This window comes from Asterias amurensis, chromosome 6 (assembly GCF_032118995.1).
Source record: "Asterias amurensis chromosome 6, ASM3211899v1".
Lineage (NCBI taxonomy): Eukaryota > Metazoa > Echinodermata > Asteroidea > Forcipulatida > Asteriidae > Asterias > Asterias amurensis.
In genome coordinates this window covers 21,113,725-21,575,198 of record NC_092653.1, presented here as the reverse complement: position 1 = coordinate 21,575,198, position 461,474 = coordinate 21,113,725, and the positions used below count along the sequence as shown (strand labels likewise).

General features: G+C 38.5%; 22 protein-coding genes across 33 annotated transcripts in view; 13 read left to right on the top strand and 9 right to left on the bottom strand.

Moving 5' to 3' along the window:
• LOC139939203 (amyloid protein-binding protein 2-like) overlaps window positions 1-3,505 on the top strand; it is a 14,270-nt gene extending 10,765 nt beyond the window's left edge. The window contains 3 exon segments of the mRNA XM_071934994.1: window positions 588-778; window positions 1,297-1,462; window positions 3,267-3,505. Of these exon segments, the coding sequence (XP_071791095.1) occupies window positions 588-778; window positions 1,297-1,462; window positions 3,267-3,505 (596 nt within the window).
• Window positions 3,506-11,262: 7,757 nt separating this feature from the next.
• Window positions 11,263-28,122, bottom strand: LOC139939202 (F-box only protein 21-like). Its single transcript, XM_071934993.1, has 12 exons — window positions 27,930-28,122; window positions 26,074-26,322; window positions 25,440-25,564; window positions 23,091-23,231; window positions 21,252-21,382; window positions 19,480-19,613; window positions 17,872-18,075; window positions 17,104-17,218; window positions 15,631-15,741; window positions 15,012-15,088; window positions 12,909-13,066; window positions 11,263-11,443 (listed from the first exon to the last, which is right to left on the bottom strand). The coding sequence occupies exons 1-12, from the start codon at window positions 28,112-28,114 to the stop codon at window positions 11,274-11,276; spliced, it is 1,800 nt and encodes a 599-aa protein (XP_071791094.1). The 5' UTR covers window positions 28,115-28,122; the 3' UTR covers window positions 11,263-11,273.
• Window positions 28,123-36,107: 7,985 nt separating this feature from the next.
• On the top strand, window positions 36,108-66,535 carry LOC139939138 (uncharacterized). 2 transcript variants are annotated; one of them, XM_071934890.1, is made up of 9 exons: window positions 36,108-36,627; window positions 41,810-41,933; window positions 45,604-45,655; window positions 46,345-46,428; window positions 47,201-47,432; window positions 49,459-50,496; window positions 50,777-51,536; window positions 52,312-52,418; window positions 62,542-66,535. In XM_071934890.1, the coding sequence occupies exons 2-9, from the start codon at window positions 41,879-41,881 to the stop codon at window positions 62,749-62,751; spliced, it is 2,538 nt and encodes an 845-aa protein (XP_071790991.1). In that variant the 5' UTR covers window positions 36,108-36,627; window positions 41,810-41,878; the 3' UTR covers window positions 62,752-66,535. The 2 variants fall into 2 exon arrangements, with proteins under 2 accessions (XP_071790991.1, XP_071790990.1); XM_071934889.1 differs by having other exon boundaries at window positions 45,601-45,655.
• Window positions 66,536-74,215: 7,680 nt separating this feature from the next.
• On the bottom strand, window positions 74,216-99,250 carry LOC139938197 (uncharacterized). Of its 3 annotated transcripts, none has more exons than XM_071933594.1 (17): window positions 99,122-99,250; window positions 96,587-97,944; window positions 95,572-95,740; window positions 94,935-95,071; window positions 93,847-94,055; window positions 92,161-92,361; window positions 91,406-91,454; window positions 88,942-89,094; window positions 87,636-87,689; window positions 86,656-86,768; window positions 85,671-85,757; window positions 84,648-84,914; window positions 83,208-83,908; window positions 79,898-80,019; window positions 78,366-78,452; window positions 77,122-77,187; window positions 74,216-76,059 (listed from the first exon to the last, which is right to left on the bottom strand). In XM_071933594.1, the coding sequence occupies exons 2-17, from the start codon at window positions 97,907-97,909 to the stop codon at window positions 75,964-75,966; spliced, it is 3,834 nt and encodes a 1,277-aa protein (XP_071789695.1). In that variant the 5' UTR covers window positions 97,910-97,944; window positions 99,122-99,250; the 3' UTR covers window positions 74,216-75,963. The 3 variants fall into 3 exon arrangements, with proteins under 3 accessions (XP_071789695.1, XP_071789693.1, XP_071789694.1); XM_071933592.1 differs by having other exon boundaries at window positions 99,049-99,242; XM_071933593.1 differs by lacking the exon at window positions 99,122-99,250 and adding an exon at window positions 98,845-98,996.
• A 102-nt stretch (window positions 99,251-99,352) lies between these two features.
• Window positions 99,353-102,644, top strand: LOC139938199 (uncharacterized). Of its 2 annotated transcripts, none has more exons than XM_071933600.1 (3): window positions 99,353-99,450; window positions 100,655-101,319; window positions 102,290-102,644. In XM_071933600.1, exons 2-3 carry the CDS (start codon window positions 100,771-100,773, stop codon window positions 102,512-102,514), a joined length of 774 nt encoding a protein of 257 aa, XP_071789701.1. In that variant the 5' UTR covers window positions 99,353-99,450; window positions 100,655-100,770; the 3' UTR covers window positions 102,515-102,644. The 2 variants fall into 2 exon arrangements, with proteins under 2 accessions (XP_071789701.1, XP_071789702.1); XM_071933601.1 differs by having other exon boundaries at window positions 99,374-99,483.
• Window positions 102,645-102,957: 313 nt separating this feature from the next.
• Window positions 102,958-112,991, bottom strand: LOC139938198 (uncharacterized). Of its 4 annotated transcripts, XM_071933597.1 has the most exons (8): window positions 112,971-112,991; window positions 112,312-112,645; window positions 111,506-111,594; window positions 110,676-110,759; window positions 109,300-109,657; window positions 107,649-107,801; window positions 106,054-106,188; window positions 102,958-104,935 (listed from the first exon to the last, which is right to left on the bottom strand). In XM_071933597.1, the coding sequence occupies exons 2-8, from the start codon at window positions 112,562-112,564 to the stop codon at window positions 104,868-104,870; spliced, it is 1,140 nt and encodes a 379-aa protein (XP_071789698.1). In that variant the 5' UTR covers window positions 112,565-112,645; window positions 112,971-112,991; the 3' UTR covers window positions 102,958-104,867. The 4 variants fall into 4 exon arrangements, with proteins under 4 accessions (XP_071789698.1, XP_071789697.1, XP_071789699.1 ...); XM_071933596.1 differs by lacking the exon at window positions 112,971-112,991 and having other exon boundaries at window positions 112,312-112,925; XM_071933598.1 differs by lacking the exon at window positions 112,971-112,991 and having other exon boundaries at window positions 102,960-104,935; window positions 112,318-112,924.
• A 1,267-nt stretch (window positions 112,992-114,258) lies between these two features.
• Window positions 114,259-123,093, bottom strand: LOC139938783 (AH receptor-interacting protein-like). Its single transcript, XM_071934411.1, has 4 exons — window positions 122,995-123,093; window positions 121,165-121,344; window positions 120,065-120,569; window positions 114,259-118,263 (listed from the first exon to the last, which is right to left on the bottom strand). The coding sequence occupies exons 1-4, from the start codon at window positions 123,091-123,093 to the stop codon at window positions 118,049-118,051; spliced, it is 999 nt and encodes a 332-aa protein (XP_071790512.1). The 3' UTR covers window positions 114,259-118,048.
• Window positions 123,094-123,389: 296 nt separating this feature from the next.
• Window positions 123,390-136,396, top strand: LOC139938351 (elongation factor Tu, mitochondrial-like). The gene is made up of 11 exons (XM_071933813.1): window positions 123,390-123,439; window positions 124,618-124,664; window positions 125,588-125,756; window positions 126,013-126,179; window positions 127,323-127,427; window positions 127,562-127,723; window positions 128,500-128,632; window positions 129,402-129,506; window positions 130,350-130,501; window positions 131,363-131,498; window positions 134,563-136,396. Exons 1-11 carry the CDS (start codon window positions 123,397-123,399, stop codon window positions 134,700-134,702), a joined length of 1,359 nt encoding a protein of 452 aa, XP_071789914.1. The 5' UTR covers window positions 123,390-123,396; the 3' UTR covers window positions 134,703-136,396.
• A 140-nt stretch (window positions 136,397-136,536) lies between these two features.
• On the bottom strand, window positions 136,537-145,461 carry LOC139938352 (uncharacterized). The gene is made up of 7 exons (XM_071933814.1): window positions 145,376-145,461; window positions 144,392-144,487; window positions 143,802-143,857; window positions 143,658-143,714; window positions 143,413-143,533; window positions 142,401-142,567; window positions 136,537-141,787 (listed from the first exon to the last, which is right to left on the bottom strand). The coding sequence occupies exons 1-7, from the start codon at window positions 145,413-145,415 to the stop codon at window positions 141,686-141,688; spliced, it is 639 nt and encodes a 212-aa protein (XP_071789915.1). The 5' UTR covers window positions 145,416-145,461; the 3' UTR covers window positions 136,537-141,685.
• Window positions 145,462-147,598: 2,137 nt separating this feature from the next.
• LOC139938334 (carboxypeptidase D-like) lies at window positions 147,599-183,311 on the top strand. The gene is made up of 24 exons (XM_071933786.1): window positions 147,599-148,459; window positions 150,020-150,162; window positions 154,390-154,559; window positions 155,864-155,982; window positions 157,030-157,203; window positions 157,956-158,147; window positions 159,718-159,995; window positions 161,331-161,433; window positions 162,199-162,341; window positions 163,237-163,403; window positions 164,567-165,009; window positions 165,765-165,919; window positions 166,035-166,126; window positions 166,612-166,846; window positions 167,685-167,793; window positions 169,068-169,270; window positions 171,292-171,413; window positions 172,821-173,016; window positions 173,634-173,775; window positions 175,096-175,245; window positions 176,109-176,234; window positions 177,156-177,220; window positions 178,261-178,690; window positions 179,407-183,311. The coding sequence occupies exons 1-24, from the start codon at window positions 147,607-147,609 to the stop codon at window positions 179,664-179,666; spliced, it is 5,070 nt and encodes a 1,689-aa protein (XP_071789887.1). The 5' UTR covers window positions 147,599-147,606; the 3' UTR covers window positions 179,667-183,311.
• A 753-nt stretch (window positions 183,312-184,064) lies between these two features.
• LOC139938189 (serine/threonine-protein phosphatase 4 catalytic subunit-like) lies at window positions 184,065-199,031 on the top strand. The gene is given in 11 exon segments (XM_071933585.1): window positions 184,065-184,142; window positions 184,145-184,225; window positions 186,072-186,108; window positions 187,286-187,357; window positions 188,524-188,626; window positions 188,832-188,933; window positions 189,501-189,674; window positions 190,302-190,428; window positions 191,008-191,197; window positions 192,748-192,826; window positions 193,440-199,031. Coding segments are annotated over 11 exon segments (1,044 nt in total). The 5' UTR covers window positions 184,065-184,114; the 3' UTR covers window positions 193,491-199,031.
• Window positions 199,032-200,893: 1,862 nt separating this feature from the next.
• LOC139938808 (phospholipase A2 isozymes PA3A/PA3B/PA5-like) lies at window positions 200,894-202,910 on the bottom strand. The gene is made up of 2 exons (XM_071934446.1): window positions 202,410-202,910; window positions 200,894-201,602 (listed from the first exon to the last, which is right to left on the bottom strand). The coding sequence occupies exons 1-2, from the start codon at window positions 202,811-202,813 to the stop codon at window positions 201,347-201,349; spliced, it is 660 nt and encodes a 219-aa protein (XP_071790547.1). The 5' UTR covers window positions 202,814-202,910; the 3' UTR covers window positions 200,894-201,346.
• A 5,044-nt stretch (window positions 202,911-207,954) lies between these two features.
• On the top strand, window positions 207,955-221,770 carry LOC139938802 (uncharacterized). Its single transcript, XM_071934439.1, has 2 exons — window positions 207,955-210,587; window positions 217,113-221,770. Exons 1-2 carry the CDS (start codon window positions 209,731-209,733, stop codon window positions 217,381-217,383), a joined length of 1,128 nt encoding a protein of 375 aa, XP_071790540.1. The 5' UTR covers window positions 207,955-209,730; the 3' UTR covers window positions 217,384-221,770.
• Window positions 221,771-233,555: 11,785 nt separating this feature from the next.
• Window positions 233,556-251,852, top strand: LOC139938719 (uncharacterized). The gene is made up of 7 exons (XM_071934336.1): window positions 233,556-233,598; window positions 234,489-234,632; window positions 235,763-235,867; window positions 236,919-237,033; window positions 250,135-250,247; window positions 250,490-250,741; window positions 251,773-251,852. The coding sequence occupies exons 1-7, from the start codon at window positions 233,556-233,558 to the stop codon at window positions 251,850-251,852; spliced, it is 852 nt and encodes a 283-aa protein (XP_071790437.1).
• A 1,383-nt stretch (window positions 251,853-253,235) lies between these two features.
• LOC139938873 (ras-related protein Rab-34-like) lies at window positions 253,236-265,165 on the bottom strand. The gene is made up of 8 exons (XM_071934521.1): window positions 265,095-265,165; window positions 263,246-263,331; window positions 262,210-262,377; window positions 261,283-261,347; window positions 260,235-260,368; window positions 259,303-259,393; window positions 257,679-257,813; window positions 253,236-256,925 (listed from the first exon to the last, which is right to left on the bottom strand). Exons 1-8 carry the CDS (start codon window positions 265,146-265,148, stop codon window positions 256,861-256,863), a joined length of 798 nt encoding a protein of 265 aa, XP_071790622.1. The 5' UTR covers window positions 265,149-265,165; the 3' UTR covers window positions 253,236-256,860.
• A 114-nt stretch (window positions 265,166-265,279) lies between these two features.
• Window positions 265,280-278,475, top strand: LOC139937974 (glycolipid transfer protein-like). Its single transcript, XM_071933290.1, has 5 exons — window positions 265,280-265,512; window positions 267,447-267,505; window positions 269,614-269,744; window positions 270,541-270,682; window positions 271,723-278,475. The coding sequence occupies exons 1-5, from the start codon at window positions 265,401-265,403 to the stop codon at window positions 271,888-271,890; spliced, it is 612 nt and encodes a 203-aa protein (XP_071789391.1). The 5' UTR covers window positions 265,280-265,400; the 3' UTR covers window positions 271,891-278,475.
• Window positions 278,476-278,619: 144 nt separating this feature from the next.
• Window positions 278,620-286,794, bottom strand: LOC139937975 (elongin-B-like). Its single transcript, XM_071933291.1, has 3 exons — window positions 286,686-286,794; window positions 285,310-285,553; window positions 278,620-283,821 (listed from the first exon to the last, which is right to left on the bottom strand). Exons 1-3 carry the CDS (start codon window positions 286,686-286,688, stop codon window positions 283,700-283,702), a joined length of 369 nt encoding a protein of 122 aa, XP_071789392.1. The 5' UTR covers window positions 286,689-286,794; the 3' UTR covers window positions 278,620-283,699.
• Window positions 286,795-290,295: 3,501 nt separating this feature from the next.
• Window positions 290,296-311,363, top strand: LOC139938633 (eukaryotic translation initiation factor 3 subunit C-like protein). The gene is made up of 21 exons (XM_071934232.1): window positions 290,296-290,386; window positions 291,709-291,914; window positions 292,640-292,835; window positions 293,490-293,606; window positions 294,595-294,655; window positions 295,729-295,796; window positions 296,712-296,827; window positions 297,153-297,303; window positions 298,424-298,686; window positions 299,508-299,604; window positions 300,248-300,360; window positions 300,909-301,032; window positions 301,500-301,809; window positions 302,415-302,608; window positions 304,106-304,231; window positions 304,880-305,033; window positions 305,684-305,927; window positions 306,623-306,688; window positions 307,544-307,631; window positions 308,014-308,485; window positions 309,264-311,363. Exons 2-21 carry the CDS (start codon window positions 291,748-291,750, stop codon window positions 309,290-309,292), a joined length of 3,156 nt encoding a protein of 1,051 aa, XP_071790333.1. The 5' UTR covers window positions 290,296-290,386; window positions 291,709-291,747; the 3' UTR covers window positions 309,293-311,363.
• Window positions 311,364-311,655: 292 nt separating this feature from the next.
• On the bottom strand, window positions 311,656-320,729 carry LOC139938481 (RNA N(6)-adenosine-methyltransferase mettl16-like). 4 transcript variants are annotated; one of them, XM_071934034.1, is made up of 8 exons: window positions 320,658-320,729; window positions 319,353-319,698; window positions 317,998-318,138; window positions 317,161-317,425; window positions 316,560-316,629; window positions 315,620-315,709; window positions 314,029-314,232; window positions 311,656-313,059 (listed from the first exon to the last, which is right to left on the bottom strand). In XM_071934034.1, the coding sequence occupies exons 2-8, from the start codon at window positions 319,678-319,680 to the stop codon at window positions 312,256-312,258; spliced, it is 1,902 nt and encodes a 633-aa protein (XP_071790135.1). In that variant the 5' UTR covers window positions 319,681-319,698; window positions 320,658-320,729; the 3' UTR covers window positions 311,656-312,255. The 4 variants fall into 4 exon arrangements, with proteins under 4 accessions (XP_071790135.1, XP_071790136.1, XP_071790134.1 ...); XM_071934035.1 differs by having other exon boundaries at window positions 320,638-320,726; XM_071934033.1 differs by having other exon boundaries at window positions 320,511-320,722.
• A 183-nt stretch (window positions 320,730-320,912) lies between these two features.
• Window positions 320,913-359,415, top strand: LOC139938356 (lissencephaly-1 homolog). 2 transcript variants are annotated; one of them, XM_071933817.1, is made up of 12 exons: window positions 320,913-321,053; window positions 322,608-322,845; window positions 341,236-341,314; window positions 343,914-344,192; window positions 344,984-345,080; window positions 345,951-346,125; window positions 346,851-346,947; window positions 348,391-348,522; window positions 349,740-349,772; window positions 351,559-351,660; window positions 353,384-353,540; window positions 354,209-359,415. In XM_071933817.1, the coding sequence occupies exons 2-12, from the start codon at window positions 322,814-322,816 to the stop codon at window positions 354,280-354,282; spliced, it is 1,257 nt and encodes a 418-aa protein (XP_071789918.1). In that variant the 5' UTR covers window positions 320,913-321,053; window positions 322,608-322,813; the 3' UTR covers window positions 354,283-359,415. The 2 variants fall into 2 exon arrangements, with proteins under 2 accessions (XP_071789918.1, XP_071789920.1); XM_071933819.1 differs by lacking the exon at window positions 349,740-349,772.
• Window positions 359,416-362,462: 3,047 nt separating this feature from the next.
• Window positions 362,463-438,978, top strand: LOC139938140 (clustered mitochondria protein homolog). Its single transcript, XM_071933521.1, has 32 exons — window positions 362,463-362,776; window positions 374,439-374,926; window positions 384,383-384,554; window positions 385,261-385,395; window positions 387,612-387,800; window positions 400,371-400,455; window positions 401,575-401,700; window positions 402,130-402,233; window positions 403,933-403,976; window positions 404,870-405,054; window positions 406,747-406,849; window positions 407,561-407,773; window positions 408,554-408,649; window positions 408,796-408,874; window positions 409,104-409,209; window positions 409,473-409,918; window positions 411,056-411,183; window positions 411,708-411,785; window positions 412,579-412,649; window positions 413,570-413,642; window positions 413,913-414,074; window positions 415,480-415,552; window positions 416,009-416,099; window positions 417,355-417,593; window positions 426,148-426,287; window positions 427,213-427,293; window positions 428,583-428,708; window positions 429,275-429,396; window positions 430,535-430,628; window positions 431,041-431,124; window positions 431,487-431,611; window positions 432,341-438,978. The coding sequence occupies exons 1-32, from the start codon at window positions 362,653-362,655 to the stop codon at window positions 432,519-432,521; spliced, it is 4,563 nt and encodes a 1,520-aa protein (XP_071789622.1). The 5' UTR covers window positions 362,463-362,652; the 3' UTR covers window positions 432,522-438,978.
• Window positions 438,979-449,887: 10,909 nt separating this feature from the next.
• Window positions 449,888-453,921, top strand: LOC139938718 (ficolin-3-like). Its single transcript, XM_071934335.1, has 2 exons — window positions 449,888-450,773; window positions 453,812-453,921. The coding sequence occupies exons 1-2, from the start codon at window positions 449,888-449,890 to the stop codon at window positions 453,919-453,921; spliced, it is 996 nt and encodes a 331-aa protein (XP_071790436.1).
• Window positions 453,922-461,474: the final 7,553 nt, after the last annotated feature.

The following is a 461,474-nucleotide window of genomic DNA, read 5'->3' as shown; positions in this document are numbered from 1 at the left end:
CAGGGGCAAACCCCTTCTTGTAACTGGGTTCTTTTTTGTGCATTTCACAACACATGAGACCTACAACAGCTTAAAGCCATTATACACTTTCAGAACAGAAAAAAGTTCACAGATTTACAAATAACTTACAGGGTTTACAGAAGGTAATGGGAAAAGACTTCTCTTGAAATATTATTTCATGAAATGCTTTACTTTTTGAGAAAACATTAAAACAATTATCAATACTCGACTACGAGAATTACGGATTTATAGTAAACACATCATGACACGGCGAACAAGCAAAAACAAGGTAGGGTTTTCCCGTTATTTTCTCCCGACTCCGATGACCGATTGAGCCTAAATTTTCACAGGTTTGTTATTTTATATATAAGTTGTGATGCACGAAGTGTGGGCCTTTGGACAATACTGTTTACCGAAAGTATCCAATGGCTTTAAGGGCACAGGTGTCAAGACTAGGACTCAAACCCATATTCTGCTGATTAGAAACACCAGAGCTTGCAATCAGTGCACTTGTCCGCTCGGCCAGGACACACAACATCCCATTAGTATTTTGTAATTGAATGTTTCACTGTCGCATCCATGTACAGCTCTGATTCTTGAAGAGATTGCCATTGACTCCCATGATAAAGACACTGAGGCTAAGCTTCTCCAAGAGGCTCATGATCTACACCTATCATCCCTCAACCTGGCCAAAGCAGCCTTTGGTGAATTCAATGTCCAGACGGCAAAACACTACGGAAACCTTGGACGACTCTATCAGTCAATGCAGAGATACAAGGTGAGAGTAGTTGTCAAATCAGGCTTGTGGTTCTCAGAAGTTTTTCTGAATTTAGGATTTATTCAAAACTTTAACAATAATGGTACATGTAATAACATACCAGTCTTGTATATATCAGTGGAAGGTCCCTATGCGCTGTCAGTATTTTACTTGTTGAACTATGAGACCAATTCCTTAACATAGCACCATGTAATTGTTTACAAGGTGCTGTCGTGCAATATGCAGCCAATCAAACCAGGAAAACCCGAGCAAACACCTTCCCTTAAAGTGCACTGAATTCTTTTATGTGCAGTCACAACACACTTAAGTCTTCAAATTTTCTTGAAAGAAGTTAAACAGTCATCAAAGGAAGACAGAAAAGTCTCCAAAAGTGTCATAACTGGGATCTCAGGACACAAGTGTCATGACCGAACGCGAACCCACTCTTTACACTGCTAGATTTGAGTTCAATATACTAGACCACCAATCCATGCCTTAACTGTTGTAACTCAATTGAGTTCCTTGCCATCCATTTACAGGAGGCTGAAGAGATGCATAAGAAAGCAATCACGATTAAGGAGAGGCTGCTAGGAGAGGAAGATTACGAGGTTGCGCTTTCAGTCGGCCATCTTGCCTCGCTCTATAACTACGACATGAAGCTTTACGATGAAGCAGAGGCACTGTATTTGAGATCAATAGATATAGGTAAGTATTGTACTCCATATCAGCACAACGGCCCAAATCATAAAGCTGTTAAGCAGAAAACTGCGCTTAGCAATAATTAGTGGGGAACCAGTCACCAAGACTTACATTATATTTTGACTGGTAACCTGTTTCAGCTAAGTAAGATTTTTCTTTGCTGAGCATACTTTGTGCGAACTAGCACTTATGAAATAAAGAAGTTTCAGTTTTAGACATGGGAGGAAAACCCCAAAACGGGGAAAACCCCAAAGAGGGAAAATCCATGCATCCGAGTAGGGACTGAAAACCAAACCCACCAGAAGGCTGCGGTCCGAGAATCGAAGCAGGGTCCACAGAGGTGAAAGGCAGGGATAGAATTCACTGAGCCAGCCTGACTGCCCTAGTTCAGCTTCGCTACCATTGGCAGCGCGCCGATCGATACCTTTTTGTCAGTAACCTTTGGAACTGTGGTAGGCATGTACTACACAGCAACCCTATTTGGCTCCCAAAACAATTTATGTTTTTACACGGTCACCCTAAACCATGTAAACTTCATACAGGTAGACATATCACAAGATCCAAGGCGAATGAAAGGGGACCAGTTGCTCTTTGACTTATGCCTCTTTTGTGGGTTACTATTCTTATTCTTATTCTTTATTTGGCCATTAAACAATTACAAATACAAGCAGACAGTATATCAAATAGATAAATATAAGTACAGGTACAAAAGTAAATACAAAGCAAGAAAAACAGTAAGGGCACAGGAAACTATAAAACAACCTTGGGTGGACTGGCCACAGGTCTGAAGTAAATAAAAAACTGTCAATTTACTTACTCAAAAGTACTGATAAGATGACCATCCACTCTTCCAGGAGTCAGTCATGGCGATGGTCAAAACGTGGTAGAGCCTACTTGTGTACAAATTTAGGGCACAAACTCCAAAGATTAAGAATCAAACCGCACGAATTGCAACTAGGAATTGTTCCGTTTCCACAGATAAAGGTGATGGAATCCGTCAGCAAAATACTCGGAGCGAAGATATGTAGTATACAGTGTTAGTGGTAGTCAAATAGGGTTTTCCTGAATACCCTTAAATATATAACTTAACTGGTTATAAAACCGAAGGTGGAGCAAAAGTGATGCATGTTCATCCGTTGACATCATAAAACAAGATGGCGTCGCCCATGCAAAAAACTGAACATGGAAAAAGTCAACTGCTGTTGCATGTAGCCATTATATACATTGTACATATTTTCTGTACCAAAATAAACGGCTGTTGCATGACTAATATATATAGCCAAAAAGTCACTACATTAGCCCCCTCCTACAATGTCCTAGATCGATGATTGTATCAGACTCAGAGGTCGATGATGACCACAAAAGAATACAAGGTGTGTCAGATTCTGGCAAACTTTAATGAACCAATTCCAGGGTTTAAGAGCGAGCAATGCATGCTAGGATAAAATGAATGATGTAGGCCCTAGTTATACCACTAGTCTTTCCGTCTACACAACTGGGCCCATATTCATAGCGCTGCTTAACGCTAAGCAAATTTGCGTGCTTACTGTAGCAGAAATATTTGCTTAAGCCTTGGCTTATTTCACAGGTTAGCAAAAAAATTGGGCGGCCATATTGCGTGTTTACCGTGGATTTGCATTGTGACGTCATTTATTTGTGTGCAGTAAGCACCGGAAGGTTAGCATGCCTTTTCATGTGCTTATGGTTAGCAGCGCTATGAAATCGCACACTAAGCAAAAAAAAATCGGCCGCTAAGCAGCGCAACATATTTTGGGCTTGGAAACTGATTAGATGTTTTTACAACCTACAGGAAAGAAGCTCTTTGGACCCGGCTATAGTGGCTTAGAGTACGACTATCGAGGTCTAATCCGTCTGTACATCAACACCAACAACTTTGATAAGATGAACCATTACAATGAAATACTCAACCGATGGAACTTCCTTCGAGAGGGCTCGTCGAGTCCAGTCAACATCGTGGACTACCTCGCTAACTACAGGAGTGACATGACGACAGAGGAAGTCATCCAGAAGTTCTTCCAGCAGGACTGACTGGATTCGAACCCGGTGTGTTTTATTCTGGATGTGAACAGGACACTGCGAAGTGCGCTACCATAGTGTTGACTAAAACAGTGAGATTGATAATTCCTCCAAATACTGCTATTTGTGTTTGTTCCGCCATGTAGGGACTCGAACCTGATACATATTTAAGCTAAACAGTGTTGACATCGTGCATTGTATCTCATCCCCTCATCAAACATAAGACACTTTTTAAATGCCACTAGAGCGTTCCGTGGATTGTGGAACAGCTCAGTTGTTACAATACAGAGATGGGCGAAGTGTATCGAGCGAGGATTCGAACCAGCTACATCTGAAACTCAATCTAAGCGGTTTTGAAAACAATAAACCTGAGTTTGATTGAAGCCTGTAACAAAATGTAGTAGACAAATGGAACCTGATCTGCCCAAGTGCAGCTTTGAGTTTGTCACTTATGGATTGGAATCGGTCACTTTATTTAAGAACTGATTTAAAACGTTAAAGCTGCTCAGACTAGCGAGTAGAAAATGTTCTTTATCAAAGATGTAAACCTCTATATACTGTTTGCTTCAAATATGGATCGATGTTTAACTCACTTATGACTTTCAGTAAATGAAGATCTTAAATTAATGAAATAAGCTTAGCAGTGAGGACCACATCATGAATATTCATCAGACGGTCTAGACCTTCATCAAGTCAGTATGTGAACTTAATGAGACAGGGGCCAGACTGTTAATGCAACCAGCCCTACTCTGTAGGCATTGGGGTTGTGAGATAAAATATGAATATTCATCAGAAGGTCTAGCTACTAGACCCTTATCAAGCCAGTATGTGAACTTAATGAGACGAGAACCAGACTGTTAATGCAATCAGCCCTACTCTGCTGGCATTGGGGTCGTGAGGTAAAATGGCAGGCTTTGTCACCTGTGTCGAGTGAACACACTCGAGTACAATCAGATGAGAAAAATTGTTGTGAGCAAGAAATGTGTATCTACCGACACTGACTGAAGAAAGCACAGGCCTTGAAATTTGCTCTTGAAGGGGCACGGCAAATTTCCTCTGGTAACAGACACTCTATGAGACGGAACGTATTGGAACTTTGTAAAGGGCACCACAGCAAAAGCAGAGGGCACCACAGCAATTGCTGTGGGTGCGTGAGCTAACACGCATTTCGAGGCCTGTTTTCTGAAGAAGTCAAACAGAAACAGTTAGAGCAGTGTTCACAGAAGATGTCACCATCAGCAGGGACAACAGAATCACAAACTTTGCTCTCCTACCAGAATAAAGGCACACCTGTCATTCATCAACCTTAAAACTGAAGCCATTCTGAACATGCATGAATCGTTTCTTGGATTCAAAGGTTTTGGTGTGAAAAACTATCCAATTGATTGGAATCCCTTTCTCAAAATAGTTTATATTATCAACAGCTGCAGAGCTGCTTACCAAGTAGGTTCTTATGGTCATTAAGTTTTGGAGTAGTTACCCATCTAGGACCCTTAATACCTTTAAAGGCAATGGACACGTTTGGTAATTGTCAAAGACCATTTTCTCATATGGTGTATCTCAACATATGCATAAAATAACAAACCTGAGCTCAATTGGTCATCAAAGTTGCAAGAAAGAAATGAAAGAAAAACACCTTTGTTGCACATTTGTGCCTGAAGTGTTTTTCAGATTCAAATATTTGAGTGAGAAATTACCTTTCTCAAAAACTACGTTACTTCACAGGGAGCCGTTTCTCACAATGTTTTATGCTATCAACTGCTCTCTGTTGCTTGTTACCAAGTAAGTTTAATGCTAATATTTTAAGTGATTACCAAAAGTGTCCAATGCCTTTAAGGGTCAGAGAGAAGTATAAATTCTTGAAGGAAAAAAAACAGCTCATGGTTTAAAACAGCCATTGTAAACAGCAGTCAGTATCGGCAACCATATTATATTGTAAATATATTGTACCTTAAAGATATATTATTTAATTACATATATTGCTTAAAAGAAAAAGAAGAAAAAAAAACATTTATCCAAACGACAAAGATCATACAAGCCAAGAATTTACATATTTCATGTTTTTGAGTTAAATTCTCATTTTTGGGGTTGATACAAAGCAGTGTCAAAATGATTTATTTTTCATGTAGAAATACATGTGGTGTTAAAGTGTTACACATTGTGAAAAAGTAAGGGGCCATACCGAATAGTCAATGTTTTGTTTTAATTTCTCGAAATGGGTCAAAAGAAACTAAAAATAAAAATCAAAATCAAAAACTAAAAATCAAAACTAAGTTTTTATTTTGGTACATAAATATTAACAAACGAAAAAGAGGAAGATAAATTACCCCACTGACCAAGATCTACAATTTCAATCCTGATTAAGCTACAAAGTTGTTTAAAGACACTGGACACTATTGGTAATTGTCGTAGACCAGTCTTCTCACTTGGTGTATCTCAACATGCATAAAAAAGCAAACCTGTGAAAATTTGAGCTCAATTGGTCGTCGAATTTGCGAGATAATGACATACAAAAAACACCCTTGTCACACGAAATTGTGTGCTTTTAGATGGATGATTTTGAGACCTAAATCAGAGGTCTCAAAGTCAAATTCGTGGAAAATTACTTCTTTCTCGAAAACTTTGTTACTTCAGAGGGAGTCGTTTCTCACAATGTTTTATACTATCAACCTCTCCCCATTACTTGTTACCAAGTGAGGTTTTATGCCAATTATTATTTTGACAATTACCAATAGTGTCCACTGCCTTTAAGCCAGGGAAAAGCTACTGATGTTGGAGATCTTTTGATCTAAAATATCTGGTTCATTTAAGGCAATACAATGTACTTGTTCTTAAGTGTATAGATTACATTCCTCATGTACAGAATCCTCTAATCTGATTGGTTAAAAGTGGAGTCATTGAAATAGCTGGGCCCCCTTTTTCTCAGATGGTGTCATGGTTGACTGTGCCCGGGGCATTTTCCTCGGTGATGTCAAAACAATGGTTTTGACATCACCTTGTGTCTATAATTTTAACTGGCCCCTCATAGCAGTTGATATTTCCTTACTGTGAAACCATTAAATGTTTAAAAACAACTTATTTTATCATTGACTCATTCTGAATTGCCCTTAAAACCTAAAATAATCTTTATCCCTTATGCAACTATTATTGTATTAAGAAATTTTATGTTACATTCTTGATAATCACAAGGGCTTGTCTCGTAAAATTGCAAACCAGAAAAACAAATTACTTTTCAAACACATTAAAGGAACGTGTTGCCTTGGATCGGTCGAGTTGGTCTTTGAAAATCATTTGAAACCGGTTGTTATAAAATGCATATGGGTAGAAAGATGTTGTAAAAGTAGAATACAATGATCCACACAAACATGTCTCACATTGCACGGTTTTCATTTTACCTCGTCGACTAACACGGTCGGCCATTTATGGGAGTCAAATTTTTGTGGATTATGTATTCTACTTTTAAAACATCTTTCCAACCATGCATTTTATAACAGTTTCAAACGCTTTTTATAGACCAACTCGTCCGATCCAAGGCAACATGTTTTCTTTAACTTGTGAAGTAAAATATTGCATCCAAAAGCAGCACAACATCCAAAAGCAGCACAAGCACTTTTAATTGGCTTTGGATTTTAAATGTTTTATTTTACTATTGAGATCTACCCATATAATGTAGATTGAAACAAAAGGCATTATGTAACAGTAAGTCTGGACCAATGTTCATGGCTCTGCTTACATGCACAAAATCAGCACTTACAGAAGTACATAGACAAATCCATGCTTAGTATAAGCATAATCCACAGCAGGACCTGCTGCCAAAACATAGGATTAGAACTGCCTCTAGCTACCGGGCAACCATGGTAGTCTATTTGGTAAGACACTGCTCTAGAATTGCAAGGGTCGTGGGTTCAAATCCCACCCGAGTAAATGCCTGTGATGTTTTTTTCACAGGACTTGGGAAAGTACTGAGTATACAGTGCTAACACACATCAGTGTGTATTGGTAAAAACCAAAAGAAATATTCATAATCCAAAGGTTTGCAAGGAAGTTTTGCTTGTGTTTGTGTGTTCCAATTTTACACATTCTTTCATTGCTTACACAGCTAGAACAGAAATTTGGCGCTTACCATGTAGTCAGAGAATGGTAAATTTACGCACAGATTTCCGCAGTAAGCCCTTTTGCTTTTGCTCACATCACCAACAAATATTTATTTTCGCAAAAAAAAATGGTTTAAAATTGGTTTAAAATTGTTCCATGCTGCTTCGTGCTTGCATTTTTCTAGTTAAACTAAGTTTGTTTAGTTTGTTTTCTAGGCCGCATAGTCCCCTGTATTCAGTTATTGTAATGAATACATCTATTATATGATAAATGGCGCCAGACTACTGATCAAGTATTGATGTACATGTACCTAGAAAAAAATAGAATGGGTTATACAAGGGTTACTTTTGTCTCAAAAATGCCTGCTGCTACTATTGCTGCGCATTTTGTCATTCATCTTTGAAGTTGCATGAAACTGGTTTCCTGTGAATTGCCTCCTTTTACATGATTCTAACACAACTAATTTCAGTAAGAATGTCTGGGAATATTAATATTGATAGAACTTGTTTTATTTCTTTGTAGGACAAGGGAAATATTGGGAAGTATGAATTCAGGACATGATGGATATCGCAGATGTTAGCACTTAGCCATGTTAGCAGCCAAAAGGGTATATTTTGTACATGTAAAGTGCTATTCACACGACAGCAATTTAACTGGGTCCCTTGCGTAATTCTAGCATGGTTGTAAAATTTCAAGAGAACTTGGACAGTAGAAAAAGTGGTTATCCTTTCACACGAGGTACATTTTGTAAAATTTTACAACCATGCTCAGATTAGCAAAGGACCCTTGCTAAATAGCTCTCTTGTGAAAGGCTTTTAAAGCCACTTGCAGCTGCCTACAGCCTAGCTGGTGACTGTTAACTTACTTATCAAACTTATTAGCTAAGCAGTGATTAGCAGGGAAAATGGTTATAGTGGGTGGTGCCTATTGGTGTTAATTATGTTTTGAAAGTGAGGCAGTCATATTAAAACATAAAACCCTTTTGTAACTGGCACATTGCATATACATGATTCAGTGAAAAAGATCACAAATTTGAGAGTTAAACACCAACAAGTTGTTTCTGACACAATGACTCAATTGACATTTGAAAGCATGGTGCCCTACCATTACGGTAAAGTACCATTATAAAGAAAGAGGCCAGAATAAAAACATCATTTACCTCTGGCAACTCACACCTGTTATCTCCATGTAATTCCTTTGCCAAACAGTGAACTGAATTAGATCAAGCACAGCCCAGTAGGGTTGCTGACTGGCCCAGGCAGGTTAACTGCCCATCCATAAGTAATTCAATGTTAGCTCGCCCACTCATTGAAAAGGGTGTATACTTTCCAAATTGTTGTTACAAAACTCGGAAATGCTTTAACATTTTTAATGCTTTCCAGTAAAGCAAACAGACTGAAATAGTCTGGGTACCATGACAAATATTGCATGCTTGCGAAACCATTGTTTACAGGGAACAAGACCCAAGATGGCTGCCGTGTGAATATGGTGAAGTTCCACATCTCTATTGGGTTTATACTTATTAATGTCCTATGAAGCGCCTTAAAACTGTACCCCTTCCCAATGATATTAAAGTAGATGCTGTATTGTGCAATATGTATAGCATACCAAGTGTTGTACAAAGGCATTACAGGTAAACATAGTTGGAAATAAAATGCATAAATCATATCAAACAGATTATATGGTTTTTGGTTGTTGTTTGAGTCAACAGTTGTTTTCAATGCGATGTGAAAGTAGTTTAAACTAGACATCTCCATTTCTGTAATATAGTTTTTTTGTAATATGCCTGAAGCCTTTCTCAGGCATCTGAAAGCACACAATTCTATGCAACAAGGGGGTTTTTTCTTTTTGGTTTTTCTTGCAACTTTGATGACCAATTGAGCCAAAATATTCACAGGTTTGTTATTTGATGCATATGTTGGGATACACCAAGTGAGGATGGGTCAAATTTCATGGCTCTGCTTACCACCGAATTCTGCGCTTACGATCACCATTCGCCGCTTAACCTGCAAGCGCCGAATTTCTGTGCTAGCTGTGCAAGCGTAGAATGTAACGTGGAGTACGCACGCGCACAAGCCAAAATTTCCCGCTAACCCACGAAATACGCTTGACGCAAGCACAGAATTCCCTGCTCCATAGCCTTTTGTTTTATACAACTCAAATGGGTGGTGGGAGGAGATGATTTAGAAACTAAAGATCTTTGCAAACCCATGATGAAACCATGGAAACGCACAGAGTTTTTATGCGCAGCGCACAGGTTGGCCAATGAACGACCTCCTTTTATGTGCAATGAAAATCTCTCTGCACATTGTTTCAAAAGTAATCGTATAATACCTCAACAATGTATAGGACCAGTGGGTTAAACTGCCTGGAAAGTTGCTCTGTAAATTGCTAAACACAAAATAAACATTCAACACCCCTGCCGATCCCCCAACACTATTATGCACAATGGAGTCTTTTCAAACATGATAGTATAGTTATACCAAATAAATGTTGATATACTATACTCATTCAGTTCGAAATATCTTCAACAATATAATCAGTTTCATCCATATCGTATCAAAAATACTAGTAACATAGCTTTACATACCACCCACCCCGCCTATAGCCCTACATGTACATGTATAGGACTAGTCCTCTTTGCTATATACAGATACAGCTGTAGTATAACCCGAAAGTGTAAAGCCACCAGGGCTAGACGTTGTTACTCCCTAACCTTTGCAATTAATTGGCTCCAAGCTCATGAACCCATCCATTTCAAGCTCCAACTTCTCATCTTTCATTCAACAGTTCAATACATGGTACATCTCCTAGATAAATTCAGGACTCAATACCACAAGACCACCAGCAAGCTACATGTAACCCAGCAGAGTCTAGTTCAATTCCTGTAATTAAGGCTATATTGCTTGGGTGTAATTCAAACCCCAATCACCGTCCGTACCGTCCGTAATGTCCGTACCGCTAGCATGACTAGTTGTGGAGTCATGTTCAATTCCAAGGCTATATTGCTTGGGTGGGATTCGAATCCCCAACACACTCATTCTAACGCAGTTGACTTCACCACTAGACTACCAATCTTATCCAGTGGAGTCTAGTTCAACTCCTGGAATTAAGCCTATATTGCTTGGGTGGGTTTCGAATCCCCCAACACCTGCATTCTGACCCAGATATCTTAACCATGCACTAAAGACCACCCTCTAGTTTGGTTCCTGTAACTAAGGCTTTATTGCTTGAGTGGGATTCGAACCCCCAACACCTCGGTAGATGGGGAGGAGTCTACTCAACAGTAGTAGAATATGAAGCAAGACAGTTCTCTAAATAACCAAATATACCTGACAACTAGATACACCCAAGGTGTTACCGCTAGACCGCAAACCAAACATACATGTTTACAGGGGTAAATGGATACCTTTGAGAGCAGAGATGGTTCTTGTGATTGATTTAGCCGAGTAGCGCATATTTCTTGCACAGGCTGTATACTCCCCAGGGAGCTGAGATGGTTTAAGGAATGAGTTAAATGGCCAGTGACCAGGGGTAATGATGTTGGAAGTGCTTTGAGACACCCTTCTTGTGTAAAAAGTGCTACATAACTGGTGATTGTTATTATCATTACAGATTTCTCAAGTTACAAAATATTTTATATGAAAAAGGCTCTACTGCATGTTTCAGAGTGGATCCTGAAGGCTTAATCAGTGAAGAGTTCTGAGCTCTTAACAGTCGTAACTGCAGCATCGTCTGGATATTGCTTCGCTAGTTCCGTATTTGGCAGATAACACTTTTTGGTGAACTCTTCAAAGTATCTGCCAATCTCAGGGTGTGTTATTGCAATCGGATCATCAATGTACTCCAAATTTTCTGAAAGCAAAAAAGTTGATGAAAAGTGGGTTTATATTTTCTCTCACTCTCGCTCATTCTCCAGAAGCAGGTTGATAGTTGGTTTGATTCAATTTCAAATGGTTTATTGTAAAGAAAAGACCATTGTAGTCAAAGAGTGAATTGCAGTCACTTGGCAAATCCAACCATATTGCATAAAATAATAAACTTGTGATAGTAGGGGATAAGCTTCCATATTATGAAGATTGTGCATTTTTTGAGAAAAGCATGAAACTTCTAGCATAATTAGTTCAGACCATAAGGATCAGTTTTAGATGTGGAGGGAAATCAGAATAGACCTTGAGAGGTCAAATTCAACATGGCCGCCAATCTGCCTATTCTAATGTAAAAACACGCTTAACTTCAGCGTTTGTCTAGACTATTTGGTTCAAAAGTTAAGCATGTTTTTACATAAGACCAGGCGGATTGGCGGCCATTTTGGATTTTGACCTCTCAAGGTCATCAGAGGTCGAATCTGACTTCCCACTACATCTAAAAATGTACCATATGGTCCAACCTAACTATGCTAGAAGCTTCATGCTTTTCTCAAAAAGTGCTTAATTTCCTTGCTAAATAAGCCGCTGCAAAAACTGGAGCCAGATCAACAAACTACAGCTGGTAGACCCCTTAAACAACGCAGAACGCATCTCCGAACAACGCGCGTTTTCTTTTCCCAATATGTTGACAGTCAAATCTTTTGTGCATGTTTGTGTATGATTTTGACGCCTAAACTGGTGGATAGGATGGACATGTGTGACTGCGCTGAGCATTGTGCATGAGGTCTTTACTTTACTAACTGAAATTTAGACGTACTGTCGCCAAACCTTTAGCCCGGTGCATTCATGTACTTCCTGCGAATGCGAAGCGAATTTGACGTGAATTTGACGTCACAACTCTCCTTTCGCAGCGATATTCTGAAGAGAGTTGAGCAGAGTTGAACTACTGCGAATTATTCCTTGCGAATTTGTGACATCAACATTTGCTTTGCATTCATATTCGCAGAACCGGGCTTAATGACACTGGACACTATTGGTAAACGTCAAAGACCAGTCTTCTCACTTGGTATATCTAAACATATGCATAAAATAACAAACCTGTGAAAATTTGAGCTCAATCGGTCGTTGAAGTTGCAAGGTAATAAAGAAAGTAAAACACCCTTGTCACAAGAAGTTGTGTGCTTTCAGATGCTTGATTTCGAGACCTCAAATTCTAAACTTGAGATCATCAAATTTGTGGAAAATTACTTCTTTCTCCAAAACTATGCCACTTAAGAGGGAGCCGTTTCTCACAATGTTTTTTACTATCAACCTCTCCCCATTAAGTCATTACCAAGTAAGGTTTTATGCTAATAATTATTTTGAGTAATTACCAATAGTGTCCACTGCCTTTAAGTCACCAATTTCTAGTCTGTGTTCCTTATTTAGTCCTGACATTGTTTATTGTTTACCCTGTGCTGCATATCTGCTTGAGGAGTCCGAGACCAAGACGTTGTAGAACGGTTGATTCTCTTTATTTGGAAGTTGATCCACTCCCATCTGTCTCTGCCATTGCCGAGATAATTTACACACTGAATCCCACCCGTATATCACACAGGAATAATGGTACCTACCCAGGAACAAGACAACATTTACAAAAGTTTAAATCAGAAAACATTTGTGGATGGCAAATCATTAAATGAACAATCACTATATTAGCTAGGCCTGATATTTTGGGTTTTTTATTTATTTTATATTAACATAAACCACAAGGGAAACTTCCATGGTGCCCTGTCATTGGTTCGAATCCCACTCTAGTCAATTCTTTGTTCAACCCCCAAAATATATATATTTACCAAAGTTAAAATCACAAAACAGTTTTGGATGGCAAACCATTAAATGAACAATTATATCAGCTAGGCCTGTTATTTCGATAAATCTTTAAGCTAAGTTATGTTTAAATCAGAAAATATTTAGGATATCAGTTAATTTTCATAATACAGCAATTGTATAAGCGAAAAAGGCATCCATTTAAATTTATTAAGGAAATTATAATTGTACAAGCAAAGAATGACGTTTCTACACATATTTGGTGCTTTCCAAATCAAACTATTATCAATTGAACAAGTGTAGGCAAGGCCAACATACAAATGTGAAATTGTAAAAACACATTCATTTGTATAACGGTGAAAGTACCGCATTATAAACAGCTTTTGCTGTCGGGAGAATGTAATAAAATTGGAAAAATGATTGTCACATTATGCAAGACAAATCATTACAGATCAAATGCACAACAAATCATTTCAGATCAAATGCATATCAAATCATTTCAGATCAAATGCAAAATAAATGCAAATCAAATGCACATCAAATCATTTCAGATCAAATGCACATCAAATCATTTCAGATCAAATGCACATCAAATCATTACAGATCAAATGCACAATAAATCATTACAGATCAAATGCACAATAAATCATTACAGATCAAATGCACAACAAATCATTACAGATCAAATGCACAACAAATCAGTACAGATCAAATGCAAAACAAATTATTTCAGATCAAATGCACATCAAATCATTACAGATCAAATGCACATCAAATCATTTCAAATCAAATGCGCAATAAGTCATTACAGATCAAATGCACATCAAATCATTTCAGATCAAATGCACATCAAATCATTACAGATCAAATGCACATCAAATCATTTCAAATCAAATGCACAATAAGTCATTACAGATCAAATGCACAACAAATTATTTCAGATCAAATGCACAATAAATCATTTCAAATCAAGTTCAAATCAAATCAATACAGATCAAATGCACATCAAATCATTACAGATCAAATGCACATCAAATCATTTCAAATCAAATGCACAATAAATCATTACAGATCAAATGCACATCAAATCATTTCAGATCAAATGCACAATAAATCATTTCAAATCAAGTTCAAATCAAATCAATACAGATCAAATGCACATCAAATCATTTCAGTTCAAATGCACATCAAATTATTTCAATTCAAATGCACAATAAATCATTTCAAATTAAATGCACAATAAATCAAGTTCAAATCAAGTTCACAACAAACCAATACAGATCAAATGCACATCAAATCATTACAGATCAAATGCAAAACAAATTATTTCAGATCAAATCAAATGCACAATAAAATCATTACAGATCATATGCACATCAAATCATTACAGATCAAATGCACAATTAAATCATTTCAGATCAAATGCACATCAAATCATTACAGATCAAATGCAAATCAAATCATTACAGATCAAATGCACAACAAATCATTACAATTCAAATGCACAACAACAAATCATCACATATCAAATGCACAGAATGTGTGGTTGAGAAATGGTCAAAGAATATAATGAGATGAAATAGTTGCAAGGAATTCAGGAATAGTTTAAATGAAGTGACAGATTAAATGCAAAAAAAAGATCATTATAGGATTGTGTGAAGCAGAGACTAGCAGCTAACAAAGTAATCAAGAAAAATTGGTGCGATTTTATAAAAGGGTTAGAATAAATAAAAATGTACAATTACCTTACATGCCTCATCACCATACCAACTGAATACGTCACGCCCGTATTTGCTTCCCTCCGGTTCACCTCTGTGTGCTCCTAAAAAAACGTCGGTAAACAGTTATTATTTCTGGTATTGTATGAAACCAAGAAAGCCTCATAAGTGAACTTAAAGGCAGTGGACACTATTGGTAGTTATTCAAAATAGTTGTTATCATAAAACCTTACTTAATAATGAGTAAGTGGGAGAGGTTGATATTAAAAACATTGTGAGGAGCAGCTCCCTCTGAAGATATGTAGTTTTTTTAGTCATTCGGATGGGACATAAAGCCGCTGATCCTGTGTGTTGTGTAAAAGACATACAAGAACCCAGGTTTGATGGCAGCATATTGCACCACAGCACCTTGTAAACCATAACATTGTTTTAACAAAAGGAGTAGGTTTCCTAATTCAAATGTTATAGTCCCACATAAATACTGTGTGAAAAGCATCCTTGAGCGTCACTGAGTGACGGATATGTGCGCTATAACAGATGCAACTATTATCATCATCATTATTATTATTATTATTATTATTATTATTATTATTATTATTATTATTATTATTATTATTATTATTATTATTATTATTATTATTATTACCTGTCTTGCTTCTTCTTGCTGCATGGTTTCTTGTATGATGCCTGTCATAATCCGCACACCATTTGCTTCTCGGTTAGTCTGTGGTCGAATCTCACGTATCATTTCCAACGACTGCAAAGAGTAAAATACAAATAATATCAATAATAGCTAACTCTTGTGGTTTATTATTTTATATATGATAAATAATAGCTAACTCTTATATAGCGCATTTCACAACAACCGTCTCAATGTGCTTTCTACTATAATGCCCTGCCCCTGGGCCCAATTTCATAGAGCTGCTAAGCACCAAATTTGCTTAGCATGAAATTTCTTCCTACATAAAAACAGAATCGACTAAATTTCCATTTGTTGCATATTGCCTGTTACTGGTATTCAGCTGTTGTTTGCTTATCCTGAAAATCAAGTGGAAATTTGGCTGGTTATCCTGTTTTTATCAAGACAGAAATTTCAGGCTTAGCAGAGTTGTGTGCTTAGCAGCTCTATGAAATTGGGCTCATGTCATTGGGCCTGTAACATTCCTTTAATCTTTTTGATCTCCCAGGGGAGTATACAACCTGGGCAACTGTAGTGCTCCAAGGCTTTTTCTTTCATAATATCAACCTCTACACTCGCAGGTACCAATTTATACCCCTGGGTGAAGAGAAGCAATTATAGTAAAATATCTTGTTTAAAGCCATTGGACCCTTTCGGTAAACAGCATTGTCCAAGGCCCACACTGCGTGTATCACAACTTCAAACGGAGTAAGTTTAATGTAAATCTGTGGACATTGTGTTTTGTGTTACAAAAAGTACCCAAATCCTTTAAGGACACAAGTGCCACGACCAGGACCCGAACCCACGCTCCGATAACGTAGCCACAAGAACATGAATTTGATGCTCTAAACCACTCGGCCATGACACCCTACAAATACAGGGTGGTTAACTAAATAATGATAGCCACTATTCCCAACATGCTAATAAGTTTTTACTAGCTTATAATTTTTGAAATAAAATATTCACAGGTTAGTTTTAAAGTCTTCACAATGATTACATTTAAGTTTAAATTTTTTTGAGTTGAACCAAAAACAAAAGGCTAACTTTGCCTTAAAGCCATTGGACACTTTCGGTAAACAGTATTGTCCAAAGGCCCACACTTTGTGTATCACAACTTATATATTAGATAACAAACCTGTGAAAATTTAAGCTCAATCGGTCATCGGAGTCGGGAGAAAATAACCAGAAAACCCACCCTTGTTTCCCCACATTTCGCCATGTCATGACATGTGTTTAAAATAAATCCGTAATTCTCGATATCGAGAATTGATAATTGTTTTAATGTTTTCTCAAAAAGTGAAGCATTTCATGGATTAATATTTCAAGAGAAGTCTTTCACCATTACCTTCTGTAAACCCTGTAAGTTATTTGTAAATCTGTGAACATTTTTTTTCTTTCTGTGCCGAAAGTGTCCAATGGCTTTAAGGGTTTTCTTTTTACCTCCAAAAAATGCACTCGTCGCTGTACGTAGACCTTGACACATTGAAGCACTGTCTCAAAATCCTCTGGTTTAAGAACGGCATGCAATTCCTCTCCGTACAAACTATACGTCTCACTGAAACACAATGTACATATACAATCATTCAATAAGTAAGCCCACTTCTCTCTTATCTCTTCAGTCTCATGACAATGACTAGAGCAAGCTAGTTGAAACGTTGAGAACAATTCAAGACCTGACTCTGCAGTAGTGCAGTTAATTAAGATCTTATAAGTAAAGTAGTAGTCCCGGCCAATATTCTATACCTTCCGCCCGGGTAGTAGTTAAAAAGCATGACAGTTCTCTAAAGAACAAACTCTACCTGGCAAGTAGACACACACATGGTGTTACTGCAAACCAAATATATATTAATACCTAACAATGCAATGCCTCAAATCCTATATACAATCATTCAATCACTAGGTTTGTAAACTTTCGCAGCTTGGAGCCAGTTCGAGAGCACACATTTAGTCGACCCGTGATTGACCACTGACTAGCATTCTTATCTCGCAACTTCGACGACCGATTGAGCTCAAATTTTCACAGGTTTGTGATTTTATGCTTATGTTGAGATACACCATCTGTGAAGACTAGTCTTTGACAATTACCAAAATTGAAAATTTACCTAGTCAGTTTCCTTTGTGGTTTATATTGATAATAATAAAATCTCACACACAAATGGCTTATTGATCAATACACTAAAGTAGCAAGTCTCAAGAAAAAGCAACTACCTGTCATGGTGCATCATCTGACTGCTGATGTGCATTATATTAGCTGCCATTCGTTTGAACACATCAGACGGTGCACAGGTTTGGCAGTAGTCTGGGTTGAACCCGTGTTGCCCTAAACCTTGCATAAGTGTCTCTGCCATTGTCATCACATTGCCTTTCCTGAACGCATCGATGTATAAGATTGTAGGCGTCTCCTTGAAACCACTGCAGTTTGGATCAAGATAAATAAATAATAATAACAATAATAGCTAGTGCTTATATAGTGCATTTTACAATAATCATACCAATGCACTTTACATTAGTGCCACACTGGTCGATTTTACAAAGGGTGCATTCAATTAGCTTCCCTGGGTCGACCCGATGTGGCATTTTTTTTTTCCAGGATGAACGTGGGCATATAATTACCCCACGTTCGGCCTGGAAAAGTCACCCATTTGGTCTTCCAGTACGAACGTGTGCAGATGTCTACCCACGCTCCATCTGGAAAAAAAACAGACACATCATCATGTGAGCCTTCTCGTCGTGATGTCAGTGCACCTCGGGTCACCCCCAAGTGACCCTATCCACAAGCGGGGCTCTTGGGGCTGGCCCGAGGTGCACTGACGTCACCACGAGAAGGCTAACGTGACGATGTGTCTATATTTTTTTCCAGGTGGAGCGTGGGTAAACATCTGCACATGTTCGTCCTGGAAAATGAAATAGGCGACTTTTCCAGGACGAACGTGGGGTAATTATGGGCCCACGTTCGTCCTGGAAAAAAATAAAATACACCAAACTTACATGTAGGACTAGTCTTAGACTCTCTAGGAGTAATTAAAAACTTAAGGCTAGTCCTATAAATAAGTTAGGATGGATAACCCCCCTAGCTCGAGATGAGACTGGTCTTAAATCTTTGTGAAATCCACCCCCGGTCATTGGGCCATACAACAATATCCCTTTAAAGATACTGGACACTATTGGTAATTGCTCAAAATAATTGTTAGCATAAAAACTTACTTGGTGACCAACAATGCAGAGCTGTTGATAGTATAAAACATTGTGAGAAACGGAGCAGCAGTGACGCTAATAACGACAAGTCCCCTAAATCCACATAGCAAAACTATAAGTCCGATTTTCGGTACAAGTTTAACAAACCAATAAAAATGTCATCAAAGCCTGTTAAAGGCAGTGGACACTATTGGTAATTGTCAAAGACTAGCCTTCTCACTTGGTGTATCTCAACATATGCATAAAATAACAAACCTGTGAAAATTTGAGCTCAATCGGTCGTCAAAGTTGCGAGATATTAATGAAAGAAAAAAACACCCTTGTCACACGAAGTTGTGTGCGTTTAGATGGTTGATTTCGAGACCTCAAGTTCTAAATCTGAGGTCTCGAAATCAAATTCGTGGAAAATTACTTCTTTCTCGGCAACTATGGCACTTCAGGGGGAGCCGTTTCTCACAATATTTTATACCATCAAGTTCTCCCCATTACTCGTCACCAAGAAAGGTTTTATGCTAATAATTATTTTGAGTAATTAGCAATAGTGTCCACTGCCTTTAAACTTCAGTAAAACAAAGGACAATTTATCTGGAATTTTGTGCAGGCCGACTATTTTATACTCACTCCGATGTGTAGTTCCAACTAAGCATAAAATGGCCAGGGAAGTTGACAGGGCGCAAGACGACACCAAGTTTCTGTACAACAGCTTGGTAGAGAATGCATAGCGTGATGGGAATACCAAGCTTAGTTGTCATCACCTAATCAGTATGGACAATTTGGCAAAAGTTACTTAACACAAATGTACTTTAATTCTGACATTTAGCCTGGTTCAAACTTCCTGCAAATGTGAATGCAGTGGGAATTTGGAGCTAATTTTGGACTCTACTAGGCAAAACAAAGCAGGATACCAGTATACAATTGTTGCACGCTGTGACGGGATCCATGGCGTTTTGTACACCCAAGGGGGGAAATGGTACCCGAGGCGAAGCTGAGGGTGCCATTTTCCACCGAGGGTGAACAAAACCCATGGACCCCAGTCACAGCGTGCAACAATTGTTTTGTTATACCTTGGTAACGTTGTTATTCCTCTTCTCGAAGTTCTGTTGTCATCTTCAAACATTATTAAGACGGAGCAATGCATAGTTTAATCATGGTTTAATAAGCAGACGAACAGTTCGAATAAGAAACAATTCTTCACCTGTTCCCTCGAACCCGCGTGTGTTTCGTACAGCGCTGGAAATCGACCAACGGTGGGAACGATCAAGGTGATGTACACCGGTGTACATCACTTTTCATGTTACCTGGCGCGCTGTGCATTACGCTAAGCGCACATCTTAAGCCATGATACATGCGTATTTGTTGCACGGCACGTGATTGGTTCTCGACCAATCAAACTTCACAATTTGTACAGAGGTATAACAATTGCTACATGTAAAATGGTGTCTAAGCTGATGGCCTTATTCTAGAAAGCATATAATTTGTTGTGCTTAGCAACTTTTTATGCTTTTAAAAGCAGCTCTATGAAATTAGGCCATGATGTCCAAACATGAAACCAACATTGGAATTGCCAGAGTACACAGTTCACTGTACTACTGTAGGTGGGTAATGCGTCAATTCCCACCAACATACTGTATTTCTTTCTGCACAATAGCTGCATGTGTGGTAGCCCTGGCGGCCTTACACTTTCGTATTATACTACAGTGATGTCCTGGACATCAGGGTACATTTCTAGAGCGGAAAATTTTCAAAGCTTCATAACTCAATCTTACCTGCAAGAAATCACTAATTTCAACAGATTCACATTCCATGGCAGCATCTATTTTTCTGCAATGGGTTTTGATCGTCATATATTCTTCACAAACCCGTCATTTTCATGAAATAATGCAGCTCCCAACATTTAGGAATTCCCATTTTTTTTCGTACTCTCTCAGTCTGCCGTGTGTACGCAAGACGCACAATGCGCAAATCTTGCGTTGCGTTTGCGTGTTAACGCTGTGCAGTCCAGATACAGTGACCAAGAATTCATGCATCTTGCATCATGCCTCTTGCACGCGAATGTATACGCGTATGCTCGTCACGGCAGCAGACAACACTGTGAGAAAACGATCAAAACGGGAATTTTTTAACGTTGGGAGCTGCATTATTTCACGAAAATGAAGGACTTGTGAGGAATATATGACGACCAGAACCCACCGCAGAAAAATGTATGCCACCATAGAATGTGAATCTGTTGAAATTAGTGGCTTGTTGCAGGTAAGATTTGAGAAAGTTTTCCGCCCCAGAAACGGGCCTAAATAGTTAGGACTCTGTATCTGTGTACAGAGGAAGAGTCCTATATAGGGCTACATGGGTGGGGAATATTCCACAGTCCAAAAACTAGACATCTAAAAATGCACCTTAGACATGAAGGAATTGTTCTTGTTGTAGTAGTCGTCTTTGTTTCCTTTGAATCCCATCTCTTTGTACATGACCTCATTAACTGCATCAAAGACTTCATAACATTGATCGGGCGTCATCTCAACTGCACCTAAAAGTACATCAAGAAAATACAGCACTCTCAATACTAGCGCTGCACACAGTCATGACAGTTGGTAATAGACCCTTCCCATGAAATATGTAAATTGCACATAGCGCGTGCGCACTAACGTTTTGGCTGGCAAAATGAGGGAACATCGCGCTGTTTTGTACTCGACTAATGGCTGCGTGACGCAGACGCGATCGCGCGTCTGCTCAGTGCACAACTCTATGGCGTTTGCCAACCAACAGGGTCTGTACGCATGCGTGAATGTAATTAGCATATTTCATGGGAAGGGTCCATTGTCAAAGACCAGTATTGTCACTTGGTGTATCCACACATACGCATCAAATAACAAACCTGTGAATACATTACTCTCATAACTAGCACTGGACACAGTCATGACAGTTGGTAATTTGTCAAAGACAAGTATTCTCACTTGGTGTATCCCAACATATGCATCAAATAACAAACCTGTGAAAATTTGGGCTCAATTGGTAATCAAAGCTGCAAGAAAATAATGAAAGAAAAAACACACTTGTTGCACGAACTTGTCTCATGCCGAGCTGCTATGACAGTCATACAAAATATCGGCCAAATTAGACACTTCTTGGATGAACCCCCCATCATGCTTTTACCATGCGCCATGCACCATACATACCGATTAGACTCCTGCAATAGTCTTCTTTATGGTCTACCAGATTCCAAGTTGAATAAACTTCAGCGCATTCAAAACAGAGCTGCCCGCCTAGCGGCCCGATCCCCAGCCGTGACACTTGTGTCCTTTAAAAGCAAGACACTTAACCATTGCTTCGTCCTTCGGATGGGACGTAAAGCCATTTGTCCCATGTGTTGTGTGACGCATGTACAAGAACCCATTGCACTTATCGAAAAAGAGAAGGGGTTCACCCCGGTGTTCCTGGCTGTGGCTGCCGTATGCTCCGTAGCACCTTATAAACCCTTATATAAGGTGCTACATAATTGGGTCTCAGAATTCATAACTTCAATAACCTATCTTTCTGAAAGTTTGTATATACTTAGCGCCGTGAGTACCTTGTTTGGTAGATACTTTCTCTATATGACTCGGATATTATTATTATTATTTAATGAGCGCATCACTTATAATCCTCACCGTCTGCATTGGCTGCCTACCAAGGACCGTATCGAGTTTAAGCTCATGTTACTCACGTTCAAGGCTAAACATCGTCTCACTCCCGACTACATCTCTGAACTAATCTTAGACACCCCATAATGTTGTTGTGCTTAGCTACTGTTTGTGCTCAAGCAGCTCTTTATGGGTTTGAAACGCCATTTTGGTTTGTGGATGAGTAGGCCTTACTGTTATTTCAGTCAACTTTGTTTTCTTTGTGTCTTTGTAATTCTTTATGTAAATTTGATGCATGTTAGGCCGTGTTCGAATTGATGGCTACGGCTGCGACTACGACCGTTGCCAGGGGTGTTGGTAAGGGCGTCCTATACTTCAATGAATGATGACGCTGCGCTCCAGCCGTAGCCATAGTCGTAAACGCCAATTCAGATCCGGCCTTAGACAGGTGCTGCCATTTCAAGTGTTTTTGAACAAAATACTCTACCATTCAACAATTAAATAATAATAATAATTGTGGCTTCCTATATAGCGCTCATGTCCGTCACTCTGCAAGATGTAGGACTACGTTTGAATTATGAGACCTAAAATTGATGGCAAGTAGTCATGCCTTACCTTCTATATTGCCATGGTAACAGGGATGCTCAGGTTTCAGTTTCCTCCTCCCTTGATTGGCTATCTCAGTGACCTCTGACCTTATTTTATCACAGTCTACGATTCTGAATGGACTATACCATTTCTCAAATAACAATGCACCTATAGAGTCAACATGGAAAGAAAACGAAAATGAGAATTATAATAAATGTTAAATTTTTTACCCATACACAGATCAGGGAATCAATGTGTGGTGAAGAGGTTTTCAACTAGTGGTTTAAACCCGCGCCGAGGCCTGGACTTGATCATTTTACAGAGACAAAGTCGAGGTAAATTATCAAGAACCAGGCCTCGGCGGGTTTAAAAACCACTAGTTGAAAACCGATTCAACACCCTTTGATTCCCATTCATAAATACCTTAACGGTCAAAAAACATCAACACCTTTGGTCACAAGGTAAAATAAATGCAAAAATTATAATTATTCAATGATTTCTTTCAACACAACACCCTCCAGCTATGAAATGGTGAGGCCCTCGGGTAAACAACTCCTTATAAGGAGATGCTGTGCGCGTCGGATGTTGCCCAACTGTTTCAGCCGTTGCTCTCGACCAATAGGAATGAAGAAACTGTCTAATACGCACAGGTGCAAGCGTGCATGTCACGACCATGTTCTAACATTTCTTACTGGTGTTATATCATCCGTTCAAACAACACCTCGTAATGCCCTCTCGACCAATCAGAATAGATAAACTGTCTTAGGTATTTATGAATGTGTGTTAGCACTGTATACTCCTGAGTACTTTCCCCCGAGTCCTGTGAAAAAATATCAAAAGGCATATTATTCGGTCGGGTGGGATTCGAACCCACGACCCTTGCAATTCTAGAGCAGTATCTTATCAACTAGACCACTGAGATTGCCCAGTAGCTAGAGGCAGTTCGAATCATGTTTTAGCAGCAGGTTCTGCAACGATTTATAATAGATATTAAATTTGCATGGGGGATAAAGAATATTAATTTTGTGTTACCCATACAAATGAGAACAATAATAATAATAATAACCAGTTGTCTATATAGCACTTTTGACATCCGAAGGACGCCTCAAAACGAAACCATCTCAGCTCCCTGGGGAGTATACAGCCTGTGCAATGAATGAAATACTCGGCTAAATAAATCACAAGCACCATCTCTGCCCTCAAAAGTATCTATTTATGTCTGGGTGGAGAGAAGCAATTATTGATAAATAGTCAAGTGTCTTGCTCAGGGACACATGTATCAACTTACACTCTGCTGAACAGAAACACCAGAGTTTGAGTCCCGTGCTCTGATCCGTTCGGCCATGACACCCAACAAAGAGTATGTTGTGTTGACAAACATGGTATCATACTCCAAAATGGCAAGGTTTATATAGCATTCTTAAAGGCAGTGGACACTATTGGTAATTACTCAAAATAATTTTTAGCATAAAAACTTACTTGGTTACAAGTAATGGAGAGCTGTTGATAGTATAAAACATTGTGAGAAACGGCTCGCTCTGAAGTATCGTAGTTTTCGAGAAAGAAGTAATTTTCCACGAATTTGATTTCGAGACCTCAGATTTTGAATTTGAGGTCTTGAAATCCAGCATCTGAAAGCACACAACCTCGTGTGACAAGGGTGTTTTTTCTTTCATTATTATCTCGCAACTTCGACGACCAATTGAGCTCAAATTTGCACAGGTTTGTTATTTTATGCATATGTTGAGATACACCAACTGTGCAGACTAGTCTTTGACAATTATCAATAGTGTCCAGCGTCTTTAAATAAGGGAATCAATGTGTGGTGAAGAGGTTTTCAACTAGTGGTTTAATCCCAACGAGGCCCTCTTTCTTGATAATTTTACCGAGACGAAGTCGAGGTAAATTTTAAAGAACCAGGCCTCGGCGGGTTTAAACCACTAGTTGAAAACCGATTCAACACACTTTGATTCCCATTCATAAATACCTTTTTCGGTCAGAAACATCATCACTTTTTGGTGAAAAAGTAAAATAATTCAAAAAATTATTATTCTTAAATGATTTCTTTCAACACAACACCCCTCCAGCTATGAAATGGTAAAGCCCTCCGCCGCCCTCGGGTAAACAACTCCTTATAAGGGTATGCTGTGCACGGCACAACTGTTTCAGCCGTTCCAATAGGAATGATGAAACTGTCTTATAAGAACAGGTGCAAGGTCGCGTGTCACACCCATGAATTAACACTTTTTACCAGTCATAAACAAAGGTTTATACACACCCACGTGACGCGCTCTTAACCAATAGGAATAGCGAAACTGTCTGAGATATTTATGAATATCGAATGGTCAGACAGTAGGAGGGTATTAACAAATTTACCTTCTAAGAGAGACTGTTGTTCAATCGGTAGAGCAATATATTTCCACCATTCTTGCTTCATATGGGAATGGTGAACACACCTCAAAGCTTTCTTTGCATAGTATTTCTCTGTCAGATTCTTATCCCTAGGAAGGAAAGCAGTGCAAATTAAGTTATTTGGACTGGAATAACTATTTCATTCAAACGGATTTATACTTTGAAGTGAAATGTTGTTAAAAAGTACTTTAAACTATTGAAAGCTCGTGATTCATTTGGTAATCACTCTTAAAGTATTTGGGTACTTTTTGTAACACAAAACACAATGTCCACAGATTTACATTAAACTTACACTGTTTCAAGATAATGATTGTAGAAAGTGTACCTTAAAATATTAGTTGCTGGTGTGCTGTAGTTTTTGAGAAATGAGTAAAACAATGTAATGAAAAAACATTTTTACATGCTAAAATAATTTTCATGACATTGTTTTACTCATTTTTTTTTCAAAAACTACGGCACCTCAGCAAGCAATATTTTCAGGGAAGCTTTCTACTATCATTATCTTCAAACTGTGTAAGTTTAGTGTAATTCTGTGGACATGTGTTTCTTGTCCTGCAAAAAGTACATAGACCTTTAAGAAAACTGTACTGCAACTTACTCGTCTTCATCAAACACTTTGTTCATGAGTGTGTTGATCACTAGATGGTGATGCATCAATCCATTTGCTGAGAGATCCTTGAGTTGACGGAAGCTACAGTACGACACCTCATCCTGGTGAAAACATTTAGCCGATAGACCCATAATGACATCATTGACTTTGGCTGGTATTGGGTAGAGTTTCTTGCATAGGTTTAGCCAGGTTGGGGTCGGATCTGTCTCATTGGCTGACTTGAGGAGACTTGGCCAGCTGTAAGTAAATCAGAAGTAGGACTTAGTTTCAGGAAGAGATACAATTAGTTTTAATCTGCGATTAATCAATGAATGCGATTAATCAATGAATACGATTAATCTGTATGAGATTTCACAAGGTGTCAATGTGTTTGCATGACATTTGGACTATTTTTTTTTTATTTTCAGTATCCACCGCATTCATTTTCAACTCAGTCAAGCATGTAGGTCTAATTCTACCTCCATGGTCTAAGCTAAACCTAAAAATGAAGACAGGTCAGCAGAACTTTATTAATCATGAAAACATTATAACTAAATGTGTGATGGTATTGTTGTGTTAGCGCAAAGGTGACGGTCGTATGAAAAACTTTCAGTGAAATTGAGCTAGAATATACAAAAGGAGCTTTGTTTTTGTCTGAATAAACTGTATAAGTTTAAATTTTGTCATACAAAAAGAACATACGATTTGTTGCACTGAGAAGATACTAACTATTCCCATTTGATTTATTGTTTGCAATGCAGTCTCCGTGCTAGTTGCAATAACGTAACCCTCCTGCCTTGTAACGCCCCTTTCACAGAATGGTTTAGTCCAACTCGGCCGCGGCTTGGCATTTCGTCAATCCAATAGGCTGGTACCTACGGTTCAGGACTTGGTGACAAAAAAATAAAGCGTTGAACATATCGGGAAGTCAAAAAACAAATGATGCGGCAGGTTCCAAATTTGTGACTGTTTCCCTCTGGGATCTGGTAAGTTTTTGTCCTTTTTCTTCAAAAATATTTTCTCAATGGTGTTTTGAGTGTTCATTAGACATTGAGGATTACGATCGTGTTCCTAGAATTTGTGTCATGATTTTCGGAAGTGGAAAAATGGAGCAAATCTGTTGACTAGCTGTCGAAATTGTACGTGTGTTGGACAAGATTGCCGTTTGCCGTTCTAGCATGGCTCGTAACCCTCCGGTCTCGCTGTCGGGGGGGGGGGGAGGGTTACGTTCGGCTTCGCCGTCGGGAGGAGGGTTACGTTATCGCAACTATCTTTGTGCAACAAATGTACTATCAAGGCTTCAAACTTGCGGAAAGTTTCCGTATGGCGCCACTGCTTTTTCATTTGATAGGAAATAGTATCTAATTTGCTTCAATGAGATATCCCATTTTTGTAAAAATGAGTGAAAAAGCGGTGGCACCATAGTCCCATACGGAACGTTATCTATAAAAGCCAAAACAGTTTGATGGGATTTTTCATTTTTTTAGTATCGACTTGTATTTTGTAACAGTAAGCTTAAATGGTATTAAAAGTAGATATCACTTTTAATGATTGTCATAATAAATGTCATCCTATTCTTTCGAAGAACGTGGACTTGTTTTTAACACCAAACATGACTGTTTAACTTTAATTAAAACATTCCCAAACCTTAATGGTATTTGATGGTGCCGTTTTGACAGAACCGAATTTGCGCAAGGCTTTAAATTTTTGTGGAATATCTGGTGCGCAGGCTTAAACATGCGTGCACAAATTTAAATTGGGCCATCAAGTTTGCGCGCTAAGCGGAGGCTAAAGTTTGCGCGAGGACTGAAGTTTGCGCCCAACAAGTACTCTCGTTTGTTGTGACGTTATCCGAAAATATTTACCGTGTGAACAGCTTAACTTTCCACAGCTCGTTGTCACTTGTAATCTCAACAAAACGCTTGCAAGTTTTCCCAAAAGTGACAACATCACTAAAGCTGAGCTCAGTGTTCTTTAATATAAGGGAAATAACCTCCGTCGGAAGGAAAACGAAATGGTTAAACCCGCACTTCTCGACACCTACTTCCATGTTATTGTCGTCTGCCATGATTGCGTGAAGGGCGCCCTCCAGAGTTCAATGAAAGATTTGTTTACATTTTCCCCGGGAGTTCCATGTGCGCTGATCGATCATCAACAGAAATGATATGACAGAACCAACCGGGTCACTTAAATTTTAAGTATTGGCGTATAATACCTACCTTAAAGCCTCCATGATGTCGACAACAATGGTTTGTAAGTATACGCCAGTCTAACTACTTGTTATGCCAATTAATATATGAACTTCCGGGCATCGTTTTTTACTGATCAGTTTGAAGTTTGACTTTGACTGTATTTGTTGTCATGTCGTACGTAGGAGAAATTGGAACTGATTGGTTAAAAGTTTGTTCTACATTTTATTTTTACATCATTTAATGATGTACTATGAAATAAATGCACAAAAGGACAGCAGAAACCTCTATTGTAAAGTTACAATGCATGATCCAAGTCAACCTACTACTGCGATTAAAGATTTGTTGTCATCAGCAGGTTACCCATGTGAGGTTCATGCTTCTTCTTCTTCCTTCTTCCTTATAAAGTGCAGCCTTTAAATGGTTGAAGATGTACGCACTGCGTGTGAGCACATGTGTTGACTTAGGCAACAAGAATTTGTGTCAGGTGCAGATAGAATTATGTACAGGTGCGAGTAAAAAGCTGGAGATGAGGTTTACTTCAGCCGGGGGTCCCTTAACGCCAGTTTGAAAGCGTCAAGGGACGGGTAGTCGGTACGCCGCAGGATCAACTGGGAGGTTGTTCCAGTCCCGGATGGTGCGTGGGAAGAAGGAGCTGGCATAGACTGAAGAGCTGGTATGTGGGATTGTGAATCGAGAGCCATGACTTCTTGTTGATGTGGTTGAATGTGTCAGAAGGGTGTTCCAGGGGATGTCGACCAAGTTGAATCTTATTTTGTACATCATTTGAAGGCAGCTTTGGAAACGACGTTCCTGTAGAGAAGGCCATTTGAGGTGAGAAGGCCATTCCGCTGTATGTCGTCTCCATGATAGTGGAATGAACATCATTCATAGTTCTGTAGAAGTATTTTGGATCAATCCGATTGAATCCACTTTGTATCGTATCCTTGGCGTAAGTTGAGCACCATCACAATCAATCAATCAGTCAATCAGTCAATCAGTCAATCAATCAATCAATCAATCAATCAGTTTATTTCCACAGTATCAAAATCACAATCAAAATCAGATCAAAGACAATGTTAATTGGAAATAAAGAAATAAATAGTTGTTTGATAAGATTAATTAAATGAATAATAAGCATTGACATTCATGAAACTGTGGGAGACCCAATAAGAAGCAAATTTTGTATAATATTTTTGTGCCAAATGAAGCTACATATTCGGCCTCGTTCGTCAAACTTATTGATTGAATGCTACTTTTTAAAGCTAGATCTATTCGCATCACAAAATTTCAAAATGTTTCTCGATCGTAGGTTTGTAAGAAACTAGGCAAGGAGCTAGATACCGTATGCAAACCATGGCATTGTGGCAGGAGATTCTGTGTCTCCAGAGATTCTGTCCACCAGCGTAAACACTTCTTCTGATGACCCCCTCTTTTGAATCACTCTTCTCCAGCCCATGTTTTCATTTTTTTTTTTTCCTTTCCCAGACATGTTTCTTAATTTCCCAGCTTACACAACACTAGCTGAAGACATGGATTTCCCTCTTCCCTAAACAAAGGACTACCGAATTGTTTTCGCCGACACAAATTGGGGCCAACCCAGTGGCTACCTTGCCCTACACACGTGGACTACCTTTGTCCATACTCACATTGAACACTGTACCTATAAAACAATCCTTTAGAACACACTTGGTCATCTGACCCACTATCTAGGTCATCAGGTCATATACTTGACCTCCACAGTTGAATCGTACCTCCCATTATCAGTGGAACTCCATTGTAGAGCAACGAACAAAAACATAGTCCCAAAAGTGAAAGGTTGAAAAGATTAAGTCTGTAGCCCCAATATAATCAAAGGATGCTACAAAGATCGTGCTGTTTTTTAGCCTCAAGAAAAACACAAAATGAACATCTTAACAGTTGGCGAGCCAAACACAGAACAAACTTGCTAAAACTGACCATCACACACAAACACAATGTTTGAACAATGTAAATGGGGCCAGAATAGAAAATATAAAAAAAAATAAAAAAGGAAACCTAGGCCTACTCCTTTGGGTTTCTGTTTCTATGAGACCCTGAGACCAAATCCAGGACTGCAACAAATTAATTTGGTCTCAAGATCAGTCTGCAGAGTCTCAAGTTCAAAACCTACAAAATAACACAAACATAGCAACCAAATTCTGTTAAAAACTAATAGGCACTTGCCAAAATATATGTACAATACTCAAAACAAGAAGTTGCATTTTAAAGACACTGGACACTATTGGTAATTGTCAAAGACCAGTCTTCTCACTTGGTGTATCTCAACATAATTATGCATAAAATAACAAACCTGTGAAAATTTGAGCTTGATTGGTCGTCGGAGTTGCGAGATAACTATGAAAGAAAGAAAAACCTTGTCACACGAAGTTGTGTGCTTTCATTCAGATGCTTGGGTTCGAGACCTCATAATTCTAAATCTGAGGTCTTGAAACAAATTCTTGGAAAATTACTTATTTCCTGAAAAAACTACGTCACTTCAGAGGGAGCCGTTTCTCAGAATGTTTTATACTACCTACCTCTCCCCATTACTCATTACCAAGTGAGGTTTTATGCTAATTATTTTGAGTAATTACCAATAGTGTCCGCTGCTTTTAAGCCAAGCCTACATAGTAAGATTCAAAATTTGTGTTTCTACATGTAGTTGGAGATTGTGACTTCTTTTGTGCCTTTTTTATCCATGAGCTCTTTAACAGAGTCTCTGGTTGAATTTTTTATACAGAATAATTTAAACGCCAACACAATCGGAAATCTTTACAGAATTGACATATTTGAATGCCTACATATATCCTGTTTGACATAGAGAAATCCTATACCTCAATTTGCTGCATGGTTTAAATGACAGCCCAGCGGAACAGCATTTTCACCCACAAGGGGGGCACAGGAAGTATGGTATTACACAAAGCTTCTATTAATAGCCTCCTAAACCACAAAACGACAAGTAAACCCCGTCAGTGTCACTCGTCACAGACCAGCACGGCGCGCAAATGCGCTAATTGTCCAGACAATTTGGTGGCAAATCTTGGAAATCTGTACTGGCTCTATATTTACCTTAAGGTGCTGTGATTCTAATAGAAGATGAGACTACTCTTTTAGAAGTCCCTGCTGAACGAATACTTTGATGATGGGCCAGTTATTTTAAGCCATTTTATAGCTATTTCTGAAGTTACATGTATATTTAGAGAGTTCACGTGTGAATTGCAAAGCAAGTTAAAAGGAAACTGTTTGACAGCATCAAAAACTTTAAAATGACTTATAACACTGTCTTTCAAAGTATAGTTCAAACGTGTAAGCTTGAGTTGGAAGTGGGCTGGTGGCTGAATTGGGACCTTCTTTTTCACCTGACATCCTCAAAACTATATAAGTGAGAACTTGTTAGAGGGGCCTATAGTAATATTCAACAGTTTTATAAGCATGTTTTATAAGCATGGACATCGGCCAAATTAGCTTCATCGGACATTCAAACTTCAGAATAATGGGGGATGGCAAGTTGCTTGCTTCCTACATTATTAACAATAACTTTAGGCTCTTATCATAACACAATTCAAATGAATAGATCATTTATTTAATTACTTAATAACCATCTGAGCTCCCTGGGGAGTATACAGCCTGTAGTCGATTTTTACAGGCCCAAAAGAATAGATTCATCCTTTTTAAATTGAGAGTATTAAAAACTTTGTTACACATAGATTAATGACTTAAAAATGCCAAGGTGGGTTTAGTGAAATCAACTGATGAGCTGCAAAGTACAGTTAGCTTTACCCAGCTTATTTAACCACAAATAACTATCTCTGCCCTCACAGGTACCCATTTACCCCTGGGTGGAGAGAACAAACTATTATTTGACCTACTTAAAGACAGTGGGCACTATTGGTAATTGTCAAAGATTAGTCTTCAGAGTTGGTTTATCTCAACATATGCATAAAATAACAAACCTGTGAAAATTTGAGCTCAATCGGTCATGAAGTTGCGAGATAATAATGAAAAAATACAAAAAACATTGTCACACGGAGTTGTGTGCTTCCAGATGCTTGATTTCGAGACCTCAAATTCTAAACTTGAGGTCTCGAAATCAAATTCGTGGAAAATTACTTCATTCGCGAAAACTACATTACTTCAGAGGGAGCCGCTTCTCTCAATGTTTTATACTATAAACCTCTCCCCATTTACTCGTAATCAAGTAAGGTTTTATGATAATAATTATTTTGAGTAATTACCAATAGTGTCCACGGCCTTTAAGAACGCTTCTTTGGGTGCCAAGACCAGAACTTGAACCCACATTCTGATCACTTAGCCCGGCCACCAAAACTTGAGTCTAAACAACCGTGCCAAACACACTGCAAATTAAATAAACCAAAAGCAAACAACAACAGTTTGCAGTACCAGCTGCTAAAACATAGGATTCGAACTGCCTCTAGCCACTGGGCAATCTCGGTGGTCTAGTTAGTATGACACTGCTCTAGAATTGCAAAGGTCGTGGGTTTGAATCCCACCGGAGTAATATGCCTGTGGTGGTTTTTTTTCACAGAACTCGGGTAAGTACTGAGTATCCAATGCGCACACACATTGGTGTACATGTATATGGATAAGAACCAAATTGAACAACAGTTGTGACAACTTTAGAGTGATCACAAATGACTCATCAATTCAATTGATCACTCAGTTTGTAATTTGTATTGTTTAAAATGTAATTTAATGCCACAAATAAAGAAAAGCAATGAGGGGATTTTGCCAACCCCTGCTCAACACACAATTTTTTATGTTCAATACCAGGTTGATTATTTCTGTAAACTTTGCTGAACACAAGACAGGAACTGTGCAATTAATTCAATATGACAAGTAACGTTTTAAGGTCATCGGGCCTAAATACGGAGCAACGGAAATATGACACTTTTTTGGTTATTTTGACCAGGAAACAATTTCTGGGTTATAATTCACTGACCAAAACAATGTTGGAGGTAGCTTCACATTTTGATTTATTCTAGGGGGGATTGTTTTGGGCAGTACAGCATATTTTGCTCAGAGTGGTGGGTAGAAATTGTTAATTCTGATGGGCAGGCAAGCCCAGCTACAAGCCTCCTCCAAAGATATTTTCTGGGTGTGCCACTACTTGTCAATTGGCAATCCTATTCAGCAGAGGTTAAACGAGGGTAAATTCAGGGGGTATAAGGGGGTGTGTCATATTTTTTTATAGGGGGCCACTTCTGGCCAACTTCAACCGTGGTTTCCGTTTGCATTTCCTTAAAGCTATTGGACCCTTTCGGTTCAGAAAAAAAAAAAAAAGTTCACAGATTTACAAATAACTTACAGGGTTTACAGAAGGCAACGGTGAAAGACTTCTCTTGAAATATTATTCCATGAAATGCTTTACTTTTTGAGAAAACAGCAAAACAATATAAATTCTCGTTAACGAGAATTACGGATTTATTTTAAACACATGTCATGACACGGCGAAACGCGCGGGAACAAGGGTGGGTTTTTCCGTTGTTTTCTCCCGACTCTGATGACCGATTGAGCCTAAATTTTCACAGGTTTGTTATTTGATATAGAAGTTATTTCCAAATTTAGTACAATAATTTAAGTCAAGGACAACCAATATCTGGTTGGTTTAATTAAAATTAATAAAGAATAGGGGTATTTAAAGACAGTGGACACTATTGGTAATTGTATGTATCTCAACATATGTATGAAATAACAAACCTGTAAAAATTTGAGCTCAATCTGTCATCGCACTTGTGAGATAATAATGAAAGAAAAAAACACCCTTGTCACATGAAGTTGTATGCGTTTAGATGGTTGATTTCGAGACCTCAAATTCTAAACTTGAGGTCTCGAAATCAAATCCGTGGAAAATTACTTCTATCTCAAAAAACTATTCCACTTCAGAGGGAGCCGTTTCTCACAGTGTTTTATACCATCAACCTCTCCCCATTACTCGTCACCAAGAAAGGTTTTATGCTAATAATTGTTTTGAGTAATTACCAATAGTGTCCACTGCCTTTAAAGAAGCCAACAAGGTTTGTTTTGAAATGCCCACTGACAAAACATACAAAAGAAAAGAAATCATAGCAAAAACAAAACCAACAAAACAAACAAAAGTTTTAAACCATTTATCTCAAAGAAGAGTACGTTCAGCGAAAATAATAAAACTAAAAGGAATGAGGTGAAATAGCAACAATGACTAGCAGTATTCACTGTGATTCAAGTTGAAATTTTAGCTTATTGATTCATTATGCATTTGCGCTTAACTTCATGTCAGAGCAAGATTGATTTGTTGTGAGTAATAACTTCACCTGCCAGTGATAATGGGATATTTCAGCTTGTCTTTAAAAGTACGCAGCTTAAGACTTGAGTAGAGAGGCCATACAAGCTGTCTGTTTTGTCTTATAATCAGACCATGTATTTTCAGAGCGAGTTTTTATAAGGGTCTGTATAATATGTTTGGTATTGACTCTGAAAATTAATGGCAATATAAAACTTACTTCATGTATTAGTAAGAAGTGCAACAGCTTTGGATTGTAGCAACTTTTCACAGCGCATTAAAGACACTGGACACTATTGGTAATTGTCAAAGACTAGTCTTCTCACTTGGTGTATCTCAACATATGCATAAAATAACAAACCTGTGAATATTTTAGCTCAATCGGTCGTCGAAGTTGCGAGATATTAATGGAAAAAAAAGAAAAAAACTGTCGCACCATGGTCACACGAAGTTGTGTGCTTTCAGATGCTTGAATTGGAGACCTCAAATTCTAAATCCGAGGTCTCGAAATCAAATTCGTGGAAAATTACTTCTTTCTCGAAAACTACGTCACTTCAGAAGGAGCAGTTTCTCACAATATTTTATGCTGTCAACCTCTCCCCATTACTTGTAATAAAGAAAGGTTTTATGATATAATAATTATGTTGAGTAACAACCAATAGTGTCCACTGCCTTTAAGAATAGAAAAAGTATTTGGGTTTTAACTCCCCCCCCCCCAAAAAAAAAAAAAAAAAAACACTTTCTAACATGGCCAGTGATTAGGCTAGTGAGCCCTGTCTTTTGAACTCCTTGTCTGGTGAATGGTGAATGTTTCTACATGTCCTAAAATCTTAATAAATAACATTTCATGGAAGTAGTTTTTTAGGAAAGCTTATAATACTTTTGCAATTAATCAATTAATTCATTGAATCTTCAAAAGTGCCTTACCTTTTTGTAACCCGTAGACGTGAAGATACCTGATGAAGAGAAAAAGTTGAAAAACAATCTCAGGATGTGGAATACAAAAATACCAAAGGCAGGAAAAAAATCACTCAATCAGGTGGGTAAGAACATTATTATTATTTCATTTTATCACAGCATGCAAAAGAAAGATCACATTTTCCTTTGTGCCGGTAACTCCTCGAGTCGGGCTACATCCCGTACAGTTCTTATATATAACTCTATGGTTTAAGCATACAAGCTTGTTCCCCCTGTAATCATAATGAGCTGTCTGAAATTAAATTATCAATGATAATATTCTTTACTATCCATCTGTCAAGTTGACGTTAAGTAATGATAATAAACTACAACTTGAAAAGCCATTGTTCAAAGTACTTCTCCTTGTGTTTGTTCCCCCTACAGTTCTGCATTTTCTAATTCCTAGCGACGATCCCTAAGTGATGACTAACCTGCTGGGTCCCAAGTGTCGTCCCCCCCCCCTCCAACGTGGGACGAATCGCAATGACATCATCGCAGCATGTGAACATTACTTATATAGACGGGGGCCACCACATGACGCGGAAAGTCTACGCTCTGCTGCGGAAAGTGCTAGTCAGTACACGAGCGTCTCTCAAACAAGCAAGGTGTGTTCTGAACTGTTATATAGTACGCATCCAGGTTTTCATCTCTATGCGTTCAAATCATCAGGAAGTTTTCATACATTTTCTTTATATAGCTACTCGAACAGTCAAAAGTTTGAGTCAAAAGTTTATTTGTGATCCAGATCATTTCATTGGCAGTTAATTTTGAACATCCAAAGCTATAAATGTCTTGCTTATGAGTGTCTAGAAATCTACTTGGCTAACCTAACGCTAAAGCTTGGACGTTTCGTCCATTGCGGTGCATACTTTTTGACTTTTCGACCTGTACACTCATATCTTGGACGTGACGACTGGAGACAGTGAAGTCTGCATCAACAGGATTTGAACTTCCTTTGTTTAGTAAATTCACAACTAGTTGGAATTGATGACTACTTTTTACATTGCTGAGTGGAATGTTTATGATATCATTTCGCATTGATGGACTATTTATGCTGAGTGAACTACTGATATGAGAAGATTTCATATAAGAAATGCCAAAAATCACATGAGACAGGTAAGTTTGTTTTGTATCTTAGGGTTGTGTCACACGAGGCAATTTACAGGCAACTAGAGTCCAGGACCCAATTTCATAGAGCTGCTAAGCACACTAATTTGCCAACCTCTCCCCATTACTCATGATCAAGAAAGGTTTTCCGCTAATAATTTTTTTGAGTAATTACCAATAGTGTCCACTGCCTTTAAAGGAAGTGGACACTATTGGTAATTACTCAAAATAATTATTAGCACAAAACCTCACTTGATAACGAGTAATGGGGAGAGGTTGATAGTATAAAAAATTGTGAGAAACAGCTCCCTCTGAAGAAACGTAGTTTTCGAGAAAGAAGTAATTTTCCACAAATTTGATTTAGAGACCTCAGATTTAGAATTTGAGGTCTCGAAATCAAGCATCTGAAAGCACACAACTTCGTATGACAAGGTTTTTTTTTCTTTTTCATTATTATCTCGCAACTTCGACAACCGATTGGGCTCAAATTTTCACATGTTTGTTATTTTATGCATATGTTAAGATACAGCAAGTGAGAAGACTGGTCTTTGACAATTACCAATAGTGTCCAATGTCTTTAACTAAGGGAATAAAAGGGTAGCGACGAGTTCTTACACGGCCGTTTAAAGCCTGCAGGGTCGACGAGGGCCTTTAGCGCTCAGCAACGACCCTGCAAGGTTTTAAACGGACGTTCAAGAACAAGTCACTACTCTTTTATTCCCATTCATAAATGCCCTTTTGTTAAAAAAACTTTAAAAAAAATACAATTACAGACACTTTGACAAAAGAAAATTCAAGGTTTGAAATATTTTCTGGCAAAAACTTTGTGAAGAGTCTGTTGCGCGTGGGTTGTGTGTCCGCGTGCGTACTTAGAAATAGATTAGGTGCGCGCACTTAGAAGTAGATCACGCGCTGTTGCTAATAGCTATGAATTGCGTTTCGTGTGATAATCTTGCGCGCCTGACACGCGAAAGCCAGCAGGTTATAAACACTGGTCATTATCAACCGTTTAAACACCCCCACGTGACGCACTCTCCACCAAAAGGAATAGAGGAACTGTCTTGGGTATTTATGAATGTATATTTGTTACTAATCTAGACTTAACTGTACATTTGTAACAAATCTACACTTAACTGTAGATTCATTACAAACTATAAGTGTAGTTCAACTTGAAATCACTGGGTTTCCAAATTGAAAGATAACATGATGTGCAAAACACAGCTGAAAACATGTTATTTCAATTTCCAAAAACATTTTCCAGTTTATTCATTTACTTTTTTTAAAACATAATTGTAAACTGATCAAAATATGGTACTTGATAAAAATGATATTGTTGCAAGCACTAGGCCTATAAAATGTGACCAAACTTCGTTTGACAAAGTACAAAGTTTTGGGAAAATAGTTTAAGGCAGAGAATAGACTCTGCACACAATGTAAGTGTATAATTATTCGCGACTACAATAAACTTACCTTCGACTTGTACATTCTATCCACAAATCTACACTTTCTCGTCCATTTTCCTAAACATATTTATAATAATTTTACTCGTGTACATTAATTCTTGATATAGGTCCAACTGCAATTGGACCAATTGGGTTCGAATCCCCAGCTGTGACACTTGTGTCCCTAAGCAAGACACTTAACCATTGCTTCGTCCTTCGAATGAGAGGTTAAGCCGTTGGTAACGCATGTAAAAGAACCCAGTGCACTTATCGAAAAGAGAAGGGTTCACCCCGGTGTTCCTGGTCCGATCGGCAGCAAATTGCGCCACAACACCTTGTAAAGCATTACATGGTGCTATCAGAATTAGGTCTCATAATTCAAACGTAGTCCCACATCTGGGAGGAAGTACTGTATGTTACAGCGCAAGGAGCGTCACTGGGTGACGAACATGTGCACTATATAACAAGCCACAATTATTATTATTTATTGTTATTTAATTAATCAAGTTGGGTTGTAACAAAATCTATCTAATCCAGCTGATAACTCACCCCCCCCCCCAACCACCTCATGAAAGATACTCAAAACATGAAGGAATATTTAACAAAATATTCCACTTCCTGAAAGTTTTCCAAAGTTCTCAGCAGAGAACTTTGACATTTTAGAGTTCAACTCTTTGTGTATCGTTTGTCATAAATTATTAAAACGTCCACCTACGCATGAGAAGGACCGTAGTGTTTTGGTTACTTCAACCAAACACAATTAGGAAACCCTTAGTGCTTTGGAAGGAAAAAAGTTGACGTCATAAGTTTTAAATACATCACCAGAGGTTTTGGAACTCAGTTCTTAGAAATCTGGAAGTATGAAAAATCATATTCAGTTTTCTTTTCTTTACTAAAATAAAAAACAAATCGTTGCATTTATTTTGCGCTTTCTCCAGGACCAGCCTGTTGAAGGACACATTCATTTAAAGGCACTGGACACCTTTGGTAATTGTCAAAGACCATTTACTGTGTCCCAACACATGCAAAAAAAATAACAAATCTGTGAAAATTTGGGCTCAATTGGTCATCGAAGTTGCAAGAAAAATAATGAAAGAAAAACACCCTTGTTGCACAAATTTGTATGCTACATGTAAGTTCAGATGCCTGAGAAAGGCTTCGCGCCTTAAGTCTTTCTCAGATTCAAATACTTTAGTGAGAAATTACCTCTAATTCTCAAAAACTACATTACTTCTGAGGGAGTAGTTTCTTACAATGTTTCATACTATTAACAGCTCTCTGTTGCTCATTACAAGTAAGTTTTATGCTTATATACATTTTGAGTAATTACCAAATGTGTACAGACATTTTAAAGGCATGTACACATTTGTTAATGAACTTTAAAGGCAGTGAACACTTTTGGTAATTACTCAAAATAAATGTTAGCATAAAAACTTACTTGAAAAGAGTAATGGAGAGCTGTTGATAGTATAAAACATTGTGAAAAAGGCTCCCTCTGAAGTAACATTATTTGAGAGAGAGGTAATTTGTCACTCATATAATAAAAGACATCAGCTGAAGCCTTTTAGTATATCTGAAAGCACACAAAGTAATGCAACAAGGGTGTTTTTTCTTTCATATATCTCTTGCAAATGTGATGACCAATTGAGCACAAGTTTTCACAGGTTTGTTTTCAAAGGTTTGTTTTCAATTTTTAAAGACCAGTGTTTTCACTTGGTGTTTCTCAGCATATGCATAAAACAACAAACCTTGAGCTCAATTTGTCATCGGAGTTGGGAGAAAATGATGAAAGAAAAAACACCCTTGTTGGACAAATTTGTGTGCTTTCAGATTGGATTAAAAAACTTCTAGCTAGAGGTCTTTATTATTTTAGTGAGAAATTACCTCTATTTAAAAATCTATGCTACTTCAGAGGGAGCCATTTCTCACAATGTTCTATACTATTAACAGCTCTCCAATGCTCGTTACCGAGTCAGTTTTTATGTTAATATTTGTTTTGAGTAATTACCATACGTGTTCCTTCCCTTTAAAGTGGCCATGGCTGGCATTTTGAAGACCCAAGTTGAACGTAAGGGGAGTAGAGTATATATGACTCATGGTACAGTATGTGTCATTGAGGCACAAGATTTGGCAGGGGAAGCTGGCTGTTAGCCGCATATCCTGGCACTCACTCTGTGGCCTAAGTCTATTTCCATACCCTCTTTTACATCTACGTGGAGTTCTGTGATGGTTTCCCTTGACTCTTTTCCTCTGCGTCTGTGATGCATTGGAAACTTTTGCAAATTTTTAGGGTATTTTGGCAGACTTGTGCAGTCATAAAGGGTAGGTCATACAAGAACTACACTGCTGACCAAACAAAATGACCTGTGGTGTAAATGAAAGATTATTAATAGCATGAAGTTTTGCCCCTTGCAGAATCTTTTTTTAGCATTTTGTGAGCGTCACAATGCCTGGCAAATACAAGTCACAGTGCCTGGCTATGTCTTGGGGTATTTTGGCAGACTTGTACACTAGAGGGATAGGTCATACAAGAAATACACAAAATGACCTGTGATATAAATGAAAGATTATTAATAGCAAGAAATTTTGACTCTTGGAGAATCTTTCTTTAGCAATTAATTGTGAGTGTCACAATGTCTGGTAAATACTAAAGTCACAGGGGGTGGAAGTGCCTGGCTATACACTTTTTCGTTTTAAAACCTTTGGGGTATTTTGGCCGACTTGTATGGTCTTAAAGGGTAGGTCACACAAGAATTACACTGCTGACCGAACAAACTGACCTGTGGTGTATGCAAGACTGTTAACGGCATAAAGTTTTGACCCATTGTGAAAAGTTTGCTAGAGTTAAAATGCCCAGCTATACACTCTCCATTTTTCTTTTTGCTAAATCTTTGTCAGTTGTTGGACATGTCATTACCAAATCTCTGTGTTTACAGTGATCAAACTTTCTTATTAATAAATAGTTGAATTGTGAAAGTATAGTCTGTACTTGAAGATGGAATAATGCAAGAATTGTGTTAAACAAGACCAGAACAGTTTAATATACAATTTGGTTTTATTTAAACAGACACTAAGGCATACGTTTTAAGAAAAAATTGTCCTCATTTGTCTTTAAAGGCAGTGGACACTATTGGTAATTACTAAAAATAATCATTGTAACAAAACCTTACTTGATTACGAGATTATGGGGAAAGATTGATAGTATTAAACGATGTGACAAAAGGCTTCCTCTGAAGTAATGTAGTTTTTGAGAAAGAAGTAATTTTACACGAATTTGATTTTGAGACCTCAGATTCAGAATTTGAGGTCTTGAAATCAAGCATCTGAAAGCACACAACTTTGTGTGATAAGGGTGTTTTTTTCTTTCATGATTATCTCACAACTTCGACGATCATTTGAGCTCAAATTTTCACAGGATTGTTATTTTATGCATATGTTGAGATACACCAACTGTGAAGACTAGTCTTTGACAATTACCAATAATGTCCACTGTCTTTAATGGGTTCTTCAATACTCAATAGAATTGAAAGGTGTTTTAAAATCAAATTCAAAGTTTTTTTATTTATAATAAAACACAGTAGTTTTTTTTTAATCAATTAAAAAATACAAGACTGAAGGACTTTTCATGAGTTAAAAGGCCCATTATCACTGCCCTCTGGCCAATGGTCCAGTGTAACATTTGAGATCTGAATATGAATATCAATATATAAGTGAAAAATAACAATGTGTCTTTTTTTTCTGTTTTCCAGGGTTCTATGAATGAGGTTCCAGACTTCACTTTGCTTAGAGAGTAACGTTGTGTATATGATTAGTATTTGATGAAAGGAGCTATTGCCATCGCAAGTATGATATCAACTATGACCTCAAGACAAGGTGAGAGTTCATAGGTCAACCTAACCCAAAATATCAATTGACGGAATCATGATTCGCACCCTGAAAAGTTTTCTAAACTTTTCTCTTACAGTTTGTGTTTTGACATTACTCATTATAAAACCAGTAATGAAGTTCCTTATAGAATCACGTTAAAACAAAATTACATGATACAATTTTGTGTACTTTACCAAGGAAGGGGGTTACTTTATAAAAGATCGTTGAAGTTCATTCAACACACTGAGTTTTATTGGGGTTTTTTATTTTGGTTTTTTTTTTACTATATAAGTAATTTACATACAAGTCAATCATTAAAAATTTACCCAGTCAGTTTTCCTTGTGGTTTTTTTTTTTATTTCTGAAATAAAAAGTCCGTCCCCTTGAGGTGGTCACTTGGCTGCCGCTTCCCAGGTTGCAAGAACAAAAAAAACAGAAGTGATTAACGCTGGAGTGGCTTTTTGTAGGTGGACGTGGTGGTTACTGGTAACCATCCATAAATTTATAAACAGAATCTGTTTTGAATCTTCAAATTTGTTTTTGACACTTCTCTAGCATCTTATTCCGAGAACCTCGACGATGCCTGGTTGATCCAGCAGACGGGCACTGATAACATCCTCCTGATCCGAAAGACTTCCAAATATGTTCACTTACGTCGCCAGCATTCAAAGAGCGTCATCCTACAGAGTAAGGCCAGGTCGAAATTCTGTCTCGTTTATCATCCTTCATCTCATATAACTTCTGTGCCTTAACAAAAAAATCCTCAAAATCATTGAATCATTTTTCTGAAATTGAATCAATGTTCAAATTAACTTGCATGTCTTTGATAGACACAGATGTGAATGGTTTAGAGCCATTTCGTCTATCTTTTACGATTATTTACCTGTTTTTAAAATTTTTATTTCATATTTTGCCTTTTGTGTTTTTTATAAGCCGAAAAAAGGCCATGTAAAATTTGCTGTCTTTGTGAATTTTTATATGGTAATTTGAAGTGTTTGCACAGAAGAAAACGTTTGAGAGTTGATTTCAAAAGCACTTTAACAAGGATGATAAACAATTCGTTGATTCTACCTGGCCTTTTTCGGTTTCCATTGTTTAATTGTACACACTAAACAAATGGGATTCATTTCAAACTCATGTATCAAGCATAAAAGTAGTAGTGCCATAGCAGTAAGTTTGATCCGACCATCTGACTATTTTTTCTCTACTAGATAAGCCTGCAACAACCAGTCATGTCATATTATTCTTTGTATATTCCGTGGCATTTCTTGGCAGGCAAGAAATGACGTTTTGACTCCAAAAGTGGCGTCCATATTATTCTTAGTACATTCCGTGGCATTTCTTGGCAGGCAAGAAATGACGTTTTGACTCCAAAACCAAAAATGGCGTCCAGGATAGGGGCATGTAACTGCGCTGCGCATTGTGCAGTAATTTGAACAAGATTTGTTAATTAATTTACACATATGGTGAACATTTTTGATAAGATGATCTTCCCGCTGAGGGAAATCGGCAAACTCCCACAAGTTGATGTAAGCACCAAACTGGCAACAGCCAATCTCTCACATACAAACATTGGTTTACGTCTATGATTATGAATTGCACAAAATAAGAAAGTGTGATTCACTAACTAGATAACAATAGGCTACTTATTCAAGGTATTGTGAAACTCAGCTATTAGCTTTGTAGGATTCGAACCCACAACCTTGTGATTGCTAGTCAGGTGAGGTTGGTGTAGTGATGTCTTGCCTCGCCTTCCACCTCCGGGACCCCGTTCGAATCCCACCGGGGGCACTATGTGGCTTTGGTTTTCAGTCCCTATTCCCTGTAACAATTCTCTGGGGTTTGTCTCCCACATCAAAAAACTGAAATTTAACCAAGGTGACCAAGTTTGAGCTCTACAAGGTTTAGTAAAAACGAACCCTGGCCAATCTGCATACCTGGATAGCAGAACATTCCAGGTGTGTTGTTATGGGTTGAATGTACATGCACATGGATGACTAATAAGGAAATGAGATTATACACCACATGGAGAAGCATGGAGGTTGCAACACTTCATGTATTCACATGTGGCTATGGTTTCCTTCAGATGAAAGATGCGCACTTTTCAGTATGTGGTCATTTAAAGGAAAAGTATACCTAGGGTTTTTGGAACCATTTAGTTGTTTTAATCGATACAAATGTAGATGTATACAATGAAACTACCATGTTGCGTTTTTGATATATCGCTGAAATCCATGAGTAAATACTTCTACACATTATCCCTACGAGGAATACACAAATGAAAAAAAGTTTACTGACAGTATTGCTTCTTAGATTCAAATTTTGGGGCTTAAAAACTCATATATTTCTCCGTAACCACATGTTTCTGAAAAAGCTAATAGGGTACTCACCAATGTTCATTACCATCAATTTTAGGAATGACTACCAAATGTATACCTTCCCTTGAGATATATTCTAAATATCAAGAGGACATTTGAAGGCAGTGGACACTATTGGTAATCACTCAAAATAATTATTAGAATAAAAGCACAATTGGTAACGAGTTATGGGGAGAGGTTGATAGTATAAAACATTGTGAGAAACGGCTCCCTCTGAAGTGACATAGTTTTCGAGAAAGAAGTAATTTTCCACGAATTTAATTTCGAGACCTCAGATTTAGAATTTAAGGTTTCAAAATCAACCATCTGAAAGCACACAACTTCGTGTGACAAGGGTGTTTTTTTACTTTCATTATTATCTTGCCACCTCGACGACCAGATGAACTCAAATTTTCACAGGTTTGATCTTTTATGCATATGTTGAGATACACCAAGTGAGAAGACTGGGCTTTGACAATTACCAATAGTGTCCAGTGTCTTTAAGAAGTGGTCCATTTAACTTCTAAACTTCTTTTTCAGAATAAAAACGCCTTGAGCAAGGCTTGTGGTGATGGAGTGTAATGACGGCGTGTTGCACCCCTCTTATCCCCCTTGTCACTATTCCACTGACCAAAGAAAATTTAAAAATATATATCAACTTTGAAAAGTGCATGAGAAACTTGGGCTAATCTATCTTTAAGTCTGTGATTTTCTATGATTAACAGCTAGGGTATATAAATACACCTTGGCAACGCATACGCACATGTGGTGATAAGGGAAAAAGAATTACGGCTTATGCTGAGTTTCCTTTGTGGTTTTGGGTCGTTGCCATGTCTACCACATGATTTCCTTGAACACCGGACATCCCTTCCCCCCTTCCAAAGGGGGCTACAAAAAGGGGTCCTTTTGAACAATTTGGAAAGTAATATCACTATTTTTGGAGGCTGCAAAAATGTTGCTTTGCATTTGTAATTGCAAATTGCCTTTCAATGAAGCAGACATTTTGTCATAACACCAGCCTTCTGGCAAAATACCACAATTGTACCATTAAGTTTGTGAATACCACACAAAATAAGTTTTTGAATATCATGCAAAAACAAGTTTTGCGCAGTATTTAACAATCCATAGTTTGTTTTGTTTTATAAATTGCTTTGAACATTCGTTTACAGCCATCTTTTGAATTATTTCCAGTGATCAAGTTGCGGAGACGTTGCAAATACATAAATGTAATAATAATTTTAAAATTAATATTTGTTATTGTATTGAAAGTAGGTTGTATTTTTACAAATGTTTTTAATATTATTTTTTTCTCACAGCAGACAAGTACAGGCTAAACTATGTGGAAGTTGAGATTGGCCCACCAAAAAGAAGGTAACTTCAGAGATTTCCCAAAGTCTTTTCACAAAGTAATAAATCAATGAAATGTAAAGAAGTCTTGGAATATTTGTAACAATGTGAAATGTTCTTCAACATTTCAGCTTCTAAAATGTCTAGAAGTTTGTTTGTGAAGTATTATTCAAGCTTTAAAAACAAAAATTAATTGGAATTGCTCAAACTATATTTAGGTCTAGAGACATTTTGCAAAGTCAAATGGTTTAAGACAGGACGTAGTACAGCAACCTCTAGATGAGCAACCCTGGTATCAACATTTTCTCAAAATTTGTATCCTGTGCTAGCACATTCATTTAAAATTTATTATGGGTGTTCACTGTCTCTTACTTAACTGCACAGTACTTAGACCTTTATCATGCTGCCTCCATCTTGGTCATGTTCCTCGTATCGATTAACAATTATGAAAGCTAAAAATCATTTTGCAATTAGGAACCAGACTATTTTGTTCTTCTAACCTCAGTTTGGTAACATTGATGTCTATGGGAGAAATTCAAGAGGGCTGAACCGTGATAAAGAGCTATAGCTTGTCAAAGTACAACATTTTGTTTCCTGCAAATATTAAAACAATGCAGAAACACAAGGTACCAGTCATTTGTTGAATATTCCCAACATATTCCTCACATGGTTCCCAGCAACCTTTTTCTAAATCTAGTGGTTTGTCATTGTAGGGAGGGAGGTGAAATACCACTTCTTAAGGTCGGTAATGGAAGCAAGAACAGAGTGAACTACAGCACCATCGTCTTCCCAGCAAGGTAATAGCAGTTTTAATAATATTGAAGTCTTATAGAGCGCACATATCTGCCAACAAGGTCCTCAAGGCGCTGAGTACATACAATTTCAGAAAGATAGGTTATTAAAGTGATGAATTCTGAGACGGTGCTACGGTGCAATTAGCAGCCACAGCCAGGAACACCGGGGCGAACCCCTTCTCTTTAAAATTATGCAAAATAACATGGAGATAATAATCAAATAACAATAGTGGCTTCTTATATAGCGGTCAGGTCCGTCACGCAGTGACGCTCATGGCGCTTCAACATTATTACCCCTGGTCACTGGGCCTTAAATCATTCCTTTAACCATCTCAGCTCCCTGGGGAGTATACAGCCTGTGCTGCCAAATATGTAGCGCACTAAGCTGGTCAATCACAAACACCAACTCAGCCCTCACAGGTACCCATTTACCCCTGGGTGGAGAGAAGCTTACGGTTAATTGTCTTGCTCAAGGACACAAGTGTCACGACCGGGATTCGAACCCACACTCTGCTGAACAGAAACACCAGAGAGTAGATTTTTTTTCAGGATTCAGGAGAATTCTCAGATTTGAACCGTAGAAGTAGTAGTACCAGCCGATTTTCTACCTTCTGCCCAGGTAGTAGAAAAAGCAGGACAGTTCTTTTCAGAACTTAGAAGTCTACTCGGTGGTAGTAGAATATAAAGCAAGATAAGTTATCAAAATGACATACCTAGCAAGTAGATACACAAACCAAAACATATTACAAATTAATTTTCCATTTTAAACTTCCAGCAAAAATGAGCACAATAAATGTGATGGCATCAAGACTGTGCCTCTGATTCCCCCTCATCAGCAGAGCCTGCTGTCCCAGAAAGGTACCACCTCAGGAAAAGGAGCTAACCATCTACCCACCAGGGTCAATAATTCTGTTGCTGGGATCGTTGTTGGGGGTCGGACAAGCAATGGGAATGGAAACCATTCTAAGCTTGAGAGGAAAGGGAGTCGTATCACGGAAGCACAACAGGTAATAATAATAATAATAATAATAATGGCTTCTTATATCGCGCTCAGGTTCGTCACGCAGTGACGCTCATGGCGCTCCAACATAATTACCCCTGGTCACTGGGCCTTAAATCATTCCTTAAACCATCTCAGCTCCCTGGGGAGTATACAGCCTTGTGCAACAAATGCGCTACTCGGCTAAATCGATCACAAGAACCATCTCTGCCCTCACAGGTACCCATTTACCCCTGGGTGGAGAGAAGCAATTATAGTGAAGTGTCTTGCTCAGGGACACAAGTGTCACAACCGGGATTCGAACCCACACCCTGCTGAACAGAATCACCAGAGCTTGAATTCGGTACTCTTATCCGCTCGGCCATGACACCCCACTATAATAACAATAATTTTGCTTAAGTCGAGCGATGTCCTCGAATCACGATGGTTCCCATGTCTTTCTGTCCCCCATTTCCGACTTGAAATCTGCTGATTCCAGTCCTGTGTCCATTTTAAGAGTGTCAAATGTCAAATAACACTAATAAAGACTTGTAATGCGCACAAAATTAGTCCTTGAAAACCTGTTACATAAGATAAGTTTTGAGAAGAGGTTTGAATTTTGTGGTACAAAGACAAGATCTAAGATTAAGTTGGAGAGTTCCAGATGCGTGATGCAGCTGAAGAAAAAAACCTGTCACCCCAGGAGTGTTTAGACTTTGTTTGCAAGTTCAAAACCAAATGTTTTAAAGCATTAAAAACTTATAAAAGTTTGTAATTTTTTTTCCTTGACATTCAAGACCATTTGAGCTTAACCTTTCACTAGGCCGTTATGTATATTTTGGATCACAAAAAGTGCATATACTGGTCTTTGAAAGTTACCAGTGTGCGCTAAAAAAGGGCATTAAAACCGTCTGAATGCCAGTTGTTCTAGCTAAAGAAGACTGTTACCTAAACTGTGCAGCTCTTGAGACAATCAAGTGTTACATAAATGATAAGCTCCCACACCTGTTTTAAAGTTCATCAACCCTATCACCTGACTTTAACCTAATTAATAACCGCCAAAGAATTCCAAAGTGACTTATATAATCAAGAACCTTGTCTAGATGCTGCCTACTTAGTCTGCCGTTTCTAAAAGGAAAGAATCCTGCGGTTTTCCCTGAGAAAACTCCCTCCGTCTAAAATAAAACAGCAAGGTTTCGAAATAGCCACAGTGCATTTTGGCAGGAGGCCATGCTAAGAAATGCAGCATCATGATCTGAGATCTGGAGGTTGTGTCTTGGATGTTTGCCATTGATGATGATAAAGCTTTGTGAAGTGTTACAGCACAGGGTTCATTTACAACTATAAAATGTACACTCCACTTTGTGTGACCTGTACATTTTGTGGTCTTGTCACTAGGAGATCATTTAAAGATCAGGTTAAACATGGACTTGTCAAAGGAAAGACAAGATATAACCTGGGCCAAATTTCATAAAGCCTGTAAGCACAACAAATTTGCTTAGCATGAAGTTTCTTCCTTAATAAAAACAGGTTTATCAACCAAATTTTCATGTGATTTTCAGGATAAGCAAACAACAACTGAATACCAGTATCAAGCATTATGCAACAAATGGAAATTTGGTTGGTAATCCTGTTTTTATCAAGGAATAAATTTCATGGTAAGCAAATCTTTTGGCTTACAGGCTTTATGAAATTGGGCCCTGATGCTTAGTATAAAAATTATGAACAGCAAGTAAGAATTTAGAAATATTTTGGTAGAACCTGTGTAAATTTGCAGTAAAGTGTGCACTTTTCTTAGCTTATAGACTAGATTAGTGTTCTGTATAATGGAGCTATCAAATTCAAGCAATGCTCCATTAATGTTCCACATTCTACCGAAAAAAAATGTTGAGCTAATTTTATGTACTGGATTGTTTGTACTGTACGATGGAGCTATCAAATTTTAGCAATAAGCTCTATTAATGTTTCAAATTCTTTTCAAGACAAAAATGAAGAAACATTTTCTCATTATTTCCCAGTCAGTGCAAGATTTTCCATTTTCCTGTATTTCACAGCAGCAGCAACAGCTTGAAACTCCCACAACACCACCTGGATCTCCTCCGCGACGAAGAGCTCTTTCCACTCCGACTCGTTCCAGGAAGTTTCCAAACGAAGCCGAGATTGACGATACTACCAAAACCCAGCAGGATAAGCCAAAAGATTCACCTGTTTCAAAGACCAGGACACTACCTCCAAGGGAAAAGCTATGGGACCCAGAGGCCTTGGAACAAGACTTTGGAGAGGACCAACATGTGTCTTCAGGGAAGAAGCCTGAAACGCAAAAGCCACACACCCATGACGCTGACATGCTGTCTAACTCAGCATCATCATATAAACTAACTCAAGCCATGCAGGCAATGCGAATGAAAGTAAGGCGAAAGTCCTCCTTAGGTGAAGGATATGAGATTGTGAATGAACCAATTGGAATACTGAAGATGACAACCCAGCAGCAGCAGGATCAACCTCCTGCATCACCAGGAACTGGCGACACTCCACCCTTGTCCCCAGAATCACCCCTTAAGAGCTCCCCTGTTATGAAACGACACAGGACTGAGCTGGAGAAAGCATTTGCCCGTCGCAAACTCACCGGGCGCATCTCAGGTGAACCTGAGGGTTATATCCCTCACTCTTCCTCTGGAGAATCTTCCCCACAAGAAGGTGTTCCCAGTCAGTTCTCTGATGCTTCATCAGCTGGGACAAGGTTCGTTCCTGTTCTTCCAATGATCAAGTCCAGTAGAGATCGTGGACAAATGGATGGCCAGAAGACGGCATCAGGAGAGTATAGATATGTCGATAACCAGTCCACACGGAAGCCCATTCCTGCGCCACGTTTCGGTCAAAGCCGTGAGTCCTCCGTGGAGAGTATCACTGACTCTGTGTACTTGGCTCAGCGGCCGATGCCTTCACCTCCTTCTGGTCAGACCATGGCCTCAACGGATCCCACAGCATCCCAGCAGACTGATGATACCTATATGAACGTTGCCTTTGGTAAACAAAAGCCGGATTCACATCGTTATGAAAATGTTTTCTTAGACGATCGAACCATGAGCCTTGTGAGTAAAAAATAACTCAATGTAGTGAAATAGCATGCAACTATACACATGTACTGACTATTAAAAGCAATAAGCATATCATGACTGAAAATTATTGCACAATTTCTTTGAGCCAAAGAGTGATCCTTTTGCTTTTTTGTTCTTGTTTTAAAAATATTTGAGCTCATGTGGTACCACTGGTAACGGTCAAACTGCAAATTTGAACTCTTTGTTGATTACATATTAATATTCCTTTGCAAGTAAGTTCTTTTTATTAAAATAAAGATTTTTTTCTATTAAGGATCATTGTTCCAACACCAGTGATTCTCCAAGAGATAGCCTGGAGATTCATTCGAACCGTCCCATTCCAGCGCCAAGACATCACAGCAGCAGCGGCAACTTAACTTCCGACCAAGATATCAAACACAAAAGTAGCAGCCAGCACCAGCAGGGCAAGCAGCATGGCCATACAAGACAAGGCAGTTACGGCAGCACAGCAGCCATCTTCAGTCATATCAACACCACCTCAGTTCCTGTGCTACCCAGCTGTCCAAACAAAACCAAACAGAACACTGGTCAGAGTGGTGGATCAAACTCCCTCTATGCAATCCCCTGTAGGAACGGGATGAACGCAGCTCCATCCAGCAACCATGGCCAGACACCAATGAAAGCATCTCATGGCATCGCGCCTGAGGTCCCAGTCACCCCCAAGCCTGAGATTCCAAGTCATGGTTGCTTCCCTCGACGAGATTCACACGGTAGTACGGGTAGCTCCGGTGGGTGCAAAGTCTCTGATTTACAACAAGTTGAGAAATCATCCAGCATCAGTAAGTCCATCAGCCACCTGCTGAAAGATAGCGAGCGGCGAGAGAAGAAGCATCACAAGTCTCATGGTGACAAGAAGTCACGTGAAGACAGGAAGGGGCATGGGGAGAGAAAAGGTCGACATGGTGAGAAGGGTGACCGAGAAAAGAGAGGTCATGGAAAAAGACACAGAGGTGACAATGCCAGCCACAGTTCAGCTCATTCAAGCAAGTCCAAACCAGAGAGACCTAGTTATGGTAAGAGCTTTTCCAAACCTTGTCCACAGGTTGTTTGTGGAGTTCAGTACATTTGTTTGTTAAAATTTGACACTATATTCGTAATTTCTCAAAATAATTATTATCATAAAACCTTTCTTGATTACGAGTAATGGGGAGAGGTTGATAGTATAAAACATTGTGAGAAACAACTCCCTCTGAAGTGACGTAGTTTTCAAGACAGAGGTAATTTTCCACGAATTTGATTTTGAGACCTCGGATTTAGAATTTGAGGTCTCAAAATCAAGCATCTGAAAGCACACAACTTCGTGCGACAAGGGTGTTTTTTTCTTTCATTAATATCTCGCAACTTCGACGACCGATTGGGCTCAAATTTTCACAGGTTTGTTATTTTATGCATAAGTTGAGATACACCACCTGTGAAGACTAGTCTTTGACAATTACCAATAGTGTCCAGTGTCTTTAATTACTTCTTATGACTGAACATTTGGTACATATGTTCTACTCTGTGTGCACTTACAAATTAATACTAATTTACAGCAAAGCAGTTGGCCTTTTTGAAAAATGGTGGACACTATGATGAGCCCACTGTTTGGTTTGGGTGTATACAGACAAATTTACTCAAGAGTTATCATGGCTAATAGACCTAGCCTTAAGAGATTCCCATAAAGGTCTTAAAGCTTGTCTCATCTTTCTGCTTGAGAATTTGATGTAAGTGACACAGATAAACTGTATGACCAATTAATTACAGAAATAGATAGAGAAGGGTTTACCAAGCTACAATTTGTGTGTGCAGGGAACCAGCCGTGGTACTATGGACGTATGTTACGCCAGGAGTGTGAATACCTCATGCTATCCCAGGGCCAGTCATGTCAGTACCTCGTCAGAGACAGCTCTCATAGGGTAAGCATAACAATGTACAATTTTGGCTTTTACCCATACACTGGTGTGTGTTAGCACTGTATACTCAGTACTTTCCCCAAGTCCTGTGAAAAAAATATCACAGGCATATTACTCGGGTGGGATTCGAAACCAGGACCCTTGCAATTCTAGAGCAGTGTCTTACCATTAAGACTACAGAGATTGCCCAGTAGCTATAGGCAGTTCGAACCCATTAACAAAGTAGTTACATGTATATGATGAGGTTGTTGGTCTGTTAGTACAGGGTGCATCAACAAGAACAGTAAAGCATATTTTTAACGAGTACTCTGTCCTGCTTATTAGAAAAAAAGAATGACAGAAATTGATCATTCCTAAGAGGAGTAATGTCTATTTTAATAAAGGTACTCATTTTGCAAGCTGTCCAAGGAATACTTGACACAATAAATGTAAAGTATAAGCATTTTAGCTGTGTACTAAAAATTAACGCAAACCCTTCAGTCAAGCATTAAAGGAACACGTTGCCTTGGATCGGTCGAGTTGGTCTTTGAAAAGCGTTTGAAACCGTTTTTTATAAAATGAATATGGGTAGAAAGATGTTGTAAAAGTAGAATACAATGATCCACACAAAAATGCCTCGAAATTGCGTGGTTTTCCTTTTACCTCGTCGACTAACACGTCGGCCATTTATGGGGGTCAAAATTTTGACTCCCATAAATGGCCGACCATGTTAGTTCGCACAGTTGAAGGAAAACCACGCAATTTGGAGGCAAACTTGTGTGGATCATTGTATTCTACTTTTGAAACATCTTTCCAACCATATGCATTTTATGAAAAACGGTTACAATCGCTTTTGTTTTGACCAACTCGTCCGATCCAAGGCAACGTGTTCCTTTAACATGATCAACTACCGAGTGCTTTCAATAAAACAGGCATAATTTCTCTTAGAAATTATCAATTTGTTCCATTTTTTTTGTTTTAGATAAGCATGAAAGAATGCTTGTTAGTATGTGCTTCACCAGGGTTATGAGTGTCAGCTGTTGTATTGTTTTTAAATCATGAATCTCGGTCAACTTCATTTTGACTCACCCTGTGTGTGGTTTACCACAAGGTGTGGAACAGCATTCACTATTTTTCTGACAATTCAAAACTTTCAACAACTTTTGTGAAAATGAGGTCAAGTCAAGTTTCAGTTGTCTCTGTAGACCTGCTCTTAGCATGATAACCTCAGAATGACCCCAACTCAGGGGAGCTTATCCCAATAGGGAGGCATTGCAAAAGTAGAGGTTTCAGGTCTACTGGTTGTGTGTCAGTCAGTGACTGAAGTGTTTCCAGGGTATATACAGGAAGAGGGACTTGTACAGTGTCTACCTTCTTTGCCTTGGAGTTTCAACCAATAAGACTCTGGGGCAGAGGTGATCAGGATGATGGTGGCTTACAATGTACATGGTGCTGATAACGTGGCACAGACAGTCTTATGGAATAGGCCTATACTAGAGTTCTGTTGTATACATAATGTGAGTTTAAATCCTGGCCAGGCTGGCCGCCATGTATTAAAGGAACACGTTGCCTTGGATCGGTCGAGTTGGTCTTTGAAAAGCATTTGTAACCGTTTTTTATAAAATGCATATGGGTAGAAAGATGTTGTAAAAGTAGAATACAATGATCCACACAAACATGCCTCGAAATTGCGTGGTTTTCCGTTTACCTCGTCGACTAACACATCGGCCATTTATGGGGGTCAAAATTTTGACTCCCATAAATGGCCGACCGTGTTAGTTCGCACAGTAGAAGGAAAACCACGCAATTTCGAGGCAAACTTGTGTGGATCATTGTATTCTACTTTTACAACATCTTTCTACCCATATGCATTTTATAAAAAACGGTTACAAACGCTTTTGTTTTGACCAACTCGTCCGATCCAAGGCAACGTGTTCCTTTAAGCAAGATACTTCCATACAATGCATGTTCAGTCGAATGCCGTGTGTATGTGTATATTAAAGACCAACAACATAACATGGCGATAACTATAGAGCAAGCTAGTCAAAACATTGAGGCCATTTTAAGAACTGACTCTGTAGTGTACAGTTAATCTTGATCCTATAAGCTAAGTAGTAGTCCTAGCCTATTTTCTATACCATCCGCCCGGGTTATAGGTAAAAAGCAGGAAACTTCTTTTCAGAGTTGAGAAGTCTCCCAAAACCCCCGAACATCTACTCCGCGGTAGTAGAATAAAGAAAGACAGTTCTCTTAGAACAAACTCTACCTGGCAAGTAGATATACACATGGTGTTACCGCAAACCAAATATATATATTGATACCTCACCATGCAATGCCTCCAATCCTATATAAGAATTAGTTAAACAAAAATAGTTAAACACAGTCCAATCTGTATGGACTAGCTTTCTCCGTATACGGCTGACTTATGCCAGAAATGGTTGAAAGGTTTCTCTGAATATGTAAGCCTAATGCAAATACTGCACACAGATTCTTGTCATTCTACTGCCCTGTTATTATACGATAACCGGTTTAGTTTCACAAAGAGCAAAGACTGGTCTTAAGCTGTGTATCAATCTAACTGCCAAGTTAAGTGTGATGTCATAATACAAATCACTATAGCAGTATTGACAACTTATGTTAGGATGAGTCTTAGTGCTTTGTGAAATCAACTGCAGGCATCAGTCGACTTCAAATTACTGTCTTTGATTTTGTCAGATGGGTGGATAACAACAGCTCAATCTAATTTTTAGTTAAATCCTCATTCAAAAGTAGTGCTACACATTGTGTAAAGGTTAAACTTGTGTCTAAAATACAAAACTTGTTAGCATCCCATATATATACAAATTTTGTGATGAGGTGAACAATGATTGCCTCATTTTTGGACAAGAAAAAGTGCAATGCAGGCATGCAACTTTTCCTCTTCTTTTTATCTCAGTTTTACCATTCAAAATTGAAAAATACTGTACAAAATCATTGAAGTTTTGTTATTTCCTCTTTTTTGGTGATGAAGTTACAGATACATGCCTGGCAATGGGCCTCCATTTTCCTCTTGAGATACACATACCGAGGAGGTGGAATTTGTACCTCTTTTTGTTTCAAGGCAAAAAGAGAAAAGTTCTGTCATTGCAAATGACACAGACCTGAGGATGACACATTGAGCCCCAGGTCATGTAAGCCTTGATCAAACCAAGATCTGATCCTACATGATAAGACAGTCACCTGTCATAAGATGCTTCTTGATCTCAGTGTTGATTGAATCAACATTCAGAGATTTAGTCTTTCCTAGCAGCTGCACACAGGGACTGTTGACTTATCCCAAGTAAATATCAACAGTCTCATCTGACTCTACCTTCAACCAATTGTGTCTATTGGGTTTAGAAAAAGGCTTGTAACCTTTGATGATGGACAAAGATTTGGCAAATCACGATGAAGCTTTTTGCTGACATGCAAGATTTAACAAGATGAACGGAAGCAACTTTTGTTGACACTGAAATCACAGAAATCTTAAACTCTACAAATTTGTGTTTATAAACGTGAAAATAGAAATAACTGTTATAAACAGCTTACCAACCAAAAGGACTTATGGTAAAAATTAAAAACAAAAGTCATTTAGCAATAAGGTCTTATTGGGTCAGGCTCATGCAAAAACCATCACAACCCTCCATAAAGTATCATCAAGCACAACACCAAACACATTGCTTGCACATGGATATTTAAACTTGCCTCCACTGGACTGGACTGGTCCACACCCTGCCAAGGGGTGTGATTGATGTGAGGGGCAAGCTCTACTTAAAATAGGTACCTAGTTGGTACAAATTTTACAACAGTTTTAAAAGAACCTCGAAAGAAGTTCTAAAGAGAAACCAAGCATTTCTTAAAATGTAGGTTTTTAAAGCCGACTTAAGAAGTTTTGTAAAGTTAGTAACAATTGTGGGAAATATTGTCTCCAAAATAAGACATGGCATTCTTTAAAACAACCAAAAGTCAGAGTCTTTGTAAATGTTGTTGTGTCCTTGGCATCATACAAGTCCCTAATTACATGCCCAAAGATGAAACATGCTAACATGAGAAATTTTCAACACCTTTTAAAGCCATTGGACCCTTTCAGTACAGGGAAAAAAAAAGTTCACAGAATTACAAATAACTTACAGGATTTACAGAAGGTAGTGGTGAAAGACTTCCCTTGAAATATTATTCCATGAAATGCTTTACTTTTTGAGAAAACAGTGAAACAATATCAATTCTCGTTAGCGAGAATTACAGATTTATTTTAAACACATGTCATGACACGGCGAAACGCGCGGATACACGGGTGGGTTTTCCCGTTATTTTCTCCAGACTCCGATGACTGATTGAGCCTAAATTTTCACAGGTTTGTTATTTGATATAGAAGTTGTAATACACGAAGGCTGGGCCTTGGACAATAGTGTTTACCAAATGGGTCCAATGGCTTTAAGAAAAATTGTGAACATTCATGATCAAGTCTTTCTGTGGATGTGGTTTATATTAAAGTGGCCTACCAATGAAATGAATACATTATGGTTCTGCTGCATAGGTCACCTATTTTAGTTATAAAAAAGGTTTATGTCATGACAGGGACACATTGGTAAGGAATATACCTGCATCACGCATGTACAGATGATTAAGTCCAATCCATTAAGACCATGTCACAGGACAATTTCCACAGGCAACCAGTCCCAGAAAATCTCCAAGAATTAAGGCATTCACATTTGAATGTTCAAATATTTGTATTGGGGATCGTAAGACATTGTTTGAAAAATTACCAAAGTGCTACCAAAGTGGTCCTGTAGCATGAGGGTTTTGCATGGTAGCATGCACTGCAGTTAGTTGCCTCCAAGCATGGAGGTAGCTCCAAGTTGCCTGGAAAAGTTGCCTCTTGTGACAAAGTGCTTCTACTTAACTGCATGATCCCATTAATCAAGTCCAATCCACTAGACTACACTGCCATGGTTCATCAAGCAGGCAATTTAGAGACTCAAACTGATCGCCAGTGCTTGACGTTCCTAACTGATCTGTTTTTAATGGAACTACAATGGTTGGATTAATGGATCAGATGCAAGTCATGTAAGGGAGTGAGAAGAACACTCCATCAATTGGTTATTTTACATGACTCGTACAAATGATGATCAACCTGTAAACAATTGGGGAGTGGGCATGAGAGGGGAGAGGCAGGGTCAAAATGACATCATCTCCCCCCTGAGAGATGGGGGTATGATGATGACCAGTCTTATTACAGTACTTGGCCTCTATCCAATTGGGAAATGAAGCACAGGGCTGAACTAGTAAAGTTCAAGCATCAGGAAAGTTCTGCATTTAAAGTTTGTGTTTCAGTAGAGGTGCAGAATTCAAGCATGTAAACATGCTTGGTTCTTCAAGGGAACAATTGAGGCAAGTGCACATTTGTTTGTGTCAATTTTATTAACCGACTTAAAGGCAGTGGACACTATTGGTAACTACTCAAAATATTTATCAGCATTAAACCTTACTTGGTAACGAGTAATGGGGAGAGGTTGATGGTATAAACATTGTGTGAAATGGCTCCCTCTGATATGCCATAGTTTTCGAGAAAGTAATAATTTTCCACAAATTTGATTTGGAGACCTCAGAAAATAGATGAGGTCTCGAAATCAACTTGCATCTGAATACACACTTTGAGTGACAAGTGTGTTTTTTCTTACATTATTATCTCGCAACTTCAAAGACCAATTGAGCTCAAATTATCAAAGGTTTGTTATTTTATGCATATTTTGAGATACACTAAGTGAGAAGACTGGTCTTTGACAATTACCAATAGTGTCCAGTGTCTTTATAGCTTGTGTTTCAATAGAGGTGCAGAATTCAAGCATGTAAACATGCTTGGTTCTTCATGGGAACAATTGAGGCAAGTGCCTTGCCAACTGCCCATTGCCTTGGCAGAGCTTCCCACTCTTCCTGATTCTGCAGAAAGTTCCCTGAAAATAAACCAATCTCTCCTTGTTCTGATGAAGAAATTTGCAAATCGTACTGATTATGGAAACGTTTCCCTTATGTTGAATGTAGTGCTAAATATCTCCCAGATTGTTGTACAAAATCTCCCTGGATTGTTGTACAAAATCTCCCTGATTGTTGTACGAAATCTCCCTGATTGTTCTACAAAATCTCCCTGATTGTTCTACAAAATCTCCCTGATTGTTGCAAATGTTGGCAGTGCACTTTTACTAGCAGTCTTTAAAGCATTGAAATTCCTCTTGCTGACTCAAACAAAAGTGACTAACAAAAGCAATTTCATTGTGCTCATATTGATAATGATTCAAACTTCAATGTCAAGGCCATATATTAGCCTTAGATTGATATACATGTCAATAAAATTGTTGTCTGCGTCAGCCTACATAGTCATAAAAAAAACCAACATTTTGATTCCATTTGATATGACTGAAGGGCAATGGTGACCACTACTCAATTCAAATTATTTCTGCTCACATTTAAGGCACTACATGGTTCAGCTCCACTCCATTTACAAAATCTGTTGACGCCTCAAACAACTAGACCAGGCCTAAAATCTTTCAGCAATACACTTCATTTTCCTCAAACTCACTTGGCCATCAGCAACAGGAACTTTTCCAATATAGCACAAAGACTCTTGAATTCACTCCCTGAAATTCCCTTAGACCTTATACAAATGCATAGCATCACTCTCTTCTGGCAGAAACTTTTTCATGCTTGCTTTCCCAACAAATTTACAATACTTTCAGCAGTTTTATTTAAAAGATTCAAAAAGGATAATCAAGAAATGTTTGTAAAAGTCATGGGACCTTGGGTCGATTTCACAAGGAGTAAGGACTAGTCAGGAATAGTCCTAGGAGAAATTAAAATCTTAAGGCGAGTCCTAAAATAGGACGAGTAACTCGTCCTAACTAGAGATAAGACTAGGTCTTTGTGAAATCTACCCCTGCTGTCGATTTCACCAAACTCTTCCTAACTTAGGATTAATCTTAGGACTTAGGGCAAGTTAGTTTTTGTATCCATAGACGTTAGGACGCATCAAACCTATCCTAAGTTAGGACGGGTTACTCCTAGCGTTTCGTGGACCCCTGATTTCTCAGAAAGTTCTTGATAATCAACCTGAGATGAGGGTTACCTCATTCCAACCAAACCTTGTTGTCATAGCCATCAAACCCTCCTTCCCAGCTAAAACAATCGCACGGAAATCTGATCCGTCATTGTGAGCCTTTGGGTTGAGCCCTGTGTGTCATCCCTCCATTGTGATTGGCCCTGATGAGTCATGTGATTCCAAGACATTTGTTAAATCCAAGCTGGAACAAGGTCCTTATTGTAATAAATGATTATGCAAGACAATGCAAGCCCTGATTGGTGGATTGATAATGTAATTTCAAGGTAAGCTTGTGCTGGATTTAAGTGCAAAGGTGAACTCTGGTACAATACACTGGCACCATGGTGTAATTTTTGCAAATCATCGACAAAGTTCTCTGTGAATGACTCGAAAAGTCATGTGGTATACAATGCAGTGGGTGAGCTTCACTCCAAGGAAATGGCGACTGGCACAGGGGTACCTTCAGTGTATAAGAAGGTAGAATGAAAATAAGTAAAGCGGTTCATTATCATGCTTTTAATGAGTCATTTGAATTCAAGGCGGTCAATTAACTTGTGCAAGTTACTCCTTGTTATAATGGGTTGCCTTTGTGATATTAATATTATGCAAGGACCCCTCCTTCAATATGATTGGTTGTGATCTAATGTATGGGGGGATTTGGCGGTTTAACTTGGCAGTGCCGGGGTCAAATGCTGGCCAGCCTGCTGGCTATAGGGTTAGAGTTATTTACAGCTCTTTAAGAGTTACCGTCTTATAATAACAACATTGAGCAGATTGTTTAAGGATCACTTGAGGAAACGACGATTATGCTGTATATATCAGACCTGACTAAAAATAGAAACAAGTATAATAGGTTTCAATTATATGGTTTAGGAAGACGTAGTCTTTCCATTTGGATGGTGACTGGCAGTACCTACAGGGATTTATTACATAAGCGTGTCCAAAATGATACACATGTGTACACACGTGTGTACATGTGGTATCCCTAATCATAGCAGTATGGGAAAGTCTTGTATTTTCTGGAAATAAACTGTTGCACTTTTAAAAACCACAGCTTCAGCTTAAGGTCCGACATAAGCTTTATCAGGCATTATGAAAGTGTTCACTTTTAGAACTAAACTTTAGACCAGAGACTAAAGCAAAAGCTCTGTTTTTTTGAAAATAATAAAAGATTAATAATAACAGTTGCTTCTCGTAAAGTGCTTACATCCATCACTGAGTGCAACTCAACATTATTATCCCTGGTCACTGGGCATTGTCATTTATTTCCTTAAAGGAACACGTTGCCTTGGATCGGACGAGTTGGTCAATAAAAAGCGTTTGTAACCGTTTGTTATGAAATGCATATTATGGTTAGAAAGATGTTGTATAAGTAGAATACAGTGATCCACACAAATGTGCCTCGAAATTGCACAGTTTTCCTTTTACTTTGCGAACTAACACGTTTGGCCACTTATGGGAGTCAAATATTTTACTCCCATAAATGGTCGACTGTGTTAGTCGACGAGGTAAAAGGAAAACCGTGCAATTTCCAGGCATGTTTGTGTGGATCATTGTATTCTACTTTTACAACATCTTTCTACCCATATGCATTTTATCACAAAACGGTTACAAATGCTTTTCAGAGACCAACTCGACCGATCCAAGGCAACGTGTTCCTTTAAACCATTCTCAGCTCCCTTGAAAGTATACTGCCAATATGAAGTGCACCTAGCTAAATCAATCACAAGAACCAGATCTGCCCCTCATATGTACCCATTTACACCTAGGTGAAGAGAAGCAATTATAGTTACATGTAAGTGTCTTGCTCAAGGACAGAAGTGTCACGACTGGGATTCCAACCCACACCCAAATGACTTAACCAACAGAACTTCAGTCTGATGTCACTAATTTTCTTTGTCATAACACACCACATAAAATGCCTGCATATCACTTTATGTTTAACCAATCATTGTGTGACGCTCCACCCACTACACCATTGGTTTCTTATTGACGCCCACTTTTGTAAAGGGAGTTTGACACTTGTGTCTTGCTCATGCCCCCACACTACACACAAAAGCCATGACACAGCAATCTTAATAGCAGAAACTTGTTTACATTTTGTAATAAGGGAATAAAAGGGTAGCGACGAGTTCTTACACCGCCGTTTAAAGCCGGCAGGGTCGAATTGCCGTGTGATAAAGGCGGGGGCCTTTAGCGCATGGCAAAGACCCTGCAAGGTTTTAAACAGAGGTTTAAGAACGAGTCACTACTCTTTTATTCCCATTCATAATTGCCCTTTTGTTAAAAAACGTTAAAAAAGACACTTTGAGTGGACAGTTGAAAATTTGAGGTTTGAAATATTTTTTTCAAAAACTTTGTGAAGAGTCTTTTGCCTGTGGGTTGTGTGTACGCGCATGCAATTAGAAATAGATTACGCGCGCGCACTTAGAAGTAGATTACGTGCTGTTACTAAAAGCTATGAATTGCGTTCCGCGTGACAATCTTGCACGCCTGACACGCGGAAGCCAGCTGGTTATAAACAGGGGTCATTATCAACCGTTTAAAACACCCCCACGTGTCGCACTCTCCACCAATAGGAGTAGAGAAACTGTCTGGGGTATTTATGAATGGAACTTTAAGGTGTCAGATAGCCGGCCTTTTTGCCATTTGTTGGTTGGTTGTGATTGGAATGCATTGAAGGGTAGAGCTTAGATGAATTGTCTATTAGAAAACAGGTATCTCTCCTCGCCTTCCATCCTAGGACCCCAGTTCAAAACCCACCTAGGGCACACTGTGGATTTGGTTTTCAGTCCCTACCTGATTGTGTGGGTTTTCCATGGAATAATTCTCTGGGGTGTTCCTCCCACATTTAAAACTGAAACTTCCTTCCTTGTCTTCTCTCCATTAACTTCTTGAAGTGACAAAGTTTGCTCTTCTGAGAATCATTGGCTTTACAACTAGAGTGAAGAAATACAAATTAAAAGTTAATGCTGAAGGAGTTAATCCAACACAACGTGACATAATTATTTATTTTTTTTCTTAATTCCTTAACAGACCGGAGACTTGATGTTGTCAGTTCTCTATGGCCAGAAAGTCCACCACTATGTGATCCAGACTACACCGAACAACAAGTTCCACATCGCTCACCATGACTTCAACAAAGTAGAGGACATACTGGAATTCTATCACCACCACGTTATTATGTACTCACCAGAGAGGGAGCCAGTCTATTTAACAGAACCGTTTATCCTCAAGCACAAGTAAAGGCAAAGACCAGGGCCTAATTTCATAGCGCTGCTTAGCGGCCAATTTTTTGTTTACTGTGCGATTTCCATTTCATAGCGCTGCTGACCGTAAACATGCGAAAAGGCATTCTAACCTTCCAGTGACGTCACAATGCAAATCCATGGTGAATGCGCAATATGGCCGCCTATTTTTTTCTGCTTACCTGTGAAATACGCTTGCACCTTAGCAAATTTTTCTGCTACAGTAAGCACGAAAATGTGCTTACCATTAAGCAGCACTATGAAATTGGGCCCAGGTCTCGATTTCACAAAGCACTAATATTCATCTTGAATTGTCAGTGATGATTTGTATTGTGACATCACACTTTGTTTAGCAGTTAAGATTGATTCACAGTTCAATCTTAGCTCTTTGTGAAATCAAACCCAGACCAAAAATCATATTTGTATTACTTTCAATCTGAAAACTCAATACCTAAACCAGTCGTCCATAGAAACACTGACAAAATGTGAAAATATCATTTGAAGACAACGAAAATATCTTTATTTATAATTGCGCATAAAATTTGTTACAAACCACAAACTATTGGGTTGTTTTGTTTTTACTAAGTGGTCACTGAATTTCTCACAGGTTGGTTGTATATGGTATGGTTATTATAAACTACAGAGCATGCCTGATACTTCATGGAGGCAAGGGAGGCAAGTGCCTCTGTTGCCCCAGGTCATTGCCTTGGTGCCCCTTGAATGTTCACATCTGAAATGTACAATTTCCTCCATATAGAGGTGCCCTTTCCAAAGAGAAAGCACCTTAGTGCCATTGCCCTTTCAAAACAATGCAAACAATTATGTATTTTCTGCATAATAACAAATATAGGAGTGGGAACTACAAGTTTGTTGCAGTTTTTCTTTTGTAGAATTTGAACGAAGACATTACGTAGAACGTTGTCCCTTTAACTGTGAATTTGATATTCATACCCAAGGTAGAATTGTTCAGGTTCGGCTGACACTTTGTAAAAACAAAAAAACACAAAAAGCTCAGTGCCAGTCTTTAAATGAAAGTGTAAGTGGTCATTAAGAGTTAAGGTTGATTAAACCCACCCTTTCTTAAACAACTTTGTCTGTTATGGTCAGAGTTGTGATTGTGTGATTTCACTTGCAATTTTGCAAAATTAAATTACTTTTAATATACATGATTATAAAATTTCTACAAATCCAAGGACCAACTTTTTTGAAAGCCAAGACCATGAGCCTCAACAAATATAGTTTTTTTTTATATTGTAAATTATATTGTTTAAAAAAAATGTATTTTATGATCAAATTGCTGGCAATAAGATTAAGAATGACTGATCAATGAAGATGTAGCTTTTAGCTTTTCACTTGTAGCTTTGATTGTACTTTTCAATGTTTATTTGTTGTTTATTGACTATTTGATGTTTTAGTATAGAGGGATTTACATGCGTTTTTTGTATACCTGTCACCTGTTTGCCATTTCAGTTTTCTACTATTCAAACAAATATGCCAAAGTGAGGCTTGGTAGTATTTAAAGGGAAGGTATAGCTTTGGTAATCACTCTAAAATTAGTGGCAATAAAAACTTACTTGGTTTTAAAGGGTGTATGTACTTTTTGTAGGACAAAAAAACATAATGTCCACAGATTTACACTAAACTTACACAGCTGAAGATAATGATAGTAGAAAGCTTCCCTGAAAATATTACGTGCTGAGGTGCTGTAGTTTTGGGGAAATGAGTAAAACAATGTAATGAAAATAATTTTCATCTCATGAAACGAAAATTATTTTAAGCATTTACAAACGTATTTTCATGACATTGTTTTATTCATTCCTCAAAAACTACAGCACCTCAGTAAGTAATATTTGAAGTGAAGCTTTCCACTATCATTATCTTTAAAGCCATTGGACCCTTTCGGTACAGGGGAAAAAAAAGTTCACAGATTTACAAATAACTTACAGGGTTTACAGAAGGTAGTGGTGAAATACTTCTCTTGAAATATTATTCCATGAAATGCTTTACTTTTCGAGAAAACAGTAAAACAATATCAATTCTCGTTAACGAGAATTACGGATTTATTTTAAACACATGTCATGACACGGCGAAACGCGCGGATACAAGGGTGGGTTTTCCCGTTATTTTCTCCCGACTCCGATGACCGATTAAGCCCAAATTTTCACAGGTTTGTTATTTGATATAGAAGTTGTGATACACGAAGTGTGGGCCTTGGACAATACTGTTTACCGAAAGGGTCCAATGGCTTTAAACCCTGTAAATTTAATGTAAATAAATGGACATTTTGAAGAAGTACCCAAAGTACAGCAGCTTTTGATAGTATGAATTTTAGAACCATTTCACTTCGAAGTAATGTTGTAATCAGTATGGAAAATAATATACAAGTTTTTATTCCTCAAAATTTGAATTTGAGAGACGCTAATCTTAGAATTGTTTCTCACACTGTGTATTCCACTGAATTATTTTTCCTGTGGGACAAAACCTCTTTTCAACTCCAGACATGTGCAAGAAACTTTTGAGGGTTCCTGGGTTTTATTACCATAAAATGGTTTACTCTGTTTCGAACAGTATACTCTGCTCGTCTTCATTCTCCTGAAGACGAGCTGAGTATACTGTTTGAATTCTCTTCGAGACCACACTGGCTCTTTTTGTAAAGCCAACACTCACACAAAAGAGATTCACACATGGTTGTACCCGCAAGTTTACTATTTACATGTATTTATAGTTTCTTCCTATTTACATATCATGGAGGTAGAATGTATCCACAACATGCAAAGCTTTAAAAAATACTAACATTAGGCAGAAGAAAAATTCAGCCAAATAAAAGTTGAGATCAGGGATGCAAAGAAATTTTGAAATGTGATAATTTGTTACTGTATTCAAAAGAGGCTGTACAGTGCTGTAATGTGTGCACTATTAAGGGAATCAATGTGTGGTGGAGAGGTTTTCAACTAGTGGTTTAAACCCAACGAGGCCTGGTTCTTGATAATTTTATCAAGACCAAGTCGAGGTAAATTATTAAGAACCAGGCAAAAATAAATGCAAGCAAAATAAATGCAAAATTTTTTAATTGTTCAATGATTTCTTTCAACACAAATGAAATGGTAAGGCCCTCAGGTAAACAACTCCTTATAAAGGAGATTGCTGTGCAGGTCGGGCGTATTGCGTGATGTGGCACAACTGTTCCAGCCGTTGCTCTCGACCAATAGGAATGAAGAAACTGTCTAATAAGCACAGGTGCAAACTTGCCTGTCACGCCCATGTTTCAACACTTTTTACTGGTGTTATATCATCCGTTCAAACACCCCCACATGATGCCCTCTCGACCAATCAGAATGGACAAACTGTCTTAGTAAGGTATTTATAAATGATCAATTAATACATTGCAAGCAATGGAAACTGTAATTTTGCCAAAATATTTGTGTGCAATGCATAGAACAATTATAGCCCATTCTCCAGTTCGGTTTTCAGTAACAAAATGTTCATTTATTCATTGTGTACAGATTATATCACCGGCAGGTAAACCTTTTTCAAATCCGAGTTGCAAACAAAGTTATAATCACTAGACACTCCTACATGTATTGGTATAATTATTATTACACTGTACATAATATATTTTATGAGAAAAAAAGTATAATAAATATAAAACTCCTGGCACAGTTTTGGAAGGTTTTGTTTCTTTATTTTGGATGTGTTTTTGTTGTTCTTGTTTTCAAAAATATAAAGAATTTGAACTCGTGGACTAAAAAGCAACCACCACGTCCCAGTGCTGGTGATATTGAAGATTTCCGTACCCTCGCCACCACATTTTCACTAATTTTTACCAAAAGGAATATCTCATTTGATTATATTGACTACAAATTTGAATTTATTTCATAACGAATGAAAAAGTGGTGGCAGGATACGGACATTTTGTCCCTAATTCATTTATAATTGCTTCATTTTTCCTGATAACTTTAAGTGGTTTAAATTTCAACGTACCTGGGGTTCAGGTTTGAGACTTGAGGGGGGCTGGGCGGCAGAAAAACCCCGTCGTTCAATAACAGACCGAGTACGGGAGGCCAACACTGTGTTTTTTGTCCGTGACTCACAGGCAGGCACTAGTGATTCTTTTCCGTTTGAAGCCGGAACCATGACGGTATGGACTTGGTTGAAGCTCCAAGGTTCAATCAACTTAATATGCATTCTCAGAAAATGAAGAAACTTTTTACAACATTTAATTATGTGAAGCCACTTTGCTGCACTGGTGTACTTTTATGGATTAATAAAAGTAGGTAACTGCTATTTCGTTTTGCTGCACATGACAGTCTTGCGAACTTGCAGACGAAAACCCCCGGAAGTGAATGGTGGTACCACGTGATTCGGTATATTTTTATAGGTTCATTTAGACCCTATCATTTTTGCTGTAGGTGAACATCATGCTAAACATGATTTTTTCATAAGTAAATCCAACATTTTTGTTAGAAATATGAAGTAATAATTATCATACTCACAGCCTGTTTTGAAACTACAATAATTTTGAAATCGTCATTTGTTTATTGCAATGAAAATTTAGACTTTTTAGAACCATTTTAATTACCGATTGCCGCCCCCCCCCCCCCCCCTCACTTTCCCTCCTCTCCGGCAGTATCAAAAGAGGGCGCTGTTTATGATATGAATATGCATGAAAAAGTTTTTTTCGTTCATCTGATCTGCGCACGTGCACACCAAGGCACACAATAACCGCCATGTTGATTTTTCTCGCAATGTAGAGGGATGGATTTGAACAAAAAACTAGGCCTTTTGACAAATGCTCAAACCGAATGTGTAAGTAATTTTGCAACAAAACCCTTTAGAATAAAAAAAATAAAAAATACAAGAACTCGTCTCAGTGTTTTAAATAGCGACTAGTATTTACTGACAATGAAATTTAAGTTGGACGAATGCTGGAACAATCTCAAATGAAACATGAAAGATAATTATTTTCTTCATAGATTTTTACAATATTTTAGTACAAGCCAACATCATGTGATAAGGTTTCCTATTCGATCTTTATAAGAACAACAAATGTAATTGCTCCCCGAGTTATAAGAGGCAACTTACCTGATTTTGTCCAGATTTTGAAGAAACTTTTCTAAAACATTGTTTTTAACCTCATGGAGAGCTAATGTTCACTGAAGGTAAAATAAATTTGATCAAACTAAAATAAGATTGAAATGAATCTTGTAAAAAAATAATATCCAGCTCTTATATAGCGCAATTCCAAAGAATGATCATTTTGCTCCACACAATACCTCTTGGTCACTGGGACATTTATCAATCCTGAAACCATCTTAGCTCCCTGGGAGTACAGTAGATGCTGCCGATACATACCAAGCTAAATCATTCACAAGAAGCATCTCTGCTCTCACATGCACCCATTTTACCACGGAGTAGGCCTAATGAGAAGCAATAATAGTTGTGTCTTGCTCAGCAAGGACACAAGTGTCATGACCGGGATTCGAACCCACACCCTGATGACTCAGCCAACTTCATAGAGCTGCTAAGCACAACAATTTGCTGAGCATGAAATTTCTTCCTTTATAAAAACAGGATTGCCAACCATATTTGTTGCATAGGCCTATTACTTGTTACTGGTATTCATATGTTGTCTGCTTAATACTGAAAATCACGTGGAAATTTGATTGGTAATCCAGTGTTTATCAAGGCAAACATTTCAACGTGCTAAGCAAATTTGTGTGCTTAGCAGCTCTGTAAAATTGGGCACTGGGCTTGAGTCTGATGCACTAAACCGTTCGGCCTCGACACGCCGTCGTTTTTGTACCATCTCTTGGGATGCACTACACTCTGCATAGCAGATACATTGATATGAAACCATCTTAGTCCAGCCTCGGGCGGAAGATGACGACATTACCCAAACGCACCCGAAAATGTCAAATGTTCATGGAAAGGTCCCATAGGATATAGACCATTCACAGTACTGATCTATCCAATGATAGGGAAAACATTGAAATCTTAAAACGCAGGCCTTAAAGACACTGGCGCCTTTGGTACTTGTCTTCTCACTTGGTGTATCTCAACATAATTTTTTATGCACAAAATAACAAACCTTGAAATTTGAACTCAATATTGGTCGTCGAAGTTGCGAGAAAATAATGGAAGAAGGAAAAAACACCATTGTCACACGAAGGTGTGTGCTTTCAGATGCTTGATTTAGACCTTAAATTCTAAATCTGGAAAATTACTTCTTTCTCGAAAACTACGTTATTTCAGTGGGGGCCGTTTCTCAAAATGTTTTATACTATCGACAGCTCCCCATTACTCGTTACCAAGTAAGGTTTTGTGCTAATAATTACTTTGAATCATTACCAATAGTGTCCACTGCCTTTAAAGTTTTGGAGAGTCAAAGACACTGGACACAAAACATGGCGCCCGCACTAGTGTGGTGAAGGAGAAATTATAACGGACACTAATTTCATTTCACACGAACATTAAAGTTACTGGAAATTTATGTGGAATTCTGCATCACTTTCAATCTGATCTTTAATTGGGCATTCCGGGTGACCTATACATCTGACCCCAAAAATAATGTTTTGGTCTCTGAGATCAGTGATTTTAAAGGCAGTGGACACTATTGGTAATTACTCAAAATAATTATTAGCATAAAACCTTACTTGGTGACGAGTAATGGGGAGAGGTTGATGGTATAAAACATTGTGAGAAACTGCTCCCTCTGAAGTGGAGTAGCTTTCGAGAAAGAAGTTTTTCCACGAATTTGATTTCGAGACCTCAAGTTTAGATTTGAGGTATCGAAATCAACCATCTAAACGCACACAACTTCGTGTGACAAGGGTGTTTTTTTCTCTTCATATTTATCTCGCAACTCCGATGACCAATCGAGCTCAAATTTTCACAGGTTTGTTATTTTATGCATATATGTTGAGGAACATCAAGTGAGAAGACTGGTCTTTGACATTTACCAATGGCTTTAAATCCAACCTTGGTGCACGTATGTCACGTAACCATTCGTGTGATCTAATAATTCGATGAAAGTATCTTCAGTTCAAGGTCATGTCATTCTATAAGCGCGTGTAAGCCTTTATAGAATCATCTTTCTTTTTTAAAAGTGACATTATTTTGGTCAACTTTGGTGGTTATTAGATTCATTTTGACAGGTCAAAAGATGACATGACATACAACTGGTAAAATGTCCTTGGATGTGTATACTAGCTTGTCTACTGTTTTACTTAAAAACTGATTTGGTAACGAGTATTGGAGAGCTGTTGATAGTATGAAACATTGTGGGAAACGACTCCCCCTGAAGTCAAGTAGTTTTTTAGAAAGAGGTAATTTCTCACTAAAATAATAAAAGGCTTCTAGCTAGAAGTCTTTTATATTGTTCCTATCTGAACGCACACAAATTCGTCCAAGGGTGTTTATTCTTTCATCATTTTCTCGCAACTTCGATGACCGATTGAACCCAAATTTTCACAGGCTTGTTTATGTTATGCGTATGATGGGATACAACAAGTGAGAAGACTGGTCTTTGACAATTCTTAAACGTGTACAGTCCCTTCAATGGAACATGTCTTTCTAACTGGTTTTTAAATATTTTTTTTGGAAACCTACATCATTAGTCATTTTAAAATCAAAAAGTTGTTGGTTTGGTCAATTCTTCAAACCGAGCCCAACCTAGCCGATAACTCAAGTTACTCGTGAAAACCCTTAGGCCTAGACTATCCATGACCGAAGACTCTTGTGTTTTCTGGTCCGGGTCACCAAAAAGTGCACCTGGCGACAGGCTATTTTGCAAATCAAGAAATTTACAGCCACACGGCATGATCAACAGCTAGCTTTTTGAGGTATTTGGCGGACACGAGAGTGCTGGGTGTATACAGACAAATTTACCCAAACCAGTGTCATAAAAATTATGATTGTGTCCACCATAACTTAAAATTGCTCATTGCTATACTACACAAGAAAGCATGAAATTTCAGTGAAACAATTATCAGACAAAATTTCACATTGTTATCCACAGCAGACATGGCAGCCCAAGCCCAAGCCCCAGCCCCCCCCCCCCCCCCTGCTCGACCCCTTGCTGACCATCTGCACTGTGGTCACTGAGTCACCATAATGAGTGACTGTGACAGGTTTTCTCCAGGGGCTTCATTCCCAGGTTCCCCCGTTCTTGAGAACAAGGAGCTGTTCTTGTTCCTTGCGGGAAAACCGTTATATTGAATGAATAATGCTTTAATTACTTAATTATTTGGTGTAAGGGTTTTATTTACTATCACGGCCACAACATTTCCAGTGATTTTACGAGTAAGTGAATAAAGCAGTGACGAAGTGTCAGGATTAGACCTAAGGGACGGCAAAATCTGGGTTTTTATCTTTTCTTTTCATTTTAAGAAAGAGAGAACTTCCTTGTCAAAAAGGAAGAACTTTCACTTCCGTATACAGAAAAGATATTCACCAACAGCATGAAAATAACAGTCCCATATACATACAGATAAGAAAGAGAACTTCCCTACATTAAAGAAACAACAAAGGACCTCTACATAAGAGAAAGTAAGAAAGAGCGTCTCCGCCAAAAAATAAATAAAACTCTCCAACCGAGAACTTCCCTTGCAAAAAGGAAATAACTTCCTTATCAGAAAAATTCAACTTCCCTTAATACAAAATAAAGAATTCTCATAGAAAAACAAACAAAATGAAGATTCCCTTACAAAACGATAAGACTTCCATTACAGAAAAAACCTTCCCTTACAAAACGAAAAGGATTCCATAACAGAAAAGAACTTCCCTTACAAAACGAAAAGAATTCCATTATAGAAAAGAACTTCCCTTGCAACACGAAGACTTCCATTACAGAAAAGAACTTCCCTTACAAAACGAGAAGACTTTCATTACAGAAAAGAACTTCCCATGCAAAACGAAGACTTCCATTACAGAAAAGAACTTCCCTTGCAAAACGAAAAGACTTCCATTACAGAAAAGAACTTCCCTTACAAAACGAAAAGACTTCTATTACAGAAAAGAACTGCACTTACCAAACGAAAAGACTTTCATTACAGAAAAGAACTTGCCCTGCTAAAAAGAAAAAAGACTTCCCTCAGAAAAGCTTCCAACCCTCACACTATTATTCCTAAAAATTGTGTGCCTATGAGAGGTTATAATCGTCCTCGTGTACACAAAAAGTCACTATACAAAAACGGAAACGTAAAACAGTGTAATATCATTATATTTTGAATCACTTTATTGCTGAATAATTCCTTTATCTTTCAGTTCCCGTGTAAGGATCCTATCGGCTCCTCGTTAATTTTGCATATTTTGCATATTATTCTAGTTATTTCTGGGGCCAATTTCAATGAGCTGCTTATGCACATAATTTTGCTTAAGCAAAAAAGTCCTTGCTTAGTTAAATCAGATTACCGGCCAAGACTCCACTCAATTGTTATGGTAAGTAAACAACAGCTAAATACCAGTCACAAGCAATGCATATGGCATGATATTGTGGCCAGTAACATGTGTAAAAATAAGTAAGCTATTTTCAAGCTTAAGAACACTTTTGCTTAAAGGATTTAGTAACTTTTTGTAACACAAAACACAATGTTCACAGATTTCCATTAAACTTAGTTTGAAGATAATAATAGTAGAAAGCGTACCTCAAAATATAAGATGCTGAGGTGCTGCAGTTTTTGCGAAATGAGTAAAACAACGTCATGAAAAAACGTAAGCGTATTTTCAAAATAATGTTAATTGTTTTACTCATTTCTCAAAATTACAACACCTCAGTTAACAATATTTTAAGGGAAGCTTTTTACTATCATTATCTTCAAACTGCAAGTTTAATGTAAATATATAGACATTGTGTTTTTTGTCCTAAAAAAAGTACCCAGACCCTTTAAAGGCAGTGTATGGACACTATTGGATATTACTGAAAATAATTATTAGCATAAAACCTTACTTGGTAACAAGTAATGGGAAGAGGTTGGTAACATAAAACATTGTGAGAAACGGCTCCCTCTGAAGTGGAGTAGTTTTCGAGAAAGAAGTAATTTTTCACCAATTTGATTTCGAGACCTCAAGTTTAGAATCGGAGGTCTCGAAATCAAGCATCTAAAAGCACACAACTTCGTGTGATAAGGGTGTTTTTTCTTTCATAGTTATCCCACAACTCCGACGACCAATTGAGCTCAAATTTTCACAGGTTTGTTATTTTATGCATATGTTGAGACACACCAAGTGAGAAGACTGGTCTACCAATAGTGTCCACTGGCTTTAAGCAGCTCCATAAAATTTGGCCCTCTTAAATTGACACAATTCCAATGTGCAGCCTGCGTGTGCAGCACACCATGCATGTGACATAATCGATCTATCAAGCAGACAATGGTGATATCATTATGAAAGTATTAATCAAAACCCACCTCTAAATCTGCATAAATTCATATTCAGATCAAAATTTATTAACTGGCACATTGAATACTCATAAATGAAAACAAATCAAAGTAATAACAATTTTAATTTATTATCGTTGTTAAAATATTAAGTATCAGATAGAATTATGAAGGCATCTTCGGCATAGTAAAATATCACTTGCAAAATTATGCATAGTATTTCAGGCTAAAACACTCACAATTAAAATAAAATCTCAGTTTTAATTCGAAAGGAATACTGACCTCTGACATTCTGTTGCACACTATCAACACAAGAAAACCATATTTCTATAAAATAAAAAAGCTGCAACTTCTGCCTTTACAGTAGAATACATTCACAGCATACACACTCTAAAATTCTTCAAGGTGACCTATAACTTTGAAAAATAAAACTTTACAGAATCCAATTCGGACAAATACACAACAAAATAAATGTCGGCCTATAGGAATAGTCTAAAAGTACTATGTGGTTTTACATTGAAAGGCAATGTACAATATAAAGTTAAGGCAATGGAATGCAACATAATCTGAAAATACACAAATTTACATACAAAACTAACCGAGGTAATTGATAACTTCTAAGAAATTGACTAACATGAATAGGCGGGGCTTCTCCTGGAGGGAGGGGCAGTGTGAAATAAATACTTCCTAAGACCAATTTATAACTATCTTTTTACAATAGTAGACTTTACAACTCTCATGCACATTTGAACACTGCAACTGGAATCCTGTGGAATAGACCTTTTAAAGTGTTGCGATTTTGTTTACTTCACAGGTTTAAAGGATTTGGGTACTTTTTGTAACACAAAACACAAAGTCCACAGATTAACATTAAACTTAAACCGTTTGAAGATAATGATAGTAGAAAGCTTTCCTTCAAATATTAGTTGCTGAGGTGATGTAGTTTTTTAGAAATGAGTAAATTAATGTCATGAAAATATGCTTTTACATGCTAAAATAATTTTCGTCTCATGATCATCATCACTGAGACGAAAATTATTTTCATGACATTGTTTTACTCATTTCTCAAAAACTACAGCACCTCAGCAAGTAATATTTTCAGGGAAGCTTTCTACTATCATTATCTTCAAACTGTGTAAATAAAGTGTAAATCTGTAGACATTTTGTGTTTTTTGTCCTCCAAATGTACATAAGCAAAGTATTTGGGAAACCAAGGGATTTTCCCAAACCTCTGCTTAAGCTCCAACTCTAGGCTCTCTTTGATCATGGAAACACTCACTGCCCCAAAATTGCAAAAAAATAATTCATGGCCTGATGTTTTACCCTAGTAGAGTCTTTATTCGGAGGCTAAAAGATAACGCAACACACATAAATACTGTAGGTATAAAAGTGTAACAGAGCAGTGGAGTGGAGCCACAAATAAAGCAATGGGTAAACAATGAATAGGGAGAAGAGGGTGGAGGGAAGGGCAATTTAGTTTTATTCTATATTTCTATATTTCTGATAATAAACTGACATTCGACTTGCATGAACAAGTTGTTAGTTTCAGATCCTACTCATGTACATGGTGTTACAGCAAACCTTACTAGATTGTATCCACACCATGCAAAGTTTCAAATCCTACTCATGTACATGGTGTTATCGCAAACCTTACTAGATTGTATCTCCACCATGCAAAGTTTCAAATCCTACTCATGTACATGGTGTTACTGCAAACCTTACTAGATTGTATCTCCACCATGCAAAGTTTCAAATCCTACTCATGTACATGGTGTTACTGCAAACCTTACTAGATTGTATCTCCACCATGCAAAGTTTCAAATCCTACTCATGTACATGGTGTTACTGCAAACCTTACTAGATTGTATCTCCACCATGCAAAGTTTCAAATCCTACTCATGTACATGGTGTTACTGCAAACCTTACTAGATTGTATCTCCACCATGCAAAGTTTCAAATCCTACTCATGTACATGGTGTTATCGCAAACCTTACTAGATTGTATCTCCACCATGCAAAGTTTCAAATCCTACTCATGTACATGGTGTTATCGCAAACCTTACTAGATTGTATCACCACCATGCAAAGTTTCAAATCCTACTCATGTACATGGTATTACTGCAAACCTTACTAGATTGTATCTCCACCATGCAAAGTTTCAAATCCTACTCATGTACATGGTGTTATCGCAAACCTTACTAGATTGTATCCCCACCATGCAAAGTTTCAAATCCTACTCATGTAGATGGTGTTACTGCAAACCTTACTCCATTGTATCTCCACCATGCAAAGTTTCAAATCCTACTCATGTACATGGTGCTATTGCAAACCTTACTCCATTGTATCTCCACCATGCAAAGTTTCAAATCCTACTCATGTACATGGTGTTACAGCAAACCTTACTCCATCGTATCTCCACCATGCAAAGTTTCAAATCCTACTCATGTACATGGTGTTATCGCAAACCTTACTCCATTGTATCTCCACCATGCAAAGTTTCAAATCCTACTCATGTACATGTGTTACTGCAAACCTTACTCCATTGTATCTCCACCATGCAAAGTTTGTTTCAAAACCAACTCATGTACATGAACATGGTGCTACAGAAAACCTTACTAGATTGTATCTCCACCATGCAAAGTTTCAAATCCTACTCATGTACATGGTGTTCGCACAAACCTTACTAGATTGTACTTCTGCCATGCAAAGTTTCAAATCCTACCAACTTCAATATATCATTTCATGTTGAAACACCTCTCAAGCTCTTAGGCATCACTACTATCATTCAATCAATCTTTTTGGATGATCATTCAATGGTGGGACATGCACCCTGGCTCAAATTGAACTCTTGAGGGCGTTGTATTTCCGTAGTAGCATCCGGACTGATCCAAGTTGCTGGGTTACCTGTTCTAGCCGCTGCTCCAGTAACTCCTGAAAAAAAATTAAATGAATATACAATTTAGTTGCAACAAAATACAGACTGAGATATTTGTTAACTTGTGACTAATTGGTTGAACATTTTTAAGTTCAAAGCACAGCGGTAGCACAATTTACTGCATTGTTTTTAGCATGAATAGTTGGTGCAGTATGGTGCAACGGATTACCTTTACATGATATGGATGTGATAGTTAGCAGTATAAGATGTTTAAGGGTTGAATTGGGTTTCCCTTCCATTCAAATCAACAATTTCACATTAATCCCCACCCATCCCCTCCCCATACTGAATGGATTCTCTCCATCATACCTCCTCTTTCCCAGACGTGTTTTTGGTTGAATTTGGTTAGACTAGTCCCCTGTCTTTTTCCACAAGGATAGAGACAGATTGGTTCTACATGAGTGCTCTCATCACATCTCCTTTCCAGAGGTCTTAGAGTCGAAATTGGTTCACCCTTCCCTTCAAATATGCACAGTTGTATCTTTTCCCCACCCATTCCCTCCCCATATGCCATGGATTCTTCTTCCTTCAGGTGGTTTTGTTTTCAATTTGTCCTCTTCAATAATCAATGCAGTGCACATTTCCCCACCTATCCCCTCCCTATACCCCATGGTTTCTATATCATACCTGCTCTCTCCCGAAGATGTTTTTGTTTGGATTGTGTCTTCTTCAGGGCCCAATTTGACAGCTCAGCACTTACATTCACCAATCGCTGCTTACTGTGCAAGCGCCAAATGTTTGGGGTAGCTGTGTAAGCAAAGAACGCCTAGTAACGCAACGTCGAGTAGACAAGCGCCCTGCTTCCATAAGCACCAGGGCCCAGTTTCATGGCTCTGCTTACCGCCGAATTCTGTGCTTTTGTATCATAGAATTGCGTGCTACAAGGGTTCTGTAAGTGCCAAATTCTGTGGTAAGCAGAGCCATGCAATGTGGCCCTGCTTCCATAAGCACCTATTTTTGCTTTCAGTAAGCAGAACCATGACATTTCGTCCAGATCAAAACAATGCACATTAGCCCCACCCATCCCCTCCCTATACCCCATGGGTTGACCATCCTACCTCTTCTTTCCTTGAGCTACGTGATAGCCTTCCTGATATGGGCACATGACTAAGAGCAGTTTCCAGCTGTGAATCAAACACAACATTTATCATAACTTCCTATCACTAGGAACATTAATCAGCCTAATTAGTTGGGCTTGATAGTTTAATCTAGGAGAAAGTGCAGCAGAAGCGTGGGCATGACAACCTTTGGCCAGTCGCCTTGTTCAAGTGCTACAAACACATAGATATAATTAACAAGTTGAGGCAAACTATACAATTGTTTTTGTAGATATACACAATCAAAAAAGCATGCTAAAAAAAAATGTTTAAATTTCATTTTAAAAGCAGTGGACAATAGTGGTAATTGTCAAAGACTAGCCTTCACAGTTAGTGTATCTCAATGTATGCATCAAATAACCAACCTGTGAAAATTTGAGCTCAATCGGTCATCAAAGTTGCGAGATAATAATGAATGAAAAGACACCCTTGTCACAAAAAGTTGTGTGCATTTAGATGGTTGATTTCGAGACCTCAAGTTCTAAATCTGAGGTCTCGAAATCAAATTCGTGGAAAATTACTTCTTTCTCGAAAACTGTGGCACTTCAGTGGGAGCCGTTTCTCACAATGTTTTATACCATCAACCTCTTCCCATTACTCGTCACCAAGAAAGGTTTTATGCTAATAATTATTATGAGTAATTACCAATAGTGTTCACTGCCTTTAAAAAGGTGGTAGCGTTTTGAGATTTTGCAAAAAATCTGGAAGGGTTAAGTCCACACTCACACACTCAATTCTAAATCAGAAAATGTATTAGCTGTTGCAATTATTAGCTATGGTATAAATGCAAAGGCCTGAAGCTCTGACCCTAGAAGAGTCTTTCTCAAAGTCTTTGACAAAAACTCTGCTAGGGTTGAAACACCAGGCTATTCTATTTATGGCAAAAAAACTAAATAAACACATTTTTCAAATGTATTATATACATCTGAAAAGGAAGAATTATGAGCATTTTAAACAAGTAGGTTGCACAGTTTATAGTAGCCCACAGGTCAAGTTGAGAAGTGGTGTTTACTAGTCCGTAGAATTTTTTACAAGACAATGTATGCCAGGCTAGTGTTAAGGGTGAGCCCTGGGGCCAGTTTAACAAAGAAGTAATATTGATCTTAGTCAATAACTAACAAAGAAACTAGTTTCTTAACTAACCTAACCCTAACCCTAACCCTAACCCTAACCCTTGTTAGGCATTTAGTGACTGGCCGGCTTACCTGTCGCTTCTCCATAATAAGGTCATCTAGTTTCTTTTGGTGATCGTTGATTCGTTCAATGATGTCAAAGTTACTCTCAGTCTGGTTCTGTATCAACAATACACAATCAACAATTATTCTGACAAATCTGACAAAAGAGCACGAATTCAAACTGTGGTGTTTCTGATCAGCAGAGTGTGGGTTCGAATCCCCAGCCGTGACACTTGTGTCATTAAGCAAGCCCTTAACCATTGCTTCGTCCTTCGGATGGGATGTAAGGCCATTGGTCCAATGTGTTGTTTAGCGCGTATAAAAGAACTCAGTGCACTTATTAAAAAGAGAAAGGGTTCGCCCCGGTGTTCCTGGCTGTGGCTGCTGAATGTGCCATAGCACCTTGTAACCCTTATGTAATGTTTTACTCCCAATTTTTAACTATGTAACTGTTCATGTAATTCTGCTGCTGGCAGCGAATTGAATAGATTTGTTAAAGACCTGCTTGAACGAAAATGTCAAGTCGTGAACTTTGCTGAATTCCACTTAAAATGTTTTCGATGAATAAGGAAATCGAGTCATATGATTATAAATAGGTTTCAATTGTGTAAAAAAACAATCATTTTGTATGCCCTTGTCCAGAGCTTTTCTGCGAGATTTGCGAAAAGCCCTGTTACGTAATCACTCTCAAGTAGATAAAGCCGCTTTGTTGCAGCGTGGATGTATAACAAAGCAAACTCCCACAATAGACGTCAGCGGCATTGTCCTTTGACGACTGCTCTCAACGGCAGAAGTGTTTTTAGTTTTTCAAAAAACCTTTAGGTAGGGGCCTGATTTTTTAATCGATAATTACGAAAAGTTCAGAAGTGTACACATATCAAAATTACATTAAAATGGTGAACAAGTGCATTATAAACAAGTAAAAATACAATTTCTGTTGAAAACATTCCGCTCAGGTAGCTTTTTTATAAACCATTGAATGAATGAATGAATGAATGAATGAATGAATAAGGTGCTACATAGTTGGGTCTCAAAAATCATAACTTTCAATAACCTATCTTTCTGTATGATGTATATACTAAGCGCCTTGAGTACCTTGTTTATTAGATGCGTGCGCTGTATAAGACTTTAATATTGTTATTATTATCTGATGCAAATTTACAATGTCATTTTTAAAGGGTGTGCATATTGTTGTAAGGATAGAATAAGATTGGAGATTTCAGTCATAAATTCCAGTACCACTGTCCCCTTGAAAGTAAAGTGTAGGACGGTACGTGCATGCCTGTGCATGAAACAGCTTCTCAAGGAAAATGTACATGCGAGCTGGTAAACTGCCCCCCACCCCCCCCCCCCTCCCCCCCAAAAAAAGACCCCAAAAATAAGAGGACACCCACTCCTCTGAAGTTTTTCAGGGTGTTATCATCATCCACTTTTTGCCAGTTTGATAATAATTGGCAGAAAAAGAAGTTATCAGACATGAAAAATGATACTAAAATTACTATTGATCTGGGATTGAAAATTACAGCAAAATATTGCAGAACAGAACTAAGAAATGAACATACCTTTGGGGTGTGAGTTCTTTGAGAACCTGCTGTGACGTTTGTTTGCACTTCCCAATCAGCTCTGGTCTGAACTTCCCCAGCTCGTATCTTTGAAAGAATAGATCCAACTGCATTGTTGCTACCTGCAAGGGAAGGTTTACGTTTGGTTATCATTCTTAAAATTTATGGCAAAAATACCTTTGGTTATGTAAAAAGATATCAGCTTTTATGCCTTAAAGACACTGGACACTATTGGTAATTGTCAAAGACCAGTCTTCTCACTTGGTGTATCTCAACATATGCACAAAATAACAAACCTGTGAAAATTTGAAATCATCCAATTGGTCGTCGAAGTTGCGAGATAATAATGGAAGAAAAAACACCCTTGTCACACGAAGTTGTGTGCTTTCAGGTGCTTGATTTCGGGACCTCAAAATCTAACTCTGAGGTCTCAAAATCAAATTCGTGGAAAATTACTTCTTTCTCGAAAACTATGTTACTTCAGAGGGAGCTGTTTCTCACAATGTTTTATACTATCAGCACTCTCCATTGCTTGTTACCAAATAAGTTTTTATGCTAATAATTATTTTGAGTAATTACCAATAGTGTCCAACGGCCTTTAAAATTGTCATCTGAGATTGTGTATTCCTATTAGGGAGTATCCTTCCTACATGGATATATTCGCTTCCGAATTTTCAGCGATATCTCAAAAACATCCCCAGCTTTAAAAGTGAAATTTTCACAAAGTGTACTTTGCAAGATAAAAATGGCATTGCCATCACAAAGATGACATACATACATAGCAGGCCTTCAATACCCATAAGACTAACACAATCTATCAAATAGTTCCATGTACTATCAGCCATATTTAAAATAGAGTCATGCCTTACAACGAGAATTTTTTTTTATTTTATCAAAATAAACGACAAGGGAAACTGACTGGGTAAATTTGTAAATGATTTTAGGGGTTGAACAAAGAATTGACTAGAGTGGGATTCGAACCAACGTCCTCCGGAAACGTGCCGGCGCTCTACCAACTGAGCTATCTAGCCCTATATTGGCGGTGTCCCTATTTTGTCAATATTATTGTTCGGGGGTGCCAGCTAGGGGGGACCTTTTTTTTCCCAATGAATGTTACTAACTTCCCTTTAAAGGGAAGGTACACGTTTGGTAGTTACAAAACAAATATTAACTTAAAAACTGACTTGGTAACGAGCATTGTAGAGCTGTTGATAGTATAAAACATTGTGGGAAACGGCTCCCTCTGAAGTAGCATAGATTTTGAGAGAACGAGGTAATTTCTCACTAAAATAATCTGAAAGCACACAAATTCGTCAACAAGGGTAATTTTTTTCTCTCATCATTTTCTCACAACTTCGACGACTAATTTAGCTCAAATTTTCACAGGTTTGTTATTTTATGCTTATGTTGGGATACACCAAGTGAGAAGACTGGTCTTGACAAACGTATACCGGTACCTTCCCTTTAATGTTCTCTCATGTGCTGACCCAACCTTGATAATACACTAACAATTTCTGACATTGATGTATTGTATGGAAATTGATCTCTCATCTGTTTCTACGATTTATTTCCTGCATTCACATACATCACAGGACAAGGCTGATTAATCAGATCCTACAAGACTTCTTTTGAGCGAGTCAATAACCGCGCTCAAAGGGTACTTGGTTGAATTACCGCCCAAATACATGTATTAATTACAGTGAAAATTAGTTACTTCCTTCCCAAGTTAGTAAATGATCCCATTCTAAACTACAACATTCAAAAGCCTATATGTTGTTTATGTGTGACACAATTTGATATCCTAGGACCAGATGTTAAAGGCACTGGACACTATTGGTAATTACTCAAAATAATTTTTAGCATAAAAACGTACTTGGTAAAGAGTAATGGGGAGAGGTTGATAGTATAAAACATTGTGAGAAACAGCTCCCTCTGAAGTGACGTAGTTTTAGAGAAAGAAGTAATTTTCCACTAATTTTATTGCGAGAACTCAAATTTAGAATTTGAGGTCTCGAAATCAAGCATCTGGAAGCACACAACTTCGTGTGACAAGGGTGTTTTCTCTTTCATTATTATCTCTAAACTTTGACGACCGATTGAGCTCAAATTGCGTCATTAACGTTGCACAAGTGGACTTACGCAGCTGCATAAAGTTTCGTGAAATCAGCTGCAGGTCTGTATGTTTCGTTTTTGAAAGGGCAAGGGCACCAAGGCATTTTCTCCTTGGTAGAGGGCACCCTTAGAGGAAAGTTTAAATTTGTACTGTGGGGAGCATTTCAAGGGCACTAAGGCAATGACCAGGGGGCATGGAGGCAATCGCTTTGTTGCCTCCGTGAAGTATCAGACCTGATTTACCATACAGATCCAGTGCCTTTAATAGGGTCTGGGTACTTCTTACACAATGTGCACAGATTTACATTAAACTTAACAAGTTTAAAAACAATGACTATTGAAAACTTCCCTTTAAATATTACTTGCTGAGGTGCTGTAGTTTTTGAGTTATGAGTAAAATGTCATGAAAATTATTTTAGTCTCAGTTTTGGCATGTAAAAACGTATTAACCAGTTATGATATTATACACTACCATAACATACCATAACAGGTTAATACGTTTTCACATGCAATGAAATTTTCATCCAACTGAGAGTGAGACGAAAATTATTTTTTTGACTTGTTTTTTTCTTATTTCTCAAAAACTACAGCACCTCAGCAAGTAATATTTTAAGGGAAGCTTTCTACCATCATTATCTTCAACCTAAGTAAGTTTAATTTAAATATGTGGACAGTATGTTTTGTGTTAAAAAAAGTACCAAAATCCTTTAAAGGGAAGGTACACCTTTGGTAATTGTCAAAGACCAGTGTTCACACCTGGTGTAACCCATCATAACCATAAAATAACAAGCCTGTGAAAATTTGGGCTCAATTGGTTATCGAAGTTGCAAGAAAATGATGAAAGAAAAAAACACCCTTGTTGGACGAATTTGTGTGCTTTCAGATAGGAATAAAAGACTTCTAGCTAGAAGTCATTTATTATTTTAGTAAAAAATTCATGACCTTTTCTCAAAAACTACCTTACTTCAGAGAGAGTCGTTTCCCACAATGTTTAATACTATCAACAGCTCTCCAATGCTCGTTACCAAGTCAGTTTTTAAGTTAATATTTGTTTTGAGTAATTACCAAACATGTACCTTCCCTTTAATGTTGGCATCTCCTTGTGCATACTTTAACATTCTGAACATTAGACAGATCACATTACATGTCAAAACATACAGGAACCAGAAATTTCCAATTACTCTGTTTTAATGCTTACCATCTGGCGGAGGTATAACCCCTCGATTCTCTCTTTTCAACCGTTGTTTCTCTTCTTGATTTCTCTCCGTGAAAAGCTGCCTGCGCGGTGACTCCCTCTGCTTCCTTGGCGAGGGCGCCGTATCGGTCGATTGCCGTGACCCGCTCCGTGGACTGTTAACCTTTGACCTCTTAGGGCTGTCTTTGCTGCCTTTCACAGGAAAAATGTCATGATCTTGTGGTTTGATCGCTTTAGCTAGGCTCTGTCGAGCTTGTTGATTGGGTGAGCTCTGCCGAGCTTGTTGATTGGGTGAGGTACGAGCTTGCTGAATGGTTGAACTACGAGCCAAGGCTGGGCTGGCCTTAGAAGACCCTGGTGACCTCTTCTTCCCAACTTTGGATGATGCCCAAATGTGAATACTTGCATCTGATGTTAGCGGACCACCATCCTGGTCCCCTTTCGGGGCCACGATTGCATTACTAGAGGATTGTCTTGAATTATGATGCGAGGGCCTAGACAGCTTCTCGTTCTCCAAAGTTTCATTCAGACTCCGCTCAGTAAAGCCACTTCCTGCGTTCATGCTCTCCTCTACTTTCCACATATCAAATTGACGGGCTGCTTTCATCATCGGTGATAGAGGGCGCTCTTCATCAAGGTCCAAGGGCACATCAAGGTTGTTGCTGTGATCCAAACCAACCCTATCATCTTCGAGTTGAGATGAACTATTTGAAAAAAGAAAAAGCAGAGATGTATCAAACAAAAAATATTGTTCACTCTAACTCCTTTATTGTCTTCAAGAGATGGTATTCCTTTGGTAATCACTTTTAAAATGAATGCCAATAAAAACTTACTTAGAAGTACAGCAGGTTTCAACAGTAAAAGCATTTTAAGAATAATTTTACTTTTAAGTATTGTGGTTCTTGGAAAAATGCATCAGTGTTTATCCCCCCAAAATTGAATCTGAGAAACACAACTATTAGATTGTGTATTCAAATTACGGATTTAAATTTTTGGTTTTTACCCATATACACCGATGTTTGTAGCACTGTATACTCAGTACTTTCCCGAGTCCTGTGAAAAAATCACAGGCATTTTACTCGGGTGGGATTGGAACCCACGACCTTTGCAAATCTAGAGCAGTGTCATACCAACTAGACTACTGAGATTGCCCGGTAGCTAGAGGCAGTTCGAATCCTATCCGCTGCTAAAACATAGGATTCGAAATGATTCGAATATATTGAGATACAGCAAGTGAGAATACTGGTCTTTGACAATTAAAAATAGTGTCCAGTGTCTTTAAATAATTTGGTTAATGCAAATGTCTTTGCACAAGATAGGGATAGTATGGCACACATCCAGTAATGATCATTAGCATTGTTATGGTTGTGTGCCCTTTCATTTAGGGATAAAGTCCTTATTCTTTCAAATATTTCCGGCCGGCAATCTCAATAACAAATATACCTTTCAGAATCTGTGGCAATTTGAAGACTTTCGCTACCACTCGAAACCAGTTCCTTTCCAGTAAACATATTAAAGCTTGACTTCAGAAACTTCCTATCTTCAACAGAACGGCCAACAGAGGGCGCATCACCCGATGCGTTAGGGACGCTATGACGGTCTGCGCGCTCCGGTGACGCTTTGTTCTGATCTTTCTTTTGATTAATGTTGTAGGGTGACCGCACGGCAGTGTCCAATTTCAAGGTATTATCCGACCTAAGACTGGTACCACTGCAAAAATGAGAAACAACTTATATAATAAATGATGGGGTAGCAGACTAAGATATTGCATCTGAGGAGACAAAACCAGTGTTCAATTGAAGAGGGGCTCTATAAATCAATTTCATTTTTTTTTTATGTCCATAATTTCCTTTTCAAAGTGATTTGGGGTTGAACAAAGACAAATTGACTACAGCGGAATTTCAACCAGTGGGCTCCAGTTTAACAGGTCTGCGCTCCTGTAGCCTGAATATCTGACATAACACTGCGAGGCTCGTGAATAATGCCAGAAACCTGCCTCCAACCGGCGTATACATTCACCTGTGACCTACATTCATTTCACATAGAAATACGCAGTCAAATTCTATGGCGGACATGATAGGAGTGTACTGTTTGGGCATGTATGGAAAGCTCATGTCACTGCACGTTCAATGGTACCATTGTATCCAATGGAATCACTGGATCTGAGTAGCAGGGAACTGTCGCAAGGATAGAGACAGGGGCCCAGTCTAGCGATCCAGCCGTCGATTTCACCAAACTCTTCCTAACTTAGGATTAATCTTAGGTCTTAGGATGGGTTCAGTTCCCTATCCAAATGCGTAGGATGCATTGAACCCATCCTAAGTTAGGACGGGTTACTCGTCCTAACTCGAGTTAGGAAGAATCCTAGCGTTTCGTGAAATCGGCTGCAGCAACTCTAATCTCGCCCTATGTTAGCAGAACAGGGGGTACGAGTGCAGTTGACTTCATTTATATGAATGTTCCTACCTTAACGACTCTGGTACACTCTGTCTCTTTAGTACTGAACTTTCCAAATCTATTCGCCTCACCTCAAACTCCAGATGTGAAACCACCCTGCAAATATAACAAGACTTTCTTTACATCTGTGTTAATTCTTTCAAAACACTCAAAGTGTTGCACAACTTAAAGGCTCTGAACACAATTGGTATTTACTCAGCATAAAAACTTACTTGGTAACAAGCAGTGGAGAGCTGTTGATAGTATAAAACTTTGTGAGAAACGGCTCAAGTAACGTCTCAATGGTTGGAAAGATGTTTTAAAAGTAGAATACAATGATCCACACAAATTTGCTTCGAAATTGCGTGGTTTTCCTTTTACTGCGCGAACTAACACGGTCGACCATTTATGGGAGTCAAAAATTTGACTCCCATAAGTGGCCGACCGCGTTAGTCAATGAGGTAAAAGGAAAACCGTGCAATTTAGAGGCATGTTTGTGTGGATCATTGTATTCTACTTTTACAACATCTTTCTACCCATATGCATTTTATAACAAACGGTTACAAACACTTTTCAAAGACCAACAGTTTACTGGCCCTACACTAAAATCACTGGCCTCTGACCTGCAGTCCAGTGTAGAATTCAAGCCCTGACCATAGATTGTATGCACCCAGTCTCCTGACGATGACTAGAGCAAGCTAGTCAGAGCTTTGAGACCAACTCAAGAACTGACTCTACCGTAGTGCAGTAATACGATCTATAAGATATTAGCTATAAGTAGTAGTCCAAGCCAATTTTCTATACCTTCCGCCCGAGTAGTAGTTAAACAGCAAGACAGTTCTTTTCAGAACTGAGAAGTCTCCCGAACATCTGATAAATCTACTCCGCCGTAGTAGAATAAAGAAAGACAGTTCCCCAAGAACAAAATCTACCTGGCAAAGAGACACACACATGGTGTTACCGCAAACCAAATACCTCACCATGCAATGCCTAAAATCCTATATGCATCTAATACCTTGTCAAGTCAGCAATTTTTGCTTTAGAGTCATACAGCTGAGTTTCCGTCGCTTGCAGCAGGTCTCGAGTTATCTCATGCTTCTCAGCTAGAGCTTTATTCTCGGCCGAAACCTGCAGAAGGAGGGGAGAGAAAAGTGGAAATTATAATATTAATATTGAAGCCTTATATAGCGCACGTATCTACAAACAAGGTAATCAAAGCGCTGAGTATATACAAATTCAGAAAGATAGGTAATTACAGTGATGAATTCTGAGACCCAATAATGTAGCACCTTATAAGGGTTTACAAGGTGCTACGGCGCATACAGCAGCCACAGCCAGAAACACTGGGGCAAACCCCTTCTCTTTTCGATAAGTGCACTGGGTTCTTTTACATGCGTTACACAACACATGAGACCAACACCTTTACGCCCCATCCGAAGGACGAAGCAATGATTAAGTGTCACGGCTGGGGCTTAATAAAAAATCCATTAAAAAGTTACAGCAATCCATAAAAAAGTTACAGCAAATAAGAAAAATCCATTAACAAAATACAGCAAACAACAATCAGTTAGAATCATACAACAAACAATTACAAACAGACTTAAAAATAAACAGAAGCAAATTGCACAAAGATCATGGAAACTGTCACCCACACAATATATACAGATTGTGATTACAGATCGTAAAAAGCCTCCCTAAATAAGTGAGTATTTTGGACTTGAAGGACCCCAGCAAAATACCTCCCTGTAAACAAGGCGGTAGTGCATTCCACAACTTTGGAGCAACCGACACAAAGGCGCGATCACCAAAAGAATGCAGCGTCCTATCCTTAGGATACTCAAGAAGTATTTCACCTGTTTACCGCAGGCTATATCAGGCTTTGCATCTAATGGAGTACATGTTGCTACAGAAGCTCATGCAGCATTCTTTGCTAATGGGTTAGTCTTTGAGGGCTACCACTACCTTCTTTGTTCGATCTTAAAAAAAGACACTCACCCGTTTTAAAATCTTTTGATCTCTCTGCTCGTCCATTGCTTGTGCATCTTGAAGCTGTTCAAATGTTAAACAAATTAGCGTTACCAATTAATAAACCACAAGAGAAACTGACTGGGTAAATTTAAATAACTTTTGGGGTGAACAGGTAAAATCCAAGATAACAGGATTTGGAAAGGTTTGCGGTAACACCATGTAATGACTATCTCTAATGAGTTGGGTGGTTCTGAAAAGAACCGTTGATTTCAACTCGAAGTTTCGATCAGTATGCTCTGATCGTCTTCTGGAGAAAGCTGAAAGCCTTAGAAGACAATCAGAGCATACTGATCGAAACGTCGAATTGAAATCAACGGTTCTTTTCAGAACCACCCCATCTCATTAGATGGTGTTGCCACAAACCTTTCCATATAGTATTTCCACCATGCAAAGTTTCAAATCCTATAAAACAGGATTTGTTCCTACAACCTGTGGATTGATGTACTGGAAGGGGATCTACCAGCTAAGCTATCTACCCCTAATTTATTTCTACAATTTTAGTTAATACAAGTCTATGGGATCAACATGGATGACGTCAAACAAAGCTGCACCTATTCAATTCCATACAGCTGATTAAAGACAGTGGCTACTATTGGTAATTGTCAAAGACCAGTCTTCTCACTTGGTGTATCTCAACATATGCACAAAATAACAAACTTGTGAAAATTTGAGCTCAATCGGTCGTCGAAGTTGTGAGATAATAATGAAAGAAAAAACACCCTTGTCACACAAAATTGTGTGCGTTCAGATGCTTGATTTTGAGACCTCAAATTCGTGAAAAATTACTTCTTTCTCGAAAACTACGCCATTTCTCACAATGTTTTATACTATCAACCTTACCCCATCACTAGTTACCAAATAAGGTTTTATGTTAACAATTATTTTGAGTAATTACCAATAGTGTCAATTGCCTTTAAGCAGAAAATACTGCTCAAAAATATTCTGCTTAGCAAAAAACAAGCTGCATACCAAAGAAAGATAGTACCTGTTGGATGATATATTGACCGTTAACCTCATTATGTGCTTTGCTACTTTTTGTGCTTAAGCAGCTTCATGAAATAGACCGATCCATTAAGCTTCGCCCCATTGAGTATTGACCAATCACAACGCAACAAAGGTCTGACAAATAAGGTCCGACATGCGAGCGCGTATCTTGGCAGAGTTGTGCAGAAAGGCATTGGAGAGCCCCACGTGTTCTGCTCAGTCTATTGGGCCATGGTTTGGTAAAAACCTCCAGGTTTCTACAATATCAGAATGTGTCTGCTGCCCTCACCTGGTAAGCTTGGTCCAGGGATACCTGAAGTTCACGTTTCTTCTTCTCCAGTGTCTGGATATCGGACTCCTTGTGTCTGCATAATTGCTTGAGGTCATTCACTTTATGAAGTAGACTGGTCACTGAGTTATTAGTACTGTCATGAGGCTCAGCCTGAGATAGGATCAACAAGTAACACATTAGTTAAACTGAGGCAATTGATCCGTTCCACCAACATCATACGAAGCCTTAACATCTGGTGTGTGTTCGCATTGGACTTAAAATGGTTAACTTACCACCCTAAATTGTTAACTTACCAATATTAAGTCCAAATGCCATGTCACACAAGGTAGTTTACGGGCAATCAGTTCCAGGCAATCTCCAAGAAGAAAAGGCACTCCCATTTAAATGTTGAACATTTTCTTTTGTGGAGTGAAGGCAATGTTTTTAAATTGACTCATGTGCTACCAAGGTGGCCCTGTAGCATGCACTGTAGTTGGTTGCCTCCAAGTTGCCTGTTAAAGTTGCCTCATGTGACAACGTCCTTAGTGCGAACAGCCGGTAATTTAACAGGCTGGTAAGTTACTGCCACAGCGCTGTAAACATAACAGGCCGATTTGAGCTGCGGTTACTTAAAGGCAGTGGACACTATTGGTAATTACTCAAAATAACTATTAGCATAAAACCTTACTTGGTAACGAGTAATGGGGAGTTGTTGATAGTATAAAACATTCTGAGAAACGCCTCCTTCTGAAGTGACGTAGTTTTCAGGAAAGAAGTAATCATTTACCAATTTGATTTCGAGACCTCAGATTAAGAATTATTATCTCGCAACTTCGACGAACAATTGAGCTCAAATTTTCACAGGTTTGTTATTTTATGCAACTACCAATAGTGTCCAGTGTCTTTATGTTAACTTAACAGGGGGAAGAAGTCCAATGCGAACGCGTCACTCCGGTTACTTAACAATACTGTCACATGACTTATTTCTAAAAGGTCTGATGATGTTCGAACTGCTGCGTGCAATACGCGCTGCTCTGAAAATGTCAGGTTAAAAGCATAGCTGCGTATCCACTGCGTACGCAGCGCACGGAGCCCTAGCCTGAGCCGGAGCCCAAGCCGATGTTTGAGAAAGGCCCCAGGTAACTCACCAGACACAAATTAATCCAAGTGTGAACACCTGTTAACTTACCAGGCCGGTAAGGTTACCGGGCCGGTAGGTTACCGGGCCGGTAGGTTTCCGGGCCGGTAAGTTACTAGGGGTCGATTTCACAAAGAGTTAGGACTCGTCTTATCTCGAGTTAGGACGAGTAACTCTTCCTATCTTAAGGATTAATCTTAAGGTCTGCATGCTACAGTGCAGGGTTGGGACTCGTCCCAAGTCCTAAGACTAGTCTTAAGTTTGGAAGAGTTTTGTGAAGTCCAATGCGAACGCGGCTTAAGAGGCCTGTACGGATGTCCGGATCCATATGGATTCATTTCACACAGAAATTCGCAGTCAATTCACACATACACATGATTACTGCTCTGGCGTCCAAGCAGGCCAAAAAGAATATTTACAAATAGAATCTAGAAGCAGTCTAGATTGTGGGATGGAGGGAAGCATGCACCAGGCAAGGAGTTCCAAGGAGATGCAGTGCATGGAATAAAGCCGTGGAATGGCTCTCTGTCTGCATCTTAGAGCAAGCTCGAGTGCGCACATTTAGTCCACCAGTGGTCGACCACAGACTAGCAACGCACATGTGCAGTGACGTTCTCACCCGAACGACTCGTTTGGTAGTCTGGTCAACCTTCCACCTTTCCTTTAAAGTGTCACTGGTTCCCCTCTGCACTTAACATATGTTAGAATGAAATATGCTGTTGGGACCAGTGAGGAAACCGTGGGCTCGAGGCTGGTTCCAAATGGTCGACCACAGTAGTCAACCAATGGTCGACCAGCCTGGGTTCGAGTTAAAATGGTCAACCTTTAGTTAACCATTGTGCACACTCGAACTTGGTCTTAGTAAAGCAATAGTGTATGGGTGAGAAGCAGAAAGCCAAATATTAGAGTGAAGAGCAACAGAGTTATATATAAGAATTAGAGGGTGCACTGGCCCACATACCCGGCCCGGCATGCGCACTTGCGGCCATTTTGTAAGTTGACAAAATAGCATCCAGAGCGTGTATTTATCAATATACATGACATGTTTTTCACATTCAACGCGTGTACAGAGTTCATCTTACAAAATGGGGCGCGTCTCCTTAAAGTACCGTTGTGTTGCGTTTGTGCACGCAGCACCACAAGTGCAGCTCCGCTAGGTCAGCCTGAGCTGTTTTTTAGCCGCACGTTCACTGTTCACCTACCTGCACTGTATTTATATCCACACCCTCGCATGCACACAACAACCACAGTACGCAATACACCAGATGGTGGACTGTACTTTCACGGAAGAAGAAGTGCACCCTCTAGTTCTTATATATAACTCTATGTGGAGAGATTTCTTACCAGTCTGGTTTCCATAACTTGCACAGTAGTTTCAAGGTCTTCAATGCGACTACGTTGAAGACGTAACAAATAAAAAAAGGAAGATTGTTTTTTTAATATGGTATTTTCAGCAAACAAATAATAAACAAATCAATGTTTTGTAAATGCAATTTATGTATATTGCCAAAGTTTTAATTTTATTTTTATAACAAGTTTATTAAAATTGATTAATACCCTAAATAGTTTATGCATTCCGATCGGTCCAAGACTGGTCACATAATAACAATAATAATAATAAAAGTGGATCCAAGATGCTTCAACAAAAGTATTTTCCTGTTGGGTATTGTGGAGCTACCTTTGTGAACTGAGTTCAAAACATACGTGTAGTATCTATAATGGTTTACAAGGTGTTTTAGCGCAATATGCTGCCAATCAAACCAGGAACACTGGAAAGAACCCCTTCTCTTTTTGATAAGGAGATTGGCTTCTCTGTGTACCATCCGAAGGACGCAGCAATAATGGTTAGGTGTCTTGCTTTAAGGGCACCAGTGTGACGAGCCAAGCCTCAAGCCCAAACTCCGGTGAACAGAAACATCAGCGCTCAAGTTCAATTCTCTTAATCACTCGGCCACAACAGGCCATGAGTGTGTATGATATAGACCGTCTCTGTGAGCTCTGTGAACTAACAAATAAATGGCCTAGGAACCAGCACATTTTTCTGTTAAAATTCTGTATGCACTGTGCACAGTATCATTTCAACTGTTTCTTTAACAAACCTGTTAGCAGATTTCAATGATGTCTCCAGCTTGACACAGTTATTCTGAAGTCTCTGATTGGTTCGTTCGAGGGTTTTATTTGGGGAGTGATCACTCAGGGCTGTTGCCTCTATTAGCTTGGCTTGAAGGTCTTGTATCTCACTGTCGTAGTAAGCTTTCAGGTCCGCAATGTGTCTGGCATGCTTCTCACGTAGATTCAACCTGACAATTGGAAAAAGAAGGCTTTACTTACAAACTACACGAGTGTTTCCCGAGGCCCTACGCACCAGTGTTCCCATAGCCCTAGGCACCAGCGGTCCTGTAGCCCTTGGCACCAGTGTTCCCGAGGCCCTAGGCACCAGTGTTCCCGGGCCCTTGGCACCAGTGTTCCCGAGGCCCTAGGTACCAGTGTTCCCGAGGCACTAGGCACCAGTGTTCCCATAGCCCTAGGCACCAGCGGTCCTGTAGCCCTTGGCACCAGTGTTCCCGAGGCCCTAGGCACCAGTGTTCCCGGGCCCTTGGCACCAGTTGTTCGAGGCCCTAGGCACCAGCGTTCCCGAGGCCCTAGGTACCAGTGTTCCCGAGGCACTAGGCACCAGTGTTCCCTTGACCCTAGGCACCAGTGTTCCCGAGGTCCTAGGCACCAGTGTTCTCGAGGCCCTAGGCAACAGTGTTCCCGGGGCCCTTCGCACCAGTGTTCCGGAGGCCCAAGGCACCAGTATTCCCGAGATCCTAGGCAACAGTGTTCCCAAGGCCATTGGCACTAGTGTTCCCGAGGCCCTTGGCACCAGTGTTCCCGAGGCCCTAGGCACCAGAGTTCCCGGGGCCCTTGGCACCAGTGTTCCCGAGGCCCTAGGCACCAGTGTTCCCAAGGCCATTGGCACTAGTGTTCCTGAGGCCCTAGGCACCAGTGTTCCCGAGGCCCTAGACAACAGTGTTCACGAGGCCCTAGGCACCAGTGTTCCCAAGGCCATTGGCACTAGTGTTCCCGAGGCCCTTGGCACCAGTGTTCCCGAGGCCCTAGCCACCAGAGTTCCCGGGGCCCTTGGCACCAGTGTTCCCGAGGCCCTAGGCACCAGTGTTCCCAAGGCCATTGGCACTAGTGTTCCCGAGGCCATTGGCACTAGTGTTCCCGAGGCCCTAGGCACCAGTGTTCCCCGAGGCCCTAGACAACAGTGTTCACGAGGCCCTAGGCACCAGTGTTCCCAAGGCCATTGGCACTAGTGTTCCCGAGGCCCTTGGCACCAGAGTTCCCGAGGCCCTAGGCACCAGTGTTCCCGAGGCCATAGGCACCAGTGTTCCCGAGGCCCTGCGACTCTCCTGGAAACATTTCTCATCATCATTCACAGAGAGTAGGGATTCATGTCATGGCCAAAAACTTGATCTACAAAAGGTATCTACAACAGGTTCGAGAAGCTCGAATACAAGGGCACCTTTGGCTGCCAGCCACATCAACCCATTATGATCACGGAGCACAGTCAAAGATCGAAAGTGTTTGATTTTTTTCCCCGAGGGAGTAAAACTGGATGGCCTGGAAAACCCTTGTGGCACAGCAGAGAACCAACGCACAACTCAACTCACACATGGCCCCGGCCGGGAATCGAACCGGGGTCACCTTATTTTGAGAGGCGAGCGCTTTACGCACAAGCAAACCATGCCACCCAAAAGACAACAAGTAATTGTTTTCATGCATGACCTTTGACCTACCTTGATGAAAGATTTGCATCTTCCTCTCCGAAGTCCACTGTTTGCCCTGGAGATGAACTTTGACCCGACAGATGAGGTGACCTTTGATCTAACCTTTGCCCCACCCACTGGCCATGAAGTTCAGGTGACCTTTGGTTAAGATCTTGATGGGGCGACCTTTTAGTTTGAGGTGACCTTTGACCCTTGTTGGCATCCATTGGAGGGCTTTTCTGTGTGAATTAAAAGCATAACGTTCAGGTAAAGAATTATTCATTCCACTCTGTCATGAACAAATATCCATTCCAGGGTGTGCAATGTACTGCAACACGTAAATACATGCAGCCGACCATAGCAGGGTATTTTATAATGGCATGTCAATGCCGTGCAGATAAGAGCACTGGACTTGAGCTCTGGTGTTTCTGATCAGCAGAGTGTGGGTTCGAATCCCAGTCATGACACTTGTATCCTTAAGCAAGACACTTCACCATCATTGCTGAGCTTTCCGATGGGACGTAAAGCCATAGGTCCTGTGTTGTGTAATGCACATAAAATAACCCAGTGATTGTAAAGAGGAGGGGATCGCCCTGGTGTGTCTGGTTTGATAGGGTGCATATTGCGCCACAGCACCTTGTAACGATTACATGTGCTAAAGAGGTCTTACAATACGTCAAGAACATAGCTCGACATACCGAATGTTGGAGTGCCCTGAGCTATTTAACAATTGTGGCTCTTATAGCGTACATGTCCATCACCCGAGTGACGCTCCTGGTGCTGTAACATACAGTATTTCCAGCGGGATGTGGGACTACGTTTGAATTATGAGACCTAATTCTGATAGCACCATGTAATGCTTTACAAGGTGCTGTGGCGCAATACCCCTTCTCTTTTCAATAAAGTGCACTGGGTTCTTTGACATGCGTTACATAACACATGGGACCAACGGCTTAACGTATCATCCGAAGGACGAAACAACGGTTAAGTGTCTTGCTTAAGGACACAAGTGTCACGGCTGGGGATTCGAACCCACACTCTGCTGATCAGAAACACAAGAGTTTGAATTCGGTGCTCTTAACCGCTCGGCCACGACACTTAACATATTATTAATTTACCTGTTCACTTGAGACCTCGTCTGTGGACATATCTGGGAGTGCCTTGTAGGTATCTTGCTCCGCTTGTTTCCAGTAGGTAAAATCAGAATATGTTGTACTGGTGTCATCTGAGGTTGGAGTGTCTCTATCCGTGTCTCCTGCAAAACATGAACTTCATAATCAGTAAGCTTTCAGACTAAAATTAAAGACACTGTACACTGTTGGAAATTGTCAAAGACCAGTCTTCTCAATTGGGTGTATCTCAACATATGCATAAAATAACAAACTTGTGAAAATGTAAGCTCAATTTGTCCTCAAAGTTTCGAGATAATAATGAAAGAAAAAACACCCTTGTCACACGAGGTTGTGTGCGTTTAGATGGTTGATTTCGATACCTAAAATTCTAAATCTGAGGTCTCAAAATCAAATTCGTGGAAAACTACTTCTTTCTCGAAAACTATGCCACTTCAGAGGGAGCCGTTTCTCACAATGTTTTATACCATCAACCTCTCCCCATTACTCACCAAGTAAGGTTTTATGCTGATAATTATTTTGAGTAATTGCCAATAGTGTCCACTGCCTTTAAACAATAAAGTCCTTTCCGTTTCAAATACGGAAACAAATCTACTCAAATAGGAAGCATTTCAGCAAAACTCACCCTTCTGATCTGCACTATCTGACTCCTCGTTCCCTTGTGTCACCCCACGCATATCTCGTTGTGTCTGATTGATTCTCTCCTGTTGGCGTGATAGGAGATGCCTGATCACCGTTTGCTGTTCTTGCTGCTGTTGCTGCAGTGATAACCACTGGTGTTGCATGCTCCGTACCTAAATAATAATAATAAATAATAACAACGGTATTTATAACGCGCCTTTTGCCAAAGGATACAAAGCGTCAGGTATTATTACTGCAAGGAGTGGGACAAAGTTTGAGATATAAGGCCTAATACTTAAAACCATGTAATGGACCGTTTACAAGGTGCTGTGGCGCAATCATAGAGCTATATAGCTCTATGGGCGCAATATGCTGCCAATCCAGCCAGGAACACCGGGGCGAACCCCTTCTCTTTACGATAAGTGCACTGGGTTCTTTTACACAACACATGGGACCAACGGCTTTACGTCCCATCCGAAGGACGAAGCAATGGTAAAGTGTCTTGCTTAAGGACACAAGTGTCACAGCTGGGGATTCGAACCCACACTCTGCTGATCAGAAACACCAGTGTCTGAATTCGGTGCTCTTAACCGCTAGGCCCGTCACTTCCTAAGGAATATTCAAAGCACATGTCCAAAGCATCCAACTAGGAAAAGAAACTGCTGGCAACATGTAGATAAACTTTCCCACAACTTAAAATAAAATGGCTTTGAGATGGAGGCTAAATATTGCATGAGTCCCTTTGGTTGAAAACCACAACATACTTGACACACACAGGTAGTATGTAAGAGAGTTTTTAAAAAATACAGTAAAATCTATGCACTATCAGGGAACGATTTCGTCCCGCAATTTTGTGTACATGGTAGCAAAATATGAAGACTGAACTTGTTTTGTGCAAACTGAATGCTAATATTGAGGAGCAAATGATGATTTTTGAGTAGCACTGATACATTTTGGTTAGCATTTTGCTCTGCTATACAAGGGAAGTCGTTCACCGACTTTAATGAATAATATCTCACCTGAGATGCATACTGTTCTTGCAAATTGTGCTGCTGCTGAGCAAACTCTCTCTGCAGAGCGATTAGGTGATTGTCGTACTGTGCAGCTACATCCCGAACTCTGCTGTCCTCCTGCCCTTGAAAACTACTTCCTATCTCTTGTGTCTTTGACTCCTTGTCAGTGATCCTGTCCTTGACCATCTCAGCTTGTTTTTGTTCCATGACATCTGTCCACGTTGTCATCAGTGTCTCATTTGCATCCTCTAAGGACCCTTCTAAGGTCTGGTCGCTGTCGCCGGATGCTGAATCTGTCTCCTCCTGACTGGAAACGGATATGAATCCTGGTGATGAAGTCCTCTCGTTTTCTTTTCCATTTGGAGTGACCCTCGCCTGCTTCTCATGACCATTCAGGTGGTTGCCAAGTCCAGTTGTGGTTGCTTCCAGTCTTGGTGATGTGGAACCACGCCCAAGAGGCTCTTGGTGTTGTTTAGAGATGAGACCTTCTTGTTCTTCAGTCAGGCGAGCAAGTTGTAGTTGAAGCATTTCAACTTGCCTCTCATGGTGCTCTCGTTGTAAGGTCAACTGTTGGACGTGTTGTTGTTCCAAGATCGTGAATAGATGATCCCATCTCTCCTGTTGAGTTCCACCTTCTTGTCCAGGAGAAAGGACCTCAACTCGCTCTCTAGAATGCCGTACTTCTTCAGCTTCGGATTGACTCGATACATCAGCATCATTCTCGAAGCCATCGCCATCACTGGAAAGTAATCCCGTCATCAAAGAGCCAAAGGGACTTGCACCAAATCCACCAAGTGAAGGTAGGAATCCAAACTGGGAATGTTGGAGTCCTGGGAACCCATTCCCAAGCAACGGACCTTTTGGTTCTTTGGTAAGGTCCAATTCAATGATATCCTCATCTCCTCTGTCTGTTGAGCTATCAGAAGTCATCCCATCTGCCTCTTTCACATTATCCGAACCACCCTGTCTGTTCATCTGGCCGTTAACATCTCTACCATCTTGGTGAGATCCTTGAGCATCATTTGCCTCAACCCCTAAAGTCTTCTTTAAGTACTGAGATGAAAGTAAACCTGAATCACCCAAGATATCAAGGTGCTCCTCCGAGCTAAGTCCGTTAGTTAAAAATTCCAGATCACCAGTATCTACATTGGGATGGGCGTTTGATTGACCCTTTATAGGGTAATACTGCCGGGAGCTTCGGGCAGTGTTGGGTTCACTTTCCCAGGAGCTGGTGTCAGCATCAGTGGAGCTGATGACCTCATCATCATCCATCCCATCACCAGCCGTCTTGGCATTCCTGATATTCTGATGCTCAGAGGCTTCCATCATCTCTCACTGGTCATGGTTTTTGATGAAAGAACAGTCTGTAAACAAAGAAAATTTTGAACTGTTTAACGCAGGCATAGAGTTATATTTAAGAACTAGAGGGCGCACTGGTGATGCTGCATGCGACGGGACCTTAAGGAGACACGCGCGCCATTTTGTAAGATGAACTATGTAAGCGCGTTGAATGTGAAATACACATCGAGTGTGTTGATAAACACCACTATGCGATGCAGTTTTGTCAACTTACAAAATGGCCGCATGCGCGCATTGCATATATTGGCCAGTGCGTCCTCTAGTTCTTATATATAACTCTTTGGATGCAGGGTAAATTATGCACCTGTTGATTAAGTGCAAATAGTTAGTTAGTGGCCTGACGTTTCGACTCAAGCAGAGTCTGTCTCATTTAGTCTTTGAGAAAGGCTCTGCTATGGTCGAAACATATCAGGCTATCTTTTAATAATAATAATAATAATAATAAACGAGACTTATAAAAGCGCATTTTGTTTGTTTATACAACATAGGATCATAGGTCATTGTGGTTAAAGTGGCTCCATTTCATAACATACAATAAGCAAGGACATTTAAACTTCAAAATTGCTCCCGAATGGAAAGATGTCATTGTTAAATGTTGATTTCACTTATGTCCCTCGCCAATTTGCAATTGGCCATAAAATTCATACAGCTAACAATTTTTTATAATAACATCCATGATTAATCCGGCTAATGTTTGGGATCATTTTGCACTTTGCAGTCACTGACTAAATTATAAAATATAAAACCATTTTTTAATAAGGAAGGAGATAAGTAAAACCTACTAAAAACATAACTTTTTTAAAACAATTGCAATTCAGTTTCATTCACTTCTGTTTCTAAGTTCTAGTCCGCCTCCATGTATGGTTTCACTAGGGGTTAGCATGGTTAGACACAATCTAAATTACCATCTATTCTAACTGTCTCCGACTGACTTGTCTGTTTGATTAAGCTGAGAGTGAGTGAGAAATCAACACCAAACTGTGTGAGTGTGTGTGTGCAGCATCCTATGCAATGCAAATGGCTAGCTTGGCTTGGGTTGGTGCATGCCCGGCTAACGGTGACCGTGATGTTCTGTTTCGTTAAAAAAAACTACTGCCCTGGCTACCTACATGTACCCTGGAACATGTACAATCTCTTGCTAAAACACTCAAACAGCACGAATAACTATTAGACTACATTTACCACCGGCTACCACTGTCCAGTTTGTATCTGTAAAGTGACCGGATCTTCAGAAACTGGATGTAAAGCCAAAAGGTCGAAGTCAAACGTGCAAGGAATGTTGTTACTGCAGTCAAGTACCAAGGAGTATACACAGCCCTGTCAACTGAAGCACGATTGGTCCAAATATCAACAGATGTGACTTTTTGACTAATCAGAAAGCGCCTTACAGCAATCAACAAAATACACTGGAGTAAAGTACGACAACACACACACAAATCCAAGATGTCTGCGCCCATCAGCAGAAAGTGGGAGGGAAGTCATCCTAAACAAAAACGATTCTGAGGTCTCTGGTAAGGGAGATTTAGCATTGTTTTAGGCATAAAGTAAGTCTTCGCTGGGCCTCTGAAAGGGCCAGAGATGTTTTTGGGTAGATTTAAAATTCTGATTTGGCTTTAGTTCAATTCAATTTCAATTCAACTTGAACTTCAGTTCAGATATTTTTTATTTTAATTGTTATTAATATTTTTTTATTAACTCAAAAAGTCTCAATAACCATATAAATATCTTCTTACTATGACAGTGTATAAGTAATACTATAATGAGTAGGGTCTAAAATAACTTGAAACATTTTAGGAAAAGTTTCCGTATGGCGCCACCACTTTTTCATTCGAAATAAAATAATATAGTATCTAATTTACCTGATTGATAAATCCCTTTTTGTAAAAATGAGTGAGAAAGTGGTGGCGCCATACTGAAAGTTACTCCACATTTTAAGACAAGGAATCGGATCAAATTCGTTTACGTTACTCAATGTGAATGTTTCAAATTATACAGCGTAGCCTGGTGAAGTCCGCTTCTGGGAAGTCTAGCTCTAGCGTATTGGCCCTATTGGTGGGGCTATCCTAAACCATGCCATGCCTAAACGAACAATATCATGATTCATATGACGAGACACTGGTGTTTGTGTTAAAAATTAAAATATTTCAAGAAGAAATGATAGTATAATTAAGGGTTTAACCCGCCTTCATCCTGCCAAACGCCAAGAGGATGAACGGTTAAGATACGATTAAGCAATTGAACTTACTAGCTACTGTACTGGGTTGGGGTGCATTTTAACGCTTGTATTTCCAATCTGAGGTTTTGGTCAACTCATCATTGACCATAGTTGCGATAACTGCTTCACCGTCGGGAGAAGACTTGCGATATCGCAACTAGTAGAACTACATTGGCCAGTGATTACCTTTGAATGTCAATTCAGCCCAAAACAACCACCAAAACGCACCCCTAGTGCTAATTGCGATAACGTAACCCTCCTCCCACCGCTGGGAGGAGGGTTACGTTAGCGCAACTACCCTGGTACCTACTTCTAGAACTATAAGGTTCGTTCCGCTAGACAATAGCGGAACCAACCTCATACATTGTAGTTCTAGGAGTACCTGGTGCCTAGCTGTATGTCGGAAGAGAACTACATGTTTTTGATACACTTGGGGTCTATAATTCTGGATGAGCTTATCTCAAACCTCACCAGTTTGTGTATTTTTTTCTTTTCACCAGTGACATCAGTTATGGATTCGACTAATGAACAAGTGCAGTGTTGTCACTTCTGGAGCATCTAGCAGAGTCTGCTATTTCCTTGTAAAGCGACAACGGAAAACAGGTGTCACTTGGCCATGGCTTGCATTAGATGTTCAAGGTTGGTGCTAAGAGTTGGAGTTAGTGTTACATCAAGATTTCACTTAATGCCCCAAAACCATCACTCAAATTGGAGTTTGGTGTTGTCCAGTAAAGCCTACCATTCCTGTACAACAAATGCATCAGACTTAAAGTACAGATCAACATCTCTAAATTACTGCATGGATTCAAAGATTCTCAAACCCACTCTACTGGATTTGAGAAAAGGAAAGTCCCTTTCAACTATAAAAGTGGTTAGTGGCTATGGATCATTTTCTACGTCTTTGCAAAGCATCGCAAAAACTCTGGATAGCAACCGGTTTTTGCGAATACCAAGGGTGACGTTAACTGCCGGATCTGTGGCTGCAGGATCAACAACTACAACCAGAGACAAGGACAGAATGAAGCGGATGCAACAACTTCCTGAACTGAACGAGGAGGATTTGGAAGAGATGTTTGTTCGAGGGTCAGGACCGGGGGGACAGGCTACAAACAAGACCAGTAACTGTGTGGTGCTTAAACACTTACCCACAGGTATTACTCTAAAGGTACATTTCGATTTTGCATCAAGGATAAAGAATATAGTTTTTAGTTTTTACCCTTACACCGATTTGTAATAAGCGCTGTACTCTATTCTATGAAAAAAATCCACAGGCATATCATTTGTGTGGGATTCGAACCCATAACCTTTGAATTGCTAGAGCAGATGTCTTACCACAAGACCACTGAGCTAGATGGATGGCTAGCTGTTCGAATCCTTAGCAGCAGGTACAGCAACAACTAAATAGTAATGAAGAGGTTGTTGGTTTGAATCCGAGCGAGTGCTTTGCCTGTGGATTTTTTCACAGAACTTGGGAAAGTACAGAGTATAGACGATGTGACCTCTGACGTCACACGAAAACCATAACATGATTCGCGCGCATACCTTTGTGTTTTGGCAGCCAGCTAGAAAGTGTATGCAATCTTACCATGACTACGTGTCTTTTTGCCCGGCGAAACATGACGTATACAGTGTTTTTTCAACAGAGGGCGGTTTGAATGTAAACATAGGTCACATCGTCTATACACAGTGCCTAATACACATTGGTGTAAGGATAAAAACCAAAAGTAATATAGGTTAACCCAAGATACATGTAATATGTTAAAATCTATTTCTAAAATTCCTTAGTGTAAAACAAGGCAGACAGTGAAACAAATGAGGCCTTCTCTTTCTTTAACACTATATTGAGGGAGATTGATTGGCATCCTTTTCTTTGTCCAAATGTGTCTTAATCTTAATCTCTTTATTGAAGAGGATTTAAAGTAATGTATTCAATTTGAATAGGCTACCTCACTTAATAATTCATACATAGGAGGGCCAATTGTAATCCATAAATAATAAGGCAATCAACAAAAATGCAGTGCATGCCTGCACTATTTCCCAAAGCCTTTTTGGTCTAGGGTCTTTCATTCACTTGCTACGCTGTATTTATTTACGGTTTTGTAAACTTATGAAAAAACTTTCTTTTTCCTCAACAGTGTCATCAGACACGATCTGTTGTTGAAAACCAAAAAATCGCCAGAGTGCTGATGCGGGAAAGACTGGATGTGCTTTACAATGGCGAGAACAGCGCCCTCTACAAGCAGAAAAAAGCACACCTGAAGAAGATGAGCGAGAAGACACGACGCACAAAAGTGAAGCTGGAGAGACTTAAGATGATGAAGGAAAAGTTAAACGAGACAGATGAGGAAAATAAATTTTGAAGATCTTCCTTATAGTGTTTTCCAGATATATTTTAAGTTTGACCAGAAAATATGAAGTGCAAAAAACATTCAAGTTCTTTTTAAAAATGCAGGCCTGATACTTCACGGAGGCAACGGAGGCGATTGAAGGCGATTGCCTCCGTGTCCCCTGGTCATTGCCTTGGTGCCCTTGAAATGCTCCAGTACAAATTTGCTATTTCATCATAGGGTGCCCTTTACCAAGAAAAAAATGCCTTGGTGCCCTTGCCCTTTCAAAAACGAAGCATACAGCCCTGAAAATGTTTACAGACATTTTATCAATGTTGTTCAACTATCACATCCTATATCCCTCATCATTTTATTACTAATATTATGCAATAAACAGACAATAAAATTAATGAAATTAAGTCATGTGTGTAATATTTCAATTTCTTTATTGACTGTCTCACATAAAAAAAATTAACTTATTAAGATATAGAAAGGTTTGCGGTAACACCATGTAATGACTATCTCTAAAGAGTTGGGGTGGTTCTGAAAAGAACCGTTGGTTTCAACTCTTAAAGCTTTTAGCACAGACATAAAAATATGTAAAACAATATCTTTGCCGAGTGATTCCTTCAAACATTTGAATGTTTTTTATAAGTTTAGCTAGCAAGCAAGTCCAATGACTCTTGATTATGAATCTTTACATTATTGGACATCTTGAACTGTTAAAATCTCAACATATTTGTCATCACAGAAGGAAATTGAACTTACATACAGCGATGTTTCACCGATAAACTCCTTAGTTCAAAATTTTAAATTTTGTAATATTTGTGTAGATGATTTGTTTTCCTATACATTCCTACACTGGCTGATTAATCCGATAGGTTGTAAGGATATCTAACATACAGTCCTAGCTAGGGGTTTACAGTTTTAATAAACTTACTGTACAAACATGTTTAACCCTCGTACTGTTTGACCAGTTAACATCTTCCACATGGTTTTACACAGTAGATGCATTAAATACAAGCCAGCAATATCATGTCAGGAATGCATTGATCTTATTGTTTAAAGACACTGGACACCTTTGGTAATTGTCAAAGACCAGTCTTCTCACCTGGTGTATCTCAACACATGCACAAAATAACAAACCTGTGAAAGTTTGAACTCGATGGGTGTCGAAGTTACGAGAAAATAATGGAAGAAAAAACACCCTTGTCACACAAAGTTGTGTGCTTTCAGATGCTTGATTTTGAGACCTCAAATTCTAATTCCGAGGTCTCGGAATCAAATTTGTGGAAAATTACTTCGTTCTCGAAAACTACATTACTTCAGAGGGAGCCGTTTCTCACAATGTTTTGTGCTATCAACCTCTCCCCATTACTCGTTACCAAGTGAGATTTTATGCTAATAATTATTTTGAATAATTACCAATAGTGTCCAATGCTTTCAAACTAAACAGACCGTTCTGTGGACAATTATGCCACCCTTCACTACCTGTCAAGTTGAATGATTTCAAATTGGTGGTCAACTCACTGGCAAATGTTACAAGAAATGGTTAACTTTTATGTTAACTTAAATGTTCCTTTTAACAGACACCATATTGCAAATGCATGACCTTTTCGGAGGCTCTTGTAAAACATGACGAACTTGGGTGAAATAACACTTTATCTTCCGGCAAACTTGAACTATCACTGCTGACTGATCAATAACTCCATTGATATTTTCTGTGCTGTAAATGAAAATTTGTATTGAAGACATTTTCCTATGTCCAGCCGTTGAGTATGCAAATTCAAATTTTGATAGATTTGTTTTCACATGCGCTGTATGGACAACAGAAAGCAATACATGTATATCTCTTTCCAAGCTTGTGCAAAGACTAGCTGTTTTTCAGTATACCATTTGCACTTTCAAGTTATAACTAATATTACTATACCTCAGACATAGTCATGATCGAGTTTGAGTTCTCACTGGCCCATTCATCATCACGTGCCAGGTGCTATTTACCAAGTGCGCACGCGAGTAATCAAGCACATGGGAAATGCGCATGACAGGTAGAAAAGCCCCCGGGCAGCCGACACCACTCTAGTATAGTGCCTACCAAAAATGGATGATTACCATTAATGTTTTCTATTGTAGTTTTTCACTCTTCTTTGAGATCTTAATCTTTTACATACTAACTCTCTCACAGCGCAGTAACATCAAAAGTTTATCCGTCCAGCTTTCACAGAGCTCTACATTTCCATCCAAAGAAACTATAAAGACAGATTGTTTCAACAAAGAGTAGTTTTACTCGTAACGGTCATAAAAAAATACTGTGACCATAAATGTTCTTAAAAACATGTCCAGGAAGGGTTGTATATTACAGTTGACATGGTTAGAGATGTGTACATCATGATCTTGCACTCCGCTCCGTCTCGGCAAGGCATTCTCTGACTAGGGCTCGTGCGTGGACAATACCTAGATAGAGAAAACAATCAGCGTTATAAAAATATTAACAATTTAAAATTTTACCCAGTCAGTTTCCCTTGTGGTTTATATTGATATCTGAAACAAAAAGTCGCATCCCCTTAACGTGATCCCCTGGCTGCCGCTTCCCAGGTTGTATCGTAATTTGGGTGTGATCCCTGGCTACATGGCAGTTAACGATTTTATGGCTTCTGACTGGCACCCCGAACAAAGATATTGACAAAATAGGGACATCGCAAACATAGGGCTAGATAGCTCAGTTGGTAGGGCGCCGGCCTGTTAATCCGGAGGCCGCTGGTTCAAATCCCACTCTAGTAAATACTTTGTTCAACCCCCCCCCCCCCCAAAAAAAAAATGTATATATAGATATAAACATTATGAAAATCAATCCAAACTTTTGTATCAGTTGTTGATATAATTTTGGAGGCATAAACACAGTAGTTGTAATTTTGGGACAAATTTGACATAACTTCAGCAGTCAGGGCCCAATTTCATGGCTCTGCTAACCGCTGAATTCTGAGATTACGATCACCATTATATAACAAATCTGTGGAAACTTGGACTCGATGATGGTCATCCAAGTTACAGGAGAATAATGAAAGCAAAAACACCCTTCTCTTTTCTCGTTTCTCAAAAACGGAGGGTGCCGCTTCTCACAATGTTTTATACTATCGACAGCTCTCCATTGCTTGTTACAAGTTTTTATGCTAACAACTATTTTGAGTAATTACCAATAGTGTCCAGTGCCTTTAAGGAAATACAACAAACATGAATGAGCTATAAGGGTTTTTAACAGCTGGCAGACTAGCAAAATGACAAGTTTATTGTTCCACTGGTTAGTAACTTAAAAAAATGCAGGCAAACCCTGAACTTGTCTTCATTGACTGACTGTGCATTTTTTTCATTATGTCCTGTCCATCCAGTAGACCCTTCCCATGAAATATGTAAGTTGCCCATTGTGCTGTTTTGTATGTGACTAATGGCTGCGTCTGCACAAACGTGATTGTGTGACTGCTTAGTGCACATCTCTATGGCATTTGAAACCGAAAGGGTCTGTACGCATGCATGGATGTAATTAGCATATTTCGGGTCTATTGATAAATCTTTACCTCTTTTAAGACGTTCTGTGGCTGTTCTGCTCCCAGAATACGTTGGTCTAATGTCTCGTCCCATGTCTTCAATGACAGCCAGTAGCTCTGCATACTTGCTCTGTGGGGCTACTGTCCGGTTGGTTAATGATAATACTGCAAAGATAATTCAGAAAACACAGTTTACACCTGGGCCTGGTAAAGCTACTAGTACCAGCTGCTAATAAAAGGATTTGAATTGCCTCTAGCCACTGGGCTAGCTCAGTGGTCTTGTGGCAAGACATCTGCTCTAGACATGCAAAGGTCGTGGGTTCAAATCCAACCCGAGTGATTTGCCGGTGGATATTTCTTTTTTCACAGAACTGGGGAAAGTACTGATATTATACAGCGCTTAATATGCATTAGTGGAATTGTAAAAACAAATGTTATAAAAGCTTTAGTATTGTTGTTCATAGTTTACATTTTGAAATGGACTTTTCATTGAGCCATTTTTAGATATGGCGAACACAATACTACAACACTATAAGGTTTGGGTAGATTATCCAAACCGGTACACTCCTATCACGTCCGCCATACTTCAAAGGCTATTTAGCAACATGGCATAGAAGGATGGTTACTCTAGTTTTATGACTTCCTCTTGTGAAATTTGCTAATTGAAACTTTTCAAATCAATGAATTAATTAAGAATACAAGTTTATTTTATTCTTGTGGCCAATGTAACACAAGTAGCAACGAAAAATAATTATACAACTGCAGTTTTTCTTTTCATATTGCAATAACATTGAGTTAAACTGCTCATACAAGCATGCCACTCACATCAATATTTCTAAAGTAAGAGTACTTAGTGAAAATAGTTGCTGTTTTCTGTAAGATGATTCTATACAACTGCAATTGGGTGTAAATCAACCCCTATCTTTTTCTGTAAGAGTTCAGGTCTGATACTTCACGGAGGCAACAAAGGTGAATGCCTCCATGCCCCTTGGTCATTGCCTTGGTGCCCTTGATTTACAGTTTCCTCACAGGGTGCCCTTTACCAAGGAGTAAATGCCTGGGTGACCTTGCCCTTTCAAAAATAAACCATACAGGCCTGTAACTGCAATCCGGTGTAAATCATCCTCTATCTTTTCCTTCTAGAGCTGTTGAAAGGCAGTGGACACTATTGGTAATTACTCAAAATAATTATTAGCATTAAAACCTTACTTCGTAACGAGTAATGGGGAGAGGTTGGTAGTATAAAACGTTGTGAGAAACCGCTCCCTCTGAGGTTATGTAGTTTTCAAGAAAGAAATAATTTTCCACAAATTTGATTTCGAGACCTCAGATTTAGATTTTGAGGTCTCAAAATCAAGCATCTGAAAGCACACAACTTCATGTGATAAGAGTGTTTTTTCTTTCATTATTATCTCGTGACTTTGACGACCAATTGTGTTCAAATTTTCACAGGTCGCTATTTTGTGCATTTGTTGAGATACACAATTCAAGTGAGAAGACTGGTCTTTGACAATTACCAATAGTGTCCAGTTTCTTTAATTGAACAATTCAAACATGCAACAGAAAACAGCAATTATCATCTCGTTAGTTAGGGTTAGTAAAAGAAGTTGGAATGTTTGCATTACCCCTGTTACCTGGGATCTGCGACTTGGCGTTCATCTGGACCAGGGAGCTGTAGGCACTGGCACTGTTTCCCATAGACTGGGTGGTCATGTTCATTGGTACTGGACTATTGCTTGCTGAAGAGCTATGGACCATCTGCATGGCTGGAGAGTTAGCTGTACACAGAAATGACAAATCTAACATAAGATAATGGTACCAGACAGTTCGTGTTTTGACAACACAATGGGAGACTTTTGAGAAGCTGGCAGCAGCAGACATATAACATGTACCTTTTTTTGCGGCACTGAGCGTGCACGCATTTGCTCAGTATTGCGCGCGTAGGTGTGAGCACACGCACTACTGACGAGAACTGTGAAAAGGACGGTCCAAAAGACTCCCAAAGAGGGGAAGGCCACTTTGACCATGGCTTCATCAAAATTCCAGGGATGCGCAGGCCAATCCAAGGGGCACCAAAGCCAAAACAATCAAATTATTTGATTATTAAACGAGGATTCATTCTCAAGAAGGGCATGCAGGCCAAGTTGGCTGCCATATGAATTTTTTTAAGGGGGCATGGCGGCCACAGCAGAGCAACAGAGCAAATGGGCAAACTGGCCGCAGTTAAGAATAAGGGCTGTTACAGGCTACTATTACAACATTCCGACACAAGATTAAATGGAGTGGATCACACTTGGGTGACAGAAGGTGGTAGAGACTTGACAAGGAGGGAGCCTGGACTAACGAACAAAATTGAGTAAACACGATGGCATATTGGTGCAATATCTGGCAATAACCTGGCAATAATTTCACACACATGTATACAGACAATAGATGGATTGCACAAAGTGTCATCGACCGCCATACTTGATGATAAACAATGGAAAAGTGCACGCGCTGCGCACAACTCTCAGCCAATGATAGCCTTTCATGCGTTAACGTTTCATCAAAGATGGTGGCCAACGACCTCATGTGCAATCCATCTATAAAGGATTAAAGTCGCCAAGCTCACACAAGCAATGGCCTCCAAGACCCTGACCATTGCCTTTGTGCGCCTTAGAATGTTCCCACAGAAATTAAAATTTCCCTTATAGCTAGCTGGTGCCCTTTGCTGGCTGGGGGTTGTCCTACAAAAAGTAACCAAACCCTTTACAACAAAGTAGCGCGCCTCAGTGTACAAATACCAACCAACTCTGTTTGACTAAAAATATTGGCCTGCAAAACTCGGTTTGCGTTATATGAATAATGGTGTACAAAACTTGAGCCTAATCCTTTCTCTCAATTTGACAGTGTAGACAAAAATGCTAGACCAACAAAGAGATTTGAAAATCCATTGCAGGCCTTGGAATTTCATCTTTGAGAGGGCAAGGGAAAACGGCCGAGTCTATGGGAAACTTTTGAAGGGGCACCAAGGCCAACAAGACAAGGGGGCAACAGAGGGCATGGTCTCCTTGTACTTCCAGCCCTGCATTGTACATGTCGCTCAAACAGTTGCCAAGTGATTCTTTCTTCACAGCTAAAAATATATCTCATCTTGAAACCATGAAGACCTCAACCTTACAACCATCCGTTGAAACAATCCTGCCCCCCAAAAAACATCACAAAGTGGTCTCAAGAATGCCAAAATAAATATCGTCATGAAAGTCACTGAAATATCGACATGAAACAGTCACTGACACTTTGACGCTGCCTTCATCAAGATGGCTCGCTGTGCCTCTGCAAAACTCTTCTCTACGACTTTGGACTTTTCATCGACGTCAATCATCTGAACGTCATCTTCTTGAGATTTTCTCCTCATCTTGACACCTAAACCTTTCTTAATCCCCTCACTGCCATTATCCTCATCATCTTCAATCATCTCAACATCATCATCATCTTCCGTTTTGCTCTTCTTTGCACTTGATTCACTAGGGTCTGGACTATCGCGCTTAGCGTCATCTTTTCGCCTCTCCTCTGTTGAGTTGTCTTCACATTTCTGGCCGTTACTGGCAGCAGAAACAGTTTCTTGATTTTCACTTTTAAGTTCTTCCGATGTCTGTTGAGAAAAGACAAGAATTAGTGTAAGCAATAAAAGTCAAGTTTGCAAGGGTCAGGGGAGTTCATTAACTTTCATTATATCAGGGTTGAATGCATCCTGTATAGTGTTCTTTCTTCACAATTTTTTGCTTTTTTAATATTAAAGTTCATTTCCTAATTGAATTGTTATGAAGAACTTTTAGGTTTTTTTTACAGTTATATAATAAATATAATTCTCAGATAAGTCTATAACCTATAAACTGCACTGTAAAGAGTGCCATGGCTTTATGTTTTATTTGTTATTTTCATAAAAAATAAGGGAATAAAAGGGTAGCGACGAGTTCTTACACGGTCGTATAAAGCCGGCAGGGTCGAATTGCTGAGTGATAAAGGCCCGAGCGCATGGAAACGACCCTGCAAGGTTTTAAACGGACGTTTAAGAACGAGTCTCTACTCTTTTATTCCCATTCATAAACGCACTTTTGTTAAAAAAACGTTAAAAAAATAGAATTACAGACACTTTGACAGTTGAACATTCGAGGTTTGAAATATTTTTTTCAGAAACTTTGTGAAGAGTCTGTTGCGCGTGGGTTGTGTGTACGCGCGCGCACTTTGAAATAGATTACGCGTGCGCGCTTAGAAGTAGATTACGCGCTAATACTAATAGCTATGAAATCTTGCGCGCCTGACACGCAGAAGCCAGCCGGTTATAAGCACTGGTCATTATCAACCGTTTAAACACCCCCACGTGACGCGCACTCAACCAATAGGAGTAGAGAAACTGTCTGGGGTATTTATGAATAATCAATCTGAATGTCTGCTAACATTTACAAAACAAATACACTAGCACATAGGAACATTGTTCTAAATCATGGCTTTTGAGTCCATTCTTAAATGCAATGTAGGAAGTCTCCTTTATCAGTTTGATGGGTAGATAGTTCCATAGGTAAAGACCGGACCGAGAGAAATTACATGCTTTTGGCACCTTTGGATGGACTCTAACTAATGTTGAGAACAATGATAAATCTATAGCTAACCTTGTCAGGATTCAGAATTTTCACATTGAGTCCAGCTAGTAGACTGCTCTTCATACCTGTATCAACCCTTAGGCCTGCCAATAACTGAATCAAACAATAATCAGAAATTACAATCCAAAATACTTATTAGTCAAAAAAACAACATCATTTTAACGATCTCAGTAAAAATGAAAATAAATTAAAAAATGGCCCAGCTACATGTAGTTGTCTATAACAAAATAAACACAAACAAATAGCAACAAAATTATAAACTATATTTTAACAGCCAAAGCAATGTAAACAAATGCAATGATTGACACACAAAATATATAAATACAATCCTGAAATTTAAAACTTTTGATTCTACCACCAGTGTTGTACTAAATCTACAATTTTAAAGGAACACGTTGCCTTGGATCGGACGAGCTGGTCTTTGAAAAGCGTTTGTAACCATTTGTTATAAAATGCATATATATGATTAGAAAGGCATTTTAAAAGTAGATTAATGAACCACACAAGTATCACTCGAAATTGCGTGGTTTTCCTTTTACCTCGTCGACAAACATGCCCGGCCATTTATGGGAGTCAAATTTTTGACTCCAATAAATGATCGACCGTGTTAGTTCACAAAGTAAAAGGAAAACCACACATTTTCGAGGCATGTTTGTGTGGATCATTACATTCTACTTTTAAAACATCTTTCTAACCATTTTATAACAAATGGTTACAAACGCTTTTCAAAGACCAACTCGACCGATCCAAGGCAACGTGTTCCTTTAATGTTAACTCTTAAAATGAATACAACATACAAATGAAAATTATAAGAAATTTTAATTCAAATTTAATCATACCGGTGTTTTATTCATGGGTTCTGACTTTGTGCGACTTCCAGAAGCACCACTCATGAAGGGGAAGTAGACGGGAGCTCGGAATTTCAATCCTGTAATACGAACAAATATAGTTAAAACACTAAAATAAAACCTTTTCATTTAATTTGTTTACCCTCTCCCAAATTTCCCTAAAAAAATTAGTTTAAAAATCAATAATATAGGGCCTATTTTAAAAAGAAAGAAAAAAATAATACAGTATTTCGAAAATAAAAACATCATTGTAAAATTTAATCCTTTGAAACTTGACTGTAACATTATAAATTGAATTTGAAAATTTGTCTGTGTTATAATATTAATTAGAATGTAAATTTGATTGAAGTTGAACAGCAGTACAATATTTTGTTGTTTGTTTACATATTTACTATTGACTGTTTTTGTAAACTGTACTTTTTGTTTTTAACTAAGCTGCTGTAGGCCTATACATGCAGTATTTTTAAAACCATTTTAACAATAACATGAACAAAAACAAAGAAATAATGAAAAGAAAGTATGATGGTAAAATAAACTGATACATAATTCACGGTTGAGGTTTACAAAAATAAAAACCACTTTTTTGGGAAAAACAGATCAATTCCTGCCACCACTTTTTTTTTTTTTTAATGAAATAAATTAGTAAATACACATGTACTTTACTTAAATAAGATCATCCTTACCGGCCTTAATGTAGGCTTTTACGGTAAAATGAGTAAAAAAGTGGTGGCAAGATGCAGAAATCTTTCCGAATAACATTTTTGCGTTTACAAATAGAAAATTTAATTGGTTCGTACCCGTACCTGGCTGGCGTGTTCTTGGTTTCCATCGCTCTTCCTCTTTAAAGTGACAGCTACAAACTCGGCTCCATGTTGTGGGGGTCCACACACCTCCCCCACCCTCCCTCTGTGATTTTCCAATCCGCTCACACCACAGTTCATACCACTGTTTCCAATCTGGTCCATCATTCTCATTTGGGAAGTTGTATAAACTGCACAACTCTCTGCCATTCTTGTGATTACAACCCGGAACGCAGCAACTAAGTCCCATTGTTCAGTTCGAGTGCTCAGCCAGAAACCCCAAGGTCCAACTGGGAAAAAAATCTTGCAATCCTTCCTACACACACAAACTCTGGCCAGAAAAAGGCCAACCAAACTGACCATTCAAATACAAACAAAGATGTGGTCAAAATTCCCCACTGCAGTTCCAAAATGGCAGGAATTAACCAGTTGTGGGATCAAGATTGAAGATACACTGGTGTAGACTGCATTGATTTGATTTGGAATGGCTAGCCGCGATATGACAAAGAACTAGCCGTGTCTCAACATACCTACGACCTTCGACCTTTACAATAGGGCGGCAATGAATCATGGGAATATTATTCATATTAAAATGTGTGTTCGGAATTTGTACACTTGTCAATTAATTACACACAGCAAACGACAACCACACACACATGTAACATTTCCCAGGTCACAGTTGGGTTGTACAAACAGCTAAAAAGAACACAAAAAACACAATGACAGCAGCATAAATTACGAAAGGTCAACCTAATCTTACCCTTTTGTACATACTTCGCCGTAGAGACGTCCATCTTCTGGTTGACAAGATGCAAAAAAAACGAGCGAGAAACGCAGGTCTGCGGTCTAATTCAGTGGAATTCTGAACGCAAATTTTACCTGCTCTCACTGGTCCCTTCACTCATGACGTCATAGTTTATATAAATTAACATAAGTCTTTTCCCCCAAAACGCGCATACCAGTGAAATATTCGCATGCTCGGCAGGCAGGCAGGATGAACAACTCAAAACTTGTCTCGGGTCGGAAGTACACAAATTAATTTGGGTTATTAATTTGCTAAAGACCGAACTGCCGATTTATGAATGTGTCTGTCTCCATGATTTAAGGCAATGCAGAATTTCCCTTTTTCAATTTTAACGAGAAAGATTATGCTTTAAATAATCGTTATTGGCAATTTGCAAAGAATGACCCCAGCCAGCAAGGACAAGCAAACGAGTTTGAGTGTGGAAGGAAAGAAACAACAGGTGTAACTGCCACTCAATTATGTTGTTACCCCCGTGGTTTTGCAGACAGGGAACCACTACACACCAGTCTCATACCGTAACACCCACAAAATATCGCTGAAAGTTACATATTTTAACTACAATAACACCTAAAAATGACAAAACTTGTATGAGAAAGATTGGCTGTTTCCAGCTTAGTGTTTATATCCTCTTGTGCGAGTTCCCTGGATGGGAAGATCATCTAAACACCAAAAAAAAAAACACCAAAAAAACAACAACAACAGACAAACAAACAAACATAAAAAAAAAAAAACATCAAACAACCAAACAAACAAACAAAGAAACAAGCAAACTCATTTCTATTCAGGACTGGGCCATTTGTGTGCGGGGGTGTGGGTGGGGGGTGGGGCTCTAAAGTGTGTTTTGTTGTTTGAATATTTTCTTTACTTTTTTTATTTACTATACTTACTTATCTGAAAAGTTATTCGGAAGGGGATCAAGAAAACAACCACCATCTGGACTTTCATTGGAATTCACTTCACACATATTTTTCAAAGCCATTGGTAGAGGGATAACTTTTATTGAAATGTATGTATGCCCCCCTCTAACTGGCGGCCCACGCCCCACCCTACCACCCTTCATAATAAACAAGTTGATTCTATACTAAAACAAAAACGCAAAATAAACACAACACAAACTTGGATATTATATTTGACTTCTTTTTATTAATTTTATCACATGCACACTAAACTGTTTTGCTTTCATCATCATCCTTTCTCTTTGATACGAAATCCTTCAGGAACAAACCACTGTATTATTACTGAAACATAATATTGGTTGGCATTAGTTGTTCCACAAGGGAGGTTAAAGGCAGAGTTGCAAAAGACCAGCCGTCGATTTCACCAGACTCTTTCTAACTTAGGAGTAATCTAACAGGACTTAGAACGATTTAAATTCTGTATCCAAAGGACGTATCCAAAGGACGCTTTGCACCCATCCTAAGTTAGTACGGGTTACTCGTCCTAACTCAACTTAGGATTAATCCTAGTGTTTCGTGAAATCGGCGGCAGTATCCTCACTTGGTGTATCCCAACACATGCATAAAATATTACAAACCTGTACAAATTTGGGCTCAATTGGTCAGGGGAGTTGCATGAAAGTAATGGCAGAAAAACACCCTTATTGCATTATAATTATGTGCTTTCAAATACCCGAGAATGAAGCCTTTCTCCGAGTAAAATTTTGGGGAAAAACTACATTAAACCAAAGGGTGTCATTTCTAACAATAATGTGCTCTTTACAAAGTAAGTTTTCATGGTAATTATTTTTTGGAGTAATTAAACAGAAAGTCTTTACGAATCTCAGACTCTTCAAAGTGAATTAAATGCTCACATCTCTCACATAAATCCATCTTTGCACAATCTATATCTCAGTTTGATCATGTTGGCAAAAAACATAACCTTATATTCCGACCCCCCCCCCCCCCCCCCCCAAACTATTGATAAACAAAGAACTACTTGTCATATCTCTTCAAAAGACAGTATGTGAAACAACAAACAGATGGTTAAATTAATACCTACATAAAACAAAACACTGATAAATATTAATCATTTAAAACTAAAATTCAAACTTATCCAATTGGTGGGTGACTTTTGTTACTGGGTATTTGTAAAACAAACTTTAGATTAACGTGTTTATTTTCTTAAAACAAACAAAAACAAATTTTTTAATCTTTACCACAAAGTCTGAGTTGCTGTAATCTTTGAAGGACGGAAATATTTAATGAATTACAGTTTTACAAAAAAAAGCAACAGTTCAAACAAATGAAATTTGCATTCATTTCAAAAGGATAAAACAATACTAAAACAGAGTTCAAAATCTATTTTGAACATTTAAGACATTTACGAGTGCATAATGACAAAAACGCAGTGGAGTTATACAAAGTTATTATTACAATGTACCTTATCATTAACCACATATTTGTAATTGGTCAAAACTAATTAACATGTACAAAGTGAGGATGGTTAACGAGTGTTTCTGAGATTGTTTAAACTCTTTTTAAATTTGTTAAATTGTTTATACTCAGTCTACATTTTGAGCCTGTCGGCAGAATAGCACTACATAAAGTAGAACATGGGCATTCAGACTAAAAGTAACTAATTTTGCCAACAAATAATGATACTTTTCTTGTTAAAGACAATGGACACTATTGGTAATTGTCAAAGACCAGTCTTCTCACTTGGTGTATCTCAACATATGCATCAAACAACAAACCTGTGAAAATTTGAGCTTGATTGGTCGTCGGAGTTGCGAGATAACTATGAAAGAAAAAAACACCCCTGTCACACGAAGTTGTGTGCTTTCAGATGCTTGATTTCGAGACATCAAATTCTAAACTTGAGGTCTCGAAATCAAACTTGTGGAAAATTACTTCTTTCTCGAAAACTATGTCACTTCAGAGGAAGCTGTTTCTCACAATGTTTTATACTATCAACCTCTCCCCAGTACTCGTAACCAAGTAAGGTTTTTTGCTGATAATTATTTTGAGTAATTACCAATAGTGTCCACTGCCTTTAATGTTTTAAGCACACTTATCGGCAATAATGATTATTGCATCAATATTATTGAATACAATTTGGTGGTGCAGCGCTGTGTGCACTACTCTTTTTTGACCTAGTGAAGATTTAGAACATTAGTAAGTTGGCAAACTGGCTTCTAGAAATCCTCTTAAGAAAATGCTCTTGCTTAAACCGTCACATCGGATTCCAAATAATACACATTCTTAACATTTTTGAGTACACCTGAAACATTAGTGGTAAGCATAATTATGTCCTGTTAAGCTACTTGTATGTGCTTAAGCACCTCATGAAATTGGGCACAGAGATTTGTTATTGGCAATACTGTAATGTTGATATTGCACTTATAAAAATTAATCACATTTTCAGACAACAAATTGACAAAGTAGTCTGTAGTTATGTTTAAATATAGGTACTTATATTTGGACAAACTAAAGACATTTCAAGACAAAATTGTTATGTAGTAACCAAGAAAGATGAATCATATTTGTTTACAGGTAACTACTACACTTGTACACAAACAAGTTCCTTAAAGCCATTGGACCCTTTCGGTTCAGACAAAAATAAAAAAGTTCACAGATTTACAATTAACTTACAGGGTTTACAGAAGGCAATGGTGAAAGACTTCTCTTGAAATATTATTCCATGAAATGCTTTACTTTTTGAGAAAACAGCAAAACAATATAAACTCTCGTTAACGAGAATTACGGATTTATTTGAAACACATGTCATAACACGGCGAAAAGCGCGGAAACAAGGGTGGGTTTTTCCGTTGTTTTCTCCCGACTCCGATGACCGATTGAGCCGATGACCGGTTTGTTATTTAAAATAGAAGTTGTGGTACACAAAGTGTGGGCCTTGGACAACACTGTTTACCGAAAGGGTCCAATGGCTTTAATGGTAACAATGAATTTCAAATCTTTACATTTGCATTAAAGGCAGGCCATCTATGTCGTATATCCATGATTGCACCATTCACTAGACAAAAAGTGGGCCAAACCGATCTAAAATGCAGTGTTAATTTCTTTACGTCGATTTGAAGGAAAGAAAATAGAACAAATGCACTATTTACAAGCACACTAGATTAAGAATGCTCAAATTGAAAAATAAAAAGTTCTTTCAAGTTTTTATCTCGTAAATCTCATACATTCATAGAGAATTTAGAGTGTTTAAAGCCGAGGTAATCAAATTTATATGCCTGGTTAACTGGGCTCCATTGAAAGGTATAAATGGAGATCAATCACACTGCAAGAAAATCCGTTTTCTAAACTTCCTAGTCGTTTTCAGTATTTTTAGTGTCAAGTACTTCGATTTGAACTTTTTGTTTCCCGCATGAGAATCTCTTTGAGGTGAAACCCTTCACATATTTATTGACTTTTAAAACATTTTTTACTGCTCCAACGGACTACACCACAAAAGTGTTTAAAATAGCTGTAAAAACTCTTTTCACTCACATTTGGCGAGCTGGCGACCCTTCAGGTCGAGCTCTGCTCACAGCTATACAAAAGTGGCCCCTCACGTCACTGTCATGCAATATATCTAGAGTTGTTTACCACCACTGTGGTCTTAGATGGTTAAGCCCTTTAGATACCATTTATTTCTGTATTGTTATCTCCATACATTAAAATCTTGTTGATTTTTGCACTGTTATGTTCAGGTAAAATATCAGGAAAATTAATTAGATACAGAAATACATGGTTATACTCTTGAGTTGCAAATTCTATATTTAAATCTGGGAAACATAGGAAAATGTAAGTTCAGTCCCAAACCTTTTCTTTGACCCCATTGTTTGTGCAAAAGTTGGCCAAATATTGCGGCCATTTTGGGCCGCCCTGAGCACTTGGTACAAACCGCTTGCAGCCGCAATGGTCTCAAAAGGGTTAAACAGCATATTTTTACTGCAACATCGACGCTACATGATGATAAATAAGTTATTCATTCGCTGTATCGTTCAAAGACGGCTTTCATCTTCACCTTGTCCTCTTCATCCTTCAACTTCTCTGCCTCGTCCAGGAGGCGGAGTTCCTTGCGAACAGCGCCCCCAAGGGCAGCATCGTGTTCAAGGGCCAGTTTGAAGTCCTTTCTAGCATTGCTGAAGTCCCAACAGGCGGCATAGGCCTTAGCTCGTCTGTACAAGGCTTTCACGTTGTCTGTGGATAACAAGGAGTGAAAAAAAAATGACTGGTTCATTATTTGCTTTTATCCTAACACTGATGTGTATACTCAGTACTGTCCCGAGTTTTGTTAAACAAAATTTAAGGGCATACAGGTATAGCACCCGTTTCCGACAGGCGTTCCAGATTATTTAGCCGAACCAAATTATTGAGTTAAGCGCATGAAAAGTTTGACGTCTGAAAACAGTTAGTAGCTGGACACGCTACAAGTCGAAAAATTGACTGTTGGAGCCACTCTGAAGAGCCTTGGTTTCAGATGTTGATCGTGTCATGAGCCGAACCTAATGTAAATGTTATGTCAAGTTTGCCTGTCTGAAACCAAAATTGAATTGGGTCGACCCAGAGTCGCTCCTTATCCTTTTGGTTCGGCGCAACTCTGGAGTGCCTGTCTGCACCAGGTGTTACTCGGCTGTTCAAACCCCCGACCTTTGCCACTCCAGAGCAGACCTCTCAAGAACTAGACCGCCAAGATTGTCTGGCAGCTAGAGGCAGCCCAATTGCTATATCAAAAGATGAATTAATAGATGTTGAGTTTTGTTTACCCTTACACCAATGTGTGTAAGCACTGTATGCTCAGGCTGGTATATTAATAACAATAACAATAATAATTTTGGGGCTAATCATCCTTACTCGCAGCTTAGACTAAGAACTGAATTGCGAAGGACGCAGCTACAACGTGTTCGAGAAGCAGGCATGCAAGGGCGCCTTTGGCTGCCAGCCACATCAACCCGTTATTACCACGGAGCACAGCCAAGATAGAAAGTTTTTGATTTTTCCTGAGGGGGGAAACTGGATGTTCTGGAAAACCCTTGTGGCACAGCAGAGAACCAACGTACAATTCAACTCACATATGGCCCTGGCTGGGAATCCAACCGGGTTCAGCGGCCACCACTTTACGCACAGGCCAACCATGCCATTATATAGTATAAGTGTTAACTCTGGTATTTCAAAGAGTATCACCTGCTCTAACTAAAAAAAGTTTAACTTTTACTTTTAATGGTCAGGAACCATGAGAAAAATTTAAACTGTTCCCTATAAAACACATAAGAATTAGTCACGCGATGTATTGTCAGGATTCTGACAAAAACTAATTTTGAGCACTTTATTTCACTGCTACTAATAATTGGCGGCCTTTTTCGAGTAATGGCTCAAATGAAAGCTTGTAACTTTCTTGACCCCATCAAAATACCTATTGAATTTTAAATCATAATTTTGGGGTCAAATCGACCAAAAATCTGACATAGCATCTTTAACAATGTTTTTTTCTATCATTGATTAGCAATGTTGTTAGCTTGCTCTGCACAGTCACACTGGATGGGCAGGGGTCGAAATTAAGTGTATTTCCATGGTAGTCAGCAGGGCTAGTGACCAATAATTTTTAGTAGCCCTGATTAGATTTTGGTAGCCCGAAAGACACATTATGTCTCGCGTCACGGCTCAAACTTTACAATACACCAATAACATAGTTCTTTATTGTTTGTAATGATGATTTTTGCATTATTTTTCCACTAGCCCGTCGGGCTATCAAACTGGAAAAATGAGTAGCCCGGCTGTAAATCTGGTAGTCCCGGGCTAGCGGGCTAGTGGCAATTTCGACCCCTGATGGGACTCACCCCCTGCCCTCTCAGTTCCGTTTTATTAACGGACAGAGTCTTTCTTGCAGGCTCGTTGGAGACGGAGCTCCACTTGCCACCACAAGCACTCCCCATGCAAAGATTATAAAGCCCCAACTCCATAGTTTTCCACATAGATTTATACCAGCGCTGTTTATACTCACTCTCATCTCTAGTCAATACAGTTGACGTGTGCTCTATGACCTGGTAGTATTCCTGCAGCATCAGTTTACACTGTGCAAAGTTCAACAGAAACGGAATCCTCAGGGTGTCCATTTCTAACCACTCTTTGCTGTTGGGTTGCTCATGAAGCAACAGATTCTCCAGACATCCCAGCGCCTCGGCGTACTTCTCAGCGGCCATCTTGTAGTCCTTGCTGTTGTATAAACGATTCCCCTCTTCGCGGAGTTCCGGGAGGGCATTCTTCTTCTCCATGTCGTTCATCGCCCACGCTTCTTTCTTAAACTCTCCCTCCTCCTCAACTGTGACGACTTCGAAGGTGAACCGCAACGGCTCTGGCTCCTTTAAGAAGGAGTCGAGATCTGGGTAGCCAAGGCCGACCTTGTTCATTTGTGCCATGCCGCAGCAGTGGCCGCCATCTGGGTTTCCAACGTTCCCCTTAGCGATGTCACGCAGCTTTTGCATGACAGGTGCAAATGTGTTGAGTTGCTATGCAGAGAGAAATAAAAGTGAATATATAATTTACAAAATTTCATATTTTGGTTCTTCCCAGGAGCATAATTATAAGTAGACTTTACGTAGGTACACCTAAAATCTTGTTAGAGGAAAGAATTGGTTTTTGCTAACCAAACAGTTGCTGGTAGTGTAAATCCTTTATGTAATCCAACATCAACATAAACTGACAAACCTGTAGAAGTTTGAGATCGATTGGCTATCTTCACGAGAAAATAGTGAAAACCGATAACACATTTTTGCATGGCATCGATGCAAAAAGAAAAATGAACAGAGCACTCACTGAGCGATTAACTCCAAACAAATATGACATTTCAGACAATAAGATTTCAAGGGATGATTTCTACTATCATTATCATTCAACTGTATAAGTTTTATGTTATCTGTGATCTTTACAATTTTTATTTCTTACCAATTCTGTAACAATCCTTTACTGTTTTAGTTTTCAATAAACACACAATCTGACCCACTTGTGTGTAAAAAAAAAAGATTCTGGTTAAAAACAGAAAATTCACATCCTTGTACAGTTGTGCTTCATCAATTTCTTTACAAAGAAATGAAGGGAACATACTGTTGGAGCGACCGTGAACTCAGAAATCTCTCCCTCCCTCATAGTCTTCAGACATTTCTCCCAGACGTCGAGCTTGAATTGCTTTCCGGTCAGGAGCTCCATGGGTTTCTTCTGGGCTCGACTGTCGTCCATAACTGTTCCATCCTCGTCGCATTTTGACACTTTGTAGTAGAAAAATATCTGGAAATAAACAAAGGAAGGTGAGTTGGTTTATTGGGAAAAGTTTCCGTATGGCGCCACCACTTTTTTCATTCGAAATAAAATAAAATAGTATCTAATTTACCTGATTGATATATCCCTTTTTGTAAAAATGAGTGAAAAAGTGGTGGCGCCATACGGAAAGTTATCCCTCTTACTGTAGTAATAATGTAGCTGCAGGGTGTTAAACAATTTTCTTTTTTGAAATAGAAACGAACAATTTATGCCTAGATTTTTTCTCCTTGCTTCAATAAACGGGTAATCTTTCAGTGACATCTTGCTGTGGCTAAACCAGCTGTCATGACGGATGCTGCAATTGCGAGACCGCTTCCGGCACCCCCGATGTGTGCACCGCCACGAGAACCCGTCGGCATGGTCCGTCTTCACGGACCATGTCAACGGGTGGCGGCAGTACCGACAATCGGGGGCGTCGGCAATTAGTCCACGTTCTTTGCAGAACGCAATTGCAGCATCCGTCGTGGCAACAGTTTCAAACAATCTCTCAGCATTCCAAAAGGTAGCCATGGTTGAAGCATGACAAGATGACTTCAAGTCTTCAAGAGCTTCCTTATATAGCCCAAAAGAACAATTGGGAGACTTTCTAAATAATGACTCTGTGTGATTATGTGCGTCCTCGGTGGAACTCCCCTCGGGACTCGTACTAGTGGAACAATCCAAAATAACCTTTCACGTGACTGATGTGTGAAGGAGTTCGTCATTCAGGACGGTATGAATATTCAACTTATGCAAAGCACTGGACAATGACAGCTTATTTTAATATTCATTAAAATTACATATTCATTATGACCTTTATTGACCCAGGTAATGGCAAACACATCTAGGACAGACAACTAAGTTTGGTATCAACGCCTCGTAGCCCGGTTGGTTAGGCTATGGACTATGAATGTATAATAACTTGTTAACTCTGCTTTACAGGTTCGACTCCCGGTACTGCATTACATTATTTAATTGATTGCTAACTAACTATCCATTTCTTCCAGCAGAGACACCAGATAGAGATACATGGAGACTGGATGAGAGAGACGGCAGGATCGAGGAGAGAAGGGAGAAACGAGATCTGTAGAAAAATCACGGGGTGTTTTTTTATATACATTTTAGAGGTTTTTACATTTTTTTTTCATTTTTTTTTTTTGAACCGCTCCCCTATAAAAACCACTTTTTCTAAATTATTCATCCTAGCCCATTCGATTGAAAACATCCTCAGGTGCAAAAAAAAAAAAAAAAAAAAAAAAAAAAACAGGCCGGAAGTTGGTGGCGAGGTCGTAAAATTTTTCCGATTTGAATGATATGATGGGGCTACAATTACAGTTACACTAGCCAATATAATTGCTGGGTCAGAACCGGGTCTGGTCAACATTTATGGTCCCTGGATCTAGTCAGTGCTACTATTACGTGTTAACAGGGTCTACTGACATCTGTGCAGTTTGACAACAAATGAATTTGATTCTGAACAATGACACTCACTACTTGCACTTTTTAAGGTTTTTTTTTCAGCTGACAGACAGTGACTCACAATTTGTGAATAATTCTAAATTAGTAGCAAATTAGAGTCTAATTTGCTAAAAATGTTTACATTCATTTCTATCCACCAGTTTTTACTTAATACCATACCTTAGTTCCATCTCTAAAATCAGACAAATTTCCTTTGCCTGGGTGAACGATTTTCTTTAGAATGTCGGGTCCAAGTTCTACACCAAGCGCTCTCTCCATTTTTCTGGAATAATAAATTTACAGTGGCTTTGTCTAGCGCCCTCAAGAGTTTGGAGCAGAAAATGTTTAGTCAGTTTGGGTTTTCTTACTGGTTTTCTTGTTTTCCCTTTAAAACCAATAAATGAATTCATGGTTACTTTAAACATAACACACTTATTAATTTTGAAACATGAATGTGACAAAGTGTCCCGTCTTTATTCCATAAGAAAGTGTATTTTTTGTGAACGTATTTTTAGCAGACGACTGTTTAATTAGTTATATCACTTTTTCGCATTGCGCATGCGTGTGAGAGGTAGTTCAAGCATGGCAGCCATGATTACCTTACGATTGTGTAACGCTTTGGCAGGTAAATATCGAGAAAAATATATATATTTAAATAATTTAGGACAAGGTTTTTACACAAAATCTTATCATGTAATTAAGGGAAATATTTGTGTAAGTGTAGTTGTGGGTTGCTGTGTTCAGACGTAAATCTATACTGAGCTAATGTTTTGCACCACGAACACGAATGAGAAAGTTAAGACGCAACCAAATCGAGGAACCATACAAAAAATGAGGGCGCTGTTTATTAAATATTATTGGGGAAATTATGATTTATTTATTTATTTCTGTTTAAAACATCTAAAAAGCTATAAATATTAGCAGAGAACACGCATGATCGCATCCTTCCACTCTGTATTGAGTTTTCACAAGATTTAAATTTTGTGCTTTTTATTTTTAATTTTACTTTTACTTAGTTAAGTTAGTCATTAGTCTAATGATTAGTTAGTGTTAACTTATTAAACAATCGCACACAAGTTTCAAACTTGTTTGTGTGAAAAATTTGCAAACAATATAATATGTTGAATCTGATTAGGAAAAGTTTCCGTATGGCGCCACCACTTTTTCATTCGAAATAAAATAATATAGTATCTAATTTACCTGATTGACATATCCCTTTTTGTAAAAATGAGTGAAAAAGTGGTGGCGCCATACGGAAAGTTATCCTCTGATTATACCATGGAGGTAGAAGTAGACCGCCATGATTATACCAACTTTGTGTAAAATGTGCGCAGCCTGTCAATTATCTGTTAAGGACCCTCTTTTGACTTAACAAAAATGGCGTGATAAAAATGACAAATTACAGAGAAGAACAAGATCTTTAATTTAAATAAATTGACCTTCCCTTCAGGAAATGTTGTCGTTTGAAAATAGTTTAATTTTTGTAATTAATTATAATAATGATAACAATAGTCACATATTATTCGTCACTCTGTGATGCTCCTGTTGCTGTAACATGCAGTATTTCCTGCAAGATGTGGGTATATGATTGAACTATGAGACCTCATCTTTTTTTAGCACAATGATGTAATGTTTCACAAGGTGATGTGGCGCAATTTACTGCCGACCAGACCAGCAACAATATTAAGAAATATTTTCTGCTGAAATCTTGTATTTTCTTCTCACAAGTTGCCTGAGAAATAGTTTTGACTTTTGTAGTTTTAATTCTAAATTTTTGTTTTACTTTTTTTTTGTTTACTGTAGGAGTGCGAAGCAGCTTGACCCAAGGATTGCTGGACAATGCTCTGAGGGTAAATAAACCTTTTCTAAATTAATTGTCATTGCCTAAATTTCTCACCAGTGATCATGGTTTGCCCTGTGTGACTAGCCAACAGGTCCAGTTATATCCCATTCACACATACACGCCGCTTCTACTATGATGGAAAAATGGTTGAGAGCGCAGGCCTGATACTTCACGGAGGCAACGGAGGCAATTGCCTTCGTTGCCCCTTGCCATTGCCTTGGTGCCCTTGAAATGCTCCAGTAGAAGTTTACAATTTCCTCATAGGGTGCCCTTTGCCAAAGAGAAAATGCCTTGGTGCCTTTGCCCTTTCAAAAACGAAGCACACAGGCCTGAGAGCGTGGCCAATCGTTGGCCAAATGTGGGAGGATCTCCATGACCGTGGTTTGGTCGGGATGGGATCTCCTAGGTCGGGAAGCTGCATGCTCCCTCAATGCTTATTTTGAACATGTAACTTAGAGTGAATGTTGATTGGTCATCATTGAAATACATGTATGTTTAAACTGGCATTTGGCCAGCAGACTTTTGCGAAGGACGTGGCTACAACCTGTTCGAGAAGCTGGCATGCAAGGGCGCATAACAGCTACCAGCCACATCAACCCATTATGACCACGGAGCACAGGCAAGATAGAAAGTGTCTGATTTTTTCCTGAGGGAGGAAAACCGAATAGTCTGGAAAACCCTCGTGGCACAACAGAGAACCAACGCACAACTCAACTCACATATGGCCCCGACCAGGAATCGAACCGGGGTCACCTTGGTGAGAGGCGAGCGCTTTATGCACAAGCCAACCATGCCACAAGGAATGTTTCATGCAGAAACAATTCTAAGATTGCAATGTTAATGAATCCCGCTCTCTCTAACACCATATTCCTTTGAATGGAACTGTTTCTCATTGACGTTTCTCATTGATCTATTATTTGATACTTACAGAACACCAAGCCATGTCTACTGCATACCAGACATTTTTCCAGAGTTGGTTCCTCGTTGTACGCTGCTGAGGCCAAGGCAAAGTTTGAACGCAGGAAACCTCACGTCAACATTGGTACCATAGGACATGTTGACCACGGAAAAACATCACTCACAGCAGCCATAACAAAAGGTAAACACTTAAAACCAATCCAAGAGCAGTTTTGGCCGATAGTTAGACCCCAAATTCTTGTCCCTAATTAGTCAGAAGAAGAACAAATTAAATGTGTCATTTAACACCTCAACCTATGATACCTCATACCTCAACCTATGATGATACTGAAAATTAGCCATAGCTGTAGCCGACAATTCTGACACAACCTACACGTAATTTACAATGCTTTTCCATCATTATGTTCTCAAGAGTTAATGTTGATTTTATGATACAGTTCTGGCTGAGGCAGGCAATGCCAAATACCACAAATACGATGACATTGACAAGGCACCTGAGGAGAGGAAACGAGGCATCACTATCAACGCTGCTCACGTAGAATATGAGACCGTCAATAGACATTATGCACACACAGACTGCCCTGGACATGCTGATTACATCAAGGTCAGTCCATAGCTATGGTTACACCATAGAGTTATATATAAGAACTAGAGGGCGCACTGGGCTATATACGCGCTCCGGCATGCGCGCAGTCGGCCATTTTCTAAGTTGACAAGACTGGCATCCCACAGCATGTGTTTGTGCGGCCATTTTGTAAGTTAAACAAAGCAGCATCGCGTAGGGTTCATTAAACACAAACTCCAACGTGTGTTTCATATTCAATGCGCGTACAGAATGGCATGCGCGTGTATCCCTGCGGTCCCGTGGCATTTGTGCACGAAGCATCACTCGTGCGCCCTCTAGTTCTTATACACCTATGGAGTGTCGTGGCCGAGCGGATAAGAGCACCGAACTATCATTATCTTCAAACTGTGTAAGGTTAATGTAACTCTGTGGATATTGTGTTTTGCGTTAGACAAAAAGTACATAGACCCTTTAATAGGCCTGGGCGAATTATTCAAATATCCGGTTAATGGCAAATAGGTTTTCCTATCCGTAACCGCGAATGCCTTTTTTTTCTTAACCGGATATCCGCATAGGGCGCAAATACCTGTGTACAAACCGGATAATTATGTAATAACAACCGAGTAACCGGATATTCTTTAACTATCCGAATATCCGCGGACGTCGGGCGACAACGGATATAAATGTTTCGTCTGAATCCTTATGAAACTTCTGTTAAGACAGCATAAAACAGTATAAATTAAGTATTTTACTATGCTCACCTCCGTGAAGAGTTAAAACAATGACATTTCTGACGTAATTTGTCCAAAGATTACACAAGTTTTCCTTCACGTAGAGTCAATCACGATCAAAAGAAAAAGCAAATCGCCATCTTTAAATTAGATCCGGTCATTTTTATGAATGAACCGAGTGACACTGTCTCAAACTAATATCAATCCGCCCATAAGATCTCATTCACAAACGAACAGTGCCCTCTAGTGGCCAAAAAAAAAAAATTTTTTTACATATTTTTTTAAATAGCGCCCTCTCGTGGCGAAAAAAATTATTCGAGTATCCGGTTAATTTTGGATAGTTGGCCAGCGGTATCCGAATAACAAAATTTCACTATTCGCCCAGCACTACCCTTTAACATTGTTGTCAAACTGATTATTAATGATATTCACCTCTTGATTGTGGTTGCAGAACATGATCACAGGAGCGGCTCAGATGGAAGGTGCCATTTTGGTTGTAGCAGCTACAGATGGACAGATGCCCCAGACTAGAGAACATCTTCTTCTTGCCAAGCAGGTAAACAGTTCATCCACAACTCACAAACATAGGGTACCATGGCTGAGTTGTTGAGAGCACCGAATTACTCAGGTAATGAGGGCGCTATGGCATAGAGTCGATAAGTCAATTCTTTGATACCCTTCCCTTTGTAGATCGGTGTTGACAACATCGTGGTGTTCATCAACAAAGCTGATGCTGTTGATTCTGAGATGTTGGAGCTGGTTGAGCTTGAGATGAGAGATGTCTTAGCTGAGTATGGATACGATGGTGAGAATACGCCTATTATCATCGGATCAGCACTCTGTGCACTCGAGGTATGCTTCCTTCTTATTGTTTTAATTCTATAGTCTCAAAGGAACGATTATGTGAACTATTCCGTCAAGATGGAAATTCCATTTAGTGATAGTGAGAGCCTAGCTCCACTTGGTACTAGGCCTGGGCAAATAGTGTTGATATTGCATCTATTGATTGCCATGACCAGTCAAAATCCACTGTTCAACTACCCGGTTAACCGCACCGCCAGGACTAATGAAAAATAGTCATGACTTGGGTCAAAGTGCAACTTACAGTCCAAATCCACTTTTCAACTACCCGGTCAACCGCACGGCCAGGACTGCTGAAAAAATAATTGTGACTAGGGTAGAAGTGCGACTTATTGAAGCGTGACAGTTCTGTAGTGAATATCACTTGTTGCCTAGGCCTAATTGACATTGTCTGTTATAACATATTATTGCATCGAAAGAGTTGCTTACTGCAATGGCGTCCATTGCAATGCATTACTTCACATTTCAGCCGGTATTTTACCATCTTGCACCTACAATAGTTGTAGCAGCAAGTTTTGTTACTTCCCTTATTTAGGTATGAATGTACCATTGAATTTATATAAATTCTTCAAACACATCAACCAGGCCCAGAAAAGATTGGTGTAACAATTTTGTTTGCTAAGCAGATATTAGCATGAAGCCAATCTCAATTAAATGCATCTTATCTGGTAACCCTTTCAGCTTAGCTACTTTTCTTTGCTTAGCAAATTGTGCTTATAAGCTGTTATGAAGTTGTGCTAAGTATTGTATTAATGACCATTTGACAGGGGAAGAAACCAGAAATCGGTGTGGAGTCCATCACCAAGCTTTTGGAAGCTGTAGATACGTGGATACCCCTCCCTCCTAGAGATATGGAGAAGAACTTCCTGATGCCTGTTGAACAGGTCTACTCAATAGAAGGTGGGTTGGATCCGAAGGACTCTGTATCATCTACATTGTCTTTATAAGAATATTTAAAGACACTGGACACCTATGGTAACTGTCAAAGACCAATCTTCTCACTTGGTGTATCTCAACATATGCACAAAATAAACCTGTGAAAATTTGAACTTAATTGGTTGTTGAAGTTGCGAGATAATGATGGAAGAAAAAATACCCTTGTCACACGAAGTTGTGTGCTTTCAGATGCTTGATTTCGAGACCTCAAAATCTAATTCTGGTGACACTTGCTACATAAAATTGGGGAGTTAGTGCTTTCTGCTCTACCAGCCAGGCTTCGGACTGATGATACCCAAGCCTACATCCGTATGGACTGTAAAAGGGGTAACCCTGTTTCAGCCCTAGGAGTAGGTGGCAACGGCCTCTGGAAACAAATAATTGTAGCCCACACCTTGAAGTGGCCTTCAGGCCTTGTGTGTCTGGCGACTTGCATAAAATAATAAAATAAAATAAAATTACCCGCTTATATTTTAAAGCCATTGGACACTTTCGGTAAACAGTATTGTCCAAAGGCCCACACTTCGTGTATCACAACTTATATATAAAATAACAAACCTGTGAAAATTGTGTAAACCCTGTAAGTTATTTGTAAATCTGTGAACTTTTTTTGTTTTTCCTGTTCCGAAAGTGTTTAATGGCTTTAAGCTCAATTTCTTTGAATGTGTTGTTGGCAGTGTGTAAATGACATTTGTTAATCTCTTCTGTTATCCCTGATTTGCTCTCTCTTCAGGACGTGGCACCGTGGTGTCCGGCAGAGTGGAAAGAGGCTCTATCTCTAAGAATGACGAGATTGAATTCATTGGTCATGATACAAAGGTTAAGAGTGTTATTACAGGTTTGTATCTTTCTCTGTTTTATTAAATACTTCAAAAAATAATTGCAAAGATAGACATATTACTGAGTATACAGTGCTTTTTTTTATTTTATTTTTTTGTTTATGCAAGTCGCCAGACACACAAGGCCTGAAGGCCACTTCAAGGTGTTGGCTACAATTATTTGTTTCCAGAGGCCGTTGCCACCTACTCCTAGGGCTGAAACAGGGTAACCCCTTTTACAGTCCATACGGATGTAGGCTTGGGTATCATCAGTCCGAAGCCTGGCCAGTAGAGCAGAAAGCACTACCTCCCCAATTTTACATAGCAAGTGTCACGACCGGGATTCCAACCCACACTCTGCTGATCAAACACCAGAGCTTGAATCCGGTACTCTTAAAGCCATTGGACCCTTTCGGTTCAGAAAAAAAAAAAAAAGTTCACAGAATTACAAATAATTTACAGGGTTTACAGAAGGCAATGGTGAAAGACTTCTCTTGAAGTATTATTCCATGAAATGCTTTACTTTTTGAGAAAACAGCAAAACAATATAAATTCTCGTTAACGAGAATAACGAATTTATTTTAAACACATGTCATGACACGGCGAAACGCGCGGAAACAAGGGTGGGTTTTTCCGTTGTTTTCTCCCGACTCCGATGACCGATTGAGCCTAAATTTTCACAGGTTTGTTATTTGATATATAAGTTGTGGTACACAAAGTGTGGGCCTTGGACAACACTGTTTACCGAAAGGGTCCAATGGCTTTAATCGCTCGGCCATGACACGCTACACACATCGGTATATATGGGGTAAACCAATGCAAATTTAACATCTATGAATATGAAATTGTGTTTCTTCTTGAAGGTATTGAGATGTTCCATAAGATCCTTGATAAGGGTGAAGCTGGAGACCAAATGGGTGCACTAGTGAGGAACGTCAAACGAGACCAGATCAAACGTGGTATGATGCTCTGCAGACCGGGAACTTACAAAGCACATAACCACGTCAAAGCACAGGTAAGACCTTAAAGGATTTGGGTACTTTTTCAAAATGTCCATAGATTTACATTAAACTTACAGGGTTTGCAGATAATGATAGTGGAAAGCTTCCCTTCAAATATCACTTACTGAGGTGCTGTAGTTTTTGAGAAATGAGTAAAACGATGTCATGAAAATCTGTTAGTAAATGATTAAAATAATTTTCGTCTCATGAGACGAAAATTTTTTTCATGACATTGTTTTACTCATTTCCCCAAAACTACAGCACCTCAGTACGTAATATTTTCAGGGAAGCTTTCTACCATCATTATCTTCAAACTGTGTAAGTTTAGTGTAAATCTATGGACATTGTGTTTTTTGTCCTACAAAAGTTACATAGACCCTTTAATCCTACTACTTTCTAAAATATTTGTCAATTTCCAGCTCTCCCTGATGTTGCAGAATATTCCCTGAATTTCCCTGATAGAACAGCAAGACATATGATGTTAAACAGACTTATTAACAAAAAAATCATTTAGACTGAAAGTGTTTTTGTTATTAAAACGACTGGTTAACATCTCATAAACCGTGCAATCTCGGTGGTCTAGTTGGTATGACACTACTCTAGAATTGCAAAGGTCGTGGGTTAGAATCCCACCTGAGTAATATGCCTGAATTTTTTTTTCACAGAACTCAGGTTAGTACTGAGTATACAGTGCTAACACACGTCGGTGTATAGGGGTAAAATCCAAAATGAATATTCTTTATCCCCAATGCAAATTTAACATCTATTTTCTCGTAAACCTGTTCACATTATACACCACTATAAAGCTTACATAAAGAGCTACATGTATGTATATCTTTTACATCTTTCTAATGAGCCTCATGTTTTCTAACCAGGTTTACATCCTCACAAAGGAGGAAGGTGGTCGACACAAGCCATTTGTCAGCAATTTTACCCCCGTGATGTTTTCCCACACATGGGACATCTCAGCAAGAATCACTCTACCCGAGGATAAAGAAATGGTTATGCCAGGTAAGCATCTATAGACCCTTGTAGGGTTTTCCCTTAACCTTTTCAGTGCCTGGCCAGCAGGACCAGGGCCCAATTTATGGCTCTGCTTACCGCCGAATTCTGCGCTTACGATCGCGATTCCCCGCTTACGTGGAAGTGCCAAATTTCTGCGCTAGCCTTATAAGCGTAGAATGCCTAGTAACGTGAAGTACGCACGCGCAGAAGCCAAAATTCGCTGCTAACCCGTGAAATACGCTTCCGTAAGCACAGAATTCCCTGCTTCCGTAAGCGCCGATTCTGTGCTTACGGTAAGCAGAGCCATGAAATTGGGCCCTGTTTAGCTTTGCATTTCACTAGTCAGTCAGTTGTTCCATTAGTCACTAATTCATATTAAAGCCATTGGACACTTTCGGTAAACAGTAATGTCCAAGGCCCACACTTCGTGTATCACAACTTATATATAAAATAACAAACCTGTGAAAATTTAGGCTCAATCAGTCATCGGAGTCGGGAGAAAAAAACGGGAAAACCCACCCTTGTTTTTCGCACGTCTCGCCGTGTCATGACATGTGTTTATAATAAATGTGAATTCTCGATATTGAGAATTGATAATTGTTTTAATGTTTTCTCAAAAAGTAAAGCTTTTCATGGAACAATATTTCAAGAGAAGTCTTTCACCATTACCTTCTGTACACCCTGTAAATTATTTGTAAATCTGTGAACTTTTAAAAAAAAATTCTGTACCGAAAGTGTCCAATGGCTTCAAAGGTTTCAAGGGTAAATCCAAAATGAATATTCTTTATCACTGATGCAAATTGAACATCTATTAAAACAGGATTCAAACTGCCTCTAGCTACCGGGCAATCTCGGTAGTCCATACCTGCCAACTGTCCCGATTTTCCCGGGACAGTCCCGGTTTCTGAGTTTCAAAGACGCCTAAAATCGGGACTGTCCCGGTTTCTCAGATTTCACGATTTTATTATTAAAAAGTAAGAAAATTGATGATGAACGGCTGAGAACAAGACTAGATGTATTTTAGACTTGCTGAGCGAACGTGCATTTCATCCCAAAGTAGCCGTGTGAGTGAACAAGTACGCACGTGTAGAGGGAGATTCGTGTGGAGGACTTGTATCAAGTTTATTAAATCATTTGTCAAGCATGTGGTGTGTCAAGTGTGTGTGTATATCAATAAAAACAAATGTTGTAAACGACTGATGAAGAGTTTAGTTGTATTATAGACTTGTTGAAACATGCGCTCCCTCAAAAAGTGTCCGTTTAGTCCGTGCAACAACATTGTACGCGTAGAGAGATTCGTGGAGAGGACTTGTACCAAGTTTATTGTGTCAAGCCAATACATGCGGTGCGTGAGTGTGTGCGTGTGTACATACATGTACATAATACGTTATGTACATGTATTTGCTTCGTCGACGACGTCGTGGTACAAAGGGTGTTGCGGTCGCCATTTTGTTAAAACCGTAAGTTGATTTTCAAAATGAGTGGCAGTAAATCGAAGAGATCCTGCGTTTTTAACGATAATTACGCCACAGATTTCTTGTGCATTAAAAGCTCAACAAAAAGTAGGCATCACCCTTTCTGTGGCATATGTAGAACCGATGTGAGTATTGCTCACGGTGGACGGGGCGATATAGTCGCCCACCTAACACTGCCTAACTAAAACAAGCAAAACAATCCACATACAAAGGTCTACACCAATAGAAAGTTGGTGAAAAGCTGTGTTATCAAATAATAATGAACTAATGTATTGTTTTTATGGAGTAGTTCCACATTCAAAGTTAATTTACTTTATGTTAATGTTTAGCCCCCAAATGACTCTGGAAGCTGTGTAGTTCTGTTAGCTTCCAGGGGGCACTGTCCCTTGCAATGCAGAGCCCCCTGGAAGAAAACACTCATTCACAGTACCCCGCCTTGGTGACCCCTGGACCCCGGCCAGGCTTGTCCCTATTTCTGGGTTTCGAATGTTGGCAGGTATGGTAGTCTAGTTGGTAAGACACTGCTCTAGAATTGCAGAGGTCATGGGTTCGAATCCCAGCTGAGTATTATGCCTGTGATATTTTTCACAGAACTCTGGGAAGTACTAATATACAGTGCTTACACACATCAGTGTAAGGGTAAAAACCAAAATTAATAGTCTTTATCCCTGATGCAAATTTATTAGTCTATTATATAACTGTAAATAGTAATGCATATATTGCTGCATTTTGCAACGTAAAAATGCCAAGTGCCAAGGCTGGTGGAGCAGTGCTTTGAAATAGAAATCATAAAGTAAGCGCCAAAACGGCCGTTAAGCAGCTCTTTGAAATTGGGCCCAGGCGGTAAGCACAGAGTTCTGCAGCAAGCCATGGAGTTTGGTCCACATGGTGTTTACTTTAAAGACACTGGACACTGTTGGTAATTATCAAAGACCAGTATTCTCACTTGGTCTTTCCCAACAAAATAATAGCTCAACATATGCATAAAATAACAAACCTGTGAAAATTTGAGCTCAATTGGCTGTCGAAGTTGCGAGATAATAATGAAAGAAAAAAACCCACATGTCACACGAAGTTGTGTGCTTTCAGATGCTTGATTTCAAATTCTAAATCTGAGGTCTCGAAATCAAATTCGTGGAAAATAACTTCTTTCTCGAAAACTATCATACTTCAGAGGGAGCTGTTTCTCACAATGTTTTATACTATCAACCTCTCCCCATTATTTGTACCATGTAAGGTTTTATGCTAATAACTATTTTGAGTAATTACCAAAAGTGTCCACTGCCTTTAAGAACGTACCGTTCCGGCTTTCCACTAAGCTCCGCCCACCGCGCACTTGAGCCAGACACGTGTACGAGCACTCCCAATGACATTCTGCACGATTCTGCCATGCATGCCAAATATACGTGCACGCATGACCGAGTTTGTCCGACCACAATCATTGCTGTGATTGGTCAAATGGGTGAACGCGCACAGTTTGATTGACAGGCAGGATCGGTCCATTAATCTTGGGAGTTTTTGCTTTTACAGAGTGCAGTTGTTGAACTTTCTAGACACAGATGTTTTATTCTTGTACTCTTTATCTTCTCATGTAGGTGAGGACGTTAGTTTATCTCTGGCTCTACAGAAGAACATGGTCCTTGAACTTGGGCAGAGATTTACCCTGCGAGACGGACGCATCACGCTGGGTACCGGTATCATCACAGAGATCTTACCTCCAATTGAGAAAATTTAGTGGTCATCAGTGAAGAAATGACAGCGCATATAATACATTAACAACCATGATCGGTTACAGAATTTGTTTTTCGTACTGGTTGAATATTGTGATAAGACAAGACTAGGGCCCAATTTCATAAAGCTTGTAAACATAAAAACTTGCTAAGCATAGAAAAATATTGCTTAAAAGAAACTGGTTACCAGCCAAGGATCCATAAAGTTAACAAGTGGTCCCACGTTCTTTTTTGCTTAGCAATAAAATTTGCTAACCAGTATTTTCTGCTTAACAGTGTTATGAAATTGATCAGTTGAGTTTTGAATTTAAAAGTAGCGACAAAATTACTTGAAACATAGTGGATGGTGTTATTTTCTACATCTTTCATGCACTCTTTCGAAATATGAATATTTAAAAGTATGTTTTGTGAACTATTATTATGATTTAATTGAAGACGGTCTTAGATTTTCAGTGTGTTGTTGATGTATCTCAATGAGAAATGGTTTCGAAGAAATCTTACATCACAGATAAATACAAACCATTATAGACCTGTCTGTTCTTAGTAAACAAACCGAGCTTGCTGGCATGGATGGCTAAATGTTAGTAAAACACTCAATCGTGGTAACATTTAACTTTTTTTTGCAAACTTTCAATTAAATAAAATACCTCCCATGATTGGTTGTTTTGTTTGAAAATTGTGTGTAATTGTTACAAAGAGTAGCTTTCTGTTTTTGTTTTGCATTTATGGCTTTCCATAGTTTTCCAACCTCAGTTGACAAATACTCCTGCTTTGTCGTTGCAATATAAAGGGCTATAGACATTGTGACATCACATGTTTACAATAGAGCCACCGAGCCTGGACTTCCTGCAGGCAAAATTTGTACACAGCCTAATGGAAGAAATCATAAAATCTTTTATTTTATGGAGATTGCACTGTCTAATTCTTATCAACTTTTGATATGATGAAATGGGGCACATCTCAAAACTTGTCCAGCTTTTACTTTCATAATTCTTGGATTTATGTGGAAATTATGACACAAAGTGTCAACTTTCCCATATGACCTGTGCAGTATTGTGCCTGCCAGAATACTCAAAGAATGTACAAGGTCACACAGTGTTCCTGGCTGTGGCTGCTATATGCGGCATAGCACCTTGTAAACCCTTATAAGGTGCTAAATAATCGGGTCTCAGAATTCATCACTGCAATAACCTATCTTTCTGAAAGTTTGTATATACTCAGCGCCTTGAGTACCTTGTTTGGTAGATACGTGCGCTATATAAGACTTCGATATTATTATTATTATTACTTATTGTAAACAAAGTTCACATGGTCTATATCTGTGGAATAAGCCATCACTGGGGGTTTGTTTAGTTAAATAGTCCATTGATTGCTATGGTTAATATTAACCACTGGTATTCAGAAAATTTGTCCATGCCCATCGAGCAGAAATACTTAGACTTTTATGAGTAATCAGTTTCCTTCAGAAATATTGTTGCCACAATGCAACGGTGACTTGATAAAGGAAAGACAATAAAGATTCTCGTAACAAGCATTTGGATTTGGTATTGTTGTGTGAGAAAGTACGAGTAGGCACTGGTTTCCTGCTAACTTCTGCTAAGCAGAAAAATGTAAAGAACAACTTTATGTGTAAGCAGCTCTAAAAATTGGTGCACTGGATAATGATGGTTATCAATAAACTAATAATAGAAATAATGAAGCAAGCTTTGGGAACATTTTCTTTCTTGTACATATTGTTTTCATTCATAAAAAACACAAATTCAAGAAAATTATGAAACAAATTTAAAAAAAACCATTATAGGCCTCGTTTGAATGAATGACTTTGGCAATAGCTGCAGCTGTAACACAGGGAAATCCTATCCTTCAATAAGAAGTAACTAAAAATAGTTAACTTGCTGGTGTACAGCTATGTACTAAATTTCTTTTGTGCAAGTGTTGGCTATGAAATGAACTGCCTCTAGCTACCGGGCGACCTCAGTAGTCTAGTTGGTAAGACACTGCTCTAGAATTGCAAGGGTCGTCGGTTCGAATCCCACCCGAGTAACATGCGTGTGACATTTTTTTCACATGACTTGGGGGGAAGAACTGAGTATACAGTGCTAGTACACATCGGTGCATGGGTAAAAACCAAAATTAATGTTCTTTATCCCAGATGCAAATGCTTGTCATCAGGAGGGAAAAACTGAAGACAAGCCGAGTATACTTTTTGAAAACGTCGAGACCACACTGTTGAGACCACACTGGCTCTTTAAAGAGCCAACACTCCCAAGAGATGTAATACATGGTTTTAACGGCAAGTTTGCTGTTTTTAGTTACTTGTTATTTTTCACACCACTACTATTCTTCAGTTTTGTTGCAGCCAATAGACGTAGCCAATAGCCGTAGTCACTCGATTCAAACAAAGCTTAATAGGAATTCATTGAAAAATTCTTTACAACTCTTGATAGTGTGAACAAGAAATCTTGGGTCGAAAGTGGACATCTTTTGAAACATTAGAAAATGAATTCATCAGTGGTCTTCTCTTTATCAAAATATCAGTAATATTTACATCACATGTCATGTTGAATCTGTTTGCATAACTTAAAACTAATAGTTGCGTTGCCCCGGCTGTAGTTATATCAAGTGTATCACAATATTTACAAATAAGATTCCCCCATGCCTTAATCAGGCACTTCTAAGAAATAGTGATATGGAAATAAATTGGCAGATAACCAAAATATAAGCTTGTCATCAATGTGGTGTGATGTATTAAATTGAGAAATACTTGCTGTACAGCGCAAGTCGATGGAGATTCATGATTTTAAAACAAAACCACAACTGAAACTCAAAACTCAGTATTCTTTCCTGATTATCTGAAGAAAAAGAATGAAACAAATTTATCATTTCTAAGAGAAGTTATACCTGATTTACTGAAAGCACTAATGTTTGTAGCTGTCCGTGGGATGTTAGTGCTTGACTGAATCTAAACATCTGAGAAATAAGTAGCTTACTTCACTTCTTTGGGGGTCAAGTATTCCACGGACAGTTCGCAAAATGATTACTTCTCAGATAAAGTGATATGGAAATTAATTGGCAGACAACCAAAATATCAGGTTCTAATAAGCGGGAGAGAGTGCTTGTTAAATATATGCTTTACTGAACTTTTGGGGGTCATTTGTTTGTTTTGAAAAACCAACTTGTGTAGTCCAACTTCACAAAGTTCTCCAAACTATGGTCAAAGAAAGTCCTTGGGTGAACTTGGCCTGGTTTTCCTGGACTAATTTTGACTGTGATATGGCAAAGTAAAATATTCTTCAGGAAATAATTTGAGGATATATATACCTAATTATCAAAGACAATAATGAAATTTGTTTTAGGTATGATCATGTCCAAATAAGCCAAGTGCTACATGTACAATGTACATGTGCATGGTCCTTATTGCACATTTAAAAAAACAAATCTTTTATGCAAGTTGCCTGACACACGAGGCCTGAAGGCCACTTCAAGCTGTGGGCTACAATTATGTGTTTCCATTAGCCATTGCCACCTACTCCTAGGGCTGAAACAGGGTTACCCCTTTCACAGCCCATACGAATGTAGGCTTGGGTATCTTCAATTCGAAGCCTAGCCGGTAGAGCGGAAAGTACTACCTCCCTAATTTTATGTAGCAAGTGTCATGACCGGGATCCGAACCCACGCCCCGCTAATCAAACACCAGAGCTTGAATCCGGTGCTCCTAACCGCTCGGCCATGACACCGCACATGTTGCATAGCAATCAATCCAAAAACTTTTAATTTTGACATAACCTACCTCTTAATACTAAAGATATTGCAGTTATAATTTCATACATTACAATAGATTGTCAAAATATTTTGCCCTGGCCTGACAAAATTCTTAATATATTAATAATAATATTAAACGCATTTATATAGCACCAAATTAATAAATGATACAAGGCATTTTGAGGTCAAAAGGACACGTTGTAATAGAGAAAAGATTAAAAGAGCTACATGCTTAAAAATACAGCCAATTTTCATGGCAGTACGCTTAAGTAAGTGCAGAATCTTCTGCTTATGTATGCACCGATTCTTACTTATGGTAAGCATTGCGCTTAAGTAAGTGCAGAATCTTCTGCTTATGTATGCACCGATTCTTACTTATGGTAAGCAGTGCGCTTAAGAAAGTGCAGAATATTTTGCTTATGTATGCACCGATTCTTTGCTTACGGTAAGCAGTGCGCTTAAGAAAGTGCAGAATATTTTGCTTCTGTATGCACCGATTCTTACTTATGGTAAGCAGTACGCTTAAGTAAGTGCAGAATCTTCTGCTTATGTATGCACCGATTCTTTGCTTACGGTAAGCAGTACGCTTAAGTAGGTGCAGAATCTTCTGCTTATGTATGCACCGATTCTTTGCTTACGGTAAGCAGTACACTTAAATAAGTGCAGAATCTTCTGCTTATGTATGCACCAATTCTTTGCTTACGGTAAGAAGTACGCTTAAATAAGTGCAGAATCTTCTGCTTATGTATGCACTGATTCTTTGCTTACGGTAAGCAGTACGCTTAAGTAAGTGCAGAATCTTCTGCTTATGTATGCACTGATTCTTTGCTTACGGTAAGCAGTACGCTTAAGTAAGTGCAGAATCTTCTGCTTATGTATGCACCGATTCTTTGCTTACGGTAAGCAGTACACTTAAATAAGTGCAGAATCTTCTGCTTATGTATGCACTGATTCTTTGCTTACGGTAAGAAGTACGCTTAAATAAGTGCAGAATCTTCTGCTTATGTATGCACTGATTCTTTGCTTACGGTAAGCAGTACGCTTAAGTAAGTGCAGAATCTTCTGCTTATGTATGCACTGATTCTTTGCTTACGGTAAGCAGTACGCTTAAGTAAGTGCAGAATCTTCTGCTTATGTATGCACCGATTCTTTGCTTACGGTAAGCAGTACACTTAAATAAGTGCAGAATCTTCTGCTTATGTATGCACCAATTCTTTGCTTACGGTAAGAAGTACGCTTAAATAAGTGCAGAATCTTCTGCTTATGTATGCACTGATTCTTTGCTTACGGTAAGCAGTACGCTTAAGTAAGTGCAGAATCTTCTGCTTATGTATGCACTGATTCTTTGCTTACGGTAAGCAGTACGCTTAAGTAAGTGCAGAATCTTCTGCTTATGTATGCACCGATTCTTTGCTTACGGTAAGCAGTGCCATGAATTTGGACTCGGGTCCCAATTTTATAGAGCTGCTTAAGCAGAACAAGGAGCTAAGTGCAACAAAATGTTGCTTACCGGGGTTACTAAGGTTACCAGCCAAACTACCATGTCACATGCACAACTTGTGACTGGTATCCTGCTAATTTCTGCTTAGCAGAAGTTTTTTAAGCAATATTTTCTGCTTAATCAGCTCTATGAAATTGAGCCCTGGTGGACTTAAAGAGCCTTTTTGATGGACAAAATTGTTCCTGTGTTTCTATTAGGGATAGTTAGGGTGTTCCAAAAGCTGTGAGGCACAGGGGGGAAAAAAATGTTCCGTCACCGTCTTGTTTGTGTGACTCGTTCTTATTAACTAAGGAGAATATGAAGCTAAATAGCTTTTACAAGATATGGGTGTTCTAAGTTCACATCCCATATCATTGTAAACAAAATCTTGGAATTTAAAAATGGCAGTTTTGTGGATGCAGGTTTTAACTAACCAATAAAGGCAACAGTTTCACTGTTGTGAATCACTCACAAACAAATCAAATTCCAGTTGAAAATATGTATTAATGAGGTAAATGTTTAAAAATGTTTGATAAGTATTTGTCTGTCTGTGATTATTGTGGTATTGCATGCTGTACAGTTCTTTGCCCTCCTTAAGATCAGAAAATAAAAATTGCTTGGCAGACTTTTGGACCAGAGTAAACCTCGATATCCCTCTGATTTTTGGAAGGTTTCTTATTTCCACTGGTCAGACTTTTGATTAGCTTCCCTGGGTCAACCCAGGTCTGATCCCGTGTAGCTTCCAGGGGTCGACCCAGGTTCGACCCCAGTACGTTGAGGTGTCATATGTTGAATGCACCAACACACTAAACACATGCACACAGTTGGTACTGCGCGCAGTTGAGCCACCCTACAAAACCCTTGCAGGCGTGTGGTTTTGAATGGTTGGTCAACTCACTAGAAAATGAAACCAAGAGTAGGAGGGTTAAGCAAATATTATTGCTGCTAAGTGATGAACAAGAACCCAAAGGCTTGTCAAATTAATTGTTTTTATGAAAGTAACCTTCATTTTTGTCTGCCAAGCAACATTTTCTAGCGCTTTGATTAAATAAGCCATTTGTGTGTTAGATTTGAATATTGTCTGGTATAACGACGTGCTTGATCACACGTTACCACTTAAATTTGAAATCCTCAGACTATGGAGGAAGTAGCTATGTCACATTATTAGGAGCAAGCTTTTGCGTAGTTACATAAAAGACGGTGAACACCCATTCACAATTCTGAATGGTTGTGTATGGCACAATGGTACCAGGGTCGGCTCATCTGGAGGTTTTTTTTTTGTATTTCTTTTTGTATGCAAGGAGCCTGACACACAAGGCCTGAAGGCCACTTCAAGGTGTGGGCTACAATTATTTGTTTCCAGAGGCCGTTGCCACCTACTCCTAGGGCTGAAACAGGGTTACCCCTTTTACAGTCCATATGGATGTAGGCTTGGGTATCATCAATCAGAAGCCTGGCCAGTAGAGCAGAAAGCACTACCTCCCCAATTTTATGTAGTAAGTGTCACGACCAGGATTCAAAACCACACTCTGCTGATCAAACACCAGAGCTTGCGAATTCGGTGCTCTTAACCGCTCGACCATTAAACGCTCAACCATGACACACTATGCAAAGGCTTGCCCTGAACCATTTGACATAGCAACTTTCCATAGTCTGAGGAATTTTGACTGAGGTACATTGTGACTAAGCAAGTCATTGTACCAGACAATATTTAAATCTAAGTCGCATATGGTTTATTGTGTAGTATCAAACCAAATCTGGCTTCTGGTCTTTTTCTTCTCTCAAGAGACTTTTCTGGCTGATGTCGCTACTGATCATCTGCTGGATGTGAGCCCAGATACAATACAACTGTCAAAATAAAAAATTATAGTCCGTTAACATTTCTGATAGCCAAAACAAGATGTTCACAAATTGGAACTAATGTGCAACAGCTACAATGATATTTTGGGGGGATTTTTATATATATTCTCAACACTCTTATTAGAACCAAACGAGAAACGAGAAGACAATGAAGAAATTCTGTTTAAAGGCAGTGGACACTATTGATAATTGTCAAAGAATAGCCTTCACAGTTGGTGTATCTCAACATACATGTATGCATAAAATAACAAACCTGTGAAAATTTGGGCTCAATTGGTCATCGAACTTGCGAGATAATAATGAAAGAAAAATACACCCTTATCACACGAAGTTGTGTGCGTTTAGGTGGTTGATTTCGAGACCTCAAATTCTAAATCAGAGGTCTTGAAATCAAATTCGTGGAAAATTACTTCTTTCTCGAAACCTATGTAACTTCAGAGGGAGCCATTTATCACAATGTTTTATACTATCAACAGCTCTCCATTTCTTGTTACCAGGTAAGTTTTTATGCTAACAATTATTTTGAGTAATTACCAATAGTGTCCAGTGCCTTTAAGCCGAAGCAATTAAGTTCGAAAAGGGATTAAGTCTAGAACGATACCTCTACTGCAGCACACATAGCTCTACCAACGCTGAGGACACTTATTACAAAATACACCACACCACCAGGAATGTGTGCAGTCAGGAAGCCAGACCGATATGCATATAACCACAATGGTAACAGGTGAAGGCTCCATGCTGTGTACAGTCCAACTGGGGTTTTACAATCTACAAAATAATAAAACATAAGCAGCTCTTTAGAGTTCAGGAATTTTAATTAAATTTTTACATATTGGGTTTTGGAAGAGTAAATTCATTCCAATCCTCCAGTAATTTGGTGAACATGACTGTAAACATCGCCTTTGTTGCCTATGTGAAGTATCAGGACCGATTGCCTGCTAGACCACCACACGCATGTACGCAGAGGCCGGTTGGTCATGTGATCAGTGTCTATTCTCTAAAGACACTCACTACAGCGTTGATAATTATCACCGCTTGACCGGCTAGGCCTGCAAATGGGCCCAATGTTCATGGCTCCTGCTTACCGCCAAATTCTGAGCTTACGATCACCATTCTCCGCTTGACCGACTAGGCCTGCATACTCTGTGTTAGCTGTGTAAGCGTAGAATGCCTAGAAACGTAAAGTTCGCACGCTAAAGCCAGATTTCCTGCAAACCTGTGAAACACGCTTGACATAAGTGCAGAATTCCCTGCTTCCGCAAGCGCCGATTCTGTGCTTATGGTAATCAGAGCCATTAAATTGGGCCCAGCCTTTCCCAATGTACAAAATGGCCTCAAAGTGGATGCCACTACAATCTTTTTGATTTTGGTTCATTTTTTTTACCTCAAAATGACAAAGATCAACCTGGGTGTTATATAAAACAAAATAATAACAAATGTATTGCATTCATGGAATGGAGAGGATATTTCCATACAGGGAAAGATGGTATGTTCCATTTTCACCAAGTTGAATGGAACCTTCCATCTTTCACCACACTGAAAATATTCTCACACTTGCACTCATACACATTAATATTTGTATAATAAACCGGATTTTCCATGGCTATACTCACCATTTGACATAACGTTTTTGACCAACCATGGTGCTTGGCCGTAGTTGGACTTCCATTGCGCCCCCGCTGTGTGTGTACAAACCAGAACGCACCATTCCAACGCAGAAACAAAACAACCCCACTACAGAAATAATTACAAATAATAACAATACACTTAGATTGGGTTTTTATTACTGACAATTTTGTAAGGTGCACCAAGTCAGGGTTTATTTATCAGTATTAAGAAAAAAAAAGAAAACACTCACCTTGTAAATTTGGCTCCAAAGCATTCCCCGTCCAACATTATCAACTACCAGATCAAGCTAGAAATAGGAAAAAAAACCAATGTTTCATGAACAACACAAGGAATGAGGGACCACACTGCCTAACTTACTGTCTGTGTAACTCACCCAAACTCCAAATGCTGATGTCTGATGCAGTTTCCTTGCCACTGTACCATTAATAGCTATACAAGAAAATAAACAAATTATTTGTTATTCCTTTGGATTTTATACTGTTTAATACTACAATGTGTGATAGATATTACTCAGTACTCCTTTAGTTTTGCAAAAGATAGGGTAATGCATCTAGGTTAGTTTTCCTTAGCGGTCAATCAAAACTTGTGACTTTTAACTGTTTAGGTTTAACCGTTTCTTCCGACTCCAAACTAAATTGAGAAACTATGGTGCAGGGTCTGGGTTCTTGCATTGTCGGTGCCAGCTATAAATAAAAGTTTCAGATTTTGCGAGTTTTGGATACTGAAAAGGCACGATCGCCATAGGTACGATGTGTTTGTTTTAGATTGAACATTTCAACTTGCCCTAAATCTAAAATGATCAAAACATGAATATAACCTTTTTTATATAGTGCCTTTTACAAAAGTGATACAAAGTGCTTTAAAAAAAAAAAAAAACAACAACCAAACAAAAAGAGTACAAAACTTGTTTTACAAACAAAACAATGCAATTAACAATGATACAAAATATTACAATTTCTTCACCATCAAGAAAGAGTGAAGTCATGTAGAAACCAATAAGCCAAGGAGGATTTCTCCAGTAGAACCATGACAGCAACACAAGTAGAAGCCTCCCATAACCTGTGGATACAAACAAATAAAAAATGCTACGAGAACTCTTGATCTTGATATAATTATCGTCAGGAGGGAGGAACTCCTAGTCGATTGTCTGCGTACCTATGAGTGTACGCCGAAACTTAGTGGGGCTAGAAATGCTGGTTGTTAAGTAGAGGAGTGAATTCTAGTCTCTTACAGTATTTGGAAAGATATAATTACTGAAAGAAAGACTGAACCAATATGCCATTAATAGACCAGTAAAATTGTTCCTGTTTGTTTATTTGGTGTGTTTTTTGTGGGTTTTTGTCTGGGGAAAGTTTTGGTCGTGTAGTACAAAGAAAGCTTCAGTAATTGTAGACCCAGTATACGAGTATGACAGAAAATGTCAAAATTTCAAAAAAGGAATACAGTCGCCCCAGTTACTGGGTCTACAGTTATTGGTGGCTAACGGTCGTAAAACTTTCAACTATCAACGCCGATTTTAAGGCTCACGGGGAGCCTTATAGTTTCTAGAAGTAGGGCTTAGTTAGCCCCCGGGTCAGGGGCTTAGATGAGTTAGACCTAAAAGTAAAACTTTACTTAATTTTGCTTTATAAATAGCACTCGTACTCGTTCGAACGAGTACCACACACTAAAAATGTCTACAGAATCATTCAGAACTCAAGTCAAGTCATCAAATCTCTTATCAGAGCTTTCTACCTCTACCTAAATAGAAAAGTTGTAGCAGCTCAAGTATTATTGGCGAGAAATGCATACCGATTGAGTTAAATTCAAGTGTGTAGCCTTAATTAAACTAACTATCTCTCTCACAACTCAGCATACGTCAAACTAAGAATGATTGAAGGCAATTACTACTTTATGTTATAAACACATAGTTCAAGGACATATTTTTGAACAAGGTTTCACACTCACCAATAATATTTGGGACGTAAAAATAGACATTTTCAGCCATGATTGCCAGTGGACGAGTAGAAACTTACGACAGCTGCTGTGCGCACTGCACCTGATGATGATGATTGCGTTTGTTTACCCCGTATAGCGCCCTCAAGTGGTTGTAAAAACCAGAGCGCTAAATTTTTATGCAATTTTTTTCCCCCAAAAAGGAAACGAACGAGTGCGCATGCAGACGCCACACAACAATTGCCGAAACCCTGGCTGAAACGGTCAAAATAAGTAAGGTTACACGTGAAAAAGTTTGTTTTTTGCAAGGGCCCTTTCTGCACATGGGTTAATCCCCCCCCCCCTTATTATCAGAACCGTCTTAGGAATCATCATGTGCCCACGCCCCCCCTTTCTTTGTGTACGATTTCCCGCAGTGGCACTCAGGTCCCTAAGACAATTAAAGGAACACGTTGCCTTGGATCGGTCGAGTTGGTCTTTGAAAAGCGTTTGTAACCGTTTTTTATAAAATGCATATGGGTAGAAAGATGTTGTAAAAGTAGAATACAATGATCCACACAAACATGCCTCGAAATTGCGTGGTTTTCCTTTTACCTCGTCGACTAACACGTCGGCCATTTATGGGGGTCAAAATTTTGACTCCCATAAATGGCCGACCATGTTAGTTCGCACAGTAGAAGGAAAACCACGCAATTTCGAGGCAAACTTGTGTGGATCATTGTATTCTACTTTTATAACATCTTTCCAACCATATGCATTTTATAAAAAACGGTTACAAACGCTTTTGTTTTGACCAACTCGTCCGATCCAAGGCAACGTGTTCCTTTAAAGCGCACTGACCTTGCAAATTATCATCCAGGACGCTAGGCCGATGACCTGAACAGTTAGATTTGCCTATCAAATGGCGAAGAGTCGAGAAAGTTATAAGCTCTTATACAAAAAGATAATAAAAATTCAAAATGAGTTATTGTTTGGGCTATTCACCACGTCCATTACTACCACGTCCACCAACAAACAAAACAATGTACTTTATTGTTTGCGTTTTTTATGTGCATTTTCCGAATTGCGTAGGTTTTGTTTTAAAGCTTCAGCTGTCAACATGGAGTATAAGTCCATGGTCAAAGTTCAGAGACAAGTGTCCGAAGAAAGTTTTTAAAACGATTTTTTATTCGGGCAACGCTCGGTGGAGCTCGGACGTGTGACTAGACAATGTGTTTAACGTGTACTTAGCGTCCAGTGAAGAAGGCGCCAAATTATGTCATTCAAAAATCCATCACAACACGAGGTTGAAGCTTCGCAGAACCCACTAGGTCTACTCAGAAACAACAGACTTGTGCTCTAATAAAGCAAAATCAAAACATTATAATAAAGAACATTTTATTTTAACGATTATACGTGGGTCGCAAAATCGTGTTTGAGTCAGGGCAATTGTTTTGTTCTAAGATGTTTTTTGTATTATATGAGTTCACTTTTTTTGCAATTATTAGTGGGTGGGATATACACGCAGCTAGCCGGAAACTCAAAACAAACCGTGTAGAGCGGCGTGACCAAAGAACCACTGAGTAAGATAGTTTACACTTGCACTATTGGGGAGGGAAAAGCTTGAACCCCTACTGGAATAACAGTATTGGAATCTAAAAGGCACAAGGCCTTATAATTTCTCCAAAAAAAAATCACATAGACCATCGACAACCATTTTTCTCACCCCCCCCCCCAAAAAAAAAAAAAACCAAAAACATGTCTTAAGGGAAATCTTTACTGGAAATAGCTTGTTTGGGGTCCCTTTGAAAGCTCCCTGTTTGGATTGGAAATAATAATTAGAACCAAAATTATAATAGGGGTAGCGCATGGCCTACGTAATGCGCCTACACTACCTCGAGCTCCCGAAAGCCAGTAGTAGCAGGTCCAAAATGTATCCGGTTCATGGGCCGGTGTGCCAGCTAGGCTGTCTCCCTGGTGACTAGTAACACCTACTCCCATCCTGTTATTGGAACTTTTAATTTTTTTTTATCTAGCAAGACGAATATTCCCGAATTATGGGCCGATATTTTGCGGTGGTACGTTTGCAAAATTCAGACAAAAAAAGTAATGTCATTTAATTAAAAACTCTTTTGCTGCAACAAAAGTCGATTGTGTCTGCTGCTGGTGGTCAGTTTTGGTCGTCACCTGTCCACCAATAAACGATGAGGGCGTTCTGCTGCTGACGCGGAAGTTCGTGCACTGTGCGAACAACAACAGCAGAAATGGCGTTGCAAGAGAATAACATTCGACTCGTTTTATTCCTAATTTTTGTGTTTTTATCATCATTTTTCTATCTTGAAGGACATAGTCTGTCTACTGAAGGAACAAGCCACACAACAGGTACACCGGCATATCATGACTATAGTCAATTGACGAATTTTATGCATCAATATGCCAGAGACTATCCCGAAATTACGTTACTCCACAGCGTTGGAAAAAGCGTAGATGAACGAGAGCTGTGGGCACTGCAAATCACCGACCGGCCCCATGAGACAGAGCAAGGCGAGCCGTGGTTCAAGTATGTGGGCAATATGCATGGAAATGAGGCAGTAGGCAGGGAAATTCTCATCTATTTGATTCAATATCTGTGTGAGAGTTATGGAAAAGATGAACGCATCACAAATCTTATTAATAATACAAATATTTTCATTATGCCGAGCATGAACCCAGATGGTTTTGAAAATGGTCACGAAGGAGATTGCAAATCGACAACATTGGGACGAAATAATGCAAATAATGTGGATTTAAACAGAAACTTTCCTGATCAGTATCGTTCTGTGAACCCCCGACGTCAACCCGAAACGCAAGCATTGATTAAATGGATTGAGGAAAATCCATTTGTTTTGTCGGCAAATCTACACGGGGGAAGTGTCGTTGCGAGTTATCCCTTCGACGATTCAAAAAACCATGCAGGGACTGGATTCTACAGTAGAACACCAGATGACAGTGTCTTTGTTATGTTATCCAAGACGTATGCCAATAATCATCTGACGATGGTGGGTCATGAGGAATGTTATCAAGGGGAACACTTCCCTGGTGGGATCACCAACGGAGCTCATTGGTACGATGTGCCTGGTAAGTTTCTTCTCATAAGAAGACCGAGGAAACATAGATCCTGTTATTGGAGGGCTGTGTACTCCTTTTTTTTCATTACGGGTCGTACGAGGGCCCCAGATATCAATATTACACAGTCGCACTAAATATCGACAACTCACGACCCCTCACGACAACTCACGACAACTCACGACAACAATTTTTAAATGCACTTCAACAAAACATTTGAACATAAGTCAACCGATAAATATATGCACAAGAGTCATATGCATCTAAATCACTTTTAAACTTTTGAAAATTTTGTTCTTTTAACTGTAAAAAAGGTGTTTTTTACCCCCGAATTTAGTAGCAAACAGAAATATTCGCCATGTTGTCTTTCGACGTACTTGGACGATTCTATTACACCACAGGGGGCATGGGTAATTTCTGAGGGATGAGTTGTATTTTTGGGGGGGGTTTTAGCTGCTGTTTGTTTTTCTTTCTTGTTAGTAACTAAGCCGACACTCTGAAATTCAATAAAAGGGAAGATTTAAATATAATATTTTTTAAAACTCTATGGGGACTATGAGAGGCACATAAAATGGTAAATAATCATCTTGCATATTGTATCACCCCTGCGGTTTAATGGAATCGTCCAAGTACGTCGAAAGACAACATGGCGGATATTTCCGTTCGTTACTAAATTCGGGGTAAAAAACACTTTTTGTACACTTAAAAATACATTTGGGTGATATGGGTGCGTATGACGGTTGTGCATATATTTACTGGTTGACTTATGTTCAAATGTTTTGTTGAAGTGCATTTAAAAATTGTTGTCGTGAGTTGTCAGTATTTAGTGCGACCCATATTAAATAAGACAAATCAAATCCAGCGGATAACTTTCCGTATGGCGCCACCAATTTTTCACTCATTTTTACAAAAAGGGATGATCTCAAGAAGGTAAGTTGGATACTATATTATTTCATATCAAATGAAAAAGTGGTGGCGCCATACGGAAACTTTTCCAATAGTAAGTATAGGCCTTATGAAACGAATTTGGGCATTCCATGTTCTCATAAATTGGCTATCTTGGCCGCCAGTCAACCAATAAGGACATGTTTTCTTAGTGTTTCAAACTAACTGTTGTGATACAACCCTGTAGAAGTGACATAAATGCAAACTGTACAGAGGCAAATAAACTAACCTTCTGAAATGAAAATATCATTGACATTGTTTGTTGAATGTGTGACTCTCATCAGCTATGGATTCGGTGATTAAAATTTCCAATAATTACAATATCGTCTGATTGGATAATTATCTTCTGTATTTCTTGATTGCAGACAGTAAGTACGTGTAGGTCCCCATTTCATAAACCATGTAAACTGTTTAGCAGAAACAATTGTTAACAACTTTTTGTTGCAGTTAATACTTGTATCATAGGCAAAAAAACGAGGGGGCACTAGTGAAAACAATGTTTTATAATAGAATGTTGTCTGGTAACTTGTTTTTGCTTAGTTTTATTTTCTGTGCTAAGCAAATTTTTGTGCTTACAGACTCTATGAAGCACCCCTTATTGATAAATTTTGTCCCCATATTTTTTAGGCGGTATGCAAGACTACAACTATCTGCATAGTAACTGCTTTGAGATCACTATTGAGTTGTCATGTTGCAAGTATCCCCCAGCAAGGAACCTCCCTACAGAATGGAGCAATAACAAGGAATCCCTACTTGCCTACATGGAAATGGTGAGATTTTTAACTTGAAAAAGTATCAGCAGATTTCACGAAAGGCTAGGATTAATCCTATCTTGAGTTAGGACAAGTAACCCGTCCTAACTTAGGATGGATTCAATGTGTCCAACGTCTTCGGATAGGGAACTGAACTCGTCCTAAGTAAGTCCTAAGATTAATCCTAAGTAAGGAAGAGATTGGTGAAATCAATGGCTGGTCTATTTGAAACACAGGGTTGGTAGGGACAACAATTATTGTTTTATTTGAGTCAGAAAGCTTAGGCCCTACCGATTATGAAGTTCCATGTAGAACTATTTTTTATATACATTAACTGATTTGGGCTATCGACCCAAATCAACTGCCACCAGGGCCCAATTTCATGGCTCTGCTTACCGCGGAATTCTGCGCTTACGATCACAATTCCCCGCTTACGTGTAAGCGCTGAATTTCTGCGCTAGCCTTGTAAGCGAAGAATCCCTAGTAACGCGGAGTACGCACGCGCAGAAGCCAAAATTCGCTGCTAACCCGTGAATTACATGTACGCTTGCCATAAGCACGGAATTCCCTGCTTCTGTTATTGCAGATTCTGTGCTTACGGTAAGCAAAGCCATGAAATTGGGCCCTGGGGGCACGTTGCCACCAACCACTAGGGCTAAACAGGGTTACCCGCTTCACAGTCCATAAGGATGTAGGCATGGGCATCATCCCCTAGGAGCCTGGCTGGTAGAGCAGAATGTGTGCTGTAACTTCCCAACCTTTTATGAAGCAATTATGGTGCAAAGCGCCTTGCTCAAGGGCACAAGTGTCATGACCGGGTATCCAACCCAGACTCTACTGCTAACAAAACAAGAGTTTGGGTTTGATGAACTACAAATGTAGAGCACTCGGCCATCTCATTTGGGTGGAGGGTAAAACTAAATTATCCGAATGCAAATATTTCCAAAATATAATTTCCTCATGTTTAGCAAACTCAAAAGTACCCAGACCCTTTAATGGGTGCGTTCGTTTAGCTTCCCTGGGTCGACCCCGGTGTGTGGTGTTTTTTTTCCCAGGACGAACGTGGGTAATTATCTGCACACGTTCGTCCTGGAAAAACGCCACACACCAGGGTCAACCCAGGGAAGCTAAACGAACACACCAAAAAATTGGTTTCAAGAAAAAGATCCAAATTGCAAAACATCTACAGAATACAGACAGCACCATATGTTTGTGTACAAAAGAGTGTTTGAGTTTACAGATCAAACTTTGCCATTTGTTGGTTGATCTCAATGATCATTGTTCAAACGGGTGAAAGGGAATTCAATAAGTAAGACACCTGATCTGTAAAACAATATTTCAAGGTGATAGGATTTTTTAGTACTATAGGCCTATAGTATTGATCTTAAAACAAAAGCGTCGTACAAGAGTGATTCACGTTTCAGTGATCAAACAATGCGATCACCAGTGGTTGTACCTAAACAATTCAGTAGTGAGAGGGTTCAATAATGTGAACTACATACATACTATGGTTGGTAATTGTCAAAAACCAGTATCTGCCCACTTTGTGTGGCTCAACACTGTTGCATACATTTGTACATAAAATATGTAATAGTAAAAAAAAAAAAAAGTGGTTGAAACCCCCGTTTTCAAACCTCGGATTTCAGAGCTGTGTACAAGTCATAACAATTTGCTTTACTCATTCCTCAAGAACTGCATTTTGGGCAAAACAAATTCAAGGGAAGTTTCCTACTAAGACCTTGTGAACATTGCTTTCCATTTTCAAATCTTTCCAATGGTTTGCACAGTATGTATGCTTTTGTTACATGATGTTGTTAAAAGATCTGTGCAAAAACATCACAATTTTGCAACATGTACATGTTTTGAAATTCAATTGTGAAACACAAGACCGCGGGACTTTTCCAGTCTAAGTTTACTGTGGCCTGATGCTAAAACCACTGGCCTTGGGCCTGTGGCCCAGTGTAAGATTTGTGCCTGGTGTGCTATACAGAGATACAAATGAAAGTTCTTTTTGTCCTACTCGTTCGTATTGTGCTATTTTAGGAAGAACAACACTTTTGCACTGACAGGATGACGGAATAACTTGTGCATACAATAGCCCTTAATCCTTCTGTTCTGTGTTCAGTACTTCCTTGTTATTTGCCACCATCTTCCTCCCCCATTTCCTTTTTAATTGTTGTCACTCTTTTGTCTACGTACAGTTTGTCAACTCTGGGCCCAATTTCACAGGGTATGGTCAGACAGCGTACTAAGACCAGAACTGGTTTAACTTTCGAGGTGGTCCTAAAAAGTTGTTCCAATCGCATTCAAGCCAGCACCGAGTTAAACCCGATCACTTTATCTTTCATTTGATTTTAAGAGGTCAAAGCGTCGCGACCCCATTCCTCTAACATCCGGTTTATTGTCCTGTTCATTGGTCACCGTGTGTTTAAGTAATGATAACGGAGGTCAATGGGTCGTCTGTTCTGAGTTAAACCGGATGTGTTTTTTTTTATTCTGTCCACACACAGTGTTAAAAGATAAAGCCGAAGCGGACTAACATTCAAAAGATTAACCCTCTCGCTGGACGGTTTATCTTTTGTGGGTTGAACTCGATTCGGTCTAACTTTAGTACCGTTCAGACACATTGAGTTGAACTCAATCGGGCTGAACCATACATGAGTTAAACTGACTTTAGTACTGTGTCTGAACGACCTCTAGACTAGCCAAATGTAGGGATTACAGCTCTCATATCAGTTCAGATAACACAATTTATCTTGTTCACTTGTAAAACTGGTGTTGACAATTTGATAAAATGTGTGTAATTTGTCTGATAAAAATGTACCCTACCCTACTATGAACCTACCTGTGGTATTCATGACCCCAGGCAGTCAAGATTTCCCTGCAACGCAAAATCTATCAGGCTAGGTATTAGAAAATCACCATTGCTACTTAATATTAGCATTCAGTTTAGAGCAAAAAATTCTATATTTTGCTATGCAAAATTGGTTGATTAAATTGTTCCCTGCCATGTACATGTACACTGTAAAGCATTTAGTAATTTACTCTTACATGTGCAGTCCTTAGTCCTACCATGGAGGTCACACATAAAAGATTCTACCTCCATGGTCCCACAGAATCGAATAAATTATTTCGTTGGAGTTTGATGGGTTTTGGGTGGTTAGGACTATAAGGACACGTTCTTGAACATTCTTTATTGTAGTGAAAAGTTTCAGCAATGAATGAATGTTTTACAGGGCAAACTGCATCTGTTGGACATGTTGGATCTCCATGAACTAAAGTACTAACTTTTAACTGAAAATGATGATTTTCTTGAAGATACAAGTTTTAAGGGCGTGGCTGGAGATGTGGGTGGCTGTAATTTCCTACAGTGACATCATTCTTGTAAAACTGATTAGTTATGTCATCAGCTGATCAGATGATTTCCTGTTAATTGTTGAAAAAAAACAATGTAGTTGGTTTTATGTGCTAGACCATTTCCTCTTTATGCAATAACAAAGTTCCATGTGTGCTTTGAAGGAAAGTGAAAACATGTACTGGTATACATTTGCAATCGTGTACATTGTTTTTAGGGGAATGGGGTAATTAATTCTATCTTCAATAAACACACCATAGGCCTACAATAACAAGCAGCCTATAAAAATTATATTAACTTTTGCAAGGTGGCTATTGACGCAGATTGTATCTGAGTCTATTTTTTTTTTCTATTTGAAAACCATATAAAAGTTTGGTTTGTATTTTAAGCAGTTTGCAATCAGCTAGTTCCCCTTTTTCATTCGTTAAAAATTCATTCACTAGGCATGACTATGGCTAGACTGGGCCCCTGTCTTTATCCGCAAGGATAAAGACAGGTCCCCGCCGCTAGACCCAGTGATTGCATTGGATACAATGATATCATTGGATACGTGCAATGACATGAGCTTTCCATGCCCAAACAGTGCATGCAGTACTGCCGCCTGTCGTCACGTATCTCTATGTGAAATGAGGGAGGTCAAAGGTCAAACTACACGCGGGTTTTTGTTGCCGGTCTCTGGCGTTATTCACAAGTCTCGAAGAATGACGTCAGGCGTTCAGGCTAGACTATGGCTACCCCTCCCCTACATGTACCTCAGCATGGCTGATCATGACTGCTCCCCTCTCCCACCCCCACTCCCATTTCTCTAAAACTAATATCCATGCTCACAGTGTACATAAATTGAATGATTGAATGGGTTATGACACTTATTTTTTATGTTTTTGATTTAGGTTCATCGTGGAGTGAAGGGATTCGTGAAGGATTCTTTAACCGGAGCTGGGATCCAGGGAGCTGACATAGTAGTGCAGGGTATTGCTCATAATGTACGCTCGGCACAGTTTGGAGACTTCTGGCGAATTCTGACTCCTGGGACCTACAGCATATCCGCTAAAGCTGAAGGGTGAGGACATTGTTTAATTTAGGGACTCGATGTTTTGACTACTGTGCAATTGAACAACTTCTACAGTCTAGTGGGGGTTTCCTTAGGTGTTGCAGATTTATATCAGAAAGTCCAAAATTCCCGCTAACAAAGATCTAGGGGAACATAATCTCAGGGATCCCGGTAAGGAATTGTTCCACAGGGATCTCGGTTTTTCCGATAGACCTAATCCGGGTTCCCGGTAAAAATACAGGATCAGCTGATCAGGCTGGGTTTTCTCTATTCTAGCGGGATCTTATCCAAAAGACAAACTTTTTATACTAATTATGGTCAAGTGTCTTGTGAGTGTAAGTGAATCAACAACAAGAACATTGAAAGAAGTCCAAGATTGTGTCTTGACAATATGCAAATTATTTATTCGGTGTGGTTTTGAAAATTAATAGTGAAAACAGGTATAAGCTTGAACCTTAACTTGAACAAGAGCAGAATTTGAAGACCAGAACCAGAAGAATTCTCCCGAAGACGAGCAGAGTATACTGTTTGAAACGTCGAGATCACACCGGCTCTTCTCAGAGCCAACACTCACACAAAAGAGATTTAAACACATGTATGGTTGTACCCTCAAGTTTAATTTTTATAGTTTCTTTCTATTTATCCACACCATGCAAAGCTTCACACAGTGGGTGCGTTCATTTAGCTTCCCTGGGTCAACCCTGCGGTGCTCACTCGGGTGAGCCCCTGACAAGAGCTAATCGAACGATCACTCACCCACTCGTGGTGAGGTTTTGATCCCGAGGCCAGCCCCAATTGACCCACTCCACAAGCAGGGCACTTGGGGCTGACCCAGGTGAGCCCCTGGAATGACGGCAAAGCTCTTCAAACGTACCGGGAGCAGACCTGGATTGACCCAGGGAAGCTAATAGAACGTACCCACTACTTACCAAAACTTGAGTCAGGTGCACTTCACTGCTCATCCATATGATAACCAGTGAGATTTTTAGATGCTAAATTTGCATCGGGATGTCGAATATTAATTTTGGTTTTTTACCCATACACCGATGTGTGTTAGCACTGTATACTCAGTACTTTCCCGCTGCCACAACATAGGATTCGAACTGCCTCTTGCTACCGGGCAATCTCGGTAGTCTAGTTGGTAAGACACTGCTTTAGAATTGCATGGGTCGTGGGTTCGAATCCCACTCGAGTATTATTCCTGTGATATTTTTTTCCAGGACACTGAAAAGTACTGAGTATACAGTGCTAACACACATCGGTGTATGGGTTAAAAAACAGAATTAAGTGAGATTTTTGTTCCTGTGCTGTAGGTACGTGACGAGCACACCAAAGACTGTGATGGTAACTGAAGGTGCCCCAATTGAGATGGAATTCCTCCTGGTATCAGAAGTCAGTGAGACGGATCGAGATGCAAACCACCCTGAAGAGAGTGAGTATACATGTCAGGAGTGTTTTTACTTCTCACTTTTAAAAAAGATTTTGGCATCCAGATTAGGAAAAAAAACACCATAAATTCAGTAAACAACAATTTAATTATATATTTGTGTATACAATTTAATTTTAAAGAATTTTCCTAAGTATTTATAAAAACAGTTCAAATGTGACACTGTGTGGACTCTGTTTCTCTAAATGTCAAACTTTGCATGGTGGGAGTATAATTATAATAATAATAATAATATAGATTTATATGCTGCACTTATCCAGGAAACCCGATCAAGGCGCCTACACACAAAAGAAAAACAGTGGAAGCTAGCTATGCAAATAAGTTTTCAGTTTCTTCTTGAATATGTCCAGTGATGAAACTTGACGTAGTGTTGCAGGAAGCTTGTTCCAGATAGCAGGTGCAGCTTTGACAAAGGCATGCTGAACATAGCGAACAGTTCTTGCTCTCAGTTCTACCAACAGAAAAGAACCCGAAGATCTTAGAGCTCGACCAGTTTGCTTGATGGAGATATGGTGTGGTTTGCACCATGTGTAAATCTCTCCCTCCTGAAGACAATCGGAGCATACTAATTGAAATGTTGGGTTGTCATCCACAAGTTCTTCTCCCAACCAATACTACCCAAAGAGATTTCTGTATGGTGCTACTGCAAACCCTGCTTCTTCTGATTCTGGTTTTGTTAGAACATTTCCTGGGCCAGCAAAAGTTTTGAGCTACAAGCCCTGCAGTCTTGTCGATGTTTTTTTCCCCCAATTCAAGCCCAGGTGAAGCTTGTCTATAATCCCGGCCAAAATGCTTGGGCCACCCCCTGTCCACTTCCCCTGGCAATAAACATTCCCTCCCCTGTCCCCCGTCCCCCCGCTCAATGTTGACTGGATCGCAGAAGAAGACCGTGCAACAATGAGAACCAACATTGAAAAGGGGCAGGGGGGCCCAACGAGATATGGCCAGGAGTGCTGTTGTTCTGATTTGTTTACATTCAGCATGTATTTTTTTTTTTTTTTTTTTTAATTTTCTCGTCCTCTTTTTCTCCAGTAATTGAGCCAACCGTTTTCAAGCATTACAACTACGTGGAAATGGTTCGTTTTCTGCAGTCTTACGCAAACCGTTATCCTCACATTGCCAGCCTGTACTCTATTGGGACGTCAGTCGAGGGACGCATCCTCTATGTCATGGAGATCAGTGATAACCCAGGCATCCATGAACCAGGTAAACAACACATGCCATTCGCAAAGAAAATAAATGGCTTTGCCTTTCACAAAGATTAAATTCTAGGCACTGGACTGTAGGCAAGCCCTGCAGTCATGTGGGGCTCTCCCATGTCTTATCACACATTGGTGACTGTAGGGTAAAATAGACACATAATCTTTTCCCCCGGCGCAATTTATTACAACTCCCATTAAAATATAGTGTTTCTTCTGTACATTCATGTGCTTTTATAATGTCATCCATCACATTATTATAATTTTTCAATTTACCTTGGAAAGCAAATTGCGCTTCAACATGTTCAAGTGTAAATTTATTCATCAAAATCAATCATCCGTGTCTCCTGGTGATAAAATTATGCTAACCAGATTAAGGTTACCTGCTGAAATACCATTTCACAAGTATTTTGCTAAGCAGACAATAATCAAGCAGCTTTCTCCTTGAGCATCTTTTTTGTTTGAAGCTATCAATCTACCCTTATCTTTTGAAAGGAAATAAGTATTCAATTTTGTATGGGATTATTTACAGTTAAGTTAAATCTCTTGTTTATAGCATGAACATACTGAAGCTTTCATGTTTTGTCATACCCAATTATACATTAAAGACACTGGACACTATCGGTAGTTACTCAAAATAATTGTTAGCATAAAAAATTACTTGGTAATGAGCAACGGAGAACTGTTGGTATTAAAAAACATTGTGATAAATAGCTCCCAAATTTTATATCCTTGCCTTTTTTCTTTCTCTTTTTATAGGGGAACCTGAGTTTAAATTCGTGGCCAACATCCACGGCAATGAGGTCGTTGGTCGAGTATTGGTCTTGAATCTAATCCAGTTCCTATGTGAGAACTACGAGGGGTCATCAGAGATTAAAGCACTGGTGGATAATACCCGCATTCATCTTATGCCGTCTATTAACCCAGATGGGTATGAGAGGGCTCATGAAGGTGAGTGAGAACATCTCTCAAGGCGTTGGTCCTGTTATTTCGGGTTGTTCTAAAACCCCCTCGACCCCCACGACCCAAGACCCACAACCACTCGACGTCCGCACTGTGTTCGAAAATATCCCAATTCCGAATTCATAAAATGTCGCTTTACGGCCGAGTAAGAATTAAGTCCCACGATTTAGAACTCACAGTGTGTGATCCGCGACGCTAAGGTCCTTCCACGACTAGACTTGGTTTCACTCGGTTATTTATCTGCATCAGCCACACAGAATTGGGAGTATTTACTTTCCGCTTCCGCACGTGACGTGCACACTGATTGGGGACCCCAAAAACACGTGTGGGCCATTTGTACGTCGGTCGGGTCCTCAAGCTAGCTCCGCATAGAGCAACGTTAATTGTCCTCCTTTCTCTATGGTGTAGTACACAGGGCGGAAATGGGCCAGGTCTGCCTGATCATCACGTAATGAGTTGGCGGTAATCGTACTCGGGCGGTAAACGCAGGTTCCCAGTTGGGATAACAATCTCGGATCGGCCAAGAGATACGCATGGAAATGTCGCGGTTTTTTATCTGTACATCAAAATTGCCACAGGCCCGATCTCAGCCAATCACGCGCAGTTTGCTTTGTGCATGCCACGTGTGTATGGTCCGTTTCGTACGCTGTGTTTGTGATGTGCGAGGTATGGTAGTTGACGTCAGCATACAAAATTGTGTGCGTGATTGGCTGAGGTATTGAACTGTGGCAATTTCGGTGTACAGAAAACAAAATTGCACATAAGTCAAGGGGTCGAGTGGGTCGTGGGTCGAGGGGGTTTTAGAACAACCCTGTTATTTCAGCGCCTCTCAACACTTTTTTCAGTTTCATTATCATTAATCATGTTTACTCTATTATCGTATTGTACTACTACAGTTTGTCCTAATGAACAGGGAAATAAATGTTTCGTTGAATTGAACTGTCTGACCATTCAACAGCACTGCTTGTTATACCTGGTTAACAAACTGTGAAGTTTGATTGGTCGAGAACCAATCACGTGATGTGCAACAAAAACGCATGTACTATGGCTCACATGGTATCATGAGTTTCGTTAACCGGTGTACATTACCTTGATCGTTCCCACCGTTGGTCGATTTCCAGCTCTTATTACGAAACAGCCGCGGGTTCGAGGGAACAGTGAAGAATAGTTTCTTATTCTTATTTTGTTTCTTACCTTCGTCTGCTTATTTATTAAACTATGCATACTCATCGTAAATAATGTCTGAAGTTGACAATAGAACTTTGAGAAGAGGAATAATCATTTTACCAAGGTATAACAAAACAATTGTTATAGCTGTGATTGGGGTCCATGAGTTTTGTACACCCTCAAGGGGTAAATGGCACCCTCGGCTTCGCCTCGGGTTCCATTTACCCCCTCGAGTCTACAAAATGCCATGGACCCCTTCACAGCGTGCAACAACTGTCTAATGCACCATGCAAATTTGTGTGATAAAAACATTAGTACGAGACTGGTTGATAGAATGGTAAAGCAGAATAAAAAGACCTAAAAATAGAATTGATGAACTTTTGACCTCCAGGTGATAAAACCGGTGTCGTTGGACGCAACAACGCAAACAATGTAGACCTCAATCGTAACTTCCCTGACCAGTATGGTGCTCCTGAGGGCGCCATACAGCCTGAAACAAGACACATGATGGAATGGATCCGATCGTACCCTTTCGTTCTCTCCGCTGGTCTCCATGGAGGTTCCCTGGTAGCCAACTACCCATGGGATGATAACAGGCCCGGTACCCATGGCTACAGCAAATGTCCCGACGATGCTGTGTTTATTCAAATTACCGAAGCATATTCAATGGTAAGGGAATTAACAATTTTATAGATCGTATTGTAGGATTTGAAACTTTGCATGGTGGAAATACAATATGGAAAGGTTTGAAGTAACACCATGTGACTATCTCTCAATGAGTTGGGGTGGTTCCAAAAAGAGCCGTTGGTTTCAACTTGATGATTCGATCAGTATGCTCTGATCGTCTTCTTGAGAAAGAAGATCGTATTGAATATGACGTCACCATTCAAATACTTGGCATCTGTGAGCATGTGTTGTGCGTACATGTGCCATAGGAATCAAATATTAAGATGTGCATAAAGTCTGCCCTACAATATGGCAACTTTCATAGCAACAAAGAGGTTTATTCATTTTGGTTTTTTACCCATACACCGATGTCTGTAATAGCACTGTATACTCTGTACTTTCCCGAGTCCTGTGTAAAAATATCACAGGCATATTACTCGGGTAGAATTCGACCCACAACCCTTGCAATAACCCTTGCAATTCTAGAGCAGTGTCTTACCAACGAGACTGTTGAGATTGCCCAGTAGCTAGAGGCAGTTTAAATCAGCGGGTATCGCAACGATATATATTAGTGGTTTAATTTGCATCGGGGATAGAGAATATGGTTTTTACCCATACACCATGTACACCGATGTGTGTAAGCACTGTATACTCAGTACTTTCCAGAGTCCTGTGAAAAAAATATCACAGGCATATTACTCAGGTGGGATTCAAATCCACAACCTTTGCAATTCTAGAGCAGATGTCTTTTGATTATAAAAATGCAAGTAACATACATGTGATTTTTTTCAGAGAACTTGAGAAAGTATTGAGTACAGGGTAATTCCATGTAATGTATGGTAAAAACAAATAATATTCTTTATTCCCGATGCAAATACTAGAAATGTAGTTTTAAAATGATTTACTTTTAAGACACTGGACACTATTGGTAATTGTCAAAGAGCAGTCTTCTCACTTTGTGTATCTCAACGTATGCATAAAATAACAAACCTGTAAAAATTTGAGCTCAATCGATCGTCGACATTGCGAGATAGTAATGAAAGAAAAAACATCCTTATCACTCAAAGCTTTCAGATGCTTCATTACGAGACCTCAAATTCTAAATCTGAGGTCTCGAAATCAAATTCGTGGAAAAATTACTTCTTTCTCGAAAACTATGTTCCTCCAGAGGGAGCCGTTTCTTACAATGTTTTATACTGTCAACCTCTCCCCATTACTTGTAATCAAGAAAAGTTTTGTGCTAATAATTATTTTGAGTAATAATTACCAATAGTGTCCACTGCCTTTAAATCTTTGGGGTTCATTTGTTTTTGACCAACTGTTTTTATTTTGTTATAGGCACACACCACAATGCACATTGGGCATCCATGTCCGAAACTGTATCCTGATGAAGAATTTGAAGAAGGGATTACCAATGGAGCAGACTGGTATAGCGTAGCAGGTAAGAGCAGTCCTTGTCCCAACCTTGTTCCCAGTGGTGTTAAGCAATTCTGTTAACTTAACCAAATTACTTGAGTTTTATTTTCCTAATTATAGTTGGAAGATTTTTGACCATGTGAAGCAGTTCAAACTTTGGTGTTGCGCAGTCTGTCCCTTCTGGTGACCCCAAACATCATTTTCAAGCAGGCCATCTGGAATACCCTTAATATTTATTCATCTGCTTTCTTCAATGTCCATGTCTCGGAGCTGTAGGTGGCTATTATTGGTCAAGACTCTGTATAGATCAAGCTTGCTTGAATTCTTTAATTAGCAATAAGCCATTTGTGTGTTAGATTTGATTATTGTCTGGTACATTGACGTGTCTGATCACAAGTCACCATTTAAATTTGAATTCACCAGACTATAGAGACAGTTGCTATGTCACATGATTCGTGGCAAGCTTTTTGCTCCAGATGAGCAGACCCATGTACCATTCTACCATACACCTTCATTCAAAAAATTGTATGTGTTCACCGTGTCTTACGTAACTACGCAAAAGCTTGCCCCGAATCATGTGACGTAGCAACTGTCTCTATAGTCTGAGGAATTCAACCTTAAGTGGTATTTTGTGATCAAGCACTTCATTGTAACAGACGGTATTCAAATCTTACACCCAAATGGCTTATTTCAAACGGAAGCTAACTAATTATTAAGTTCATACCAGTACCAACCAATCAATGTCTTCATCCGATCTTTACAAATTGTGTATTTGTTTTTTAATGTTTAGGTGGAATGCAGGACTGGAACTATTTGCACAGTAACTGTTTTGAGATCACTCTGGAGTTAGGATGTGTCAAGTTCCCATGGACTAAGGACCTAAAGTCCTACTGGAATGCTAATAAAGTCGCCATGCTTACTCTTATACAACAGGTTTGTCTCAACTTTAATCACTATCAAATTGCAAAAGATTATTATACACATATGGACTGGCAATGAGGTAACTAGTGTACATCTAAATAAGAACAGAAATCTGTACAAGAAAAGAAGTTTTGTAGTTGCTGTTCACGGTTCAAGTATAGAGAGAGGGCACTGTATCCGGGATACTAGTGCCCGCTCGGGCACTATAGTTGCCGCAAAACACGCCCCCGCGATCACTAGACTTTATTAATTCATCCGTGACCGTGTTTCAGCCAACCAGAACACAGAACAAGCAAGAGGTGTGTAATAAAACAAATATAACATGGGTTGAGGGTGACTAGTCGATATTAGCTCCCCCAGGTGAAGCCGAGGGAACTAGTTTGCCAATTTCCAATTCTGAGGGGAGCTCATATCGACTAGTCACCCGAAATAAACCATGATATATTTGTTTTTACTATACTTCATACATATTCAGTTGTTTGGAGAAAGGGAAAATGACGTCTGTGAAATAAAATGCACATGATAAGTTTGTTCATGTGTTGACTGTCGCTACAGAGAGCGCTGTTTGTGCGTGTGTACAAAACAGTACCACAATCGTAATGCGCATGACAAGTAGAATAGCGCCCAGGAGCTATTCAACTTGTCATGCGCATTTACCTGGTGCGTGATTACTCGTGTGCGCTTGGTAAATATTAAAAATAGCACCTGGCACGTGATAAAAGAAACAGCCTTCCAGAGGTTGTTAAACAGGCTGAAACATATTGATTTTAATGTAAATTTTGACACAATTCATTCTTTTGATTGTGAATCCTTTTTTTTTTTTTTTTTTGTGTTTTCAAATAATATACCATTTATCTATCTATCTATCAGTTATTATTATATTGTTTTTCATATTTTGGGGTTTTAGGTACAAAAAGGAGTGAAGGGTTTCGTCCTGACAACAAAGGGTAAAAGTATACAGAATGCAACAGTAAGTGTAGCAGGAATCAAGCATGATCTTATCACAGCTATTGATGGGGATTACTGGAGAATGCTGGTACCCGGCACGTATGAGATTACTGCTTCTGCCGACAGGTGGGTGGAATGCTAAGTGCTTTTGGAAGTGTCGTGGCCGAGCGGTTAAGAGCACCAAATTCAAACTCTGGTGTTTCTGATCAGCAGAGTGTGGGTTTGAATCCCCCAGTAGTGTCACTTGTGTCCTTAAGCAAGACACTTAACCATTGCTTCGTCCTTTGGATGGGACGTAAAGCTGTTGGTCCCATGATCTGATGGGGCTCGCCCCGGTGTTCCTGGCTGTGGCTGCTAAATGCGCCGTAGCACCTTGTAAACCCTTATAAGGTGCTACATAATTGGGTCTCAGACTTCATAACTTTCAATAACCTCTCTTTCTGTATAAATGTATATATACTAAGCGCCTTTAGTGCCTTGTTGGTAGATAGGGCGCTATACAAGACTCTGATATTATAATGAATAGGGTAGGTGGCCTTAGCTTTCGATCCAAACCGGACCTTCTTCAGAGGCATAAAACAAATACATATCCATTTATTGAAAAAGAGAGGGGAAAGGGATTAAGGGAAGGATCCAGAAAGAAGCGGGAAAATAACAGCCAATCAAAGTTTCTATTACAGAAACAATATTGGTGGCTATGAACCAATAGGAGTGAAGTGGCGATGACAAGGGATGTTTAGTATAAGACTAGTATGTTAGACTCTGATATTATTATAACATTGTTGTTGAATCCATTATTTACTATCAGTTTTGTGTGTCGTGTCCAAGCAGTCTAGTTCACCGGACCCAAAATCTAGGGTTTTCATCAGCAGAGTGTGGGTTTGAGTCTCGGTTATGACACTTGTGCCCTTGACCAAGGCACTTGACCATTATTGCTTCAAAAAAGTTGGGTAGGTCATTGTAGTTTGTGAGATGAGGCTATTGATTTATCTTCCAGTCTCACTTGCAACGTGCAAAATTTAAAACTTCAGAGCGTTAGTTCACGCGCATAAAGTTAAGAATGTAACTTTTGCACTCTCCGTATACGGAGGGTGACAAAATTTTTCACAATACACACTGTGTAGTAAAAACAGAGGAAGTAGGATATAAAACAGAGGTCGTAGCACATATATTTTTATCCCCCTAGTAGTACAAGCATCTGATTGGTGGATTAGCGCGTACTGGAAGATAATGGTGATTATTAAAATATATGTATATTTTTTTCTTCGTTTTTTGTTCCTTCTTCGAAGCTTTGTCCCGCAAACCCAGATTGTATCAGTGGAAGCAGATTTGGCGATAGAGCTGAATTTCACCCTTGCACGTGTCAGCGGATACAAACAAAAGTCAATCTCAAATAAAGCTGTTTTAACTGATGCTGTCTTGACTGACGACCAATGGGCTGAAATGTACGACTTCAGTCTACCTCAGGACTTCACAAAGTACCTCTCCAACAGTGAGCTAAACAATAAAATAAATGATCTGGTGACGAAGTACAAGGACCACAAAGTTGTCAAGTTGGCGCATCTTACAGGAACACCTTCTGAGCATGACATTTATGGAGTTGAAGTGACCAATCAGGATATCAGCTCTGACGGGATTAACAAGCCGAGGGTGGCTCTGATTGGTGGATTGAAAGGGGATGAGCCGGCTGGACGGGAGATTTTATGGAGATTTATTCAGCATCTTGCAGAAGGTAAGTTTGGGAATTACAGGGCGAGTCGAAATGAAGTTGACCGAGATTTTGATTTAAAAACAAAACAACAATTGACACCCAAAACCCCAGTGAAGCACATAAAACAAGCATTCTTTCCCGCTTATCTGAAAAAAAAGAATGAAACAAACTGATCATTTCTAAGAGAAGTTATGCCCTTATTACTGCAAGCCCTCATGTGTGTAGCTGTTCATGGAATGTTAATGCTTGACCGATTCTAAACATCTGAGTAAGTAGCAAAGGGCATAAAAAAAGTAATTCCTTGGACAGTTTGAAAAATGAGTCCCTTTATTAAATTAGACATAACTCCTCTAAGGAATGATTAATTTCTTTCATTCTTTTTTTCTTCTAATAAGCAGGAGAGAATGCTTGTTAAATATGCTTTACTGAACTTTTGAGTGTCATTTGTTTGTTTTGAAAAACATTACCAATCTCGGTCAACTACTTTTTGACTCCCCCTATCACAAGTTCATTCTCACTATGTTCTGAAAAAAATGTAGCTGAAGGGTCTGGGTATGTTTTGTAGGACACAAAACACAATGTCCACAGACTTTCATTCAACTTACACAGTTTGAAGATAACGATGGTAGAAAGCTTCCCTTAAAATATTATTTACTGAGGTGCTGTAGTTTTTGAGAAACAAATCTTGACAATTATTTTAGCATATAAAATGTATTTTCAATACTTTGTTTTACTCAAATGTTTAATATTTTATTCTAATTTGTTCCGCATTGTAGGTTTTGCAAAAGGTGACAGTAGAGTCTCTGAGCTGCTGAACAAAACGTCAATAGTGATCGTGCCATCAGTGGATCCTGATGGATTTGATAAAGCTGTGGAAGGCCAATGCACAGAGAAGAAAGTGGACGATCAGGTCATCCCTCAGGCAGAACCGGTAAGTGTTGAAACTGAGTTTCATTTTAAAGGAACATTACAGAATTGTTTGTTTGTGACAAAATAGTTGCAAGCATTGTAATAATCTACCATATATTTTCTTCTACTTTTGACAGTCTAAAACTCCGGAGAGAATTCTCAAGAGCTTTTTGGAGGCATCAAAGAACACTCTGGTGCTCAGCATTGAAGCCAGGGGCATGTGGGTCAGGTTAGTTTACTGTGGCCTGTGGCACGGGCCACTGAAGGATTTTTTAAAGCCATTGGACATTTTTCTGAACAGAACAAAAATTAAAAGTTCACAGATTTACAAATAACTTACAGGGTTTACAGAAGGTAATGGTGAAAGACTTTCCTTGAAATATTATTCCATGAAATGCTTTACTTTTTGAGAAAACATTAAAACAATATCAATTTCTCGATAGCGAGAATAACGGATTTATTTCAAACACACGTCAAATAACGTGCAGAAATAAGGGTGGGTTTTCCCGTTATTATCTCCCGACTCCGATGACCGATGAGCCTAAATTTACACAGGTTTGTTATTTCATATATAAGTTGTGATACACGAAGTGTGGGCTTTTGGACAATACTGTTTACCGATGTTGTGCGATTGCTTAAATAGGAAAAAAATATAATTTTATGTTCTTTATTCTTTGTCATTATTAACTTTTTTGCATTGGTGTTTTCTTCTAGATATCCCCTGGACAACCCCGTTGAGAATAATAGACTTGTCCAAGGCGGAATCACTGACGATGAAGATCTATTGTCATATTTAGCCTCTTCCTATTCCCTGGACCATCCCACTATGCACACGGAGGTGAATTGTAATGGGCACCGGTTCCACTCGGGGGTGGTCCGAGGGGCTGAATGGAACCCTACTCGAGACACTCTTCAGGATTTCATGTATTTGGAACAAGGGTCTTACATGGTAAGTTGTCAGTAACCCTTAAAGGGTCTGTATATGTTTTATTTAATTGTTTTATTTATTATCAATATAAACCACAAGGGAAACTGACTGGGTAAATTTTGAAGTGATTTTTGGGGTTGAACAAAGAATCGAGTAGAGTGGGCTTTTAACCCATGACTTCCGGATTAACGTGCCGGCGCTCTACCAACTGAGCTATCTAGCCCTATGTTGGCAGTGTCCCTATTTTGTCAATATCTTTGTGCGGGGTGCCAGTCAGAAGCCATACAACCGTTAACTGCCGTGTAGCCAGGGATCACACCCAAATTACGATACAACAAAATGACCATCAGCAGCAGCTGAAAGGGTCACTTACATGTCACATAATTAAAGGGCAATTACATATTAAAGGCAGCGGACACTATTGGTAATTACTCAAAATAATTATTAACATAAAACCTTTCTTGATTACGAGGAATGAGGAGAGGTTGATGTTATAAAACATTGTGAGAAACGGCTCCCTCTGAAGTGCCATAGTTTTCGAGAGAGAAGTAATTTTCCACGAACTTGATTTCGAGACTTCAGATTTAGAACTTGAGGTCTCAAAATCAACCGTCTAAATGCACACAACTTCGTGTGACAAGGGTGTTTTTTTCTTCCATTATTATCTCGCAAATTGGATGACCGATTGAGCCCAAATTTTCACAGGTTTGTTATTTTATGCATATGTTGAGATACACCAACTGTAAAGGCTAGTCTTTGACAATTACCAAAAGTGTCCACTGCCTTTAAAGGGCAATATAGAGTGAAACATAAAACATTTACAAAACCAAAACTGTAACATTTTGCACTTCTCTTGCAGATAAGCAGTCATGTGACATGTTGCAAGTATCCTGACCATACAGAGTTGAAGAAACTCTGGAAGGACAATCTGGAACCTCTCATGGGATTTATTGCACAAGCTCAACAAGGTAAGCTTCATGGTTCTTTGGTGCTTTATAAATACAGTAATTGTATACAAATATTGACAGCTTCGAGTGCTATGGTTAAAACTATGACTCCCGAGGTGATCCATGGAGCGTTCTATTTTCCCGAGGCGAAGTCGAGGGAAAATAGAACGCTACGGGGATCACCGAGGGAGTCATAGTTTTTAACCATTGCACGAGTAAAAGCAGTCAATATTTGTTTTATAACACCCCAAACATTTCTTAATACTGTACTGTTATTATTAAGTTACAGACCTGAATGCTACAATCCACGGACGACGCGAATACAGATTGCATACACTTTTACTTACTGTGTTGCATGTAGTGTCGTGCAATTCGAAGTGGTTACAGACTATTAATTTATAATCCTCGTACACGCACAGGACGTCTGGGTATTGCACGCCATGTGCTAGTCTGTCGGACTAGCGCATGGCAAACCGACGCTCTATCACACGGCCGTCGTCTGGCAAAACTAAGACATGTCATGTGACGCGCTCTAAACCAATGAGCAGGCCAGGCCTGGTACTTCACGGAGGCAACGGAGGCGATTGCCTCCGTGTCCCCTGGTCATTGCCTTGGTGCCCTTGAAATGCTCCAGTACAAGTTTGCAATTTCATCATAGGGTGCCCTTTACCAAGAAGAAAATGCCTTGGTGCCCTTGCCCTTTCAAAAACGAAGCATACAGCCCTGGCAGGCAGAATACTTGCAAGGGGTGTTATAATTAATATTAGTAGTAGGTGGCAACATGCCCATAAGCCTTTTTTAGGTATGGCGGACGTGATACGCGCGAGTCACGAGCCGCGACTGATGCCACGCTCACCATGTTGGTGATCATTAGATTAACGTGTAAACGCCGCGTCGCCTAAAATGCGCACTTCACTGAATAACATATGTTCTGTTTCTATGGTCAATATGCACAAGTTTACCGCAACTTTACAGTGTTGCATTGTGTCCACCATACCTCAAAAAGGCTTATGGTGACAGTTGATTTGGTTTCGATAGCCCAAATCAGTTCAGTGTAGCCCTCACCTTAAAGTGGCCATCCAGCCTTGTGAGTTTGGTGATATCTCATAAATATAGTTGAAAAGCAGGACAGTTTTTTTCAGAACTGAGAAGTCTCCTGAACATATAGAATATAGAAAGACAATTCTCTAAAACAAACTCCTCCTTGCAAATAGATACACACGTTGTGTTACCACAAACCAAATATGTATCTCATCAATAAAACTAAAATATTTATATTTATGTTCTTGTTTTAGGTGTTCATGGTGTGGTTCAAGATAACGAGGGTCACCCACTACCAGAAGCCATCATCTCATTGGACGGTCATATCCGTAACATCACCCTCTCAAGACCATTGGCGTCATTCCGTCAACTGCTGACCCCTGGGGAGCATGAGCTTAGGCTCTATGCCCCTGGGTATCTCACCATCATCAAGCATCTCACTGTACAGAAGGATCAGGTAAATCCTTAATAATAATAATAATAATAATAATAATAATCGGTTTTTATATAGCGCCATAGACGATGTGACCGATGTTTACATTCAAACCGCCCTCTGTTGATAAAACACTGTAAACGTCATGTTTCGCCGGGCAAAAAGACGCGTAGTCATGGTAAGATTGCATACACTTTCTAGCTGGCTGCCAAAACACAAAGGTTTTGCCCGGCGGTATGCGCGCGAATCATGTTATGTTTTCGAGTGACGTCAGAGGTCACATCGTCTATACAGCATGTCTCAAATAGCTTCTAACATTATTACCCCTGATCACTGTGCCTTAAATCACTCCTTAAACAATCTCAGCTCCCTGATGGGGAGTATACAGCCTGTGCCGCCAAATATGTAGCGAACTAAGCTAAATGTAAACCAACCACAAGAACCATCTCTGCCCTCACAGGTACCCATTTACCCCTGGGTGGAGAGAAGCATATATAGTAGATTGTCTTGCTCAGGGACACAAGTGCCAAGATTCCAACCCACACTCTGCTGAACAGAAACACCAGAGCTTGAGTGCGGTGCTCTTATCCACTCGGCCACGACTAAGCTTGGGCGATATCACGATATTATCGAATATCGAGATATTAATTTTGACACGATTTCGATATCGGATGGATTTGGTTTTAATCGAAATATTGATATATCGCGATATATCGCAATAATCGCAATAATTGCGATATATCGATATATCGATTAAATATCGCGATGTATTTGCTAGCTGATACCCCATAGATTTGGAGTAAAACCAGAAGAATAGGTCATTAGAACACCTCTCTTATACTAGGACTGTCTCTTCTACAACTTTCACTTGGAGATTTAAGACTGATGATGTCAAATTTCATTAATCGCGATTATATCGAATATCGCGATATATTGTCGGCGATACATCGTGAATAAAATAAATCGATATTGCCCAAGCTTAGCTACAACACCCCTATTAATAATAATCTTGCTAATGTATTTAATCCAAATCATAATAATAATAGTGGCTTCTTATTTAGCTCACATATTCATCACTCAGTGATGCTCAAGGCTCTTTAAAGGATTACGTTGCCTTGGATCGGACGAGTTGGTCAAAACAAAAGCGTTTGTAACCGTTTTTTATAAAATGCATATGGTTGGAAAGATGTTTTAAAAGTAGAATACAATGATCCACACAAGTTTGCCTCGAAATTGCGTGGTTTTCCTTCTACTGTGCGAACTAACATGGTCGGCCATTTATGGGAGTCAAAATTTTGACCCCCATAAATGGCCGACGTGTTAGTCGACGAGGTAAAAGGAAAACCACGCAATTTCGAGGCATGTTTGTGTGGATCATTGTATTCTACTTTTACAACAGCTTTCTACCCATATGCATTTTATAAAAAACGGTTACAAAGGCTTTTCAAAGACCAACTCGACCGATCCAAGGCAACGTGTTCCTTTAACATTCAGTATTTTGACGTTGGATGATGTGGGACTTCGTATGAATAATGAGATCTACTCCATTTTATACTTAGCACCACGTAATGGGTTACAAGGTGCTGTGGTGCAATATTCTGCCAATCAAACCATGAACACTGGGGCGAACCACTTATTTTTTGATAAGTGCACTGGGTTTTTTTGACGTGCCTTACACAACACACAGGACCAACGGCTTCATATTCCATCCTAAGGACAAAGCAATTGTTAAGTGTCTTGCTGAACAAAATGCTTTCAGATGCTTAATTTCGGGACCTCAACATCTAACTCTGACGTCTCGAAATCAAATTCATGGAAAATTACTTCATTCTCAAAAACTACGTTACTTTTAGAGGGAGCCGTTTCTCACAATGTTTTATACCATCAACAGCTACCCATTACTCGTTACCAAGTAAGGTTTTATTCTAATGGTTATATGTTAGTAAGTACCAATAGTGTCCAGTGCCTTCTAGTAAAGGTTTTTCTCCCTCCATCACAAAATTACAAATTTAATTTGAATAATTTATTCTTTGTTTCTAATTCAGATGCATGAGATTACGGCCAAACTTCATAAAGAGGTAACTTTGATCTACCATAACTACGACGAGACTGAGAAATATCTGCGCCGATTGGCAAATGGCTTTCCTGAAATTACTGACTTGAAGAGGTAACATGTTCTGCCATCCTTGTGATTTGCCTGTAGATTTTCCTTTTCTTTCACAGAACTTGGGAAAGTACTGATTGTACAGTGCTTAAAGCCAGTATAAACTTTCGGTAAACAGTATTGTCCACGTCACTTTGTGTATAACAACTTATATATAAACTAACAAACCTATGAAAATTTAGGCTCAATCGGTCATCGGAGTCGGGAGAAAATAATGGGAAAACCCACTCTTGTTTCCGCACGTTATGCCGTGTCATGTTTAAAATAATTCCATAATTTTGCTATCAAAAATTGATATTGTTTTTATGTTTTCTCGAAAAAGTAAAGCATTTCATGGAACAATATTTCAAGAGAAGTCTTTCACCGTTACCTTCTGTAAACCCTGTAAATTAATTGTAAATCTGTGATATTTTTTTTTTTTCAGTACCGAAAGTGTATAATGGCTTTATTACACATTTACTTTGGTTTTTTACCCATACACCGATGTGTGTTAGCACTGTATACTCAGTACTTTCCCGAGTCCTGTGAAAAAAATATCACAGGCATGTTACTCGGGTGGGATTCGAACCCACGACCCTTGCAAATTCTAGAGCAGTGTCTTACCAACTAGACTACCGAGGTTGCCCGGCAGCTAGAGGCAGTTCGAATCCTATGTTTTGGCAGCCTCTGTCGTGGGTTCGAATCCCACCCGAGTAACATGCCTGTGATATTTTTTCACAGGACTCGGGAAAATACTGAGTATACAGTGCTAACACACATCGGTGTATGGGTAAAAACTGAAGTTAATATTCTTTATCCCCGATGCAAATTTAACATCTATTTTATTACACATCGTTGTCACGATGAAAACAAGTTCTTTATCCTCCGTGCTAAACAAACATCTATTAAGATGCTGCAATACCTGCTGCTATCATGTAGGATTAGAATAACCAGCGGCTAGCCCAGTGGTGGTCAGACACTGCTCTAGCAATGCAAAGGTCATGGATTTTAATCCCACCTGAATGATTTGCCAATGGATTTTTTCATAGAACTCTGGGAAAATACTGAGTATACAGTGCTTAAAGACAGTGGACACTTTTGGTAATTGTCAAAGACCAGTCTTCTCACTTGGTGTATATCAACATGCATAGAACAACAAACCTGCGAAAACTTGAGCTCAATTGGTCGTTGAAGTTACGAGATAACTATGAAAGAAAATACACCCTTGTCACAATAAATTTTACGATAATAACTATTTGAGTAATTACCAATAGTGTTCACTGCTTTTACTGAACATGAGTGTAATGGTAAAAAAAAATTATGTAGGGAATGTTGTAAAAAAAACATACATGTACTCTTAGTACTAACCGATAACCTATTAGTTAATAAAATCTAGTTTTTCCCGTTTTTTTCTCCTCATCCTCTTTGCAGCATCGGACAGTCAGCCAAGTTTCGTCAGCTCTGGGCTCTAGAAATCAGCAAGAATCCTGGTCAACACACTCCAGGCAAACCAGAAGTTAAATTTGTCGCTAATATCCATGGCAACGAACCAGTGGGGCGGGAAATATTACTGGCATTTGCTCATTATTTGTTGCATAGCTATGGAAACGATGACTCTATTACACAGGTAAGGCTTTGTTATGGCTTTTTTATTTGAATTTGCATTAGGAGTTTACCCAACTCTTTGAGCAAGAAACTTGGATGTCTGAAAAAAAACTTTCTATGATAGCTGTTATTTTGAATGATCTCTGCTTCTCCTTATGGAGTTTGTAAAGTGTGGTCAACCATCCAGTTACTAAAGTGTGGTCAACCATCCACTGACAAATACTTCTTAATACATGTGTTTAAAATAACTGCACAAAACTTAATATCTATAATGGTCTCCTGACGGTGACAAAAGCGACTAAAGCCAGCTGTCGAAACATTGAGACCAATTTAGGAACTGACTCCTAGGTGGTACAGTTAATTACTATTCTATAAGCTAAAGTAGTAGTCTCAGCCTGTTTTCTATACCATCCGCCCGGGTAGTAGTTAAACAGCAGGACAGTTCTTTTCCGAACTGAGAAGTCTCCCGAACATCCGATAAATCTACTCCGCGGTAGTAGAGTTAAGTCTTTTAGAACAAACTCTACCTGGCAAGTAGATACACACATGGTGTTACCGCAAAGCCAATATATATTGTCTGTTCTTGCTGTTGTTTTAACTAATCCTTAAAAAATAATTATTTTGTGTACATTCCTACAGCTGATCGACAACACACACATCCACATACTAGCCAATATGAACCCAGATGGGAGTGAGACTGTGTGGGGTTCTGAGGGAACCTGCTCTGGTGACAAAGGGGCCAGGAACTCTCAAGATGTAGACCTGGAACAAGACTTTCCAAGTAAGTATAGCCGCTAGCAAATCTATTAAAACAAATCCAAGCAACACAAATTTGAATTAAAGCCATTGGACCCTTTCGGTACAGAAAAAAAAAAAAAATTCACAGATTTACAAATAATTTACAGGGTTTACAGAAGGTAATGGTGAAAGACTTCTCTTGAAATATTAGTCCATGAAATGCTTTACTTTTTGAGAAAACGGTAAAACAATATAAATTCTTGTTAACAAAAATTACGGATTTGTTATAAACACATGTCATGACACGGTGAAACGCGCGAAAACAGGAGTGGGTTTTCCCGTTATTTTCTCCCGGCTCCGATGTCCGATTGAGCCTTAATTTCCACAGGATTGTTATTTTATATATAAGTTGTGATACACGAAGTGTGGGACTTGGACAATACTGTTTACCGAAAGTGTATAATGGCTTTAAATAAAGAAAATTGCCTTTTGCAAACTAATTTTAAAGGAACTTTCACATTGATCAAATCTTGCTCTTGTAATAAATTATGCAGCCAGACTGATACACTATTTTAATACTTATCTTCCCGTACGCGCAAATCCTCCAATCAGATGCTCGAACCAGAGTGTGATAATAAGAGTGTGATAACCTACTCCCAGTTTTTATATTGCACTCTGCGTACTGTGAGTGTCAATGCGTCACGCTCCGTATACGGTCAGTGCAAAAATTACATTCTAAACTCTGCGCGTGAAATGTTTATTTATGAGGTTGACTTATATGAGGTTGGAAGATATTCGTTATCACAAGCACGCTTGTGGAATATGGACAAATACAGCGCGTCTGCGTCCCATATCCAACTCAACCATCGGCTATGTTGGATATGGAACGCAGACGCGCTGTGTTTTTTTGCCGTATGCCACTCGCGCTTGTGTGATAACTTATAATATGCCACTGCTACATTATACACTGCACCCAGTTTGCATTTGTAGGATTTGAAACTTTGCATGGTGGAAATACGATATAGAAAGGTTTGCGGTAACACCATGTAATGACTATCTCATATGAGTTAGGGTGGTTCTGAAAAGAACCGTTGGTTTCAACTCTATGGTTGAACAATCCATGAGTTCTTGGAGTTGAAACCAACACTTCTTTTCAGAACCACCCCAACTCATTAGAGATAGTCATTCGCAAACCTTTCTATACAGTTTGCATTTGTTATGCCTCACAAGATAATTTTATCAATTAAATAAGCACAAGTACACAAGTGTGATGACCGGGATTTGAACCTACCCTCTGATGACTGTATCATCAGAAGATGGGTCTGATGCACATGTCTAAATAATTTTTCATTTTATGCTCTAGGTGTGGCAGTAAACAGGAGCGAGGCTGACCTCCAGCCAGAAACGAGGGTTGTGATTGGCTGGTTGCAGAGCAGACCGTTCACTCTGTCAGTGGCCCTATATGGTGGCACACTAGTGGTCAGATACCCTTACACAAGAAGCACCCACCAGGGTAAGTGGGTTGAACAATCCATGGGTAGAATGTGCAATATGTCAGGGGGTTTAGTGCGGTGGCACACTAGTGGTCAGATACCCATACACAAGAAGCACCCACTGGGGTAAGTGGGTTGAATAATCCATGGGTAGAATGTGCAATATGTCAGGGGGTTTAGTGCGGTGGCACACTAATGGTCAGATACCCATACACAAGAAGCATCCACTGGGGTAAGTGGGTTGAATAATCCATGGGTAGAATGTGCAATATGTCAGGGCGGTTTAGTGCCGTGGCACACTAGTGGTCAGATACCCATACACAAGAAGCATCCACTGGGGTAAGTGGGTTGAATAATCCATGGGTTCTTGGTTTGAATCCTATTGAGATAACCGCTGATTTCGCTGAAGACATCTGCTCTAGCAATGCAAAATAATATTTATAGACCGTTTTTATATAGCGCTTTTCACGCCCGAGGAGTGTCTCAAAGATGAATTTGTTTAATGACTTCTTATTCATTTTGGTTTTTACCCATACACTGATGTGTGTTAGCACTGTATACTCAGTACTTTCCTGAGTCCTGTGAAAAAAATATCACAGGCATTTTACTCGCGTGGGATTCGAACCCACGACCCTTGCAATTCTAGAGCAGTGTCATACCAACTAGACTACCGAGATTGCCCGGTAGCTAGAGGCGGTTCGAATCCTATGTTTTGGCAGCGGGTATTGCAACGATGTTTAGAGATGTTCAATTTGCATCGAGATAAAGAATATTAATTTTGGTTTTTACCGATACCCGATGTGTGTTAGCACTGTATACTCAGTACTTTCCCCGAGTTCTGTGAATAAAATAAATAATCTCTTACTTCTTTCACGTTGTGTAGCTTATGCTGGAAGAAATCTACCCAACCCAACTCCAGATGACGACATATTTGTTCACCTTGCAAGGAAGTATGCAAAACTACACCCAACAATGCATTTAGGAAAACCATCATGCCCCAATGATACTGGTAAGAATATATTAAGATTCTCAAGTTTACTTTCTGATCTGTCAGCAAACTTATTTTCCATAGGTTAACGGTTACTGGGAGACTCTATGCCATGACTGTAGTAGTTTATAAAGGTTTAAAGCAATCGCACAACATCAGTAAATAGTATTGTCCAAAGGCCCACACTTCGTGTATCACAACTTTTATACAAAACAACAAACCTGTGAAAATTTAGGCTCAATTGGTCATCGATGTCGGGAGAAAATAACGGGAAAACCCACTCGTGTTTCCGTACGTTTCGCCATGTCATGACATGTGTTTAAAATAAATCTGTTATTCTCGATATCGAGAATTGATAATTGTTTTAATGATTTCTCAGAAAGGAAAGCATTTCATGGAACAACATTTCAGGAATAATATTTCAAGGAAAGTCTTTCAACATTACCTTCTGTAAACCCTGTAGGAACTTTAAATTTTTGTTCTGTTCAGAAAGTGTCCAATGGCTTTAATTCAACCTATTTAGCTTAAATATTTGCTTTTACATGAAGAATACAATTTACCATTCTTTACGTGAATCATTCTTTATGTGGGTCGACCCCGCAGTGCTCACTCGGGTGAGCCTCTGACAAGAGCTAATCGAACGATCACACTCGCCCTCTCGTGGTAACGGCATGCACCTCAGGTCACCCCCCGGTGACCCACTCCACAAGCATGGCACTGGGGGCTGACCCGGGTGAGCCCCTGGAATGATGTCAAAGCTATTTGAACGCACTGGGGGCAGGACTGGGACTGACCCAGGGAAGCTAAACGAACGCACCCATAATTTAGATCTGTAGTGTTTCCATACAAGTAGTAATGGTGTGAAATTCCAATTATCCAAATTTTGTGCATTCTAAACCATCATCATCATCATTGTTGTGTATTTGTGTATTTTTTTGACAGCGACTGAGTTTGAGGATGGTATAGTGAACGGAGCAGCTTGGGAAAGCTATGCTGGTAGTATGCAGGTATTTAGAGACCATTCATTTCTATCAAGTATTAAAATAAACCACAAGGGAAACTAACTGGGTAGGTTTTAAACAACGAAAATCTTACTGGAGTGGGATTTGAACCAACAACTTCCGAATTACATACCGGTGCTCTTCCAACTGAGCTATGTAGCCCTATTTGGGTGGTCTCCCGATTAGTCAATATCTTTGTTCGAGGGTGCCAGTCAGAAGCCATACAACCGTTAACTGCTGTGTAGCCAGGGATCACACCCCAAGTTGACGATAGAACCTTGGAAGTTGTAGCCAGGAGATCACCTATTCATTTCTGTATAAACGTCACTAGGGAAAATAACACAAAGAGAAAAACAAATTAGTACGAGAAATGCAGACGCAGGACATTTATCTTAACATTTTGTTTGAGTGGACCTCAAAACCTTGTATTTGTATAATACTGCGCCCATGGTGAAAACGTCTGCCATATATCAGGCTGGGTACTTGTATAACTGAGTTTGTCTGGCCACAACAAGAAAGAGAAATCTTTTTAAGGTCCTTGGGAGGATTTCACAAAGAGTTAAGACTAGTCTAGTCTTAACTCGTCTTAAAGGCAGTACACACTATTGGTTATTGTCAAAGACTAGCCTTCACAGTTGGTGTATCTCAACATATGCATAAAATAACAAACCTGTGAAAATTTGAGCTCAATCGGTCATCGAAGTTGCGAGATAATAATGAAAGAAAAATAACCCTTGTCACATGAAGTCGTGTGCGTTTAGATGATTGATTTCGAGACCTCAAGTTCTAAATCTGAGGTCTTGAAATCAAATTCGTGGAAAATTACTTCTTTCTCGATAACTATGTCACTTCAGAGGGAGCTGTTTCTCACAATGTTTTATACTGTCAACCTCTCCCCATTACTCGTTACCAAGTAAGTTTTTATGCTAATAATTATTTTGAGTAATTACCAATAGTGTCCACTGCCTTTAATAGATGGTGTTAGGGTAAACAAATATATAAAATTGTACTGTTTAAGCACTTTATCATAATTCCTTTTCTTGTAGGATTACAACTATGATTTTGCAAACTGTTTGGAGATTGCTGTAGCAGTAGGCTGCTGCAAGTATCCGAAGCAGTCGCAGCTGCAGCCACTGTGGAACGAGCATCGCAGTTCTCTCCTAGAGATGCTTAAAGAAGCCCACCGTGGCATCAAAGGCTTCGTGCGTGACATCCGCGGCCAACCGGTCGCTGGCGCGAAAATATCCACCCAGGGTAAAACTCACCACACAGTATCGTCAATAGAGGGTGACTTTCACCTACTGCTTCTACCAGGGACCTATACATTGACTGTAGAGGCTGAGGGGTCAGGGACCCAGACTCGGGAACTGATTATAAGCAAGGAGATGGCTAATGAAGCGGTGCTGGTGGATTTTGAGATGGAAGCAAAAAAGGAGATTCTAGGTCTGCCGCCATTGATATTTATCACAGTTACAGGTAAACTCAAAATGTCTTATATACATGTAGAACCCTTGCGTATGATGACACAAGCCCAAAACAGTTCCCTCACTTAGGTCAATGAAGAGCTTTCATTGGCTGAGAGTCATGCGGTTACAATGGTTTGACATCAAAGATGGCGGCAAAGTCAAAGGGTCTATTATAAAGCCTTGTATGAACACCATGTAGATGAACAGTCCAGCTTTTTCATGAAGACAACCAGAGCATTATACTGATCAAAAAATATCCCAAGCCAATATGGCTCATCAGGCCTGTGTTTATATCCGGTTTCCTTGCCATTGAGCGACATAGAATATTTCTATTCCCCCTGGACAGGATGCCTGTCCATCACAGGTAACTCTTCAGCTCTTGCTGGTACTCATTAGTACTCCTGGGTAGAGAGAAGAAATTATGATTGAGGGTCTTGCTCAAGGACTTAAGTGATGTGACTGACAAAACCAGGATTTGAACCCGCAATCTTTAAATTACAGAGCTTGGAGTACACCTTGTTAAATGGATACCAAATTGATGATTTGAATGGTTAGCAACTAGTGTGTTATTCTGTTGCTGGTGCTGCATACTCCAAAGGAGTTCCAGGAATGCTTCAGGCTCAATGAAAAGAGTTGATAAAGGGGCTTTGATGCAATGTTTAAGTGCCTAATTAATTCCTGTTATTAAAATATTAATAATATTTTTTTTCTTCTTCTTTTATTCAGTCGTTGGAGTGTTGCTTCTCATCCTAACCATGTTATGTCTCATCCGAATCTGCCACACTCCATCAACGGGTCGTCGGAAACAAGGATTCTATCGTCTGGACGGAGAGAAGATGTACCAGGAAGAATACGAGGATCGGATTGCTCTGAAAGGCTTCAACAATTCCTCAAAGCACCCACTCCTGAATAATGTTGAGTATCACGACTTCTTAGACTCCGCCAGCGATGATGAAACCATGTTCACAAGGAATAGTTCACACTGACGCCATGGCTGTGCAGAGACTGGAAAATCGATCCGCATTCGGAAAGGTTCTCCAAAGACTTGCCCGCCACCAGCCGCTTTGTGAGGGTGAACACTAATTGTAGATTGACTATGATGGAGCCAAGTATAATAATAATATTATTTGCTTCTTGTACAGTGCTCAAATCTGCCATGCAGCGACGCTCATGGCACTCAAACGCTATAAGCCATTTTGAGGTATGGCGGACACAAATATATGACACTATTAGGTTTGGGTGAATCTGATCATATCAACCCAAACCAAACAGTGTAATCCCATAGTGACCACCATTTAAAAAAACAGGCTTATAGAACCTTGGTCATTGGGCCATTATTGTAATTCATTCTTTAAACCATCTCAGCTCCCATGGAGCCTATACTGCCATGTACAATAATATCAAAGTCTTATAAAGCGCACATGTCTGCCAAACAAGGTACTCAAGGCGCTGAGTATATACAAACTTTCCGAAAGATAGGTTATTGCAGTGATGAATTCTGAAACCCAATTATGTAGCACCTTATAAGGGTTTACAAGGTGCTACGACGCATACAACAGCCACAGCCAGGAACACCAGGGCGAACCCCTTCTTGTTTTGATAAGTGCACTGGGTTCTTTTACATGCGTTACACAACACAAGAACATAGCGCACAAAGCTAAATCAATCGCAAGAACCACCTTTGTCCTCACATTTACTCCTGGGTGCAGAGAAGGAATTATAGTTAATGTGTCTTGCCAAACTGTATGCATAGATTCAAACCAAATTTTGTTATAACAACTCTTAAAAATTGTATAGTTGGGTAAAAAGGGTAAATATTTTTGAAATTGTGCCTTTGGTGACACAAGCATGGAATTCAGCACACAGTCATTTGGAGATCGACTTGCATGGAACGGCTCTTTGCATGTAGAGCCTTGACTACATGCTTCATTTGTATTGTATTGTCTAGATGACAGTCTCATTACATTGCCATGACAATACCAAGTTATATAATGCTTCTATTGACTCATGTTCCAAATTTGAGGCTGTTCACTAAAATGGCTGACCGTGCCAAGAGCGAATCAACTAGGGCCATTGCAGATTTTCAAAATGGCTGCCATTGCTACCGAATTCCATGCTTGTCTCATCAAAACACAATCCTATCACTTGCCTGCTGTATTGGAAATGGTATATACCTCATCGCTAAACAGGGTTGTGATGAAAATTAGACAGGTTCCTGGAATGTCTTTTACACCCTTTCATTCAAAAAGGCACAGGGAATCAGACATTGGAAGCATTCCAAAAACAACTTTCTTCGTACAATTTTAAAGTTATTTTCATTTTGTCCAGAATTAAAGTATTGGGCATTTTGTTTTGTATTTGGTACACAATGCTCCATAACTGTAACTGTTTCTATTCGGTATTATTATTTGATATATAATATAATACAATTTACTGTTTATATTGTGTAAATATATTAATATAATTTAAATAATATTTGAAAGTTATAATTGTCAGCAAAGTAAAGTACTGCCTCTTTTAGGAACTTGTGAGTTCATTAATGGTGTTAACAGAGAGCAAATTCGAGTGTGCACAATGGTTAACTAAAGGTTGACCAATTTGACTCGAACCCAGGCTGGTCGACAGTTGGTTGACTACTGTGGTCGTCCATTTGGAACCAGCCTCGAGCCTGTGGTTTCTTCACTGGTCCCAACATCATGTTCCATTCTAACATGTGTTTAGCGCAGAAGGGAACCAGTGACACTTTAGCGAAAAGGTGGAAGGTTGACTAGACTACCAAACGAGTCGTTCGGGTGAGTACGTCACTGCACATGTGCGTTGCTAGTCTGTGGTCGACCACTGGTGGACTAAATGTGCGCACTCGAACTTGCTCAGAGTAAAGGGTTAAATGCTCTCTCCCCTCCCCCTTTTTTTTTTTTAACTAAGTAGGAATATTTAATTTTGCTATTTTCTTTAACACCTAGCCCCTGTATAGATAGTCGAGAAAATGAACCAAAGACTAGATTTTTTATGTGAAGAACTTTGACTTCAATACACACTCCATTTTTTATTTTTTTATTTTACAATCTTACTATTTATGCAGTTCTCACTTGTGAAGATTACTGTTTTGTTTTTAGTTCAGTTTGGTAATTTTTTTCCAATTGGACACTTTTCTGACACTAGGTGGCAGAAGACTTATCAAGTCTTGAAAAGCCATAGACCTTTTTGCAAATACTCGGGCACGCGTGTAAAGCTTGAAATTAGGTGCATTGTGGTCTAGCTGGTGATCAAATTAAGATCCATAACTAGACCACAAAGCACCTCATTTAAAGGCAGTGGACACTAATGGTAATTACTTAAAATAATTATTAGCGTAAAACCTTTCTTGGTGACGAGTAATGGGGAGAGGTTGATGGTATATAACATTGTGAGAAATGGCTCCCTCTGAAGTGCCATAGTTTTTGAGAAAGAAGTAATTTTCCGCGAATTTGATTTCGAGACCTCAAGTTTAGAACTTGAGGTATCGAAATCAACCATCTAAACGCACACAATTTCGTGTGACAATGGTTGTTTTTCTTTCATAATTATCTCGCAATTTCGATGACCGATTGAGCTCAAATTTTCACAGGTTTGTTATTTTATGCATATGTTGAGATACACCAACTGTGAAGGCTAGTCTTTGACAATTACCAATAGTGTCCACTGCTTTTAACAGTCGGCGCTTGCGCAATGGGTATTTGCGAAAAGGTATTGTTGGAAAATGCGAGCATTGGTCAGCATCATCATTCCAACCCATTTGGAGCATTAGCTACTTTTAAAGTATTCCTGTTTCAGAAGCATATCATCATCTTCAAGAACTTGTTATGAGATTATTTTCCAATATTTTGTAGATTTTTTAAACTATTAGTTTTACTTGTCTTCCAAAGCCTGCAAAACATACCCGCACTTTTTAAACTTCTCAAAAATACATCCCATAAGTCACAATTCTGCAGTTTCTAAGCATTTTTATTCATAGGAACATTACGGAATTGGTAAGCAAACAAGATAATACATAAAACTTACACAGTCTAATGATGATGATAGTAGAAAACATCCCTTGAAATATTTCTGTCTGAAATGTCATATTTGATGAGAAATAAATTAAACTTAATTCCTTGTTGGAGTTTATAGCTCAGTGAGCATTTTATTTTCATTTTATTTTTGAATCGATGTCATGCAAAAAGTGTAATCGGTTTTTAACTATTTTTTTTGTGACCCTGATGGCCGATCAATCTCAAACTTCTACAGGTTTGTCAGTGTATGTATATGGTGGGTTACATAAATCGCTTACACTGACAGCAACTGTTTTTTTAACAAAAAACAATTGTGTAATGTTCCTTTAAGATAAAAGCAAACAGGTTCAAACAATATGAAAGTTCAGAAGTGTCTTTATCCATAATGCAACATTGAAATCCTTTTCTATTCCGCAACCCACATTTTATTTCTGTCAGAAAATTTAAATTTATTCCAATTATTGCATTTTTATCCGTTCCACAGTAGTTTTAAAAACATTGTACTTTTATTTATGAATTTCCTGCCCTTAAAATACAAGCATTTGTTATTTTGTTGTTGCATATTGTTGTCAACAAGTACTTTGATTAAAGCGAAGAGTTGGTGCAAAGCATTTTCTTGTCAGTTAATTTCCTTTTTTTTCTTTTTTCTTTTTTTTCTCTATTATTTTGAAACTTATTCTAATCTTTTGTTTTATTCAAGTTTTTTTTAACTGATTGGTTGATTACCGGTAATTTGTTTATTTTATTATGATTTAGTTTGTTAATAATTTGATTTATTTCTTTCTGGATTTATTTATTTTTGTTGAAGATTTAGTTGTTTTATTTTCATTTATTTTCATTTATTTTGTTAATTTTTTGTTTTCTTGTTTCATTAATATTTTTTTAGTAACTTTTTAGTTAATTAATTCATGGAAGACTAATTTGTGCTTATGTATAATACTTTTTTTTGGGGGGGGGGGGTCGGGGACAGCAAATCTATAATTATTTAGGCTGTCAGTTTGGTTTAGTTGCCCCACGTACCTTTAATAAACCATCTGCCCCTACTTCTGGTCTCATAACTTTTCCCTCTCCCTTAAAGTAAAACAATAAAACAATATTTTCAAAGAATTTCTTTCTTATTTTGTCCCCCCCCCCGCCCCTCCCCCTCACCCCGCCCCTCCCCTCGTCGTCAGCGCATAGAGCCACGACGGCTATTTTATGTTGGTGTTGTTTTTATCCCGTGTAGATTGTGCTTAGTTTTCACACGAAGGTGAGCACCTTTTTTGTGACCCATTTTAGCTAGTAGGCTTTTTTTACTTCAAATTAGTAGTTTGTTCAACTTTTAATAATTATTGGCATAAACTCACTTCTTTATTTCATAAACATTTCTTCAAACTAACTTATCACAATCTACTCGGTATAAAATGCAAAAATGTTGCATGTGCGAAAACAAGAAAAAATGCGTCATAAAATGAAAGGGCGCCACCATTTGTTTTTACGTTATATTTTACACACCGAGACCATCCTGAAAAGATGTAAGTTAAATTTTTACAATTTTTAAATGATTTGTTTCTACCCATGTACTCATTTATTTCAAACTTGAGAATTATAAATAGTTTAGCGAAACTCTCTCTATTCTCTCTGGTGTGCCTCTTTTTGTTGACCATCATGAAAAATGAAATAATTTGCGTGAATGTTTGGCCACGACGCTGTCGTAAAACGTTCCGACACAATTCATGCGTGTTAACGCACGTTATCCAATCGCACGTAAAGTGACAATGCTATGCAAATTTAGTGCGGTCTTTTTAGTGCACCACAAAACTACACTCTAAGTCTAAATAACAATAAATAAAACAGTGTGCATGTCAACAGATGTTGAGAGAAGACCCAACCACCACTAATTCATTCATTACAACCAAAATATAGTTCCTTAATTAATTACCCAGTTGATAATAATTTGTTGGGAATGTTGGTTGTGTTTTTCATGTTGAGTGAAAAAACTGAAAAAGTTGCACCAGCACTGCACTGCAGCAGAAGTCATCATGTCTAATTTAGTTATTACTGTCCAGGTCGGAGGGTTACACATTACATAGTGTGCTAGTCACACTGCTGACTGACATTCTTTACATTTACATTACATTGTTGGTTGTAGTGGATTCAGCATTTCCCGTAAGGCCCGGTTCATACTTCCTGCAAATACGAAAACAAAGCGAATGTGACGTGAATTTGACATCACAACCCTCCTTTCGCAGCGATATTCGCCAGTTAATTGAGCTGAGTTGAACTGCGAATGTGTATCGTCAACATTCATATCTCAATCGCATTCGCAGGACATACATGTGTGAGTGCTTAATACTGGTACATCACGGAGGCAACGAAGGTGATGCATCTATGCCCCCTGGTCTTTCCTCAGTCGTGGTCATTGATTTGTAAAGTGGAACTTTACTATTTCCTCATATTAATTATTAGGGTGCCCTTTACCAAGGAGAAAATACCTTGGTGCCCTTGCCCTTTCAAAAACGAAGCTTACTTACAGTTTTACAGGCCTGCTCCTTACACAGTACTTATAGTATGATAGCTCCATTCATGCCACGTATAATTTATTTGACAGACATATCATATTTATAGCAATTATTTTGGGGAAACTGTCTAACTTTCTTTTTTAATAGTTGGGCCAGAAAACTTTTGGGTATCCTGTCACCACTTTTTCATTCGATGTGAAATTAATGAGAATCTAATTTACTCATGAGATTTTCCTTTTTGTCAAAAAATAAGTGAAAAAGTGGTGGCAGGATAGGATACGGAAATTTTTCTGTCGAGCCCATTACTCAGGATTTTGGATGTGTGCCCCTAACGTGTGCCCCTGTTATTTTATGCATATGTTGAGATACACCAACTGTGAAGACTAGTCTTTGACAATTACCATAGTGTTAGTGTCCAGTGTCTTTAAACTGGCATTTATTTGTGGTCTTAAAGCAATAAAATAGAAGCTGAAATATAAATTAATTGTCAAAGACCATCTCAACATATGCATAAAATAAACAGATAAGTTGAACAGTTGCGGGATAAATAAATTATTACCCTTGTCACACTAAGTTGTGTGCTTTCAGATGCTTGATTTCGAGATCTCAAAGTCTTATGCTGAGGTCTCAAAATCAAATTCGTGAAAAATTACTTCTTTCGTAAAAACTCCGTCACTTCAGAGGGAGCCGTTTCTCACAATGTTTTATACTATCTTCCTCTCCCCATTACTTGTTACCAAGTAAGGTTTTATGCTTATAATTATTTTGAGTAATTACCAATAGTGTCCACTGCCTTTAGTGCCAATGTCTAATTATTTTCATAATATCTCAATACCAATTTCTTTCTCTGTCTTTAAAGCTGCTGTAAATATGGGGGACTGTAGTGATCTAGATAGGTAAGTACTAAGAAGCCAAAAGGTTTTTAGTTGCTTATTTTATTACATTCCTGTAACTTAGAGGCCTAGATATTCACAAAGGTCATGGGGGCCCATGGCCTCCAATGCCCTGGTCTTGGCATTGGTGCCCTTTCAAAAGTTTCCCATTGACTTTCAGATTTTTCAATGGAAGTGCCTTTTGCAAAATGAAAATGGCCTTGCCCTCTTGGAGATGAAATTCCAGGGCCCATGGCCTCCGTTGCCCTGGTCTTGGCATTGGTGCCCTTTCAAAAGTTTCCCATTGACTTTCAGATTTTTCAATGGAAGTGCCTTTTTGCAAAATGAAAATGGCCTTGCCCTCTCGGAGATGAAATTCCAGGCCTAAACTTATTATGGTAGAGTTTTTTTTTCATCTTAATTTTGTATCCAATATTGTTTAGCATGTCGAAGCCTAAATGCCTGTCGGCCCTTCTTATTCAATCAAAGTTCCTATTTTCAATAAATCAGTCCTGATACTTTACAGAGTCAGCGAAGTACAGCCACCAATTTGGGATATGGCTCAAACAAACTATAGGTGGCTTGTGTGTAAATGGCTTGCCTGTCCCCAATGTAGCCCTGGTTCGATACTCGGCTAAGGCCATAGTGAGGGTAACAATGGTTCTATCCAATGCACCGATCTCAATCGTGGCCAAATTAAAAGTAGCAAATATCTTGTCTTGTCAAATTTACTATTTTAATAGCTTTAGTAAAAGCTTTTTTTTGATCGACCGTGCGGATACTCTGCCAAACTTGTCCACAAACCAACCACAAGAATAAAGTTCAGTTATTTTTTACTGAAATTCTTAGACAACACAGCTTCATCCAAGCCAGGCATCAATATTTTGCCTGTGATTTCAGCCCAACTGGCCGTGCTAACACGGCTTGCTCGGCTCGCCTGCCGGTTTTTCTCGGGGCCCTCTGGTTTTCCTCCCTCCAGAACAATCAAGAACTTTTGATTTCTGAATGTTTTTGTGGTCATGGGTTGATGTGGTAGGCTGCCAAATGCCTGCAGCTCGAACATGTTGTAGCCGCGTCCTTCTCAATTAAGCTTCTCAGCTACAGAAGGATGATAAGCCTCCCAAATTATTATTAGTTTTTATTATTTTTATTATTTAATCAAGTTTCAATGATTAAACAGTTCCACTCTTTTTCTTTTCAGGCAAATAGAACAGCTCAGAAAATGTGAAATAATCAAAGAAAGTGAAGTCAAAGCACTGTGTGCAAAAGCAAGGTGAGTTTAAAATCCAGGGCCCAATTTTATAGCGCTGCTTAACGGTAAGCAAATTTGCGTGCTTACTGTTGCCGAAAAAACTGCTTAAGCCTTAGCGTTTTTACTGGTTAGCAGAAAAATTGGGCAGCCATATTGCATGTTTACCGTGGATTTGCATTGTGACGTCATTTATTTTCGTGAGGTAAGCACCGGAAGGTTAGCATGCCTTTACGTGTGCTTACGGTTAGCAGCGCTATGAAATAGAAATTGCAAAGTAAGCACAAAATCGGCCGCTAAGCAGCGCTATGAATTGGGCCCATGTGGGGTGTCGTGGCTGAGTGGATAAGAGCACCGAACACAAGCTCTGTTCCTTCTGTTCAACTGTAATGTGACTGGCCGTAATGCGACTGACCTTGGTTTTGCCATGTATACCTAAAAGTTTAAGTTGCTGACCGTTTATAAGTATCCTGTTGGATACTCATGTATAAGAGTTGTGTGTTACATCGTCAGCGTTTTCATGAAGTAGCACGCTACATGCTTAAGGATTTTTTTTTCATTTTTATTTTTTTACATTTGTGTTGATAATGCATAAAGACCTACAATTTCATGAAGTTTCAAAGCTCAGACAGCTTTACTTTTTAAATTAAGCTAATGAGTGTTTTAAATGTTTGCCCCGTGGCATTTTTTGTTTTCACAAAGTAGCACCCAACCTCTGTTTTACCATTGTAATGCACGGCAGCACTCAAGTCAAAGTGAGGTAAAACGTTTTTATGAAGTAACACGCAACTTGTGTAAGCGCGTGCGCGCTGACCTAGTTTTATAAAGTAGCACAAAATGCTATGTTGTAGTATAGGCGAGTGCTACTTTGTGAAAACGCAAAAAGACTTTTTTTCACACTTTTTTGGTGTAATGCGACTGACCGCTTTTTACAAAGTTATAGCATCCAGAGCACAAAGCCCACAACATTTCTAAAATCAACAATTCAAAGCCTCGGGTGTCAAGTACAAATCAGTCTATAAACTTAGTGGAAAGAATATCTAACGCAGAACTACTAGCACCGAGATCAAGAAATGTGACTGACCATGGAATTACCCACATGCCTAAATTATAGCATATTTGATAGGAAGTGCTCAAACCATAATCTTTGATACAACTTGGTGTGATTATTTGCTGTTCTTTTACCACAGGGAGATTTTAATTGAAGAGAGTAATGTCCAGAGGGTGGACTCACCAGTAACAGTATGTGGAGACATCCATGGTCAATTCTACGACTTAAAAGAATTATTTAAGGTAATGATTGAAAAAACTGCTATCCGATTTTGTAGTATACAATACCTTGAAGTGTACAAATTTTGCTATAAAAAAACTTTGGGTTAGCGAAATAATTAAGGGTATGAGTCATTTAATTTGTTTTTACCGTCACATTGACATGTGTTTCTGCTTAGTGCTATTTTCCTGTGCTAAGCGAAGGTGTACTTTTCTTTCCCGTGTTAAGGTTGGGGGTGATGTTCCTGACACCAACTACTTGTTTATGGGTGACTTTGTGGATAGAGGTTTTTACAGTGTTGAAACGTTTCTTCTTCTATTAGCGTTAAAGGTGAGATTATTTGGTTCTCTTTTGTGTTTCTCTTTTAGGTTATCACCATTTTTAGTTGTTAGAAAATAAACCTTTTCCTAATACCTAGGTCATAATTTAAGCAGAGGCCTGGCGGTTTGTGTGATTTTTAGGCATCCACCAGCACATAGAGGTCGGCTTGTGTGATTTTTAGGCATCCACCAGCACATAGAGGTCGGCGAAAGATCGCATTATAGGGTGGTCACACTCACAATTAAAAGTGCCCCACACGCTGCTATGACTAACGTGGTCCAAATACCATTAACTATACAGAGTTTGGGCTAACGTAATTGAACTATATAGTAAACAATAGTCCTTGCGCGAACTTGGCCCTTGCAATCAAGCCTAGACACTTTAGTTTTAACTATTGTATCTTGGCATTAATGATTTAGTTGAAAGATATTCAGAAGTAAAAATTTGAACAGTGTAGTCAAGTTCTTTCCCCCAGTAAAACCAGATCATTAGCTACATTTGCTTCAACTCTTTATTATTATCAACATGGCCAAAGTAGACTTAATCAAATCCTTTGTCTTCTCTTGTAACTAACAGGTACGGTACCCAGATCGAATCACACTGATCAGAGGGAATCATGAGAGCCGTCAGATCACGCAAGTCTATGGTTTTTACGATGAGTGTTTAAGGAAATATGGCTCCATCACCGTCTGGAGATACTGTACAGAAATCTTTGACTATCTCAGTTTATCTGCCATCATAGACGGAAAAGTAAGTCAACCAACTGTTAAAAGCCCTTTTCACAGTACTCTATTCCCTGGGGTTTAATAATGGCCTTTTCACACTATCCACTATCACACTATCCGATCACTTTACCCTTGGTCTGCTCTGACAATGTACGTACCCTGGGGAATAGCCAGCCCCTGGGGAATAGCCAGCCCCTGGGGAATAGCCAGCCCCCTGGGGAATAGCAAGCCCCTGTGGAATAGCCAGCCCCTGGGGAATAGCCAGCCCCTGGGGAATAGCCAGCCCCTGGGGAACAGCCAGCCCCTGGGGAACAGCCAGCCCCCGGGGAATAGCCAGCCCCTGGGGATTAGCCAGCCCCTGGGGAATAGCCAGACCCTGGGGAATAGCCAGCCCCTGGGGAATAGCCAGCCCCTGGGGAATAGCCAGCCCTGAAATCAAAACAAATCAAAATGAATAGTTACTATTATTTACCCTTCCAACTGTTTACAAATTTATTAACTGTGTGATCAAATTTTTTCCAGACACTTAGATGTAGGAGTTTTGTTTAAAATAAATGCTATGTTGGTTAACGCCAATGAATAAATGTTTGAGCATAATTGTATCATTACAGTATTCAGTAGATGGTCACTATAACTCTTTCCATTTCCCTAGATTTTCTGCGTACATGGTGGTTTGTCGCCCTCTATCAACACATTAGATCAGATCCGTGTGATTGACAGGAAGCAGGAAGTTCCACATGACGGGCCAATGTGCGATCTGCTATGGTCCGACCCTGAAGGTAATAATCAGTGCTGTAAATTTGTCTTTCTTTGGTTACTACTAGCTAGCCAGATAATTGTGCCTACCTTTTCACAAGTTGACATATGTTTTGAATACAATACAATTTTGAAATTCATTAGTAGTTCTTTATGGATCACTGATAGTTACCTTAGTGTATAGCTGATGTAACTTCAGTAAAAAAACATATTGTTTGGTTTGGTCCAAACAGATACCTAACGTGCACTGTATACTGCTAATCGAAACGTTGAGACCAATCAAGAACTCACTCCCTGATTTCCTACATTACGCCAAGCTGTTAGTTAAAAAGCAGGACAGTTATTTTCGGAACTTAAAGTCTCCCGATTTCTGAAAAATCTGTGTGTGTGTGTGTGTGTGTGTAAATGCCTTTGTAAAGTAGTAAAGCCACATCTTCCTTTATCCAGAAAATAAAGTGTGTGCTTTGCAGTCCAATACAACTTACCACAGTGAAGAATATTTCTTGAACCATAATAATAATAATAATAGTAATACAAAGCATTTATATAGCGCTCTAGGGAGAACCTTAAAAGTTTCTGTTCTTTCCCTTGTTCATCCTTAGATACCCAAGGATGGGGGGTGAGCCCCCGAGGTGCAGGCTACCTGTTTGGAAGCGATGTCGTGCAGCAGTTTAACACAGTCAATAACATTGACATGATCTGCAGAGCCCATCAACTAGTCATTGAAGGATACAAGTGGCATTTTAATGAAACTGTACTAACCGTTTGGTCAGCGCCCAATTACTGCTATAGGTAGGTACAACTTTTGTTGTTTTGGGGGGCTATGATCAATAAATTATTTTAATTGCTGGTTTATAATTTTGACTAAAAACGCTAATCAGTCATACAGCATTTCAAGCCAGGCTTTTCAATTGCGATAGTAGTACTTGGGTGGTCGCAACTCTTCTCCCGAGACGTGTGGTTTGAGATCAGTTTCCTTCTCCTAGTAGGGCTGCCTTCCCATTGGCTAACGAGCCCCTTCTATTCGGGTTTGGAATCAGAGTTCCATCTCCTAGGTGGATTGCCTCCCATGGCTAACAAGCCCCTCCTGCCCGGGTTTGGAATCAGAGTTCCATCTCCTTGGTGGATTGCCTTCCCAGGTTTACGAGCCCCTTCTGCCCGAGTTTGGAATCAGTGCCATCTCCTAGGTGGATTGCCTCCCATGGCTGGCGAGCCCCACCTGCCCTGAGCAGGCGCCAGAAACTTGCCTTTCACATCTCTGCCATCGGTTTGAAACGGGGATCGGCGCATGAAAGCCGGGCAGTAGGAGTTTGACTAGGAGAGGCTTTTTTGAGACACTGACCATATGGCGAGAAGTAGGGCTCAATACTCACAATCCCAGTCATTCCTTCTCCTTTGATCCCCAATGCTATAACCAGAGTGTGGGTTCAAATCCCGTTCGTGACACTTGTGTCTTTGAGCAAGATGCTTTACTATAATTGCTTCTCTTCACCCAGGGGTATAAATGGGTACCTGCGAGGGTAGAGGTTGATATTGTGTATGAAAAGCCTTTGGAGCGATATAAACTGTTGCCCAGGTTGTATACTCCCAAGGGAGCTGAGAAACATTAAAAGGGATGTTATTGGCCCTATGACCAGGGCACTAATGTAAAGCGCATTGATACAGTTATTGTGCAATGCGCTTCTTAGAATTGTTATCATTTATTATTTATAACGCTTTGATAAAAAGCTTATTTACAGCTGACGTATCTACCAATAAGGTACTCAAGGCCCCGAACAAACAGAAGCATTTATAAGACAGGTTTGGTTAAGACCGCCTTTTATGTAGCACCTTATAAGGGTTTATTCAGCAGCCACAGCAAGTCATTTATCAGGAAATGTTACATCTGTTCATTCTCATCCCTGGTTCATTATAACACCAGAACGCCGTCAAATTTGACACATTTAAGAGTTCAATGGTACTCTTTCTTTAAACACACTAACATAAATTTCTGATCTTGCTATCAGTCTCTTGATGATGACTAGAGCAAGCTAGTCGAAACGTTGAGACCAATTTAAGAACTGACTCCGCGGTAGTACAGTTTTAATAATCCGGATCCTATAGCTAAAGTAGTAGTATACCATTCGCCCGGGTAACAGTTAAAAAGCAGGACAGTTCTTTTCAGAACTGAGAAGTCTCCCAAACCCCCGAACATCTACTCCGTGGTAGTAGAATAAAGCAAGATGGTTCTCTCAGAACAAACTCTACCTGGCAAGTAGATACACACAGGGTGTAATACCGCAAACCAAATATACAACATTTATAGGGTTTATAATAATTGGCTCAACTGTCTTTTTCCCCAGATGTGGTAATGTGGCAGCAATACTGGAATTAGATGAACATTTACAAAGAGATTTTACAATATTTGAGGCAGCACCACAGGTGAGTTTGACTCCACTTCCTCCAGAATATTTGCCTGTTTTTTTATGGATTCAGTACCGTAATCTAATCTAATCTAATCTAATCTAATCATTTATTGTTTTAAGTGCACGATTTACAATTGTATCAGCACACTGTACATAATGACAATAAAAGTTAATGTCAAAAAAATTGACAAGAATAGTAAACACTTATAGTAGACAACCATAACAAGAACAAACCAAATGCGTTTTAACCTTTGGTAATTGTCAAAGACAAGTGTTCTCACTTGGTGTATCTCAACGTATGCATAAGATAACAAACCTGTGAAAATTTGAGCTCAATCAGTCGTCGAAGTTGTGAGATAGCTATGAAAGAAAAAACACCCTTGTCACACAACGTTTTGTGCTTTCAGATGCTTGATTTTAGTTCTCTTAATCAAATTCATGGAAAATAACTTCTTTCTTGAAAACTACAATACTTCAGAGGGAAGTTTCTCACAATGTTTTATACTATCAACCTCTCCCCATTGCACATTACCAAGTAAGGTTTTATGCTTTCAGTAATTTTGAGTAATACCAATAGTGTAATACCAACAGTGACAGTGACGAATTGGCTTCTTTGTGTTCTTTTACAGGAGGTTCGAGGAATGCCAGCCAAGAAACCAGTACCAGACTACTTTTTATAAGAGCCACGAGCACCGACCAACCAAACAAGACCATTGCCAATCGTAGGTATGACAACAGGATAAACAGCCAATGAGTGAGTCCGTACTATGATATCATTGATCAACCAACCAATGAGAGACTCCAGACAATGACGGCAGTGGACAATCAACAGACAAAGAAGTCCATAGAATTGACCAATGAGAGACGCTGTACAGTGACGCCGGTATATACAACCAACCAATGAGAGACGAGGTACATGGCCACCCAACCAATTAGAGACATTGTACAATAACATCAATGCATAACTGACCAATGAGAGACTCTGTACAATCGACACCCCAAGGACCAGCGACAGTTGAGTGAACTCCATGTTTATAAAAACAAACTTTATGGAACAAGCCAGTAAATGCAGGATTTAAGGCATAAGACGAGGCAAAAACAAAATTGTACAAACATTTTTCGTACAAGACGAAACGTGACATGTTTAAAAAATCTGTACAATTTTACCACTAAAATAGTTTGTAAACCTAAAGTTAAAGAATAGCTTGTACATGTAGAGATTTACCAAATCTCTGTGAGATTTGTGTAATTAAAATTAATCCAAAGATAACAATGTTTTTCGACATAGTTTAATTTAATTAATGACTTTAAATTAGCTCATTAGTATAAAGCAATTGAGACTGGGCGCAGGTTAAGTTTATATTAGTTTATCTCGTTTAAATTTATTGATAAATCATAAAAAATCTGCTATGTGTAGCAATTCATGGCCCGATTGCTTTTATATATGTACCAAACTCAAGTCGGGTTCTGGATTCACCACACATTTAGCCAGGCTTCATGAGAATATAGCTTTATAATTTGATCTGGTAAGCGAAAAAAAAACAGCAGGGGACCAGTCACAGAGAGTATGCATTACAAGCTGTTTTGGCTGGTAACCTGTTTTCCCTCGGCAAATTTTGTTTTGGCTTAGCAAATTTGCTCATTGAAATAATCCTGTAAGAACATTTGATTCAAAGAGATTTAGCAAGTGGTTTAATTTTGTGGTGTTTTATTCTCTGTTAGGCATTGGTTTTGTTCCGATTTGTTGTACATTATTTTTAATTTGTGTAAACGCACTACTAAGTTGGGTGACAGATGTACGCTGTATTGCGTATGCGTGCCCAGTCTAAACGTATCTCGAAATTGATTTGTGATCCATCAAAATTGTGTTGTTTTACTAATGTAGTCCTTTTACGATTGTATATTTTGTTTTCTCGACTTTAAAATGCTTCCATGGCATTGGTTTTATTTGTGCCTTATTTTGACAACTTGTTATAGGAACATGTTGTCTTGGATCGGACGAGTTGGTCTTTGAAAAGCGTTTGAAACTGTTTGTTATGAAATGCACATGGTTAGATAGATAATTTAAAAGAAGAATATAATGATCCACACAAACATGTCACGAAATTGCACGGTTTTCCTTTTACGTCGCGAAGAAACACGGTCGGCCATTTTGTGGAGTCAAAATTTTTACTCCATATAATGGCCGACCATGTTCGCTCGCGACGTTAAAGGAAAACCGTGCAATTTGGAGTCATACTTGTGTAGATCTAAGGATTTTTCTTTTAAGACATCTTTCTAACCATAAGCATTTCATAACGGTTTCAAACGCTTTTGAAAGATCAACTCGTCCGATCCAAGACAACATGTTCCTTTAACATGTTTTATTTACCTCCTCATCACTCAATAAGTTCTCTTCATTAATCCATGTACTGAATAGTACGATTTAATTTTATTGTTTACGTTAGCCTCATCTACAAGTTGTCTCAATATAAGTTCCTAATGCTGCTTAGCTCAGTGCACTTTGCTGTTGAACCTCATGATACTTTCTTGAGTATTTGACCTTAAAATGTTTGTAATGTCGTCAAGTATTAAGGACACCTCAGTGAACCTTTTTGACATCCCTAGCTGGATGAACACACTGTATACACTGTTTTGACAGTTTGTCATGATGTTTTTTAACCTTGAGTTTTATTTTTGCTCTTTTTTATTGAGCGCTAAAGGCGCAAGATTGGGAGCTCCGCCTTAAGTGTGAAATGTGCACTGGATGCCATTTTAGTAAGCAACTCTTTTGATGCATAAATAGATCACTGCAGACAACGATCATTGCTATCAATGGTTCAACAAAACATAGCTTACTGAAATGGGGCCCAAGTGTACTTCACATTGCATCAATAGATAGAACTCAAGTTCCCCATCTTGCACATTTGGCACTCTATTATTATTGAGGTGAATGTAGGTGTAACAGACTTTTTGGGACTCTAGGTGGCAGCAGACTTACCAGGTCAATCCACTATTCTTGGAAATGTGCGCTTGCTCCATAGAGTTATACATAAGAACTACTGAGTGCACTGGTGATGTTGCTTGCATAAAACGCGACGGGACCGCAAGGAGACACGTGCTCCATTCTGTCTGCGCGTTGAATATGAAGTACACATTGGAATTTGTGTTTATTGAACGCTACGCGATGCCGTTTTGTCAACTTACAAAATGGCCACACAAACACACGCTGTGAGATGCTGTTTTGTCAACTTAGAAAATGGCTGCCTGCGCGCATGCCGGGGCTGTGTATCTAGGCCAGTGCGCCCTCTAGTTCTCATATATAACTCTATGGCTTGAATTGAAATTCACCTGGTATGTCTGCTGCCACCTAGTGTTTCAAAGTCTCCCTTTGTGACTTGTCAAGTCACTGACCAAGGGTAGTGGAATACTATCCCTTTATGCTGTCATTAGATAGCTAGTCACAAAGCCTAAAGGTTAATTTCATGGAGTGTATTACCATAAGATAATTTGCTGCTTGCTGTTAAGAACAAGAATTTTTAAATGTACATGTACACCATTTCATAGACCGATGGGAAGAAACAGCGTTTATGATCGCAGTAAATTTGCATTGCTGTGTCACAATTAAAGGTTAAAACTGACGGGGTCCATTTTCAGAAAGCCTTTAAGAAACTGCTCAGCAGAATCAATCTTGCTTAGCAGAATTAGGCTACCAGCCTCGTTACTGTGTAATTTATACTGACTGGTCCCCTGCTCATGTTTGCTAAAGCAGAGACCGACTGCTGAGCAGCTTTTTCTGTTAGCAGCATGTTGAAATTTGACCCTGGTATGTGTAGCCTTCTTTGATGAAAGCATTAAAAGAGAGGCTTCGCAAGTCTACGGAATACAGAAACTGATACGTCGACACTTTTTGTGTTCACGTGACGCAAATCCGCCACTATCATGTTTTGTTCACACATTAGCAACGGATACAGGAGCTCATACACGTCAGTAGAAATACGGATACAATTATTATATACGTATTTGTATCTGTATCTGTACTCATGCAAAACCTCTCTATTATGTACACACTGTGCCGCTCTAGCCCATTGAATTAGATGTTGTTTGAAAAACATATTTTTTCAATTTTGCACACTCTTAGATTTTTGCAATTGAGCGATCCTAGTTTTCTGAGATATTTGAGTACATTTTAGTAATTCCAAACACAATTTATGCGACCCATCTCAAATGACAAGTGCCTAATGACTTTTTAAAAAGACAGTTAGAGTATTTTTTTCAAATCTAACTCCAGAACTGAGTCTAGTTTCCAAGAATGAAAATCTTGAAATATCCGTCCCTGATCTTCTTGATTTTGTTGGATGCTTTTTTGCAGACCAGAAACAAACCATTATTTATCCTTTAGAGACCATAGCGGTCAAAAGCGGCATGCGCCAAAATGCCTTAAGCAAATGGCTGCAAAGTTTGACCATTCACATAATGAGGTCAAAGTAAAGGTCATGTCTGAATATGAAATTTTCCAATATCTAAACACAAAACTAAATAGTCTATTTCATGTTATTTCGGTTGACATTTTTACTGATGAAATTGAAAGAAATTAACAATGTCTAGGCATTTTATGGTGCTTGTACATGTATATACAAAAACGAATGGTCTCTAGAGGTTAAATATAAAAATAACAAATCCAGGATAGTTTTGAGTTACTAAATGCTGTCGGTGCTCAAAATCATGAGACTGCGCCATTAGTCTGTTGCAGTGAGCACAGTATTCCAGTGTATTAAGCAGTTGCATGAAATTGAGCACAGATTCTGATGGCTTCATGAAGGGTGAACAAATAGTAGCCAAGGAAGTTTGAGTTCACAAAACTTCAACCACAAACCTTTATATTTGCTGCTTGATTTGACTGGAATACAAATACTCCTCATAAAAGGCTGAGTCACACTGCAGGGATAACGAAAGCAATAACGATCATAATGCAAAGAGAACGCATTATATTGGTTTAATGGACTTGTGCGTATTCTGCGTGGTGCTATTCAACCAATAGAGTGCGTTCTCTTTGCGTCGGGATCGTTATTGTTTATGTTATCGCTGCAGTATGACCATGCCTCAAGTCTCATGTAGCAATTACATCCAGAGCTAAAGAAGCTGTTTGAAATTTTAAACCACTTGCCCAGTTTTTAAAACTTGTTTACAAAATCCCCCTTATTACATTCAAGTTCCTTTGCAGAAAAGTAACGCAGGATTTGAATGCTCTACAAGTGCAAATGTTATTATTGTTTTACATTTTATAAACCTTATACACATGTACAGCAAAATCCTTCAGAAGTTTCTGGGTTTTGTTGATTCCGATTGATTTTGGCAGGCCACTCCTATGTGGAATATATGCCACTCCTAGCCGTTTGGTTTATAAGTAAATTACATTTTGAAGGGTTCTGTGTTCTTCCCGATAAACAATGCTTTACATGATGACTTGCTGAATACAACGAAACCAAGACAAAAAGGGGAATGGATTTTGGAAACTTCAATTTGCTAGAATGGAAAAATCAAACTGGTGTTTGATTCAGTACTGCAAAACCAAAATCACTTGCATTTGAGTTACTAAAAGGTGAACAATTCTGATTTAGAAAGACTCCTGTGCTAAGTTTCATGGATCTGCTTACCATAAGCACGGAATTCTATGCTCATGGCAAGCGTATTTCACGGGTTAGTGGCAAATTTTGGCTTCCGCGCGTGCGTAGTCAACGTTACTAGGCATTCAACGCTTACGGAGGCTAGCGCAGAAATTCGGCCCTTGCACGTAAGTGGGGAATTGTGATTGTAAGCGCAGAAATCGGTGGTAAGCATGAAATTAGGCCCAGGTCATGTTTGCTTATTCAAAAACCGAGGCAAAACCAGGATTGGTGTGTGAGAATTTTGAGTAGATAGAATGTAACAGGGTTTGAGCGGTATGTCTCTTAGCACTGTCTAGGGATGAAACATGACATATTATGATATTTCATCATTGTTTGTTGTGTCGGAATGTTTTAACAAATCTTCCATCCATATTCAACTAAAGGTTTATTAATTAACACCCGTACAGTTCCATAGTAGAATAACTCTCCAAATAGTTGTGTTTTAAACTTGTCACCAATTCTTCTTCTTATAATTTTTTTTGTAGATTTTGGGCTATGATTAACAAAGTAAAGAGAGAGTGTGAAGATTTTCAATGTAGTGGATGTTTGTCATTTTAACAATTTCTTCTTTAATCTATTTTCCGTGGTCTCTTAAATTTTAATATGTTATTTTATGAGTATTATTTAAGATTTTTGACTGGCAGAACTGTGAACACATCGTTTTACCGTAAAAATTAAGATCCTCTACAAATGGAAATCGTTAATTCATGGTTCGTTACTACTATCCTATCAATCAATGTGACTTTAACAAGGGGTAAGTTTCTGACTTGCGGACTTAGAAATAATATTGGTCTCCACAAATTTTCTTGATGTTGGTTCTGTGCACCAATGTTACACATTGCTACTGTCTGTCACACGCGCCATTTTTTGGAGTAAAATTGCATGTACAAGTTGAGGCAAGGGTGTAAAAGTGTCCTCTTAAATGCACGCTTCACTGTATAACGTGCACACGCAGCAGTGACTCCAAAATTGGCGTAATGAAGTTTATTTTGTTGACGTCAGGGCCCAATTTCATGAAGCTGTTAGGCAGAAAATTCTGCTAAGAAAATTTCTTTGGTAAGCAATAATTGAGTGGGGCACCAGTCACAACAATGTAAACTTAAGGTAATTTTGGCTGGTAACCCGTTTCTGTTAAGCAATACTTTTCTGTGCTTATCACTTTTTTTTTTTGCTTAAGGCTTTATGAAATTTAGCCCTGGTGAACTGGGTCAACAGAACTATGATTGCATACATGGAATCAGTAGATGGTATGGACCCCTTGCGCAATGCGCAGCGCACTTACACGCGCCTATCCTGTCGGCCATTTTGGGAGTCAAAATTGTGCGCAAAAGATTTGACTCCCAACATGAGGGAAATAGGAGAACTTGTTCAGAGGTGCACTCTGCGTTGTGTAATGGGTCTTCGGATATCAATAGATGCCCTTGTATAATGCTTAATGCTACCAAGTACACTGAGGTCACACGCATGTTTTTACGCACTGCTATCATCCAATGAGCTGCCTCCTTTTGGGGATGGCGGTTTTTTCCAGATTGTGCTATCATATGCAAGTAGTCTATACAGAAATTAAACATTGTTCAAATAAGATAATAATTTTAAGAGCTAGAAGTGGAATTATAGTTTTATAAACAACTAAATTCCCTACTCTTAAGAGTCATCATCTGGAAAAGTATTCTAACGAGTCTCTAGGTATTTGTTTATTTTTATTTTAGGTTATTAAATTGTGGGTACAGCCCTCTGCGCTTACCTTCTGTATTATTCCTAATTAGTACATTAACTGTAATATGAATTGTAAATATTAATATTCATATAGTTTTACTGTATTTGTGTAGTATCTTTTGGACGTAAACAAATATGTACTGCCCGGGGGTGTTGTTATTTTTACTCATAAATGACAATTTACAAATACAACATGAATGTAAATTCTTCACAATGACACGTTTCATTCAACCTTTCTTACCATAAACTCCTGTCAGGATATTTTGTAATTTGATGAACCAGTATAGAATTTTATAAAATGCCCTCAAAGACCTTAATGCTTGATTTGTGGTTTGTTTTCTGTTTATTTCTTGTGCCTGAACAGTGTGAAAACAATGTATTTTAGATGGAGTAGAAGGTGGAACAAAAAAAAATCTCACAGGTTTTACAGGAATCATCGTGATTTCAAATGATTTTATTTAATTAAATTTACCCCAAGTAAAATGGTTTCTATTCAACCTAATAAAAGAATACTCATGGAATTGTAATAATTGCTTGGAATGTTAAGGTATTTCGTTAGAAGCGGATGTCAGAATTTCTCAGGATTTGTTCCAACTCCTAGACCTAGATCTTACTGATGACAAATTTATATTCAACTACCCCCTCCTCTGGCCCTGCCCCCTCCCCTGGCCCTGCCCCCCTCCCCTGGCCCTGCCCCAACCCCTGGCCCCGCCCGACGGATAGGCCCTGCAAAGAATTTCAAAAGTATCACAAGAGGGCGCTCATTCTTTTGCAACGTCACAGCCCGAGTTTTTGCCAACCCAGATTAGTAAACTATGGAAAGCCATAAGTGCAAATCAAGAAAAGGTCGCTATTTTTGGTAACAGTGTAACCAAGTTTGTTGATTTTTGTTTAAAACAAAACAACTAATTGTCTGAGACTGTTGGGTATCGACTGTGACCCAGAAAAGGGTCAGGCCACCATGACGGATCCGATGTCAGGAAATTCTGCCCGCTGGAGGATCGGTCCCCCATCTTATAGGAAATTAACACTGCTGGAGGAGTATGGTTCAAAAGAGGGCGCTATCAGAGGAAGTTTGTACACAGTTTGCCATGTGAACAGAATCTCCTGCCACACTGGAATCTGGTAAATTCGGACCTGGCTGTTTTTAGAGTGTGCCATAATTAAACATGTCATTCGGTATCATCGTCGAGCTCCATGTTATCATTGATATTTTCAACCTCGTTCTTAATCAGAAAGTGTCCGCTTGACCCCATCGTGGCGGTCCTTCTCATGCCGTATTCATAACAGTTCCCAAACCATCCCCAGCTCAGGCACCGCTCGGTCGGTTCGGAAAGATTAAAACACATCGGCCTGAGGGTGTCGAAGAAGAAAGCACCAACTTCTTGTGAGACGCTTGTGTTTGCCGCCAAAAGACAGTCCCGGAACCTGAGAGATAAAATGGGCGGGAAAATCAACTTAAGAAATGCCAAAATAAACTAAAGAAGATTGGTGTCTTTGACTGGCTGAAGGGTAGCCTTGTCCAGGGCTCTTTACGCAAGCACCGGCCTGCTCTGACTTCACGAAATGCATAGATACTGTACCGAATGACACTTAACAGTACTTGATACCGCGGGGTCCAAGTATGGCTTTTGAGGTATCAACGAGGTTAAAAAAAACGAGGCCAGATCAGATCTGATCAAGGCTAGCTGAAGGGTTGTATCAAACGAGCTTGACGAGTTTGCATCAATCCTTCACCAGAAAAAACCCCAGCTCAAACTCTTACTCAAAACAAACACCCACAAAGAGGGTCCATATATTCACATATAGGTTTAGTATAACTCTAAACAATAAAATAATGATAAAAACTTAGACCAAGTTGGTAAGAAGTAAGCCTAGCTACAGCAGTCAAAGGAACTTTTCACCTCAAAGTATCGGTCCTGTAATTTGAATTTGACATTAAGTCTTCTCTGATTGTGTATTCCAATTGCAGATAATTCTTCCTGCGTGAACACAACCGCTTCAGATTTACGGCAATATCTCAAAAACGCTACCACCTTTTAAAATGAAGCTTTCATGTTAGTTTTATGGTATATTAATATTATGATCTCAATTAAGATTGAAACAAACAATGGGTTCCAATTACCAAACTAATTCATTCAATACTATTGTAGGCCAATTCCAACTGAAAAACCTAATAACTTTTGCATTTGTATAGGTTTTATAGCCGAAATAATAATAGATTTTAATCCTCACCTTTCATCACATCCACACAAATTGATGGTATACGGCATGTAGTTAAACACATCATACTTCCAAGAGAAGCCAGTTATCATAGCTGGGCAATGGTCATGATCCCTGCAACAGGTATCTGTTTCTCGATGGTAACCAAGATCAGAGTACGAAGTGGCCGTGTCCCCGACTCCACACCATACCGTCCCTTCCACCATGAAGGCCGCCCGTTTGCTCCTCTCGCCACCCTGCTCGATTACACTGTCCGGTGTTTTGATGTACTTCGTCAGCTTGCTGCCCGTCTGATCACCCGCCGTGTGAACCCCGTCATGAACCCGGGACCCTAAGCCCAGAACATGGCTCTCCGTGGACTTAACCCCAAGTAGTATGATCACCAACAGAAGAAGGATCTCTTTCAAAAACGCCATCTTGAATAACTGAAGTTTCACAAACTCTGTTCTAAATCTGCACTATTGTTTTGATTAATAATAATGTATGGAGCATGAGGCCAACCTATCTGAATTACTATTTGCTTTGTGCTTGGATTAATAGATAAAAGTTCTGAAACTTCCGCACAGATAGTGTTCAGGGAACATTGGGCCTACTTCAATGTCGAGACGTAAACTTTAGTTTTTAAAATCTAAAGTTTGAAAAATCTCAACAAAGCATATCAGTTTTTAAAACCAAGATAGCCAGAGGTATGACCTTGTTCGTGACAGGTTAAAGTTCAATGGAGAAGTGTTTTCATAATATTTATCTACAAAAACGTGACATGTACATTATGTACCTTGTTTTTATTTTGCAATTGAGAAGCCTATCGTTTTGTTCATCATAATATTACATAACACAACCATACACTAAATCTCTCCATTACAGATCAACAAGTACTTGTTGAAGATTTTGAAGGGAAACAATGCCTTTGGATGCGGCGGGTCTAGAAACGCGTTTGGAATATGAAATGGATATGATTTTTGAAAGAAGTTTTAAAAGTAGAGTATCATGGTTCACACAATGCCTCGAAATTTTGAGGTTTTCCTTTCAAACATCTTCCCAACCATTTTATTCATTTCATAACAAACGCCTTTTATAGCCTAAAGTGCCCAAGTCCGAAGGCATTAGCCCTTACAAAAATTATAGAATATTTTCCTTCAATCAAAAATATCGGTAGTCAGCCCCATCCATCAGAAATAGTTTCATTTGAACCGGCATATTATACGAGAAGGCTAATCCCAGATATACATTTCGTAGTTGACGTGTCCTTATTATAAGCAAATACAACATGCACAACATTCCTAGCAGAACGTTTAAGTGAAAATACACCTTTTGATTTTTAAACAACTTCAATTGTTTGACCCTGAATTATGGACATATTTATAGGCTACAATAAAATATTACCTTGTGAAAATTTTCATTTGGTCACGTTTTGAGATATCGCTGCTTTCGAAATTAAAAGTTTTGAAAATCATTTTACTACGGAGCTATCGGGATATGTGGGAAAAACATCAGATTTATCTCAGCAAATTGCGCCACAGCACCTTGTAAAGCATTACATGGTGCTATCAGAATTAGGTCCCATAATTCAAACGCAGTCCATCTGGCAGGAAATACTGTATGTTACAGCGCCAGGAGCATCGTTGAGTGACAGACATGTGCGCTATATAAGAAGCCACAATTATTATCTAAAAATATATAAGTAGCGTTTGTGTCGGAAACGATTCTCAGACTGTTCTTCCTTCGTGGACATAACAGCTCCGGATTTTCGGTGATGTAAAAAATGCTACTATGCCTTTTGAAATTAAAGTTCACTGTGTAGATTACTTGTCTACACATAGGATTAATACAATAACAAAATCAAACGGGTTCAATGAAAGGGTATACGTTCCCTTTAAATACACTAGACACTATCGGTAATTGCCAAAGACCAGTCTTCACAGTTGGTGTGTCCCAACATATGCATTAAATAACAAACCTGTTAAAATTTGAGCTCAATCGGTCGTCGAAGTTGCGAGATATTAATGATACAAATTCAAATATTTAGTGAGAAATTGCTTCTTCTAAAAACTACGTTACTTCAGAGGGAGCCGTTTCTCACAACGTTTTATATTATCAACAGTTCTCCATTGCTCGTTACCAAAGAAATGTTTATGCTAACAACTATTTTGAGTAATTACCAATAGTGTCCAGTGCCTTTAATGTGAACTGACGTTGATCAAGGATACATTTTGTTGCAAGTGGAGTCAGTAAACGAAGCCTAGCATCTTTATTAAACCTGTTGAACTAATCAAAGTCGACTGGGAATTTCAGAACAGAAATGTAATGCTCTGGGCCAGTATTACCTTACAGTTCCAGAATTCCAATCAGCAGTCTGGAGGTGAAGACTAGTTGCTCTAGAATGTGGATGTCGTGGGTTCAAGTCCAACCCGAGACGCCTTTGGATATTTATACTTGATGCCAGCACTATTTTACATGAGAAATATTTTAGCCCGAAGTTAATGAAAATTTACCCCCACAACAAAACTCGGTTCGTTTTGTTGTTGTTGTTGTTGTTGTTCCACTATATTGATCTCCTTATACTCCACTGGTTTGATACGGCTGATCACACAATGCAACTGTTTTGTCAGCTCTCCCAGTCATGCGTAATACCTTCAAAATGTCCACAACATTACCAATGCAAAATAAAGTTGTGCTCGCTTCCCTTTTTTCTTGTGAACGTGGAGGCAAAGTATACCTTTGGGTTTGGGAGACGTTCGATTGTTTGAATCCTATATAAAATGTAAATTGTACACTAAAACTAACTTGTGAAAATCTCATTTTCAAAGGTGGTCACGTTTTTGAGATATCGCTGAAAATTTCAGAGTGGTTTATGCAGGAAGAATAATCCCCAATAGGAAAACACAATCTGAGAAGCGTTACTGCAGTAACGCTTCTCAGAATCAAACTGTTGGATTATAAACACTGACATCTGTTAAAATAACCAAACAAAAACTTCGAAGTGAATTATTGTTTCTCAACATATTTTATACTATCGAAAGCTGCTGTACAGGCTTGTAACCAAGAATAGTCACCACAGTAGTAGGTTGTCCGGCGTATCCGACGATGACGCCTTCCTTTAAAGACACTGTACACGTTTGAAAACTGTCAAAGACCAGTCTTCTCACTTGGTGTATCCCAACATAAGCATAAAATAACAAGCCTGTGAAAATTTGGGCTCACTTGGTCATCAAAGTTGCGAGAAAATTATGAAAAACACCCTTGTTGGACGAGTTTGTGTGCTTTCAGATAGGAATAACAGACTTCTGGCTAGAAGTCTTTTGCCTTTTTAGTGAGAAATTACCTTTTTCTCAAAATCTATGTTACTTCAGAGGAAGCCGTTTCTCACAATGTTTAATGCTATTCAACAGATCTCCAATGCTCGTTACCAAGTCAGTTTTTATAGTTAATATTAATTTGTTCTGAGTAATTACCAAACGTGTACCTTCCCTTTAATCTGAACATCCCCCTATTGTACGGTTGAGTAATAATCTTTTGGAAACCGGGGAATTGGAAAGGCAATTATGTATTGTAGGTATATTCCCTTAAGGTTCAGGTATAGTTCACGTGCAATAGACACTCTTCAAGCTTGTTAAATTCGTAGCAGTATACGAGTCTTTCGTTAAAGGCAGTGGACACTATTGGTAATTATACAAAACGGCTCCCTCTGAAGAAACGAAGTTTTCGAGAAAGAAGTAGTTTGCGACTTTTCCACGAATTTGATTTCGAGACCTCAGATTTAGAATTTGAGATCTCGAAATCAAGCATCTGAAAGCACAACAACTTCGTGTGACAAGGGTAATTTTTCTTGCATTATTATCTCGCAACTTCGACGACCGATTGAGCTCAAATTTTTGCAGGTTTGTTATTTTATGCATATGTTGAGATACACCAAGTGGGAAGACTGGTCTTTGACATTTACCAATAGTGTCCAATGTCTCTAATAGAGAGGTACGGAATGTAACAAAACCCCTAATGATTTAAATGCAGTTATTATTGGTTCTCAAATGACTTGATTGCAAAGGTTTGGATACATATGCATATTTGGTTGCCTAAATTTCGATTGAGGTTGTTACATTATTGCTTTACAAGAAAGAGCTTCTGGTGCTTGTTTAAGCAGTGTTCCAGAGCAGTGTCATACCAACTAGACCACCGAGATTGCCCGGTAGCTAGAGGCAGTTCGAATCCCATGTTTTAGCAGCGGGTACTGCAAACTGTTTAATAGATGTTGAATCTATTGTTTGTTAATATCAGGGTATACTTTCGCTTAGTGTCAAAGACCAGTATATGGTGTATCCTATAACACATGCGTAAAATAACCAGCCTGTGAACCATTGAGCTCTATTGGCCATTGAAATTGCAAGCATGGAAGGAAAGAAAAACACCCTTTTGTTTATAGAATTGTATGCTTTCAGATGCCAGAGAAAGAAGGCTTCAAGCTTGAAGCCGTATCAGATTCAAAATTGTTGACGCACTCCGACCAATGTTATAAAACGAATTGAATCCGGAGGGAATACCCAAACAGGCAACATACAAAGGCCCTTTTCGAAACGACGGCTTCGGCGTTGGATTCGGCTTGAGGCTCTGTTCTCTCGTTTGAAGCCCCGAGCACGTATACGCAAAGCACGCGCAATTGTCAAAACAACCGGCGGGACCAAGCTAGCCTGAGCCGAATCCAAAGCCGAAGCCGTCGTTTCGACAAGGGCCATAGGAACTGATAATATTGTCACGAGATGTTGGTCCAGCTTACATGACGTGACGACATTTTAGAAATCACTTTCATTTCACATGTTTGAAGGCATCCAATATGCCAATTATTTTCTGGTCGATTTCCAATTCGACAAATGGAAGGGAATTTTTTTTTAAAACAATACTCCCGTTTTATAATGACCTACAGCCTTTTAATAAGCCTTTGCACTTTTCTAATAAACACCTCTTTCTATGGGCACTGTTGGACACGTTTGGTAATTACTCAAAATATATATTAGCATAAAAACTTACTAAGTAACGAGCAATGGAGAGATGTTGATAATATAAAACATTGTGAGAAACGGCTCCCTCTGTACAAACGCAGTTTTTGAGAAAGAGGTTAGTATTGCTCACCGAAATGTTCCAAAAAACTTCCGGCCTTAAACCCTTTTCATGCATCTGGAAGCACACATTCAATTGTGCAACGAAGATGTATTTTCTTTCTTTTAAATGAAATTTAAAATTGTTGCAACTTCGATTACCAATGAAACAAATTTTTCACAGATTTGTTATTTTATGCATGTGTTTGGGACACACCAAGTGAGGATACTGGTCTTTGACAATTATCAATAGTGTCCAGTGTCTTTAAACAAAGATTGTTAAATTGTATAAAGGTGTCCAGTCGTCGATTTCACCTAACTCTTTTTAACTTGGGATTAATCTTAGGACTTAGGACGAGTTAAGTACTGCATCCATAGACATTTGGACGCATTGAACTCATCATACTCGTCCTAACTCGAAATAGGATTAATCCTAGCGTTTCGTGAAATCAGCTACTACAGTGCCTTTAAACGTTGAAAGGTTAGATGTATACTGTTTCTTGAAAAACATAGACGGGTCCTAATTGGTACATATACCGCCTTGAGATACGTCTAGCTGTCGATCGATCAATGATTTTGCGGTAAACCGTTACATATTGTATTGCAACCAGAGGGGCAGTGTGTTCCAAAATCGATAACTGCTTGTAGGTCTTCAATACTACAACAGAAAGCATTCTGAAACTTGGCAGGCGTTCGAGGTTCACATGAAGATAAAAGAAAAGGCACGGTCGACAAAGAGGGAATAAAGTCTCAAGAAAATCTCTAGGTCAGCAATGGGGTTATGCAATGGTGTAAACATCATTAATGAAAACTATGGAAATTTTGGCAATACTACACTTTCGGTGCTGTGTATTATATAATACGTACACGGCAAAAATTGCATTGTTAAAATTTACAACATGTGTATGTTATCACGCAAAGATACCGAAGATATCATCAAAATTAATACCAAGTTGTATAAAAATTACACTAACTATTTTTGCAGAAACAATATCTAGTGGTAACCATTACATCGAACACACACATAGAATTGCAACCCACCTTCTCCAGGACACCGGCAATGCTTTTTGGAGAGTACACCAATGCAAGATGAATATACACCCGGGGAGTCCCCGGGGATTTCAAATATAAATACATTCAAGTTCATTATGATGTTCTAATAATATCTTGTGCTGATCCTCCCATAGTTTTTACATCTTCTTGATAAATTGAAATTTCACCCAAGTGTGTTACGAACCAAGATTGAGAAAACTTTACATTTCTTGACTATACTCGCTGTGTACTGAACAACCAAATTAAATGCAAAATAATTGTAGGAAAAAACAGCAGCGTACAAAACGAACATATTTGTTTTGGCATGAATGTAGGCACAATGAAGGCAGACACATTGTTCTGTGCAAACAATTGCATAAAATATTATACAGCAACTCCAGCATACTTCAAAGAAGGCGACAGGGCAGTCATCTTGCCAAAGGACCGGCCGGCTGCAGAGCCAGACAGAACTAATTAATCAAATCATGTTCATGGTCTATTGTGCACCTAACAATAGACATCCACATGAATTTATAATAATGTGCTTCATGTGTGATCAATAAGCAATATCGCTTGGTAGGACATGCTGGCATTTCTTCGCCTTTATACATGCGAATTGTATCGTGTATTATAATAACCATGGAAGAATAAATTATTCCTCCATGTAATAACATGGCTCCAAGTTACCATTATACCACACGCTGTGTGCCGGTTAACCACATCATGGCGTGACCAGCCGTGGGAGAATTTCTCTGATCAGGTGATCATCACAGTTGCCAAGTTATAAATTAGTGTGGTGTGTTGTGTCCTTGGGCGTAGTAATGAATTTAATAACATTACTCGCGCTCAAGTTCTCAGTTTCCATTCATTGATTTTGGCTGACGTAGCCATGGTCTACCGGTATACTGGGTTTTTTCAGTGACTCTACCACAGCCAGCCACGTGGTCACGCTTTGATGACGTATGGTGTAAATAAAGGCACGCTTCCTTGAAAATGTGTATACACAGCCACGGGTTCAAATGCAGTCATCGGCAGACACAATTCATGTACGGTTGCAGAGAGCACGCGTAGAAAGCTCCACCCAAATACCTCTTTTAGAAAAAAAGTACCGGCAAGTTTCTTAAATAATACAACACACCAACATTATCAGCATTGATGGAAACCCAACGTAGTGATTAGTATTCATCAGATATTTTAAGAGAACCTAATTTAAGATGTATATTTACAAAGGTGCATCTTTATTGTCAACTTTGATGAGTGTGGTGTACATTGGTGCATTGGCGTTACCGTTAAATACTGATGGAAAGACCGGGTTTGTCAGCGTGAATCGGCAAAACGGAGAGCGGGTCATCACGGCGCACATCGGCGGCATTTCGGCCATCGAGACGGCAACCGGCGAATTGACGAACCAGTCATTGAATGATGGGTTTTCTACCGACCAGAACAGCCGAGTCCAGCCGAGCTTCATATTCCGCGAAGTCACAGACGGATTTGAGATAGCTCGGGTTATATACGACGGGAACTACACCGCTAAAAACTGCTTCGTCTCGTTGGATAAGGAAAGCATTCGTGATCTCCAGACTAAGGTTAAGTCGAAAGCACCTCAGGCAGCCCACCATCATGAGTCCGAGACAAAGCACACAAACAATTGGTCTTTTGACACTGTGTCCACGCTACCAGCATATTTGCAATACGCGTACAATGCTACTGATGTCACCACTGTACAATTCAACGGCAGCTGGACTAGCGTACCGACCTTCATTCGTTCCATGATAAGTCTAGACTACATTAAATCGCAGTGCAACAAACTTTTCAGCAAGTTCCCAAGCCACACAGTGTCAGGAGCAACTAGAAGGCACCGGAGGGGCTTGTTGACCTATCCAAAGACCCTATGGTGTGGCAAGGGCACCGAGGCGAAGAACTACGATGAGTTAGGAGAGGACAGGTCGGCTGATACCTGCTGTAGGGCACATGACACTTGCCCTTACCTACAAATCGAGCCGATGGATAGCAAACTCCATCTGCGAAACATTGCTCCGTACACTATCAGCCACTGCAAATGTGATAAAATGTAAGTTTTTCATCTTTGTTTTTGCCTTCGCTAACATTGTATGAAAACTAGTTTATCTCTAGCTGTATTGTTGTCCCTACCCCCCCCCACCCCAACCCCCCCCCAAAAAAAAACAACAACAACAACAACAACAACAACAACAACAACAACAGGTGAATGATAAAAATAAAATAAACTACAATAATTAAAGCAAACAATAAAGAAATTGTGAAAAATTGTTATTACATCCCAGTGAATTGCCATAAACATTTTAATATAGTTATGCTCAGCAGTTTACCCAAGGCCATTGAATTTCTGGAAAGAGTAATTCAAGTTATAAAATAGTTCTTTAAAAGAATCATAATAGGACTATTATTATTAACTGTCAATTTATCTCCATTACTGAAAACGGCCCGCATGTCTTAGTAGCCTTGCTCTATGGATAGTGTCAGACAACAATAGTTCGAGGTTGTTTGGTCCATGCCCCCATTATGGTTCTCTACACAAACAAACCCTGTATATGATCACAACTATTTGGATAAGGTATTGTATAAGCATTTTGCTATAAAGTACATATTTGAATACTTTTGTGCTTATCTCGGAGTGTTTATACACAGATAATATCATGTATACCTGGTCCCATGTACACAATGGGTTCACCATTGGTTTCGATGCTTTATAGCTTCTATTGTTTTATTACTGTCATCTAGATATAATATTTTGCCTTTGATACCAGTTTGGAATTTGGCACACCGCTACAGTATGTCATTAGCTAGATATCTGGGCCCAATTTTATAGAGCTGCTAAGCGGCCGATTTTGTGCTAAATGTGTGATTTCCATTTCATAGCGCTGCTATTAACAGTAAGCACACGAAAAGGCATGCTAACCTTCCGGTGTTTACTGCACGAAAATAATGACGTCACAATGCAAATCCATGGTAAACGCGCAATATTGCCGCCCAATTGTTTTGCTAACCTTTGAAATACGCTTGCACCTTAGCAAATTTTTCTGCTACAGTAAGCACGAAAACTTGCTAACCATTAAGGAGCGATACGAAATTTGGCCCTGGTATATGGATATTGCAGTTACCCTTTTAAAAATGTTGAACAACAATCTTTTTTCAAAATCTACAAAATTGTTGTTATTTTACGTATATCTACCTAAATCTACGATGGCCCGAAGCCAACATATCTTTCTCATGACATACTTTGACTATGTGCCAAATTCCATGTTTTCGTCAGCAAAAGAATAATTCCCCTAAATAGTTTCCCTATATCTGCCTCACTTATCTAAACAAAACAACAACAAAATGCAGGAAGAAATAATGTTTGAGAAACGGGATACAATTTGTGTTCTAAAAAACACAATAGAATATTGTATCTGGGGGCATGGTTGGCTTGTGCGTAATGAGAGTTCACCTCTCACCGAGGTGACCCTAGTTCGATACCCTGCCAGGGCCATAATGTGAGTTGAGTTGTGTGTTGGTTCTCTGCTGTGCCACGAGGGTTTTCCCAGACTATCCGGTTTTCCTCCCTCGGGAACAATCAAACACTTTCCATCTCTGGTTGTGCTCCGTGGTCATAATGGGTTGATGTGACTGGCAACCAAAGGCGTCCTTGCATGCAATGCATGCTTCTCGAACAAGTTGTAGCCGCGTAGCTTCGAGTAAGGATGAGTTAAAGGCTCCCAAATTATTATCATCTTCGAATATGTTACACTCTAATAGCGTAAATAATCGATTACTTTGAGCAAATTAACAATTCCTTTGTAGGCCTTTTGGTCATATCTTTGGATTCTGTGCCCATTTTTTCCTTATTTTTCAACTTTCCTTTTTGGTGGATTTGACTTCAAGAACCACACACGAGGTAGCTTCTATGTACCTCTGAAATGTGGCGGGAAATTTGTATAGAGCAATATTAAAAATGTCTGCCCTATTCTTCCTCTGTTAACATAATCGCTCCAGATTTGCGGCGATATCTCAAAAACACGACGATGTTAAAAAAAAAAAAAAAAATGAATTTGAAATTCATTTTTTAAGTTTTCAGTTAATGTCTTTTGGCGTGGACATAACCGCTCCGGATTTTCGGCGATATAATAAAAACGCGACAATGTATTTAAAATCAATATAAATTAAAATTTGCAGTTATTTGTTATGACCCACACCCACAACTTTAGAATATAAACAAAACCAAAATATTGACTTTTCTGAATGGCCCCTGAAGGTATGTAAACTTATTGGAGTGGGGGTTGATGCCTGACACTAGAAACTGCTGATAAAAATACACAAATCAGGTCAATTTTACTATAAGTCTGTGGGGAACAAAAGTTCATTGACGCCTCTGTGGATGAAAGAACCAGCTGTGACGTTGCTCACGTGTGTAAGTTCATTCTTACAAACTGCAATACAGTCGTCGTGGCATTCCAATATAAAACACGTGATTTCCTGTACAAGGTAAACAGTGGCATGATCGCTGAGAAGTTCAGTCATGCGCTCAAACATAAAACTCAACTTTCTTTGCCAGCGTAAAAAAAAAAAAATCTTTTTTAACTGTCGTGAGCTAAAAAAAAATTGCTCTACTCATATACAAATTATGGAGACCACCAACATTAGGGTAAGATAGCTCAGTTGGTATAGCACCGGCACGTTTAACCGGAGGTTGCGTTTTCAAATCCCGTTTTAGCCAATTGTGCTTTTGATCAACCCCAAAATAAAATATTTTGGTATATCGAAATTTTAGTATTCATGGCTGTACGTTGTTTTAACACTGAAACGCAATGTTGTATGGTGTAAGTTCTATCCACTGAAAAATGTAAAAATAAACAATAAATTAGCTTACTCTTCTTTGGCAACTCATAAGTATCCTTTTGGTAAACATAATAAGCCCTTTGGTAAAATAACAAACACTTTCCTGGGGGGGGGGGGGGGGGTGGGGTCATTAATACCTTTACCAACTGTACCAATAAACAAGGCTGCCCGAAACCGCTTCCGCTGAAGTTTGGCCCTATAGGCTGAAACCCCGATCAATGTCTGTTTTTCTAAGAAGATCTTTATCAAAATTGGTAAAACGCCAGTAGGCCTGTTCTTATACGGGGACCTTAAAAGAAATAGGCCGCCATGTTTTATTTACAACTACGGAAACGTGCACGCGAGTATGCACAGGCCGCCATGTTTGATTTCAAACAATGGAAAAGTGCACGCGTGTATGTAAAGGCCGCCATGTTTTATTTAAATCTATGGAAACGTCACCACGCGTGCATGCAAAGGCCACCATGTTTTATTTAATTAAAACAATGGAAACGTGTACGCGTGTATGCAAAGGCCGCCATGTTTGATTTTTTTTTAAAACAGAAACGTGCACGCGTGTATGCAAAGGCCGCCATGTTTTATTTCAAACAACGGAAACGCATTTTTGTACGCGCTGCGCACGACTCTTAGCCAATTATAGCTCTTCATTTGCTACCTCAATGCTAGTGAGAGGGCTGTCTTGGGCTTGTGACGTCAATTACTCAAAATAATTATTAGCATAAAACCTTACTTGGTGACGAGTAAAGGGGAGAGGTTGATGGTATAAAACATTGTGAGAAACGGCACCCTCTGAAGTGCAATAGTTTTCAAGAAAGAAGTAATTTTCCACGAATTTGATTTCGAGACCTCAGATTTAGAACTTGAGGTCCCGAAATCAACCATCTAAATGCACACACCTTCGTGTGACAAGGGTGGTTTTTCTTTCATTCACACTCGCAAGCTCGATGACCGATTGAGCTCAAATTTTCACAGGTTTTTTATTTTATGCATATGTTGAGATACACAAACTGTGAAGGCTAGTCTTTGACAATTACCAATAGTTTCCACTGCCTTTAAACGCACAGTTCCTTTCACAATAAAACGGCCACAAGAATCTGAAAAACGGTTTGCATGAATTCTATGGTAGGACTCCGTCAGTGCACTACAATTTCTAGAACACGGGATACACTTGTTATATCCCATCCGAAGGACAAAGCGATTGTGGTAAAATATCTTGCTCAGGGTCACAAGTTTCAAAGAAACACGATTTCATGTTCACCGGATACATATCACTTAAATCCCTTACAATTAGCATTGTAAGTCTGATAAGTTATCTTTGCAGAAGGATTAATTATTGTTTTGGCTTAAGTTGTGTACGATTGCAGTCAATATTTGCTGATCGCCTAATCATGAACATAGCAGTGACTTTACACCCAAAATGAAACCAAGGTAGATTGCAAGGTTGCGGAAACATGTACACATGGATGTCTGTTTAGAACCAGAATCATTAAGGGTTACATGCAGTGGACACTATTGGTAACTACGAAAAATATTTGTTAGCATAAAAACTTACTTGGTAACAAAAAAAATGTATAGAGCTGTTGATAGTATTAAACACTTTGAGAAACGGCTCCCTCTGAAGTAACATGGTTTTCTATTTTGATTTTGAGACCTCCGAATTAGAACTTCGTGTGACAAGGATGTTCTTTCTCTCTGTATTATCTCGCAACTTCGACGACCAACTGAGCTCAGTTTTCACACTTTTTATTTTATTTTGTGCATATGTTGAGATACACCAAGTGAGAATACTGGTCTTCGACAATTACCAATATTTTCCAGTGCCTTTAATACTCTTCCAATAATTGTTCTGGGAACTTTTACGTGTACTACCAATCATAGTACATGGGACCCGTACGGCTAAATGTCCCATCCGAAGGACGAAGCAATTGTAAAAGTTTCTTGCTCAAGGACACAGGTTTCAAGACCGAGCCTTAAACCAACACTCTGCTGATCAGAAACACCAGACCTTGAGTTTCTACTATATGCAGATATCCCGGATGTTGGCACACCTCCAAAATACGAAGTACAATAAGTATATAGAAATACGGCAACGTTTGCTTTTGTGCTAAGCTTCCAACCACATTAAAAAATATTTCAATAGGTCGTCACTGAAAGGCATTAAGTCAAGTTGTATTCCCGTATCGTCAAATTGCATTAACCTTTCCAACACCCCGTGGGAAGTATAGTCTTTAATCGAAGAGGTCAACAAACTTTGATAGTAATAGGACGATCTGATATTGAATGGGTAGCCTTGCTCAAGGCAGTCGCATTTTTTCATTCCGAAAAGACGCCGCTGTAAACCCGCCCGTATACACTGTGCTTAGTGCGTGTATTCACACCGCACGACCCAACCGTATACGTACACTGTCACACCGCTCAACGCACACCGTACGACTACTGTGCACAAGTCATCCGCACTCGTACCACTAACCCGCATGCGGATAGCGTACGGGGGCGTCGTGTCGTGCGATGTGGTTACACACTATACAGCGGCGGTCTTTTTTCGGAGTGAATAATTCCACTTTCTTACGGCCGACGCATGCGGATAGCGTACGGGGGCGTCGTGTCGTGCGATGTGGTTACACATGAGCAAGGCTATTGAATGGGCAGCCCAACCCCCAAACTCACCCCTCATTGATGACGCTTGAGTGTTCGTGGAGACCAGTTGAATTTAAGTTCTAGTTTCTTGTCTAGTGACTTGATCTACAAACAAAAAATGAGCCGATACTATCTGAGACGACTCTAGGTCTATTGTTGGTGCCAGGTTCAATATACTTTTATAGTATAGTATTACCAGTTCCTTGCTCTATTGCTATTGGTAGCCCAACTTCCAAACGCCCCCCCCCCCCCCCCCCCCCCGCAGTTGACGCTTGAAGGTTCGTAAGACCAACGGGAAATTAGATTACGGAGGAAACTTTCACACGGTTAGTTTCATACGGCTTCAAAATGATACAAATCTAAGATGACTTAGAATAATGTTGAATAATTTAACTTTTCGGTGCTTTCAAGAAATTCATTATCAACCGGCATTGGTCCTCAATGCTGGTCAGTCAGTTCTAAAAAGACAATGTTTGCAGACATTGTCATGATTATTGGGACCTCATTGGAGTTTGGAAACCGAACTAAGCTTCAAAATGGGTCACATGTTTCCGTGAATGCGCCTATTGGTGGTGCGCTATAGCTGGCCGGAGCATGGTTCTAGTTTATATGCATGTTGATGTTTAAAGGGACACGTTGCCTTGGATCGGACGAATTGGTCTAAAGCATTTGAAAACCGTTTGTTAGTAAAATGCATATGGTTGTAAAAGTAGGATATAAAAATCCACACAAAAATGCCTCAAAGTTGCACGGTTTTCCTTATACCACGGCACGCCATTTTGTGGAGTCAAATGTTTGACTCCTCAAAATATGATGCGAGTAAGTTCTTACGGAGCTCTGGAAGTGCCACCCAACTGGTTGTGATCCGGAGATAACTTTGTGCAGGATAATGACAAAACGTAAGATGACGACATCCAGAGATTACGACTTCTGGAATGTAGAATGTCTTCCTAATACTGTATTTTCATTCATGAAGTCGACTTCGTCATCCCGAGATAATTTATCTTGGGGTGTTGACATCTAACTTTCATGCTCGATGTAGTCGTCTTATCTATGTTTTTCCTCTCTCTCTCTCTCTCTCTCTCTCTCTGTTCTCATTCAGGTTCCATAACTGTCTAAAGAGAGCGGACACCCCCGTGGCCAAGGGAGTCGCTGACGTATTCTTCAACAAATTGAAGCTAAAATGTTTCGTCACCCGACTGAGAAAACAGTGCCTGGAGACTGATTGGATCGGCTCTTGCCTCCGGAGGGAGAAGACCGAAACGGCAGTCATTAGGGACGCTCGTCCCTTTCCAGAGGGTAAAAACTTTACAAAGGAAGAGAAAGCTTTGAGGCGACTGAAACGCAGACAGCTGCTGGAAGAACTTAGTTGATTCAGGTCTATAATATTATCATCTTAGTCTTAATTAGTGACGCTGTGTTTTGTATTAGTCACCGATAGAGGGCGCAACATGGACTGATTGAACCTGGCACCAACTGACTGGGTCAGTTTATGAATCTGATTCGATTTGATCCACATGTGTGGCACAGATATTTCCTTTCCAGTAATTCGTGTTTCTTTCTCAACTAAAGTCAACACAATAGATCTTTTCGCAAATACCCGCGCGTAACGCTTGGAATTGAGTGCATTGTGGTCTAGCTGGTGATCAAATTTGATCCATTGCTATCCCACAATGCACCCCATTCAACAGTTTGCGCTTGCGCAATGGTATTTGCGAGAAGGTCTATGAGCGTCGCCAATCTGCACTAATTTCATCTTAGACAATTTTCCTTAAAAGTTTTGCAGTAGCTTTTTGAGCTTGTGTTTGCTGAGATTTGTTGTAAAAAATAGTCAAGGAGTTTTAAGAGTCTTTTGTATATTGTTTGAAATATTTCAGTCATAGAATTTTGCAATGGTTTCCAGCAAAATTTATTTCGATTTAGGCATATTAGATATGTTTTGTCAAAGATAAGGGAGGTTTTAGCTCCACGTTACGCCGGCAAGTACAGGAACGTGCACGCGAACGTCACATATTGTGTTGTTTCTAGGTGACGTATTGGTTAAAACCACTTTTGGGCTTTTTTTCATCCTCACTATTCGACGTCTGCACGTACGTACCTGACGTAAAAAATTGTAACTTCACGTAAGTTATGTTCACAGTCACGTATTTGCTTGAGTAATGTGCAGCTAAACCTCCCCATTACTAAACAAAAAAGTAGCCGCGTTAGACTGACAGATAAAAGGTAGTGGTAGCACTGAAAGATTTAAAACAGCACAACAAACTGCATGGGCTTTCGTAGCAATCAGATGCAAGTCTGTGTTAGCCTTTAACCTTCCTTGGTTTGCAGGATGTGTTAGGACAGAACGGAGTTATTTATAAGCAGTTGTAAGGAGCACAGAATCTCTGAAAATGTTGCTGTTTGTCTGATAAAAATTTATGCCACGCGTGCCCTTGTTGAAGTCAACATGTTGTAAGTTAGTGTGTATACACTGTTACCGAAAAAAATGCGCAAGAAAAAGTGGGTGCGTTCGTATAGCTTCCCTGGTGCTCGCTCGGGTGAGCCCCTGACAAGAGCTAAACGAACGATCACTCAGCGCTCTCGTAGTGACGTCATGCACCTGGGGCCAGCCCCCAAGTGACCCACTCCTCAAGCAGGGCACTTGGGGCTGACCCGAGTGAGCCCCTTGAATGACGTCAAAGCTATTCGAACGCACCGGGGCAGTCCAGGGTCGACCCAGAGAAGCTAAACGAACGCACCCACTGTCACAAAACAAAATGGTGGTCATTAGAGAGTTTGTCGTTGTGACGTCGTGTATACCCAAGAGAACCGCCAAGCATGTCTTGGGGCTGACCCGGCTGGGCCCACTGATTTCTATTTTTATACCGACAGTATATAATTATACACGTAGAGATCGGTGGCTGAGCCCCAAGAATGATGCCAGAGCTATTCGAACTTACAGGGGAGACCTGGGTCGACACAGGGAAGCTATAATCGAACGCACCCTGTATAAAGCACCTTTGGTCTGGGTAAATTTGGGTAATAGGATAAATTTTGGTAATCTGGGTAAATTTGTCTGTGCCAAAACGGAGCATAACTTCTATAGTGTCCACCACATCTCAAAAAGGCTATAAGTGTATATTATAGCAACACCTTTATCAACGGAAAATAAAAACTTGTTGATAACCTGTGGCTAATTTCATAACGCTGCTTACGATAAACAAATTTTCGTGCTAAATATAGAAACAAGATTTGCTTAATTGTAAGTGTATTTCACGTTAGCAATAGAATAAGCAAGAATGCGCGTCCACCGTGAGTTTTTGTTGTTACGTTATTTATTTTTAAACATTTAGTTGTTATCAGGCCTTGTCGTGCGCTTGCGGTTAGCAGCGCTATGATTATGAAATGGAAATCACACAGATAGTATACATAATTGCCATGAAAAAGCAGCTCTATGAAATTGGATTCGAATGTAGGAGAACTGACTTGTAGCTTACCATTAATTTGTACGGCAAGGGAACGAAGGATGAGGCTTGCTGGCCAGTGAGTCCGCCATCCAGAGCTAGCTGTGAGCCCCCTAGTTCTCTGGGAACCCATCAATGGAAACAGGAGCAAGGGCAGGAGGACTCTAACATTCGTAGGTCAGCTGAAGGAGGACGCAACACAACAAGAAACAACTGAGCTTAGGACGCTGATGCTGGACCGGGATGCGTGGAAGACGACTACCAGAGTTTCCCGAGAAGGCATCGGCTGAAGACATTCTCTCGCTCAACTGACTGAGTACGGTGACGATTTGATCTCTAACATGGCCATGAATCAATTCTGAAAATGCTGTACATTTTCTTTAAACTCTAAATTGTTGTCTATTCTCTTCGGTATGTTTTACAGAACCTAGGCCTACTAGTGAAAGTTGTAATAAAAAATAGTTGGGTAATAATTTGTTTGCCGTTTTTTGTGTCGAGTATGAGTATAATGTTTAGTAAGTTTTAAATGTTTGTAGAAGTAGTATAGGTTTTCTTGATCATTTTCGGTAAAAGTACAGCCAATTTAATTTTCATGCGTTAAAAAAAAATTGCCAAACCAGTTGTTTCTGTGTTTCATATTCAGAATTCGTACATTCAATTTCGTTTTGTGTCATTCGAATTCCTATAGCAATGTGTTCAATTTAGCATAACATTCAATTAAGCAAAGCTGGTTTGACGTGAAAAGCATTGGAATACTGTTTTTGGGAATGTTAAGTTGGATGTTTAATTTGTTAAATTGAATGACGCAACATTATTTTTGCCTATAGGCTCAAAACGAAATTGAATGACCAATTTAAGCAGCATTCAATTTTGGTGGTTAAATTTCTTCTCATTTGCCGAAATTGACCCAGAAAACCTATACACACAGTTGCTGTTGCTGTTAACTAAAATATCAGAAATACATCTGATATACTTGTGGTTGAGGTGGTGGAATGTCTCACAATCCAAAGTAGGCATAGTCTTACCATCCGAACGAGGAGGGGCCCATATTGGGCAAAATGCAGACAACTTCATATAACCATACACCTCACTTCAGAATGGTCATTCCGGTGTCCCAGGGAAATCTGTCCGCTTAGATTTGGTCTGTGAAATTAACATGGGCTGCATGGAGGAAGATGGTTCAAAAGAGGGCGCTATCAGAAGTAGTTTGTACACAGTTTTCCTTATTGGGGGACCAAATCTACCAGCCCATTGCTTAATAACAACCACATCCCAAAGATGAATAATTGGATATATAAAAAAATTATGAATCAAGGGAAGGGGCGGGGTAATGGCCTGAATGGTTCACACGAGGGCGCTATTTCAAATTATGGCAGTTCCTTGAAGTAAACAAAGGCCGGTATGTCAGGAAGTTTTGTGCAGCGCCCTTTTTCGTCATTATCGCCTCACGATCATCAAAACGTGTGTCTCCTTGTGACGTCGGCAATAGTACATTTTAAAGCATCTTTGAACACTTCTTTGAGCAAGATAACAAGGTCATATCAAGACTGCAGCGATGCCTTCTCTTAATAAAACATTCACCAGCTAAGACATAAGAGAACACGTACGAAAACTTATTAATCTCCAAAAAGAAGCAGTGATTCTGAGACGTACAACTAAAATCTGCAGCATGGAAGTAGAAATGGCGTCTAAGTAGACTGGTCCCCTGTAGTTATCCGCAAGATTAAACGAGCCTCGGAGTATGACCCCGCCTTCCCCCTAGCATTATTGTGTGCGTTCGATAAGCTTCCCTGGGTCGACGCCGCAGCGCTCACTCGGGTGAGCCCCTTACAAGAGCTAATCGAACGATCACACTCGCCCTCTCGTGGTGACGGCATGCACCTCAGGTCACCCCCAAGTGACCCACTCCACAAGCAGGGCACTGGGGGCTGACCCGGGTGAGCCCCGTCAAAGCTATTCGAACGTACCGGGGCAGACCGGGGTCGACCCATGGAAGCATAACGAACGCACCCATTGATGGCATCCCACCGTGCCAGTCAGACGAAAAATTTTGACCCAATAAAGAGGGAAATAAAATACCAACCATATCCTAAGTTACTAAAGCTGGTGTGATTTTTCCTTTGGAATGCCCAACCGACTATTACTAGAACCATGATGAGAACATAAAAACAAAGACAGTAAGGTTCACTTGCATATTACAGTGTTTATTCTGTTTATCTGTTTGTTCGTATTTCTTAAGTCGTACTTATTTGAATCCTCATTTAGCTAACTGATTTCCTCTTTATGAAATTGAAAGTAATTAAAGTCACCTGTTGTGGTATTTTTTCAAAATAAAGCTTTTGTCACTATTATATGTGTTTTGATGAGTGGAATGTGAATAAACAGTTAACTAAGGTTTTAAAAAATCAGTTCTTATGTTATTTACAAATTTAAGAGTAGACCCCGACCCGAGAGGGCGCTGTTCGTGACGACAATCGAGGCACACTTTGCCTGTAATGCGTATGAGTAAACACAATTGCAAAGTACATGTACGGACCAAGTCGTGAGTTTGTACGTTTCAAAAAAAATTATTTTTTTTCCCGGCAATGCCGACCAGGTGTGTTGCTGCTGAATGCAGAAAAAAACACTTTTTGAAATGTACCAACTCACGACTTGGACGTACATGTACTTTGCACGTGTGTTTACTATACGCATTGCAGGCAAAGTCTGCCTTGATTGACGTCACAAAAGGGGTAGGCGGAGTCAGCCCCCAAACAACTTTATATATTTTTTAAACATATAAATCGTGACAAACAATTACTGAAAAAATGTTTTATTGTTCGTAAGCATATACTCTTATATCTATTTCCAGGTGACTTTAAATCAGCAAAATCTCTAGTCGAACCAGCTTTGGTAAATTGAATGATGATTGTGTGTCATGAAAAAGAATGACGAATATGCTTTATTGAACAGTGTGCTAAAGGAACTTGAATGCCTCAAAACGAAATTGAACGACCGAATTCTTGAAAAGTAGTATACTGGAATTGGCAGCTCGTTTTCAGAAGTTGACCGAGAAAACTTTTAACACTAAAAGTTTTTCAAAAGGTGGTTGCGTTTGTGAGATATCGAAATGACTTCAAGTTAAAACGATTACCTTTTATTTAGGCCATATGAATAACACATTTAAAGACACTGGACACTATTGGTAATTGTCAAGACCAGTCTTCTCACTTGGTCTATCTCACCATATACCTAAAATAACAACCCTGTGAAAATTTGAACTCAATTGGTTGTCGAAGTTGCGAGATAATAATACAAGAAGAAACACCCTCGTCACACGAAGTTGTGTGCTTTCAGATGCTTGATTTCGAGACCTCAAATTCCAAATCTGAGGTCTCGAAATCAAATTCGTGGAAAGTTACTTCGTTCTCGAAAACCACGTCACTTCAGATGGAGCCGTTTCTCACAATGTTTTATACTATCAACCTCTCCCCATTACTTGTTACCAAGTAAGGTTTTATGCTCAAAGTTATTTTGAGTAATTACCAATAGTGTCCACTGCCTTTAAATCAATCGTAAGATTGAATGCGTCAAACAAAACACAATACGTACCAATGAACAAGATCCTTGATTTTATTCTCGCATCATTTACTACAATTAGTCATGTAAAAAGGAAATAGGCGGGTATAATGCATAAATCAATCCCAAGATTTTTAACAAGCCGTTTTGGAAAGATATTCCCCGCAAAGTTACTTTGTGCTGCATATAGAAGTTTGTATAGGGCCATTGATAAATACTTGTAGTTAAACAGTAGTATAGGTTTTCCCGGTCAAATTCGGCAAATGAGCAGTCAATTTCATTTTCATGCGTTCGAATTAAAGCTGTTTTGCCTCTCCAGTTGTTACTGCGTTTCAAATTCAGAATTCGGTCATTCAATTTCGTTTTCAGTCAAGTCAAATTCCTTTAGCACTCTGTTCAATTTAGCGTATCGTCATTTTTTTCGTGACACACACGCCTCAAGAAGCGTCTGCGAATTTGAATGCTGCTTTAATGAATTGTTAAATTGAATGATAATTTTGTTAAATCGAATGACGCAACATTACATATGACTAGTCATAAAACGAAATCGAATGACCCTTTTCAGTAGCATTCGATTTCGTGCGAAATAGAATAGCTTGATGGTTAAATTGGCTGCTCGTTTGCCGAAATTGACCGAGAAAACCTATATATTGAAGAAATAAACAAAGTAAAGATCATACACATTGTTATTCTAAGTGGTTACTTTAAATTAAGTTTATAATCCAATCGATGTTATTTTGTAAACTTATATGATTCCTTGTTTTCCTTTGAGGTTGTTCCGTTTCGTTTCATGTAAAACAAGAGTTTTTATTATTACCCTGCACTCTTTAGTGCGCAATTTGATCACGGTGTCCCTCCAAGGCCACCATAAATATCACAATTAAGATTATACAGTATATCAAAGACATTTATCTCCTCTATTTATGTGTATGTAAACTATTGGTATTTATATGTATTCAATACTGATTCAAACTTTGAGGCTCTGTTTGTGTCAAAATCATTCAGATCCCCTTCTTTCAGAACCGTATATTAGGAGAGTTGTGCTTCCCAAGAAACGTATGGGGTGCCAGACTAGTCTGCCTAGAGTGGGTTGTGCTCATAGAGTTATATATAAGAACTAGAGGGCGCACTTGCCTATACGCGCTCCGGCATGCGCGCAGCAGGCGGCCATTTTCTAAGTTGACAAAACTGCATAGAGTTATATCCATAGAGTTACTCTATGGTTGTGCTGCATATCCAGCAACCACGTGACCAAAGAAAACTGCCCCCCCCCATGTCGCAACTCTCTCAATACACAGCTCTGCCTTCTTTGTGTGTAGCGCCCCCTCGTGAGAGAAGTATAACAGGGACAATTGTGTCGATACGGTGGTGGAAATATAGACTAGACCCCGGTCTTTATCCTTAGGATACAAAGTGCTAGGGATAATGCAACCAAAAACCCTAAAGAGAATAAAGAATAGTAAGCAAAAATACAAAAAGTGACAAAATCAAAATCACATCAGATGGAGCGATTAAACAAAATAATGTGTTTTTAAAAGTTCTTTAACTGTTCTACAGAAGAAACATTCCGGATGTTTGTTGGGAGTAAGTTCCAGTTGCTCTATGAAATTGGGCCCTGATATAGGGTTAATGGAAAAACGAAATTCTATAAAAGAAAATAGGGCCTTGGGTGTTTGTTGGCGGTGTGAGAAAATGTGCATTGTGTTTATTTCCCTAGCCATAACAACAGTAAGCAGGTTGTTTGAACGAAGGGCCGGGAGTGTTCGGGATGTTTCCAGAACATTCTCCCCCTTTGTATTAACCGCACTCAGAACATTTGGCATCACGTCCTTCCACGTTGTACATGCCCCAGCGTGTATCACGGTATCTGTTATTTCAGGCATCATTCAACTGCTCCAGGGAACAGAGCGACATAAACTGCTCACAAAAAGTAAGGAAACTTTTTTCAATCCGGTATATTTGTTATTATTTAATACTCTTTTTGTATTTGGTATGTATCATTGCAAAGCTGAACTCTTCCTCTTTAAAATGATACCACAATTGCAATGATTACATGTTGCTGGACTTGACCACGTTAATGAGAATGAGACAAAGTCACAAATCAAATGTGCCAAAATTAGCAATATTTTTGTGTTACTGTATGAATTGACACTGTAATTCAAACAAGCAAGACAACTTACTGATCTTAATCCACTTGATTGAGACAATAAATTTTGTATAGGGCAAGACAACTTACTGATCTTAATACACTTTATTGATACAAAAAGTTCAGTAACGAGTGGATAATCCGAAGGCGTTGATGACAGCATGGCACCTTCTTCTCATGCTGCACACAAGTCTTGTGATGCGCTGATGATGAGGAATTGGCGTTCCATTCTTCATTAAGGAACCTGGTTTGGTCAGCCACAGTTGATATGTTGGTGGTTCTGGCGCGGACAGCGAGGCCAAGCTGGTCCCACAGATGTTCCATGGGATCCAGGTCTGGACTGTTAGCGGGCCAATCCATCCGGTGCACCTCAACATTTTTCAGGTAGTCAGTCACCAGTCGGGCTCGAGGGGGGCGAGCGTTGTCATCTTGAAAGATGGAGTTTGGTCCAAAGTCTGCAAGTATGGGACTGCATCCGGCTGTAGAATATCTTCTTGCAAATACCCATCAAACAAGGTGTTTTTCCATGAGATGAGGGTAAATTGTGTCCGATGAGTTCACTGGTGAAAATCACTGGGTAATGGTTCTGAAAAGCTTGATCGGTTTGATTAATGAGCATTACCTATTGACCATTCACAGACAACGGTAATTTTGGCACATTTGATTTGTGACTTTGCCTCATTGTTATTCATGTGGACAAGTCCAGCAACATGTAACCATTGCAAATGTGGTATCTTTTTAAAGAGGAACAGTTCAGCTTTGCATTGATATATACCATATACAAAGAGAGTATTAAATAATAACAAATATACTGGATTGAAAAAAGTTTCCTTACTTTTTGTGAGCAGTTTAGAATATTCTGCACATTTGGCTTGGGCCGACTTCCTTTCACTCATCTTATATTTGTTTGTTGTCAAACAAATACCAGACTTTTCTGCAGAGTGAAACATAAAGAAAGGCATCGTTATTTTAAAATAATAATAATGGCTTCTTATATAGTGCTCATATTCGTCACTCAGTGACGCTAAAATACGCTTTAACATACAGTATTTCCCGCAGGGTATGTGGGACTACGTTATGGATTATGAGAACAACTCATTTTACATAGCACCATGCAAGGTGCTGTGGCGCAATAGACCTTATGCACATGACGTCATTTCAGTAGGGCGCCCTCACCTAGAGGTCAAAAGGACCTAACTTCCAGGTCATCCGGAAGTGGGACCATATCTCAAGAACTACACAACCGATTTTCAATAAAGCTTTGAAGCACTTCATGAAAGCAAACAAAAACAAAGAAACGTAACAGCTTTGTGTTTATTTTGTTATATGTACACTGGACAATATTTGTAATTGTCAAATGTCAAATACCAGTCCTCCCAATAATATTGATGTATCTCAACATACGCATAATATGACAAACCTGTGAAAATTTGAGCTCAATTGGTTGTCGAAGTTGCGAGATAATAATGAAAGAAAAACACCCTTGTCACACGAACTTGTGTGCTTTCAGATCTGATGCTTGATTTCGATCGAAATCAAATTTTTGAAAGTTACTTCTTTCTCGAAAACTACGTTGCTTCAGAGGGAGCCGTTTCTCACACTGTGTTATACTATCAACAGCTATCCATTAATCGCTACCAAGTAAGTTTTTATTCTTACAATTATTTTGAGTGATTACCAACAGTGTCCACTGCCTTTAAATGGCTCCGTCTGATTTTAATACACGCGTAAAGAGATTAAAGTGTTGTGGGTTTTTGGTTGAAGGTTTGTTGTTCGGGCAGCCAATTAAAGTCATATTAATGTAACAATAGATTTATTGATTGTTCATTCTTAAAATGCAGCGAGAAAGATCAAATTAATGACTCATCCTTGGTGTAAATTAAAGGCAGTGGACACTGTTGGTAATTACTCAAAATATGTATTATCGTAAAACCTTACTAAAGCCCTTTTCACACTACAGAGCCATTTCCCGGGAAATCAACTCCCGGGAAAATCCCGGGAGTGTTTAACCCCACCGCCACCCCAGCAACCGTTCTCACTATCCCAATTTAGTAACTCCTGGGAGTACTATTTCCCAGGAATATGCACGGTCGTTTCACACTTACGATCAAACCCCAGGAAATGTGGTAAACAGATCAGCCCATGCGGAAGTTACAATGTTTGTGGACGGAAGTCCCTTCCCACAATGCCACGCGGCCGGCTGCAAAATTCTTGCCACATGCGACCCAAAATGGCTGCACTTTAATTGTGTATTTGCGTGTTGTTATACCAATATATTGTGTGATTACGGCGGAGAAGAAGTCTTGCAGTTCGGGGAAGACGTCGCTGGCGTCTTGTCAGGAGAAGACGATTGTTGTGACAGTGTTTTAAAGACATGTGGTATAACAATCGGATGGAATATGTCGTGCGATTGACGGGTTTCATGGCACTTGCTGGAAGTATTTATTGGTCAAAGGTCAATCTGGTCTACCATGAATAGCGGCCACTGGTGGGAGCAAGTTGCTTTTAGAAAAAGCGAAAGGGAGCTTTCCATCTGCGACAGTTTTTTTTCTTTTGAGAACTGTAATTGAATGGACTTTTGTGTCCGTGTTTTACCCAGAGGTTTTGTGTTGGCGTTCATCTCAATTTTTGCCTGTTCACACTATAGTTATTTCCCGGGAAATTCCCGGGAACTTTTGGTTGATCTGTTCACACTACAAAGATACTCCCGGGAATTTCCCGGGAAATGACGTTTTCCCAGGAAATAATTAACCCTGCTCAGGGGCAGGGTTAAGGAATCAACCCTGGGGTAAGGCCTAGAAATTTTCTGAATGGCATTTTCGAAGGATTGCATAATAATGTCCATGATGTTAGGGCCAAGATAGTTAAAGGTTTTATAGAAAAAAATACCGCATAGTCGATTTTGCACAATCTGACAATAGCAGTAGAAAAAAAAGAAGCATTCTTCCCTTCCAACATCAACAGTGCTGTTTTCCCATCGTGCAAAGAAAGAACACGGAATAGGCTTTAGCCCTATATTGGCTAGCATTTTTTCATGGCTTCATAAAGACTTTTAAATGTATGTTTCTTCAAAAAAAAAAAATGTTTTTGCAGGAGAACACTTATGCAATAGAAAATATTTAGGCCTTGAAAAACAAAACTATTATCATACCGACCTATAGTCTTTTTTCCCCAAGGTTTTCAGTTTTTATCTGCAATGGGCAGGGGTCCGTTAATATTCAGCTTCACGCAGGCAGAAAACTTTCCCGTTTCTTGTAGGCCTATATGCCCATCTAGCTGTTTTTGGACTGCATCGTCGGCCAAAAATGCAACTAGTTTCAAAATTTCATCATCACTCCATCGGTCACTTCTACCCATCGTAAAAAATTGAGCAACAGATTGAACTAAAATATTTACTGTCAGGTGGTAGACAGCAATGTCGATCGAAGAACTCAAATCTGACTCTGGACAACAAAAGTCCATCAACGGCCAAGTACATGTAAAAATACGAAATACCATACACACATGGCGTGTGTACGAGAAGGAAGCTTGTTCACACCAACTATTTATTCTACTCCTATTCCATTCACGTGGTCATTGTTTTTAATTCATATATTTATTTATAAATTACAGATGTAATTCAATTTTATTTTCGTACCTAAACGTAAACACTTTCAGAAGAAGAAAACAAAAAAAGGGCTATTGTTACCACGCGAATTATTTGGCGCGCTATTTTTGACGTCTGTGACCTTTCGAGATTAATGACGTCTCAACACAGTAGAAGCAAAAGGTGGGGTAAGTTAAACCCGCTTTCGTTCTCACTAGCTGTTTTTCCCGGGTAAAACGTTTTTCCCCGGGGTTAACTCCTTTAACCCTACCCCTTAACTGGGTAAATTATTTCCCGGGAAAATGTTGTTTCCCGGGAATTGTTTTGTAGTGTGAACAGATCGACTAACATTTCCCGGGAATTTCCCGGGAAATACCTGTAGTGTGAAAAGGGCTTAAGTCTATTGGTTGGATGAGTTTGATTGATTAGGTGGGTCAATGGACTTCTAAGCTTCTTAAACGACCTCTTTTTACTTCACTTATCCAATGTACCTTTATTTGATGAGACAAGCCTGCCAATAACCTTGACTCTTTATAAGCATATCAAATTGTCTCCCATTGTGTTAAAACTTATTCAATAGTCTGTATAGGGGGAATCTAACTCCAATACAAAATAGTTCATTCAACGGAATCCTTTTGAGTTGTTAGCAATAGTGGCCAAGAAAGATCACCAGAAAGATAGCGTGACAAGGAGTTTTGCTTATTGGAATGTCTCTATGGCCCTTTCCATGGTAAAGCAGCCTAATAGACTAGACTAGATTTAACAAAAAGGGCTCGACAGAAGTATCACTTGATTTGAATAGCAAGTGACTGTCTTTATAGTAAAATTGCCATTACTCGATTGACAAAAGTACCATTTTAGGCACAAGGCTTCCTATAAGGCTCTTTTATTTAATATTAGGCGATGAGCCCTCCGGAATTTTCTTTTTCTATGTAAATCTGACAATTTCAAAATGGCCGCCAAATATGAAAAAATATCATTTTTCTTGAGTACTGTGAGTCATAAAAAGCTCAGGGTGGTTGCCAAATATTATGTGACTTACAGGTAGTTGGAAACTATAGTAACAAAATATTAATTATTTTTTTATATATTATAAATACCGTAGATATTCAACTTTCAAACACCCGCAGCCCATCCCCCCCCCCTCCCTAAAATCAACCCAATCAAAGTTCAACTTCTTTGGGCGGATCCAAACATTTTGAGGAAAGTTCGTTTCGGGCCTGTCCGAGGAGAAAACAAAACAGTAGATATAGACGCAACTTTATGTTTTCAACCATTTTAAAGGGACACATTGCCTTGGATCGGTCGAGTTGGTCTTTGAAAAGCGTTTGTAACCGTTTTTTATAAAATGCATATGGGTAGAAAGATGTTGTAAAAGTAGAATACAATGATCCACACAAACATGCCTCGAAAGTGCGTGGTTTTCCTTTTACCTCGACGACTAACACGTCGGCCATTTATGGGGGGTCAAAATTTTGACTCCCATAAATGGCTGACCGTGTTAGTTCGCACAGTAGAAGAAAAACCACGCAATTTCGAGGCAAACTTGTGTGGATCATTGTATTCTACTTTTAAAACATCTTTCCAACCATATGCATTATATAAAAAACGGTTACAAACGCTTTTGTTTTGACCAACTCGTCCGCTCCAAGGCAACGTGTTCCTTTAATGTTCTCAAAGTAGTATACATTCATATGGTGAATAAAAAACAAAAATAAACTTACAAAACACTTTTATGTATGAATAAAAAAAATGTAAAATATGAAGTTGTTTCTCAATAAAACAATATAATTTAGCAAAAGAAAAAGACAAAAATCTAGGTTTCTTGCTTTATAACAGTATAAATAAAATTGGATATCATTCTGTTTTTTAGACAGCATGGTTTTCCTGCACGGTGATTGGCTGACGATGATATCATCGATTGATATGGCAGCCTGCTGTTTTTCGTGGGTATGGTGCCCCGACCGCCAAGCCAGCGTTAGTCGAAACAACCAAAGAGTCTGTCTAGCATGCGCTGAATCTGGGGGCCGCTCATAATGCTAGACAGGCTCTTTGGTTGACCTTAACTTCCAGGTTATCCAGAAGTGGGACCATATCTCAAGAACTACACAACCGATTTTCAATAAAGCTTTGAAGCACTTCATGGAAGCAAAACAAAAACAAAAAACGTAACAGCTTTGTGTTTATTTTGTTATATGTACGCTGGACAATATTTGTAATTGTCAAATGTCAAATGCCAGTCCTCCCAATAATATTGATGTATCTCAACATATGCATAATATGACAAACCTGTGAAAATTTGAGCTCAATTGGTTGTCGAAGTTGCCAGATAATAATGAAAGAAAAACACCCTTGTTACATGAATGCTTTCAGATCTGATGCTTGATTTCGAGACCACGGACTCTAATTCTGAGGTCTCGAAATCAAATTTTTGAAAATTACTTCTTTCTCGAAAACTACGTTACTCAGAGGGAGCCGTTTCTCACACTGTGTTATACTATCAACAGTTATCCATTAATCGCTACCAAGTAAGTTTTTATTCTTACAATTATTTTGAGTAATTGCCAACAGTGTCCACTGCCTTTAAATGGCTCCGTCTGATTTTAATACACGCATAAAGAGATCAAAGTGTTGTGTGTTTTTTAATATTAAACTGCAAAAATGACAAGTTGAAGGTTTGTTGTTCGGGCAGCCAATTAAAGTCATATTAATGTAACAATATATTTATTGATTTTTCATTCTTCAAATGCAGCGAGAAAGATCAAATTATTGACGCATCCTTGGTGTAAATTAAAGGCAGTGGACACTATTGGTAATTACTCAAAATATTTATTATCATAAAACCTTACTAAGTCTATTGGTTGGAAGAGTTTGATTGATTGGGTGGGTCACTGGACTTCTAAGCTTACGACCTCTTCTTACTTCACTGATCCAAGGTACCTTTATTTGAAGATGAGCCAAGCCAAGAACCTAGACTCTTTATAAGCATATCAAATTGTCTCCAATTGTGTTAAAACTTATTCCAATAAAACTAATTCCAATACGAAATAGGTTATTCATCCATGATTCAAAGGAATCCATTTGAGTTGTCAACGATACTTGGCCCAGAAAGAATGCCAGAAAGATAGCGTGACAAGGAGTTTATGCTGATTGGAATGTCTCTATGTACGACTGCCCTTTCCATGGTAAAACAGCCTCTCGACAGACGTATCACTTGATTTGAATAGCAAGTGACTGTCTTTATAGTGAAATTGCCATTACTCGATGGACAAAAGCACCATTTTAGGCACAGGGCTTTTTATTATTTAATATTAGGCGAGGAGCCCTCCGGAATTTTCTTTTTCTATGTAAATCAGAAAATTTCAAAATGGCCGCCAAATATGAAAAAATATCATTTTCCTTGAGTACTGGGAGTCATAAAAAGCTCAGGGTAGTTGCCAAAATATGTGACTTACAGCCTTACAGGTAGTTGGACAATAACGTACCAAAACATTATTTGTTTTGTAAAATATTATAAATAGCGAATATATAAAGCTTTGAAGCACTTCATGGAAGCAAAAAACAAAAACACAGAACAGCTTTGTGTTTATTTTGTTACCTGTACACTGGACAATATCGGTAATTATCAACTTGGACAAGTCTTCCCAATTGGTGTATCTCAACATATGAAATCAAACCTGTGCATGGGCTCAACTGGTCGTCCAAGTTGCAAGATAACAATGAAAGACAAAACACCCTTGTCACACGAATTTGTGTGCTTTCAGATCTGATGCTTGATTTCGTGACCTCATAATCTAATCTAGAGGTCTCTAAATCAAATTCGTGGACAATTACTTCTTTCTCGAAAACTACGTTACTTCATAGGGAGCCGTTTCTCACAATGTTTCATACTACCGAAAGCCATCCATTAATCGCTACCAAGTAAGTTTTATGCTAACAATTATACGAGTATAATATAGGTTTTCTCGGCCAATTTTGGTAAATGAGCAGCCAATTTAACCACCTAGCTATTCTATTTGGGGCGAAATCGAATGCTACTGAAAAGGGTCATTCGATTTCGTTTATGATTAGTCAGATGTAATGTTGCGTCATTCGATTTAACAAAACAATCATTCAATTTAACAATTCATCAACGCAGCATTCAAATTCGCAGACGCTTCTTGAGGAGTGTGTGTCACGAAAAAGAATGACGATACGCTAAATTGAACACAGTGCTGAAGGAATTCGACTCGACTCAAAACGAAATTGATTGGCCGAATTCTGAATTTGAAACGCAGTAACAACTGGAGAGGCAAATCAGCTTTAATTTGAACGCATGAAAATGAAATTGGCTGCTCATTTGCTGAATTTCACCGAGAAAAAGTAAATTACCAATAGGATCCACTCCTTTACAGGGCTCCATGTAATTTTAATACACGCATGAAGAGATCAAAGTGTTGTGGTTTTTAAAATTATTAAATTGCCAAAAGACAACCTGAAGGTTGGAACGGTTGTTCGGCCAGCCAATTAAAGTCATATTAATGTAACAATGATATTTATTGATTTTTCATTCTTCAAATGCAGCGAGAAAGATCAAATTAATGACTCATCCTTGGTTTAATTTAAATCTCGTCATTGAATTTGTATTTGATAACCACTCTGTCAATACATCCATACTTTGCATTGCCTACAGGGTTAAACAGGTAACCACGCCACACAACTTAAATGAAAGCTAAAGGTTTAATTTCGCCATAACTATCGGCGTGGTTCACTGTGTGGTCTGCACTTGGGTGATCTCTGTCTGCGCGTGCTACTTCAAACTGACTATATAAAATGTCTGACTCAACGTTTGTAGCCATGACTGCTGTTCTAATGGGTAAGTAAAATTTTTTAGTAACTTTTCCAATATTTGTTCTATACGCTGTAATCTCTAGATTGCAGTTTACCATTATAGGAAAGAGCAGTTTCGTACAGCTATAAAAATCACCAATTATGGCAAAATATACCAATAAATCATAAGGACTAAAACAAAACAGACAATCATTAATTGTTAGGGTATTATATGGAGTGGATGGACTATGGTAGCAATTTTTCACCAACCATTAAAAACCAAAAACGCAAACATGTGAGTACAACTATGTAAAAGGCTCATTTGGAGAGGGGCGGTTGCTCTGAAAAGAGAAAGACTGCGTTAATCTGACACTTTCTATCATCTGCCTAATTTGAAACACAAATTATTTGAATTAGAATTATTTGCAATTTTCCCCATTTTCAATGTTGACTATTTCATTTACCGAACGTTTTGTCAATGTTATTTGCTGTTAAAAGAAAATGCCTGGGCCAATTCACCAGGGCCCAATTTCATGGCTCTGCTTACCGCCGAATTCTGCGCTTACGATCACGATTCCCCGCTTATTTGCAAGCACCGAATTTCTGCGCTAGTAGCCTTGTAAGCGTATGATGCCTGGTAACGTTGTCACGGCTACGCACAGAAGCCAAAACTCGCCACTAACCCGTGAAATACGCTTACCATAAGCACAGGCTAGAATTCCCTGCTTCCGTGGGCGTCGATTCTGTGCTTACGGTAAGCAGAGCCATAAAATTGGGCCCTGACGTCATCACCAGAATAATCTTGGATGTGCCATTATGGTGGTCAATGTCACTGTACGTTAAGTATTCAGTGAAGTGCGCATTTTAGGAGTTGTTTATCCTTGAAAACATATTTGTAGGCTTGTGTTTAGGTTTTTTTATTTTCGTTTCCAATAGCTCTATTTTGCTGTATTGAAGGCAAGATGACTGTTTTGTACCACGGTTCTTATCCGGACCCTGGCCCCAACCAAATCGGTAGATGGGTTACATCTAGGATAGAGCAGAAAAACGACCGTTGCCCGGGAAAAGCTCTTCAACATGGTAAGGACTTTGAACGCTAGGTGGCAGCATACACCTGTATAGGATACATGCTGGGTAAATGTCCATTGTTTATATTATACTGGGTATAATTTGTTCACTTGTGTTGTTAACAACATGTTTCACCCGGCAATTCGCGTTCATTCTTCACGCGAATTGCGAAACTCGGAACAAATTTCGGGGTGTGACCATACGCAGGGGTGTCCAGTCGTCGATTTCACCAAACTATTCCTAACTTAGGATTGATCTTTAGGACTTTGGACGGGTTCAGTTCCGTATCAAAATACGTAGGACGCATTGAACACATCATATTAAGTTAGGACGGGTTACTCGTCCTAACTCGAGTTTAGGATTAATCCTAGCGTTTCGTGAAATCGACTGCAGGCTCCCAAAGGTTGTCCGCGTCACGTCATTCGCTTCGCATTTAAAGGGTGTGGACACTATTGGTAACTATTTCAAAATAATTATTAGCACAAAAACTTACTTGGTAACGAGTGATGGGGAGCTGTTGATAGTATGAAACATTGTGAGAAACGGCTACCTCTGAAGTAACGTAGTTTTCGAGAAAGAAGTAATTTTCCACGAATTTGATTTGGAGACCTCATATTTAGAATTTGAGGTCTCGAAACCAAGCATCTGAAAGCACATAACTTCGTTTGACAAGGGTGTTTATTCTCTCATTATTATCTCGCAACTTCGACGACCGATTGAGCTCAAATTTACACAGGTTTGTTATTTTATGAATATGTTGAGAAACACCAAGTGAGAAGACTGGTCTTTGACAATTGCCAAAAGTGTCCAGTGTCTTTAATACTTTTGCGTGTGAAGTATGAACCGAGCTTTTAGTTTTCCATAGACATTGATGGCTCGATGCAATGAAACAAAGTGGCCTCTTTGATCTTTAAAAGTGGTTGCATATTTTACCAGAAGTTTGCTCTGTTTGCAAGGCGTTTCTCTCTTGAATAATTCTTCAGGTTTCAAAATAACGTGGCAATTGGTTTTTCTACAAACAAAATTATTAAGGCATATTCAATTTCAATGAAGGAAAAAACAACAGTCAATCGTTGCTTGAGAAAAATGTAAAGACTCAGCACGAACCGTTCCTAAAATTATACCGTTTTTCTGTTTTGTAGACATGGGGTACCCAGTGATTGAGCTAGACGGGGCAAGGTGGAGGCTCTTCTGGTGGTATCAAGCCAATACCACGTGGCCAGCATCTGTCACTGATGTACTCCAAGGTATTATAACACAAAGACAAACAGTGGATGCGTTCTATATGCTTCCTCGGGTCGAACCCGGTACATTCGAATAGCTTTTACGTCATTTCAGGGGCTCATCTGGGTCAGCTCCTGAAATGAGCAAGTGCCCTGCTTCGCTCGTCCCCAGCGCCTTGCTTTAACCAAAGGCGCTGGGATGGGCAAACGTATTATGCACTGTCATTGGTTTATAATGCGCAACCCATCATGCATCACACTCACACAGCACCATATTCATATGCACTGTACGCATGACGTACTTTTTAGCCCATTAGCGATTAGCCCATCCCAGCGGTCCTGGATAGAATGGCCTCTGAGGCCGAGCGAAGTGCCCTGCTTGCAAAACGGGTCATTTGAGCTGGCCCGAGTTCGCTTGGCCCCAGGACCGCTGGAATGGACTAATCGCTTGAACAGATTCTTGTTCAGGAAGTACGTCATGTATGCAGTGCATAGAAATATGGCGCAGTGTGAGTGTGATGCATGATGGGACTGCGCATTATTAAACCAATGTGTGTGCATGATACGTTTGCCCATCCCAGCGCCTTTGGTTAAGGCAAGGCGCTGGGAACGAGCGAAGCAAAACGGGTCATTTGAGCTGGCCCGAGGTGCATGTCGTCACCACGAGAGGGCGAGTGATCGTTCGTTGAATTAGCTCCAAAATCCACGAAAGGTGTTAAGGACGCATGAGAGTGAATCCTCACAAAGTAAACAAGGAGGGAAAATCAGACAAAGAACAAGAATTATTTTAGATAAGCAAATATAAAACAACCTTGTTTTCAAACTAACCTTAAAACTATCAACACTAGAAATTTTACGAATTTGAGGTGGCAAGTAATTCCAGAGTGTGGGTCCAGCTCGCCAAAAAGACCTATAGTCCTATATGGTTTCCTACTTTTTAGAAAGATGTAACAATCAAGTATTCGAAGATCGAAGGGATCGAGCTACTTTCTAAAAAAAAATCTTCCTTTTTTGTAATAAAGAATCTATGATTTCTAAAATCTCATGCTTGCCAGCATTTTACCTTTTTTTCCAGACAACTATGGCGACTGTGACGTTGATTCCCCATACTGTTTCAGTCGTTTGCCAGAAGCTTTACAAGAAGATGGCGCAGAAATACTCGCTGAAGATTCAGCAGGAACCGTGTACAGGTAAATAATGCACGGGTTTCAGCCAAAATAATGCTTTGCGCTAACATAATGTGTAGACCTACTTGTTTGAGCAAGTTCGAGTGGGCATATTTAGTCGACCCTTGATGACCACTGAAGCAACGCACATCCGCAGTGACGCACTCACTCGAACGACTTACTTTGGAAGGGTAGTCAACCTTCTGCTGCCTTTTCGCTATACTGTCACTGGTTTTCTTCTGCGCTTTACACGTGTTAGAATGGAACATGCTATTTGGACAAGTGAAGAAACCTTGGGCTCGAGGCTGGTTTCAAATGCTCGACCACAGCAGTCAACCAATGGTCGACCAGCCTGGGTTCGAGTGCAAATGGTCAACCTTTAGTTAACCATGCTCTTGGTTGTTGTTCTTTGAGAGCTTGCCTTGCTTTAAGTTCTACTACCGCGCCGGAGATGTTTCGGAATTCGGGAGACTCATCTACTCCGCTGTAGTAGAACATAAAAAAGACAAGTTATCAAAGATGTGTTAAAACCGCAAACCTAACATACATTCACACCTCCTCACCATGCAGTGCCTAAAATCCCACAAGCTAGTGTTGTTATTCCTATATCTATACGTGTTTAAAATGAGCAGCACGATTAGCACAAACTCAATTGGTACAATTTTTTTCTTAAATATTTAGTCAAATGTTTAAATCCTAACTCAATTCATGTTATTGTTATCACTCTTGTTTTATACTATTTTGTCACTGTTAAGGTGGGCATTTAATGCAACTAACCTAATTGCACATAACGCATGGGATGCGTTCCATGACGGAATAGGATCAGCAGAAAAAGACGCAACCCCATGGAATCCAACAGTTGTAAAAGGTGTGTTGTATTCCAAGCCTCCATCTTGGTCATGTACTTTGCGTAGAATAAGAAAAATTAATGCTAATAATCATTTTGCAAAAAGGAACCAGACTATTTCGTTTTTCAAGCCCCGGTTTGGTAACATTGACATCAATATATTTGGTTTGCGGTAAAACCATAACACCAACATTGATATCAATTAGAGAAATTCAAGATGGCTGCACCACGATTAAGGTCTGTTTTGCTAAACATTTAAGTATAATACGAAAGGCCACCCGAGGGCTAGCAGTTCCAGTCAGCGTGTTCCGAAGTTGGTTACCTAAAGTGTTGCGCCGCCAAGAAGACCAACTAGGCTATAGACTCGTAGACAAGTCGTTGATGTCTGTTGCGGTGGTAGCGTTCCGACACTCTCCGCGATTGCTGCAACCTGGCGATATCGCGAGACTGCCGGGCTTTGCGTAGACTTGATTCAAGTCCCGTTCTCGTGTGAGTGGTCCCTAAGCATATCGCACTCGTACAGTGCGCGCTCGCCGTCAAAATGTGGTCCCGTGAAAATGCGGAACAGGGTGGGGGAGTAGTTTTCTCGCGATGGCACGTGATTGAGTCAAGTCTAGGTCTCGCGGGGCTGTTGCTCTCGCGTTGTGATTCTCATTTAATGGGTTGGGGGGGGGGGGGGGGTTAGTAGTCGACAGCCAGCACTTCGATCGCTATATCATTATACCACCACGAAACGACTACCTGTCAGACTCGACAGTATAGAAAGGACAAATAAATAAAGTTCACTTGACACGAAATCAATTTTAAATATTCTTATTAATTAATTCTTTGGGGGTATTTACAATATTTACAACACAATCAGGATATAAACTGAAATGATGGCTTCAGGACTTTTGGGTCGCCAGTAACTATTGGTTGAATATCTCACAACGTCCAATAAACTCATAAATAAATTGCTTCGCAGAATGGCTCTAATAGGCTCCTTCTCACAACATGCAATGTAAACGATATCCGTAAAATTTACGGCACTTTACCTGGTAGCTATATGGTGCCAGGTAAAGTGCCGTTAATAGTCAATATTACTACATGAGTTCTGTTTAACTCTATGAGTCTAAATTCTATGCCTCCGTTGTTTTCAGGAAAAGCACCAAAGAGTCAAGACTCTCTCGAGTACAAGAATTCGCTTGGTGTGAAATCTTTGACACTGGATGACGATACGTGCCAGTGTGATTCCTCGCTTAGTATGGGCCATGCCATGTGCTTTTCTCCTACATACGTATTTAATAAAACAGTATTTGGAGTAGACCTCTTGATTCATGAAAAAGCCTGTGATCCAAATGATCACGTACCAAAGCCTACAAATGGGCTGTACATTTACTTTAAAGGTAAATCTTACAACTAGTTTTTGATTGAACGGCTTATAAGAATCGAATGAGAAATGATACATACAAAAAAAGGACTGTTTCAATCTAAATAGAGCTCTGTCATCATCTCTTGTGTTTAAATTATTAAATTTACAATGATCCACACAAATTTGCCTCGAAATTGCGTGGTTTTCCTTTTACTTTGCAAACTAACACGGTCGGCCATTTATTATGTGAGCCAACAATTTGACTCCCATAAATGGCCGACCGTGTTTGTCGGCGAGGTAAAAGGAAAACCACGCAATTTCGAGTGATAGTTGTGCGGATCATTATATTCTACTTTTAAAATGTCTTTCTAATTATATGCATTTTATAACAAACAGTTACAAACGTTTTTCTAAGACCAACTCGACCGATCCAAGGCAACGTGTTACTTTAATACACGCTTCTAGCAAATCTTTCTGCGTAAAACACTTTCTCAGTTAACAAAAATCAGAATTAAACCTCACAAAACAACTAGAAGTATAGCCTAAGCTCATGAAATTGTGTTAATACCCTTGTGATGTTTTAACACACGTTTTGTTGTTTGTACTTTAGACGCTGACGACTGTATCAACGCCAATTGCCAAAATGGCTGCCTGGATGGAGTCGACTCATTTACTTGTCTCGGTAACTGAGTCACACATCATCAATAAGAAAGAAACTGTATAACGTAGATAATTTTAGTGAGCAAAATTAGTTATAAGTCTTATTCAGCCTACCAGGCTTTTTGAAGACATTGGACACCTGATCTGTCAAAGATCAGTCTTCTCACTTGAAGTATCCCAACATAAAATAACAATCATGTGGAAAGTGGTCGTCGAAGTTGCGAGATAATGGAAGAAAAGACACCCTTGTCACACGAAGCTATGTGGTTTCAGATGCTTGATTTCGGGACCTCGAAATCCAATTCTGAGGTCTCGAAATAAAATTCAAATATTTTAGTGCAAAATTACTTTACTTCAGAGGGCGCCGATTCTCCCAATGTGTATTCTATCAACAGCTCTCCATTGCTTGTTACCAAGTCAGTTTGTATGCTAACAATATTTTGAGTAGTTACTAATAGTGTCCACTGCCTTTAATTTAGGCAACTTTGGTAAGAGTTGGAACCAGAACGTTTAGTAGAAATCAGCAGCGAAGAAACGATACAGAATGTTTCTGCATAATTGATGAAAAATATTAGTTTGACTTTTTTCGTTAAAAAAAGTGTTACTATATATAGAGACAAGATTGGACCAGGAAGACTTTTCTCTCCAATATGGTGGCATTTTTTATATACAATTACAATATACTACAGTATTTCATTGTATATTGAGGTATATATTATTATGTCAATGTTGCTGATGCTTCATATTGCTTATTTTGCCTTAGCCTTGATCAAGGCGCTACAGCCAGCCGCGATCTGCAAAATCCCAGTCCCCATCACTGAATTCCGCCAGCGCACCCTCATACATAACCCAGTGCATATACGTGTACAGCGTATGTACACATATATACATACATACTATGTACATGTACCATCAGTATACGGTACACTTACGGTACATGGGTCTTCCCAAGTAGCGCCTTGATGGTTTTGTATCTGCCAAAATTTAGGGCGGAGCTCATTATGCTAATGTTTACTAACAACCCGTTCTCATTGGTTGTTGGTTGACCTATAAACTCTCGCTGTCAATCACAACGTTATTCTGCAAGCACTCGCACACATGTGCTCGTCGACGTATTGTAAACAAGCAGTGGCTGCAGTATAGTTGCAATAATGGCGGCGGGCGAGGGAGAAATCCCTACTAGTAAAACAAAACTGTAAGTCGCTGGAAATCAATGGTGTATAATTTGCAACACAACTACAGAAACTTTCAACAAAATATAACAGCCGCGTTTAATGCATCAATCATGGGTTTAGAAATAGAAGGAAGGAAATTAGACCATGTGAAATGTGTTTGAGAAAGGTTAAAAAAGTATCCAGGTGTCATGGGTTTCCGGCAAGATGGCTACTTGGTAAGAATTCTTAGGTGTTGGGCATATGACAGTACAGCACACCCCATCCCCTTGAAGCAAAAACACAGACCAGATGAGATAAGAAACCCAGATGTGTATTTTGTCTTAAGGTAGAAATATATTATTCATTACGTTTCTCGCGGTAAATCAAAGTTGGGGATCGAAAATATGTGTTGTCGACAGACGGTAGAAGATGGCGTGTGGCTGAACAACAACTAAATAAAGTTCAATTTCATAAACTAACTCTTGCCATACTACTAGTACTACACTACAACGTTACACTTATATAGTACAGCAGTTTCCAATTCTGGGACAAATCTACCATCTACGTTGTAATTATAGTCCTCGTGTTATAATGAAACGCAAGACAACGGAAGTTGTTCGAAGTTGTTCCCCGACCGGGCGAGTCATGTCCGGCTCACCCGTCCGGCAGCGCATTCAGACCCCCCTTACAATCATAGCTATATATACACCACGCTCCCGACACTGCTATAAAAAGCACGTAGTACACTACATGTACATATACAGCTAGCGTAGCGTACACACACATGGATGTGGCATGATTGCTAGCAGTAATACGTCATTCTCAATCGCGCCTGTGATTGGCCAATGTTTAGAATGACACGCCCACATCATGAATACCCGTTTATCGGAATTCCGATAAAGCTTTACAAACCCATCAAGGCTGTTGTTTGAGCCACGTGTATGAGGTTGAAAATACAAAGACACGACCGTTCTCACGACTACGCTATACTGTTCTCGCTGTACAATGTATGGTAATATACATTTGTGAATGTACTGCATGCGTGTGCCGCGAACCGGGCCGGGGAACAGTACGTCAACAGCCTTGATCAAGGCTAATTTTGCCTAAGCAGTGAAAACATTGCATGTAAACCTAATATGATATATTTTGAATTTCATTTTGTGTATGGTAAGTTTAATAAAGTATAATGAAACATCAACACATGACGGAAATATTTTTATTTCAAACTTTCTCCTTATGTTGAAAATGCTTTTAGAGTGAGACAAAAATCAAAACCAACAACTTAAAACGCCGGCTTGCCTATTAACAAATACAAATCTAGATAGTAGATATAATATCCCCAAAGTAGCATGACGTCATAAGATTAACCTACTTGTGTCACAAGCGCTGTGAAATATTACAAACACTTGGTGGCGCACTTTATAGCGAACTTCACATAAACAAAATAAAATATGACACATTGTCGGTGATCGTGAGGTTACGTTGTTGGGGAGGGTTTACTGCTTCTGAAATCAACACGTTAAGAAACATCTGCTTGGCTGTTAACGGATCTCCTGATTGGTCGACAATGTGGTGACATAAGCCTGCTGTACTACAAAACGGTTATGAGATTTTATCTACTTCTTATTCCGCAAGATTACATTATTCTTAACAAGATCACACAACAATCGTGCGCATATACTGGGTATACATACTGCGCAAAGCACTCATGCATGCACTGTACGCCATTACTATTGGTTTTGCTTCATTGTTTTGGTTGTGTTTTGACCGATGCTGCAAACTGAGTGTTTCCCAATGACTGGCTCAACATTTGTGGCTGCAGTGATTGCTGTTTTAGTGGGTAAGTGAACAATATTAATGCAGCATTTTCACTCTCAACTGTTTTTCCCCATTTTTGTTATTCTCAAAATTTACTGATTTTTTAGACCAAAAATTGCTAATGAAACAGAAAATTAAAGTAACAAATGGTTCGTTTGCCATGTTCTCCTCCTACTAATTGTAAAAACATTCTTCAGATATTACGAAGGCTAATAATTTGATAACGGTATTAAAAAATAATGTGTTACCAAGGGCATATGTTATGCTATGTACAAACGCAGACATCATTTTATAAGATGCCGACTATTTTATGAACAGAAGGGAGACAACTTTTCCTCTTTTTGGCTAGATTTGAGGAATAAGGGCAAAATGTACAGCTTGTACTTTTGATGTAGGGCCTACATATTTTCTTGTATACAGTTTACTAAAGAAGTACAACAATTTGCCTTGGGTAATTATAATTTAACCAACGAACGATGAATAGGCCTTTGAAAGAAAAAACACTTATCTCTAAGCAGTGTCCCTCAGATTTGCAAAGTTTGCCCAACATCGGTTAAGCATAAGCTTGACCGTCAAATGCTTTATCTGGGTACTGATGGCAATTTTGGATTCGCTGTCTTTTATTGCTCCACATTTAAACTCTTGAAAGCAATGATTCTGACCATCAACATTTTCTTTTCAGAGCAAGTAAACTGCTCATTATCCTTTTATTGGATGTTTAATTTGCACCATTAATATTGTTTATACCCTGACACCGATGTGTGGTACAACTGTATTTTTTCCTCATAACTCGGGAAAGTACTGAGTATATAGTCCTAACGCACATCGGTGCAAGCTTATTAGGGTAAAACCAAAATTAATGTATTTTGATCCAGTTTAAAGAATCGCTTCCTTTTAAGCCCAGACAGACATAACCACATTGGTCATAACCACTGCCGCATACATTTGTTGTAAATTAAAATATTTGTTTTTAAAGGTTGACAACATTTAAAAATCCTGTGGAAAAAGAAAGATGTTGGCTTTAAACCACTATATGCTAAATGATATGTATGCCAACATGGCTGCAGCCAAGTTGACAAACATGCTGAACATGAGCCAGTATTCAAGACACTATTGAAAAATGTGAAAGACTAGTCTTCACAGTTGGTGTATCTCAACATATGCATAAAATAACAAACCTGTGAAAATGTGAGCCCAATCGGTCGTCGAAGTTGCGAGATATTAATAAAAGAAAAAACACCCTGTCGCACCATGGTCACATTAAGTTGTGTGCTTTCAGATGCTTGATTTCGAGACCTTAAATTCTAAATCTAAGTTCTCGAAATCAAATTCGTGGAAAATCGAAAACTACGTCACTTCAGAGGGAGCTGTTTCTCACAATGTTTTACACTATACATCAACCTCTCCCCATAACTCGTAACCAAGAAAGGTTTTATGATAATAATTATTTTGAGTAATAACCGATAACGCCACTGCCTTTAAAGGCAAATGCTACGATTGGTTTTGAAGACGGTTGATTGCTTTAAACCTATACAAGTAGATGTACGTTTTTGTATACAATAAAACTACCCAGTGTAAAAATCCGGACGTAGGATGAATAAAATTATACTTCTGTGACACTTATTTAAATAATTGGTCGTGTATTAGACTTCTGAGGATTTCGGCTCTATTTTAACCAATCTGAAATTATGAAGACAAGCAGTACTGTTATAGACGGCTGTCTGTCTTCATTGGAATTATGAAATAACTAAAACACTTAACAATAAATCTGATCAAAGTTACTTAAAATAAATGACTAGACGAGAGCAAATCAATTAATCAAAACACTTACTAAAAGAAAACGACTTCTGGAAGCACACAACTTGTATGCGACAAGGGTATTTTGTTTTCCATGAAACTACCGCAACTTCGACGACAAATTGAGTTCAAATTTTCACAGGTTTGTTATATTATGCGTGTTGAGATGAGAAGACTGGTCTTTGACAAAAACCAAATGTGTCCAGTGCCTTTATAAAAAATTTAAAAAAATTAAAAAATCAACAGCAGTGTAGGCCTACCACAGTGTGTTGCAAGGAGCAAGTTTGAATGCGCACATTAATTTAGTCCACCAGTGGTCGACCACAGATTAGCAACGCACATGCGCAGTGACGTACTCACCCGAACGACTCGTTTGGTAGTCTAGTCAACCTTCCACCTTTTCGCTAAAGTGTCACTAGTTCCCCTCTGCGCTTAACACATGTTAGAATGGAACATGCTGTTGGGACCAGTGAAGAAACAATGGGCTCGAGGCTGGTTCCAAATGGTCGACCACAGTAGTCAACCAATGGTCGACCAGCCTGGGTTCGAGTCAAAATGGTCAACCTTTAGTTAACCATTGTGCACACTCAAACTTGCTCCATATGATTGTCAACAAATTGTCAATCGATGTGTGAATACAACGCTTATTTGTAAATATCTATTTCCAATAAAGCACTAAAATAGGTCCGATGGTTGTCCTTAAATCGACCACTTTGATACAACCGGTCAATAAAAACCAAAACTGCCACAGTATTAAAAACTGTCATTAGTTGCTCAACATTGATCGCTAAAACGTAAAACCCATGGTTATAATATTGCCAACCAACCAACCTATGGAGAGTCAATATTGATCATCCATTGCCAACCAACAAAATGTCGATAATGATCTCATCATTCTACGTTGGTTCATCAAGGCTCAACATTAACCGCCATGTAAAACCAATATTGCCGACCTAGAATCAACATTGGCCCAACATCAGAACCCCTAAACAATGGCAAAAAATGTTGTTTTTCTGAAAAATAAACGGTGGCTTAAAGAGGGTTGGGAAATGTCAAAAACAATTTTTCAATAGAGTTTTCGTGTTAGTGGGGAACATAAATTAAAGGCAGTGGACACTATTGGTTATCCTCGAAATAATTATTAGCATAAAACCTTTCTTGGTGACGAGTAACGGGGAGAGGTTGATGGTATAAAACATTGTGAGAAACGGCTCCCTCTGAAATGCCGTAGTTTTCGAGAAAGAAGTAGTTTTCCACAAACTTGATTTCGAGACCTTACGTTTAGAACTTGAGGTCTCGAAATCAACCATCTAAACGCACACAACTTCATGTGACAAGGGTGTTTTTGTTCTTTCATTACTATCTCGCAAGTTCGATGACCGATTGAGCTCAAGTTTTCACAGGTTAGTTATTTTATGCACATGTTGAGATACACCAACTTTGAGGGCTAGTCTTTGACAATTACCAATAGTGTCCACTGCCTTTAAAGGTCTCTCACCTCATGGTAAAATGAAAATGGTGTAAAACTTCAAGCCCATTTAACTGGCCCCGGAACTCTTTTTTCTAGTCAGTCACTGTTTTTCTAGTCAACTGTTTCAAGAGTGACGAAGAAAGTTTTGAAACGTTTGCAGTCTCACAAAAAGTTAATTTTAACAAGTCTCCTTTAGTGTCCTTGATCAGTCCCAATGTTGGCACCTTTAGATAACATACGAATAATGAATGATAATGTGCATTAGTGAGATTATTTCCATGAGTTAAAACGTTCCATGGGTTAAAACATGGAATGCGAACCCGACGTAAATTCGTGTTGTATGGAGTCGATGCATTGCGCATGACGTCTTCGACCGCCATCTTTATTGGCAAACATTTTTGAAAAGTACACGCACTGGTGCAGAACTTTTAGCCAATAACAGTCTTTCACACGTGCACGTTTCATATTCCGATGGCAGCCAATTTATTGATCTCTATTTAATTGATCTATGTTTTATTGAGATCAATTATAAGATAGATCAATACGTCTATTTCTGAAACGAAAAGCTGTGAGAGGAAATTTGCTCATCAAGCACTTCCGGTGGGATCGATTTTAGCTCTCTTTTTTAATATCCTCGACAGCGCATTCAATGCTTTTCCCAAAACGGACTTTGTTGATGTTTTTTGGCGAGTCGGAGCACCCTTTAGTTAAGTTGTTTTTGTTTATAATGGCATGAAGCTTTGTAGTTTATTATTGAACACCATTTTGCTCCTCGATTTGTAAATGCAAGAGTGCCAAGAATATCCAATTATATACTGAAATAATAAGAGATAAAGTTTTGGAATTACTATATCATTCACAAACATCAGTAATAGTGCAGCGTTCTCCTGAAACGAGCAGAGCTGGCCTACTGTTCGAAACATCATAAACCAACGGTCCTCCGAATACATATTTTTTACACATGGTTTGTAGCCTACCTGTTAGTTTACTAGTTATAAAGTTACATTGTTGTCCAAACCCAGCGAAGCTTCAAACACAATAGTTTATCATAAGGGTGGCATGGTTGGCGTGGGTAAAGCGCTCGCCTCTCACCAAGGTGACCCCGGTTCGATTCCCGGCTGGGGCCATATGTGAGTTGAGTTCTGCGTTGGTTCTCTGCTGTGCCACGAGGGTTTTCCTGACTACCCGTTTTCCTCCCTCGGGAAAAATCAAACACTTTCGATCTTGGCTGTGCTCCGTGGCCTTGCATGCCTGCTTCTCGAACACGTTGTAGCTGCGTCCTTCGCAATTCAGCTCTTAGCTGCGAGTAACACCACGTTGTAGCCGCGTCCTTCGCAATTCAGCTCTTAGCTGCGAGTAAGGATGATTAGCCCCCAAATTATTTTTTATTATTCTACAATGTTGTGTGTTCTTGTAAAAACATCTTTGTAATTGGTATATAACAATTTTTAATTTGATTGTCATTTCCAATAGCTCTATTTTGCTGTATTGAAGGCAAAATGACTGTGTTGTACCACGGTTCTTATCCGGACTCTGGCCCCAACCAAATCGGTAGATGGGTTACATCTAAGATGGAGCAGAAAAACGACCGTTGCCCGGGAAAAGCTCCTCGGACTGGTAAGATCACTGTACTTTGAAGCGCTGGGTGGCAGCATACACATTGGGTTTATTGGGTGCGTTCTTTTAGCTTCCCCGGGTCGACCCCGGTGTGTGGCGTTTTCTTTTTCCAGGACGAATGTGTGCAGATAATTACCCACGTTCGTCCTGGGAAAAAAAAACGCCACACACCGGGGTCGACCCAGGGAAGCTAAACGAACGCAGCCAATTGTCAATAGACCTTTTTGCTCCTTAGCTAGACCACAATGCACCTCATTCAACGGTTGGCGCTTGCGCAATGGGTATTTGCGAAAAGGTCTATGGTTTATATTATTCAATAGATAGAATACTTTATGTACGTGCACTGTTGAGCAACATAATTTCATTCTGCAATATTAGTCATCCATGACACTGTAAGCTCAATGTAACAGACAATCCATATTTCTTGCATCTATTATCCACGATAACACAAAATTCAAAATACCTATGAAATTGAAAAAGGTGCCTCATTGTTTCTCAACAGAAACTTGGTCTGTAGGCGTTTGCAAGTCGTATCTAGATGAGCAATATTCTACAAGTTTCATAAATCTGGCCACCACTTTTCTTTTTTTTACAATACAAAATTAAGCCTGTAAACCTTTTTCAATTGCAATGAAGTATGGCAAAAGGGACAGCCAGAAAATGTTTACATGATAAATAATTAAAACAGAAAGAACCTCAGAAGTGTCGACAGAATTATGTTTTTTTCTTCTTCTTTCTTTAAAGCACCAGAACGCCCTAAGGAGAACCCAGTTATTGAGCGAGACGGGGCAAGGTGGAGGCTTTTCTGGTGGTATCAAGCTAATACCGAATGGCCAGCATCTGTCACTGATGTACTTCAAGGTATAACAAAGTAATAGATAAACCATAATGAAATTATTATTATAGGCTAGTTCCTTTTTCCTTTCTTTTTTCCCAAACAAAGAATCCATATAGGATTTGAGGCATTGCATGGTAAGGTATCAAAAATATTTGGTTTGCGGTAACACCATTTGTGTATCTACTTGCCAGGTAGGGTTTGTTCTTTAGAGATCCGCCATGCTAAACAAATTTATACATTTGACCGCGGAGTAGATTTTCGGGATACTTCTCAGTTCTGAAAAGAACTGTCCTTCGTTTTACTGACTTCGTGAACGGAAGACAGAAAATCGGCTTGGACACTGTAGCTAATAAAATCTACATTCTTGAACATCATGCTTGCCAACATTCCATTTTGTTCTTTTTCAGACAACTATGGCGACTGTGACGTTGATTCCCCGTACTGTTTCAGTCGTTTGCCAGAAGCTTTACAAGAAGATGGCGCAGAAATACTCGCTGAGGATTCAGCAGGAACGGTGTACAGGTAAAATCTATACAGATAGACAATGGGATGCACTAGTTTCAATCAATTAAACGCTGTCGTTATTCCCAATGTAGGTCAACGTTTTACAATTTGTCTGTTTATGATTATGCAAAACGTTGGTATTGCACTGCCCTTCTTCGCCAAACTAGGACAAAGCAATTATTTAGATTTTTAATGAAATACATTTCAATCCCTGTTCAATCAGGCTTGCGTATTATTTTTTATTATGAAATCGCCAACAAACAAAATCAACTGAATGGACCATATAGCTTTGTTGCTGTTGTAACCTCTCGATTGTTTCAAATCTATAAGAGTATAGATATGTATAGTGTTACCTGTGCAAATTTCATTTTAAATGGTGATAGCGTTTCTTTTAGGGTTTTTTAAATTTGGAATAGGCTTGCACAATCTGTGAAACGTTTCTGTTAGTAACGTTTCTTAAATTTTAGGGATATCTGATATAAATCTATTTCCATTATTACATTACTTTGAAGTGAAATGATTCTCGACTACTCTTTATGCTATCGAAAGCTTCTATACTTAAAAAAAGGAATTTATTGCCACTGATTTGAGCAGTAATTACCTAACGTAAAGACCATGTGGACTTTATTTACAATAATAAGTGTGACCTTGTGCATTTTTGGGGTATTCTGGACGGCAAGATACTAAATTGACATTTTGTGTCACAATTTCCACATAAATCAAAGAATTGTGAAAGTAAAAGCTGGACAAGTTTTGAGATGTGCCCCCGTTCATCATTCCAAAAGTTGATAGGAATTAGACAGTGCAATCTCCATATAATATAAGATTTTCTGTTTTAGAGTGGCTCTTTACAGTGGCTCTTCTGTAAACATGTGATGTCCCGAAAATTTGAGTGGAAAATTACTTCTTTCTTGAATACATACTTCAGAGAGAGCCGTTTCTCACATTGTTTTAATCAACAGCTCTCCATTGCTTGTTTATATCAAGTAAGTTTTTATGCTAAAAATTATTTTGAGTAATTAACAACCTTCAATAATTCTTCTCCTCCAATTTCTCTTGTTTTTCAAGGTGGGCATTTGATTCAAGTAACAACGTTGCACATGCAACATGGCGTGCCTTCCATGACGGCATAGAGTCATCATTAAAAAACCAAAACGCATGGAATCCAGTAGTTCTTCAAGGTACGTAAACATTGTTTATAAATCCAAGTTGGTTATGTATGCAGCGCACAGTATAGTTCACGCAAAGGCGGATCTAATGGGAGACTTTTGGGACGCTTGGTGGCAGCAGATTTACCTGGTAAAATCCATTGTTCTCGGTAATGTGCGCATGCTCATAACTACGTAAACAATGGAAATGTACCTGGTAAGTCTGCTGCCACCTAGCGTCCCAAAGTCTCCTATTCCATACACATTGTTTGCAGGGAAGGCTCCCCAGACGCAGCAGGATTCTTTCCAGTACAAAATGGAGTTTGGTGTGAAGTCAGTGATGCTGGATGATGATTCTTGTGATTGTTACAGCACGCTTAGTATGGGTCATGGCATCTGCTTTCTTGCTGGAGCCAGATTTAATGAATATGTATTTGGCGTGGACCTCCTGTACCATGAAAATGACTGTGGGCCGGTGGCCAGCACGGTGCCAGTGCCTACAAATGGACTATCTATTTTCTTTAAAGGTAAATTTTTTATGAGTTAAATATTTATTAGATGTCCATTGGGTGACTTTCGAACATAGGTGGCAGCAGACTTACTAGGTAAATCCAGTGTTCCAGCAATAATCGCATGCCAATGGTTCGTTCGTTAAGCTTCCCTGGCATGGGTCTACCCCGCGGTTCTCATTCGGGTGAGCCCCTGACAAGAGCTAAACGAACGATTACTCACCGCTCTCATAGTGACGTCATGCACCTGGGGCCAGCCCCCAAGTGACCCACTCCACAAGCAGGGCACTGGGGGCTGACCCGGGTGAGCCCTGGAATGATGTCAAAGCTATTCGAACGCACCGGGGAAAGGCCGGGGTCGACACAGGGAAGCTAAACGAACGCACCCTACACACATTTTCTCAAATACCCACTGCATAAGCGCTAACTGATGAATGAGGTGCATGCGGGTCTAGCTAGGCAAACTTGATCACTAGCTAAAACCAGCATGCATCTAATTCTATGCTTAAAGCGCATACCGAAGTCACAAATTAGTAAGCATAATAAATTTGATGTGCTTAGCCACTTGTTGTGCTTAAAGGAACACGTTGCCTTGGATCGGACGAGTTGGTCAAAACAAAAGCGTTTGTAACCGTTTTGTATATAATGCATATGGTTGGAAAGATGTTTTAAAAGTAGAATACAATGATCCACACAAGCTTGCCTCAAAATTGCGTGGTTTTCCTTCAACTGTGCGGACTTAGACGGTCGGCCATTTATGGGAGTCAAAATTTTGACCCCCATAAATGGCGGGCGTGTTAGTCGACGAGGTAAAAGGAAAACCACGCAATTTCGAGGCATGTTTGTGTGGATCATTGTATTCTACTTTTACAACATCTTTCTACCCAAATGCATTTTATAAAAAAACGATTACAAACGCTTTTCAAAGACCAACACGACCGATCCAAGGCAACGTGTTCCTTTAAGCAGCTCTATGAAATTGGGCCCAGTAGATGCCCATTGAAATGCATCCGGTTTAAATACATGTTTTGTTGTTGCTTGTATTTTAGACGCTGACGACTGTATCAACGCCGATTGCCAAAATGGCTGCCTGGATGGAGTCGACTCATTTACTTGTCTCGGTAACTAAGTCATACGGTATCAATTAGAGACAAACAAATTAATATAAACATACTTTTTTAGTCCCAATTTTGGAAAAGTTTTCCGGTTCAGAAACTGCTAACCGTTTCTTGGCCTGAACGTTGCGTTGACTTAGTTTTTCTTTCTAACACAGGATCAGGTCCGGTTTTTGTCTTAAATATTTGTAATTTCATTGCATTATTTTCCTTATGTTGGCGATGTTTAAACAATTTTATGAAATAAATAAATATTGTGCAGGGCAGCTTTGTTCTAGGGAGGCTTAAGTCAAGGCCAAATCTTACAAATAATTGTTAAAAAGTTCAATATTTCAGTGTTTCATTTACAAATATTGTAATTTTGTAACAATTGTTATTAGGTGTTTTATTGCTGAAACTATATGTTACAAAAAAATATCGTGGCAGTGATACGAAAACATGTAAAGCCTTAACCTATAATTATTTCTATATGATATAACTATATTGTGTAGTATTTTTTAGTTTAATAATAAACCCAGGACGCAAATCTCATTGAAACACACACTTGCCTGCAAACTTGTTTACAAAAGAAAAAGAGTTGACCCCAATTCACTGTGATGAACTTCACATTGTCGTTATAGGAAACAATAAAACACCCCTCCTCAAACGCCGTTAAACGTGACAAACTATTGGTGGCGCACTTTATCACCAACTGCGTAAAATATAATGACCTTTTTCCGAAACTCTCATTTCGGTTCCGAACAGTGAGCCACGTGTAACTTGTTCAAAATACGGATTTTATGCAGGGAAAGGGTCTATGGTAAACGTTTATCATGCAACACATTCCATGACACAATGCACCACCTGTTTTGCAGCCGACGTAGGCCTATACTTAACTGCGGTAAGTGTGGGTAAAATCTCTGGGCAAAAAGCTTAGACGAAGTAACACAGGGGTGTTCTATTTTCAAAACCAATTTGACATCTTCCGTCGTACAAGTACTCACACTCACAACGCTATCGGCAATTTGCTACAATTTTCAGTAAACCTAGCCACAAAAAGGCAACAAATGACAAATATAAATAAGTGGCAAAACAATATCGCCAACTGGATAAAAAAAAACGTTGAAGATGCAACATCAGGCATTCTAATTGAATTAACAATATTATTCATTTTGCTCCAAATCGATAATGTTAAAATTCCTTAATTGGAAAAACGATGTCACTAAATCTGGTCCCCATTTAAACCATATCTACTACCTAATGCATAATGCATCAGCAGCAACCCGGACACGTGACATGACCACTGATCTACCTAATTATTATTTAAACTCTCCTGTATTAGTGACCCTTGTGGTTTATATAGAGTATTTTACTATTAAACACAAAATAATAAAATCATCATCATTTTTTAAATTCGCGAATTTGGTATATTTTATTTCATATTGCCTTTACCAATTTATAGAGATACTTATTAAGATTAAGAATACCATTTCATAGTTGGTAATGTAATAATTATATGTGTAATGTACATTATTTTATTCAAGATAGACCAACAGTAGGAATACTAGGAATTTAGTTGGCAGTTTTTGATACAACAAACCAGAACCATGCATATTAGAACTCATGCATTCTTAATTGGCTAAGTTTAGGGGTAATACAGTGTGACAATTATGTCCAACTTACACATTTCTAAAGGCATGATTGTAAATGTCTTCAAATAACACAAGGATTAAAAACTGAAAAAAAAAAACTTTTTAAGGACAAAGAAAAGCAGTGAAAGTGACAGTATATTCAAAGTCACAGAACAATGTGACAAGTTTACAAAGAACCACAGAGCCTGGAGGGCAATATGCAGGCACAATTTGTACACACACAAACAGAATCTTAATGGAGATTACATTGAATTTTTGATATGGAGTAAAGGGACACCTTTCAAAATTGTACAGCTGCGATTTTCACTATAATTGTAATACAAATGTCAAATTATCTTATGACTAGTCTATTGTTCAAGCCTGGAATTTCATCTTTGAGACAGGGCAATGACATTTTCATTCTTCAAAAGGCACTACCATTAGGAAACTTTAAAAGGGGCACCAGGGCCAAGAACAGGGGGAAATGGAAGCCATGACCTCCATAGGGCTCCATGCAATTTTAGGCCTGTTCGTAAATGGAGATTGCATACATGCACCATTAAACATTACATTCAAAACGACACCCCTAATTGTAGCCATGTGTCACGTCAAGGGCAAAGGTCAATTGACCCATTTATGCCTGCTGTTCATCACTACAACCGTTTCCTGGGAAATTTAAAGAATTCGGGAATGGAAAAAGTTACAAACAAATATCGTTTAACACAATTGAAACTAATTTATGATTTACATTGTCATGACTAGTGTTGTAATAGCTAGATTTATTATTTTGTTTAAGGCATAAGTTGTAAATGCGCTGAAAGATAGACTTATTCTTGCTGTTTAAAGACACTACTGGTAGTTGTCAAGACATAATCGATGTATCTCAACATGCATAAAATAACAAACCGGAGAAAATTTGAGCTCAATTGGTCGTCGGATACTTCTTTCTGAAAAACTATGTCACTTCAGAGGGAGCCGTTTCTCACAATGTTTTATACTATCAACATCTCACCATTACTTGTCACCAAGTAAGGTTTTATGATAATAATGAATTTGAGTAATTACCACTAGTGTCCACTGCCTTTAAGAACAACAATACTTTCACAGTTGTTTTCTGAGTAGTTTTTCTTACATAATAAAAAAAAGTAGCCACAACCTTCAGCTAGCCTAATACACTGGTTTCAAAAATACCCTCTAAGGTGTTTCAAGAATACTTCATTAATTTTATGGATCTGGATATTGAATCTCTTTACATGTTTTATCAATTTTTAAAAAGTGATCAATAATTAATTGTATAAAAAATTTACCTCTGAATTTGTTTTGAAAAACAATGTCATATATATTGTTTATAAACAACATTTAATGTTTTTCACATAACTTGTCTAAGCTTTGTTTTTAAATATAACACCATAAATTATCTTGATAAAAGTACTGCTATATTCCGTTCAGGCTTTTTATTTGATCCTATCTTTAAGTATAAATCAAGTTCCCTTTGTACAAATAGCAGATATAAAGACAATGGGCCGATTTCACGAAACTTTACGCAACTGCGTAAGTCCACTTACGCAACGTTTATGGCGTAAGTTGTGCCGTAAACGTTGCGCAGTTGCGTAAAGTTTTGTGAAATCGGCTGAATATGTGATAGCCGTATTAAAACCTTCACCATCCTTTACACCCAATAAATTACCATAAAATATTTTAAGGAAATTGTATGGAAAAACGAGGCCCCTTTGATGACATTACTAATCATGAATCTGGGCTATAATCTCAACAAGGCCTAATTTCATGGAGCTGCTAAGCACAAAAGTTGGCTTAGCATGAAATGTCTTCCTTGATAAAAACAGGATTACCAACCAAATTTTGCATATTGCTTGTTACTTGTTTGCTTATCCTGAAAATCCACGGAAATTTGGTTGGTAATCCTATTTTTATCAAGGAAGAAATTAAGCTAAGCAAATACTTGTGCTTTTAAAGCAGCTCTTTCGAATTGGGCCCTGGTCATTAACTTTTATAGCTCATGCACCCTGCAATGGAGTCCGTAATGCACGCTGCAATGGCGTCCATAGTGCACGCTGTAATGGAGTCCATGGCAGCTTCGCTACCATGGGCAGTGCATCGTATCCATTCCTCTTGTCACTAGCCCCTCGTAGGGATTTACTGAAAAACAAAGCTGAATGGCTCGCCAAAGTAACTACTTTGCGTACACGCTAAGTGAATACAATTAGAAACATCACGAGAAAGAGAGGGGACCAGTTGCACTTTGGCTAGATGACTTTTTTATGGGTTACCAGTACATAACGACACCTAGAAAGCAATTGACCACAGGCCTCGTTAAAATGTGCCAAATTCTGATACATTTTAATGAACTTATTCCAGTGAGCGAGCAAGGCATGCTTGGGAAAACAGCATGGCAAGATCAACCTGGGGAATGAGGTTGGGTCCATGGTGCTTTGACACCCAAGGGGGCAAATGGCCAAGAGTGTCATTTGCCCCCATTATCCAAGCGGCAAGTGGTTAAGAAATCTGACTGTTAAACAGAGAACGCACAATAATCAACTAAGCACGGAAACCTTGCTTAGCAAAAACAGGTTACCAGCCAATATTTCATTAAGTTTACATTGTTGAAACTGGTTCCCCACTTATGTTTTACTTAGCAAAGAAATTTGTCAAGCAGTATTTTCTGCTAAACAGCTTTTTGAAATCGGGCCCTTGCTATAATGCACTAATATGATATACCGGTAAGTGGAACTCATTGTAACAAACACACAACACAAAACTAACTAAATACTACAGAGAAAGATGTGGTACCTTTGGCATAAAGCAAATATGGAATACGGTAAAAAATTTTAATAATTAATGAAAGACATACGAATAGGATAACACTAGGAATCAAAATAGCAAAAAGAGAACAAAGAAACTACTAAACACATACATATTAGTTTTTTTCCTGGATTTGGTAAAGTAAGCCTCGCTATTGATACAGAAACAAATACATATATTATCTTAGGTCAAAATAAATGTAATAATAACTAGTATATCATTTCCTCAATGCAACAAGGCTGTGACTCCAGTTTCGGTTGTTTTGCATAAATCACTTTTTTAAGGTTTGGTACTGTTTCAAATTAGGTGCTATGTGTGAGATACAACCTTGTTGCCAAGAACACACTAACAAACAGAGATATCGTTTTTTGTTTGACAAACTTGTAACTTTTACAGTTTATTCAAACAAAAATAAAGCACCTTTATTTATATTCTAACTAAATTTCACCGAAAAATATGACATACAACCTTCTTGTACTGACTCAACGCTATGGTGGTATTTGACCAATCAAATAGTAGCACGCAGCTCATAAATATGTATGAGATGCATAACAAAAATGAATACTCACAAAACATTATGCTAATTATGACATCATCGACAGCCACATCTTGACTTTTCTTGCAGGGATGCATCCAAGTCACCAGGTTTATTCAGTTCTGTAAAATTAAATCATATTTTAGTATTGTATCATAACTATCGCATTAATGGTTGCTACACTCAATTGCTGCGTAGAGTTCTAAACATCCACTGGCGGGCCCGTATTACAAACAGGGAGATTAAAATTGGAAATCTACCACCACTGTTTGCAGACAGCTGATCAACCAATATCGCACCCGATCTTCTGGAATCCTCCTGGCAGACATCCAAACCGCGACAGGTAGAAAATGAGCTATCCAGACACCATCACCATTTTCGTGAAATAAATCAGCTCCCAATGTTAAAGAAATTCCTGTTTTGATTGTATTCTCACATTGTTGTCTGCTGCCGCACGTATGCCCACATTCGCATGTAACAAGACATAAACAAATTTGTACTACTGGTCACCGTTTCTTGACTACTCAGTGTTAACACTCAAACGCAGCGCAAGATATGCGTGTTGTTGTCTGCTTGCGTACGTACGGCAGACTATGAGAATACAATCAACATAGGAAAAATGTATGCTGCCATGAAATGTGAATTTGTTGAAATTAGTGGCTTCCTGCAGGTAAGGTTTGAGTTATGATGCTTTGAAAAATTTCCCCCCAGAAATATACCAGGATGCCACTGTAGTATAATATGAATGTGTAAGGCCGCCAGCCCAAATTAACAATATACAGCCTGGGAAGTGTCATTAAAAATTAACCCAGTCAGTTTCCCATATAGTTATTTTTTGCAAACAGAAAGGTCCATACAATTCTGACTACACTTACTGATGAGATTACTGCCTGAAGAAACAGTGATTTTCTTGGCTTGAGACTTGACTTCCATATCTTCTACTTCTCTTATGACAGCCGCATTGAACGTGATACAAGCCAATCGGAAGAAGAATTCATCCACATTCTCACCTAAAAACACATTGACAAAAATTGCATAGTTAAAGGCAGTGGACACTATTGATAATTACTCCCATCTACACAATGCGCTAAGCTGGTGTTATAAGAAATTTTTTTGCCGGCTCAACTATACAGATACAGATATAAATACTCAAAATAATTATTAGCATAAGACCTTACTTGGTAACAAGTATTTGGGAGCTGTTGATAGTATAAAACATTGTGAAAACTGTCTCGGCTCCATCTGAAGTATAGTAATTTTCCCTGAATTTGATTTCGAGACCTCGGAATTAGATTTTGAGGTCTCGAAATCAAGCATCTGAAAGCACACAACTTCGTGTGACAAAGGTTTTTTTCTTCTTTCATTATTATCTGGCAACTTGGACGACCGATTGAGCTCAAATTTTCACAGGTTTGTTATTTTATTAGCCCCCCAAAAATATGTCAAAGAATAATCCCTATTTGGAATACACCATGTGAGAACTGTTACTGACAGTAACACTTCTCAGATTCAAATTTTGGAGGATAAAAAACTTATATAATTATTCATATTCACATTGTTTCAAAGTGAAATGATTCTCAAAATGCTTGTACTATCAAAAGCTGCTGTACTTCTAACCAAGGAAGGTTTTACTCACACTAAACTATTTCTGTGACGCCACTCTATTGTTGAAAGTGTAGATTATTTTTACGAATCTACACTTAAGTGCAGATTCGTAACATAATCTACAGTTTAGTGTAGATTCCTTACAAACTTAAGTAAATAGTTCAACTTGAAAATGAATGTCTTTCCAAACTGAAAGATAGCATGAAGTGCAACAAAACATAGCTGAAAATATGTTATCTTTCAATCAACTAAAACATTTTCCAGTTTTTGAAAAAATCACTTTAGTAACATAATTTATTGTTAGCTGAGCAAACTGATGTTGTACTCGATAATATTAAAAGCAATCAAAAATGCCCATATACTTTGTAAAATAATAATAAAATGTGGCCATCGTCGTTTGACAACGTATACAAAATTAGATAGATAACTAGTGTTGCTACATTGAGAAATCCAATTCATTGAAGCTGCTACATGACCAATGGGCAAATAGTTTAAGTCAGAGACTAGACTCTAAAGTGTAGATTTGTGAATACAATATACTCGCCTTGGCTCGTACATTCTATTCACGAATCTACACTTTCTCGTCCATTCTCTTAACATAATTTCAAGAGTGATTACCTTTAATATTCCCTTAAATATTCTATCAAAAATACACCGAGTGATTTCTCTTAGATTCCAATAGACCTACATCACACTGCCACCATCTTGGTCATGTTCCTCGCATCGAATAACAAAAATGAATGCTAATAATCATTTTGCAAACAGGAACCAGACTATTTTGTTCTTCCAGCCTCGGTTTGATTACATAGATATTAATGGGATATGGTTTAAGATGGCTGCACCATAATAAAGGGCTATAGGGTTCCTCTAAGTAAGGGCAATCTTTCCACTTACCTGTTAGGGACGAAACAGTCCAATACTCTGCTTTAATTTGTTTGGCTATTTTGAAGGCACGTTCATCAGCTTCAAAGAACTGCTGCCCAGTCTGCAAATAACAACAAAAATATGTTGATTCAGATTGCAATATAAATCCTAGTCTTGACAGTTACTCATGGAGCTTTTGTGACTAGGAAAAGACAATGTATAAAATAAAGTCTGTATTTGCACACATTTATTTCATTGCTGCCCTACATTTATTTAAACTTACACATTTTACAAAGTTTTATAACTATATTCAAATTATGAGTAGTTTACAGTATTACTTAGTATCTTAGGATATGAAAGTTTACTATTACAGGGCCAAATTTCATGGCTCTGTTTACCATAAGCACAGAATCAGCGCTTACGAAAGCAGGGAATTCTGTGCTAACGGCAAGCATATTTTACAGGTTAGCGGCGAATTTTGGCTTCTGCTCGTGCGTACTCAACGTTACAAGGCATTCTACACTTACAAGGCTAGCGCAGAAAATTGGCGCTTGCTCGTAAGCCGGGAATTGTGATCGTAAGCGCAGAATTCGGCGGTAAGCAGAGCCATGAAATTGGGGCATGGTATGCAGGGTTAGAATTTGAGGGGGGTGGGGGGAGTTGGGGGAGGGGAAACTTTGAAACTTTGCAAGGTAGCAATTACGATGTGGAAAGGTTTGCGGTAACACCATGTAAGGACTATCTCTAAATGAATTGGGGTGGTTCTGAAAAGAAACGTTGGTTTCAACTAACAGTTGAAAACCAATAGTTCTTTTCAGGACCACCCAAAATCATTTCAACTCTGGTTGAAACCAGTAGTTCTTTTCAGAACCACCCCAACTCACTTAGAGATAGTCATTACATGGTGTTACCGCAAACTTTTCCATATAATACTGATATAATAAGAAGGGTATGATACTTACACAAAGGTCTTTCTTTGTACCGACTAGGAAGAGGTGTACTCCATTACCGTTGTTCTCTCTTAAAGCTTCCTCATGCCACCTGTCTACACTCTCTAAGGAGTAGGGATCCATCAGATCAAATACTATCACAACAACTGGTAGAAAAACACAGTACAATCAATCATAGAGTTATCTCTAGGTTTTAGATTACAAAAAACTTCTGAATGGAATGTAGGTCATGGCACTTATGTCTTTTAAAAAAATATATAACTTCTTATCATCAGCCATGTGTAGAATTTCTAGATTTTGCAAAATCAGCCATATTATGTAGAATTGGTAGAAATTGTGCAAGTTTGGGCAAAGGACTCTGAATTGAAACGAGGTCCTCAAAATAGTTTCTATTTGGTTTGAAAAGTCCTTCTGTGCAATCTTTAGCATTCTGGTGAATGGCTTATCTTTATTATTTTTTTTGTGTCTGAATTTTATTCAAAGGTTTTTAGGGGGGTGGGGGATTTTGCTTATTGTCCACCAACTTGTGCATATTATCAGGCAATTTGCATGTATCGACCTGATACGCTAGCTTGTTAAATTTGAATCAAAATTGTACCTTTACTCCTTAAAGGCAGTGGACACTATTGGTAATTACTCAAAATAATTATTGACATAAAACCTTACTTGGTGACAAGTAATGGGGAGAGGTTTATGGTGTAAAACATTGTGAGAAACGGCTACCTCTGAAGTGCCATAGATTTAGAGAAAGACGTAATATTCCACGAATTTGATTTCGTGACCTCATATTTAGAACTTGAGATCTCGAAATCAACCATCTAAACGCACACAACTTCGTGTGACAAGGGTTTTTTTTTTCATTATTATCTCGCAAGTTCGATGACCGATTGAGCTCAAATTTTCACAGGTTTGTTATTTTATGCATACGTTGAGATACACCAACTGTGAAGGCTAGTCTTTGACAACTACCAATAGTGTCCACTGCCTTTAAAAAGGCAATTAAAAGCATATTGTTACATCCTTTGATTTTGAATCTTAATTTTGATGACTTGACTCTTACCGTTTGCTCCTCTGTAGTATGCAGATGCAATACAGCGGAACCGTTCCTGACCTGCCGTGTCCCATCTACATCAAGAGAAAATATAAGAAAACATTATAGGAAATTGTACACCCTGCTCTTAACCCGTTACTTAGATTCTCTTTACAGCACAGAAGAGGAGTTCATCGAGAGCTAATGCTGCAGTATATTGATGGTCAAGACTTAAAGACAGTGGACACTACTGGTAATTGTCAAAGACCAGTCTTCTCACTTGGTGTATCTCAACATATGCATAAAATAACAAACCTGTGAAAATTTGAGCTCAATCGGTCGTCCAAGTTGCGAGATACTAATGAAAGAAAAAATACCATTGTCACACGAAGTTGTGTGCGTTTAGCTGGTTGATTTCGAGACCTCAAATTCTTAACTTGAGGTCTCGAAATCAAATTTGTGGAAAAATACTTCTTTCTCGAAAACTATGTCACTTCAGCGAGAGCCGTTTCTCACAATGTTTTATACCATCAACCTCTCCCCATTACTCATTACCAAGTAAAGTTTTATGCTAATAATTATTTTGAGTAATTACTAATAGTGTCCACTGCCTTTAACAACCATACCAGCACCACTGGCAGTTTTAGCTGACCGATTAACCCACAAGATAAATCCTGCATCTGCCAATATCCTCTGCCCAGTGAATCAAGAATTTTTAGTAGGGCCTACAGTCCCAAATCCTTAAAAATCAGACCACTTCAAGATTAGATTTTGAAAGATTTTGGGCGGGTGAGGGGTTAACCACCACTCCCCCATCCCCTCACCCCATATATGGTTTTCTCTAGGCACCCTGCTCAGCAAAACCCATGGTTGCAACATCCCAACAATGGTGGCGCGATATACATCACTACACATACATTTTGGACTATAGAAAACTGAAATTTTTTAACTACTCACATCTGCAAGTTAAAAGGCACACTGAGTATATCGAATCGCTCCACTTCGAAGTCCACACCGATGGTGGCCTTGTAGTCCCTATCGAAACACTCATGGCAGAAACGATGTACGAGGCTGGTCTTCCCGACTGAAACATCACCTACTACTATCGTCTTGGAGACTTTTAATCTATGTCGTAAAAATAACAATAATATTAACAAGGTAAACTGTTACTTTCCCAGCCGAGGGGTTTAGTGTATCAGAGTTTTGGTTGCTCAGTTGTTTGTGTGTGGGTTTGAATTCCGGTCATGACAACTTTATTTTTAGCTCATAGGGATATAAAGGAGTTCATGTTTAATGCAAATAGGTGGTGGTTAGCCGTCTTCTCAGTCAGGTCATTGCAAACAATTTTTTTTTAAATGTAGCACTCAATAACTAGTAATAACTAAATATCTGCATTTGAGCCTATGCCTCTTTAACAGATGCAATGAAGAAAGACAACTTGATAGTTTGATATACAGTCCAGCACAGTCTAAACATAGGATGGTAATAAAGTGCTGTGTTTTGACCCTACTCCCCCCCCCCAAAAAAAAAAACCAAACAAACAAAAAAACAAAAAACAAAATTGACCCCTGACCAGTAGAAACAGTTACAAAACATAACAATGCATAAGACAAAAAGACAAAGGCAAATTGTGGAGCTAGGCAAAGGCTGAGATGAGAAGGACATAAAAGAATAACGTTCACAAAACTAATGGTTAGAAAACATAGTTACTAAAGATACATTAGTTAAAAACATGGTACATTGAGAATGAAATATTTTTCGTCTGAGTGATCATGAGACGAAAATTATTTTAGCATGTAAAAATGTATTTACATGACATTGTTTTACTAATTTCTCCAATGTAAATCTGTAGGCGTTGTGTTCTGTGTTACAAAAAGTAACCAAATCCTTTAAGACTGTTGATAGCCGATTCTTTCTGTAGTGTAGGGAAGTCATGGGTCAATGAAATGGATAAGGACTATGTACCAATAAATGACATAGATAAAACACTTACCCCACTGTTCCTGTTTTGTTAGAGAGGCATGCTTGTCTTACACCACTGCCAAAATCACTCTCTGTGTAAGGAGACTCATGCAATGACTAGAGTTCAAATAAAGAATAGTAGATTATTATGAGTCACACAAAAATACATTAACACTGCAGTATCAAATCTTGTCGTGTGACTCCAGAGCAGTACTCCAGTTGTCCGACAGCCCTCCGGGCCCCTCCCGATGTTCCAAAAACAATAACAATCCTCTCATGAGTTACATGCTAGGTTAAGGTTAGGGTTAGGGTTAGGGTTAGGAAAATACACTTCAGGTGTTGGAACATTGGTGTGTCGGAACCTTTGTATGCCGGAACATTCGAATGTCGGAACATTGGTGTGTCGAAACATTGGTGTGTTGGAACCTTCGTATGCCGGAACATTCGAATGTTGGAACATTGGTGTGTCGAAACATTGGTGTGTCGGAACCTTCGTATGCCGGAACATTCGAATGTCGGAACATTGGTGTGTTGAAACATTGGTGTGTCGGAACCTTCGTATGCCGGAACATTCGAATGTCGGAACTTTGGTGTGTTGAAACATTGGTGTGTCGGAACCTTCGTATGCCGTAACATTCGAATGTCGGAACATTGGTGTGTTGAAACATTGGTGTGTCGGAACCTTCGTATGCCGGAACATTCGTATGCCGGAACATTCGAATGTCGGAGCATTGGTGTGTTGAAACATTGGTGTGTCAGAACCTTCAGATGCCGGAACATTCGAATGTCGGAACATTGGTGTGTCGAAACATTGGTGTGTCGGAACCTTCGTAGGTCGGAACATTCGAATGTCAGAACATTGGTGTGTCGAAACATTGGTGTGTCGGAACCTTCGTATGCCAGAACATTCGAATGTCGGAACATTGGTGTGTCGAAATATTGGTGTGTCAGAACGTTTGTATGTCGGAACATTCAAATGTCTGAATGTTAGTGAGTCGGAACCTTTGTATGTCGTAACATTCGAATGTCGGAACATTGGTGTATCGGAACATCGTGTTTTGGAACATTCGTGTGTTGGAATATTGGTGTGTCAGAACATTCGTGAGTTGGAACGTGTGTACTCCTCCAGACATACAGTCATGTAAACCTTATTTTTATTTAACAGGCAGAAAGTACTAGCAGGCATTTTCCTTTATTTTGAATGTGAGGAAACTGCAAGTACTTGGGTGATGCCATAAAATGTTTTGCCAAAATCAAACTCATCACCACGAGTTTTGGGGGCTATATTGGATTCCGCTACATAACACTTTTAATTTTAAAACAAAATCTATTTGCCACCCTTTTTTTGTGTCTGCTCAAATTGCAGAAGGATTTTGGTTTGTTGGGTCCTGCCTGCAACTCGTGGACTATAATGGGAGGTTTGTTGCGCTATCATCTCCACGTGAAGACGATAGCACGACGAACCTCATCATCATATTCATACACAATTTAATTTTAGTTAGTTCTGAAACTACAAGTTCTAGTCCTGCTTCATTCCTTTTTTTCTAAAGAATTCCTTTGTAGGGTTCAAGTCAAACAAAGAAAGACGTTGTGGGGTACATTGTTCCTTTTTGAGTAAACATAAAGGCTTCTGTAAGTCGAGCAGTATTGTGCGTCATTTGTGACGTCTGAGGCAGTGTGTGTGGACTACTGTGGTGTGTGTGGCAGATCAGATGGCAAAAAATAACACCAGCATTTTATTTGATGTGTGTCATTGACTGACCCGCAGTTAGACTCAAAGGCAGAACATTGTTCAGTAACTGTTAAAAATAATGAAACTAGGGCGAAACTAGTACTACAGTAGTTATCCATTTTAAATATATCCATGTTTTTTAACTTACAGGTGTGAATTTTCTGATAGTTCTGTCTTTCCGGGCCCTGTTGACAGCAGTCATGGTATCAAATTCAACAATCAATCAGTAAGATAAAGGGCGCCACCGTTCGCTTTCTTTTAACATTTAAAGCAGGCTTTTTATTATGTAAATTTGAGTACCAGTAGTAGGTCAAAGTTCGAATTGACGTGAAACCAAAACCCGGCGCACACGACGTCCCCCGCTCAGCTGGGTAATCAGAGTTTGGTTAATTTGTGTGTGTGAAAACTCTAAACTAAAGTTCGTTCATTTAACCATTCCACCTATAAATAAAACATGTCTTTTTATAAAAACCTTGAGCATAAGTTTGCTCCGATTCCTGAGGACAAGAGAATAGAGTCATTAATTTTTCTGGATGCTTGTTCAGGATCAATTTTACCTTTGCTTGGTGAGTACTGCTCCATGATGGTCTTCCTTCCTGTGGCTGTGCATGCAATGTATTGTATGCTGCACACTTGACCACTTGATTGTCTGCTACTCTAGTGCTACTCATAACACTAGCTCTCGTGCTGTAGTACTACAGTGTGTAGAGCTGATGTTAAGAGCATATTTTAGTAAATAGTTATTGTGCACTGGTGCTACTGAGTAGTGGTGGATAATTTTTCGCACATCGCCACCGTCTTATCCGCACTAGGCTTAGTAACATCAATAGTATAAGTATAGTAGGGCAGGCTTAATGAACTCCAAAACCACTGAATTTTTCCCTACTGCATACTGGTTGCTAGCTACAACAATTATTGGAAAAGTTTCCGTATGGCGCCACCACTTTTTCATTCGAAATAAAATAATATAGTATCTAATTTACCTGATTGAAATATCCCTTTTTGTAAAAATGAGTGAAAAAGTGGTGGCGCCATACGGAAAGTTATCCCAATTATTAAATACTAACTAATTAACAAGTAATAGAATAGGTTTTTTTTTTTTTAATAAATAGTGCTATGAATATGATCATGCTATAGAAGAGTTTGCGGTAACACCATGTAATAACAATCTCTAAATGAGTTGGGGTGGTTCTGAAAAGAACCGTTGGATTAAGAGACGATCAGAGCATACTGATCAAAACGTCGAGTTAATCCAACGGTTCTTTTCAGAACCACCCCAACGCATTTAGAGATTGTTATTACGTGGTGTTACCGCAAACTCTTCTATATCTTATTTCCACCATGCAAAGTTTCAAATCCTACTTAATATGATCATGGTTGTCGACTTGATTGAGCTTGCCTTCCTCCATTTGGTTGGAGTAGGAACGTATCCTATCCTGGTGTCATGAGTGTCTGATAGGATTAACGGGAAAACTTTTCACAAAAGCTAGAATAATTTTTTTTAAATCATCTATCCAACCTTTTTACAAGCCACTTGCACTTCACCGTGTGTTGAAATCTTGAATGCACAACATTGGAGTGACGTCATATGTTTTCATTACTTTCTTTGGTTGGTATTTTATTGAATACCCAGAAAGTTGTATTAAATTTTTGTACTCAAGACATGTGGCAACTTCATTAGAATCTTGAGATATCACAAGGCATAACAGTAAAACACCCCCCCCCCCCTGAAGCATTCTCCCCCCCCCCCATAAAAATTATCATCGGAAAAATGTATCCTGCCACCACTATTAATTATGTATGAAATAAATTAGATTAGTATATAATTCTAATTTACTCAAATAAAAATTGTAATATTACTATTTGTTTGTAAAAATGAGTGAAAAGTGGATATTCAACAGGCAAAAACGGCCAAGAAAAAGAATACTTTTGACTTCTCTTTCAAGCATTTTACTTGCACAATTTAAAGGAACACGTTGCCTTGGATCGGACGAGTTGGTCTATAAAAAGCGTTTGAAACCGTTTGTTATGAAATGTATATGGTTAGAAAGATGTTTTAAAAGTAGAATATAATGATCCACACAAGTATCTCTCAAAATTGCACGGTTTTCTTTTTACATCGCGAACTATCACGGTCGGCCATTTATGGGGGTCAAAATTTTGACTCCCATAAATGGCCGACCGTGTTATTGGACGAGGTAAAAAGAAAACCACGCAATTTGGAGGCATATTTGTGTAGATCATTGTATTCTACTTTTACATCATCTTTCTAACCATATGCATTTTATAATAAACGGTCAAAAAACGACCAACTCGACCAATCCAGGGCAACGTGTTCCTTTAAATTATGAAAAAAAAAGTTAAAGATATATTATTGAAATTTGTTATTATTGTTTCATTGTGTTCTAGTCAACAATCTATTAGAGAATCAAGGATTACAATTATTGCAACTATGTATTTATAACTTTTCTCATGTTTTGCCGTTGTTTTTGTTGTACAGATATCTTAGGTTCTACAGCATTTGCTATGGTGAAGTCGGACATCAGTGGAAACATCAAGGTACAAATGTTCGTAATACTTAGTCTGTAAAGGCTGGCTACTTTACTGATTCATATCTTTTGACGTTTTTGTGCATTCATGTCCATGCAAGTTCGCCCAAAACAAGGCTAAAAGCCACTTTAGGTTAAGGGCTACAAGGAAGAAAACATAGAAATGTAGTAACTCAGTGGAGCTGAAGGTAGGAATTTATGTTCATCTTAAAGGATTTGGTACTTTTTTAAAATGTCCATAGATTTACATTAATGTTACAGGGTTTGATGATAATGATAGTGGAAAGCTTCCCTTCAAATATTACTAACTAAGGTTGTGTAGTTTTTGAGAAATGAGTAAAACAAGTCACAAAATAATTTTGGTCTCATGAGACCAACATTATTTTCATGACATTGTTTAACTCATTTCCCAAAAACTACACAACCTTAGTTAGTAATATTTTCAGGGAAGCTTTCTACTATCATTATCTTCAAACTGTGTAAGTTTAGTGTAAATCTGTGGACATTATGTTTTTTGTCCTACAAAAAGTACATACACCCTTTAAAAGATGGCAGATCATAGGATGAAGGGAAACATGCACCAGGCAAGGAGTTTCAAAGAGATGCATGGTCTATCAAGTGTAATTCTGGCCCAGGGATTAATGGGTACATGGACAGGGATGTATCCTTAGCCCTGTGTGATAGTCCTGGCTGTGTCACACTACTGCCCCGCAGTAGATTTGTTAAAATTTGGTGTCAAAAGTCATGTGGATCTGTGATTTAAAAGCATATCAATTTAGTTATGTATAAACATAGATTGTTGAAGGTTGCTTAGGATGTTCCGGCCATGCAATACTAAAACATACAGGGACCAGCACAATTGTGTTTTTTTAACCTGCACACATTTTCTACCAGGATCTAAGCAGTGTTTGACACTAAATGCTTACAATGATTCTGGCAGTCAAAAACTGTGCACCTGTTTACGTATGTGTGGGGACTTACACATACATGTACAAATGTGCTTGTTTTTTATTGAATTAGAATTGCTGGTATGCAGTGTTATGACTCAACTCCAGTCTGACTTTCTCCTATTATGTTAATTTGACTCCACTAGAATCACAATGACTAATTATTACTCAGACTGGAACATCCTGGACTCATCAACTTTGGACCCAGACTCTATAGTTATGACTTGGGACTGTGACTCAGTTTAAATAAATATATGTACTAGTGACTTTGCCAACAAACATTTCTGGTTACTTTGACAGTCTTGGAAATTGTTTTGGTTGGTGAATAATTTTATGCAAGATTTCTTGTTTCTGGTCGGGGTCACTGAATCAAACCCCTGGCGTGCTTTTCTATTTTGCTGTGAATTAATTTTTTTTTAGAGCTGCTTGAATAGAAATAAGACCAAGTCTTTCTGCCCTAGGGAGCAGGGAACAACCAGTGAATAGGGTACCTGTTTTCAACAGTACGTAAGCAGTACCTGTTTTTAAACAGTACCTGTTTTCAACAGTATGTAAGCAGTACCTGTTTTTAAACAGTACCTGTTTTCAACAGTACGTAAGCAGTACCTGTTTTTAAACAGTACCTGTTTTCAACAGTACGTAAGCAGTACCTGTTTTTAAACATTACCTGTTTTCAACAGTACGTAAGCAGTACCTGTTTTTAAACAGTACCTGTTTTCAACAGTACGTAAGCAGTACCTGTTTTTAAACATTACCTGTTTTCAACAGTACGTAAGCAGTACCTGTTTTTAAACAGTACCTGTTTTCAACAGCACGTAAGCAGTACCTGTTTTTAAACAGTACCTGTTTTCAACAGTACGTAAGCAGTACCTGTTTTCAATAGTACGTAAGCAGTACCTGTTTTAAACAGTACCGGTACCTGTTTTCAACAGTACCGGTACCTGTTTTCAACAGTACCTGTTTTCAACAGTATCTGTTGCTGTACATACCTGTTTTTACAGTATCTGTTTTCAGCAGTGCCTGTTTCAACATTACCTGTTTTCAATAATTCCTGTTTACAACACTACCTAAGGAAAAGCACAACCTTACTGCTGTGCTTTAGGAAGCTAGATCATGTTTTTCCCAATTTCAATGGCCATGACTATAATGTTCATATATTTGATATTTCCAGAGGGTGAGAAAAAGGTATACAGAAGACCCTGCTAAGTATCCCACTCTAGCAGATATCATTGAGGTAGATGTGAAAAATGGTACTGCGTTCAAAGGTGGTTCTACAACAGAAGCATTACTATGGCTAAACAGGTAATATTCTTAATCCTTTATAAGATTCAAGTTATACGCCACAAGGGCTAACTGACAAGGTAAATTTAAAGGAACACGTTGCCTTGGATCGTACGAGTTGGTCTATTCAAAGCGTTTGAAACGGTTTGTTTTGAAATGCATGGTTAGAAAGATGTTTGAAAAGTAGAATATAATGATCCACACAAGTATCACTCACAATTGCTTGGTTTTCCTTTTACGTCGCGAACTAACACGGTCGGCCATTTATGGGAGTCAAAAATTTGACTCCCATAAATGGCCGACTGTGTTAGTCGACGAGGTAAAAAACAAAAACGCAATTTCAAGGCATATTTGTGTAGATCATTGTATTCTACCTTTACAACATCTTTCTACCCATATGCATTTTATAACAAACGATAACAGAACGCTTTTCAAAGACCAACCTGACTGATCCAAAGCAACGTGTTCCTTTAACTAATTTTGGGATGAACAAAGACAAATTTGCTAAAGTGGAATTGGAACCTGCGACCTCCGGATTAACCCGCGGTGCTATACCAACTATCTAGCTCTATTCATGTTGTTGGTCTCCCTAATTTTGACAACAAATTTGTTTGGGGTTGCCAGGGAGCACACCCAAAGTTACGATACAACCTGGAAAGCGGCAGCATGGGGATCAGCTGAAGGGGATGTCAAAAAACTTTTACTTTTGAAAGGAAAGATTTGACAAAGAGTATGAATGCACACTGGTCAACTAAAAAACGGTTGAAAAATATGACATTTTCTCAAATTATTATTGTGGCAATATTTTTTTCTGCAGAGCTCTTAATTTTGTATGCAACGTACTGAAGAACCTAGCGGCAGGCAAGGTAAAGGACAACAGCATCGTTCCATCTCTTAAGCAGGCATACAAAGACACACTGCAAGTATATCATAACTGGATGGTGAAAAACCTTGTTGAGGTAAACATCAACTTTGGGTTATCAGGGAGGTTTAGCTGCACATTACGCCAGTAAAAATTTGTCGTTTCTAGGTGACGTCGCCACTTTGGGCTTATGTCATGCTCACGTATGACCTCTGCAGGTACCTACCTGATGTGAGAAATAGTAACTTCATGTGTGGGCTGTGGACACTATTGGTAATTGTCAAAGACTAGCATTTACAGTTGGTGTATCTCAACATGTGCATAAAATAACAAACCTGTGAAAATTTGAGCTCAATCGGTCATCAAAGTTGCGAGATAATAATGAAAGAAGGAAACACCCTTGTCACACAAAGTTGTGTGTGGTTAGATGGTTGATTTCGAGACCTCAAGTTCTAAACTTGAGGTCTCAAAATCAAATTCGTGGAAAATTACTTCTTTCTCCAAAACTATGGCACTTCAGAGGGAGCTGTTTCTCACAATGTTTTATACCATCAACCTCACACCATTACTTGTCACCAAGAAAGGTTTTATGCTAATAATTATTTTGAGTAATTACCAATAGTGTCCACTGCCTTTCAAATGTGAGATTTTTACAACAAACTTTTCTGACGTTCTTGTTCAGGTTTTTGCTCGTGTAACATGCAGCTAAACCACAATAATAATGAAACAGGCACGCAACTTTTCAAAACACTGCCATAGAAAACTGAAAAACACTGTACAAAAGTTAAGTGTGATCTGCTATTCCTCTTTTTTTTCAATGAGAAAGTTGCACCTCTGCTGAATTCTGCTCATTATCATGAATATGTAACAGTTATGTCAAAACAAGAAGAAAAATCATTCACATTTCAAATTTTTTAGGATTCGACCTGCCTCAAGCTACCAGGCAAACTGGGTAGTCTACTTGGTAAGACATCTGCTCTAGATTGGCAAAGGTCGTGGATTTGAATCCCACTTGAGTTATATTCCTGTGATTGTTTTCACAGACCTCTTGAAAGTACAGAGTAAACAGTGCTGTCACACATCAGTGTAAAAGTAAAACCAAATAATATTTTGATAATTTCTACTCTGTTGTTTCAGGTGGCTTTCCATGCAGCTCCTTATTACTCTGATCTGGTCAAGAGCTTATCGAACGGGGAACCAGACGACATTGTGATTCAAGATGTACAAGAATACCAGCTGTGTCTTCAAGATCAGGTGAACACTGTTGTAGAACTCTTTGTATCTAACGGACTGGATCCAAAATAATATTTATCTTTTAAAAAAACACTAACATATTTAATATATATAGGCTCATAGTTCCTTGGTTAGATGCGACACTTGTGCCCTTGAGCAAGGCACTTGGTCATTATTGCTTCTCCCCACCCAGGAGTACAAAATGGGTACCAGTTTGAGCTGGGAGTAACCCGCAGTGGACTGGTATCCTGTCCAGGGAGAATCAAACTACTCTCAGCCATCGGCATGATGAGCCATAGTGTCTCGGGACAGATTTTACTTTTACTTTTTTTACATTCCTTAACAAATTGACCAGTTCCTCTTTTTTTGTGGTTGATGTGTGAATGTAAAGTTATTTATACAAGTTAAAATATATAAAATGTTATACTTTTAGCCTGTGTTATAAACTACCAATAAAACAGAAACATAACAAATACAGTTTTTTTTTTCCACCATCACAACTTGCTACATGGTATGGATTTGCACTAGTGAAAACGAGAACTTTGCTTCAACAGAACTATTACTAATCCGACACAACAAATGTGATTTATTATACTGTTAAACTAAAAAACACCTAAACTCAGTGTCAAACATGGTGGTCTTTAAGAACTTAGTTCTGCTTTAAAGATGATCCGTGGGCCTTACAGTCGTATAAATAAGGGAATCAATGTGTGGTGAAGAGGTTTCAACTAGTGGTTTAATCCCAACAAGGCCTGGTTCTTGATAATTTTACCAAGACGAAGTCGAGGTAAATTATAAAGAACCAGGCCTCGGCGGGTTTAAACCACTAGTTGAAAACCGATTCAACACACTTTGATTCCCATTCATAAATACCTTTTCGGTCAAAAACTATCAACACTTATGGTCAAAAACTAAAATAAATGCAAAAATTATTATTTTTCAATGATTTCTTTCAACACAACACCCCTCCAGCTATGAAATGTTAAGACCCTGTCAAGGCCCTTGGGTAAACAACTCCTTATAAGGGAAGGCTGTGCGCGTCGCGTGATGTTGCACAGCCGTTTCAGCCGTTGCTCTCAACCAATAGGAATGAAGAAACTGTCTTAAAAGAACAGGTACAAGGTTGCGTGTCACGCCTGTGAATTAACACTTTTTACCGGTCATAAACAAAGGTTTATACACACCTACCTGACGCGCTCTCCACCAATAGGAATAGCGAAACTGTCCGAGGTATTTATGAATGTCATTTAAATGTCAATGTTTTAGTTCATCGTAATCACTTTTGTTGTAAGGGGTTTTTGATTGTTTTTTGTATGGAAAGTGCGCGGTATGAATGTCATTATTATTTTAAATATACAGAACTGTATTGTAAATAAGCAATAATTTAATAATTTAATAGTATGTTAAATTTGCATGTAATAATTATGAGTGTATTATTATGCAAGGACTAATACGAAAGTGTTTTTTGTTTAAGTCTGGTGGAAGTTATGCATTTTACTTTGACTTTCACTATCAAACACAATATACTTCAGAGTGTTGGTTGAAGGTCGGTTAATTGTTAAGCAAAATAAACACAAGGGGAAATTTAGGATGGAAAATTGTATGCATCTGGCCACCACTATTTTAGGGATTTATTTGATTTTGAATGTAATTGCCTTTTTAAATTTTGTTTTATATTAGGGTTAATGTTCCTTTTGAAGAACTGGCAGCTGTAACACTAAATTTTGATCCTTAAAGAGGATAGTTCAAGCGCACATTTTACAGAAGTCTTTTGAACAGTCAAGCCTGGTTCATACTTTCTGCAATGCCATCTGATATTTGACGTCACAGCTGTTTTCGCTGCGAATGTATCGCAGGAGTTGAGCAACTTATGTGAATTATTAGTTGCAAATTTATGATGTCAAATTTCGTATCGCAATTGCAGGGAGTATGAACCTGGCTTAAGTTTTATGAAATAACCTGAGGCCAATTTCATGGCTCTGCTTACCAGGCAAAGACTCAGCACTTGCAGAAGCAGGGAAGTCTGTCAAGCATATTTCATGGGTTAGCGGGGAAATTTGGCTTGTTGGCTTGGTACTCCATTTTACTTTGACGCATGCAGAATGGTGTTGGTAAGCGCAGAATTTGGCGGTAAGCAGAGCTATAAAACTTGGCCCGATTACGTTACATGTTAACAGCAGACCTTGATAAGAGATAATGCATGGCTTAAGTTCATGTCTAATTCTCAGGCCTTTTTCTCTATAGATGTGTTAAATTATTTTTAAAATAATGAACTTTTGAACCTTAATACTGTTATGCACTAATTTACATGAAATCAGGATGCGTACCATACGGTCATTTTTATGCATGTTTCACCTAATCATGTCACTTTCGCTTTAAAAGCAAAATGCAGAACAATGACTTTAAGGTGCTCAGCTAAGCTTATAATAACAGTTTCTGTTAAGCAGGAAAGGAATTATGCAACCAAATCCACTAGGTGTTTACTACTGGTGCTCACACTGTGAACATTCCATGCTTTTCTGTATTTAATAAAGAGATGTTCCAAAAAACCTTTCCCAGATTCATTAGAAATTGTTTTGAGAGCTGTTTTTTTGCTCTGACGATACCTATAATAATCTCTAATTCACTATCAAATAAGTAGAATCTTTCCCTTTGTTTTGCTTGGTTTTGATGGATTTAAAACCACCTTGTAGGAAGAATCTGCATAGCCAAATCAAATTTATTCCTTTCCAAGCAAAACCTTGGCACTTAAACCATGTAAACATGTACAGAGGGTGTTTATTAAAGTTGTACCGGGCAGTTTCAATGGTGTGGTAAGATAGCTGCTCTTGAATGGTAAATGTTGTTAGTTCAAATCCCAACCATTGACATTTTTTCACAGAAGTCGCGGAAAGTGCGGAGTAACTTGTGCTTTTTGCACATGGTTGAATGGGTAGAACTTAATACTAGCCCAACTTGTTGAAGTTCTAATGTAAACACAATGGAGTGTGATTAGCACATAGTGCTGTATTGATGAGGCTGCCTGGGCTTCATGATTGTGGACAGTTTGTCAACTGTTTATTAAGGCTAGTTTTTCATCAGTGCTTTGATAATTTGTTTCTCTTTGATGCATTATGTCATCTACATGAACATGGACATTTTAACTCGAATATAAACAGTTGGTGTGTGAACTTTGACACATGTAACTCAAAGGCAAATAATCGGTCATGCCATGTCTAGTCTTGCTCAAGGCAGTCACATTATTCACTGCGAAAAAGACGCTGTTGTAAACCCACCTGTACACACTGTGCGAAGTGTGTGTAAATACACCGCACAACCCACTCGTGTACACTGTCACACATCGCTGAACATCCGCACTCGTGCCACTAACCGCACGGCCTCCGCATGCAGCCGACGCATGCGGATGTGTATGGGGCGTTGTTTCGTGCAATGTGGTGACACACATCACACAGTGTATAATGGGTGGGTTTTGTACAGTGGCGGTCTTTTTACGGGGTGAATAATTGGACTGCCTTGAGCTAGGCTATGCCATGTCCAATTAATGATACGGCTATGGCTGCGACTGATACTAGGGTGTAGCTTCGTGCGAGGGCAGTGTTCTGTCGCAGAGACTTGAATTATTAATCCACCACCAGGAAGACTTGGCTACAGGTCTAACAGAAAGTGCGGAGTGCCATTCGTTTTTTAGATGGGTAACTTTTTATGAAATGAGTGGATTACATTTTTAATAATTAACTGTGTGTGCAAAAGTCCCGATCAAGATTTCTGAGAAATTTGTATCAATACAATTTATTTTATATTAATAAATCATGCTTTAAAAATTATCAGGTAATATGTTCTTTAAAAGATGGTGTTACTGTGTAATAATCAAACCTTAATTAATGTTTTTATACAATGTAGTTATTTTTTATGTATTCAAAAATGTGCTTGAAAGATAGTAAGTTAAGATGTTTACAGATTTGCATATATTATGTTTTAACCTGTGCTGGGGCAATTTAATAAACAACTCTAGATTTAACTAGTTATTTACTGTTTGCTTTGTTTTAATTTTCTGTTTATTAAAGGGTGTATGTAACTTTTGTAGGACAAAAAACCCAATGTCCACAGATTTACACTAAACTCACAGTTTGAAGATAATGATAGTAGAAAGCTGCCCTGAAAATATTACGTGCTGAGGTGCTGTAGTTTTTGGGAAATGATTAAAACAACGTCGGGAAAACAATAAATAAAACGGTTACAAACGCTTTTCAAAGACCAACTCGACCGATCCAAGGCAACGTGTTCCTATAAAGGCATGAATACTATTGGTAATTGCTCAAAATAATTGTTAGCATATTTGTTAATGATCAATGAAGAGATGTTTATACTATAAAACATTTTGAGAAACAGGTCCCTCTGAAGTAATGTCATTTTTTGAGAAATAAGTTTTTTCTCACTAAAATGTTTGATTTTGATACCTTGAATATAAGCATCTGAAAGCACACAACTTCGTGGGACAAGGGTGTTTCTTCTTCCATTATTAGCTCACTACATGTACTTCGACGACAAATTGAGTTCAAATTTTCACAGGTTTTTTGTTATTTTGTGCATTTGTTGAGATACACCAAGCGAGAAGACTGGTCTATGGGAATTACTGAAGGTGTCCAGTGTCATTAAAGACATGAATTGTCAGAGAGTAGGAGGGTGGACTGTGAACTCTGTTGATGCATTCACCACATGATATCATTGCAGGCTGGTGTAGTACATCTATCATTCAAACATGTATAGACGGTGTTGAATGGTATGATAGTAGGAGGGTTGACTGTGAACTCTGTTGATGCATTCACCACATGATATCATTGCAGGCTGGTGTAGTACATCTATCATTCAAACCTGTGTAGATGGTATTGAATGGTATGATAGTAGGAGGGTTGACTGTGAACTCTGTTGATGCATTCACCACATGATATCATTGCAGGCTGGTGTAGTACATCTATCATTCAAACCTGTGTAGACGGTATTGATTGGTTTGATAGTAGGAGGGTTGACTGTGAACTCTGTTGATGCAATTCACCACATGATATCATTGCAGGCTGGTGTAGTACATCTATCATTCAAACCAGTGTAGACGGTATTGAATGGTTTGATAGTAGGAGGGTTGACTGTTTACATTGGGTGCGTTCGTTTAGCTTCCCTGGGTCTTCCCCACTGTGCTCACTCGGGTGAGCCCCTGACAAGAGCTAATCAAACGACCACTCACAGCTCTCGTAGTGACGTTGTTTACCTTGGGCCAGCCCCCAAGTGACCCACTCCACAAGCAGGGCACTGGGGGCTGACCTGGGTGAGCCCCTGGAATGACGTCAAAAGCTATTCGAACGCATCGGGCAGACCGGGGATGACCCAAGGAAGCTAAACGAACGCACCCATAGTGATTCACCACTTAGTATCAATTTCAGGCACAGTGAATCTATAATTCAAACTAGGGTGAGACTGAATTATCACAAGGTAGAAGGGTTAATGACTGCAGTAGTCACTACTCACATTACAACAACAAAAACATATTACCTCAAAACCAATGTTTTAAATTAATATTCACTTAGCAAGTTTAATAATAAACATTGTTAAAAATGGTGCTACATTACGATCTACTATTAATACATTCATACAATAACATCGGAAAAGACAAAGTAGACTAAAGGAACGATGGCAAAACTGCTTCCTCAAAATTGTAAAATGTTCAATCATAGGTTCGTTGTTTACTGCTCAATGGCTCAATAAAGATGTTGCTTTACAATAAATGATATTACGTATTGAGACTTTACACCCTTTATGTGGCTACTGATGATGCCATACTCATAATCATGTTAATGCCATGTCGCCTAAAATGTGCAGTATACTGCACATACACAGGGAAACTGACTCCCAAAATCCTAATACAAAGATTATTGTAAATGCTGTTTGAAGCTTTGCATGGTGTGGAGAATAAGATTAACTATAAATTAAACTTGCGGGTACAACCATTGGTAAAACCTCATATGAAGGAGTGGTGGCTCTGAAAACTGGCTCTAATGATGACATTAGGTGAATTGGGTGAATAATGAGGACCCAATATCATAGCTCTGCTTACCACCAAATATCTGCACATACGTACGCATTCCCCGTTTATAAAATTATGTCAAATCTGCTTTAAAGCCATTGGACCCTTTTGGTAAACAGTATTGTCCAAGGCCCACACTTCGTGTATCACAACTTCTATATCAAATAACAAACCTGTGGAAATCTAGGCTCAATCGGACATCGGAGTCGGGAGAAAATAACGGGAACACTTACTCCTGTTTTCGCGCGTTTCGCCGTGTCATGACATGTGTTTACAACAAATCCGTAATTCTCGTTAACGAGAATTTATATTGTTTTACCGTTTTCTCAAAAAGTAAAGCATTTCATGGACTAATATTTCAAGAGAAGTCTTTCACCATTACCTTCTGTAAACCCTGTAAATTATTTGTAAATCTGTGAACTTATTTTTTTTTTTCTGTACCGAAAGGGTCCAATGGCTTTAAGCGTGGATTCCCTGCTTCTGTGAGTATCGGTTTGCTTTACAGTAAGAAAGAGCCATGAAATTGGGCACAGAAAGCCTTTGGAGAGACATTTTCCTGCAATCAATCCAGGCATTTCTTATTTGGAAAAGAAAACGAAAACAGCCTTAAAAAAACAAACCTACAATGTATAAGTATTTTTTCTTCTGATTCAAAGCATGGGCCATCACGACAATCTAATTGTATTATTTACAATGTTTAATGGATCAAAAATCTTAACAGAGGAAGTAACAAAAAAACAAATAACAATAACAAATAAATAGGAAATAAACAATTTGTGAAAGGTGCAATTGTATCAAAATAAAAGGTCCCAACAAAGGCAAAGTGACCAGGAAAAAAGTTCAAATTGCAAACAATAGTTTTGAAGAAGAAAAAAGGTGTTTCAGATGAGTCATTGCAGCCCTTAGTGGGTCTACATCCACCCCTACCCCTTCATGCTGCTCAAATAGAGACACTTCCTATAGGGCTGGAGTCACCATCAAAACTGGCCTGGCCAGTCCAACAATATCCCACCTTCCCCCTGATAGATGACAATAAATTAAACCCTGAAACAAATTTCATTCATGTCTAAACGTGAGGGAATACTTTAAACCATTTTAATATGAAACGATAATTCTTGCATCAGGATTCAAGGTTGTAATTTTAAGGCTTGTGAGACCCATGAAGAAATAAATATGTGCCTTATTTAGGATATGGACTGCTGTGATTTACCACTACACAAAGCTTGGCTGATGGTAATAAAAAGCTTCATTGCAAAAATTACATTATAACTAGAGAAGGGATAACATTTTAAGATTCTGTATTAGATAACAAAGCAAGCAGCTTTTACTGATTGGACAAGAAGACCAAAAACACTCTATTTCTTCTTTGATTATGTAGTTACTTGCTAATGAGAGGGTTTATAATAGAAAAACTTGCCAACAAAGAATTAATCTTTAAAAAGTTAGGAGTGCATATTTGTTTAGGGCAAGCTCTATAAACCAAGTTATTGAACCCAGAGCAAAATTCACTGGACTCGGGCCAGTGGGTACTTTAAAGGCAGTGGACACTATTGGTAATTACTCAAAATAATTATTCGCAGAAAACCTTACTTGGTAATGAGTAATGGGGAGAGGCTGATGGTATCAAACATTGTGAGAAACGGCTCCCTCTGAAGTGCTATAGTTTCCGAGAAAGAAGTAATTTTCAACGAGTTTGATTTCGAGACCTCAGATTTAGAACTTGAGGTCTCGAAAACAACCATCTAAACGCACACAACTTCGTGTGACAAGGGTGTTTTTTTCTTTCATTATTATCTCGCAAGTTCTATGACCGATTGAGCTAAAATTTTCACAGGTTAGTTATTTTATGCATATGTTGAGATACACCAACTGTGAAGGCTAGTCTTTGACAATTACCAATAGTGTCTTACTGCCTTTAAAGACACTGGACACTATTGGTAATTGTCAAAGACCAGTCTTCTCACTTAAGCATCTCAACATAAGCACAAAATAACAAACTGGGAAAATTAGAGCTCAATGGGAGACTTTGGGATGCTAGGTGGCAGCAGACTTACCAGGTAAATTTCCATTGTTTACGTAGTTCTGAGCGTGCGCACATGACCCGAGAACAATGGATTTTACCTGTAAGTCTGCTGCCACCAAGCCTCCCAAAAGTCTCCCATTGGTCATCAAAGTTGCAAGATAATAATGAACGAAAAAACACCCTTGTCACACCAAGTTGTGCGGATGCTTGATTTAGAAACCTCAAAATCTAATTATGAGGTCTCGAAATCAAATTCGATGAAAAATAATTCTTTCTCGAAAACTCCTTCACTTCAGAGGGAGCCGTTTCTCACTATGTTTCTCTTCCTTGCTCTATGGCTTTATACTATCAAACTCTCTCCATTACTCGTTACCAAGTGAGGTTTTGTGCTAATAATTATTTTGAGTAATTACCAATAGTGTCCACTGCCTTTAAGCCTTGTTGAATTAATCCCACTTATGTGTAAATCCAAGTAAATTTTGTCAAATCATAAAAATTACATGTACAAATGTACAGCTGTACAAATACACGTACAAGCAAACATACCGCACTATTGTATCTTATATTTTGTACAAAAATGTTGCGATAGGGAAACAAATTGATGCTCTTAGGGCCACACACAAACCTCACTTACCATTAATTTACATCAGCCCCCCCCCCCCCCCCGAAATAAAACCAAAATATTAATCATACGAAATCTCCAGTCCAATAAAATTAATTCAAAAACAGGAAAGGTTTTTTTACAGCCGAAAGCACACATCTCTTCCAGCACAGAATCAAACGCGCTTAGGAGAAGTATATTTTACGCAGAGACATATATGTTCATATTGACTAGACAGGTAACTTGACCCGTCTTTCGAAGCTGTGTGTGCACATCCATGTTTGTGTGTTACAAAATGTGTAGATAGAACACACTTCAGAATGTGTGTACTTTTGCATACGTATGTAGCCCAAACCCTCATTCACAGTTTCAACACAATGCTAGTTCTACGAACAAACAAGTTTTTCAGTCATGCTCATGCCTCTAACGTTATCGCATCAAGAAGGCTTCAATAATGTTTGCATGAGGAATCAAGAGTTAGCCCTCTCGTCAATACATACAATTCTATAATTTCGAGCCAAAAAATCATGCATTGCCGATAACGGACTCAATACAATATAAATGCTTAGCAGATCAAGTTATCAACCGTATTGAATAACCCCTTTGCTGCTATAAAAGTCGCCATCTTGTTAAGTCAAACCATATGAGCGCCTAAACGCGTACATCAAAGAAACACGCAGCACGCAGCATTCCCGGTTTGATTTCTACGGCTCAAGCACGCACACACACACGCACACGCTTGCAGACGCCATCTAGAAGGGCAAATATTGGAACGGTGATGTCATATTCAACACGGTCTATTTAGGGGAATATCTGCTACAGCAATAGTCTTGGTTCCAAGACCATTGGTGTTGCGCGGTCACACACAACCAACGTTCAGATCTATGCACGGCAAAAACTGTACACGCTTGTAATGAACGAATGCTAGCGGGCGCTCTGTTTCTCTGATTTCGATCTCACCATGGTCTTGGATATTTGCAACGACGGGTCTTAACTTTTTTATTGTTTTTCGGCAAATCTCCCCCGACTTTCCGGTGGAGCCAATCAGAGGCTGCGTAGAGACTTGGGATTGAAAGCATACCTTTTGATAATATAGCGTAACCTAATCGTATCTTGGAGTGTATAAGCGTAGCTTAGTAGCTGCGTAGCTTGAAACAAAACAATATCTTTTGGAGCGTAAGCATATCTTGGAACGTAAACGTAGCTGCGTATCTTGAAACGTAAGCGTAACCTAACATGGGATTGAAAGCGTACCTTTTGATACTATAGCGTAACTTGAAGGAACGTAAGCAGATCTAGGAATGTAAGCGCAGCTGAGTAGCTGCGTAGCTTGGAACGTTGACAAATCTTTTGGAGCGTAAGCATATCTTGGAACGTAAGCGTAGCATCTTGGAACGTAAACGTAGCTGCGTATCTTGGAACGTAAGCGTAGCTTGACTCGGGCTTGAAAACGTACCTTTTGATATTATAGTGTAACTTGAAGGAACGTAGACTTAAGCGTATCTTGGAACGTAAACGTAGCCGAGTAGCTGCGTAGCTTGGAACGTAACCATATAATATCTTTTGGAATGTAGTCGTAACCATATCTTTTGGAACAACTCATGAGCAATTGTGAATTTTGATTGCTTGTCGAGTGGCGACTACTGCTATAACTCACTTGGTTAATCGTGCGGCTAAGACTACGTACTATAAAAGTAGTTGTGATCAAATTCCTGCTTGGTATAACCACTTTTGTCGCTCATGACTATTCACAAAAACTTTTTACAAAACACAACCATGCAGACGTCAGTGACACAATCTTTCAATCATTTCAGATGCCCCTTCGGCAAACAATATGTCATGATGCATCTGGGGCAACGGGAGTTAGTTTCGCGACTAATATCGAAGTCGCAGTTATTTGAGGCGACTATAGTCCAGTCATAAATTCCACTAGTTGCCCAATTTAATCATTACTTCAAAAATAACTCTTCATTCACAGAATTAAAAAGTAATACTTTGTTTGAAAAAATTATGGTTTGAGGGGATTTTGTTTTATCATTATTTTTATTTCATTTTTATTTCATGTGTAGTTTTGACATCATCAACATTACCTGAAAACTCATAACAAAAAGAAATTAGGGGGCCATGCAACAAAATGGAGCATATTGGAACGTTGCGATCATAAGAAACAATGGATTCGACACCCGCAAGCTGGGAGTTCACAGCGCCCGGGATTTAACACCTCCAACCCCCACGAGACACGGCATGGGCGGTACGTGATATTCCTCAAGGCTTACGTTCCGATTGCTCCACGCCACGTGGCTATACAAGCGTCTCTGACTCTCTGAATGCTAATCTTACGTTCGATTTTTGACCATTATTTACGATTTCAAATCGTCACATATCCATAATCTGAATAGGTAGTCTAAAATACTTCAAATTTCACTGTTTTCCTTTTAATAGGCCTCATGACCACGGAATCACTTTGAGCAAAGATTATTAAAAATAGAGCGCCGATCATATTGACCTTTGACTCAATCTAGTTTGAATAGTCATCTTCAATTCGTCATTTGATATGAATATTGCATACATTAAAAGTCATTTACATAGTCTGGCCACGCCTTCAATTTGCAAATATCCAAGACCTTGGTGAGCACAGACATGGTGAGATCCGGAAATCAGAGAAACAGAGCGCCCGCTAGCGTTCGTTCATTACAAGCGTGTACAGTTTTTGCTGTGCATAATCGGAACGTTGGTTGTGTGTGACCACGCAACACCAATGGTCTTGGAACCAAGACTACTACAGCAATGATGCTGGAGCTAAAACCTTCATGTATACATGGAGTATTGTACAAGCTAACTTCAAGGAATCCTTTGAACAATTTTACCAACAGCTGTTTTCCTTCATGAAAATTGATATCTAATGCATTTTTGAGCTCATCAAATAACCTTTACTTTTTGCTTCATAAATAATAACATTCCAGATCTCTTCAATGGTGCATTGATCATTTATAAAACCAAATGATCAAATTTACTTGAGGAATAAAATAATGCAATCAAATAAGCGTCTGGTGGAAATTGATTTTGCCAAACACTCTTACACTACATGCTACTAGATAGAATGTTATCATATACATGTATAGCTGTGTTGATATAAAGACCTAGGTCCTCTTACATTGGATACTATCTTTTCAATGGGGCTCTATGATACAGGTTGTTCCACTGTGTTTGTTGTGCTAGAATCTGTGGGCTTCATAACGTCCGGTAGCTCAGGAGGATTGGAGTAGGGTACTGGGTCTAGCGACTCAAACTCATCGGTGTCACCTTGGCAGAGAAAAGGCAAAACTTGGGTTAGCTTCCATTAGGACAGTAAAACAAAGGGTGGCTGGTCAGCTTGCCTGCAGGAAAAGTAAGGCCTCATACTTCACTGAGGCAGCGATTGCCTCGTTGCCCCTTGTCATTGCCTTGGTGCCCTTGAATTGCTCCAGTAGAAATTTACAATTTCCTCATAGGGTGCCCTTTGCCAAAGAGAAAATGCCTTGGTGCCCTTGCCCTTTCAAAAACGAAGCATACAGCCCTGAAAGGTAATGTTCTAATATCAAAGTCTTATATAGCGCACGTATCACCCAAACAAGGTACTCAAGGCGCTGAGTACATATAAACTTTCAGAAAGATAGGTTATTGCAGTGATGAGTTCTGAGACCCAATTATGAAGCACCTTATAAGGGTTTACAAGGTGCTGCGGCACATACAGCAGCAACAGCCAGGAACACCGGGGCGAACCCCCTTCTCTTTGCGATAAGTGCACTGGGTTCTTTAACATGCGTTACACAACACATGTGACCAATGACTTTACGTCCCATCAAAGGACAAAGCAATGGTAGAGTGGTAAATAGAGTGGTGACTACAGACATGGAAGAAGTAGACATAGAGAAGAGGGCCCAGTTGTTTAGAGCATTGAATTCAAGAGAGTGGGTTTAAATTCCGGTCATGACACTATAATTGCTTCTCTTCACCCAGGGGTATAAATGGGTACCTGTGAGGGTAGAGGTTAATACTGTGTATAAAAAAAAGCTTCAGAGCGTAACAGCAGCTCGGTTGTATACTTTCCCTAGGAAGCTGGGAAAGAACTAAAGTTATATAAAGAGTTTCCATTTGTGTGAAGTTGTTTTATCGATAACTTGCCCTGAACATTCTGTGTGGGGCGAGTTTAACAACGGTTGACAAATTTGGAACATAGCTCACTTTGTAGTGTGAACGTTGCTTACCCAACATGCTTTTAGGGCCAAGTATATAAACAGACAAAAGGCACTGGAATCAATGTATGCAATCACTCTTTACTGGGGCTTACTGGATAATCCCCAATTCCAGACATTCAAATCTTTAGACTTTTATAATTTGTCAGATTAACCAGGAATTAAGCCATTTATTAAAGGAACACGTTGCCTTGGATCGGACCAGTTGGTCAAAACAAAAGCGTTTGTAACCGTTTTTTATAAAGTGCATATGGTTGGAAAGATGTTTTTAAAGTTTGCCTCCAAATTGCGTGGTTTTCCTTCTACTGTGCGAACTAACATGGTCGGCCATTTATGGGAGTCAAAATTTTGACCCCCATAAATGGCCGACGTATTAGTCGACGAGGTAAAAGGAAAACCACGCAATTTCGAGGCAAATTTGTGTAGATCATTGTATTCTACTTTTATAACATCTTTCTACCCATATGCATTTTATAAAAAAACGGTTACAAACGCTTTTCAAAGACCAACTCGACCGATCCAAGGCAACGTGTTCCTTTAAGTAGTTTCAGCTTACCATCAAGCTTGAAAGTCAAGCCAAGCATTGCTGGGGCCTGTGCTTTTGCTGTGTTATTCGTGAGTCCACAGTCTGAGAGGGTCTTAGTGTTGTCTAGTTCCTCCTTCTCCCTGAATAATTTCTGCTCATCTGGTGATCTCTTTGTGATACCTTCAATGATTTTCTTCAGTTCATGGACAGTACTTGTCTCTTTGGCATCGGTGAAGATCGTCATCTTCTGCCGTCTTATCATGAGGAAGACGTCCTTCAAGAAAGAGACACAAACAGCAAATGAACAAAATGATGTGTACAGCTAAAACTAATTTTCAAAAAGCTGTCACTATTTTACAATTTGCTTGGACAGAAAACTTGTTCATAAGAAGTGCCAGGTTTCCAGTCAATGGATACCTTGCATCTACAGTGGTGTGACACTTTGTACCTTCGACACGTCGTACCTTCGACACGTCGTACCTTCTTACAAGACACTTCGTACCTTCTTACAAGACACTTCATACCTCGTACTAATTCAGGATTTCTGTATTGTCTATGATTATTTTGTGATCAGCTGATTATGAAATGAAAACAAATCAAACCAATTATTATTACTTTGTTGGGACCAAGGAGCCATTTAGACGATTGCGTGATTGTTTGATTTTAAAATATTTTTGAACAATATAAAATGGATCATGTTGTCCTTGGATGGACACTAACTTATACATATTAATTTACATTAAAATTAAATTTAAAAAGGACATTCACAAAATTACACAAAAATTACAATTCACTAAGTATCATTTTGTATCTCAACGGACAATCTAACTTATTATATTATTATACGAAATACACATTTACTGGAGTGAACAGGTGAACTGAACAGACGAAGTGACTCGACTGACACATGACGACAGTGTGACTCAGCTGCTGGTCACTTCAAACAACAGAGAAGTGGGGTTTGCATAGGGTCTGTCACTCAGATTGAATCATTGTTACGACATGTACACCTCACTAGGCTATGATATGAAAGAATGGGTATGGAAAATGGACATTTGGGAAGTTGAAAATGGGGATAACTTTCCGTATGGCGCCACCACTTTTTCACTCATTTTTACAAAAAGGGATATGTCAATCAGGTAAATTAGATACTATATTATTTTATTTCGAATGAAAAAGTGGTGGCGCCATACGGAAACTTTTCCGAAAATGGAAATGGAAACGGATATGGAAGTGATCAGTCATTAAAACAAAATAATCACAAGTAAAAAATGTTTAAATTAATTTAAAAACTCCACTTGGAATGGTCCTTGAACACAAAATCCAAATCAAAACTCAGCTCAACCTTAACAATAACACAACAAAAGAAACACTTGCTCGATATATAACCCAAAAGCGTATCTTACCATTGTAAATGAGTCACTTTTCCAGCAGACAAATAACTATATCTTTTCTCTGTCTCTCCCAGAACTTGTTACCTAGACCGCATTACCAAAGAAATACGTCAACCCTTTATCCAGGTAGTTTTGAGTAAGTGCAATAATATCATGAGATTGATACTTTGTGCACGAGGTTGCAACAAAGGGCGCCCGCTTTGATTTAGAGCGTTAGTTGTGTAGTTTTATATCCTAGGACATTGAAGGGTATGGCGTGTCAAACGTTGCATTATTCGATAATGTTCAATATATGTGCGATGTTTCTCATATATATGCGATAATTGTCACATATGTGCGATATTCATTTGATGTATGCAATAAATGTAATATATATGCACTAAATGTAATATATATGCAATAAATGTAATATATATGCGATAAATTGTAATATATGTGCGATAAATTGTAATATATGTGCGATAAATTGTAATATATGTGCGATAAATTGTAATATATGTGCGATAAATGGTAATATATGTGCGATAAATTGTAATATATGTGCGATAAATTGTAATATATGTGCGATAAATTGTAATATATGTGCAATAATTTGCAATATATGTGCGATAATTTGCAATATATATGCGATAATTTTTAATATATGTTTGTTAATTTTGTAGTATATTATATGCGATCATTTGTATGCGATGTTTTGTGACGGTATACATATGCGATAATTTAATATACATGTGCGATGTTCGTTCTTATATATGTGCGAAAGTGGAATTGTGGGATATAGTATGGCTTCCTGTCCACTTGATCCCCGTATCCGTAATGTTTTAGATCGGGCCAGACTATACTCTGGACGGTATAGTATGGTTCCTATGGTTCAATGAGATTGGCGTAGGGTTTATAGTTATGGTCAGGGTACGAGACTCGAGCAGCGTATTTCCGAAATAGCCAGCCAGCCGCGTATTCGGATAATAGAACACATACAGTACAGGGAGGTGACAAAATATTGCATTTTGCTCAAATCTTAAGGTGAAGATCTGTTTTACTCGAACGAATTCTGCAATATTAGCATAGTTTAGAATTGTTAATTGATAATATGTCAATTTCATAGCTTCACATGATTAAAAAATAATTTATAAAAAGTGAAAAACATTAACAAAACGTCAAAAAATGACCCGCAAACAAAAAGGCAAACATTTTTATTTTGTATTTTTTGCATTTTTTAATATGTCAAAAAATCATCACTGTGAAATACAAAACCATAACTTGAAAAGAATTTATACCCTTCGTTAAAACAAAACATTTAATTTGTAATCCAGAACTTTCAAGACTAATATAGTGGGCGTATCAAATTTTGGAGCTGGGTAAATTTGGTTCACTATCTAGTGGTTGATTAACCACAGTTATTCTGACGCCATTGTCAATGTACATTCCGCCCAATTACATAGACGGTGGACTTAAACACAATTTGAAAAGAATTTGAACCCTTCGTTAAGACAAAAAGTTGCTTTCTTGTTCCAGAATCTTGAAGGAAGATAGACTGGACGTATCAAATTTTGAGCTGGCTAAATTGGTCAACTATTATTGATTCTGCAATAAAAAGAAAATGTTTGTCTTATCAATTACTAAATTAATTGTTTTATTGTTCGTAAGCATATATTTTTATGTTTGAAAGAAAAACACTTCTATTTCCAGGTGACTTTAAATTGTACAACAGTTAAAGTTAGTAAATTACCGAGCTATATCTGAAACACTCATGATTGATTATTTTTGAATGTTGTCAATAAAATTTAAAAGTTCTTGTGCTATAAAAATTCAACTGTGTCTTGTTTGCAAAATCATTTTTCAAATTTTTGGAATCTTAGTCACCACATTTATAGTTATGTCAGCCGCGAGCAAAAGGTGGTGACACCCTTCGATAAGACAAACATTTTCTTTAAACATTTTCTTTTTACTGCAGAATCAATAATAGTTGACCAATTTAGCCAGCTCAAAATTTGATACGTCCAGTGTATTTTCCTTCAAGATTCTGGAACAAGAAAGCAACTTTTTGTCTTAACGAAGGGTTCAAATTCTTTTCAAATTGTGTTTAAGTCCACCGTCTATGTAATTGGGCGGAATGTACATTGACAATGGCGTCAGAATAACTGTGGTTAATTAACCACTAGATAGTGAACCAAATTTACCCAGCCCCAAAATTTGATACGCCCACTAAATTAGTCTTGAAAGTTCTGGATTACAAATTAAATGTTTTGTTTTAACGAAGGGTATAAATTCTTTTCAAGTTATGGTTTTGTATTTCACAGTGATGTTTTTTTGACATATTAAAAAATGCAAAAAATACAAAATAAAAATTTTTGCCTTTTTGTTTGCGGGTCATCTTTTGACGTTTTGTTAATGTTTTTCACTTTTTATAAATTATTTTTTAATCATGTGAAGCTATGAAATTGACATATTATCAATTAACATATCTAAATTATGCTAATATTGCAGAATTCGTTCGAGTAAAACAGATCTTCACCTTCAGATTTGAGCAAAATGCAACATTTTGTCACCTCCCTGTACTGTATGTGTTCTATTATCCGAATACGCGCCTGGCTGGCTATTTCGGAAATACGCTGCTCGAGTCTCGTACCCTGACCATCACTATAAACCCTACGCCAATCTCATTTAACCATAGGAACCATACTATACCGTTCAGAGTATAGTCTGGCCCGATCTAAAACATTACGGATACGCGGGGATCAAGTAGACAGGAAGCCATACTATATCCCACAATTCCGTTTTCGCACATATATAAGAACGAACATCGCACATGTATATTAAATTATCGCATATGTATACCGTCACAAAACATCGCATACAAATGATCGCATATAATATACTACAAAATTATCAAACATAATATTAAAAATTATCGCATATATATTGCAAATTATCGCACATATATTGCAAATTATTGCACATATATTACAATTTATCGCACATATATTACAATTTATCGCACATATATTACAATTTATCGCACATATATTACAATTTATCGCACATATATTACAATTTATCGCACATATATTACAATTTATCGCACATATATTACAATTTATCGCACATATATTACAATTTATTGCATATATGTTACATTTATTGCATATATATTACATTTATTACATACATTAAATGAATATCGCACATATGTGACAATTATCGCATATATATGAGAAACATCGCACATATATTGTACATTATCGAATAATGCAACGTTTGACACGCCATAGAAGGGCGAACTCATTCACTTCGCATAGGAAAAAAATAAATGAGCCAGAAGGCGAAATAAATAAATATAAATAAAAAAATTCTGACAAAAGTAATCGTATTAAATTTAGTTTTTATCAATGTGACAAACAATTGACGTAGTTTGTGAGTTTGAGCTTTTCTCAAAAATAGCTTATTTTATTTTATTGGAGTTTATGTATATTTTAACTTGTTCAGAAAAATTAGAACGAGGCCGTTTGAGCACAAAGGTCAAATGGATGAAAGCGCAAAGCGCGCCCTCTTGTAACCTCGCTCTCAGTATTTTAACATCGTATGTGCTTGTACTCTGTGGGTTCGAGCGCCCTGAGAAAATAGTTCCTTTTGGTTCGTGCATGTGGTGCCGACGAATGGCTCCAGATTGTAGGTTATTTTCGTCAATTTTAGCATTAATATTACCCTAATCGGTAAGTGTTTTATGTAAAATAAAATATGTATACCTTCTAGTTTACTTTTATGTTATTTATGTCTAATTTGGATAAAGTTATATGGTAATTATTGTTATTTTAAAAAACCAAAAGAATAAGCTGAGAAATGAAACTGGTGTGCTGTCGGCAGTCGCTGAGTTGAGTGAGAAATGTAACGAAGACGGGCATGAATGATTTGGGGTGGGGGGTTGTGATGAAGTGAACCTGGTTGTGTCCACAAGATTGCGTACTCATGCATAATGTGAACCATTGCAGGGATAACTTTCCGCATAGCGCCACCACTTTTTCACTCATTTTTAGAAAAAGGGATATATCAATCAGGTAAATAAGTTCCTATTATTATTTCATATCAAATGAAAAAGTGGTGGCGCCATACGGACACTTTTCCCATTGCAGAATTCGGAAAAGTTTCCGTATGGCGCCACCACTTTTTCATTCGAAATAAAATAATATAGTATCTAATTTACCTGATTGATATATCCCTTTTTGTAAAAATGAGTGAAAAAGTGGTGGCGCCATACGGAAAGTTATCCCAGAATTCACCTGGATGATGACTTCAATTTGTCAATGATCATTTTGTACTTTTGTCAGTTACAATAAACTTATGCCATAAGTTATGGCTTGCGCAACATTTGTCGTAAAAAAAATTATTTAAATTTTATTAAAACCATAAAAAATAATTTTTTAAGCCGAATATGTGCCTAACTTCCCCCTTCCTTGATGACGGTTCAGTTGGATGACCCAGCGAAGGTTCAGAGTCGGAGTGCTCTCAGCAGCTCAGTCTCACTCACTCGGGATAGTTTTCCATGATTCCATGAATTATTAATTTAACCATCCAAATAATAAATATCAAGGTTTTTTTTATTTCAAAGTTAGCCTACATAACTTCCTTGGCCTACATAACTTTATAAGATGAATATGAGTATGACACATAAATGAGCATTCCTGTGGCCTTGCTCATTTTCTTAGCCCTTAAAGTAGTTTTTTATTTTCTAAAGGTTTTCTCAACTAATATGTTTTTTTTTCTTTCTCAACTAACATTTTGTTACAATGCATTTTGCATCGCCAATCCGCCTGGCTGGTTTTGCTGAATGGCCAAAAGGCATTGTAGGGTGGAAAAGGGGGCACTGAAAGCCCCCTTTTCCTTTCCACAGTGCCTTTTTCAGCAAAATCAGTCAGGTGGGAATCGTGATAGACCTTATGATGGGGCTCGTCGTTCAGAAACGCTGTAATGTTGTGTCAATTTTTTATTTATATGTCATGTGACTAGTTTAATGTATCTGTGCTTCATTTCCCAACAGAATTGAACAACAATAACTGCACCTGATAGTGCTCCAATCATGGCGTCCCGTTTCTTTGCGACTGGTTCATCCAGTGAGAGTGAGTCATCCTCCAGCGATAATGAAGAGCCCGTTTTGCAGAAGCCCATCATCACCCAGCAACGGTTCTTCCTTAGCGATGATGAAGAAGAGGTTAAGAGGGTGGTGCGTAGTGCCAAGTCTAAAAGGTAAATTTAACGAAGTCCACAGGGACTTTTTTATACGCCTCTCTTAATATTATGCATGACGTCATAATTCTTACCCAAAATGAGGCTATGGGCGCACGTCCACCGCCACTTGCAGTGGTTGCGCCCATCGCCTCGTTTTGGGTTAGCATTGTGAGATACGTCATGCATAAATATTAAGAGAGGTGTTTATGGAAGTGGCGTGGCGGTGAAGAACACTTAATTCAAACTCTGGTGTTTCTGATCAGTAGAGTATGGATCGAATCCCTAGCCGTGACACTTTTGTCGTTAAGCAAGACACTTAACCATTGCTTCGTCTTTCGAATGGGATGCAAAGTCATTGGTCCCATGTGTTGTGTAACGCATGTAAAAGAACCCAGTGAACTTTTCAAAAAGAGAAGGTGTTTCGCCCCGGTGTTCCTGGCTGTGGCTGCGAAATGCGCCGTAGCACCATGTAAACCCTTATAAGGTGCTACATAATTGGGTCTCAGAATTCATCACTGCAATAACCTATCTTTCTGAAAGCTTGTATACTCAGTGCCTTGAGTACCTCGTTTGGTAGATACGTAGATACTTTGATATTATATATGTGGGACACTCTTATACACCAACATATTCCTAGGAATTTCTTATAGGAAAAAGGCTGTTTCTGCCATGTTCAATTCAATTTAATTCAATTCAATTCAACTCAATTAGATTGTTATCTCTCTTTCATTGTTGTTTTATAGACATGATGAAATCATGGACGTCATCAAACAGCTCAAGAATCAGAAGAAGATCCGAGATGTGTCTCGAGTTCTGTCCAGCTTTGACGATCTGACTCGATGCTACCAGAAAGCACAGAAAGTGCTGAATCCAGACAGCAGCATCCCGCCACGCTTTTACATCAAGACGTTGGTTGAACTAGAGGAGTTTATTAACGAGGTTAGACCACTACCATTTATATCCAATGCATGTAGTACATCTATTATATCATTGCTGTACCCGCTACGTATGACAAGATTCCAATGGCCTCTTTTCAACAGGCACACTCGGTGGTCTGGTGAACAGACATCTGCTCTAGAATGGTAGAGGTCATTGGTTTGAATCCCACCTGTATAGTATGTCTGTGTATTTTATTCCACAGGACTTGGAAATTACCTTGTATAGAGTGCTTATCACACTTATTATTATTTTTTTTAAACCAGGGCAAAACTAAAATGACATAGTTCCATTAACCTTTCAAATCCACTTAAACTGTCAGAACTCGTCTGCCGTTCAACAGATGTCTCAAGACCCAAAACAGTCGTCTTGACTGAGGTCGATGAAGAGTAGGCGTAGGAACCTATGCAAGTTTGTGTCATACTGCATTGCTGTTATAAGCCTTTTTGAGGTAGGGTGGGCACTATAGGAGTGTACTGTTTGGTTTGGGTGTATAGACACAAATTTACCCAAACCTGTAGTGTTGTAGCATTGTGTCCGCCATACCTCAAAAAGGCTTATACTTTTCCGTCCACAGTGTCTCATCAATTTCCTCTCTTTCCATATATCAAATAAATCCATCTTCAGTGACTAATTATTTGTTCCTTTAACTGGCAGTGTTGGGAAGACAAGAAGAAGCTATCTAAGATGAATGCCAGGGCACTGTCCACATTGAGACAGAAGCTTCGCAAGTACTGCAGGGATTATGAAAAAGTGGTTGCAGAGTACAAAGAGGTATGTGTCCGCCAAATCTATTGGTTTTTTTTTTAATTGAATGAAGTGGATTTGTTTCTGTGTCCCGAAACTGCCACAAGCTCATTCATACAAATATTATCAGGGTCCAAACATTCAGTGATAAAGCCTTGGGCCAATAAACTCATGACCTGACAAGTTCAACGGTCTTGTGTTATTGGCCTTCGAGAAAGACTCTGCTAGGGTCAAAACGTCGGGCCATTAAAGACAGTGGACACTATTGGTAATTGTCAAAGACTAGCCTTCACAGTTGATGTATCTCAACATATGCATAAAATAACAAACCTGTGAAAATTTGAGCTCAATTGGTTGTTGAAGTTGCGAGATAATAATGAAAGAAAAAACACCCTTGTCACCTGAAGTTGTGTACTTTCAGATGCTTGATTTCGGGACCTCAAAATCTAATTCTGAGGTCTCGAAATCAAATTCGTGGAAAATTACTTCTTTCTCGGAAACTACGTTACTTCAGAGGGAGCCGTATTTAACAATGTTTTATACCATCAACCTCTCCCCATTACTTGTAACCAAGTAAGGTTTTATGCTAATAATTATTTTGAGTAATTACCACTGCCTTTAAATGACCTAAGTGGATTTGTTTCTGTATCCCAAAACTGCCACATTCTTACAAACATTATCAGAGTCCAAACATTCAGTGAAATAGCCTCGGGCCAATAAACTCATGACCTGACAAGTTCAACGGTCTTGTGTTTTTGGTTTTCGAGAAAGTCTCTGCTAGGGTCGAAACGTCAGCCCATCAATTCTTTAAAAAAATAATAATAACAGCAAGAAATGATGTTCAAGTGTTGACTTTGAGTCTGGTACAATTCAGTTGACCATCAAAATATACTTACCCATATGCCAAATGAGATAGATCTTCACAAATTACATGAAATCTCTTTCTCATGAACAATTTTGGTCTTGAGAAATAAATTCTGGTCCGGTCAATGTTATTGTTTTTTTTTTTTTTCAGAATCCTGATCTTGAGAAGGAGCAAGAGGAGGATCAAGACCAAGGAGATGATGATGATTTGGGTAAGATTATTCATCTTTATCTCAGCATCTGGCAAGAAACTCCAATATCTCACTCCTTGTCTTCCCATAAGGAAATTATTTTTATAAAAATATGAAAAGCTTAGAAAAATGCATCACAGAAATCTTGTTCTGTTTTTAACTTTAAAGGCATTGTACACGTTTGGTAATTGTCAAAGACCAGTGTTCTCACTTGGTGTATCCCATCATAAGCATAAAATAACAAGCCTGTGAAAATTTGGGCTCAATCGGTCATCGAAGTTGCGAGAAAATGATGACAGAAAAAAACACCCTTGTTGGACGAATTTGTGTGCTTTCAAACAGGAATAAAAGACTTCTGGATTGAGAAATTACCTCTTTCTCAAAAACTTCTTTACTTCAGAGGGAGCTGTTTCCCACAATGTTTTATACTATCAACAGCTCTCCAATGCTCGTTACCAAGTCAGTTTTGAAGTTAGTATTTCTTTTGAGTAATTACCAAATGTGTACCTTCCCTTTAAGTAAGATTTCAAACATGGTGGGAGTATAATCAGTTTGCAGTAGCACCATGTGTAAATCTATTTTTTGTAAGGTTGGTTTTGAAAAGAACCGGTGGTTGACAACTCACCAGTTTGATCAGTATGCTCTGATTGACTTCAGGAGAATGGACGATCAGAGCGTACTAACCAAATCATTAAAATTTACACATGGTGCTACCTGCAAACCTAACTTGATTTGTAACTTGACTTTTTCTTTTTAGCAGTATCATCTGGTTTCACTTACAATGGTGACTAACTATTTGCTATTTATATAAAACCAACATCGCATTTTAACATGTTGATATTTAGAGGAGAATTCATGAAAAAGTCCCTTACTCAAAAGTAATGTTTATTATGTTTTTTTTTCCTTCTTATAATAACAATTATTGTTGCTTTGTTCAAACAAGGGCTTGGCCGTAGACCACAGCTTCTATCTGTACTTTAGATTAAGTTGCAGACAACAATCCCAACCAGAACGGGCCAAAACAAAATTGTTTCAAACTGATAGAAAACAACCTTGCTTTGTTGGTATTTGATGTGTTTATTTAAATATTACAGGGTCAGATGACGAGGATGGTATGGGCATCCCGGGTTCCAAGAGGACACCGTCAAAGAAGACGGGAGAGGTAATTTAAATTATCTCTGATTTATTGTTTTTCCGAATTGTTCCTTAAAAGATTTGTTTGTTCATTAACACTTTTGGTTTTGTCTCATTGAAAAAAGGGACCATGCATTTTTTTAATTCAGCTCTGACAAGACTTGCATGCCATTGTTTACTATAGAAGAAATATTGATGCCTTACTGCTTTGTAAAGAATGTGTTTAATCTTTAACGTAATGTGGCATTTTGGCTACAAGATATATGAATAGAATTCAATTCAAAACCTTTGTATATACATTTAGGCACATTGATTCACTTAATAATGTTGTTTGTGTGTGGCAAGTATATTAACTCAAGCACAAAACAAGCAAAATAAAACATTTTCCTATTGTGTTTGTCATTCTAAGCCTTTGCTATTACTCTTCTATATCCAATGTTATTTTAGGATAGCAACAGTGATAGCGATAGAGGGTATCCTGCTATGTTTCTCATTCTAAGCCTTTGCTATTACTCTTCTATATCTAATGGTATTTTAGGATAGCAACAGTGATAGCATTCTATGCCTTGGCTATAACTTAAGCTTGGGCGATATCGATTTATTTTATTCACGATATATCGCCGACAATATATCGCGATATTCGATATAATCGCGATTAATGAAATTTGACATCATCAGTCGTAAAACTCCAAGTGAAAGTTGTAGAAGAGACAGTCCTTGTATAAGAGAGGTGTTCTAATGACATATTCTTCTGGTTTTACTCCAAATCTATGGGGTATCAGCTAGCAAATACATCGCGATATTTAATCGATATATCGATATTTCGATTAAAACCAAATCCATCCGATATCGAAATCGTGTCCAAATTAATATCGCGATATTCGATAATATCGTGATATCGCCCAAGCTTACTATAACTCTTCTATTTCTAATGTTGTTTTAGGATGATGACAGTGATAGCGATAGCAGTTTCTGGGATGACAGCAGTGAAAGTGAGAGTTCCAGCTCGGAAGCTGAAGTTGGCTATGCGGGACTCACTGCAGCATATTTCTTGAAATCGTAAGTTCAATTCAACTCAATTCAACTCAATTGTAGTAATTTTTCTGTGATAAAAAAGTCTTTATCTTGAAGTAAAAAACACTAAATGTTATTTTTGTTTTCTATTCATCAATAGATAGCTCAGTTGATAGAGCGCCGGTACACTAGTCCGAAGGTCGTTGGTTCAAATCCCGCTCCAGTCAATTGTTATTCGTTTAAACCCAAGTCACTTAAAATAGAATGAGCTTCCAGTATTAGTTAATCTGTACAAATTGTTTTCAGGTTGTCATCAATTCATTTCCTAATGACTAATGAATGTCTATTGATAATTTATTTCAACCTCAAGGAATAATCCTGAGAAGGAGGAGAAGTTTCTGACGAAACGAATCCAGCGCCGGAAGGAGCGTGATGAGAGAAGAGCTAAAATAGAAGAAGAAGATGATGATGAAGAAGAAGAAGGATGGGAGAAGGTCAAAGGTGGAATCCCCCTCAGCAAGGTCAAAGAAGCTCTCTTCATTATTTGTTCTGTGCATTGTCGAAGGCCGGATGTCCATGAGTCTGTCATGCGTTGTACATAGTGCACAATGCGTTTCCATAAAAATGAACACCAAGCAGCACTTACAATTCATGTATAGGTGTGGTGTACCGTGTTGTCTTTAAAAATAATGTGCTTTGCTTGGCGTGTATTTTCAGTTTAAAGGATTATGCACAGCGCATGTGGACACGTGGATTTTAGGCCAGCTCACAATTAAGAACCATATGCACTCATCATGAAAGGGTAGTGGTAGACATGTTGGTTCTGCCAAGGAATGGCTGGACATAAGGTTTATCACGATTCAAAACCGCAATGCGTTATGGGTAGGCAGATGGGGCATTTGCTACCGCAGTGTATGTTGTCATGCACGACGTACACACGCATGGCCTATATCCTCATAAGGGTTCAACAGCACCCTCTTTTAATATTTTGCTCTTTGCTATGAATCTTATGAAATTTTACTTATTTGTCTGAGTTTGTTTCCGGTACTTAGCTTCTTTTTTTAGCATTAAGGCAGAGTCACACTGTAGCGATAACAAAAACGATAAAGATAACGACGCAATAGAGAATGCATTCTATTGGTTGAATGAGCGTGTGTGTATTCTGCTTGGAGCAATTCAACCAATAGAATGCATTCTCTTTGCGTCGTGATCATTATCGTTATCACTGCAGTGTGACTCAGCCTTAAGTGTGACGTGCTATACACCTGACATTATTACCACAGCAATACTTGGTTGTGCCAATTTGAGGAATCAGTTTACCAGCGTGTGTATAGTTTTAGATGAGCATTTTAGGTTCATATCAGTGGTTTCTTTTGGGGAATGATTTCATCCAACAGTCTTGCATAGCAAACTGTTTAGACTGAACAAGTTTTGTGCATACGGAATGCTGCATATTTAGTAGCAAATGATGATTTTTGAGTTGCAACTGATACTATTTCAGTAGCATTTTGCTGTGCTAGGCAAGGTCAATGTTCACTTAGTATTTTTATTTACCGTCGTTGGTATACAATGGAAGTAAACAGTCATATATTTTGATGAGTCTGTGTTTGGCAATGTGTGATTCTTTTATTTTGTTCACAGGAAAAGCCTAAGATGTTTGCTAAAGACACTGAGATCACTCACGCCCTGGTCATCAAGAAGCTAAATGAGATTGTGTCTGCCCGTGGCAAGAAAGGAACCAATCGGAAGGAACAAATTGAGTTGCTTCGTGAGCTGAGGACGATCGCCGACCAACACAACTTGGGACCAGCCATGGATATGAAAGTCTTGTTCAATATCACTGCTGCTATCTATGACTACAACCCTAATGTAGCCACATGTATGAAGCCGGATATGTGGGCAAAGTATGTACTTATTTTAAACTCCAGGTTTTTTTAAATTATTACTATTCTTTTTTATTCCGCCAACACAATGATACAAATCAATACAAATATACTTCCAGATGGGCTCAGAGAAACAAAAGCAAAGTAAGTACTGTGGTCCAAAGACCTACCACCCCACATCTGGTTGTAAAACAAGTAGAGTTAAAAATGTAACCATTTTTGTAAATATAAAAGATAACTATATATATAAAAACGTGTACATGTCCATCAAAGGTTAACAATTTAAATACAACATTTAAGGCATGAAATGAGAGATAGTAAAACAGTTTTAATAGTCAAAAGAGGGGAAAGTCTTTGCATTGCATTCTCCAGATCGGCCTAGTCTGGTACCTGTTTGCCACACATTTCATTGAGAATTGTGTATGGGTGTTTGTCCTACGTATGTACCTATGCAAAAGCTTACCCCAAACCAAAATACATGTAACAGGCAAAATTGTTGGTGGCTTTATAACTTTTCTTTGATCAGTAATAATAGCTTTTGAAAATTTTAATGTTAGTTTTCTGCTCAAATCAGCCTTGTTTCTGGCAATTTAGTTTTAATAATTTGTTACTTTCTCCAGATTGAAATACTTCACACTTTTTGAGCAGCTTCTCTCTAGAATTGAGATTTGTTACCAAAAGCTTCTTACAATCTATTACTGGGTTACAATAGGATGCAAGTGTCATCATTTATACTGTAACGTTGGGACTTTGTTTAGAGTTTTTCAGCACTGTTTGTCACCCTGGTTATACATTTTGTTTATGGCAAAAACTAACCCTCTCAAATGTCTTTAATCTTTCAGGTGCCTGGACAGCATTTCTGAGATGTTGGATTTGCTCATCGCAAATCCAGATATCACTATCAATGAGAACGTGCAGGAAGATACAGAAGTTTATGGGGTATGTTATAATAATAGTACTGATAATAGTGGATTCTTATTTATTGCTCAAGTCCATTCCTCAGTGACACTCATGGCATTCTAATATTCAGTATTTTTCTTGCAAGGTATTGTGGAGCTAAGTATGAGGCCTATTTTATTACATAGCACCGTGTGATGGTTTTAACAAGGTGCTCTTTTCGAGACTTGGTTCTTTTATTAATCTGGGTTTTTTACCCTATATACACTGATGTGTAATAGCACTGTATACTCTAAATCACAGGCATACTACTCGGTGGGATCCGAACCCACGACCCTCGCGATTCTAGAGTAGTGTCTTACCAACTAGACTACTGAGATTGCACGGTAGCTAGAGGCAGTTCGAATCCTATGTTTTGACAGTGGTTTCTTTTTATTGCATTACTCCGGACCAAGTTTTTTGCTTGTGGACACAAGTGTCACGACCGGGAGTCGAACCCACCCTATGCTGATCAGAAACACCAGAGCTTGAGTCTGGTGCTCTTATCCACTCAGCCACGGACAGTGGTTATCTGTTGATTGTCGTGGACTAATTTTGTCAAGGTCCCATGTATTAAATACAATATTGTTAAATCAACATACACTGTTTTTATATTAACAACTTTGACTGTGCCTTTGTATTTCAGGAGAAGCCATATCGCATCCGTGGCTGTGTTCTCACCATAGTGGAACGTATGGACAAAGAATTCACTAAGATCCTCCAGTCTGCCGATGCTCACTCCACAGAATTTGTAGATAGGTGAGATTTTTCAGATTAATTTTTTTGTTGAGAGATAGCCTAACATCACAAGGCCTGGCGTCCACTTTAAGGTGAGGGCTACACTTAATTTGACAGGGGTTATCAACTCAAATCAACTGCCACTCACTCCTGGGGCTGAAACAGGGTTACCCCCTTCACAGTCTGTAAGGATGTAGGCTTGGGTATCATCGGCTAGGAGCCTGGTTGGTAGAGCAGAAAGCACTACCATCCTAACTGTTATGCAATAATGGTAAGGTGCCTTGCTTTTAAGGGAAAAAGTGTCTGGACCGAGTATCAAACTCACACTCTGCTGCTGACGAAACCTGAGCTTGGATCCAGTGAACTAGACCGAGTGGCCACGACCTGCTACTAGATAAAGAATAAACAAACTGGGTTTGAAGTTCTGCTTCTAATCCTTCAATATTTCAATGGCAGGGTTCTCTGGAATGAGGTCCTCGGAATGAGTGATTTGATTTAATGGTTTAGTGGAAATTGATCTTCTCAATTCGGAAATGTTTCTTATTTAATTCTTCTACTTTTGACCTCAGGTTGAAGGATGAGACAAAGGTGACCGGTCTGATAACCAAGTTGCAGTCATATCTAGAAGAGCGAGGGAGCCCTTCTGATCTTTGTCGCATCTACATACGTTATATCAACCACATCTACTACAAGGTAAACTCACTCGAGTGTGGCATTTCCTTTTCGGAAGTTACATGTTTCGTGTTTTGGTTTTGTTTTGGGGTTTTTTAGTTAAAAGGTTCTGTTTATAAATTTCAAATAACTTGGAATTAAACAGAGAAAAATTGCACAGAGCGAGATTTGAACCTGCAACCGCTGGGTTAACATGCTGGCTCTCGGCCAACTCAGCTATCCAGCCCTATGTTGGCGGTAGCCATATTTTTTAAAGATCCTTGTTCAGGAGTGCCAGTCATAAGCCATACAACCATTACCTGTGGTGTAACCAGTGAAACCTGTGTAACCAGGTGTCTACAAACGGTTCTTAACAAAAACATCACTACTGAAATAAGATTTACACATGGTGCTACTGCAAACCTCACCTATCCAACTTTGAGGATTTATCATTTTCATGCCATCTCATCCCTTGTAAATACTAAATAAAACCATTAATGTTCCCACAGTATGACTACAATAAGCTGCAGCAGTTGGAGAAGCAAGTACAAGAACGACGAGAGCGTATCTTGAAGGAGAGCAAGGGGGAGTTGAAGGACCCAGAGTCTCCCGTTGATAACAGCGAAGTCATCGAGACTAAAGAAGAGAAAGGAACCATCGAGGAGAGTGAGAGGGAGACAGAGGGATCCCCGGAGGAGAGGAAAGTAGAGGAGAAGAAAGAGGAAGAAGAGAAGAAAGAAGAGGAGAAGAAAGAAGAAGGACAGGAAACCGAGAAGAAGGAAGAGACCAAGGACAATGAGGAGGTTGAGAAGTCTGAAGGTTAGTGGATGAATTTATGAGCTTCATTTGACGTGTACAAGATTTTTCCATGAAGTTTTTGTTGACCATTTACACTTAAATTTCTATAACTGACAATTTCCTTGGGAATAGCTGTCACTGTTATTAAAAGTCCAGAAATCCAAGTGTGATGCATTCAAGATAAAAGAGTCGTTTTTGGTACATATCAGTTTGGAGAAACAAGCCAAAACATGAGTGAAATTTTCAAAAAAGAATTGTTATTTCCAAAATAAATCGTATTTTAATTTGGCAACTTCCTGCCTGATAAATAACACCAAAAATTGTTACAATTATCTTTCAAAGAAAATGTGCCTTTGTGTTTTTGATAAACAACTTGACTTTAAACCCCTTTTCTCAATTTTATTCTCACATCTCTTGGTGTTTCTACTTTCTAAAGTGTTTAACCAAAGGTGGTATCGGCAGAGGGTTTTAACAGTATTAAGGCGTAGATTATGCTCTTTTCAAATGTTTTAGAAAAATTATAAGGACCTGGGCCAACAGCCAACTCATTTTGCTTGAACGCATCACAATCATTTATAATAGTGGATTTCATACACGTGTATAATTACATTTTTGTTCTAATACAGAGTCCACAGTGGAGTTAATGGACCGCATGTGCAAGTTCATCTACTCCAAGGACACTACTGACCTGATCCGTACCCGAGGCATGCTGTGTCACATCTACCACCATGCTCTCCATGATCGCTGGTACATGGCTAGAGATCTCATGCTAATGTCCCACCTCCAGTCCAATATACAACACTCCGATATTCCTACACAGGTAAACAGCCAATTTAATATAGACCAGTCCAATATACAATAGTCCAATATACAACACTCCGATATTCCTACACAGGTAAACTAACTATTTACTTTAGACCAGTCCAATATACAACACTCTGATATTCCTACACAGGTAAACAGCAAATTTAATATAGACCAGTCCAATATACAATAGTCCAATTTACAACACTCCGATATTCCTACACAGGTAAACTAACTATTACTTTAGACCAGTCCAATATACAACACTCTGATATTCCTACACAGGTAAACAGCAAATTTAATATAGACCAGACCAATATACATTTTTGTACAATAGTCCAATATACAACACTCCGATATTCCTACACAGGTAAACTATTTACTTTAGACCAGTCCAATATACAACACTCAGATATTCTTACACAGGTAAACTAACTATTTACTTTAGACCAGTCCAATATACAACACTCCAATATTCATACACAGCTAAACAAACCACAAGGGAAACTGACTGGGTAATTTGTTTTTTTAATGATTTGGGGTGAACAAAGAAAAATTGACTAGAGTGGGATTTGAACCATTGGCCTATGGATTAACATGCAAGCGCTCTACCAACTGAGCTATCTAGCCCTATGTTGGCAGTCTCCCTGTTATTTCAGATGTTAACATATTTCTGAAATAAAAAATTGCATCCCCTTAAAGGAACACGTTGCCTTGGATCGGTCGAGTTGGTGTTTGAAAAGCGTTTGTAACCGTTTTTTATAAAATGCATATGGGTAGAAAGATGTTGTAAAAGTAGAATACAATGATCCACACAAACATGCCTCGAAGTTGCGTGGTTTTCCTTTTACCTCGTCGACTAACACATCGGCCATTTATGGGGGTCAAAATTTTGACTCCCATAAATGGCCGACCATGTTAGTTCGCACAGTAGAAGGAAAACCACGCAATTTCGAGGCAAACTTGTGTGGATCATTGTATTCTACTTTTAAAACATCTTTCCAACCATATGCATTTTATAAAAAACGGTTACAAACGCTTTTGTTTTGACCAACTCGATCCAAGGCAACGTGTTCCTTTAAGGTGATTACCTGGCTGCTTCCCAGGCTGTATCAAAAACTTAGGTATGATCCCTGGCTATACAGTAGTTAATGGTTGTATGGCTTCTGACTGGCACCCCGAACAAAGGTATTGACAAAAAAACAAATGTCTTCGTTCAACCCAAAATAATTTAATAATGATAATGTATATCTGTGTTGCGAGAGCTGTTGCACACCAACCTTAAGTCAAATACATTTTTATATTTGCCTCCACATCACAGGTACCCATTTACCTCCTTGGTGACGAGAAGCAATTTTCGTGACTTGCTCAAGGACACAAGTGACAAAACTGAGAAACGAAACTCACACTCTCATTGCGTAGCCATCACAACACAAACTCATTTTACTAGATCATTTGGCCACAACATGCGGAATATTTATGCATTCACACCACTGCTTTGTATTTCCACCAGATCTTATACAACAGGACCATGGTGCAACTGGGTCTGTGCGCATTTCGTCATGGTAACATCAAGGATGCTCATCATGCATTGCTGGATATCCAGAGCGGTGGTCGAGCCAAGGAGCTCCTTGCACAGGTTGGAATAGAACCCCAAACCTTTCAACTGATTCCTAACTACTAAATTTTGAGTCAAATCAACAAGTGACCCAAAAAAATTATTGCAAAGGGTTGTCAGAAAGTTTTCGAATAAAAGTATTGTTTAAAAGTTATATTTTTACTGAGCTTCAGCTCCCTGGGATGGTATGTTAGGACCCTTACTCGCTCTAGGAAAATACAACACCATTATGGTGACTCAAAGCGTAAGCTGTTTGACTGAATATGGTGGTCTGCCTAATCTTGGGCTTGCCTCCCATAATAATTACAATGCTGGCAGCCTATCGATCTCTTGTAATCCTCACTTGGCAAACAAAAGGTCTGTAATTACATAACCATCCCTGGAAAAAGGGAGATTTTAAGCATGGAGTCCAGTACCCTGTGGCCTTATTGGTTACAGGGCAAACAAAGCACAACACAGAAAGTGCATGCAATGTGCACGCTACACAATGGAATGTCCAAGCATGTTACACCCTTTTCAGACAGGCGCTCTGTTTCATTGCGTCTTCTATAAATATTATTCTAGTAGTTCTTTATACATCTTTGTTCTGTAGACCTTCTTTTGCATTACTTGTATACATGTACATTTTGCAATATGGAAATAATTGTCATGTTGAATTGAATTTTCCAGGGGTTGTTGATGCAGAGGCAGCAGGAGCGAGATCCTACCCAGGAGAAAATTGAGAAGAGTCGTCAGTTACCGTTCCATATGCACATTAATCTAGAACTACTGGAATGTGTCTATCTAGTGTCTGCTATGCTGCTGGAGATACCATACATGGCCTGTAAGATTTTATATCATTATTTCATATGCACGTTAATCTAGAACTACTGGAATGTGTCTACTTAGTCTCTCTGCTATGCTGCTGGAGATCCCATACATGGCCTGTAAGATTTAACGTCTCACCCATACATGGCCTGTAAGATTTAACGTCTCAAGATGTAGCCATTTTGCATTCATTGTGATGTAACCAAACCAAGGCTCAGTGGAAATATTGTCTGTAGACGTACTAATGCAGGGGTCCAAATTGCCACTAGCCCGCTAGCCTGGGATGACCAGATTTACAGCCGGGCTACTTATTTATCCAGTTTGATAGCCTGACAGGCTAGTGGAAAAATAATGCACAAATCAACATCACAAACAATAATGAACTGTGCTGATGGTATTGTAAAATGAAATATTTTCGATGACCAATTTGTGCCGTGACTCAAGAAGTTATGTTTTTTTTCGGGCAACCAAAATCTCCTCAGGGCTACTAAAAATTCTGAGTTACTAGAGCCCTGCTGACTACCATGAAAGAACACTTTATTTCAACCCTCTAAATGTTATTTCCTTGCCAATTATTTTTGTTAATGAACTTGCCAAAATTTCCTTCTTGTTAATATTGGCATTCCCCAGTTTAATCTGAGCAATCTTTTCCATACCTATCCACAGCCCATAACTTTGACATCCGTCGCCGTATGATCAGCAAAAGCTTTCATCATCAGCTGAGACTGAGTGAGCGTCAGACCCTAGTAGGACCCCCAGAGAGTATGCGAGAACACGTGGTGGCCGCGTCCCGCGCAATGCGCTACGGCAACTGGAAAGCGTGTAAGGATTTCTTGGTGAATGAGAAGATGAATGGGAAGGTGTGGAATCTCTTCCCAAACAGCGACCATGTTCGTGATCTCATCACAAGGTGGGAAAGAATTCAGTATTTTACTATTAATTTAGTACTTGTTCTCTCTCTTCCTACCTTTGTTTTTGTCTTTTGTGTTTCCAACCTCTTGTCTTTATGACTTGAGTGGTTCAGTTTAGGTAAGTTTATTTTTACTAGATTTAAACAAGAAACAGACAGATCAAATTCAAAACATTAAATGAAATACTTTTGAATTGATTCTGTTGTACTTACAGTTTTCACAGTTTTCCCCTTCATATGCTTTGGCAACTGCAAGTATATGTTGCATTTGGACCATTGATGCACGTCCCAAAGTTTAGGCAAGGGTTGAAGATGCACGCCATGACGACTGTAGATAAAAGTAAAAGAAAACATTCATTTTACGTTACAACTTGGATTTAAATATGATTTGAGGCACTGCATGGTGAGGTATCAATGTATATTTGGTTTGCAGGAAGACCATGTGTGTATCTACTAGCTAGGTAGAGTTTGTTCTTTAGAGAACTGTCTTTCTATATTCTACCACTGCAGAGTAGATTTATCGGATGTTCGGGAGACTTCTCAGTTCTGAGAAGAACTGTCCTGCTTCTACCTGGATGGAAGGTATAGAAAATTGGCTGGGACTACTACTTTAGCTTATAGGATGATTATTAACTGCACTACCCCGGAGTGAGTTCTTCAATGTTTTTGTTGTTTATATTTCTCTGACATAACAGGAAGATTCAAGAGGAGAGTTTAAGGACCTATCTTTTCACCTACGGGAGTGTTTACGACTCATTGAGGTAAGTCAAGTATAGTCAGTCAATCAATCAATCAATCAAGCTATCAATCAATCTATCAATCAATTAATCAATCTTGGAACCATATTCCCAAGGACACGACAGATTTTCACTCTCCATCTTGCGCTCTTTGGTGTTTCGTGTAGAAGGTGCTGTTAGCGATGATGTAACATTCCCAACTCTTCCATGGCCAACCCCGTCTAGTTTTCCCAGTTACTGTTTCAAGTGGTTAAGATATCCTCTCTATGTGGGGTGGGGGTTCCAATGCCACCTTAGTAGTCGCTGGATTTGTTTTTCCTGCAGGACTAAGAACACATTACTTATCACACACCAATGTAAAAGCAAAATCTTAGTAAAGAATAATCTGGTGACCATGACGAGCATTGTCTGCATACAAAACCTTCTTATTCAGGGAATATGATTTTTGATTTGATTTTATTTGAGTTTATTCGGATAAAAACATGTAAAAAATACATACACAGCAACGGGAGAAATAACGATGAATAAGATAAGCCAAAAATAGAACATAAGATAAAAATATGGCACAAGAATATCCCAGGGTAACTCAATAAAGCCAATATCTTATGTTAGGCTTTCTTCCATTGGGGTCCTTACAAAAACGCCAACATTATAAAAAACAAATGAAAGTAACAAAAACGGACAAACCTTATACAGGAGCAACAGGAAGAGACATGGAAAACGAGCAAGACACAAATAAATAAATAAATAAATTATTTATTAAATTATTTATAAAATTAATTAAATTAGATTATATCAAAAAACTTCAGATGGCTGACTGAAATTAAGATAATATTATTAAAGATTGAATTATTGAGTTTGTGATTTCTCCCTGTGTAGTATGAACACATTGGCTGAGATGTTTGAATTGGAGAAACCTGTAGTACACAGTATCATCAGTAAAATGATCATCAATGAAGAACTCATGGTAAGATATAATAATAATAATCGGTTTTTAAATAAGGGAACATACAGAACCAAATATATCTTGCTGATTTGTGTTGGCTTGGTACATCCCAAAATCAACAGTATTTATTGAGTGATAATGCCCTCTCGTGATAACATGTATATTATGTGTCGTATATGTTCGATTGTTAACACTTTTTCAGTACAAAAATTAGATCATGTACGATAATCGCCTCTGAATTCTTGAAATAGATCATGAATTGATTAACTTGGTATCTTTGATACCAAGTGTAAAATGATAAGTGTATTATACCACTGATCTTTGAAGTCGTGTTTATATAGTGGTCTTGCATTTGAAACAAAGAAAGATATCTAACTGTGTTTAATGATGTTTGACTTATCAGGCCTCCTGGGATGAACCTGCCCAGACGATCGTCATGCATCGCTGTGAGCCAACCAAGCTACAACATCTCGCTCTACGTCTCTCAGACAAGGTCAATAACCTTGTAGAGAACGGAGAAAGACTCCTAGAGTACCGCCAGAATGATGGGCGTGGATTCAAGCAGGGTGATGGGCGCAACTTCAAACAAGATGGGCGAGGCTACAACAAGGGAGAGCGAGGCAACTACAATAAGGGCGACCGTGGCTATAAACGAGATAATTACAAGAGAGGCGACGGCGGAGGCTACAAGAGAGGAGGCGGCGGTGGCAGAGGAGGGTACAGTAGGGGAGGAGGCCGAGGAGGGTACAATAGGGATGACGGCGGAGGGTACAAGAGAGGCGACGGTCAGGGGTACAAGAGGGGAGACAGCCAGGGGTACAACCGTGGGGAGAGAACTGCCTATGGACGGAGTACTTATGGGGGCAGTGACCGAGGTAAGTTAACGGGGATAAACAAGAGGATGAAGGGATACAATGGGGTGACAGGGGATTTAGGTTACAGACATGAGTAGTAAAATGGGTGAAGGTCGGGCTAAACTGGGCATGGCCAGGGGTGGGTAAACCTTGACATATTAGATAAGAAAACAGATGGCGGTCAAACTATTGTTAATGATTCCACCTTAAAGACAATTCATCAAATGTATAGGTTTCTTTAACATCAAATTAATGAGCATGACTGGCAAGTTCCTAGATTTGAATTTTGTCAAAAAAAATTTCAAAGTGATGAGACCTTAATCGTCACTGTACATTGGAATATCCAGTGCTGGCACAGTGGCAATTTAAATATGCATGGCATCACTTTTGCATTTTGACGAAGTGACAAACCCCTACATAAAATGTTTTTTAACTTTGCAGCCAGATCGTTTTTCGTTTTGACAGAGTTATAAATAACTTTTTAAAATAGAGGCAATGATAAAAAGTGTTGACAGTTTTGAAAGTGTAAAGAAATCAGCTTTATTTATGTTATTTGTGTAGTGAAATGTTCACGATAAAATGGAAAATAGTGTCCTTAACAGCAGTGTGAAGTATAGATCAAACAAGATTTATCTCAAACCATGGAATTATGATATATGGTTGATGTCACTATATCAAATTTATAATGACAAGTTCTACTTGAAATTTTCAATGTTGTGCTGGGGGGGAAAAACACATGTTAGAATATTCCTTTTTTTCAATGTCTAACGGAGGCCATTTTTTTCTTCTTCCTATACAGGTCGACCAAGGAACCAGAATTCTTACTAAACTGAATCACTACATCGTGAACTTGGTCCCCAATCTCCGTATCATCAGTTGACTTCACTTGGCAGTTTCCTTAGCAAACTTTTACTTTAGTGAAGGTTATTTATATTTCTTAAGTCATGTCCATCTTTCAGTTTTACTTGTGTAAAACACTTCAATAAAAAAATGTCAATGGGAGCCAATACATGTTGTATGTAACTGCAAACTACAGAAATATCTTGTTTTGTAAGTAAGTTACCAGCCAAACTACAGTATCATTTTAATTGGTTGGCCCCCTGCTACAAAGCAGCTTTACGAAATTGGCCCATGTCCATGAAAGCCATACACTTTGTAAAATTTGAGGCCCCAACTTTTCACTGCGACAATTCCTTGGCAGTTATTAGATGTCAAAATAAATTTACCAATCTTGTTTATTTTGTGTTAAAGCTAAATGTACAGGGCCCGATATCATATATTTTGTGAGCACACAATTTTATTGAGCACAAAATGCCATGCTTAGCAGAAAAAAATAATAAGCTAAGATTACAGATAGTTGATTTTACTTGTGTGCATTACTTGTGGAATGTTTGCTGAAAAATACATATTTGCTGCTACAAATTGTTATGAAATTGGGCCTAGGAGTGCTAGGCAAAACGGTGTTAAAATGTTTAACCTAAAATAAATTACAGATTTCAGAGGCAAGTGTTGGACACTTTTGGAATGGTTCTTTCCAATTTACGAAGAATTAAGAGCTTTTTTCAAAATGCCGACTTGACTTGGAATTGGTTTGGAGCATGACACAAAAACCAGTCATAACCAATACTAGATTAGTTTAACTTCCAAGAGGTAACCAGTAACTTTTGGTTATTTAGCTGTGAAAACAGTTTAGCAAATCAATAATAGTAGTATGAATTAAACCAGCATAAAACCAGAACAGATCCAACTTTGTTTGGCAAAAGAACTTCTGACTTTTATTAAAAAATCACAAAATAAATGTATTTTAAAATATCATGAGTGACTGGTGACATGGATACAAATAAAATGTGTCGTACAATAATTGCAATTTGGTATCTTTTGTTTTTTAATCATGCGAGGTATATAGATTGATAATGCTTGTTCCGAGAGTGCAATAGTGAGAATATTTTAGAGAGTTGAAGTATGGAATGTTCCTGTAAATGCTGCGAATCCATGCCAAGTTGAATGGAACACTCCATCTTTCAACTAATACAAATATTCTCTCCAATGCACAAATGCAAATTACTCCTTCAACTTCACAATTCCTCCAGAGTCAATACTCAGTACATGTATTGTCTGGTTTTGATGAACTGCACACTGACTCATTTGGTCATCTTACCGTGCCTACATGGGTGTGCCTGTATACTTATTATAAATCATGTAAAATGGCAGTGGGATAGAGTTAATATAGGATTTGAGGCATTGCATGGTGAGGTATCAATGTATATTTGATTTGCGGTAACACCATGTGTGTATCTACTGGCCAGGTAGGGTTTGTTCTTGGAGTTGCTTTATTCTACTGCTGTGGAGTAGATAATCGGAGGTTCGGGAGACTTCTCAGTTCTGAAAAGAACTGTCCTGCTTTTTAACTATTACCAGGGCGGATGGTATAGAAAATAGACTGGACTACTACTTTAGTTTATATGATCGTAATTAACTGTACTCCGCGGAGTCAGTTCTGAATTAGTCTCAACGTTTCGACTAGCTTTCTCTAGTCATCGTCAGGAGACTGACAAAGTTAATGTATAAGGTCTCTAGCAGAATATTTGGTAGAGTTCTCACATGCCGAGAGATTCTGACGGATATAAGAGATTAGAAAAATGAGTTTAATTGGATTAAAATGGCAGAAGATAAAAAGCATACGTTAGTGTCCAAGTTTATGTACATGCATAGTTCTCTTTCAGTAGACTTAAAACGCCCATTAGACAAAACTTTTTTTTAATAGGAAAAGCAACAGTGCTCTTGGCCACATTTATAAATGCCCGGAACAATCTTGGGCCATCCTTTTTTTGGACAAGGAATTGTGTAGCTTTAGGGCATGTACAGTAACTATTATAACACCCCTTGCAAGTATTCTGCCTGCTCATTGGTTTAGAGCGCGTCACATGACATGTCTTAGTTTTGCCAGACGACAGCCGTGTGCTAGAGCGTCGGTTTGCCATGCGCTAGTCCGACGGACTAGCACATGGGGGAAATGCAACATAGCTTAGTATACAAATATTGACTGCTTTTACTCGTGCAATGGTTAAAAACTATGACTCCCTCGGTGATCCCCGTAGCGTTCTATTTTCCCTCGGCTTCGCCTCGGGAAAATAGAACGCTCCGGGGATCACCTCGGGAGTCATAGTTTTAACCATAGCACTCGAAGCAGTCAATATTTGTATACTATGCTATGTTGCATTTCCCCCATACAGACGGACAAAGGGTACTGGAATTCATGCTCGCAATTTCCCTTATCCAGGGATTATTATGAAATCCCCTATTCCTGCCACAGCCTTGTTCTTCATTATACAATGTATTCAGCACATGTGAGGCAAATCTGAGATTCCAGTTTCATGGTAATTTTTCTGAAGAGCATGAAACGTCCAAGTGTTCTTTGACATTTGTTGTCTATATTTTGTTACGTAAAGCTTTCATTGTGCCAATATTCTAAACAAAAAATACTTCAGAGGTTCCAGAACTGCCATGAAGTGGTTAAAATAAAATTTGTTTCAAAAATTTATGATGACCCGTAATGAAACATTTCAAAACTAACATGTAATTAGCTCTGCCCAAGCACCACCATCATTGAAATTTAATGTTACTGTATTGCCAAGTGTGCATTGAGCATTTGTATCAAACTGATCCAAGTACTTTGGATGTGGGAATTTCAAAGGTTTAAAGTTACTCTTGGCATAACTGCTGACTTGTCATTCAGACATTTCCCCAAATCACTCCCTTTGTGAAGTGAATAGTACTTTTCAGTCATCCATTTAGATCTTGTTAAACTGGTTCTTCATGTACTGCCCAACCTGGTGCATGGACTCCCGCGTCTTTCCCTCTGTCCAACTCATCTCTACGACAACGCTCCCTTCAGCCAATCGGATTGTCAGCAAACACTTGAAAACAAACCCCGATTCCTGACTACTGCCCTCTGATGAGCTGAGCAGTGCAACCGAACCCTTCGCATTTTCACCTCCCGGGGACGAGATTTCCAAGTTGCTAGACCCTTTTACAGGTACGGGTTTAACTCCTGGCAATGCATCCACACTCTTTAGCGTAACATTTATAGCATTAGACTCATTTGTTACAGAATGTGATAAACTGTCTTTTTTATCGAGTAGCTTCGCCGTTTCTTGACAACCACCACCAGCGACTTGTTTCACTTCCAAAGTTCTAACATTGGTTTCACTGAGGATTGTTTCTGAGCAAGAGGCTGCAATGCCTGGCGTCTCACAAGATGCCTTCCTTGGGGAGTGTTCTGGATCATTGTTTGTTTCCACCTCTCCGACCGTGTGTGTCAATCCACAATCTTCAGATAAGGATTTCGTTCCCTGGAGCAGGACAGAATTTTCCATGACACTTTTTGACTTGTCACTTGTCAGGATACTTGGCGTAATTTTTTCTCCTACGCCAGGATTTCTGTCTTCTGGTTCACTCAGAGTAGCTCCCTCTAATATGAGACGCCTTTTGAGTTTTTGGCGTCTTTTCCTGCGTTGGTTGGACCATGTGTTCTTAACAGCAGTCAAGGCGTATCTTGAAGACAGCTTGATACCAGGTTTAGATTTAAGTTCAATCTGGGGATATAAGAACAACCACAAGAAGTTAAAATTTACAATTCAGACAACCAAGTATTTTTACTATGACTAAAAATTGCAGTTTTGAACGGATAAGACTGCCTGGTTTAGTTAACTGGGTCATATAATAAATTAAAGTTAACTGGTTCATTGTTGCCTATGTCACTAACGATGCATTTTGGTACTATTCATTCTGCATTTTCGTACCATTCCTTTTCAGTTGACAGTTCACCTAGCCCGTGCAAATTATAAAAACCAATAGAAAGAATGCCACAACAACATCTTGTAAACGCCCTTGCGACCATCGTGCGTCCGCGTATAAACCAGCTTTCAGTAGTTTCACATTCGGGCGTAGATTTACAAAAGGGGTTTCAAAACATTTAAGATCAAACAAACATCCTTGTCTCAGAGTTTTACTTTTGTCTATACATAGACTTTAACCGATAATTGTGTATTAGTTTAAAAAGCTAAAACTAATTTAAACAAGCTCTAATGGGTATTTTTGTTGTTCAGATTCGGCATTAAGAAAAAAAATTAAAGCAAAGATTTGATTCATAAAAAAATTAAGTTCTTCAGTTGTCGTGTTTTCTCGCTCCGATGCGCGCGAGACTTGCACAGTCTATTGGCATACTATAGACGATGTGACCACATTCAAACCGCCCTCTGATGACAAAACACTATATACATCATGTTTCGCCGGGCACTGAGTTGCGTAGTCATAGTAAGATTGCATACACTTTTTAGCTGGCTGCCAAAACACAAAGGTTTTGCCCGGCGGTATGCGTGCGAATCATGTTATGGTTTCTCGAGTAACGTCAGAGGTCACATCGTCTATATCCTAGGCTTTGGATCATGGCTTGTAATTTTTAGTCTGAGGGACCTTAGATTTCTTATGTGATGATAATATTTATAAACTCTTGAAGAGAAAAAGCGAAATTGTTTTCTTAAGATGTTTTTTCAATAGCGTACCTCTAGATTTCCCAGGAGTTTCTCAACTGCTTTTGCGACAGCTTTGACCCTCTGCTGATCCTTGGTTCCTCCTGGTTTAACCTTTGACCCCGAGCTGACCTCTTGCTGTTGTAGGGCATTCTGTACGTACTGCTCTGGTACTGTAATGACCAAGGGAGGGCGCTCTTTATCTCGCTTGAACTTCTTGACCGGTGACATATGAACCTGGTTTGTTAAAGAAATCAAAAGCCCCTATTACTACACAGTCATGACTACACAAGAGCTAAAGAGCCTGCAGCTGATTTCACGAAATGCTAGGATTAACCCTATCTCGAGTTAGGACGAGTAACTCGTCCTAACTTGGGATTAATCTTAAGTACTGCATGCTACAGTGCAGGGCTGGGTCACGTCCTAAGTCCTAAGATTAATCCTAAGTTAGGAAGAGTTTGATGAAATCGACGGCTGGAAGTCCTGAAGGCACAAAGTGTACACAGCTCAATGGAAAATCTTACAACTGACTTTCATCAAATGAGAAAGGGGTATAGGGTTTGCCTTCATATTTTTTCAGTAACTAGCCAGTGGGACCAGCTAGCTTTTAATTTCACAAGTCCATCAGGTTTATCACTAGTCCATATTTTATATTAAATAGAGATTCTTTTGAACACTGAACTAGCCATCCCAAGCACTTGGAGAGAATGGTTTTGGGTTGGAATCCCACTCGAGTGATTTGCCAATTGTTTTTTTTCTTTCAAAGAACTCAAAAAGACATTACTTTTATAAAGTGCTTAAAGACACTAGACACTATTGGTAATTGTCAAAGACCTGTCTTCTCACTTGCTGTATCTCAACATATGCATGACATAACAAACCTGTGAAAATTGTCGGTCATCAAAGTAGGGAGATAATAATTAAATAAAAAACACCCTTGTCACACGGAGCTGTGTGCTTTCAGATGCTTGATTTCGAGACCTCAAATTCTAAATCTGAGGTCTCGAAATCAAATTCGATGAAAATTACTTCTTTCTCGAAAACTACCAATAGTTTCCACTGCCTTTAAAGACAGTGGACACTATTGATAAATGTCAAAGACTAGTCTTCACAGTTGGTGTATCTCAACATATGCATAAAATAACAAACCTGTGAAAATTTGATCTCAATAGGTCATCGAAGTTGCGAGATAATAATGAAAGAAAAAACACCCTTGTCACACGAAGTTGTGTGCATTTAGATGCTTGATTTCGAGACCTCAAATTCTGAATCTGAGGTCTCGAAATCAAATTTGTTGGAAAATTACTTCTTTCTCGGAAACTATGGCACTTCAGAGGGAGCCGTTTCTCACAATGTTTTATACCATCAATCTCTCCACATTACTCGTCACCAGGTTTTATGCTAATAATTATTTTGAGTAATAACCAATAGTGTCCACTGCCTTTAAAGTAACACGCATGTACAATACAATACATACAATACAATATTACGGTTCATTTGAATCCATGTTGAGACAGTCCATAATATTTTCTTTACTCTCTGTAATGTTAATACCTTTTGTCATTGGATAATTCATTTCTCATATGTCACAAGTATACATGAGTCCATTTACTTTGTTCCTTACCAAGGGTTCAATGTCATCATGGAATGTCCAAGCAATGCCCCAACGCATTGTCCTGCCCTGGCAAAACTCTGTCGTTGTCACATTACGAATCTAAAGAGAGAGAAAACAGGAATTTTTACATTAATTCTCAAAAACCCAAGAAAAACGATATTAGTGTTAACAATGTACCAATTCAACTAACCACTTTATTTTCTTCCCTCCCAATATACAGTATACTCCGAGTACGTTGATTTATTGACACGCACTTGGTGTGTCAGGTCAAAGCGCTCTACTGCATCAAACTAAAGTCCTGATGGTTGCATCATTAGATTGTGGGTTTGAATTGTTGGTTTGTCATGACACTTGTGTCCTTGAGCAAGGCATTTAACCTTACTTGCTTCTCTTAACCACGGTGTATAAAAGGGACCCCGAGAGGGCCGAGACAGTATTGTGTTTGATTAACCCCTAATATCGCTAATTGAAGCAGCTTTGGGTTGTATGCTCCACACAGGGAGTTGACTCCACTTCATCAACAACAATGAGGTCGCCCAAAGAACATGTCTGCCTCCCATCAACCAACTAAATCAACGCCGCCACTCTGCCTTCTTCGGTCATGATGCTTGCCTAGCTGACAACATCCCAGCTATAAAGCACTAAGCATCGCCATCAACTCCAGGGGAGACCTATAGCACCGGCTCCTGGCTGGAAGAGACCTAGAGGCCACCCGTGACCATCCTGGGCCCAACAACTTGGTCGGCCTAGCACAATCGACCACATGTGGCGTGAGGCTGTAGGACGTGGACACAGGAGATTGTCGCGACAGACCCTTGCTGTCTCTGCGGTTGATTGATTGAATTGGGAAAGTTTAAAAGTATGCCCGATGAACAAGGATAATAATGTTGTAAAGCGCCTTGATCTATACTAGGATATGTGTGCTTAATAAGAACCATTATGGTCTCACCTTGTGTTTAGCCAGTTCTTGCTTGAGAGGTCCTAAACTCGCTTTCTTCCCGATCATTGATGTGTACCACCTGAAGATAGCAAAATAATTTATAAGATTACAAATTGCGAAAATATAATTAGCTGTTGCAAACTGCTAACCAACCAAAAGGACCTATGGTATAAATGCAAAAAAAATTAATGACCTGACGATTCGACCCTATTAGAGTCTTTCAAAGGACTCTACCAGGGTTGAAACGTCAAGCCATTTACTTTTTTTCTGCAAGAATTTTAAACAAGAAGAGGTATGGAAAAAAATAAAGGGACAACATTGTCGCAGATTGGGTAATTTGGGATTTAAAAAACATTTGTTATGAGATGAACTTGTGTTTTAAAAGTAAAATATAATGATCAACACAAATATGCCTCGAAATTGTGTGGTTTTCCTTTAATACTTCAACTTATTAAAACAGTCCGCCATTTTTGTGTGTCAAATATTTTGCCCAAAGCATCCAATGTAAAGCAATGTGTCCCTTAAAGTTTAAGAAGGTAAACTTATGAATAAGGCAAAATAGAAGGCCAGCTCCCACACAATCAAAATTCAAGAGATATAATCAACTCACACGACTTGTTCTCTGAGCTGTAAACTATCAGTGATCATCCGACTGATGAAGTCGACTTCTCCACCTTCCTCCCAAACCATCTCACACTCAGCTGCTGTACTGACTGAAGATGGCTCTCTTCGGCCAACATTACGAGATGTCATAATGCCCTGGGCCTCCATAATGTTACCAAAGAATGGCGGGTTGCACATTGTGAAATGATAGAGAGGTCTGGGGGCCATCTTGAAGATTCCACAAAGCATGACATCCGGGCTCACCTCAAGAACTACGCACAAAAGATTAAAAACAAATTTTGTGGTCTGAGTGTTGGCAACAATCACTTCAATTAATGTGTATATTTGTTAGTGTGTCCAAAATATCGTGGACAAGTGAGTTTGTCTCACACATTGTTTTTGTTTTATAATAATTTTTTTAATAATTGCATTGTTATCAGACCAGTCAAATGACACGCCAACTGGTCCTCCTGGCTACTCATTGAAAAAGTTAAAGGCAAACCCTGCAAGTATTAAAAAAGGTGAACTAAAGAAGAACAAGTCTGCCAAGTAAAATAAAGACAAAAATGGAATCAATTTGTGTTAGTAAGAATATGCGAAACCCCGAGTATTTGGGAGATTTGCACAGATAAAGAAGAGTAAAACACAGGTTTGTAATTTGCGACTTGGACAAAAGTAGAAAAATTCAATCGAGTAGGCCTACAAGGGCTGACCTATACAGTATAGGCTTTCATCAGTCTGGTCCATGACAATTTTGCTGATTTTTCTGAGGGCAAAACAATCAAGAATCCATGTTGTTAAAGTAGGCAGAATACTATGCCTGCAAAACAAGAAAAAAATTTACCTTGTATTTTGTCTTGTAAGCTGTTTTTGTTGACATTGAGCATTGCATAACCAGTAGAAGTAGAATCAACCTCTGATGCAGTGAAGTGCCAACCATTGACCTTCGCTCCTAACAATGGGTAGATACAAGACGTACCACAACCTACAGGGAGATAATGGATAAGGAGCTTTACAAGAAGTACTGAACATGTATGTCCTGAAAAATATATCTTTGGACACCCTCCTTGCATGCGATGTTACATGCACAAACAGCGCCCTCAATGAAATCAAATGAAGGCTTGAGATGAGTTGCTAGCAATATTTTGTGTGAATTGTTTCACATTGGCTATGCTAGAGTTTAGACAGTTTTTTTTTAAATCAATATGACTATCTTCAGCCCATCAAATTTGTTGTTAAACAATTGTTTATATAGATAAATATCTTTCAGAAATTCAAATGATTACTTGTACTTTTTAATTTTAAACAAACATGTTAGAGATGAAGGTTGAAATTTATAACTTTCTGCTAAAAATAAAATAGTATTGTTAACAAATACCAGTGCCACCACAAGTAATGTGATTATAAACAAAACCACCAAAATATTTTTTTTTAAAGTAGCCTAATTTAAAGACACTGGACACTATTGGTAATTGTCCAAGACCAGTCTTCTCACTTGGTGTATCTCAACATATGCATAAAACAACAAACCTGTGAAAATTTGAGCTCAATCGGTCATCAAAGTTGCAAGATAATAATGAAAGAAAAAACACCCTTGTCACACGAAATTGTGTGCTTTCAGATGCTTGATTTCGAGACCTCAAATTCTAAATCTAAGGTCTCGAAATCAAATTCATGGAAAATTATTCCTTTCTCAAAAACTATGTCACTTCAGAGGAAGCCGTTTCTCACAATGTTTTATACTATCAACCTCTCCCCTTTACTCGTTACCAAATAAGGTTTTATGCTTATAATTATTTTGCGTAAATACCAAAAGTGTCCACTGCCTTTTACGGCACTGGTACGTTTGGTAATTACCCAAAATATATATTAGCATAAAACCTTACTTGGTAACGAGCAACTGAGAGCTGTTGATAGTATAAAACATTGTGAGAAGCGACCCCTCTGAAGTAACGTAGTTTTTGAGAAAGAGGAAATTTCTCAACAAAATGATAAAAGACTTCTGGCCAAAAGACTTTTATTCCTATCTGAAAGCACACTATTTTGTACAACAATAGGGTGTTTTATCTTTCATCATTTTCTTGCAACTTCAATGACTAATTGAGTCCAAATTTCCACAGGCTTGTTATTTTATGGAATACACCAGTCAAACGTGTTCAGTGCCTTCAAATGTCTTGTTCTCCTGTTCTTTTTTCTTACCAACATCAATGCCACAGATTTCTTCTAATCTATCATGGCCGCTCTGCTTCAACAAATCCTCAATCCATAGGATATAGTTTAATCTCAGTGGTACAGTGGGGATAATCCGATCCAAAGGGATCTCAAGATCAATCCCAAAATCCTCTTTTAACAAGGTGCATGTTAATGCCCTAAGAGCCTCAGGATCGCGGAAGTCGAGAGAGACTTTCCCTGCGAGGGTCGTTGACAGGTGACGTTTGAATTCTGGGTAGTCCTGAGCAAGCTTGGCAAAATCTGGCTTGTTGTTTCTATAGCGATTCCTTGGGTGCATAAACTGATTCAGGGCCATGATGACAACTGCATGTATCTGTTGGTAAAAAACGGTTACCAAACAGGTAATTATTACCTATGTTATTGTTATAGGTTTCCAGTCAAGAGGGGCAAATAAGCGTAAGCTTTAAGTCTCTACATCCAGGTAAATCCAGCTGGGGTAAATTATCACTAGTTTTTTTTTAGTTCAGTGGTGCTACACCTGCTGATGACCTCAAGATGCTGATGGTAGAATGGTGGGACATGTGGCTCAACCGCCATCGTGCCCAGCGCAGACGCAAGTTTCACTTCAATCAAGCAATGATGTTGTAGAGATTTATTTAGAATGTTTTAAGGGCAATCTCTTAAGTTTGAAATCTGCAGTCGAAGAACGACTGAAGAGCCAGACTAACAAAATGTATGAAGAAAAAAAGCCATTACGCATGTTCGTCTACATGATAGAGATCAGATAGATAGTCGATGCCACCAACCAAAGAAAGTACAGAACTTCAGAAGTATCCACTGGCTGCCTTAAATATTACATTCAATTATTAATTTATTATAAACAGACGTCCATGAAGTTGCGATAACTAATGTCCATGCACCTTAGATACAGCAGTAACTATGGCGCTGTACTATCCTTTTTCACATTTGACATATATACTGATGTATTGCTTCGTAAAGATGTCCCAGCATTAAAGATCATGCTAGAAAAGTTCAAAATTTTGCGATGCATGTGCACGTCAACAGCCATATCTGAGGCGATTTGTGCAGTAAAATATCAAGATCAAGATCAAGAAAGTTCGTATGACCGCATGTCAATTACACATTTTGAATAAATACAGTTATGGTTAGTTATTTCACACTCACTCAGCTAGCTGTTCAGTCACTCAGCATTCCAAAAGTTATTCTGCTGCTCGAGTTGAGTGCTGAATTCATGTTCGATTATTTATTATTGGTAAAATATATATGATCTACATTCGCTGACAAATATTACCTGTAATATCTACTTTTTACCTGAAGTCTTATCAAAAACGTTTTATAATCGATGTGCTCTGAGTTTGACTCGATCGGACAGCTCTCCGCCGGGCGGGTTTACACTCGTAAACAACCAACACGTGGGTTTGGAAACTACACCTAGACGTAACCGCGTTGCCAAACATCAGTGGACAAAATGTTACCCGTCTATTTATTCTGACGAACGAAATGACAACTTCCGGGTTTGAAATTACGTTGCATCTTGGGAAATGTACTCCACATAGCAAAGTTAGCGCATGCGCGAGCGTGCATCCTGGCTGAAATTTCAACGTGTTGGAAGAACAGGAAAACTTGGATTTTGTCTGTTTATGTCTCGGTGCCGAGATTGAGTTTGATTGTGAACGACTGTGAACATGAACAAGTAAACTTTAGTCGGTAGGTAGGATGAGATATTTTCATGGTTTTATTGAATTAACACGAAAAATTTAAGCGATTCCTTTTGGTCATTTGGCACGTCAGTTAAATTTGTATTCGGTTTGTGCACATAAGATATGCGGCAGTCAGTTTCAACGTTCTTCGCCATATTGGGCGACTCCATTTCCAAAATTGTCATTTTAGATCGTGGTTTTCATGAATAATGAAGAGTCCATTGAAACACAATGAGTATTATTGAGCTCAATATTACTGACACTGTTTAATGCTATGAGTGATTTGGTAGTAAACAATATTTATGTCGGTTTATTTTGAACTTTCAGACAGGGTGTGTCTGCTTTTTTCATTTCAATGATATTCAATCCAACCATTATTGATGAAATAAGAGTCTAAACAAGTTTTGTTGTGTCACTGACTTGAGTGACATTTTTGGTGTTAAAACATGTTATTGCTGTTGAATCATAATCGTAATAGTAAATACCTTATCATCTAGTTTTGTCATTGTCTTGAAATGTTGAATTTATCATAATAATATATTATTATTACTTTTATTAGGATTGTTTTCAACAACACAAAATTATTCAGTTCAAAGTTTTATTTGAAATTAAACATGTTAAAAATGTTTAAGTAAAAGAAAAAATCAATCAGAAAAAAAGAGAGATTCAAAGTTCACTCCACTAACTAAACCACTTGAACTAAACTGATCAATTAAAAACAATAACAATACATTTATATAATCCTTTTTTAAAGAGGTGACAGCACAGTTTACGACTTACGTTAGTTGCGATAACGTACATGTAACCCTCCTCCCGACTGAAGCCGTCGGGGGGGGAGGGTTACGTTATTGCAACAAAGTTAACGTATGATTTGGTGTGACTAATTAGTAAACATTAGCAATTATGGTTTTTCCAAAAATTGTTTAAAATGTTTGGAGAGGGGTTGCATATTTTGCTATATATGTAATTAAGAACCCTCAATCCTCCTATAGGTCTTATGTAATACATATAAGATTAGAGGATTGCAAAATGCAAGGACGGCTTCCACCCAATCCTGACACTTAATGTGCTGATAGCATTCAGGGTAAATATTCGTCTTAAAATTAAATTTTTAGAAAACCTTTGTACACAAACACTGATTCACAACAAATTCATTCACTTGTTTGGTTGTCTGTCACTGTCAGTTCTCAGCATGCTATAGTTGAACAGTTTTGACAACACTTTGCGCCCAATTTGGGGCTGATATATTGTTATAAATGAATCTCCAAGTGTGCCTACACTACATGTTGCACGTCCAAACTTACAAACCCTGATGCACACAAATTATTCTCAAAACCTTTCAGTTGTTGGTTTTTTTTTTTAAGGTATCCAACTGTTCTATATGATCGGGGAAATAAATCTAAATGAAGAGGAAAATGACAAAATTGTAGTACTGATTTACATGTACTATAGAGGCACCTTTCACCCACTTAATTAAGTGTAACCTTGCTTAATTATGATTGAACTACGTCTACAGTGTAATTATAACTTTGCTTGTGTTTTTCTCTTCATATTTATGTAGATTCATGAAGACAGCAAACATGATGAGCTGATGAAAACCAGTTGCTGGTGATTTTTTTGTAGTGAACTATAAACTGTACTTATTGAGCTTCTCACAACGAAAGCTCATAGTCTGGCACGTGTGGCCTTCCTACACACACGCTGAGTGGATATTAGATCCATCGAGTATTAACTGGATTTGCTGAGTTTCCATTCCATGCCATCACCATGGTGTTGTCACAGAGACAGAGAGAAGAACTGTAAGTATGCTGGATATATTCTTGACTGACATATTTGTTTGACTGTTGTCATTTTTTGGTCTTTTTAAAGGTTAAGGGGATATGGAGGTCAGGAAGGCACTTGTAATGTATTAACTGTCAAAGGTCGATACTACCCCATTTGTCTAGGGTCTACCCCATTTGACTACGGTCTGCTGGATCTCACTTGCTGGTAGAGCCAAGGTCTAGAGCAATTCGTTACGGAGACCGTGCTTTCGCCAAAGCTGTTCCTGCCCTATGGGATAAGCTCCCTGTCTCACTTCGCAAAACAACATCACTTGTTCACTCAGACTTTCATTGGGTATAAGTTAAATTATGTTTATTCTTGATTTTCCATTGTATAATGTTTTTATTTTGTGTAGGCGTGCGTGTTATAAATCCATATTATTATTATTATTATTATTACTAAGCCTACCAAAAGTTCTCATGTAGGAGTTGGTACCTATATTTAGACTTTTGTCACCCTTTCTTCATGTGTTTGACTGCTAAACCTGTTCCAGTTACAAAGAACATTTTACGGTTTGGATTTAATCTTTAAAAAAACTTCACTAAAAAGTGCCGCGAAATGCAGACCACAATGCGATCAGAATGAACACAGTGCAACATACAATAAGGTTTATTGTGATTCAGAACCGCAATGCGTCATGGGTAGGCAGAGGGAGAATTCAACGACCGAGGTGTATGTTGTCATGCTCAACGTGCGCATGACATGCCATGCGCCTGGGCTACTGATGCCCCTTTCATTACTTGCAGCATGCTCAATGGAAGAGCGCCCTCTCTGATATTTTGCAATTAAAAAATTTGAAAACAGTTACAAAAGCCTTGACTTAAGACTAGACTTGTCTGAGCATGCCCAGGAAAAATGTGTGTCTTCCCCCCGTCCCCCCCCCCATCCCCCCCCCCCCCCCCACCAAAAGAAAAACGTTATTTTGACAAGTACTATCACTGGTGCTCCAGCTAAAAGCCATGTAAAGCATTGTTGTCGTTGCTGGACACTCGAAAACCATCACCAGCATGGACGGTGGGAGTGCAGTTGTAAATTTAGTGTGTTTATTCATAACAATGTCAAGGCTTTATTTTATTAAGTTAGCGATAGTTACAATATGATACCCTGAATTATTCAAGAGAATATTTTACAATGTTGTCAAGAAGAAAAAGAACTTAAAGCCATTGGACCCTTTCGGTTCAGAAAAAAAAAAAAGTTCACAGATTTATAAATAACTTACAGGGTTTACAGAAGGCGATGGTGAAAGACTTCTCCTGAAATATTTTTCCATGAAATGCTTTACTTTTTGAGAAAACAGCAAAACAATATAAATTCTCGTTAACGAGAATTACGGATTTATTTTAAACACATGTCATGACACGGCGAAACGCGCGGAAACAAGGATAGGTTTTTCCGTTGTTTTCTCCCGACTCCGATGACCGATTGAGCCTAAATTTTCACAGGTTTGTTATTTGATATAGAAGTTGTGGTACACAAAGTGTGGGCCTTGGACAACACTGTATACCGAAAGGGTCCAATGGCTTTAAAAGGCAGTGGACACTATTGGTAATTGTCAAAGACTAGTCTTCACAGTTGGTGTATCTCAACATATGCATAAAATACCAAACCTGTGAAAATTTGAGCTCAATCGGTCGTCGAAGTTACGAGATAATAATGAAAGAAAAAACACCCTCCATCACACGAATTTGTGTGCTTTCTGATGCTTGATTTTCGAGACCTCAAGTTCTAAACTTGAGGTCTCGAAATCACATTCGTGGAAAATTACTGATTTCTCGAAAACTACGTCACTTCAGAGGGACCTGTTTCTCACAATGTTTTATACTATCAACCTCTCCCCATTGATTACTTGTAATCAAGAAAGGTTTTATGATGATAATTATTTTGAGTAATTACCAACAGTGTCCACTGCCTTTAACTCTATATTGTTGAGGATTTCTCTCTCCTTGGATTTTTTTGTGGGGGGTATTTGCAGGGTGATTTAAGCTCAAGTCTGGAGGCTGTGATGAAGACGCAATGTTTTGATCACTGTCAAGGTCATGAACAAAAATAAACATAAAATTTGAAATTTTACACGTGTGTAACTGAAAATTTTAGAATCAGCTACATATTTTACAAAGGTAACCATTAAACACACAGGTTTAGTGACTCCATGTGTATTCTGTATCTGACCATCTTTGTGCATGCCCGCTAAAATGTAAGACGTTGACCTGTAAATTGATTTTACACAAAGAGAGCAGTTCCTCAAATTTTCATTGATTGACCAGCTAACAATGGACTTTCTATATAACCACACAAGTTATCCCTCGGTGTTTTGTTCATTGAGCAATTAACAGTTTTCAATAAATCAATTTTGTATCATCATTTACACTGTATGATGGTGCATCTTGTTATAATGAGAAGAGGTGCTGGTTCTCTGTGCTTGTACTTTATTGTCTGGAACTGGGAATGCTAATTGAGTAATGCTCCAAGGTGCTCTAAATCCATTATACATGTAATGGTATCAGTATTATACAAGCACAGTTGCCACAGTGGACCCTCGGCAAACGTATGTATTAGACTGTCACTATTTCTCTTTAGTAATTTTACCTTTGAACTGCCTCTAATAATAATAATAATAATAATAATAATAATAACAACGAAGTCTTATATAGCGCACGTATCTACCAAACAAGGTACTCAAGGCGCTGAGTATATACAAACTTTCAGAAAGATAGGTTATTGCAGTGATGAATTTTGAGACCCAATTAGTTAGCACCTTATAATGGTTTACAAGGTGCTACGGCGCATACAGCAGCCACAGCCAGGAACACCCTGCTCTTTTTGATAAGTGCACTGGGTTCTTTTACATGCATTACACAACACATGGGACCAACGGCTTTACGTCCCATCCGAAGGACGAAGCAATGGTTAAGTGTCTTGCTTAAGGACACAAGTGTCACGGCTTGAGATTCGAACCCACACTCTGCTGATCAGAAACACCCGAGTTTTAATTCGGTGATCTTAACCACTCGGCCTCTAGCTACCCGGCTATCTCTGTGGTCTAGTTGGTTATACATCTGCTCTAGAATTGTAAAGGTCTTGGGTTCCATTCTCGCCCAAGAATAGTGCCCTTTCATAGGACTCCGGAAAGTACCTATTATACAGTGCTTTACACACATCGGTGTAAGGTTAAAAACAAATTATATAACATTACTTTGTTTGTAAATGAAGTCAATACTTTGACATTAATAACTCATCAGGCCTGATACTTCACGGAGCCAACAAAGGCGATTTCCTCCATGCCCCCTGGTCATTGCCTTGATGCCCTTGAAATGCTTCAGTAGCAATATTACAATTCCTCATAGGGTGCCCTTTCCCAAGGCGAAAATGCCTTGGTGCACTTGCCCTTTTAAAAACGAGCCCGACTCATTGCTCAAGAAGATTTGTTGTTGAAGGGAAACTTGTAAGTCTAAGATTCTCAAATCAAAGCATTGAACTAACAAGTGACCCTGAAGGGAATGGTGAATAATGGAAATTTTTCCTATGATTTGGTACTAATGTAGTTGTGCTGTGTTCTTGGTGCTGGAATAACTCAAGACCATAGCCAGTCTACTTTTCCAGTGCTCATTTCTCTTGGAAAGTAGTTTTGTATGTCAGTACAGAAATACCGGGCTCACATGTAAACAGTGAGTTTGAAAGTACACAAAGATACATGTAGGTAGTAATAAAAAAGTACAATGTGAGGTGGATGTACCAATTGTGTTTTGATAATTTTTTTTTTAAATCTGAATTTCATTGCCAAACAACATGAAACCTGCAAGAAAAGTTTCTTTTCAAGGTTGAATTTCATTATTGCCGAATCACGCGGGAAGCATTTCCATACAACTCCAATAAAATACAAAACAACACGCTCTCACCCAACCAGACAAAGAATATGTGCCATAAAGAGTGCCTTACGTACATAACCTGTCACAATGCCCCCAAAGTAAACAACTGCACAAAATAAAACCATGCTAAAATATAAGTGGCCATACAGGAATATTCTGTCACATATGTTTATAAACATCCCCGCCTGCATGTGTACGTCGGAGCTGTGTGACAACGTGGAATGAGTCACAGGTTCGGCATGTGCCAAGTACGTCTGTGGACTGAATAGACCCGTAGGAATTAATAACGCTGCATGGCTGTGATCCGTGAACATTAGCGGAAGCTCTACACATATTCTGTACAGATTATGTGTCGTACTGTCATTTGTAAAGCAGGAAGAGACCGCTAAAAAAAAAATTTTTATGTATGAAGAAATAATGTAAAGGTTTTGTTTGCTAGACCAAAGAGTATGGCTTGACGTAATGGAGAGGACAATGAACAAACAATGTAATTTCCATTCAGTATCAGTCTTGTTGTTTTGTTGACTAAAATGTTAGATAATTCAGTATAGTTTGTACTACATTTAAAAACCATTGATTGAAAACTATGTGCATGTAGTAAAGGACATTCACATTGTAATAAACATAAATATTTTATGTTCAATAAAAAAAAAACGCATAGCAGAAAATGGTTTAAATCAAAGACAAATTTTGAAATTTTGTATTAAAGGAGCTACCATTGAGTACAGTAGTAAATATGTTGATCGTAACGAGATGTATTTTTTTGCATATTTGTAATGTGTTACAAAGATTCATTGATTCACGGCAATGCAGTTTTTTTGACAGTATAGCGGTCATGCAAGGGTTTTTATAATGCACGTACAACTCCCTGCAGTGTTTCAGAATAATTTATTCTCTGCGTGTGATTTGTACATGGAAACACCCTGTGTGTGCATTGTGCCAACATTCTGGCACAGTTGCATATTACTATAAGATGGGTCCACACAGGAGCTTGCCCTACTAACCTGGGTGTGCCATTTATATGTAAATGTAACAGGTGTCAAAATGTTTACCTTAGACTGGAATCAGTGCACTTGGTTGTAGTGACGCAACTTGAGTTATTTAGTTTATTTACTGATGCCTCGTTAACTTATTACTGCTGCTCTATTAAGTGTCAATGATGTAAATTGAGTAAGTACAGTATGTGTACATGTACTGTCCATCATGTAAAATGTTTACCATGTACACGAATTACATACTGTACCATTACATCATTTGTATAACAGTACAAAAATAAGTCTCATATCGTGGAGGTAGACTACACGATATGCTCATCACTACCTCCATGCTCATCACAATAATAAACCACAAGGAAAACTGACTCGGGCACATTTTAAATGATTTTGGATTGAAAAAAGAAAAATTGACAAGAGCAAGATTTGAACCAACGAACTCAACGTGCTGGTGCCAGCACTCTATTAACAGTTAGCTTACAATTAAATGTAGATTTTCTTAAACATCATTGATAAACCTTACGTTTGACTTCAATGCATCTCTTGAAATACATTTACATGCAAGTGATGACCCCGTTTAAAAAGATCAAACTCTTTTTGAAAATGAAAGCAGTAGTACACGTAAGTTCTGCTTGTATAACATCATGTTTTTCAAAACAGAGACAAATTCTGACCTCGACGCATATGCTGATTTTAATCAGCATATGCGTCTAGGTCAGAATTTGTCTTAAAAGAATAAATCAAGGGTGAGAAGTTGTGGCAAAGAATACTCATAATATCAGTTCCTATTAAACGGTAGCTATTCATCCCTATCTTTTGTTTACACTAAAGTGCCAGAATTTTTAAGCACTTGTCAGTTGTCACCTTATTTCTTTTGTTTATCTCCGCTTTTCTAAAAAGACTTGCTTGTATCCTAGATGTACTCTTGTTTCTGTGTTGTACTTTGTTCAGTACACCAAACTTTTGTGTTTTATCTCCATAAATTGAGGCGTAGCCCCAACCACAATTGAGTCTCAATTCTCTAATCACATTTGACAAATTTTCTTCAAATTTTCCGTGCACGTCCGAACCAAATTGAAGCATTCAATAACTTTGGCCAAATTGGCCGTGGGGAAAATAGCACAAATGATGAGGCTGAATTTGTACGTTGTAAATGAACTGACGTCAAGCCGCCATCAGTTCGGCTGTTCTTGTCTACTGACTACACAGGGTTTTTTTTTTAAGAAGAGCCCAGTACTAGGCAGATTCAAGTCATTGACATTTATTTTGACAATATGTTGGAAATGTCTTGAGGAAATTGCCTTTATTTGCGCTGTGAAAGCAATGGCACATATACCTTGGGGTTTAATTCCGTAGGTTTTATTTTTGTTTTACATGGTTGTTCAAGGGTATTACCTCCATGGTTCAACTAAGCTTTTCTTTCTGAATTTCATTGAAATAAAATATAATTTGTCTGTTTACGCTGTGTACACAGATCATCATGACATGTTTACAAAAAAAGGATCAGTACTAGGCCTAGTAAAAAAAGAAACATGTTTAGCGTCCGGGTTTCTAAAAAAAAAAGGCAGGAGGAGGGGCTTTTTATTTTTTATTTTCCAAATGGCCGCCATTCTTTTTTAAATTTCCAATATCCATTGTTTTTTCTTATGTTCAAACACACAATACATAAATGAATACATGTTAGACAAGTCATTGAAAAAAAAAAATCAAATAAAAAAAAAAGGGAAGGAAGGGGGCATTTTGTTGTTTTTGTTTAAAGCTGCCTGAGTCTTTTGTTAATATATACGGCATGGACATTGTATTAAAGCGCAGCTATCCACCATTTGTTTACGTTATTAAACATTAAAACAAGTTCAGTCAAATTTAATGTAGATCTCCAGTCTGTAATGTGACTGCATTATGTTCTTCAATCTGAAGTATCTGGGCCACTTTCAAAATTATTGCCAATTAGAGACAGGTGTGAGTTGAATGACAATGTACTCAAGTGTACTGCTATAAATGGTGACAGGTTGAAACACAATAATATCAGGCATGCAACTCTTCCGCGTTTCCGCGGAATTCCGCGTTTTTTGAAAATATGATTAGCGCTAAAAAAATACATTCCGCGGTTAGCGCGATCTTAAGATAAATTCAACAATGCATCGTAACGCATGGTCTGGCCTCTGCCTCGGTACGCAATCCATTCTACTGCATGGTCAATATAAAGCCCACAGCAAGCAATGCATACGTTTACACACTGCGTGCGGTCATTAATAGCCGTGTTTACGGTCGAAAAATCTGGAACAGTGGAACGCACCCCGTGGCGCGGGCGAGTTGTGTGCTAAACCAAGTTATTATACAGCCTTGAAATGAGTCTAAGGTCGTGTCTTCGTCTGGTCCCGCTATTTTGCAATAGTATACACGTGTTGTACATGTATGTGTGTGTGAGTTAGTTACCAAACGTACACGTATACTGTGTGCTTGTCTCACATTGCGTTACGAAACAGTCGCATCTTCAAACGTCCGTCAAAATGACATCCAAAAGAAATTATATTTTAGAGCGGGACCGAGTGGTACCTGGCCAAATTAAAGCCATAGATAAAGGAGTAAAAACTACCTGGAAGTGGTTCTGGTTGGGGAAAAAAAGACGTAGACGGTAAACTGCTCTCCGAAACCGTCCGGAAAGTGGACAAGCCAGGAATGGCATATTGTGTGGTGTGCAAGAGGGAGATTTAACGACGGCAAGCGGGGACAAGTGGCTCGCACCGACCATTGTAAGGTGGCAAAGCATCGGGAGTTGATTAAGTTGAGGAAAAGTAACAATTTTTTCCCAGGTAGTTATGAAATTTGCATAAAATTATTATTCCCCCCCCAAAAAAAAAAAATAAACGATTTTTTTTTTTTTTTTTTTTTTCTATTTTTTTTTTTTTTTTTTTGGGGGGGGATAATAATTTTATGCAAATTTCATAATTACCTGGACAACAATAGTTAGTTTTCCTCAACTTAATCAACTCCCAATGCTTTGCCACCTTCGAATTACGGTGCATACATAGGCAAGGTGTTTTTTCCATGTTATTTTAGTTGTATAAAACACTCCACTTTGTCTTACATGCTAACAATGAACCTAAGAGCATAAAAAACCTCAACACTTTTTAGGGTACCATTGTGGGTCTCGAAAAGTTTCCTCTTTTTTTTTCATCGGGCAGTTGCATGCCTGTAATATGTAATCATTGATGGCCTACAAAACAACTAGATTCAACTATGACTCAGGCAGGAATACAATTTTGTCATGCATGCACAACACATAGTATATGTCGTGTAATAGAGCCTGGGTATGCCAAATGGAAAATTAATTAATTTTAGAATACAATTTAATACAGTGCTTACTTTTAACACAAAGAAAACTTTCACTGTTGCAACTTGTATGTGAAAGTATGTATTTGTGAGCAAATTGAACTTCCCAGTTTTTCAATGAAGAGTACAGTAAGTAACCAGACCTTTGAAGTTTTATGAATACATGTTTTTTGTAAGATGAAAAACCATACATCTAATGCAATTGTACTATAGTACCTGACTTATTACACATGTACAGTAGTACAAACTGTGTGTACAACAATGTAGGCTTATATAATACGTATTGTTTACAATTTCTGTACACAGTACCCTCTCTTATAAATTATAGTACGGAAACACTTTACGGTTTTTAAACCTTTTATATTTATAAGCGAGATAGGCCTCAGATAAATCCAATCATCTGTACAATGTATGTGTCCCATGGTTTATCAGTGTTCATTTTTGCTCTGGAAGCTGGTCATTTCTTTAAAGGACACTTTGCCTTGGATCGGTCGAGTCGGTCTATAAAAAGCGTTTGTAACCGTTTTTTATAAAATGCATATGGTTGGAACGATGTTTTAAAAGTAGAATACAATGATCCACACAAGTTTGCCTCGAAATTGCGTGGTTTTCCTTTTACTGTGCGAACTAACACGGTCGGCCATTTATGGGAGTCAAAAATTTGACTTCCATAAATGGCCGACCGTGTTAGTTGATGAGGTAAAAGGAAAACCGTGCAATTTCGAGGCATGTGTGTGTGGGTCATTGTATTCTACTTTTACAACATCTTTCTACCCATGTACATTTTATAACAAACGGTTACAAACACTTTTCAAAGACCAACTCGACCGATCCAAGGCAACTTGTTCCTTTAATATTAAAGTGACCCACTAAAAAGGATTTCCTGTGTCTACATGTATCATTGTGTTAGAACAACAGGAACAATGGGTAACGATTCTTGGAATGTTTCATACATGTACAACTGAAAGTTCAATGAGAATAATGATTGTCACAACTCGCAGGCCTATGTAGAATTACATGGAGGCAATGGCCTTTGTTGCCCCTGGACTTGGCCTTGATGCCCTTTCAAAAGAATTCCCATAGACCTTTTTGAGAAGTGCCCTTCAGAAAATGAAAATGCCGTTGCCCTCCTCGAACACAAAGTTCCAGGTTTGAATTTTTGTCATACATTGTATCTACAGAAAAACAAGTCATGAAGTAAAAACGAAGTTGACTTTAAATTACTTTTCTCTGTTCTTTCTTCTGCATGTACTGTGCATTTTTTGTTGATGCACTTACTCCAATAAGGCTTTTATAACAAGTTTGTGGATTATAATACTTCAATAATGTACAAGGGTCGTAATTATTGTTCTGTGGTCTGTTGTTACTGAAGTTTTGTTATCATACTGCACTGTTGTAAGGCAAGCCTTGGTGAACATTTCAGGAGCCCAGTGTTGACTTTGAAATATAAGTCAACACTTCAATTTGTACTATAAAAAAACCACCGTATTTCTTTCACTTTTTCGCTTGGTTGTATTTATTGGAAAAACTTGAGGTTGATGGCGGAAAAATCATGTCTTCTTTTACATACATTCAACAATACATTATATAAGGCTACAGTAGAAGGAAAATGTGTTAAATGGCAAAGCTACATGCAGCAGCAATAATTGTAATTACAGAACATTTTACACTATAAAAGCTTGGGTAAAAACCACTGATCTTCATTTGGGATCAAAAAAGGAAATAAAAGACTTGCTCGCCGGCGATGCAATTACATTTAAGTTCATGTCTGTACTGAAGAAATGTCAGACCCCAAGCTCGTTTATATCAATTGCCAAAAGCAATAAGCCACAGGATCACGTCTGTAAAACTTTGCATGCACAATTGTGTGTACTCAATAAATTTATGTAGTGAGTAGTTCAGTAGCATTCTAAATATCAATATGATTAACATGTTCGCTGTACGTGGGTTGCATTCGTGCCATTGGTCATTTTATAAAGCAGTCACTGTTCATGGTATTGGACTTGTTTGATGACTACAATTTGATGTTGATTTATGCTCGTACCTGCATACAAGTAGACAAATCCACAATAATCTTTCTTTTCAATAAAATTTCTGTGTAATCTTTGATCCATTTGTAAAGAACTCAGTGATGTTTTATAGCACTGTGCGTGTACTATTCCCATACAATGTACTGCAATACAGTTCTTAGTTCATAAAATATTTACCATTTAAGTAATCCAGCATTACCAGGGTCTTGCGTATGCAAATGACCTAAGTTGTTGGCCACTTTAAATCGGTATTGAAAAAATATTTACAACATTGTATGCCTTTGCGCGGTATTATTTTTCACACTTTTTCAGCTCTTCCAGAGTAATGTTTTGTTTGTCTTAGTGAAACCCTGACTTAATTATTTATAATGAAAAGACAACAAGCGTGCTTATAAAATACACTGGATTTTTTTTTCTCTTTTGATAAACTGTAATGTCTCATTGTGAATAGGCCAAACCTTGGCTGTACGACACTGCCAATAATCGGCCATGGTTTTCAGGTATTGTCTCGCACATTCTGAATACAATGGATGTAAAAACAAAAGGTCTTTGATTGGATTTACATACTGTAGTAACCTCCAGAAAAAGGGAGATTTCAAGCATGAATTACAGTACCGGTTGTCCCTCTTTGTAGAGGCCTAGGGGTAATTAAGCTTAGCTTGGTAGGTACTAGAGAAATTACAGAGAAAGGTCCTTCGCATTATCCTAACACAGGGTTTTTGTAGTGACAAAAGGGTTTTTGTAGTGACAAGTCTTTCACTGAAATTTATGCCCTCGTTGGCTTGTCGCCCGTCTCTGTCAGACTCCAACAACTGTTTTCTAAATTTGGTAAATCACTTTTAAGTTCTAACAACTAAACATTTGCTCCCACCCAGCAGAAACAATAATCTTAGAAATACTAACAAACTTTGCCCAATCAGGTGTAGAACTAACCGGTACAAAAACAGCCCAATTCCTTCCCTAACCACTCTTCTCAACAGTTGAATTTTTAACTTCTTGGTGTTTTTTTGTGGAGCTGGAATCCATGTTGAAGTTTTTTGACCTTTGTTGCCCTTCTTATTAGCCTTGGTGCCCTTTGAAAGGCAGCTTGGTCGGGCCATGTGGTTCATCAAGGCGGCTTGGCAACAGCCGTTATAGATTGGATGCCAGAGAGATGCATCCTACCTAGGGCCGACCAAAGATGCGCTGGGTAGACAACACCCAAGAATGGTCAGGTTGTGATACCACCGAACTGATTCCGGTGGGGCACCACTTGAGGAAGAGACCACAGGCAAAAGCCTACGTCTACTAGAGAGAGAATGGAAGTGTCCTTTGCAAAATGACAGTTGACCTTTCTTGACCTCTCAAAAATAAAATGAACTTCCAAGCCTATTTCATGTGTGTATCCATGTTGCATAATCAGTAACAATCATTGCTCTGATTGAAGCAGATGACGCATCACATACATGTACACATACAACAGTGATGAGTACATGAATTCCTGACCTTAGCTGTACAGCTGGGTAATATAAAGAACATTATGGGTAATTACATTGTACATGGTACATGTTCACTACAGACTTTGTACATACTACACCTACATGGTGTAATGTACGTCAAGCTGTTGAACTACATGTTGTATACATGTGGCTGATCTACATAAATGTAACGCAAATTAATGTGTCGGGCGATCTGTACCGGATAGCCACACCAGATTCAGATGCATGCAGATGTAACCCTTTACAGAACTTACGCTTGAGTACAAAATCATGTCTTATTGAAACAAAATCTAAACATACTTGGGGTGATAGATCATTTTCAGTTGTACAACATGTACACCATGTCTATAGAATACACTTCCACGTCACCTACAGTACTTACATGTAGACTGCTACTAGACCATCAATTTCTTGAACTGTCTGTCTTAAGACACACACCTCATGTCTAATGCTACATGTGTTTGAACAATGTAATGTTTATACATGTAATGTAGGCTACATGTAATACATTGCTTGATTGAAGATTGTAATATGGTTTTGTGATTTCTTTGTCTCCTTTTTTATGGCGACAAGCGAGCTATAATAAATCCTCATTATTATCTAGTGTACGTTTGAGTCGGACTTTCTAATATGCATTTGGACAGATATATTTTTATGTATTTGCACACAACTGTGATAGGTGACCGTACAGTCTGTTACTGAAGTACAACATGACACTTTGCCATTTTATTGACATTGACCCTAAATTAATTGGATTACCCATTTCAAGGTGCTAGAGCTCAATACCCATGTGGCCTTATGAAAGGCTAGCGTTTGCTAGAAACCCAGTGTGGTGTGAGCGTAATGTGTAGGTTTGGAGTGACATGGATGCAATACATGTACGTGCATTCTAGGCCATGGATCTCTAAGAAAATACTCTAAACACAGTGGCCAATCTGTGACTTCCTATTTCTACCTGCTTGCTTCTTCCATGCTGTGACCATGGAGGAATGCTGTGACCAACCAGTCTTAACTTAAACCCTATGGGATGGAGATAATGTGCTTCAATGATGTGTACATTTTACAAAACATAACAATTTATAACGAGATATTCCATCAAGATCATAGCGCACTAGAAAGAAATTAATGCCGAAAAAGATGAGTCTTTAGGACGTTACGAAATGCAGATAGAGTATTAGACTCCTAATGGCAGTTGGGAGATTGTTCCAAATCATGGGCCCAGCCACACTGAAAGCCTTTGACCTAGAACTTTGTTTGCTCAGGGAACATTCAAGCGAGTGATGTCAAGTGTGGACCGAAGAAATCGTGGAGGAGTGTAATGTGACAGTAGAGTGGTAATATAATGAGGTGTAGTTATTGTTAAAGCATCTAAGGACAATGTTGGCCTTCTTGTACATATGTAGGCCTAGTAGATGTACTTCGTTTTGCATGACCTATTTACAAATTGTGCACTTCTACAATTCTACATACTGTACAATGGTAATTCACTGTACCCATGTGCACATGATCCGTTTAGTTCTCATGGCATTAATGGATGCTAATCCATCCGTAGATCCTGGCTGGACATGCTGGACTGAGCATGCTGGGTTGTGGGTTGTATCTAAAACAAAACTACAATGAGGCATTATTAGGGACATCTAGAAAATGTGTACATCACATTGAAAACAAAGTTGATGAGTACGACTTCGGGGGAATCAAGGGGTGGGGTGCAAAAGTCATATTCTTTTAACATGAATGACCTTGAAAACGTTGGGAACCTTGGACTGTCCCTAAGGATTCTCAATATGTTTGCTATTTAAAGGGTCTATGTAACTTTTGTAGGACAACAAACACAATGTCCACAGATTTACACTACACAATTTGAAGATAGTGATAGTAGAAAGCTTCCCTGAAAATACTACGTGCTAAGGTGCTGTAGTTTTAGGGAAATGGGTAAAACTATGTCATGAAAATAGTTTTCGTCTCATGAGATGGAAATTATTTTAAAATCATTTACAAACGTATTTTCATGACATTGTTTTACTCATTTCTCAAAAACTACAGCACCTCAGTAAGTAAGATTTGAAGGGAAGCTTTCCACTATCATTATCTTCAAACCCTGTAAGTTTAGTGTAAATATATTGACATTTTGAACAAGTACCCAAATCCTTGAAGTAGGATTTGAAACTTTGCATGGTGGAATTATACAATTATGGAAAGGTTTGTGTTAACACCATGTAATATCTCTAAATGAATTGGGGTGGTTCTGAAAAGTTCAACCGTTGGTTTCAACTTGACGTCGTTGTGTTCAATGGTTCTACATTATATGGTGTGCACATATATCATCATCATACGGGCCACCATTTGTACATGATGTTTGCATTGTAGGTTAGTTGATTGAGTAGGGAATGTACAATGTCAACATTTCCTCCTTGGTAATCCAGTCATATTTGACCAAACAACACCAAGTCGAGAAACGGTGCATGATCCTTCAGGGGATTTTGTTTTTGTACGTTTTTATTAATTGCATGATACTGGCTGTTTTTGTGCATTGATGTACTTCATGTGTACAATCAACTGAATGCATGTTTTTATTGGACGCCTTTATGTTTTCAAAACTCCATAAAGAGGTGTCCGTTATTACACCAGTGCTTTGTACACAAGACAGAGTAAACAGTGTTCACAGTTCTTACAAGGTAGCTGCAGAGCGTTAAAATCAAATAAGACTGTCTACAATGCACAGTATGTGTGTCGTAGACAATGTTCTTGTGCATCCAATCGTTGCATGATGTTCGTGTATTGAATCAAGCAGTCAGGTGACTCCATGATCTGACACTGTAGGTGGATAACATTACTACTAAAGTCTGACACTAGTCATGGAGTGTAGAGCTGTACAGTCTGCAGGCAATGTTAATTTGCATCTACGTAATCTACTCCCTACTGGCAAACACTGTGCTCTCTTAGCATTCCCATAATGGCTAATTGTTATCATGGAGAAAATTTTCTTCCTCCATGTTATTATTAAATGGGCATGATGGAGGTACAGAAAAAGCAATTTGAGTGAAAAGCAATGAGGAATACAGTAGGCCTAGAATGTTGGGGGTGGGTGAGGCAATTTTTCTTAGAGCGCTTAAATTTTCAATCGGAATGTTTTAAAGGGGCACCAAGGCCAGGGCGCCAGAGGCAATGGTCTTGATGTAATTCAGTATTTCTGTGCTGACATAGTATGTAATGTACTGTAGTTGTATTCAAAAGTACAATATACATTATACGTACTGAACTTAAATAGTTTCCTCAAAGCCATTGTACATTATTAATTTGATACTTTATTACATAATGCACATTTTCAATGAAATGCCCTTGAGAATAATGTGATGGTTTTCATACATGTAGTGTACATGTTATCAATAAACTGAGTGGAGTGGAATATGTCTGTATGACCATAAAGCAAGGTTTTCTCTATGGTATGACCATAGAGTAACATAAAGTGTATGTATGTTATCAGGCCTGGAATTTCATGTTTTAGGGCAAGTTCATTTGCATTATACATTTATTGTAAAGGCCACATCCATATGGAATATGTCGCAGTCTTATTGAGGGGCACCAAGGCCAACACCAGGGCATCAGAGACCATGGCCTTCATATAAATCCACACTTGATGTATTCATTATTAAACAAACAGTTCAACATTGTAGCTATCTAATAGACCAATCCATTGGAGTTCTGCCCCATTGCGTATTGACCAATCACAACCCATTGCGCAACCAAAAGTCAGACAAAATAAGGTCTGACATACGTGCGCGTATGCTTGGCGCGCGCAACAGAGTTGTGCAGAATGGCATTGGAGAGGCTCGCGTGTTCTTGCTCACACATGCGCCGTGGGCGGAGCCTAATGGATCGGTCTATTGTACATTATACCAGGCCTGATACTTCACGGAGGCAATTGCCTTTGTTGCCCCTTGCCATTGCCTTGGTGCCCTTGAAATGCTCCAGTAGAAATTTACAATTTCCTCATAGGGTGCCCTTTGCCAAAGAGAAAATACCTTGGTGCCCTTGCCCTTTCAAAAACGAAGCATACCCTGTTATACTCAACATGGCTGTGCATTGTCAAACTGCATGCCTGTCATTTGAGCCATAATACATATAATGGGTCATATTAAATTTCCAATTAATTTCCAACTAAAAATTATTCAGCAATTGACATAATACTGAAAGGTCACGTATGTATGCCTACAGTATAAAGCAATGTTAATAAAAATAGGAAATTTATGTAGTTGTACATTTAAATAATAGATGTTAAATTTGCATCGGGGATAAAGAATATTAATTTTGGTTTTTACCCATACACCGATGTGTTTTAGCACTGTATACTCAGTACTTTCCCGAGTCCTGTGAAAAAATATCACAGGCATGTTACTCGGGTGGGATTCGAACCCACGACCCTTGCAATTCTAGAGCAGTGTCTTACCAACATAGACTACCGAGGTTGCCCGGCAGCTAGAGGCAGTTCGAATCCTATGTTTTGGCAGCAGGTACCGCAACGATATAATAGATGTTAAATTTGCATCGGGGATAAAGAATATTAATTTTTGGTTTTTACCCATACACCGATGGTTGTACATTGTAGCCCATAATGCAGTAACATCTAGATCTATGGTTCACATATTTAGTGGACATATTTTTATTACTCTACATGTTTTATGTCAGTGTGTAGTGACCCCATTTGATAATACATTTACATTTTGTACATATTCAGAGTAGATGCCAGTGCCATTCTATATTAAAAATTTAAAATATCGTTTAAAATATTAAATAAATAGTAGCACTTAACTAGGCCTGGGCGAATTATTCGAATATCCGGTTAATGGCGAATAGGTTTTCCTATCCGTAACCGCGAATGCCTTTTTTTTCTTAACCGGATATCCGCATAGGGCGCGAATAGCTATTTATAAACCGGATAGTTCTGTAATTACAACCGAGTAACCGGATATTCTTTAATATCCGAATATCCGCGGACGTCGGGCGACAACTGATATGAATGATTTGTCTGAATCCTTATGAAACTTCTATTAAGACAGCATAAAACAGCATAAATTAAGTATTAAACTATGCTCACCTCCGTGAAGAGTTAAAACAATGACATTTCTGACGTAATTTGTTCAAAGATTACAAAAGTTTTCCTTCACGTAGAGTGAATCACGATCAAAAGAAAAAGCAAATCGCCATCTTTAAATTAGATCCGGTCATTTTTATGAATGAACCGAGTGACACTGTCTAGAACTAATATCAATCCGCCCATAAGATCTCATTCACAAACGAACAGCGCCCTCTAGCGGCAAAAAAAATAATCTTTTTTTGTTTTCTTTTTTTTTAAAGCGCCCTCTAGCGGTGAAAAAACTATTCGAATATCCGGTTAATTTCGGATAGTTGGCCAGCGGTATCCGAATAACAAAATTTCACTATTCGCCCAGCACTACACTTAACAGAGTTTATGTAGCAAGAAGTGGGTAATGCCTCCCCAGTGGAAAGTATTTTTGTATTTTAGTCTTTGAATATATCTTTATTTTGAAATTGTACTTAAATAAATATTTTTTTATTTCGTAATGTTTTTCTTTAATTTTTAAAAATATTAATTTTTTATGCTCTGTAATTTTAAACGCAATTCACCCTCTGGCTACCAAGTTTGAATGTTTTTTAAAAAACCAATAATAATAATAATAATAATTAGCGTCATTTGAGGCCAAAGCGGCTAAAATCTAAAATGGCCGAGAGCAATCATCCATTTATTACAGACTCAACCTAGATGATGTACATGTACAGCAGCAATGTTTGATCCTTGTTGTTCAGCCATTCCATGAAGGTTTGGGTGTGGAACCTTGACACACGTTCCACATGACCAAACTTGTCATCTGTACACGATGTACAAGCGGTACACTGTTTTGTATTTCTCTCTTTTAATTTATCATTAAAGACAATTTGTTGAGATAATTTGGCCGAAATAATGAAAAATGAAAATATGTGGTGTTTGAAGATGATCATGCAGCAAGTACGCATATTTGAATGTAATCTTCATGAAATGTAAAATGTATCCATGCTTTGTTGATTGATGTCCACGTACATGTAGGTCGTTACCTTTACAAAAAACTCTATTGAGATTGCCATTGACGCAATGTACTTTTATAGAATTTCATATTATTATTACATGTTTAGTTATTTATCTAGACTTCTGCAAATTGACCGTGAACTACTTGAAAGGGTACAAGTTTTTGCTAGAATTTTTATTCTGACAATTGTTGTACAATTTTAGAAAAACTTGTTTTGTGCTACATTTATAAATTGTATCCATTGAATATGGTTTTAGTGAAAATTAAGCTTGATTGAGGAATTGTAAATTGTTAACATATTGCAACTCTTGAAGACGAAAACGAATTTAAGCCAACCTTAATATTTGACCATAAAGACCATGCAATAAAAGGAGTTGACCTGTAATCCTATACTCGCTTGAAACTGGAGCAAGCTGAATTTAAGTGTGGTATGGTATCCGAAACGCACAAAGTGTTGATTTCGTCGTCTGGGTAGCTTTTTTTTTAGAAAAGTGTTGGTTCTGAAGGGTTATGATGAAACTTTAATTCCTCATGATTTGTTCTAACTTCTAACAACTCCCTGTTTTCTTTCTTCTTCTTGCAGAAATAAAGCCATCGCGGATTACCTGCGATCAAATGGCTATGAGAATGCTCTACATGAGTTCCAGAAAGAGGCTGATTTGGTAAGAACCTAGGGTAGCTCTAGACCTTGCACATCGTAGCCTTAGACCTTGCACATCGTAGCCTTCGACCTTGCACATCTTGTTGTCACCTGTCACATGTAATCAGTTTGGTGAACACCTGCAGATATTCAGCAGTCAGCCAATCGAAACAATCAGCTTGAATTGTGACCCGAGGTGTAGTTTTGTGTCGAATCAATGTGAAGAAGTCATGCAAATTCAGTAGTCATATTGGTAGTTCGTAGTGCTGGGCGAATAGTGAAATTTTGATATTCGGATACCGCTGGCCAACTATTCGAATAGTTTTTTCGTCACTAGAGGGCGCTATTTAAAATTAAAAAAATTCGCTGTTCGTTTGTGAATGAGATCTTATGGGCGGATTGATATTAGTTTTAGACTGTCACTCGGTTCATTCATAAAAATAACTGGATCTAATTTAAAGATGGCGATTTGCTTTTTCTTTTGATCGTGATTGACTCTACGTGAAGGAAAACTTTCGTAATCTTTGAACAAATTACGTCAGAAATGTCATTGTTTTAATTCTTCACGGAGGTGAGCATAGTTAAATACTTAATTTATGCTGTTTTATGCTGTCTTAATAGAAGTTTCATTAAGGATTCAGACAAAACATTCCTATCAGTTGTCGCCCGACGTCCGCGGATATTCGGATATTTAAGAATATCCGGTTACTTGGTTGTAATTACAGAACTATCCGGTTTATAAATAGGTATTCGCGCCCATTGCGGATATCCAGTTAAGAAAAAAAAGGCATTCGCGGTTACGGATAGGAAAACCTATTCGCCATTAACCGGATATTCAAATAATTCGCCCAGGCCTAGTAGTTCAGTGGGTGTGTGCAGCGTTCACCCGCAACAGTAGTCCGTGGCAAAATGCCGGTTCGGACACCTGGGCCAAGCCAATTTCATTAAGCCTGTAAGCACAAAAACTTGCTTAGCACATAATAGTATTTGCTCAGCAGAAACAGGTTACCAGCCCAAATTACTTTAAATTTGCATTGTTATGGCTCGTGCCCCTCTCATTTTTTGCTGAGCAAAGAAATTTGTCAAGCAGTATTTTCTGCTTAACAGCTTTATGAAATTGGGCCCTAAGGACCGGTCAAAATTCACTCCAAGTGGACCAGATGGCTAGTTTGCTTTTCTCTTGTTTCATTTTTTTTTAATGGACGGGTGAAAAAGCTGACAGACTTTTGAAATGACAAGCTTACTGTCCCTGCTGGCTATTCACTGTAAAGGTTAAGGGAAAACACTGCGTATGATTGTGTTTAGATAGGCCTATGGAATGGGCCTCGATGAAAATTGTTTGCACTGAAATGTACAAGGAAAGTGCACCTTTAACTGCACAGAACATAGCATTGATTTTCCTATTAGTGGCTCATTGATTCCCAGTAAGAAAAACATTTCAATTATTTCCAGTCATCAGATTCTAGTTTTATGACTTGCAGTTAATGCAGATCAGATGGAATGGAAATCAAAATATACATTCTCATTATTTGACAATTTACAAGCACGGTTCACACATCCATCATGTCAACACTGATCAGTGTACATGTAGATTGAATGAAAGCTTTGCCCAGTCCTTATTCTAAGCCCAGTGGCAGCAAACACTAACCGTCTCACTCGCCAATTTAAAAAGCTAAATTATGTGCCATACACAGAATGTTCGTGCATTGCAGGGAATGATTTTGTCCGACAACTTTGCATAGTGAAATATTGAGACTAAACTAGTTTTTTGCACTGAATACTAATTTTGAGAAGCAAACAATGATTTGTTTAGTAGCAACTGATACATATCGCTATTCTAAACCAGGGAAAGATTTTACTGCATTTTGTTTTTTTAATGGCTTAATCAGATTCAGGCATGCAGCATTCAGGTGAATTTCATTGTTGTGTTCTCAGCTGTGTTATTTAAAAGCACAGTGCAAAATCTTGCTGTGCCTCCCTCTTTTGACAAACTGCAGTTATACATCTATGTCTGTTAATTGTCATCATTAAATAAAACAGTTCATGAAGAACAATTGAGGCTCCTTGTGCCATTGTCTACACTGTAGAACAATCAACACCCTAGAAAGTTCTTCATCTTTGAGAGGGCAAGGCCATTTTTATTTTGAAAAGGGAACAACCATTGGAACATCTTAAAGTCTATAAGTTTGAACAGAGCACCATGGTCAAGAGCAGGGCAACCAATGCCAGCGCCTCCATGCCCTTCGTGTTTTTCCAGGCCTGGGGCAACTTCCAGGCAACCAACTGGACTGGACTTCATTCATTGAAGGCACACTTGAAACAAAAAAGTACATGAAGTAACTAAAGTAGATGTGAATATTGAAGTCGTCTTCTTCCTGGAGACTATTTACTTGTAAGTTGCCTTGTAAGACTTGGCCCTCCAAAACTCACATCTTCATTTCATACTGCATATTTTATGAGTATACATAATACATAGTCTATCTGTAAAAGCTAGTATGAATGTTAAATCAACATTTACAATAATTCATTGTAAAGGACCGACAATAGTTGGCCAAACTGGAACTTATCCCCATTTGTTTTAATCTTCTTTCCTTTTTGATTTTATTCCCCCCCCCCCCCAGCCTGGAGATGTAGAAAGAAAGTACAACGGACTCCTGGAGAAGAAATGGACTTCAGTGATCAGACTACAGAAGAAGGTGATGGACCTGGAGTGCAAACTGAATGAGACGGAGAAGGAATATACCACAGGAGGACCTAACCAGAAACGTTCTCCAACAGAGTGGATACCGCGACCTCCAGAGCGTTACTCACTGACCGGCCATCGTAGCACTATAACTAGAGTATTGTTCCACCCTGTATACAGTGTTATGGTCACAGCTTCTGAAGATGCTACGATAAAGGTTTGTCATGGGGGGGTTTCCCTTCAAATATCAATTTAAATTCATTTTTTTGAGTTTCGTGACTAAGCAATCTTGTGCACTAGACTCATGTTCTAGTGTAATGGGAGTGTGGGGGTTTGGAATCCATCATGGCTCTTGTGCCCAGAGCAAAGCACTTAATCTAACTTGCTTTGGCCTTCATATGAGACGTACACTGTAAAGCCATAGGTCGGTGTGTTGTGTAATGCATTGTAAAGGAACCTACATGTAGTAGGATTATTGCTAAGAGAAGGGGTTTGACCGATGTGGTTCTTGCATGGCTAGCAGCATATTGCACAATTTCATTACAAGTACCTTGTAAACTCGCACAAAGTGCTACGAGACATTTGTTGATAAAGCGCGATAAGAACAAAGAACTGAGTGTTATAAAAACTGCCAACTCTCCCTGATTTTGCAGAAAGTACCTTGAAAATAAACCGATTTGTCTACATTGGTGAACAAATTTGAAAATCTCCTGTGGAAACTTTCCCCATTATGTTTAATGTAATTCTAAATATCTCCCTGATTGCAAGATGCAACTGTTGGCAACTCTGCATCCATTGAATCATACACAAGGTGCTTTAAAAATAATGCTAAATTGTACACCAGTATGTGTGCAAGGTTAACCTTTATGCGAGCAAGAAATACATGCGTATGTGTGTGGGATGGGGGGGGGCATGCTTTCACATCTACTCTTTTGGGATTTTATTGTTAGGTAAAGTATATTTGTAGAGATATTTTCAACTATGATCTGTTGTTTTGTTGTTGTACAGGTTTGGGATTATGAGGCTGGTGACTTTGAACGTACTCTCAAAGGTCACACGGACAGTGTACAAGATATATGCTTCGATCACACAGGAAAAATACTAGGTAAGCTAATACCACAACATTGTTTTGCATGGGAGTTTGTAACGTTAGGTGGCAGCAGACTTACCAGGTGAATTTTCATCATTTCTCTGAGCATGCGCACCGAGACCAATGGATTTTACCTGGTAAGTCTGCTGCCACCAAGCCCTCCACATTGCCAACCTGTCTGATTTGCAAATTGTTGACCTTTGCTTAGCCTGAACATCTGACGTCACACTTCGGCTTGTGATTAATGCCAGAGATCAGCCTCCAGACCAGCATGTATATTCAACTTTGACCTACTCTCATTTCACATAGAGAGACGCAGTCAAATTCTATTGCGGACGTAACAATAGTGATTATTTGGGTATCTATGTCACTGCACGTTTATCAAATGATATCACTGTATCCATTGGAATCACTGGATCTAGCGGCAGGGACCTGTCTTTATCATTGTGGATAAAGACAGGGGCCCAGTCTAACCTCGGCTTAACTTCATAGAGCTGCTGAAGCACAAAGAGTAGCTAAGCACAAACAAATTATGCTTACCAGAATGAGGTAACAACCAAGCTATCATGTCACTTGTACAGTTATGACTGGTATCCTTGTCATTTTGTTAAGTAGAAAATTGTTGTTGAGCAATTTGTATTTCTGTTAAGCAGCTTTATGAAATTGGACCCTACTGGCATTAGTAAAGACTGTGCAACGACCATAGACTGCAATGAAAAGTCTTAGTGTCTGGCAATTACAGCATCTGGCGATTAGCATCTTGCGACCAAAACAATTTGAGTTTGATCTGTGATGAAATTACAGCTTAACTAATTGGCAACATTCCTTGCTGAGTGATTTGATGGTTATATTTGATGTCTCGTTTCTTCCCTCTACTCTTTACAGCATCATGCTCGGCTGACATGACAGTTAAGCTTTGGGACTTTCAGGCGTATGAGTGCATTAAAACAATGCACGGCCATGATCACAACATCTCATCCGTTAGCTTCATGCCCACCGGTGACTTTGTCGTGTCTGGGTCCAGGGACAAGACAATCAAAATGTGGGAGGTGGCCACAGGGTGAGTCTTAACATTTCAGCTATTTTAGTGTTTTCTCAATTCAACTCATTGTAGCGACACCATAGAAATAGAACCCGGAGAACGCTGAGCTTGGCCACCCTCTGTGTCGTCTGTGGACGCGGCGTATCGATGCTGCGCGATACGCGTGTATGGCAAAAATGACCATTGCGTGACACGCATGTATAGCAAAATGAGCATCACGTGACACGCGTGTATGGCAAAATGGCAAGATATCAGCGCACATAGACCATTTCTAGTGTGTTCATTGGTCAATGATGACGTCACTGCATGGTAAAATATTTTGCCATGCACAACGAAACTGCACACGCAATGAGACACTCGGCGTCCTCCGGGTTCTATTTCTATGAGCGAGACTAAGTCTGGATGCCGAAATAGTCTGGTCCCCATACATAGAAGTTTGAGATCAATCAGCCATCTGGGTTACTAGAGAAAAGTGAAATACCAATTACAAATTTTGCATTGCATTGATGCCAAAACATAAATGAATAAAACGCTCACTGAACGATAAACTCAAAACTCAAAATTAGATTGTTTATTTCTCATCAGATATAAAATTTCAGACAGAATTATTTCAAGGGATTTCTACTATCATCATCATTAGACCGTGTAGGTTTTATGTAAATCTGTGATCTTCACGATTTTTGTTTCTTACCAATTCTGTAACCTTCCTTTTATGGTGTATTTTTGTGTACCTTGTTGTGCAGGTATTGTGTAAAGACGTTTCAAGGTCACAGGGAATGGGTGAGGATGGTGAAAGTGAACTATGACGGCTCCTTGCTAGCGAGTGCTTCCAATGACCAGGTATGACTCAAAGCCTAGTCTTCCCAACTCTAGTCAACTTCTTGGTGTCGGGTCACTTCGTACATTAAACCCTTCGTATCCTAGACCAGAGTTGTGTATTGGGAGAGTTACTACATTTTGCGATTAGAAGCCATTTTTGTCCCAAGAAATGTATGGGCGAACACGGGGTGCCCAGTGGGTTGTGCTGCATTTGGAGACAAAACGGCGTCCAGCAACCACGTGACCAAAGTAGGATTTGAAACTTTGCATGGTGGAGATAAGATATAGAAGAGTTTGCGGTAACACCATGTAATAACAATCTCTAAATGAGTTGGGGTGGTTCTGAAAAGAACCGTTGGGTTAACTCGACGTTTCGATCAGTATGCTCTGATTGTCTTCTGGGAAGACAATCAGAGCATACTGATCGAAACGTCGAGTTAACCCAACGGTTCTTTTCAGAACCACCCCAACTCATTTAGAGATTGTTATTACATGGTGTTACCGCAAACTCTTCTATATCACGTGACCAAAGAAAACTGGTCCTTTCATCTCGCAACTCTCTCAATACACAGCTCTGCCCTGGACACTTTCTAACCTTTTGCAAGGTTGTAAGCGACCCAAATGTATGAAGTGACCAAGGTACCAAGTGGCAAAGGTATGAAGTGACTGACATCCAACTACTTATTGACTCTAAATCCCCATTCAGTTTTACCTATAGTCACTGCTCTTTTCTTACTTGGTTAAAGACCAAACTGTAAGTGAAGGATCCACAGTACCACAAAGCTCACAATCAAACTCTGAGTGCTAACACTGGATGTTCTTCACTTGTAGTAAACGGTGCTATGAAGTTGGAACCAGGGCTAAAGATATACTTGTAAAACTATACTCTAGGAACAGCCAACAATTTGGTTCCAAAATACCCCCACAGTTGAACAAACAATCCTTTGGAGAACCCTGAATCCCTTTTGTTTTTCGACACTGGACACCTTTGGTAATTGTCAAAGACCAGTCTTCTCACTTGGTTTATCTCAACATACATGTATGCATAAAATAACAAACCTGTAAAAATTTGAACTAATTGGTCGTCAAGGTTGTGTGATAGTAATGGAAGAAAAAAAACCCAGGTCACACAAAGTTGTGTGCTTTGAGATGCTTGATTACGGGACCTCAAATCTAATTATGAGTTCACAAAATCAAATATCGCGGAAAATAACTTCTCAAAACTGTGTTACTTCAGAGGGAGCCATTTCTCACAAAGTTTTATACTATCAACAGCTCTCCATTGCTTGTTACCAAGTAAGTTTTTATGCTGGCAAATATTTTGAGTATTTACCAATAGTGTCCAGTGCCTTTGAATCCTTTAATGTCAACTTTCGCACACGCAATTGTTTGTGAAAGAACTTGGAATAAATCTTGTTCTGGACTAGAGTCTGATTTATTTTGATTTGTTTTATCCATCCACAGACTGTGCGAGTATGGGTGGTAGCCACCAAGGAATGCAAGCTAGAGCTGAGGGAACATGATCATGTTGTAGAGTGTGTCAGCTGGGCACCAGAGTGCGCTCATCCCACCATCAATGAAGCTATCGGTGCAGAAGTACGTACAACTACCCTTAAAATATTACCCCTGATTCTACCAAACCGAACAATTTTGACTTGGTGCCATGCAAACCAGTGTTGATGACTTAAGGCATAGTTTTTATATAACAATTGTCATTTTGTATTAACCCTAACCGCCTCAAATCCCCCCAAATCATCTCATAGAATTTGGCCTGACATACCCAGTCTAATTATTCGGGTCTTGAGTTACCATAGAGTGGAATATTTCAGTTGACTGGACTAACCATAAAACAAGTTGACAGCTTTAACAGTGGCTAGAGCCCGGTTCATACTTCCTGGGAATGTGAATGTGAAGCAAATATTGACGCCACAAACTCGCAACGAATAATTCGCAGCAGTTCAACTCTGCTCAACTCTCTTGCAAATGTAGCTGCGAAAGGAGGGTTGTGACGTCAAGTTAACGTCAAATTCGCTTTGCAAGATACTTTACTATAATTGCATCTCTTCACCCAGGGGTATAAATGGAGACCTGCGAGGGTAAAGGTTGATAATGTGAATGAAAAAGCCTTTGGAGCGCCACGGCAGCTCGGGGCTGTATACTCTGGAGCTGAGAAAGATTAAAGGGATTTTATTTGCCCAATGACAAAGGGACTAATGTAAAGCGCATTGATACGGTTTATTGTGAAATGCGCTATATTATAAGAATTTGTTTGTTGATTCAGTCACAGACAAAATACATGTCCCCTAGGGGAGAGGAGAGTCATTTCAAGTGCCTGTCCGATTATGAATTTAAAGTATTCTCTCCAGTGAAACCAGGAAAGACAGGATACAAACCTGCCATATGTCTGGATCTTTAATGGATTTGGGGTTGAACAGAGAAAAGTTAACAAGAGCTGGATTTGAATCATCTACCTCCTGATTAACGTGCCGGCTTTCTACCAACTAGCCCTATGTTGGCGGTGTCCCTATTTTGTCAATATATTTGTTCGGAGGTGCCAGTCAGAAGCCATACAATTGTTAACTGCTGTGTAGCCAGGGATCAAACCCAAGTTTACAATACAATCTGGGAAGCGGTAGCCAGGGGATCACCTTAAGAAGATGCAATTTTTTTTTTCAGGTGTCAGATAAGAAACCACAAGTTCCCCTTACATTGCTGATTATAAGAACATGCTGTTATTTTGTTAATGGCTATCTCTGTTCATGTACCTTTCATATAATTCCATTGGTTGAATTTTTGATGTTTTTAATACATAGCTGACTCTGGTTAATAAAATTGATGGCAAGCAGGTAAACAATATTGACTCTGTGCATGATGAATAAATTCATCTTAACAAAAGCTCTGCTCTGCTCAGGGAAAATGTCAAATGCGGTGTTCGGTTTCCTGCTCACCTTTTCATTGCATTATCTCCCAATACCTTGATGGGTTCTCTAAACCTCATGTCTCCTGCCAGCTCAAAATGCTTCCGCACATTTATTGGTAGATCTGTAATAAGTGAGCTACTTTTCAGAGGGATTTACTATCCTACAGCCTTGACTGAAGACTTTGCGGCTAAATTAACCTAGACTTGCATGTAACTCTACCTGCTGTGCTTTGATTGCATAGACCTTGAAAGATAACGGAATCAATGCATGGACACCATTGTTGTGCTGACAAAATGCTCAAAATGCTGATTCATATTTCGGTTAGAAATTTGATATGATTGCGAAGCTCATGTTTAATTTCTTCAAAAGGTTATACAAAGATTGCATATAATTTTATCTAGGATGTTTCTCGGCCATAGACTGAAATATGATATGGAGGTATTTATCGCCACTCCAGTGGCGCATTATTATTGCTTCCTTTTACCCTTTTGCTTTCCTTGGAAATACATGTATGACTTGGAGTACTCATGCATTTTTATTTTGTTTGGGGGTTTTTCCTATTATTTTAATACAAGCTTCTAGAAAATGTGACCCGCTACGTGAAAATGAGTCAGATGTCGCCCAATGCATTATTAAGTAATGGACAGTTTAATGTGAAAAAAAAAAAAATTATTTATTTTTTTTACTTTTTAAGATCTATATTTGCATGGTTAACCTTTCGAACACTTACTTTCAGGCAATAAAGCTATGAATACAAAAAATTTGTGATAATACTTATCTTTTTTGTATCCTTTTGCGTGTAATGGTAGTTTAAAACATTACTTTACTGGTAATTCGTTTTTCAGGAAAAATTATGTAGTGGCTATTTTCAAACGAAAGTAACTCCGCTACGTGATACACCCCAAAACTTCGACATATACCAAATTACTGCTGTTGGTGTGTTCTTTCCTGCCATGCATAAAACTCAATCCTTGAAATTGTCAACATCTGACTCATTTTCACGTAGCGGGTCACAAACATAGATATGTGAATATAATGATAATAAATTAATGTGCTCTATATCGTATCAGAGGTCTGTTGTTAATAATAGCTTCATGTTAGGAGGGATTCTATTTGGAAGATGTCCCATGTGTAAGATGAGAAATGGTAGTCACTTAAAGAAATGTGTGAACTGGAACAATACACCGATCCATTAAGCCAGGCCCACTTATCATTGACCAATTACAACCGCGAAATCTGATCACCATTTGAACCGTTTGGTGATCTTTGCACTAACGGTGATCGGGTTTCGCGGCTGTGATTGGTCAACTGGTAAGGAGGCAGTGTGATCCTGAAAAGTCAGTCGCTGACTGTTTTTTGTTGACGCAAGGTCGACTTGAGGCCGGCTTTAGGTACTTTGGGATACACTTTTGCATAAAAGCATTTGTTATGAAATGAATATGGTTGAAAGATGTTTTTCAAAGTGGCTTTCCTTTTACTCTGCAAACGAACACGGTCCGTTGGCCCACAGCACCCAATCAGAAGGCAATGTGTCTGTTAAAATTGTAACATGTCAGGTCAGAAATGGTTCTTGTGATTTGGCTTGATGCACAACTTACTCAACTGCATTGGCTGTATACTCCCCAGGTAGCTGAGATGGTTTAAATAAATTCCCTAGGTCCGGAGTACGGAGCATACAAATGTTGATTGTTGTTGGGTTTTTTCTTTGCAGACGAAGAAGAACCAGAGGTCAGGACCATTCTTGGTGTCAGGATCCAGAGACAAGAGCATCAAGGTGTGGGATGTTAGCGCTGGTGTCTGCATTATAACCCTGGTAAGAGTTTATACATGAATGTTCAATATCACATTCACTATTGAGATGTTAGCGCTGGTGTCTGCATTATAACCCTGGTAAGAATGTATACATGAATGTTCAATATCACATTCGCTATTGAGATGTTAGCGCTGGTGTCTGCATTATAACCCTGGTAAGAATGTATACATGAATGTTCAATATCACATTCGCTATTGAGATGTTAGCGCTGGTGTCTGCATTAAAACCCTGGTAAGAGTATATTAGCATGAATGTTCAATATCGCTTTCACTATTGAGATGTGAGCGCTGGTGTCTACATTATAACCCTGGTAAGAATGTATACATGAATGTTCAATATCACATTCGCTATTGAGATGTTAGCGCTGGTGTCTGCATTATAACCCTGGTAAGAATATATATGAATGTTCAATATCACATTCACTATTGAGATGTTAGCACTGGTGTCTGCATTATAACCCTAGTAAGAATATATATGAATGTTCAATATCACATTCACTATTGAGATGTTAGCACTGGTGTCTGCATTATAACCCTGGTAAGAAGATATACATGAATGTTCAATATCACATTCACTATTGAGATGTTAGCGCTGGTGTCTGCATTATAACCCTGGTAAGAATATATATGAATGTTCAATATCACATTCACTATTGAGATGTTAGCACTGGTGTCTGCATTATAACCCTAGTAAGAATATACATGAATATTCAATATCACATTCACTATTGAGATGTTAGCGCTGGTGTCTGCATTATAACCCTGGTAAGAATATATATGAATGTTCAATATCACATTCACTATTGAGATGTTAGCACTGGTGTCTGCATTATAACCCTAGTAAGGAAAAGATACATCATTGTTCAAACACTGGTCAGAAGAACATGTACAATCAATCCCACACATGGTGTTGCCGCAAACAGAAAGTACATCAATTGCATCATGAATCACTACATCCTGAACAAGAATTTTACAAGCTCGTAAGCCCATCCCAGTGGTCTTGTATGAAACCTGTAAGGAGAGTGAAAATGGATATTGGGTTACTAGTGTAGGAATTCAACTACTTTTAGACCAGTAGGATTTGAAACTTTGCATGGTGAGAGTATAATTAGTTGAGGTTAGTGGTAACGCCATGGTTAAATCTCTTTTGATTAATGTTTTTTCTGAGAATACGATGGCTGACAACTCGACATTTAGATCAGTATCATCTGATCCATTTCAGGAGGATTTTTGTATAATTTTTTTTATGCAAGTCGCCAGACACACAAGGCCTGAAGGCCACTTCAAGGTGTGGGCTACATTTATTTTTTTCCAGAGGCCGTTGCCACCTACTCCTAGGGCTGAAACAGGGTTACCCCTTTTACAGTCCATACGGATGTACAGGCTTGGGTATCATCAATTCGAAGCCTGGCTGGTAGAGCAGAAAGCACTACCTCCCCAATGTTACGTAGCAAGTGTCACGACCGGGATGCGAACCCACACCCTGCTGATCAAACACCAGAGCTCGAATCCAGGGCTCTATACCGCTTGGCCATGACACGCCACAGGATGCTGGACTCTGTTGCAAGATGCTGCTTAAGTAATGCCTCTTGGAGATTAACTGGTAGTTGTGCTTAGCTCAATAGTGGGTGAAGGCAGGAACAGGATAAGCTGGGCTTAGTTTGGTTAAGAGTGTAGACCATTATCATTTCTCATTACTATTTTTATTTTCTTGTCCTTTACAGACTGGTCATGATAACTGGGTGCGAGGAGTTTTATTCCATCCAGGAGGCAAGTTTATAGTGAGTGCGTCTGATGATAAGACCATTAGGGTGTGGGATTATAAGAATCGACGCTGTCAGAAGGTTCTCAACGCACACACACACTTTGTCACCTCCCTCGGTAAGACACAATGATTTACTCTTAAGCTGGTTTCGGCCATCCGCCTAAAACACCACTGTTTTCAATCAATGACTTTGTCAATTTCAATAGACCTTTTCACAAATACCCATTCCACAAGCCCTAACTGTTGAATGAGGTGCATGCTGCTTTAGATAGCTATCAAACTTGGTGGTCGCTAGCTAGACCAGCATACACGACATTCCACACCTTTTGCGTGCATACCGAGTATTTCCGATATGGTCTATGGTGAACTTGTTTAGCGCCCTCTTGTGATAAGATTTGGCCAGCCAACCACTGTCATTAATTTTCACCAGTGGTCTTGTATAGCACATTTCGCCCTGTACATGTATATCATTTCCCTTCTACTTTCCAACAACAGAACCCTCAGTGTTTGTTACATTACAAACACACATGTCTAGTTGTTTATCTGTTTTTATGAGTTGGGGGCCATGCAATCTGCACAATAGCCAAGGAGAAATAACATGCACATTTCAACTTTCATAGGCTTGGGGTTTCTTGTTGGCCCATCATCATTTTACCTTCATCTAGAGAAAAAATGCATTGCCCTTACACTGAACAAAGCATCTGCCCTGAATATCTCCACCAAAGCCTCAAATCCTACCTTTTTGATACTAATTGTTTTCACTGTTTTGCTTCATTTGATACAGATTTCCACAAGTCCGCTCCGTTCATCATCAGCGGTAGCGTTGACCTGTCTGTCAAAGTCTGGGAGTGCCGTTAATGATACCCTGGGTGGGTCTCATCCTATTTAAATGTATCTCTATTACTATATAACCAATGGCAACCTTGTACATGTATGCACAGCTTTAACATACAACCAGTCATATCTCTTACTATTACTAGCAGACTAACTTCTAAGGGTTTCGTGTTGTTGGTTTGGGTGATTTTTTGTTTCTGCCACCGTGTGTGTTTGGAGCATGTTTAAAACGCCACTGTAAAGTCCAGTGATTTGACTTGTGGTGTCTCTGTGTGTCGATGAGGGGTGAAACAACAGCACCCTATCAAGTGGAACTTCAGTTCTGTGAAGAAAAGAAAAATGATGAATAAACTGACATCCTTTTATAATAAACACCAATTGTGCAAATTGTCATTGATAACTGGTTAAACGAAACACCTCCAAAATCGGATGACATATCAACATTAAATAAATGTCTTGCACAAAGATTTGTTGATATCGGAGTAAGGTTTGAAGTAATTCCGAAAACTGTTTGCCACATAACAGTCTCTTTGGACTACAAAGTTAACTTTAGCCTGTTTTAGCAACCTGCTTTGGGAAATCTTCATTTAGAACCGAAAAATGATATAGATGCTGCTGTTACTTCTTTCATCCTCACACAAAACGAGGGGGGGGTCTAATTTGGTTTCATGTACTACGCGGAAACTAGCACCCCGAGTGGCTAGATTGACAATAATATAAAGAATTCTAGTATTACCATTGTGCTTTAACACTGTAGTGACAATGATTGTGTTTCGTTAGTTAAAAGTGCTCTGTTAAAAGACACCATATTGTATTGCATGAAAAGTCGCCTTTGGGATATTGGAAGTGCATCTTGTTTCTTAAATGTGCATTGAAAGAGTACTTAAGAGGTGATAAGATAATATATGTCAAAAGATAAGTGCTAGTTTAGTGAAATTTTAGAAAAAATCACTTCGGTCATTTGTCAACTGTTTCGGACAAATTTAGAAAATAATTTGCTGAATTTGTCACTAATTAAAGGAACACGTTGCCTTGGATCAGTCGAGTTGGTCTTTGAAAAGTGTTTGTAACCGTTTGTTATAAAATGCATATGGTTAGAAAGATGTTTTAAAAGTAGAATCCAATGATCCACACACATTTGCCTCGAAGTTGTGTGGTTTTCTGTTTACTTTGCGAACTAACACGGTCGGCCATTTATGGGAGTCAAATTTTTGACTCCCATAAATGGCTGAAAGTGTTTGTCGACGAGGTAAAAGGAAAACCACACAATTTCGAGTGATACTTGTGTAGATCATTATATTCTACTTTTAAAATATCTTTCTAATCATATGCATTTTATAACAAACGGTTACAAACGCTTTTCAAAGACCAACTCGACCAATCCGAGGCAACGTGTTCCTTTAATTTCAAGATACTATTCTTGATCAAAGTTCATCTGGAACAGATATTGACATTTGACTTTACAAAAGAAAATTTTTGTGCAAGTGCAATTTTCCTTTCCCAAAAATGTAGTTTGCCTTTCCTCAAAGTGGGAATTTTTTGTTGCCAGAAGAGGAAACCTTCCATTTCCCAGAAGTGACTCTTCCAGTTCCCGTACGGGGAATGTCTCTTTCCTAGAAGTGAAACTTCAAGTTGTGTGTTTGTTTCTGATGGTAAGATATTACAGGGAATGTTGCCCACTGAAGTGCTTGTATTGTTGGCTGGTGTGTGGATGAATTACAATTACCATTCATACACCATGTACAATGATGTCAAAATGCTGCTACACAAAGCAAGCCTTCGTTAACTGTCAAGCTTAATGAGTAAATGTATTTTAATCAAATCAATCAAAAATGGCGAATCTTAAAAAGAACATTGTAATTACTGTGATATGAAGCTGACAAATCGTTTAATGATATAACGTTGGTGTTTTTTGTTGATTATTTTTTCTTTTCTGCCATGAGTGTGATGTCATTGTACACTACTATTAATATGCAAAGGTCGGGAGTTAAAGGTCAAGGTCATGTATTTATCTGATATCTAGTCAAATTGTACATTAAAGCTAGGTGTTTAAACAACTGCAGGTGTATTTTGATCGTTGTTGAAATTAAGCTGTAGAGTTTTTAAAAGGCTTGATTATTGCTGAGAGCATGAGACAGGTTGGAAATCTCAAATTGCTGGTGTATTTTCCCATTTGCAGATCTTTTTTTATAAGATAGCGGTGGGGTGATTTGTTTTTAAATAGTCAAGAAAAAGGGGTTTATCTCGGAACAAAGGCATCAGCAAGTGTGGGTCATTTCCGGGATAATTTTTAAATACAGTTGAAGAAAAGGATGGTTATGTTTAACTGAAGCAAACTCACAGAACAAAAAGATATATAACTTCTTTACAATATGACAGTAATTTGAGATTCCAGACCATTTCCTGTTGGATTCTGTATTGTAGCTTTTTAAGGTATCATACAGCGTGTTTGGATATTATCAACTAGGATTATAATGAAACTTTCAATGGCTTTCACAGAAGAAGAAAACAGGCCAGCTACTAACACTTTTAAATCTAATCAACGGACGAAGCTTGGGAGATATTTAAAAGGTTTCTGTGTATGATAATTAAACAAATTATATAAGCCATGTGGCATGCTATCTATGTGTTGTTTATGTATAAATAAATTGATGACAATGTATGCTGTTAACAGGGACAAAACTTGTACAGAATTAAGATTATGACACTAGTCCGAGATAATAGCGCAGCAGTATTGTTAAAGGTTATTGTTGTTACTTATTAGGATAAAGTAGACATTGTTTTGCCTCAGTGAGGCTTACAATGAACGGTAGGTCCGGCTCAATTTCATCAAGATGTTTGACTGTAAGCAAATTGGTCGTGCTTACTTGAGCAAAGAAGCGTCCTGAATCAGAACTGTTTCATAATGATCAAGATGATTTTGTGATGCAAATTCAAAATGGATTTGTACTGCTGTGTCTCTTATATGCTAACTAACTGTAAGTTAGCATCCCTTTTTGCTTTGCTTACAGTAAGCAGCAGTTATGAAATAGAATTTCTGCTAAGGACTATTCTATAAGCAGTAAAGGTCGACAGGCTTTGTGAAATTGGTGTCCGGTTTGTATTACTTGGTTTACCTTGATGCACAAAGGGGGAAAGGTCAGAGTTCTCTCTGACGTGAAAATGTACTGACTCCAAACTGTAATTTGTAGATGGCGCTTGTATATAAAATGTTTTGTCGCATACTTGTCAATGCGATGTATGTAGTGATGCCATGAGCGTAGTCTTTGCTAGGCTGTCCATATTGTAGAATCTATTCCCTTCTTCCGTACCCAATCATCGCCCTCAAGAAAGCTAATAACAAAAAAGGTGAACGTAGTTTGTGTAACTTGATAAGAAAGCAGCTCTTCAAACACTTTTTAGCGCCTTAAGGAAACAAATAATGAGCATTGTTTGTGAGCCAAGATTTTTGATTTGTTCATGTTGTTAATTTTCCAAATATACAGGGACTGTATCAGAGGATGAGCATTAACTTGGTTATCAGATTTGTTTGTTGATGTACACAGAAAGTAGAGACATCTTTATGCTTGTATTCTTTGCAAACAAAACATCTTTAGCATTGTCAAGCAATATGCAGTATTTGTTCATTCAGTTTGTCTTCAAACATCTACAAACTCTTCCTTAATGTCACCATGCCTTATACATTGCTTTCCGGTGAGTTTTTACACTTACATAACAGGGGTGAAATGCATGTATTTTAAGCCACAGGAATAGTTATTCCAACAAGTTAAGAAAGTTGTGTTGAACTTTTATGAAATCGTAGTTAATCTAAAGAGTTGTTGGGGACGTTCATTTCACAATTTGTGTTTGACTACCATATGAACTAAACTTTAGTTTGTATTACCTTTAACACATTAATCAATGCATGTACCTCTCTCTTGTAGGCTCTAAACTGCTTTTTTGGTCCCTAGTTGGATTGTTATTACAGTATAACTGATGCCTTCATCATCTGGTGTGTTTGTGTAGAAAATGGCTAAGTCCTAACCAATTTCACCAAGCAGTAAAAGGACGAAAACTTGCTGGAAAATCTGCTAAGCAAAAGCAATAACAGGAAACAGTCTCAAGTATTGTAACTCTGACTCTATTTGGCTGATCATCCATAGGATTTGACCAAATGTTTCTGTGGATAATAATATTGTGAGATTTTGCCCAATGCAGAATCGTTGGACATTGTTGCCTGGTGCACCTTACTGGTTGCATGAGGTTGTATGCATTTCTTACTGGTAGATTTTGTTTGCATTGAGCACCCATAAACATTCAACCGTTTGTGATTAGAATTTACTGATGCATTGTGGGTACTGAGATGCATTATGGGTAGTACCATCTTGCCTCCTTTGGGCATGGAAAAGGAGTATTTAGAGGGCTATTGATGTAAATATTAAACAAATTGTTTAAGATTATTATTTTTTATTATTTGTTTTGTTCAATTCTGGTACATGACAATTATCCACAAATCCGTAATAATATTGGACAGTACATGTAGGTTCTGTGGTGCATAGTGTACAGTTAGAGTTAAATTGGTTGCCCTTTTTTGAAAGCATGGATTTTTACATTTAGTCTATTTATTTTGATGTTAAGTTGATGTTTAATCCATATTTTAAATAATGCATTCTGTCGAAAATGATGGTAATTATTGATCTAACAACACCAGACGAAAATAAGTTTATATTCCGTTTGTGTTTCCCAAATTGTGCATATTGTTTCCTATAATTATACCATTTATTTTGTAGACTGACTTAAGTTATATATCAAGTTATTCAGTTGTGATGGCCGCTAAGGCAGATGCATTGTGGGTACTGAGATGCATTGTGGGTAATACCAAAGGGTTATTAATTTGTTTTGATTGTCCAAATTGGAGTTGTTTTTCAAATTTTAATGTATACAGAAATAAGGAATTCCCATCCCCTCGAACAATAACAGAAAGGGACGTTTTAAAAGCTTTTTTGTGCTGTTTAATTGAAACTTAAAGCCCATTAAAGGGGCACTCTGACAAGCAAACTAATAATGTAGCTGCTTTATGGTTCGGCCTAAAAATACATGATTCGCATACAGTCCACTGTGAACACATGCTGTGATGTAATGTCCTGAATAAACATGAATATACAATTTGGTCCAGTTCTTCGGTCTCATTGTGATGCCTTGTAACATAATACATGCCTTCATGATCTTGTATTTTATGGTGTTCAAGCGAAACTACATCAGTGGTTTATTGGTCCCCAAAAATGCTTAGCAGTCAGTAGTTTTATTTGGACACACAGTGAAAAGGGCTTGTGCACCCATTGTGTCCCCAAAAAGTTCACCCTAGTTTTGGCGCGGTGATAAAAACAATTATTTTAAGGCACTGGACTTTATTGGTAATTACTCAAAATAATTTTTAGCATAAAAACTTACTTGGTAACAAGCAATGGATAGCTGTTGATAGTATAAAACATTGTGAGAAAGTACAGTAGTTTTTGAAAAAGAAATAATTTTACACTGAAAAATGTTGAATTGAATTAGAGACCTCAGCTGAGGTCTCAAATTCAAGGCATCTAAAAGCACACAACTTATGTGACAAGGGTGTTTTTTCTTCCATTATTCTCTTGCAACTTCGAAGACCAATTGAGTTCAAATTTTCACGGGTTTGTTATTTTATGCATACAATATGTTGAGATACACCAAGTGAGAAGACTGTTGTTTGACAATTACCAAAGGTGTCCAGTGTCTTTTAAGATGCCTGCTACTTGTCATGATTTTGAAAGTACATCCATTCTATCACAAATGGACTACAAAGAGAACACAAAGGTGTTTACCCTTTGTTATTTATACCCAATAGTTTGGCAATTCTGTGCATTTGGTGTGAACAAAATGCTGTACATAACCTTAAGCCTATGTGATGTTGAGGGCAAATAACGCAGCAAATTTTTATTTTATAGACTGCTTGTGATTTTGAGCAAAACATCAACCAAAACTGCCCTTTTGACGTCCAGGTTTCCACTTGTTCTTTGGTGTAGAAACTACAAGCTTACTACCATTTTCAAATCTTAGGTTTCAAACTCTATGACATGATTGTTCACTCCTCAACATAAACGACTTGTGAAAGAAGTCTCTGTAGACAATTATTATTCCATCTTTTAAAGCATGGGACACAAAGCCAACTTTGATGAAAGTTCTTATAACTAATGGGAATTCGTTGCAACAAGCTTCAAAATTACAAATGATTTACAGAGATCTTCACTTTTGGGTAGGCCTACGGTATTTAGATCACTTCTTCCGTTTAAGTAAAACGCATCAAGAGAGGTCGCTGTTGAAGTTTCCCGTTGCTGGAACTCACGCATGTACCGTGACGATATAGCGAAACAAGCAGGGGCCACTAAGAATGTTCCTTGGGAACACGTTTCATAAGTTAACCAGTGCGTCATCAGTTTGAGTTTCATTTGTAAATGACCCTTCCCTAGTCGATAAGATTGTGAGGAGTCCCGGACATTCTGTGCCCTCATTAAATGGAGGTAGACGGTACAAACTTCTTCTGAAGCTCCCTCTCTTAATGTTAATTTCCCATAATAATGGGGAGTGAATCCCCTGCCCTGTCTACCTAAAATTTCACATTAATGTTTATACTTTGAGAGCTCTAACTCACATTAAAACCGGTAAACGGTTCGCATCACGACACGGTTGATCACTGTTGGAACCAAATTTAATGGAGAAACAAAACACACAATGGAAGAACCAACAAATAATGGACGCATAAGCAAAAATGTTGAACCAACAAACAGCAGGAACGTGGATGAACTTTCAAGACCATTGGAGGAACCCCAGTACAATAGGGGAACCTTTTCCCGAAATTCTCTAATAATTGCAAAGCTCCATTATCCCTCGGGGATCAACACCTTTAATGTTGCCTTTTATTGGTAAAACGCACGTATGTTTGATAATACACACACTAACAAATCTGGCGCTCTGGACTATTGGAAACGATGGGAGTGCATGATACGCATATAATTATGTGCAAAGGGACATTCATACAGTCACTGTTTCATAAGGAACACAATTGTACTGATTTTTTAAAAAAGCTCTCTCTCTCCCTTTGGCAATAGACAATCTGAGAAGTCTATATATGAAACAATAAAGGTGCAGATTTGCAGACGTGGTTGCACGACTCTATAAAACGGTGGTCTAAAGGGTCGCTTTTTTGTTTTCGTTTAAAAAAAAAACCCACTAATACACTTTGCCGGGAAACTGGAGAATTTGAACGTGACAATTTGTTATTGTTTGAAAATTTGTTTCACCATCAAACAGCACCAGCACATCCACAGTGAGTTTTGCTTTCTAAGGCACTTTCTTGCTGCTCTCTGATAGGTCATCGGCCACCAACCTCCTAGTTTAGCCTTCAAGGTTCCAAGAAGGAGAAACACAAGACTGAAGACTTGTCAACATGTCTTTGACATTTCTAGTTCAAATGGAGAACAAAAATAAACTCCCATGGTTAAAGACACTGGACACTATTAGTAATTGTCAAAGACCAGTCTTCTCACTTGGTGTATCTCAACATAATATATGCATAAAATAACAAACCTGTGAAAATCGGTCGTCGAAGTTGCAAGATATTAATGCAATAAGAAGAAAAAAAACACTTCTCGCACCATGGGTCACATCAGATGCTTGATTTCGAGACCTCAAATTCTAAATATGAGGTCTCAAAATAAAACTCGTGGAAAGTTACTTCTTGCTTGAAAACTTCGTCACTTCAGAGGGAGATGTTTCTCACAATGTTTTATACTATCGACCTCTCCATATACTCCTAATAAAGAAAGTTTTTTTTATGATAACAATTATTTTGAGTAATCACCAAGTGTCGACAACAGTCCCTGTGACAACAAGAAATAAAAAGGGGGCCCTAACAAAAGTATTTGTTATTTTGTGGTCAAGTAAACATTTTAAAAACATGATGTCTACTCTGGCTAATGTGCGAAATTCTGTGCTTGCATCGTCGAAAAAGGCACACACCCCAGCCCCGCCCCCATTCATCCAACACCCTGGTACGTAATACTGTGTTGCGCAGGTGCAAAAACGTGTAGTGCCCATACGCATTCAGGTCATGACCCCATGCACGTACGTTTTGTAAGCTACGCGTGTGCACATCCCTTGCTGCGTACATTACTATCGCTGGTACGGTGTTGCGATCATCCGCACTCTCGCAGTCTAGCCAGTGTGCAAGCGTGATAGGTTCTGCGTGTGACCCCTAGACGTTCACCACACACTCACAACGGACATACAGTACATGTACATGTACATGTGTACGGTGTACAAACGAACGATCAATCTAGGATTGAGTTACGCACGTGTTTTTCGCCGGTCGATCAAAACCTAAAAACGATGGCAGAAGATTCCGTAATCGAAAAAAATACTTCGGAAAATGCAGAGCAGACCCAGAAGTTGCCAAGTGAAAGCGAACTGTCTTGTCAGGGTGATGGTGCATTGAAAACCGCAGACAGTGCCGGTAAGTTATGCAAATTTGAGGATGGTTTTCGAGTTGGAGTTATGAAATTCGCCAATGGATGGATGTGACTGCGTGGTGTGTGTGTGTGGCGGGTCGATGTTACATCACGTTGGATTTGTGCATTATATAGGGTTATAAAAGGGGCCGTGGAAAAATACATGCATCGATGCATTATTAATTTTAAGCAAGTGTGATAACCATGATAAACTATACAGCACCGATCTCGAGGTTGTGAATTTGGGGATTCTTGTGTCACTCATATAACTTCAAATGTGTTTCATGATTTCCCTGTAAAAAAGTCTGAGTATTATGAATGATTCTGACCTGTGTGTATGCGAATGATTCCGAAATAGTTTCTGATTTGATTGTTAAAACTAAAAGTACATAGGAATAGGCCTAGTAAATTATTGTTCTACATGTATTAACAATTGCATGAGGAGGTTATGGCCTCAGAGAGTCAGATTGTCCTGGTTTTGGCCTTGGTTTGGTGTCCTTTCAAAAGGTTCCCATTGACGTCAAGATTTCCCAATCACTGGAAGTGCCCTTTGCAAAATGAAAAGGCATTGCCCTCAAAATGAAATTCTAGGCCTTTTACTAGTTTTTATTAAGCATAAAAGAGTGTCGATGAGGTTCTTGAAAACCGGCAGTGTCATGGATACATGCGATAAAGGCTTTAGCTGCGTCGCACAGCCACGACCGGTTCATGGTGAGTCACCTAGTTGCGATGACGTACTCCTAGATTTATTTCGGTTTCGTCCGCTATCGTCTCCCGTAACCTCATAGTAGTACATCTCTCACGACATAAACGATGATGGTTCAATCATGGATCAATGAGTTTTGTAATCGCAAATCTCTCTTCTTTTTTTTCTCGCCAAAATTAAGCTCTATGTGTTCTTTGATATCTATTGTCCCTGGGGACGACAAAAAATCCACTCCGCAATATAAAGAAATGTATAAAATGAAAAATTCTTACTGTAATTCAGTCCCCAACTACTCAGTTTTACCACTACACTACAAATGCCGATTGTCCCCGACCATGCGCGTATTTTTTTCCCAGGACAATGACATTTTGACTTGATCTCCCAGGCCATGTTTTTAAAACACTCACATACATGTCTTATATTGAACGGCATGGCCACCTGATCACTCGACCACTCGGAATGGAAGAACTGTCCCAGGTATTTATGAAGAAATATGATTTAATAGACCTCTTGCTTATGGTGTCACACTAAAAAGGAGCCCTAACTACTGAGACAAAACAAGATATAGGCAGGCTTTTATTTAAACTGCAGCTGCTCCTGGTGTGTAAAACACTTGTTCATAATCTCAGCATACCACTACCAGCAGCATTGCCCATTATGCAAGGGGCCTATTGGTTAACAAATAAAGGAACATTAAAGAATCCAGCTGTCTTTTTGTCACTACACAAATGTATACAAATTTGTGTATTTTATTTAACTAAATGGCTGAATGACAACATGGTTAGTTTAATAAAAATAATGAATTGAAGTCCCAGAAATTCTAAACATTTGTATTGAAAAGAAACTCAACACTTAAGAAATTTCAGCAATAAGTGTTAGCCAATTGGATGTATTTTCACTGAAAAAACCCAAATTCCATTTGTGAATGAGTTTTTAGAAACAAATTGTTTTTTTTAACTGCATAAAATCCTCAAATGCTTCATTACATCACGGAGCAATAAACTAGTATCTTATGAATGAGAGCACATCTACAACCTACCTCCATGCTTATATCATGCAACATTTCCAGTAAATTTCCACTGCTATTCTTTCCAATAACCCGGTCTGAACTCTGACCCCTAAGGCATACACTCTTGGTGGGTGGTGTTTAAGTTGATTTTGGATTGGGTCAACGGTGCATTTTAAGGTAAAATCATCTTGTTGTTAAATTACTCAAATGGTTTACATACAGTGTTGGCGTTTAAGAATTGTGTACAGATGTAGCGTTCAACAAAAGCTTTAAGGGAGGCATGCTTTAAATTATTACAATTTTAAATTATTTGTTTTTAAATTTGATGGACTGTTTTGCAGCTTTTGGTTTTGCAAGAACAAATTAAAAACCTTTAAAAAGTAGTAAATCACATTATAATGCATGTGTGTATGGCCCTTAATTCCATACTGCATTTGGTCCAATTTAGTGGATTTTATTTAGTGTATGAACTTGGTGTTTGTAGTATGTATTTTGTATTTTAATGCTATTAGTTGGTTGTCTCTACCATTGATGAGTGTTGATTCCACATGCAACGATGTAACAGGTTAGTTTGGTAATCCCATTGTGCCATTGCATCAGCTGAAAGGTACTACTGGGCAAGATTGTCAATACGCTCTGACCCAATGGCACTACATTCTATTCAGACTTGGTATTCTAATGGGTGCATTAGCACATGTGATACAGACGGACAGGTACGTTCAATAGTTTACGTATACATGAGCACATGTATTGCGGTTGTGTAGAGTTGTATGGTTGAGCATGGTAGAGATAGCACATGTGCTGTAGGCCTATATGATAGTGCAGCTACAGATACAGTACATGATTGATTATGTCACTCTTACATTTTACATTTAATTATGTTTCTTGAGTAATTTCATACTGTCTGCTGTGAGTTACACATTTTCACATGTGGTAGGCTTGCTCCAGTTTGCACTGTCTGTAACATTAAATTAGAAAAATGTTGGTTGACTTGCTTAGTGGGCATGTGATTATTAGATATTTTCCTTTGAAATATCATGAAATCAAAATTAGTTTGCATCTACAGTGTTAAGTGTCCCTTTTTCAGAAACAAAATAAAACAGTCCTAAACTAAACTGCCTTTAAAATTGTATTACACTTGTGCACCAATTGGAAGTCAAGTAGTATACAAATGATGTGTACACAAATGATGTGTACGATGGTAAATTTATTTTGTACAACTTGTATCTGGCATTGATCCAAAACAATTTAAGTCCAAGCTTTACTATTGTGCTGTTACTTTACTAGGTCACTCTGGCAGGGTGCTCCTTGGGTGCTCCTTGAATGCTCTACAAATTTCTGTGGACCTTTTATATGTGCATTGGTAAATTGGCATTTGGATGCGTGAACAATTTACATGGTGTCGTGACTGGTGATGACGCTGCATAATTGATCACTGAATAAAATGTTCTGGTATTTTCTGAATTGTGTTAAATTCTAAAAGTTTCAGTATTTCTGAAAGTTTACTTTTTATTATGAAAAACTTAAGTCAGGTCAGAAGACTGGTCTTTGACAGTTACCAATAGTGTCCAGTGTCTTTGTAGTAAAAATACGAGTCAAAATTCTTTTCAAGTGTGGCTATTTCAGTGTGAATTTTGATGGACTTGTATAACTGCGGGTAGGCTTAAAATGATGCAAATTGGTCCTGCTGGCTAATTACTGAAAAGGTACTAGGGTAATTAAATTAACCCTAATTGAGAAAAACCCTGATAGTTTAAAGATGCTATGTCAGATTTTTGGCCCCAAACATTAAAAATTAGATTTTTTTGAGTGAATGGTATTTCAAAGAGTATCACCCGCTCTAACGAAAAAAAGTTTAACTTTTACTTTTAATGGTCAGGAACCATGACAAAAATTAAAAACTTTTCTTACAAAACACATACGAATTGGTCAGGTGACATATCCCGACAAAAACTAATTTTGAGCACTTTATTTCACTGCTACTAATAATTGACGGACTTTTTCGAGCAATGGCTCAAATGAAAGCTTCTTTCTCGACCCCCATCAAAATACCTATTGAATTTTAAATCCAAATTTTGGGGTCAAATCGGCCAAAAATCTGACATAGCATCTTTAACTGATTTTTCCAGAAGGCACAACAGTTTTACGAATACAAAACTACTTAGCATTAAGTTACCATTTGTTTATATACTTGACTACCATGCATTATAAAATATGTACAGATCAACTTAAACCTGATCCACCTCATGTGACTGTACTTTATTTCGTGCATACCCTGCAGTGTATTCCTTGCATAACTTACCTCAGTGTAATTTAAGACACCCCATGGTATCATGCAAGAGTGAAGTGTAACATTGTTATTAATTGGGATGGATACTGCATTACGGGATCCATGTCTGTGGTCAACGCGTCTCAAAATCTTCCACAGCAAACTGGATTCATATGAGACAAGATTTGAGAGAGGGTTGTCCAGATTTACTGCCAATTTAAAAACAAGGTCTCTAAATTGTGCACTTCCCAAACCTAACCATGTAGATAAAACTGGTTAAAATCAAAGAACACCCAGACAGTCACTTAACATCTGTCTGGTTGAAACTGACGTACTGTACAGTTTGTGGGCAATAGGAAATATTTGCATAGCATTATCAAATCGACAAAAAATATAATTTACTCAAAGTGAAAATACACAATTGAATTTACAGGCCTAGTTGTTTTAAAAACAAAAAAAGGTACAATTTTTCAAATTTTAGTGATTTTGATGTCTGCAAGTGATATGATGTACTGTATGGCCACAGAGTGTACATTGTACACATGTACTTCATTCTTTGCTAACGTTGGTAGTACTAGATAAGATTACATTTTTTTAGTGTAAATTTTTGGCAGTGATGTCAAAAGGTCAACATAATATTAAAGTGACTGAGTGAGAATCACCCCTTTATTGTAACTTCAGGAGCAATCATATTTCTCCCCTTTTGAAATAAACTTAACTCTAACTTCTAGAAACAAAAAATTTTAGGATTTCCTGAATACGTGTAATCTTTTACACGTGTATTCTTCTACACACGTGTGTGCAGAAAGTGGAGTCCCTCATGGCTTTATTTGGTGTGGGACCCAAATTTAGTGTCCTTGTCTGCATGCATGGTCTAGTGGAAACTCCATAGGGGTAAATGAGACCTAATTCAATTTGTTAGGTACCAGTATCCAATTACTGTGAGCTCTGTGTTGGGAGATATCATACTGTGCATTTTAAGGGTTCAATAATGCTGAATCTATGGACATCATCCATTATAAAGATACAGAATCGTTGAATGGAAAAGAAATAAACATCAAGTTTGTCTTAAACAGTTTTTCTGATGAAGATTTGACTGGTTATTAACATTTGACAAATTTTAAAATTATAATGATGATAATAATAATAATATTGCTTCTTACATATTAGCGCTCAAATCTACAGGCCTGGAATTTCATGTTTTCGTTTTGCAAAGGGGGCTTCTATAAGAAATAAAGTCCATTGGAAACTGTTGAAGGGGCACCAAGGCCAAGACTAGGGGCAACAGAGACCATGGCCATTGAAGCCTCCAAGGCCTCCATGTAATTCCAGGCCTGAATATGTCACTAGGTGATGCTCATGGCGCTTCAGCATTCAGTATTTTCCTAAGGTATGAGGAGCTACAATTTAAAGTATGAGGCCCCATTCCCACTGGACCTTGCATTGATCTCACAATTCGAGAAAAGGGCTGTCAGGACCCCGAAAGGGCGATCAAGGGGCAATCAAAGAGAAATAAGCGCAAGTGGGAACCCAAGGGCCACCCCATGCTGTGTGGTCGCCATAAGTGCCTGCATCGGGATGACCTGCATTGGTGAACTTTTAATCCACTTCCAGACCTGCCAACCTGTACGCATTTTGCGTACCATGCACACATTTTCACCCCTGAGTACGGTGGTACGAGATATTCTGCAGAACGTACACAAAAAGCTAAATCTATATCGCGGTGTTTTAAAACTGGAGACCGAACAAACAATTTTGTTCTCAATTTAATCAACTGTTATTCGTCGACCCCAAGTGCAAAAACAATAGATCAAAAACACCCCACATCTGAGTGATCATTATGCGCTTCGATAAAAAAGAGGTTGTGCTTAGAATTATTTTTCAAATTCTTACCCCCGCTGGAAAACTAATAAACCAATGCGTAACAGAGGGGGTGGGAAGGGCGCATACCAGTTCGGTCAACCAGGTATAGTACATGTACAGCCTTATGCATGGATGTACATGTACATGTACGTGCACACAACGCACGTGTTCGGCTCGAATTCGTTCGGCGTCGCCGTGTGTTTATATGGACGCCGATCGAAGGCGAAGTGTCAGTGATGGGGGAAAAAGTACTCCTCCACCCGGAAAATAGAGAATGCATGCTCCGAAGAAGTTTCTTCCTCAACGTGGAAAATACAGTGCATGTGTGCAGTTGGCAGTGCACACACTTCATTTGATTTAGACATGTCACTTAAAGAGCGGCAGCAGTTTAGGTCAGGAGGTAGTGATGTTATTATTTACGTCACGATTTTTCCCAACTCCCGAGAATTTGGGGAGAATAATGGGAATTTAATGGCCTGTAATCTTTGTATAAGTCTGATAAGGGAAACAAATGATGAATTGAAGCATGCCTGAATTGAAGTGGAACTGAAAAACTCTACGGTGAGCTTTCGTTTGTCCGTTTACTGGGCAACCAAAGATGGATACCAAGGTATAATATTTTCATGCCGAGTTTAATTTACTAATAGTTTAGGAACATTGTTCAACAGAGCTTGTCAATGAAATTAATATATGTTATGGATCAGAAATGTGTCAAAATAAATGGTCTCACCGCCCGTAGGGAAACCCCTGGCCAATTTTTTTGTGATATTAAAAAAAAAAAAAAACAACTTTTGCCCCTTCAGTTTTAAATCCTTGATCTAGGCATTTGGAACATAGTTCCAGCAGTCAACTGGTTATTTCTTTTTCATTTTATTTTCAGACTATGGTCACGAGCACAAAAAGTCAGAAAAGGCCACATCAACCACCCCTAAGATAAACACTGATATCATGATACAACTTTTTTTATTATGAAGTAGCCTGTATTTTGTGTGAATATGGTACATAATTACATTAAATGAATGGTTCATCTAAAATGAAGTGGTCCATGGTTTTTGCTGACTGACTGTAAGCATTGTGCCATATGCCGTTGTGCACTGGGCGATCATGTTTATGCCGCTGCAATAATGTGGTACTCAAATTTTTTTTACAAGGTTGGCAGGTCTGCACTTCCGTTCCCAAAAGGTGGATCAATGCGCGATCATACTCGACTGGAAAAGGAACCTCAATTTCATGCCTTCAACTAATCCTGGTGCAGGACCCCATCTCGCATTGTGGATTCAGTGGGAACGCAGTCTGAGACCTATCCTTTACATTAGCACGGTACATTACACACGTTAAATGTATTGGTTTACTACACTAAGGTCCTTTGATGCAGTATGCATTCAGGAACACTGGGGTTGGGTGAACACCTTCTCTTTTTGATAAGTGCAGTGAGTTGATGTTGAGTTGACCTACTTTGTACATAAATATGGATTCAACTTGTTGTAAAGGTTATCTTCCATGATGGTGTGTAATCAGACCTGGTGTAATTTGCACTACTGAAATGTTGAACTTGCATCCATCAACTAAGTGTTGTGATAACCAGTCTGATAGTGTGTTGTTAATGAGTAGGTGCAAAGTGTACTGATCTACAAATATCAGATTATTGGTTTAAGGTTGAAGCGATAATGAAGTAAGACAAAGGTCAGTTTACATCAAGTGTAAAACGTACATGCCCCCCCCTCTCCCCCAGTATTTACTCAACTAAATAAACTTGCTAACAACTGCTACTCAAACATTGAATGTACATTGTGAGGTTAGAGAGGCTGTTTTTATTTAGAGTGTTTAATAAACACAATCTATGTGTATTTTGTCATTTATCTTGCAAGTTCAGTGAGTATTACTACTATGGAAACCTTTGCCCAGGGGCTTTGGCCTTGGATGCCAATATTTTAACCAGGGCCCACGTTCATAGCGCTGCTTAAAGCCATTGGACCCTTTCGGTAAACAGTATTGTCCAAGGCCCACACTTTGTGTACCACAACATCTATATCAAATAACAAACCTGTGAAAATTTAGGCTCAATCGGTCATCGGAGTCTGGAGAAAATAACAGGAAAACCCACCTTTGTTTCCGCACGTTTCGCCGTGTCATTACATGTGTTTAAAATAAATCCGTAATTCTCGTTAACGAGAATTGATATTGTTTTACCGTTTTTTCAAAAAGTAAAGCATTTCATGGAATAATATTTCAAGAGAAGTATTTCACCACTACCTTCTATAAACCCTGTAAGTTATTTGTAAATCTGTGAACTTTTTTTTTTTTCTGTACCGAAAGGGTCCAATGGCTTTAACGGTAAGCAAATATTTGTGCTTACTGTAGCAGAAAAATTTGCTAAAGTGCAAGTGTATTTCACAGGTTAGCAGGAAAATTGGGCGGCTATATTACGAGTTTACCATGGATTTGCATTGTGACGTCATTTATTTCTGTGCGGTAAGCACCGGTAAGCAGCATTGTGTGCGTACAATGTTTCAATTTTTTTATAGTGATTTTAGGTTGCACTCCAACTTTTTCAGTTTGCACTCCCAATTTCTAAATTCCTGGCTAAGACAGTGCCAAGGTTAACCAGGATGGTTAAAGGATGGCCATCGGCCTATTTGCTGGAAATTTCAAAACTGGGTGTCCAAATTGTTCACTTTCAATACATTTACAAAGTGTCATGACAGATAAAACAGGGTGTCTTAAATGTAAACAGGGTGTCCAAAAGACACAATATACACCCCTCAGGCCAATACTGTGCCTTAGAAGATGTATTGTTCAAATACAAATCATATTTTTTGCATTATGGAAGTGCGCACCTTTTCAATGAAGACACTGCTGTAACCCTTCATGTGTGCATTGAGGGGCTTTACCCTTATGCCATCCTGGTTGATGAGGTCTGTAGTGTAGCACACACTATGAACAGAGAACTTTGACCAAGTAACTTGGGTGCTGTACCTTTTCAGCAATCAATCCTTTCCATGACCTCTCCTTTCAAGCATAATAGATAAATAGTCAGTCCATGAACTTCATTGTTGATGGAATGTAAATGGGTCTGTAATTGGGTACCTTTCCTAGGAAAGTTCCAATAACAACTTGCAATAGGGCCATGGCCAGAGAATACACAGTAATTTGTTGCTGCTGAGTCCAAGGTTTGCCGATGGAGTCCAAAAGAAAGTGTTCAGGAATTAGCTTTTGTAAAGCTAAGCTTTTTGGGCTTGATCTTTATCTCTGCTGAAACCTTCCATCTTTTGTAAAGGTGAATGGCAAATAACTACAAAAATAATTGGTAATTGGTAAGGCACACAGAATTATGTTGTACACTTGAATTAACCTACGATTACACCGTTAGGGTGTCAACAGTAATAATATTAACAAAAATACTTAAAACATAATATAACGTTTGTAAAGTGCCATCTGTCTATCAATGGTGTTTGATGCGCTGGAAGGAAAGAAAATTAAGAAAAGCATACATTACAAGATAGATTAAATCAAAATATTAAGTCCCAACCCTTTTCCCCTCACTATTCATAACAATAATCTCATTTATCAGATGTATCCATTTCTAGAAACTCAAATCAGATTTGGTGATAAACTTAACATTTCTTAAGATTTCTTAAGGTGTACATATTCTTTCAAGAAAACACTTAATACTTGAAGTGATTGCATGATTGAAACAGATCTTTAATTCAAATGAAAAAAAAACCCAGTTTTTCTCATGAAAGAAACAGTATCTTGTGACTTTATATAAAAAGCACGTGGCACCTCAAGTAATCGCCATTAGTTGAAACTCGGACTGCCAGATTTGAGGTTTATTTCCTCATTTGCAGATTGGTGGTGTGGTATGGGATGCTGGGGAGGGGGGGGGGGGTGAAAGTTGGAAAGCTAGTGTTTATAAAGTATGTCCCATTTCATTGTTGAAGAAGGTACCACCATTGGATCACGGATTTTGTGGTTTACTTGATATTGACACTCTTACTACATGTAGGGGTGCTAGGTTCATGGTTGTGGTTTGAGTATCTGCTGGTATTCTCATAGTAACAGGATGTGTGTTTCATTGACTGCTTCCTTTCAGAAATTACTCTCAGATTCATTTAGGAATTACACAAATCTTTCATCACAGTACTGCCAGCATAATTTTTCTAGCTGATAAGAGATATTTTAGAGTCTTCATAATGTATTTTCTGATGTACTAAGATTAGGATAGCTTGTGTTTCCTCAAGGACTTGTTAACCCACTCAGGTGGTACTGTGCAATATGACTTTCAAACAGTCTACAATAATTGTACTTTTTCAACTTCATGTTTAAAGGCAGTGGACACTATTGGTAATTACTCAAAATAATTGTTAGCATAACAACTTACTTGGTAACGAGTAATGGGGAGCTGTTGGTAGTATAAAACTTTGTGAGAGACGGCTCCCTCTGAAGTAACATAGTTTATGAGAGAGAATTTTCCATGAATTTGATTTTGAGACCTCGGATTTAGTATATGAGGTCATACGAAATCAAGCATCTGAAAGCACACAACTTCGTGTGACCAGGGTGTTTTTTCTTTCATTATTGTCTTGCAACTCCGACGACCAATCGAGCCCAAATTTTCACAGGTTTGGTATTTTATGCATATGTTGAGATACACCAAGTGAAAAGACTGGTCTTTGACAATTACCAATAGTGTCCACTGCCTTTAACATTAACACTCAGTGAGTCAATACATGGGATGTAATTTTATAAATATTGTTTATCAAATATGAAGTTTTTGTCTTTCAACTAGGTAATCAGGTCTGAAATTTGACACTGGTCTGAAGCCAGTGATTTTAGCTCTAGGCCAGTATATTCATGGCCTGACAAGTCCGGCAGTCATTTACTTTTCAATTGAATATTTAATACCAAAAGCCTGATTCATACTTCCTGCCAATACGAATGCGATACGAATGTTGACGTCACAAATTCGCAACAAAAAATTTACAGCAGTTGAACTCAGCTTAACTCACTTGCGAAGTTCGCTGCGAAAGGAGGGTTTTGACGTCAACTTCACGTCAACTTCGCTTCGCATGAGCATGAAGTATGAACCGGGCTTCACTGTCTAATATCTTTTACAGAAAGAAATTATGTTCAAAAGTTAACTTTGAGTCTGATCTATACAATTCGAGTATCAAAAAATACTATATCCATAACACATGAGACAATCCTCTCTTAGTGCTGGTTCAAATATAAATAAAAATGACTGTGTCAAAAGCTCTCTCTCTCTCTCTCTCTCATGTCGATTCTGGTCTTGTTAAATAAATTTTGGTCCAGTAAACACTTTTTTAGCTACAAGCCTTGCGGTCTTATATGAAATTTTACCCCAAATTGTACCAATTGTTGTTGCATCTTTCGAGGTACAATACTAAGCAACAGAGTCATCAGTCATCAATACTAAGCAACAGAGTCATCAGTCATAGGTGCCATTGTGCGCGTCATGCATTAAGCCCTGTTTGCAATGGACTTTTGGAGATGGGGGTAAACTAACTGAGTAAACCGGTAATTTTACCATTTATAGTCCAGTGCTAACAGCCGAGGGGAAAACGTCACACAGGTAACTTAAAGAGAGGGTATAACTTTGGTAATTGCTCCAAAAATTAATTACCATTGAAAGTTACTTGTTAACCCTCCCTTTGAAGAAATGTAGTTTTCCTGGAAGAGGTATTGAAAATTAACTGAATGTTTGTATCCTTCAAAAACATGTGATGTATGAAACATGTGATTTATGTTTGTACTGGCCTCACTAACGAGTAAGTCGTTCATGTTTTATTCTCCTCGTAGTTCTGAAGCTGAAAGCAGCCACAGCTCAGCCTAACCTGGTGAATGGTCAGAGAGGAGGAGGGGATGCTGATAGTCCAGCAACCATGAATGGAATGAACAGTGACCATCAAGACAACAGGCTCAACGGTGATCTCAACACTACAGAGGCCCAGAATGGACATGAAAAGCCAGATCAGGTAGTGCAACCAGACACCAAATGCCCGCTCCTTAACGGGCACTCGGAAGCCTCTGTCGACGATCCCGACAGCAAGAGTGAAGTTGTCACTGAGCAAAGCGATGCCACAGAGTCTAACTCTGAGGATCTTCCGTCTGTGAATGGCACCGAGGAAGGAGACAAGAGCAAAGAGGTCGAGGGAGAAAATGATGAAAGGACAGACTCCGAAAAGGAGAGCCAAAAAGACTCTAAAGTTGAGGATGTGATCGTGATTCAAGACACTGCATTCACATTGAAGATAGTGCCTCCAGTGAGCGAGGCATTCGAATTACAGGTTTGTTTTACCACTCGCTTTTACATTGATCTGTTTTCTACTGTATCCTTACATTAGCAATAACCTCGACAGGGCTCAGATTCGGGGACAAAACCCACAAGTCTGCAGGTTTTGTAGCTTGAAACTTACCAGGACCAGAGAATTTGTTGGCAGACCGGAATCAAAAAGAGAAGAACACTATCTACTTGCACATTTGAGCTGTTCTGAGAACATGCTAAAAGTGAAGATTTATCTCATTTTGTTTAGGAGTAAGTAATACTCCCATACTCAACATGATTGAAACATAGTATTATCAGTTAAATTTAAAAATGCAATAAGGTGTAATTATTCAAAAACACCGCCGGACTTACTAGGGAAAAATCAGTGGTCTTGGGCATGTAGTCCAGTGTTTAATTTCAAACCCTGTTTTTGAGCCTACTGACTCAGTGCATGACATTGCAATACACTGCATGCTTGACTAGTCCGAACTGAATAACTAACCATTATAGTGTAATCTCTTGCAGAGTCGGTCAAAAATGTGGTTTACCGTGCTGCTTGCTTTTCCTAGAAGTCTGGCTTTATTTAGCTTCTAGAAATATTCAGAGAGAATCTCTAAACAAACTATGGAGGATAGTGGTGTCAGAATATGGGGTGTTGAAAAATGAGGGGTGTCAGAACATCTATTGGGATGCCAGAAGCTCAGAACATACATGTAGGGGTGTCGTTACATGTGTGTCGGAACATGAGGGTGTGACCGTAATGTTAGTGTCAATGGAGCTTAAACAAAATCATGCCTTCCCAAATTATGAGCTGAGTTTATATTGTTGCATTGGTTTGGAGCTACTGAAATGACGTAATATTCACAGTAGGTCAACACTTGAGGCTTTACAGTGGCTATTGTGTGGTGTTTACAGATCAACCTCATAGGCACACAAACACCATCAATCATAGATTGAGGCTGGTTTATCCCTTGCAGGTTACATTGTGAGAGAGTCAACTAATGCATCTAGGATTAGATAGTTATCATTGAGCAGACAAGAATGATCTGGGACTAGGGAGTAGTGTGTAGTGATTGAAACTGCTATCAGAGTGTAAACATTGGTGTACAAAAGCAAAATGCTAACGGTTCTATTGAAGGATTATGCAATAGGTAGACATGTAGCAATGTAATGACCCTTTGCACTACTGCAGCTACTAAGAGACACGGGACACTATTGGTAATTGTCAAAGACCAGTCTTCTCACTTGGTGTATCTCAGCATATGCATAAAATAACAAACCTGTGAAAATTTGAATTGAACTGGTTGTCGAAGTTGCAAGATAACATTGAAAGAAAAAATACCCTTGTCACATGAAGTTGTGCGCTTTGAGATGCTCGATTTCGAGACCTCAAATTCTAAATCTGAGGTCTCAAAATCATATTCGTGGAAAATTGCTTTTTTTCTCAAAACCTACATAACTTCAGAGGGAGCCATTTCTCAAAATGTTTTATACTATCGACCTCTCCCCATTACTCGTTACCAAAAAGGTTTTATACGCTAATAATTATTTTGAGTAATTACCAATAGTGTCCACTGCCTTTAACTTGTCATAAGCAGCTATTGTCTGCTAAGCTTGTAATTCCAAATAATGGTAAGCCTGTAGATGTCTCATGGCCTAAAAGACACTCAACTGTGTCCATTTTGTAAAACAAAGGACATTGACTCCAAAAATGGCGCCACCTAGACTACGGGATTTGGGGTAAATTAACTACAACAGGCTTTGAACCAACGACCTCCAATGCAATATCCAATCCAATATTTTGGGTCGGAATGACTGTGGGGCTCCTGTCTGAACGGGATTTAATAGGAAAATGGCTGACAAATGTAAAGAAAGTTTTACACTGAATTGTATGAAGACTTTGATTTATTCCCAGCGTTTTTTTTATATTTATTTGTTATAAAAAAATCTCAAATAGTTTAGGGAGATTACATTTTAATGTCATGAGGGCTTATTGAAACCTATTGAACCCTAAACTTGAGCGAGTCTGTTACTTTTCATGATCATGGTATGTTACTTGTATGACGAGTTCACTTTAAATGGGTCAAGCCTAAACGTTGTTCATACAATGCAAGATCTTACTCAATAGCTTAACCTTAGGTCCAACATGTACATGGGTAGATATTAACAAGGTTTTTTTAACTGAGCAGTACAATCACTAACAGTTTTCACTACAATGAATTACACGGTGTATATTGCAGGGTGTACAACAGGCCTCAAATTTCCCGATTTTTAGGGCAAGGCCACTTTGGCCTTGAATTTGTCAAATTTTGAAAGGGCACCAAGGCCATGAGGTAGGGCACCAAGGCCAACTTAAAATTTCAAAAAGGGCATCAAGGCCATAAAAAATAAAGATCATGAAACAATTGAAGTTTGAAGGCTATTTTAATGAACCATTTAATTACTTTTGCTTTCCTGTAACCAAAAACATCAAGTTTTTTTTAAATAAAAATGTATTTAATTTTATTGATTAATGGGAAGTAAAAGTATGCATCCGTTTTTTGTTGCGATGGCCAGACGTAAACAATGAGCTGTCACTTGACTGTGCGTGTGTGCAGAGCGGAGATTTTTTTCAACGGACATACATGTACATGTACATTGTACCTTTCATTTACATGTACATGATGCGTGATTTTAGTAACATGGCCCACGTGCACAAACATGTACGAGTACCAGTGAACAAGCACAATACCAGTGGAATAGGCGGACGCCCAACCTCAAATGGAACCGAAATTGTGATTAGCTGGTACCCATCATGGACAACCTTGCGTGGGTCGCGTGTTGCAAGATGAGTACCAGTGCGAATGTTCTCAAATGGTCGTTGCAAGTACATCCGGCCCGTGTATAAACTCCGAGTACACAATGTCTATGGATGGGTATGGATGCACGTCTGTCGTTCGTTCCGCATTGTGCACACGTGTGATGAGCATTCAACCGACCGCGCTCTGTGTGCGTGTATTTATGTAGGATGTACATGTAAGTGTTTGATTTTATGTGCACACAGAGACGGACGGCGGTGTATCAAAACATAAATATTTTGATCTCAAAAAGGGCACGGCGGCCATTGGAGGAAAAGGGCACGGCCTTTTTGGCCGCGAAAACGTCCAATTTTCTCGGGGCACTACGGCCAGTTAGCAGGGCACCGGCGGCCATGGCCGTCGTGGCCGCCGGGAAATTTGAGGCCTGGTACAATGAAAATTACACTCCATTACTTAGCCTTCAAACACAAATCTTAATTTACCGATAATGATGGTACCAGCACAAATGTATAATAAATGATTTCCTTACGTGTACTTCAATATTCCATAATAACTCTACACTAGACAATTATGTGTATTTACTGTGTGCAACCCATTTCCATTTATTTGAATCTAAAATGACATGTAGCCCCTTCCACAGTGTCTGAGAGTTAGATTCAAAGTCTCAAATAATTATTTTGTAAAAATGTAAAAGTATTTATTAATATCTAATTGTATACAATCTTAGTGCCTTTTATGTGAGATACATATACCCATAAAAAGATATTTAAACGCTAAGCACTTAAATAACTTGCTGGTTTGGGTGGTGTGGGATGGGAGTCTTTCACTGTATTTTAAGTAGTACCAGCATAATATTACTACAGTGCAAGTTTTAGTCTCATGTCCATGTGTTTGTATTGCCACGTGGGCTAAAGTGGGAGTTGTTTCTTTTACATGTGTTGTACCATAGGGCTTGTTCAACAGCTGATTGTGCAGCTGATTGTGCAGCACAGCTGTGGGTCATCCCACTATGCAAACACCTATTCACTGTATTAATATGTAGATCCTTATCACTGGTGTCCATCATGCAGTATGATTCATTCAGTCAGCGGAAGCCATTGGTACCCTGATGACCCTGATTCATTGAGGAAGAAGGGGGGGGGGGGCATTAAAAACGCTTGGGGTAAATTTTGTTACATAGGGATAGAGTTGTGCTTACTCTTTTAGAACTGAATAATGAACCCGACCTTTAGACGCTGCTTTTACTACTTGGTTGGTATATTATATCAGCTATTTGTGTCCAGATATTTTACATATATGCCCCCCCCCCAAAAAAAAAAAATATATATATATATATAAAAATAAATAAAAAAATAATTATAATTTTATACAAAACTTGAAGTAAGTAGAAACTATGATCCCTTAGGGTGAGTCTTGGCTCTGAAAAGAGCCGGTTGATGCTCAAATTAATTTTCCGCACTGTTAAGTTGTTTAACATTGACTGAGTTTTCAAAAGGAAAAGAAATGTCGTTTCAAACTGCTTCCCAACCAAAATTAAATTACCATTGATATAAATGCATCAAGTAGTATAATATCTCTTGTTTTGGCCCTAGCTGGTGTAGACAAATCTGCTTTGGTCGAAACCACTTTTTTTTTTAAATGTATATTTGATTTGTTTACTTGGTCTCCTCGTAGGAAACTTGACTTCTGTCACTGCTGGTAATAAGTGGTTGAATGTTTCTGTAATTCAGACAAATGTTGTCCACCCATTGCTAAGTTTGTCTCCAGTGATTTTCTGTCTGGCCATCACTGGAGTATTTCTTAAATCATAGGCCTACATGGTAGGATATCTCACTTAATATCAGGATTGCCTGTTACTGAAACCAATGGATCTATGACACATACTCCACACTCGCTCCACAGAAATAAAAATAGCCCATCAGACTTCCCTCTACCTTAACCATGTTACCCCCACCCCCACTTCAGTGCACTGAAATGTAGTTTAATAAACAAGATTAATCTGTTATATCGTTAATAGTAACTTTAATCTACAAATATTGAACCTTCCCTATTCTAAGTCTAATCTCCTCCATCCCCCAGCTCTGAACAAAAGTTGTCTGAAATACTGTACACATGGGAGGTTCATTGTGGTTTGAACAATATATATTGTTTGGACTTGAACCTACGACCTCCGGATTATGGTGCTGGCACTCTACCAACTGAGCTATCTAGCCCTATCGTCCAGGAGCCAAACCCCAAAATTTAGGTAAAGCGTGACATTGAGTGCAACCAAGATTTTTTTGCAGAAATATGTTCTTCAAGGTGTCTAGTATGCAGTTCCAATGCATGCCTAGCTGGTAGGGTTGAGCATTGTTTGTTATTGCAAAAAATCACTTTTCCCATGTGTCAGCGCTACAAAAATTGATTAAACTCCACAAATAAATGTTTTTCTAAGAAAAAGCATGTTACTCTTTATCAAACAATTACTTTGGAGAGAACTTTTGATCAATAAACTATATTTACCAGGAGCTCAACAATATGCAAAAGCAATTTTATGAAATCAATACAAACTGTACCGACCAAATGGTTCCAAGCCGATGATATACTTAAGGGTAATGGACGCGTTTGGTAATTGTCAAACACCAGTATTCTCACTTGGTGTATCCCAATTAAATTTGCATAAAATAATAAACCTGTGAAAGTTTGGATTCAATTTGTCATCGAAGTTGCAAGAAATTAATGAAAGAAAAAACACCCTTGATGCGCAACTTTGTGTGCTTTCAGATGCATAATCAACAGATAAACGGCTTTAGCTGAGGTCTTTTATTATTTGGCTGGTAAATTACCTCTTTCTAAAAAAATACGTTCTTACAGAGGGAGCCATTCTCTCAATGTTTTATACTTCCATCAGCTCTCCGTTGCTTGATACCAAGTCAGTTTTTATGCTAATAATTACCAATAGTGTCCAGTGCCTTTAAAGATGATTCTACATATGACACACATCCACAGTCACTGAAATAAAAACAGCCCATCTGCCTTCTCTCACCTAAACTCCAACCTCCTCTTCCCCTATAAAAAGTCCTCACACACTGTAAAATTACAATTATAACTATTTAATTGTGGACTATTAATAGCCTTAACCTATAATTAAACAGGAAATCATTTAATAAATTATTATGTCAGTTGTATTGAAGAAGGGGATGCGACTTGGATATGTTTAGCGGGTGACTCAATCTAAAACTAAAATTGAATACATGTATTTTTAGAGAATCTTAAGGGGGAACTGTTAACCTTGCTTGAAGCAATTTGTAAATTATGACCCGAAATGCCTTTGGTGTAAGTGAAATTAAAAACAATCTTAAAATTACTTAAAATCACTCTTTAAATTTTGATTTTAGAAAGCATTTTGAGAATCATTCTGCTTCAAAGTATCCCAACAAACTTGGACCTGAGGAATGTTACTGTCAGACTGTGTCTTCCAATCGTGTATTCCGGTTATTCTTCCTGCGTGGACATAATCGCTCTGAGATCTCAAAAAAACCGCCACCTTTTGACAGATTAGTTGTTTTAATTTTTTTTAAATTTTTTTTTATAGGATTTATAACAATCAAACGGTTCCAAAAACCAAAGGTACATGTATCAATCCCTTTTAATATTTTTTCAAGGAAGTTCATTTGTTAAGTAATATTTATCTGCTTAGCTGCCTGATTGATTTTGGCTCTGGGTTGATTTCATTTGAAGATGCTGATCAGAAATGGAGTTCCAATTGTTTTCAGTTCATCCATTTTTTTCATTGAGCAAATTTCATCATTCTCATTGATTGAAATAGTAAAATAGTGTTACACAGACATGGGAGAACTGCGTAACATGTGAGCACAGCAATCTCTATGTTTTCTATCTGAAATGTCGCTTAACTACATTTCTGCTTAGCTGACAGCGTATCTAATGTCTATTGTTCTTTCATTGATTGTTTGCTAGGGTGTCCTTCAAAGCATTGCTGCAACAGTGGACCAAGAAATGCTCAGCAAAATCTTAACTGTTTTGTCCACTCAACCTGGTCCAATTTCAAAGCTGTGTTTACTACTGACTTTTATACCACCAGTGTTCTCCCCATGTTTTTCCCAAAACTTTGGAGGGTTCTGGAACCAAATTGTTGGACGTTGAAACAAAGTCTTTTGAATGTTTTCTAGTATTGTGTTCATTTTGGTTTTAAAAGCTCTACTGTGCAGTCTGGAACATTCTGTATGTTTTTCTCTTGGTGTTTTTTGTAAAATTATTTTAAAAATAAGTTTATATTTATATACTATTGTTTTGCGTATCGACCAAAATGTCCGCATTTGTTTGCTACAATAGAACATTTATGTTTTGGTGTATTATGCTGTGTATTTATAGTGCCAGCAGGAAGTCTATACATTGACTTTGAACATGGTTAATCCCCCAGGCATCCCCCCATACAAGCAATGTGATGTAAGCTTGTAGTGGAACCTTTTGCAGCTGTTTGAATTCTAGAAGATCTTGTGACTGCTAAATGCTGTTGGGTTTCAGTGCATTGAGCATAGTTACAGTGTCACTTATTGATGCAGCTTTGAAGATTATATTCCTTCAAAGTAAGCTTGGGCGATATCGATTTATTTTATTCACGATATATCGCCAACATTATATCGCGATATTCGATATAATCGCGATTATTTAAATTTGACATCATCAGTCTTCAAACTCCAAGTGAAAGTTGTAGAAGAGACAATCATAGCATAAGAGAGGTGTTCTATGACCTATTCTTCTGGTTTTACTCCAAACCTATGGGGTGCAAGATGTCTCAGCTAGCAAATACATCGCGATATTTAATCGATATCGCGATATCGCGATATATCAATATTTCGATTAAAACCAAATCCATCCGATATCGAAATCGTTTCCAAATTAATATCGTGATATTCGATAATATCGTGATATCGCCCAAGCTTACTTCAAAGTTTACATTCTTCTATTTATCATGTACTGTTGTACAGTGTTTGCAAGAGGTGAAAGAAAACAGGCTTTATAAATGTATTGTAAACATGTGCCTTGAAATCCGCATTTATGTCAAGCATATTTCACAGGTTAGCAGGGAGATTTGTTTGAGCGCATGCGTACTCCACAATACTAGGCATTCTTTACTCACACAGCTAGCGCAGAAAAATTAGCATTTGCCTTAAGAATGGTTAATGCGAATGCAGAATTGCAGTAAGCAGAGTCCGGAAACTGGGCCCAGCACCATGGTCCAACTCCATAAATCTTTTAAGCAGAAAGTACCATTTAGCAAATTTCTATGCTAAGCAAACAAACGATTGGGGCACCAGTCATGCAGCAGTTTAAACTTAATTGACTTTTTATTAACCAGTTTCTGCTAAGCAATAGTTTTATGTGCCTAGTAAGTTTTTATGCTAATACAGGCATTATGATAATGGCCCCACAGGCCTGATGTAACCAAACGCATTGGGTCATCCAGGGCGTATTGTAAGCCATAGTCCTACATGTATACATAACAGGATCATTAGTTGAAGGCCAATGAGGTTATGTGACTGATTCACACATGCAGAAGTGTAGTGCTTGAGTAAACCTTGTGTAATCGGTCTTCAACACAATGCTTTTAGAGTTTAGTCAAATATAATCTGCTTCATACAATTGAGCCATGAGTACTTTTTGCTAAGGTTTGAGTATTTACTGATCATTTTGTTTTTACTGTGAGGGTATTATTGCTTGAATTCTATACACATTGTGTTAAGATGTGGGAAGGCAGGGGGTTGGTTTTTGTTTATGATTGCTTGTCTTGGTAAAAAAAAAATTAAATACAAAAAATTATCGGGGGGGGGGGGGGTAGGGATAACACTTGTACTTTTTTAATTTAACTTTTTAGAAACAATTCGTATACGTTTGTAGCAATCATGCATGCACCACAAATAATGCCGAAATGGAAAAAAGACGGGCAAGTGTACGATGGATACAAAGCTCACTTAGATTGGTCTTAACTTAGGATGGGTGGTTTGCCACAGTGATTTGTATTGTGACCCTATCCTCCACTTACATAACCCTCCCCAAACACATCCCCCTAGTGTTAGCTTCTTATAAAGTGCTTAATAGATTGCTTTAAATATCCTATCCAAAGGACGCAGCAATAATGGTTGGGTGTCTTGCTTAAAGACACTGTACATGTTTGGTAATTGCCAAAGACCTCTGTCCTCACTTGGTGTATCCCGTCATAAGCATAAAATAACAAGCCTGTGAAAATTTTTGCTCAATTGGTCATCAAAGTTTCGAGAAAATGATGAAAGAAAAAACACCCTTGTTGGACGAATTTGTGTGCTTAAGACAGGAATAAAAGACTTTTAGCTAGAAGTCTTTTGGTTATTTTAGTGAGAAATTACCTTTTTCTCAAAAACTATTATACTTTAGGGAGGCGTTTCCCCACAACGTTTTATACTATCAACAGCTCTCCAATGCTTGTTACCAAGTTAGTTTTTAAGTTAATGTTTGTTTTGAGTCCCTACCAAACGTGTACTTTCCCTGGACAAGTGCCATGATTACGATTCGAACCCACACTCTGCTAATCAGAAACACTAGAGCTTGGGTCTGGTTTCTAATCCACTCTGCCAAAAGATCTATATGAAATTGACATCTGACCTCTCAGTTGACCCTCTCTGACCCTCTTTCCTTGTTAACAGGTCAGTCCTCAAGAAATGGTTCAAGAGATTCACCAGGTTCTGATGGATCGTGAGGATACCTGCCATCGGACATGTTTCTCCCTTCAGCTCGATGGCAATGTTCTGGACAACTTTGCTGAACTCAAGAGCATCGAGGGTTTGAAGGAAGGGTCTGTGGTAAAAGTGGTGGAAGGTAGGTTTGGTCGTTGATGTTGCTTTCTCTTTTCCGCTTCCATCATAACTTGGTTTTGAGAAGTTGTTAAATTGTACAAAGTTGGTGATTTTTGTAATGGTTATTTTCAATCAGACATAGTGGAGCGTCTTTCTCGTGCTTATAACTTCCAGTCTCGCTACCATGGGCAGCGCCCCATATTGGTCTCTTGTAGCTAACCCTTGGGAGGGATGCTCTTGAATAAGGGAATAAAAGGAAATTAAACAGCTTTCTAAAACAGGCAGGGTCAGGGCAGTGCAATAAAGGACAGAGCCAAAGGTGAGGCCCTTTATTGCCATTAAGACTGAGTCATCACTCTTTTATTCCCATTAATAAAAGTTTTCTGTAAAAAAAACGTTAACCCGAGAACAGATCTGACAGTTGAGCCTTAGCTCACCTTGACTTTGCATTGAATTTCTATCCAAATCGAGCGCTAAGTAGCTCCTCATGCAGGTTTCAACTTATGCCCTTTAGTTTCGAACCCTTGCATATAGTTTTTGAATTTTCGAAAGCCAAATTTGCGACCAACCAAGGGATGTGAAATTTCCACGATCTTTGCAATCATCTACTCAATTTCTCAGACTATGTTTATTTAAACAGGTTTAAACATGGCCATGTTATGTCCTCTGGACCAATGAAGTTTCTAGAATCAACAGTAACACTGCCATGTTTTGTTATTTTTCCGTAGAGCCCTACACCGTGAGAGAAGCTAGAATCCATGTACGTCATGTTAGAGATCTACTGAAGTCTCTGGATCCATCAGATGCTTATAATGGCATGGATTGCCAGTCTCTATCGTTCCTTACCACTATCCTCAATGACGGTAAGTAGAAATGTGTTTTTCAATTGTGTAATATCTTGAACACAAAAAAAATCTCAAAAAAATCCATTTACTGACACATTTGTCAACCGGTTCGTCTGGTCCTCTTCATGTTCGTCAACTACCCCTGTCGACCTGACAAAACTATTAACATATACCCAGACGTATTTTTGTGTGAATATTGATCAAGTCATTGAGTCAACAGTGGTGGAGTGTCACTGAATGGGACGGCGCCATCAATTATTTCCATTGAATATCAAAATATATTCATTTGGGGTTTTACCCATATACACTGATGTGTGTCGGCTTTGAATACTCAGTACTTACTCGAGTTCTGTGAAAAAACATCACAGGCATATTACTCAGGTGGGATTCGAACCCACGACCCTTGCAATACCAGAGCAGTGTCATACCAACTAGACAATGTGCTGTTTTCGACATTGTGCACTACTACAGAATGCAACAAAAATAATTTGACCTGCACTGGGGTTGGATTTCATACTGAGTTAAGTCTTATCTAGAGTTGGGAAGAGTATTACTTAAGACTAGCCTTAATTTTTTAAGAACTCCTAAAGAGTCATAGGACTAAGCCTAAGTTAGGACAATCTTTTTGAAATCAACCCAAGAGGGTACCAATCGTGTGCCACGCGCAAGGATAAGGCGTGTTTGTGCGATGTACATGTATATAAATGTCCATTACATTGTTAAAGGAACACATTGCCTTGGATCGGTCGAGTTGGTCTTTGAAAAGCGTTCTGTAACCGTTTTATATAAAATCGATATGGTTAGAAAGATGTTGTAAAAGTAGAATACAATGATCTACACAAATCTGCCTCGAAATTGCATGGTTTTCGTTTTACCTCGTCGACAAACACGGTCGGCCTTTAATGGGAGTCCAAAATTTGACTCCCATAAATGGCTTGCCGTGTTAGTTTGCGGCGTAAAATGAAAACTGTGCAATTTTGAGTGATACTTGTATGGATCATTATATTCTACTTTTAAAACATCTATCTAACCATATGCATTTCATAACAAACGGTTTCAAACACTTTTCATAGACCAACTCGTCCGATCCAAGGCAACATGTTCCTTTAACACTTCCCTCAACATGTTTAGACATTGCGTGTTCTACAACCAATCCAAAACTACTGGAGGCAAGCCACAGTGAACAGAAGCAACAATTTTATAACCAACATTGGATTAAGCCCCAGACAGGCTACCAACCATGACATCCAAATACTGATTGTAGGCAATGGGGATCTACTTGACATTTATGGCATTAAGCTCTTCTAAAGCCGACTGCCCTGGGCAAAATCTTTAAAAAGTGTTTTGCGCTATGCTTTTCATCTTTATTGATTTGTTGAATCTCGAAAAGGGTCCAAAGTATTTCATGATCATGTCACGTGTTAAAGTTAACACTTGCATAACATGTAAGTCTTCAAAAATAACAATGTTTAGCCCAATAAAGCAATGGCTGTCAGTGAGAGCTTTTCAATTGATGCTCGATTGTGGCGGTTGATTCAATTCAATTGTTTTTATTGTCACACATATATATACAGTGAAGATCACTTCAGCTTGCGAGTCTAGAAATATTAAAATAAAATAAAATAAAAACCCCACTTGTTAAACACTTGACATACATACAATAACAAATAAACAATATGCGCACATTATGCAAAGAGACAACAGTAAAAAAATTGCAAACCCCCGAAAACAAATTAAAAAGTATTAGTCAATCTTATTGCACTGGGATAAAAACTATTGTGAGTACGGTTGGAGTCAGCTCTGATGGCTTTATCGCTTACCTGTTCTTATCAGTTCAAACAAACTATGTACAGGGTGAAATTCATCCGAAATAATAGATCTTGATTTCTTTAGAACCCGTGTGGCATAAAGTTTATCCAAAGCAGGAAGCTCACGACCAATAATAAAGCTAGCAGTGCTGACTAAACGATTGAGGCGTTTTCGGTCATCTGCTGTGGTCATTCCATGCATTTTCCCCCCAGAAAATTGAAGGTCTAAAAATGAACATACTGACTTAAATACTGATGAAATGGGAGACTTTTGGGCGGTCCTTTTTCACAGTTCTCGCCAGTAGTGCGCGTGCTCAGACCTACGCTCGCATTATACGAGCGTAAGGACTGTTATGTTTATCATGTCTCCCATTGTTGAAAAAAGACCAAATTTATCCAATATTTTTATCTTTTGTCTGTCTCCAGATCGCAAACGCACCAAGAGCAATGCAGATTCTGTGGACTGTACTCCACCAGACTACCTGATGCCATCCAGTAAAGAGCGTCCTCTAGTGAATCTGCAACCAATCAGTAAGGAAAGTCGTGTAGCGTCTTGTATGAAGGTACTGACAGTATCTGGATGGAACCCACCACCAGGTACCAGGAAGATGCATGGTAAGTCAAGTATATAAGAAAGTGCTTTCAAAAATCTAAGTGTTGCCTACACTTTCATGGTGTGTGTATCATCAGTGTGTCTGATCTGGTTCCTCCCAATAGGATGTTTGAATGTGAAACCGTGGTCCAGTGGTTAGACTGCAGGACTTGCAATCACAAGGTTGTGGGTTTGAATCCTACCAAGCTAACCATGGTCCAGTGGTTAGACTGCAGGACTTGCAATCACAAGGTTGTGGGTTCGAATCCTACCAAGCTAACCGTGGTCCAGTGGTTAGACTGCAGGACTTGCAATCACAAGGTTGTGGGTTTGAATCCTACCAAGCTAACCGTGGTCCAGTGGTTAGACTGCAGGACTTGCAATCACAAGGTTGTGGGTTTGAATCCTACCAAGTTAACCGTGGTCCAGTGGTTAGACTGCAGGACTTGCAATCACAAGGTTGTGGGTTCCAATCCTACCAAGCTAACCATGGTCCAGTGGTTAGACTGCAGGACTTGCAATCACAAGGTTGAGGGTTCCAATCCTACCAAGCTAACCATGGTCCAGTGGTTAGACTGCAGGACTTGCAATCACAAGGTTGAGGGTTCGAATCCTACCAAGCTAACCATGGTCCAGTGGTTAGACTGCAGGACTTGCAATCACAAGGTTGTGGGTTCCAATCCTACCAAGCTAACCGTGGTCCAGTGGTTAGACTGCAGGACTTGCAATCACAAGGTTGAGGGTTCCAATCCTACCAAGCTAACCATGGTCCAGTGGTTAGACTGCAGGACTTGCAATCACAAGGTTGAGGGTTCCAATCCTACCAAGCTAACCATGGTCCAGTGGTTAGACTGCAGGACTTGCAATCACAAGGTTGTGGGTTCCAATCCTACCAAGCTAACCATGGTCCAGTGGTTAGACTGCAGGACTTGCAATCACAAGGTTGTGGGTTTGAATCCTACCAAGCTAACTGTGGTCCAGTAGTTAGACTGCAGGACTTGCAATCACAAGGTTGTGGGTTCCAATCCTACCAAGCTAACCATGGTCCAGTGGTTAGACTGCAGGACTTGCAATCACAAGGTTGTGGGTTTGAATCCTACCAAGCTAACTGTGGTCCAGTGGTTAGACTGCAGGACTTGCAATCACAAGGTTGTGGGTTCCAATCCTACCAAGCTAACCATGGTCCAGTGGTTAGACTGCAGGACTTGCAATCACAAGGTTGTGGGTTTGAATCCTACCAAGCTAACCATGGTCCAGTGGTTAGACTGCAGGACTTGCAATCACAAGGTTGAGGGTTCCAATCCTACCAAGCTAACCATGGTCCAGTGGTTAGACTGCAGGACTTGCAATCACAAGGTTGAGGGTTCCAATCCTACCAAGCTAACCATGGTCCAGTGGTTAGACTGCAGGACTTGCAATCACAAGGTTGTGGGTTCCAATCCTACCAAGCTAACCGTGGTCCAGTGGTTAGACTGCAGGACTTGCAATCACAAGGTTGAGGGTTCGAATCCTACCAAGCTAACCATGGTCCAGTGGTTAGACTGCAGGACTTGCAATCACAAGGTTGTGGGTTTGAATCCTACCAAGCTAACCGTGGTCCAGTGGTTAGACTGCAGGACTTGCAATCACAAGGTTGTGGGTTTGAATCCTACCTAGCTAACTGTGGTCCAGTGGTTAGACTGCAGGACTTGCAATCACAAGGTTGTGGGTTTGAATCCTACCAAGCTAACCATGGTCCAGTGGTTAGACTGCAGGACTTGCAATCACAAGGTTGTGGGTTTGAATCCTACCAAGCTAACCGTGGTCCAGTGGTTAGACTGCAGGACTTGCAATCACAAGGTTGTGGGTTTGAATCCTACCAAGCTAACCGTGGTCCAGTGGTTAGACTGCAGGACTTGCAATCACAAGGTTGAGGGCTCGAATCCTACCAAGCTAACCATGGTCCAGTGGTTAGACTGCAGGACTTGCAATCACAAGGTTGTGGGTTTGAATCCTACCAAGCTAACCGTGGTCCAGTGGTTAGACTGCAGGACTTGCAATCACAAGGTTGTGGGTTTGAATCCTACCAAGCTAACTGTGGTCCAGTGGTTAGACTGCAGGACTTGCAATCACAAGGTTGTGGGTTTGAATCCTACCAAGCTAACCATGGTCCAGTGGTTAGACTGCAGGACTTGCAATCACAAGGTTGTGGGTTTGAATCCTACCAAGCTAACCGTGGTCCAGTGGTTAGACTGCAGGACTTGCAATCACAAGGTTGTGGGTTTGAATCCTACCAAGCTAACCGTGGTCCAGTGGTTAGACTGCAGGACTTGCAATCACAAGGTTGTGGGTTCGAATCCTACTAAGCTAACCACTGCTTTCACAATGACTAGAATAAGTGTGGTCTAGTTACTGAGTCATAGATTCTTGATTTGTGCAACCCAAATTCATAGACGTTGAACCAGTGTTAACCAGTGTTAATATGAGTGAGATTGGCTGTTGCCAGCGTCGTGTTTATAGCCCCTTATGGGAGTTTTGTCAAGTTCCCTTGACGGGAAGATCATCTAAACAAACAAACAAACAAACAAACCAGACTTCTCTTTTGCTTTGCTGAGATGAATAACAAGGAGCCATTCCAACAGCTTTAAATATTTCGTAGACTTCATCGCTTTTGGAACTCCTTGCCTGTTTCCCTCCTTTTCAACAATTTGTCTTTCAAAGAGAAATATCTATTCATACCTTCAGCTCCCCTGATCAATTAGACCTTTAATAATATTGTAACCGTTTACCAAGAGTGGCTTTGAGCCTTGTTTGGGGCAAGCTTGTATAATTTCTTTTTAAACCAACACTTAATTTGGTTACATTGCGTGAAACAGCATCGCCAAACAAGTTGGCGGTACGTTCAAGTTCACTCCTACAAACAGCGATTTTGTTTACTGTGAACATCTTCTCCCACAAAGTGTGATTAAAGCCACTTCCATAAAAATACTTAAAAACTTGAGGCTAGATCAATAGTCTAGCTAGCACACAATAGACACGAATTCCTGTCATTGACGTAGTACTTTGACTTATTTCAGACAAGAATTGTTAATAGTTCAGGTTTTCGATGTTCATAAGCAGTTTGGAAAAGCCAAATCCCCTTTTTCAATTAAACCAAACAAATTTGTTTGAAATGGATTTGGGGATGTATGCATTGAGCCTGTACTTCGCTACTCCATCATACCCGCTTCAATCCACATGTGTGAAGCAGAAAGAAAGTTGCATTAACCATGCCAATTCTCCAAGAGATTTAGACAGCCCGCATGTTCAGTTGTTAACAATCCACACAAATCCAAAGGACAATGAATGGATTTGCAGCCAGTCTTTTGAACCAAATCTGCACGTAGCGATCTGTAACATCATTGACCCTCTCGCTTGGAAGTACACATATGTCTCGTTTCACAGAGCTTTTCAGCTAGAAGTTAAATAACTGTTCCGCCCATCCAGTTCTACCCCTGGATACATACATTATACAAAATGCAGTACATAAAAATATGTCATCTGGTAGGATGCAACAATACATTTCTATTTATGCCTGGAAACACACTATTAAATGCATCAACTTGATGAAAAGTATTATTTCTACATCTGAAAGTTACAGAGCGCCGAAAGTATCTTGCGTTCTTCGCTTGACCCCTACCATCTTAGACAAGTGTAATTTGGAACAGAGGAAGAGAACCACTACACAAAATAACTTTGAGCTACAATTGAAGTGGTTTGAAGTGTGTGTGGTTCAAGTACAAAGCACCCTTGCAATCAGCTACCATGAGTCTGTGGATATCAGGAGTCCTTGGTTTCACTAACAGCCACTTTCTGAAGTATCAAGTGTTTTCATAAATTTTGTGTCAAGGAATCAGAGATCCATATTTTTAAAAATTAGCCCTCAATCAACATACATCATAATGTACAAGTTTCGCACAGTACAAACTTGGTGTATGCTCTCTAATTTTACCAAGTACTGGAAATAGTGGTCTTAAAGGCAGTGGACACTATTGGTAATTGTCAAAGACCAGTTTTCTCACTTGGTGTATCTCAACATGCATAAAATAACAAACCTGTGAAAATTTGAGCTCAATTGGTCGTCCAAGTTGCGAGATAATAATGAAAGAAAAAACACCCTTGTTACACAAAGTTGTGTGCTTTCAAATGCTTGATTTCAAAACCTCAATTTTCAAATCTGAGGTCTCAAAATCAAATTCGTGGAAAATTACTTCTTTCTCAAAAACTACACTACTTCAGAGGGAGCCGTTTCTCACAATGTTTTATACTATCACCAGCTCTCCATTGCTTGTTACCAAGTGAGTTTTTGTGCTAACAATTATTTTGAGTAATTACCAATAGTGTCCACTGCCTTTTAACACATGTAGCTTCCCTTTATCAATATATTTTTCTTCTTTTACATATAATTATTTGAAGATGAGGCAATTTAAACTTAGCCGTTTACGTGTGTCACGTGATACAAGGTCTTATCCCTTGTATTATGTACATGGAGTACAGAACAATATGTTACTATCCCGGATACACACACAAACCCTATGGTACAAAAAATAACATTTGTCCCAGTTATAGCAGGGAGCCTCTTTTGTGTGATAATGTTTTTTCCTCAATTATTTCATGTGTAAATAGTTGTAAAACGAAAAATAAAGATGGCACGACTACACAGTTTTAATAATGGGAAAGAGGACTAATGAGGTTGCTGTATTGTTGGGGTCGCTATTTGAGAAAAAAAGAAGAAAAAATGAATATACAATTAACGTTCCCATAAAATGATCAATTTATCACTAAAATAAATGGTGCATGAAAGAGATAAAGAACTGATTACTATCACATGATTTCAAACCCTTGTGAAACATAAGTAAGAATGGAGATTCATGTAGAAGGGCATCCCCATGAGGTGATACAATTAGGCAAATTTATTTGAGGGACACAAGAAAATAAATTTTTAAAAGTCAGTCTTTATCTTTTGTTAGAGGATAAATTCCTCTGGGGAAAACAGTCAATTATCACAGGACCAAAACAGGAAATTGATATTAATATTTGGTTTCCTCTGGGCTGGTTGCTGCAATGATTGCACTCTAGTACTACCAGAGGTGTTGCCATGTTGTCGTTTAACTGGAACAGGCGCACCAAATTTAATAATAATAATACACGGCTTATAGCTCCTTTAACCCCACGAGGGTCCAGAGGCGCTTCACAGAGGTTAAAAATATTAAGCAAGTTTAGAAAAACTTAAACTTACTTTGGTCATCAGGACTTGCAATCACAAGGTTGTGGGTTCCTATCGTACCCTAACAAGAAAACCGCTGATTTCACACTCACTGACTAGAGTTAATATTGTTATCTAATAATAGATGTTTTTTTCACAGAACTCGGGCAAGAACTAGAGAACTAGTACAGTGTTAACATACATTGGTGTGTATGGGCAAAACCCAAATGAATATTGCAGTCTGGTTACAGTATCACAATTTCTTGATTTGTGCAACTTATAATCATAGATGTTAAACTGATTCTTATTTGAAATAGATTGGCTGTTGCCAGCTTGGTGTTTATAACCCCTTGTGGGAGTTTGCCGAGTTCCCTTGATGGGAAGATAGACAGATAGACCGCAAGAAAGACTGACAGACCGGTATTTGGGATCTGACTGATACTGTGCTATTTCAATACCTAAAAATAAAACCAGAATGACATTTTATTTCTAGCGGAGTAAAGGTGTCTTTTTAAATCATTAATGTCATTCCACCCTTGATACATTAACAGACATTGCAATGATTGTGTACGTGTACGCAAGTCACACCATCTTAATTGTTTCATGTGTAAACTGCAGTACTTATTCATTCATTCATGCCGTGAGGATTTCATGAAGAGCTTATCTGAGCCCACCCGCTGGCCGTCATCTCAATTAAAGAGACAATCTACGGTATTTAAGAAATGCTCACGGTCACGTCACGGTATGTTGCCTCTATTGACGGACGTTGGGATGCGCCAGTAATGCCAAATGGGTTTGGGGTGATGAAAAAACATGCTATAAACATTATCATAAGTAATTAAGATGATGAGAGAAATGCATTATGTCAATATATGGGATTTTACTCTTATGCATTCTTTTAATACGATGTTTGGTTGATGAAATCTGATACTCTGTTTTGTCAATTATGTCAATATTCAAGTTGTCTCACTCTGTAATATGTGTTTAAAATTTGATTTTTTTTTTTACAATACAAATGTATAAAAAACATGCTAAAGCCCTTTCTACCTGACAGAATAAACCAACATTCCTGTTAAAATTTTCTTTATGCTTGTGAAATATTACAAAATGAGCTTCGTGTGAAAAGATTTTTTTTTGGGGGGGGGGGTTTACTTATTCAACCTACCTTGTGAAAACTTCTCAAACAATTTAAAATTTTGTAGTTTGGTTACGACCTACGACAAAAACTTAGCAGAATTTTTTGAAAGGAACCTTGTGTGAAACAGTCCATTGTTTATTGTAGATTAAATTTTGAGAAAATAAAATTAGCTGTTGCAAACAACTAACCAACCAAATGGACCGATGGTATAAATATGCAAAAAAATGTTTATGGCCTGATATTTCGACCCTAGCAGAGTCTTTCTCAAAGGCTCTGCTGGGGCCGAAACGTCAGGCCATCAACTTTTTTTTGCATTAGATTATATTTTAAAGAAATAATTAAAAAAGGTGAAGATAAAGCTCTTCTTTATGTCTACGAGACACAAACAAATTGATTTGATACCTATAGTAGGGCATTTTACATGGGGCACCTCGGAAAAAATGAAATGACTTGAATAGGATTGGTTAAGCTCTTGTGTGTGGGTTTGTTAGATGCCTGGCATTCCTGGTAGTTTATGAAAATGTCAGATATTGCATGCTACTCCCTGGGTCTTTGGAAGAGGTCTTGGGAAGACTCTTTTAACCTTGAACCAAAACACCTGGCTTTGGTTTCTTAGAGCTGCCTTTAAGCAAATTAATATGTAAGCAGTTTTACTTACTGACTAAGGGTATAAAAGACAAAGTACCATGTTAGTTTTACAACACAATCAGCATAAACTTTAAAGCCATTGGACACTTTCGTAACAGAATTTTATTTTAAAGTTTACAGATTTACAAATAATTTACAGGGTTTACAGAAGGTAATGGTGAAAGACTTCTCTTGAAATATTATTCCATGAAATGCTTTACTTTTTGTGAAAACATTATAACAATATGAATTCTCGATATCGAGAATTACGGATTTATTTTAAACACTTGTCATGACACAGCGAAACGTGAGGAAACAAGGGTGGGTTTTCCCATTTTTTCCCCTCCCGACTCCAATGACCAATTAAGCCTTAATTTCTACAGGTTTGTTATTTTAAATATAAGTTGTGATACACGAAGTGTGGGCCTTGGTTGGACAATACTGTTTACCGAAAGTGTCCAATGACTTTAAGTAATACTGAGCAAATTTATCAGTTTTAGCAGGGTCCTTTCTCTGTGGTAGACATTTGCTGCTTGTGCTCTGTGATCTTTTGGTTAGCCAGTTTGGCATTTACATGATTACATTACAAGGCACATGATGTAAGCTGCAAAATACTAATAGCAAGTTATGCAGGGAATGTTTTCATCATGTAAAAGATTTTTACTGAACATCATTTTTTTTCCACAGAATGCTAGTAATAGTTTAATTAGAAAGTTATAATTGTGCATTTTGCTACCTACATTTATGCAGGCAAAATTTTTAATGGTTTGTTACTGTGGAGATGCCAGATAATTTTATTGCAAATTGCAATACGTACAAAAAAATACCTGCAGTTAACAGTATTTTTGTTCTAGCTAGTTTTAGAGCTCGTACTGTATGAACTAATGCTACAACTTGCCTTTGAGCTTACAATTGCTGTAGCATGTATACTGTATGAATTATGTACACATTCCAAGTGCATACACGTATGCGCATAAACGTACATGGTGTATGCACTGTGGATTTATACATTTACATACATGTACGTACAAGCATAAATAATTTACATATTAGGCCTATAGAGCAGATGTTTTTTAGATGAATTTCAAGATGCTGAAATTAACAGCAACATTCTCACCTCAAACTGGAAAAAAAAAAAAAAAAAAAAAAACTACACAAGTAATTTATTGAAGATACAATTGTGCATAGAAAATCAATAAAACAATATCCTTGATGCAAGAAATAAACAAGAAATAAACAAGAGCTCTGTTACTGTATGGCCCCTCATCAGAACCCAGTTTGTGCTCATCAAAATTAAGTCTAGACCTCTTGCACTGGCTGCCAACACTGAGGTCCAACAGTGGAAGGTAATACGCACGCATGTACTATGCGCAACTCTCAGCCAGGTCTTGAATGACCTCAGCGAGGGCGCTGTTTGGGTTTGTGATGTCATAGATAGCCTAAGGAACCAATCACATTGCATTTTGGTTGGTGTGGGACCCCCCTTTCCATACTTGCATTTTTGAGCCTGGTTTAAGGCTATATATACATGTATGTACTTTTTCCTAACACAAAACACAATGTCCACAGATTTACTTTAAAGTTTGAAGATTATGATAGTAGAAAGCTTCCCTTGAAATTTTACTTACTGAGGTGCTGAGTTTTTGAGAAATGAGTAAAACAAATATTTTTCGTCTCAGTTTTAGCATGTCAAAACGTATTAACCAGTTATGATAGGGTTATGGTTTAATATCATAACTGGTTAATGGGATTTTACTTGCTAAAATAATTTTCGTCTTCCTGAGACGAAAAATAGTGTGTGACTTGTTTTACTCATTTCTCAAAAACTACAGAACCTCGGGTCGCAATATTTGAGGGGAAGCTTTCCACTGTCATTATCTTTAAACCCTGTAAGTTTAATGTAAATCTGTGGACATTTTGAAAAAGTACCCGAATCCTTTAAGGCTCTATGAAACTAGTCTGTATCTGCAGCCTATAGTTCAAAACTTGCAACTATAATTATCTGTGTATTAGCTACAGTCAGTATCTTGTGATGAATGCGGTCTAACCCCAGCGTGTATTGTGAATGTCACCATTTAACCTTCATTGATGGATAGTGTCACATGGCAGACAGGAGGAAGTCAATGTGTCCTGAAGGTCACAAACATAAACTGAGAGGCAATCTAAAATTATATTAATTTTATATTTGATATGTGAGAGGCAGTTTTCTGTAGTGAAATTTAATGCAAATTCGTTGAAGATGTTGGTTAATTGAAAATTGATTGCTCTTTCATGTGCATGTATCTTGGAGTGACTTTGGGCCCGAAAAATAAAAACAAAAAGAAATCTGTGCAATGAACACATGACGAGTCCCTTGTACACTGTAGAGTAGGAACCAAGTTTAGTTATTGCACCTTTAGGTAGAGATTTAGCAGATTCATAAAAGGTTCCTTGATGTGTCAGCAGATACAACTTGAACTTGGGTTTTGCTGACACTGCTACACATGTAGTTAAAGGGAAGGTGTAGGTTTTGACATCACTGTTAACACTATTGGCAATAAAAAAATTACTTGGTTATACCATGGAGGAAGGAAGAGAAGGAGCTTGAACCACCCGCAAAACCGCAGAGTAACAAAAGAATACCCTGACAATGCCCCTGTCTGACCAGTGGAAAAAGATAGGAGACCTCCAGCTGGACGGCCGATTAACGAGCAGGATTACATCTCTTTGTACAGAACGTGCGGTACCGCCGCTCTGCACCGTTGCCTTCGTGTAAAGTTGAATCATTGGAGACAAGAATTGTGAATAAATACACATTTTCATTTACCGTTTTGTAACTTTCCGGTCACTAGCGGTGGTTCAAAATTTGGGTATTAGCACACGAGGGTGGTTGGTGTTCAATTGTGTTTTTCGATTTGGTGAGCACAAGTGTACACAATTTTTATCAGGTCTCAAAAAAGTTTTTTTTTTTCTGTGTTATATCCATACGACATACGACACCATGGTTGAGTGAAGAACCAAGTGCGCACGCGCAAACTCACATACGCCAGGGGTCGCCCATTGTCTGTTACATGTGGGTGATTAGGAGGTGTCGTTAAAAGACCGCGGTACCGCAGGTTCGACTTTTGACCTTCGTTCGAGCTCCTTCTCTTTCTTCCGATAGCATGAACCGTTTTGAGAGTCATTTTATTCAAAGTAAGTGGTTATGGAAAATGAGCAAGTTTGTGTGCTAATAATTATTTTGAGTATTTACAATAGTGTCCACTGCCTTTAACTTTTGCAGTTCCTTAATGGATTTGATTACCTCTGATTTATTTCCGACATTCAGTTACAAGTAGCTCAAAAGTCAAGTCTCTAACGTCACTGAAAGCCTTTAAGATCTGTATGCCTGGCCCCAAGTGCCACTCACAAATACCATTCATAAATGTGATGGTTAGTTGCCACATGACCAAGCAGCTATAGCACCAACAGTGGTATCTTAACCTTTCAGTACTGAAATGTAATCCTTGATTCTTCTCCAGGGTGATTTGATGTTGTATGCTAGTAGGCTTGGCTCGTTGACTGAGTGGATAGGTCTTGCGGGGGCGTATGGAAGGGGGTGTTTGCGCGTGGGCTCACGTGCTTGGGATCGACTACATCTCAACATACCTTAGGCTCTGTTGTGGCTGGGTTCTTATATCCAAATATTTAGTGATGTACAGTGAACTGGCATAGTTTCACCACACAGTCAAATGTCAAATTTGAAAACATTAAAGGGTGGCTACAGGATGCTCTGAAATATATTGTTATTACATTTTTGTTATAGATGGAGTCCATAGGAAACAGAAAAACTATATAACGATTCTCTTACCTCGCGTTAAAATATGGTAAAAATGTGAGGTCAAACAAACTTGCGCGACAAAGGACTCATGAAGTCATCAGCGGCTATTTGATGTGGAAAATAGCGCCCTCAATTGGCCAAAGCTGGAGAACTGTGCACAAACCCTAATTGGGAGATTGCGCCCATGACGTCAAGGGGTCATTGCATGATTATCATAGATAATTGACTCTTGGCAGTTTTTGCCTCTCGGAGAGGTGCAATTTTGACTTGAATTATTTGTTACTAAATGCGAATTTTAAGCGTAAAATGGTTATAACCGGTATCTACGATGTCTATTTGGCCCACAAAAGGTTAAAGTTAAAATATTGAGATTATCCTGTAGCTCGTGTTTAAGAAAATCTCTTGAATTTTTGTTAATGATCAAAGCAGGATTGTGTATACAACATGTACATGACATGGGCATTTAAAGACAGTGAACACTATTGGTAATTGTCAAAGACTAGCCTTCACAGTTGGTGTATCTCAACATAAGCATAAAATAACAAACCTGTGAAAATTTGAGCTCAATCGGTCGTCGAAGTTGCGAGATAATAATGAAAGAAAAAAACACCCTTGTCACACGAAGTTGTGTGCGTTTAGATGGTTGATTTCGAGACCTCAAGTTCTAAACTTGAGGTCTCGAAATAAAATTCTTTGAAAATTACTTCTGTTTAGTCATGTCTTATGTTGGTTCAATCCTACAGTGTTTGTACTACTGTAAGTAATCCTATACATGTACATGTTATCAAATTGTGTCCAATACTTATTCATCAAACTTGTGTAGCATTTGTAAGCCGGGAAGGAAGAATGCTTTTACCTCCTCAAGACATAAAAGGCTGCATTGATACAGTGCACAATTGGGCATACATACATGTTAGTTACAATCAATTTTGCCATTAATGCAATGCAGTTGCCAAAGCTCTTATCTTATTAGATTCCATTGGTGCATTAAGCAGATCTGAATATCAATGTAGAATTCTCTAAAAGGTATAAACAAATCTAAATAACAAAAATCTGTTCAATATTAGATTAGGAAATCATGTCTTGTCTGCGAATGTATGCATCGGTTAATAAATGACAGAATGTACAAATGTAAATAAATCTAAATAAGAAAAATCTGTTCAATATTAGATGAGGAAATCATGTATTGTCTGCGAATGTACATGCATCGGTTAATAAATGACAGAATGTACAAATGTATGAATTGCAAAATTGTATCAATGCATCACTACATGATTATATAAAAACTACATCTTTATCACTTTGTCTTTTGTTGTGTTCAATTCAATGTAATCATGAAATAGAGGCTGGGTGGGAGGACAACAATAGTCTGGTGCCTTCTTCAGCATTTAGAAATTGTCTTATCATTGTATACACAAGATAATTATATTTTGTATTACCGATGCCAAAGTAACATGTATTTTATCGTTTAGGTCCCCACTATGCCCACTGCTAACACATAGGATTCAAACTGCCTCTAGCCACATGGCTTGCTTGGTGGTCTACTAATGGTAGGACGTCTGCACTAGCAATGCAAAGGTCGTGGGTTCGAATCCAACCAAAATGATTTACCTATGGTTTGTTTTCACAGAACTCTGTAAAGTACTGAATATTCCATGTGTAGGGTGTATGGTGTAAGGGTAAAAACAAAAGTATTGTCATTTTGTCATCTTGCAATTTTACTTAGAAATTATCATATTATTGATGGGGAAAAGTAACTTGATAAAAATGATAAGAATTTCGTTTGTTGTTTTTTCTCTACTCAGGTGACCTGATGTACCTTTATGTGATGACAATGGAAGGAACATCTCACCATATTACTGCATCCACAAGGGGCTTCTACATCAACCAGTAAGTTCCTTGAAACACACAAATAATTAGGGCAGTTTTGCATTGGTTTCAGTGCCATACATGTAGCATGAATTACCATTCTCACTCTTTCTACTTGCTACTGTAGAGGGCTTAATTTCATAAAGCCATTTAGCAGAAAATACTGCTTAGCAAATTTCTTATCTAAGGTCAAAATTAATGCAACACCAGTCGCAACAACTAGAACTTCATGGCATTTTGGCTGGTAACCTCTTTCTGCGTAACAAGAGTTGTTTGTGCTTAGCAAATATTTTTGCTTACAAGCTTTATGAAGTTAGTCTGGGCTGCCTGGTGAGTTAATAGACTCTGTTCATGGGATGCCATTGCTGAGGTCAAAGTATGGAAACTCGCAAGTCTCAGCCAATGAAAGTTTCTGGGTTGACCCTTAATGAGGGCGCTGTTTGAGCTTGTAACGTCGAGTGCAAGGGTCTGTCTAGATATGCTGATTGGAGAAGGAGAGTTTGAATTAAAAAGAGAGTTAAAATGTTATACACAGTTTATCATCTACAGGATAAGTATAGAATTCCTCGGTAAGCATTAAAATGAAATGGATACTGGTCTTAACAAATCAGGGTTTGTCTTTAATGTTTTCATTAACGAGCCAGCAGGGGGAACGGCTTGTTGTTTTACTTGCCTTCAAACTCTTTCACTTCTCCATATTGCATATTGACCCCCTGCATGCACGGCACACGCGGGGACTGAGCCACGCTCACCTTTTTTGGTGGTCAATAGGTTTACGTGTAAACGCTGGTCAAAGAACTCGCAACTCTCAGCCAATGATAGGTCTGGATTGACCTTAATGAGGGCACTGTTTGAGCTTGTAACGCCGAGTGCAAGGGTCTGTCTAGTATGCTGATGGGAGAAGGAGAATGCGCACTTCACTGAATAACGCTCAGGGACATTGCCCACTAATTTGGCGCATCCAAGATAACTCTGATGACGAGGTCAGGTAAATTGGGTCAATAGAATAGGGATGCTTTTCAACACTGAGATAGCTAGAATGTTGACTGGTCCTCAGTTATTTTATCCACAGGTAATGGAGGAAGGTTTTGATTCTTTTACGTTGAGTCCCATAACTCTTAAATCATGTTTTGTTTGTAGGTCCACACAGGAGATGTTTAATCCTAAGCCGGCTGAGCAGAAGCATAGCTCCCACTCCTTGATAGAGCTCCTTAATAAAGTCAGTCCAATCTTCAAGAAGAACTTTGCCCAGCTACTAAAGAAGAGGTAATGAATGAAGACAATCAGAGCATACTGATCGAAACGTTGAGTTGTCAACAACTTGTTCTTTTCAGAAATGACACTATTCACAAGAGATTTACACATGGTGTTACTGCAAATCTCACCTCACTACTGTACACTTTTAGGTTGCCTTAATCTTGATTAAATTTACTATGGTCTTACCTTTTCGTCAAAAGATTAATAAAGATGTAAAAATAGACGATTTCTGAGCCATGTTCTTGTTGTAATTATCCCAAAATGTTCCAAAATGTTCCAAATCGTAAACAAATATTATTTTAATGAGTGTGTGAGACGTCGTGTTTTTCAAAATTAACTTAAAGACACCAATCCTCCTCGTTCGACTACATGTAGGCCCAAAGAGTCTCTATGTTTGAGTGGTGTTGTGTTAATTTGTTATTATGTTTTGCTACTCAGAGCTCAGAGACATCCATTTGAGCGAGTCCCAACTCCATTCCAGGTTTACTCATGGATGGCTCCCCAGATGGAGCACACTATTGACTCAATACGAGCTGAGGATGGTAAGTAATACTCACCAGACACTCACTAGATACTCAGGGATGAGAAATGTCAGACTTGTATCCAATTCATTTTGTTTCAAGACTGACTGCCTGTAAACTCTTTCAGTGCCTGTGTTTTTTTTATTATTTTTTTTTTTATACTTTTTTTTTATTACTTCGTTTTGAACCTAAAATGTCCAGCTTTTTGGGAGGATTTTGAAGTTCCATGCAAAAAGTCTTGTTTTCAAAACAAAATGTATATGCTGCCTCTGCTTGTTAATGTTCCTTGCATTGAATATCATTAATGAATGCTAACAATAATTTTGAAAATAGGAACCAGACTATTTTGTTCTTCCAGCCTCAGTTTGGTAACAATGATATAAATGGGAGAAATTCAAGATGAATGCACCGTCATGAAGGTCAATATTCACCAGACACTCACAATAAGATACTCAGGAATGAGAAAGTTTAGACTCGTTTCTCAATTGTGCCTTTTTTAAGACTGACTGTAAACTCTTTCAGTGCCTGTTAAAAAAAAATTAAAAAAATGTCCAGCTTTGTTTGGAGGGTGTGAAACTCTATACAAAAAGGTCTTGTTCACCAAACAAAATATAAACTTGCTGATTTGTGTTGTCCGGTACATCCCCAAGTCAATAGTATCTTGAGTGATAATGCCCTCTTGTGAAAACATGTCATACATGTATAATTGATGACACTTTGTGTGTACATAAAACAGATTGTACATGTACAATAATGGTGCTTTCAGAATACATAAAACAGATCGTTCAAGTACGTCCTTGGCACTGAAAGAGTTATTAACAAAAATGCTGTGTTTTTCCAAATAAAAGTCTGGCTCTTTGATCTACTTCTCTAGAATTGAGGATACTGTTCACAAAAATCTCCTTGTGATATAACTCCTGAGGTTATCAAAAGTTTGACAATCCATCATTTTAATGCACACCCTAAGAACTTGATCCTAGTTTCAGACTGTTTTGTTAGCAGTGACTGTCACCTGTATTAACCGAACTGAAGATTGTTCAGGACAATACACTAGCTCTTTTGAAAACCATGGATAGTAACTCATGTCTAGATCAGGGAGTTTTGTGCTATTTATTTTTTTCACTTTGGGTTTGTTTGCATAATGGTTTCTTATCAAAAAGGAAAAGAGATATTTGAGTTATGTTACAGTTGAAAGCCAAGAAAATTTGAAACTCATTCATTCTATTTGGTTTTAGTTGAATATTGTCAAATACATCAATATGTAAGGTACAACATGAAAACAGTATTCACATAATCAACATGATTGTATGCTTTCTTTACAAACTTTTATTCATATTATTATTTTTTATTTTTTATTTTTTTATTCCCAATCACACCCCCCCCCCCCCCTTCCTTTTTATGTTTGAACTGCTGGTTCAAAACTTTTGGCTGTTAACACAATTTAGTTTTACTCCACAGTCTGGCCTATTTTTTTTGCAGTTCTGAATTATGTTGGGCATGACATGTCCATGCATATAAAATAATATCACTAATAAAAAATAATCCGCCGTCAAAATGTAATACCCTTGTCCCTAAGAGTTTGGGAGTTTTCATCTTAAGTCGAACAGTGGCACATTTTGTTTTCTCTGTGCATTCACTCCTCATTATCATTATTCAACTGTTCAAATGTTCAGTAATCAAGTTAAAATAAATCTGTACCATTGTTAATGTCTTCCTGCAGCGTACACCTCCAGACTTGGCTATGAAGAACACATACCAGGACAGGTAGATTACTCTTTAGTTTCAGTCTTTGCACTTGGTAGTAATAGTAGTAACTAGAAATAGCAATTTAAAACATTCATTTACTGAAACTTACGTACGATTGTTAATCGTGCAGGTTCAAAACTTGCACAAGGAGTTACTTGGCAACCTCCTAGGATAACATTTCAATTTATTACAAATTACGTAATATGGATATTTGTAGAAATATTCCAAATTTGCTTTAAGAGTGGAAGTTCAAGTAATACTCTTTCCAGTTACAGGAACACGTTGCCTTGGATCGGACGAGTTGGTCTATAAAAAAGCGTTTATAACCGTTTTTTATAAAATGCATATGGTTGGAAAGATGTTTTAAAAGTAGAATACAATGATCCACACAAGTTTGCCTCGAAATTGCGTGGTTTTCCTTTTACTGTGCGAACTGACACGGTCGGCCATTTATGGGAGTCAAAAATTTGACTCCCATAAATGGCCGACCGTGTTAGTCGACGAGGTAAAAGGAAAACCATGCAATTTCGAGGCATGTTTGTGTGGATCATTGTATTCTACTTTTACAGCATCTTTCTACCCATATGCATATTATAACAAACGCTTTTCAAAGACCAACTCGACCGACCCAAGGCAACGTGTTCCTTTAAGTCTGATTTTGATTTGTTTTGCCCTGGAAAAATTCAGAAAAAAATTCTTATTAAATAGCTTGAAAAGTCCATGTGTACATGGAGGTTTGACCTTGTAATCAATGAAATATTCTTACTTCATTCCAAGAACCAAATATCATGTCTTCTACAAATGGCAGTAAAGACCTTGCATAAAGCCAACTGATAGAAGTACACAATTGACATACATTATAAGTTATTTTCTACAAACCCACTTTGGGTGAATATTTCTTGGTATTTTAGACCCGAGATTGGAATGAGGAGACCCAGACCACCAGAGAGCTTCCTCGTAAGAACCTTCCAGAGAGGTTGCTTAGAGAGAGAGCCATCTTCAAGGTACATAGTGACTTTGTAGCAGCAGCAACTAGAGGTGCTATGGCAGTCATTGATGGTAATGTCATGGCAATCAACCCAGGAGAAGATACCAAGTAAGTATTATAATATCAAAGTCTTATATAGCGCACGTATCTACCAAACAAGGTACTCGAGGCGCTGAGTATATACAAACTTTCAGAAAGATAGGTTATTGTAGTGATGAATTCTGAGACCCAATTATTTAGCACCTTTTAAGGGTTTACAAGGTGCTACGGCGCATATAGCAGCCACAGCCAGGAACACCGGGGCGAACCCCTTCTCTTTTCGATAAGTGTACTGGGGTCGATTTCACAAAGAGTTAGGGTTGGTCCTAACTTAGGACTAGTCCTAGGAGATATACAAATTGCAAGTAACTGGTCCTAACTCGAGATAAGACTAGTCCTTACTCTTGGTGAAATCCACCCCTGGGTTCTTTTACATGCGTTACACAACACATGGGACCAACGGCTTTACTTTGTAATAATCTGCTGATTAAAGGTAGGGTCCTAGATTGGTTTGTGTCATTTATAGGCAAAATTATAAAGACAGATTCAATCACATGTGAAAGTTTCAGCAAACGGCAAAACCTGTGACATAATTTTCACAATAAAGGCTGAGTCACACTGCAGCGAAAACGAAAACGATAACGATGATGACGCAAAGAGAACGCATTCTATTGGTTGATTTGCTCCACACAGAATACGCCCACGCTCATTCAATAAATAGAGTTTGTTCTCTTTGCATCGTGATTGTTATCGTTTTCGTTATCGCTGCAGTGTTACTCTGCCTTATTGTTGAATCCATCCATGGCAGGTTCCAAATGCATCTCTGGCCGCAGCATTTGTGAATAGACATCAACCCTCAGAAATCACAGAAACAATACATAGATTAATTGCTTCTCAGATTCAAATATTTTTGGTGAAAAAAAGACCATATATGAAGAGAATCCCTTTTCAAAATAGTTTATACTGTCGACATTTGCAGTGCTTCCCACCAAAAAATGTTTAAGGTCAATAATTTTCAAGGTACTTACCAATCTATGACCCTAACTTTATACAAAAAGTGCATTGACTCCTATTGGATGACCCATTTATACTTATGTGAGCTGCTGGTACGTGGTAAGGGTTTAGGGAACACATGTACAACATGAGTAACTGTTAAAAATCAGTATCTACACTCTAAGTGTAGTTCCATGCTTCTCCTCATTGAACCCAAGTCTCGACACTCATGGGGTGACAGGTCTTTTTCTGTAGCCGCGCCACGCATCTGGAACTCTCTACCACTTAATCTTCGATCTTGTCTTTGTACCGCAAAATTAAGTCTCTTCTCAAAACTTATCTTATGTCACAGGTTTTCAATGACTAATTTTGTTGTGTCTGTTTTTCTTTGTGTTGTGTTTTTTTGTTTTGTTTTGTTTTGGTTTACTGCGCCTTGAACACCCAGCAGGGTGGATATGTGCGCATTACAAGTCTTATTATTATTATTATTATTAAGTGACCAAGCATAGAGATGAAATAATAAATCTGTAAAAAATAAATCTGTACAAAATCTGTCACTGCAGTCATGAGAGAACAGTGGTTTCAAAGATCAAAACCTTCACTAATTCCTTAAATTATAGCACTTCATGCACAAATAATTCAAGAGAAGGTTTATTAGTCTGCAATTATTTATTTGTTCGATCTTACCAATGTTGTGCACATCCATCAATATAAATCCTTCGTACAGAGTGATAAAACTGATGACATTCTCTCCTCTCCTACTTATAGGATGCAAATGTTCATCTGGAACAACATTTTCTTCAGTCTTGGTTTTGATGTCAAGGATCACTACAAGGAGTTTGGTGGTGATGCAGCTGCATTAGTAGCTCCAGTAAGTTAAGACAATCAAGAAAACTATTTGGTGTTACCATTACACTGATGTGTGTAAGCACTGTATACTCAGCACTTTCCCAAGTTCTGTAAAACCAAATAATATTCTGTATGCACGGTGCAAATTTAACATCTTTTAAACCAATGCGGTGCCCACTGCTAAAATACAGAATTCAAACTGCCTCTAACTACCGGGCAATCTCGATAGTATAGTTGGTAAGACACTGCTCTAGATTGGCAAAGGTATTGTGTGAGAGATTTTTTGTTCAGCGAACTCAGAAAAGTATACTGTGCTTACACTCGACAGTGTAAGGGTAAAACCAAATAATATTCAGACATGGTGTTCAGAATAGTAATATTTGTAAGATGAGTTATTAAAAAAATGTACTTGCATAGCTGTTTCATTTAATTTATTCTGGTTGTGAAGCAAAGGATTCTCAAAAAGTGAACTCAATCACTGCATTAGCCAAAAACCCAGGGAGAAGACAAGGAAGGAAGTTTCAGTTTTAGATGTGGGAGGAACACCCCAGAGATTTATTCCAAGGAAAACCCATGCAGTCTGGTAGGGACTGGAAACCCAATCCACAGGGGGCCCTTGGCATGATTCAAACCGGGTCCTAAAGATGGAAGGCGAGTCGGCATCCAGTTTGAAAGTACTCTGTATTTTACCATTAACAAGTCTTTGGCGTTATCTTTGATTCATCTTTGACAGAGTAATGATCTTCAAGGAGTAAAAGCCTACAACAATGTGGACATAGAGGGCCTTTATACTCTGGGTACCGTGGTGATAGATTACCGTGGTTACCGCATCACTGCTCAATCTATCATCCCTGGTATCCTGGAGAGAGAGCAGGAGGAGTCGGTCATCTATGGGTCTATTGACTTTGGCAAGACTGTGGTTACCAGTGAAAAGTATCAAGAATTGGTGAGCAAGATTCCCTTGTTTTTTAAACGAGGCAAATTGTGTTTTGAGGCATTGCATAGTTAGGTATCAGTCAATATTCAGTCTGCAGTAACACATCTACTTTGCTGTGTAGATTAATTCTTGAGAACTTTTCTTGCTATCTATTCTACTGCCGCAGAGTAGATTTTTGGAATTTAGGTGATTACTCGGTTCTCCTGACGATGGCTAGAGCAAGCTAGTCGCAACATTATCCAATCCTAGAACTGACTCTGCGGTAGTGCAGTTAATTACGATCCTATAAGCTAAAGTAGTAGTCCCAGCCTATTTCTATACCATCCGCCCGGGTAGTAGCAGGACAGTTCTTTTCAGAACTGAGAAGTCTCCCGAACATCCGATAAATCTACTGCATGGCAGTAGAATAAAGATAGACAGTTCTCTAAGAACAAACTCTACCTGGCAAGTAGATACACACACATGGTGTTACGCAAACCAAATACATATTGATACCTCACCATGCAATGCCTCAAATTATATATACACTAGTTCTAAAAACTGTTCTAATTATTAGCTACTACCTCCGGAGGTAGAAAAGCAGCCGGGACTACTACTTTTGCTTAAAAGATTGAGGGGAATTTTCATTATTAACTTCACTGCCACGGAGTGAGTTCTTAATTGGTCTTTATATTTCAACTCTCTCTAGTCCTCGCCATGACTTTAATGGTGTTGCCACAGAACTTTCTGGATTAATCTTCCACATGGAAGGTTGAAAATCTGACTTGATTTTGTTTTTCTTGTTCCTAGTTGGCCAAGTCAGCTCAGCAGTTGAAGATTCTACCACACAAAGTAACCAACCATAAAGGTGGAGAGATTGAGATTTTCTCATCTATTGAGTGCAAGGTAAGAGGTTTACATTGAAACTGTTATCACACCTTGAATGACAAGATTATATTTTCATGAATTAAATATTTGGAAATCATTTCAATATTCAAATTGTCTAAGCATTCTTGATTATTTACCTAGTGCTATATTGATTTAATTTACAGGGAATTAAAGGCAACGATGGTAGACATTACGTATTGGATCTCTTACGAACCTTCCCACCAGATATCAACTTCCTGCCAAGTAAGTTTGCTTCGCACACTTTGGATTATTCACTTGGGTTGGGTGCTTAAATAAATGTTCACGCAATGTTTAACATTTCAAGGTTAAGAAAACATCTCATTGCTGTTTCACTGACTAAAGAATAGTTTAAACTTCTGACTTTAAAAAAAAGGGAATTCTATACCTTTATATCTTATTTATTAATCAATTTACTTATCTATTTGTTTATATCTGTGTGTGTGTATTTCAGTTGAAGGTGAGGAGCTCAATGATGATGTCAAGGCCCTAGACTTCCCTCGTCAGCATCGTCACAAACTCTGCTGTCTCCGTCAAGAGCTCATTGAGGCATTTGTGGAGTAAGTTTCGTGCTTAGCTTCTGACAAGTTTCCATTTATTGTGAAGATTTATTATTATCTCGCAACTTCGGCGACCAATTGAGCTCAAATTTTCACAGGTTTTTTTTTATGCAAATGTTGAGATACACCAAGTGAGAAGAATGGTCTTTGACAAATACCAAACGTGTCCAGTGTCTTTAATGGAAAATTCACCTCTCATATCATTCATTGGCTAAAGTTACCTGACAGTAAATATTATTTTGTTTCCCTTTTGATCTCCCTAGGCATCAGTACATGGTGTTTGTCCGTTATGCAGCTGTCCTTCTAATGCAACAACAAAAACCAGAAACAAACGAGAACAATTCTGAGACAACAACAAACATTGATAAATCCATCGAGGAAGACGCAAACAAAACCTCTGAGACTGAAACCACAAAAGACCTCGATGTCATCATCAGCAACGACACTATCAATGAAGCTGTCTCAGAGAAAGACGATAAGAAAGACTGCCAGGAGGAATCCAATAAATCAGAGGAAACAGACGATAATAAGAAATCTGAGAATGATTTGAACGATAATTTAAAGGAAGCAGCAAATGCAGTGTTATCAGGGAAATGTCCCATGCTGAATGGTTTAGACACCACTGGGATTGAACAGCTTGCTGAGAATATCACAAATGTTACTGACGAGGCGGCCAAGGCGCTGGCTGAAACACAGAAGAAGAAACTCAGTATGTATTCAGTTTGTCTTTAATTCAACAATTCAACTAGCCCAATATGTTAAGTTTTCTGTTGGAACCTTTTGAAGAAGAAAAAAACCTTTCCATACAACTTACATGTTGAGGCAACCAATACTGTACTGCATGTAAAAGCACCACTTCAGCAGTACCTTATTCCCACAGATATTTGTCGAACCATGTCGTACTATCCCAAAGAAAATGTAACATTTGTGGTGTTGGGTTTTTTCCCCTTTCTTTTTGGAGATTGCTCAGTACTGCAGGGCTCGGATTTAGGTTAAAGACTGCAGGGCTTTAGCTAAAAATGTTTACTTGACCAGAATTTACTTGACAAGACCAGCCGTCGATTTCACCAAACTCTTCCTAACTTAGGATTAATCTTAGGACTAGTTCAGTTCCTTTTCCGAAGACGTTAGGACGCATTGAACCCATCCTAAGTTAGGACGGGTTACTCGTTCTTACTCGAGATAGGATTAATCCTAGCATTTCGTGAAATCGGCTGCAGAATCTTAATGAGAAAGAGCTTTATACAAAGTTAAACATGTAAACTGTTTTTAATTGGACAAGCAATATGCAAATTTTGATCTTGTTTGTCTTACCAGACTCAAAGTCAACATTTGAACATATCATTGCTTTCTGTTAAAAATATTACACAGTTAGGTTTAATTCTTCAATTGAAAAACACAAGACTGGAGGGCTTGTCCAGTTATGAGTTTACTGGCCTGGAGCAGAAATCACTGGCCTCGGGTCTGCGTCAAATTCGAGCCCTGTACTGGGCCCAATTTCATAGCGCTGCTTAGCGGCTGATTTTGTGCTTACTGTGCGATTTCCATTTCATAGCGCTGCTAACCGTAAGCAAAAGAAAAGGCATGCTAACCTTGTGCTTACCGCACGAAAATGTATGACGTAACAATGCAATTCCATGGTAAACGGGCAATATGGCCGCCCAATTTGTCTGCTTACCTGTGAAATACCCTTGCACCTTAGCATATTTTTCTGCTACAGTAAGCACAAAAATTTGCTTGCCGTTAAGCAGTGCTATGAAATTAGGCCCTGGTTGGGTTGCATCGCCATGGATAAATCCAATGACTTGTTTATATAAATGTTTTGATTTGATGTTTGTTTCTGTAGCTGATTCCAGTCATAAGGAGGTGATTGCTAAAGCATCCAAGGCTGCTGGATCTCTCGTTGATACAGAGTTTGATATCAGATTCAATCCGGATGTCTTCTCAGAGGGAGTTACGCATGTCAATCCAGAGGTAAGTATTAATAATAAGAATAACGTATCAATGCGCTTGACATTAGTGCCCTGGTCATTGGACCAACAACATTCCTTAAACCTTTCTCAGCTCCCTGGCTGCCGTGGCGTTCCGAAGGCTTTTTAAAATACAATGAGCAACCTCTACCCTCGCAGGTACCCATTTATACCCCTGGGTAAAGAGAAGCAATAAGAGTGAAGTGTCTTGCTCAAGGACACATGTGTCATGACCGGGATTCGAACCCACACTCTGATGACTTGACCACCAGAAATTAATTCAATGCCCTCAACCGCACGGTCATGACACCCTAGGTGCACATCCATTTTTAAAAAAAATCTGGTAACTTCATGGACGGTTACAGTTTCAAACACTCTTGTTCTCCTGAAGGCGAGCAGAGTATACTGTTCGAAACGTTGAGTCCACACCAGCTCTTTTCAGAGCCAACACTCACACAAAAGAGATGTACACATGGTTGTAGTTATTCTGACTCTTGTTTCATAAAGGCTATTTGGTTTTGATTTCAGAGTGAACAGTTCCAGAAGGAGAAGAGGGTGGTCAAAGATGCTGCCAGGTTTCTTCTTGTTGGTCAAATTCCTACATTCGTAAGTATTTGGTTTGGATTGTAATGGTTATCAAATAACAAACCACAAGGGAAATTTACTGGGCAAATTCGTTTTCAACGATTTGGGGTATAAATCACTTGACCAATATTGACTCCCAAAATAGTGCAACCTAGGTTATTTGATATGGGGTTGTACATAGACAAATTGACAAGAGTGGGATTTGAACCAACCACCTCCTGATTAACGTGCCAGTGCTCTACCAACTGAGCATTGGCGGTCTCCCTATTTTGTCAATATCTTTGTTCAGTGGTGCCAGTCAGATCTTAACGATTAAAGGCAGTGGACACTATTGGTAATTACTCAAAACAATTTTTATTATTATCATAAACCTTACTTGGTAACGAGTAATTGGGAGAGGTTGATAGTATAAAACATTGTGAGAAATGGCTCCCTCTGAAGTAACTTAGTTTTCGAGAAAGAAGTAATTTTCTGTGTATTTGATTTTAAGACATCAGATTTAGAATTTGAGGTCTCGAAATCAAGCGTCTGAAAGCACACAACTTTGTGTGACAAATGTTTTTTTCCTTTCATTATTATCTCGCAACTTTGCCGACCAATTGAGCTCAAATTCACAGGTTTGTTATTTTATGCATATGTTGAAATACACCAAGTGAGAAGACTGGTCTTTGACATTTACCAAAAGTGTCCGGGGTCTTTAAGACATAATAATTGTTTCCAACAGACAACAGGCATTCCAATTCTTTGGTTTTCGGTGATCATGCCCTTAACCGACCTATGAAAATGTCATGAATATTTCATTTATTTTGTTTAGATTCGTGAATGCCTTGAGCACAACATAGCCCCACTTGATGGATTGACGTTGACGGAAGCATTACATCAACGGTAAGATTCCAGTACAAATCATTGACTCTCTAATATAGCAATTAAACATTCAGAGGAATTCAAAGTTCAGAAATAACCGAAATACTGAACATTTTACTCAACTGACATGAGGTTGAGATTATAAAGTATTATAAATAATTTTGTGACTGTTATTTTACCAATTTGTTTGTCATCATAGTTTCCTATTGTTGAAATGATGTTGTTATAGCACCGGAATGATGAACAGTTCTACTGCACTTATGAGTTGTACTTGCTATTCATTAGAAAGTTTCAACTGACCTCTGGGCGGTGCATAGTGTCTCTAAAGAAGTGGGGATACTTAGACTCTAAAACAAGACCTGGGCCCAATTTCATGGCTCTGCTTACCGCCGAATTCTGCGCTTACGATCACGATTCCCCGCTTACGTGCAAGCGCCAAATTTCTGCGCTAGCCTTGTAAGCGTAGAATGCCTAATAAGGTGGAGTACGCACGCGCAGAAGCCAAAAGTCGCCGCTAGCCCGTGAAACACGCTTGCCGTAAGCACAGAATTCTCTGCTTCCGTAAGCACCGATTCTGTGCTTACGGTAAGCAGAGCCATGAAATTGGGCCCTGCATATGTGAGACAGAACCACAAACTATGGATCACCTCCTGAGATGCCCCATACTGGAGCAAGAATGCAGAGCTGAGGACCTTGCAGAATACAACGATGTTGCTAGGAGCTGTGTCTAGTTCTGGCTGAAACGCAATATCTAGTGTTACGAACTGACCTCTTATCACTGGTCTAGCTCTATTTGTGCGAGACTGAGGATGGTCATTGGTCAAAACCCACTTGGTGGATTTTTTTTTCTCAGCCTGAATCAAGAATCAATATCCTCACTTTGTTAAAAACCCTCCCAAAATGACTACATGTACTAATAGCGAGTTTAAACATCTTTACAGGGGAATAAACATCCGTTACCTTGGTGTCATTGCAACAATAGTCTCAACTGCTCCTCCTCTTTCATATCTATATGTAAGTTCAATTCATTTATTCTTCTTAACAATTGTATCAAACAAGCTCAATGCGTTTTTCGTGGTCGAAACTAATAACTGTTCGGTCAATGGCAAATGGTAAACCACTGCAAGTTGGAAAACATTTCTGGAAAACATTTCGCAGCAAGATCATTTCTGGGAACGGAGCTGCTACCATCGGGATCCTGGCCAGATGTCCATCATTCTAACGTTGATACTGAGTAGTCCCATAGTAAGAGGGTTAAGACAACTTCTCTCCTCTCTCTTTCAGAGACTCCTTGTGAGTGAGATGATCATCCGTGCAGCCAAGCACTCCTTCAAGATCTACATGCAAGGAGTAGGAATGGTTAGCCTGTCAGTAGCTATCAGTCACTTCTTAAACTGCTTCTTGGGCTCCTTACCCAACCCACAACCACCTAAGGCTGATGATGAGGTAAGCACGGAAACCATCTCAACAAATACTTTACAGGGAATGAGAACTAGAAACAAATTTGATCTGAATTCAGACTTTTTGTGTATTTGTTTTAACAGTAGATGTTATTTTCCTCACTTATGAAGAAATCTTATTTTTGATCTACCACTAATGAAACTTCACAGAAGGGACTTAAAATCTATTACAAAGATGTTTAGTAGAGCGACACTGTGGGGTTTCCCTAGGTATTTTCTATATGATCCCTTTTCTTTCATTTCCCCTCTTAAAATGTTGCGGAGTGCACCCTACGATGTCAAAACATCCCACAAGTACAGTTCCTACCTAAAAATCACCCTACAAGGAAAAACAACTATTTCAACCTGCCTCCCAAAGTTTGGATCTAAGGCAGTGGACACTATTGGTAATTACTCAAAATAATTATCATCATAAAACCTTTCTTGGTGACGAGTAATGGAGAGAGGTTGATGGTATAAAACATTGTGAGAAACAGCTCCATCTGAAGTGCCATAGTTTTTGAGAAAGAAGTAATTTTCCACGAATTTGATTTTGAGACCTCAGATTTAGAACTTGAGGTCTCGAAATCAACCATCTAAACGCACACAAATTCGTTTGACTAGGGTGTTTTTTTCTTTCATTATTATCTCGCAAGTTCGATGACCGATTGAGCTCAAATTTTCACAGGTTTGTTATTTTATGCTTATGTTAAGATACACCAACTGTGAGGGCTAGTCTTTGACAATTACCAATAGTGTCCACCGCTTTAAGTATTCCAGCAGGAAAAACAACCATTTCAACCTGCCTCCCAAAGTTTGGATCTAATTAAAGCTTGTAAAGCTATAGATGCAGTAGAATAAGGTTGACTCTTACTTAATTGACTTCATCTATGACTGTGGCTGTTGACTGCTGCAGTTACATTGAGACAAGTCATTTGTTTCAGAGTTTGAGCAATTTAGCTTAAAGATGTTCACGATCTTAAAAACGAACAAAGGTTAAGATGTTCACATTCTTGAAATTGATTGAAGTATGAAGCCCATGTTAGGTCCACACTTTTCTTTTCTATTTCCAATTGTGAAAACAGTCTGTAAATCCTCTTAAATGTAAGGGACATGTCACACGAGGCAATTTACGGGCAACCAGTTCCAGGCAATCTCCAAGAGGGAAAGGCATTCACATTTGAATGTTCACCTATTTTTCTTGTGGATCGTAAGACAATGTTTGAAAATTGACCCGCTCGCTACCAAAGTGGTCGTGTAGTAAAAGTTGTAAAAGTTGCCTCGTGTGACAAGTCCCTAACACCTTGCAAGTTGAGTCAAGATGGAGGTGAAGACTACTACAAAGTTCTAGGTTTGCGTTCTGGTTTCTTGATGTGCTCATTGTGTCAATTTGTTGTTATTATTTGTACTAGATGAGTAATGGTCACGGGAAGAAGAAACGAAACAAGAAGAAGACAGGGAGACTAATCACTGCATTAGGTCAAGGTCAGTATCAGCAGCTTGGCTTTTAATGGCAACATTTATTTTTCTAAATTGCCCCTTAGGCATAAAGATTTGTCAATGGAAAGGCCTTTTGCAAAATGAAAATTTCCCAGCCCTCCAAAAGATCAGATTCCATTCTTACTAAGGGAATAAAAGGGTAGGGACGAGTTCTTAAACTGGCATTAAAAACCTGCAGAACGTGTGTTGTATTTCTATGACTGAGACAGTTTTTGGACATTTTTCGTAGTAGTATGCTTCTAAACGTATCCAAAAACAACCAGTTATAAACAGCTCCAGCTGGTCATTATCAACCGTTTAAACACCCCCCATGTCACACGCTCTCCACCAATAGGAATAGCGAAACTTTTTGAGGTATTTATGAACAAACTTCAAGCGATTATATTTGTTGGTGTTTTGATCAATTCTAAGATGATATACCTTGTTAATTCTTGATGACAGATAGCATTGCATGGGCCAACTTAAGCCCCACTGAGATGTGGACCAACCTCAAGGCTGAAGTCAAGGAATATTTCCACTTTACGCTGGAATGGTAAGTTACTTCTTCTTGTACTTCTTTGAATTTCCAAAGTAAATATATTTGATAAAAACTTATACCGGTGTGGCAGGAGATGCTGTCCCACATAGGGTAAACTGTGCACTAACTTCTTTGCATAGCGCCCTCTTGTGAATCAACCTCCTTCAGCCCATGTTAAAGGAACACGTTGCCTTGGATCGGACGAGATGGTCTATAAAAAGCGTTTTGAAACTGTTTTCTATAAAATGCATATGATTGGAACGATGTTTTAAAAGTAGAATACAATGATTCACACCAGTATCACTCACAATTGCACGGTTTTCCTTTTACTGTGCGAACTAACACGGTCGGCCATTTATGGGAGTCAAAAATTTGACTCCCATAAACGGCCGACTGTGTTAGTCGACGAGGTAAAAGGAAAACCGTGCAATTTCGAGGCAGGTTTGTGTGGATCATTGTATTCTACTTTTACAACATCTTTCTACCCATGTTTATTTTATAACAAACGCTTTTCAAAGACCAACTCGACCGATCCAAGGCAACGTGTTCCTTTAAGTTTCCATTTACAGGACAATCTCTGGGGGACAGATTTCCCCTATGACACCTATATCAATCCTACAAAGAAATATTTGTGTTTGAAATACAAGAAAATAGCATTTGGAAACAAAATCACCATTGCTTAATTATTAATACAACAGTAGACAGCAGTTGGCAGTCTGAACCTTCCTCAGTCTCTTGCCTCTCCATATCGTTCTATATCTCTTTTTGTGTGTAATTTTATTGAACTTTTGGAGAGAAATAAAATAATAATAATAGGAATTTTAATATGAATGTGCAAAATAATTTAACGGTTGACATAACGCAAACCTTTTGTAAAAAATGTGGAAAATTGTACCAGTGTTGTTTTTTAATTCTTTCCTTTGTATCAACATAAAACACAAGGGAAACTGACTGGGTAAATATTTAAATGATTTTGGGGTTGAACAAAGAATTGACTAGAGTGGGATTCGAACCAACGACCTCCGGATTAACGTGCCGACGCTCTGCCAACTGAGATATCTAGCCCTATGTTGGCGGTGTCCCTATTTTGTCAATATCTTTGTTCGGGGGTGCCAGTCAGAAGCCATACAATCGTTAACTGCCGTGTAGCCAGGGATCGCACCCAAATTAGGGATCACCTTAAGGGGATGCAATTTTTTGTTTCGGATATCAACATACACCACAAGGGAAACTGACCGTTTTTTTTTCCCCCTTTGTGTACCTCCCACAGTGACAGCATAGACACAGCAACAGAAACCTACAACCTGCAGAAGGTGACTCTCCTAAGAGAGTTATGCACAAAGTGTGGTGTTCAGATCCTACTCAAGGATTATGACTTTGATACAAAGCATAAAGCCATCTTCACTGAGAATGACATCATTAATGTGTTCCCTGTAGTCAAGCACATTAACCCCATTGCTAGTGATGCTTATAACTTCTTCCAGAGTGGCCAGGCAAAGATACAGCAAGGTGAGTGCGACTTACTGCAACCATTAATTATATAAACCAATGTAAAGATTTAGGTTCAATATTGTGAATTTTTTGTAATTACCCTTTCAATGGCAAACTATCATCACTATCACAGTTCAACTCAATTTGACTGCATGTACATATGTTACATGTATATTCTTTTATTAGTTCAATTGACTTTTTTCGCATCACGTAAATGTGGTTCACAAACGCCCTCATGCGGTCAAAAATACTACAAATTGGTTGTTGTAAAACCACAAGTTGAATAAACCCAAGCATTGGGGTTATATTTTGTGCAATTTGTCCTTTATTTTCACAGGGGAGAATTAAATCCTACTCATGTACATGGTGTTATCGCAAACCTTACTAGATTGTATCTCCACCATGCAAAGTTTCAAATCCTAGTCATGAACATGGTGTTACTGCAAACCTTACTAGAGTGTATCCCCACCATGCAAAGTTTCAAATCCTACTCATGTACATGGTGTTACAGCAAACCTTACTAGATTGTATCTCCACCATGCAAAGTTTCAAAACCTACTCATGAACATGGTGTTACTGCAAACCTTACTAGAGTGTATCCCCACCATGCAAAGTTTCAAATCCTACTCATGTACATGGTGTTACAGCAAACCTTACTAGATTGTATCTCCACCATGCAAAGTTTCAAAACCTACTCATGAACATGGTGTTACTGCAAACCTTACTAGATTGTATCTCCACCATGCAAAGTTTCAAAACCTACTCATGAACATGGTGTTACTGCAAACCTTACTAGAGTGTATCCCCACCATGCAAAGTTTCAAATCCTACTCAAGTACATGGTGTTACAGCAAACCTTACTAGATTGTATCTCCACCATGCAAAGTTTCAAATCCTAGTCATGAACATGGTGTTACTGCAAACCTTACTAGAGTGTATCCCCACCATGCAAAGTTTCAAATCCTACTCATGTACATGGTGTTACAGCAAACCTTACTAGATTGTATCTCCACCATGCAAAGTTTCAAAACCTACTCATGAACATGGTGTTACTGCAAACCTTACTAGAGTGTATCCCCACCATGCAAAGTTTCAAATCCTACTCATGTACATGGTGTTACAGCAAACCTTACTAGATTGTATCTCCACCATGCAAAGTTTCAAAACCTACTCATGAACATGGTGTTACTGCAAACCTTACTAGATTGTATCTCCACCATGCAAAGTTTCAAATCCTACTCATGTACATGGTGTTACTGCAAACCTAACTAGATTGTATCTCCACCATGCAAAGTTTCAAAACCTACTCATGAACATGGTGTTACTGCAAACCTTACTAGAGTGTATCTCCACCATGCAAAGTTTCAAAACCTACTCATGAACATGGTGTTACTGCAAACCTTACTAGAGTGTATCTCCACCATGCAAAGTTTCAAAACCTACTCATGAACATGGTGTTACAGCAAACCTTACTAGAGTGTATCTCCACCATGCAAAGTTTCAAAACCTACTCATGAACATGGTGTTACAGCAAACCTTACTAGAGTGTATCCCCACCATGCAAAGTTTCAAATCCTACTCAAGTACATGGTGTTACAGCAAACCTTACTAGAGTGTATCTCCACCATGCAAAGTTTCAAAACCTACTCATGAACATGGTGTTACTGCAAACCTTACTAGAGTGTATCTCCACCATGCAAAGTTTCAAATCCTACTCATGTACATGGTGTTACAGCAAACCTTACTAGATTGTATCTCCACCATGCAAAGTTTCAAAACCTACTCATGTACATGGTGTTACAGCAAACCTTACTAGATTGTATCTCCACCATGCAAAGTTTCAAAACCTACTCATGAACATGGTGCTACAGCAAACCTTACTAGAGTGTATCCCCACCATGCAAAGTTTCAAATCCTAGTCATGAACATGGTGTTACTGCAAACCTTACTAGAGTGTATCTCCACCATGCAAAGTTTCAAAACCTACTCATGTACATGGTGCTACTGCAAACCTTACTAGAGTGTATCTCCACCATGCAAAGTTTCAAAACCTACTCATGTACATGGTGTTACAGCAAACCTTACTAGAGTGTATCTCCACCATGCAAAGTTTCAAAACCTACTCATGAACATGGTGTTACTGCAAACCTTACTAGATTGTATCTCCACCATGCAAAGTTTCAAATCCTACTCATGTACATGGTGTTACTGCAAACCTTACTAGATTGTATCTCCACCATGCAAAGTTTCAAATCCTACTCATGTACATGGTGTTACTGCAAACCTTACTAGATTGTATCTCCACCATGCAAAGTTTCAAATCCTACTCATGTACATGGTGCTACTGCAAACCTTACTAGATTGTATCTCCACCATGCAAAGTTTCAAATCCTACTCATGTACATGGTGTTACTGCAAACCTTACTAGATTGTATCTCCACCATGCAAAGTTTCAAATCCTACTCATGTACATGGTGTTACTGCAAACCTTACTAGAGTGTATCCCCACCATGCAAAGTTTCAAATCCTACTCAAGTACATGGTGTTACAGCAAACCTTACTAGATTGTATCTCCACCATGCAAAGTTTCAAAACCTACTCATGTACATGGTGTTACAGCAAACCTTACTAGAGTGTATCTCCACCATGCAAAGTTTCAAAACCTACTCATGAACATGGTGTTACTGCAAACCTTACTAGAGTGTATCCCCACCATGCAAAGTTTCAAATCCTACTCATGTACATGGTGTTACAGCAAACCTTACTAGATTGTATCTCCACCATGCAAAGTTTCAAAACCTACTCATGAACATGGTGTTACAGCAAACCTTACTAGAGTGTATCTCCACCATGCAAAGTTTCAAATCCTAGTCATGAACATGGTGTTACAGCAAACCTTACTAGATTGTATCTCCACCATGCAAAGTTTCAAAACCTACTCATGAACATGGTGTTACAGCAAACCTTACTAGAGTGTATCTCCACCATGCAAAGTTTCAAATCCTACTCATGTACATGGTGTTACAGCAAACCTTACTAGAGTGTATCTCCACCATGCAAAGTTTCAAAACCTACTCATGAACATGGTGTTACTGCAAACCTTACTAGAGTGTATCTCCACCATGCAAAGTTTCAAATCCTACTCATGTACATGGTGTTACTGCAAACCTTACTAGATTGTATCTCCACCATGCAAAGTTTCAAATCCTATTCATGTTCATGGTGTTACTGCAAACCTTACTAGATTGTATCTCCACCATGCAAAGTTTCAAAACCTACTCATGTACATGGTGTTACAGCAAACCTTACTAGATTGTATCTCCACCATGCAAAGTTTCAAAACCTACTCATGTACATGGTGTTACAGCAAACCTTACTAGATTGTATCTCCACCATGCAAAGTTTCAAATCCTACTCATGTACATGGTGTTACTGCAAACCTTACTAGATTGTATCTCCACCATGCAAAGTTTCAAAACCTACTCATGTACATGGTGTTACAGCAAACCTTACTAGATTGTATCTCCACCATGCAAAGTTTCAAAACCTACTCATGTACATGGTGTTACAGCAAACCTTACTAGATTGTATCTCCACCATGCAAAGTTTCAAATCCTACTCATGTACATGGTGCTACAGCAAACCTTACTAGATTGTATCTCCACCATGCAAAGTTTCAAATCCTAGTCATGAACATGGTGTTACTGCAAACCTTACTAGAGTGTATCCCCACCATGCAAAGTTTCAAAACCTACTCATGTACATGGTGTTACAGCAAACCTTACTAGATTGTATCTCCACCATGCAAAGTTTCAAATCCTACTCATGTACATGGTGCTACTGCAAACCTTACTAGAGTGTATCCCCACCATGCAAAGTTTCAAAACCTACTCATGTACATGGTGTTACAGCAAACCTTACTAGAGTGTATCCCCACCATGCAAAGTTTCAAATCCTAGTCATGAACATGGTGTTACTGCAAACCTTACTAGAGTGTATCCCCACCATGCAAAGTTTCAAAACCTACTCATGTACATGGTGTTACAGCAAACCTTACTAGATTGTATCTCCACCATGCAAAGTTTCAAATCCTACTCATGTTCATGGTGTTACTGCAAACCTTACTAGATTGTATCTCCACCATGCAAAGTTTCAAAACCTACTCATGTACATGGTGTTACAGCAAACCTTACTAGATTGTATCTTCACCATGCAAAGTTTCAAATCCTACTCATGTACATGGTGTTACTGCAAACCTTACTAGAGTGTATCCCCACCATGCAAAGTTTCAAATCCTACTCATGTACATGGTGTTACTGCAAACCTTACTAGATTGTATCTCCACCATGCAAAGTTTCAAATCCTACTCATGAACATGGTGTTACTGCAAACCTTACTCCATTGTATCTCCACCATGCAAAGTTTCAAATCCTACTCATGTACATGGTGTTACTGCAAACCTTACTAGAGTGTATCTCCACCATGCAAAGTTTCAAAACCTACTCATGAACATGGTGTTACAGCAAACCTTACTAGAGTGTATCTCCACCATGCAAAGTTTCAAAACCTACTCATGAACATGGTGTTACAGCAAACCTTACTAGAGTGTATCCCCACCATGCAAAGTTTCAAATCCTACTCAAGTACATGGTGTTACAGCAAACCTTACTAGAGTGTATCTCCACCATGCAAAGTTTCAAAACCTACTCATGAACATGGTGTTACTGCAAACCTTACTAGAGTGTATCTCCACCATGCAAAGTTTCAAATCCTACTCATGTACATGGTGTTACAGCAAACCTTACTAGATTGTATCTCCACCATGCAAAGTTTCAAAACCTACTCATGTACATGGTGTTACAGCAAACCTTACTAGATTGTATCTCCACCATGCAAAGTTTCAAAACCTACTCATGAACATGGTGCTACAGCAAACCTTACTAGAGTGTATCCCCACCATGCAAAGTTTCAAATCCTAGTCATGAACATGGTGTTACAGCAAACCTTACTAGAGTGTATCTCCACCATGCAAAGTTTCAAAACCTACTCATGTACATGGTGTTACTGCAAACCTTACTAGAGTGTATCCCCACCATGCAAAGTTTCAAATCCTAGTCATGAACATGGTGTTACAGCAAACCTTACTAGATTGTATCTCCACCATGCAAAGTTTCAAAACCTACTCATGTACATGGTGTTACTGCAAACCTTACTAGAGTGTATCCCCACCATGCAAAGTTTCAAATCCTACTCAAGTACATGGTGTTACAGCAAACCTTACTAGATTGTATCTCCACCATGCAAAGTTTCAAATCCTACTCATGTACATGGTGTTACAGCAAACCTTACTAGAGTGTATCTCCACCATGCAAAGTTTCAAATCCTACTCATGAACATGGTGTTACTGCAAACCTTACTAGAGTGTATCCCCACCATGCAAAGTTTCAAATCCTACTCATGTACATGGTGTTACAGCAAACCTTACTAGAGTGTATCTCCACCATGCAAAGTTTCAAATCCTAGTCATGAACATGGTGTTACAGCAAACCTTACTAGATTGTATCTCCACCATGCAAAGTTTCAAAACCTACTCATGAACATGGTGTTACAGCAAACCTTACTAGAGTGTATCTCCACCATGCAAAGTTTCAAATCCTACTCATGTACATGGTGTTACAGCAAACCTTACTAGAGTGTATCTCCACCATGCAAAGTTTCAAATCCTACTCATGTACATGGTGTTACAGCAAACCTTACTAGATTGTATCTCCACCATGCAAAGTTTCAAAACCTACTCATGAACATGGTGTTACTGCAAACCTTACTAGAGTGTATCTCCACCATGCAAAGTTTCAAAACCTACTCATGAACATGGTGTTACAGCAAACCTTACTAGATTGTATCTCCACCATGCAAAGTTTCAAAACCTACTCATGAACATGGTGTTACAGCAAACCTTACTAGATTGTATCTCCACCATGCAAAGTTTCAAAACCTACTCATGAACATGGTGTTACAGCAAACCTTACTAGAGTGTATCTCCACCATGCAAAGTTTCAAAACCTACTCATGTACATGGTGTTACTGCAAACCTTACTAGAGTGTATCTCCACCATGCAAAGTTTCAAATCCTACTCATGTACATGGTGTTACTGCAAACCTTACTAGATTGTATCTCCACCATGCAAAGTTTCAAATCCTATTCATGTTCATGGTGTTACTGCAAACCTTACTAGATTGTATCTCCACCATGCAAAGTTTCAAAACCTACTCATGTACATGGTGTTACAGCAAACCTTACTAGATTGTATCTCCACCATGCAAAGTTTCAAAACCTACTCATGTACATGGTGTTACAGCAAACCTTACTAGATTGTATCTCCACCATGCAAAGTTTCAAATCCTACTCATGTACATGGTGTTACTGCAAACCTTACTAGATTGTATCTCCACCATGCAAAGTTTCAAAACCTACTCATGTACATGGTGTTACAGCAAACCTTACTAGATTGTATCTCCACCATGCAAAGTTTCAAAACCTACTCATGTACATGGTGTTACAGCAAACCTTACTAGATTGTATCTCCACCATGCAAAGTTTCAAATCCTACTCATGTACATGGTGCTACAGCAAACCTTACTAGAGTGTATCTCCACCATGCAAAGTTTCAAATCCTAGTCATGAACATGGTGTTACTGCAAACCTTACTAGAGTGTATCCCCACCATGCAAAGTTTCAAAACCTACTCATGTACATGGTGTTACAGCAAACCTTACTAGATTGTATCTCCACCATGCAAAGTTTCAAATCCTACTCATGTACATGGTGCTACTGCAAACCTTACTAGAGTGTATCCCCACCATGCAAAGTTTCAAAACCTACTCATGTACATGGTGTTACAGCAAACCTTACTAGATTGTATCTCCACCATGCAAAGTTTCAAATCCTAGTCATGAACATGGTGTTACAGCAAACCTTACTAGAGTGTATCCCCACCATGCAAAGTTTCAAAACCTACTCATGAACATGGTGTTACTGCAAACCTTACTAGAGTGTATCCCCACCATGCAAAGTTTCAAAACCTACTCATGTACATGGTGTTACAGCAAACCTTACTAGATTGTATCTCCACCATGCAAAGTTTCAAATCCTACTCATGTTCATGGTGTTACTGCAAACCTTACTAGATTGTATCTCCACCATGCAAAGTTTCAAAACCTACTCATGTACATGGTGTTACAGCAAACCTTACTAGATTGTATCTCCACCATGCAAAGTTTCAAATCCTACTCATGTACATGGTGTTACTGCAAACCTTACTAGATTGTATCTCCACCATGCAAAGTTTCAAATCCTACTCATGTACATGGTATTACTACAAACCTTACTAGATTGTATCTCCACCATGCAAAGTTTCAAATCCTACTCATGTACATGGTGCTACTGCAAACCTTACTAGATTGTATCTCCACCATGCAAAGTTTCAAATCCTACTCATGTACATGGTGTTACTGCAAACCTTACTAGAGTGTATCTCCACCATGCAAAGTTTCAAAACCTACTCATGTACATGGTGTTACTGCAAACCTTACTAGATTGTATCTCCACCATGCAAAGTTTCAAATCCTACTCATGTACATGGTGTTACAGCAAACCTTACTAGATTGTATCTCCACCATGCAAAGTTTCAAATCCTACTCATGTACATGGTGCTACTGCAAACCTTACTAGATTGTATCTCCACCATGCAAAGTTTCAAATCCTACTCATGTACATGGTGTTACTGCAAACCTTACTAGAGTGTATCTCCACCATGCAAAGTTTCAAAACCTACTCATGTACATGGTGTTACTGCAAACCTTACTAGATTGTATCTCCACCATGCAAAGTTTCAAATCCTACTCATGTACATGGTGTTACAGCAAACCTTACTAGATTGTATCTCCACCATGCAAAGTTTCAAATCCTACTCATGTACATGGTGTTACTGCAAACCTTACTAGACTGTATCTCCACCATGCAAAGTTTCAAATCCTACTCATGTACATGGTGTTACTGCAAACCATACTAGATTGTATCTCCACCATGCAAAGTTTCAAATCCTACTCATGTACATGGTGTTACTGCAAACCTTACTAGATTGTATCTCCACCATGCAAAGTTTCAAATCCTACTCATGTACATGGTGTTACTGCAAACCTTGCTAGATTGTATCTCCATCATGCAAAGTTTCAAATCCTACTCATGTACATGGTGTTACAGCAAACCTTACTAGATTGTATCTCCACCATGCAAAGTTTCAAATCCAGCTCATGTACATGGTGTTACTGCAAACCTTACTAGACTGTATCTCCACCATGCAAAGTTTCAAATCCAGCTCATGTACATGGTGTTACTGCAAACCTTACTAGACTGTATCTCCACCATGCAAAGTTTCAAATCCTACTCAAGTACACATGTACATGGTGGATGCAATGTAGATAAGAAATTTTTGCATTTACAAACCTTGGGTTATTTTAAAGAGTAATTTACAGTGTTTTTAATATTATTTTTTTGTGTTGATTTCTACAGGTCATCTGAAGGAAGGGTTTGAATTAATTAATGAAGCCCTGAATCTCTTCAACAATGTGTATGGTCCAATGCATCCTGAGATTGCTAGCTGTATGCGCAATCTAGCAAGACTGAACTACCTCATGGGTGAACATGGAGAGGTAAGATAGCTATCTTCATTTACCAGTTATGAAGAGGTTATTGGCAAACCCAAGACTTTGTTGATGCTAGTTGGCAGCAGACTTGCTGGGTATAATCCATTGTGCATGAAAACGTCTGCAGACATTTTCAAGCACAACTGATTATACCCAGCAAGTCTGCTGCCACCACTCTAAAAACCTCATGTAACACTTCAGCCAAAAAGGCCATAAAATGGTCTGTTACTTTAGTGTGAATCGATTATCAACCAAGTTTTTAAACAAAAATGTCTTTGTCTTTCTTGTGTTTTTGTGAGTACTACATGTACACTAAGTATTGCAAGTGAGAAGATGAGTGTCAGTGTTCAATAGTAATTCGGATATTCCACAGTTCTGCGTGGTTTGCTTTGTCTGTCATTGCAGGCCTGGTATGGAACAGAGGCCATGACCTCCACTGCTCTGGTATTGGCCTTGGTAACCTTTTAAAAGTTTCCCATAGACTTCAAGGTTTTCAGATGGAAGTGCCTTTTGCAAAATGAAAATTGCGTTGCTCTTTCAAAGATGAAATTCCAGGAATGCACCTGTAGACCAATTGCACAATGCACAGCGCACTTACATGCGCCATTTTGTCCACCATTTTGGTAGACAAAATGTGCACAAAGGAATTGACTCCAAAAATGATGGAAATGGTAGATGCGTATTCTTAGTAGGTGTGTTCCGCATTGTGCAAAAATACTTGGAGTGAACCGTTGACCCTGTTTTTAATTAGTCAACAATCTTTTACCAGATTCTATCGATTGTTCTAAGTTATCACATAATGTAGATTGAAACATGTTGTGGGGTTGGGACAGCTTTTGATCAGAACATGTACAGAGTTGGGATGCAGCATACTATATACTCCCCTAGTTCAATTACAGCATGGTATTATCATTTTTTTCTTTTTGTGTAGGCGCTTGAGATGCAGCAGAAGGCTGTAATGATGAGTGAGAGATGTAATGGAGTAGACCATCCCAACACCATCAGTGAATATGTAAGTATTATAAATCTCTATAGATGGTATTAGTTATCACAGGCCCGCTCATGGAATAAAAACGATATAGCACTTCTGTGTCCCATATCCAATGAGACTGAAAGAAAAATACATTGCTTCTGCATCTCCTATCCAATGAGGCTGAAAACTGAGTTGGATTTCAGACGCAGAGCAGATGTGTGATAAAGAATTTATCTTCAAGCAAAGTTGAGGTGCAAATAACTGCAATACGTGGTGTTGGAACAGCTGTCTGCTTTGCGAATACTTGGCTTATACTAGTTCAGTATGCTGAGTTAGAACAGCACAAAATGCAGAGTGTGATTTGTGTTTATATCACACTTGTTGTTATGGGTTGACCAATCGGAATCGAGGATTCAACTGCGATAATATTAGTTATCACTCAACCACAAGTAGAATTTAAAAACAAAATAAAGCACTTCTGAATCAAGGCCTAATTGGATACAGTTCACAGTCTTGCTGTGTCTTCTGTATTCTATGATTACAAATTAATCTTCAAGCAAACTTAACACAGCTTAAAAAAAGCACAATATGCAGAATAAGAACAACGATAGAGCAGAGTTTGGTACCAGCTGTGCAATAGGTTAATACCACAGGCTATGTTGCTATGGATCGACCAATCAGAACCAAGGGCTCAAGTTTGCTTGAAGATAACTTGTATTGATAAGTTGGAAACACATAGAGTGCTGTGGAACTGATTCTTTCTCAAAAGTTCATTGCTCTTGTCAATTTGGGCACATCTTACAATTTGTTTCTAGAGCTCTTAGTCTATTTTTGACTTGCGCTTTTTGTAACTACTTTGGAATCCCTTGCTATGTGTTAATTATGTTTAGTTGTAAAAGTAAAGAAGTAGCTATAACAATCATGTTATTGGACTGAGTTATCATGTGGGTTGTCATGGCCGAGCGGATAAGAGCACCAAACTCAAGCTCTGATGCTTCTGTTCAGCAGAGTGTGGGTTTGAATCCCGGTCAGGACACTTGTGTCCCTGAGCAACACACTTTACTATAATTGCTTCTCTCCACCCAGGGGTACATGTAAATGGGTACCTGTGAGGGCAGAGATTGTTCTTCGGGTTGGTTTAGCTTAGTGCGCTACATATTTGGTGGCACAGGCTGTATACTCCCCAGGGAGCTGAGATGGTTTAAGGAATGAAATGGCCCAGTGATCAAAGTAATAATGTTGGATTCGCTTTGAGACGTGGAGTATAAAGCGCTATGAAAAAAACAAATATTATTATTATTATCATATTGGACTGGTTTGTATTACAGATGCACCTTGCACTCTACTGCTTTGCTAATGGTCAGGTGACTAGCGCCCTCAAGCTGATGTATAGGTCCAGGTATCTGACACTACTGGTCTGTGGGGAAGACCACCCAGAAATGGCACACTTTGATGTAAGTCAATCAACCAGTCAATTTTGTATATCAGATTTGTTGTTGTTGATGTCTATAATATTAGGAGATTACAAAGTTTTAAATTATTTACTTGCAATAATGGTAATGGGTTGACCTACCTGTGATTTATACTTTGTTTTGGGCTACTTATAATTGATCTCACTGATTTTCTGAAAGCAACAAATTTTACATCAAATTTCAATATGAAGAATATCATGGTTGGCTGTACCATTTGTTGCTTGATATGTGGCATTATGTAACCCCCCCCCCTCCCTTCACAACGTGAATGACTTCACCCATCTATCCTGTTTGCCATTGTGGGATTGAAAATAAACACAAATGAATTGACCCCAGAAATGCGAGATGCGCATTTTGTAAAGATGGGCTTGGAATCTGCAAGGGGGTTAGAGGAGACACCCTCTGCCACTTGGTCTAGGTTGCACTTTAAAATTTTTTAAACAACCCTTGAAGCACTTTGCATTTTGAGTTTTTACTTGAATTTTGTCAAGATTTTCGATTCCAATCTTCACTTGAAATTCACGATGTTGTTGTGTTTTATTCTACAGAGCAATATTGGTCTTGTCCTTCATGGAGTTGGCGAATCAGATCTAGCTTTGAAGTTTCTTGAAAGGGCTCGAAAGACAACCCTCAAATATCATGGCACAAAGAGCCTCAAGACTGCATTAAGGTATAACATTTCACTCGGCATTTACATCAGTCTGTCATTGACAATATCGATTTATCAATGTTGTGTCGGTCAATACACAGTGGCACGGTTGGCTTGTGCGTAAAGCACTCGCCTCTCACCAAGGTGACCCCGGTTCGATTCCCGGCCAGGGCCATATGTGAGTTAAGTTGTGCCACGAGGGTTTTCCAGACCATCCGGTTTTCTCCCCTCGGGAAAAATCAAGCACTTTTGATCTTGGCTATGCTCTGTGGTCATAATGAGTTGATGTGGCTGGCAGCCAAAGGCGCCCTTGCATGCCTGCTTCTCGAATACGTTGTAGCCACGTCCTTCGCAATTCAGCTTTTACCTGTGAGGAAGGATGATTAGCCCCCCAAATTATTATTATTAATACGCTTTGGGAATACTATGAAATTAATCTGCTTCAGATTGCAATTATTTATCACAACTCTTTCCAGAAGCAGGATAGATCATGAAAGTGCAAAATTTGGTTTAAATTTACAGAGAGCAAGTGCCTGATTTCACAAATCACAAAGATTAATCTTAAGTTGTCAGTATTACAATATGATGGTATTGTGACATCACACTTTGCTTGGCAGTATTGAAACACACTTAAGATCAATCTTAACACTTTAAAAATTGGCCCCCAGAGCTGAATCACCAACTAGTTCATAGATGTTTTCTCCAAGAACAGTGATCCTTTGGACATTTTCTGTGAGTTTAGGATTCTTCTCACTCTGAACAGTCCAGCACCATCGAGTAACTCAACACCAAAATGTTGGACTCTTGCGGTATACCTGAACCCATGTAAAGCATGATCAGTGTCACTACTTCTACAGTGTACAGTACTACAGATTCATATCAAACATGCAGTTAGGTTTTGATGGGTTGTGGTGAAGGTTGAAATAAAATTTGTAGTCATTTAATTAAGGTCAGGAAAAAGTACCCGAACATGGTCATTAAAAAGCTCTGTGTGTGCAAGTGCTTTTCAAGCTGTTGATATTGAATCTAGGTGCCGATTTCACAAAGAGTTATGATTGATCTTAAAGGCAAAGTATACCTTGGTTTTTGGAACCGTTTGATTGTTTTAATATAGCAGGATATATAATCTAATTTGGCCTTGGTGTTGTTGATTCCACAGCAATCATCTGGTTGGTAGAGTGTATTCATCTCGTGGTGATTTCCGGACTGCACTTAGACATGAGAAGGAAGCTTACACCATCTACAAAGAACAGGTATTGTTAACATCTTATTCAAGTCAGCATACAACTACACATCCATAAAAACATGTTAAAACATCAACTAGTTTATCGTTTTCGCTCTTAACCACTTCACGTCGGTATTGCTATAAACAAATAATGTGCCCACCTGCGGTATTATTTGAAACACAAGTTTATGTTGGATCCTTACAATCCTCCAAAATCAGCCAATATGAGTTTATGTCGGATGCCTGCTGCCTAAATCTCCAACATCCTTGAAGTCCTCTGGTTGATTATGAAGGAATCGGGAAGGAGAGGGTAAATCCAAACACAACTGTTTCCTATCCCTAATGCAATTCTTAAATCAATTAAAATGATTTGATTTAAACTCACTCAATGAAAAACAATCCTTTATTTATTTGTTTGTTTATTTCCCATTTTGCTGCAGTTTGGTGAGCATCATGAGAAGACCAAAGAGAGTTCTGAATTCCTGCGTCAGCTCACACAGCAAGCTGTCAACTTCCAGAAAACGGTCAGTTCCTCTCAACCATCTTCCATTTATTAGTAATAAACAACAATTTACATTTTTACCAAAATAGTCTGGATCTCCTGTCGAAATGTAATTCAGAAAGTTACCCGTGTTTTTGTTTGTACAACTTGGAAATGTGTTACTTGGATCAGAAGGGAATATTGGTGCTAATTGGTTCATTTTCAATAAAAAAAAATGTTTTACCAGTTCTAAACTGTCTTTGACTTAATTAATTGTACTCAATTTGTTTATTATTCTCTGTTTTTCACCATTATGGAAATAAATTGTTATTGAATTTAATTTTAATGAATTCATGCACCACATTCTAGTGTAGTGATTGATTCTTGATTGTATTCTCTACACAGATGAATGAAATCCGTAAAGGCAACTCCCGTGCAGCTATGCGTCCAATCCCCTTCAGTGTTCCATCCATTGCTGGTGTATTAGACACTCTTAATATGATCAATGGCGTCTTCTTCATCCCGGTCAGGTACACAAAGATATAGATTAGATTAGATGTATTTATTGTCCACGTTAAAAAACATAGAAACTTGACATCCACTGGCCAAATACAAGTATACACAATCAATATCAAAACTATAAATTACAAAATAAGAGAAGTAGAAATAGAAAGCAACAAAAGACCCGCACACTAAAAAAATGGACCAGCCAAAACAACACCAACTGGTCACATGGGACATCAAGACAACAAAGGCTGGAAAAAACACCAAGCCTCACTACCCCCATAGCCACTTTATATAATAAAGTTACTCAAACACTCTCACAGACATCCTGTTAGTTTACTCATGTTACTTTGTATTTAAATTCGGCGTTAATTCCACGTATGCCTCTTCTTCCCCCTTCTTGTTAATACTTTTTCTAAATCTGTTGGGGGGGGGGGGGTATTACTGATTTTGTATATTTCAAGAGTACATGTATTATGAGGAGTTTTGTTAAGGCAATGCATCTGCTCTAGCAATGCAAAGGTCGTTGGTTCGAATCCCAACCGAGTGATGTACCTATGGAATTTTTTTCACAGAACACGGGAAAGTACCAAATGAATTTACATCCAAAATGGTTGACACGCATTCTTAGGAGGTGCGTTCCCAATGTGCAAGGGGACTATAGAAAGCTGTTTGTAGCCTAACCTTTTCCTGCCATGGTGGTTTACAAACTCTCTTTAATTAAAATATTTTTGTTTGTTTTCTGGTATCCACAGTATCAAGTCTAAACAAGGAGCAAAGACTACTACCACCACCACCGAACCACTAGAGTCAATAAAAGCAGAAGTTGAAACACCCCCTGAGGGTAAAGTGGAATCACCCAGCCCCAGCTCAGGTACTGCATCACCAATCCCTGAGCAGGACGATACCACTGAGAAGATGGAGGTGCTAAGGTAACCTTAAGAGCACACAAAAAGATCTTGGATAAAGAGAGAGATTGAAATAATATTGCTGGAAGATATTACGATGATTTGCTATTCAGTCTGAGTGGCCAATCACAGTGCCTACATGTACAACATATCACATGACCCGTCTTTCTTAGGTTAAACTTGAGCATTTGCGCATGTGTTGGTTGTGTAAAAGAATTAATATGCACAAAGTTATTTCTGTGAACACTTCAGCGATAGTTTGTTTCTTTTGATGTAAGAAAAATAGGACGGTATGAAGGAGTCATTATCTCGCTTCGATCTCCTGATGATGTGTTTTTTTCATGCAGGATTGAATATGGCACACAAGTAAAAGGCACATAAGACCTGTGATAGAGATTGAGAGATTGTGTATGTGTTTAGCTGGAGAGAGATTTAAGTAGTTGTAACGTTTGCAGTTAATGAATGAACAAGTATATCCATGTGGTGTTGGAGGATCTACACAGCCCTTTGTAACTACTTGTAGAGACTTTCTTACAACGCCTCCTAAAATTGTTAAAGGATGAAGCAAATAATTTATGACTTACCCTGTGAGTGTCGTCAGACCAAACTAATAACCCGCCTTTGCCTTTTGGGGAAATATTTTAGTAACTTTGAATCATTTTGTTTGTTCCAGTGGAGATGGTGTTTGAAGTGAGGAGAATACTATAAAGACAAAATAATTTAAAAAAGTAAAAAGTTTTTAAAAAAGTATACAACAATAATATTGATATTTTATAACTTGAATTTTTATGAAAATCAATGCAGTTTATTTGTGGCAGTTTGGTAAGGAAAACAGTAAGCAGTCAAGTAAGTGGTTAGAAAATTGATATTTAAAAAACCCCAAATAATTTGATATTTTAGAAACTGATAACAAAACAACATATTGTCTCAAAATGTAGTTGAGAAAATGTTTTGGTTTGTACAACTTGGAAGTGTGTTACTTGGCTCAGAAGGGAAAATTGGTGCAAAACTGGTTCATGTTTGACACATTTTCCCCAAAAATTATTTCTTAATTTTTTTTTATTTATTTAAAGACATGTACATACCTGTACATTTGCAAGTCTTTAAGAATGTTCACATTGCCAGTGGAAAAAAAAGTTTAGGAAATAATGAAGTAACTTGATCAAGCAGGCAGGGCCTTGTATTTCTGTATTTCTACAAAAAGGGGATCGTAAACGTAGCAGGTAAATGTTGTACATTAATTTGTTAAAAATAATAGCAGCCACAGCCAGTATCCTGAGTCAATAGCCACAGCCAGTAGTTGAAGCTTGTTAACATTGATGGTCCTCATTCTCAAAATGGTGCTCTTATAATGTTATAAGGGTTTGACTTGTCTCCTGTTAATACATTACAGTATTTCAAGTTAACCAAGAATGTGTATTTAACTATAAATGTATATATATTATACATGTATATAATTATATAACACAAATAGTTTTTACAGAATAGCTTTGTGGATTTGACCCTACACTAACCATTCCTGAATCCTTTGTGATACTTAATATGCAAGTTTAGGGTAATGATATGCAATATGCAAATAGGGGACACCGTCTTCCACCAGTGTGTGATTTAACTCGTAATTGTTCTTGTAGTTAAAGTTGTAGCACAGGATTTTTTCTCCCACAGTTGCGCTCTATTTGGCAAAAACTCATGTCAATTTCATTCTTTCAATTATTGGTTCACCTTTGTGGTGAAACCAATAATCTAATAGGATGAGAAATGTGACATAGTTTTTAAAAAGCTGAACTGCTTCTTCCTGGTGTCCTATATTGTATTGTTTATATAGAGTTGGTTCTAGTCTAACGTCAAGCTTATTCTAAGAATCACAGTATTCATATATTAAAATGTTGTTCATGTTTCCAGTGTTATGCGTTATTACTATATGAAACTATTGTTTCATCTTGCAGTTTAAACTTGGGGTTGTTATTATTTAATTTAAAATCTCTCAGACTTTTTGGAACACTAGGTGGCAGCAGACTCACAAGATTAATTAGATTTTCTTAACAATGCACACATTTCCAGAACTTGGAATTGAAATGTTGTCTGCTGTTTCTATAAGGTCTGCCATTATTCTAAAGTCAAGTCTCTATTGTTTCAGCTTCGGTTTGGGTTTTTCCACTTCTTTCTTGAAATGCTGTTGATAGTGATTATGGTTAAGTCATTATGGTGTTTGTAACCTTTGACCTATAATGGACCTTATGTCGTTCATCTATTCATTTACTGGGTAGAAATTGCACACCAAATAACAGAGCATCTCTCTCAAAATTTTGTTTCTGTTTTTGCACAAATATATTTGTTTCTGTTATGCAAAATATGTATTATATATTGGGTGAACTAGTCATAAACCAAAGACAACAAAAGCTCTTTGAAATCACATGGACTTGCACATCTTCCTTATATCCTTATAGAGGCTTCCGGATTATCCCCTACCCACCCCAATGTACATAGTTGCAGACCCACTAAATGTTGTTCATTGTTAAGGTGGCCTTTCCCAAATATGCAGTTCCACCTCTGCCTACAACTACAGACAGTTATGTTCAAGATTGAGTTATGGAAAGGCCCACATAGTTGTCACGCAGTATTTTGTACACATGTTTACCTTTTGACCTCATTGCTGGCCTTGTTTGAGTAACCTTTCCTACCCCACTGGCTTAGGATAGATTGAAATAATGTCTCTCTATGATTCATGTATATATCTTTATAGATGGTGGATGGAATTAATTAAGAGGTGTTGTGAGTTTTCACCTACCAACAGTTCTTGTTTGCTAGTGTCGATGATTGAATCAAGATTGGTTTTTGACAATTAATTGTCTTTTTTAGAGATTTGAAGATGTCACTGCCCCTGTGCTGCTTGTATTTTGCTTGAATTGAACAAAATCACAAATAAATACTGAATATTAAACAGTAAGATAATGTGACTGTCTATACATGAGAATTGTTAATAATGTTGATTGATTGTTTGGTTGAGACTGTTTTGGGATTTTGTTTTTATGTTTTAAGGGTTGTGTATCCGTTTTGGGGCTTTGTGAACATATAGCTTGGTTGCTGATGCATTGTTTATGACACCGACCTCATGTGTTTTGATCATGGGTATTGTGTCAATGAAAGTTTGGGGACGATTTACCACTAGAGAACGCGATACAGAATGCAACAGTTTCCAGCAAGTTTGAGTGTGCGTAAGGATTGCACTCAATAACATAGGAGACGCACACTTAGCATCTAATTCTTCTTCATTTGTCATAACTTTCATCGATTTGTGTGTCTTATATGCCACATAATCATATAAACATTTCATAATCTTTGATGTCATGAATTTAGTGACTTTGATTATTTACTTTTCCCCCAATTTTTGCATTTCAGTTTACCTTTAGTTTTGTTTCCCACCTATGCATTCTTGAACTTTTGCAATATTTACAGAAACTTTTGTTTTTCCTCATTTTGATATTTCTGAACTGTCTGTCAAATAGAGCTTCTCTTTTCTGACATACTGGATCAGTATGACAGTCAAAGCAGAACTAATGCCTGGCTTGACTCAACATACTCTGCATTTGCCAAACTGACTGATTATTTTTGTGTTACTATTATGTTTTCCTTATATACATTACATATTTCTACTGACTGTGTTTTAGCAGTTAATCTCAACAGCAATAATCTGCCATAGAACGTGAATCCTGTGACAATACACCGATCCATTAGGCTCCGCCCACAACGCATGTGTGAGCAAGAACACGTGAGCCTCTCCAATGCCATTCTGCACAACTCTGTCGCGCGCGCCAAGCATACGCGCACGCATTTCAGACTTTTTAGTGTCAGGCTTTTTGTTTTGGTTGTGCAATGGGTTGTGATTGGTCAATACACAATGGGGCAGAGCTTAATGGATCGGTCTATTGTTGATCAAGTTGTGTTTTGAGCCTATTTACAAAAATGTTAAGCTACTAAGTGAGAGAGACAATATTAAGGAAGCAGTTTGTATAAGTAAACGTGACATTTTGGCTGGTTATCCTATCAGCTGAGTGTATAATTTGTTGAAACTGGCTCTGGTTGCAAAAATCGTTTTGTTTAATTATCTATAAGTGTTATCCAGGTATGCATATTTGAATGTTTTGGCTAATAACAGCTGAAAGATAATTGTCATATTATGTTAATTAGAGTTTTAAATTCTTTGGTCAGTTATTTGCATATTGTGAGTTAATTTTAATTTAATATATGAATAGGAATAATTTCATAGGTGATTTTTTCAATTGCATTATGGTTTTGGGTGGTTTTTTTAGGAACAAGTGAATCTGGTATAGAAACAACAAATTCATGAATACTTAAATAAAAAATTCCTGAATGGATATTGGAAAGTAAACTTCCTGAACCACTTCAAGATGATTGTGGCTATTTCAACCTCTTTTCCAAAGTGAATATTGGTGGTTGGTTATGAATGCTGGGAATAACTTTGGTTTGTCATTCAACTTGGTCGCCAGACAATCCATTGTGTAGCATGCTATGCTGCCTTCTTTCATACCAGAATTCATCCTTGAATATTCCCCTGTTTCCAGGGATTATTGTGTAATCCCGATTCCAGCATACATATACATATAGCCTGTTCGGCCTGTGGCTTATGGCCTTTGGTTTACGGCCTGTGGCTTAAGGCCTGTGGCTTACGGCATGTGACTTACGACTAGTGGCTTATGGCCTGTGGCTTACGGCCTGTGGCTTACAGCATGTGGCCTACGGCCTGTGGCTTACGGCCTGTGGCATGTGGCCTGTTGCTTACGGCCTGTGGCTTATGGCCTGTGGCTTAGGGTTGTTGGCTTACGGCTGTTGGCTTAGGGTCAAGGTTCGGGTCAATGTGGCTAAATGTGAAACGTTTTTGTGGGTTAGGGTTAGTTGTGGTAGATTGAATGGAAGCAAAGTTATAATTATAACATACATTAATAGGCCTATAGTTTGTGGTTACAGTTCACTGTGATGCCTAAGGTTGAAATTAAATTCTAAGTGACTGAAACAATCAACTGAAGTGCACTGATTGATGTTCACTTTCCTTAGAGTGTTTAAAACGAATCAATTAATTTCCAAATACACCTTTATTATTATTAGAAGGACCTGTAATGTTAAATGAAATGTTATGATTGGTTTGGCGAGCTGGTTTCTTTTGGTAATTGGTAATGTTTGTATAGACCTCATGCACATGACGTCATTTCAGTAGGGCGCTCTCACCTAGAGGTCAAAAGGAGGTTGTTCATTGGCCAATACTGTGCGCCACGCGTAGAAATCCGTGCATCTCGATTGTTTCGTCACCGGTTTTCCTCTAAGATGGCGGCTGGATGACGTCAATGCATAAGGTCTATTATATACAAAATGTTTATGGGCATTTATGTAGTGTTTCACATATCATAAGCATTGGGTAAGAGTGTTTATTTGTAAGAGATTGATTAAATGGGCCAATATTATACACTTGATTAAAAGCACAAAACTTTGCTAAGCATGACAAATATTGCTTATCATAAACAAGAGCACCAGCCAAAATGCCATGTGTTTTGTGATTGACTCCTTATGGAGTTTCTGCTTAGCTAATCAATATATAAAGCAATATTCACAATTAGGAAGCTCTATGGAATTGGTTCATCACTGCTGCTTATTCTCAACTGCCAATTTGAATCTCGGTGCATAAGTGTGTATGCAAGATTCAAAGTGCTTACAGAGCTTAAGCTGCAGTTGTGATTATAACATGTACATGTGTGGTGGGAAATTATCTTAATTTATATATCTTTAAGTTCAGCTTCTTGACTGAGCTACACAGTTACATGTACCATACACAAGAGAAAGACCAGGGGCCCGGGTGGATTTCACAAAGAGTTAGATCCTAACTCTTTGTGAAATCCACCCATGGGCCCATCTTTCATAGCGCTGCTTAACAGCTGATTTTGTGCTTACTGTATAATTTCCATTTCATAGCGCTGCTAACCGTAAACACACAAAAGGCATGCTAAACCTCATGGCTTTACTGTATGAAAATGTATGATGTACATGTAACACTAAAAATCCATGATAAATACGCGTGCTTGCATTTGAGCAAATTTTTCTGCTACAGTTAGCACACAAATTTACTTACCATTAAGCAGCGCTATGAAATTGGGCCCTGGCCTAGAGCTTTGTAGCACACAAAAATCAGCATTATGATATCAAACTAGTCCATAGTGTATGGAAACAATCTGTTTCTTTTTATTGAAACATGTTTTCTGTGCCAAGCATGTTGGTACATTTTAAATGAAATAGGAATTGGATAGAAAATGTGTGTAATAATTGTTTGGGATTACAAGTTGATGTTGGTTTATTTTTGAGTTTGTATTGATTACTAATGATTGTAATGTGGTCGTCTTGATTGGATTGAATGGTGTGTGTGTGATCCTTTGTTCCTCTAGAGTCATTATACCCATTGGAAAATAAATTGTATTGATTTAAATGAAGGAAATGATGTTCACTGTATTTATGTTTTTGTTAAGTATTGCCATTGCAGATTGGTTTGTAGTTTTTAGTCCAAAACACAAAGTGGAAGAATTGTAGTGTCTACTTGCAATGGCAAAGCAGTTAAAAGCACTTGACTCAAGCTCTGGTGTTTCTGATCAGTAGAGTGTGGGTTCGAGTCCCAGTTGTGACACCCTGTGTTCTAGCCTTTGACAATTACCAAAAGTGTACAGTGTCTTTAAAGCAAGACAATTTATTAACCATGATGCTCCCTCGGATGGGACGATTTTTAGCCGTTGGTCCCCTGTGTTGTGTAATGCATGTAAATGAACCCAGTGCATTTTTCGTAAAGAGAAGGGGTTGGCCCCCGGTCTTCCTTTTTGATTGGCAGTATATTGCTCCACAGCACCTACATGTAGTAAACCATTACATGGTGCTATGTAAAAGGAGTAGATCTCTTAATTCAAACGTAGCCGCACACCCATATCTTGCATGAAAATATTGAATGGTAAATCGCCTTGAGCATTTCTTTTTCTATGCCTCACTGTAGCTTCTTTTAAACGTCAGGGGTGCTTTAAAAACATTCATTGTCTTGGATATTAAACCTTATTAAATTTCCAGATGTGGGTTGGAGTCCGGGCTATAATAACACAATATCATTCAGCCATTTTGCTTACAGACATCCAGCTCCTTAGGGACCCAGCTCTATACCCGAGGATGGTTTGTATGCTGGATGGACTGGAGGCTGAAAATACTTCCCCCAGTGAGACGAATCAGTCCCCAACGCCCAGAATCACAACGATTCTAGCATTTATGGTGAGCATTCATTTGTCTTACTTCTTTCTTTCTCTAAGCAATTTTTTTGCTTGTTCTTTATACCTACATATATCATGCCTGCCTGTAGACTCAGTAGCTGGGGGCGCTGTACTCCTTAAAAAAAAAAAAGACATCTGTGGATGGTACTAGCGACTACCATCCGCAGATCTAAAACAATATTTTTAAAGCTCCAGTTACTGGGTCTAGCCTGCATGGTAGCCAATTGGCCAGTTGTAATACATTGTAGAGTTTACATGGTTCTGTTATGGACTTGCACTGCCTTGATAATTATGTTGGTACTAAATGGCTTCTGATTGACGTAAAAGGGAGATTGCCAACGTTGAGGCTAGATAGCTCAGTTGATGGTGCGCAGGAGGTCACAAGTTCAAACCCTACTCTTGTCACATTTTCGCTAGTCTTTTTAGCTTCTGATGATCTTCACTTTATCTGCATCAGTCATGATGGTATGGTCCACTGTGGATTGACAGAGTTTCCTTTCTTCTCTTTTTCTGTTTTAGGAAAGTTGAAGAGGAGATCGATTCTGCAGAGTACCTTGCCAAAAAGGTTTGAATTTTTCCTTTTCTTTTAAATTTACCTTCGACATTCCAAGAAATAAGCAGAATGTTAGCCGGAACAATTCCTGTGGGAAATACATTTTATGCCAAGCATTTTAAGCTTTAAACTATTGCTTAATATATTGCAAAAACAAATTGCAAAAGTCAACAAAAGGCATCAATGAGTTGTGGTCAAACTGATTTTTCAATTGATGTTATAAAACATTTTTAAAATGTTTTTATGGGATGTGAACTGCATGTCTATTTATTGGGCAAATATTATATCTTCTTTGTTCTCGTTAAAGTACTTCTTTTTAATATTTAAAGTTTTCTAAGTGGATTGTTTACTTGATAAATTAAAGCACCTAGAAAGGCACTGGACACCTTTGGTTATTGTCAAAGACCAGTATCCTCACTTCCCAACTTATGCATATAAAAAACCTGTGAAAATTTACTCAATTGGTCATCGAAGATGCAAGAGAATAATGACAGACAAAACACCCTTGTTGCACAAAAATGTGTGCTTTCAAATGCATAATAAAAGGCTTCAGGCCTAAAGTCTTTCAATGTTTGAGTGAGAAATTACCTCAAAAACTACTTTACTTCAGAGGGAGCTGTTTCTCAAAATGTTTTAGACTATCAACAGCTCTCCATTGCTTGTTACCAAGTAAGGTTTTATACTAACAATTATTTTCAGTAATTACCAAATCCAGTAGATTTCCCGGGAAAGAAAACACAACTCTATTGTTACCACTTGACCTGGATTTCAATCAATCTTGGACTTGTAATTTCCATAAATGATCCTAAACAACTTTTGTTTTACCAATAAAGCAAATACTAATTAAGAGTTACAAGTCAATAACCTTCATGATGATATAAGCTTCTTGGAGTTGCTTTAACAGTAAACACCAGTGATATTGCTTGGCTCATATAGATTGGTGTGTACAGAATCTACTGGGCTTTCTTGCTGTAGATGATAGCCTTGGTATCTAATTGACTACCATACCAGGCTCTTCAATATCAATGCAACTAGTTTAATAATAGATCCTATATAGATCCTTAAAGAGTACGCAGTACTGGTCTTTAATTACTGTCCTGCTCCATGGGGTTGTGATTGATAAATCTGAGAGAGCTATCAATTTAGATATCAAATGTACGCCAACATGGATGGTTAAAGGCAGTGGACACTATTGGTTATTACTCAAAATAATTATTAGCATAAAACCTATCTTGGTGACGAGTAATGGGGAGAGGTTGATGGTATAAAACATTGTGAGAAACAGCTCCCTCTGAAGTGCCATAGTTTTCGAGAAAGGAGAAATTTTCCACAAGTTTGATTTCGAGACCTCAGATTTAGAACTTGAGGTCTCGAAATCAAGCATCTATAAACGCACACAACTTCGTGTGACAAGGGTGTTTTTTTCTTTCATTATTATCTCGCAAGTTCGATGACCGATTGAGCTCAAATTTTCACAGGTTTGTTATTTTATAATAATAATAATAATAATAATAATAATAATAATAATAATAATAATAATAATAATAATAATAATAATAATAATAATAATAATAATAATAATAATAATAATAATAATAATAATAATAATAATAATAATAATAATAATAATAATAATAATAATAATTAGTTGGGCCGAAGGAATACAAGAGGGAAAGAAAGGAGGAAAGACATAAAGATTGGAGGAACAAACCACTTCATGGCCGGTTCTTGAGGTGTACTGAGGAAGTGGCCAGCAGCAAGTCATGGAATTGGTTAAAGAGTGGAGAACTAAAGAAGGAAACAGAGGGCTTGATTACTGCGGCGCAAGACCAGTCTCTAAGGACAAATGTAATGAAGGCAAGGATAGAGAAAGCAAACGTCTCTCCTATGTGTAGAATGTGCAATAAAGCAGAGGAGACTGTATTTCATATTGTTAGCGAATGCAGTAAGATGGCCCAAACGGAGTACAAACGAAGACATGACAAGCTGGCCAAGGTGATTCACTGGGATCTGTGTAAGAAGTATGGTGTCAAAGTGCTTGCGAAATGGTACGAACATGTTCCGGAAAAAGTTGTAGAGACCGACCAGGTCAAGATCCTTTGGGACTTTAACATTCAGACCGATCATGTTATACCACATAGGCGTCCGGATGTTGTGCTATTAGATAAGACGAAGAAGATGTGTCATCTCATTGACATAGCTGTGCCAGGTGATATAAGGGTAGCTTCGAAGGAGATGGAAAAGATCGAGAAGTACCAGGACCTGGCTAGGGAACTTCGTAAGATTTGGCAGGTAAAGGTAAAAGTAGTCCCCGTGGTGGTTGGAGCACTTGGCACCATTCCCAAAGCACTGGGGAAACATCTAGATGAAATAGGGACAAATGTGAGGGTGGATCTGTTACAGAAGGCAGCGCTTTTGGGAACAGCGAGGATCCTGAGAAAGACTCTTGAGATCTAAGGCTACGGGACGTAGCCCGACTCGAGGAGTTACCGGCACAAAGGAAAATAACATCTTTCTTTTGCATGCTGTGATAAAATGAAATAATAATAATAATAATAATAATAATAATAATAATAACAATAACAATAACAATAACAATAACAATAACAATAACAATAACAATAACAATAACAATAACAATAACAATAACAATAACAATAACAATAACAATAACAATAACAATAACAATAACAATAACAATAACAATAACAATAACAATAACAATAACAATAACAATAACAATAACAATAACAATAACAATAACAATAACAATAACAATAACAATAACAATAACAATAACAATAACAATAACAATAACAATAACAATAACAATAACAATAACAATAACAATAACAATAACAATAACAATAACAATAACAATAACAATAACAATAACAATAACAATAACAATAACAATAACAATAACAATAACAATAACAATAACAATAACAATAACAATAACAATAACAATAACAATAACAATAACAATAACAATAACAATAACAATAACAATAACAATAACAATAACAATAACAATAACAATAACAATAACAATAACAATAACAATAACAATAACAATAACAATAACAATAACAATAACAATAACAATAACAATAACAATAACAATAACAATAACAATAACAATAACAATAACAATAACAATAACAATAACAATAACAATAACAATAACAATAACAATAACAATAACAATAACAATAATAATAATAATAATAATAATAATAATAATAATAATAATAATAATAATAATTACAACATTTATAGAGTGCTAAATACGGAAGTTTCTAAGCACTATAACCAGATTGACAGAAAAGATGGGTTTTAAGTTGAGATTTGAAAGTGTCCAATGAAGGAGCTGCTTGAATGTGGATGGGTAGCTTGTTCCAAAGTGTTGGAGCTATGACTGAAAAGGCCCGATCGCCATAGCGTGTCATGGTGCGGGGTCGCGGGGAAAGCTGGAAATGAGCAATTGAAGAAGAGCGAAGGCGTCGGGTAGCTGATGAAAGTGAAGAAGAACGAAGGGCTATGAGGTCTTGGAGATATACCGGAGCCAAATTATGAACAGCTTTATACACAAGAAGATGAATTTTGAAGTGGATGCGTTGGTGAATTGGAAGCCAATGGAGAGAGCGAATGTGTTATGTGTTCTGATTTTTTTCGTAAGGGTGACTTATCTGGCAGCGGAATTTTTTATTCTTTGTAGAGGAGCGAGATGAGTGTTTGGAAGACCTGCCAGTAACCCATATGCATATGTTGAGATACATCAACTGTGGAAGCTAGTCTTTGACAATTACCAATAGTGTCCACTGCCTTTAACTTAACAAAATCTGAGAAATATTACACAATTTTGAATAAACCAGTTGTACCATAGGCACAATGCTACCACATTTGTCTGGAATAACTAGTGACATATATTCAGAGATTTAGTGCAATTTTGGATAAATGGGTGTGTGTTTATTCATCACAAAACTCAAATCAAGTTTTCCAAAAAGATGGGGAACCGCAATTCCTATTCAAAGTTACATTAAAAAGAACAAATTCTTAAATGAATTTCTATCGTTTCCTATGATAACATTGTGCTGTTATTCTCTCAAACACAAAACCACAGAGAACAACAAAACAACATTAAACTGATGCATTGAACATAAAATAGAAAAAAGTAGGCTAGAATTCAAACTGGAATCTTGCAATTCAGTAACACCGTGTGTGGGTTGTGACAGATTATAACTTTTTCATACCAGCTTTCTAAGACTCTTTATAAAATGGAAAGAGTTTGTGACTTTCTAGTCATTTCTGCCCATACGAAATACTCTTATAAGAATCTTATAAGATTCTTATAAAAATCTTATAAGATTATTATAACAATCTTATAAGAATCTTCCAAAATCCTGAGAGCATTATTATAATATTCTTATAATATTCTTATAAGATTCTTATAAGATTCTTATAAGATTCTTATAAGATTCTTATAAGTACTTTATATGCAAATTAGTAAGTTCTTATAAGAATCTTATAAGAATCTTATAAGAATCTTATAAGAATCTAAATTTACTAAATTAATTTTACTCGCGGACTTGAAAATACTCTTAATATTAGAATCTTATAAGATTCTGAAAAGAATCTTATAAGAATCTTATAAGAATCCTTACGCTCAATTTTGTTTTAAGAATTCACTTCAGGTTGGTTACTCCATAGTAATCTTATAAGAATTGTTAACAATTTCTTACTTGCTTTGTATTCTTATAAGAATTGTTAACAATTTCTTACTTGCTTTGTATTCTTATAATATAAGAATTCAGACTCATTTTTCTTACCACGAGTAACTGTTTCTTACTTGCTGTGTATTCTTATAAGAAACTTATAAGATTCACACCCATTTATGACAATCTTATAAGAATCTTATAAGATTCTTATAAGTTCTTATAAGTTGTAATCGTACGGGTAGGAACTTCCAGTAGGAACTGAGAATGATAAGATCATGGTTGTAGAACCAAGTACATTGTTTTTGTGACAAGATCTTCTTTTGAAATTTTTGGAATTGTTAACAAAATATGAAATCAATAACATACAAAATGGTGTCTTCAGAAGTTTTGACTACATTAACTACCTATCATATAACTGCTATGAACAATCCTAAAACGTTTCCCAACCCTGACATTTTAATAAAGTAACTCGCTACCACACACTGTTTCCATAAACGGTTACAAATCAATAACCTTCATGATGATATAAGCTGCTTTGAGTTGCTTTAACAGTAAACATCGGTGATATTAATTATTGCTTGGCTCATATAGATTGGTGTGTACAGAATCTACTGGGCTTTCTTGCTGTATATGATAGCCTTGGTATCTAATTGACTACCATACCAGGCTCTTCAATATCAATGCAACTGCTTTAATAATAGCTCCTTTATAGATCCTTATAAGAGTAAGCAATACTGGTCTTTAATAACTGTCCTGCTCTTCAGGTTTGTGCTGGTTAAATCTGTGAGTGTTTGTCATATCTGGTATCAAATGTAGGTCATCATGTCGAACCTGAACAAAATCTGAAGAAAATTTACCACAATTAATCAGAAGCAATTGTATAGGCAAAAAATGCTACCAGATTTCTTTAGAAAAACTATTGTCATATATTCGAATCTCTGTGGTTGTAAACTGGGCCCAATTTCATGGCTCTGCTTACAGCCGAATTATGCGCTTACGATCGCGATTCCCCGCTTACGTGCAAGCCCCGAATTTCTGCGCTAGCCTAGTAATGCCTAGTAACGTGAAGTACGCAGGCACACAAGCCAAAATTCGCCGCTAACCCGTGATACGCTTTCCGTAAGCACAGAATTCCTGCTTCCGTAAGCGCCGATTCTGTGCTTACGGTAAGCAGAGCCATGAAATTGGGCCCTGGTTGTAAGTTTGTTCATTGCAATATTCAAATCAAGTTTTTGGAAGAAGATGAGGAATAAACAATCCCTCAAGTCAAAGTTACCTTTTAGAAGTTCACATAATTATGGTTCCAAAATATATTCTTCATTGAAAGCAATGACTTTGTAGGATAAATTATGCAGTTCCTTTTCTCTTTGGTCCTACCGTTTGACACAAAACCACAGAGAACCATAAAAGTGTCACACTAATGTATTTGACATTTCAAAACAATAGGTAAGCTGGAATGCACACTAGAAGCTTGCCATTACATTTCACCATGTGTGTCTATTGCAAGATTCTATGACTTTTCAATACATATTTTTCTTGAAATATCAATTTTCCATGACTCCAACATGATGACATGGAACTTTCTGTTAGTGGTGTTGAGTGACTAGAGTGAATGCTGGAATGATTAGTTCATGTTTGTATAGAGTCATAAATAAGTATGATTGTGTAAAATGTATGTTTACTTGACCAAAACTTCACTTGTTGACATGGAAACTGGAAGAATGTCAGTTTGCTTTAACAGTAAACACTAGTGATATTGCTTGGCTCATTTAGATTGGTGTGTACATAATCTACTGTGCTTTCTTGCTGTAGATGATAGCCTTGGTATCTAATTGACTACCATACCAGGCTCTTCAATATCAATGCAACTGCTTTAATAATAAACCCTATATCTGGATCTTTAAAGAGTAAGCAATACTGGTCTTTAATTACTCTCCTGCTCTACAGGTTTGTGGTGGATAAATCTGAGAGTGTTTGCATTTTAGATATCAAATATGGGTCAACATGTTGAACTTGAACAACTGTCTGAAGAACATCAGGAAAGGTGTGTTGACAAACACAAATGCCCTAATGAGATTAATCTTACTTTTGAGTTGTCACTTGGACAACATTTCCTATTGTTTTAGCCATGATGACCTTGACATTTGATGTAGGGGTCTAAAAAATTACAGGTTTCTTAGGGATCCCTAGACCATCCACACACTAGGTTTGGGAGTTGATATGACAATAAATTCACACACCCTCATCTAGACATGTTTGTAAATGGTTCTCACATTGTTTGGAGTTATTTTTATATATTTTTTTTCATCCCTACATTGGTTTTGTACACAAAAAGCTTTCTTTAAAAGAAAGCAGTAGGCCTACTGGTCTTTAATTACTGTCCTGCTCTACAGGTTTGTGGTGGATAAACCTGTAACTAGTTCTCATAGTTGTTATCTTATATGGGTCAACATGTTGAACTTTAACAAAATCTGAGAAAAGTTGTTAGAAATTGTTAGAAATACTTGTGATATGTAAGTAGTAAACATTTACAAAATGTTGCCTACATTAGTTTTGATTTCATTGACTACCTATTATATAACTGCTATCAAGAATCCCCAAAAATCTTTCTCAACCCTGATATTTGAATAAAGTAACTCACATCCACACACTGTTTCCGTAAACAGTTACTAATCAATAACCTTCATGATGATATAAGCTGCTTTAAGTTGTTGACAGTAAACACCAGTGATATTAATAAGTGCTTGGCTCATATAGATTGGTGTGTACAGAATCTACTGGGCTTTCTTGCTGTAGATGATAGCCTTGGTATCTAATTGACTACCATACCAGGCTCTTTAAAGGAACACATTGCCTTGGATCGGGCGAGTTGGTCGTTGAAAAGCGTTTGTAAACCGTTTGTTATGAAATGCATATGGTTAGATTGATAATTTAAAAGTAGAATATAATGATCCACACAAATTTGCCTCGAAATTGCATGGTTTTACTTTTACTTTGCGAACAAACACGGTCGGCCATTTATGGGAGTCAAAAATTTGACTCCCATAAATGGCCGACCGTGTTAGTCGACGAGGTAAAAGGAAAACCACGCACTTTCGAGGCATATTTGTGTGGATCATTGTATTCTACTTTTACACCATCTTTCCAACCATATGCATTTTATAACAAACGGTTAAAAACGCTTTTCCAAGACCAAGTCGACCAATCCAAGGCAACGTGTTCCTTTAATATCAATGCAACTGGTTTAATAGTAGCTCCTATTATAGACTAAGAGTAAGCAGCAGGCCTACTGGTCTTTAATTACTGTCCTGCTCTACAGGTTTGTGCTGGATAAATCTGTGACTGATTTCATTTTAGTTATCAAATATGGGTCAACCTGTTGAACTTTAACAAAATCTGAAGGAAAATTACAACAATTAATATGAAGCAGTTGGCACAAACTGCTTCCAGATTTCTTTAGAAATGCTATTGTCATATATGCGAAGCTCTGTGCATTTTTGGTAAAATGGTTGTGCGATTGTTCTTCACAAAACTCAATTGAGCTTCTCAAGAAGATGAGGAATACACAATTCCTTAAGTCACAGTTACCTTTAGAAGAAAACATAGGATTCCCAAAAAGATTCTTTATGAAATTCCATCTTTTCCTAGGGTAAAATTCTTGCTGTTTCTTTTCTTCTTGGCCCGAAGTTTGACACAAAACCACACAGAACCAAAGAAACATAACACTGATGCATTGAACATTCATAAATACCTCAGACAGTTTCGCTATTCCTATTGGTGGGGAGCGCGTCACGTGGGTGTGTATAAACCTTTGTTTATGACCAGTAAAAAGTGTTGAAACATGGGCGTGGCACGTGAGCTTGCACCTGTGCTTATAAGACAGTTTCTTCATTGCTATTGGTCGAGAGCAACAACTGGAACAGTTGTGACACATCACGCGATACGCACGACGCGCACAGCATTTCCTTATAAGGAGTTGTTTACACGAGGGCGGCGGATTACCATTTCGTAGTTGGAGGGGTGTTGTGTTGAAAGAAATCATTGAACAATTATAGTTTTTGAATTTATTTTACTTTTTGACCAAAAGTGTTGATGTTTTTTTACCTTAAAGGTATTTATGAATGGGAATCAAAGTGTGTTTAATCGGTTTTCAACAAGTAGTTTAAACCCGCCGAGGCCTGGTTCTTGATAATTTACCTGGACTTCGTCTCGGTAAAATTATCAAGAACCAGGCCTCGTGGGGATTAAACCACTAGTTGAAAACCTCTTCACCACACATTGATTCCCTTAGTAAATGTTTCTCAAAATGTGTTTTACTATTGAAGCCACTGTAGGCTTCTTACCAAAAGTTTGTATTGCTATTGGTTTTAAGAGCGTTTACCAAACGTATACCAGTACCTTCCCATTAATTTTAACCTATAAAAATCACCCGTAAACTCACTACCACTTGGCAGTGTACTGGGATACGTTTTGCTGACGTCAATATCAATTATGTCCTTCAATTCTTAATTGGTTGCCAGAGACTAAACTGGGCTTAGAATCAATCAGGATGCTTATTAACTTTATCAGTTGTCTGGAAAGTAAAAGCAGAGTGGCTTTTAATTACCAACTCAGAGCGGGGACGTGTTTTAAGGTCAGGTTGTGATTGGTATTAAAAAGGAACTATCTGATCCAAGTGGACAGATGACTAACTCGCTGCTACCAGAAAGTAACATAACTTTCAGTGTCTCCGACTCTACCACTCGTCAGTGAAACAAAGTTTGATATCTATCAATTACATTTTCCAAATCCAAGCTAGATGGTTACAATAAGCATGGAGTACATGTTAGTACTACTTGGTGTTGTACTTACAATTCAAGGTTCTACATCTTGTCAGGTATTTAAACAGATGATGAGACAGTTTCTATCTGCAGAAAATAGAAAGTTGCAGCAAGTTTCTTATCAACAAAAAGAAGCCCATTCTCATGTCCTATGTGTGAGTTACTGCCATGCTGATCCTCAATGCCACTCAGTCAATTACAACATTGACAATCATCTGTGTGAGTTAAACAATGCTACCAGGGCTCAGTATCCTGATGACTTCATTACATACTGTGGTAGTGTGTACTTTGATGCTGATATAGAAACACCCCACTACTCTCTACCAAACCAACCACTCCCGACACAGCCTGGTACACTGCTTGGCAGTTGCCAGGAGCTTCTTGAGGCAGGTCATGGGAGTGGTCTCTATACAATATTCCCTGCTGGTATCAATGATGGCCTGCAAGTCTATTGTGACATGGACACTGATGGTCAGGGCTGGATGGTCATTCAGAGGCGCCAAGATGGCAGTGTTGATTTCTATCGTAACTGGGTTGACTACCGGGTCGGCTTTGGTGACAAGTCTGGTGAATTCTGGCTGGGAAATGAGAACCTACGTACCCTGACTGAGTCTGCAGGACCATGGAAGCTGAAGATTGAGATGGTTGACTTCGATGGAAATGAAGTATTTGCTGAATATGGACACTTTAACATTACTGGTGAAAACTTCACTTTAGAGGTTGGTTCATACAATGCTGACAGCACAGTGGAGGATTCACTCGCATACCACAATGGAAAGATGTTCAGCACCTGGGACAAGGATAATGATGCACAAACTGGGGCTGACCAGGTCACAGGAGGATGGTGGTATTGGCAAGGCTATGAAGCTAATCTAAATGGTAAGTATTATCATGAAGCATCAGCCTTAATTACCGCATTGCTTTGGGTCTCACCTGTCTCACCGTATGGCTACTTTATGGTCAAAGAATGCATCATGAAAATTTATCAAATAAAATGTATGAATTGAAAAATACACTTTTTTTAATTTATCATCAAAATGATTTAATAGAAGCTGGATCCACAAATCATTTAGAAAACCAGACACGCAAAGCAACTAGGTTTTCACTGCTCTGTGTTTGTAAATAAAGTGAACACTAATTTTGTTGGTATTGTGCAATTGTGCAATATAGTCAAATGTTAACTTTTTTAAAGGATAATGTTTCACACATGGGCAAGTTATTGCATGATATGGAGTCAATTGTTTTGCACACCAATTTGTATGGACTTTATTTTTTATTTTATAAAACCAATGCTCAACTAAATCATGTTGAAGCGACTGATATTTCTCTGAATGTATATTTTGACTCAAACCAAAATGACATACAGCAGTAGGCCTCGTGTTGTACACCATAAACTTGCATGTCATGGGCAAGTATTGATCAAGTGACAATCGTTTAAGAAAAAAATTGTAATTAAATTTTCTACATAAGCAATACTCATTATCAACACACTGGAAATAACACTGATTTCATACTGACCAAATTGGAAATCAAAACAAAATTCAAACACTTTTTTTTGTGCAAACTTTTACAAGTATTTTATTTAAACATTGAATGGGGATGCAAACACCTATAGATGCATGAGTTCTTTATTTTCATAAAGTTACAATATTGTAATCAAATAACTTAATTGTATGTTTCAAAATGATACTTCATTTGAAAATATTGATGGTCTGATGATTGTTTTAATGCTTTCATGCCTGCGAGATAGATTACAGTTTAGAATTCTATTGCACTGGAAAGTAACAACATATTAATCAAATAGATGTATTTATAGAAAGAATTTTACTGTTAATTAATGTGCACATAATTGTAATATTCCTGTAAATAGTGGTTCTAGAGTGTTGAAAATGAATCAAATAAGATGTAAAATCATTGGGCCGAATAAATAAAAACTAGCAATTACTTATCAAGTTAAAGGTTCAGCATTAGCAAGAAGACTGAAAAGTAAAAGATCAGGCATGAACATTTTGCTCACTGGATTACCTTTCACTTATAGACATATAAATAAAAACAACATTTTACTAACATACTGTAGCAATTACTTGTATTTTTACAAGCTACTGCATGAGGAGCTTGAAATTTTACTTAAACAACAGTGTTGCATATATGGCTCGGTATCGGGTCAGTATTAAAGGGTTATTTTTCCCTTGGCCTAATGATCCAACTATAAATGTTACTTATAAATTTGTTGTGTACTTTAATTGCTCTAAAAGAACCAATCTCTGGAGCTCTGGCGTGGAGAGGCTGTTTCCTCATAGCCACTGCCGCCATCAAAAACTTGACTAAGTGGAAACTGCTCCGCCTGCATTTCAGTTAATCGCTATTGATCAGCGAGTCCATGCCTCTATTGTTAAACTTCTGAATACCCCGCTAGATTGTGCTTTTCTCCGACCACTTACTAATCCGTTCAAGTAAATGGTGTTTTTCCAGTAAAAGGTTATTTATAGAGATTTGAGCAAATTCTCATGTCTGATCTTAAACTTGTCGACATTTTGTTAATGCTGGCCTTTACACGGCCCAGTATCTTGTGAAACTATCAGGTAATAGTAAAATGTCGGTTTTATTTACATCTCAATAAGAAGAGTCCCTCAAGCATTGATTTTACCTACTAGTTCGACCAATTACTAGCAATATTAAGGCTTACTTTTATTTATAGGGATTTAAGTAAAAGACTAATAAAAGCATTGCTAGTTTTTATTTATCTGGCGCATTGTGTTTTCACTTACAATGTTGAATGACAGTTTTAATGGGCAATATATTTTTGTTAGGTTCCATAAATTATCTGTTTAACTTAAATGTCAATGTCTTAAAACAAAAAATGAATTTGATGACCAATGTGCCTAGAATTCAACTTAGTAAATGTGTTTTTTTAACCTGATTTAAAGTTTAACACTAATAACTCGTAGACTAAAGATTTTAGTCATCACGTTAGTTTGCTTAACTTTAATTGTTGTTTATGCTTGTATATACACGAACAAGAAACGTGCTGGTGAAATGGAACAAAATTGTTGTAATTGCATGCTTGAACTAAAAGAAATCTTTTTTTTAAAGTGAACAAAGTAAAAACCAATGGCTTTCGTAGTAGATTGGTTTTAAACCTTGCTATGAGTTGTGTCCAAAACTACATGTTCAGGTGTTTATTTTTTGTAGTGATTTTTTAAAACTTTATTCTTCTTCTGGATAATAGTTAATTATTGTTATCATTGCTTGTATCGTTATCTTAAATTAAAAGAAACAAGAAAAAAACAAAAAGTAAAACCATTGGCATTTGCAGTACATCGGATTTTAACATCGTTACGAGTTGTGATGTGTAAAATTTTGCATTGAGGAAATTAATGTTCCAGTGATTTTGTAGTTATTTTTAAAACTGTATATACTGTAATGAAAGTAAGAGAGAAGTTATTAATGCAGTGGTGTATCCTGGAGTTGGAGTCAGTGGCAGAATTCAGGATTTGAAACAGGAGAAAATAAGTATTTTCCTAAAGGTTGACTCTAAAATATGAATATCTGTTAGCAGATCTTATTTTTGAAGTTGCCAAGCCACCTGTGCACACTGCTGGGTACATCAATTAACATATTCATGTGTACAAAGACGGATTAAAAATAGTTTAAATTTTTGTGTTGATGTATAAATTGTGAACAAGTAGCCCAAAAATAACATGCTGGTCAAAATATTATCCTCTATAATGTTGTCACAGTACCATAACATACTGTACACAAATGAATCCAAGCATAACAAACAACTTATAGACTAATGAATGACAGTCTGAAAAAGCATTTGATTTTTTTTCTTCTTTTAAACTCCAATACATTCCTCTCTAAGTTATTGACTGAGAATTTTGTTCACTCTTTAACAAAATTCAAAACTTTCTAAGAGAACAGAGACAAATTGCTTGGACCGAATATGAGTTTACATGCCGCTTCTCTACCAACTGCTGCAGAGTTTGCTTGTTTTGTCAATATTGATGCAACTGAGCCAGAATGATGAGCAAGTTACCGGTAACTATATGTGGGCGTGATCCAAAGACAGTATAATGGGTCGTATGAATAAAAAGTAGTACTTACTTTTACTTGAAAATTTCAAGTATTTACTACCATCCATATGAATAAAAGGAAGTAAAAACTGTTACTTAAAAGTATTTACTAAAATGCTAAAAGTATCTACTTTTATCAAAAAGTAAATTCTTTTAATTTTAGCACTTACTTACTTCCATATGAATAAAACGGAGAATATACTACAAAATGCAAGTAAATACTAGTGATTTTTCAAGGTAGCTCCAGAGCTACCTTGGGCACAGAAGTAAAAGGCTCGCTCGAAGAAATGACAGTGTTTATGAATGTTCCTCACAGGATAAATGTTTTGGTCCAAAGGAAAGACATCACTGAAATATTAAATAGACACATACACAGTGTTTCACAAGAGAAACAATACACACAAACTCAAACTGCTTTTAATCAAACTTGTTTATATATGCTGAGGATAAAATTCTGTGTGTCCAGATGAGTCGTCTTCATCAAAATGTTGTCAGAATAAAAACCTCATGGCTGACTGGAAGATTTCTATGTTTCTGTTAAATCAAATGCTGCTTTGGCTGTGTGTGTGAGCGCGTACGTAGACGTGAATGGGAGTTGTAATACAAAGGAAACCTTTTGTTAAGAGCCATTCAGCCATGGTATATCAGAAGTATTTACTCCAAAGCATTAAGTGAATACTTTGCAGTAAAAGAATAGGTTTATTCATACGGAATTAGAAGATGCTTTTACTGAATGCTTCTACTTGGAAGTTTATGCTTTTACTTTTTGCTAGTACTTGTCAGTAAACACTACTTTTTATTCATACGACCCAATGACTCAAATCCCAAATTGGTTTTCACTGAGCTGTGTGTTTGTAAATAAAGTGAACACTATAAACAATACAATTGAATGTGAACTTTTTTAAAGGAATCAAAATATGTTTTTTGTTCAAATGTTTCACAAATGGGCACGTTTTTTTTAATGCATGATATGGAGTATGATTGTTTTGCACAGGAACTTGTATGGACTTTGATAGACATAGGCCTTTATTTTTGTTATAAACTTTATTTAAAAAAAATGCATAACTAAATATTTCTCTGGATAGATATTTTGATTAGAAAAATAAATGACAAATAGCAGTTTGTTCATCGCAAACTTGCTTTGAACAAAAATTGTAATTAAATTTTTACATAAACAATACTAAATATAGGCCTAAACACAATGAAAACAACACTGATATTTTCATACTGACCAAATTAGAAATCGGCTCAAAATTCGAACAATTTTTGTGCAAAACTTATACAAGTTAAGTACCGGTATATTATTTTAACATTGATTGGGGATACAAATAACTATGATGCATGAGTTCCTGTGCATTATTTTCATAAAGTTTGTAATAAAATAACTTATTTGTATGTTTCAAAATTATACTACATTTGAAAATATTGATGATTTGATGATTGTTTCAATGCTTTCATGCCACAGTACTATCCACTGGATAGTAACAACATATCAATCAAATAGAGGATGTATTTATAGAAATAATGTTACTGTTAATTAATGTGCACATAATTGTAACACTCCTGTAAGTAATGGTTTTAGAATGTTGAGAGGGTGTTTTTTTCTTTCATTATTATTTCGCAAATTTGATGACCAAATGAGCTCAAAAATTCACAGAGTACTGAATTAAGCTGTGAGATCATTGATCTATCCATACCAAAAAACTGTGTTTTGATTTATAATGTAAAATTACAGTTTAATTGTAACTTTAATTAAAATTCCTTGGTCCAAAATTTGAGTACCACAAATAAAATGTGAACCCAACTTTTAGTCATTATTATGGGGAAGTAAATGTGACAACTTAAAAAAAAAATGTTCAATTAATGCTCAAAACAATTATTAGCATAAACCTTACTTGGTAACAAGTAATGGGGGAGGTTGATAGTATAAAACATTGTGAGAAACGGCTCCCACTGAAGTGACATAGTTTTCGAGAAAGAAGAATTTTCCACGAATTTGATTTCGAGACCTCAGATTTAGAATTTGAGGTCTCGATATCAACCATCTAAATGCACACAACTTCAGGTGACAAGGGTGTTTTTTCTTTCATTATTATTTCGCAAATTTGACGACCAACTGAGCTCCAATTTTCACTGGTTTGTTATTTGATGCATATGTTGAGATACACCAAGTGAGAACACTGGTCTTTGACAATAACCAATAGTGTCCAGTGTCTTTAAGAAAAAATAGAATAAAATAGCAATAGTAAGATTTTAACATCACTTTGGTTTGCTTAATTCAAAAATTTTGTTTGTTCTTTTGTCCATACAAATTAAATTCTTGTGAAATGGAACAAATTTGTCTTACGGTAATATCTAAGAAAGTCAAAAAAGTAAAACTGTTGGCATTTGTAGTAGATCAGAATTTATCATTGCTTTTAGGTTTGTATTGTCAAATGTGTTGCATTTAGAAAACTTAATGCTCGCATGATTTTGAACAGTGATTACCGTTATTGGTAGTAATGTCTCAAACTCTATTCTTCTCATTGTCTTGGAATTGAACAAAATTGTTAATCAATGTTATCGCTGCTCGTAGTAATATCTTAAATTAAAGGAAAGGTTTTTTTTAAGTAAAAAGTAGATCAGATTTTAACATCATTGTAAGTTGTTAATTGTAGAAAAAATTACAGAATTGGTAAAAGGAAGAAAATTGTAAAATTTACAGATTTACATAATACCTACACGGTCTAATGTCATATTTGATGAGAAATATATAAATCTAAATTCCTGTTTGAAGTCCATTGCTCAATGTGCATTTTATTTAAAAAAAATGTTATGCAAATGTGTAATCGGTTTTTCACTATTTTCTTGTAACCCACATGGTCGATCTATCTCAAACTTGAGTTTTTTAGTGCTTACACTGCCAGCATCTGTTTTGTATGCAAAAGCCAATTCTGTTTTTTTACTTTTTAAGTTTTATTTATTGTAATGAAAGTACGAGAGATCAATGCGTTGGTGTATCCAGGAGTTGGAGTCAGGAGCAGAATTCAGGATTTAGAATCAGGGGGCAAAAAGAGATTATTCTTCTATGGTCGACTTGAAATAAGAATATTTTTAGCAAAATTGGCTCGAATGTTGACAATCCACACTCACTACTGGGTACAGCATCTATAATGTTCAAATTAACAAATGTAAAGGCACAAATCTAGCAATAATTTCTATAAGCTCAATGTTAGAAAGATAGTTTAAAGTTCTGTGTTAATGCATAAATTGTGAAAAAGTAGCCCAAAAATAACATGCTGGTAAAATAAACCCGAACAACTGTTCTCCCTGTAAATTTACAGACTTAAATGAATGAACCCAATCATAACAAACATGAATAGACTAAAAGAATGAAGTTGTGAATTTGTTTTGGTATTTTACTTATTTTATATATTTTTTTCTACATTCCAGCTAGCTACTGGAATAAACTGAAATACATTTCTCTCTGTAGATTTTAAAGGCAAAATTGATCACTCAAAATATTTTTATGGTAAACAAAGAACAGTTGACTATGGACAGGATTTGAACCTGCCACCTGCAGTTACATGCATTAAGTACTCTACCAACTGAATCTCCCTACTTTGTTAATATCTTTGGTTGAGGGTGCAGTCTGATTGATGACATCCTTTCTATTCTGCCGAATTGTTCTATTTTGAAGTGGGTGTGTCCTTGATACAGCAGTATTGCAGTGGTATAGCTTCTGATACTGACAACTGCCAGTTAAAGGACTAATATAGCTCAGTGTATCAGTTGGTAGAGCACCCGCCCGGAGACCAGGTTAGCCTCCAATCATCTAGACTTGATGACAAGTCGTTAGGCGCTGCCTATTTGTCTGCCTTTCATGCAACAGTCACAGTGCGATGTTACACATGCAACAGTCGTATGTAGCGCGAGGCAGCTCTAATTGCGACTGACTCACACACACATACTGGGATCGAGGGTGTGTGTATCCTCCCCGCAGCTACACCGCGCTGTAACTACACACCGCGCTTAACAATTACCGTCTTGACTTCAAGACTACAATCATCTTGTTCTAGTCAGCTTCTCTTTGTTCTTTCAAAATTTGATTGACCCAGTTCATTTCCCTGGTGGTTTATTGTTTAATAAAATTAAAAACTATGGTAACTTAAAGGCAGTGGACACTATTGGTAATTACTCAAAATAATTACTATCATAAAACCTTACTTGGTAATGAGTAATGGGGAGATGTTGATGGTAACGTAGTTTTCGAGAAAGAAGTAGTTTTCCACGAACTTGATTTTTAGACCTCAGATTTAAAATTTGAGGTCTCGAAATCAAGCATCTGAAAGCACACAACTTCGTGTGACGGGGGTGTTTTTTCTTTTATTATTATCTCTCAACTACGACGACCCCTTCAGCTCAAATTTGCACAAGTTTATTATTTTATGCATATGTTGAGATACACCAAGTGAGAAGACTGGTTTTTGACAATAATCAATAGTGTCCAGTGTCTTTAAAGCCAGTGGACATTATTGGTAATTGTCAAAGACCAGTCTTCTTACTTGCTGTATCTCAACATAAGCATAAAATAACGAACCTGTGAAAACTTGAGCTCGATTGGTCGTCGGAGTTGCGAGATAACTATGAAGGAAAAAACACCCCCGTCACACGAAGTTGTGTGCTTTCAGATGCTTGATTTCGAGACCTCAAATTCTAAACTTGAGGTCTCAAAATCAAATTCGTGGAAAATTACTTCTTTCTCGAAAACTCCTCCACTTCAGAGGGAGCTGTTTCTCACAATGTTTTATACCATCAACCTCTCCCCATTACTCGTCACCAAGTAAAGGTTTTATGCTAATAATTATTTTGAGTAATAACCAATAGTGTCCACTGCCTTTAATACCCTCACTGTTAGTGGACTCTGATTAAAGCTTACAGTTTACAAGTGTGATTCTCATTCAAACTCAAAATAAGATGTGCATATTGTGCAGTTGGATTTTTTGCTTGTTTGGGTGGTTAGAATTTTGATGATGAACTTGAGTGTATGTCAGTGCAACAGGGTCGTTACTCCAATTTCAGTTGTTTTGTGTAAATCTCTTGTTAAGGTTTGGGAACTTTTTAAACAATGACTGATATCTTCACATTAACATCAACATTCTCAGTGGAACGAGGACAGATGTCTGATTAACTTTGTTGCGTGGAACATGTTATTGAGTTATTGAATTTGTTGTTAATGACAAGTATTTGTTCAAATACTTTTGTGACAAATTTGAAACTTTAACAGTTTATATTCAGAAAAAAACACCTTTTGTATCTTCTAACTCAATTTAACTGAAAATGTGCCATACTGTCTTCTTGCACTGACACAACAATGTCTAAGTCATGTCGGTTCTGCTAAAGCAATAAAGACTGTTTTACTACCATCATGAAATGAAATAAAACCTTGATCCTACCAGTCATGTTAATCTGCCTTGTTAATCTGTCTGATACTTTCTGCTTGTATGATTTATTCAATCATGTCTGTCAGTGTTTCTTCTCCCATCTTAATCCCAACCTGTAGGGCAAGGGCTAGGGCTAAAAAGCGCTGGCTCGAGAAAGCCTGGTTCATACTTGCTGCAAATGCTAATGCGATACGAATGATGACGTCACATATTTGCAATAAATAATTCGTAGCTGTTGAGCTGTGCCAAACTTTTGCGAAACATTCAGACGAAAACGGTGCTGTGACGTCAAATTCACGCAAAATTCGCTTTGCACTCGCATTCACAGGAAGTGAACCAGGCTTTAGGCTACGGTTTGGCTAGGGTTAGAGTTAGGGTTGGGGTTGGTGTTGGAGTTAAGGTTGGGGTTAGGGTTGGGGTGGGGTTAGGGTTTGTTTGGATTAGGATTTGGGATTAGGGTTAGAATTAGGATTAGGGTTCGATTTGGGTTAGGGTTCAGACAGGGCTATGGCAATGTACTAGGGTAGGGTTATGGTTGGTTGTTTGGGTTAGGATTAGGGATTAGGGTTAGAATTAGGATTAGGGTTCAGACAGGGCTATGGCTAGGACTAGGGTAGGATAGGATTAGAGTTCGGCTAGGGTTTGGGTAGGGCTAGGGATAGGACTATGGCTATGTTCTAGGGCTTAGGGTTAGGTTTAGAGGTTAGGGTTACGATTGAGGTTGGGGTTTGGGTAGGGCTAGGGATAGGACTATGGCTATGTTCTAGGGCTATAGAGTTAGGGCTTGGGCTAGGGTTAGTGTTAGGAGTAGGGTAAGGGTCAGTGTTAGGGTTAATGGTTATGGTTAGGAACAGGGTTAGGGTTACCAGATGGTCTAAGCATCACACTTGAAAAGTTTAAGAAGGAAATGAAAGTAAAACTTTTTTTTATTTTTTATATTTAAGAGGCAAGATTTGTGTGCAGGGGGTCATGTGCTTAAAGCGACTATGTACAACTAATTAGCTTCTTTTTTGGGGGATGAGAATTGACTGGTTTTCAAAACATCAACCATTTTTTATTAAATGTTAAAAATTATCAAACAAAGGGTTCATCAGTCCTTAAGGTTGCCCAAAGAGAACATTCTTACATCACCATAGAAACCACAGCCAGTTTCCAGGCAAGTGTAAATCTTTAGAAAAGGAAAATGTTTAATATCCGGCAACTTGCACCAAGGTTGCTGTTATTGATTTCATTAAAAGAACGTCTCCTATCACCATTGCACAGTAAACACACTGTATTCAGGCTCCACAGTTTCAGTCGTAAATACATGACGTAAATAACATCATGACTACATGTCTGTCAGTGTTTTTTTCTCCCATAAAACCCAACCTGTAGAGCTAGGGCTTTAAGGGTTTAGGTTGCGTCTTGGTTAGGACTACAGCTAGGATTAGGAGGGTAAGGGTTAGGAGGGTGTGGGTTCATTTGGGGTTGGGGGTGGGGTTAGTGTTTGGGTTCAGACAGGGCTAGGGCTTGGGGTTCGGTTAAGGTAAGGGTTTGGGTAGGGCTATGGCTAGGACGGCTAGGGCTAGGTCTAGGGCTATAGAGCTTGGGCTTGGGTTAGGGTGAAAGGGTCATGGTTAGGGTTAGGAATTGGGGTAGGGTTAGTGTCAGGGTTACCAGATGGTCTGAAGCAAACTTTTTTCTGAAAAATTTAAGAGGCAAGTTTTGTTTGTGGAGGGCAACTTTGCTCAGAGCAACTATGTAAGTGGGCGACTAATAAGCTTGGGAGTGAGAATTGATTGCATGGTTTACCATACATCAACCATTTTTTTAATTAAATGTTACAATTATCAAGCAAAGGGTTCATTAGTCCTTAAGGTTGCCCATAGGCCTCTCTTTTAATTCATGCATGACGTCATAATTCTTACCCAAAATGAGACTTGCAGTGGCTGCGCCTATGGCCTAATTTTGGAAATTGTGACATACTCGTGCATAAAATTTAATATAAAGAGAGGCCTATAAAGAACTGTACAGTGTGTATTCTGACATCACCATAGAAACCACAGTCAGTTTCCGGCAACTTTCAAGGTTGTTGTTGTTGA

Bases quoted from the DNA above. Each gene is read 5' to 3' on its own strand.
- LOC139939202 (XM_071934993.1), bottom strand. From the start codon at position 28,114: ATGGAAGTAGGTGTCGAGAAGTGCGGGTTTAACCATTTCGTTTTCCTT. The intron at 25,565-26,073 runs GTAAGTTGCAGT...TTTCCTTCCTAG, and splicing joins AAAGTGTTTGATGAAGACGA to GGATAAGAATCTGACAGAGA. The intron at 13,067-15,011 runs GTAATTGTACAT...GTTCCTGGGTAG, and splicing joins ATGGTGATGAGGCATGTAAG to GTACCATTATTCCTGTGTGA.
- LOC139939138 (XM_071934889.1), top strand. From the start codon at position 41,879: ATGAAAGGAGCTATTGCCATCGCAAGTATGATATCAACTATGACCTCA. The intron at 47,433-49,458 runs GTAATAATAATA...TGTATTTCACAG, and splicing joins GTATCACGGAAGCACAACAG to CAGCAGCAACAGCTTGAAAC. The intron at 52,419-62,541 runs GTAAGCATAACA...ATTCCTTAACAG, and splicing joins TCAGAGACAGCTCTCATAGG to ACCGGAGACTTGATGTTGTC.
- LOC139938197 (XM_071933594.1), bottom strand. From the start codon at position 97,909: ATGATGGAAGCCTCTGAGCATCAGAATATCAGGAATGCCAAGACGGCT. The intron at 95,072-95,571 runs GTGAGTTTTGCT...CATGTTTTGCAG, and splicing joins AGATAGTGCAGATCAGAAGG to GAGACACGGATAGAGACACT. The intron at 80,020-83,207 runs GTAAGCATTAAA...CTTCCCTTGCAG, and splicing joins GGTTATACCTCCGCCAGATG to GTAGCAACAATGCAGTTGGA.
- LOC139938199 (XM_071933600.1), top strand. From the start codon at position 100,771: ATGGCTTGCATTAGATGTTCAAGGTTGGTGCTAAGAGTTGGAGTTAGT. The intron at 101,320-102,289 runs GTACATTTCGAT...TTTCCTCAACAG, and splicing joins CCACAGGTATTACTCTAAAG to TGTCATCAGACACGATCTGT.
- LOC139938198 (XM_071933597.1), bottom strand. From the start codon at position 112,564: ATGGGACTTAGTTGCTGCGTTCCGGGTTGTAATCACAAGAATGGCAGA. The intron at 109,658-110,675 runs GTTAGCTATAGA...TTTTCTCAACAG, and splicing joins AAATTCTGAATCCTGACAAG to ACATCGGAAGAACTTAAAAG. The intron at 106,189-107,648 runs GTAATGCAAACA...TTATCTTTGCAG, and splicing joins GCAGATCCCAGGTAACAGGG to TATTATCATTAACCAACCGG.
- LOC139938783 (XM_071934411.1), bottom strand. From the start codon at position 123,093: ATGGAGAGAGCGCTTGGTGTAGAACTTGGACCCGACATTCTAAAGAAA. The intron at 121,345-122,994 runs GTATGGTATTAA...GTTTATTTCCAG, and splicing joins ATTTTAGAGATGGAACTAAG to ATATTTTTCTACTACAAAGT. The intron at 120,570-121,164 runs GTATGTTCCCTT...CTCTCTGCATAG, and splicing joins AGTTCACGGTCGCTCCAACA to CAACTCAACACATTTGCACC.
- LOC139938351 (XM_071933813.1), top strand. From the start codon at position 123,397: ATGGCAGCCATGATTACCTTACGATTGTGTAACGCTTTGGCAG. The intron at 124,665-125,587 runs GTAAATAAACCT...TGATACTTACAG, and splicing joins TGCTGGACAATGCTCTGAGG to AACACCAAGCCATGTCTACT. The intron at 125,757-126,012 runs GTAAACACTTAA...TTTATGATACAG, and splicing joins CACAGCAGCCATAACAAAAG to TTCTGGCTGAGGCAGGCAAT.
- LOC139938352 (XM_071933814.1), bottom strand. From the start codon at position 145,415: ATGGCTGAAAATGTCTATTTTTACGTCCCAAATATTATTG. The intron at 144,488-145,375 runs GTGAGTGTGAAA...TTGTATCCACAG, and splicing joins TTACGTCCCAAATATTATTG to GTTATGGGAGGCTTCTACTT. The intron at 143,715-143,801 runs GTGAGTTACACA...TCCTATTTCTAG, and splicing joins CATCAGCATTTGGAGTTTGG to CTTGATCTGGTAGTTGATAA.
- LOC139938334 (XM_071933786.1), top strand. From the start codon at position 147,607: ATGGCGTTGCAAGAGAATAACATTCGACTCGTTTTATTCCTAATTTTT. The intron at 154,560-155,863 runs GTGAGGACATTG...CCTGTGCTGTAG, and splicing joins ATATCCGCTAAAGCTGAAGG to GTACGTGACGAGCACACCAA. The intron at 171,414-172,820 runs GTAACATGTTCT...TCCTCTTTGCAG, and splicing joins GAAATTACTGACTTGAAGAG to CATCGGACAGTCAGCCAAGT.
- LOC139938808 (XM_071934446.1), bottom strand. From the start codon at position 202,813: ATGGCGTTTTTGAAAGAGATCCTTCTTCTGTTGGTGATCATACTACTT. The intron at 201,603-202,409 runs GTGAGGATTAAA...TTTATCTCTCAG, and splicing joins TTGTGTGGATGTGATGAAAG to GTTCCGGGACTGTCTTTTGG.
- LOC139938802 (XM_071934439.1), top strand. From the start codon at position 209,731: ATGTATATTTACAAAGGTGCATCTTTATTGTCAACTTTGATGAGTGTG. The intron at 210,588-217,112 runs GTAAGTTTTTCA...GTTCTCATTCAG, and splicing joins CACTGCAAATGTGATAAAAT to GTTCCATAACTGTCTAAAGA.
- LOC139938719 (XM_071934336.1), top strand. From the start codon at position 233,556: ATGTCTGACTCAACGTTTGTAGCCATGACTGCTGTTCTAATGG. The intron at 233,599-234,488 runs GTAAGTAAAATT...CGTTTCCAATAG, and splicing joins CATGACTGCTGTTCTAATGG to CTCTATTTTGCTGTATTGAA. The intron at 234,633-235,762 runs GTAAGGACTTTG...TCTGTTTTGTAG, and splicing joins GGGAAAAGCTCTTCAACATG to ACATGGGGTACCCAGTGATT.
- LOC139938873 (XM_071934521.1), bottom strand. From the start codon at position 265,148: ATGACTGCTGTCAACAGGGCCCGGAAAGACAGAACTATCAGAAAATTC. The intron at 263,332-265,094 runs GTAAGTTAAAAA...TTTGAACTCTAG, and splicing joins CTATCAGAAAATTCACACCT to TCATTGCATGAGTCTCCTTA. The intron at 261,348-262,209 runs GTGAGTAGTTAA...CTCTTGATGTAG, and splicing joins GTGCCTTTTAACTTGCAGAT to ATGGGACACGGCAGGTCAGG.
- LOC139937974 (XM_071933290.1), top strand. From the start codon at position 265,401: ATGTCTTTTTATAAAAACCTTGAGCATAAGTTTGCTCCGATTCCTGAG. The intron at 269,745-270,540 runs GTAATATTCTTA...TTTTTTCTGCAG, and splicing joins GCATTACTATGGCTAAACAG to AGCTCTTAATTTTGTATGCA. The intron at 270,683-271,722 runs GTAAACATCAAC...CTGTTGTTTCAG, and splicing joins TGGTGAAAAACCTTGTTGAG to GTGGCTTTCCATGCAGCTCC.
- LOC139937975 (XM_071933291.1), bottom strand. The intron at 283,822-285,309 runs GTAAGCTGAAAC...TTCTCTGCCAAG, and splicing joins CTTGACTTTCAAGCTTGATG to GTGACACCGATGAGTTTGAG.
- LOC139938633 (XM_071934232.1), top strand. From the start codon at position 291,748: ATGGCGTCCCGTTTCTTTGCGACTGGTTCATCCAGTGAGAGTGAGTCA. The intron at 295,797-296,711 runs GTAATTTAAATT...ATGTTGTTTTAG, and splicing joins CGTCAAAGAAGACGGGAGAG to GATGATGACAGTGATAGCGA. The intron at 305,034-305,683 runs GTAAGATTTTAT...ACCTATCCACAG, and splicing joins GGAGATACCATACATGGCCT to CCCATAACTTTGACATCCGT.
- LOC139938481 (XM_071934034.1), bottom strand. From the start codon at position 319,680: ATGGCCCTGAATCAGTTTATGCACCCAAGGAATCGCTATAGAAACAAC. The intron at 318,139-319,352 runs GTAAGAAAAAAG...ATCTCCCTGTAG, and splicing joins AATCTGTGGCATTGATGTTG to GTTGTGGTACGTCTTGTATC. The intron at 313,060-314,028 runs GTACGCTATTGA...TTATATCCCCAG, and splicing joins AACTCCTGGGAAATCTAGAG to ATTGAACTTAAATCTAAACC.
- LOC139938356 (XM_071933817.1), top strand. From the start codon at position 322,814: ATGGTGTTGTCACAGAGACAGAGAGAAGAACT. The intron at 346,126-346,850 runs GTGAGTCTTAAC...CTTGTTGTGCAG, and splicing joins ATGTGGGAGGTGGCCACAGG to GTATTGTGTAAAGACGTTTC. The intron at 351,661-353,383 runs GTAAGAGTTTAT...TGTCCTTTACAG, and splicing joins GTGTCTGCATTATAACCCTG to ACTGGTCATGATAACTGGGT.
- LOC139938140 (XM_071933521.1), top strand. From the start codon at position 362,653: ATGGCAGAAGATTCCGTAATCGAAAAAAATACTTCGGAAAATGCAGAG. The intron at 400,456-401,574 runs GTAAGTTCCTTG...TTTTGTTTGTAG, and splicing joins AGGGGCTTCTACATCAACCA to GTCCACACAGGAGATGTTTA. The intron at 403,977-404,869 runs GTAGATTACTCT...TTGGTATTTTAG, and splicing joins AAGAACACATACCAGGACAG to ACCCGAGATTGGAATGAGGA.
- LOC139938718 (XM_071934335.1), top strand. From the start codon at position 449,888: ATGGAGTACATGTTAGTACTACTTGGTGTTGTACTTACAATTCAAGGT. The intron at 450,774-453,811 runs GTAAGTATTATC...AAACTTTCTAAG, and splicing joins CTATGAAGCTAATCTAAATG to AGAACAGAGACAAATTGCTT.